Source organism: Ochotona princeps, chromosome 3 (genome assembly GCF_030435755.1).
Source record: "Ochotona princeps isolate mOchPri1 chromosome 3, mOchPri1.hap1, whole genome shotgun sequence".
NCBI classification, from domain to species: Eukaryota; Metazoa; Chordata; class Mammalia; order Lagomorpha; family Ochotonidae; genus Ochotona; species Ochotona princeps.
In genome coordinates this window covers 48646060-49222775 of record NC_080834.1, presented here as the reverse complement: position 1 = coordinate 49222775, position 576716 = coordinate 48646060, and the positions used below count along the sequence as shown (strand labels likewise).

Here is a 576716-nt window from a genome sequence, read left to right as displayed (position 1 = left end):
ATCAAGCAAATGATATAGGTGAGATGGATATTTTCTTGCATCTATTTCTTACTCCATTGTTTTGATCAAGTCTCATGAGATGATTAAATCTGCTGAAATTCATCATGTTTATCATTCATACACAAGATGACCTTTTCTAAACGATGTAGTGCATTTAATCCATTATACAAATGTACACTGTTCCGGGAGGGGAGGATTTCCATTTTTCTAATATTATCCTTGCAATCAGTGTTATTCTCAAGAGGATTTTTGTTTCATGGACTAGATGTTCTTTTAAATTCTCAATGTGACATAATATAAAAATCAATGCATCGTTAGGTAAGTTCATTTCTATTATTAGATCTAGCTGTACCTTCATGCTAACGTGTTTTGAAATATAAGCAGTGCCCTACCACAGGGCATATCTTTTTCCTGGTAGTGCATTAAATATCATTATGGTAAAAACCATTACAATAGCAATAAAATCAACCACAGGTTTGAAGAAAGTCTCTTGGCTCCAGCCAATTGCCAACAATGCCTGTGCTTTAAAGTCCTCATTACAGCACTATCCTTGATTAAATTAAATGATTTTGTCCAGTTGAACTCTTTGTGATTTCTCCCCACCTCAACGGAAGCTTAGGCTTTTGGCTTAGAAAGGCCCAGAGGAGACACTTGGCCGTGATCCTTGTCTGAGGAGGGGTTTACAGGTCTGCTGCATCTCAGCGCAAAGGAGGAAGGCAAATAAGCGAGAGTTGAGCAGCAGCACTTTATTGCATAAAGAAACGATGATTAATCCTACATTTGGCATCTTCATGAAGGAACTTGCCCAAATTGAAGAGAGGAAGCCAAGACAAGTCCTAGGACATTTGAGGTTTCCTTTATTTCGTTCTCATTCTGAGCAAGAAGGTGATTAATGATCCTGCAACTTGGCTTTTCTTGCCATAATAATCAGAGCATTCCAGCACAAGTAAGAATGTAGATACTCTTTGAAGTGGTTGTAGAAGAACTTGCATTAAGCCATAATTTTCCACCAATGTCGAATACTGAGAACATTTCAACAATTATGTTTTCTTTTTAAGATTTTTTATTATTTATTTTTATTGGAAAGGCGGATATACACAGAGGAGGACAGACAGAGCAAGATCTTCCTTTCGATGGTTCACTCCCCAAGTGACCTCAACGGCTGGAGCTGAGCCAATCAGAATCCAGAGGCAGGAGCTCTTCCAGGTCTCCCACACGGTACAGAGTCCCCATGCTTTGGGCCATCCTCAACTGCTTTCCCAGGCCACAAGCAGGGATTTGGATGGGAAGCAGGGCCGCCGGGATTAGAACCGGCAACCATATGGGATCCTGGATGTGAAGGCAAGGACTTTAACCAGTTTGCTATCATACAGGGTCCAACAATTATGTTTTCTATGGTGCTTACTCATCCATCTAAACACTACTTTTCATAATTTTCACATGCATTTGGATGCGTGTGACTTTCTGCTGACCCTCCTACATTTTTATTCTCCATTTAATACATCTCACTTTCAAACTCTAGACTTTTTAATTATGCAACTATTGGAACATGATTTTCAAGGTGAGTCAATCTAGAGGAGGCAATTTGAAAACAAAACCATGGTTATTTGAAAACAAAACCACTCAAGGAAGATGTGAGGAGTTAAGAGTTGAGTCTTCGAGGCTTTTCGCAAAAGCAATTTGAGATGTGCTTCCAAGACAAGTTGCAAAGTGATAGAATGGCACTCATGCGACGTAATAGGGAAAACCAGTTTTCAGATTTAATATGAAGAAATTTCAGAGTAATCGAGTTGATGAAAAATCACTTTACAAAAGTACTTATTATTAAATACAGCTAAGTCCTGATTATATTTTCATGACACAGTTGAGTACAGATTATTTTTCTCATTATGAGTGCTTGTTCTAAAAATTGTGTATTGTCATCTTGCCTAAACACATGAACAGACAAAATGTAACTTAAAACACCATTATTTCTGCTATGAGAAGTTTTCTAACATTTTGTATTGTATATTGCATAAGGGAAAAAATCACAAAATTCAATATGTGACTGTTAACCATTTAGAAACATTGTATAATATTGTCCTTTTGTGTGGCTACTCAAATGTAATGGGGAACTCTACATTATTGTCAAAACAGGTTGATAACTTCCCTTGTGAAGTGGTGTGAACTGGAGGATGCCCTTTGCAATCTTCACCCATTACTTTCCCCATCTTAGCTCATAAGCACTTAAATTGAGCAGTAAATATCCAAGTTATGGTAACTTTAAGCAACATGTGCTTGAAACAGTCACAGGATTGACAAGTTGGGATTCAATGGGTTGAAGGGTTTTTGGTTATGAAATTTCTCTGAGTAATAGTGGAGGTTGTGGTGATCTTCCTTGTGTATCCTTTTCTGAGTTTGCATCATGGATGGGTAGCAAAATTTCCAACTTGGTCCAATGAATCTTTATCTTCATAGGCAAAGAACTGAGAAACAACGAATATTAAAATTTGTTACGAGTCTATAGAGTTAATCAAGGATGACAACCATAGCACATATAATGGGAACTCCAGATGCTGTTGACACTGATTATCTATGAAGAACATTCCAGCGGTTTGTGGAAAAAATGCAATTAGATATGTTTAATTTGGTACTCAGAAAATTTGAAATTCATGCACAGTTGTTTTTCATACTATACATTTGTAGAATCTTCAAATACACCTTATATCTGAGAGAACTTAATAGAAGGACTCTCCAAAGTGCAGTGTTTATAATCCTAATCGACCCATTGCTGGAGCTGTCAAGTTAGAAAGAACTCTTAATATTGTTGAATCTTTACTACATGAAGGACACCTTATACATTGTATTTTAATATTTTGTGACTGGCTTTTATTATTTTGTTGGATTTATTGGAAGATTTTTACACCCTAGTATGTAGAAAATATTGCATCTTTATGCAATTCATTTAAAGGAATTTATAAAGTGACAAAGGTGGTTTAAAACATTGCTACAGAAGTCATTATTTTCTGCCATTTTAAAAAAAATTTCTGACAGTTAAATAGAAGAGACTATAAAGAGAAGACCAAGAAGAAAAGTACTATTCAGGTGCCCATTTTCAGTGTCAAAGAATTACTGAACCTTTTGATGCTATTTTCTACCAGGATTCTTGACTAACAAGAGATGGTTATTAAATTCAATGTTTTCCAGAAAAATAATGATTTTAGGGTAATCACTGTTGTTTGTTGATTTCCTGGACGAACATTTTAGCTCTTCAATAACAGATTTTTCTATTTCTGTTTCGTAATTACAGTTATAGCTTCTCCAAGGATTTATCTCAAGTGGTGCTTGCCAGCAGTACATGGCCTTTTCTTGAACCCGTCAGAATAGTGACTTCTCTTTGAACTCTTGGCTGCTTGGCGCTACTGACCTTGTTGCTCGTTTATAACTCGGGTGCCATTTATCACTTGCAGACGTAGAGATATTGTTGTGGAAAGAGACTAAATGCAATCATTCATGCCATTGCCTCTCTCCAGTGGTGCCTTCCAGCTTCCTTCCTTGCAGGATAACTGATAGGGAGAGATTAGTGACAAAGCCGTAATTTTATTGAGGAATTGTGATGTAACTGTATCATAAACCATGAAGTGAGACTCGAGAGATTTGAGATCACCAGAACACTGAGATTAAGTTACAGGAGCCACATTCAGTCTCTGTGATAGTTTGTAGTTTGAGTGTGAATTGCTAGCTATGTGTAGAAAATGCCTCTTTTTATCCTAGTGACTTTAATACAGCATTAGCAATTTCCAGACTTAGAAGAAATGTTGGTGTGTATTTTAAAAAACCATGCATTGACATTTTAGAGACACTTAAAGACAACTTGCTCTTTGATTTGATAATACATGCTTTAATTCTAACAGAATTCCCATGCATGACATATATATTTGTTTCACTATTTTTAAACCTTTCATGCATGTGAAAAATTTGAAAAAATAATTTATTTACATAAAATCCACATGAAAATACACAATTTTAAAGAGTTTGTCTAATGGCACCTGGTAACCTCACAATGTTGTATGTAACCATCATCTCTGTCTTATTCCCAACACTCCCACTAATTACAGGTGAAACCCTACATCCAACTGGCGGGTTCTGCCTAGTTCCCATTTCTCCTCATTCCAGGTATGAAACTTTCAATGCTAAAATAAATTAATTAAACTATGATTTTATTTACATCACATTAGGAAGGAATAAAATAATTTTGGTTGAGTTATCCATATTATTTTAGTGAACTTATACCTTTATTAGTGATTTCTTCTTTTAAAACTATTTTTTAGTTTTTATGTTTCAGTTCCATGGCTCAGAGTTTTTTCCTTCCCAACTCCCTGTTTCTCCTCCCCCCACTGATTCTCCCTATATTATTACAACAGTACAGTTGTTCAAACACAGACGCAAGTCCATCATTCTGCTACTCAAGTACATCCTGACATTATTGCTACAGACAATAGTGGAAAGTCCAGCATCTTATTGTCAAAATATAAAAACATTTGCATAGTGGAATTCCTCTAGGCAACAAAATTCTTTGTAAAGATTAATGGATATTATAAAGTGAGTCCCATCAGCTAGTATAAACCAAGTTGCTTCGGCAGAATTTTTCAGAAAACTTCTCTGGGTTAACAAACTCTGCTTTTCTTAATTTTAGAATTCTAGAGCTACAGTATTTGACATTTCCTGAATCATTTGTTTTTATCAAGCAGAAGTGTAGGCCTAATTCAGCCTTTACCAAATGGATTTTTTAAAAAATTTATATAATTTTTGTTACAAGTGCAAAAAGCTGAAATGTAGCTTTTTTGAAGTTTTATCTGGCAAACTAAAATAGCATCTAATATTTTAAAAACATGCTTATAAGTTAGTTGTGTTTTGTATTTTATCAATAATTCTGAAAGCTAGATGTTATTGCCCCAGTACATGCGTAATCTATCAAAATTCAGATATGGCGACATATGTTCATTTGGGGTTAGACAATAAATCCAAAGACTCAAAAAATAATGCGTGGTGAAGTCATGATTTAAATGCTTGGGCCTAGGTTTCAAAATGCTTGAGTCTTCCTTTTCACTCTGCAGTATTTCTGTCTGCACTGAAACTCCTTTTCTGGGCCTTAGGGCTGATACTGACAGAAAATTAAGACATGGTATGCTCTGGAGGGTTGTTCCCAGGTTTGAAATTCTGTTCTATAATCTGTTCTACCTTCTACCTTGTCTTAAGGTTTTAATTAAGAAAAAAAAGCCACATTTCTCTATCATGAATCTCAACATTTTGATAAAAATGTTAAGAATAAAGTTTATTTATTCTTGAATAAATGAACAATTAAGACAGCTGGCCTTTATATCACCTTCTCAGAATCCAGAAGCAGTTGTACAATCAAAGGAGGAACTCTGCTGCACTCACGGTTAAGGCCAATGTCGATACATGGTTTGCCTTAAGCACAGTGGGGATTTTTTGGACATAGATGGAACATTCTGAGAGAGAGCGAGTATGGTTGCCTTTGCCTGGCTATCCTTGTTCATCAAATGAGTCAGTGCTGGAGGTTAGATCGGCATCCATGGAAGGTAGGAGAGAGAGATTCAAATAGAGCCATAGCCTTTAAAATAATTCAACTGTTAGACTATTAGACCGAAAGATTATGATTGATACATCTGGTCAAATGTCATATGACCAGTAGACTTTATAGTTTTTATGTTTTCCTTGCACATTTAAAGTCACTTTGCCTATTTATTCTAGCCATTATTTCCTTCTCCCTATTTAAGTGTTTACACCATCATTTCCAAAATGCTTCTGTTTCCTTTTCCTCTGATTAAGCTATCGTCTTTTTTAGTCACCACATTCAATCCATATTACCACCTACTGAAAACTTCAGTCTTATTTTTCAGAAATAATTTGTTATATGCCATTCAGATGCCACAAGACACTTTGATTGTTTCACAAAATCACAACTAAATATAATAAACTTGTTTTTCAAAATGTTCATTCTTGTTTCTCCTAGTTCTTTTGAAGCTACTAATTACATTTCTAATCTCACATCATTTTCACAAGAAAGATTGCTTTCCATTACTGGATAAGGAAACTGAACAGAGTACATAAGGGAGAGCTAGTTGGTAAGTAAAGATGCTCTATGTTAAATGGATCAGAACAGGTACAGAAATACTCTCAGCAGATTTCATTCTTTCAGCATTTAAAACAATCAAAAATAATAGGAGTAGGCATTTGGTATGGTGGTTAGATTGCTATCTGGGAATCTGTATGCCTTATAAGAAATGTCTGCTTTCAGTCCAGATTCTACTTCTGTGTCCAACTTCCTGCTGAAGTACACCCTGGGAGTCAGCGGGTGATGCCTCCCAGCCAGGATGTTATGTATTCCTGCCTCAAGCCTGTCCAGCCCTGGGTTTTGCAGACACTTAGGGAGTAAAGCAATAGGTGGAAGACCACTCACCATCTGTCTTTCTGTTACCTCTGCTATGCGTCACCCTCTGTGTCTCTCAGCCTTCCACAACACAAGAAGAAAAATAAAATCTGAAAATGATAGTAGGGAAATTATTTTAAAATTAAGACACCAGAAACTTTTCTCTCAGAAGATACTTGTGTGTTTTTAACTTCTTGTTCAACTTACATAATTACTAATAGCAGCATGTTTGAAAATGAAATGCAATCTTTGTAAACATTTCCCAAATCCTTTTTTGTCATTGGATATTTATCATTTGCTTTTGAGCTAATTATGTTTTCTTCAGTTGCTAACAAGAATAAAGCAGCTGAATTTATACTGTTATTTTCTATGCCTTTAAAATAAGCAGCCCTTCAAAATCACTTTCATTGGCTCCTTAAAAACCCACATCTTTCGCAAAATTTTATGAATTACACATTCTCATACTCTCAGGAAAAGGAAAGACTGGTACCATTAAATTGATATGATGGGCAGGAACACAAGTTGGCATCAGTTACAAAGGAAAGTTTGAATGGAGTCTGAATTCTTGAGTCACAATTTTGTGATGGATTTATTCATGTTAATCTGACTTTATGAGCTACAGGCCAGAAACTGGACATACAGGTGTCACAGACCCTTTTAAAACCACCCGTCTTTATGGGCAAAGAACATTTGTTTGGTCGAAATAGTTTGCTCTTCACATCGGATCTTTTAATCTTCATAAAGGTGAGTCTTGTGTATATTGCACATTTTGAATGTGTGATTATATTTGTAAGCCCACGCCCATTTATCTCTGAACCATCCCTAAAGAAAGAGAAATCAGAAGTGGGCGTACAGACAGGGTCACGAACAGGCAGTTTCCCTAATGTACCCTGGAGCTCACAGCTTATGTACCCTAAGGTTTGTCAAGGCTTTTGTTTAGGAAATCCTGGACAGTGACCCGTTTCTGGATATTCAGCACTGCTGCTCACCAGCACCTGGATGTTTATGACGACCCCTCAGAGAAACTAGTCAGACCCGGAGAAGGAATCTGTGAAAGGACTCACGACGTTCTACTGGTTTAGCCCATGCAAACACTGGGAAACTGCCTTTGCATTCAGCAGGTGAATCTTGCTTTTTATTGGAGCATATTTAAGGCAACTGTCATGGCTTACCTCATTGTCAGAAGATTGATTTTCTCTTTGGAACTATTGTAATACGTGTTAGATGCATTTCTATCCAAGGATAGAGTCAAACCTAGGACAACTATAAAAGTCTACAATAATTTAACCTAGCAAGCATTTTGCTTGATACCATAGAATAAATTTATACAAAATATTAGTTATATTAGTTATATAAATAAAAATATGGCTTGCATATTAAGACACTAACTACATGACCATAATATTTGCTTTCTATAAATTAAAATTAATTATTTTAAAGAATTTTTTGTTAAGGTATCTTTAAAAATTGTCCACAGAAAATCAAATTAGTGCTTTTTTACTTTTCACAATTTTTTTTCTGTAGCAAGCTGACATGTTTTGCAAAAATTATCTCTTCTTGTTAAAAAGCTAGCTAGTAATTCACTGCATATGGAGTAAGACTTGCACAGATGTTAAAATGAAAGATGTTTAGTGGTAAAATTAACCAAAAGCAGTTCTGAACTGCCTTATCCAGAACATTCAGGAAAAGCTCCCTGTGTCTCTTAGCATTGTCCGTGTTGTCTTTGAAAGTGGCATGTTTAAGTCTCCCGAGAACTTTCTGGAGATGGTGGTATTTGAGGGAGCTACCATGGTAGTGCCACTTTATAATCCATAACATTCTGTCCCCTACCATCCTTGCAATTGAATACCCTGGCACCAGCTCAATATTTACTCCTTTCTAATCTGCAGGGGATTGGGCCTTCAGGAGAGGAAAAGCTGTGAGATGGTTGTGCTATCATGTTAATATGGTTCATTTCTTCAGCGACTTGAGCGCTGTTGTGGCATGTTGGGAGAAAAGGCCTTGAAAACTTGCTGGTGTTGGTGAGAAAATTTGATGCCTTCCTTGCTAGCAGGTGAGCTCTTGTTTCTTCCAGAAAGCATCAGTGACTGTGAACACGGATCACTGCTTGTGTTTACTCTTTCCAACTGTCCTGCCCACCTGTCAAAGTGCTTGCATCCTGAACCTGTCACGAGGACCTACAGCCATGCCCTTGGACCTTCCATCCTTGAGAGTCAAGAACCAAACAAGCCTTTTTCTTTGGTGATTCACAGTCTTTAGTCTGTTGTTCCAACATCAGAAAATGAAGTAAGGCAGAGAGCAGTATTTGGGAAATATTGCTTGGAGTAGTATGACTAACGGTCATGCCAATGAAAGTGCAGCTTCATTTGCTTTAGAGTAAACATTTTACAGGTGTCTGGTTTCAGTTTTGATTAAGAACACAAAACAATTCTAGCTCAAAATAATGAAGACAGTTTGAAAGTAAAATTTTGATCACAAATAATCTTACAGCTAAACTCTTTTGGTTTGTGTGCAAATTACACACACAATAGGCTCCAATGTGAGCTCCCTTTAACGTGAGAATATGTTTAGATGTGGCTATTAGAACTGTAGTTGGTTTTTCTACTTTTAGAATTCGTCTGGAGAATATACTTAGAATGGATCAATACAGGCAGTTATGTGAAGTTAGAGAACAAAATATGAACTAAATGTAACTCTAAATCTCACTACATTGGAGGTGGCATATTTTCAAAGAGGAGAAAATTCACACGGTGAAGAACTTTAGTTCATTCTATATACAAAGTAAATTAATTTTAGGAAAGGAATAATGACAAACTCTAACTATGTTTGAACTTCATAAAATGGTAACATTTGTACTCCACTGAGAAGCTTGAATTTGTAATGTAAATCAATTATCTTGTTATTGCTATATGATTAGACATGTAAATAAAGATATTACTTAGAATGTTTTGTGTTATACAAAATGTCTTTTCCCTATTTTTTCCAAATACTGTGATTTATGCAACTAGGATGATATTGAGTGATATTTTCCATGTTTGTTTTTGCTTAAAGCAGAAAGTGCTGAATTAAAATGATGACATCATGCATTCCAGTAATATCCACCTCTGCATGTGTTTAAGGAAGATTCAGGTATCCTTCTATCCTATTTCAATAAGACTTGTAATTTCCTGCTAGTCCAATGGAGAACATGAAGACTTTTACATTATCCCAAAGAATAAATGAGAAAGAGAAAAAATAAAAATCTCAAATAACCCTTCAATAATTCACTCTAGAGATATTTTTCATATAGGTGTTTTAAAAGTTAACAAACATTGTTTCCTAACAGACTCAAAATTGTTACTTTACACGATTTTAGGGGATTTGGTCAGTAAGTATTAATTTGAAGACTAACACCAGAGCCAAACACTATGGTATTTTATGTTGATAATATAAAGAAACAGATAAAACATACTTTGTCTTTAATGAGTGCTTCGTGTAATTTGTAGAAAAATATTGTGGTGCAAGCTAACATTGCTAGCGCGATGGCACTAGGGAGTGGGGAGACAAGGGCCTAGCTGGCTTTGGCGAAATCAGGAGAGTAGCCATCAAGTGCACTGAGCTCACATATGAATATTCACATGACTGGAGTGGATAGGATTTATAGGACATTAATTCATGAAGCAGGCACAAATTTATCAGCAAAAGATTAAATGACTACAGTGAAAATATATTTTTCACGGATTTACTCATTATGTGGTCCCTGAACACGCACTTTGTGCCCCATACTGTTTGTTGTAGTAATTAGGATTGGGACTGTTAATAACATCAGCAAAGATGCCTGCTCTCACGGAATGTGGTAATGAAGGCCACACTGTGAAAACTAATCCAAACCTAGCATTGAGAGCTATGGAAACAGAAAATAATCGATAATGAATGATAGATTCTAGGAAGTAGGTATTTACACCAACTTTCAGTCAAATGGAAGACATCCTGAGAAATCTCCAAGAAAGTAAGGCCCAACTTATTTAATTTCATGAAGTAATCTAATCATAAATATTTGTGCTCCAATGGGAGATTTCAAAATGATATGTGCTGACTCTCTTGCAGCTTAAAGAGTATTTTTGAAGATGTACAGGCAAATAAAATGTTGCTTCTTCTGGAACGACTGTTTTTCATTATGGAAATCAAATGGGGGAACCTTCATTTAAAACGAGGAACAGATCTGTGTTATAAATAGATTCCCTTACAGAAAACTTGGTGTAACTCTAATGAATTCTAAAAATATAATGCTACTGTAATTGACTGAGGATTAGCTATAATACTTTTTGAGATTCTGATTTACAATGTGTCTTTATAATATTTTGTCATTTATTCTTTTGACAGAAGTGGTAAAACCCAGAATCAAACACATATACATGTTCCTAAGCTCTTTGTAGAGTTGCTGCTAATCTTTGGAATGAAATGCCAGTTAATTTATTCACATTTGTGATTGATAAACAATTTCTCCGCAATTATGCATAATTTAATAAATCATGTTTTTCAAAAAACTCTCAACCTCCCTTGACTTTCATTTGGCCTGGCACGGTTTATGCAGCTGACAAATGTAATGAGTGATCTTTGAAAGCATTAGTATTCACACATGAGGGAGAAAAAAAATATATAGTTGGCTGAATATTTGAAACGATTTTCTGAAGTTTTTCCTTTTATGCTTATTGCTCTTTTATTGCATTTGGTAATAACCATTTCAAATGTGCTGCAGCTGATTTTTTTTAATATTGTCCAGCCATTCTTTGCTTTCCCTATCCTGTTTGTCTCTTCCTTTATGTCCTGCTTTCTTTCCCAGTTTTCTTGGAGAGAATACCCATCTATCTTTTCTGAAGTGCTTGGCTGTTCATGGTATAGCAATGAGTTGCAAAACTAATTAATGCAATCACATATGTTCCAAAAAATAATTAGAATATAAAGTACAGGACTGTGAGAATTTAATAAGGATTGATGTTTTATAAAAACATGTATATGTGGAAAAAAGTTTTATAAATATTTGTAAAGAGAGAGAGAAAACTAGGATGTGAAATATGTTTGTTTTGTGAGACATCACAGTTCAATGTTAAAAGTCACTGGAGCAATGACTGTTAAAGACTTGATAAAATTAAACAAAATTAGTTTGCGCTAATATATTTTTAAAACTCAAGCAAGGATAGGTATGGTTCATAAGCCAGAATTTATGAGTGTTTTCCTTATGGTGAATATTTGCTTTAACATTTTTGTGGTGATAGAATTTGGGATCTTTTAACATTTACTGTAATAGTCATTCATAATAAGTATATTCAGGTTGGAATAAATTCTGTACACAGAACAATCAGGCCCTCAGTGAAGAGGTGAAGTGAGGGGAGATGTGTTTGACAGTCAGACATAAGAAATCAGACAGCTTTCCCCTCTGGAAGTTGTCTTCCCCATTCCTACCCATGTACTCTTACACACCGGATATGTTTCAAAGGACATTTTCCTCCTGAACAAGCTCCTTACCAATAACTCCTGTGCCAACTTACTACTAATAAAAGCTTAACATGAAAGTGATTTTGCATTACTAAATGAGGATAATGCTCATTCTTGATTTTTGGATTAAATATTTCATTCTTTTTATCCTCATTACTACAGGAGAAAAAGTAGAAAAATTTAAAAATTCTTATTTATAGTTAAGAAAACCAACTTATGATTTTTACTGAAGAGGGTAAAAAATGTATGCCATAGAACTACCCGGTTATTTTAAAGCCAGTTTAAAGATCACAAAGTTGCTGAGGATTTGCTATATGAATGGCAGATAATAAATATGATCTATTGCCACTATTTTGTGCAAAATCAACATTAAAGAACCAACTCATAGAGATAAAACTGTTTATAAAAATGGATATGTATATATCCTGGCCCACTGTTTCTATTTGCCAACGGTGTTTCAGATCCACTGAGATCCAAACAGTGAAATCATAGAATCTGTTATTATACTTGGAGGCACACAGACATTTTGTTAAGAATGCGATGAACTGTTTACTCTAGATTCAACCCATGTCAACACAAACTACACAACATTACAAACTGTTACAGTAAGTTGGGTATTGAGATCATGATTTAGGATTGGATCACTAACAGGACAAAAGCTCAGGCACCCAGAGGAAGAGTTGACCTCTAACCTAAGATTTCTGATAGGATTTCAGTGCGGGTTCTAGTGACAGCTGTTTCAAATCTCTCTTTCATGCATGTGGTCATACACCCTGTGAACTTGAATTCTACATGTTTATCTAGATGTTTCAACAAAACATGGTTATAGGGAGGTAAGTACTCCAAAATTGTGTTCTGTCTTTTTTCTAACTTGTTGAGCCCCTAGTTATATAAAAACTTGCTTGTAAAGTTAAGTGTGTACACCATTTATTGCTACTTTAAACAAAGGAGAAGAAAAAGGTCATCTCACTTCTGTGCAAGGTGATGTTTATTAGGTTATACTCAAAAGAGAACTGTTGTAATGGGTCTCTAACCATAATAACCACGTAACATGATGCTCTCTGTTTCTGGTGGGTCAGGCTCCACAAAGTTGAATTTTAGACTAGTAGAGCACGTGGGTGTTTCTGGATTGCACAGTTTGGGGCACCAGAATATAAATCTTTTGTTGAAATAGTATTTATTTATCCGTTTGAGAATCAGTGTTCCCATTTCTGGTTCATGTACAAATGCCCAATGTTAGTATCTAAGCTCTGCTGGGAGCCAGACGTGCAATCTGGGTGTGCTGTGTGAGTGACAGGAATCCAATTACTTGAGCCATCTCCTGCAACCTCCTGGATTTGCTTTTAGTGGGAAGCTGCCGTCAGCAGCTGGCAGTGAGAGCCAAATCCAGACATCGCAATCCGAGATACAGGGATCTGAACTGATGTTTCAACTACCACAAGTATTTAATTCTATTTTCTATGAATTATTCTGAAATCAGATCATAGTTGCTAATGTGTATTTTGTGCCCAATCTTACCTCCTACTTATCAGCATTTGGTCAGTTCTCACTCCCTCCTGATTTCGAGGTCAGTTCTCACTCCCTCCTGATATCTGTACGACTCACTGAATCTCCAATAATCTGTGGCTGGAGTGATCCATCCATCACAGGAGATGCCCTTTCAAGATTGTATTGACTTGCAAGCATCTTTACCAAGCTTGGTTTGTAAATCCTCGCTAACATCTGTAATAAGTTTTAATTTTTTATGAACTCTTTTTGGTGTTAATCTAGGATTTCAAATAATGCAAGGGGAGCAAATCAGTTATGATGTGATTCTCATGACTACAAAATAAAACAGCTGCTTCTAAAAGTTCTTAGACCCAATCTCCAGCCAAATCAGGACAGCCCAAGTCTTCTAAAAATGTTTGTGAAATTAAGTGCCCTCAGAGTGTGCCAAGCTTTTCCTGTCTTAGCACTCATCGTCATTTTCTGTATTGGTTTGACACGCTTTTGTTTCTCAGAAGAAACTTGACAGTCTGTGACCTTAGACCAAGACCATTGTGTGACCACTCTGTCATTTGAACCTAATATGGTGCCAACTATGTTTCAGATATGAAACAAATTTTGTTGAATTACCAGCAAGTGCTTTAACCAGTAGATTTCATGTGATACTGTGTTTATACATTGATTGAGACGTATATGTTCTTTGAACATCGCTATATTTGGTACTTGAGAACAATATATCTTAATTTTTTTGTATTTATTTCTTGGATTACCTGAAGGGCTGTGCCCTACATGGCCTGTAGAAAGTATGCCTTTACTGCAAGGTAGTTGCCCTGAGTTTTTAAGAGCTTCTGAGATTCTTTCTGATGCTGGTGGCACATGTACTTCAGAAAATATGCAAAATCCATTCCATTTATTCTTCTGCTATACATCTGTCCAAAAATAAGAAAATCATCATTATTCAATGTTATAGTTAATGGTAGAACATGCATGTAATTTAAATATAAACAATGCATTCAGGAGCACTCTTGTTTTGGACAAACGTAAGTGCATGATTTAAAAAGTTGTGAACTGTACAAAGCAACTCTTGATGCATATCCAGAAGACAAAGATGATGTGAAACATTGCATGCTATGTGAGTCATTGACATAAGTGCAGACGGTGTGAACCATACATTATACATCTGCATGTACTTTAAATCTTCCTTTGGTGATCACTTGGTAAAAACTTCTGGAGTCTATAAGCCAATGACAGATACCAAGAAATGCAGTATAACTGAAGAACTTACAATAAAAATGAAGTAGAAAGTCAATGAAAAATTGATTTTTCCCAGCAAACCTTGGCAAATTCCCCAAGTTGGAATTAACAAGAGTTTGGCCAGAGTAGACTGTAGGATTGTCAGTGGGATACTTTATTGAAAACTCTAAGCCAGGCCAGTCAGAAAGGCCATTTGAGCTGTGAATGGGGGGTGGTGTCAACAGCAATATGGAAATACATGTCAGGACAATATGATCTCCAAGTAGTGAAAGAAAACAGTTGGTAATCTACAATTTTGTGTCAGTAAGCCTTTAGGGAAAACGAAAAGAGAATTTTGCAGACACATACAATGGATAGCAGTTTTCATAAACAGAGCTTTGTTAAAAGTGAATTGTTGCCAAACTAAATCCAACATAGAAGAAACGGTGAACAAATACACTGAAAATTAACTATGGAACTTTGAGTTAGCTAAAAAAAGAATGCTATCATTTTCTCATTCATGGGATAAAATCTAGAGAAACAAGTATAAAACTACAAGAGAATTGCGTTTATTCAGGAACAATATAAAGGGATTGATTGGATTCGGCTTTAGAATTTAAGTAAAATATTATTTTGAGAGACATTGTGTTGAGAAAATGGCTAATGGGATAGAAACAGAATGTTTAAGCACAAACATGTAGAAAGGAAAAACTTGTAATTCAGTGATTTAATTATTTAGTTAAACATGCAAAATTATAGTATGGACGCTAGAGGGCAGAGTGTTCCTGAGACTGTTGGCAATTTCTTGAAATCCCAGTGCTTCATGTTAATGCTGAAAACATACATTTCAAGTGTTGAGATGGATCTACAGAAAATTTTATGTTTAAAATATGCTGACAAGACAATTTGCTTTTTATTAAAATCAGAAAGCTTGTTAGCACCTAGAATCTATCAGATTCTAGACCAGGAAATGTTGCATTTGTTGTTACTTATTAAGTTTCAGATTAGGGGAAATAAATTGAGTTTTCCTAACACACTTTTAAAAGCTCATTCGCTTTCATTGGAAATAATATTTTGGAGGCTCTTGGGTAAAAAAGGGAAATGGGAAAAGTGACTAAAGACTGGTAGTCAAATCCTCATTTTCTAAGTCAGTAGATAGTCTTTACTTCCCACATATAAATGTGTCTGGCTACATGCTTCATTAGTCTAAAAATTACTGTAATAATTCTATATGGATTCTGATTCCCAAACATCTTGTGCTTAATGTAGACAAAACTGCTGTTACATCCTCTAGACAAACACTTGCACTAACACAGGAAACACTGGAATGCTTTTCTCTTTTTGAGTAAATGAGATCTTTTACGTGGTTGCACTTTAATGTTTCATTCTCCTGAATGTATCAAAGTGCAAGGTGGACTTTTTAAATTCTTTATTCAGTTTAGATAGCCTGGACTATCTTGTGATAACAATTTACTTAATGTGTCAGTGACTAATAGTGACAGGATTTCATATCTCACTCATGCTACATAGTCCCAGCTGCTGATACCAGCACTGTGCCATGGAATTTTCACTCTGGGAACAGGTTGAGAAAGCAACCCTTATCTAGAATGCCATGATCTTACTGTGCAGCAGACAAAGAGCCTGGCAAACGGCACAGTGGCTCTTAAAGTCTCTGCTTGCACATGAGCTGTGTTGTGTGTCCATTCTCACAAGTCACCTGACCCAGATTGACATCAGTGAGTGGGACAGTGCAATCCCCCCCCCCCCCGAGATGCAAGTGAGCAACACTTGTGAACAATACTATTAAACACTGTGGTGCCCTTATTATTTTCCATAAACATCTAGAAGCAATTGTAACTAGTGAAATTGCATAAGCTACTTATTGCCAGAAACTTGTGTTCTATCGCGTCCTTGGGTTTTAGCATCTGAAAGTTCTGCTGAAAATGTGAGCATCTGTCACACTGAGAAGGAATGCCTTTTGGATTGATTACTAATGTAATGACAAATATAAATGGTCACAAGAAAGGGTAATGGGATTATGGGTTTCCCTTGCTTTATCAGGAGAACAGGATGATGGATTCCAAGCTTCAAGTGCCTTCATTTCTGTATTTCTGATGAGAAAAATTACAGATCTATCAAGGAGAGAGAGAGAGAAAAGAAGGAAGGGATGCTTTCTTTCTAAATACTTGTAAATCTTTGGAGACTCCCTTTATGAACATAGCATTTTAAAGTTTAAGAGTTCATTTTTTTTTAGATTGATTTAGCATTTAAATTTTTCTTCTAAAGAGTTGTTTCTATTGGAAAGGCAGAGTCATAGAGAGAAGCAGAGATAGAATGAGAAGCTCCCATCCTCTGGTTCAATTCCCAAATGGCCCGAATGCCTGGAGCTGAGGTTATCCGAAGCTAGGAGCCAGGAGCTTCTTCCAGGTATCCTACAAAGGGGCAGGGGCCCAAGGACTTGAACCATTCTTTTCTGCTTTCACGGGCCATAAGCATGGAACTGGATCAGGAGTGGAACAGCTGGGATTAGAGCTAGTGCTCATATAGGTGCTGGTGTTGTAAGCAGAGGCTTAACGTGCTAGGCTGTGGCGCTATTTTGTATTGATTTATTTCAAAGGCAGAGAGATGGAGATTTTTCCATTTGGAGGTTCACTCCCCAAATGGCTGTAACAACCAGAGTTGGTACAGATTGAAGTCAAGAACTCAGAACTGCATCCAGGTATTTCATGTGGATGGATGGGACACAAGCATTTGGACCATCTTCTGCTGCCTTCCCATGCACATTATCAGGAGTGAGATTGGAAGCAGAGCATCAGGACTTCAATCATTGTTCACAAATATCCCCTGTTGCAGGCAGAAGCTTAATCTTGCTGCTTCACAAAAACTGCTCTAAATATTTTTTTAGATGACTTTCACAGTAACCCTTCCAAATTGGTAGGTGACAATATAGCTATTCTCCTTTGAAGGATTCAAACCTAAAAACAACAGGGTCGTGGAACCTATTAAGGTTAAAATGATAAATTCAAATTGCAAATAAAACATGCAATTTCTCAATTATCTTGAGAGTCTGATGTTAATTTGACTCACTTTATTTATATATTTAACTTTCCAATAAGTTCTAGTGAAGAGTGCCTTTAAAAAGATACCTGGTGGGACTTACTGATTATTTTTCAACTTCATAAGGATAAAAAAAGCTAAATGTGACTGTTAATGATTTTCTTTACTAGGTTGAATTTTAAACACAAGCTATAGTGTCCAATATTGTTAAACTTATAAAACAGTTTTATTAAGTGACAGCAACATTGAAATAAAACAAGCTATAAATTAAAATCATGAGCTTGATTTAATTGACTATTTCTATGGTAAGTGAGAGCCCGAATTAAAGTTTCTCCTTCCTACTTCAGTTTTAGAAGGCCTAAGTCTTAGGATGCATATTTATCCTAAAGTAATAGTATCAAACCCACATCTTGTTTGGGAAGTTAACTACATTGGTTATACTCTGTGAGCAGGCAAACCTTTTTGTTTAGCCAGTTATGATAAGTGAAAAATTACATGAAGTAGTCAGTTTCTTTAGAACAGAACTGTATAGACAATGAATAAGCCCACACTGGTAAAAGTGAAGCACACTTGTTTTCTTTCCTTCTCTTGTATAGACATTTAGTTATTAAAGGACGAAGCTTGAGTTTGTATCTTCCTTTACTACTTTCTAAACTATGTTCTGTGGACTCACAACATGCTAATTTGTTCATTAGCTTAAACATTGGTCATAGATGCAGCAATGGAGTTGAGCAGTTGAGACACAGTTCCTAGGTCCAGTATGAACAAAATATTTCTATAATCCTAGAAAAAGTTTTATTACCTTTGTGTAGATGGATAATCTTGGCCAATCTACTTAAAATTATTTACATCACTTTTCTGCCCATTTTGGTTTTCAGGAGGGATTTCAGTGAGTTAGCCTGTATAAAAAATAAGTACCTCATAAACTTGATAAATACATAATCATATTCAGAAAATATAAAATGGTATGCATTTCCTCTTCACTGAAGAAGTTGTAAGAACTTTTGTGTATGAACAACTCTTTGGTTACGTTGGTAAATGATACAGATTCCTTATGAGTTATTTCATTTCTGCTCTTTTCTCTGCTGCATGTAATTCTAACTTCCTGCAAGCCTGTTTTGTACTGTCACTTCTTATAGAAGCCCTTTACCTATTATTTATGGGAAAAAAAGACCATGTCTACATCTGGAATTGTTCAAAGGTCACTGTAGGTATTGAGTCTTTATTAACGATCTGTTCCCTGCCAGAGTACTTTCCAAAGTGCCGACAGCCAGAGATTTCTAGCTAGGGAACAATTTTCCAAACTGTGTGCAGATACCTCACAGATTTGTTCTTTATGTCCTTGCAGTGAGGAAGAGAGGTTTCATTCTTCTTGCTGTTAGGAGTGAAGTTTTCATAAGTTGCAGCAAGTTCATGGTTGGACAGTCAAGCAAGTTTAAGCATTCCATAATGGAATGAGTTTAAGGATACAATGGTCTATCTAACACCATGTGAAATATGCAGTTTTCAAATTTATAATTCACTTTATTTCTTAAATGATGTTTTTTTAAGTGATAGTAGATTATGTGCAAATTTTAGGAATTCAAACAAATATCAGAGAAGAGAATTTTAAGTCAACAGTGACGCTTATGTTATGTGTCTGCCATATGCTACACACATATAAAACATACATAAATAGCTGTAGTATTACAGTGTAACATTGATACGTGTGAATGTTTCCTTCATCTTTTTAACTTGATATGGTCCTTTGCATAATTTCCCATATCATTAATTTCTGAGATACAGTATCTTAGTCTGTGAAACTGCCACAGTTTATTTAAACACAGTCACACTTGAGGCTTAGGAAAAGTAAATTCTTACACTATTCCCAAAGGGTAATTATTATGATATAAAATATTAAATTTAAAAATGATTCAACATAGAAAATTACATTTCTAGGTATTTATCCTAAGGGAAATAATAAAGCAAACTCACCTAAATACGTGTATTAATGTTCCTGCATTAGTTTGTTTAATGGTGAGAATAATTTTGCAAACCACATGTCCATCAGAAGATTGTATAAATAATTCATGGTGCATGCTACCTGTGTAATAGAGTATTGTTAACAATGAAGGAACCAATTTTTATTTTAATACATTAGAATTGGTTGTGATTTTAAGGATGGTTTAATATAACCTATATTAGTAAACACACGTACACACACACACAGATAAACCTGAAAGAATATTCTTGTTATCAAATAGTTATCTAAGTCATGGCACCATGAATGGTAGTTTCTGTTTAAGCTTTGATGCATTAACACTGGCAGTAAGCCATGTCATCAGGGAGAAAATAACCTCAAAAAGATAGTACAGGATGTATTATGAATGAGATTTCATAAATCTTTGTTCTTTTTTATTTATAGTACTGAAGAGACACTGGAAATGATTCCTCCTTGCCGCAAGAATCATCTGGCTTTCTTTCAAACACCTACAAAAGTTTGCAATGACTCTACTTCCAGTTCTAAGATACACTGAAAGGATTTTTAGGCAAGGATCACTGTACTCAGACAAAGGAGCCTTCAGAGAGGGTGGGAAGTCCACTGACCAGAAGTGCAAGCTTCTATCTATTGCGTGATTGTTTCAGGAAGCTGCTCAGTCTCCGGGATGAAGGAAGTCGATAAAAAAAGCAGTGGAATGTGAGACTTTGTGCTCTTCCCATGAATATATCCTACAAGCAGTGGAGACAGAGCATTTTTCCCACTTTATACTTTCACTAATTTCCAGGTAAATATGGAGTTTAGAAAGCAAATATATTTTATTAGTTAAACCATTATATTCTCTAACCAGAATTATTGCCTGTTTCTGTCTGTTTCACCTGTCAATATAATTTTGAGCATTTAAAGCTTCCAAATTCAAACAAAATAAACATTCTAGGTAAAGAACTTCTAATTAGTAAGGTTGACAAGCTAGCACAGTATGCAAAGCTGCAATAATAAATCTATAACATTTTGGATCTTTCCTGAACATTTCAACCACAGTTTTATGCTTTTCTATTCTCTTGCATCTCACCACTTGCGCCTTTACGTTTTTCCTGCCCTACTAATTACTATTTCTATAAATTGCTTTGCTTAGTTCTGTTGATGCCATCTGGCATCATTATTCTGATATTTTTTTCCTCAACTTCTTCTATAGTTTTTGAAAAATCTGTTACTAGTCAACAGGCATGTTCATGATTAGGAAATGATAGTATAATGGCTAAAATCTTGCCTTACATGTACTGGGATCCTATTTAGGCACTGGTTCGTATCCCGGTTGCTCCGTTTCCAATCCAGCGCTCTGCTTGTGGCCTGGGAGGACAATAGAGGATGAATTAAAGTCTTGTGATCTTGCACCTGTGTGGGAGATCTGGAAGAAATCTCCTGGCTTCTGGCTTCAGATTGGCTCAGCCGCGGGTGTTGTGGCCACTTGAGGAGTGAACTGATAGATCTTTCTCTTTGTCTCTCTTCTCTGTAAACCTGCCTTTGCAATCAAAAGAATTCTTTAAAAAAAATAAGAAATGGTTGTAATCTCTTTGCATCCATGCTTCTAATATGATCGGATTCATTGTGGGAAAGTGTCTCCACTGTAGTATTACTGTGATTTACCTGTTTTCGTGGCCATCTGAATGTTATAAATATAGATAGAAATCATTAATGCACACAATTTTCTTCTCTTTTCTTGGGATATACAAAGACTTGTAACCTCCTTTTCCTAGGAGCGGTGCTATCCATGTAGAAGGGACTAAGATGGTGAAATGGAGTGTCACTTTAATTCTAAGGCCTTCAAGTTTGATTGGACATATCTTTTGATTTAGCCATCTGAGGAGCCACAGGTTAAAACGGGAAGGTTGGCAACAAAACAATGACCAATAGTTTGGTTTTTTGAGTGACTATATTGAGAGATGTTCTGTTAGAACATGTGTATATTATATGATCAAGATTAACATGTTGTTATAAGCCACTGAGGTTCTCTGATAATTTTTTTGCCATGATGTAATCTTACCTTTTCTCATTACCATAGAAATTAACTTTAGAAATAGATTCACAATAATAAAATTTGGGAGACAGTGCAGAGCAGTGAGAACATTGATCCTGAAGTAGACAAAAAACTAGGAGTGGACTAGCAGTGAAAATTATATGAACCAGCAGTGAAAATTATATGAACTAGCAGTGAAAATTTTGGTGACATTGTCACAGTCAGTATTTGGCACACCACAGTCCTAGGAAATTCCTGGATATGAAGGAAAAGAATAGAACCACACTTACGTTAATCAACATTGGCTATATATAGTTATATATTAAAAAAGATGAAATCAAGAAAGAATTGGCTGGTTATAACTGAATTTTCAAGAAATAAGGATAATCTAGAAGTGTGGGGTTCCTATGATACTATAAAAAACAACTGCTTATAGTCCTCAAATTGTAAGCAAAAGAATAATACCAAGACTTTAAGTAACAAACATTTGAGCAAATCTTCTGGCTGACTAAAGTTGACGAAAGGGGCCCGACGTGATAGCGTAGTGGTTAAAGTCCTCGCCTTACACGCGCCTGGATCCCATATGGTTGCCAGTTCTAGTCCCAGTGGCCCTGCTTCCCATCCAGCTCTCTGCATGTGGCCTGGGAAAACAATCAAGGACTTGGGACCTAGGGAAGCAGTCCAGGCCTTGGGACACTGCACCCGCATGGGGACCCTGAGGAGCTCTAGGCTCCTGGCTTTGGATTGGATCAGCTGCAGCCGTTGCGATCACTTGGGGAGTGAAACATCGGACGAAAGATCTTGCTCTCTGTCTCTCCTCCTCTCTGTATATCCACCTTTCCAGTAAATAAATAAATAAATAAATAAACAAACAAACAAATAAATAAAGTCGAGCAAAGGTCATAAGTTGATTAAAGTCAGTACCAAAGAGGAAGCCATAGAATGAGCCCTACGCATGTGTTCCTACAGACTGAATTAGGGTAACCACTACCAAATTGAGAGCAAACAACATGGGGTTGGCAAACAAAAAGCTCTGGCCGATTGAAGAAGTAGGTGCCTGAAAGTGTGGGTGTGATTGCTGGCACATGGAGCCAAATGGAAACTAACAGAGAAGAAGCCAAGAGGCTTCTTCTACATAAGAATGTATCTGAGAGAAATACACTGCCAAAGAAACCGCAAGCCTGGTCTGACGAAGCCTTGCACTGCTGGGAGCTGCAAATGGCTTCTGTGCACACCAGCTTCTGCGCACAAGGAGGCGGCTGAGGACGTCTTGCAGTGTCAAGCAGCCTTAGCGTCAAATACAAAGAGAACGGGAAAGATCTGGTCTAGGGCGGATACATATAGGCAGGGAGCCTTCACTGGACACTCGGGGTACCTGGTTCTTTGAATGGGCTGAGAGGTATGTCCCATTATTCTTTGCAAATGTGTGCTCCTCTATCCTGGCCCGGTCACATCTTTGTTTATTGAGTACCTATACATCTGTTACTGTGTATGTGTTAGAACAGGTAGCTAGGCGTTTACATTTTCCGGTATCCAGATCAAAAGGAGCCACTCTAGACTTGTTAGGGATAGTGACATCTCACATAGGTAGATGGGCTTTGAGGCTAAGGTACTGACTGTGTGGGCTTCGGGCTGTCTGTTCTGACAGAGGTGCTGGAATGGGAGTGAACTGAATGTTTATTGAATAGCAGGTGGGAGAGAATACTAGCTGTTAACCCTTATTGAATCTTCTCCCTTTGCTTCAATGTTTCTCAGTAATCCTTGATCGGTCAATGAAGTACTTTTCTTAAGAACATCCCTGAACTTCCCCAGCATTCTCATTCCTCCCTGTGACCCGCGCTGAAGCTGCTTGTGGCGTCCATCATCAGACAGCGAGGTTTCCCTCAGCCCACATCCCAAAGGCCCCCTAAAGAGGAGAAAACCGTGTTCATCCTAGCCATAATAGCATGTTTCGTAGATTTTCTTATATATTCTTGAGTATGTGAGTATATATATATATATATACATGTACAAGAATACACACTTACACTATATGTATGTGTGTGTGCACTATAAACACACACATACGCACACACACAGTCAAGAAGAGGCCTTTGGGTCTCTGGTCATTTGAGTTTTTGAGTTAGCAATTTTTAAAGTCAATTTCCCTTTTGTCAAGCTCACTAAGGATTAGCTCCAAGCAGACACTGGTGTAGACCACTTCAGGAAGACAGTCAAAGCTGCTCACAGTGCAGACTGTAACACAGTCCTAAGCTGGATGAAGGCTGAAAGCTCCTGCTCAGCACGCCTCATGCCCTCATCAATTGTTCCTAAATCATAAGAGGTCAATTATTTGAGTTTAAATATATCCTATTTTTAACATTAACTGCCCCCCAAAGATGAATTATCTCTGTGTGTCTTCTTTTTAATACAGATGCTTTTTTTTCCCCATCAATAATTACGAACAGGTAGAAAGCTGCATAGAACTTGATTTAATGAGACTGGTCTCATTCTCTGTATTAATTTATTTTTGCCCAAGGACATCAGAGAGGCTTGTTAAATATTTTATAAGAATCAGAACAAACAACAGTGTTGACTTCAGGGAAATAAAGCATTCACTTACGAAAAAGGATTTTAAGGGTTTGATTCAACTGCTAACAATTTATGCACATGTTTAATGTGGGTAATAAATCAAGAACCTCTAGCCAAAATGTGAGTATACTAGAATTTGTATGTATGTGTGTGTCAGTATAAACTTTGATGAGCAGAGTTATATAGGAAGAGTAAAAGAATATACTAAAAAGTGTAAGTTTGGGAAACAAGCTTAGTTTTTACAGATGCAAAGTAAACCAAATTATATTTGTAGAAGTAAACCTCCATTTATTTCTTAGGCTATATATACATGTCTATCAGTTTTGTTTTTGTAAACCATTATTTCTGGGTATACTTTTATAACGGTATGGAGATAGGCAACCTTTCATTTTTGGAAATTAGTTTGCCCTGAAATTAAGAGGCAGAGACACATCCCGAGCTTATCAGTGTAATTTGCTGCTGTGTTGTCTTAAATCCTCATTTATACTAACTCTTTTCATTGGAGTGCAGCTATTTTTGATCTTCCTCATAAGCAGACTCAGATCTGCACTCGACCTGCCCATAAATACAATACAGATGGAAATGAATAACTCACTCGAAAATCCACTTGATGTGAGTACTGCGATTTACATTTGCAGCACTGCAAATGGGTCTGACTTTGAAGTCATTGAAGCACTAGGTGACACTTAGAGAAAATAAATCTTTTTTCCCGCCAATAAACTGGAGCTCTCTGGCCTTTGAACTCCATGCAATACTGAGCACACTTACATTGCATTTGCCAGGTTGCTGTCTTAGCGCTAGGACAGGTATGTTTATTATAATTGGATAATATGTTTTTCTGCTGGTCAAAGAGGTTTTCTGAAGTGTACTTCACACGGCAGAGAGAAAAATGAGTATCATTCATTTTTAGCAGTGGATTAGTACTACTTTTATAATCTGTATTTTAAAAGACTTAAAAGCACAATATTCATTCTAATAATAATTATAGCAATACATGAAAGTCTATAACTTTTATTTCTTAAGTTATATTAATTCCAAGTCAATCTTATATGTTTCATGGGAGGCTATTTCCATGGCATTATGCAAATTATCAAAGCAATATCACTGCATTTTGCATTACTCTTGGTTTAGAGGACTTGCGTGGATTTTTTTGATATAGCAATAATCAAACATTAGTGACCTTCAACCACCAAAGTCTTTAAACTACTGCAAAAAAAGCAAACTTATATTAGAATATGTTAAAATATGAGACTGATATTCCACCTTTTTTTACCCTAAAAGTTGAAATTAAAATATCTCATAAAAGACAATTGTTCTACTCCATAATTATCTCAAGTGCTAACTTTAGGTAAGTGAATGCAATGGGAAGGAAGACAGTCAGAGGCAGAGGGGTGACCCTGGGAGAAATTGGTGTCCCACATTCATAGATCCATCACTGCTATTTACTTGAGCACTTTGCACAATGTTTTAACATCTTCATGTGTTTAATGAGAAAAATATTTTTAATTTTTAAAATGATCCAACTATTTTCCCCTTGAGCGCTACAGAAGCCAACCTAAAGATTTTAGCTGATTAATCTGAGCATTGAAATTACAAAGACCAATCAAAACTTCTTGTCTGCTGATTAAATTAATCTATTTAACAAAAACAGCAAGTTAGCAGTGCCATGGTTAGAAACAGTATCAAAATTTTAAGAAGGGTACTAAATGCCAATCATGCCTTGAATTATAAGCAATTTCTGGAATAATTAATTGTAAAAAATCATTTGGTTTGGGCCTGGCGGCGTGGCCTAGCGGCTAAAGTCCTCGCCTTGAAAGCCCCGGGATCCCATATGGGCGCCGGTTCTAATCCCGGCAGCTCCACTTCTCATCCAGCTCCCTGCTTGTGGCCTGGGAAAGCAGTCGAGGACGGCCCAATGCATTGGGACACTGCACCCGTGTGGGAGACCCGGAAGAGGTTCCAGGTTCCCGGCTTCGGATCAGCGCGGATCGGCGCGCATCGGCCCGTTGCGGCTCACTTGGGGAGTGAATCATCGGACGGAAGATCTTCCTCTCTGTCTCTCCTCCTCTCTGTATATCTGGCTGTAATAAAATGAATAAATCTTTTAAAAAAAAATCATTTGGTTTAATGTTAATCGAGAAGCTCAGGAGATACTACTTCAGACTTTTAACATGTTCACCTGAAACAGGAGTGTTGAAATTGAAGTACTTCCCAGCTGTTTACTCTCTCAACTGCTACCCACCTCTTACTTGATGAAGAATGTATCTTAGATTATTTCAGGGACCCAGTGGATAATGACATCAGATACTCAAAATCAAGTGCAGAACAGTGGTGCATCTAGAAAGAGTGGCGTTTTCATAAAAACTTTAGAAACATCAACACTAAACATGAAATGCACAGACATTTTAGTTATTTAAAGAAGAAATAGCTATACTGCTAGATGTCTTTGAGATTTAAGGATGAAACTTAAGAATGTAATTTTTTTTCATGACATAGATTATGAAAATAGGTCTTTCCTTTTTAAAAAATCAAATTATTTCAAATTTTATGGTGTAATTCCATAGTTTCTGGGATCCCCCCACCTTCAATTCCCACCCTTGACTGATTTTCCCCTATTTTATTACAATAGTATAGTCCTTCATAAGGAGTCCTAATTCCATCGATCTGTTATTTAAGTGTGTCCTGACATTGCTGGTACAAACATAGCAGGACGATTAATAGAAGTCATAGTGATATTGGTTATAAAAATGTCTGTTGATCACTTTGTGGGCACCAAGCACAGCTCTAAATGCTTTACAAAAATTCTCATTAGTTCACTGTTGCTGTGGTCCTGGAGTTTGTTTATTTATTTTTTTAAATTCTCCTCATTATAAACATGATGAAGCTGAATCTTTGAGAAATCCAGTTTTCTCATGTCTTAAAACCATTGTAATATTGAGATTACACTGGAGAGCCATACCTATAACTTGTACATAAATGCTGACCTTTACCTTTCAATTCCTATGTAGAATAAACCTACATGATTCATTTTAGAAAATGAGCTAAATTATGCAGAAACATGTAATACATATGGGTAAATTTTATTTATCCTCTGAATTCAAGTATGCACATCACTAACGAGTGAGAGTTGACCAAAGTGATTTGGATTCTAAAGTACAAGTACTTGCTTATTCATCAATTTCATTTCTAAAAATGTAGCCCAGGCAAGTTATGAGGTTTGCATACAGATACAGATTTCTAAGAAATGTGAGTTCTATGAGGGAAAAATGGAAACATCTTACACACCACAAGGACTAATATGTCAGCCAATGGAGGAGAGAAGGGATCCTAGAAACAAATCTACGTATTAATTACTAACTGTTATTTACCAAGTGAGCTAACATATCTTCTTAGAGAAAGAATAGATTCTTCAACAAATGGTGCAGAGAAAGTTCAGTCTGTTCACAAAAGAACAAACTTGCATTCTATAAAAAAGATCAACTCAACATAGACCAGGAATCTATATCCTGGACCCAAAGTCACCAAATTCCATAACAAAACAGAGGAAACACTGCATGGAGATCAGCACATATATAACATTCCTGGGCATCGCCCCAGAAACATAGGCAATAAGAAAAAGCAAATAGGCCAAAGGAATTTCATCAAGCGAAGAAGCTTATTCACGGCGAAGAAAGCTCACTGAAGTAAAGAGGCAATAGAACGAATGAGAGAAAATATTTTCTTTTTTTTTTTAAGAGTTATTTTACCTTATTTTGTTGAAATAGAAGGAGAAGCAGAGGGAAAAAGCTTGCATCTTCTGGTTCACTGCCCAAGTAACCGCAATAGCAGGAGCTTAGTTGATCCGAAGTTGGGAGCCAGGCCAGGAGCTTCTTCTGGGTGACCCACACAGGTACGAGGTCCCACGTCCTTGGGCCATCCCCAGGCCACAAGCATGGAGCTGGATGGGAAGTAGAGCAGCCAGAACACAAACTAGCACACACATGAGATACTGGCATGTGTGAAATGAGGATTTAGCCACTAGGCTATCATGTGCAGCCAAAAAATATTTTCAAATTACATATCTGATAAAGGATTAATATTCAGTGTCTATCAAGAGCTCAAGAAACTCAACAAGAAAATTAGCAATTTATTTAAGTAACAGACAATGGCTATAAAAAAGTATTTTCAAAAGGAGGAAATACAGATGGTCAACAGACACACGAAAAACTCAAGATCACTGTTTAACAGGGAAATGCAGTTAAAAACCAAAATGATGTCTTATCTCACTCTGGTTGGATGGCTACCATGCAAAAATTGAAAAGAAAAAGCAAATACCCTAATACCCAGGTGTTATGAATATAAATTTATATGTATATTATAGAGGGCAGTATGAAAATTCCTCAGAAAGCTGAACATACATTCAACATAGGAGCCATTCATTATAGAAATTTACCCAAAAGAAACAGAATATATACATGGAAGAATTACTTAATCGTCATGCTCATTACAGCTTGACTTATAATAGCTAAGATTTCGGGGCCTGGCACGGTGGCCTAGCGGCTAAAGTCCTCACCTTGAACGCGCAGGGAACCCATATGGGCGCCGGTTCTAATCCCGGCTGCTCCACTTCCCATCCAGCTCCCTGCTTGTGGCCTGGGAAAGCAGTCGAGGATGATCCAAAGCCTTGGGCCACTGCACATGCACGGGAGACCTGGAAGAGCCTCTGGGCTACTGGCTTCGGATCGGCTCAGCTCCAACCATTGTGGCCACTTGGGGAGTGAATCAATGAATAGAACATTTTCTTCTCTCTTTCTCCTCCTCTCTGTATATCTGACTTTGCAATAAAAAGAATATAAATTTAAACAATATTTTTTAAACGTCCTTTTTATATTTGAAGCAGTTTTGAAGGATCACAAATGCATCCTCAGTAGCAAAAGTTCCTGGAAAATTCTTTCTGTGTCCTTTTTTCTCAAAGGGTATTTGTTGACTTTTTGCCTGTCAGGATTTTGCAGTTTCCCGTTCTGGGAAGCACTACAACAATCACTGGTAATCATAGTTGGCATAATCCATCACAGTGGTGGCTACCTTCTACATCATTCCAGCTTTCCTGTCAAAGACGGTTGTAGATTTAGAAATATTACATGGCTAGTAGGAAAACTTTCTGTGTAAAGAAAACAAAATTTGTTCCTGTGAATTAAACCAGTGTGATTTAATACTCAAAACTGGTAGGTACCTTTCAATACGTGAACATGGCAAGATTTAGCTTTCAGAATAGTCTGTAATCATACAGCTCCACTAAAGGCAGTTCCCAGATTTGATTATGCTAAACACATTAATATTCATTTTGTAACCTTCACATAACAGAATCCACATGCTTGGTTGAGGCCTACATATGCTATCTATTATTCAGTTTTATCTGTTCCCGATGGTACAGTACACAAATCAAATAAGGGTCAAGCCAATCTACCTCTCCCCTCTGCCAGGATATTTGTGGACAGTGTTGTGGGCTAAGGAATCGTGAGAAAGATGAAAATACTTTTTCTTTTGAATGTGACGTAACATGGAGTCATTTGTGAGACACTCGCATTTTCCTCCAAATTCACAATCTTACTGGATAGGACTGTTAATAATTTGTGCTACGTATCCTCCTGTTTTGGAAATTGTTCTGCTCAGTTATTTAAATCTTCTTAGTAATAACATATGGTCTCACAAGCCACATGACTTTAGCAACACATATGTTAGAAAGGTTTAGTGAGGCCTGGCACGGTGGCCTAGCGGCTAAAATCCTCTGCTTGAATGTGCCTGCTTCCTACATAGGCACCAGTTCTAATCCCGACAGTCCTGTTTCACATCCAGTTCCCTGCTTGTGGCCTGGGAAAGCAGTCAAGGATGGTCCAAAGCTTTGGGACCCTGCACCACGTGGGAGACCTGGATAGAGCTTCTAGCTCCTGGCTTCAGATCAGCACAGCAACGGCCATTGCAGTCACTTAGGGAGTGAATCATCGGATGGAAGATATTTCTATCTGTCTCTCCTCCTCTCTCTCTCTCTATATATACGACTTTCCAATAAAAATAAATAAATCTTTAAAAAATAAAAAGGTTTAGTGTTCTTTCTCTCTTTTTGGGGGGGTCTTGAGTAGAATAAAATATTAGTTATAATATCATTCAGAGAGTGGTGAGTTATATTAAAACATTTTTGTTTCTTAAATATTAAAAAATTGGTATTACTATTAATAAAATAGATTTCTGAGATTTCAGAGAAAAAATCCCAAGAGGTGATTATAACTCCTTCTCTTCCTCCCCCAGTCCCTATCCATTCCTTTTTTTTAACCTCTAATTTTTGCAGCCACATAATTTTAACAATTGTCATGTACCTTTCATTCACCATTCGCACTCTGTTAATATCTTGTGTTAGAGAGACAAGTCCATAATGAGTATTTGGATGTTCTGTGAATCCCTACAAGCAGAAAATTAATTCTTACATACCCTAAAGATGCAGTGTTTATGATCTATGATACTAATAAAGATTGTCAGAAAAGCTAGAGACAAGAGCATAAGGATGAGTGAAATGGTCTTAGTTTGGAGTAAACATGTTGTCTACTGCTCTTTGAAACAGAAAATGAAAGTATTTCTGTCTGAATCCTTCTGAATCAGAAGACTTGATGTTATGAAGCCACAGAATACTGATCCAAGAAAGTTTATTTAATCTCGCACCATCTGGCTCCTCTATTTTATAATGTTAGTAATTTTTCTCTTGACCCATCCTTATTCCTTAACTTCTAGAACATTACTGAGCTCACTGTAACCTATATGTCATCTTAGCTCTTTGCTTCTTATTAGACTTCTGTTTTCATTGTTTTCTACCTTTCCCTGGCTCTGCCATTGGCTCTCCTCCTGTCACTCTCCTACTCTTCTCCTGTTAATTTTCCAAGTTTTTGTATCATTCAGGCTTTGGCTCTTAGACACATTCTCAACAATGTAGCTGTTCTTATCAACCTCATTTTCTCGTATGAGATTAACTGTAATCATGAAATCTATGTTTCCATCCTCAACTTCTTTACCAACTTCCAAGTTACAAAACACTTCCAGTTAACTACTGATGGACATTTCCAATCGCTTCTTGCTGAGTTGTTCTCCCTGTCTTTACTCCCCATAGATTTCCTTGCCTTTTTTTATGTTTTACGTCATTGAGAATTTCCAACTTGCCATCTAAGCCAGAAAGAGTGGGTAGTTTTCTACTTCTTTCATTCTTTCACAGTCAGTTAGCACTCATCTTACCAAGTCTAGTAGTTTTATTCATCCATTGTTCTGCTACCAGTTTAGAATTTCTCCTGTCTCATAACTCTAGCCCCTATTTGAGGATACTTTTTCTGCTATATTGCAATCATTGTTTATAGAGCTAGTTTATTAAAATGTGAAAGTAATATTTGGGCCTTGGGGTTGGGGGCAACTGCAGCTCCCTGCAGTGTGGCAGTTGTGGGGTGTGCCCATGCCGGGTTGGACCCAATGCAGGGGGCTCAAGCCAAAGACACTGCTGGAAGGCAGTGAACAAGTCCCTAGGCCTTGGTGCCAGCCAGCAGTGAACTCTGGGGTTTTTAAGCTATGTAGTTGCTGCCTGGGGACACCCATAAATAAGGCCAGTTTTAGTGTAGGTGAGAGGCAAATTTTGGTTGATTCGCAGTGACAGGGTCATGAAAGTTTCAGGCATGTGTGGGGACTGAGACCTGGTGGTTTGGAGGGAAGTATCCAGAAGATAATTTGGGTTAGACTGATTCACCAGCCCAATTAGGAATCCAGATATGGGCTGGTAGCATGGAACATCACTGATGGCCACACACCAGTCCGCACCAAAGCTATGGATGGTTGCCTGTTTGGCAGTGTTAGGTACCATTGCCCAACTGGGTGGTGGAAAGGTCACATTTGGCAGGATCCAGACACTATCCAGCACGGGAGAGAACTTGGTCTGGGGGTAGACTCTGTGGGGTTGTGTGGGCCCAAACCTGTGGTAATACAAGTCCCCCTGGTTAGCTTGTAAGCTGGGGTTGTGATGAACTAAGCCAGGTGTGACCATGATACCTGCCATCACTCACAGGTAAAGGAACCCACAACAGTCTGGGCAGGTCAAGGCAGCAGCACCCTAATGTGCATCCTAGAACAGGGTGTGGGGTGGGCCGGGCTGCAACTGGAAGGGGGCAGAATGGGCAGGGCCAAACAAACCTTAACTCATAAGAAACAACAGAAATCAGGTTGGAGCACAGGTCATGCCAAATATGCCTTTGCACCTACTGATCTGCGTGAGACAGGGACGCTAAGCCACAGCACCTAAGGCTGGGGCCGGGACAGGTGAAGGGCTCTGGCAAGCTGAGTCAGAGCAACCATTGGCTTGCGCATGATCTAAGGCTGGGAATAGGCCTGGTTGGGGAGCTAAGTGGACACCCTAGCTGGGTGAGTTTCCCATCAGGGAGTGCATGGGCTGGAATGGGGGCTGCGTTCAAATCAGCATATGGATGTAGTCTCCCCTGGCACAAGTGTGTGTGATGGGACTGGAAGCACCAAACTGGCCTAGAATCCAGCACCATCTTGTGCTCTGCAGGACCAGGGTAGATGTATGACAGACTAGGCTAGGTCTCAGCCCTTACTGAACCATGTGTGAGCTGTATAGGGGTATGGAAGAGCCATGGCTGGGTTGAAACATCCAACAGTAAGAATCAGATTGGGTTGAAGGCCAGTCAGGAAAAGCCACTGTTCCTAAGGCAGGAGGTGAACTGAGTAGGGTTGGCACATGGACCCCCTGGTATGCGTGAAATCTGGCTTTGAGAGAGGTTCTAATGGAAGAGCCTGGACAACTCCTCTGGCAGGACACAGTCCCTGCAGGTAAGCACAAGAAGCATGATAGGAAACAGCCCAGAATAGGCCATGGAAAATTTCCCACTGGCACACATTTGGCATGGGTCAGGGGCAGACCAGGCTGAACCCGTTCACATCACCTGCTGACGAATCCGAGCACCAAAACAGAGTTTGGGTCGAGCTGGGTTTGGTTGTGACACATACCAATACACAAATTAAGGAATACCAAGGTGAGATGAGCCGTATCAGATGTGGTTGCAGCACATGTGAAAACCATGGGGTGGAGGGAGAGGCAAAGCCGACAGGGAATTGTGGGCTCCCCTGCTGGACAACTACTTCCATTGGAGAGTGTCAGTCGGGATGGGGACAGATCAGACTAAGCAGGGCTACAACACCTGTAGGTCTCATGTGAGCTAGATAAAGGAAGGGCCACGAGGGGCTGACTGTCCCGACTGGTGCAAGCAAAAATTGGAGTGAGTGAGGGTTGGTTGGGCTTAGCCGCAGCATTAGCCTGCAGAGGCTGGCACTGGGAGCTAATTCTGTCAAGTCAAATACTAGAACCACCTGGGAGTACATAATCTGGGAGTGGGAGTGGCCTAGTAGGGAGATAGTGGGCACCTCCCTCGGGGTTACCACTCTCACTGGACAGCACAAAAACCAGGACAGGGGCAGGGGTGGCTAGACAGAAAGGCACCTGCCAATAAGTGTGTGGGCTGAATAGTAGGTTGGTTGCATTGAATTAGGCTTCAAGACCCATTGACATGCATGAGAGCTAAATGGGATGTGGGACAGACTGGACAAGCCTACAGTACATACTGGCAAGCATGGGAACCAGGGTAGGGGGCATGCTTGGTGGGGATTATGGGGAGTCGCCCCAACTAGGCTGCAGCTCCAACTGGTTTGCGTGAGAACCGAGTATGAAGTGGGCAGGATCGAGCTGGGCTACAACACCCGTTGGTTCACAAGGAAGACAGGGCTGGAAACAGAACTGACCCAGCAGTGGCAATGACCAGCATGTGCATAAGCTGATTGGTGCAACGGACGGTGTTGGACTCTGTACTAGCAAACTCACACAAGAATCAGGTCTGGGATCACCTCAGACGAAATTTCTTTGGAGATCCCTTCAATTGAACTGCTGATCGCAGAACCCCAACCATGAAGAGACTATGTCAGCCAGTGGACTCTGAATGGGTTTCATTGCGATTGGAACGGCGAGATTGGCAGCAATCCATCACTGTTGAACTATCAAAACTGCTTGAGCAGGAACCTCGGAGCGCGCCTCACATTGGGGATCTGGGATGGGTGGGAGGTTGGGTGGGGCTTTCCCTTTGTTTCTCCCCTGATCCCAGATACAGGGAAAAATGATAATATTAGTGTGGAAACAATGGTATTACCCACTTTCACCCTGTAGCACTTGACCTTCTGTACCCTAATCAACTAAGTAAGATTATTAAAAAATAATTTTAAAAAAAGACCTAAAAAATGTGAAAGTGATGCAACCCAAGTATTTCAAATTGTTTTTCAGAATAGAATCACATTTCTGTCCTCTTCATGTGGCATCAAAGATTTTAGATCAGAGTTCTCTTCTGTTTGTTCATTTCCTTCTCTTTCAAATGTTCCTTCCTGTGTCTTTTCCTGACATTAGTAAGAAAGTAAGAAAATATGACTGCTTTCTGCAGCAACATACACACTTAGAAAATCTGAAATGTACAAGAAATTATGTGAAAAAGAATCTTTCAGCTGTTTGATTAAGGTTGCAAGCTAAAATTTCTTCTTTAAAATTTTATACCTACAAATTATTATGTATCATTTTAGTAGAGATTTTAATAATAACTGGTCTACCAGGAGAAAGAGTAACATATTTTTGATGCTGAATCAACTACATGGAAAAATATATATTTGTGGTATGATCTATGACACAGGAAAAAGGTGAAATTGTGTAACTTGAATTATGTAAGATCTTAAAAAAAATTACTGTCATTATATTAACTGAGAGTTGACAAAATTTAGCTTGCTTAGGAGCAACCTAATCAAGCAGGTGCTATCACGTGGTGTTGACTCAACTAAATGACTGTGTGGGAGACTGGTATTCTGATTTATAATATGACCTTTAAGAAGAATGCATAGAAAATGAAACTGAAAGAGAAAAATAGTTATGTTCTTCAGGGTGTAGTTGTTAATGAAATAATGTCCAAGAATGCTCACAGATTCAATGTAGGCTACGTTAAAATACCTGTTTCCTCTTAAAATTATATATTATAACATAATTTTCATTTCCCTTTATATATGTGCTATTTCAATAGCTGGGTAAAATGTTTGTTAAAATTCACCAAAATAATTTTGCAGTTTTTTTGCTTTTTAACATATTATTCCATGTTTAACTGACAATCTTTAGATGATTGATGTTCTTGAAAAACCAACATCCCAAATGAAACAAAAAATTCTTTCTATAAAGAGTATGTAAAACATCCGCTACAGTTGTTATAATTTCAGTCTTGCTTACTTTTAGAATCATAAAGATGAATCATCAGTTGATTTGTTTTGAAATAGTACAATTTGTCAAGGCAACCTTGTAAAGCCTTTATAAAGTTGAACAACGAAAGATGTTCTGATTTTTGGATAGAGCTTGTCTGTAATTGTAAATCTATTAAAAAGATACATTCTGTTTAGCCTAGAAGAGGTTAAAACATTAGAAAATGGAAATAATGCTTGTCTTTCTTTTTCTTTATTTTTTTTTTGTTCGGTTTCATTTGATACATCTCCTTTGTTCATTGATAGTCTAAGGTTATTTGCTCTCTGCTATTCAGTTTTCAGAAATATTTTAACCATTTGTGTACCCCTGAATCCTGAAGTGTATTGTTATTTTTTTTTCTGTCACTCTTCCTTTTAAGTGTTTTTCCCCATAAATAAAATTTCAATCAAGGAAATATAATGGGAACAATTCCTGCTGATGCTTTGCCTCAGGAAGGAATTCCAGAATTTAACTATTATGTTATAAAAATCCAAACAGAAAATGCAGGCAGATGTGTAGAGCACACAAATACACCAGTAAAACTCCCACCAGAAAAAGTAGATTTGATCTGAGTGTTGCCATAGCAAATAATCAGAAATCAGTGTGATTCTAATGTTAATACCTATGACACACTGTTGGAAAGACCTTTCATTAGCCTGAATTAGTTTTCCATAACAACTGTAGCTATTTTGAATTGTAAAATATCAAGATCAGTGCCACACGAAGAAAATTATTTGGACATTTGAGAAGTTAGGATCTTAGTCTGAGCGATAATGGAAAAACAATGAGAATTGACTATGAAAGTTTCATAATGTGAAGATTGATATTACCCATGCTTAGAGTCGACTGTTTGAGATGAACTCTTTATAGTATAGTACAAAACAGGTGAAAACATTTCTCAATATAAGACAAAAGTTCCTGAGGGAAGGGTTCTTGCCTCTTCATACCCTAGATATTAATTTAAAGCAAACAAAAGGACAAATGAACTGTCTCCACAGGACCCAATGTTTAGGAAGTCTACCATCTACACCAAATCACCAAATGGTTGTCCTTGAGAGTATAATAGTTTTGAAAGCCTTTTATTCTATCATTTTGAATATAAAAAGCAAGACCGTGGAAGCAGAAGAGGGGTTGCTGCAAGTCTATGAAATATTCTAATAGGTTCACAATGGCAAAGCTGCAGTTTTCCCATTCTTCATCCTCCATGACGTCACAAGTCTAACTTAACTGTGACATCAATTGCAAGCAAAAAAAAAAAAAAGGAAAAAGAAAGCTATGTCTACTATTTATAAATAGCTGTATTGAATATGACATTATTCAATATAGAAAAGAACTGTTTTCACTATATGGCCTTATGATTCTAAACTGTGGTGGCTAAAAGGCTTATTTTTCTGCCCCACTAGTTTTTTTTCTTCATTGCTAATGCCTGGAATCAGTGAGTGCTTTTAATCAAAGAAACTTCTAGTCTTTCCACACATTGTTTCAAAGCAAACATTTTGACTCAAAGTCTTTATGAGCTAACATTAAGTTTTATTTATGTGCTCAATAAATATATGGCTCTTCTCCACTGGAATTTTCTCCTCCTGCCCATAGAGTATAATATCTGTGCCTATGTTCTCTCAGAAGCTTCAGGCTCATGATGGGTTTGGTGTTGTAAGTGGTAAACCACTTTATGCTTGGAAAAGAACCTGAGAATAGTCCTCTCACACGCTGAGGTGTGGTGTCATTTTTGAATTACTATCTCAAAATTTCCTTTCCAATATTGTGGAGGCTGTACTGTACAATATGGAGAGACATGAAATTCAGAAAAAACAACTGGATTATAATTTTGTAACCAAAACACATTTTGATATTTCTATTTCAAAATAGTCATTATTCCTGTCTAAATGGCTAGATTCAGCCATACTTTACTATTATGTCTGTCTTTTAGTTTTACACTATTATATAAGTACTTGTTCATCATATTTTCATATTGCTTACATTTAATTCCACAATGTAAACTTTTCAGAGCACACATAATAATTTCCATGTAATTCTGAAAAGCTAATTCCCCTAATTTTAATGGTAGAGACTCCTTTGCATTGATTGTCCCTGTTTCTAAATTTAAGAAAATGTATAGAAGGCATTGTTAGCATCTATGTGGGAGCTTATGAAGTTCTCTATACTTTTTCATTGCACTTACAACCATGTCCTCTATCAACATCATTTTGCAACTTCTCCCATCAAGAAATATTCTCTATTATTTGCATCAGCACTTGTGACTTGTTTTGGCCAATAAAATGCAACAGAAATGACAATGGGACCAGTACAAAGCCTACATCTTAAGAAGCCATGTAACTTTTGCTGATTCTTGAAAACATTTCAGCTGCCATTAAACCAGTTGCTGATTGATATGAGTCAAATAATACATTTCCTGCTGTTGCTCCACCCACTTGTAGCCAGAACTGCCTTCCTAAATGACAGTTGGTGCAGATACATAAGTGAGCCTGGCATGAACAGAAATACCCAATTAAAACAATATTAATAAGTGATTGTATTAACTTAATGAATCTGGGGATGGTATTTCACAGTGAAAGCAACTGATATTGTATAATGGGCCAAGAATCAACATTTTAAGCCTTCTAATTCACATTAATATGTTGTTTTCTTCAAAACCAATGGAAAAACCTGTGTGGCAAATGATTTTGCTAATGTTACCAGTGTTATTATATATGTAAAGCTCTGCTTGCTTATGAAAAGATGGTTGTTGCTTTACTTTTAAATACAGTGTATCAAGAAGTCCTGTTACTCCCATTTCATAGAAATGTCCAACTGATGCCATTACATTGAAATAACTCACGTATCTGTGAGTTTTTTCCCAATTCCTTTCCTGAAGTGAACATAGTGTTTTTCAGGTTTATTTTGTTTTTTGAAGGCATAGAACTGCAGCATATATTAGGCTTTCAATTTTCTAGGTAATTCTTTTAAATGCTTGTTAATTTATAGCTCTCATTTAAGTAATTTTAGTTCCATGACTAGCTAATTATTAAAATTTATTTTAGTTTGGTGTGCACGTTTCTGGTGACCTCAAGTGACTGCAATGGATGTTGATTGGAGTGATAGTGACTAATTTTGGTTGTTCGATGTCATGTGATCATTTTTGGTTCAGAATAGAAAACAAGAAGATGAGATAATTAAATTCAAATTGGAAAATTTGCTTCTGCTTCAAGCAGATGTGCAGAACTATAGACAGAACATTGGCTATTATACGTGTGAGACTTTGTAGTGCTGCCATCAGTAATCCTTTCTCATTGCACATAATGAAATCACACATTGCATCATATGTCGTCTTTACATATAGGTCACGCAAAACTCACTCATACTACACCAAATTATTAGATTTGTTGGTCTTTCAGGATAGTGAAATTAGTTTTCAACTTGAAATGTTTTTCTCTGTTAAAAATTGTAACTGCAATAAGAATTAAAATTAAATAAAATAATTACTGAAAATAACCTAGCATATATAACTGATACTCTTTATGTCTATGAAATCCCAGGAGACTGCAAAGAAACCTACAATTAACTATGGTACTGTGGGAATGATTTCGCCTGAGCTTGACTGATCCATGATGGACTTGTGCATGTAGCTCCTGTTAGCTACGTACTAGCTAGGTATCCTTATTGATCTTGGCTGGGCTTGTACACATCTATTGGGCTTGAAAATGGCTTACATGATCATAGAAGCTCTGCTATGCATCACGAGTCTCATGTTGTAGAAAATGAGCTGACTATATCGACACGGAGAAGGCTGAGAAGCAAGCACATGCCCAGTCACACACATTTTTGTAAACTTCCATTGGCATTGTAAAATCAAGTTGCTTGATGGGTCCCAGAGATGTGATGGTATGTAATGCTACGTGGACTCCTACATGGTCATTCTATTGTCTGTTCGCATGAAGGGACAGAGAATTTAAGGAAAAGACTGTACCCATTCTTGGAACCAATCTTGAGAGATTCCGGAATCTGCTTATAAGAATAGTTCAGTCTATGCTATTATCTGGTACCAAGATCATTTGCAATGCATTTCTACATTAGTACCTGATCAAGTAGTGTATATTAATGTTTATCCTCTTTCTATGTATATAAAGTTTCTAATTATGGTGTCTTTCTTCCCCCTTATCTTTTCCTACATAATTGGATGAAATCATGTCATTTCTCAATGATACTTAAAATTCAAGCTGTTAACTCAAGCCCATAGTTGAAAGGATTTAGACAGGAGTCAAGCTTCCAGGGACTAAGTGTGAGCCTGGCCAATCATAGATCTCTCTATTCACCAACTTCTCTGTTATCCAGTTCTGCAGAGCATCCCTGATCAGCTAGCTGAGAGGTAAATCGATAGACTGCCTCTGAAGATAGAACAATGAGAATCTGGAGTTCTAAGATTTCTGTTCATATTGATCTAAGAACTTCTTTGTTTCATTGTCTTAATTATTACATAATCCAACAGTATAAGCAGCTCCAGAACATTTGGCTCACGAGAATCTATGCTTTTGGCAAGTAAAAGATGTTGAATAAAGAAAAAAAAATCTTGAATTCCAGCACATGCGTCTTTACTAATTTATTTGCTTCTAATTTTTTTTCAAATGCATACTTCTAAAACATGCTTCTCAGAATACTAAAAGTATGTATCTCAAATTATCTCTACATCTGCCTTAAAATTATACACTTTGTTTCTATGATCTTCACAACTGTCAAGAATGTAGCCAATGTAATCTATTTTCTAAGCAACACTCTCTAGCATCTTATCTATTATAAGCTTGCATTAAATAAATTATTTTATTATGCTTTTTTTTTTTTACCTTTTTGATTGGCTGACCCACTAGCTAAATTTCTAGAATCAAAAAGTTACTTAGTAAAGATTTCTGAAAAATATTTAGTTCATTATATGAAACTCACTTAAAGAATTAAAACTGCATCCCATATGCTAAGCGTGTATATGTGTGTGTGTTTTGTTATTCAGCAGTATTATGTATTTCATTTAAATGCTTTTTAATTTTTTTACTATTCTGCTTTAAGACTCTTAGCAGATAAAAATACTCTGAAAAATAGAAGAGCATGTCTATTTAATTTAGTATAAAAATAGAAGTACGTCTAATATGCTAATAGCAAGTGCTTCTTGTATTGATTCCATTCTCAATTACAGTACTGACAGATTACACTGATTTGTAAAACTAACTGTAACTTCAGCATTTTAAAAAAAATTAACAGGCCCGGGCATGATAGCCTAGCGGCTGAAATTCTTGCCTCAAATGTTCCAGGATCCCATATGGGTGCAGGTTCTAATCCTGCCAGCCCCACTTCCCATCGCGCTCCCTGCTTGTGGGAAGGCAGTCGAAAATAGCCCAAAGCCTTGGAAACTTGCATCCACTTGGGAGACCCGGAAGAGGTTACCGGCTCCTGGTTTTGAATTGGTTCAACTCCAGCCATTGCAGTCACTTGAGGAATGAATTAACAGATGGAAGATCTTCCTCTCTGTCTCTTCTCCTCTCTGTATAACTGCCTTTCCAATCAAAACTAAATAAAACTTTTTAAAAAATTAACAGAAATCTCCTTTTCTTAGTTAGTTGTCTAATACAAAATAATTTCTTGGTTTCCATTATCTGGTATCAGTTATATATGCTAGTTTATTTTCATTTTTAAAAAATCATTTTTACTTCTTATAGTTTTGAATCATTTTACTTCTTTTTTTTTAAAAAAAGATTTTATTGTTATTAGAAAGCCGGATATACAGAGAGGAGAGACAGAGAGGAAGATCTTCCATCCGATGTTTCACTCCCCAAGTGAGCCGCAACGGGCCGGTGCTGCGCCGATCCGAAGCCGGGAACCAGGAACCTCTTCCAGGTCTCCCACGCGGGTGCAGGGTCCCAAAGCATTGGGCCGTCCTCGGCTGCTTTCCCAGGCCACAAGCAGGGAGCTGGATGGGAAGTGGAGCTGCCGGGATTAGAACCGGCGCCCATATGGGATCCCGGGGCTTTCAAGGCGAGGACTTTAGCTGCTAGGCCACGCCACCGGGCCCTCATTTTACTTCTTATAGTTTAATCTGTCTTTCCAAGACTCCCCCGGTTGAGGTAGTTGTGACGGTATTGACGACTTCGGAGGCATGTACTCGTGCTCCTGCATGCACACTGTTCCCTGTCTCTTCATTTAGATTCCTGCCTCTGATCTTTGCCTCAGTAGCTTTTGTGCCTTACGGCATAACTTCTCCAGATATCACTTAACTGAACACTAGCTTCACGAAGGGGTTGTACAGTTCTAACACTTTGGTTCCAGGCCTTCTACTAATCTTATTTTACACTTTACTCTTAAATTCTTCCTCACTGATCTTGGCACAAATGTTAGGTACCTTGAAGTTCTCTTTCTAAAGTTTTATAGCATGAATTGACCTACTTGTTACTTATCTTGAATCTTTGCCAGGAAATCACTTAAGTTTCTGTTATTGTTATTTTATCCATATGGTAGCCTACAAGATTTTATTACCCCTCATTAGAGGGCTTTTAGTTCTTTATCATTTATTTTGTCCTTGTGGCTTAATGCTTTTGTAAACTGTGTGAGTGCTATTTTAGTCAGCTGTGGGATGGAGCACGGAGAGAAGCATGCATCTGCCATGTTTTTCAGGAAGTCCTCCTCATCATATATTCTCTCATATGTCTGGAGGGGGTGGCAAGTCACTCCTCTCCCTAGGCACAGTTAGATCAGTTATGTAGTTTCTGAGAAGTAGGTCCTTGTTGATTTAAAACCACTCATCAGCATTCGTGTGGAGCAAACTGGAGAGTCTTGGGGCTTTATTGGAGGAATATCAGGCGAAAAAACACTTCCTGTGTCACTGTTTCCTGAATGAAAAGGAAAGGCAACTGATTTTGAGTTGGAAAGGAGGTTTTGTCAATTCCATCCTTTTCTTCTTAGACGTTTCCCCTTCAACAGGGTATTACAGGATAAGTTATTTGGCTCAGGCTTTACCTGAATGAAGGCCTCCACAGATCTGTGGCTGAAATGTTAATGTATACATCAGACCACAACTTAAGCTATGTTCCCAATTTACTCAATCAATTAAAATAATGAAATTTAATCTCCTTTATGCCCATTCCCTGTGTTTTTGTTATCTATTTTTGTTTTTGAACTTAAGAATGGAAGAATTATATATCTATAATTATATATGGATATAATTTGTACACACACATATTATCTACTATCCTTTTCCCACTGAAACAAACACCCAAATCAATAAATTTAATCTTATTGCAAATACAATAATATTTGATTTAACGATGGATACAGAGGCTAACATCTTTTTGACTATGCCAGTTAGTACAGACTTGAGCAGATCTGAAACAATTGTACTGAGTAAAGACCATGACTTCCCACTGCTTTTCTTTATTATTTTATTTTTGATGATGTTTATATAGTTGATTAGGTTGGGAAGAGTTGAAGGTTAGGGGAATCTGGGTAAAACCATTATTTCTACATTTTCTTTTTTTCCAGCTTCCTGTATCTGGGGGAAGAGGGGAGATAAGGTTAAAAAAAAAAAAAAAAAACACATCCAGTCTCTCAACTGCCTCAGTACCCAGGGATGGGGAATAAGTACCCAGCACCATCCCAGGGTCCCTAGTGGGGAGCATGCTCCAAGGGATCTGCTTAAGTGGTTCAATAGTTCAATACTTCTGAAATGCTGTCAATCTAGACAATCTAAGGATGAGGAAATCTTTCTAAGGTCCACTGGCTGACATCATCTACCTTAGAGTCTCTGTTAGCACAGATATTTGCTGCCAAAGCTTAACTGGGGTAGTTGGTCAACTTGTTCTTCTCTCCTTCCTCTGTTATGGTACCAGATGTTCATAGCAGGCGCCAGTGGACTGTCAGATTCTCCATGAGCATCTGGGTATGCCATTCACTGATTCATCCAAGCCACTGAGTAAGCCCAGTTCTGACACATGCACTCCACATTGAGACCAATGAACCTGTATTTCTCCCCATGTGTGAGGTTCAGAGTCCAGTGGTTCAGTGGGGGGGAGGGGGCAGATTCCCAAAGAAACCTTGTCTGATGTGATCCCAGGCCTGACTCTTGTTTGTGCTTACCAGTACAGGATCTGGCTCTGTCGGTTTCCCACATCAGCCTAAACACATCCTGGGAGGTGAAACTGCTGGGTCAGTTCTGCCTCCAACCTCATCTCTTACATAAACCAATAGATAACTGCAGCCCAGAACAAATCTGACTACCACACACTAGGCCCTCATATTCACCAGTGGGAGGTACAGTCTAGGCAGAACGACTCACAATAACCCCCTCTAGACCTATCCTCAACCCTGGTTCCTGCGCTTGAGATTTGTATAGCAGACAGGCATGATCTCTGTTCCACAGCCCATTCAGTTCTTGCACACTCCAGTGGGCACTGAAGCCTAGTTCAACCCAATCAGAACAACTATGCAGTCCAAACTCATGCAAAGCCTGCTTCCCAGCTCTGGTTCTCATGTTCACCAGTGGGAGTTGCAACCCATAAGAGAGATGATCAGTTTCCCTACTGGGCCCACTCCCAATACCGAATCTTGCACTGTCCAGGTTATTCTCAAATCTAGTTTGACAGGATTTGCCCCTGGTTCCACTACTTGCCAGTTGATACTGCAGCAAAGTCCAGCAAACTTGCATTTACTCTGGCTTATGCAAGCACCTGTGGGCTAATGCAAGCCCAACCTGGATCTCCCCGACTGAGCTTACATACAAGCCAATAGGTATAGTAGCCCTGCCTGATCTGCTTTGCCCCTACTCAGTTCTCACATTCACCAGTGGGAGCAGTGGCCCAGCAGGGAAGCCACCCCCAGGTCTCACATGTGTAATGGGTACTATGGTCCAGTGTGGCATGGCCTGGCTCACAGTAGCATCTGCCAGCAGGTGCTGTAACCTGGCCTGGCACAATCTACCCTCAGTTCCAGCTCATGCTGGTGGATGTTGAAGCCTTGCCCTGCCCAGCCAGCCCCCAGTCCCAGCCCTAATGTGAACTGGCTGGTATTGTGGCCAGACCTGGCCTGTTTTGCACCCCATCCTGGTTCTCAGATTGTCAGTGGTTATTATGAACTGGCTCAGTCTCGCCCACCCCCAGACCTGTTCCCAATGCATGCCAATGGACACCACAACCTGGCCTGTCCTGGGCTGCTCCTACCACTGGTTGTTATGCTCACCCGCAGAGACTGCATCCTGACAGAGGGTTGCCCAAGTTCTTCTATCAGGTCTCTTCCCACTGGCAGATTTGATGCACACCAGTGCTTGCTTAGCCCAGGCTGAATTAGTTCACCTCCTGTCCTGGAATGAACAATGGCCTTGTCCAACCAGTCCACACCCATTCTAGTTCTTACTGTTGATTACAACAGCCCAGCCACACCTGATCCAAACCCAGACATAGCTCTTGTGTGGTTCAGCAGGGCCAGAGACCTAGCTCAGCCCATTCTACAACTTCCCTGACTCTCATGAGCACCAGTGGGTGCAGGAATCTAGCCCAGTCTGTCACACCCCAGATCCAGTCCACACCCATTCCAAGGGACATGTCCAGCCCAGTTCACAGCCCCCATTCTGGCCCTCATGGTCCCTAGTGGGAACCACAACCCAGCCAGGGCATCCCTTTAGTTCCCCAACCAGGCCTGTTCCCAGTTCATATCTTGCTTATGCCTGTGGTTGCTCTGACCCGGCTTGGCATATAGCCTATCCTTCTGCGTTGGTGTTTGCTATTGGATGCTGCAGCCCGGCCTGGCCTGGCCCAGCCCCAGTCCCAATTCTTGCTTGTGGGTGCTGCAGCCTAGCCCTGCCCATTCTGCTCCAATCCATGGCTCATGCAAACAGGTAGGTGTAATAGCCAAGCTTGACATAACCTGCATTCCAGCCCGGCTCCTGCACATGCCAGTGGGTTAAGGTTGGCCTGGCCCTGCCTGGTCTGCCTCCCTCCAGAAGCACTCCAGTGTGTGGAGCTACCTTGCCTGGCCTGACCAAAAACCGGGCCTGAACCACATACTCACCAGCAGGAGCTACGGCCTTCCAGGGCAGTTTACTAAGTTCCTTCACCAGGCCCACTCCCAGACACATGTTGTACATGTACTTGTGGGTGCTAAGTCCTTTCCCAGCATAATCTGCTCCTCTGTCACAGTCTTTGTATGAACTGATAGATGTTGTGATGTGGCCCTCCCCATACCCTATATTTGTGGTACACCTGCAGATGCTTTAGCCTGAACCTACCCAGCTTGTTCCCAATTTCAGCACCCATGATTGTTGGAGGGTTCCAAGGTCATGTCTAACTCAGTCCATCACTTCCCAGCTCTTAAGCTAACCAGCAGAAATATCAGTTGTACAGCAGTGAGCTCACATGTCCCTCACAGAATCTGCCCAGGACCTGGTTTTCTTGCATGCTGGCTAGTGTCATGGCCCAGCCTAAAGTTACTGCCCCCTATTCTAATACTCACTGGCAGATACTGTGAACTAACCGTGCCAGGCAGGCCCCCACCCCTAGCTTTAGTGTGCACTGGTGAGTGGTAGTCAGCTGTGGTCCATGATAATTAGCCCAGCTCAGGTCTTCCACGTCAGCTGGTGCCTCAAACTGATCCATAAAGGTCCCTGGCCTCTCACTTGCAAACCACTTGGTCTAGTTCCCCTTGCTTACCTGCAAGTAAGGTGGCCTTGTTGTTGAGAGTCCCTCAGAATTCATTCCTCACATGCAACTCACTCCCTCATGGTCCTTCATCCCCTTATCACCCTACCCTTTCCCAAATTATCCCATTGTCACTGTGCCCAGGAACACATGAGTTCCCTAGCCAGCCTTCCAGCTCCTGGCATGAGTACTATCCTGTGACTGAATTCCTCCACACAACCAAAACACAGGCCCATTCAAAGTCACCCAATCCTTTTCCAACAGCTGCCAGGCCAGCATGCTAACCTGGAACTCTCCCTTCCCCGCCCAAACCCCCTATTGCACAAGGGACCTAGCACCTGGGAAATTTGCTAAGACTTTCTCCATTTGTCTGGGTGTGAGCCTCCAGGTCCCCTTATGCCCCTGCGGGTGCTATCCCTTTGTCCGTCTGTGAATCTGCACCCCAGGCCTTCATAAGCAAGTTGCAGCTGACATGGGAATAGTGGCCACAGGAGCTGTCCATGGCTGCCTCCAGAGTGGGAATAACCCACCTCTTATTTTTAGTCAAGATACTGATTCTTCCGCAGAGTGATTTGATGAAAATCATTGGGAATGATTGCAATGATTTCTCATTTGTGACAAAGTCAGCTGGCACGTGAAGGATGAACTCTGAGCAGAGAACTGAGACCGAGTCCACATGCGATTCCACCTGATGCCCACATTACCACAGAATTTCTATTTATCCAGGTTAATAAATGTATGTTTCTGTTTGTATCTGCTTGAAATGGGTTGCTAAGCATTACTGCACTGTTGAATTTACGTTTTCAGGATACTGTCACAATTTTTTCATCTTTCCAAAGCGCTTCTGCCAACAGGAGCATTATGCACCGTGCGCTCAGGCATCTTTGCTTCCAGATTGTTTCTCAAATTCATGGGTGGAAATGTTTCCTCTTCTGCTAAGCATACTCAGTGTGCCAGGCCTCACTTGATGAATACCGACAACGAAGCAGAGGTCTTAGGATTCCAGGAGGTATGCTTAACATTTTTATTCATTACTGAGATAAATGTAGGGAGAAGCAAGATAAGGCAAGTGTGAGTCACTGCAAATTGTAAACTTAGAGGTCTAGGGAACCTTTTAGTTCTTACGCATTGTGAAATGTGCATGGTATCCTGCTCGTAGTCACAGGGCTACTGACCTACCTCCAGAGGGGCGGGAGCTCATCAATACTGTTATTGTTATTTTTATGATTACATAATAAGCAACCCAAACAACAAGTCACATTCTTCACAGAACGTGTAACTATTTATTTGTTAGCTGCACTTGCTACAGAGGCAAAGCACATAACTATAGGAGGTGATGTTAAATTGCTTATTTAATAACCTCTTTATCTTTATTCCAGGACTTTATGTTGTATATTTTAAAAGTACTCAATGACTTTTTTCAGAACCCTAATGACTGTGTCAAGCCAAATTGCAGTTTTCAGCTTCTCTGTATCTGAAAGAAGAGATAATTAAACACATACTAAAATAATGCAAAAGGGAAGTATGGGATACCTGTGCAATAAACCTCAGTAGATATTAGGTTCATATACCCATTGTGACCAAGTAAAGTTAGGGAAAGCATAAGGAATGTTTGTATTTTTATCAGTATAATCATTTTAGAGATGGTAAAATTAAAGAAAGAACTTAATTTTTGTTTATTGTCAGCCAATTCTGGATAAGAGCTTTCGTAAATAGTAAGGATTTTTTTGTTGTTGTTTTTAAGCGAACGAGGCTTACTTCCCAAAGCTGTGAGAAACATGCTTTGGTGGCATAGATTCATGGATTCATAGATCTGCAGTTACAGGAACTGTAACTGACCAAGGGCTCTACCACCTGTAATGCTCCTTGGCGAGGTGTGCCACTTGCTCTTGTAACCCCCATGACTGACTCTGAGAGGGAACCTAAGCCAGTATCCTGGGGCCAAGAGGATTCCCTTGGAGGCTGTTTGGCAGGGGAGCCACACTCTGACTCTGCTGCTGCTTTTCCGGTGACTAGAAGCTGAAAACAACTGCATCCTTGAAAGCTTATATGGTTATAGTTACCAAGAGTTTGAGGAAAGCTCTTTGAAATTCTTTGAAGTGAATCATATTGAAATTCAGAGTTCTGTTTTTGTTGGTTAGCTGTGTACGTTTTGGTGTGGTGTAGTGGTAACAAGGAAACAGAAAACAGTTCCTTTAATTCCCTGCCTGGGTTACTGCTCCGGGCAAGTATTTCACATACCATCCTTTACCCACAGGCATATTAATTGGGAAATATCAGTTCTCATTATGGGAAGGTGGGGTGGAGGTGGAAAGGAAGGAGAGGAAAAGAAAAAGCAGAAGGATAAAAAGAAATTTGCCCATCTGCCAGTTGACTCCCCAAATGTCCTCTTACCACTTCCCCCCAGTAATTGGGGCTGGGTCAAACTAAAACTAGAAGCCAGGAACTCAATCTAGGATGTTCACATGAGTAGCAAGGACCCAAACACTTGAGATATCACTAGCTTACACACAGTGTGTACAAACAGGTAGCTGGAATTGAGTGCCGCAACAAAGCTGAACTGTGGGCAACACGAATAGCATCGTAATTGCCCATCTTGGGTCAGTTTCAGAACTAAAATTATAATATTCACATTTACTTGTAAATACATAATTTAATTATTTAAATTTTTACATTGAATATTATATATATTTTTTCTTTTGTATTATGAATTAAATACCTGGTTTCTATTGTGAGTTCTGACCTATTCCATTAGGAGGCAGACATAAGACATAGGCAAAATAAATAAATGCTGTATGTTCAGCAGCATTGTGATTAAACAGCTGATAAAGCTAGTGAAAATCATACGATTGGCTGTGTGCAAAGCGTAGAACTGGGAATTCAGTTTGAATCCAAAAGCCAGTGGATCAGGGAGGATGGTGATATAAACCTAGTTCCAGTTTAGAGACCTGAGAGCTGATTAGGGGTAAGACTGTTTAAACCTTAAAAAGTTGAGCTTTGTGGGAAATGATGATGTCTTAGCTTAACGAAAAGATTCCACTTTTCCTTTGCGTTGTTTTCTATTTAGTCCTTCAATAGATTGGGAGCTGTTCCCTTGCATTGATGAAGGTGAGTTTTTTCCTTATTTAGTTTCCTGAGTAATGTATATCTTTTTTTTTTCTGCTCCACTTCCACTCCAATGTATATCTTTTATAGAAATCATAATAGCACACTCTGGAATAATGATTAAAGCTCTCTGTTCATCCCTTAACCCAGCTAAGCTGACACATAGAATTCATCAACACAGTGTAGGAGAGAAAACTTGTCATTCTACTTTTCTACAAATCACAGACTTTTCTGATCAAGCCATTTCAGAGGTCCTTGACTTACATAATCTTTTCATTAAACAAAGATGACATTCAATTCATGAAACCTGTAGACATCCCTGGAAGTTACTGCCTGCTGCACAGACAACTATCACCACCTTGAGGCTTTGAAGATGCAATTACCTGGAAGTAAGCTGGAGCGGCACTCTCCAGGCACAGTTGTGCACAGCATACTCATTTCATTTGCATTCCTTTCCACTTCCCCTGCTTTCACTCAATATGATTGAAATAAATGTTTCTTGAGTTTGTATAATCAACATTATTTAAAGATCTAATTTAATTTAAACCCTTGCCATCACAATAAATAATCCCAAATCCTAAATTATTATAGGCAATTTTCATGTCAACTTTAAAGTCATTAGTTTTATATTTAGATTCATTTTAAAAAATTCTTCTGATAATTCTCACCCTATACCTGGATGGAAATGGAAAATTGTAGGTGTATAATTTCTAATTTTCCTGTATGTTTAAATTGTTCTCTTTCTTTACTGAGCAAATGTCAACTGGGATGAGAATAGAAATTTGAGATCAAACTTGCTCTGTCAGTCATCCTAGTACAATTCCATGTCCTTCTGGTGTTTAATATTGCACATGGGAAAGTCTGGTGCCTGCTTCATTTTTGTCCTTTGAGTAGTTTTCTTATGTATTCCTAAGCAATATGGTTGACTGAAGGCTTTGGTGAGTCATGCATATATTCAAAATATCTTGTGCATTTCTAGAGAAGACATTATCAGATCATAGGTTATATGGCTCCAGAGCCTGGATAATGCCAAACAGCTTTCCAGTATGGTTGGGCCAAGTTGTTTTCCCACCAGCAATGTATGCAAACTCAATTTGTCTTCAACCATAGCTGTGATTTCAAATATATAGCTCTTTAGTCTTTGCAGTTAATTTTGGACATACGATCTTTCAAAAAAAAGTCAAATTCTTAAGCTAATACTGTTCTTAGCATTCTCTTTCACAAGTTGCTGAGCCCATTTTCTCAAATGTCTACCACTGGATATGTGTAGATGGTGGCTAATCACAAGCATTTATTTATTTATTTATTTATTATAGTTTTTTTTTTTAATTACAAAGTCAGATGTATAGAGAGGAGGAGAGACAGAGAGGAAGATCTTCTGTCCGATGATTCACTCCCCAAGTGAGCGCAACGGCCGGTGCTGCTTTCCCAGGCCACAAACAGGGAGCTGGATAGGAAGTGGAGCTGCCGGGATTAGAACCGGTGTCCATATGGGATCCCAGGGCGTTCAAGGCAAGGACTTTAACCGCTAGGCCACACCGCCGGGCCCTAATCGCAGAAATCTATTAGTGTTCAGATTTATTGGTGCCTGTTTTATATCCATTTTTCCCTTAATAGCTTATAAACCATACCAAATTATAAAAATGAATAAAAAATGATACATAGATTAGAAAATATTACACATGGAATTATTTTATTCCCATGTTATTGTCAACAAGATGATGTTTCAGAGTTCCTCTTCCTAACAGGAAACTCTTGCTAAAGCTCTCTGCCAGTCCATGTTTATTTCCAGGACACAGAATCACTATTTTTGTGTACACTGTTGCTATGCTTTTAGGGGCTATGTTTCAGAGTCTGAATTGTCAGAGATGTATTGAAAACACATCTCGTAGGAAATAAAATGAAATACATCCATTACACAGTCACCATGCATTTCTGTGTAATATAAACTATCATGTCCAGATGTGAGAATGCAGTGCAGTGTGCATCTCTACTTCCAGATCAAAGATGGACTACTAATGAAACTGTTTACTGTATCTTGACAATAGGATGCTGAACTCTCTGCCATTGTCCACGCCCACAATGATGAACATGTGACTGTTTATGAAGAGCTATGCTGTAATAATAATATAGGGGAATTTTATGGGGGTGGGGAAGGAGGCAGGGGAATCCCAGGGCCTATGGAACTGTATCATAGCATGATGGTAATAATTTTAAAAGAAGTAAGAAATAAAATAATCCAATCCTGGCTTTATTTATTTGTTTATTTGAAAGCTGAATGATACAGAGAGATCTTCCATTCTCTGATTCAGTCTTAAAATGGGGTCAATACCTTGTCTGGGGCCAAGCTAAAGCCAGGAGCATGTACTTCAGCAGGGTCTCCAACATGATTGACAAAGACCCAAGTATTCAGGCTGTCTTCTATGCCATCTCAGGCATGCTAGCACAGAGCCACAGCAGAACAGAACAACTGGGATTTAGAATGGCACTAGATACGGGTTACTAGTGTCCCAAGTAGAGGCTCAAACCTCTGCCACAATGTTGACCACTAGTATATTTGATATTTACACAATCTCTTTCTCTCTGCTGAAATGAGATTATTGTCTGATCAAGGCTAGTGATATTTTTCTGTTTTAAAAACTAATGTTTATGAGGGCTGGTATGGTGGGTTAGCAAGTTAAGTCTTCACCTACAGTGCTGATATGTCCTGTGGGCGCTGGTTTGATACTTGGCTGCTGCCCTTCCAATTCAGCTCCCTCATAATGACTAGGGAAAGCATCTGAGGCTGGCTCAAGTCTGTGAGTCCCAGCATTCACTCAGGAGACCCAAAAGAAGTTCCTGGCTCCTGGCTTCTGATTTGAGGGTGACCCAGCTCTGGAAAATGCAGCCACTCTGGTATTGAACCAGCAGATAGAAAATCTCTCTTTTCCTTTCTTCCTCTGTAACTCTGCCGTTTCAATAAAAATAAAAACTAAAACTTAATATATGTTGCTTAAAAATTAATATGGAACTAACTTCTAATCCTTTGTAGACACTAAAAAATAAGGATTAAAAAATGCCATTAAAATAAGTCAGCCCTGCTAACATTGCATGGTTGCTATTGCCTTTGTTTCTGTCTTAGACAATTTTTATGAAAGTTTTCACTAGTCATTTTCTACATTAAAAATGAAATATATTTTTTAAAAATTATAGTACTTGGTAATGTGATTTTTTTATCAAATGAGAACCCAACTTAACCTATTTGAACCTGATGAAACTTAATATGACCAGAGTGTTTCTGTGTCCCAGAGAGCATTAAGTAAGGGCTTTGTTAACCTCCATGACACATTTATCAAGGAAGTCGTGGAAACAATGCTTTGGCAAAAACAGCTCATCATCACAAAATTCAGTTTGGAGAGACTACATCTTCCCAATGCCTAAACCCTAATAGCCTCTCTTTCCAAGCAGTACAACAAACAGTAGAGGGTGAGTACATGCTGTCAACATTACTCAAGCAGTAGGTACAGTCGCCACAGCTTAGATTATCCCTGATCCAGCTCACAGGTAGGCTTCAGATGTTGACATATGACTGTTTATATAGGGGAATTAATAATATAGTAATATAGGGGAATAATAATAACATAGGGGAATAATAATAATATAGGGGAGTTCAGTGTGTTGGGGGGAAAGGATTTGGGGTAGAGGTAGGGGAAATCCCAAGGCCTATGGAACTGTATCATAAAATGATAATAAGGATAAAAAAAAAAAACTTCTTGGTGACCCATAAACTCATTTCTGATCATGTAAGAAAAAAATCTCTCTAAAATTCTTGGATGCAATTTGATTGGAAGGAAGAGAAAATCCCTAAAATTCCTTGTAAAAACTTCAACACTGATTTCCAGGTTCTTTGTGCTGATGTGGGTAATTGTTTAGTTTTCTTTTATTGTCCTTGGTATTGCTTTGTTGGACAATTGTTTTCTTGTCATCTGACAAAAATGTACATATCACATATATGTACTGTTTCACAGACACATCTATGCAAAAGCTCATAGAAAAAGAGCTCTCAGGGCCTCTAAGAGCATTCATTGCATTCATGGGGACTCCAACATTATGACCTCATCACTCTTCGAAGGCCCTGGGCTCAAACCCTTGGCACTGGGGATTGCCTCACATGTGAATTTGAGCAGAGAGGCACAAGGTTTAAGTAATTCTATACAGGTATTTAAGCAGAAGGATTTTTTTTTTTTTTTTTGGTTATCACTGCATGAAAGAAAGAATATAAAGGCCATACGTAGTCACTCCCAGCTTCCACAGTTCATAATACATGACTAACTTGACCTCATCTTCCCTGTTCTCAATCTACTCCCATACTTTTCCGTATTATTTAAAATAAATCTTAGAAATTGTGTCAGTTGTTCTGTTAATATTGGTATGATTCTGTAAGATTTACAGCTTCAATGCTTTTTTTTTTTTTGTTAAAGCCATAACAAGTTCTACTACTTTAAACATTAGGTGGTTATGTCAATTCCATAATATTGCAAATTGCTGTTGATGTTATATTGGGACTCTTAATTGACTGTGATGATATTATACCAGCCCTAACTTCGGACCAGAAACGGTCTCCCCAAGAAACTGTTCAACCCATCTGGACAATAAGTAGCTGGACTCCATGCTTAGTATATGTTTGCAAGGAAAGAATCTTGATTGAATTTGAACTGTAATGCTGCATCAAGGTGGAGGAATCCACCAGGGGGGAGGGGAGGGGGAGGGGTGGGAGGATTCCCAGAGCCTATGAAACTGTCACATAATGCTAAATATTAATAAAAATATTAAAAAAAACATTAGGTGGTAAATCCCTTGCATTTGTTCTCAGCTAGGATGCTTAGATACTTACAAATATGTACTTTTAAAAACCTTCAGATTTGTTTGGTTTTAGCAAGATGGCAATGTCTTCTAGCAAAAGGCAATTAAAATGAAAAGATAACAAATCTTTTTAAAATGTATTTTAGTTACTTCTCCAAGTTCCCAGTCTCTATGTCAATGTTTGGCCAAGGTCAGAAGAGAATAACTCCTCTGCATGGCTGTGCATTCTATTCCATTGATATGTGATAAATTTCTAAAAGTTATATCGAACTTTAAACTGTGGCACAACCCTGATACCAATATCATAATATGGGCTCATGTTTTATTGTACATAGTTACTCAAATGTTACCTTGGTAAGCCTTGCTCCAGCTGTTTCAAATTAGGTTGATTTCATATGTTACATTAATAGCAGGGAGGAGTCCAATGATGGCAGAGAGTCCAGCATCCTATTGTCAAGATACAGTAAACAGTTTCATTGTAAGTCGATCTTTGTCTGGAAGTAGAGATGCATACTACATTGTATCCTCACATCATGATATGTTAGTCTCCATTTCACAGTTGCTATACATGCCCTTAAATGAAAAGTCACAGTACAAAATCAACAATAGGAAGAAACATAGAAATTTATAGTGCCATGAGGTTAAATAACATGTTACTAGATATGACAGTCTCCATTACACAGCTACTATACATCCCCTTAAATGAGAAGACACAAAACAAAATCAAGGAAGAAAAAAGAAATTAACAACATCATGAAGTTAAATAACATGCTACTGAATGACTAATGTCCCTGAAGAAATGAAAAAGAAAATCAAGAAACTCCTTGAAGAAAATGATGCTACCGTATGATCTATGAGTCATTGAAGAATTTAATCAGAAGAAACTGCTTTGAAGAGATGAAGGTAGCAAAACCAAAAAAAAAATCAAAATCCATGAGATATAGTTTCCACTTATTTTTGTTGGTGAAATGTGTCTCTTGTAGGCAACAAATGGATGGGTTTTGTTTTTTAATCCAGTCTACTAATCTATGATGTTTGATTGAGCTTAAGCCATTTACATCCAGAGTTTAATATGTATGGGTGGTACTTTGGTCCTGTCATTTTAGGAATAGGTTGTTCGTTGATTTAGTCTTCTGTTGTCATTTTGCTGGGATGTTCTTCACATTTGCCTTTGGTTTAGTCAGATGCTATTTCTCTGCTCTGTCAAGAGACCATCTTGAAATATCCTTTGTAGGGCAGGTTTGGTAGAGGCATATTCTTTCAAATTTTTTTACTTTTAAAGAATTTTATTTCTTTTTCAAAGACAAAAGAAAGCTTTGCTGGATATGTTATCCTGGGTCTACAATTTTTTGCTTTTAGAATCTGGACTATGTCACCCCATTCTCTTCTTTCCTGTAGAGTTTCCTGTGAGAGGTCTCTTGTGAGTGTGATTGGCATTCCTTTATATGTCAGTTGATTTTTTTTTTCATGTGCACATTTAAGGATCTGTTCCTTATGTTCAATTGAAGAGAGCTTGATGATCATGTGTTGTGGTAAAGATTGGTTTTGATCAAGGATGTTGGGATTTCTGTGTCCCTCCCAATTCTTTCTCTAGATTATGGAAATTTTCCCTCATTATTTCATTAAATATATCTGTAAAACTAGTTTCTCTTTCTGCACCTTCTGGGACTCCCATAACTCTTATATTAGGCCTCTTAATAGTGTCTTTCAATTCTTGAATCGGGAAAACAGTGGTTTAACTCACTGTGGCATAACACTAGCCCCACCTTTCAACTTCCGAGTTCCTTAAGTTTATGTTAAGCTACCACATTAGTGTTTAGATTTGTATTGTAAGAAAGGAAAGTAGTATTAAAGAGAAGGAAGTCAGTATTGGGCTCAATAGTGGTCTGCCATGCATTTTCTTTTTTTTAAAATTTATTTATTATTTTTAATTCATTAATTACATTGTATTATGTGACACAGTTTTATAGGTACTTGGATTCTCCCCACCCCTCCTCAAACCCTCCCACCATGGTGGATTCCTCCACCTTATTGCATAACCACAGTTCAAGTTCAGTTGAGATTCCCCCATTGCAAGTATATACCAAACATAGAGTCCAGCATCTTATTGTCCAGTCAAGTTCAACGTGCCATGCATTTTCAAGGGTATGTTCATGCTTTTGCTTCCTGACTCTAGCTGTAATGGCTTTTGCTTTCTAAAATTTGGATTCAGCAGTCCTGCATAATTACTAAGGGAGCAAATATTCTAAATTGGTTATGTGAGTAACAGGGGCTCAGCCTAAGCACATGGTCATTAATTAAGTACAACTGTTATATAGCTGTGAGTACCATGGATGAACACCACTGTCTAAGGCTTTGTTCAGTATTCATAATCACATTTGTCATACCTGGTTCACAGGTCTGGAATTCAGGGAAGTGAGAGAAGACAAAAAAGAGAATGAAACTTTTGAGTCTGTTGAGGAGGAAGACAGGGAGGAGCTGGAACTAGAGAAGAATGATCACAGACATGCAACACTGCAGGGTTTCAGGAATGAGGAAGAGGCCACCAACCAGAGGGTGCAAGTCCTCTAAGAGCAAAGAAATACCTTTTTTTGTAAAAGCTGCTGGAGCACTGTGCCTTGCCACCATCTGAGTTTGAACTCACAAAGGCTGTCCACTATCATTAGCTCTAAGATGATATTTACTTAGGTATAAACCATCTAAGCTGTGTTAATTTGTTGCAGCTGTGTGAAAACGAACACATCTCCTTTGTGTTTAAAATGAGATTTAACAGGTTAAAGCCCTAAAGAAGAAAAGGTATTTCTGTTGATGAGAACAGAGTGAATACAGACCACCATGTTTGCACAGCAATTTTTGCCTCACATTTGTTGGCATTAAAGCAGAAATAGAAATATGTTGATTGCACACTTTTCATTTTCTCATGAGTGCATGTAAATAGATCTGAGCATGTGGCATTTTTTTTTTCTGGCCTTACATTCTAGAGCTGGGATTTATTGAGCTGGCCTGACTTTAGAGACACTGAAAAACACAAGGACATTCTTTGAATCATGTTTTAGCAAAAGACACAAAGGATCTTGCTATGGGCTCTTCAGGGAGCAGAGTCTGTTGTGATTCATGAATCTCAGCGAGGCTCCATGATTACATTCTCAGGGATTTTGCTTTTTCAAAGTCTTGCTCCCTGTAGAGGCACCTCCTGAAGAGAGTAGCTCAAAGAAAAGTTAACTCAGATGATGAAAAAAATCCACTTTTTCCCCCCTGGCTGCAGGGAGAGTAAAATAGTGTTTTCTCTCTCAGAGAAGAGGTTTTTGGAGTAAACAAAATTTGGCATCTACTGGTGGAGCCCAGTGAATACAAAAGGTAAGAACTCTCCTCCCCTTCAAAGGAGGAGCATTCAGGGGAACCCCCTGCTTTCACTCCAGGCCCAGACAGCTGTGCTTGGAAGAGGGCTTCTGCCCACCACCACTGTTTCTTTCCTGTCTGCCAAAGTCAGAACCTCCGACCAAGTGGGTGAAACAGTCTGCGATTTGTGTAAGTTTCATATGGTACAAATGTAACACTGCAGCTTTATCAACATTATGCACTGATCTGATGGTATGAAAAAGCAAAGTTTAATTACAGAGTGTTGGTTTTTCATTCAACTACTTGAATGGATATTGATCAGCAAAATCTTAGCTAACGAAACATTTAAGTGAGTCCTTGAGATGTTAACACTATTTTCCAAATTTAGAGAATTCCAGCCAAATTATAGCTTGTTGATTCAGCTGAGAATCCTGTTGCTTTAACATTGGAACCAGGTGCCCCATGCAAGGCACAGTCGTGATCTTTCATCTGACCTACACCTGCCTTGTAGGGACTCGTGGCAGGAACCAATTTATTTTCTTTTGAAATCCAAAAATCATTTTTCAATTTCATCAGCATTTCCCCCATGCCTTTCCATCACCTGTGTATAGTCACTGAAAAGATTTTGAGTCATATTAACATGTAGAAATGACTTGATTCTAAATACTGTTTAAATTAGCAAAGTAACTTCAGACACAATGAGACAAGACACACACCAATCATGCATTTGGGGCAGAACTAGATGAGCAAGTTACTTCATTTCAGCATCCCAACAGTGTTCCGAAATAAGGTTATCTGTGTTGTACACATACATATACTTGCTTACTTTTAGGCAAAAAGTCAATAGGAGACGCCACACTCCTGCCACAGGCCTCTGCTTTTCTGTCTTGATCACTCTGCTATTTATTTTCTTGAAAGTCAGCCTCAAGATTACTCAGCTAACTTTTTTTAGGGAGAAATGAATTGTGCAAAAGTACTTCAGACTCTAGAATTCCATACTGAGGGCAATGCTACAAATGTTAACCTTAAATACTAACAGAAGTATGTATGTGGTCTTTACCATCTGAATAACTGGCAAAAGCATATGCTTGTTTTCACCTATTTTTTTAAAGATTTATTTATTTTTATTGCTAAGTCAGATATACAGAGAGGAGGACAGAGAGGAAGATCTTCCATCTATTGATTCACTCACCAAGTGACTGCAAAGACCGGTGCTGTGCTGATCTGAAGCCAGGAGCCAGGAGCTCTTCCAGGTCTCTTGCATGGGTGCAGGGTTCTGAGCATTTGGGCAGCCCTTGACTGCTTTCCCAAGCCACAAGCAGGGAGCTGGATGGGAAACAGCGCTGCTGGGATTAGAACCTGTGCCCATGTGGGATCCCAGCGCAAGAAAGGCTAGGACTTTAATCACTAGGCTACGGTGCCTGGCCCTGTCACTTATTTTTAAATATTTTACTTTAGTTGCAATTAACAAAAGATAATGCCCATTTTCTCCCGACTCACTTCATAAGGAGTAACCACCTCTGGCTCATTGTGGGCAGTCTCATAAAAACTTTTAAACTATCAATGTAATGTATAGGCATTTGCACAGACATACATACATACATATCCATACACATTAATTATTGTTTTGTAGTCTTCTTTTATTTCACTTCTTTCGGGGTACAAGTGAGATCACTCCAGATAAGTCTAGAGTGATTAAGGAGTCTTTATTAACTAAACTTGGTGATAACAGGGGCCACTAGAAATTAGCAAATGACAAGACCATATGACAATCCAGTCTGAACTGAATGTTTGAATGGACTTGCTATTATATATTATTTAGGGAAAGACCAAGTAGATTTATCTTGTAAGTATTCTGAAGAAGTTATCAATGTACTCAAAATTTTGTTGTTTTACAGAAAACATTAGGAATCACTAAAAAAAAAAAAGGGATTTTTATTCCTCGTTAGTGTAGGTTTCTTGGATATGCTCATTATGATTGGTGGTGTCCTTAAATGTGGTGCTTCACTTCATGTTTATTTTGCTGTGCTTTATTGAGTGATGTTAAGATTGCATAAGTAAAAATCATTTTTTATTACTTGTAATAAACTGTGAGCTTAGAATGTGAAAGATATTTTTTTCCTCATTTTAGAAGCAGCTACTCACAGTCCAGCTATGGAACACCTGTCAGAAATATGCATTGGTGGGTGCCATGAATCAACTTCCTCTAAACACTCCAAGGGCTACTACAGTTATCAAGAAAAGTTCAGAACAGGACAGTGTTGTTGGATGGAATGATTAGGAAAGAGCGCGTCAAAGAGCAGACTCCTCATGTTACATCATCTGTAGACAAGGCTCAAGCCAACATAGTTTCGTAAGTGAACAATGTGATAACAGAATTGTCTCATCTGACCTTGTTGCTTTTCCGTGTCTGGAGTATAGCTGTTATTCTGGACTACCCCTTCTAAGTGATTTCCTTCATGGGTGTCTGTGTTGGGTTCCTCCCATGACATGCTTATCTGTTTACCCTTTTGCATTTTCTATTTTACTTCGATGATCCTATTTTTCAATAGGTTCAAAACCTTTTTAAATTGGATTGTAGCAATGAAAAGGAGCATATAGTGAGCCAACTAAATATCTTGTGTACATCTTGATAAATATGCATATTGGGCACACCTAAGCAACTACACAGATTCAAATATACATGATTTCTGAGCCCCAAAGTTTCTCTCATATACCCTTTTAGTCAATATCATTCCCCCCAAAGATAAACAATGTTCTGCTCTGTTAATAAATGAGTGAGCATAGTAGGAAAACTATGTGCTGCTGGATTACAGCTCCTGTTAGTGTGCATGAGAGCCAGGGCTGGGAGTAGGTCAGGCTGGACAAGGCAGCAGCACCCTTCAACATGTGTATGGATAGGATCATGACATAGGGTGGGCTGAGTTAAGAAGCAGCACCCATAGGTGTATATGAGTACCAGACGGGATAAAGACACTTACAGAAACTGAGGCTAGAGTCAGGCCTGCTGAGGTTATAGGAGGGGTTACCCTAACTAGACTGCAGTTTCTGCTGATGTGCATAAAGGTAAGGTCTGTGGCATGATGTTTTTGGCTAGGCCACAACACCGCTGGTTAGCACAGGATGTGGGGCTAGGGACTGAATAGATCAGGCAACTACAATCACCATTATAAGTATAGACTGACACAGGTGACTAACTGAACTGGATCCTTTACTTGCTGGCACATGGAGGAGTCAGGTCTTGGACCACCCCAAGTAAGATTTGTTGGGACACTCCCCAACTGGACCACTGGACTCAAAACTCAAACCACAGGGAGCATCTTAGAATGTGTGGTCTAATCTTGGAATGCATGGATTGGGATTAGGCCTCCTCAATTGCTGATTGCCAATGCAGTGGCTGGCATGCCCAGATGCATAGAGGGGACGTGAAAACCAGCTCATTTGGACCTGCAGAAGACATCAAGTCCCATGTAAGAAGATGGAGAGCAGGATAGGTTGGACAGTTCTCCTGGTTTAGGCTTGGCAGCAAGTATCTGGGTGAGTGGATACAGTAGGGTGCACTCTGTCAGCCAGTGGAACTTGGGAGGATTTTCTCAACCTTGGAACAACAAAACCAACAGCATCTTGGAACTATCAAAACCACTCAAACAATACCCCCAGAACATTCTTCTTCACATTGGGCTTTCTAAGATGACATCAAGTGGACATCCCCCATATTTCCCTCACTTCCTGTACCCCAGGTACAGGAGGAAAAGGAAGAAAAGGAAAAATGCAAGAATTTTTCCACCTGCCTTCCCCCACACCTCAACCCTCCTGACTTAATCAGTGGTCCTCATGGGCATGCATCCTTGTCAACTCACAGAATGATTTTTGCCAGACTCATAGAATGATTTTTGCCTTGTTTCTGAAGGATTTGGTGTAAGATTGGAATTGTTCTTGTCTTGAATTTTAGGAAAAAAATTTTCTGGTGAAATAATTTTATTTTGGAGTTTTGTTTCTAGATAACTATTTAGTTCAACTTCATTTGTATTCAATAGATTCATAATGTTTATGTATGAATTTTGCTGTTATTTTTTCTAGAGAATTATTCCATTTAAATATAAGCTTTCCAGTTTCTGAAACAGCAAATGTTTTAGTCTTTTCTGATTAGATTTTAATTCCTTTAATGCCAGTAGCTATGTTGCATTTTTCATTGCTGATATTAGGACTATCCTTTTCTTCCTTGTTAATGGTAAATATTTCCAGGGTTTTATTTTATTTGGCTGCAAAGAAGTCAATATTTTCCTTATTGAATTTATCCATGTCATGACTTCTTTTTGTTTTGTTGATTTCTGCATGTTGGGAGCAACAGACTTACGGGCCTTACACTTGTTGGCCTGCCTGACAGCCTGCTGCATTGCACAGCCTGCCTTGGGCAAGCCGGGCCACAGCAAGCAGGATATTGGGGCTGGAACATCCCGTGCAAAGCAAGCCGAATAGAACTTACTGAGCGGGCTGTAACCTCCGCTCTCATTCCTGTTCAGATGTTTTACCCAAGATTGCTTCCCTGTTTTCAATGTAGATCATTAGTTCCTTCCCTGTTTTCAATGTAGATAATTAGTTCCCTCCCTGTTTTTAATTTAGATAGGTAGTTTCAGGAAACCTCTCCCCTTCTCCTCCTTCCCTAGAGAAGAAGGTATATATAGGAGGAGTAAAATTTAGAGCATTGGCTTTTTCCCTTTCACCAAGCACGTGTGTCCCTGTGTTTCTTGGGCTAGCGGCCCCGCATTCCCAGTCCACTCTCAGGGTTTGAGTGTCGTGTCCTGCATGTCGGGACAATTGGTGGCCCGTATGGGGAACCTGATATGGTGGAGCTGCTGAGGAACCTCACGGTGAAGATTCCGGCTGAAGTGTTTGGAGTGCCAGGCAAATAAGGTAAGTCGATAATGGGCTCAGAAGTTTCTAAGCATCAGGCTACTACAGTGCTGATAAAATTATTAAGACATAATGAATGGTACCGGTGTACAACAAGTAATTATGTGTCTTTTATGCAACAAGTTAGTCCTTGGTTTTTAGAGGAGGGAAAGATAGATATCCCACGATGGCACCATCATAAAGAAGACCTTTGCAGATGGCAATGGGAAAACGGTCCCATCCTGAGTGGAGTTGGACTCCTGCGGCAGTTAATACAAGAGTGCCTGCTATCCTCTTGGAGTTCTCTTCAGAAATTGTGAGCTGAATGCCAGATTTTAGACTAGGTGAAGGAAAGGGCATCCGAGCGAGGTAGTGTTATTGATTCTGACTCCTCTAAAACATTGTCCTCTTCTAGTGAGAATTCTGACCCAGAAGTGAAAACACCCCCTGGAAAGGGCAGGTGTGTAGGTGCTCGACCAAAAAGACGTTTTTATCCCAGCCTCTCCACTGAGAGCGGGGGACACTAAACCTGACCCGCGCCCACTTGACAGTCCCCCGAGAGTGGTATCATCTTAAAGCGTTTCTCAAAGCATCTTGGAACAGAAAATTGCTGATTTAGAAAAGCAATTACAAAAAGTCTTATTAGCACAACAGTCATCAGAGAAAGGAGCGGCACAAGCCCCACCACACCCCGCTCGGTATCGATCCGCTCATGCCTTCCCAGTCTATGAGCGAGAGCCCGCAGAAAAAGGGCGGCAAGGAGAGCCTTATCGTTGCCTTACGTTTTTCCTTTACATTTCTCTACTATCTTTCTACTTGGATTAATGAAACTCTCTCGGGTCACTAGTTTTAGCACGTTATTTAGATGTAGGCACCATGATACCAGACATCAAGATATACTACAGGGCAGTTATAATCAAAACAACCTGGGTTTATCACACCAGAAAGGACCTGAATATCAGTGGAACAGAAAAGAAATCACAAAGGTGAACTTATCCTTCTTCAGCCAACTAATTTTGACAAGCAAAGCAGAATTAATCTCAGGAGAAAGAAAAATCTCTTCAAGTGGTACTGAAAAAAATTAAATCTACATTTGCTGAAGTATTAAACAGGACCATTTATGCCTTCTAACCCAGAGATTACATGTGCGGAAGTATAAAACATGACCCCTTATCTCTTCTAACTCAGTGATTCTTCTGGTAGAACAATCTGTTGTTCAGGATTTCCAGTTTTTTTTTTTTAAGATTTATTTATTTTTTATTGGAAATTCAGATATACAGAGAGGAGAAGAGACAGAAGGGAAGATCTTCCACCCATTTATTTACTCCCCCAGTGGCTGCAACTGCCAGAGATGTGCTGATCGAAAGCCAGGAGCCAGGAGCTTCTTCCAGGTCTCCCACATGGGTGCAGGGTCCCAAGTCTTTGGGTCATACTCGACTGCTTTCCCAAGCCACAGCAGGGAGCTTGATCGGAAGTAGGGATGCTGGAACACTAACTGGTGCCCATGTGGGATCCTGGCATGTGAAAGGTGAGGACTTCAGCCACTAGGCTTTAGCTTTCGGCTCCTGCACCAAAATTTTTTTTTTTTAATTAGGCACATTGAATTCTTTATTTCTAATATTTCCTTTTGGTTCATCTTCAAAGTCAAAATTTCAATGGAAAGTTTGTCATGTGTTATATTTGCTTCTCATTTTTAAGTAATCATTTTTTAAAATTCATCATGTTCCTTAAGGAAATCATATTGTCTCTTCTTCATATTATTCATGCTTCTCCATTTCTTTTTAGGAATTTTTGGAGGCTTTTTTTTTTCTGTTGATTGTTTTTATCTTTAAAGTATACAACTGTGACTTGGTATAATGGCTTCCGTCGATACCCATAGGTGTGTACTATGTGTAAACAGAATATTCTAGTCTGTGTTCAAGCGTGTGGTGAGAGTCGTGGGAGGTACCAAAGTTGGATGGGTGAATCTCATCTTTGTTTTCAATCTGAGAAAGGCAATGATCATGATTACCATTGGAATCACTGTTTCCTCTCCTCTCTTTCAAAATGTTCAATGCCCCCAGTTTGCATAAAGTGGCTATAACATCCACTGAGGCCAGCACATGAACCACACAAATGTTCTCTGTAGTTAGTTTCCTGTGTGCCCAGAATCCCAGTTACTTACGGGACACTGTTATGCAGCCACTGAATTCCTGCTCACCAGCGCTCCTAGTTACAGGGTGATAAACACTTGTCAAGCCATGCCAGGCTTCCCTGATTGCAGACAGCTGTGGCATTCCCAGCACCAGCAACATCTTAAAGGTCAACCTTAGTGGAATAGTTTGTGGTGCCATACTTTCCCTGAGAACTCATGGAATGGTGAGGGTGTATGTGTGTTTCTCAGTCGCAGATGTGCGTGCCAACTCCTGCCAGGTCCTACTCAATGTTAGTGAAGAACATGGGTTTACTCTTTTGACAGAACCATCTAATTATGTGAACACACACAGGGCTAGATGTGGACCATGGCTGTTGCAGCCACATGACCTTTGCTAATTCCAATCCAGTGGGCATGAAATGCCTGGGCCCCCTTCACAATGGCGGCTTTTTTTGCTGCTCCAGGTGCTCTGTGACTCTTCGCCCACTGTCATCTGCCAGAAACCTTCCCTTACTCTGACTCCTGTGTAGGCCCAAAGTCAATGTGGTCTATGAGATTCTATGCCAGACAATTCTGACAGAGGCTCTGGCAGTATAGCTTTCTGCTACTTGTTTCTCTGGAACTACTGTATTCCCTATAATTTTTGGCACATTATCCCTAGGGGTTACTTTAGTGACTATTTTCCTTCAGTTTTAAAAGCTTCTCTTTGCTATTTCTATATAGTATACATGTGATGATATTTAAATCATTTGTGTTATTGAAAGATTATTTTATTTCTTGTTTGAAGGGTATTCATAACAATTAGACTGAGTTTTCACTCATTATTTTTCCCTCTTTCTTTTTAAAGCTTTAAATGTGCGTTCCACCATCCTCTGCTTTTCATGATCCCAATTGAAATATCAGCTGTGTTGCCTACCAGTGTTTTATTGAATATTGTCTTCCCACCTTCCTTTTGAAAATTCTCTTTTATTTTTGGTTTACATAGTTAGACTGTAATGTAACCATGTATGTTTTCTTGCTTAGTTTTGGTCCCATTTCTTGAATTTATGAGTTAAATTCTTTCATCAGTTTGGAAAATATTTGGCCACAACACTGTATAATAATGCTTCTGTTGTATTTCTATTATTTCTGAAACCAAAATATGTAAAATGCATATTGTAGATGTTTATGTAAAATTTGCATGCTTCTTATTGTCTCTGCTTTTTTTCTTCTTTTCTGTGACCTGCTTTCCAGTTAACAAACTCTTCGATCCACTGTTTCAAACACTTTATTACACAGCAAAAATATATTCTGCATTTCATTTTGTATTTTTTTAGTTTTGGAGTTTCCATTTGGATCTCTTTATACTAGATGTTTTTTTCTCTAGTGAAAAGTCTCGGGCCTGGTGGCATGGCCTAGCGGCTAAAGTCCTCTCCTTGAACGCCCCAGGATCCCATATGGGCACCAGTTCTAATCCCAGCAGCTCCACTTCGCATTCAGCTCCCTGCCTGTGGCCTGGGAAAGCAATCGACGACAGCCCAATGCTTTGGAACCCTGCACCCACGTGGGAGACCCGGCAGAGGTTCCTGGTTCCCAGCTTCGAATCGGCACAGCACTGGCCGTTGCGGCTCACTTGGGGAGTGAATCATCGGATGGAAGATCTTCCTCTCTGTCTCTCCTCTCTGTGTATCTGACTTTGTAATAAAAGTAAACAAATCTTAAAAAAAAAGAAAAGTCTCATGCTTAACTTAAAATTTGTGTTATATTAATTATATCTATTCCAGAAGAACTCTTACCTGTACATGTGAGTCACGTATGGTCCAGTTATAGTCATCTCATTGTTTCTCAGATAATTTGTACTAAATGTTTAAGAACATGCTTTGTAAAATATATGCACACACAGATATGTGATTTACACACACACAGACACATATAAGTTATTAGAAATTTTGGGTGAGAAATTGAAAGTATACCATTAGCTTCTCTTCCACAATTAACTTTGGAGAGTATTATGTTTAATTTATTTTTAGCCCTAATCCTAAAGTAATCTAGGTCATAGTCTATCCACATTGGGGGAGGTCCTTACTTCCACGGAGTGAATCTTTACAGGCCTGAATAAAATCTCAGAGTATTCTATAGTTTAGTTTTCAACTTCCATCTCTGCTTATATGAATATCACATTTCAGTTGAAATCTCTATTTAGAATTTAGGTGTTTTGTACTATATGCCTTGGAACCTCCCCTTGCACATGCATACTCAGTACTCAGAAATTCATAATGTCTTGTGGAAAATTACACGTGGAATATGAAGCTTGTTATCTGTTTCCTCTACCCTGTGAATTATGTCCCTAAGTTTGAGCCAGGCTTTGAAATTTAACCTTTAATTCTACCTCTGTAACTAATTAAACAATGAGGTTTTTTTGTGCTTTAAACTTAGTTTTCTTTGACAAATTTTGTTGAATTCATTCAGAAGAAACCTTATGTGATTATATAACCCCACAAATACATGCCTCCCTGTGCTCAAGGATCATAGCCTTTTAATTCCTGGTTATGCTGATTAAAGTGAAAACCTTTCAAACAGTACACTTTTATGTTTTGATGAACTTTGTAGCTGTTTTAATTAGGAACATTTGTCAATGCCAGGTGATGTATACATAATCAAAATTGGAAGTTCATATCAACTGTTTAGAAATTCTGAACTAATGTACTATTCTGTGAGTCTACATTCATTTACTGTACAGTTAACTCAAATAACTCTTTCTAGAAACACAGCTACCCCTGTTTAAAATACTTCTTTGTGCTGGTATTGTGTCACAGTGAATTAAACCTCTGCCTAAAATACAGAATCTTATTTGAATGTTGCTTCAAGTCCCAATCCAGCTCCCTATCAATATACCTGAAAAGGCACTAGAAGATGGTCTATTCTGGGGGGCACTGTTACCTATGAGGGAGACCCAGATGGAATCCTGAACTTCTGGCTTCAGTTTGGCCCAATATTGTCTATTATGAATCTTTTGGGAGTGAAGCATTGCATGGAAGATATTTGCGCTCACTTTTGCTCTTGTTTTGCTCCCTTCTCTCTTTCTGCATGTCTACATCCTCCCTTTATGACTCTGCCTTTAAAATAAATCTTTAAGAGAATATGACTTTGTTATTTCAATTGTAACATTTTCCTTTTAATTTTTTCTCTTTACTTTTCCAAGGCCTCTTACTGTTTAAAGATTAGAATGCTACACAGTCTACATAGTCTTACAGCTATTTCACTCCTGTTGTATACTTATTTGCCTCTTTCATACATAGTGGAGGAATTTTTCTCTATTGCTATATTAAGTTCCTGTTTAGTTTTGCTTGTATTATTACAAACTTAATTTTCAAATACCCTTTTTTTAAACTAAATATTCTCTTAGTGGCATCTATTATTTCATGAATATGATAACTTTTATATGTCTTGATGATGTAAGTGAGAATTTTTAAAGTTTTTAATTTTTTAGGTATGGTCTTTTTCCCATTTTTAAATCATTTTGTTTTATTTTCATGTTTTATTGTCATTATAGCATATGTTTTACTTCCCAATTAAGCTGTGTTTTCTACAAAGATATCAGAGCTCTGAGAGCATGACAGTTCTTATCAGCTGTGAGCATCCCCAAATGAAATACAGCTTCCAAAATTGTTTCTAGTTCTGGCTGGTGCAGTTGTTATACTTTTGCTTAGGTTATACTTTCTGTTGTAGCAAAGAGATCCAACATAGGCTATGTCTCAGATACACATAAAATAATTTCTTGCTTATATAATAGAAATAATATTAATAATTAATAATAATAACAATTAATAATAATCAATAATAATTAATAATAATAATATTTTGAGAGCATCCCTCATAAAAATAGCCATTTAATGAATGGAATAAACCAACAGAAATTTTACCATTTTTAATTTATGATGTTCAAGATCATACTAGATATCATTTGCATTTCAGGCAGTTCAGAAAGGAATAGGTTATAGTGGAAAGTGATTTGGAAAGGTGTTGTGAATCAATATGTCAGGCCTAAATAGATGCTCAGAGATTCTACTTATAATCCATCACCATTATTTACATGTACATGTATATGCCTATCGGAAAAACTGCAATCTCTTCCTGTGTTGCTATGTACTAGGAATACAATATGCTGTAGTAGTAGATTATATATGCGTATATATACACATATATAATCTTATGTTATATATAATATGATTTTACATATACATACACGTATACACATATATATGACAACTAGCCTTTATCTTTCTTTCTCTCTCTCTTTCCCTCTCTTTCTTTGTTGCTCTCTTTCTTTCCTTATGGCCACTTGAAAAGTGAACCTGTGGATGGAATACCTTTTTCTCTGTCTCTCCCTGTTTCTGTAAATCTGCCTTTTCCATAAAAATAAAATAAATCTTTAAAAAAATCATGCGAAATGTATGCCTCCAGTTCCAAAACTTTAATTCTCAAATAATATTTATACACTTTTATAAACTAGCATACCATATTTATGACCATATAATAATTACATCTGGAAATTGACATTTTTGTTTCTATATATTTTCTGTACACAATTTTTGAGACTTTGCTTGGAAAGAAGAGGGAAAGGGGGAAAACGAGATTTAGAGAGCTCCCGTCTGCTGGTTCAGTCACCATGCTTACAATGAACATGGCTGCGTCTGAAGCCAGAAATTGGAAACAAAAAGCAGGCATCCTGTATGAGTTGTAAGAACACAGTTACTTGAGTTATCAATCTTGGCCTTCCAAGGACCGCATTAGTTGGAAGTTCTAGTCAGGCCAGGGACAATATATAGAATTCAGGCATCAAAGCATGTGTCAATACTGACATGTAACACAGGAACCCTAGCTAACATCTAACTTCAAACCAAAATGCCCATGCCTCATGTTTTTTTTTCTGTGTATATTTGGAGTCTCCTAGATTCCCTCTGCCAGTTATTATATAATATACAATGTGTTATGAACTATAATCACTTCACAGTGATGTGGATAGTTAGAACCTATTATATCTATCTAGTTATTCATTGATACATTTTATCTAAGTGCCTACAATTTTTTTTCTTCCCACACTTCCCACCATCTAGAAATCAATGTGTTAAGTTCAGAATAACTTGATGAAGCTTCCACATATGAAACAGATCATGCAGTGTGAGACTCTTTTTCTGGCTTATTTCACATAACCTAATGACCTACAATTCCAGCCACATTGGTATAAATGACAGGTTATTCTTTATTTGAAGAATATTGTTATAATGCTATTCTTTGATCATTCTTACAATGTTCTATTCCATATCACATTTTATTTTCACATTCTTTCATCAATTGATAGCTTATGTTGATTGCATATTTTGATTATTTGGAAAACCAAGATGGCTGAATAGGGGATAGATTTTAGAATTTTGACCAGGATAAGGTGGCAGAGGAGAGGCTGAGGTTAGTTGAAGAGAAATCTGATAGTGGGTAGTGGAGAGAAACAATGTAGACGCATGAACATAATAATTACACAGTGACCAACAGAAACACCATCAGAGACTCCCAAGGTCCAGGGCTGGAGGAGACTGTGGCTTGTTGTAGTTGGTCTCTGCCACTGGCAACATTTTATAATGTAGAATCTTGCAGGCAACACTAACTATGGACTTAGACTGTGCTAAGACTGGTACTGCCAGATCATTATTGGAGAGAATTGCATCTCTTTCTCCAATGCCCCACTTTGCGTTCTTGAACTAGGGAGGAATCAGTGCCATTTTATTTCATTGTATTTAATTAAGCCTTATTTATTTTTAAATGGAAAGATGGGTCAGATTTCTGGAGAGAAGCAGAGACAGAAAAAAAAGATCGTCCATCAATTGGTTCACTCCTCAAGTGGCTGCATTACATGGAATTGAGCCAATTCAAAGCCAGGAGCAGAATGTCTTCCAGGTCTCCCACAAGGATCCAAGGATTTTACAATCCTCCACATGCAGACTTCTGTGAATTTGAGCCAAAATTGAAGCTTAAGTGCTAGAAATAGAGAAGGGTTGTCATCAGATTGAAAGATTGCAAAGGTCGAATCTCTCTAACTAAAAGTACAAAGCAAATACAAAGCAACAATGGGAATAAGTATGTAAAAGCAGCAGGACCAAGTCACTATGTTCCATGACCAAGTCATTACCAGAATGCAAATAGCCTAAATTATCCCATAAAGATACTGACTGCCTTAATGACTAAAAAGCAAGACCCACCATTTCCTGCTTATAAGAAACACGCCTCACCAATAAAAATGAAACACAGACTGAAAGTGGAAGGATGGAACAAGATATTTCATATCAATGGAAAGGAAAAAATGAACTTTTGTAGCCATTGTAATACCAGATAAATAGACTGCAACACCTTAACTAAAGTAGCAAATATCTAAGTTCCAATTTTGGCTCAAAAAGTTATGAAGGAGTGCGTTACACAATGACTAATGGATTAAATTATCACTAAGAGGTGAATATAGTAAATATATATGCACCCAATTCCAGGAAACTTAATTCCAAGAATCGCTTAAAACAATTGTTAATGGATTTAAAGGGATGCATAGATTCTAGTATAATCATACTGCGTTATTTCAACACTCCCCTTTCATCAGTAGATCTTAAAGAAATAGCAGAGCTAATCTATACTACAGATCAAATGGACCTAACAGACACTTCTGGAATGTATCTTAGTTGCTGTGAATGGTGCTGCAAGGTAGTGCAGATATCTCACTGATAGGCCAATTGCTTCTCCTTGGAATATTTGTCTGGCAATAGAATACATGGGTGATATGATAGATCTGTTTTTTTTTTTTTTTTTGTGACCCTCCATACTGTTGTCCATCAGGTCTGTTTTAATTTGTCCTGCTTTCCACAGTTTGCAAGAGCTCACCAGCATTTGTTGTATTTTGTGTTTTTGATAAGTTATTTTTTTTCTTTTGAGTATCTTTTTTTTTAAATTTTATTTTGTTGTATTGTTGTTGACAATCTTTAGTTAATTGCGGTTAAAAAAAAGGTTCAGCGAGTATAGGGAAGTGGGTAATACTATTATGTCCATATTGTTTCCATCATGTATCTGAGGTAAAGTTATTGAGGGAGAAGCCCCACCCGGCTTCCCGCCCACCACAAGTCCCGGATGCGGGGCATGCTGTGAGATATTTGCTCAAGTGGTTTTAATGATTCTCCAGTTATGAATTGCTGCCAGTTTCGCTCGATGAGGACGTCCACTGATTGATATGGTCCATCATAAAGTCACCGTTTACCCCATATTTCACTGCCAACATATAGCTGAGATGAATGATTGACCCGTTCTGTCTTCTGTCTTTTCTTGGTTAGAGTTCTGAGTCCAGCAGTTCGATTGGGGAGATCTCCAAAGAAACCTTGAGGTATTCCCAGACCAGATTCTTGTATGTTCTAGCAAGCACAGGGCCCAGCACAGTCCATCACCACAATCAGCTGGTGGTTGCAATTGCTGGGTTGGTTCTGTTTTCAGTCCTGAGTTGCACTGGAACCAATGGGTGTTGCAGTCCAGTCTGGTTCTGCCCAGCACATACTTGGCCCTTACATCAACCAGTGGGAGCTGCAGCCTAGTCGGGGCGACCCACAATAACCCCCATCAGGCCCATCCCCTACCCTGGTTTGCCAGTATGTGTAGCAGTAGACCAGTCTGTCCCCCATCCCATTTGGCTCTTGTACTTGTCAATGGGTATTAAAGCTTAGTTCTATCTAACCAACTCAACCATCCAGCCCTCACGGATGTTGTTGAGTGCCTCTCTGTCTAGCCACCTCAGCCCCTGTCCTAGTTTTCATGCCCTCCCGTGGGAGTAGTGACCCAGGAAGGGGGAACCCACTATTTCCCTCCCAGGTCTCTCTCAGTCCCAGTTTATACACTCTTTAGGTGGTTCTGTGATTTGACTTGACAGAATTAGTCCCCAGTGCCAGCTTCTGCCAGCTGATGCTGTGGCTAAGCCCAAACATCCCTCACCCACTCTAATTTATGCTTGCACCCACAGGAATAATCAGACCAGCCTGGCTTTTCTTGATCTAGTCCACATGCAGCGCAAAGGTGTTGCAGCCTTGCTTAGTCTGGTCTGTCCCCATCCCAGCCCACGCTCTCCAATGGGAGTAGCTGTCCAGAGAGGGAACCAGCCCCTTAATCCCCCCCGCCAGCTCTGTCCCCCTCCCTTCCTGGATCTCACGTGTGCTGGTTGGATGCTGCAGTCACATCCAGTACAGGCAACCTCACCCTGGCATTCCATAATGTGTACTGGTTTTGTCGCAACCAACCCGGCTCAACCCACACTCTGTTCTGGTGTTCGGATTTGCCAGTGGATGACATGAACTGATTCAGCCTGGTCTGCCCCTGACCCATGCCGAATGTGTGCCAGTGGGAAACTTTCCATGGCCTATTCTGGGCTGTTTCCTATCATGCTTCTTGCGCTTACCTGCAGGGACTGTGTCCTGCCAGAGGAGTTGCCCAGGCTCCTCCATCAGAACCCCTCCCAATGCCAGATTTTGCGCATACCAGGGTGTCCATGAGCCAACCCTACCCAGTTCACCTCCTGTCCTAGCAGGAACAGTGGCTTTTCCTGGCTGGCTTTCACTCCATTCTGGTTCTTGTTGTTGGATGTTTCAGCCCAGCCATGGCTTGTCCATACCCACATACAGCTCACACATGGCTCAGTAGGGGATTGGGACCTAGCCTAGTCAGTCCCACATCTATCCTGGTTCTCCATGACACCAGATGGTGTTGGGGTCTGAACTGGCCTGGTGCATCCAATCCCAGTCCACACTAGTGCCTCGGGTGACTGCAACTGTTTCCTAGATAGAATGCAGCCCCCATTCCAGCACACGCGCCCCTTGGTGGGAACCTCAACCCTGTTAGGGTGTCCAACTAGGGGAACTTGTATTTCCACAGGGTTGGGCCCACACAACCCCATAGAGTCTACCCCCAGACCAAGTTCTCTCGCATGCTGGATACAGTCTTGACCCTGCCAAATGTGACCACTCCACCACTCCACCAAACAGTTGGTAATGGTACCCATCACTGCCAAAGAGGCCCCCATCCATAGTATTGGTGTGGGCTGGAGTGTGACGATCAGTGATGTTCTAGGCAAACAGGCCATTTCTGTATTTCGAATTGGGTTGGTGTATCTGACTAACCGTAATTGTCTCCTGGGTACTTCCCTCCAAACCACCAGGTCTCAGTCCCCATGCATGCCTAAACCTTCCATGACCCTATCACTGGGAATCACCCAAGATTCACTACTCACCTACACTAAAATTGGACTTAGTCATGGGTGTCCCCAGGCAGCAAACATATCTTAAAAAACCCCAGAGCAGGCCGCTGGGTGGCCAGCAGGCAAAGCCTGGCACCACATGGTGCACTGGCCTCCCTGGGTGAGGCCGAGGACTCGTTCACTGCCTTGTGGCAGTGTCTTTGGCATGAGCCCCCAGCATTGCGTCCGACCCGGCAGGGGCACCCCCTACAGCCACCACTCTGTGAGGAGCGGCACTTGCCCCCAAACCCAAGGCCCGAACCGATAATAGTTATTGTAAGTGGAGTGAGAGGATATGTCATTGTAGTTTTGATTTGTATTTCCCTGTGGAATAGTGATACTGAAAATTTTTCCATACTAAGGATAGCCACTTTTGTTTCTTCTTAGATGAAATGACTGGAATCTCTGCCCATTTTATTACTGTCTCTGTTTTGTTTTTATGGTTGTTGCATTTTCTAATATTTCTTCTGTAGATAAAAATGGAGAAGCCAGCATTATGAACCTCTGCCTACTTAGGAAATGAAGTTTAATAAAAAAAATCTAAGTAGCTAGACTCTATACCATTGACTTAAAGTCGCTCATTATACTGTGTTTTTCCTGTCGAGCCTTCTTTTGTAATACACCGTTATACCGTAGGTAGTGAGGAAGCCGAATCTTTTCTAGAATATTAAATAGAAGAGAAGCAGTGCAAAAGTTGTAATCGTTTTCTTGGTCCTTGCTTCCTTTTCCCCATTTCTCAACTATCTTGCTTCCAGTTCTTGAATCCTTTTGGGGATGGTTTCTGTACTACCTCTGGCTTAGGGTCTAGTATTCTTAGTTCTTCTAGGTCAGTCATTCACCTCCAAAATTTTTTATTATTGCTCCTTCATTATCTGTGCTGATTCTCTTTTAAAAAGGGAAAAGAATATCTTTACTATTAGTGTAAAATTTTTCAGATTCAATATTCCATATTGTCAGAAAGTTCACTGGTAGAATATTTTCAAGACAGTAAATAATACGTTTTTATTCTTTCTAATTGCATTATCATGTTTCTCTCATAGCCATTCAGTCAGAGCAAAAGATACATTTCTGGATTTCTTGTTACAATAAAAATATGATGTAAAAAAGGGAAATCTCTGCTACATGGGGACAAAAAATACAAACTCCTCTGATATACATGAGCATGGAAAGTAGGAAAAGCAAGTGACAGTATAAGTGCATGCTTTTGCAACTTCTGGGGTGAAATCTAGGGGACATTATTATCAAATGTATAGTTGTTAGTTTTAGTGGTACCACATTCAGAAAGAGGGAAGGAGAAACATTACAGAGTCACAGAAATTGACTGAAGATGGAATGAGAATGTCCCTTTGAAAATCCCTTGCTGCAATTCATGCCTGAACAAGACAGAAGGGGTTGGCAATCTTCTGAGATTCAAAATGATTGAAAGGTCAAAGATAATAATATCAACTAATTTTGACATACAGTTTATAGGGGATCATGAGATCCCAAAATGCACTAGTGGGAAATTCAATGAGAGTGTTGATTTTTTTCCAATAGAAGGTTGGAGCTAGGATTAAAGAGCAACATGACACCAGACAATTGTGACTTATGAAAACTGGTCAGGATCATGGATGGCATTTTTTGGGGAAAGTAGCACAATGCTCCATTGGGGATAGTAGAGTCAGCTGTACTACCACAGTCAACTCACCTGGGGGTTGAGAGACCAATCAGGCACACTGTCAAAGAAGAGACCAGGCCTCAATCCTGCAAGATACAGTACTTCTAGGTCTCAATTTTCCACATCATGTAGGAGAGAAGGATTAAACCCAAAACCTTCATTAGTGTTCATTCTTTCTTATAATCAAAATCATCACACACTTAATGATTAAAAATGACTCAAATTTATTATATATAGTGCTTAACATCAGAAGTCCAAAACAGGTGTCTCTGGCTGAAATCATAGTGCTCATGAAGCTCTGTTCTGGAAATGCTTGGGGGGTAAGATACTTCTTTCCCTGCTCATGAATCCTTTCCTCGACTTCAAATGCCAACAGCTTTGCCTCCTTCTAATCACTCATTCTTCTGAGGTCATAGTTCTTTATAAGTTTTGCTTTCTTCTCCTGCTTTCAATTACCCAAGTGATTATTTGAGTCCTATTCAGATCATTGAGGGCAATCTCATTACTTTAACATCAGCTGATTAGAAACCTTGATCAGCATTCCTAGTCCAACTTTGCTCAACAAGGTGACAACATTAACAGTTTCTGGGACTTGAAACGTAGATAACTTGGGCTGGATGAGTGGAGTTCATGTATTCTAAAATAATATGTAAAATAATTGTCTGACTTTTTTCTCCCTACCCCTAACCACCCAATATGATGGGGCATGAGAAACCAAATAGATCAATGTTAGTGAAAAAAGATGTCGAATTTTCTGTGTCATATCTATGTTGTAATTTTTTTCCACTTCACTCTATGTAGTTTGTGAAATGAACTCTGACTACTTTCTTACCAATCCTTGAGTTAGCATTGCTTTTAAGTTCATCTAGCTGCTAAACAGTTTTTACTTAAATGAGAACTATTACTCTAAAATAATGAGATAATTCTAGATTTCTGGTGACAGCTTCTTAAATGAAAGATTTTCAGGGGTGAGCATTTGGCACAGTGGTAAGACACTGAAAGAGATGCCAGCGTTCCGTATTGAAATATCCAGGTTGCAGTCCCAGTAAGGCTTCTGATTTTAATTTCCTGGTAATCTGCACCCTGGGAGGTGACGTTTTTCAACTTGTGTAGCTGGGTACCTACTACTCCTTTGAGAGACCTAGACTGAGTTTCTGTTTCTGGCTTAGCACTGGCTCAGTTTTGGCTGTTCCATTATTTGGGGAGTGAACCATAAGTGCAAGATATCTCTTTCCAAATAAACTGGAAATGAATAAATAAATGCTTAAAGGGTTGTCCTTTTCTCTAAGGTTTGCACTTTTTCTTGTACACAGGAGAGTAAGTCACTAATTACAGAGCATCCTGTTAACAGCGACTGATACTCATAGAATACTTATGATTGCGTGGCTAATCTTTTTGAAAATGTACCTTTGTCTTGCATGCATAGATGTCATGATTTATTATGCTACTTTCAAAAACAAGCAACTGTAATACAATCCTAATTAAAACAGTTGGAGGCATTATAAGAGAAACAAGGTTTAAAAACGGAGCTATAACATGTTTTCCCCATAAGAAAAGCACTAAGCACTTTAATGAGGCCAATATTAACAAGGTCAATAATAACTGTGCTAAAATATGTTCCTTGAAAGCAGAATCAGGACCACAGAACCAACAGTGTCACCTTAAAAAAATCTTTGGATTATCCTATGCCAAAAAAGATTATCATTATGATAGAGTTTGGGGCTTACATATTTGGAATCCAAGACACAGAGAAAGTTAAAGCTGTGGATTTGTTTCATTCTGATGATGAACTGTTTTGTTTTGTTGTCTGAATGCTTGTCATTGTATAGATAGAAACATCAGCAGTGGTTTCTTGATGTTGATTACCCTGTGAATGTTTTCCATACTTACTAAAACTGTTTTTATTTTAAAATGATAAATCACATTAGAAGACTGGCAGGTTGCTTTTAAATGTATTATTTTTACATATCTTTCCAAGTTGGCTTTCCTTATACAATGCGTGCGTGGTATTATTTATATAAAGTTCAGATGACAGGCTGCTATTTCATGTTCCTACAGCCAATTTGTGATGACTTGACTGTTTCGGTGAGATCATTGTGATTATATTTCTAAGGTTATACTTTTGACCTTTGCAAAAAAGTTTGTTTTCCTCTATTCTGGGAAGACAGATGGCACGCATATTCTCCATACAGCTATCTTATAAACTGTGTGGCTTTGATCTTATGGGAGGAGACCATAATTCCCTAACTATAGCAAAAATTCAACAAATTAAGACTATTCTGACAGCATCAGATCAGAACTGTATTGTTTTAAAAGATTGGCACATTGAGGAGTCCACTAACTAGTCACCAATTTTCTCAGACTAGCATAAAAAAAACTTATGATTCCAATTTCTAAGATATATCAAAGGTAAAAATTATCTAGTAAAAAGAATCTTACAACAGCTGATATTGCAAATTCATTTTGAATTTGAATATTATTAAATATCACAATTACAATTTGTATTTGGATTAAGTGAGAAATAGTAAAACTTTATGCTAGGCTTTTTTTTTAAAGATTTTTTTAAAGATTTATTTATTTTATTACAAAGTCAGATATATATATATAGAAGAGGAGAGACAGAGAGGAAGATCTTTTATTTTTTTTAAGGATTCTTATTATTTATTGATCCTTTCCTCTAAGTCTCAGCAATACATTTGGCACTCTGTAAACTATATTATTTATTGACACAAATGGATGTGCCACCTACATTTTACAGGAAATCATATAAATTGATAATATGAAAATAGGCCAAGGTGACAATCACCCCACTTTTTATTTTACTATGAGGAAGCCCAAAAGTCTTAGTTGGTGAAGGAATTACAGACATCGCCTAATCATTTATTCTAAAAGACAGCAGGACTCCAGGTTCCAGGTTTTGTGTTAAAATATCCCACTCCCTCTGTTAAGACAGTATTTTCAGTCATGTGTGAGTGGAAAATAGAGATCTCTATTTATAACTGTAGCCATGACAATCTTCTAGTTTTTTCTGTCAAAGTAAATGTGACCTAATGCTGGATCAGGTCAAATTTTACTGCTAATTTCTCAAAGGTCACGGAGAAATTTCCATTGGAAGAACAACAGCTGATTTTCAGATAAATGACAAGAATCCAAAAGCATACATAATCCAGAATTGTATAATTAGAAATATATGTTACTAACAAATGCTATAAAAAGGAATAACTCCTCATGCCATGAGACCCATCTTCTTGCATCATCCAATTCTGGCAAGCCATGAGAAAAACAGGACACAGTGATTATATTCACTTCTTTTCTGGAACATTTTCTTCAGTGTGCACTTCTTACACTTACGCAAAGATTTCCAGACAGATGCTGGGTGCAGAATAAGATATTATTTATGGTAGGAATGCCAACCTTTGGAGTTTGGGTGGGGCACATTTGTTTTTTAATCAACTCTTATTTTATTATTCCATGACATAGTTCTATAGGCTCCAAGTTTTCCTTTCCCCATGGACCCATGTCCCTCTTCCACTGATTTCCCCCATGTCATTACAACAGTATAATCCTTCACAATCAGTCATGACTTTATCATTCTGCTAGTTAAGTGTATCCTGACATTGTAAGCATCAACAATGGCAGGCAGTTCAGCATCTTGTTGTCAGGATTATAGTCAACAGTTTCATTGGGAGTCCATCTTTGATTTGGGAGTAGAGAAGCACACTGTGCTGTATCTTCACATCTGTATGTGACAGTCTCTACCTCAGTTACATATACTCTACTACAGTTATATATCCCCTTCAATAAAAAGCGATAAAAAACCAACAACAGATAAAAATGGGAACTTTTCAATGATATGAAGTCAAATAACATGCTACTGAATGATCAGTGTGTTGCAGAAGAAATGAAAAAGAAAATCAAAGGACTTTCCAGAAGCAAACAATGTTACTGTGTGACCTATGAGTCAGTGAGGGAATAACAAAAACAAAACACATATATATTTTTTGAATAAATGAAAATAAAACACCCTGAAATGTAGCACAAATAGGCTATTAATCTTGTATTGTGCAGGAAGGTTGCTTAATATCAGGTAGAATATATGATATTTGTCCTTTTGGAATTCACTTGTTTCACTGAGCATGATGTTCTCTAGTGGCAGGATCTCTTTTTAACAACTGAGTAGTAGTCCATGGTTTATATGTATCACAGCTTTTTATCCACTCCTCTGACACGCATCTGGGTTGTTTCCATGTCATCATCATTATAGATTGTGCTGTTGTAAATATATGATTACAGATCCCTTTCTCATATGCAAATTTCATTCCTTTTGCATATATTCCCAGAAATGGTATAGCTGGGTCATATGGCATGTCAATTTTCAGTTCTCTTAGCACCATCCATAATGACTTCCATAGTGGCTGTGCTAGCCTACTCTCCTACCAACAATGAATAAGGATACCTTCCATCGCACATCCAGGCCAGCAGGTGTTGTTAATAGAGTTCTGAATATAAATCAGTCTAACTGGAATTATGTGGGACCTCTGTGGATTTCATTTGTATTTTCTGACAGCTACAAAGCCTAAGCATTTTTTCATATGTCATTTAGCCAGCCATTTGATTTGTTCTTTTGAAAAAAAAAAGTCTGTTCGTGTCCTTTGCCCATTTCTTCACAGGATTTTTTGTTTTGCTGTCGTTGAGTTTCTGAAGTTCTTTGTAACTCCCAGATATTAATTCCCTATCAGATGTGTAGTGTGCAAAATCTTCCCCCATTCTGTTGGTTGCTTCTTCACTTTATTGCTTGTCTCCTCTGCAGTACAGAAGCTTTTTAGTTTGATATAGTCTCATTAATTTATTTTGTCTTTGATTGCCTGTGTTTTTGATGACTTTTCTAAGGAGTCTTTACCAATGCCTATATCTTGAAGAGTACTTCTTATGTTTTCCTCTAATTGTTTGATGGTTTCTGCAGGCAAATTTAGGTCCTTGACTCATTTAGAGCTGGTTTTTGCATAAGGTGACAGGTGTGGGTCTTGCTTCTTACTTCTGTGTGCTGCTATCCAATTGTCCTAACAGCATTAATTGAGGAGACCAGATATCTCTTCTGTATTATTTTCAATTCTCTTGTTGAAGATTAATTGGCTGTGCAAGTGTGGCCTCCTTTCTGGTGTTTCTATTCTGTTCCATTCATCTTTTTCTCTGTTTCTATAACAGTACCAGACTGTTTTGATAACTGCTGCTCTGTGGAAAGTTTTGCGATCTGGAATTGTGATGCTTCCAGCTTGATTTTTATTCTTCAGGATAGCTTTGGCTATTCATGGTCTCTTGTGTTTCTAGATGAGCTTTTGCTTCATCACTTCTATTTCTAAAAAGAATGTTGCTGGGATTTCGATTGGGAGAGCGTTGAATCCATTTATTACTTTTGGTAACATGGACATTTTGATAATGTTGATCCTGCCTATTCAGTAACATGGTAGGTTTCTTCATCTTTTAATGTCTTCTTCTATATCTTAATTTCATTTTTGTAATTTTCATTATAGATGCAAGGTTAGGTTAATTCTCATTACAGAGGCTAGGTTAGGTTAATTCTAAGGTATTTGAGATTCCTCTCTGCTATTGTAAAAGGGGGTATACTTACAATTTCATTCTCAGAATTGGCAGTTTTGTGTATACCAGTGCCATAGATTTATGTTCACTAATTTTGATTCCTACCACCTTGCCAAGTTCTCTTATAAGTTCCGATAGTCTCTTGATTGAGAGGAAGATCTTCCGCCCAATGATTCACTCCCCAAGTGAGCCGCAACGGGCCGGTGCGCACCGATCCAATGTCGGGAACCAGGAACCTCTTCCGGGTCTCCCACGCGGGTGCAGTGTCTCAATGCATTGGGCCGTCCTCGACTGCTCTCCCAGGCCACAAGCAGGGAGCTGGATGGGAAGTGGAGCTGCCGGGATTAGAACCGGTGCCCATATGCGATCCCGGGGTGTTCAAGGCAAGGACCTTAATCACTTGGCCACACCACCGGGCCCGATGCTAGGCTATTTTGAAAGAATCAGTGTTATTTTCAAATATATCTAAACACAAACTTACAGAATATTTCCATGGAGGAAGTCTAACTTCATTGTAAATAATAGCACTTAAGAAAGAAGTTTTTATCTATAGCTGTTCATTTACTTAATTACCTGTAAGCAAGTTAGATATGAACTAATATATTCAATAAAATCCTTTTTGTAAGTTAAGATTACCAAAAACATTAGGTCTGTCAGTCAAATCTAAATCTTCTAGCATTGTGAAAATGTGAATTCTCCTTTGGCTTACACTTTGCAAAATTAATGACAATAAAATATGAAGTTTTTAATTTTCTTAAATGGATATGCAATATCAGATGAAGGAATTTGGATGACTGGGTAGAAGAATTACACATTGATACAGAAAATTATTGCCTCTATTGTAAGCATGTCTGTGGGTGTGTGTATTTGTGTGTGTGATAGGCTAGAAGAAAGATGGAGTGACAAAGTCTGCAAATTTATCACGATTACATTTTCAAGATTTGTGAAACTTTAAAAAAAGTAGACTTTGATAGAAAATCGTCAAAAAAGGCAAAGGAAGTTGTTTCTTTAGTTGTGCTTTCTTTAGTCATTTTCTGCATCTGCAGAAGAGGCACCTCATGTAATGTATTAGTAAACAATCTATGCCTTTGATTTCAGATATTTTATGTTAATATGTGTAACAGTTCTGGAAAAAATGTATTTTTCTTTTTTTTTTGATCCTTTTAGAATAGCATTATGGCCTATTGGTCTAGTTAGTAAGTTTTGTCTTCTGTCCTTCCTATTGGAAATGGATATTTTGGAAACTATAGATAGAAGAGCTATGTTTTCCCTTTAAAGTGATTGTAGGATTAAAAATCATCATAAGTCATTTTATGATAAAGGTTTTCAAATACTAAATATGACTATAAAACACACATGAAAAATTGGAACTTTTCCCTCTTGCATATCATGTTATTTATATGAATCTATATGCATAAATTAGTTACTTTTTTCTCCTCATTTGCCTACTGTAATGATTAATTTTATGTCTCACTGGAAAAGCACAAGCTAATAAGAAAATGCACCAATTAAAAGGCAAATATTGGTGAGTTTACTCACAGTCAGCAAGAAGCATGTATTGTGAAGTAGTGAGACAATGCAGGGTTTCTGAACACATTTAATTTTATGAACTTTCACTTTAAAATACTATTGTTAGTCTGAGTACTATGAACAATGCAAAATTGCTTTACTGTTCAAGTTTATCATACTTATCCATTTTGATTAGTATTCTGCCCACATCCTTTACTAAACAAAGAAGTAACTCCCAACGGAAACTCCCAGACACCTTCTCTTCCTGGTCATCATATGCTACCATGCTTCCTGAGAAATTAATACATCTATGAGCTGATCACGCTTTTTTATCTCCAGCTGCAGATGCAGTGGTTAGCTCAGCATTTTTATCCATGAGTTACGTAAATGCAACTTGCATGAAATTAAAAAAAAAAAAAAAAGCAGGCAGTTTTCAGCAGAGACTGTGTCCAAATCTTAACTAATGCACAAAAAAGGGAAGATTTCTTTTTTTCCAGCACTTTGAGTCAGTAATGCAAGGCATAGTAAGTAGTATGAAAACATAGAACAAGACATATACAGATTCCCATAGCGGTTAGGGTCTGAATAAAATAGTGGCACCTAAGCATTTCCATGGTGTGGTGCACACTCACCATTTCATTCTGACGCCTAGTGGCATGAGAAAAAATGCCTTGGATCCTTAATAACCTTTTATTTGCTGACTTGGTTCCACTCCCATAGCTCACCTCAATAAATGACTAGAACGATGTTTAAATCATACACACATACATACAAACAAACATTCTAACCAGCTATATAAACACATATTTTCTTTTGAAGGTCTACAATGATGGCAATATCCACCGAAGTATTCTGGAGAAAGCATAAAGTCGTAGGAAGGAAATAGTTGGTGGATTTTATTATTGAAATAAGCAAGCGTGTTCATGCATATTTTTACGGCGTGCATGCCTATGCGCCACCCTGTGCAAGCAGTGCCATTGCAGCCGGTGCGCAGTAATTAGGTTGATGCAATTACGGTGAAATAAAGGCAGCCACACTGATAATTTCACAGTGAATATTAAAGACATGTGCCTTCCAGTGTACAATAAATGAACCTGAACTGCTGTCAGGGTCTAGGAGGACTGTGTGGCCAATGCACCTATTGTGTCCCTGCTGCAAAAAGAAGCCTGCCGATTGGCCACTGTCTGCAGCACATAGTCCTGGCTGGTTATAAAGGACTTGTCTAGGGGAGAGCCTGTAGGTACTCCATTGTCTGGTAAAGTTCATATGACTGCATTCTTTTTTGCAAGGGGGGTGGAGGGAGTGTGGGGAAAGAGAGGGGGGTGTCAGCTCAACTGTAAAACCTGCACCGATTTTTTTTTCCTTTCTCTGTCTCTGCCTCTCCATAGATTGTTTCTGTTTCATGACCTGTCTCATTTTTGCATAGCTAAAAAAGAATGCTAATTAAGATCCCTTGTCTTAACGTGAAAATAATGACTCGGGTGTAATTAGAAATCTGGTGAGAGTTTAAAATTCTAAAGGGACCAAAAACATCGATTATGGTGCTTAGCAAGAAAAGGAAGAATTATTTTTTCTGTAATCAAGGTAAACATGGGGGGTGGTCTCCCATTTTTAACCAATTTAACCAGTCATATTCTACTGCAGATAAGAAGTAACTGTATTTCAAAACCTATTTTAGCCATCAAACTGAAAGGACACAAATCAGTAGCAATAGAAATCTTCTTAATCCTCCTTAGGATGCAATTCAGATGAAAGAACTGCATTTTTATTTTTCGTTTTTGTATGTGTGTGTTATAGATGCATCTGAGAATGCTGTCTGGGCTTGGTGCCAGAGGCTGGTATTTCACAGCAGCGACCGCCTCACAAATGAGCTGTGGGAAGCAGGAGGGAGACTCTCTCTTAGGGTGCCACTACTATGGAGACACAGCTGGGCTGAACAAGATTTGCTTCAAACAACAACAAGAGAGACAGAAAGTATCTGGTTCAACCGCTGCCCAAGCAGGCAGGCACCAGAAGAGCTAGCAGCCAATCCGGCCATGCTTGAAGCCAGCTCTGCAGCCCAGCCAATCAGTGACATCACTGGTGAGAAACTCATTTACATCATGCAGTAATGAACTTTGCTTAACATAGCTACCCTCCTCCCCTGCACCCCCCCTCTTCATTTTAGATCCTTCCATTAATTATTCTGCTGGCATAATTTAAACTGCTTATGCAAAAACGTGGCTACATTCTCTCTGATAGCTTTTAGCTTTCTCCCCCCATTGGTGTGTGCTGTCACTGAAAGTGATTCTGAGTACAATTCTGTTTTGTTTCAACCTTGCAAAATTATGTTCTAGTTTTCATTAAAAAATAGGAAGAAATTAAGCACTTATCGCTGTTACCTGATCTCCCTTCTTGTGAATGCATCTTTTTCCAAGTGGGGAGGCAGAACTGCAGGAGGTAATAAAGGACTAGGGGTGCATTGCCATGGAAGTTGTGATTTTTCCAAGTGATCTGCATTTTGGAGCTTCCTTTGATGCTTTCAGATTTCATGCTGCAGTGGCCATTTTACATATAATGCTGTATCCAAAACGCACTTATGTGCATCTGTCACATGAAGGAAAGTTCACTCTTGTTATAGTTCATTCTTCACTGCTCTCAGCCAACCTGTCATTTTATTAATGAATAGAGCTGAGGTCATTTCTGGATAAATCTCCCCCTTCCCATCTCAGTACAATGCACCTGATTTGCATCCATTTACTAGAAAAACTGAATGCAACAACCAGCTGAAATGAAAAGATGTTTTATGGGAAAAGCTTACGTATTATTCCAGAATTTATCACAGTAAAGCTTGCTTTTCTGAATGTGCAATATTTAACATCCCCCTCCATACTTCTATAAAAATGCCTGAGCTCTGTTTGTAATATCATTAGCAAATGCATAGCATTGTCATATAACCAAAGTAGACCGAGTGAAATTCTGTATGTGAATGGGTTCATTTTTACAAGAAAATCATTGGAAACATGATTTTGCTTTGTACATTTGTATTTTGCTTGAAAAGGCTAAATTTACTTGTGCTACAGATAACTAAAAAGAGGTTGAAATATGTGGCATGGGGAGAGTTCAGGTTGCTTTATGAGATCCCAAAGGGCAAAACTGGGTCACACTTCAGTGCGGTTTCTATTAAGTCATATCTTTCTCACAAACTGGCGCTAAACGGATACCATTTTCTAGCAGTGCAGGTAAAGTTTCATTGTCCTTTATGAAAGAATGGTTTGAATGTAACTATTCAAAGACCTGGAATTTTTAAAACATCAACAGGGGTTTCATAACAGTGTGGGATTGGTTTAAGAAGTTTAAAGGGCATGATGATAGGCACAGTCACTTTTTAAAGCATATTAAGGACTCAGATGAGAAACCACAGCCCCTTTAATTCGTGAGGCATTCCATCATCCCATCATCAGTATTCAGGGGGCGACTGTCCTGAATCAGTCACAAGCCCCCCTGCTGCACATCCTGTTATTTGAATCATGTGTAATAATATATTATCCTACTGGGGGCCTTCTTTCAGTAGGGGAATGGTTTATACGTTTCTGCTATAAGAGGACTTTTGGCTTCTGGCCGACTCGCAGCCATTATTCACAGAGGCAATCATGATCATCTTTCTTAAGGAATAACATCTGCACCACCTCCTCAGCCAAAAATCTGCAACTTCCCACACATATAATGAATTACAATTTCTTGGAATTGGGAACACTTGGCAAACTGAAGTTTAAAAATGAAAAGTTTAAAGGAATGAATCAAAATTTTATTGAATATGCCATGTGGTGACAGCACAAACTCCCATTCCTCTGAAACGAGGGAACATGGGGAGCAAAACATGTCCCCAACACACCTAGATGTGTTCGTTTGATTTGCAGACATGGCTGTAATGTGAAGTGATTACTGAAGACATGGTAGCCTCTGTTTTTTTTTTTTTTTTTTTTGCAGATGTTCTAGCGAATTCCTGTAAAGGGTGTGGCAACAATGAAGAATAAATGGAAAGATGGTTTGTGAGAGTGTAGAAATTATGTCTGCTCAGGAAGGAACTGATTTGCTATCACAAGAACTATCCAGACTTAGGAGTCAAAAATTCTCATAATGGGTTTGATTTTTTTTCTCTGGTTCTGATCTTGATTGAATAATATATAGAATTTCATTTTTAAGCAAAGAGATATTTTCTCTCCATACAGTGATTCCCATCTTTCCTCTAATAATTGAAATCCTCTTTTTACTTCATGGATCAGTCTAAATTTGCTCTTTCTACCAAAGCCTTTCAAATCACATAGCTGGGATCTCTTTCTCCCTGTCTTTGGCTACACTGTCATGTATGACAGCCAACACTTCTCTAAGGGCCACATGGATGTGCATTTTTGCTGCTAAACTGAATGCCCTTTGGGGAAAGGGATCACATGGAATTCATTGTCCATTCCAGTGCTACGAATAATCAGGCAGTACATCCATGTTTTCAATCATGGTTTACTTGGTGAAACTAGTACATTGTAAATTGCACAAGAAGGTTATGAGATTCCGGGATTTATTGTTATTATTGTCAGTGGTTACTGTCACGTATTGGTTGATGTCAGCTTTACATCATCAAAGTAACACCTTCATAGAACTGGCCTCTCATTATATATCTTAGCATAAAAGATTACTGAAGAGTTTTTATTTTTGAACGACTAGTTGTAAGGAGATGTATATCGTATTTTATGTACTTAGCTTGATGTTTAAAACTAGAAAATAGATTAGTAGTGAAATGGTTATGGTAAACACATCACAGTATCTAGTTCTATCACTAATAATGTGGAAAAATTAATTACCTGGAACAGGTAAAGCATTAACATTAGATATTGAAATCTTCAAATATGGAATCATGAGTCTTAACTTCAGTATTACAATTAAGGTTTATTTTATTTAACATTTTAATTTTATTATTATTTTATGATACAGTTCCATAGGCCCTGGGATTTCCCTTATCCCCTTCCCAAAACCCTACCCCATTACTGAGTTTCCTTGTATTATTACTATAGTGCAGTACTTCATAAACAGTCATATGTCCATAATTGCAAGCATGGAAACTGGCAGAGTCCAGCATCCTATTGTCAAGATATAGTAAACAATTACCCTAGGTGTCCATCTTTAGTGTAGAATAGAGACACATACTGCATTGTATCCTCACATCTGGATATGATAGTCTCCATCACATAGTTACTATACATCCTCTTAAATGTAAAGCCATAATACAAAATGAGCAACAGGAAGAAAAATAGAAATTTACAATGCCATGAAGTTAAATAACATGCTAGTAGATATGATAGTCTTCATTACATAGTTATACATTTCTTCAGCAACACATCAGTCATTCAGTAGCATGTTATTTAACTCCATGGTGTTGTTAATTTCTTGTTTTCTTCCTGTTGATTTTGTTTTGTATCTTTTCATTGAAGATGTACAGTAACTGTGTAATTAAGTATGTCTTAAAGTCTGTCCTAAAACAATAACGTTTGAAGATTTTCTTTTATATTTGATCTTAGCCAAAAGGCTGAGAAGTCATGAAGAGTTTCTTTTAGGTAGTTTTGACATAATTTTATATCATCTTGCTAAAATAGTGATGATTTCATGTTAACTTTTTATGTAAGTTTAGGTAAATCTGCATTTCTAAGTTGAGATTAATTTCATCGTAAGCAACCCTATTGCTGTTAATATAAGTTATTTACATTCAAACATTCTATGCCAGACTATTATATTTTAGAAGGAAATAAAATAATTTAGATATTCATTTTTACTTTTATATCTGAAAAGTAGAATTTTTCTAGTTGGAAATGAGCTGTCTTTTGTAGAAGTCTTGGAAAAGAATCTTACCCCAAAATGTGAATACTTTCAAGGACCTAGGGATACTGAGACTGGTGTTTTAAATTCAGAAAGAATAATTCAGTTTTGTTTCATGCTACCAAATAGCCTATTCTTACAACACAAGCCAAATAGCGTTAGAAAATTGTGTTATTTTAATGCTAAAATGTGTAGTAGGTTACATTCCTATATGTATTTAATACTGTAAGTAGAATTCCGATATATAGTTCAAAATGGGAAGTCAAAACTTATTAAGGTGTATTTCATCACCACATTGGTTGGCAATTATAGAATCTCACTTCTTCCTGTTAGTCGTTTAGGTGGTTCATTTTGTTAAGTTTTGTTACATGTATTATGTCCTGTCACATGCTGGTTTCATCTGAAAAGTCTTTTGAAGACTTTTGATGTCAACTTTACATCTTTGACTTAACTTTGTATAATAGGCAACTAACACTTAACTCGTTGGTTCCATGTTTTCTTCCCTTGCTAATTGTGTATCAGCATGATCGAATCCCTTCAGTCGTATGTATTATGTATGAAATTACTACTCTGATTTTTTCAGGACTTCTTAGTAGAGTTAATGTTTTCGACCATACCACTCTAGAGTACATGGAGGCTAAATCCCAAACCAGTAGATCTTTTTCACTCTTCATTATGCTGAGGATGTAAACAATGTCAAATGAAAGATCTGGCTGGGGTTGGTGTAATGACTCAACTGGCTAAACCTCTACCTCCAAAGGCTGGCATACAAAAAAGGTGATAGCTTGTATCCTGGCTGCTCCACTTCCCATCTGGCTCCCTGCTTGTGGCTTGGGAAAGTAGTAGAGGATGGCCAAGTCCTTCGGACCCTGCACCTGTGTGGCAGACCTGCAAGAGCATCCTTACATTTGGCTTTGGATTGGCTCAGCTCTGGCCGTTGCAGTCATTTGAGGAGTGGATCAGCAAGTGAAAGGTCTTTGTCTATCCTTCTCTCTGTAAATCTGCCTTTCCAGCGAAAATAAATGGGAATTTTAAAAAAGAGAGTGTGTTCTGCTTTAGTACCCTGTGTTACTGTGCTAAGATGTACTTTATTGCTCTTTTGCAAAACAGTGAGTGTAATATGATGACCAAGATGAGATATGTTATATAAAGAAAACCTGTGGACTTTGCTTAGGTTGGTTCTTCTGTGAAGCCTTTCTTCTGTGAGAAAATAACAATAGGTCTGTAATCAAAATTGTGAAATCTGATATTGTGATGCATACAACTTTGATTTTTTTAAAAGATGCTTTGTCTTTTGGTTTTTCTCTATAAAATTTAGGGCTGCTATTTCTTGGTTCTGTGCCAAATGTTATTTTTCTTAAAAATGGAATCATATTAAATCTATAATTTGCTTTTGGAAATATGTGTATTTTAATAATATAGCTTTTGTTATCAAAGATCATGGAAGGTATTTCCATTTTCTTTCTCTTCAATTTCTTTAATCTGTGTTTTTTAATCTTCCTTGTGCACACTTTTTTATATCCTTTGATACATTTCTCCTATAATTTAATATTGTATTTTGAAGCTATTTTAAATTGGATTCCTGTTAAAACTTATATGTTTGCAGCTTATTATTGGTGCATAAAAATGTTCTCATTTTTGTGAGTTGACTTTTTATCCTGACAATTTACTGAATTTGTTTATTGGTTTAATACTCTCTAATAGGCTTTCCTATACATTTATAATGTCACCTGCAAATAAGGGTTATTTGATTTTCTCCCTTCCTATTTATAACCCTTTTATTTCTTTCTCTTTAGTAATTACTCTGGCTGAAATTTCTAACACTATATAAAGTAAGAATTCTAACAGTGGCCATTGTTTTGTGGTTCCAAGTCTCAGAATAAAGGTTTCCAACCATTTCCATTCAATATGATGTTGAGTATGGATTTGGTATACTTGGATTCTATAATCTTGAGGAATGTTCCTTCTACATCTCAATTATTTAATATTTTCATATGAATGAGTGTTGACTTTATTGAATGTTTCTGTGTTAATTTATATGGTCATCCAGTTTCTAATCTTTGTTCTGATTACAGTACAATTGTTGATTTGCATATATTGAACTGTCCCTATATCTATGTAATAAATTCTGCTTGTACAGGATGAGTGGTCATTTGAAGTATGGTTAGATAGTATTTACTAATATTTGGTTGAGAATTAACATCTGTGTTCATCAGGGACATTATTTTATGATTTTTTATTTCTGTTTTTGTCCTTGTGTGTTTCTCTAATCAAAATTTTGCTGGTTTGGTAGAGTTTGTAAGATTCCTTCATTTTAAATTCTTGTATTTTGTGATTCAATCTATTCTTCCTTAAAAGTTTGTTAGAATTAAGCACTGAAACTATGTGTTCTTGACATTTTCTTTGTTGTAGACATTTTAATTACTCTTTCAGTATCATCACAAACATCTTTTGGTGTGTCTTCACAGTTCAAATTATGGATGGCATTGAGACATTTATCCGTTTAGTGAGTCTTAGCACATATTTGTAATATCCTAATAATTATTTGTGCTTCTGTGATATCAGTTATAATATCTTCTTCTTCATCTTTGACATTATTTGACTATTTTTCTTCTATTTAAGTAATATCACATTTTTTAAAGATCTCTTCATTTCATTATTTGCTATGCTTTCCCAGTTTTTATTTTATTAAATTCAAAAATAGTCTTAAAGGTCTTAATAATAGTCTTAACTAAATTCAAAAGTAGTCTTAAATTGAAAAAGAATGAATTTTTGTTTCTGCTATTTGTTTTTTTCAGGTTTTTGAGATGCATTGTTATATATTATTATAATACAAGCTTATTTTGTTATGTAGGCTATAAACTCCCCTCTCAGTATTTATCTTTTATGTATACTAATAATTCTGCCTTTTTACAGCTCCTTTTCTACTAGTTTTAAGGAATTCTTGAGTTTTCCTTTTTATTTCTTCAGCTACTCATCATTCACTCAGAAGTAGTTTGTTTAGGTTGCACACACATGCTTTGTTTCAAAAGTTTCTTTTGCTGCTGATTCATATTTTGACACCATCCTAATCAGAAAAACATGTAATGTGATATGATGTCATTTTTTTAATATGTTGAGACTTTTGTGGCCTAATATGTGTGTGGTCAGTCATAGAGAATGTTCCATGTATTTATGAAACAGAGGTATATTTTACCACAATTGAATGAATTGTAAATATTTGTTGTGTCCGTGTGTTCTATAGTATAGTTTTACTCTGACGTTTCATTGTAATTTCGGGTTTCTGTCTAGATGATCTGTCTGATTGTAAATGTGGGATGATGAAAACCCCACTAGTATTATATTGGAGATTCCCTCTCCCATGAAATCTATCAATATTTTTTTATGACATTGGGTGCTCCTATGTCAGATTTCTGTCGTTTATAAAAAGGCTTGCAAAACCGTTTGATTTCCTGAACATGTGTCTTCAGGTCTAGTTTATGTCTTTGTTTGCTTTAGTTTCAGTTGGGCATGTATGTTGTCAGTCAGTGACAGAGGTGGTGGGGGTCACGTTTCCTCCCATGTCTAGCATATTTGCCAGAAAACCTAAGAAACACAATTCCTCACCTGTCACCTGAAAGGGACCAAAATTGCTGAATGATACTGAGAGTATCCCATATGTAGTCCCTTAGTGAGTTCCGGTATTCTTTGCTGGGCTCTCACTTCAGAATGTAGATATTTCTTTCTTTCTTTTTTTAAAAATTTTTATTGGAAGGTCAGATATACACAGAGGAGGAGAGACAAAGAGGAAGATTTTCCATCCGATGATTACTCTCCAAGTGACCACAATGGCTGGTGCTACGCCAGTCTGAAACCAGGAGCCTGGAACCTCCTCCAGGTCTCCCAAGTGAGTGCAGGGTCCCAAGGCTTTGGGCCATCCTCAACTGCTTTTCCAGGTCACAACCAGGGAGCTGGATGGGAAGTGTAGCTGCTGGGACTAGAACCGGCACCCATATGGGATCCTGGCATATGCAAAGCGAGGAGTTTAACCACTACGTTATCACGCCGAGCCCCTGACATTTATTTCTTGCTTTGCATTTCCATGTGGAGGAGGAGACTAACACTGGTTGTTTCTATTTGGCCATCTTGGAAAATTCTTTAACTTGTTTTCAAGATAGTTACATTTAAAGAGGTTCTCTAAATCTATTATATCCTTTTGTATGCCTATGCTGTCATTATCTCTCCATAACTATCTTTCCCTCTCAATATTACATAATATTTGATTTCTAATGTCTAAGGCAGAATGATATTCAGATGCATACAAATTCTTATATGAATAGTAATAATGCAACTAGTTGTCAAGAATGGCATTGCAGTGAAGAAATACATGTTAAAAATAGCACTGTACTTAAACATGTGCATGTCAATTTTATAATGTTTTCCTAAGTGCATGTCATGTAGTCATGTGTTTTATTACTTAACTCACATATTATCTGTTGGGAAACAGGCTCAAAAACAAAACACCAAATGTTGAGGACGGGGTGTGTCACAGAAAAACTTAGGGAGGGGCAAATTTACAGCCAGATGAATTGATTAAAGATTAATAAATTCACAGAGGAGGCCATCTACTGACTTCCAAACAGAAGAAACACATAACAGAGGCCCCGTCTTTCAGTAGGCCTGACTTTTAACATTTTAAATGGTTTTAGAATATTCTGGAATAGGTAGAGGAATTTCAAAAAGTGGAGGATACATAGACCTGGGATACCTCTCGCCTTTCAACCTTGCTAGACATTGTTCCCCTGGGACCAAAGTAGTTTGGAAGAAATGCTGGGGCTAGATAAAGGGGCACAGGTCATACTTCTCTTTCAGAATACAGGAGCAATCCTAGGTGGAGGATCAAATGTCATGAAACTGGCATTTGTGTCCTTGCCCCGACTTAGCCATACTTTTTTTCATTGGGTCAATGATAAAGTAAATGAATTTTATCATGGTATTCTGCAGGCATATTTAGTGACTGAACCATGTATAACAGAACAACAAAGAAATGTACCTTGTAATTTTCATGTAAATAATTCTTCCTCCTCCATTTTATTTATTAGCAAATAGCTAACATCCTAACATATCACAACAGATAGACTTGGAAGTAGCTGTTCTGCATTGGATCTATTTATTTTTCCATGCTTGAAAACTACTCTCATTTCTTTTTAATTGAGTTTTTCTATTATCTTCTAACTCTGATGGCCTCTGATTCTTTAAATATTCCACTACATTTGCTTTAGTCATTTTAAAACTACGCTAATTACTCCAGGATTTTGCAATTGACTAACCAGGTTTATCACAGTAGAAATTTCTCTTTTATTTTGCACATTATATGAACTTTGTTTTCATTTTGAAAATATGGATTTTATCAGTGTAGTTAATTTTGTTGATATGTTAGGTATGCACTATTTAATTTTAGTTAAACACATGTATCAAAGCATTGTATTTTATTAATTCTCTGTTCTTGATAGATAGCAGGAAGGAGTACAGGTTGTTAATCCATTCAACAAGTAATCATTGAGAACATTGTGACAACCAATATATTAAGCATTAATTGATACTGCAGTAAAGCAACTTAGACAAAATTCCAAGCTCTTGTCAAGTTCCTGTGCTTGAAATCCTTTACAGAGTAACAATGTATAATTATTACTGTCCCCTTTATTCTTACAAGATACATTGTATGATATTCATGAATGCCTGAAACCATAGAAATTTTGAATCCTCTATCTACTACATATATAGTACATGTACATATAATAGATAATTATAGCCATAATTATATAGTATTATATAGTACATTGTATAATAAATGATTATATTATATTTATAACAATGATGAAGTCTAACTTATGAGTTAGGCATAATAAGTGATAAGCAGAATTACATCATAAGATGAACAATACCTCAAAAAATTGCCTGCAGTATTATTCTTATGTCTTGTTTAGTGCAATGTTATTCTCACGTGTGTTTTGCAATACTGTGACAGTGAGTTTGATAACCAAGCTTGCTGCTAATGACTGGTGGGCATGCGCTATGCACAGCGTGAATGCAGTGCACTGGAAAAAGGGTTGATGCAAGCACTGAGCAGGCTCATTTGAGAAAGCCTGCATGTCCGCTATGCTGCCCAGAATAGCACAAAACTTAAACTTAGGAAGGGTCTATTTCTGAAATTTTCTGTTTCAAATTTTTCTGCTTGTGATTGACCAGTCAATAAAAAATAGAAAGTGAAAGCTTGGATAAACGGAAACTTTTCTATTAGGTTATTCTGAAGAATTTTGTAATTTTATACAAATCAACAAAAGGAGGAATTTATTAAAACACACATTGCTTAATGAGATTTCTAGCTGTTTATCCTAATTCTGTTTCATCAATTTTCTTCCTCTTAATCACTTACATTCAGGCCCTGCTGGAGCTGATGGTACTAGTTGGCCATAGTTTTTCTATTTTAATTTTATACAAAAGAATCATCAAGCCAAATTTCTGATACCTGGATATCCCCCTGTACTCTGTAATTGTATGTGAAAAAAGTTTTCTTTCTTAGAAGAACAGGTTATTGTCGTTTTCTGTCAATATATATATACAATTCATCTTTTAAAATGTAACCTGGAGCTTTTCAAGTGGTTTCTCTTCTGTGAAAGAACCTTCTCTTATTGTATTATTGACATGAGCACAACAAATAATCAGTAACTTATGTACAAAGTTATACTTATTCAAAAATGGAGCAATTGTATCACAATCAGAATCATTTAGAATTTGAAATAAAGGTAAGATGAACATTTAGTTCCCTTGTTTTACAAATGTGCATGGGAATTAGTGAAAATAAATTCTATTTGACCCACCCAAGTTCACAGAGATGTTTGCATCGGCCTCAGAAAAAAAATCAAGACTAGGTTTTAAATTATGAATTTTTAAAAATGAATTCTGAATTGGGCCCAGCACGATAGCCTAGTGGTTGAATTCTTATCTTGCATAAGCCAGGATCTCATGTTAATGCCAGCTCGTATTCTGATTGTTCCATTTCCCATCCAGATCCTTGCTTGTTTTCTGGGAGAGTAGCAAAGGATGACCCAGGGCCTTGGGACCCTTCACTCAAGAGGGAGACCTGGAGGAGGCTGCTGGCTCCTGCCTTATGATTGGCTTGGTTCTGGCCATAGTGGCCATTTGGGGAGTGAACCAAAGTATGGAAGCTCTTTTTCTCCATGTCTCCTTCTATCTGTGTATCTGTCTTTCCAATGAAAATAATTACATCTTTAAAAAAGGATTATGATTTTGAAAGTAATGTTTTCTGTCAATATTGACGGTTCAAGAGTTTTATGGAAAAAAAATTAGATTTCTAATTACTTTACTCCATTAAAATGTTTTAGTCCATAAACTCTAAAAACAAATACACCTCTTGACTAATGATTAATTTTTAATCCATAAGCAGTTTTGTAAATTGTATTTCAGCAGTAAGTGTGGCAACTTTTTTCTGTCATTTGGCCTTTTTTCTGTCATTTTATTAAAATAATGGAAAATAATTTAGTAGATAAATATAAGAACCTTTTTTTAAATTTCAAATTTGCAAACGGCATAAAATGCTATAGGAGAATGTGAAAACAAGTATTTCAACATCATTTTGGTTTCTACTAACAAACCCAAATTCTTTAGACCCAGGTTTTTTTTCCCCCATTTGAACATAAAGAGTGCTTTTCAAATACACGTTTCTTTATTAGTAGCAATTTATTTGATTTTTATTGTGAATAATTTTAAGTGTATAAAAATAGGTCATAGTATATGAAATCATCATGCAACTTTCGACACAATCCAAACAAATATAAAATGACCCATGCTTCCATGTAATGTCTCTCCCCTATTTTATCCTCTTCTAATTAAGAAGTAAACCCAGATATGTTATAATCTTATTCTCACATGCCTCATCACTTATCTTTAAAAAGAAAAGCACTTATTGATAACTGTAGCTGCATGTGATTTCCATATACAATATGTATCCAGAAAATATTTGTCAAAACAGGTTTGGATTGTTGTTGAACATGTCAGTATTGAGCAACATCGAACTGAAATTATCTCTTGGAGTAATAGTTTCCCATTTCACCTTTATCAGAACAAATTACCTTGAACTATTCTCAAAGTAAACTCTGAATTTCCCTTTGGACATTGAGAAATGTGTGTGCACAGTCCAAACGAGAGATCAAGGAGCTGTGAAGGTGCGTTCTGCAGCTGCCTCCCTTTGAAGTCTGTGGCTCTGACACTTCAGATAACAACAGCCTAACTCAGGTTTCTTGGGAACATACAGCCTACTCTTTAAAGAAATGGTGAATACTTCACTTGACAGGTTAACTTCAAGAAAGGTAATCCTAATAAATGTAACTTATTGGCAATTATTACATTAAAAATGCCTTATATTGTCCTGTTTGTTTATTCAAAATAAAAAGGAGCAGCATGTAATAAAAATTATCATTCCTCTCTACTAAAAATATTTCTGCATAAAAGGAAAAGTATTTATTCCCTTCTAGTTTAATAATAGATAATATGATTGAATCACAATGCTATTTTTGTGAAATAGAAAGCCATAATGTTTTATTTATTCAATGTGGAATACAAGCAAAAATAAGCATCTTAGCATAGATTACTGCAAAATTAAAAGCATATGGAAGATTGAAGCAAAATTGTGTAACATATCCATTTTCTTGAACTTATTATCTGTGTGCATACATGCTTTTGTTTATATTTAAATGATATACATAAGCAGATAAAAATAGTAAGAGTTATGTGGAAGACATGCATTGGAGATAGGTCTGATCAGTGGTATTTTGGAGCATGCGTAGTTCTTTATATCAATGCATTTATGTAAAATTAGTTTAGCAGTTACCTTTATTTATAATGCAAAGGTAAGCATCAGCAGAATTGATTCATCTATACTACAAGTACCTATACAGTCATGATCAAATTTTGGTTCCCTAATTATAAATAATAATAGTTTAATATATAAACACACTATAAGAATCTATATTATCACTCATATAAATATTTTTAAACATAATCTTGAAAACATTGGTACAAGTTTTTTTTTTACATAAACATCTGTTAGAGTGCCATTGGATGAGATTACAACCTTCCCCTGTTGAATAACTACATAGCTTTATAAAAATCGACTGATCATACTTGTGATCAATTGCTTAATCCCCATTTTATTGCATTAACTTGTGTGCCAATTATTAGATGAATACTACAGTGTTTTTTATTAATTATTTTGCATTATGTGACAGTTTCATGGGCTCTGGGAATCCCCCCACCCCTCCCCACTATACTGCAGTGTTTTGATAATTCTAGTTTTATTCTGTCTTAGTATCAAGCCGTATCAATTTTAAAATGTAGTCTGTTAAAAAAAAATAGGGTAAATGTTGGTTCTTCATAATGCCATTAAATTAAAAAATCAAATATTTAGTTTCTGCACAAAATCTTGCTGAATTGTTCATTAAGTTTTCATAAATGGGGCCCGGCAGCATGGCCTAGCGGCTAAAGTCCTCGCCTTAAATGCCCCGGGATCCCATATGGGCACCGGTTCTGGTCCCAGCACCTCCGCTTCCCATCCACCTCCCTGCTTGTGGCTGCTGGCTCCTGGCTTTGGAACAGCTCAGCTCTGGCCATTGTGGCTACTTGGGGAGTAAACCAGCAGAAGGAAGATGGTTTTCTCTGTTTCTCCTCTCTGTAGATCTAACTTTACAATAAAAATAAATAATCTTAAAAAAAAAGTGGAGTGATAATCTTCCACTCTCTGATCTTAGAAGAATGTGTTCAGACTTTCACAGAATGTCATCCATAATGTTTTGAAGGATATTGAGAAAATGTTTTTTTTTCTATTTGTACTTTGCTGATAATTCTTATCAGGCTTAATTTTTTAAAATTTATCAAATGCTTTTTTTCTGCACCTACTGAGATAGCTAAGCATGAGTTATCTTCTGCAATAGTATGGTGATTATTTTGATTACTTAATATAAAAATTGAATAAACAGAACTGGATTAATGTGCTTTTTTGTTTATAAGTACTATTGGATATTTCTTGATGATAGTTACACAGAAATATTACCTCTTTTCAGTGGTTTCATTAGTCTGTTCCATTTTAGATGTATATATGCGTCCATTTGTTTCAATATTTTCTTCAGTTTTCATTTCTATCACATAAAGTAAGTTTGGAAGTCTTTCCCATTTTTCAGGCATTTTTGTAAAATTTGTATTAGCTCTTCCTTAAATATTTGGTAGCATATATCAATGTCATCTATCCATGGATTTCTCCTTATGAAAAAGATTTTACAGGTTTTTTTTAGATTTTTTTTTTCTTGGATAACAAGATTTATAGAGAAGAGATACAGAAAGATCTGTCTGTTGCTTCAATCCCCAGGGGCTGTAGTGGCCGGAGGTGAGCTATTCTGAAGCCAGGAGCCAGGAGGTTCTGGGTCTGCCACAGGAATGCAGTGTCCCAAGGCTTTGGGCTGTCCTCCCACTGCTTTCCATGGTCACTAGCAGGGAGCAGCCAGGACATGAGCCGGCATCCATTTGGGACCCCAGCACAGGCAAGGCAAGGGTTAGCCACTGAGCCATCATGACAGGTCCAGGATTTTAATGTGGATTTAAATTAGGGCATTCAACTTACTCCTTTTAAGGAATTTTCAGAAATTCATTTCTCTGAAATAACCCAATTATTTTAAAGTGTCAATAACCATAATTTAAGGACTATGGAACCTGAATTTATGCTTGTTCTTTCATAATCAGTATTGATTTTTTAAAAGGTATTTTCTCTTGTTTCCTGCTGAGTCTGTTTATGTTCTTCTCAAAGAACCCAATTCTTGTTTCATCTTTTTCAAATTTTTCATCTTATTTTTGTCCTCAATTCTATCTTTTTTCTTTTATCACTTTGCATCTGATTTGATTTGATATACTGGGAGCCTAGATTATCATTTTTAATCTTAATCCTTCTATATGTAATATTTTAAGCACTGCTTTAGCTGCGACACCTAAATTTTTGATGGTCTCACTTAAATGCCATCTAACTTCTTTTTTTACTCCTTTTACTGTAACTTATTTATGGATATTTGCTTAATTTCCACATTTGAGGATTTTCTAAGTGCTAATGTTTTCTAAAGCAATTCTATTTTGGTTGGAGCTTGTCATAGAATTTCAATGTTCTAACATTACTTAGATTGGTCAACTTGTCATGTAGATCATACATTCTTGTGCCTTTTGGCTACATTTTCTGTCACTGAAGGAAATTTGTTCAATTCTCCAATGATAATTATGTACCTTTTCATTTCTCCTTTTCCACTTATTTGTCCTCACATATTTAAAGTCTATAACATGAATATAGTTACATTTTGATATTTGTAATACATATTTTGATGTGTTGATTGATTTATTTTTATGAAGATCATTCTTTTTTCAAAAATTTAAATTATGAAATCTTCAAAGGATCTGTACAGCATAGTTGATTTTCTGCTTTTTCCCATACCTATCACAACATGATACATTGAAATGGCAAAAAGTTAATCTTGTCACTGTTACTAAGTGACTATACTACTGGGACAATGTGGGGGGTAATAGCAGGTGAGGAAAAGGAAGGAAGGGAAGGGGGAGTGAAGAACCCCTATATCTATAACGCTGTATCATGTTAAATAATACATGTATTTTAAAAATACATTAGAATAATGTATGAATGAAATTTATGAATCTAATCTATACTCACACTATGATGCTTGACTGACCCATCTGTTATGTGATGACTACTAAACTTAAATCGGTTAAAAGTCTAACAGATCCATGAACTACTCTGAATTTGTTCATCTTATGGCTTGAGGTTTTTATTCTTTGTTTTTATTGGTTGTAAAAACTTTGTATTTTTTTTTCTTCCTTTAAAAAAGTGTCATCTTGATATATTTGTTTTAATTGCTTTGATTTTGGTCTACTTTTCTTGAAGTTTCACGTAGATGTCTTCCTGAAAATGTCACAGCTTGCCATTTCAGTCAGCCTTACAATCTCTGATTTTCTATTAACCAGCAAATTATTCAGACACTATACATTTAGTTTAATTTTCAGTATACTGAGTTTATATCTCTATGACATATTTTTTCTATTTGTTCCCTCTATTTTTGTTCTTTTTTGATCCTTCTTTTGAATTAGGACATTCTTGAGAATTCATTTTGCTTCCATTAGTGATTTTGTCTCTGTTTTTATTGGTTGTTACAGGATTTTATAACACATATTGTGACAGTTCACTTTCAGCTATATCATGTCATGTGCCTAGGAAGAACCTTTTAACAGTGCAAATCCATTTACAGACTCCATATCATTTGTACAGTTTGGGCTGAAAATTTTATTTCTGCATGTATAAAAATATGCACTATGCTTTAGAGCATTTTCTTCCTTTTATAGAGAAAAATGTTTACATTTGCTTACCATATTCCCATTTTCTGTGTTTTTCTCCCTTGTGCAGATATATTTATCTGGTATTTTCTTTATACCTAAATAGTTTTTCAAATTACTGTTTCCTATAATATGGTTTTATAGGCATAGATATTTCCCCTCCACTTCCCCTTCCTTCCTACCATTTCTTATTGTGCAGTTTTCCTGCTAATTCCCTTGGTGAATATTTATCTAAGTTTGGCAACTCCAAAAGCCTTTAAATTGTTTTAGAATAAGGTAGCCTATTATGTTGGTGACATTGACAGAGACATCAGCAGAGAATTTTATAGAGAACTGGCTAATAAATAAATTCTGTTTTGGTGCTCAAAACTGATATCTTTGTAGACGGGGAAAAATAGTATTTCTCCTCTCCTCTTCCTCAATTCATTTTAGGTCATTGTCAGATGTGTTTGTCATTTGAGGGAAAAGTTAGCATCATTTTCATGTTCCAGCACAGAGGATTACAAAAGGAATGGTTAGACAGAATGGGTCACAAATATGTCTGTATGCCAGAGACAGACTGCTTTGTAATGAAAACAGGAGCATTTTGGTGCGGTGCTCTGAAAGTATTAGGGGTAGGGGCCTCATGGAGTGATAGCTTCCTTGCCAAGAGTGAAAACAAAGAACATAAATGTCTGACTACTGGGGAAAGTTTTGGTCTTTGGAAACAATGTATATCCACTTGAATAGGGTGTCACAGGAATGGTAGAACCAGTATGGGGTTAACAACATGCAGACATGATCTGAGCAACTTTCAAGGTTGAACTTGGAAAAATGCTAGTACATGACAACTTTTCTGCTCCAATAGGATCTAGCTCAGGAGTTCCTGGAGCAGTGCATGCTATCCTCTGAGGATCGTGTGCCTGTCTATCTTCTTGAGCATCTTAGGTGACCTGAGATATTTTCATTATTTTGTATCATCTTATGGTGTTGCATGCTGACTAATGCTATCCCCCAAATGAGTCAGATGTAAAATCTAGAAGTTTGGGAGTGTTTATTCACTGGTCGCCCTGTCCCATACCACAGCAAGTGTAAAACAATATCAGCTCCCAATGGCTGATCTCAGGGGTTTTTTAAACTCACATTGAAATGAAAAATTATCAAATCAACTCAGCTGACACTTCCATGGGAAAAAAAAAAAGGTTACCCAATTTAGTAAGTAACTTTGGTACCATGTGATGGAGAAGGAACTGTCAGAAACTCTTCTTATCTTCTCAAAGTTGGGCACCTTTTTCTACCAGAGTCATTCTTGGAGTCCTACAGGATGCATGGGAACCTGCAAGCTCTGAACCGGACAACTGGCTGTCAAAGGTGACAATAAATGCACAAAAGAGCTATCTTTTGGCTTGGACTATCAGGGGAAACTTATCTGAGTGCTGATCTGAGGATAAGGGAAAGATAGATTAACCACCTGCAACCCAGCTGCCAGGCATCACTAAGTGACACATTAACATAATTAAGTCGAATGGTCTCCCAGATGGGTGCGAGGTCCCAAGGCTTTACGCCATCCTTTACTGCTTCCCCAGACCACAAGCAGGGAACTGTGGGAAATGAAGCAGCTGGGACATGAACCAGTTTCCATATGGAATCCCAGTGCATGCAAAGCAAAGATTTAGCCTCTGAGACACAGTGCCATGCCCAATGATAAACGTCTTTCTAGTATTTTGGTTGCACATATGTGTCCCTTCCTGAACAATTGTTTTTCTACTCTCCCTGATGTAGACTTAGAAGGCCTGACAAACGTGTCTCCATTTTGAATTTCTGGCTGCCCCAATGGATTTTGGGGAAACACCCAGGTATAGTCAGTTTCAACTTTTGTGCATTTGACTTGAAGTAAATTTCATTTAAAAAATTCTTCCGACAAATGCCATTATTTATTCCTTTTTCATAACAGCTTTAGAATAATTTAAATGTAAAAATAAATACACAGATATATAGCTTATTATGGAGACTTGCAAAACCATATTTGCTAAAAAAAAAAAGTCCTAGCTATTGTCTTCAAGTTGGAGAACCTTACAGATAAATCTTCCTAGTGGATGTGATTGCTTTGACTCCTGAAAACAGCTAGCCTGCTTGCCTTTGTTTTTTTCTACCTGGTGCTTAAAATATTGAATGATTTCAACCCACATTGTTGAGGGTGAACCTTCTTTGTTCAGTCCACTGGTTGAAATGCATATCTATTAATGAAATCTCCTTCTAGGCATAATTAGGAATGACATTCTGGAAATTCTTTAACCTGGTTTAACTGACACAGAAAGCTAATCATTGAATTTGCTCTCTCTTTAATAGAAGGTTTTTTTCTTTTTTAATACATATTTCTTGAGTGGGCAAATGTCACATTGTAATTGAAATAATTTTAATACTACATTCAGTAAATGTATCGAGTGTTTACCCTGTTCCTAACTCTTATATGTACAGAAGAATTAAGAAAAAATGATTTCAATCTCCATTTTAAAAGGGGGGGCATTTGAGTATATAATGTGATATTCCCAAGGTCACAGAGCTAAATCTGAGTGTTTGTATGAAGAACATATGCTCTGAGTCAATAATATAGAGTGTCCTTGTTTTAGTCAGTCATGAATAAATAGAGTAACCTTTTGGCCAAAATATCTGACACATGCTACTTGCTCTGTGATATGATTGAAATATTTTTACAAACAGATATTTCTTTCAATGGAACTATTAGAATGCTCAGCACATTCATTTTGTCGTCAGACAGGTACAATTCTTATAGCTGATCATCTCAGACAGAAAGAATCTATTTGTAATACTCATTTCTCGGAAACATGAAACCTAATGCTTCACTTCTCATTGGTTAGTAAGGTCTGCAGGACAAAAGAAAGACATTTCAGGCTATATCCAATATTTTCATGAGTCACGAGTCATTGTCTATGCTGAAGATACTAATAACTGTGAAATTAGTAGTCATGTTGTTAGTGTTTCCCTTTAGCCTTATTGGAGGGATATTTTCCAATAAAGATAATGCCTGTGATGGGAAAAAGTATGCGTAGATAGATAGAGATATAGATAGGGTTGTTACTATTTTTAGAAAGAACAACTAATTAGTACCTACAGCTAATTCCCAACTTCATAAATTTCCTCTGAAATCAACAATATTAGCTATTTAAGTGACAAGCTTTAATATTTTACATATTTTTTTAAGGGAGCTGGATAGAAAGCGGGGCTGCTGGGATTAGAACTGGCACCCATTGATCCTGGCAGGTGCAAGGGAAAGACTTTCGCCACTAGACTACTGCGCTTGGCCCCAAAACCCTGTGTTTTAAAGCATGAATGTTTTACTTAAAGCGCAGATTACATTCTTTTGTTCTGACCTGTTTTAGTAGAAATGTGTTCTTCTTTCTTAGACATGACTCATCATTTTAGGATCCGTTGAGTTGTGAGTGCCTGAAAACTTCACACGTTAATCAGGGATGTTTGGAAAACACATGAAAAAGAACTCTGAGCTGTACAGGTAGAAGTCATTAAACTGATGACATTCAGGCATCAATATTAAGATAGATTCGTCATGTGGGTTAGAAAAAAATCCCACATGGTTTATGGAATTCGTGTGCAATTGCTTTTATAAATCCTTTTTTAGACTATTTGTGCTGGCTAGTGAGACTTTTAACTTTCAATGTTACATATACTTTATTGTAGCCTCAAATACTAAAACCAAATGATTTCTCACATTAGTATTTGCTGCTTCTCATATGGACCAACTTTAGATCAGAATTTGAATGGAAACAGAAATGCATTATTTCTAATCCTCAGAGATAAAAACAAACACCAGGAATGGAGGTAGCTCTCCTGAAGGCATCTTTACTGTGCTTTCCATACTAACCACAGCTATTATTCTGTTCTTAAAAATCTTTTACAAGAAGGATAGTGAGATTTTTCAGCGCTTTTCTTTGCCCGCTTCTTATTAGTAACAGTGTATCATTTGTACTGTTTTCTTATAATAATTGGGGAAAACATTTAAAAATCAATAATGTCTGAGGTGTGCCCTTTGCATTTGCTTATTAAACTTTTTAACATGTATTTAGAATTTGTGTCCTAAAAATGATTTATTAAGCACTGTGTGTCAATTGTAAATTAGATACTTTAAAATTTTAAGGAATATTTTTAAAATTTATTTTTCGAATTTTGACATGTACATTGAAATAATTCATTGAATAGTTTTATTTATTTCATACATATCTTATTTATGTATTTCATATATGCAGTGTTATTCACATAATTGTACTTCCCAGAGTCCATCCCCACCTCCTTCTTTCTTTTCTAATTTCCTTTTTCTTAAAAAAAGATTTATTACTTATTTGTTTGTTTATCATTATATTGCTCCATAGGTTTAGGGATTTCCCTTCTATTCTCTTAATTCCTTCCCCTGCCATTGATTCCCCCTACATATTGTGATCTATAGGCCTTCCATAACAGTCATAAGTCCATTATCCAGCTATTTAAGTACATCCTGGTATTCTAAGTGTAGACAATGGTAGAAGTTCCAGCATCCTATCGTCAAGATATATGTAACAGTTTCATTAGTTCATTTTTCTTTTTGGGAGCACAGATGCATGCTGCAATGCATTTTCACATTTTTATGATAGCATACTTTCAAATTATTTTGAATTTACAGGCTTAATCCTTCACTCAATACAGAACTTAAGAAAAAAGAAAATAGAAAGATAATTTGGCAGGATTATAGAGAATGGCTATTAATACTAATAACAAAGATTCCAGTTTTTATTATGTATATTACGTTTTTACTACCCTGTATACTAGTTACTACATATCAGAGAGAATATGATATTTGTGTGTGGGGTCTGGCTTATTTCATTAGGCCTAATGATTTACAATCATTTTGTTGAAAGGACAGGAATGCATTTCCTTTGTGGCTGAGAAATGTTCCATAATGTTAATACACCATATTTTCTTTATCTAGTAATCAGATGATAGATATATGGGTAGATTTCTTATCTAAGCTATTTTGAATTAACATGCAGTAAATACAAGTGTAAAAGTAACTCTTTCGTATGCTGTCTTCATTTTCTTTGGATAAATTCCAAATGAGTAAAATGGCTGGGTAATATGCTAGATCTGACTTGAGATTTCCAAGGAATCTCCATACTAATGTTCATGATTATCCATTAGGGTACATTTTCCTCCACATCCTTGTCAACATTTGTTATTTTTAATTTTGGGGAGCAGTTATTCTAATTGGGTTGAAGTGACATTGCATTGTGTTTTTGTTGCATTTCTTTGATGGCTAGTGATTCTGAGCATTCTTTTCCTTTTAAATGATGTATTTATTTTTATTGGGAAGTCAGATATACAGAGAGGAAGATCTTCCTCTCTGATTCACTCCCCAAGTGCCTTGTTGGAGCTGAGCACATCTGAAACCAGAAGCTTCTTCTGACTCTCCTATTTTGGTGCAGGGTTTCAAGGCTTCAGGCTGTCCTCCACTGCTTTCAGGCCACAAGTAGGGATCTGGAAGGAAAGCAGGGCTGCTGGGATTAGAATTGGCACCCATATGGGATTTTGGCACGTGTAAGACAAGAACTTTTAGCCATCAGGCTCCCACTCTGTGCCCAGTCCTGAGCGTTCTTTCATTTGTTGGTTGGTCCTTTGTATTTCATTCTTAGAAAAATACATGCTCATGTCTTTTGCCCATTTCATAACTAGATCACTCATCTCATGTGGAGTTCAAGGAACTCATCTATTTTAGATATTTATCTTTTATTCAGTGTATATTTTGCAAATATTTTGTCCAATTCTGTTCATTTCCTCTTTATTGTTTTATTTACAGAAACTTCTTAGCTTGGTATAATTCCATTTATGTAGTTTTTATTTTGTTGCCCATACTTTTGGACTCTTATATCTACCTAGGTCATTTTCCTTGCATGTTCCACAGTGTGTCTCCAGCCATTTAATAGTTTCAGGTCTTAGATCTGGGCCTTTGGTTTATTGTGAGTTGATTCTTGTATATGGTGTAAACACATTCACATATGGAGATGCAATTTTCCCAACACAATTTACCAAAGACATTGTCCTTTTTCCAGAAATTTTTTTGTAAGGATTATATAGTTGTAGATGAATGAATCAATTTCTAGGGTTTCCATCTGTTCCATTGGCCTCTATGTCCACTATTGTTCCAGGACAAGGTTGTTTTGAATATTAACTGCCCGTGATATGCCTTCAGATTTGGTATTGTGATGTCTCCTGCCTTATTTAATATTGTTTAAGAGTGCTGTAGCTATTTGGATTCTTTTGTGTTTCTGTATGAATTTCATGGTCATTTTCTTCTACATTCAAGAAGACCATCATTGATATTTTCTTTGAACTCGCATTGAATCTGCAAGTAACTTTGGGCATTATGCATATTTTGGTACTATTAATTTTATAATCCATAAAATATGGGTTTTTTTCATCTTTTTAATGTCATCTTTATGTTAATATTTTGCAATTTTAATTGTAAAGATCATTCATGTCCTTTGTTAAGTTTATTCCAGGATATTTAAAATTTTTGCAGTTATTGTCAATGTCACTTATCTTACAAGTTCTAACTCCTTCATGGCTTTTTAAAGATTTATTTATTTTTACTTGTAATGCAGATTTACACAGAGAAGGAGAGACAGAGAAAGATACTCTATGTGCCAGTTCATTTCCCAAGTGGCTGCAATGTCCAGTTCAAATCAAGGAGCCTAGAGCTTCTTCCAGGTCTTTCATGTGGGTGTAAAGTCTCAAGGTTTTGGAGCATCTTCTGCTTTCCCAGGATATAAGCAAGAAGCTGGATAGGAAATGGAGCAGCCAGGAGAATAATGGGCACCCATATGTGATCCCACTACTTGACGGGGGGAAAGGGAAATTGACAAGTTGAGCCATTGTGCTGGGCCCCAATGGCTTGTTTTTATTCAGAAATATTATTTACTTTTGTGCCTTGACTTTATGGTATGAAAATTTTCCAAACATACTTATAAATATTTTTGGTCTCTATGTGAAGCCTGTGGTTCCCATTACATACAATCATGTCATCTTCAAACAGGGGTAATTGGATTTCCTTTTTTCCCATTTGTGTCCCTTTGATTTGTTTTTCTTGCCGAGTGCCTTCTAAAATGCCCAGGGTTATTTTGAATAATAATTATGGGACTAGGAAATCATGTCTGTTTCTGGATTTTAATGGAAACGTTACAACTTTTCCTCATTCAATGTGATGTTGACTTCGGGTTTATGATACAGTGTTTTAATTGTGTTGAGATGTGTTCCTTCTGTACCCCAACTGCTTAAGATTTTTATTTTTATCACTGAACGATGTTGTATTTTATCAGATGCTTTCCTCTGCACCTATTAGGATTATTTTACAATCTGTATTTTGTCAACTGATATGTCCACTTATTTGTATATATTGATTATTGCTACGTCCCTGGGATGAATGCCTCATGGTCGCGATGAATGATCTTACATGCTGTTGCATTTGATTAGCTAGCATTTTGTTGAGGAATTTTAGTTTTTTGTTCATCATATTTTTATAGTTATCTTTATTTGATGCATCATTTTCTGATTTTGAAATTATATGACAGTGAACTCATATTAGTTTGGGAAGATTCCCTTGCTCACCGTTATTTTGAATTATTGAAGAAGAATTAGGATTAGTTCTTTAAAAATTTGGTAGAATTCAGATGTGAAGTCATTGAGTCCTGGGTTTTCTCTGTTGGTAAGGTCTTTAGCACTGATTGAAGCTCTATATTTTGTATTGGTCTATTAAGTATGTGAATGTCTTTATGCCTCAGTTTTCATATTGCATGTATACAATAATCCATCCTAGTATTCTTGATTTTCCAATTTGTTCATGTATAGTTGCTTGTAGTAATTCATATTGTTAAAAGTTTCTGCAGTATCTATTATAAGATCTCCTTTTCTCTGATTCGATTAACTTAGATACTTTTCTGTTTCTTACTCAGCGTTTACAGGTCTGTTTCACAATGATGACTTTAATTTTGTTTCTGGTGAAAGTATGGGGATATAATTTTTTTCAGCCACATTTCTTATATTTTTTATAATATGACTTCCCCAGGCCTCATTAGATTATATCGTTAGTGCTATGCTTGAAACCATGAAAAGGACACTTAGTGCCAGTAGGTAATCTAAGGCAGATTTATAGAGAAATGACAAAGTAACTCCTTTTCAAAAAAATAGGACAGGATCTACAAACTCAATTACTGCTATATAAAGACATATTGTACTTGATCTATTTCAATAATTAGTGTTGGGCAGTGTTTGTTGAATTTAATTTGATTTTATTATGCCAACCATGGTGCCTTTTAATCTTGAATGTTTCATATTCTACTCTTCTCCCTTCACGACCTAAGTGGTAAGCACCTCATCCAATTAACAGTCTTTTTTCTGGGGACTTGAATGTAAAACATTCAGAAGTGGTCAAAAGTTACAATCTGCTAGAGGTGGACTATGAACAGAATGCCCATCTGTGTCAAAGAGAAACATCAAGAAAATGAGTAGATAAGAGAAATTAGCTATCTTTATAATCCAATAGGAGATTGCATTCCAAGCTGCAATGTTACCTAGAAACAAAGTCATGCCTGTTGAGAGACATATATGTGCTCCAGGAATTGAGATACATTCCCAAATCCAGAAGTAGCTGAAATAGCTTCTTGTTGGCAATGGCTCCTTACTCTTTTCAGTTTGCTACCCTCAGTGACTAACAAATTGTGTCAGTATTGTTATGATTCTGGAGCTAGTTAATGCTTCCCAGTTATTCCCAGCAATTGCATCTTGTAGAAGAGGTAGTGGTTTCTCCCATCTGATTTTCAGTTGTGCTTTTAAGAGCTTTTTCTAAAGATTCAGCCTAGAATGTTTTGGTTGAATTCCCCCAGTGATTCTATTAGCCATTGAACACTTCACAAAATCAGCTGGAACTCAAAATAGTAATTGGATTCTGTTCCCTGAAACAGAATCTTAACAGGGATAATAATGAAATCACATAGGTGATTATATATAACATATATATAATATATATATATAAAACATATGAGAATTATATATTTTCAAATATGCTTGAAAGTATTTGCCCAATAAAAGCTATTTCCTTGTGTAACTTATTCACTAGTGAATTGACAGAGAGTAATTAACATATAGAAGAGACTGTATTATATACTATGTTCAAGGGTGAGAGGAGCTAAGAAAGAAGGTTTACAGAGGGTCGTGCAGTCTTAAATAAGTTGATCAGGGTAAGACATTGATCAAAGAGCCAATTAAAGTTCTTTTTTAAAATGTTTTAATATTTCATCATATAAAGATGAAATTTAATTTCTCCTTTGTATGTTACTTATAATGAGCCTACACAACAAATGTTCATGATTCATCTTCAGATAACCAATAAACAATTTCGTTTTCAAGTCTTTTCCCTGAATACTCTTCCGCAGACTGTCAGACTGTAGGGTTTTCCTGTTTCATATCTTATGTAATCCAGAATGATTTGAGAGTGGGTTGAAAAGGACAAGAAATACTTTATAGGTCAGAGTTGGAGAAGTTAGTCTGTAAATCTTGGTCAGCTTAACAAATACTAAAATTTTCCATAGGGTTAGAATTTCACATGATTAACAAGTTAAAGGGTAGAAGTCATAAATTTCAACAGTTGTCAGATTTCACACGACTTATCTGTAGCAACAAAGATCGTTTCAGCTAGCCAGAATGTTCCCAAACAGAAGAAAGTCAAAAACCTAGAAAATGGTAATTTTTAGTTTTGGGTATCTTGGCTGCTCTGTTTATTCAGCTTAGGTTTCCACTGGATATTATTGCCCATTTATTGTGCATCACATTACTGAGCAATCCTGGGCTTGAAATCCATGAAAAGCACAAATGCAATCCATTCTCTGTGCTGTGGCTTTCAATATGCTTGTAATTTTGCTTTCTCATTCTACAAGCTAAATTTCACATTTGTCCAATTAAGCTTCATTTTGTTGTGTTTAAGTCATTTTTCTGACTGTGCTATATAAATAGGCCCTGACTTTTCTATCAAATATATACTCTTTCTCTTTCCCATGTGACCCTTTCTTCAGTTATCCCCTTTCCTAATTTAGGGCACCAGTGATCTTTCAAAGCATCAAAATTTTCTCCCTTCCTGTGTACTGGCCCTGCACTCATAGCAATGATCATCATCCTGAAATTTCTACATTGGCCAGTGATTTATACACATGGTGATCAGTGATTTACCCATTTTCTTGTGCAATGTAGTGTTCAGAAAATGAACAGCTGTGGGCTGTGCCGTTATGAATGAGAAGGTTTTTAAAATCTATGTGGGAAAAAGTATGTAAACGTATGTATGGATTTCAAAATTATTTTCTCTAAAGTAAACTTATCCTTAAACGCCATTTCTCCACAAGTTTGGAAGCATATTTGTATTAACCATAGCTCCCTTAAAAAAAAACAAAAACGAATCATATTATTAACTAAAAATGCTACTCTTAGGAAGAAATTAGTAAATTAATACTGGACAAATGTTAAGTGTTCTTTAATTTTTCATTGCTCAGTGCATTGTCTGGTTCATTATAGTTTAAGTTGAATAAAAAGATATTCTGATATGTACACATAATGAAGGGATTATTGTATTTAAGCAAATTGACAGTTGTTGCATCACACATACCTATCTTTCCTTTGTGTGTATGTGGGTGGGAGAGAACAGCACCTAAAAGTCTTCTGTTTTACAAATTTTAGAATACTATCCCATTAAATAGTGTCTAAATTATATTGTATCTCTAAAAGTATTCATTATGCATAATTGTACCTTTTTATACTTTGACATATATCTCTGCAATCTACCTTCCCTCTTCCCCCTAAACTTCTGTTCTTAGTAACCACACTGTATTCTCTGTTTCTCTTGACTTTTTAAAAATTTAACATGTAAATGTGATTGTGTAGTAGTTTTCTTTCTGTGTCTGATTTATTTCACAATACCCTTTTGATTCATTCATGTTATTGCTAGTGATGGGAAATTTCATGTTTCTCTAGATAGATGATAGGTAAATAGACAGCTAAAGACAGTAATATGGACTTGGATTAGGTATTTAACAATCTATTCATTCTCTGTTGATAGACAATGAGGGTTTTTTTGGTATCTTCGCTAGTATGCATTATGATAAAATCAACATGGAAGTAAAGACATCATTTGGAAGTGTTGATTTCATTTCTTCTGAACATGTACTTGGTCAGGTGTACTGGAACATACGATAATTTCATTTTTCATATGTTTAGGAAAACCTCATTCTGTTTTCTCAATGGGCTACACTAACAGACAGAGAGAGACTAGAAGAGACTGGATGAAATGAGGTCAATAGATCTTCCATCTGCTGTTTCTCTCCGTAAATGTTATTAACAGCAAGGGTTATGTGAGGTGGAAATGAGAAGTCCAGATTCCTATCACACAGCCTGGAGGACTCAAGTCCTTGAATCAGCAGTTACTGCAGGTCCTTGGCAGCAGCAAGCTTGTCAGAAGCAGAGTAGCCTGGACTTGATCAACTCTGACATAGAATGAAGGCATAACAAAGAGTGATTTTTACTACTGAGCCAAACATCTACCCTTTCTTGTTTTTCAGAGATAGGCACTCATAGAGATGTGACATTATAACTCATTTTCCCTGATTATGAGCATTGTTGAGCCTTTTCTTTCTGTACTTCATGTATGTTATTCACATGCTTTGGAAGTTAACTCCCAAAAAGATATATGACTCACATCCTCCTCTTATGCACTGCTTTTTCATTTGGGTGATTATTTGCTTTACAGATTTTTATATTTTAGTTTGATATACTCCTACTTAATTACCTTTAACTTTATTTTATGAGATTTTAATATGATGGCATTGTGATAAACTGAGAGAAATTTAGTTTTAGATCTCACTTTTATGTCACCAGTTCCATCTATTTGATTTAGATTTATTATTTACATAAATTATAATGTCATATGATACCCCATAAATGTGTGTAATTATGGTTAGCCCACACATTTACTGACTTTTTTAAAGTGTGGCAGTAAAATTAGCAAGCAAATAGCATTTTTAAAAATATGTATTTTTACTTGAAAGGCACATTTACAGAAAAAGGAGAGACAGAGAAAGAGGGCAGGAGCGAGATAGAGAGATCTTCCTTCTGCTGGTTCACTCCCCAAATGGTAATTAAGGTCTGATTTGGACCGGTCTGTATACAGGACCCAGGAGTTTCTTCTGGGTCATATGGTTGCAGGGGCCCAAGGACTTAAGACATTCCGTACTGCTTTCCCAGGCACATTAGCTGGGAAACTCTTTGGAAGTGGAACAGCCAGGACTTGAACCACTGCCTATATGGGAATTCAGCATCACAGGCATAAGGTTTACCTGCTTTGCCACAATGCTGACAAAGGAAATATTAATTGATAAAACCTGTGATAAACAATTTATTTTCTATAACATCAAAGCTAATAGCTTGTTTGGTATAAATATGGTTAAAGCTAGATTGAACATCTGTGCCATAAGATTAAGATAATAACTTGGAAGACACAAAAAAAATAAAAGATATCTTTGGCTTCATAACTGTTTCCTATATCAACTGTCACTTTTGGATCTTTTCCTCAATAGTTTTAATCAAATATATTCCTAAAGTGTACATCACAATTGCTCCACTATTTTGCAACAAGCTGTGAAATGATGTTAGGGTTTTAATTTGTCTGCCCTCTGTTTGTGACATTGCATCTAGTGCAGGTGCTCAGAGGTACTGGATGAAGGATGCTGTAGTGGGTGACTTTGCTCTCCGAAGGCAGACAGAACTAAGTTCAACTTCTGTCTTTATATTTCTGCACTGAACTTCTATCAGTTTGAATTTTCACAGTAAAAAATGGGGTTAATAATAACTTTCTACTCAGATCTTTTAGCACATTTTTGGATGCATAGTCTGATTGAAAGTTGCCTTCTATATTTTTGTCCTATTTTATCACATATTAGTGAATCCAGTTAGTCATAACTTAAGTGGAAAGCAATCTGATCTAAACAAGTCTTCAAACATGAGTTTAGGGATGAATTATGGATCTGTATATTTGTATAAGTGTATATTCCTTCTTTCATTTATACTTTAAGTGTCTTATGTTATCTCAGTTTTTCTAATCATTTACTGAACAAGTATTTATTGAGGGCCAACAATATGGCTGTCCTTGGGACCACAACCAAAGAAAACTTGCTTTTATTGGAACAGAGGGGAGGATGAACAATCATCTCCTCCTAGACAAATGAACATGTACTGTGACTGACAGTTCAATGGAGAAAAGTAAGGCAAGGAAGAGAGGAAGCAGTGAGGGTTCAAGGGCCATCTCCAGAAGGATGAAGTGAAAAGTCCTGGGTAGATGTGGAGTAGTATTTATGCAGCCTTCTGGAAAAGGGTTTTCAGAAACAGAAAATTGTAAGGGCAGGCCCTGTGGTAAAACAGGGCTTGGCAAGTTAACATCAAGGAACACAACGTGCCCACAGGAGAGTGCTGATGGGATGGACTTAGAGAAGCAACCAGGGCCCAATTGGAGTCCTATCAGCCTTTTTTAGCTCATTGATTTAGTCTGAGGGTTGTGACAAGTGCATGAGCTGATATTTGTCTCATTTCTCTCTCTCTCTCTCTCTCTCTCTCTCTCTCTCTCTCTCTCTCTCTGCCTACTCACCTACCTACCTTCGTACCTATTTATTTTAGAAGCAGTCTTCATCCACTGCTTTCCTCCCCAAATGTGTGTAATCGCCTGAGCTGGGTTAGAATGCAGCCTGAAGGTGGCAGTTGGAAATTTCAATTCAGGTCTCCCATGTTGGTGGTAGGGACAAAAAGTTCTTAGTCATTTCCTGCTGCCTCCACATGTGCATTTAAGCAGGAAACTGGGATTGGAATAATAGTGGGGACACATACCCATGCACTACAATGTGTGATTACAAGCCCCAACCAGTACACGTGCTGTTAAGCAATGCCTGCCCTGAAATATATCTTAGAAGAAACATACTTGCTATTGTCTTGAGGATAAATACAGCAGCGTGGGTAAAATTGGAACACATAAAAACATAAAAACTCAGTTCATTCTCATTATTTCAAAATTTCATATTTGCATATTTGCCCACTTTGTGAAGTTTATTGTATCCACAAAAATCTATACTCAAAACCCTTTGTGGTAATTACCAAATTTGTGCTCATACAGAATAGTTAAAAATTGAGATGCATGACACATGTTTTAAGCTGAGATAAAATAGTTATTCTTTGCTTTCTTGTCTAGGCTCTCATATACTTATATAGCAGTCTATTGGTGATTAGCTTCTGAATTTTTCTGAATTTCACTGGTACTTTGTTGCTGTCTTGTTGGCCATTCTATGTAGTAGTGAAGTGTCTCATGCTCCACTTTGTAAGAAGGCTGTAGTGGACCTTAGGGAGAAAACATGTGCCACTTTAGGTTCATGCAGAGATGGATGATGATTCACTGATGCATTTGTGTGTGTGTATATATATATATATATATATACACACACACACACACATATATATATATCAAACTTATGACATATATTTGATACAAATATATACATATGTATATAAAATGCCATTCTAGAGGGTGCTTAGCTGACATATACAGTGCATATTAAATATATTAAAGCATTGGAAAATAAAGGGAAGATGTGAATTAGGACATGGTATCAATATAACAGCGCATGTTAAAGAACTTTGTGTGGGGCCGAGGAAGTGCAGTCCAGTAACCCAGGGTCAGGCAAGAGTAAACTCTTCCTGGCTTGTAGGGGCAAAGGGTAATGGCAGGAAACAAACTTAAACTGGCAGGTAAGACCAATGTTGCAGATTAGTGTTCTTAGAATTGTTAAAGAACATGTCTACTCAAAGCTATACATGGAAAGCTTCATGGGACAGTGTTTTCTCAGTGCTTAACCTGCCTTCTTTAACAGCATTGGCGATATGCTGATATCATATGAATTTACTCCTTAGCCTTTGCTTTATATAATTCTAATGCTGCATAACTATTTATGAGAATTAAAATGTTTTCAAACAGAAAGCACATAAAGCAAGAATATGTCTGGATATGTTGACAAAAACACGGCAGAGTCTGACAGGAACCTAACCTTACACTTCCCTTAGGAGCACTAGTTCCTTATCCACTAACTCAGTCTTTGTGGTATTTTTATAAATATAAATGTAACGGTGAAATAGTTATATAATCATTTCGTGGTAACCACAGAAATTGGTTATGTGACCCCAAAGACTATCCAAACTCAAAGACTTTCAAGTCTTTTACATAAAACGGCATAGTGTTTACATGTACCCATGGTATAAAATTCTATATACTTTACATCATCTATATTATTTATAAAAGCTAGTACAATCAAAAAGCTCAGTAAATGTACGTAGTTTTAAAATTGTGTGATTTAGGAAACAATGAATAGTAAGGAAAAATGTGTAAGTGTTCGATACCAGTACAATTTGTTTTTCAAGTATTTCAATTCTCATTTGATTGATCTCTGAATATAGAGGTTCTACTCTGTGAGCAACTGTGTGCATGAGTTTTCCACAAAGTTTGTAAAAAAACTTTCCTTGGGGTATGAAGGGGTGGGTATAAAGGGAAATCTCTGTGCCTATGGAACCTTATCATGGACAAAAAGAAGTAAAAAATAACAACAAAAAACCTGCAAAAGCAATCCTTCCACAGTACTCTCATATGTTTTTCCCACATTTTGAAGACCCTCTTGTGTATGTGTGTATGAAACTTTGTTTTGTATTTAATTGTGTTCCTCACAATTCAAAGCAGTAGTGATGGTAAAATGTGGACACAATCTTGTTTGTGTTTTTATGTGAAGAATTTTGAACACACAAGGAGAACATCAGAGAGACACGTGCATACAAGAATGACTATGGGAGAGGCAGCAAAAGGTCGACCAGCTGCAAGGGACAGAGGGACTTAAAAGAACTCAACCCTCTCATGACCTTGGTCTTGAGCTCTAGCTTCCAGATTTATGAGAAGAAAAAAAAAAAAGATTACATAATCCACACAGTCTGTGGTATTTTATTATGTAAACCCTAACAAGCTAAGACAACCTAGATCAGGCAAGTTACATTGGTGGCTTAAAACAGCCCAGTGTTCCAAGCCTGGAGCTTGTGAGACATGAATAAATCGGGGCCTGTTTTGAAGGAAGAGAACTGAATATTACCCAACGGAGCAAGCTAGATTTTTAAGTTCATGTATAAATATCCCTCTATTTTGTTCCCTTACTTGTCACATGTAGCCCTGTTTTGTAGAAAAAGGAAGGAAGGGGTGGGAAAATGTGAAAGACAGGGAAGGTCTTCTGTGATGTGAGGAGGAGAAAAGGACCATTCTGAATTATTTCTGAAACTTCCTGGTGGGAGCAGTAAAGATGTAACAAAATTAACTGAACAAAAATCGGTCATTGGATAGCAAGTCTATTTTAGGGCACAGACACAGACACACACATACACACAAAGTAAGAAATTTTCTTTGCATTTTGATTAAAACTGTTTTTGATGCCTAGTACAGATCAATGACAGCATGTAACTTCAAAAATATAGTTCAAAATTAATTTCTTCCCATTTTAGTATTGCCATTAAAGCATTCAGTTTAGTAATTTGAATTTATACTTTAAGGTAATCCAGATATATTTTTGTGAAATAGTATCTGAAGATGACTTTTAGGAAAACGACATTTTGATCTAGTTTACTAATATTTTTTTATTTCTAATGAAATCTGTGTTTCACCTTCATAAAGAATTATATAGTATAAATTTTGCTTTTGTTTTTGAATCTTCAATTCCAATTGTGTCTCTTATTTATATTACAAGGGATATGTAGCTATAACTAAATATGTTTTTATAATAATTGCCAGTATTCTAATGCTATAGTCTTCTAAGTTTATGTGATTTTTATTTGTTTCATAACATCTTATTGATTTAATGGTGAAAAAACATTCTTTTCAAGATATCCATTTATATAGTCCCATTGTTCCATATAGCTTATGTTAAATGGAACAACAAGTCTTAGCTATGTGATAATCGTGTTCTTTCTCAGACATTCTTTTTTGATACTTTTCATGTAATTTTTCAAATCCTTATTAGAGTTCTCAAGTGCCTTAAATCCTAGAATGTTACATTGATACCATGAGCTCTATAACAATTGTTGATATATTTTTGTTGCAAGACAAGAACTACTACTTTTTTTTTTAAGATTTATTTTTGTTACAAAGTCAGATGTACAGAGAAGAGGAGAGAGAGAGAGAGGAAGATCTTCCATCCGATGATTCACTCCCCAAGTGAGCCACAACGGGCCGGTGCGCACCAATCCAATGTCGGGAACCAGGAACCTTCTTCCGGGTCTCCCACGCAGGTGCAGGGTCCCAATGCATTGGGCCGTCCTCGACTGCTTTCCCAGGCCACAAGCAGGGAGCTGGATGGGAAGTGGAGCTGCCGGGATTAGAACCGGCGCCCATATGGGATCCTGGGACGTTCAAGGCAAGGACTTTAGCTGCTAGGCCATGCTGCTGGCCCAAGAACTACTACTTTTATATAGCTAAATGTTACTTTCAGAATATTTAACTTTTAAAATTTTTGTTGTAGACATCCATGACGTTAGCCTTTGAGCTATTTTTATTTACTGGTTATTCTCAGTGTGTCACAGATTGTTCTAGAAACACTCCATGAAAGGCAGAGGTTTGGCCTAATATTTACCAAGTTGCTACTTATTTAAGACTTACGTGTTTGACTAACAACACTTTATATTATTTAATTTTCATGTATAATTTCATTTGAACTTGACTAACTTGACTCTGGGGGAAATTAAAGTTCATTATCTTCAATACAGAGGTAAGCAGTTTGAGGTTCAGCAAAAATCTGTGACTTGAACTTGGACAGTCAGATGCAAGGGGTGGGAAGGGTGATGGTTGGACCCTCCGACTACTTTTGATTTCCACCTCTTGTGCTTTTTTTGTGAATATCATATTACTTTTGTTAGCAATTGAAGAGTAGGTATTCTACAACGAGAAATTCTTGCAAGACTATTAATTTTGAGAGTCTCCATGAATATCATAATTGTTAATACATGATTCTACAAAAATTCAAATAGGCATGTATGAATGTGCTTTGCAAATTTTGCCCCAACAAGCACAACATGGCATCATTTAACAAAGTTTTAGCAAAGTCATTAGATCTAATTTAGATGTGCTTACATTTATTTCAAGGCAACACTGTATTTTATTTACATATTTTTTTCCACATAAATTATACACACTTAAAAATATAATTCTGCTAGACTTTGGATGTTGTTGCTTGGAAAGACTAAATAATTGATTAATCAGATAAAAGTTTAATGAATGTCTTTTGCATAAAAATGCCAAGATGAGAATCACACTTCATGATAGCAGAGGTAGAAGGGATGGAGAGACTGCCTCCTGCACTTGTCCACAGGCCCAGGTGTCTTGTGTTTTGACACTTTCCCAGTCCCTTTTGTGTTTCCCTTCTTAGAATACTCAAACTCACCACTGCATCCTTTCTGTAGCACAGAGGAAGTTGTCAGTCTTCCCATAGGGACATACCTAACTTCTACTCATGTACAGAGACTGTTTCTTATTTACATGGCTGTGAGTTCAACTAAGTGTTTGCGGATTCAGTTATTAAAATAGTAGAATGGAAGCCTGCATTGCATTATAGTGGGTTGAGATGCCACCTGTTTCATCTGCAGGCCTAATGGGCACTGGTTCAAATCCAACTTCCAGCTAATGTATGTGAGAAAGCAGATAAGATGGCCAATAAGCTTAGACCCCGACACCCAGCTGGCAGACCTACAAGATTTAGACATTTGAGTTTGTCCTGACCTAGCTCCTGCTATTGAGGCTATTTGGGAAGAGAGGCAGCAGGCCAACGACCTTTTCCTCCCTCTATAACTATGATTTTCATATAGATAAATAAGAAAAAATGGTAAAATAATAAAATGGATATCCATTGATAGAAGTAATTCTCTTCTAACCTGATTATCCATATGTCCATGAATCGGTTTGTTTTATAATACACATTCTGAACACTTTTGAGCATAAGATAATCAAAAATAATTTTGAGTTACTTCATCCAGCTCAAAGTACACATAATTCTCTCCATTGGCTCAGCTAAATCTAATTTTTATCTGGAAATTTGTGTATTAATTCTAATCACCTCTTTCTCAACCCCACACACAAAAAATTATGTATTGGAAAACATCCCACAGTCCAATTTTTTTTTTTTTTTGCCAAAAAGCCAAGAATATTGTAGGATGCAAAGTTATTTGTGTTTTAGTGTTACCAAATTCTGATTACTAGGTATTCAGAGATCACACCACTCCTCCAGGGGTAGTTTTCTTTCTGCTTTTCTCCAGAGCTCCTGATTTCCCATTTTGGAAGTTTCGCTGGCAAAGCTTTGTGGGTTCTATCCTCAGCTCAGTATAGAAATAAAAAGTTGGGGATAAATTGCAAACAGAGAAGTCTTATTTGCAAAGGGAACAGGTGAATAGGAAAAGAAGGAAGGGGAAAGCACTATATCAATAGAGCTCTGGGAGATGGGGTGCCTCTTCTGGTTTTTTAAAGATTTCTTTCTCTCTCTCTCTCTCTTTCTCTCTCTCTCAGAAAAGCAGAGAGGAGGAGAGACAGAGAGGAAGATTTTCCATCCATTGGTTCACTCCCCAAGTGGCTGCAATGGCTGGAACTGAGCCAATCCAAACCCATCAGTCAGGAGCTTCTTCCGGGTCTCCCACCTGGGTGCAGGGTTCCAAGGCTTTGGGCCATCCTTGAAGTGGAGCAGCTGGGATTAGAACCGGTGCCCATACGGGATCCCCGGGGCGGGTTCAAGGCGAGGACTTTAGCAGCTACACTATTGTGCCTTGCCTTGGGGTGCCTCTTCTGACAGGGGGAAAGACCCCAGCAATTCAGAAAGTGTCCTGGCGTGGTTAATTGTTATTTTTAATTGAAAGGCAGATCAGATTTATGGAGAGGAGAGACAACAGAAATATCTTCACTCTTCTGGTTCACTCCCCTGAGGGCCACAAAGGCTGGAGCTGAGCTGATCCAAAGCCAGGGGCCAGGAGCTTCATCCAGGCCTCCGATTTGGATACAGGATCCCAAGGGTTTGGGCTGTCCTCTGCTGGTTTCCCAGGCCAGAAGCAGGGAGCTGGATGGGAAGAGGAGTAGCTAGGACACAAACTGGTGCCAATATGGGCTCCTGGCTTTTGCAAGGTGACGCTGTATCCACTGAGCCATTGCACCAAGCCCTTGGTTTCATTTTGTCCTATACTATGCCTTAACCACTTGTTCATCTTCATTCTAGCTTCTTCATTGTAATGAAATATTCTGTTTTCTAGAATTTTGGAGCTCTTTGGTTTTCCTCTCTTTCGTATGCATTTTAATGGAATGTTTAAACAGAAATGAGAATTCCAGATTTAAAAATATTTGTAACAGGGCAGAGTGGTATACACTGTGTGTTCAGTATATTCAATATTCCTTTAAACAAATTCATATTCATATTTATACTAAGAAAAATTTTATTGTGTAGTTGGCATTTTAAACATAAAAAAAAAAACTGAGCTTACAATAGATTAAGTTGCATCCCTAGGTACCAGAGCTGAGAAAGTGTCCATCCACTTATGATATCTAAAGTCTATACTTAGGCTATTTATATTTAATTTTTCATTATTTTTGATATTTTGCAATGCAGTGGTTAAAGGTACCATTTATCAAGGCATGTCTGGATTTGGATTCTAAATGTATAATTCGTGATGTATAATATACTATTCAAATTCTGCTTAATTTTTCTTTCACTTGCTGCATGAGTGAAATATTAGTGATAGTAGCATCTAGATCACATGGTTTTAGAATGCTTAAATGCATCTATTTATGTGAAAAGTTTTGAATGATGCGTGCCAATTTTTATTATTTTACTCTTGTCTGTTTCAAGAAAGAAGACTCAAATTTCTCTTAGGGATTTTTTTTTTCAATGTAACAAATGAGACATTAAAACTGTGATGTCCACTTGATTTTTCATCTTGTGTTTTCAGAACTTTCTATCATGAACAATGAATATGGAAGGACAGTTACTGAATAAGCATGCTGATCTTGTTTATGTATGAGGGAAATGGGCTATGTAACTTCCAAATATGATTTTCAAGTTATGACTATTTCTTTCATATCTTCTAGATTAAATTTAGGATTTTGCTGCTCATCCCAATTTTAGAAACACTTCTATTTAAAAAAAATTGCTAAATTTAATGCTTCTTAAAAATTTTTCCTGTAACAAATTTGCTTTACAACCATATATTTTAAAATGTTATTGCTCAGGACATGAGAAGCAATTATGAGAACTTTAAAATTCCCATAAAGCAACCTTCTTCCTTTCTTGACTTTTACGTTTCAAACTGAATCCAAACCAGTCTTATTCCCGGTGCCATCAGCTGGTGGCAAAACTCAGCTCCTTGGTTCTACACAAAAGTGAATCGTTTTTTTTGAACTATCTGACACCAGAATATAAATCTTGTAGTTTACACAGGTGACCTCATGAATATTATTTTTCATCTTTTGTATGCATCAGAGAAATAAGATTGAAAGCCAAACCTTTTTCTAATCATTTGAACAATAGATCCATGCCCTGTGTATATGCTTAAGAAGGAAGGATATGAGTAAAAATACTATATAAACTTTGCTGAATGAAAGCATTTGGAAGCTAATTTAATACTTGTGCCAAATCCTAAATACATCTGGGTTCTCCCACAGTTTCTTTAATTGCAAGCAGGTTTCTGTACTAATTCTGCAATATGAAGCGAGTTGTAAATGTGAGACATTCTAGTTTCAGTGACCACTGCTAAGATCATCAACTCCTTAGCAGAGTTTTGGATATAGTTAAAATAACCTCTGACGCAAGAGTCTCTAACATTTTAACAGAACCTTGACATCATTGCATGTTTTATTAACTTAATTTACTAATATAATTATGAAATCTATAAATGTAACTAAAATTAATTTATAACTTATAACTAAACATACTGAATGTTTGGGTTGGAAAGTATACACATAGAGCAGAGTCAAAGAGTTAAAAGTCTAGCAATGCGCATGTTATTTAGTAAAGACTTTATTATGTTTCAGTGCAGGAGAGATAAGTTTACCTCTGATTAAATTTACCAATTTTTAAAAACATTTTGGTATGATAAAAATTTAGAGAAAAAATAAATTGAATTCAAACCAAAATTAATTTATATTATAGCTATTATGATGACATTGAAATCTAATATTTTTCTGTTTTCCATCTTCAAATGTAAGATATAATGTTAATATAATGAAAACACTATGATTCAAAATTTGTCGCTTTTCCATACTGACATTTCTGAGTCAAAGTCTCAGATAGTATGCCCACAATAAGCTCTAATTATATAAATGATACTTTAATTAATGTACTACTAAAATCTGTAACTGAAGAATGAGTTTGAAGACTAGCCTTGAGGCATTACAATTGTGCATTGTAAAGACAGATAAAACATTGTATTTTAATGTAGCTCTTCCTTTGATAATAACGTAAGTTACAAATAAAAATTGTCAACTGCCCCTAAAAATTATTTTTGTATCGTAATTACATATTTGATCATTATAGATTGCTGATTTTGTTTTGTAGACTCTTTTAAAAAAATTTTTGCACATATTATAATGAATAAGAGCTTTCTTCACATTTCCTTTTTATCCATATCTTAAGTTAATATTGGGCTGAAAAAAATGATTGGAAAAATAATCTGAAATAAATATTCCCTAGGTGCTGGTTAGAACACATTGCAGAATAGAAAAAAAAGTTTAGGCTGTGCTTTGAGTTATTGATGACACACATTATTAAAATTTTATTTTTAATTTTTAAATAGAATTTAACAGATTCAATCTGGTTATTAGGTAAATTCTAAGAACATGATGATATTCCCTTCCTCCCTCCCAGCTTCCTTCTTTTATAAAATTTTGAGAAAACATGTTTTAGATTAGCATAATAAAAGTCTGAATACTTCACTGAATAAGAATTTTAAGAAGTAAAAAGGAGAAAGCTCTTAGTTTGGTGAGACTATAAACATCAGGTAAATAATACCTGAAAAGTGAAGGACCATTTCTAGTAAATTATAAAGTAATCTGAGATTGTTAAAATTATGGTAGTAAAACATTTCTAACCATTGTTTGATAATAGGATAAAATAAAATTTTACAAAACCATGCTTTCTGTAATACTGATATACACAAAAACATTTCTTTTTTCCTTTTTTTTTTTTTTTTGAAATTTTAGCTTCCACATTTAAAGGAGAACATATGGCATTTGTCTGTCCAGATCTCACTGTTGCACTAGACATCATGTCCTCCAGTTGAGCCTGTTTTGCTGAAAATGGTAGACTTTTGTTGTTTTTTAAATAGCTGAATAATATCCTACTGTGGATACATACCACATTTTCTTTATGTATTCATTCGGTTGTGAATACTTTGATTCACAATTTTGGCTATTGTTTACAAGGCTGCTATAAACATGATAGTGCCAGTATCTCTTTGATTCTTTGTGTTCAAGTGTTTTGGCTATATAACCTGTGGTGGGATTGATGGAGCAGAGAGCAAATGCTTTTTTCAAGCTCTGTAAGAAATCTCCACACAGGTTTTCATAGCGGCTGGACTAAATGATATTCCCGCTTACAGTGCAGAAATGACGCCCCTGTTCCTGCGTTCTCATCGGGATTTGTTACTTCCTGTGTCTTGGATGTTAGCAATGCTGACAATAATGGGTGATGTCTCATTGAGCGTGATCTGCATTTCCCTGATGGCTAGTGACTTGGAGGAGTTTCTTGTAGATTTGTTGGTGATTTGTATTTCTTTTGGGAACTGTCTATTAAAATCTCTTGCCAATTTTGCAACTAGATTTGTTGTTTTGTTGTTGAATTTTTTGAGTTGTTCATATAGTCAGAATACTAATACTTTGTCAGATGGTTTATACATATTTCTTTCCAATCTGTTCAGAGGGACATAAAAAACATTAAGTGCTTATATTTAAAGAACAGAAAAAAATGACTCAAAGATTTAATGATGCATCTAGAAGACTCAAAAAAAAAAAAACAAGCTAAACCTCAAGACTGCAGGAAATAGTATTGCTAAGAGCAGAAATAAGTAAAATTGTAACAGAAAGAAAATACAAAAGATCTAGAGAACAAAAAGTTGGTTTTTGAGAAGCCAAGCAAAATAGAAAAGGCTGTAGCCAGACTAATAGAGAAAAAGAGAAAAAAAATAGAAACAAAAAAGGAAGCATTATAATTTGTTCGATTGGGAAACAAAAGATTATAAGTAATCACTATGAAGAATTATGTGCCGATAAACTGGAAACTTTAAGGAAATAAGAAAATCCTGGATTCATAAAAACTACCAAGATTTAATCAATAAAATAAAGACAACCTAAACAGACCAAAACAAACAACAAGATTGCAGTGTTGATAAGAAGCGTTTCATCAAGGAAAATGCTGGGACCTGATGTCTTTACTACTGAATTCTGCAAAGCATTCAAAGAAGAAGTAACTCAGTACTCTTCATAATGTTCCAGATTTCGAGCAGGATGGCAGTCCACCAAACTCTCTTGAGGCCAGCATTACTCTGATACAAAACCAGAAGTGTGGGCCCGGCAGCATGGCCTAGTGGCTAAAGTCCTCACCTTGAACACCCCGGAATCCCATATGGGTGCCAGTTCTAATCCCGGCAGCTCCACTTCCCATCCAGCTCCCTGCTTGTGGCCTGGGAAAGCAGTCGAGGACGGCCCAAAGCTTTGGGACCCTGCACCTGTGTGGGAGACCTGGAAGAAGTTCCTGGTTCCCGGCTTTGGATTGGCGTGCATCGCCCCTTTGTGGCTCACTAGGGGAGTGAATCATCGGATGGAAGATCTTCCTCTCTGTCTCTCCTACTCTGTCTGTATATCTGACTTTGTAATAAAAATAAATCTTTAAAAAAAAAATGGAAGTGTCTCTCAAAAAGAAAGCTATAGGCCTATATGACTAACAAACAGACACAAAGATTTTTCAATAAAATCCTAGCACATCAAAGCCAAAACCACATCAAAAAGATCATACATCATGCTCAAGTAGAATTTATCTCTTTATGTTTATAAATGTTTAGGCATATATATTTTATTTGTAATTGTTGGCTGCTAATGATACATGCATACAGAAAAGCACATACATCAAAAATGTACAGGCTGAATTGTCACAAAATGGTAAAGATCACGAATGTGAAGTAGCAAGACGCAGATGCAGACATACAAGACAATTCCTCCTCGCACTCCTTAGGTGGAACCATTCTCCGCCAGGCCCACATCCCCCAAAGAAAGCAAGCTTCTCTTATCTATCACCAAATGTCAATCTTGCCTATTTTTTAAGTTGCTTCATGCCTGGATTATTTCATTTAACACCATATTTATTCATTTTGCTTTGAGTAACATTAGTTCTTATTCATGGATGTGAGGCTGTGCATCTTGTGTTTCTCTGAAGTTCCCATTTGGAATTTGGGAAAATTTTCCTTATTCTTGAATGATATTACTCATTATTTCCTTTACCATAGGTCTGTTGTCTATAAGCTTTCTTAGTTTTTACTTATTTGAAAACTTTTGTTGAGCCTGGCATTATGGCCTAGTGGCTGAAGTCTTCGCCTTGAACTCGCTGGGATACCATATGGGCGCCGGTTCTAATCCCGGTAGCTCCACTTCCCATCCAGCTCCCTGCTTGTGGCCTGGGAAGGCAGTCAAGCATGGCCCAAAGCCTTGGGACCCTGCACCCACATGGGAGACCCAGAAGAGCTCCTGGCTCCTGGCTTCGGATGGGCTCAGTTGCAGCCATTGCATTCACTTGGGGAGTGAACCATTGGAGGAAGATCTTCCTCTCTGTCTCTCCTCCTCTGTATATTTGACTTTGCAATAAAAATAAATAAATCTTTTAAAAAACTTTTTTCACCTTCATTTAAAAAGTTAAGAGAAAGAGATATTAAGAGAGAGATTTCTTATCCACTGGTTCACACCCCAAATTTTCCTAAAAGCCTGGGTAATGCTGGAATCTAAATAACCAATCCAGCTCTCCCATGGGAGTGACAGATAGTAATTGAATTAATCAGTGCTACCATCCAGAGACTGCACTGACAGGATGTTGGAATCATAGGTTACAGGCAGAAAGAAAACCCATGAATTACATTGCCAGAAGTGGTGTTTTAAGTGCTAGGCAACATGCCTGATATTTCTTCTAATAGTTCTTCACTATGCATTAAATCTTAGTGAAATCTTTTTGTTGTTGTTGTTTGTTTGTCTTAGAACATTGAGATAAACATCGTATTGTCTTCTGATTTCCACTTAACAGCAATTTATCTTCTCTCTTCATATTTCTCTCTATATATGCATATGTTACTATATCTATGTCTATGCATTTAGATGTGTATTTAAAATCTCTTGTTTGAAACTTTAAAGTTAGCTGCAATGTCTTCCAGTTTCACTAGGCTTTTGAATTTGTACATTGATGTCTTTTCCAATTTTGGAAAATTAAAATACTCCTCATGGCCTATCCTTTTTTTTAATCAGTGAAATGCATGGCCGATTTTCTGTCTGTATGGTTTTTTTTGCTATTCTTTCCTCAGTAGTTTCCTTTTCATCTTTCTGTTCTTCATTCTTGTTTCCTCTTTTTTTCACTTCATAGATATTTTCTTCAATTTGGTCTAATTTGTTCTTAAGTAAATAAAATTTCTCCCTTTTTAAAAACTGTAATATCCAGTTGCTTATATTCTATTTGGTTGTTTTGCAAAGATGTCATTTCACTTAAAATGCTTCATTAGATTTTTTTTCCAGTGTGACTTTCATCTTTTCATACTTTCTATGCATCATCATTTCACAATTATTGCCTAACAATTTCAAATGTGATGTCTCTATAGATACATTTCCAAAGGGCTTGGTAAGTGGTGTCTTTTGTTTAGGTACCTAGCTTTCTTTATGAGCTAGATATAATATTAGAGAAAAGGTTTCAGGAAAATTTGGGGCCAAATTTAATGCTGTCTTCTATAGAGAGACTATTGGCTTATTTTATGCTTCATGTAAAAAGTTGCTAAAAATTTTAGGTGCCTTTCATACAATTTCAAAGTTTAGAGTTTTGTTGGAACCTTGTAATGCAAACTTGAGCTGTGTAGGTATGTGTGTGGTTGGTTTATTTCTGGTTTATTTTTACCCTTAATGAACGTCCTTTTAGGTTACAATCGTCTAGTCAATCAGTTAGTGCCCTGGACACTAAATTTTTATTTTGATCCTGACTGTCTCCTGAGATGGGTCTTAGTTTCTTAATTGTTTTGGATTTAGCGCCAGGAAAAAAGTAGTATTCAGTACTTGGTGTAGTTTTATGAGTATGTATAATCTGCATTTCATACAAGACATTTTATATGGGTTTACATGTTATTTTGATAGAATGAACAAGGTTTATTTTTTTTTTATTTTATTAAAATGTTTCCAGTTGATCTCAGTGAGAGGATAGGTCTTAAAAAAATTAGTCGGTGATCAACCAAAGCAGAGGTTACTGATATTCTTTGCTTTTATTGTAATTTCACATAGAAGAGGATGTAGAATAAAGAAGATGGAAAAATTACTGTCTTTAGTTGCCATAAATGTAGAGGCAGAGCTATTCATTCTGATGATTATGAGTTCATAAAAATATATTACCTTATGAAATATATCCATTTTACATCAAATGAATCTGTAAAGAAAGTTATGGCATTCTTTTTTTAGATTTTCTGCAGTTTAAAATTGCAAACATAAGTAGAAATATCTACTGAGTTAACCAGAAAGTTTGATAAGGCATATCAAATTACTATGAACAAACTTTACTATCAGCCTCAGTCACATTTCTTTGCTACTTTTTTGTCTAAAATATAGATTATCTTACTGTCTGAAACAAATTTTCCTTTTCATTTTCCCTTAGGACAGTGCTGTTTTATTTTACGTGTATTTGTTTTTTTAACACTCCATAATTTTGAAAGTGGCCTGACAGGAGCCAAAGTACATGGGATGAAAAATGATCCTTGGACCTACTTAGTATTGCAGCACCAAATCTTTTAAATCACTTTTATATGTGACATTTGTGTTCTATTCAGCAAATAGTCATACCCCTGCTATTCTGCCTATTGAAACATTGGCTAGGTATTCTAGTAAGATATGCATTCTTCAGAAGGATAATAAAGGTCCCAATATTTGGATAAAGCTTGACGTATACAAATACTTGAAATCTGATGTGTCAAAGCTGAAGTTACTTTTTCTCTATCATATTTTTATAGACCTTCAATGCAAAGAGGAATTTCTATTTAGTGAGCCAGTGCTTTGGAAGTGATTCTTTTCTGTTCTTTATCTTTTGGGTATTTGCTGACAACTGCTTTTTGCATTCACGGTGACTTCCATTTGCGTCATTCTTTATATGACAACATTTGAGAAATGTGTTTGTTTAGAGAAACGTTGCTGTCATTTTGTGGTAAGATAAATGAAGGAATTTAGGAGTTACATGACTGAATTCAGCTTCAGCTCTGTTATTTTCACCAGTACCCCAAGGTTGGTGTGTTCTCCTAATTTTCACTTATTGCTATCCCTTCTATGAATTATTTCTGAAATTCCAGCTATAGCAGGACATTTTAAAAAATAATTGTGCATTGACATTTTTGAGAGCTATCCTGAAATTTTTGCTTAATGAGTACTTTTTATGAGCTCATAAGTTGTAATGAATGAAAAGATTAATTCTGTACCATCAATTGCGTAATTCCTATGAATTAATTCAAAGCTATTTGCCATTATTTATTATCAGAGTATAATTCTGTAGGCACTAAGGTTGCATTTGTAATTTAACCATTCATGGAACTCTTGGGAGAATATTTTATGTCTAGTTCAAAAAGCTTGGCAACATTTTAAATTTGATTTTAGAGCTCTCTAATGGAATCTTCAAGAACTGTAACTCGAGGTGAAATCTGCTAGCTGTAAGTCCTTCACATAGCCCAAGGGCTTCTTTGGTTTTCATTAGTTTTACTAGACTTCATTTGGTTTCAATTAAACCTTGAGACAGGCCAGTGATTTTCATGAAAAATGGGAGTTTCTCTCGTTAGAAAATAATGTTTTTACATGTGAGCGATTGTAATGTTTTCTTCACTGGGACAAATATTTAGTCAAGGCCAACTACAGCAGATTTTACAATCAAAAATATAATAGTGAGATTTTATATATTGATCTGTCTCATCTTATGTTTTTGAATATTTATTCTCACATATCATTCAATGACAAAATGAAACTTATTCCATAGGCTTCCAGAGAAAGAGCAAAAATATTTAGTTTTATAAATGTAGGAACCTTTTATATTTAACTGAATAGTGTGAAAAGCAATGTTGTTTAAACATCAGCTATTGTTCTTATGATTGCAGGAGATACTTGAATTCATTTGCTTTTATAAATGACATTGGATCAATATTAAACTGTCACATATGTTATCCAAATGAGGCCATTTACTTAAATTCTCATTTTTTCTTATCAAAAATCATACTCTTCCAGTGTAATGTCTGTGCTTATTGGCTTAAAATACTATATTGTTAATTTGCAAAGATCAAAGAACAGTGTGAGGTTGTAACTCTATTATTTACCCTAAAAAAGAAGAATGTGGTTTGGAACAATTAGAAAACCTCTGTTGTGAATCTTTTCATTTTCTAATGTCTGTTATATCCTCAACAAAATGGACTACTCCTCTAAATTTTCATTTTTAAAAGCTTCTGAATTGGGTTATAACTACAAAGCAGTATCCAAATTAGCACTCTTGCTGATTAAAAATGTAAATTTCTGTTTCTTAAATTTGCAAAACTCAGTCTTATGGTACTATCATTTTTTAAATAGAGGAATTAGTGCAGTTCTTACCAATAAATATTAAGAACAGCTCACCACTTGAATAAGTGTTTTTCAATTTTTATTCTTCCACAGCAAATATTTCATACTCGTAATTTAAGAAAGAGATTCAAAGTATTATCTTCCAACATTTAAATCAATAGTTTCCTCAAGTACTTTGGTTGCAAGCAGTTTATTAATTCTTTGTATGGTAAAGTTAAAATTAATGATCTCTGGTACATATATACATAAAATTCTCCCATGATTTATTACACAAAAATATTGCAAATAGTGCATGAAAAATGGGATTAAAGACAGTTTTGTTTTGATGCACGCAAATTTGAAGAGGTTGCATTGCTTTTTCATAGTATCCATTTTTGTATGAAGTTTTTTTTTTCATAACTTCACAGTTAAAATAAATAGAATGAAAAACAAAAGCACTGTTTGGGCTCAGACTGCCCAGACATGAGTTAAAATTCTATCTTTATTTGTCAGAGCAATGGTATGAGTTAAAGACAGAAGCGGAAAGGAGAAGCGAGGACAGAGTGGGAAAGAAAGGCAGTGGAAATAGGAATAGAAGAGAGAGGAAGAGTGAAAGGAAGAGGAAGCGAGTGGGAGAAAGATCTTTATCTATTGGATGACTCTTACATAGCCTGGTGGGGCCAAGCTGAATTCAGGAGCCAGGAAATGCATCCATATCTTTCACATGTGTTGCAGATACCCAATTATGTGGGCCATCTTCCACTCTTTCTCAGGGGTATTAGCAAAGAGCTGGAACAGGAGGATAGCAAAGAAGCGAGGACCTGAACCTGGTATATGATGTTACTGATGGCAATTCACTTCATTGCAAAATATGAAAATTTGGGGATTTGGTTATTGTTCAGAGTTCTTCTCTATATTCTTGAAGAACAGTGTTATTGTTTTTTTTATTGCTGCCTGATGAATCTTTATCAGTTGGTTGAACTTGTAATTATAAAGTAAATTGAACATATAAAATTATAGAAAATATTTTGATCACTATAATAATATGAGATTCAAAGGTTTATGAAGCAGTGAGGGGAGTATATGGGAATTTTTTATTTCTGCAAATCTAACTTTTGTAATTTTTTTAAATTTAAAATTATGCTGAAGTAAAATGTTAAATAAGAGAAATAGGAAAAATTTTTGACATTTTAAAGGTTAAAGATATATGACTAAATTAGACCAAGTTATGTTGGTAAATGTATTTAGTCAATATTTTGTTGCTATAATTGACTGAGTACATATTCTTTCTCTGTAGACCAAGAACTGCTTATTAATCCATTAAATTATACTTGTTGTTCATTTTATTTTTTCCAAGTTTATCAAAATCCTATAATCCTAGGAATAAGATTCAAAGATAAATTAGAGAAATTTTGACCTTATATACAGTCTTATAAATGCAACCAAGGGCAAAAACATTTATTAGTTTATTTTTATTACCAACAAATCCTAATTCTGTTGATGAGAAATCATCTCAGATTCGAAAAAGTGGTGTCTACTTCTCTCCATTCTCTGAAACTCAAAAAGAATTTATATATAAAATGTTTAATGTATTATATACTTCAACATGTCTAAATGCCACACGCTTCAGCATGTCTATATGGATATAAGTTGACAGTGTCACTTCTGTTTACAAAAGCAAGCTCATTGTATTTGCATTGTTTCCTTGTGTTGAAAAAAAAAATAAGATATCACCAACATTTGTGCTACAGTTGCATAGAAATATCTCATTAATGGCTGGCATGCTGTAATCAAGAATTGAAATGATCATCCATATGTAGAAAATGCTCTTTGAATCATAATGGCAAGTGAAACATGGTGCTGAGGCCATGACTACAGGTATGTACTTGGCTTTCTGGTTGGGTTAATAATATGTTAAAAGACCTGGATTTCTGATGGAAGAAAAATTCTAGCAACCTGGTGAATTAAAAAGTAACTTTGTATATTACTTTCTTGTCCTTTTGTTATTGTTCATCATTATTTAAAAACTTTTACTCTCTAAACAAAACAAAGCAAAGAAGTGGAGGCTTGGCTAAGTAATGGGATCAATTCAGAGTCTCCTTGCAACCCAGGTCTTGGATAACCACATTTTCTTAAAATGTCCAGTAGACCAAATGGCTTCTCTGGCTTCTGATGTGAACCACTGTAGCCAAGAATGTTTGAATGGAAGCAACCAGCCAGCAAAACACAATCTGGTTTATTCCTTTTTCCTGGGTTTGAAGGCAGGATCATAAAATTGAAGTATCACAGCTTTAAAAGCTTCAGAAAAATTTTTCAAGTATCTCTGAGGAACCTCCATGCTTTCTAAATCAGCTTCTTAGTCCAGCCCAATCACATGAGGAGAGTCTTAGCTGTAAAGAACTTTACTTAGAGAATGTGCAATATCAGATGGGTATAATCTGGATTTTCTGTTTGGTAAAATACTTTCTAATAAGAACAACAGCTGTTGGAAAACAGCTTCTGGAATTATGTGTGAAACAATAAAATGTAGGCTGACATGTGTAATCCCATTAGACAGTTAATTAAGGGTAAATGCCTCTGTATTGGTTAGAGATTTTTTTTTTGTTTGTTTAAGAATTCACAGTAAAGTCAAGCTATTAAACTAAGAAAGAGTTGTCCTTCTGCCAATTGCAAGGGCTTGGGGACACTGGCATGCTAACCACACATATTAACTGAAGGGAACACTGGACAGGGAGACAGAATTTGGCATGCTGTGTTTCTATTTCCTTGTGTATAATAACACATTTCTTCTGGAAGGGATCACTGGTGCTACCATTTGTTCACTAACACTTTCCTAGTATCCCTTGTGGTCATGTTGGGTCATGTGATAAAAGCAAGATAGTCATGAAGGGTATGTTGGTCTCACAAGTCTGAGGCATTAACTGGGCAAGGATGAAGTTTCACTGATCTGTGTCATCTGCAAAGCACTAAACAAAGGATTTTAAGTGGCAAAATTTCAAGGTGTAAGCAAAGAGATCTTGAAGCTGTAAAATGACAGGAAAGCCATTTGTTTATTGTGTTAAGGCTTGTGCTACTCAAATTTAAGTATTGTGTTGGCATGATCTAGTCTAGTCATGCTAATTAAAATTGCTTTGGCAACTGCTAGAGTCATGGTAAACTGAGGAATTAGAAGAGCAATTCTTAACTCTGTCCCAGGTTTGTATTCCTGAGGTCCTCTCTGAGTGTGTGGCCTGCCTTTCACAAGAGAAGGTGCAGGGAACTTTGGAGACAATTGACTCATCTCATGAAAGGAGTGTGGAGCCATTGTGAGGAAAACATTATCCAAGACCCCGAAAATTCATATTGCTTGGCTGTATTGCCCTATAACTCATAAGATTAAGTATGTGGTCATCAGATTTGGCGTCAATAAAATTCTAAATTGCTTTTGAACTTTTCTTGTAGGTTTAATGTTATTAGACACTTTGTGGTGCAATAAGCAATACAATATTTAGGTTCCTGACATTTTGCCTGGAGATTTAACTGTCAGATTATAGTGTCTGGCATCTATGTTCCATTAATGAAAGCTAGAAAACTGTCTAGAACTAATATAGTTATTGAACAAACATCAAAGGAAGATTTCAAGTATGTATTCACAGAAGCCAAATTTAGAGGCAACACACAGGTTTAACTAGTTGGTCATTTCTATCTAGAGTAGACATGATTGTATTAGTAGAGTTAAGCATCAGAAAGTTAAATGTGTATAGATAAATAAACATTGATAGGATCAAATGAACTACTATCTGTGAAGTTGTTGAGATAGAGCTTGACAGAGAATTAAGAAGTATGGGTATTAAGTAAAAAAATAAAGACTGTGTTGGAGGATTATGGACGCTGAGAGATTTATCAAGAGTTTCATATTACTTCCTTCCTTTAAGGGCCCAGATATGTGTTCTTCAAGTCCTACCTAATCATTTTTGGTGCTAAGGAGTAGATCATGTGTTACATTGTAATGTTTAATAAAGATTCACCAATGCCCCAGATAAAGATAAGAAAATGAATTCAGAAGGGTTATGCAATTTTGCCCAAGGTAATACAACAATTAATATCTTCCTCTGCCTGCCTAGAAAGTTCATATTTTCCCAACATGCTGTCTCTATTTTTAAGAGGAGTAGTGTCAGGTGGTTTGAATGAAGTTTAAAAGTTCCACTGTTGATTTTCTGCTGAATTAGATAACAATTTTAGCCAAGGATATAAGCTGAGACAATTCATTTGCAATTAAAATAAATTATTCAATAAATTTATTCAAGTGTTAACATTTTGGCTACTTAATAATATCTGCTGTTATTTTATCATGGGGTCATAGATTGTTCTGTTTTTGAAGATGAAGTGTGTGCTTCACTACTACCTGAGGACAAGGCCTCGTAGATAGTGAAGGCTTTTTGACCTTACAAATGCTGAAAGAAAATGTGTTAATCAGCCCTTGTTTTTCCACTGGAATACCTGAAACAGGCACTTTTAAACAAGAAAAGGCTTACATGGCTTACAATTTTGAACCTTCAAGTCCAATATCTGGTAGCCCCATTAGCTTGGCATCTGTGATGGTGGCAAGTGGCAAAGGCAGAGCACCCGCAGGAAAGAACCACGTGGTCACCTGGGAAGCAGAAACAGCAGATGAGCCCAAGGTCAACTTGTAACGATCAGCCACTGAGCCATGCCTCCTGATGATCTCAATTCTCCCAGTAGTACCAACATAGAGACCAAACTCTTCACATGATCTTTTAAGAGACATTTATCATGTGAAGTAATACACAAACCTTAAGATAAGACAACTATAATAATTAGCATATTTGTATTTCCATGGATTGTGAAAGACTTGAAATTTGCAATTACAGCTTGTCGTTGAGACAGTTTTGTTTACCACATTTTAGGAAAACATGGAAATGTTGTGTTTATCATGGTGTAGCCTTCAGTTTATTTACATGATTATACTTATTTTTACCATTAAAAGAAATCCTGTTATTCTGCCTTTCTCTGTTTTATAGATTACACTTAACTGTAGTCTCATCTTCTTCATTATTATTTGAAATATTTTGTTTACGTTATATCTTATCTTAGACATAATCTTACTTTTAGTAACAGAAATAGTCACCATATTACACATTTGCTCTATTTGAAAGTTAAAGGCTGTATTTTAAATATCACCATATTCTATGCATTGTTACGATTAAAAATGAAGGAAGTTTGTTTCTTGCCTGTTACTTTAAAGTAAGACAGATCATTTATTCTGATATGGCATGATCTCTTTGCATAACGGAGTGCTTCTAGTCCTTACTTGTGTATAAAGTTCCTTGACAATCTTTAGAGTTCTATATTTCCTAAAGGGTAATATAATGCTACAATTATTTGATGAGATAGGGATTGTGATGAGTTTTCACTTGAGACATAGCGTTACAACCTGGTCCCCATGTGCTGCTGAGTGACTTATTCAATCACCCTGAATTTTATTCCTTTTGTCTAAGAGGAAAACACAATGCACAATAAATAGGGATCAAGAAGACGGATTTTGAAGCTACGAATGTGACTGGGTTGAAGCTTGACATGTAATGATTATGTTATATTAGGAAAATACTGAATGTCTATGGTCAGTGGAGAATGAGGAGACTATTTTATTTTTCTTATTATGTTGGTAAATACATGTGCATGCATACAAATTTATACACACACTATTTATACACATATATTCATACACAATACTGTGTATTGAAATATAGACTCAAAATAAAATTAAATGCCATAATTGATGGTGATTTTTTTTTTTTAATTTTGGTGTTGACTCTTTCTGATGCATAGTTGTGGCACTTTGATTGTAGTTCATTTGTAAACTTGTTCAGATGGCGAATGTGTACTTTAAGCTTTGTAGGAAACCTCCTCACCACTGCCATTATGTAGTAAAATCAACTGTAAATGACCTGCAGATAGATGGGCATAACTTTATTCCAATAAAGCTTTATTTACAAAAACAAACGTAAGTTGGCTTTGGTCCTCAGTTTTATTTTGGTGACCCTTGATTCACTGGAGGCTAATATGTAAATTTGATGCCATTTGGCAAATTATGTCTTTTCTTTTTCAAATTATACATATTCAGTCTAAATTACTCTGTAGTTGTGCTTTGTTTTTCTTTAATGGTTTGTAATGATTCAATTTTTAATTGCTTGTCTTATGAGCTGTATGCCAGAGCAGAATTCACTTGTATATTATTAATTTGAACTCATTAAATAAAATTATAAATATTTTTGAATAAATCTTATAATGCATGTATTTCTCTGCCTCTTTCTGTCTCCCTCTGTCTCTCTCTCTCACTTTCTGTAAATATCTTGTTATCATATAGCACTGCTTTTCCCAGTAAGTTTTGTGAGTTCTTTTTTTGTGTGTGGAATCTTTTTTTTTTTAAAGATTTTATTTTATTTTTATTACAAAGTCAGATATACAGAGAGGAGAGACAGAGAGGAAGATCTTCCATTCGATGATTCACTCCCCAAGTGAGCCACAAAGGGGCGATGCACGCCGATCCAATGCCGGGAACCAGGAACCTCTTCCAGGTCTCCCACACAGGTGCAGGGTCCCAAAGCTTTGGGCCGTCCTGGACTGCTTTCCCAGGCCACAAGCAGGGAGCTGGATGGGAAGTGGAGCTGCCGGGGTTAGAACCAGTGCCCATATGGGATCCCGGGGCTTTCAAGGCAAGGACTTTAGCCACTAGGCCATGCTGCCGGGCCCAGTGTGTGGAATCTTGAACTGCTTTGCCATGATCTACTACATGTGTAGTGCACTGAACTGTGAAGAGAAGCCAGTATGCTGAGCTGATGCCTTTCTTTCATTGGAATCATCATGTTGACATCAACTGATTGTTACCAAAATGTTGGCTTTAATATAGATCTAGATAATATTTGCTTAAGGCTTCTATAAACCTCTATACCTTCTAAAATATTTAGTGTGTACGATTTGGATAAATGAAAGCAGGAAAAATAAAGGCTTATTTAGCTGGCAACTTAGGTTTAATGACTTCTCAACAAACTTCAGTTAGAGATTTTGCACCAAGATGCTGCAAAGCAAAGTAACATCACCCCTTTGTTTGGTCCCGGGTCAGTTCTACAACATGTCTGATAGCCCTGTAAGCTTCTCCTGACTTCCTAACCATTTTCCACACACAGTTCATGTTCCCAACAAAGTACTTTAATAGCTCTTCTTGATTTGATATGTCCTTCTAGGTCACCTATCAAATATTTCTAAATTAGAAACACTGTTTTGCTATCACACTTTTGTAATCTGCAAATATGTTTCAAGGAGGTGAGAGAATCTGTTTAAGGACCCAGAAATTACATTGGCCTGGCATAATTATCCTTTGCCTTTGGAAAAGCAAAGTAGAGTAAACAAAATGTGGTTTTGAGAAGAATTATCCAAGACACATCCGGACTAAGTCCTTTGTGAATAATTGTAAAAGTCCAAACTTCTTCATGGGAATTAAAAGAGAATACATTTGGGCCTGGCATGTTAACGTAGTTGCTGGCGTCCTCACTTTGTACATACTGGGTTCCCATACGGGCACTAGTTGTGGTCCTGGCAGCCCTGATTCCCATCCAGCTACCTGCTTGTGGCCCGGGAAAGCAGTCGAGGATGACCTGGGGCATTGGGAACCTGCAGCCTCAAGGGAGGTCCGGAGGAGGTTTCTGGCTCCTGGCTTTGGATCAGCACAGCTCCTGCCATTGCGGCCACTTGGGGAGTGGATCAGTGAATGGAAGATCTTCCTCTCTGTCTCTCCTTCTCTCTGTAGCTCTGAATTTCTAATGAAAAATAAAATCTTAAAAAGAGAGAGATGTAATTACTTTAAAAAGCATTAAATTAATAGTTGTTAAAATTCATTTCTCAAGGCATTGTGAGCCCTATGGAATTTAATAGAAATAGGGAAACAGTTTCAGGAAATTGTATTATCATGTCATTGCTTTTCAGTATGCGGTCTTGTCTGCTTGGAGTGAGGGACGGCAGTCTTGTGTTATATTTTGCAAATTATTTGTCATTTTGTCTTTGGGAAACTTATTTACTTCACAGCTTTTCTGCATATGAAGATGCTTTCTAGGTGTCACTCACCATGATGTCCTGTAGTTTAGTCTTTTGGCACAAATGTAGAAATCCATTCATGTTCATAGCTGAGTAATATTCCAAAGGGTGTTTACTCCGCATTTCCCTGATCCAGTTATCAAATGATGGACTCCATGGTTGATTCTAACTTTTGGCTTTGGAGAATAGCACTGATATAAACATGATATTGAAGGAATGGGTTATTGAAGTTTTACTTTGCATGATGGCTTCCTTATATTAAAACATATGTTATTTATTCTATTGGGATTGACTTATTTCACTGAGCATAGTGGTCTCAGCTGGGACCATTTAGCTGAAAATGGTATCATTTTATCCAGGAGACTTTTGTGTTTTCTTTTTGTCAACAAAGTGTTGGTTACTCAATGGAGCGATTTTTCATGGTGCTGAAATTTTTTTGTTGTTGTTGTTACTATTGCTCTAATTCATTCTGGCTGTTGACCTTATTTCATGGCTTCTCATTTATGGGAATGTATAGTGATGAAGTAATAGAGACTACCATATCCAGATGTGGGGATACAATGTGATGTGCAACACTGCTTTCAAATCAAAGATGGACTCCCAATGAAACTGTTGGAAGTGTGACAATGTAGACAAGGGATGCTGTCTGACATTGTGCCAGCAATGTCGGGGCACACTGAAATAACAGACTAATGGAATTATGACTCCTTATGAAGTACTATACTCTTGTAGCAACGTGGGGGAAAATCTGTTGGAGGGTAGACATTTGGGGAGAAATCCCAGTCTATATGAAATTGTACCATAAAATTCAAAAATTCAAAATAAAAATGTAACAAAAATAGTATAGACATAGCATGTAATCAGTGAATATCGCAAATCAAACATTATGAGAGGTTGAGATTAAAGTCTCTGAACATAAAAGCTTTCAAAAACATAATCATATATTGCCTCATTCCTTTTATACGGAATAAAATCCAACAGATAGATAGTTAAAGCATGCTGTTGAGAATGTGAAAAAAGGGGAGCTCTTTTACACTGTCGATTGCGATGTAAGTCACTGCAGCTACTGTAGAAAATAGTCCAGATATTTCCCAAAGGTTTTCAATTATCTTGCCATATGATTGAGCTATACCACTGATCATACTGTGTATTTCTCTATAAGACAAACCAGAAAACAGAATTTTGAATGGTTTACTAAAACTAGAATGAAATAATTGTAGAAGTACATATATTTCCCTGACTAAAAATTACATATGAACCAGATACATGTAGTACTGCATATGTTCAATTTTTATGGTGTTACTACCTTTTAAAATAAAGAATTTCAAGATTGTATGATCTCTTAAAGCATTTTTTGAGTTTTAACTGCTTGAAAAAGGAAATCTTTTGATGAGAGTGTAAGTTTTGTGACTCGATAAGGTAATTGCATTTTGCTACTCATCCACACTTGGTAAACCAGACGATCTTTTAGAGATATATTTATTTTTGTTGGAAAGGCAGATATACTGAGAGAAGGATAGACAGAAAGATCTTCCAGCTGGAGTGACCCACACAGGTACAGAATCCCAAATCTTTGGGCCATTCTTCACTTCTTTCCCAGGCCACAAGCAGGGACCTGGATTGGAAGTGTAGCAGGTAGGATACAATTTGGCAGCCATGCGGTATCCAAGTGCAGACAAGGTGAGGATTTAGCCACTAGGCTATCACACCAAGTATGTTCTTTGATCTTTGTTCACCTTACTACTTCTGTGTGCTAGAGTTATCTACCTCATTCATGAAAGAATGGCTGCACTTTGGCCATGTCTTTCTGTGATATCACAGATTTCCTCCTCCATGCTGGATCATTTCTCATAGAAATATTCTGTACCTATTCAAATTTGCAAAAAATAGGTGATACACTTGATCTCACATAGCCACCTAGCGTATACACATGTCTCTAGTATTTTTTAGGTAATACTGCTCAAGTGGTTTTCCAACACCATTTCCCCAGTTCATTTTCCTTGCAAGCAAGATTGTGTTATCAGTCGCTCTGTTGAAATAATTCTTGTTGGAGTCATCAAAGATCTTTGCATTGCTCAACACAATAGTCAATTCTCAATTATTTTAAGCAACATTTTTTAGTCAAAAATCATTCCTTCATTCTGAAGTTCTTACTTCATGTGGCTTCTAGAATCTATTTCTTAATTTTCGTTTGTCTTACGTTTTTCTTTTGTTTTGTTTTCACTAATCTTTTCTTATTCCTGCTAAGGCATTACTTAGAAACTTAACTATCCTGATTTTGTTTTTAAGCTGGGCTTTGAGCAGAACTTTGCTAAGGGAATTCTTGTATGTGAAATGATTTGAGGTTGCTTGAGGACACAACACGTACAGCCAGTGTCTGCTGTAACTGGAGATTTTTCAAGAAAAAATCACTCATGTGCTGGATGCTTTGCTAAGATTATCTGCACTGCTGGATTTAACAGGTTTCATTTCTCACTCTCTGGCATATGGTGTACAGTTTTCTTTGGTGATTTTTTATTAGCATAACTGCAATGTGCTTATTGAAGTTTGGGACTCAAAAGCAGCTAAACCAATGCAGAAGCGCTAGAACTTGCATAACGCATGCATTATACTCTCCTGGACACAGCAAGTACATGAACAAAAAGGAAAGACGCCTCTTGAATTCTGCATTCCATATTTCTTGGGGGTAATCTCTGACAGTGCTTTGCTCACCTTTTACATTAAATTTGACATAAATTTTTCTTTAAGTTCAAAATCTATCCTCCTTCTGGCCAGTTAGGAAAAACTTCATACCACTATTTAGTAGAGGGGGGAAAAACAGAATGTTCCATTTAGTCATTTTGTGCAGCAGCTAAGATTTTCTCAATTCCAGAGAGTATAAGACTAAAATTTATTACATGAAAGTAATTTAATAGTATCAGATTATCCTGAAAAGCCTAACATTACTGTCTGATTGAATAAAATTTAAATTTTTACTGCCATCAAATTTTCTAATTGGCTCCTGTTGTCTTATAGAGGGAATATTTTGGTACATCACATATTTAGATACCCCAATCAAAATTTAAAATAACAACCTATCTTTGGGCTTTTGGAAGATACCGCTGTCTCTGATACCATAAAAATTTCTTTCCTCTCAATATTTTTCTTTTCCAGTCAAGTTCAACGGCTTCTTAGGTATACCCTCTCTGGTCTGAAGACAGAGCCAGCAGAGTATCATCCCAGTCAGTTGAAAGCTCCAACATACCATCAGCAAAAATTTACATCATTATGGAATTAATTGACATAGTAATGAGTAACCAATATGGTAAAAGTAAATGCGAGTTCCTAGCCACCTTCTGTGACCACCTCACTTACATTTCAATTTTAGTTTATACACAACATATAACATTCATAACATAGCATGTTATACATAACATCATATCATCTTAAGGCAAACATGTGGTATTTAACCTTTTGGGATTGGCTCATTTCCCTTAGCATTATGGTTTCCAGTTTGGCCCAACAATATTTATATTAGAATAATCTATACAGTTGATCAAAGTGAATGATTTGTGTTGAAGTATACCTTATTAGGTTATTTCTTATTTTGAAGAATATTTGGAAATATTAATGCAAAAATTGTTTAATTATTTACCTTTGGTGCATCATGCCGAAATTAAATCCATTCTTTCATTTATGAATACATTTGTAATATTGTAATTTGTAACTATTTTAGTAATATTAGGTCTTAGGATATCCTGGGTAGTTAGCATTACATAATTTTGCTAAGTCATTATGTACTACTTGTATCATTTGAAAGCTTACTTTTGCTTTTCAAATTATTTCATTTTTCTTTTTTTTAAATAATCGTACTTAGTTGATTAGGGTACAAAGGCTCAAGGGCTACAGAAAAGTGGGTAATAACATTGTTTCCACATTAATATCATCACTTTTTTCCCATGTATCTGGGGTCAGGGGAACAAAAATGGGAGAAGCCCACCCAGCCTCCACCCAGCCTCCCACCCATCCCAGGTCCCCGATGTGAGGCAAGTTCCGAGGGTCCCGCTCAAGTAGTTTTGATTGTTCAACAGTTCTTTTCAATTTATTTTAAATGGAAAAATGTCATTCATAAATGGAAGAGAAAATCATTTTCCCATTTTAGAGTCCATTATAAATTGTGCTACAATGAATAATAAGGCAACATTATAAACATTATGCATGAAATTTCATGAGAAATATGATATACATAACAGCTTTTATGAGACAAATCACATGTTGGCTAGAACAGCAATAGCAGTATTCCTATCTTAAAACATTTTAGAAAAACATTATAAAGTTGTTATAACAACAGCTTTAGATTTCCTCAAATATTGGTTTATGTTTAAATGCTCTGATATTTCCCATTCACATATATTATTTGGGAATGGACAAAGTGAAAAATAAGATACCCTGTTCACAGCAAAACTGCCTGTCATCCAAAGTTTTTTCAGGTCACCTTCTTGCTAGAAAAGCTGCATATTTATTTGCCTGTCAGTAACAAAATAGCATTCCCAGTCATGATAGTGAACCACTGTTCTCAAGCACTTGGCTCTGATTTATTTGAGTTCTGAGTGACATAGTGATATCTGACAATATGAATTTTGCTTTCATTTCTCACTAAATAATTAGCACATAATATTGCCTAGCTGAGTACCTAGCCTTTAGTTGGTGAATCGTGTAACTTGGTTTAAAATATAACTTTGCTGTTGCCAGCTCCATGACCCAGAAGACCATATTATGCCCTCAGTTTTCTTGTGCACTAAGGGAAATTATACCTTCTTCTTGAAATAGCAGCATGGAAGACTGGAGACCAGAGTTCTGAAGCACTGACCAAAGGATGAAAGCCCAATGAGTATTCTGCTCATTGGACTATTCATCATTGTTCTCCTTTTTCTTCTTTTCTCCTTCATTATTGTCTTTTTATTTTGTTTTCCACATTCCTTTTTAATGACATTGACTGAGGAAAAGAAGCTAAAGAATTCTACTGATAAAATTGAATAAATGGTCCATTTAAAATTGTCCTATGTTAATCCAATGGTATCTGGCTAGTGCTTCAAATACAGTTGTTCTATGAATGATTTATTGTTGGAATTATGATAGAGGTTTAAATGTCTTAGTGTTAATAACATTGAGAATCTTTTATTTGAAAATAAACTTTCAGAAAAATATGTTGTTATGTTTTTAAGAAATATTCATGCACAATATAGATATGACTGATTTTTTATGGTAGTAAAAATTTGATGTTTTTCAGGAACCAAACTAAGAATAGAAAAAATCTTAGCACAGTGAATATATCCCAAATTCATTAATTGAGCATCAAAAGGGAAATTAGGGCATCTATAATAAAATATCTGAATATGAAAGGTACTTAGATTTTATACTTATTTATTTTCCATTTCAGAGATAATAAATTCATTAGAATTTGGAGATTTGATAATACACTCCAAATATTTTACCTGATCATGCTACCATAAGGAATCCATAAGTGAGTTTTCTTCTAGTTCTTTAACATAGTATTTTGGAAGTTTTATTTTTACCAGCTCTTCCCTCTTAGGAAGCAAAGAGATTAAACCAAGGATCACTTTGAATACATCAAAACAATTTATTTCCGCAATTATCCAATATGCCACTGTTAATTTCACCCACCACAAACTTGTCTGCTTTGGTATTTTGTTTAGTTTTTTCTTGGCTTTTTAACTTTCCTTTCATTTTGTATATTCTGGAATCATCTTTCTTAAGAAAAAAATTCATTCCATTTTCTTCTGAGGACATCTTTAATATGTGTTTGCCAGCGAGATATGTTTTAAGATGTGAAACCTGACAGAAATTACTTTATTGGCCCTTGGAAGAGCAAGGAAAACAATGTACACGTGAAAAATCAAGACTTTAAAAGTTGGTTACGCTTACTGCTATTCTGTACTCACAGGAAAGAGTAGCAACCACACAGCAGTGGGTATCAAGGCATAAACAGAATTATGAATTCCTCAGACTGACTCATTTTAAGGCAGACATAAATCTCTGCATACACCCCTCTGAAGTTAGTGTGGACCTTTGATTGGCTCCCCCAAAGTTTGTATTACATATCAGCACCTGGGACTTCCTTAGCTTAAAACAGAAAATGTTGAAATAATATCCAAAGGAGCCATGTGCTTTGAAAGCATTTGTTCTTTGAAAATATTTTATTCCTCATGTCAAAATGTAAATCACATATAGAATTTATTTTTGAGGTAAAAACACATGTATTTAGTAGACAAGTATACTTGATAAAGAGTCCTTCAGTTTCAAAAGCTGCTTTACAGAAGTGCTAGATGTCGCCTCAAATACGTGGTTCTGAGGAGCAGATAGTCACGTTGAAATTTCATGCTGGGGCCTAACATGAGGAACACATACTTAGGAGATGTGAGGCAGAAATGTTGTAGAGTACACAGTCTATTTTCTTTTTTTTTTTTTTTCTTTTGTGGAAAAAAAAAACAACGCCTTTAAACAACTTGGCTCAAATAGGAAAGAAGGCCTAAATTTGAATTCATGGCATATTACTATAATGCACTATTAGCCTAATCCTTCATTTTCTTGTCAATTAAAGACTTATCTTTATTCACTGATTCACTTATCAGTAATTCGCTGGGTATTTTAAAGCTGGTTGTTAAAAAATCCCTTTGTTTATGGCAATAAGGCACCATTCATTTTGTGAACTTTATAAAACCAACCTCTGCCAATTTTGCTCTTTGAGAATAGCTCTAAAGATGTGTTCCCACAGTAATTACTAATTCCAGAGATGTTCATTAAAGAATGAAGTCCAAGGCAAGTGTTAGAAACTGTTGTATCCCACCAAAGCCAGTTTCACTCTGTACCTTCCCAGCACCTCCTTAAAACGTCATCGAACACAGTACACAAAATTGGTACTTGGAGTGCTATTGCCTATAGTGGTATTAAAGATATATAGTGTGCTACTTTTATATATTTATATTTAAATCACAAGTTCAGCAAAAGCTTGGAGGAGAGCTGGGTTGCTTTTGAGTGTGAGCCCAGCTGTCCATCAGGCTCTTCCTATGAATAGTGTGAGTCAATGCAGTGCTTCTGCACTCTGCTGCCCACTTCACTCCCAGGGACCAGGACGAGACAAGAAAAGAAGGAAAGGAACCTCAACCGGGGCCAGTCAACACATTAAAAAAAAATAATCAAAAATGAATGGCTTTAAAGTTGTATATTTCTTTTAGAATAGATTTGTTTTTGTAAGGGAGTAAGACTAAGAGGTTAAAGTTTCTAGCAGCTTGTTATCTGACTCTGAGGTGCTGGAATGTGTTTGGGTATTGCAGTTACCCTGCAATCACAGTACAGCCTCCCACTGAGCCTTCATGGGCAGAGGAAGAGAGAAAACTCCAGCATACAGTAATGAAAGAGTTTGTGGATCAGACTCTTAGTGAGAAATCTTCATGAAAAACTCCAAAGAAATGGAGGTTTACTGATTTATGTTGTGAGAGAAAATACAAAGAAAATCAAAGAACATGGGATTGGCTGTGTTTTCGAAATTTCAAGGTGCTGAGCAAACGAGGTGGTTCATTCATTTGTTCTAAACACATTTCTTGTTAGGATGTGAGTTACATGTGAGCTACATGGCTGAAATAATTTCCTAAGCTGTAGAAAATAGTTCTTTATTTTTGCCTTGCACACTTGAGTTCTTTTATCCACATTATTTTTCTTCATTTAACCTTTACTAATTACCAAGACTTAAATGTAGCCTATTTTCATAAGAATGTGTTTGTTTGATGACTTTTGTCTGAATAAGTAACTTCACTTCAAACTATCAAGGTACTGCTTAATAGCTAGAGCATAATTCTTGATGGTCCCAGGAGAAATGCAGCCAGGAGTATCGGAGCTTTTGTGCTTGACATCCCAGGAAAAATGGAGAGCCTTGGGTTGTGAAATCTGGGAGAATTTACTTGAATCTCAGACTGCTAGAATTTAAATTTCATAAAGAGTATGGAGTTGTTCCTGGCCTCAGTTTCTTCATCTGTAAAATGGTATGGCTAGCAACATTTACCTCAATCTATTTTAACTTTCTTAAACATGGATGAAGTAAAATTTCTTAGGAATAATTCTGAGTTCATTGCCTATCCCGTAAGTAAGTGTTCAGTAATGTTATTTAACTCTAAGTATCATTTGATAGGACTAGAGAGCCTTTTCTTTTAAGAATGTACTTTCATCCTAACTGAAAATAATTCATATGTGTATTACCAAAAAAATCAGGAAAATGGACTAGAAAATGTGAATTTAGGGTCAAATTGCTTTTCTGGTACCTCTAGTATAAATATAGTTACATATGGTTTCATTCAAACTGGTCCAAATAGTGCTTCAGAACCTGTTTTGCTTTATTGATATTGCCAGTTCACGGACATTGTCTCATCAATAATCCAGACTCTGCTAACGTTAGCTCCTGTGTCATGTTCCACCATAGGCAGTGACTTAACAAACAGTTCCTAGAGTCATGTGTTCTTATTGGTCATAGATGCTAGGAATTGTTTTTATCCAACACATTCCTGTTCTAAAGCCTTGTGATTTTAGTTGGCCATCTAAATTATTTGGAGCCTTATTCGATGCTTTTTTCTGGAACTCCATTTAGTTCTCTCCACTAGCTGTGTGAGACTTTACTTTATTGACGGTATGCTTTTTTTAGTAGTGAAATTGTGATACCACAAATATCCACCTCACATTATTGTTTATCAGAATAGATTAAGTCATACAAAGCTTTGGGTATCTGGTAACCAGTTTGTACTCAAGTATTAGCTCGCAGCTCATGCGTAAAATGCTGCCATCAGTAGGCATATCATCAGACAAAACTTTTCTCATGCCTTTAAATTATGTCAGTTGTGTTTCTGTAAAAGAAAAGACATGTCCATGCTTAATGTTTCCCTGCAATGTGCATTTGTTTTTTGGGATCCTAATATTGTGAATATGTATTAGTACCCGCTCAGATTTTCATAATGATTAGAAGAGAGTTTAATAATGCCATTTCTGCACATTTTACATGTTGAACAATTGAGAGATTGTCACCACTGGACATTTTCTTTCTTTAAAATATTTTCTTTTTTTAACTGAAACAATGAACCTCCTCTCTATATGATCCAGGCTCACTACACAGGGTTGATGTGTGCAGGACGGACTCAGGATGACAATAGGATCTTCTTCAAGGACAAAGTTTGGTGGTTTATGGAAAAAAAGGTCTGTCCTTAAGCTTTAAGATATGTTACTTCTGCAAAGAGCATCCTCTCTTAAGTGGCAACTGTGGATATATGTCACCTGTATTTGGTAATTCTGAAACACATGCCGTTTGCCTCAATAAGAACATCAAAGCAGCTAATGCCTAAAGAAAGGTTACAGTCTAAGACAAGGACAAACTTCCTCTGCTCCTCGGTACCCCAGCAGACCGGGACAGTGAGAACCTTTGCATGAGCTCCTCTGAATAGCAGCAGCTATTCATTTCTCTTTGTGCCTTAGCATGAAGTAGTGGGAAACCACATTTTGAGTACCACTTCATTGTCTCTACTAAATAACGCAGTTAGTTCAGACATATAAAGGAGGATATTTACGTGAAAGGTTTGGTTTTTATTTTTAGCTTTTTGTTTTTTGTAAAACATTAATTTGCAACCTTACCCTACCATGGTAGAAGATTCCAGCATGTCCAATGTTTCTTCCTCCTATATTTTAAGGATTTATCTTTTATTCACTTGAAAGGTATCATTGGAAAGAGCAGGAAATTTTCAAATGCCAGTTCATTCTCCAAATGTCTGTAAAAGCCAGGAATACGACTGGGCCAGGCTGAAGGGAGGAGCCTGGAAATCCATTCACTTCTTCAATATGGATGTTGAGGGTTACATACTTGGGCCGTCCTCTGCTGCTTTTGTATATGCATCATCATGGAGCCAGGACAGAAGTACGACAGTCAGCATTTGAACTAACACCGATGTAGAAATTCTGAAAATACAGGCAGAAGCTTAACCAACTGTAACACAACACTGGTCCCTTATGCCAATGCCCCTAAATATTAGAGACTCCTAGACCCCTAGAATATATCTAATGACCAATCTAAAAACACTTTTCCAGAAATTTATACTAAACAGTTAATCTTTAGTTGGTTATAAACACAACTGCAAAATCTAGCAACTGAAACTCTACAGAAAAAATTTGGTTTGTAGCCTGGCCATTAGGATTATGAAAATTAAAGCAAAAGAGTTAAAGAAGTCTTTTTACATTTGAAGCCTTGGCATCAGCATCGTGGCGTAACTAGTAAAGCTGCTGCCTGCAGCACCAGCATCCTTTATGGGCGCTGATCCAAATCCTGGCTGCTTCATTGTCTATTCTAGCTTCCTGCTAATATGCCTGGAAATGCATTGGAGGATGGCTCAGGTACTCAGGCCTCTGGCCATTCGTCAGTGGCTGCGGTCCTTTGTGGAATGAACCAGTGAATGAAAGAAATCTCAGTCTCTCTCCCCCTTCTCTGTTTGTTAACTCTATTTTTCAAATAAGCAAAATTAAGTCACTCTAAAAAATGTGTACTCTTTAAGAGATATATCTGTACCGGCCACAGTGTCCTGGCATTCTCAAAACAATGATTCGCAAAATGTAGCCCCCAGTGAGGAAGTCTGTCATCATTTGAAAATGATCATTAAGCATATTCTTAGGGTTTACTCTGGATTCTTTACCACAACAGCCCTGCAGGAGGTAGTCCAGTCTTACCTATTTTTGCAGGCTCTGTGTGTGTTTCTGATGTGCTCACTTTGAGAGTCATGATTAATTAAGCCCACTGCTCATCAGTCCTACACACCAAAACGAGGGGTGCTGGCCCATATTACTGCAGGAAACCCCTCTTCATGTGTATCAGCCTACTGTTACTGCAACTCCCATTCAAGAACTTGTCTCAGAACCATTTATAACCAGGGAGAAATTCACTTTCAGTATCTTTAGAGAACTTGCATGAAGTAATTGTTATGAGTTTTTGTATGATACTCAGAATCGACTTTGCCCTGCTCTGTGAACAGAGAATATGCAACTTGTTCACATTCTGAATAATTCATCTTCTGGAGATGGAATTACCAAACTTCACTGAAAGGCTGATGTTCATAAAGTCGCCCTTGAGAAATTACATTTGGAACTTATGTAACATTTTCAAACCTAATGTTGTTTAGCCTCAAACTCTCCCTAATTGGCCTTTGGTGAGAAAAGTTAGCATGATGACTGCTTCGTTTATTTGACTTTCCTACGTTCTGACTCACAGAGTTAGCCTTGGAAGAAGACGACGGGTCAAGTGCTTGCCTGGAAAAGCCCTTTTTTGGCCAGCAGAAATCAAATCCAAAGCTGTATTACAACCCCACTTAAACATCTGACTTGGCTGCTAATTTCTTTGCTGCTTTGAAACCATCTTCCAAGCTCCTACTTCAGATACTTTTTAAGTCTCATCTTGCACCAGAGCAGTTACGGTGACAGCTGCCCCAGACAAGAGGAGCAGCATTGAAACCAGGGGACTGAAAGTCTCCTAGGAGGCTGCTCACTCCTGCTGAAACATGCAGCTCAGGGGTGGAGCCTTGTGCTTCACTGTCAAGGCACTGCAAATCTCATCCCAAAGGAGTTCTTGTAACAAAATGTCCTGGAGTCCCCTATTTTGGCAATAAGAAGATACAAGAAAAATGATCTAGCTTTTCTTTTGATCCTCAAATGGATCTCACATTGTGATTCCTAAAGTTCTCTGTCTAGTGCTGTTGTGTGAGCTTTCTCTAATGTCCAACTGAGGAGCCTGCAGAGTTGTGCAGAAGTCCGTGTTGGTGAAGGAAAGTTCTGGCTCTTGGCTGCTCAGTGTTCAAGTTCAGCAGGTGGAGGAGCAGCTGGGATCCTGGCGGGCAGAAGCAGAGGCTTTAAACAAAAGAGTATGAGATGATGTCAAACCCCTGCTATGTCCTGGGGAAAGCTACTGTGAAGATTTTCATGAACAAATCTGCAACAATTTCTCATTTTGTACCTTTGTATTTTATTAAAAAAGAGATATCATATCTCTTTTTAATCTGCTTTGATTAACTGTAAAGTTTAAGACATAGGTTTTCCTGCAATAACTTTTTTCTAAGTTTCATAGTGGTTTCTTAAAAAAGATACTTTATTAAAACCATAATATATTTTTGAAATAATGACTACCTTTTTAGGAAGAGTGGAGTTTTTTATGTTTTAAGTATTTAGAATAATACCCACACTATAATGGTAAGTCTTATTTCTATTTTTGGTGATTTTGGCTTAGCTTTACAATTAAAATACACTTAAATTTTTGAAAGTCAAAATTGTGAAAACATGTGTACTTAGATTCCCACCCCACCACTTTGTAGGTTTCTTTCCTATAGTTTCAAAGTTTTACCATAGAAGCAAGAATGTATCCATATATGCATAATATATAAATAGATGTATAGATCTATCTCACATTTTTTTTTTGAAAGAAAATACACAGGTAAACATTTTTCCTTACTTTTATGGGATATGAGGTGTCCTGGGACGCCTTCCAAGTTAACTTTATATATTGTATCTTGGTGTGTATGCATATAGTTTCCTGGCACAACTCATTCATTGTGTGGAAGGAACTTGTCTTCCATATAATTATAATAATTTTTACTCAGATTAATTTGGATAAGTTACTAATGATTTTATTTTTTCCACAAAATTAATACCACTATAATTCCTCATTCTGACTGGACTGCTCTCAAAATCAGGCATACTCATTTTTGTTATGTGTGATGTGTAGTAACGTGGACATTAGTTTAAGGAAGAAATGTGACAGACTGAGCATCTCCAATGTCATTTGTCATTCTATACTTCTGAAAAATATTTTCCTTGACTATAGGGAATTCCACTTTGCTTATTGGAAAGGTAATATAAGTGCAGGTTTAAATTTTAGGAAGAAATTTAAAATTTTCCTCCATGTTCTTATATATGTAGCAAGTAAGAATTGGTGTAGTTCAAGCCTAGACATGCTTCTGAAATATAGGCTTGTTCATTTATGTGGCTTACATGTTCTTACTAAATATCTTATACCAGATTATATCCTCCAAAGGATTTATAAAGTTCGAATAATTTGGTCTGAGTTATGCCAATATCTAATGCATCATTTTCCTCTTATTTCTATTATGAGCATATCTTTGTAATTATAGCAAATAACTTCAAGTCATGTTTATTTTAATACTTTTTTAAATTAAAAATTAAGATGCACTAGCATGAATCTGTATCTGTGGAGGTAGTTTAACCTTGCTTCTGCTTTAGAGTCACCTGGGGAGATTGTAGAACCCCCTAAAGCCAAGGGCACCACAGGCCAATTAAATATAAATATTGGATGGCAAGACTTGGGCCACAGAATTTTTTAAGCTCCCCAGGTAATTCCATCATGTAGTTAAGATTTAGAAGTACTGCTACTGGGCAAGAAATAATTACCAGTTTTTGTTCATTTCTTTCCATACTAGTGTTTATTTCAATATGCTTTTCATAAAATAGTCATAGTGTGACAGTGTTCACTGAAATACAGTAAAACTAAAATGCTATTCTTTGTTTAGATAATTGATATGATAGAAATGAATTCTAAATAAATTTACATTCAGTGCTGTTTGGTTTGAATCTCCACTTGTGGGATAACACTAATTTTAAAACTTTGTTATGTTAAAGCAAGCTGCAGTTTTCTTGGAGTTCTAAAGATGGTCCTTCAGTGGTAGCCAGGGAGATGCAGGAAGAAGTATGTCTTGTTCTTGACTTGGACCTATTTGTTTATGTCAAAGTGCTTCTCTCTGAATCACAGAGTATAAAGTGAAGTAGGAATTGATTATTCTGATTGGTGCTTCTCTACTCTCACCATGCCAGACCACAACATATTCTGGTCCCATTTCTATGAAGCAAACTGATTACATGCACAAGTTGGCATGTGAACTATGGTTCAGACACAAACTGAAAACATAGGTAAAGAGGGCAGGATGTGGGTTTTATTTGTTTTTCATTTCTTACTGAGTATCTTAAGCCTGAAGTGAAAAAAAAAAAGTGATTTGGAAAGGTCTTTATCTATCTGTCAAATGTAATTCAAAGGGTCTAAATTCTCCTTGGTTTGTTAGGAAAACAAGTGAGCATGTGCTAAAGCAGAAACATGATTGTTCCAAGAATCTGGAAGTCAATACGTCCCTAAATCATTTTTTCTTATGTAAACTGCTGGGACATTATGTACTAGAAAATTTATACTATTTTTATTTGAAAAAAATCAAAATGGAGGAATCAGAACATTAACCAAGAAAAGATGGAAGATGGAGTAGATCAATCAACCACCTCAGCTATATGTTGGCAGTGAAATACTGGAGAGGGGAGACTATATGATGGACTATGTCAATCAGTGGGCTCTGCACCAGCCTCATCGTACCTGCATTGTTGCTGATGGTATGTTGGAGCTTTTAATGGTTTGGGATGATACTCTGCTGGCTCTGCCTTCAGACCAGAGAGGGCCTCCCTAAAAAGCTGTTGAACTTGACTGGACAATAGGATGCTGGACTCTATGTATGGTATATGCTTGCAATGAGGGAATCCCAACTGAACTTGAGCTGTGGTTATGCAACAAGGTGGAGGAATTCACCATGGGGGGAGGGTTTGGGGAGGGGTGGGGAGAATCCCAGTACCTATGAAACTGTGTCACGTAATACAATGTAATTAATGAATAAATTAAAAAAAAAATGACCCAATGATCAGTGGGAAGGATCAGATAAAATAAGAATTTTAGGGTACAAGCAAGGGCTAATTTTTTTATTCTAAACTTTGTTTTCCTCACTACATTTTAAACATCTCTGATCTAAAGACCATGTGTCCTAAAGACTCCAATGTTAGGAATAAATATTTTGAGCAACGACATGGTTTCACAAAGTGAAATGTTTCACAACTGACCTTACATGGCTAGAAATAGTCAAAACCTCAGTAGACTACATATAAAATTTACCTTGTTCTAGACGTATAAGATGCAAGTGAAACGAAAGTAATTTTTGTGTTTAGAGTCAGGTCCAAACCCCAGGATGTAAACAATGAAAAACGACCAAAAAAAAAAAAAAAGTCCCAGGATATGCCATATTTAGGAACATATTCCAAATCAGATAAAATCCTAAATACCAAACATCTTTGTTTCCAAGCATTTCACATAAGGGATATTCGTTCTCTTTTGGAAAAAAAGTTGATAAAAAATATTGCCTTTAGAATGCATTGTGTTTTATTATAGAATAAAGTAGTTTTTATTAAGCTCTTCACATGAATCTTACAGGCTGTTAATTTTTTAAATCTTTTTGAGTTGGATATTTAACTAGAAGTGATTATTAAAGTCCACAAAGTTCTAAGCTCTATTCTTTCTTAAGCTATTGCTTCCTGATACACTTTTCCAGGTTCCATTTATATTTTGTTATAAAACAAGGTAATGTCTTGCCTGTTATTGCAGTTATTCTTTCATTTAAAGGATATAATGTTACTAGTTTTAGGTTAATGCCTCAGACTGATGCAGCATTGCTTATAATGAACAGAATTTGGTAACTAGATTTACTTCTTGCAGACTTGTTGAAGCATGGTCTCACCTTTCAAATATTTTGGCCTGCCATTAGTCAATGATTTCATCCTTTTTTGTAATTTCATCAAAGCTTTCCCACATGGCCAAAATCTGTATTAGCTATTTGGTGTGCTGTAAATTTAAAAGGCAGTAGTATTCTTCCCATATACACACAAAAAACAGATGTTGTGTTTATGCTATAATGTTCCTGGCTCCAGTAAATTTAGATGTAAGAAGATTGACTTTATATCTATTGAAGCAAAGTATCTCATTCTTTCTCAATTTTGGTTAAATGAATGTTTAATAAAATTGTTGCTTATCAAAGGAGAAACTCCAAAGACTGACTAAATAAATGAGGCGATATTTCCAAATTAATGGATGAGGTGCTTTGATCTATGGCTCTATTATGTTCTTTTCATTGCTTCGCAGAATTCTTAATAAACAAGATGCCATGTAAAGGGTAAGTAAGTTGATTTAAACACTGCCTTAAAAAGCCAACAGCAAAATGTTCTTTTTATGTTTACCAAAAGGCTGAATAGAAAGTCCTTAACTCCAGTAGATATCATAAAGAAAAATCTAATATTCAAATTCTCTTTATAATATGACAAGCATTATAACCAATCTGTGTTCAATGTATATAAAACTATGAAATTGTCTGATGAAGCAAGATGCAATAAATTGTTTGACGTGTTTAAGCATTAATCAAATAATTTACTGATGCTTTTGTCTTATACACATTAATTTGCATGGTATCTTATGACAATAACATTTTGTAATCAGATTAGATCATGTTTTTTTACTAACTTACTTTAAATTGCTTGTTCTGAGTATTCTTTCTTTGGGATGTCTATTTCATTTCCAATAAAGTACTGAAAATGTTATATTCATTGAGAGACATTTTTTCCCAAGAAACAAAAGCCTATTTGAACTAGCTTAAACAAAAATGTTTATTCAGTGATTGCTGCATTACTCATGATGCATAGTAGCCAAAATGGCCCAATTTTTTTGGAAAATATTTTTAATTGTGTGTAATTATGTTATGATTTTTGACATATATGCAATGTGTAATAATTAAATCAAATTCCTTAACATTTCCATTTCCTTAAATATTTTTCATTTTTTTGTATTGGAAAATTTGAACCCTTTCTAATTCATTTTTTTTAAATATCTACCAGATTATGGTGAACTATAGTTACCCCACTATGCTGCAGAACAGTAACACTTACGCCTCTTATTTAACTGCATCTTAGTACCCATTATCTGACTTCTGTCTTCTCTCATTCTTTTACTCTTTCTAGCCTGTAGTGAACTCCATTCTACTCTCTACTTCTGTAAATTGAACAGGGTTTCTAAATGAGTCACTCATAGTGTTTGTCATCTGTGTCTGACTCTATTCCTGTGACATGACCATATCCTTCTTTTTTTTTTTTTTATGATCCTGGGACAGAACCTCATTCTTCTTTATAGCTGGATGATGTTCCATTGTGCATTTGTAATACTTCTTACTCATCCATCAACATTCACTGGCATTGATTCCATACCTTGGTCCTTACTTCAAAAAGCATAATAGTACAGGTATTTTATTTTTACACTCTTGCTTGATATTTAGGAAAGACTAAATGTAGAAACTTAATACCTCCTGACTGGTGGGGCTGCAGGCTGGTACAGCCTCTATGGAAATCAGTATGGAGAACATTCAAACAACTCAAATACAACATACCGTATGACCCGGCAATAGCACTCCTAGGAATATATCCAGAACACTTGTTTTATGAGAAACCAACATGCACTCCTATGCTCATAGCAGCACAATCAGTAATTGCAAAGACATGGAAGCAACCAAAATGCCCATCAACAGAGGATTGGATAAGAAAGCTATGGTTCATCTACTCCATGGAATACTACTCAGCTATTAAACAAAACAAAATGCAGTTCTTTGTGGCCAAATGGGCCAAACTGGAAACCATAATGCTAAGGGAAATGAGCCAATCCCAAAAGGTTAAATACCACATGTTTGCCTTAATTTAAGATGACACGATGTTATGTATAACAAGTTATGTTATGAATGTTATATGTTGTGTATAAACCTAAATTGAAATGTCAATGAGGTGGTCACAGAAGGTGGATAAGAAATCGCATTTACTTTTACCATATTGGTTACTCGTTACTATGTCAATTAATTCCATGGTGATGTAAATTTTTGCTGATGGTATGTTGGAGCTTTTAATTGATTGGGATGATAGTCTGCTGGCTCTGTCTTCAGACCAGAGAGTGTATACCTAAGAAGCCGTTGAACTTATCTGGACAATAAGATGCTGGACTCTATGTTTGGTATATGCTTGCAATGGGGGAATCTCAACTGAACTTGAACTGTGGTTATGCAACAAGGTGGAGGAATCCACCATGGTGGGAGGGTTTGGGGAGGGGTGGGGAGAATCCCAGTACCTATGAAACTGTGTCACATAATACAATGTAATTAATGAATTTAAAATAAAATTAAAAAAAAAAAATACCTCCTGAGATATCTTCTCTGTCTTCCATTTCTTCTCTTCTCTGCACTCATGCCTCTTTGTTCCTATGCTATAAGGCCAATTCTAGCCCTGATTTCATTGGGAGCTACTCTACAGTCTTGAGATTACACCTACATCCAAAGACTTGAACTAAGTTAAAAAGATATTTTTCAACCTCACTTTCTAAATTCATGGAGGAATGATTAATCAAACATGCCCAGCCTTGTCATCAAGTGTTATTAAGGAAGCTATTATCACTTGATTTCCAGAAAACAACCTCTGTGGACATGGAAGGCAGTTCCCAATTAATAGGATCTCACTAACATGATATCCCAAAAATCCTTAGTGAAGCACTATTATAATATCAGTAAGCTTAAATTCAATTTTCACCCATGTATAGTGGATTGATCAATAGACAAGCCCTAGATTTTGAGGCATAAGAGAGTAGGTTTTCATTAAAAATAACATTTTGTATAGCTTCAACTAGTTCATTGTATCATAAATCCTTAATTTGTTTGTGTTGTTGTTTTATAACGTAGGCAATTGATTTTGATTTGTTGATTTTGTTGTGTGTGCATGGAACACTAGAACAGTGGGCAGTGATATTTCGCATTTGGATTACCAGGTGAAACTCATGCTATTCAAATGAAGTATTTATAAAGTGGCAATAATAAATCTTAGGAAGTATAGAGTATCAAAGCCATTTAAAAAGTAAATATTCTTCAAAATATTCTGTAAAATGGTAGAGATCCTCAATTCTCAACTATTTAATATAGATTAACAAATAAAACTTATTATCTGAAGGTAAAACATGTAATGTGTTTTGTTTACTTATTTGTTTTCAACATTTATTGATGTAATCTTTAAAATTTTTTTGGTTTCCTTTCATTTATAAGGCAGATAGAGAAACTGAGGATAAGAACCATCTTCACTTCATTTATAAGGCAGATAGAGAAGAAGAATGAGAGCCAGCAAGCTTCCATTCCTTGATTTACATTTCATGATTCACTCCCCAAGTTCCTGCAACAGTCACGGCTGGAACAGACCAAAGCTGGGAGTCTGACCATCCATCATAATCTCCAGTGTAGTTGGCAGGGACCCAAACATTTGATCCTTAACATACTGCCGCACAAAACCTAATGGGAGGTGAATGGAACTGATCCTCAAAGAGGCCTTAGGATGTGGGCCGTTGGTATTTTAAAAACATAATTGTTTGCTTACTTTTTTTTCCATTTTTTTACTATAGTTTTGATGATCGTTACGTAGTTAAAACACTTCAAGGGCTGCAGGAAAGTGGGTAAGACTATTATTTCTACCTTGTTTCCTTCATGTATCTGGGGTAAAGGGGGATATTAAGGGAGAAGCCCCACCCAGTCTCCCACCCACCCCAGGTCCCCAAGGTGGGGCATGCTCCGAGGGTCCCGCTCAAGCATGATAAGGTCGTTGAAGAATCCACTGATTGACATAGTCCATCTAGAGTCTCCTTTTGCCCAGTTGTTCACTACCAATATATGGCTGAGGTGGTTGATTGACTTGTTCTGTCCTCTGACTTTTCATGGTTAGGATTCTGAGTCCTGCAGTTCGACTGGGGAGATCCAAAAAAAAAAAAAACTTTGTCTGAGGTGTTCCCAGTCCAGATTCTTGTATGTGCTAGCAAGTACAGGGCCTGGCACAGTCCATCGCCCCAATCAGCTGGTGGTTGCAATTGCTGGGTCAGTTCTGTTTCCAGCCCTGACTTATTTTAAAGTCAGAGATAGAAAGAGAGAGAGAGACAGACATCTTCCATTCAATTGTTCACTCTCCAAATGGCTGCAACAGGAATAAGCAGCCTCATGTAGATGTGGATGGCAAAGGCCTAAACAATTGGACCATCTTCTAAAGCTTTTTCCAGGGCTTTTGTAGGAAGCTAGATAAAAAGTGGAGCAGCTGGGGCATGAGCCAGGGTCTATATGGGATGTTAACATTATGGGTGGCAACTTCACCTGCTATATAATAATGCTGACCGTGAGGATGCTAGCACATTGAGATATATTAGCTACTTCACCAAATGTCCACCTCTAAAATGTCTCATTTAAAGTTACAAAAACTGTTTTGTGGAAGCTTAAAATAAAAAAGCTTATACCTTCAGAATGTTAAAATATGTTTGCTGCATAGTATAAATATTAGGAACAAATTAACAAGACTGAAATGCTGCTGCCACTGAAATGCTCCCTACATGAAAAAACAACTTTTGGACCTACCACATAATCAGGGCAATGTTCATCCTGTAATCAACTGAAACTGAGAAAGAAAATGAGATACCTGAAATCACATCCATCAGAATTTTGGGTAAATTTTCCCATAGTTCACATTTTCAGGTCATTCACAATTCTGTTATTGCTGAAAATTATGGCACACAAAAAAAAGATCATCAGATGTCCCATAAGACTTTGTAAGTCATATTCAACAAGATGGTGAGTGCTGTTTTATGGAAAAACATGGGTATAGTAAAGGAATGTATATGTTGAGTTAAACTATTAGAAAATGATTTTTAAAATTGTATTTGTAGTTTGCTTTCCTTTTTTTGTAATTACTTTAAATTTGGATTTTAAAGTCTTTCACTATAATGAGTTTACAGGAAATTAAAAACTGCAGTATATTTGCTCAAGTTAGTAAATAAAGTCTTCCCACTCTTTATTTTAAGCCTACAGGATTTGTAATAGTGGCAATTGTTCAGTAACAGCACATAGGAGACATTGTTAATAGGCTAGAGTGATCAAAAAGTAATGTCAGTGTTGCAGAGGAAAATACCCTGTTCATGAAGTTTATTTGTATACTTACCTTTATACTTGAAATTGTATATATGGAAAAATATAAGCTGATGTAATGGTTCAATGTCGAAACCCACATTTAGGCAAGTGTTTGTGTCCCAGTTGTTCCACTTCCCATTCAGCTCCATGCTTACAGTCTGGGAAAGCAGTAGAGGATGGCCCAAAGCCAAAGACCTTGCACCCACATGGAAGACTTGAAAGAAGCTTCTGGATCCTGGCTTCAGATAGGCTCAGCTCTGACTGTTGGAGCCATTTGGCGAGTGAACTAGAGGATGAAAGATCTTTCGTTATGTCTCTCCTTCTCCTTGTAAATCTCACTTGCCTTTCAAACAAAAGTAAATTCTTAAAAGTAATATTTTGTGGTCGTCAGAAACTGGTAGAAGGCTGCATATCAGGCAGTACCCATGAGATCGGGAATGAAGGTATGTAAGTCATTCTCCCCTACAGCATTGCTGAGAACCATTAAAATAACAAATTTTCTAGCAATTGCCTATAAAATATAAAAATTAAAGCTAAATAATATCTGAGACTGCAGGTGTTTTTTAGCTGTAACCCTTTGTGATTCTATGATAAATGTTAATTTTATGAGAAGTATTAAGAGTGTATGGAAGGATGTATATTATGAAAACAGCAATACGTTTTTTAAAAAAAATCATTTTTATGAAGATAACTTCGTTTTTAATTTCTTTTTTTGCTCTTTAACTCTTTTTTATGATATAGTTCCATGGGCTTAGAAATTTCCCCTTGCACTCTCCCAATTTTCCTTGATTACACTGATTTCACCAATATTACTACAGCATAATAATCCCCCTAAACATCATAACCCCAATATACTGCTATTTAAGTGTATCCTGATATCGTAGGTATGGAAATTGTAGAAACTCTAGCATTCTGTTGTCAAGATATGTTTAATAACTTTGTTGGGATTCCAGAAGTAGAGATGAATCTTGCATTGTATCTTCACTTCTAGGTATGTTAGTCTCTATTACATAGTTCCTCTAGATGAATAAATGTATATGCACGTTTACATGTATATCAATCTTTAATTTTTCATGAAAGTTACCTTTTATCAGAGAGAGCATATGGTATTTGTCATTTTTGATTGGCTTATTTCACTGAGCATAATAGTCTCTAGTTGGGACTATTTTGTTATAAATGGTAGAATTTTATTCTTTTTAATGGCTGAGTAGTATTTCATAGAGGAGTTGTTCTTCTTTTGATGAGCATCTGAGTTGTTCCATATCTTTGCTATTATATATGTGCTTCTATAAATATAGTATTGTTGGTCACATTCTTATTTGCAGATTTTGTTTCCTTTGGATACATTCCCAGCAGTGGGATAGGTGGATCATATGTCAGGTCTATTTTCAGTGGTCTGAGCAGTCTTCATACTGACTTCCACAATTGCACTGGCCTACATACCCACCAACAGTGAAGTACAGTAGTTTTGTCCCCACATCTATGCCATCAGATATTGTTAGACTTCTAAATGCAGACCAATAAGACTGGAGTTAGGTGGAATCACAATATGGTTTTTATTTGCATTTCCCTTATAGCTAGGAATCCTGTGTATTTTTTTGTGTATCTGTTAGGCATTTGAATTGTTCTTTTGAAAATTTGTGTTAATTTAATTCATAGGGTTTGTTGTTTTGCTCTCATTGAATTTCTGACAGCAAACACTCAGTTTATTCAATAAAATCAGTTTCTGAGTAAATTCTGAATATTAGTCCCCTGTTGGATGTGTAATGTGCTAATTTTCTCCCAGTCTGTTGATTGTTGATCATTTTCTTTGCTGTAAAGGAGCTTCTTAGTTTGATGTACTCCCATTAGTTCATTTTGGCTCTGACTGTGCTTTTGCAGACATAAATTATATAAGAAGTTTTTATCAATGCTTATGTTTTGCAGAGTGCTTTCCATGTTTTCCTCTAGTTGATAAATGGTTGCTGGGTGCAGACTTAGTTCTTTGATCCATTTAGATCTGATTTTTGTATAAATTCATACATGGTAGATTGCTTCTTACTTCTGCAGACTGCTATTCAAATGTTCTGACAGCATTTGTTGAGGAGTCCAAACTTTTATCTGGATTTTCAGTTATCTTGTTGAAAATTACTTTGCTGTGCATGTGTCGGCTCACTTCTGGGGTTTCTATTTCTGTTTTGTTGATCTCTGTTTCTGTCCAAAACAAGACTGCTTTGATGATTACTGCTCTGTAGTATATCTTGAGTTCTGCAATTGTAAAGACTCCAGCTTTATTTTTATTCTTCAGGTTAACTTTGGCTATTCATGGTCTCTAGTGTTCCCAGAAGAACTTCTGTATAATCTTTCCTCTAAGAAGAATGTTGTTGGTATTTTGAATGTGATTGCCTTGAATCTGTGTATTACTTTTGTGGTAACAATATTTGATAACATTGATCCTGCCAATCCAGGCATATGTTAAGTTTCTCCATCTTTTAATGTCTTCTTCTAATTCATTTTAAAATTAATAACAATTTTATCATAAGGGTCCTCCACATCTTTGGTTAGGTTAATTCTAACGTATTTAAGATAATTCTTCACTATTTTAAAGGGGGCTGGAGTTATTTTTATATATTGGTGCTATCACTTTATATTAATTAAATTTTTATCCTATTACTCTGCAAAATTCTCTTCTGCATTCCAATAGTCTCTTGATTGATGTTTTTGGTTCCTCTATGTAGAGAGGTTGTCTGTAAACAAATAATTTTAATTGCTCATTTCTGATTTGAATTCTTTTGCTTTCTTTTTCTTGCCAAATAGCTCTAGCAAGGAGTTCTAATAAAATATTGAGTAACAGTGGTAAAAATGGACATCTTTGTCTAGTTCTAGATCTTAGTGAAAAAGCTTCCTTTCTTACCCCAATTAATATGATGCTGGCATTTGGTTTTATATAGGTTTCTTTGATTGTATTGATGAGTATTTCATCTCTGCCTACCTTGTTTGGGATTTTTAGCATGAAATGGTGCATCAGTTGAAATGATCATATGGTTTTTGCTTTTCAATTTATTGATGTGGTGTATGCTACTTGCTGATTTTTGTATGTTAAAGTACCTCTGCATGTCAGGGATAAATTGCACCTATTCTAGGTGAATGATCTACCTGATGTACTTTGGATTGTTTTGGCTAGTATTTTGTTGAGGATTTTTGCATCTGTGTTCATCAGGGATATCGATCTTTCATTCTCTTTTTCTGTTGTGTTTGTATCTGGCTTTAGTTTTAAGGTAATATTGGCTTCATTGAAAGAGGTTGGAGGGGTTGTTTCCATTTCTGTTTTTTCGAATGGCTTGTGAAGGATTGGAGTAAGTTCTTAAAACATTTGTTAGAGCTCAGAATTAAAGCATCTAGTCCAGGGCTTTACTTGTTCCTTGGTCTACTATTTGGTTTATTTCCTCCCTTATTTTGCTTATTTCTTTTTTATCCTGCTTGGGATTGATTTGCTCTTGTTTTTCTAGTTCCTTCCAACACATGGTTAGCTCATTTACTTAGTGCTTTCCTAATTTCATGACATGAGCATTGATTGAAGTTAACTTCCCTCTTGATGTTGCCTTGATCACATCTCATAAGTTTTGATATGTTGTGTTGATGCCTTCTTTTTTTAATTTCCTCTTTAATTTCTTTTATAACCCATTATTCATTACCAGCAATTTTTAAGTCTCCAAGCATTTGCTTATCTTCTGGGGTATTTTAACTTGTTGCTTGAGTATCTGGGTGAGCTCTCTTGTTTTCTTCCTGAGTTTCTGTCTCATTAATTTGTACATGGAGGTTAATGGTGTGATAAGGTTCCTGACAATTAACGTATTGGAGTCTATTTATCCTTTTAAATCCATTAATATTTGTTTCTCATAGCTAGGTGCCCTGACATTGGTGCATATACATTTATATTGGTTGTTTCTTCTTATTCAGTGAATCCATTAATCATGATGTAATGTCTTTTTCCTGTCTTTCATTGTTTTTCATGTCACAGTCCAGGTTATCTGACATAAACATGAACACACCAGCTCACTTGTTTCTTTCCATTAGCCTTGAATATTTTCTCCACCTTTTTCATTTTCTCATTTTCATTTTCTATATCTTTGTTGGTGAGATTTATCTCATGCAGGTAATAGATGTTTTTTTCATCCAGTCTGCAAATCTATGAAAATTGATTCATGAGTTTAAGCCATTTACATTCAGGGTTAATATGAGTAGGTATTGATTTAGTCCTGTCATTTTAGTGATGAGTTATTCATTGTTTAATTTAATCTTTTGTTACTGTATTGGGACACTCTCCACATTTGCCTTTGGTTTGGGTAGATACTATTCTTTTTCTCTGTCAGTAAGGATGTCTTTAAGTAACACTTGTAGGGCAGGTCTGGATGAAGCAAATTCTTTCAGATCTTCTTTGCTGTGGAAGAATTTTATTTCACTTTCTTTTTTTAATTTTGCTTCTTTTTATTATTATCATGTTATGATATAGTTCATAGGCCCCACGATTTCCTTTATTCCCTCCCCAATTTCCTTCCCCCTCCACTGAGTTCCCATATATCATTACTATAGTATAGCTCTTCATACAGTCATATGTCTATCATTGATGGCATGAACAATGGCAGAGGGTCCAGCATCCTATTGTCAAGATATAGGAAACAGATTCATTGATAGTCCATCTTTGATCTAGAAGTAGAAATGCATACTGCAAAATATCATCACATCTGCATATGATTGTCTCCATTACACAGTTACTATACATCCCCTTAAATGAAAAGGCACAATACAAAATCAACAACAGGAAAAAAAAAAGTTAATACCACCATGAAGTTAAATAACATGCTACTCAATGACTAATGTTTTGCTGAAGAAATGAAAAAGAAAATCAAGAACCTTCTTGAAGAAAATGATGCTACTGTATGAATTATGAATCGTTGATGAGAAGAAAGTGTTTTGAAGAGATGAAATTAACAATAAAAATAAAAATCCATGGGATATATTTTCCGCTGATGTTTGTTGGTGAGATGTGTCTTCTGTAGGCAACAAACAGATGAATTTTTTTTTAAATCTGGTCTACTAATCTATGATGTTTGAGGAGTTTAAGCCATTTACAGGTTAATATGAGTGGGTGGTACTTTGGTCTTGTCAATTTAGCAATGGGTTGTTCATTGATTTAGTCTTCTGTTGTTATGTTACTGGGGTGTTCTTCACATTTACCTTTGGTATTGTTGGTTGCCATTCCTTTTCTCTGTCAAGAGAACATCTGTAAGTATCATTTATAGGGCAGGTTTGGAAGAGACACGTTCTTTTAACTTTTCTTTACTGTGGAAGATTTTTATTTCATTTTCAAAAAGAAAGGAAAGTTTTGTAGGGTATGTTATCCTGGGTCAACAGTTTTTTTTGCTTTCAGAATCTGGAATATATCACTCCATTCTCTTCTTGACTGTAGAGTTTCCTGTGAGTTTGATTGGCGTTCCTTTATATATCAGTTGATTTTATTTTTCACGTGCACATTTTAGGATCTTTTCCTTATGTTTGATTGAAGAGAGCTTGAGGATCATGTGTCGTGGTGAAGATCGCTTTTGGTCAAGCCTGTTGGGTGTTCTGTGCCCCTCCTGGATGTTGTTTCCTAATTCTTTCTCTAAATTAGGAAAAATTTTCCTTATTATTTCATTAAATACATTTTAAACCCAGCTTCTCTTTCTGCACCTTCCCATAACTTTTATGTTTAGCCTTTTAATAGTGTCTTTCTTTTTTTTTTTTTTTTTTTTGCCAGATCCAGCTCTGCTTCCAGCTTTTTGTTTGCTTCATCATGGTGACAGGAAGTATCTTATAATTTTGAGATTCTTTCTTCTGCCTCCTTCATTCTATTTTGAAGACTATCCATTGTATTTTTCATTTGCTCCACTGTATGCTTCATTTCTGATGTATCAGCTTTAATTTGATTCACTTCCACTGTGACATATTCCTTGAATTCCTTGAATGTCTGCTTTATGTGCTTCTCATTGTTTATAAGAAGTTTTATAACAGGTGGTTTGAATTGTGTATCCCCCATTTTCTCTATGTTGTCCTCAGTTAATTCTGAGGTTGGCAAAGGGTTTTCCTCCTTTGCAGGGAAGTCTTCAGTAATATTCATCTTGCCTCTGTCTCTTCTTTTGCTCTTGGTCATTGTACTTCTAGTTAGCAGAATCTTGTCACCCACATGTCTACAGTTTGATTTTACTTGCAGTTGGTACACGGCTCTTTGTTTGCAGTCACTTGTGCCACTCCCTCGAGCAATTTCCAGATCTGGGTTCTTATGTTAGATTTCCATCGTGGTCTCGTAGCCCCAGCTCTTGGCTCACCAGTCTCCACCTCATGTGCTACCATGCTGAGGCTGCACTGTTGTGTGTACAATCTTTCTCCTGCTTCCAGTTGGAGCAGGTTCCAGGCTTAGGGAGACACCAGGTATCCTATATAGCTAGGTTGTCGGTGATGCCTATCTTTCTGGAATATATTGGCTGTTAGATCTGAGGGCCACTAGGACCTATTTTGACCCGTATGATGCCGTAGTTGGTATTATTTTGCTGTGGGACCAGTGCAATGCACTGAGCTCAGTGAGTTCTCACCGAGCTCAGCACATTCATATCTCACTGTTGTCCCCTGCAATCTTAAATTCTTTGCCACACTGTAAGAAATGGCCTCTGGTGAGCCACTGCTAGAATTCTTGTGATAGGTCTGAGAGCTACCCAGATTTGTCTTGGGTGGAACCTGTAGGATGGCACGTTTTTGCAGTTCACTGAGTGTGAAATGAGTTCACTCCCAGCTCAGTGCATGCACAGTACTGTCCATAGCCCTTGCCTTCTTAAGCAAAATGGCACCCAATATGACTCTAGGGAGTGTACTGAGTTGTGAAATCCATCCTGTTCCCACACAGCCTGTCTAGGATCTGCTGCTCTGTCTCTGCTGCTGGTCAAATCAAACAGACCAGCAGTGTGAGCAGTTCTTTGGGTTCCCCTCCTGATCTCCCAGTGAACATCCCTTCCCACCTTGATGCTGGTGGAGTTCCAGCTGCCAGTGCAGTTCAGATCACCACTCACTGAATGCTGCTGTGGTTTCAGTTACTGCAATACCACACCATTGTCTCTGTTGCTTTCCTATGTCTGTTAGTATCAGGTACCCCTCTGCTGTTGTTCTGTCCTCTCCTGTTTCCTGGAATGTGCACTCTCTGCTTCACACTGCTAATATTTCTGTGTCTATTTATAGGTGTCCTTACCCTAGTCTGCCATCTTGATTCTGACTATTTCTCTTTCAAAGAAAAAGGAAAGCTATGCTGAATAAGTTATTCTGGAATGACAATGTTTTTCTTCTAAAACCTGGAATATGTCAATTCATTTTCTCCTGGCTTGTAGAGTTTCCTATGAGAGGTCAGCTAAAGGTCGGATTCGGATTTCTTTACAGGTCAATTAATTTTTACATGCATATTTTAGGCTATTTTCCTTATGTTCAACTGAACAGAGCTTGATTATGCTGTGTTGTGGCAAAAATTGTTTTTTGATCAACCATATTAGGAATTCTATGACCCTCCTATATTTGTTTTCCAATGCTTTTTCCATAATATGAAAGTTCTCAGTTATTATTTCATTGACTGCATCTTTCAATCCAGCTTATCTTTTTTGCAGTTTCTGAAACTCCCATAAGTCTTATGTTTGACCTTTCAGTAGTGTCACTTAGTTCTTGAATGCTTTTCAAAGGTCGGCTGAGTTAGTTTTCCAGAGTTTGGATTGTTACTCATTATTTCAGAGATGTTTTCCAAATTAAAATCCTTTCTTCTGCCTCGATCATTCTATTATTGAGGCTTTGCATTTAATGTTTAATTAGCTGCATTGTGTTCTTCCTTTCTTATAATTTATTTGATTTTGTTTCAATGCTGCTAATTAATGTGTAACATAGTTCTTAAATTCCTTGAACTCCTGTGGATGCTTCAAGTTGTTTTTAATTAGCTTTATAATATTTTTTTTAAAGTTCTTTATCTCCCAGTTGAAGTTGACAAAGGTTTTTGCCCCTTTGTGTGGGAGGCATCAGTAATATACATTGTGCCTCTGCGTCTTCTTTTGCTCTTGGCCATTGCAACTCTGATGAGTAGATTTTTCTCATTAGGACTGGTTTTTAAGCTGTGTTGCCCATAGGTTTAAGCGTCAATTTACTAATCCCATTCGGTACCCAGTTCTTGATTTGCAGTTGCTTGTGCCACTCCTTTCAGCAAGTTTAAGTCTCATATTCTCATGCTAGACTTCCATTATGATCTCTGTAGTGCCAGCACCTTCTACGTCCTGTGCTCCTATGTCGTGGCCACAGTGTTGCCTGCTCAATCTCTCTCTTATTCCCAGTTAGAGCAGTGCCTGTGATTAAGGAGACACCAAAGATCTTATATCGCAGGGTTGATCATGGTGTCTGTGGCACCAAGTTTTTCTTTCTTTCATCTTCTTGCTGAAACCTGCTGGCTGTTAGGCCAGGGGACCACCTGGACCTATTTTGGAAGTAACTTATAAGGTTCTAAGTCAGTACTGTTTTCCCTGTGGAACAAGTGCAATGCGTTGAGCTGAAAGTTCCCCCTTGATTTGCATAAGCGCAACTTGCTGTTGTCCTTCCAGCCTCACAGATTTTGCCTCAATGATCATAGTAGTGCCTGATGTGGCACTGGTGGGGTTTGGGCCATGAAACACACCCTGTTTATGCACCTGACTTCTTGTGCTCTGCCACTCTACGTGTTTGTGGTCTGATTTAAAAATCAGCAGGACAGGATGGGCAGTTCTATGGCTGGGTTCACTTCCTGAGTTCCCTGTGAACTCTGCTTCCGACCTGGCTGCAGGTGGAACTCCTATCACCAGTGGGGTGTCTGGTCACTACAACACTGCTCTGCTGTCTTCACTGTTTCCCCACAACCACTGGTTTCTAGGTGTCCCTCTGATGTCAGCCTGTCCTCTCCTATTTCCCTGGTTCAAACCCTCTCTGCTTCACCCTGGCTAATGATTATCTATGTGTTTAAATGTCCCCATCCTATTCTACCATCTTTGCTCTTCTTAATTTTTTTGTGGAAACTTGTTTGAAGTACCTTCATACATAAACATATATGGCAGCTTAACAAATTAAAGTGAAATTTAAAAATTAGGAAATATACAACTAGGTATTCTATAACCTCCTTAACTAGCTCTGTTTCCTGTCTGATACAATTGCCTTTTTGTGGGGGAGGGAATCCTAACAATTCAGAAAAAAAAAAAAAGATTTCACAAACTAGGAATTTGTGCTGATTTCAAGTGTCTTTGAAACAATAAAGTTAATAGCTCTTAAGTGTAATTTTTGTTTCCTCCTTGTATTCACATTCCGGTTAATAGTTTGAGCTTCACGTAAGCAGTTTGGTGGCTTACTGAAAAGAAGAGAAAGGCGAAAACATGAGAGAAAAAGAGAAAAGCAGAACATGAAATATTATTTTTAGCTATGGGGAAGAGGACTCAAACAAAAGTAAAGAGCTGACTGATAACTGTGCAGAGCTTAGATAACCGGCTTCCCAAGATCTACTTTTCATGAATGAATGCATGAAAAAGAAACTAACACTGAGTGACATTTTCAGGTTCATCAAAAAACGTAATAAGGTAAGAAAGTAGTACTGGAGGCAACACCTCGAGCTTAGGATTTGGGAATTCCAGGTGGGGTGTCGTGTACCAACACTCCAGTAAAGCTCGTTAATCACATGATTTCCTGAACTTTATGTCCATGTCCGCAAACTGAGGAGTTAAATTTACTTTAAGCTCACTGTACATGCCTTCGGGATGTGTGCTCACTATGGTATTTAAGCAACTTCTTTTTCTATATGTAGTTATTAACTTTCTAATCCTCCAAGTAGCTTTCTATACTTGGAACAACATGATTTTGAATACTACATTGAGGGCATGCAAACAATCCAAACATTCTTAAGGCAAATATTTGAAATGAAAATAACTCAAATATTTGTTTAAACAAACTGTAGAGAGAGAAATGTAAACTTTCAGTGGCATTTCTCTTTCCTGTGTTATTTTCTATCTTATATAACACACAGTCACCAAGGCTTGCTATTTGGATTACTTCTCAAAAAGCCATTTTCTCACTCTAGATAATGGTTAGCAGAGAAATTTGGACTATAACACATAATACATATAAACTGTGAAGCCAATGAAAGCAGAAACCTTCTCAGAAAACATTATTTGGAGTAATAAACCATAACAAATAAAGCGGCAAATATGGAAGTTATATTCTTTATGATGATAAAAAAGTCATGATTTAGCTTTTTTTTACAATCTCAATTAATCTGTAACATATACTCTTGCAAAAAGACGGTCCTGAATGTCTAACCATATAAAAGAAAGTGAACCTACCAAGTTAATTTAAAATAGTCAGCTCTTTTTTTTCCCATTATTTTAGTAAAATAAGCTATTATGCTGAATAACAAGGTTAAGAAAAGGTCTGAATGAATCACTCCAATTTGTTTCCACATTCTGAACAGTCAATCAAGGGATTTATTGCCTCATTAGGTGTTTTGAGTAGATTTCTGGAAACCTGGGTGACGTAAGACAGAAAATTAATCCACTGAAATGCTTTTAAAAAAGCAGTTGCAGCTCAATTTGTTTTTGAAATTGCAAGTTGCCCATTAGAGACTGGAAAGACATTCTGATGTATCCTAAAGCTGTGTCAGGCAGTGGGTTGCTTTCAGAGGTGGGTGGGGAGGGGGACGTGTAGGGGAGTGGAAGAACGTTATCTACTTTAAGTGACTTATAGAAAAATATAATAAATACTGTTTTTCTCAAACATGCTGTCAGATGACAGAAGTAAGGTAACTCAAGGAGGACAAGATACCTGATGGCAGAACAAATATAAGGTTCTTACAAATGAAACTCATGAAAGTTGGATCAATCAGGCACCTGGGATAATGTATTTTGCTGTCCTCCCTTCTAAGTTTCCACTTTGCTTAGGTGATAGCTAGCTATACCATCCAATGTAGAAACTGAAAATGGGATCTTCCTCACACCTCACCATCTATAACCATTCTGATTCTAATGTGGTTGAGAGGTTCGAGAGTGTTCAGATGAAAGTAGATTCCCCAACCCCCTCAAAGTACAGACTGTTTGCAATAATCTTCCCAAACTGAACTTTTTAAAAAATAAATAAAAGGTAAAAGGGCACTTAGTATTATATATGTGTGTGTATTTGTTGTGGTGGTGGTTTGTTGGTGATTTGTTTTCAATCACACCATTGATTTTGCTTCAAAATGTAAACAACCCAGGAGGCAAAAGTTCATGGAACAAATGATTATTACGCAGATCACAATGACTTGCCTGCCTAAAATTAACTGTTTTTAATCTTGCAGCAGATAAATACATTCATCATAACCGATTTGCATTGAATTCAAATAAATTCAAAGTAAAACAATAAATTAATTGCAAAAAGACACAAAATAAGGAAATTTCATGGATTTTTTCCCACATAGAAGTAGTGTATGAATATGGACTCCCCCAAAATGAAATATGCACACATGCACACACATATACACACGCTAACATTTATATTGTGTACATACATATACGTGACTTTTTAACAGTTCAATTTTGGTAAATTTGGGGAAAATCAGTATCAGGGGACATAAACTTTATGATCTTCCTTGTTAGTCAAAGATAGATTTCTCAACACTTTTAATGATGATGAAGTCCAACTTTAGGCTAGATGATGGGATGTCAAGGAAGGTAATCCACTCTGTACCAGCAATGCTTTCAGTTCTCCCATTGACACTTCACTACCATTACGCAGAGGGATATCTGAAGGACAAAAATTGAAAGAAAAAATCTGCGCTGACTGGATATTAAGAAAGTAACAATAATAGAGTCCTGAATTCACAACCCAGCTTTGGACACAGTTTCCTCATCTGTAGCGCAATCAAGGAGTCTGTCTTGGTGGTCTGGAAGAGATTAAAATCCACTTGATACCTGAATGAAGGCATTAAAAAGCAGCAAAGTGGTGCTCGCTCTCATTACTTCCTTTCTAATTAACATCTTAAAAGTTCCAGATCTGAGATTCTGCCAACTTTAAATGTCCACCATTTTACATGTACAGTAGTCATCCCTCCCCACCTCCAACGTGTCTGCATGGCTGTTTCAACACCCCACGACATGCCTGAAAACGTGGATAGTACTGAATCTTGTATTTCCTATACATACATATCTATGATGAAGTTTAACTCATGAATGCAACACTGTAAGATATTATCACTACAACTAACAATAAAAAAGAAAATATGCAATTGTAACAATATACTCTAAAATGTATCAATGTAGTGTCTCAAAATAAAATATTGTACTGTGGATTGCAGCAAGCTGATTGTTTTATTATTTTTCCTTTTTTATTAAGTTGAGAACTTTCAACTTTTTACTTAAAGTACTATATGATTATTGCTCTTGTGCTTTTGAGCTATTCTAAACAAGCCAAAAAAAGGGGTTGCTTGAATGCAAACACTAGAATATTATGATAGTGGATCTGACAGCTGAGAAGAAGACTCTGCAGTAATGAGCAGGTGGTGTATAAAGGGTAGATAGGTTAAACAAAAGAATGGGAAGACAATGTGAGACTGCAACAAGTTACTCAGAATGACATACAATTTAAATTTAGGGGCTAAAGGGATAAGATGTTCACACCCCACACTGTAGTGTCTAGATTCAATGCTCAGCTTCACTCCCCACTGTGGCTTTCTAGTGATGTGTAGCCTGTGAGGCAAGCAGAGATGACTCAGGTACTTGGGTCTCTGCGGCTCATGTGGGATATGCAGACTGAGTTTCACAAATGGAGCTTCAACTTGGTCCAACCCTGGCGGCTGTGGATGTCCGGGGAGTAAATGAGCAAGTGAACAGGATTTGTCTTTGTTTCTCTCTCTCTCTCTCTCTCTCTCTCTCTCTCTCTGCTTCTCGAATAAATATATTGAAAAATTCAAAGACAATAAAATCCATGTATCATTTCTGTTTAGAATTTCCCATTTAACATTCTTAAACCATAGTTTATCACACCTAACAGGAACAATGGACAATGAAAATGTAGATAAATCATTATCCATTCTTCTACACGTAAATGTTATTTCTCTAAAAGACAGGAGGAGATATTTTCTAGTGATTATTGACAATGATGTCTATTGTGGGTGGTTCAGTTTGAGATTATTGAAACAATGGCTACTGAGTTTATTGAAACAATGGCTAAACCATGAGCAAAACCATACAAAAATAACCTTTCTGCTTTCCAAACAATGGCAACATGACAGTAATCTTTGGTTCAGTGAATTTAGAGTAGATTTAGTACATAATAGGTATTCCCCAAATGTTTTTTCAAAGACTCAATGAAAGTACTAAGGAGACATTTAGAGGATAATAATAGGCATACGGATAAATAAGTATTTACATATATGAAATACATAGTTGTGAAAAGAAAGTAGGAAAGGCATGGCTTGTAGAAGCCCATGGAATACTTCGGAAGTCATTGATACTGAATTGAGTTAGCTTGCCAGCAGAGGTATAATTTTAAAGCACATTGTAAACAGATGAGGCATACTGATTTGTGGCAAGGAATGTATGCTATGCAGGACGCACTCATAAATCTTAGCAAGTGAAGCTGAAGATGTAGGTTGGTCACAGATACTCACATACTGTCTAATTCCAGGCTAAGTAGGTTAAGGTCCACCCAATGAGGAATTAACACTTCATAGGATAAATAGCTTTTTTTTTTTTTGTAAGGAACAGGGTGAAATGACCCAGATTCAGTTTTGTAACCCACTGATCCTTTCAGTATGCTGAGCATGTCTGGATTTAGCCTTTGAAGAACTTCTCCAATGTTTTCATTTTTGCTCCAGCAATGAAATACAGTTAAGCTTCGATCTCTGAAGTAATCTATTATCCATAAGTAATTTATATTTTTGTTTATTATTATGATGATGATACAGTTTTATAGAGATAAGGATTTCCCCTGTCAACTTCTCCTTCCTTTCTTTCCATTCTTTTTAAGTGTATCAGAACAGTGTAGGTTTAGGCATTTCTAGAGATTGTAATCTGTAAGCAATAACATTTTTACAAAGGACAAATCCTCCTTGAATATTCTGGGGAATTTATATATCCCCTCTTCCTTGTATGCCTGTTTCTCTTTTCCCTCTTTTTTCTTTTTCTTTTGTTTTGTTTTACAAATATATGGTATGGACCCAAGTCCTTTCATACACTCTGAAAAATCAGTCACACACACACACAAAATTCACTTTATGAACATAAAGAAAAACACCACTGGGAGCCAGGAATTGGTAACATTGGCCATTTATTTCTCTTTGAGAAGCAGAGAGATTTCATATGAGAAAAATAGAAGAGAGAAAGTTCTTGTCTACTGCTTCATTCACTAAATGGCCGAAGTGTCTGGCGAATGGGAGTTGAATTCACACCCTGGGGTTTCTGCAGTTCTCATGTATGTGTACCAGGAACCCCATTTCTTGAGCCAACACTCCTGGCTCCCAGGGAATGCATTAGTGGGAAAGTTAGTCAGGAGTCAGAACTGTGAACTGATCCTACATAGTCTAGTAAGGGACGCATGTACCTTAACTGCTTGACTAAGTATTTTCCCCTGATTGGGCATTTCTCAATATAACTTTCAGAGTAAAGTATAATAATGTTCTTTAGGAGAAAATCTCTGAAAAATTCACATTTAAATTTGAAGAAAAAGGACAGCTTTTTATCCATAAAAGTGAGAAAGAAGTTTGCATTTCCAGTAGAAAAGGTTTCATATGTGCAGTATTTTCTTAAGAAAGTTGAGTTTTATAAAATCACCACCACTTACATCTGGAAAAGTTGATTCCCTTTGCTATGCCGAGGTTTGTATTGGCTTCCCAAGGTGCCCTTGTTCTTCCTCCTGGAGTTCACAGTCCAGGCTCCAAGTTGTAATTTTGCTTCCTTTACATAAATAACCATTTGCGTAAGCCCTTCCTCCCATCCTGATTCATCTCTCACTGCTATGAGCTTTGTACCGTGTAATTGGAATTATGCTTTTGTATCTAGCTACTTCTTCTATTGCTGAAATGTTTAACTGACTTTCAAGTTCAGGAAAATCTCCCCTTCTCTGTAAATATTTTCTGGATGTGTGGCTTTCTCTTTCAAATGATATTATTTCTCTACTATGTTGAATTTGTCTAACTACAGAGCAGAGAGTTATTGTTGAATTTGTCTAACTACAGACCAATGAGTTTTTCTGAGTGGTCTACCTTACATATCTGATTTAATTCATAAAACAATAAAAAAATAAGCACTGCATTTGTTATACAAATAAAAAGGGGAGTCAATAATGAATTTTAACAGCTTGTCTCAAATTTTTCAATTCCTTTTGTTTTGTTTTGTTTTGCACCTAAATTTGTGTTTGAGGGAAGTAAGCTTCCTTTCTCCTTTATGCTCATCTATTCCATTTTTCCACCTTCATTGGACTTTTTCTATTTTAGATATCTGTAACATATGTCAGCTCATAAGTTACTCAACTATAACATTATCCTAAAAATGCCTTTCCTTTTTTTTGCTCATTTACAATGATAGGTACAATCATGATGTTGCAATTTTTAGTTACATATAAAAAATACAGCAAATATCCGGAAGAGCACTAGGGGATTTTTTTTTTTTTGAGAAATTCCCTGCAAATTTTAAATGGTTAAAATGAGTTTCTTACATTTTTCATGTTCATAGTTGATTGAGTAAAATTGTGATTCATTGATTTTGTTTATCAGTTTGTAAAGCCAAAGAAAATGTCCATTTGAGGAGTATTTAAACCTTTATATGTGAAAAGAAGAATCCTCAAATATGTACATGAATTTGAACTAAATTTAGACATGCTGAAGAATGCTGATATCTAATATGTGTCTTTGAATTTAGAAGTTACAAAAGAAGTTTTCACTGAAACCATTAACTTGAGGCAATTTGTGAAATTACACAAAAGCAAGTTAAACGTTGTCCATTTATTGTTTGCTGTTTTATTCCAAGTTAGAGTCCTAAACAACAAGAAAAAAGTGATCTTATGATTGGTTATCCTTCTCCACAATGATGGATTAGATCTGTGTAAAATATGCTCCGAGACAAAAGGAATATTTTATTGTTAGTTATGTCAACTGAATAAAGTTACCACTGTATTAATTAATTATTTGTATCGATTGTTTGACTAAGCTGAGAACTACAGGAAATTACAAGAGAAAATAGGAGAGCATGATCTGGATGTTAGGCACATACAAGGTCGATGAACAGGCACAAGGATGGCCGAGAAAGTGCTACAAAGGATGCACAGTTTGAAATAGCTCTCAGAACACACAGGACTTTGTTAGGCACCAAGTAAGTGAGAAAATAATTTGGTTGAGAAGGAAATTGAAAATCGGTTTACAGATGTGGCATCGAGAAGATATGTTTGAAGGACATATGATAAAAGCAAAAATGAACAACAAAATTTTATTTAATTTTTTTCTGCCTTATGTTTAATATATCGGTTTACTTTTGACTAGCATAGACAATCAAATCTTTGTATCTCTGTTTTAACACAGGCGAGGAAAATCTGAATTTGCAGAGACTAGGCTCCCTATGTACTTTGAGACTCTGACCAGGTGATTCACAGATGTCAGCTGCCAGAGAACTGTTCACCTTACTCATGAGGAAGACATATTCTATCATGCTATCTTCTAATAGGATCAAAAACTTGAAAGAAAACTAAGCCAGAATTATGTGGTTCCTTTCCATATAATCAGCAGGGTTTTTTTTAACAGCTTTATTTTTCTTAAATTTTGGTAGAACAGATACAATTATAAAGTTTTTTTTTAATGTTTTGAGCTACTATGATTTGGAGTTTTATTTACTTTTGAGACAAATTGAAAAATAGGATTTATTGAAGGGCAGAGGGACAGTACACATGCTGGTTTGAGTACAAGCAACCACAGGAGAATTCGTACTCTCTCAGGCTAGATCGTACATTTGAGGGGAGTTCCTACAAAGATCAGGACCTAACTGAAAAGTCAAATAGGAGCAAATATGGCTCATCATTCATGGGTGATCCCTAAGAAGACTGATATAGAAGGAGACTAAGCAACATGATGAACAGTGGTAGTGCCAAGCCTTCAGGAATGCTGAGTGGCCATGAGCTTGCCTTTTGCATCCATCATGACCTAGGAGGAGGGATAGATTATTTGACCTTAACCTAATTAAGTTTAAATTTCTTTTTTTTCTTTTTTTTTTTAGTTTTATCTTCTTCTATCCCATCTTGAGAATGACCTGAACCTGTCCTTGGACTATCAGTAAGAATCATCTTTAAATCTGTTGATGAAGAGAAACAGGTATTGGTCAGTCTCTCTATTGCATGTTTTTAGTTCACAAACCCACATGGCTACATCCAACAGAGGAGTCCTAAATTTATGCTTTTGATGTTGCATACCATGAATTCCCATAGCAGGTTTGCAACAAAGGGGGCATTTTAAAGCTTTTTACTAAGACTGTCTTGGTAGAAACTGACTGATCCTGTCCCAGGAACAGAGATGGTCCCACCCACGCTCCTGATTTTAGAGTCATAAACATCATTTGGACCAAAATGCTCTAGAGGGATGCGGTGGCTGATTTCTCTTGGGTGGTCAAAACACAGCATGTGTGATATTTTGCAGATGATGATTCAGAAAGCACATAATTTCAGAGCATTTGTTCTCATTATGCTGGTGTGCTTCCTGATGTCTTACTGAGATGACCTTTTTGGTCATTTGGGGCCACTTTCCCAAGGATCCTGCAGGCTGCCTGACCCTTATGCCTGAGGAAGTATGTGGGACTTAGATTGACCTGCTGTGGGAAGCATACTTTCTCTAAGAATGGCAGAAGGAAAAACATCAGACTAGGATGCTCTCCAGAAATAATAGTGGAGACTCTCATCCTGTTGTGTAAACTCCCCCTTGCACTTTGTACTGTGTGTTTTCTGGAAATATTATTCTTGAAAGTTGATTATCATCAGAAGATGTTTTTCATTAGATATGCTACAGAGTTAGAGACATATTAGATCTCATTATTAACAAGATTTTAAAAAATCAGCATAGGTAACTCATATAGGAAATAAAGTAACTGAATGCCAAATTTGAATTTTTGAAAGTACAAATCAACATATATTTATTTACAATAATATATATTTATTAACAAATTTAGTGATAACTTATGAATAAGCATTACAACAATTTCAATTTTTCTAAAAACCAGAATGCTTTGTTAATGTATACATTCATTACTTAAATAAAGTTACATTAGTACACCAACTTTTGTGAGCATATTTTGAAGAGGACATGATTATTTGATTTGATAGGCCTTTTACATTTCTTGGACATACTGATTTTTATTTTAACAAACATATGCATATCTATTTAAAATTTAGGGAAGTTTAGTGGCTAAGCCATCTCTTAGCTTTTTATCGTGTTAATTACCAGACACAGACTACTTTTGAAGAAAGAAGGCTAATTTTGACTCAGGGTTTCCAAGATTCATAATCCCAAATCAAGAGACCCCATTGACCTGAAATATGTCTATGAGGGCAGATGACAGAACGTGTGGAGAGGAAGGATTCGTATGCTGGAAGCAGAGAAACCACCTAGGTCCAAGCACTCGTCCCTTAAAGGAAACAACAGGATTCAATCATGGTATCACATCCTTCAAGCCTAACCCAATCTAATCTCTTCCTGAAGGCCTCACCTTCAAACATCACAACTGGACTATGTTTCTGCCTTTAATCTAGTGATCATCAGCATTGTTAAATAAATAGCGGAAGATGTAAACACAAGGCCCTTAGCGAATCAGTCTTTCAAATTATAGCCACTTATAATACAGAATTTGTAATTCTTTGGCACAACAGCAAGGCTGGAGTCATTGTAATTTTTATGTTTTTGTTTTTTAAGTTTTGCTTTTACTATCACTTTAAAATCCATATACATAGCCCATAAATCCTTTGTTTAGAGCTTATCAGTTAACTTCTTGATGCTATATAGATTTAAAATCCACTCAAACTTTTATTTCTTCACCTTTTTCTTGCAATATGACTACATCACTGTTACAACTTAAATCTATTTCTAAGGATTTTATTTTTTATTTGCGATAAAATAGTATTTACCCAGGATCTGATAATGTGATGTGATTATTTTTGAGTATTGCAGAATTTTTATTTCCTTTGAATTAATGTAATTGAATATTACATGCAAACACATATATTTTTTTCCTTCTATTTTCTGCTTGTTTATCTTTTTTATGACTTTCTTTCTTTTTTCCTGAGACTACATTTTTCAAGATTTGCACTTTTGTCAGATTTGCTTATTTATTTGAAAGTCAGAGAGAAGGAGAAAGAGAGAAAGGAGAGAAATCTTCCATTGACTGCACCACTTCTCACAGAGCCACAGGGACCAAAGGTAGGCCAGGCTAAAGCCAGGAGTCAGGACCAGGAGCTTCTTCTGGTCTTCCACATGGTACCAGGGTGCAAGCATTTGGGCTTTCCCAGGTTCATGAACAGGGGAGTGGCTCGGAAATGGGTCAGCTGGAACTTGTAAATGCAATGGATATGAGATGCTGGCAGTCATGCTATGTTACAGAGCCAGCCCCATAACATTCCTTTTGAGTCACCAAAGTGGTACCTCTTTTCTCATTTGAGGACATTATTATTTCTTTATAGTCTTCTTTACATTGCATATTTATTTCCTTAAATTCCTTCACAGCCTTCACTTGCTTTGCTTTCCTTTCTCTCTTGAATGTCCAATCGTGTTTAAAAGAGGCACTAAAACCTAGTAAGAATCTTTGAACAATATTGACATTGACTTTAATTTTGATCCATTTGGTATCTACTGAGGTTTTGGGTGTTTTTTTTTAATGAGCAATACATACAAATGTCTGCATCAAACGTGTTTTATCTTTGGCTCTTATTTATACTAAAGAAATATTAATCTAATGTTTGTGGCATATAAACACCATTAGATTGACACAAGTTCTGGGTGTCAGTTACTGAGTCTGCCTCCTTGCAGTCATGTTGGTTCAATTTCTCCAGAGGTGATACCTCTTCTTTCCTTCAAAGATAGTACTACTCCTTTATAGAGGGAGTGATGATACATAGACGTCTACACTCTTGTTGTAAGACTTCAATCAATGCCACTAGATTCAATTCCTGGATCTCAAATCTCATTTGGACAATATCTGAATGCTGCAGTATTTGGATAACACTGCATGATTACTCTTGCTTATTTGTAATCTGTTTTCTATTTACATGTTGCTTGCTTTTCTTCTGTTTTAAATCAAATGCTACAACCTGTCCTTTTTCTATCTTTTCATATTGTAATTCAGAGTTACAAAACACTTCTAGTCCTAGCAAATATTGTAGTTTGTATTACAGATTAAAAATCACTCCCAAATATATGTTCATGCCATTCCTAGAGCATGAAAACACCACTTTATTGGAAAGAAGGTTCTTTGTAGATGTATATTAGTTGAGATTCTAAAAGAAAAATGAAGCAATTATTTATTTTTATTGGAAAGGCAGATTTTATAGAGAACAGAGCAGCGAAAAAGATGTTCTGTCTACTGGTTTACTCCCCAAATGGCTGCAACAGTTGGAGCTGAACCCAATCCAAAGTTAGGAGCCAAGAGCCTCCTCCAGGACTCCACAGACAACAGGTTCCAAGGCTTTGGGCTGTTTTCTACTGCTTTCCCACTCTATAAGCTGGGAGCTGGATGGGACATGTAATAGCCGAGACATGAACTACTGCCCATACACGATCCTGGCAAATGGAAGGCAAGGATTTAGCCACTGAGCCATTGTGTTGGGCCTGAGATTTGGGGGGAAAAGCAATTATTTATTTTACTTGAAAGTCGTTATTAGAGACAGAGAAGAGAGAGGGAATGAGAGAGACAGAGGCAGAGGTCTTACACATATTGGTACACTCTACAAACGAACTTTCACTGATGCTAGAGAAACATCCTGGTGGGTGAACTGCAGCCTTCAGAATGGAGGAAAGGCATTCTATGGAAAGGAACTGACTGAAGAAAGCTCGCACATGTTTCTGAGCAGAGATTGTTTGAGCATGGACAAGTATTTAATGTGCTTGCAATATAGCTTTTAAATGTGGGAGAAATACGGGCCCATGAGATTATGAACATTAGATTATGATGAACTTTTTTTTTTACTGTGTTAATAATTTTTAATATTTTGGAAGTAGAAGAAAATGAAGACTATAAGTAACTAGAAAATCATCCTGCTTATCTTTTAGGTAGAAAACTCTCAGTGTGGGCCCGGCGGCTAAAGTCCTCACCTTGAATGCCCCGGGATCCCATATGGGCGCCGGTTCTAATCCCGGCAGCTCCACTTCCCATCCAGCTCCCTGCTTGTGGCCTGGGAAAGCAGTCGAGGACGGCCCAAGGCTTTGGGACCCTGCACCCGCGTGGGAGACCTGGAAGAGGTTCCTGGTTCCCGGCATTGGATCGGTGCGCACCGGCCCATTGTGGCTCACTTGGGGAGTGAAACATCAGATGGAGGATCTTCCTCTCTGTCTCTCCTCCTCTCTGTATATCCGGCTTTCCAATAATAATAAAATCTTTAAAAAAAAAAAAAAGAAGAAAACTCTCAGTGTTTTGACAATTGCACTCATGAAGAGAAGCTAGGAATTCAGTGAGGGAGTGGAGGAAGGCAGGTAAAGGGCAGATAGCAATGACCTGAGTTGAAGCAGAGACACTGGGCAGAGCTCTGAGAATATAATCAGAAGATCATCATGAATTCAGAATGACAGAGTGCAGGAATTTACTCAAAGCAGTTGGAGACTAGAAAGGTCCCAGAGGCAGAAGGGATGACAATTCAGCTGAGTCGTAAATGAGAAAGGGAACAAATGCTTTGAAAAGAAAATGATTAAAGTACCAGTTTATGGTGCAAGGCTTGGTCAACTTCCCTGTAAACAGCCTAGAGAGAAAGAAGGAGCAGAATGACCATTGGATGCGCTCCAGAAGTGGGTAGCTGCTAATGCAGAAAATGCATTGTGACATGAGATATGAGAAAAAACAGTCATGGGAAACTTTTGGTTAGTTTATCTATCCTTTGTTTTCTCAATATGGTCATTCTTCCCTTTATATCAACTTTATTCCTAGTAAAAAAGTCTATCGATTTCTAACTTTCTGTTAACATACAGTCATTGTGTCTATCTTTCCAATTATCCTTGCGTCATGATTTGGGGAGAGATTTATAGACTCACATTCACTAAAAATGGTATATTCATTTGTTATGAATTTGTCTTTGCTTCAGTCAATGCTTATACAGCAAGTAAAAAGGTAAATCCACAATTAATCCATTCATGTCTTTCATTGTTGGAATTGAAGTTCACTAATAATGTGCTTCCTTATACGAAAAGTGTGAAAACAAAAACACCCTTTTAAGAGCTCTTTAAAGTTCTATTAGTACTCTGTCATGTGTAATTATTTCTTCTTGAGCATTATTTCCTGAAAGGAGCAAGAAAGGCAAATATTTTGTAATGTGAAATCTTTGCAATATACTCTGAAGTGCTTTAGCTTGGCTATTTATATACAGTTCTGATCACATATCATGGTTAGAATCAATTTCCTTTCCTTAAAATCTTAAATGTTAATTGCTTTAGCTGCGAATTGTGAACAGAATGACAAATATAACAATTCTGTAATCTACTTAAATAACAGCTAGGATGAAATTTTACAGGTGGAGATACAAGGGATACAGGATGATATTTTCCTTTATTTTCAATATCCTATCATATCTTCTTTGGATATAGGTTCAAAGGACACAGCAAACATGTTGGCCATGCTTCACCTGAGGATTCTCTAAATCTGAAGCGAAATTACAGTGAAAACAAAGTCACCTGCAGCTGCAGGCACAGTATACCAAACACTTTAGAGCAATGTTTCAAGAATGAGAATTCTAACCTCATAGCCCGGATTCTTGGTGATATGCTCTGATCCAGAATTTGCCCTGAAGGAGTCCTGAATATCCTCATTTTAAGTTTGATAGTAGTTGTAAGGAGATAAATGCAATCTTCATATGTTCTATATTTTATCTTTATAGAAATTTTCAGTCAGTATTTCATCCTTAAAATTTTAATACATTGAGGCTATAAGGCTTTTGGCACCAAATCTTGAGAATATTGGAACCAATAAAGGATAAAGGGAAAGATAACTTTGTCAAGTGTTTTGTATGTCTCAAGCTGTGCAATTACCATGTTTTTCACTATCCGTTCATGGAAGCCCTAGCCTATCTCAGTGACATTTCTCTACAAGTAACAAATAGTGTCTTGGCTCTTATTCATAAACAGATTCTGCCACTTTGTGTTACCTAAACATGTCTTAGCACATCTGCCTAATGCCTTCAACTTCTTTCTCTTAGTTGAGCTTGTTACCACCCACCTTCCTAGGTATGCCTCTGGGACCCAGGCAGATTTAGCCACCCAACAACTGAGCAATAATTTGGCACAATGGGGTCCATTGACAGTCATGTGAGGATCACTTAGTGCCCTAAGATGTGTAGAGACAATCTGCGTATCACTACTCCAGTTGTGCCATAGCCTCGTCAGAGCCCCTCATCTAGCAGTGTGACACTCACCCCTTAAACAGCTCTAAATAGATTCATCACTATACAGCACTATAGCTAGTGTACGCAACCCTGTCTTTCATGGCCTCCAGTCTGGTTAGATCACTTTTTATATCATCCTCTAAACTCATTCAGCAATACACAGCTAAATATTTACAAGCACACATTTTGTATCACTTCTTCACAGCCAGGCTTTTTCCCCTTGAAACTTTATTTTACTCATTTAGCTTTCAAATTATTCAAGTTCGTCAGTTTCCCTCCCCTTCTTTGCTCCCTTACCTCGTCTTTTAATCTTCGCATTTATTTCCTGTACGTATTGATTTTTGTTTTCACAAGATTTTGAAATGCAGCACCCAGACACCAGAACACAGGTTGTTGAACTGTGGAGCTTTGACCAGTCTGTTTCTGCCTCAGCCTGAGATTTCTGCCTTTGCTTCGTATTCAGCTTTCACTTTTTGTTAATGACCTAATTAGGTAGTTTTTTTGTGTTTGCTTTCTTTTTTCTCTCTCTTTTTTTTTTTTTTTTTGCATTTTCTTATATGTCTACTCAATTTCCAGCCTGCTCACTTTTTTATTTCACTTCCAAAATGCAGTAAGACTTTCTTGCGTTCCTCCTGTTCCTTAATCCACTGGGACCGTTACATATATGGAAGGTCTCAGACTTGAGTTATTTTAGATTGTCTGGGAAAATCAAATTAAGGCTCAAAGCCAAATATTCTGTGGGAGGGCATTTGTCACTAATAGAGATGACTCTTGTCATATGTTCCCAAAGGGTAGACAAAGGCTAGAAGAGTACATTATATGATGTTTCATATGTATTTCAAAATTCCCCCTGCGGGTCTAAACAACACAGTAGAAGCAGTAAAATTGAATAGGGGAAAGCTTGATTTGGTGACAGTATCCCAAAATAAGTTGAAAGCTTCAATATTTGTGAGGGAAAGACTGATTGAATTAATAATATACCTAGGATGGTAACTTCTACTTTTCTTTCAGTTTCATATTTTTTTCTTTTAGCAAAAGAATAATTTTTCCCCTACATTTAGAAACTCAGAAAAAAAATTCACAATTTTGCCATATATACAGATAACAATGACTGACAATATTTTGGTTTTAGAGATTAAGTATATTCTGATGTACCATTCCACAAATTATAAATAAGCATTAGTTCTAATTCTACATTTTGTGCTGTGTATAAAGACAACCATGTCACAAATTAGGTTCACACAGTATCTGGAGCTTTTTATCCTTACTTTTGTTTGCCTAAAATTCTTGTCTTACAACTCTGTAAAATAGCAAGTGACTTGGTGATAATACAGTGAAAGCATCAGCACAGTCTCTTTTCAGTTTGCTAAACAAGTATTCATGGACTTTGGACAATACTCATTGATGAGTTTCTTGTGAAACAATCCATGACATACAAATCATGGAACATGATGCCTCCAAATCAGGATTTTCTCTATCTGTGTTGGACCCACCTAGCACACTCAGACTAAAGCTAAAGTGGTACTGCAGCACCAGAGAGACATGCGCTGGAGTTTATGTACCCGGTGATGGCTACCACCTCCCAGTTCATTCCTTAAGCCCTCTTTCTGAATTGTTTTCCATCTTAATATTTGTGGAGTACCTTATATAAGTTATGCTTATTTTCTTTATCCATCTCTTAGGATCTAATATGAATAATGGAAAGTTTTGTCTGCTTTTTAAATTCTTTATTCCTGGCATATAATAAGTGCTCAATAAATATCTGTTCAAGAAAAACATAAAAATAAAAACATATATAGATTTTGATGTATAAATATTTATAATTAGGGTATCTTACAAAAAGTTTGTTCCAACTTATATAATCACAAAGAAAGTGTGGGGATATTTGTCTTACTATACAATAATCTACTTGGAATGTTATTTTTAATTTAAATTAAGAAAATTGATAGTGTAGATTAATTTGGTAATAATTTATTTTAATTCATCTTTCAATCGTATTTGTCTTCTTAGCTATTATGTGCTTAAATAATGGGTAAGAGTCTATATCCATTAAGTGTATTAAAATTATCACATTTTGTAGTCATTTCCACTGTTTTACAATATGCTTCAAGTTTTCCTTGGCTTATCATACCTTAGATTAAAAATGTGTGAAGTCAAGAATTTTAAAATTTTTTCTAGAGAGCCCATCTACATTTCTGCTGCTATTTAAAATATTTCTTAAATGTTAAACATATTAATATTCACTATTGTAGTTTGAAGGGTCATTTCTCATCCTTGCTTTGTTTCCTTAGCCACTATGCTCTCTTTTTAAAATCATGCATGTAACTTTTTCTTGTTTTTGTTTTAATTAATTTCTCCATTCTCATGTATTACATGGGCAATGATCACATGAATTTCATTAAAAATTTCTTCTTCTATCTATTGGATATGTATTACATTGACTCTTTGCTCTCCTATTGTTAAAGTTATTATTTTATTTTCTCTGTGATATTTCACATAGACCTATCTTTTATATTTTCTTCTGTTGGTTCAATATTCTGGATTAGCTAGATGTGTTTAATAGCATGTTAAAAACCAATAACACCTGATGTTTTCTTACTATGTCCTTCTTGATGTTTAAATTTTGTTCACATTGAAGCTGACACTGGCGTGCAGTGGCTTAAGTCACTACCTCCAATGAACTCAAGACCCGGGTACTGCAATTCCAATCCATCTCTCTTAATGTGCCTAGAAAATCAGCAGATGGTAGAGCAAGTGCTCAAGTCCCTGCCACCCACATGGGAGAGCCATGGCTCATTCTTGGCTCATGGTTTTGGCATGGACTAATCCTGGCCAGTGCAGCCATTTGGGGAGTGAGCCAGCAGATTAGATGGAAGACCTCTCTCACTCCCTCCCCTCTCTCTCTCAATCTCTCTCTAAAGTAGTCTCCTTCGTGTTGGTTAAATCCCATTTACACTGCTTCTCTGGGTGACAGCTTGGTACCCAGCCCTCTCACCACCTTTGCAATGTAACATTTCTCTCTAAAATAAGATGGTCTCCTGTGCCCCCAAATTTTATCTCAAAGCCTGAAAAACTACAATTAAATATGCACTTCCCACTTCCAACCATCATGTTATCTCTACTAACATACTCCTTGCTTTAACTAATTTTGGACTAGATGTAATATCTCACATGCCACTCTTCCTTTCCCTTCCTGTTTTCGGGTACCAATACAAAAGTAGGAAGAGATGGTAAGAGGGACACATTATTCTCTGTATCCCAAGAACCGGCACAGTCAACTGGGGCTTAGGAAAAATATGGAAGTCCAGGTTTGAGGTAGAAACGATGCATGAATCTGAATGCAGTTAAGAAATGTTCAAATACTTTTCTAGTTTCAAACAGCTGGAACTGGTCTGTCTGCAATACAGACTCTCAGTTTCCTTATTCCAATATTATTAGATTTAGAAGAATGCTAAAATGATTGCTTCCACTAGCCTTAGTTTTTAAGATTGTTGGCATACTTTTCTGATACTAATTTACAATGGCAGTCTGCTAATCAAACACTACTAGGAAAAACATTTTTATAATCATATTTTTTGTTTTCATTTTGGTTCACCTTTTTCTCCATTCAAAGGTGGTTATCAGTCAAGCATTGCAGATAATAATGGATAGCTAAATAGATGTATCATATAATTAGTATAGCATTGTCAATACTTTATTGTTGTTCCACAATGCTTGGGAAATATGCTTTATAGCTTCATATATCATATTCCTTTAATTGCCTTCAATGAATTAAAATCATAGTTTTTAATTACTTCCCTTTTTATTCTAACATCAAAATAGAAATTGTAGTGTTTACATGGTAAAAGTATCTGAGTTATTAAGGTCCTTTGCAAATGATATGAATTTAGCAGTCAGTGATCAACAATGTTTGAGTAAGTCATAAAAATAGCATGTCTGCATAAACAGGAGTGGGAAACTGAAGGAGCAAAATTGAAGAACTATTTACCGAGGCATTCTGCTTGTGAGCGTTCCAACATCAGATGACACACTTTTGCAAAAGGGATTATTTTCATAATCCGTGTGTAACTCAGAAATGCCTGTGGTTGCTTTAGTCATCTGGTGATTAAAAAAAGAAAGAAAAACACTCTGAATAGTCACCTTTCAAGTGCAGGTGTACATGTTATGATTTTTTTTTTCCTTTTTGGTAGGTGATTAGTGACTTTCTGCACTTATCCTTTGTTTTGTGACTGCCAGAGCTCCGTTACAATAGAGGCCGGATTCTGGAGCTGTATGCTCGTAAATTCACGTGGTTGGCTGGCTCTTGGAAGTCAGTAGTTAGTCTTAAGTGGACAGAACAAGAAAACTAAGCTTCTTCTTCGTAACAAATGACAATGGAAGATGGAATTACAGGGTGGCATTGGATTTCAGAGATTTCTAAAGACTAGATCTCTCTAAAGTCAGTAACTAAAGTTATGCCTTTTCGATAGAGCCCAAAATATGTTTCAATGATTTATGCTTTCAATATCTGAAGCAATTGTTAATGAATCACTAGAAGATGTTGTCATTACTACTTAAAACTTAAGAGGTATTGTTAATATTTCCAAACTTAACAATGACTTTATTTTGTATATTGCAAAAGGTAGGAATGCCAATATACCCAAGGTTTCAAAATTAATTCTATCTCTGACAATATTATTTGATCCCTGTTTTCTCCCATATTTATATTCATTTGTGACGTTCTAAAGGTAATACCCAATTTAAAGACACCTCAATTGGTTAAGTCAAGACTAATGAGATGTAAATGCTAAGTTCATTTTTCATGTAAAATATTGCTATTCATATTGGGATGAGTTAGATAATGCCTGTGGCCTCAGCAAATAATCAGAGTGAAAAAAAATGTGGGTGTAGCAACTCTGTGCCTGAATAATGGGCAGTGTGTTTGTGTGTGTGTGTGTGTGTGTGTGTGTGTGTGAAACAGGTGTAGTTAATCACCAGAAAAATATGTAATATCAAAAGCAAAGTTCAGTTTGAAATAAAATCAGTTGGTATCTCTATATCATTGTACAGCAGCTGATGGTATTGGTTATAATTTATTAAAATGCTGTCAAGAAATATGCAAACAAGAAATTAAAACAAATTTGTGTTTCTAAAAGAATTCCATTTTATGCAGTATTTTGATTATTTTCTGTTATTTTGAGTACTTACTACTTTAAATATAGTGAACAGGAAAAAGTTTCACTGAGGAGGAGTACAGCAAAACTTCCAATTGAAACAACTAGAATAAGATAAATCATATTAGGGATACATATAATCATGAAAGAGTTTAAAAGCGAGGTGCTCAGCTTCCAAAATGATATCACTTTTACTTCCTTGAGCATACAGAACTTTGTAATATTTCAACTCTTCACTTAAGTAGAACAAATCATTATTTTCTTAAAATTAAAAAAAAAGCAGAAAACAGAGAAACTACTTTAGAACTTAAGTGGTACTGTAGAGAAAAGTAGATATAGCTATGAAAATGTGATATGTATTTGTTATTGTCATTTCTGTATTTCCAACTTGAAATTTAATATAAAAGCAATACTGTTCCGACTTGTTCTAAATCCTGTCTCATCCAACATGAAAAATACTGTCATGATTTCTTGATGGAAACAAAAGACTTTGAATTAAATAGCAGCTTCTGCAAAGATATTTGGGAGTTTACCTTTGGTCTATTCATATCTTTACCACAGTTTCTATTAAAAATATTTCTGGAGTTCAGTGTCTGCTTGGCTTTGGTTATCTAAGCTGTAATGAGTAGCCTTGGGACCCCCTGAAGGCACACCCCACACACTTATGCTGTGTGACCTAAGGTCACAAGTAATGGCTGCAAGCTAATTGATTGAGAAAGGCTTGTCTGGCGGGGCCTCTCTGTGTCCTCCTTGTACATTCCTAAGTTCTGTGAAAGAGGCTGTAGCAGCTCAGCCCAGCAAGCAAGGAAAAAAAGAGAGGAAGTTTCCCGGCGTTCTGATTACACTTTGAATTCCCTTGTAGTGAGCTTACTTCTCTCCACCCACTTTTTGCCAAAAACTCCTTGAGGGTGAACAACTTAAAGCTTGATCCTACAGAGTTACCTGAAAAGTGATTTGAGTATTCAGTCAACTGAAGGAACAAATCACCTACTTCAGGCAGTCCAAGCGTATGGAAATTACATTAGAACTTCAGCAAAGTGCCCAGCTGCATAACACAGAAGCCGGCACTCAGATTGATAGGCAAATAAGCCAGCTTGTGCAGGGGCCTCTGGGTGGCAGCTCTGGGCTCCTGGGTGTTGGACAACTATAGGCAACACTGACATGGAGCATGGGCAGAAAATAGCACACTTTTCTTCTGCGCAACTGTTGCTTTCTCATGGTGAGTGCAGACTTCACATCTTCTTTAAAAAAATACTTTTTTTTTTTTCTGTTGTGACACGAATTAAGGAATCTGTTGTGCCTGGAGGGAAATTATAGGAAGATCATTTCTGGGAAGTTCTGAGGTGATCTGGCTTTGTTTCTGCTTGATTTCACATGAAACGTGGCGATGTGAACAGAGAAATACAGTATTCGTATTGTCTTGTGTGTCGTTTTCCTTACAACTGTCCTTTTGTTTAACTTGTGCTTCTCTTCAACCTGAATCAATATTGTTATTTGCAAAGCATGTGTGGAGTAGACGATGCATGGACAGTAGTGTGACGGCTATATGTAAACATTTTATCTCGTAGGACTTTGTGTCGCTTCTCGGCTTCATGTTTTACTGCCTTATCACTGGACTGTGTAGCTCCATGTCCATGAAAAGAGCTTTGTGTGACCATTGCTGGGCAGGGAAGGGTCAGGGCCCCTGCGTTATCAGACCGCCGACAAGACTCAATGCTGTGCCTTCTCATTTTTAATCTAAAATAGGAAGAAAATCGTGCATCCACATATTTAAAAAGTGTGTTTTGATTTCAGCAGTTCCCTCTTACAGTTCTCCCCGTAGTTCCTGGAAAGGATTGTTTAAACTTCTCTTGAAAAGCAGCGTGCAAACTTCTTTTGTTTCTTTTTTGCCTGGTTTGCTCACATTTCCTTCTGAAAAATTTGCATGCTTTTTACTTTAAAAACCATCCTGTAAGAATACTGAATTGTTTTCATTTAAAGCAAACATTTTGGAATTTTATATGCTTATATTTGCTGGGAAAACATACCCCGGAGTGTAAATTTTGCTTAGTTCCTGGTGTAGTCAAACTTACAATCCTACTCTAAGTGTTTTACATTAAAAAAAAAAAATAAAAAGAATCAGAGCCCATTGATCTTATTCCTAGAGATGCTAATAGGATGTAGAACTAAATGTCATTCTTATACAAAATTGTAAATGCAGTATTACAATTGTGAGGAATGTATAAATCTTAGTCCGAGTCACTGATATGAGAGAAATCTGTTTTGTTACTGTTTGCTGCACATTCTTGTGAAGTTTCTTAGGGACAGCTGTGTAATACAGATTTTAAAAAATAAAATTTACAGGAGTAAACTCTTTATACTTTGAGATTTATGCCTTCTGTTTGCTTAAGTAAATGAACAAGCTGAAAGAATATGTTGTAGTAATTGGGAAGCTATAAAACTTTACAATAAAAGAAGAAAAGCTTTTAAGGAGTAATAAATATGTTTTTATTTATAAGGCAATTTTGAAGCATTACTTAGTAAATGAAAGATTTATGGAAGCTTATCAACTGCTGTAGAACGAAGTAACATCCTTGAGGTTTGTAGAACTATTTAGAAGAATGCTTATTTTAGAACTATTTCTAAGACTTATACAAAGATTCCCTCCACACTGGCAAAGCAGGACTGACAAATCCTTTCTAGCAGAACAAGTTCATTATGTGCTCGTCACCTGTTAGCATTCATTCTTTCTTGTTCGCATGCACCGTTCCTGACTGCTTATTAATGCTTTAGGAATGTGATATCCTTATTTATTTTCTTTTTAGGAGAAAATGTTGACGTTCTCACTTGAATGAAACTTTCAAATGTAATGTTCTTTTAAAAAGAAAACACTTGCAGAGTTTTAAGGTCTTTGGTATAGTGTTGTGGATCATAAGGAAAGAATATTGGCATTGTTTTGGTTTGCCTTTTAATATGTCCTAGTAAATAAAGTTGAAGGTATAGCTGAGAATTTACCAAAGGCTTGGAAAAGAAAATAAGGAAAATTTCTCCCTACCCTTACTTACATTCACTCCAACTGAATTTGGAGAGAGAAATTAAAGGAGACAACATTATTATTCCTTGGTTATACAATCTAACCACAATTCAGGAAGTTACTTGGCTACTGTGAGGGGCTACAGAAGAATGGGGTCCCCTCTAATGGAAACTCCTAAGTTATAACAAACAAAAGATTGGAAGGTCAACTGCTTAGTTTTCCCACTGTAGAATCTCTAATACTAATTTTGTGTTCTCATATCTGCTGGGATAGAGGCATCTTATAAAAACTGAAATCAAATGCAGCATTATGTTTCTAATATGGTTTTCAGAAGATACACTTTTTCTTATATTAGATGGTTTTTCAACAGTGCTATGTTCACAATAAATGGTGAACTAATTTGTATAGAATATAAATTAAATATGTATAAGTTAAAAATATGCATGCATATGTGTATTTAAATATAGACATAGGCATTTATCTTGTGCTTATGCCTCTGACATGAAAAGTCATCACCTTTCTCTTTCAGAGCTATAATTACTCTAAAAGAAATGCATAGTTTAAACACAGGGAAAAGGATCCAATAAGTTCTACATAACACAAGATAAAAGGCCTTACCAAACATAAGAAGCGTAATATTAAATACTTGTTACATAATAGATTATAAGTGGAAGTTCATTACTTTTCATATGTACTTTCCAAAATTGATAATAATTTTGTGTTCTCTGGGTGTGTGTGTGAGAGAGAGAGAGAGAGAGAGAGAGAGAAACAGAGAGAGAGAATTTCTACTTATGAGCTCATATATTGGTGACAGAACAGCATGGACATATACTAGGGTTATGGCACTCTGTAATTTACTTTGAATTTCATGGTCACCAAATTTTAGGTTCCATTTCTACCCTTGTGGCTGTAGATAGCTGTTGCAGTGACTTTGTGCCCTGTCAATGATGGATATCTGTGTTCTTGTTTCAAATAGATTGATCAATATATTTTAAACATGATTTATTCTCTCAAAATATAGAGCAGGACATATCAAGATAAGATTCTATCTTTCCGTATGAGTTGTGGATACTCAGAAGACATTCCTCACAATTGGGAGTTTAGTCTTATTATAGTCCTTATTGCAGATATAGAAGTTATTCATCTTTTTGACATGTGCACTTTGGAATGTGTATTTTGTTTGAATTATGAAAATTTAGGGATTTTCATATAATATTTTTGTTAAGATAACCCCAATCACGACTTTGAAACTCCCCAATGGATATTATACTTAAAGTTTTATAATATCTTACATAAATTTAAAATAGCTTTTTATGTCATTTCATGGTTGTGCCTGTTGCACATTTTATGAATTGTGCAGAATTATTCAAACTTTATTATCAGAATTTACTTTTGGACTAAATTTTAAAGATTTATTCTATATAACTTTTTCTGTCTGAATTATTTTATTTTATTTTATGTTTTTGAAAGGTGGAGTTACAGAAGGACAAAGGGAGATATAGAAAGAGAGATCTTCCAACCCTTGGTTCACTCCCCAAATGGGCACATTGCCTAAGGCAAGACAAGCCAAAGACAGGACCCAGGAGGTTTATCCAAGTCCTCTACACTTGTTTGAGTCCCAGGACTTTGGCCATCTTCATCTGCATTGCTAGGCACATTAGCAGGAGCCAGAATGGAAACAGAAAAATCAGAGACTTGAACCAGCATCCATATAGGATGCTAGATTTGATGTGGGGATTTAATCATTATGTAATGACACTGGCCCCATTATGTGTATCTAATTTTATGGAAAAATCTACTGTTCTTATTGCCACATTTCTTGTTTTGTTCCTAATGAAGTTTTTGCATATTGTAGAGTTTTCTGTAAGAATTACATATTTATTTGAAAGGCAGAGTTACAAGACAGAAAATGAGAAAGACTACTGGTTTGCTCCCCAAAAGACTTCAATGACTGGTACTGGGTCAACTTGAAGCCAGGAGTCAGGAATTTCCTACAGGTCTTCCATGTGGTTGCAGGGGTTTACATACGTGTGCCATCCTCCAGCACATTCCAAGTGCGTTATCAGGGTACTGGATCAGAAGTAGAGCAGCCAGGATTGCAAATTATGCTGATATGCAATGTGCCACAATGTCAGCAATCCTAGGTTGTTTATTATTATTATTATTATTGTTATTATTATTATTATTTTATCTCTTTGAAGATCCTAACATGTTTAATTTGAACTCATTTGGAAATTGTTCCATTATCTTTTTGCCATCTGAAATGACTTAATTTGCTGTTTGTTTGGAATTTTATTATTTTATTGGTGACAATATATAACATAAAAAGATTTGTATATGTTATTTTTGTCATGTCTGGAACTATTGATCTTCAGGCTCAGTTTGAGAAGAAAGTTTTGAGTTCTCTGGCTCATCAGTATCCTTTCCATCTCCACGCTGCCTGTCATCCTCCATAGTCCCCATCCAGAATCTTTTGAAATGGGATCATTGTTGCTCAAAGATCAGTTAGACCCAATTTGTGACTGCAAGTAATGGTGGCTTACTCTGCCCTTCATTTCTTTCCATGATAATAATGGAAAGTCCTGTCTCATGGGGATACGCTAAGAATTGAATAGGATTATGTTGGAAAATAGTTGGCCTTGTGCTTAAACATAACAAGTGTTCACAGTCAGGATTTGGACAACCAAAACCAAAAGCAAACTGGGTACTAAATACCACCAGTTACAAAATAGATACTTGGTAATTTTTGTATCAAATTGCTCTATGGCTTATGCTCCATCTGAACACATCTTAAAAAATTTCCAATAGCTAAAGTAAACTAATTTGAAGTGTGAAAGTTTCCATGTTTAATAAATAGGTTTGTGGTTTGTTCTGTGTACTATACTAAATGTAAATGAATAGAATTCAGAGGATCTTAGCAAAACAGGAAGTCTTTTAAGCATAGTTATTCTAATGCATATTTCTTGAGTGGAAGAGATAAGGATCATAAAAACATCACTGTGGCCTGATTAGCAATAAGACCTAAGACCCAGAGATGGGTTTCTGTAACAGTTAAGAAAAAGGAGAAGACAAATCTGTTAAAAGAAGCTTTAGATGGCCATATTTCCTAGCTTTGTAGCAAATTTACAGTATTGATATCTTTTGAAATTCTCTGCTTCAGCGATTCAAGACTCAAGTTTATTGTAACAGCAGAGTATATTTGGCTGGGTAAGAAATGAGATTCTGAAAATAAAGTAATAAAAAGGAAGATGAGAAAAAAGATGAGGAAATGGGAGTAGCAAGTTAGAATCAATTTTAAGATTTGAAATTAGACTTTTTTTTGAAGCTGTTTTCAGTAGATCCTTGAGTAAAACTTCATGAAATAAGCTTTTCATTTTCCTTTCTTGCTAGCAGGTATCTGCTTACTAGACCAACATCTTTCAGTTCCATGTATACAAGTAGGCGCATTTTCAGCTCATTTGTAGATATCCAAGCTCTTCAGTGCTCCTGGCTGGACTGCTCCTTTGGCTCACTATCCCCTCTTTGTTAATCACACTTAAATATCACCAAACCTCGCATATCTTTTTATAAACCCAAGTTTAGCTCACTTCTGATTCTCCAGGTTCAAACTAGGGTACCCCATTAGCCACAGGCGCTTCATACTTAGCATATGCAAAATAAAGTTCATGCTTCGTGCTTAAATTGTAGAGCCAATAGCCCATTGCCCTGCCAGACAGCTTTTCCATTTCAATGTTATCCATTTTGGTGCTCACGTTCAAAACAGAACTTGAAATTTCCCTTCTGTCTCTGTCCTTACATATTTAAGCATTATGACATATCAATTTTATTTCTAGCCATTTCTGTTTCTGATCACCGCTCTGGTCACACCTACACATTTCTCACCATCTGATTAAAATTGCAGTGAGTCACTTCAGAGTTAAACTGATTGAGGGCAATAAAGCTGGAGTATGGGGAGAGTGTTTGGCCTAGTAATTGAGGTACCAGTTCTTAACAACCATGTCCTATATTGGGTGGCTGGCTTGATACCTGATTCGGCTTCTGCTACTGGATTTCTGCCAATGTGGTCCCCAAGAAACAGTGATTGTGGCTCAGGTGATTGGATCCATGTTACCCAAGTGGGAGAACTAGAGTGAATGCATGGCTCCTGCCTCAAATCCAGGTCAGTACAACTCGGGTCATAACAGGCATTGTATGAGTAACCAGAGAATGTGAGCTCTGTTGCTCTGTCTGCCTCTCAGATAAATAAATTGTTGAAATATTTTTTACTCCAACCACATTTTAGAAAAGAGATATAGATATATAGATTTAGATAGAGAGATGCATAGATACAAAGAGTTCACAGAGTACTGCATAGATAATAGATTACTCTATGGACAGTACTCTATTAATTTTCAGGTGAATACAATGCCATTAACCATTCACGTATTCCTTCAGCTAATTGTTTGCTTATCTGCTTGCCACTTTTAATTATATTCTTTGTTTCTTATTGACATTTTGGTGTTTTATATATTCTGTTTATACTTTGATTATTGTATTTCTTTCAAATAGAATCTACAATAAAACATTTTGTTTTTCCAAATTTATGCTTTTCTTATAAGGAATATTTTTAGAAGGTTAATTAGCTTTGAATACATAACATATTCATAATGTTGCAACCACACAGCTATGGTAATTTGTGAAGTCTGTCTCCTACTTTTCTTTTGTATTTCCTCCAGTTCTCCTAATATACATGATTCCAATAGTTCCTTTTCTATTATAAAGCAAAGCAAACGAGCTGCTACCTCTTCCATTGTATACAAGCTTGTGACTATTCCTTTTTAAATTATTGTTTTTCTGTAAAAGATCTTCCATGCATTGTTGATTCCCCAATTGCCCCTTCCCCTACCTACCACCAAGAACAAGGATTGCTGAAGCCAGGAACATAGAACTCACTTTAGGTCTACTACATGAGTAGTAGTAACCCATGTAGTTGAACCATCATTTTCTGCTTCCCAAGGCATGTATTAGTAGGAAGCTAGAATTGGGAACAGAGTCAAAAGTTGAATCCAGGCTTGTGAATATGGAATGTGGGTGTTTAAACTGTTTTTTACCTGCTGGGCCAAATGCTTGCCCATATTTAGTATTTTAACCTTTTTTTTAAATAAATGAAATATGCTGTGGGGTATTTTGGGATGCGCAAGGAATTGTGGTAGATATGGTAAAGGCTAAAAACTTCAGAGGGTTATAGAATCCTATAGGAGTTCCTTTCAATTTGCAACTTTAAATATTGAGTTTTATTTAACAAGTATATAATTGAAGGTTACAGTGATATGGTACAACAGGTTAACCTACCATCTGCAATGCCAGCATCCCATCAATAGCAGTAGTCACTGGCTTCTGGGATTGGCTAGAGCCAAGCCTCAGTCATCGCAGCCATTGGGAGTGAACCAGCAGTTGGAAGATGGAGTCCTATTTCTTTTTCTGTCTAGCTCTTGCTGGTTTTTGTGTGTCTCCCTCTATCATTGGCTCTGCCTTTTAAACAAACAAATCAATCTTTAAGAATCTCCTATGTATCACACATTGTAAGAGGTATTTGGGAGATAAAAGTCAACAGAGTACGGAATATCAGATTTTATGGAAGGTAAAACAATGTCTGACTTCAAGGAAGGTAGAGACTAAGCATGAGAAATCAATAAAGATAAAGTCAATATAGTGTAACAACAGATAAGGAAGGTTTACATGTTGATTTGTATTCCCCAGAGAAATTTTCAAAGTCGAAGATGATGGTTGGATGTTTTCCAGGCAGAAGAACGTTGCAAGTTTGAGGAACTAAAGCCAGTTCAAGTAAGGAAAGATATGGTTAAGAAAAGGAAAAATGAGTTTCAGGCAAATAAGCCAACAGTTAACTACATCAGTTTTTTAAAAACATTGAACCATGAGATAAGTTAAATAATCTGTTTAACAAATACAAGGTGATTGCCATGTGACAGGCATATACACCATGAAAATTAGTAGCTCATGTGCTAGAAGAGAGAGGCAGCTGCTAAACATATTTTCTTAAAAAAAAAAAAAAAGATTTATTCTTATTGGAAAGTCGGATATACAGAGAGGAGGAGAGACAGAGAGGAAGATTTTCCATCCATTGGTTCACTCTCCAAGTGGCCGCCACAGCTGGAGCTGAGCCAATCTGAAGCCAGGAGGCAGGAGTTTCTTCCGGGTCTCCCACATGGATGCAGGGTCGCAAGGCTTTGGGCCATCCTCGACTGCTTTCCCAGGCCACAAGCAGGGAGATGGATGCGAAGCAGGACCACCTGGATTAGAGCTGGCAGCCATATGGGATCCTGGTGCATGCAAGGCGAGGACTTTACCCACTAAGCCATCACTCCAGGCCCAACAAATTTTCAAGTAGGCATGATATACTCACCGTAGGGAGTAATAAGCAATGAAAACATAATAAAGTGTAGAGGTGTTATTTTCCAATAGAATGCTTAGAAAGGGTCCATGAGACTAAAAGTTGAAGGCAGTCCCCTCAAAGACTAAGTATTGAGACCTCCCTTTTTAGAGGCGAATTTACAGTTGAGCTGTAAGTCTGGATTGTTAGTTGAAGCAGACAAGGAAAGTTCCGGACTGGAAAGAAGATCAGAGGCAAAGACAAAAGAGACTTGTGATTTTGATATGAGGGCCATGAATATCACATGAAGAAGCAAATGTGTGCAGAGGAGTTTGTTGAGGTTAGTGCTGGAAGGAAGGAGGAATCCTGAACACAATTGTTGGTGCTTCAAATAAAAATAAAATAAAATAATAAAAAGTAATGACTTCACCTTTCTCCAAGTTAAGAAGTCACAAAGCTTCTTAGTAAAACGACTGTGTGGATTGTGTCACAATTCTTTATGAGAATTATAAAAGGATTCACTTGTTGCAGTAGACTTTCAGTAGCTAGAAGAAACCCTTCTCTGGGCTCTGGATAGGATGGGAAAGGAAGAACCACATCACGGAATGGAACCTGAATAGTCATGGTACATAAAAGAAAGTGGTAATGAGCGTGATTTAACTGATGAAATATAATGTGTGTTCTACATAATAAAAGATCTAGTCCTACAAAAGTCAATCAATTTAGGGAACTACATTCTCCAATATCAATTAAGCCTGAGTTTGTAAGACAGCTGTGAAATGTGGTTCAGATTGTATTTTTCAGTACTGGACTTTTAAAAAATAAACTGTGGAAATTTGAACATTTTTTGGTCACTTGATGTGTTTTTATGTGGGGAATTACTGGTTGAATTATACATCTATTGTCATAATTGTAAAGGATGAAGATAAGTCATATAAATGTTGAGTCCTCTTTGTATTCTGTCATTTTCCCCCACAGTTATCATTCCCCGGTAATTTGCTGATTGAAATTCATGTAATGGCTAGGCTGATGGATATTCCTAAGAATATAACTATGCAGAGTATAAATAACAGATCTAATTCATTTGACATAACATTCATCATGATACATGTTTACATTATAGAGCAGCCAGTACTTTTTGGTAATTAATTATTTTTATTTTAATCTCTTATGTTTGGATCTTTGCACATTTCCTCTTACACTAAATGGAATTAAGTATAAAGAAACCATGGAAAGAACTGAGATGTCTTTTGCTTTTGACTTCATCACATTTTCTATTCTTTCAATACATTTATGATTATCTTTCATATAAAATATTCATGGCTTGTGATAACGTATTAGCTCTGAGGTTATTCTAAGGCATACCTAATTGAAATTGTTGGGGCTGTTGCTATTCATTTGTTTTCTAGCAGATACAGTTTATCTAGTATTTATTTTTCTAAGAAACATCACTATTTATTATTTACTAGTTTGACTTTTATCCAAGGACATAAATGGATTTTTGTAGTTTTCTTTTTTAAAGGATTTATTTATTTTTATTGGAAAGGCAGATTTATGGAGAGAAGGCGAGAGAAAGATCTTCCATCTGATTGTTAACTCCCCAAATGGCCACAATGGCCAAAACTGAATCAATCTGAAGCCAGGAGTTATTTCTAGGTCTCCTACATGGGATCCAGTTACCAAGGCTTTGGGCCATCCTGTACTGCCTTCCCAAACCACAGCAAGGAGCTGGATGGGAAGTGGATCTTGCAGGACACGAACCAGTACACATATGAGACCCTGGCAATTGCAAGGTAGAGAATTAGCCAATAGAGCCATTATGTGGGATAAATTATTTTAATTTTCTTCTGCCCTTGCAGATGCATTAACTTGTTTTGTTTGAAATCTCATACCTTTTTTCTAGAAAAGAAGTAGTTGATTTCCTCATTTGCATCTCATAATTTACAACTTGAAGAGAAAGTTGTGTTTGTGTTTTACTTTATCTCTTTCCATAATATTGCTTTTGGGACTTGTTTGTTGTTTCTTAGTTTTTTAAGTTTCACTAAAACTCTTTTCCATTGTTGATGCAATTCACTATTATTTTTTAAATATTTATTTATTTTCATTGAGAAGTAGGAATTACTGTGGAAAACAGAGACAGAGATAAAGATCTTCTGTCCATTGGTTCACTCCCCAAGTAGTCGCAATGGCCAGAGTTAAGCTGATCCAAAGCCAGGAGTCTATTCTCGGTCTCCCCTGCAGGTGCAGGGTCCCAAGGCTTTGGGCCGCCCCCCGCTCCACCACCGCTTTTCCAGGCCACAAGCAGGGAACTAGAGGGAAGTGAGGCAGCTGGGATATGAACTGGTGCCAATATGGGATCCGGGCACATGCAAGGTGAGGGTTTTAAATGCTAGGCTACCATGCAGGACCTTGATATAATCCACTTCTTAGTTGAAATTTCACTCAGGTTTCTGTGAAATATGTCTTTCTAGGAAAAAGTAAAAACGCTTAAAATCTTGACATTGGATGTTACGTTCTTTCCCAGTCTGGTTTTCTATGTTAAATTTTGTATCTTTTTACCAGTAATAATTGTCTCCCTTATTATTCTCATCTTTTCAATCATATATTCTTGTCTGCCAGATGCAAATTAGTAGGATTAAGATTCATATTTTCTCAAAGAAAAGATATCAAAACACAATTTGGGGATTAAAATCCTAGCTCAGCCCAGCCACTAAGATCTTGCAGCTGGACGAGTTTGGGAGGGGTTTGGGCCTTGTGTTTGGGGGCAACTGCTGCTCTCTGCAGTGTGGTGGTTGTGGGGGGGGTGCCCCTGCTGGGTGGGACCCAATGCTGGGGACTCAAGCCAAAGACACTGCCAGAAGGCAGTGAACGAGTCCTCGGCTTCCCCCAGGACGCAAGAGACCTCTTCCCTCAGTGGTTTTTAAGATATGTAGTTGCTGCCTGGGGATACCTATAAATAAGGCAAGTTTTAGTGTAGGTGAGAAGTGAAGTTTGGGTGATTCGCAGTGAAAGGGTCATGAAAGTTTCAGGCATGCGTGGGGACTGAGACCTGGTGGTTTGGAGGGAAGTATCCAGAAGATAATTTGGGTTAGACTGATTCACCAGACCAATCAGGAATCCAGATATGGGCTGGTAGCATAGAACATCACTGATGGCCACATACCAGCCTACAACAAAGCTTTGAATGGGGGCCTCTTTGGCAGTGTTAGGTACCATTACCCGAGTGGGTGGTGGAGTGGTGGAGTGGTCACATTTGGCAGAGTCAAGACACTATCCAGCACGGGAGAGAACTTTGTCTGGGGGTAGACTCTGTGGGGTTGTGTGGGCCCAACCCTGTGGAAATATAAGTCCCCTTGGTTAGCTTGCAAGCTGGGGTTGTGATAGACTAAGCTAGGTGTGACCATGCCTCCTGCCATCACTCACAGGTAAAGGAACCCACAACAATCAGGGCAGGTCAAGGCAGCAGCCCTTACTGAACCGTGTGTGAGCTGTATAGGGGTATGAAGAGCCATGCCTGGGTTGAAACATCCAACAGTAAGAACCAGATTGGGTTGAAGGCCTGTCAGGAAAAGCCACTGTTCCTGCTAGGACAGGAGGTGAACTGAATAGGGCTGGCTCATGGACCCACTGGTATGCGCGAAATCTGGCACTGGGAGAGGTTCTGATGGAGGAACCTGGACAACTCCTCTGGCAGGACACAGTCCCTGCAGGTAAGCACAAGAAGCACAATGGGAAACAGCCCAGAACAGGCAATGGAAATTATCCCACTGGCATACACTTGGCATGGGTCGGGGCAGACCAGGCTGAACCTGTTCACATCACCCGCTGGCGAATCCGAGCACCAAAACAGAGTTTGGGTCAAGCTGGGTTCAGTTGTGACACATACCACTATACAAATTAAGGAATACCAAGGTGAGATGAGCCATACAAACAGCACATGTGATAATCAGGGCAAGGAGGCAAAGCAGACAGGGGAATGTGGGTTCCCCTGCTGGACAACTACTTCCATTGGAAAACGTGAGTCAGCATGGGGGCAGATCAGACTAGGCAGGGCTATAACACCAGTGAGCCTCATGTGAACTAGATAAGGGAAGGGCCACTGTGGACTGACTGTTCCGACTGGTGCAAGCAAAAATTAGAGTGGGTGAGGGTTGGTTGGGTTTAGCCGCAGCATTAGCCTGCAGAGGCTGGCACTGGGAGCTAATTCTGTCAAGTCAAATACTAGAACCACCTGGAGAGTGCATAATCTGGGAGTGGGTGTGGGCTAGAAGGGAAATAGTGGGCACCTCCCTCGGGGTTACCACTCTCACTGGACAGCACAAAAACCAGGACAGGGTCAGGGGTGGCTAGACAGAAAGGCACCTGCCAGTAGGTGTATGAGCTGGATAGTAGGTTGGTTGGGTTGAACTAGGCTTCAATGCCCATTGACATGTGCGAGAGCTAAATGGGATGTGGGATGGCCTGGACAAGCCTGTGATACATACTGGCAAACATGGGAACCAGGATAGGGGGCATGCCTGGTGGGGGTTATGGGGAGTCGCCCCAACTAGGCTGCAACTCCCACTGGTTTACATGAGGACCGAGTATGAAGTGGGTAGGATTGAGCTGGGCTACAACACCTGTTGGTTCACAAGGAAGACAGGGCTGGAAACAGAACTGACCCAGCAGTGGGAATAACCAGCATGTGCATAAGCTAATTGGTGTGATGGACGGTGTTGGACTCTGTAATAGCAAACTCACACAATAACCAGGTCTGGGATCATATCAGATGAAGTTTCTTTGGAGATCCCTTCAACTGAACTGCTGATCTCAGAACCCCAACCATGAAGAGACTATGTCAGCCAGTGGACTCTGAATAGGGTTCATTGCAATTGGAACTACAAGATTGGCAGCAATCCAGAAATGATGAACTATCAAAACTGTTTGAGCAGGCCCCTCAGAGCGTGCCTCCCGTTGGGGATCTGGGATGGGTGGGAGGTTGGGTGGGGCTTTCCCTTTGTTTCTCCCCTGACCCCAGATACTGGGAAAAATTATATCAGTGTGGAAACAATGGTATTACCCACTTTCACCCTGTAGCCCTTGACCCTTTGTACCCTAATCAACTAAGTAAGATTATTAAGAAACAATTAAAAAAAACACAATTTGGCAAGATTTTTGTAATCAATATTCATCTGTACTGTTTACACAGTAGAAAATAAAAAGGGAAAAATGTTGAAGAATATTGGTCCAATTCATTTGGCTTAGAACACTTATCACTATTTGAAACTGTTCTGCACCTCAATTGTTGTCATATGTCCTGTTAGATTAATAAGCCAGTCTAGACTACCTGAAAAAAAAAAGCCAAGTTCAGCAAAATTTTGCTTTAATGCTATATAATGCTAAATACTATAATGTAAATAGACACAAGACAGCTGAATAGTAATCTATAGCCATTTTAAGGTGCATAGAACCCGGTCATGTATAAACTAAAATTGAAGTGTCAACGAAGGAGTCACAGCATGTGGTAAAGAACTTGCATTTTTTTTTAACATGTTGGTTACTCAATACTATGTCAATTAATTCCATAATGTTATAAATTGTTGCTGATGTTATGTCGGGGCTTTTAATTGATAGGGATGATATTCTGCCAGCTCTACCTTCAAACCAGAGATGGTCTCCCCAACAAGCCGTAGAATTTGTCTGGACAATAAGATGCTGGACTCTATCCTTGGTATATGCTCTCAATGAAAGACTCTCAACTGATCTTGAACTGTGGTAATGCAACACGATGGAGGATTCCACCATGGGGGAGGATTTGGGGAGGGGTGTAGGGAATCCCAGTACCTATAAAATGTGTCACATAATGCAATGTAATTAATTAAATAAAAAAAAGAAATTTGTTTCTTCTGTAAATAGAGAAAATGTTCATTGCTAACTGTTAACTTTCTAGTCACTGTTTTATATTTAGTAAATATAATTAATCCCTTATTGGTTTATTAGAAATGACCAGCCCTAAGCAGAGAATTCAGGCAACATTGCTACTTTATATATGTAGTTATAATACACAAAGTGACACATATGAGATATGAACTATTATATGGAAAAATGTGTAACATGAAAAAATTATGCATAGATTTAAAAATGGTTTGTTTTAAAATAATCTTTTCTATGATTCTGTTTCCATGAAATTTAAAGTTCCTTCATGCAAACTTATGTGTGTGGGCTTGTATGTGTAGGTAATTTTGCTATTTCATTTAGATAAATCACTGAAATATTTTAGGTTAGAGAAAGGTCAAATAAATTCTGCAATTTAAAAAACTAAAATTCCATGGAAAAGAAGGAAGCAGACTATGTGCTCCTTTTAATGAATCATAGAATCTCAAAATAATGCTAATCTTTGCAGAAAAGGATGTTAGTTTGTTGCTTTTCTTTGTTGCTTTTGAAGCCATTGGACTCACATGTCAAAACTGGCAGATTTCACATGCATAATAAATTTTATAGCTTCTTGTCTTTTCCTGACATTTGTTATACACAGGGATGCACAGATAGCTAAGACAAGGTTGCCTCTGACAATATTCATTATCATTTTAGCCTACTTCATTGTGTGGAAATGTGACTACTGTTTTTAAGGATACTCTCTCCCATTTCTATTTAATTTTATTAAGCAATGTATCTCAGTCTATATTAATTTCTTTGGCATAACCTAAAGTTTAAGATAGGTTTATTACACATTGTGTATCATCACGCCAGGACTTATTACATCCTTAATTGTTTTGCAAGGATTCTGGCTGGTACTTTACGATCTAGAACAAAATATCTGGCTGAACTCATGTTCAACAGTAGCCTAGGAGCATGAAAAGGATTAACTAACAAAACTTTGTTAGTCTTCTGTAGATACTCAGAATATAAATGTAAAGTTATTCAGAGCACAACATGTTACCAAATGGAAGTCTTTAGTTGTAGTATAAATGAAGAAATGAATATTGTGAAAGGAATTATATAAAAATAATATAATACCAATGTATACAGTAAGAAAACACCTGGCTGGTCTCCAGTCATGAGTAGGATTAGGAAAAATGGCTAGAAGTTTGAAACTATAGTCATAGCTACCAGCATATGTAAGCCCCTGGGGGAGTGAGCTACTTGGCCACAGCTCCTGCTGGTAAGCATGAGAATTGGGGCTTCAGGCAGAACAGGCTGGGTAGAGCTACAAAGTCCATTGGCCTGTAAGTGACCTGGGTAACTGGGAGAGCTAAATGACTATCATGCATGATTCAGAGTAAATGTAGGCTGATCAAGTTTTACCGCAGCATCAACTGGCAAATGCTGGGAATGGATGCAAGTCTTGTTGGGCTAGACTCCAGAACCACTTGGAGAGTACAAGATCCAGGGCTGGTGAGGTTTATTTTGGGAGCAACTCCCTCCCCCCCACCCCCACTACCCACTGCTGGACCACTAGATTCAAAACTCCAGTCACAGGGAAAACCACAGGATCTGTGGTCTGACTGTGGAGTGCATGTATGAGAAATGGACCTCCTGAGTTGCTGAAGCCAGTGCAATGGATAACATGCCCAGAAGCACATGGGGGACATGACAACCAGTTCATTGAGGCCTGCAAAGGATATCTAGTACCATGGCAGAGGAAGGAGAGCAAAACAAATTGGACTGCTCTCTTGCCCAAACTTTGACAGCAAGTGTTTTGGCAAACATGGACTCTAAGGTGGACTATGTCAGCCAATGTATCTTAGAAAGTTTTCCTCATCCTTGGAACAATGAATCAACAGCATTTTAGAATTATCAACACCAGTTAAGCAGACACTCAGAACATGCTCCACATTGGGGGCACTGGGATGATATAGAGTGGCTGTCCTAAATGCCTGGGTACTGATGTGATTAGGATGCTGGGTGTGGCCCTCTCCCCTTCTCATCCCTTCTTCCAGATGCAGAATGATGAAAAAGAAAATTAGAAACAATTGTTTCATATACTTTCCCCTATTCCTACTCTAATCAGTGTCTTACATGAGCATGCATTGCTGTCAATTATGTAAACATCAGAGAAAGTTGAAAAATTACAAATACTGTTTTGCACAATACATTTTTGTAGGTATAAGGATTCATTGCTTCCCCTCCTGTACTTCACTCCCTTCTTCCCCCTCCGTATTTTCCTGTAATGTCACAGTAGTATACTCCCTTAATACAGGTTGTATGTTAACTTTTTGATATTTAAATGCATCATGACAAGATGCATGCAGGCAAAGGCAGAAATCTGTTTTTGTATTTAAGAGTCATATTCAAAGTTTCATTGGATTAACCAGTTGAACCATTGTACCATCCCCATTAGGAATTCTACTTTTGTTTGGAAGTAAAGATACTTACTGCATAAGATCTTTACTTCCTAGTATATAAATTTTTGAGCAATCTTCAATTTAAATTCATTGTTGGAAATGTATAGAAGTGGAAAGAGTAATAAATTATGTTTTATGGGTATGCATATATCGATAACTTAATTGATATATACGTACATATGTGTATATAAATAAACTGTGTGTCTAGCTAGCAGACACTTCTCAGAGTGTCACCAAATAATCAGCCTTAAGTGGAAGCTTCTGAAGGGAAGCTTTTCGCTAACTGTGCATGTGTGTGTTGCTAGCAGACACTAGAGCTCTTTACCTAGGTGTCACCAGACAATCAGCCTGAGGTTGAAATTACTGAAAGGAAACTTCTGTTTACTTGTGACAAGGAAATGAGGTGGGAAGGAAGAGTGTCTAAAAGTATCTGGTTCTGAAAAAGCATGTTATCAGGGCTTTTGCAGGAAACTTTAGGGGAGTGTGTTGAGAATGTAAAAAAAGTGGGTGTGTCCTTTCCAAAGCAGCATCTACCCTTATATAATTTATGTTAAAGAAGTATGACTCACTGCTAGTCTCTTGCAGCTTTCCTTGCTTGTGATACTCCAGTTCCCTCATAATATGTTGCTTCAAGATATGCTTTTCTAGAACATCTTCTGATACACAAGTTAAAGATACTAAATTGTTTAAAATTCTCTGTAATTTTAAACCTGTGCCTACCTCGTGCTAGTCCTACACTCTTAGTTATGACATTCTCTCCCTCTCTCTCCCTCTTTTACACACACAGACACACACACACACACACACACACACACACACATCTACCTACATACCTACAATAATGCCAGTACCCATTATCCATAATTAAAATAAAGTCCTAATTAGTCAGCAGATTTCCTAGGTTACCAGAATGAATAGTCTGACAAAATAGGTAAAATTTAGGTGTAGAGCTTGTTGATACTAGAGTGCAAGTCTCCAGTCCATGATACAGGGATCCGAGTTCTTTTCATCCTACAATTCCACCAATACCAGATCTCACAGCCTCCCAGGGCAAATTCACAGATGGGACAATTTTGTGATCAAACACATGATTGTACGTTGCTCAGGTCATTCTGGAGAACATCATCCATCTTTGTCCCAAGGAATAGCTGCAACCATCAAGATAACTAACTGCTGTTGTATTTACCAATTTCTGAGTCAGGCACTGTGAAAGGTACAACTATATCCCACACAAAATCTCTGTTCTCCAAATTCATAGTTACAGGTGCGGAACAGAACATTCAAATGAAGCTGTTAATTACAAGATCAGTTTTATTAGGTTATATAACAGGATTCAGTCCCAAAAGGACTGCCAGGAAGGGGTGCCATTTGATTAGAGCTTTGAGTACAGGATGCATGATGGGGCAGAGATGGAGGGCACAGCATGAGAAGTGATGTGACAATCGCAAGCTACAAAATGTCTTTAAGGAGAGACCATGGTGGATGCAGAGATAAAGATGTCTGAAAAAAAGTTGGGACTCCAACATAACAGACTTTAAGCACTGTATTTTTTATTTCATGAGCTGTTTCACAACTTGAAACATGTGTTTGATGGAAACAACGAGGTTGAAAATGTTACTGTTAAGAAATTAGGACTAGGAGAGTCCCTGTGTTATGGTTCAATGGTTAAATCCTCATTTTACATCTTCCCATATAGCTGCAAGTTCATATCCTGGCTGCTGTACTTTACCTCTAGCTTCCTGCTTGTGGCCTGGGAAATCTATATAGGATGAGCCAAAGCCTTGGGACCCTGTACCTGCATGGGAGACTCAGAAGAAACTCCTGGTTCCTGGATTTGGATCAGCTCTGGCCACTGCAGGCACTTGGGGAGTTAAGCAGTGGATGGAAGATCTTTCTGTCTCTCTTCTCTCCTCTCTGTAAATCTGTCTTTCCAATATTTTTTTTTTTCTTTTTTAATTAGAGTGAGAGTAGTTGGGAGGCTGCCTGAAGGAATGCTTCAGGTTTGGAAATGAAGGAAACTTTAGACAAAATTTTTGAAAAACTAGGTTTGAAAGACTTTGAGATTGTTTGTGTTGGTGAGGAATCTAGTGACTGGCAGGATGTTCCCAACTGTTAATCCTTGTGAATTATTCCAAGAGTTTCAAAGGGCACTTCTACGTGATCTCATTAACTAAAGGACTGTTATACTCTACCAAAGCAAGACTGTTTTTCTGATTTTCACAACAACTCTGTAAGCTGTGAATTGAGAAGCAGTGCAGAGGAAATATCTCCTGTAAAAATAATAATGTAGACCACTTTCTCTTTTTTTTAAAAAATCTACTTTTCTTGAATGATGAATGAATTTTTATTTTTTGTAGAATTAAATACACAGAGAGAGAGAGAAAAAAATAAAATGAGAGTTATCTCCTGTTTCACTTCCACAATGCCCGTACAATGGGCTCTTAGGTGAGTGACAGCGACCATCATCACTGGCTCCCGATGTGTGTGTGTGTTAGCAGAAATTGGAAGAGGGATCTGAACGGAGCCTCCCATACTCACTGTGATGCAGAATGCAGCAACACCAAATTGCATCTAAACTGCTAGATCAAAGGCTTGCCTTGTACAATATTTTTTAAGATAAAGTAGACATGTCCTTTTTAAAATTAAATTCTTAAAAAAATTTATGGGATTTTTTTTGTATTCCATAGCCTCAGGGATTTCTCTTTCCTAACTTCACTGATTCCCCTTTTATTATTACTAGTATAGTTCTTCAAAAACAGTCATGAGTCCATAATTCTGCTATTCTAGTGTATCCTTAGAAAGTCCAACATGTTATTGCCTCGCAATGACCATCGGGATTGCTTCGAAAACCCCTCACAGCAAACAAACAATCATACAAACTAAAAAAAACCTAAAATAAATAGACAAACAACAGAAAGTAGAGCTTGAAATCTGACAGGAAAGAGCTGGCGTGGATTGGCTCATGCCTCGCTGGGTGGGACACAAAGATTAGTTACTCCTCACCATGGTGTTGAGGATTTTCCTGCACACCTCCCCACCCCCCCAAAAAAAATGTGTTCTGCACCTTAAATGTCGACAAATATCTTGTTAGAGTTACAAGCCAGTCTAGATTATCCTAAAATCTGCCAAGATCAGCAAAATTATACTTCAACACAACAAATGGCTAAATACTAAAATGAAATAGACAGGAGACAGCTGAATGGTACCTTATAGCCATTTTAAGGTATATAGCAGCCGGTCCTGAATATAAACTAAAATTGAAATGTCAATGAACTAATCATAGGTTGTGGTTAAGAACTTGCTTTTTTTTTTTTAACATACTGGTTACTCAAAACCATGTCAATTCCATAATATTGCAAATTGCTGTTGATGTTATATTGGGACTCTTAATTGACTGGGATGATATTCTACCAGCTCTAACTTCAGACCAGAAATGGTCTCCCCAAGAAACTGTTCAACCCATCTGGACAATAAGTAGCTGGACTCTATGTTTGGTATATGTTTGCAAGGAAAGAATCTTGATTGAATTTGAACTGTAATACTGCATCAAGGTGGAGGAATCCACCAGGGAGGAGGGGAGGGGTGGGGGGATTTCCAGAGCCTATGAAACTGTCACATAATGCAAAATAATTAATAAAAAAAAGACATACTTAACAGTTTCATTAACGGTTCATCTTTTATTAAGGTGCAGGGATGCGTACTGTAACATATCTTCTTTTGTCAGTATCCCAGGCTCCACTAAGCAGTATCTCCAGATGAATATCTACATATATATGTTTGCCTACATTTAGATGGATAGATACTCATATAGATATTTATTTTGCATGGAAATTGCCTCATATCAGAGAGAACATATGAGATCTGTTCATTTGGGTGTGGCTTAGTTTACTGAGTAAAATGGTCTCTGGTTGTGACTATTGTTGCAAATTGCATTCTTTTTTAATGCCTGAGTAGTGTTCCCTAAGGAAGATGTACCAGGGTTTCTTTATGCATTTCTTTTTCAGTGGGCTTCTGGGTTGTCTGCATGTCTTCACTATTGTAGATTGTGCTGCTGTAATGCAGGGTTGTAGTCCACTCTCTCATATGCAGTTTTTATTTCCTTTGGATATATTTCCAGAACTGGGATTGCTGGGTCAAATGGTACATCAATGTTCAGTTATCTGAGCAGTTTCCATGCTGACTTCCAAAGTGGTTGTGCTAGCTTACATTCCCACCAAAAGTGTACCTTTCTCCCCACTTACATGCCGGCATGTGTTGTTAGTAGAGTTCTGAATGTAGGCCAATCTCCTTTGAGTTAAAAGGAGCTTCAGTGTGGTTTTATTTATGTTTCTCTGATAGCTAGGAAGCTTGAGCATTTTTCAAATATGTCCTTTAGTCAACTGAATGTGTTCTTTTGCAAATTGTTTGTTCACATCCTTCACTCATTTCTGCACAGGCTGGTTTGGTTTGCTCTAGTTAAGTTTTAAAGTTCTTTGTAAATCTTGGATATCAGTTATGTAGTGTGCAAAGATTTTCTCCCATTGCATTGTTTTTGTACCTTGTTAATCATTTTATTTGATGTAAAGGTGCTTCTTAGTTTGATGTAGTCCCATTTGTTTATTTTGGCTCTGAGTGTGCTTTTGATGAGTTTTCTAAGAAGTCTTTCTCAATTCCTGTATCTTGGAAAGTGCTTCCTATGCTTTTTCTCTGATAGTTAGTGGTTTCTGGGTAGACATTTAGGTCCCCGATCAATTTAAATCTCATTTTTTGTAAAAGGTGACAGGTGGTAGTCTTGCTTCTTTCTTCTGCAGGCTGCTATCTAATTGCCCCATAGCATTTGTTGAAAAGATCAAGCTATTTCCCTGGGTTTTCAGTTATCTTGTTGATGATTACTTTGCTGTACACTTGTGAGTTCTCTTCTAGTGTTTTTATTTTGTTCCGTTGATCTTCTCTGTTTCTGTACCAGACTGTTTTGATGACTACTGTTCCATAGAATGTCTTGTGGTCTGGAATTGTGATTCCTCCAGCTTTACTTTTGTTCTTCAGGATTGCTTTGGCTATACATGGCCTCTTGTATTTCCAGATGAACTTCTGCATCTTCTTTCCAACTGCAAGACAAATGGTATAGGGATTTAGATTAGGATTGCATTTAATTTGTATGTTACTTTTGATAATAGGGACATTTTTATGATTTTGATTCTGCCAATCAAGGAACATGGTAATTTTCTCCATCTTTTAATGTCTTCTATTTCATTTTAAAATGTCTTTTTAATATTTCTTATAGAGATTTTCCACATCTTTGATTAGGCTAATTCCTTGGTATTTTGGATTCTCCTCCACTGTTTTAAAGGGGGCTGTATTTACAAGTCCTTTCTCAGCAATGGTGTTACTTGTATAATCTAGAACCATCAATTTATGTTTAATAATTTTGTACCCAGCTACCCTGCAAAATTCTCTTATGAGTTCCAGTAGTCTTTTGATTGATTTCTTTTGGTTTTCCTATGTAGAGAATCATGTTATCTGCAAGCAGAGGTAATTTTAGTTACTCATTTATACTTAGAATTATTTAAATTTCTTTTTATTGCCTAATAGCTCTAGCATAGACTTCCAAAACTGTATTGAATAGAATCAGCAAAAATGGACATCATTTCTAGTTCCAGGTCTTAGTGGAAAAGTTTCTCATCTTTCCCTATTTAGTACGATATCGGTATTGGGTTTTTCATAAATTGCCTTTATTGTGTTATAGAATGTTCCTTCAAAGCGTATCTTGTCTAGTGTTTTTAACATGAAGTGAGGTTGGATTATATCAAGTGTTTTCTCTGCATCTATTTAGATGATGGCATGGTTTTTATTTTTTGAATTGTTAATGTAGTGTATGCTGCTTATTGATTTACATATGTTAAACCATTCCTCTATGCCAGGGATAAATCCTGCCTTGTCTGTGAATGACCTGTTTCATGTATTGTTGGTTTGCATTGGCTAGTATTTTGTTGAGGATTTTTATATCTATGTTCATCAGGGATATTAGTCTAATGTGTTTCTGACTTTAGCACTAAGGTGATATTGGCTTCATGGCAGCAGTTTGGAAAGATTCTTCCTTCTCTATTTTTTTGAATAGCTTGTAGAATATTGGAGTGAGTTCTTGAAACATTTGGTAGAACTCAGTATTGAAGCCATCTGTTCCAGGGCTTTAGTTGGTTGGGAGGGATTTAATTACTAATTCAATCTCCATCCTTGTTATAGGTCTATTTTCATGATTCAAATTTGGTAGATTCATTTCTTCTCTATCTTCTTATGTGTTGGTGTATACTTGCTTGCAATAGTTCCTAATTATTCTTTGTATGTCCAATTTATCCAGTTTTATTTTGTTTTTCATCTCTAATTCTATTGATCTGTATCTTCTCTCCCTTTTTTTTGTGTGATTAGTTGGACAATTGAGGAATCTATTTTGGTGATTTCTTCAAAAAACCAGCACTTTGATTTGCTGATCTTTATGTTGTTCTTTTGGTTTATTTCTTGCCTTATTTTGATTATTTCTTTGTTTTCTGCTAATTGTAGGATTACCTTCTTCTTTGTTTTTCTAGTTCCTTCTCATTAATGGTGGTCCCAATTACATGGTGCATTTCTAATTTCTCCACATAAGTGCTGATTGAAATGAACTTTCCTTTTAATGCTGCCTTCATCATGTCCCATTAGATTTTTTCGAACCTATTGGAATTCTGTGCCCTCCAATATTTTGTTTTCCAATGCTTTCTCAATATTATGGTAATTCTAGCTTATTATTTGATTGAATACACTGTTGAACCCAGGTTCTCTTCCTGTGCCTCCTGGCGTCTCATAGCTCCTATATTCTATCCTTTACTGGTGTTCCTTAATTCCAGAATGCTTTTCTTAGCTTGACACAATTTGCATTCCAGTTTTTCAACTGCTTCATTTTTAATTTTGAAAGTGGTTCCAGTTTGGAGATTCTTTCATCTGCCTCACTCATTCTATTATTGAAGCTTTCCACTGAATTTTTAATTAGCAGTGTTATGATTTTTATTCCTTATAATTCGACTTGATTTTGTTTCAGTGTTGTTATTTCTTGTCTAACATAATTCTTAAATTCCTTGAACTTCTGTAGATGCTTCTTGTTCTTTTTTTCAGGAACTTTGTAACACTGAAAAAAAATTCCTTATGGCCCCCAGTTCTTGATAACTCCCTCAGTCAGCTCTGAGGTTGACAAAGGCTTTTGCTGCTTTGTGCGGGAGGCATCAGTAATACACTATGTGCCTCTGTCTCTTCCTTTACTCTTGATTATTGCAACTGCAATTAGCAGATTCTTCTCCTTAGGCCCATTTGTAAGTCTATGTTGCCCTCAGTCTGGGTACTGATCCTATTCAGTACCCAGTTCTTGGTTTGCAGTTGCTTGTGCCACTCCAGCAAATTTCAGTCCCAGGCTCTCATGCAAGGCTTCCACCATGCCCTCTGTAGTGCCAGCCCCTGGCTCAACACTCTGTACCCCTGTGGTCCTGTGCAGTGGCCACAGTGGGCACCTGGATGTATTTTGTGTGGAACTTGTAGGAAGCCAAATCGGTACTTTTTTTTTGGTTCAGGCCAATGTGCTGAGCCAGAAATGAATTCTTTCCTTAGCACATGTGCAACATTTTTGTTTCTCCATCCCTGCTACCTTTTTCACAGTACACAATACGGTACTGAATATTGGACTGGTTGGGGTCTGAGGTGTGAAATTCATCCTGTTCCTGCACCTGATTGTTTGGGATTTGCCACTGTGCTTCTCCTTGTGGTTGGATCACATATTTCAGCAGGAATGTTAGTTCTGTCATTGTTTAGCTGCTGAGTTCCAGCTGCATTCCCCTTCCCATCTGACCACTTACCCATGGAATGCTGATCACTGATTGTTGCCAAAGTACCTGTTTACTGTAACACTGCTCTGCTGGCTCTGCCTCTTTCCAGGTTGCCCTGGTCTCCAGGTGTCCCTCTGCTTTCAGACTTGGTCTGTGCTTTACCCTGGCTAATGCTGCTCTGTCTGTTCAAACCTATGCTTACCCTTTTGCGCCATCTTTACTCCCCGACAAATCCTTTATATCTCTATATGCTTTCCATTGGCCAGAATTTTTTATTAGTTGTAGTCTTCATTTCACATTGTCTTCTAAAGTAACTGTCAGGGAATAGATATTCTTGAAACTATGCTGGATTTGATGCCTACGTGAATCTTCAATTCTGCTAGACTGGAGTGAAGGAAAGGTTAATATTGGGGTACATCAAACAGCCTAAGAAGGTTTTGTGGGTGACTTTCCCCATTTTTGCAATGTAGAGAAAGTGTTTAAGGAATAATAAAGCTCTGGTACTCCCATTAGATCTTTTAACAACTACCGACGTTGAACCTCAAGTAGTGTTCAGGTAGAATATTTGAAACAGTGTTTCCCGGTATTCTGTCCAAAGATTATTTTGTATGAGCTTTCAATATTGCTAGTCTCTGAGAAGATTGCCTACCCCTGGCTAAGGTCATAATGAGAAGTGTTCAAATCCAACCAAGAGCAGGTAACAAAGTTTAGTTTAAAAGCATGGTGCTGTAGTTAACATGTAATTTTTAGATCAGTAATTTTAATCATTTCAGCTTTCAGAGGAATTATCTTTAATATGGCAGATTACATACAACATATAATTGAAATGTAGACTTAAAATTGGTGATGAATTAGCAAGGCTTAATAAAAAGTGCCAAAATTATAACAAAAATTTCACCTCAGGATGTAGTTTCACGTAGATTTCTTGTTATGGGTATATTTGTGTGCTTTTGAAAAGGTTTGGCCTAAGATGGAGCTGTTACATTTCTCTTAATGCCAGTGAAACTTGTCCATGTTTTAAGAGTTTTTTTTTTTTTTCTTTTTTTTGGAAATAGAGTCACCACTCTGTACCTTACAGAAATATTGTAATGAATCATTTACTCTCTCTCTATATATGTGTGTGTGTGTAAATATATATACACATATACATAAAATCATTTTATATCGTGTGTGTGTGTGTGTGTGTGTGTGTACAATCATCCAGAAAGAATATGTGAAACCACTTCCCTTCGGAGCTCATTCCAGTAATGTCGGATCATCACATCCTGACTCTGTCTTCGTTTTCATGGCCTGTTTTGTCTTGGTAATCACTCAGCTCTGGGTGAGTCTGTGCTTAGCCTACTTTATTCTGTTTTCATTTCAGTTAAGTACAATATTAGGGCACTAACATGGACAAAAAAGAAAGACCATATTTAAATTTCTATCAAAGAATGCTTTTTACACACTTCTCTTTGCATTAGGTCACAGTGCTCAACTTCAAATTATTTAGGCTTTTCAAATCTCTTAAAACATGATTTTAATTTTTAAAACTTTACATGTAATCTGTAATGTGAGGATCTGTCTAAAATATGTAAAAGTTTAACTTGTTGAAGTTTATTTACTAAGTACATAGAACTGTAGCAGAATTTGTATTTTGTAAAGATTTATTTATTTGAAAGACAGCTTTTACACATAAAGATGAAGAGATAGAGAGGGGGAGGGTCTTCCGTCCACATATGGGTCGCAGTTGTCCAAAGACCTGTGCTGTCCTTTGCTGTTTTCTTATGTAGTAACCAGGGAGCTAGAATGAAAGTGGAACAGCCTAGACATGGACCTGCACCCATTAGGGATGCTGCTACTGCAGGGTGGAAGATTAGCCTGATTAGCCACAGCACTGGCCTCTATAACACATTTTTTAAAAAATACAATAAATAGAAATTTATCTTGAGTTTTAAATGAGATGCAACTGGTCAGAAACTGTTATCATTTGCTTGGCTTGGTGTGCCTCATTACCATTGTCCCTACTCTGCAGAACACGATTTATTACAGAAAGACTAATGTGTACGATACATGTGCAGCACTAAAAAATTTAAAAGAGAAAGCATGTAAAAACAACTTCAGAAGCTGACTTTGTAAACAGCAACTTCATTAAATCTTTTTTAAAGATGTATTTATTTTTATTGAAAGTCAGATATACAAAGAGGAGGAGAGAAAGAGAGGAAGATCTTCTGTCCAATGATTCACTCACAAGTGAGTGAACAGCCGGTGCTGTGCCGATCCCAAACCAGGATCCCAAGCCAGGATCCCAGAGCTCTTCCAGGTCTCCCACTTGGGTACAGGATCCCAAGGCTTTGGACAGTTCTCGACTACTTTCCCAGGCCACAAGCAGGGAACTGGATGAGAAGTGGAGCTGCCAGGACTAGAACCGGTGCCCATATGGGATCCTGGCGCATTCAGGGCAAGGACTTTAGCTGCTAGGCCACGCCGCCAGGCCCTGACTTCATTAAATCTTATATTGAGGTATTTTGGGTAGTTACAGTGATTTGATATGTAAAATCAAATGAGTTCATATAGTCATGATTTGGGCAAGCTAAAATATTTTTGGTTTATACAATTTTGCCTGTTAAGACACATCATAAGAGGAATTGAACTTTTTCAGATATCTTGAGAATCATGCAGGAATTGATTAATCATCAAGAAAACTAATAATTGGAAGATTGGATGAGTATCTGTTCGGATTTAGTTTGTTTGCTATACTTTAGATATCTCTATCTGACATTCCTTCGCTTCCTGGGCAATAATCTAAAATTGACAAGAAACCAACATAGAACCCATTCAACGTTAACTGGGGACTTGATGCTGAGCACCAAAATGACAGCATGTTGACAAGATGTTCCCCTGTTGTCTGTGGGGAGCTGCATGGGATTCATCCGTCTGCCCTGGATCACCCATGTCTTGGTCTTTCATGTGTGGCAGCTGTATCTTTTGCATGCTTCAGATCACATTGGTCTACTCTGGGCATGTGTGAAGATTGTGGAAGTCCTCTGGTCTTTTGCAGTTCGGTTCTGGATGATTTTGTTTGGTTTAGAGCTGCAGATGGTTAAGAAAATCATAGCACAAGTCAGATCACCAGGGGTTTGCGTTTTAGAGCCCTCTTTAAGTATAAGGTGTATTTTCTGTTTTTTCTTCTTCAATAGGATTCCATTCACTAACAATACCCTTCCTTGCCCACCCTGCAGAAAAAAATATAATAATAAAACAAACAGAGAAATAACAGCAATGAAACACTTTAGCTTCTGTTTCATGACTTTTCTGGTTTTTTTGTGAAAAGTTACATTCATGTAATTTAGAATAATGATGGTACCTCACAGAGAAGAACAAGCTTATTACTCATGGGAAATTTACAAATGGCTGTTGACTTTCTCAGGTTGCTAAAAACAAAGCAAATAAAGTTTTTGTACTGCAGATTTAACGTGACTCTCTTGAGGTTGACACACATCAGGGAAAGGATGAAGGTGATGGCAGGAAATACCATCTGGTAAGAGAAATCTGTTCAGTAATGGAGGAAAGCTTCAAAAGAAACGGTGGAAATTCTCATGTTGGTAGTGAAACTCATGGGGACAAAGTGCTAAACTACACTCAGGAAGAGATTAATAATACTCTAAAATGGAATGCTTCCCATGTTGCTGAGAAATGCTTAACAAATAGGTTATTGAACTGAAATTTTGAGATTTCATTTGCTAAGTTCATGTGTGGGGCAAGTCAACGGGTGTGAGATATTGGATACTTCAAAAAGTTGGGAGAGGGCCCAGTGCTGTGGCCTAGCAGCTAAAAGTCCTCGCCTTGAACGCCCTGGGATCCCATATGGGCTCCGGTTATAATCCCGGCAGCTCCACTTCCTACCCAGCTCCCTGCTTGTGGCCTGGGAAAGCAGGAGAGGACGGCCCAGTGCTTTGGGTTCCTGCACCCGTGTGGGACACCTGGAAGAGGTTCCTGGTTCCCGGCATCGGATCGGCGCACACCGGCCATTGCGGCTCACTTGGGGAGTGAATCATCAGACGGAAGATCTTCCTTTCTGTCTCTACTCCTCTCTGTATATCTGACTTTGTAATGAAATAAATAAATCTTTAAAAAAAAAAGTTGGGAGAAATGTAATTAAAATGTCTACTTTCATGAAAAAATGAAATTCATTCATAGCTTTTTCACAATAATCTTGGTATTTGAAAGAAGAATCCCCCATATAAGAAGATTCTTCATATTTTATAATGCATAACTATCTTCATCTTAGCAAGATTTGGTAGCCTGTGGGTATGTAGCCAATTCCATAAAAAGCCACGATGAGCCCTAAGTTACTGAACACAGAGAAAGTAGTAGATGTTCAGCAAAGATACGTAACTACAATTGAGTTCTAAATATGTAAGCACAATAGGCTTAAATTCTGTTAGAAGAGGAGCATATCTGGCTATGTGAAACACTTTAATCATACTGCAAAGCCTGAAATAGATTTGATGACACACAAAGATGGATTTTAAATGAGCAAAAATGTAGAGGAACATGGCAGGTTAGAAATGATGAGATGATAAGTTAGATTTGATTATGGCAAGATTGACTAAGCAGCTGTTGAGATTGGATAATGATATGTGAGTTCCTCATCATCCTGTAATATGTTTCCACTAATACAGATTAAGAATGTCTGAATGAGCTATAATTATCTCAGTGGCTTGTGCATAAAATGATTTGCTTTTGTCAATGCACAAAAATTATTAAGTAGAAAATTATTTTTGAAAAGTTGTATAAGAAGCTCAAGAATAAAGACAGACACGTTGGCACTCATAATATTTATGTGAAAAAATACTTAAACTCTGTTTTGTTTTGAAGATTTCAAAATCCAAATTGCTGTTTACAGGGCAGACAAGGGAAATGTGGTGTCAATTATTCTGACCCTCTTGCAGAGTTTGTGCTCCAGGTGTCCAGACCACAAAATGGAAAATGCAATCTCTGCCTGCCTCACATAAATACACTACTAAGATCAGCCTGTCTTTTAAGTGCCTGATTACTATTTAATTACAAAGAATTTCCTTTTAAACAGAGAAACCCAACAATACCACCACCAACGACACAACAGAGCATTTCAGGGGTTGGTTACCCATCATATCCATGGAAAGAATTTGCTCTATCTGATAATTTTGTATGAGATGTTTATGAATTGATAGTCTCATTTCATTACAAATACTCCTTTTAGCTGTCTTATGAGAATGATTTTGTGAAACACTCAGGCATACTTACGACTATAAATGAAAAATACTTCTATCTATGAGGTATTATTATATAAGCCTTTTAGAGTATTTTCAGATAGGGTGTAGTGTTAAAGCTGGAGCAAACAAGTATGTATTTAAATCCCAAGTCTGTGATATTAGACTATCTCTAGGCATGCCTATCACTTTATCTGAACCTCTGTGTATCCATCAGTAAGATGAAGTTTATGATTTCTACCTGAGCAGACTGCTGAGAGAATTAAATGAGATAACATGTGAATTGCCTTCTTAGAATATGTTAATGAAATATGATTTTCAAAAAAAAATCACAAATAAAGTCAGGATAAATTATGTCTCTTTCATTTGAGAATATGGAGTAAGTTTCACTCTTCAGGAAAATACCACATTTGAAAGTCTTTTTCGGGCCCAGCGCTGTGGCTTAGCGGCTAAAGTCCTCACCTTGAATGCACCGGGATCCCATATGGGTAATGGTTCTAATCCCAGCAGCTGTACTTCCCATCCAGCTCCCTGCTTGTGGCCTGGGAAAGCAGTTGAGGATGGCCCAAAGCCTTGCGACCTTGCACCCATGTGGGAGACCTGGAAGAGGTTCCTGTCTCCTGGCTTTGGATCGGCACAGCACCAGCAGTTGTGCTCACTTGGGGAGTGAACCATTGGGTGGATGATACTTCTGTCTCTCCTCCTCTCTGTATATCTGATTTTGTAATGAAAATAAAATAAGTATAAAAAAATTAGGAAATATTATAAAAAAGAAAGTCTTTTTCATTTCAAAATATTTTTTTCTGTTTATCTATTTTAAAGTTTATTCTCTTACTCTGAGGGCAGTACAATGGTTTTAATACTCATGTTATACTTCTAAAATAATTTTTAAAGACTGGCTTAATTATGTTATATTAACAGGGATTAAATAAGTCACTGGTTCTCTCTGTAGCATTGAATATAAGGGAAAATATAACCTGCGTTTTAGCAAAAATTCAGAACTCTCATTTTGCTGTATTCACAATCTAATTCCCTGCTACATTTCTAGTTAGGAGAACACATCTTTGCAATTGTGGCTGACATGGCCAGCAGTGTAGTATAGTAGGCTAAGCTCCTGCCTGTGGCTCTGGCCTTCCCTATGGCATCAATCTGAGTCTCAGCTGCTCCACATAAGATCCACTTTCCTCCTTAGTGTCTGAAAAACAGCAGAAGATGGCTCAAGTGCTTGGGACCCTGCACTCATGTGGGAGACCTGGAAGAAGCTCCTGGCTTTGGACAAGCTCAGCTCCATGTGTTGTGGCAATCTGGGGAGTGAACCAGTGGTTAGAATATATTTCTCTGCTACTCTGACATTCAAATTATAATTTGAAAGTAAAATATTAAAAACAATGGTGACTGAATAACCATGAGGAACAATTCAGCTTAAAATTTGCCATTGAAATACCGTTACAACTTCTTTTACCTTGTAATTTCCTGTTAGAAGTTAGAATAATACAGGCATGATATTGTTAGTTTTTCATCATTCCTTGCTTGCCACATGCTATGACAAGAAAAAGTTAGGTGAGGTTATCAAAATGAAAAGAAGATCCCTACTCTATAGGGAGTGTTTCATTTTATAGTCTGCTAACAAATGTAAAATATAGAAAGCTAGATATGAGTGAATGACAAGCATATCACAAACTTTACAAAATCAAATAACAATTAGAATTTTTAATGAGGCTCTATTTGTTCTTCCTCTACTAAGGTAAAATTTATTTTGAATTCCTTTTGCCTTTTAAAATGTAATATCCTGACTATTAAGTTAGCATGAACATCAAAGAAGTTTATTTTTCTTACTGATACATACATGTATTTTAAATGCAGTCTTATTTAATTAAGTATTATTCCTATAGAAATAACTGTTATTCTGTTCTCCATTTTCCTTACTTTTTATGTAAGTTAAGTGGAAAAGTAGTGACTAAGATGATGGAGATTTTATTGAGGTCATAAAAGCATTGATAAAGGAGGAATTTCCCTTATGGCTTCAAAGCACATTTATTAAGCACTTATTTGTGTCTGGTGCTTTCATACCTATTCACCATCATTTTTATTTCAACTTAGAGTTTGGGAGACGAAGCTGAGAACTATTATTTACATATCTCAAAGTCAGTTCTCCAACTCCACATCTCCTTGGATCTACACTCTTAGAGGGATGAGATTTTTTCAGCAGAAACTTCTGATACTTTTCATATTTGAGAATTAGCAGAAATTACTATTCTCTCAAGAATTTTTCACCAGCAATGTGATGTTTATAATTACTGTTGAAGTTTCACTGAATTTATTCTTAAGCAACATTGCTTAGAAACGAAGCTGAATTAATATCCCAAAGAATCAATGTAGAATAACTTATAGGTATAGAAACTCCCTGCACTTAAAATCCATTTCATTGTTTGAAACAAAATGAAAATGAACAGATATTCATGAGACTGCTTTGAAACATCTTGAAGAATGGAATTTAAAAATAAGATCATTTTGATGAAAGAAATGGAAATCCATATAAATATGTATAAAAAGGAACCTCAAAATAGTCATGAAAAAGTCATAGGCAAACAGTGCATGAATTTCAGAAATTCTCCTTAGCTCACAATTTTAATTTTCACTACTTTGTTACTTAGAAGACTTCTGTAACAAACACAGCTGTGTATGCTTTCATTTTCCACAGTGGTAGTATTGCTAGTTAAAAGTTGAACACTAACCTTTAAGAATTTTCTTGCATGTACTTCCATAAACAATGTCTATATTTCAGCTAGTAAGACAAAATGAAAGAATTAGGACGTTACATACATGTTAAAAAAAAACACATGCTTGGAGTCAGAACAGTGGCATGTATGTTAATCCTCTAATTGCAGCACTGGTTCTGGCATTCCTGTTCAAGTCCCAGCTGCTCCTTTTCTGATCAACTTCCCTGATAATGACCTAGGAAATTAGTCCCTTGCAATGACATTATATATATTTTAAAAATTGAAATTTAATAGATAATTGTCATAAGAGTATTAAAATAACTAATATGAGCATATTTAATCTCAATTTCCTAACTGGACTGTGATGTATTCTGATTTGGACATGTCTGAGCATACATTATGAAATGAACCTCCTCATATATTCTAACATATGCATCTACTTTGGTTGGTAAAAGCAATAAAATAATCTCAATTTTGAGAACAAATAATTTTCACCAATACTGCTGTATAATTCAGACTTCACCAAAATGATAGCACTGTATATATATATATATATATATATATATATATATATATATATTTTTTTTTTTTTTTTTTTTTTTTTTTTTAAATCACGACACAATGGGCCTGGCACGATAGTGTAGTGGTTAAAGTCCTTGCCTTGAACACGCCAGGATCCCATATGGGCGCCAGTACTAATCCCAGCAGCCCCACTTCCCATCCAGCTCCCTGCTTGTGACCTGGGAAAGCAGTTAAGGATGGTGCAAAGCTTTGGGACTCTGCACCTGCGTGGAAGACCAGGAGGATGTTCCTGGTTCCTTGCTTTGGATTGGCGCAGCACCGGCCGTTGTGGTCACTTGGGGAGTGAAACATCGGGTGGATGATATTCCTCTCTTTCTTTCCTCCTTCTCTCTGTATATCTGCCTTTCCAAAAACAATAAGTAAAATCTTAAAAAAAGATCACCACACATCAGCTTTCTTTTTTTTTAATTAAATTTATTCATTGATTACATTGTGTTGTAATTACATATAATCTGGGATTCTCCCCCCCCCCCACCATGGTGGTTTCCTCCACCCCGCTGCATAACCATAGTTCAAGTTTAGTTGAAATTCCCTCTCTGCGAGTATTTGCCAAGCATAGAGTCCAACATCCCATAGTCCAGACAAGTCCAACTACTTATTGGGAAGACCCTTTCTGGTCTGAGGGCAGAGTCAGCAGAGTATCTTCCCAGTCAAATAAAAGCACTAATATACCATCTGCAACAATTAACATCATTATGGAATTAATTGACATGGTATTGAGCAGTCAACATGTTAAAAATAAATGCGATTTCTTAACCACTTTCTGTGACCCCCCATTCACAGTTCAATTTTAGTTAATATACTACAAATGACATAATATCCATAACATAACATGATATGCTTAACATCATATCATCTTAAATTAAGGCAAACATGTGGTATCTAACCTTTTGGGATTGGTTCATTTCCCTTAGCATTATGGTTTCCAGTTTGGCCCATTTGGCCACAAAGAACTGCATTTTGTTTTTTTTAATAGCTGAGTAGTATTCCATGGAGTAGATGAACCATAGCTTTCTTATCCAATCCTCTGTTGATGGGCATTTTGGCTGTTTCCATGTTTTTGCAATTACTGATTGTGCTGCTATGAGCATAGGAATGCATGTTGGTTTCTCATAAAACAAGTGTTCTGGATATATTCCTAGGAGTGCTACAGCTGGGTCATACGGTACGTCGATTTTGAGTTGTTTGAATATTCTCCATACTGATTGCCATAGAGGCTGTACCAATCTGCAGCCCCACCAGCAGTGGAGTAGGGTTCCTTCCCCGCCCCCCCCCCCGCAACCTCACCAGCAAGTGTTGTTGGTGTTTTTCATGTGGGCCACCCTTACTGGCGTTAGGTGGTATCTCACTGATGTTTTAATTTGGATTTCCCTTATTTCCAGGGAGCTTGAGCATTTTTTCATATGTTTATTTGCCAATTGGGATTGTTCCTTTGTGAAATGTCTGCCCATTTCTCATGCCCATTTCTTGAGTGGCTTGTTTATTTTGGTGTTTTGGCTGTTTTGTAATTCTTTGTATACTCTGGAGATTAGTCCTCTATCACCTATGTAGTGCGCGAAGATCTTCTCCCATACCATGGGCTGCTTTTTTATTTTGTTGATTGTTTCCTTTGCTGTGCAGAAGCTTCTTAGTTTGATGAGGTCCCATTTGTTTATTTTGGTCTCGATTTCTACTGCTTTTGGTGTCCTTCTTAGGAAGTAGGGACCTACCCCTAGATCTTGCAGAGTATTTCCAACATTTTCTTCCAAAAGTTTGAAGGTTTCTGGATGTAAGTTTAGATCTGTTATCCATTTAGATTTGATCTTAGTATATGGTGAGAGATATGGGTCTATCTTTTTGTTTCTGCAGGCTATCAACCAGTTGTCCCAACAGCATTTATTGAACAGACCTTCCCATTTGCCTGGATTATTGTTTGTCCTTTTATCAAAGATTATTTGACTGTATCTGTGTGGGTTCCCTTCTGGTGTTTCTATTCTGCTCCATTGATCTTCCTCTCTATCTTTGTGCCAGTACCAGGCTGTTTTGATAACCACTGCCCTGTAGTATGTCCAGAGGTCTGGGACTGTGATTCCCCCTGCTAACTTCCTGTTCTTCAGGATGGTTCTAGCTATTCGTGGTTTTTTGTATTTCCAGATGAACCTTTGGATCATTGTTTCCAGTTCCATGAAGAATGTTTTTGGCAATTTGATTGGAATTGCGTTGAATGTATATATTGCTTTTTGCAATATAGACATTTTAATGATATTGATTTTACCTATCCAGGAGCATGGGATGTTACTCCATCTTTCTAGATCTTGTTCAATTTTTTTTTTCAGTAGTTTGAGTTTTCCTCAAATAGGTCTTCTACATCAGCTTTCTTAATACACTTACGTGTTTGTATATGGTTACTTTTTGTTAATAGGAAGCAAGATAGATAACAGATCTTTAACCTGTATTTAGAAATAGTGCCAAATGAAATGAACTGAATACACAGAGTATTTCAGTTGCTGTCCTAAATAAATTCTGAAGTTCAAAGTTTAACCTGAAATTGCTTTCTCAAGTTTAGCTGTAGCCAAAGTCCATGAAATGACTTATGTCTGTCAATTGTTGACCTAATAGGTTTGTCCTTGTTAACGCTTTTTCTTTTCATAGTACATTGTGTGTATAATATAGGTGTTATTTTCAGTGGGCTCTGACCTGTGATTAGGCAATCACAGGAAAAACTGATGTTTATATATATGTATGTGTGTGTGTGTGTATATATATATATATATAATATTAGTATGCCATCAGTAATCTATTGAATTCAGCATTGGTAGGGTTATAGAGACAGTATACTGAGGTTAAAGGCAGGAAATCAATGAGTTCTATAAATGTTACAGTTACTATGTAAGTAGTATACAAACAGGAGTAAAGAAACTTAAAAAGAACTTCTGTAATTGATACAGGATATGAAGAAAGTAGTATGGACAGATCTGGAATAGTAATGGAATTTGGATGATGTAGAAAATGAAGCAGTGTGAAATTTTAGAAACTGTATAAATTTTTTTTTTTATGATTTTTGCATATTTGATCAGGATAAGAAGGGCCAAGGGCTAGAGGAAAGTGAGTGAGGCCACAAATCTGACCTTCTCTTTTTACCTTCCGGTATCTGGTGGTAGGGGGGAGGAGAGAGATAAAGGGAGAGATACAGGGAGAAGCCACACCCAGCCTCCCAATCATCCCAACCATCCCAGGGTCCCTGATATGGGGAATGATCTGAGATTCCTGCTCAAGTGGTTTTGATAGTTCAACAGTTTTGTATTGCTGCTGATCTTGCCACTCCAATCACGATGAAATCTCTCCAGACTCCACTGGCTGACATAGTTCACTTTAGAGTCTCTGTTTGCCCAGGTATTCACTGTCAACTCTTTGCTGGAATAGTTGATTGATTTATTCTGTCCTCTTGTCCTCTGTTATGGTATCAGTTGTCCTCTGCAGACTCCAGTGTACTGCCATATCCTCCATGTGCATCTGGATATGCTGTCCACTGCTCTGTTGAAGCCACTGAGGAGGCCCAGCTCTGACATATGCATTCTTTTTTGGGGGGTGGGGGGTTGAGGATTTTCTTTATTTCTTTTGTTTTTTTCACATTTTACATTATTATTATTATCATTTTCATTTTGTGATACAGTTTCATAGGCTCCTGGTATTTCCCTTACCTCAGCCCCAATCCCCCCACCTAGTTCCCCTATATCATTACTAAAGTATAGTTCTTCATACACAGTCATACATCCGTCATTGCGGGCATGGACAATGGCAGAGAGTCCAGCATCCTATTGTCAAGATATAGTAAACAGTTTCATTGTAAGTCCATCTTTGTCTGGAAGTAGAAATGCATACTACATTGTATTCTCACATCTGGATATGTTAGTCTCCATTTCACAGCTACTGTACATCCCCTCAAATGATAAGTTATAGTACAAAATCAACAATAGAGAGAAAAATAGAAATTTATAATGCCATGAAGTCAAATAACATGTTACTAGATAAGACAGTCTCCATTACACAGCTACTATACATCTCCTTAAATGAAAAGCCACAGAACAAAATCAACATCAGTAAGAGAAAAGAAATTAACAACAGCATGAAGTTAAATAACATGCTACTAAATGACTAATGTGTAGCTGAAGAAATGAAAATGAAGTTTTGAAGACACATGCAATCCATGGTCAGACCATGGAACCTGCAATTTCCTCCATGGTTGGAGTTCTGGGTCCGGTGGTTCAGTTGGAGGGTGTCCCAAAGAAATTTCATCTGAGGTGATCCCAGACCTGATTCTTCTGTCTGTCTGTCAATATAGAATCCAGCAACGTCCGTCGCCCAAATCGGCCTAAGTGCAATTGCACTGTTAGTTGCAACTGCTGAGTCAGCTGGCTCCAGCCCTGTCTTCTACACACAGTAGTGGGTGTTAGAGTTCAGCCTAATCCTGCCCACCACACTCAGCAAACCAGTGGGAGCTGTCGCCTAGTCAGAGTGACCTGCAATAACCCCCATCAGGTGAAGCAGTGTGAATTATTAAACATCTGAGTTAGTGGATTGACTGGGATACTGCTAACCAAAAGGAATAGAAGGGAATGTTGAGAAATGTTTCATGCTGTCATTAGCTACAGTTTGTATGAAGTGTATACATGAGGCATGAGAGTGATGTTAAATAGGTAATTACATAAGTGGGCTTACAGCTCAGAAGATGGAACAGGATCATAAGTAGGTATTTGTTGGTTATTGGCATTCAATTAATGCAATGTTAATTGAGGCAATATATTGAGAGAAAGAATAACATTAGGAACATTAACCTTTAGAAATGGGTAATTAGGATGAAGAAAAGAACAAGGAAAGAGCTCACTGAAATAATGTGGTGTTGCCACTGGATATTCTTGGGGTAATTTACATATTAGCTTCCATTAAACAGTGGAAGTGGAAGTGGAGCAGTAACATAAATAATAATAATACTAACAATCATAATATATTGAAGTGTTAAAACAATGAAGTCCATGCTCTGGTTTGAAGAATTTCACTATATGGAAGAGGGGAGCACATTGACTAGAGATAGTCACATGGTAGAGGAGTGTATTGATTCTGAAGAGACACACAAATCTGTTTTTGAATTATGAGAAAGTAGCTGTTAGAATGAGAGGCTGAAAATGTGGAAGGGTTGGGATTTACTCATGAGGCTCATACAGGGGGAGCCGTCATCATGATGTGGCACCAACGAGAGGACCTCAGTATTTCAAAGAACATCCTGTTCACTGTAGCTTACATAAAATCTATGTTAAAACAAATGGCCAAATATATAGGTTACTCTCCTAGTCTCTGAATACAACCTTATTATCCCCTTGGCCCACTGCTTTAACAAATGGTATCATAGTCTACTTTGTTACTCCCACAAAAATCCTGAGATGGCCTTTCTTCTGCCATAGAACCTTCTCTAGGCATCTGAACTGCTGTGCTTTTTGTCACTTTCTTCTGCTTTCTTGCTGGAAGCATGAGCAAGATTGGACCCCAGCATTAACCTTCTTCATTAGAGCCAAACAGCCGTCACTCTTCAGTGTGATTCACATAGCTGACAGAATGTTATTATTAGAAGGTGAATTAAGTCAAGTCCATAGGTGGTTGGAACTCTTTAATAACTCAGAGTGAGCAGGTGGTAAACTACAACTAATAACATCATTATGAGAATTTTCCATTGTCTATATTAGTTTTGTCATTTCCTTCCTTTATCCCTAAAATAGCAAAGACATTATTAAAATTTGAACAGACTATTTCAAATGTGATAACTGATAGACTTTTGAAAAGTACATTTGATATCAATGTGGGAGTGTTTCCATGATAAACACTTGATTTCTTACTAATGTCTTCTCTGGAATTAATAATGAAAAATAATTTTTTCATCACTTGTGAATTATTTGACCACGGAAATCCTAAAATAAGGGAGACAATCTTTCCTAAGATCATGTCTGACATTATTAACCAAATCAAATGACAGGTATTATTAATGTTTGTACGATATTTTTTAAGGATTAAATCAGAGTGAAACTTTTAGGAGAAAGTAGAATACCATAGAGACACTTCAATATTTGCTATTTTTTGCCAGACTCTAATGCCACAACTGAGATTTTTATTGTGGAAGCGAACAGGGTAAGATCATAATGCAAGACAATGAATTATAAAGTTTTTCTAAGGGATACATTATTGATTTCTGAAGAGGGAGACTTTTGAGAAAAACCGGTAGATATTGTATCTACTGGACAATATTTCCTTCAAGAAAATTGTATGAAAGAAACCAAAGAGCCTGGCTACAAAACTTGGTGATAAAACTGATTATGGTTTTTTAGTTGTAATTTTGAAAAGATGACACGAGCACTGTATGTAATGTGGCTCTTTACTAGAAGCAGAAACACGAATTTTAGGTTGACACATTTCCAAATAATGTGTGTGCATGTGTGTGTGTATATATATATTTTGTAACTCCTGTAAAAATCCTGAGATTGTCTTTATATATAAAAAGCATGTATATATATACACACACACTATATATACATATATGTATATATGTTATGTAATACATAAATTACTATATTCAAGTATATATTTATTTTATGATACCCACCATAAAGTTCTCCTTATAGATAAAGTATATGAGATGGAAAGAATGATGCACTTCAGTCATAGAACATAAAAAACATTAAAAAGCATTAATAAAATTCAGTTTTATTGATCACCAACTAGACAACCTCAGGCTCAAAGCTTAGCTGAATTGATCTCCCCTTTAAGCTGGATAGGGCCTGGTGCAGTAGCCTAGTGACCAAAGTCCTCCCCTTGAATGCACCGGAATCCCTTATGGGCGCCGGTACTAATCCTGGTAGCCCTGCTTCCCATCCAGCTCCCTGCTTGTGGCCTGGGAGAGCAGTCGAGGATGGCCCAAAGCCTTGGGACCCTGCGCTTGCGTGGGAGACCTAGAAGAAGCTCCTGGCTCCTGGTTTTGGATTTGTGCAGCTCTGGCCATTACAGCCTTCTAGGGTGTGAATCAACAGACTGAACATCTTCCTCTCTGTCTCCTCTCTGTATATCTGACTTTCCAATAAAAAGAGAATAAATCTTCTGAAAAAAGATTAAATAAAGAAAAGATGAATGGGATAATTCTCTTATGTTCTCTGATGGGCACATTGTTAGTTATTTTAAAAAGTTTTAAGTTCTAGTTATTATGATATTATTACGATATGCGCAGCTAATTTCCACAATCTGGTTCTTTTTATTATTATTATTAATTACGTTGCATTATGTGACACAGTTTCATAGGCTCTGGGATTCCCCCATCCCCTCCCTGTACCCTCCCCCCCAACCTGGTTCTTTACCGTGAGCCTAAAACACCAAACACAAGGAGGTATCTTAGGTTTATTCCAGTGGGGCAGAAACACGCCAGGGTCGTGGGGAGGTGAGGAGGAAGGGGAAGGAGAAGAGGGAGATAAAGCCGCACCTGGGGTCACCTGCAGGTGAGCCTGCAAGGTGTGGGGGCGGGGCTTGGGAGGGATTGAGGGTTGGCCCCAGGGGATTGGTGCCTGAGGCTGTCACAGGTGATTGCCTAAGAATGATTGGTAAGTGGGCGGAGCTGGGGAAGGGGCTGGGAAATTGGCGGCGGGATTCTCAGGTGAAATGCCAGATTGGCGGGTGGCTGGACTGGCGGGAATTTCGTGAGCTGTGAGGAAGAGGAAATGGCGCGGGATCCAGGGTGGGATATTCGAATAACTCCTTACACACATTATATGATTTGTATTCTTGTTTAAGTTAAATTCATCTCTAACTCAGCATCCTGAATATCAACTGAGGTAACTTAGAGAGAATTGTTACTTAACTGTAGAAGCAGAGGTTTTTACTAAGTGAGCGGAGGCCATGAGCTGTGTGGGCAGATTCCTGAATATCTCAGAAAGAAAAAATCATTTGGTATATGGTAAACGTATACATATCTTTTATCTTAATTATTATAATGTTGGCAGAACTTTGATTTTGAGTGAAACTTGGCAACTTGGTTGTATGTTCACTGCCTTTTTTGATATCTTTTTTTTCCAGATTTCAATCGATGATTTTACAATGCAGGAAACTGTACCAGCTGTAGCAAGTGAAAGTCACTCGAAAAATATTAATAGTTCTTAAGATTAATGAACCTAAGCAGAAATGTGATTACATCTTTTTAAGGAGACATGAAAATGAGGGAGAACGAAGGGTGTTATAACACTTTTGAAATTCAGTCTTGCCCTTTTATACTTTTTTTAAACATTCTCACTTTAAGCAAAACATTAAACTCAGCGCCAAATATGAAACAGTAGTTAAGAAATGATTTGCGGGATGGATCTTAAGGTCTTTATTCTGTTCTTCCATGTGGAATCTATTTAGTGATTTGCACATGTGGAACTTTTAATCTCTGCAACATGTTTTTAAGCTTCACGCTGAGCCTGGAAATTGACACAGATTCAGATCAGTAAGTAAATAGAAGATTCCTTTTAAAATATTCAATGGAAAAAAACTATTTCAGATTTTCAAAGCTTTTTCTTTGCACAATAGGTTTATTTACATGTGAAAGCTGTTCAGATAGTTAGCTAAAACTTTGGAGGCCAAATATGCTGCAAAGGTTAAAGAAAGCACATTGGTAAACAGCCTTAGCTCTTGGTAAAACTGCTTTTGGAATTCTTGATAAATTTCCTTCTGTGTTAATTATGAGTGGAAAAGTATATTCATATAATGCTTTGAAGAAATAAGATCGTTAGAACTAAGCATTCTAACTAAGGATTCTTCTAGTATGTTTTTACTGTCCCAAATACTCAACTCAATACCTGGCATGTTCCAGAGACCTTGGTAATTTAGCATAATACCCTGGGAAGATGATGAGGCCTTGAAGCTTAGCATCTTGTCACAGTGCAGGCTCTAGCTAAGGTCTTAGCTCAACTATAACTTCTTTCTGGAGCCTACTATGTTTTCATCTTTTAAAACTACTGATTTTTTTTTTTTTTAGCAAGAACATGTACTTCTGATTTTATAAAAGTATTTGACGCTGCTAGTGTTATATCTTGCAATCATGGCCTTAAATACATCTGCACAGGTGTTACAATTGCTAAACTTATAAAGGAGCTCACCTCATGCATTTCAAAACAAAGATTTACCCTGAAACATAGTGTAATTTTCCCTCAACAGTTCGTCAAATGACATTGAAAGTAAGAATGTGCTGGTGTCCTGCCTTGGTTCTGCTTGAGGGAAGTGGGGATTCACTGCGAATGAAGTGCTGCTTTTACCTGCAGAGCCTGCCTCCTGTAGATCAGGGCTGAGGGTCAGGACGGGCAGGCTCCAGGGTGCCTCCTAGAGCTTCAAGTGATGTGTGAACAAGGAAAAAATGTGCTACTTTCTAAACAATCTTCATATTAAATGAAAAGTATGAATCTGAATGGATTCATGCAGGAGTCAAGCATGAGTCTAATTCCAACGGAAATCAATTTTTTAAATGATAGATAAATTACATTTTATTTATTCTTGTAAATCAATTTTTTTTTCAGATCTTCAGGAATTTTACCTGGATAAATCCCCAAATGACATTCTAAGCATCTGTCCAAATGGTGAGTGAAATGGATTGTTCCTGGTAAATAGTTAATACAAATTAGAATTACTGAAGTCAGAAACTTGAATTACTAATCTTATGCTTTAGTTTTTTAGTTGACTAATAGTAACTTATTTTTATGTATGATTTGTTTTTATATTTATTGTATAATTTATTTTATAATAATAATTTATTTTATTTATAACGAAGTATTTTTATTTCACTTAAAATTATCGAAAATGTAGTCCTGGAGTTTTTGAAGCTCTTTGAAATTTTCCAATTCTGAGATTCCTTCTTCTCACTCATTGCATTATTAAGGCTTTCCACTAAATTTTTGATTAGCTGCATTGTGTTCTTCATTTCTTATGATTTGTATTGATTCGGTTTCAACGCTGCTATTTCTTGTGTAACATAGTCCTGAGATGCTTCTTGTTCTTTCTCAGAAACTTTGTAACACTTTACAAAAATTCTTTATGCCCCCAGTTCTTGATAACTCCCTCAGTTAACTCTGAGGTTGACAAAGGCTTTTGCTGCTTTGTGCGGGAGGCATCAGTAATACACTATGTGCCTCTGTCTCTTCCTTTACTCTTGATTATTGCAACTGCAATTAGCAGATTCTTCTCCTTAGGCCCATTTGTAAGTCTATGTTGCCATCAGTCTGGGTACTGATCCTATTCAGTACCCAGTTCTTGGTTTACAGTTGCTTGTGCCACTCCAGCAAGATTCAGTCCCAGGCTTTCATGCAAAGCTTCCACCATGCCCTCTGTAGTGCCAGCTCCTGGCTTAGCACTCTGTACCCCTGTGGTCCTGTGCAGTGGCCACAGTGTTGCCTGCTCAGCCTTTCTCCTGCTGCCTCTTCAGCAGTAACTGTGCTTAGGGAGACATTTGCTGTCCTAGATCAAAGGGTTGTTAGTGGCACAGATTTTTTTTTTCTTTTAAGATTTATATATGTTGGGCCCAGCGCCGTGGCCTAGCAGTGCTGGAATCCCATAGGGGCGCCAGTTTTAATCCCAGCAGTTCCACTTCCCATCCAGCTCCCTGCTTGTGGCCTGCGAAGGCAGTCAAGGATGACCCAAAGCCTTGGGACCCTGCACCTGTTTGGGAGACCAAGAGGAGGTTCCTGGCTCCTGGCTTTGGATCAGTGCAGCCACTGGCCGTTGTGCTCACTTGGGGAGTGAATCATCAGACAGAAGACCTTCCTCTCTGTCTCTCCTCCTTCTCTCTGTATATCTGACTTTCCAAGAAAAAAAATCTTTAAAATATTTATATATATATTTTTTTTATTGGAAAGTCAGATTTACAGAATTAGGAGACAGAGAGAAAGATATAGCAGCCTCTACTTCCCTCCCTCAAGTGTCGCAGTGGCTGAGCCAAACCAAACCAGGAACCAGGAGCTTCTTCCATGTATCCCACACAGGTTCATGGTCCGAACGCTTTGGTACATCCTCTACTGCTTGCCCAGGCCATAAGCAGGGAGCTGGATGTAAAGTGGGGCAGCTGGGTAATGACCTGGTGCCTTTTTCACAGTACACAAAATGATATGGGATGTGGTACTATTGTAGGTCTGAGCCGTGAAGTCCACCCTAACTGCTTGGGCTCTGCTACTCTGTTTCTGCTTATGGTCAGGTTAAGCACATCAGCCGGACAGGATGGGCAGTTCTATGGCTGGGTTTAACTCTTGAGTTCCTGGTTGAACTCCTTTTCCCAGCTGGTCAGCCACCCGTGAAGCTCTGACTGCCGGTTTCGGCTAAAGTCCTGCTCTCTGCAGTACCGCTCTTCTCTCTCTGCAACTTTGCAGTATCCATGGGTCTCCAGGTGCCCCTCAGCTTCAGCCCATTATACAGTATTGCACCCTTCTTCACCTTGTCCAATGCTTCTTTGTCTGTTTTTACCTGTTCTCAATATGCCATCTTTGCTTGGGATACATCTTCAATAGAATTTTTCAAGTTTTTCAGGTAAGTAAAATGAAATTGTTCTTCTGATTTATAAATACTTGGATGGAACTGAGAAGTAATTGCCTTGGAACTTGCTGCCTAGTTTTTTGATAACCATTGATGGGAAGTCCTTTCATTCTGTTGAATATGACATATCTGTAAGGGAGGTCATTGCACGTCTAAGCTCATGATCTAAAAAAGTTCTTAAAAATTACATTGACTGTTTTTCTTAGTCGGTTTATTATTTTACCAAGAATTGATATATTAAGTGCGTGCAGAAACTATATAGGGTGTAACAGAGATCATGCCAAACAGGTCTACAATGTAGTAAGGAGTCTTCATTAACTAAGTTTGGTGATGACAGTGCCCACTGGAAATTAGCAAATTAAAAGTCTGAATTGAAATCAAGAGGAACAAATGGTTATTTCCATGAAATCCATTTGTCAAACTTAAGACCTATGTTGAAGCTTCCCCAGCAATATAAATTACCTTAAGAGATAATGCAACAAACAACCTAGACACATGTACAATGCTGCAAACATTCACCTTTCTGGCTTCTCTGTCCACATTCATTTAATGCTAGGCCTTACCTCTCCTGGAATTCTTGAAAATACACAAATTAGAATCGCAACACATCTTAGCATTTGCATCTTCACTGACTTGCCCAAGCAGTGAAGAGAGGGTAAGGGGTACAGACTTTCGGGGGCTACCTGTCCTCAGAGTCTGTGGGAAGCCAGAGAGCAAGCAGGTACTGGGGAGGGCAAGAGTTTTAGTGCAGGAGTAATGAAAGCCAGGGACCAAGAGAGAGAGAGACCATGTTTATGGGGCTTGAGAAAGGAGTGGCTTTGCAACAACGCAATACTGGCCCCTCTCAGCTTCCAGGTGATGATAGGTGAGCATCATTTGACTAACTGGTGGGCAGAAAGGACCCCATTGGTGGGGGAGGCATGGCTTTCAAGCTTCTGAACTAGCTGTCTAAGACCAAGGCAATACAAGAAAAGTAAACAGTTGGCACCAGTTAACCCTTTGTGTAACCTGGTAAGTGTTTCAATACATGGATATGTATGTGGCTCTGCAAAGGTTTCACGAGGGAAGGTGGTGATACAGTACTTAGCTTCAGCCCCCCTGCTCCTCACCAGCTCCAGAACTTGCTCTATGGGTGACTCTGCGAAAATCCTTTACTTTCTCAAGGCTCTCTTGTCTGCAGAATAAAATTATAATGCACATCTAGTTCATGGGAATGACTTAAGATAAAGAAAATTGTTGTAGGTGAAGTGCATCAAATGGTGTGTGTCCCTTAAGTATTGATGATACCAGCTATCTAATACGTTTGAATTGGTTTCATTTGCAAAGCAGAAAATAATTTTGTGGCTTTATCTTGAAACTTCACCTTATTAGTTATATTCTTTCATCAATTATTTTGGCCGTCTAGGCAGATAACCATGTTACCTGCAAGAGATAAAAGTATTTTAGATACTTTGGATTTTTCTTTTTGAAGATCACTTAATTTTAAATTTTGAGTGCAGCTGATTGTTTTGGCTAGAGTTTTCAGTTTAGTGTTAAGTAATTGTGTAATTGCTCTTGCTTTTATTGAGAATGAATCTAATGGTTGTTATTGAAGCAGTGTGTTGACTGTTTGTGTAAGTTCTATGTTTTTCCCATTCATAGGATGTTATCCTGCTGTTAACGAAATGTGTTGGCTTATGGCAGTTTTCTGTTAATGTTGTATAAATTTTAAATATATGAATTTGTTTTTAAACTGCTTGAGGGAATGATTTTGATGCAATCTTTGGTTAGCTGATATGCTAGTATCATGTTATCTTCGTAGGGGAAAGATAACCTTATTATGTACTTTACAGTATTCTTTTTTTATTATTATTTTTAATTCATTAATTACATTGTATTATGTGACACAGTTTCATAGGTACTTGGGTTCTCCCCACCCCTCCCCAAACCCTCCCACCATGGTGGATTCCTCCACCTTGTTGCATAACCACAGCTCAAGTTCAGTTGAGATTCCCCCATTGCAAGCATATACCAAACATAGAGTCCAGCATCTTATTGTCCAGTCAAGTTCAACGGCTTCTTAGGTATACCCTCTCTGGTCTGAAGACAGAGCCAGCAGAGTATCATCCCAGTCAATTGAAAGCTCCAACATACCATCAGCAAAAATTTACATCATTATGGAATTAATTGACATAGTAATGAGTAACCAATATGGTAAAAGTAAATGTGAGTTCCTAGCCACCTTCTGTGACCACCTCACTTACATTTCAATTTTAGTTTATACACAACATATAACATTCATAACATAACATGTTTTTTTTTTGTTTGATTTTTTTTTAAGATTTATTATTTTTTTTATCCATTTTATTGTATTGTTGTTGACAATCTTTACATAGTTAACTATAGTTGAAGGAAAAACAAGAAAAAGAAAAAAAAAAGGTTCAGGGGGATAGGGAGGTGGGCAATGCTATTATGTCCATATTGTTTCCATCATGTATCTGAGGTAAAGGGGGATATTGACGGAGAAGCCCCACCTGGTTTCCCGCCCACCCCAAGTCCCGGATTTGGGGCATGCTCTGAGATATGTGCTCAAGTGGAGTTAATAGTTCTCCAGTTATGAGTCACTGCCAGTTCCGCTCGATGAGGTGGTACACTGATTGATATGGTCCATCATGAAGTCTCCATTTGTCCCATATTTCGCTGCCAACATGTAGCTGAGATGAATGATTGTCCTATTCTGTCTTCTGTCTTTTCTTGGTTAGAATTCTGAGTCCAGCAGTTCAAGTGGGGAGATCTCCAAAGATACTTTGAGGTATTCCCAGATTAGTTTCTTGTATGTTCTAGCAAGCACAGGGCCCGGCACAGTCCATCACCCTGATCAGCTGGTGGTTGCAATTGCTGTGTTGGTTCTGTTTTCAGTCCCGAGTTGCACTGGAACCAATGGGTGTTGCAGTCCAGTCTGGTTCGGCCCTTACATCAACCAGTGGGAGCTGCAGCCTAGTTGGGGCGACCCACAATAACCCCCATAACATCATATCTTTACAGTATTCTTATGATATAAATGTGTATGTCAACCTATATATTATTGCTTTTGTTCAAAATTATGCATATATATTCATATATATTCATTGAGAATTTTGAGAAAACCCTACTAGTAAGCAAGCCATAGTATACATTTTGTAAGTGATATCTGAAAATTTCTATAAAAAGCTTTCTTGAGTCTTTCATTGGAATTTTAGGAATATTATTTATTATTGAGCTATTTTACAAGCTGATGTTTTCTGTAGTTCTATATTATATACTTAATTGCATTTGCATTATGTTATATATTTATGAATTATAGTCATGTATTTGTAAAAATATAATAACTTGGTAAAAACTCCACCTTTTCTCATTTCTATATTTTTCTGCAATTATCAATTGTTAGAAATGCCAAAAGTCAGTAATTACATTGATTCCCTCAAAAAGTGGAAAGCAAATTTGTTTTTACTTTCAAATCTGTTATTTATTTACTATATATTGTAATATATTCATATTAAGGTTATTTCCTGATTCATAGTGAGTATTTCATCTTGTTTCTCATTGAACAGGAGTTATGATCTGCTGGGTGTGCCAGACTTAAATAGATACTGTTGAGTTTGTTAATTTATGGAAGTCTTTGAAGGTTAATTTTAGGAAATCCCCCAAAAGTGAAAGTGAAATTTATGGACACAATTTGCAGCATTCTATAATATATTTTCTGGATGTTAACTTTGATCTAATATTCCAAGTGTATATTCAGAATCATATTTAGACCTGTTTAATGCTGTGAGATTAATGTTGTCAATTCCATGGAAGCCAAAATGAAAAGTGGGTGAGGTCTTATTAGATGTCTGGGATTCATGATTCAGTGTAACCGTTCTATCTGCACAGGTATATCATTCTGATTTGCATGATTTGTATACATATATTATCAAGCAATGCACTGTAAAGGGTATTTTACTAGGACTTTTACCAAGATATGCATATGAAAGTATGTATATTTGAGCATTTGAATTTTAGTGTTATTTAGTGAATAATTGGTTATTTGATAATTGACCAGCAAATTTAGCAACTATTGGTAAATTTATTCTGAAGTAAGAAATATAAGTCACAATTTTCATCTTATTTATACATAACAAGCATAGTTTTTTTCAGATATTTTAATTTTATGTTAAATATCAGTTTCTCAAACACACAGCACAAGGTCATTTGCCTCATGTCTCTTTGTCTATTGAAGTTATATGGTAATGCCAACAACTCTAGGTTTTGTTTTCCTTTTTTTAAGATCAAATGGACTTATTTAAACATTAGTGTATGAATGAAACATTCATAAAATTTTATCCAAGTTTTGCTTCCAAACAATGGTTAAGTCTTGGCAGGGCCACCTTTTTCGGGGGAGGGGCAAGGGGAATAATAATGGAATTACCTTATAACTAATTTATTTTTCTTTTCAAAATGGAGTACCAGAAAAAAATTCAAGTTTTAACATTGATAACCATAAGTGTAGATCCTCAAAATGGGTTATAATTGACATAAAGGGGTCATACCACTCTGTAGCTGAAATACATGATATAGTAAAGGTTTATGTTTAGTTTTGTTGCTTTGGGCATAGCCTGTATAATTCTGGCCTTTTGAAATTTATAGATTTTCCTGAGTCTGAATGTTAGATGGTAGGAAAACACCCCCGTTCATCACAGCAAGGGCTCATGTGGGGAACGAGGAGTGCTGTGCATACTGCTTATGCAGAGCTCTGGTCATAGGGCTCCTTGCTGACCCGTGTGGCAGCGGAGATCAGATTCATGAACTCACAAGTGACCTTGGTACATGTAATTCAGGGGAGTGGCAGGAGAGGAGAATTGGGGTCATCACAAACAGGATCTAGAGAGATCCACAGGTATCTTCTGCTGAATGAGATAATTTTAGCAGTGATTTAGTTATTATCTTGGTTGACAATGTATGTTTTCCCACTCAATATTAACCTGTGCTGTAAGGAAGGTAGATTGTTACTATGGTTCCTTAGAAAACTTGAGTAGCAGTGTCTGTGAAATATCACTATACAACCATAGCTAGAGGAAAGGGAAATGCATTACATTTTATCTATTTTTAAAAATGTTTGCTTGTTTGAGAAGGCAGGGAAAAAGAGAGGCCACGGTAGGAGTCATGTCTGCCCCATCTTGCTGATCCACTCCTCACATCCCTACAATAACCAAGCCACTTTGAAGCCAAGAACTCAATTCCAGTGTTTCAAAAGCATGATAGGAACCTGACTGCCTAAATCATCACTGATTTCTTCCAGGGTTCTGCATTAGCACAAAGATGAAATTAGAAGAACTGGGACTGGAGCCCAAGGACTCTTATAAGGGATGAAGTTGTCCTGACCAGTGTATGAAGGATTATACCAAATGCATGTCTCAAGTTATTGTTATTTTATAGAAAATTATATCATGCCTTTTATTAGGATGAAATATGTATTATGTACTTCCATTTTGTCCTAATCATTGTTTTCCAGAGTTACGACCTTGGTTTGTAGTCAGATAAAGAGCCTATTTTTGGAACACATGCGTTCTTATATTTAAAAGTAGACATTTATAGCTATTCTTAATGTCTCTTGATTTTTCTTCAGACATTTTTGGTGTTAAGAATTATTTTTACATTCAGTCCATCTTTACATCTACCCTGGAAAATAATGTTGTAATATATACGAAGGCAAAGCAAGCCATTACTACCTGAGTGTAACATCACTGAAGTAATGTTGTTATTTACTAGAAACATGATAAAGAAGCAAATACGACCCATCAACAAAGAGTTTCTAAAATGATATGAGGTTTTCAAGATGCAAGTCCAGCAATAGCAGAACAATGTAATTATAGTACATTTAATTTTTAAAATAGGGATGTACAAAGTCCTAATGTGTCAAATATGATTTATACATATGATTTAAGCATATAATTATGTGCATAAACTTTAAGAAGTTGGAAATTATGTAGCAAAGTCTCATAAGGGCACGTATTGTTGGACAGGCATAATGCGTTGCGTTTTCAAAGTTCTTTTTCTCTATTAAAAAGCTCATAAAATTGGAAATTTTTGATAAATCTACTTCAGAAGTGGACATTGGGGTGCCAAACTTTTTGTTCGACAAATGTTTTGATGTGTTTGGAGCATGTGGAACATTAATTTTTTTTTCATTAAGTACTTCATTAATAAAGAGCTTTATTATGATCATTTTTAAATATTTGGTATTGTATGAAAAATGTTTTCCATAAATCTAGGTAATAATGTTCTTCAGTGGCTGCACAGAAACATGCTGCTGATGTATAATTTCATTGCCAACATTAAACAGGTGGTAACCATGATTTTTGACATGTAAAGTACCAGCTATGTTGTGGTCACCAACCTAATTGCAGACTGATACCATCATGGAACTAGGCCGCAGAGCATGGCTTAGACTCTGAGTCCTTGTTTTGTTTTGTTTTCTTCTGTTTTGTTTCATGATGCTTGAAATTGTTGTACCCATAAGCCTTTCTTGGACTGTTGCTATCTCTGGCCTGTGGGTGATAATTTTCTCTCCTTTAGTGATTGCTAGGGAGGCAGGCATTTCCTGGCTTTTGACCTACAGAATATTCAACTTCCCTTGTTTATAGGCAGTGGGAGATGGGTGAATAGGTGAGGCGCCCTTTTCTTCTGTAAGCTAGGAGATACAGATCAGAAATGATATGTGTAAAAGTTTTCCCACAAAAACACCTAATACATAACCTTGCTCAATAGAATTTTTTGGAGATTACCTTCACTCCTTCCTTCTTAGTTTAATTGCAGGCAATAGACATTACTAAAAAGACAAGGATAAATATTTGTGAGAGCACAAAAGATGTTTGAAGACATATTGCTTATGTTTATTCTTGAAAACACGTTTAACTTGCTGAAGTTTCCTTAGGGCTTCTGACTGAAATATTTTCCTCTATAATATTTTCATATAAAAAAATGCAGGCTCTAAATAAATAATAAATGTGTTTTTAAAATGTGAATAGTAAATATTTTAAACCAATCTCAGAATTTAGGTTTGTAAAAATATCTTATGCTCTATCAAATTATTGCAATATCTATTTTGCAATTTTGTTGTTAATTAATAATGCATTTCTCAAGACTAACAGAAGAATTCTGAATCTCTGTTGCTCTGTTTTCAACATATTATGATGAAAGTATGCAATTCAGGTGTAAAATCTACAAGGTTAGGTTGATGGAATACAAACATTGAAAGCTTATATTTTATTATGAAAAATTTATTTTTCTTTTACAATAAAAACCTAAAAATAATCAATAATATATCCAGTTAATAAATTATTGACAATTTTAACTTTTTTTTAAAAAGAATTTTGTGAAGCAGTTGAAATACTTGCTGTGGTAAATTAAAAGATTAAAAACCTATGATAATTTCTTCTTTAAAATCAAGTGTCTTGAATGTTAAGACAAATTAACTTTTGTGATATATTGCTTATGAATAATTTTATTATTATGAAAATACAAACATAAGAAATTTTATATGTAGATGAAATATAAAGTATAGTTTATAACTATAAGTGCACTTTATGGTGTGTTACTCAGTTTCCTTATGGTTATGTATTGAATTAAATAAATTATAATTAAAAATAAAAAAAATATATTAAAGTATAACAGAAAATATAAGGGTAATTGAAAAAGATTGCAGAAAATGTAATGATAAATAAATTCACTTTGGTGCAAAACATTTTGAAATTCATAAAAGCTTCCTCCATGGTATGCATTTTAATAAACTTTTTAAAGCCATTGGTATAACTGGGTTTCAGTCATTTAAAAAATGTTTTTCTATTTTATTGTTAATTTCATGATACAATTCTGTAGCCTCTGGAATTTCCCTTATCTTGCCCTCCCCATATTCCCACCCCCAACTGATTTCCCCTGTATTATTACAATAGTATAGTTCTTCATAAGCAGCCATAAGTCCATCGTTCCGTTATTGAAGTATGTCCTGACATTGCCTGTACAGATAATAGCAGACAGTCCCACATGCTATTATCAAGATATATTCAACAGTATCATTGGGAGTCCATCTTTGATTTGTAAGTAGAGATACATACTTCATTGTATCTTCACAACTGAATATGATAGTCTGTATCACACAGTTAATATTCATTCCTTTAAATGAGAAGCCCTAAAACAAAATTAACAACAGGAATAAAGTTAAAAAAATTTATAGCACCACGGAATTAAGTAACATGCTACTGAATAGCCAATGTGTCAATCAGGAAATGAAAGAGAAACACAAAAGCTTCTTGGGTAAAATGATGCTATTTTGTGATCCATGAGACAGTGAAGAATTTAATAAGAGAAAAGAAGAAACTATTTTGACAAAATGAAAATAAAAACTAAAATATCAAACACCATGGGTTGTTGCAGCAAAAACGCTAATGAAAGGGTTATTGATCTTAAAATTTGCATGAAGTTTGCTTTGTATCAGAGCAAACATATTGTGTTTGTCCTTTTGGGGTTGATTTATTTCAGTCACTTTTAAAAAAGATTTATTTATTTTAATTGGAAAGACATATACAGAGAGGAGGAGAGACAGAGAGGAAGATCTTCCATCCATTGGTTCCCTTCCCAAGTGAGCACAACAGCTGGAGCTGTGCTAATCTGAAGCCAGGAGTTAGAGCAGTTCCGGGTCTCCCACGCGGGTGCAGGGTGCCAAACCTTTGGGCCGTCCTCAACTGCTTTCCCAGACACAAGCAGGGAGCTGGATGGGAAGCAGGGCCACTGGAATTAGAATTGGCAACTATATGGGATCCCAGGCGTGCAAGGCAAGGACTTTAATCACTACGCTATTGTGCCGGGCCCTATTTCAGTCATTTTTTTTTTTAAAGAATTTCAAATATACTTGAAAGATTTTTCTTCTATAAATTTTCAGTTATTTGAATGCTTAGTACTAGTTTCCATATTTAAGAAAAATTTGAACATCATGTTTGATTAAAACTATTTACAAGATTCATACATTTTAGTGATGATCTACTTTTTAAAAGATTTATTTTTGGGTGCAGCACAATGGCTAATTCTACTCTTGCAAGCACCAGGCTCCCTTCTAAGTGCTTGTTTGTGTCCCAACTACTACACTTAATTTTATTTTTATTGGAAAGGCAGATTCACAAAGAGGAGAGACTCAGAGAAAGATCTTCCATTCGCTGGTTCACTCCCCAAATGATGAACTGAGCCAGTCTGAATCCAGGAGCCAGGAGCCTCCTCCAACTATCTGACATGAGTGCAGGGTCCCAATGACTTGGGCTGCCCTTAACTCTTCTCCCAGGCCGTAAGAAGAGGACTGGATAGGATGTGGAGCAGCTGGGATAAAAACTGGTGTTTATAATAGATTGAAAGCTTGGAGATGGGGGAATCATGCAGTTGAGCCATCATTCTGGTCCTGACTTGCCACTTTTAAATTGTATACCAATCTTTACCAATCTTTATTTTGTGTACTTTACACATAACTGTCACAGTTTGTTTCCATGTTTGCTTTGGTTCTCTGGGAGGATATTTCTAGATTGTCTTGCAAAGCAAAATCCTGTGAATGGCATGACATGCAGATATGACATTTATTTCTCACATTTCTGGCATCTTTAAAGTTCAAGATCAGGATGCTTAATCTGCACTTATAATTAACTTCTGAGAAACCACTTCCATATGGTACACTACTGTCATGAAACACTGGAGTTTACTCTTGGATCTGCATTAACAGCAGTAATGTCATTTCTGAAAGCTCTACCTTCACAGTTGGATTTCCTTCCAAAGGCTACACCTGCTGATATCAGTATAATAGACATTAGAATTTTTTAAAGAAAACTATATTAATAGTAACATGAAACTTCCATAAGTGGCACAGCTCTGTGGAGCTACTATATTCTCAGTTTTGTCAAGAACCACTAATTTTACAATTTTACTGGTGTTATGGGATTTAGACAACTTAACTGATCTAGAGGATATCTAATCTAGGTTTAAAAATGTACATTTGCCTGTTTCAAAAAAAGCATATCTGTGGGTTAAAAAATGAATCCACAATGCCACTAGTATATCATAACTGAAAATATAATGCATTGAGCCCCTGTTTGCCATTAAATATGGAATAAATTGATGTTAAATATGGAATAAATTCCTTCAACATGTGTAAGATATGTGTCACAAAGTTTATGTTAAACATTCTAAGGTATTGCTAGAAGTTAATTCTAAACTATAAATCAAGAGACTAGGACATCAACACTGTCTGTCATAATAGAACTTCCAAAACCTGGGTAAAAGCAAGATTAACCAATTTTTTTTTGAACAAAACAAAGTCATGAGTATCATCCACAAAAATTTATTTTTCTACAGAAGTCTTGAATATGTCATTTAATTTGCATTTGTCAGTAGCAGTCCCAAGGAAATTTAGGTAATTTATAATTTTTTTAACCATTAGAAAGTAATTTTTAGGCATGCTTTTCTTTTCAAAATATTGTAAGTATACATCTTAAGTTAACAGCAAATTATTTAAAGTAAATAAAAATACTTTCAAAGACATAACTTAACACTTAAAGACTGGAATCTTCAGAATCAGATGTGATGACTATTATTGTTTGTAACTCGAAATATGACTTTTTCAGCTCTTCTGGTCATTGTTTATTTCTGTTTTATTTTATTTTTTAGATTTATTTGTGTACATAAATGTCAGAGATTTAGAGAGAGAGAGAAAGAATCTTCCATTTGCTGGTTGATTCTCCAAATGGTCATAACAATTGGGTCCCCGCCAGACCAAAGCCAGGAGCCTGTAGTTTCTGATCTCCCACGTTGGTGGAGGGGTCCAAGAACTTAAGCCATCTTCCACTGCTTTCCTAGGTGCATTAGCAGGGAGTTGGATTGGAATTGGAGAAGCCAGATTTGAACTGGAACTCATAGGGAATGCTGGTTCCGCAGGTGGCAACTTTACACACAATGCTACAATGCCAACCCCTGATTTATTTTAATCTGCTATTGTAGAATTGTTGAGGTGATCCAGATTTTGATCAGTTTTTTTTCTAGTGCTATAAGCTTTAGAAGTGTCCCAGAAATTTTACATTTCTGCTACGATCACATTAAAAATAAAACGTTGAATTAGTTTTCTTATAGCTTGATAAGTTATGATTGCAATGGGATTGGGTCTCAGAGCTAGCATAGAGGTTCGAACCAGTCTCCTGTATATCAGGCTTTTCCATTCTGCTCCTTGATCCTTGCTAGAGACTTTCACCCTTATAGTCACTCTTCCATGTGGTCAAGGATTAATATTGTTGTAGGTACTGTTCCTTTAGATTGACTCTCTAGGAAGGAAGGAAAGAAAATATGGGTAGAATGTAAGACCCTGTTGTTAATTTGGGAATGAATGCCCTGCTCTGCCTATACCATATACTCAGAATATTGTTACTGACTGCTATGCCTTTAAAAGATATCAACAGTTGAGCAGTTCCACCCGAGTACTGCAGAGACAGGGATGAAAACTTTCTGGTGGCATCATATTCATTCAGAATTATATAATTAGAATTATTATTAATTTACTGCCTAATGGGATTTTTTGCATTGAAATATGCTTAAAAGATGTTTGTAACCTTGTGTTATGTCAAGAGGCAGCATTTTTTGAGAGTAACAGACAAACCTTTTGAGAGATTTTTTCAATGTAAGATGTGAAAGTAGATTTGTGCTATCACATAGGTCAAGATTATTTAATGAACACGTCAAAAATAATCTTGCTATTTGAATAAATGTTGCAATGCTTTGATACATGTGTAATGTCAATATTTCCTATGGATCCTGCCCTTATTTTATGATAAAGATAACAATTTTTAGAATGAGTTAATAAGAAGACAAAATTTGCACGATTACATAGAACACAGTAACTGGAATTACAGCAGATTATTAAGAACATTTAAAGGCCTTCCTCTGTATTAGATGAGCATCCATATCCTGGATACATATTTTGATTAGCAAATGGCACAGATTATTACTAGTTTTCCATTGTTTCAATATATTTCTATTTATTTGATGTCTATTTTATCTTTGCTATCATTTTGTTAGATAACATGTTTTATTTTGTATGGAAATCAAATTTTACAATGTAAGAGTTAAATTTTGACATAGTTTTATATTATTTTTCAGACACATATACCTACATCATTACATACACCTACATATCCTAACTGCAGGGTTTAGCAGCAGGTCAAGGTTGAAGCACCCACAAGAGTGCTGCTGCCCAGGCACGGGGTAGTGGTTTTTTCAAATACTGCTTAACCACACATGCTCCTGAGAGTGGTAAAACCCTCACTCTGTCATGGTGTGTATTCTAGAAACGTATTATTGTCTTAATTCTTACAAGCCTTTACAATGTTCTGATTCCTGAGGGAGTGTGCGGTGGAGATGGGATGTTGACGCTCTGGCACGTACACAGTAGCAAATCTAACACGAGGGCCATCAAGCTGGGCAGGCTATTCCCATTCCACCCTCATGGAAATCTGTCAAAGCACAATGTTATCTTCAGGAGCAATAAAATAGGCTTCAGGCAAATTTGACTTCTTCATATAATTCCTTTTGCAGTATAATAAGAAAAATAAGCCAAGTCTTTCCCCTGAAAAGCTTGCCATCCTAAAGTACAAAACATTAGTACATATGAAATTGTACAGTATTGCCTTCTTTACTTTGATGTTTCTTACTGTTTCTTATGTACTAGTTGTACATAGTTGTGATCTTAGCATGCAAATAATTTTGTCCATTTTATATTATTAATGTTTAGGAATATTGCTTCTATATGGTCATTACTTTTCTCTCATTAGGTAGTGTCTGCGTGTATTTATAATAATAATAATAACTAGAATGTAAGAAAAATGAAGTTGTTTGACTGTATTGCCATGTTCTTATGTTTGTGGAAAATAAATATTGACTCTTAGGGGGGTCATGGGTAAGTACTCCTGTATGTTAAAAAATGGGTTCTTGCATATCATAAAGAAATCTGTTGAGTAAAAGGAAATCCTGGTGTGAAAATACAAAAACTGAGGTAAGCGTTAAAGTACAATGAGTTAAGACATGGCTTAGGGTACCCCTTTCTTGGTTGGAGTACCAGGTCCAGCTTGCTAATTGTGTGTTTTGGAAGGCAATAGAAGAGTCTTCAAGTATTTGGGTTTCTGCCACATATATGAGAGTTGGGTGGAGTCTATGGCTCCTGACTTTGATTTGACCCCACCTATGCTGTTAAAGAACCAGCAGATAGAACATCTTTTTGGAACTACATGTATTTTATGCAGATTTAGTTATTAATAATTATTTGAGAAAATCATCTGGAGGGATTCAACATTTTGCTGATGCAAATTATGATGAAAACTACAAAATATTATTGTTGATAAATTTGAAAGCCTTGTATATAATAGTTATGCATTAGAAACTTTGGTATAGTTTTTGGTTGAATTGAATTGACATACACACAAATTCATTTTTTGAAAGATCTAATATTTATATTTTTATTTGAAGGCAGTTTTACAGAAGGAAGGAGAGATATGATTAGTTTACTGGTTCACTCCCTAAATGGCTGCATTGGCTGGAGCTGAACCTACCTGAAGCCAGGAGCCATGAGATTCTTCTAGGTCTACCATATGGGTGCAGGGTCCCAAGGTTTTGTTGCTTGCCTCTATTGCTTTCCAGGTCGCAGGCAGCCAGTTGGGTAGGAAATGGGGTAGCCAGGGCATAAACTGGCATCCATATGGGATCCTGGCACACGCAAGGTGAGGATTTAGCCATTGAGCCATCACACTGGGCCCACAAGTTCAATTTTAAAACATTTGGATCTAGTCTCCCAGTGTGTACCACTGGTATTCATTATTATAAAATGTTATAATCTTCAAAATTCTTTTTAATGGCCTAGTAACATTCCATGGAATATATTACCACAGCTTCTTTAACCACTCCTCTTTGGATGGGCATCTGGATTATGTCTTTGCTATTGTAAATTGTGCTGCTGTAAATACAGAATTACGGATCCCCTTCTCACATGTAGCTTTCATTTCCTTTGACTATATTTCTAGGAGTGGGAAAGCTGCATCATGGCAGGTTTATTTGCAATTCTATAAGCACTCTCCATACTGATTTCCAGAGTGGTTGTATTAGCCTACACTCTCGCCAGTAGTGAAGGAGGGTAGGTTTTTCCCCACATCCATGCCAACAGGTGTTGTTAGTATAGTTCTGAATGTATACCAACCTTACTGGAGTAAGTTGGAACCTTGATGTGATTTTCATTTGTATCTCCCTGATGACTAGGGAGACTGAACATCTTTTCATATGTCTATTAGCCATTTGACTCTTTTCCTTTAAAAAATGTATGTTCACTTCTTTCATCTATTTTTCGCAGTTCTTTTTGTTTGTTTGTTTGTTTTTACTCTCCATGGGTTTCTGAAGCTCTTTGTAAATCCTGAGTATTAGTACCCTATCAGTAGTGTAGTGTGTGAAGATTTTCTCCCACTCTCTTGTTGCTTTATTGTTTTCTTTGCTGTACAAAAGATTTTTAGTTTGATGTAGTCTCATTTCTTTATTTTGTCTTTGACTACCTGTACTTTTGGTGTTTTTTTAAGAAGTGTTTCTCCATTCCTATATCTTGGACAGTACTTCCTATGATTTCCTTTAATAATTTGATGGTTTCTGAGTGTGGATTCAGATCCTTGATCCATTTAGAGCTGATTTTTGAATAATGTGACAGGTGCATGTCTTGTTTCTTAATTCTGCAAGCTGCTATCCATTTGTCCCAACATCGTTTGTTGAAGAGACCAGACTTTTACCCTGGATTGTTTCTAGTTTTCTTGTCAAAGATTAGTTGGCTGGACATGTGTAGTTTCTTTCTGGTGTCTCTATTCTGTTTCATTGATCTTCTCTTTTTCTGTACCAGTACCAGACTGTTTTGATGACCACTGCTCTGTAGTATGTCTTGAGGTTTGGAATTTTGATTCCTCCAGCTTGACTTTTACTCTTCAGGATAGCTTTGGCTATTTGCAGTCTCCTGTATTTCTAGATGAGCTTTTGTATCTTCTTTACTCTCTCTGAGAAGAATGTCATTAAAAAGAATGAAATCATACCATTTGCAACTAGATTGTCCCAACTAGAGACCATTATGCTCTGTAAGTAGGCCAATCCCCAAAAGGCAAATACCATATGTTCTGTTTGATATAAGGCAGCCTCCATGCAAATTGTAAAACCAGTAACTCTCCATACATTTTTTTGCTGCATCCCATGTGTTTTGATATTTTTGTTTTCATTTTCATTTCTTCAAAATAGTTTATTTTCTCTTGTTGAATTCATCGCTGGTCATGGATTGCATGGTGGCATCATTTCATCCAAGAAGCTTTTGTGTTTTCTTCACCCATGTGTTGATCATTCAGTGGTGTGTTTTTTGGCTTCATGGTGCTATAGTTTTGCTTGTTTGTTTTAACTTTATACCTGTTGTTGACTTTAATTTGTGGCTTCTCATTTCAGGGAATATATAGTGATGGCATAATAGAGACTGTCATATTCAGATGTGAATATACAATGGAGTATGAAACCCTACTTCCAAATTAAAGATGGACTCCCAATGAAAGTGTTGATCATATCTAGAAATTGGGATGTTGGACTGTCTGACATTGCCTGTACCAGCAATGTCAGGGTACACTTAAATAACAGACTGATGGACTTATGACTGCTTATCAAGAACTGTAATAATATGGGGAAAACCATTTGGGGGATGGGAGTTGAAGCATAAGAGAAATCCCAGAACCAATGGAATTTTGCCATAAAATTCAAAATAAAAACAACAAAGACAAACAAATAAATAAAATAAAATTTAGTTATAAAATGTTATAATCTTTAAAATCAATTAAGGTTTACACATAGACTGAAGTACATGAAATTGAATCAACAATGAATTACATGTTGTCATTACACATAACTTAAAATAATATTGTGTATGTCAATATTGGCAGCTAAATTCAAATAATCCAAACTACATCTATGATAATTATTACGTTGTTTCTTAGTTTCTATATACTTTGCGACATTACTATTATAATGTTACTGTAGACATGCTTTGGGAATCTGTTGGTTTCTTACTTTTACTTCTATTGTAATAGTTTATTTGAAATGAGTAATACCTTTAGTACCACAGGAGATACATTCATAAACTTCTGAGATGTGTAGTGTTTTTCCAAGGATGAAATTAGGGAACTGTTAAAGGTTCTGTCGTATCTATCATAAGAAGACTCAATTTATTACATAAACTTCAAGCAAAATGTTGCATGAATATGTGATTTTATCATTGTGTTTGTAAAGAGTTTTAATTGCTCTGGCTAAAAATCAGTTGTTTGGTACTTATGGGCTGCTTCATATTGGAGAGTATGTATTCAAGGACAAATAAAAGAACAACATTTTCCCACATATATGATCTTATTTTCTAATTATAAAGTGATACACTTCTTAACAATCACACTTTATTCAAATCTGTTTATAATGGAAGCACACAACTTTATGGAGTTGACTAAATGTACTATTGTCCTTGTAAGACAGCTATGCTTAAGTATTCCAGGGATTTCCCAATTAATTTCAAAATGGTTCCTGCCATCAGTGTGGGAGACATACAACACGTTTCCATTCCCTGGATTTAGTCCCCAGCCTCAACTATTTGTGGATATGTGGGGATTGAGCCAGCTTAGAGGATCTCTTGATATCTCTCTGCAACTCAAAGAACTAATTGTAACAAGGAAAATTCTATGGTTTTTAAACCTGAATCAGCCAAGTACCAAGAAAGATGTGTAAACATTTTTCTGCATCAGTTTTGTTGCTGCGTGTGGAGAGACAGCTTCTCAATTTTGCTTTTATTTCTACAATTGTGGGATGATTTCTTATTTTAAAAATGTCCTGGGCCTGATGCAGTAGCCTAGCAGTTGAAATCCTTGCCTTGCACATGCTGCAATCCCAGTTGGGTGTCGGGTCTAATCCTGGCAGCCCCACGTGCCATCCAGCTCCCTGCTTGTGGTCTGGGAAAGCAGTAGAGGATGGTCCAAAGCCTTGGGATGCTGTGCCTGGGTGGGTGACCCAGAAGAAGCTCCTGGTTCCTGGCTTCTTTGGATTAGTTCAGTTTCAGACATTGCAGCCACTTGTGGAGTGAACCAGTGGATTAAGATTTTTCTCTCTGTCTCTCCTTCTCTCTGTAAATCCGACTTTCCAAGAAAAAGAAATAAATCTTTAAAATGTTTCCTACATTTCTATTTCTATTTTTATTGCTAGTGTATAACATATTTAGTGCAAGATAGTTACTAATACAGATAGCTCTCATAAATATATTTTTTAATGTGACTACAGTATTGTGATATAGCAATTTCTTTTATAACCATATTAGTTGATACATAAAATTATTTATATATACCACGTATTTTTGAAACATAGTTACATTGTATAATGTTGAAATCAGTTCCTCATTTATCTTTACGGGTAAATGCATAGAAAATGTTTTTTTCCTATCTTTTTTATTGTTGTAGTTAAATGTATATGTGATATATTATGTTTATGCATCGTGATTCTACCACGCCAAAGAATGTAAAAACTTCTGATCCTTTCTAAGTATAACTTGATGCCCATTAATTAACCGTAGTCAACTTTTCTCAAACTGCTACTATAATTACCTCCATGCTTTACTGTCTCTGGAACAATTAAGTAATGTGTGCTTCATTTCATAATTATCTAGGGTGATCTGTATAGAATTTGATGACTTGAAAAATGGAAGTTTAGTGGACAACTGGTACCATCAATGCTGGTATTCCATTTGGGCATTCGGTGGAGCTCCCTGCTAATGCACCTGGCATGGGATTCTAGAGTAGCAAATGATATTTTTTTCAAATGGTTATTTATTATTTTATGATGCAGTTCCATAGGCTTTGAGATTTCCAGTGCACCTCCCCAAGTCATCTCCCTTTCCTGTTGATTTCCCCTCTACTATTACAATGGGTGGTCCTTCATGAAAAGTCTTAAGTCTATCATTCCACCATCGCAGTGTTTTCCAACATTGTAGGCACGGACAATGTCAGAGAGTCCAGCATCCGACTGTCAGGATATATTCAACAGTTTTACTGGGAGTCCATCTTTGATCTGTATGCAGAGATTCATACTGAGTATATCTCCATGTCTGGACATGTCAGTCTTTGCTATACTTCTATCAGGCATCCCCTTAAATGCCACATTTTCTGTTCCTAAAAATCGAAGTGTACCTTAGATATGTTTATATAGGAGAAAATAGGATATATAGAGAATATAGTACTATCATGATTTCAAGCATTTGCTAGGTATCTGGAAGTATATGTTCTATGGATAAGTAGGCATTGCAGCAATATTTTTGTAATGAATAATGGAATATAATTGTATGTAGAAATATAATCCAGAACTAATGGCAGAATCTCTCCTTCAATCACCTGTACTGTTCTTTGATAATACCCATGCTTCAGGTAGCTTTTGTACAACACTTTCCTGATACTGCATAGAGACCTATTCCAATCAATTTCTCCATAGAAATGAAATCCCATATATTCTTATAGTAAGACAGTGTGTCTTATCCAAATGACAGGTTATTAGTGATACTAGCAACAACATAGAGAATTTACTCTAAATTACAGATACTGCGAACACTGTTAATTTGTTCATGGTAAACTGTATCTATCTAATCTGTGAGCTGCAGAGAGAATAGGAGCCATTGTACCTTGGCATAAGTTAATGGTAGTAGGCTCAAACGTCATCCCCTAGGGGTTTTATATTCATTGTTTAAGCATTTATTTATTTGAAAGTTATTCTTGCACAGAAAATGAAGAGAAAGAAAGAAAATCTTGCACCTTGCATCTGCTGGTTTACTTTCCAAATGGCCACAATGGACAAGATGCAGACATGTCAATGACATGAATTTTATCTGCACATCTCCCATTGGAAGGCAGGGTCGACAGACACTTATACCATTTTCATAGGTTTTCTCAGGCCATTAGTAAGGAGCTAAATGAGAAGCGGAGCAGATGATACCCAAATCAGTGCCCATATGAGATGCAGGTGTCGCAGGTGGCAGTTTCACCTGCTAGGCCATAACACCAGCCCAGGAGTTTTATAGAAAATAATGGAATGTCAAATTTTTTTTTTTTAAAGATTTATTTATTTCATTACAAAGTCAGATATACAGAGAGGAGGAGAGACAGAGAGAAAGATCTTCTGTCCGATGATTCACTCCCCAAGTGAGCCACAATGGCCGGTGCTCACCGATCTGAAGCCGGGAACCAGGAACCTCTTCCAGGTCTCCCACGAGGGTGCAGTATCCCAATGCATTGGGCAGTCCTCAACGGCTTTCCCAGGCCACAAGCAGGGAGCTGGATGAGAAGTGGAGCTGCCGGGGTTAGAACCGGCGCCCATATGGGATCCTGGGGCTTTCAAGGCGAGGACTTTAGCCGCTAGGCCATGGCGCCGGGCCCTGGAATGTCAAATTCTTAACTGTAGACTAATGAAATAAGCTAATAAAGGCATTCCAGTCTCCATGGCTGCTTCAATAGGGAAAACATTTTAATATTAAGTTTGTGTTTTATTTCTTTCCATTGTTGAGTTCCTATAGTAGGGGCATGCTTTATTCATAGTAATTAGACTCATTTGGCCAGCTTACCCTGTAACATCCAAAATACAGTATATTTGTGAAACAAACTTAGAATAAGCTTAATAGCAGCTCTCCATCTGTTCCTTTTTATATGTTCCATTGAAAATCGTGGTCCTGTGTAATCAAGTTATTCTTTCCTTTGTTTTATGATTAAATACAAAAAGTCTCTCCATCTGATCTTAGATATTGCATTACTTACTAATAAATACAGAAAATCCAAGAGAGCAATTTTAGATTTTAGCAGGTCTCAAATATTCAACAGTATGTGACCATTCTATAGTACAGCTTACTGTTCTATTCCTTTCTCTAACATAACTTTATGTTCCTCTCTAGTTTAGATAGTCAAGCCTCCTAAACCTCCGTGATAATATGTTTAACAAAAATAGAGATTAAATACATCAATTCCAAGAGCATAAATTATAGTAGCATTTATAACAGCATTTTACATCTCGGTTGATATTGATTTTTTTAAAAAACACATTAGCCTGAAGACATTCTTTTTAGATCATTTGGCATTATCTTAACATTGAAAATTGAAGAAGTACCAAGTTGTCAGAAAATCATTTCCATTTAACCGTGTCTTCTTTAAAATACATTCACATTGCCAAATAAGTTAATAGCTTACTAGATATATTCTGATTTTTAGTTTATGCAGTGGTCTAATTTTATAAAAATAGAAAGCTTAAATTTCATCTCTCCATGATTCAGCATCATTCATTACAAAAGATTGTAAAGTAATTGAAGGAAAATGAAAACTAAATGAAATAATTAAATAAGCAATCTAATTTCTAGGTGTTAATTCAATCCTGTTTCTAATCAATTTTCTGTATCTTAAACTTCATTTGCTTTCTACTTTTTGCCTGCAGGCTTAGATTTGTCATATTATGGGATGGATACATCCCTGAGTGCTTAGTGTGGTGACACAAGGGAAAATACCACTCAGAGGCTGGACTAATACATTTAACAGTTATTCTGTTATTTGATGATTTCAAACACCAGATGGTCTTGTCTGATTGATTTGATTGTTCTTTGTCTATTATGAATTTTTACCTTAAAACCATGTAAGATAAATCTTAATTTACTAAAAGTGGTTATATTGCAAATAAAGAAAGAGTGTACCAAAATGGCGACATTAAACAAGGTAAGTGACAGCCTTTTTTTTTTTTTTATTGTGTTGTGGTCAGTAATTTAAATCAAACTAACAAATGTGAAACATGTTGACATTTATAATAATATAATTGCCAAATTTCCTTGTTTTCTACAAACATTTACAAATCTAAAAAAAGAATCCAAGATTTCACTGAATTGGTAAATACAAACCTTGGTTGTTAATCAAGAGGTCACTTGTCAGTCCCTTTTTGAATGATTACTTCCCTCTAAAGATAACAGAGCCGCAATCGAAACTGTTTTTCAGAAGCAAGAAAGTAAAAGTACATTGAGGCTGATGACGTAATCATAAACACCTCTTGCTCAAATGATCAGGGTAATATATGTGTGGTAATTGAATTAATAGTTTTTATTGGTTGATCTTTTTAAATACAGTTAAGTAACTTTTTAACTCAACTTGTTTCATCCTTGAGAAGCACTAACAGTGCAATAAAAAAAGTAGAAGATTTTTTTGGTTTTTATATATTTCCTTTCAATAATGCCATTTAAAAGAAATAGCGAAATTTCACAGGGCTTAATGGATTTCTTACCAAGAAATGTGTGTTTCGTAAAAATATCATTGCCGTTTTCTTCAGTCTTGAATTCACATGAAATTAATAGTTGTAGCAATTGCAATCTTTATTGGTGCTATTTGAAAAACTAGATATATAGAATGATAATTTAGAATTTCAGTTGCTCATTTCTTAATGTTTTGACGGGGCAAATCTATGTGGACAAAGAGATTGTGTTAGATAATCACTAACAGATTTCTAAGATTCCTTCTTGCTGCAGATTGCTCTATAAAGAACCCAAAACCATAGCCTTGTACTATTGATATGCTGTCTAACTGCATTAGACACATATAGACTGGCATTTCTGCTTGTCATTTACTGCGTACATAAGGTTGACCATTTTGTAAACCGTGGCCTAAGTGCTAAGTATTGGTGTGTTTGTAGGTTTGTGTGAATTGTCACTGAACAAAGTTTCTTACAGCATCATCGAGAGGCCAGGTTCTTTAAACCTCCTCTATCCTTGCAGTTTCTGTGAGTTCCTTTGCTTGCCTGTGGATAAACACACACCCCTCAATTCTATAATTGCATGAGGAGCAATCTCCCTTATTGACATCTTGAAGACAGATTAACTGAGGCTGGATTTGTGGGTTTTGCCTTCAATCCTGTCAGAAACCAATGCCCGCTTTCCTCTGGGAACAGACTCCACTTGCTAACGGGAAGCTGTAAACAATTGTGCTTTTCCATTTCAATATCTTTCAGGATCAGAGTGTGGAACTACACTGATGAATTATTTTAATCATTCCAAGTGCAGGTACATTCCATGTTTCCTAATTGCCTTGCAAAGTACCAACGTCCCTTATTTTTATGCGGTTGAATAATTCTCTGAGAAGGACTATCTCCTAATGCTGTTGCACCTGATAGTAAGCTTTTGCTGTTAATTGTGACAGTCTGAAAGCTGCTCCACAGTCTAATTATTCTTAGTTGAGGATGTACTTCTGGTGATGCCACCAGCCTCCTGGGTACCAAGCATGTCTGATGATAGGTGATTTATAAGTGCAATGTGACATTTCCCAGTGAGTTATTTTGTCATAAGCTATCCATTTTGTTAGACATGTTATTTCATACTCTGTTTGAATGTGACTATCATGTTGCTGGCCAAGTCAGTGAGAGTGCTGAACAGTGTGTCAAAACCATAGCACCATTTGAACCTCAATGCAGAATTCTGAAGTCAGAGCTCTGAAATTTAAATAGAGATCCTGCTAAGTCACAGCTAATTTGTTCCTAACTTAGTAACCTGGGGTCCAATGTTTGAATTTAGGGTGTCACAACTGGCATTTGTCGGTAAGTCAATCAGTGGGAGGATATCACTATTTGCTGGGACAGGCTCTGTCACCTGTTTCTATGTGAAGGTTATTTGGAGTGGCATGAAAGCAGTCTGTGCAAATGACAAACATGTTGAATCAGTTGTGACAAACACAGGTTCCACATGTTCATTATGTGACTGTTATTCAGGCCTTCAGCCTTACGCTTGCATTTTGCAAGTTAATACACATATTAAAAGCATATAGATAACTTGAGGATTCATTTTGTCATAGAGATTCAGTGACATATGTTTTAGAAACTCATAGTTTACAATTAGAATTAAAATTCCAGCATTAAGTACCTTATAGTTATTAAAGGTACTCAGCATAAAGGATATTATTGCAACAGACATAAGAAAATGTTTAAAATGAGAAAAGTAAGTACTAGAATATCCACATTTAAAAATTTGGAAGTAGGAAGAGGTGGGATGAGGCATGGGATTGCTAGTGCTTACATAGTTTAAAAATCCTATCTATAAAGTCACACCCATTACTGTGTGGCTTCAAAAGTTAATAATCATGCCTCAATATTTTGAATGATTTTCTTTGTTAAATTTAAAAGGAAACTTAAAAAAAGTCATGCCTTTGTTGATAAACATCTGAAATTCAACACTGTTTTTATTTTGATTATATTTTATTCTTTTGCTATACTCCATTGAATTTAAATTTAATATATAAATGCAGTATTTATAGTGAGTCTATATTTATATTTACTTTTCACCAGTCCATCCATGTGAATGCAGATGTCAGAAATGAACTTATAATATTGGTTTGATTTATTTATCCCTGGGAAATTTGAATATTCAAAATATTATAACTTACTTTTTATTTTGTGGCACATTTATGAGTTCTTAGTAGTGACATGACTCCTAGTTTTAAAAAACAGGCAAAAATGATAGTACTTAGTAGAACTCTAGTGACAGAAATGCAAAAATTATTTTTGGTGCTTCATTTTGCATATTAAGAGTATACATAAAGTGGATGAGTTTATTACTTTTTTGTGCACTTCAGTGAGTTTCTTTTTGTTTGTAACTGCAAATAGTTTAAGAAAAACAAATCATAGTAAAATCAAGAGTTGGTAAGAATTGCGTTTTTCTGTGTGTGAAAGAAAAATCTGAACATGTTTTTTCTCTTTAGGTGGAACCTCATTATTTCTGTTTAGCAGTCAGTAGCATCAATAATATTTTTATATATTTAGGAAACAGATTTTAAACCATTTAATATGGGTAGACTTTTCCAGCAGGGATGAATTTAACAGAGCAATGTCTGTATTCTGTGTTAACCTGTGGTGGTTTTGGCCATACTGTCTTGTGTTCTGACTTAATTTTCTATCAAATAGTGAGGCTAATTTCTTCCTGTCTGTAGGATTGATTCACGCCCTAGAAGCATAGTGGGTTCAACCTGGAGCTACCTAAGCAGCGCTTCAGACAACCAAAACCACAGAGGTCCAGGCTGGGTGGCCAGCAGGCAGAGCCTGGTGCCAAATGGTGCACTGGCCGCCCAGGGACAGCTCACCACATGCACATGGTGGCTGTCGTGTGGGATCCAGGCATGAGTCACCCCGTCCTGAGACCTACCAGCAGCCTCCTGGCTGCTGGAAGTTTAAACCCCCAGGCCCAAGGTCGCACCCCTCCCCAGTCCCTTCCATCGCCCAATGAGGGTGGCGGGTGGGCCCTGGACCTGCCCAGTCATGGAGAACTCCCTCCTCAGTGTATTCACCCTGAAGAGAGCAGCCCCCTGAACCCAGGCAGGCCCAGGGACAGCTCACCATGTGCACATGGTGGCTGTTGTCTGGGATCCAGGCATGAGATGCCCCGTCCTGAGATCCAGGATGAAAAGTTGCATTATAATTCTGACAGTTCTTTTTTAACTGTTTAAAAAGCACAGGTGTGCATTCTGAAATACACAGACACATCTGTGTTGAACAGGTGCTATTGTACAGTGATTTGGGCTGCCCCCGGGATGCTTACATCTCAAAACATAGGGCTGTTCCCAGTCCTGCTTACTCTGTTACTTGTCCAGCTTTCTGATATTTTTCCTGGCACAGAAGATGATGGCTAGGTGCTTCGACCCTTGCTACTCACATGTGAAACCAGGATGACATTTCTGATTCCTAGGATCAATTTAGTCCAGCCTTGGAAGCTGTGATTTTTTGCAAAATGATCCAGCAGGCAGATCTTCTCTCTACCTCTCTACTTCTCCCTCTTTCTCCCTGCTTTTTTTCTCTCTCCCTCTCTCTCCTTCTCTTTCTGTAACTTTGCCTTTCATTTAAGTAAAATAAATATGCTTTTAAAAAAAAAGTTTATACATCAGACATGGTAAGATTATAAAAAAATCACATATTAATTTAAAAGCCCAAACATAATTGCTGAAATAAAGTTTTGTAATGATATCTTATGTATATGAAACAATATTTTATCAGGATACTCCATTTGATTTCAAAAGCAAAGACCCCAGAAGTTTTTGTGTTTATATTGCTAATAGATAACAAATGGAAATGTGGGTATCGTGTCCATCTCTTTGTACACGATACATTACCACATAGTTTAATGCCAAAGAGTATCAATGGTAGATTTAGTGAAGTTAGTTAGTAGTCACGGTAGGATGAGTACTCACAAGTGAAAAATTATCCAGTTGTTCACGTTGAGGTGAATCCTGGAAGGTAAAGCAATAGAATGAGATACACTTTTAAAGATAGAAATGTTGCAGCATATGAAAATTGTTATTGGAAGTGACTATCTTTGATATTAGCATGGCAGCCTCACTATTGTGCTAATGTGGCAGCAGATAATGGCTCAGTGCTGGCGGCCCTGCATTCCATGCGAGCTGGGGTGCTAGTTCTCATCTGATTCAGGTCCAGCTTGTGTGTGCATTTTGGGGGAGAGAACCATCAATGGCAGATTTCTTCATGCGTCTCTGCCTTTCAGGTACATAATTAAATATAATTTAAAAGGTATTGATTGGGGAGTGTTGTGACACAGCTAGTGAGGCCAGCACTTGGGAAGTCTGCATGCCATATTAGAGTACTAACGCCCATCCAGGCACTTCTTCAGATCTAGCTCACAGATGATGTGCCTGGGACGGCCACAGGTAACTACTAAGGGACCGAATTCCTTGCCAGGCCCCTGGGAAACCTGAAGAGAGTTCCTGTCTCTGCACTCCACAGTCCTGGCTCTTAAAAGCATTTGGAGAATCAACCAATGACTCAAAGATCTCTGTCTCTCCGACCCCTTCTCTCTTTCCATGTTTCAAATACATAAATGTTTAAAACATAATGCAACATCATGATCAATAGTAGCTAGACACATGTGTTTGTTGTTAGATATGTTGGCTATTTCTTTACAATCCCTTCAAACCTTCACACATATATAATAAAACCTTGATATTAATTTCATGAAAATCTTTTTTAAAAGATTTGTTTGTTTTTATTAAAAAGTTAGATATAGAGAAGGGAGGAGAGACAGAGAGGAAGATCCTCCGACAGATGATTCACTCCCCAGGTGGCCTCAAAAAAAGCCAATCTGAAGCCAGGAGCCAGAAGTTTCTTCTGGGTCTCCCACACGGGTGCAGGATCCCAAGGCTTTGGGCAATGCTCGACTGCTCTCATGGGCCACAAGCAGGGAGCTGGATGGGAAGTGGGGCCTCTGGATTTAGAACTGACACCCATATGGGATCCCAGGATGTGCAAAGTGATAACTTTAACCAGTAGGCTACCGCACTGGACCCCTATTGGATTTTTTTTTTTTAAGATTTATTTATTGAAAGGCAGAGAAGCAAGGACAGAGAGAAACATCTTCCATCTGCTGGTTCCTTCCCCAAATGTCCATAAGGGCTAGAGCTGAGCTGATCTAAAGCTAGGAGCCAACAACTTCTTTTGGATCTTCCACATGGGGTCAGGGTCCCACTGCTTCCAAGGCCACATGCAGGGAGCTGATTGGAGACATGAAGCTCTGCCCAAATGGATCCTGGTGCTTGGAGTTGGAGGGTTAGGCAGTTGAGCCATTGTGCCAGGTACTTTTGGATGTTGTTGTTGTTGTTAGAAACAAACAAACAGAGAAAGATCTGACATACAGTGGGTTGTTTCCTAAATATTTCAAACAACCAGAGCCTGGTCCAGAACAAACCAGGAGCAGGGAACTCAGTCAAGGTGTCACACACAGGTGGCAGGAACTCAAGCACTTGATATATTACCCGCTGCCTCCAAAGTGCGCATTAACAGGGAGTGGGAATTAAAATCATCTATGCTGAATCTGAGGCACCGACCCATGGGTTGATTGTGCCCTAAGCAGTGCCTTAACTGTTGCAGTAAATTCCTATCCTTCTTCATTTCTGACCTTGGGTCATATTATTAGATTTATTTTTAAACAGTTCTCTGTTTAAAATAGCATTTACATGGGTGTTTTGTGTTTTCAAATTATTTCTTCATTTATTTGAAAGAGAGAGACACGTGGTGAGAAAGAGATCTTCATATGCTGGTTCACAGCTCAAATATGCACATCAGCAGGGCGGGGTCAGGCTTTAGCCAGGATCCAGGAGATTCTTCCCACATGGCAGCAGAGGCATGAGCACCTGTGGAATCTTCGTGGCATTCTTCAAGACATTAGGTGGAAGCTGGATTGGACTTCAGAGTAGCCAGAACTTAGAGTGATGCCCATAAGGGATGCAGGGAACATAGGCAGCCGCTTTCCCTGCTAGGGCGCCTGGCCTGCCTGCACTAGTTGTGATTTTGAGCTCTCCTCTGCTCACTTCAAGCTCCATCTCTAAGATGAAAGGGTGCGTTAAGTAAGAAGGAAAATCTCTATCCATCACAGTGGAAGATGTCCAACTGCCCGTGGGTTTGGATAAATACTCATGTTTCTCATTGTTGTGATTCTGTTTCCCTGAGAAAATCTCTATTTTTCCTTCCCTCCTCTGTTCTGATTCTCAAGTTAGAGTAATTCCCTGTTCATGGACAACATTGAAAACCATTTGTAGGCATTGTTGTAGAGTCCTCCCTGCCCCATACTGAGTGTGCCCCCCCGACATGCAGGTTGTCCATCACTGTCATCAGAGTGGTGGAAGAAAGTAGGTATTTAGTGCAAAGCACAGTTCAAAGAGTCAGACAACTATTGCTTGAATCTAGGGCTCCTTGGGGAGTTAGGGGTAGAAAGTCCTTAGAAATTGAAATTGGGCCTAAAAGGTGCATGGTCAGCTTGTGCCAAGTTCCTTGATGGTCAGTGGATCCTGCGATTGGGTGGTGATGCAGTGCCCTTTCAGGAAATTTTCAAGGCCCGGAGGTCTCCATTTGCTTGGACATGAATGTGAAGTCAATTATTCCTAGAGCTGGAATTCCACTGCACAAAATACCCCAGGACAATCCTGGTCATTAAGCTTCTTACGCATCAGAGAAACAAAAGATTCCTTGAGTCTGATGATAAGAATCTTGTAAGATCAACTTGATCACTCCCTGAAGGCAGCAAAGTGTTTTTGATAAGGGACAGGAGAGGACAGCTTGTGCTAAGAGAGATAGATCAGCAGCTGGGGCCTGCTTCAATATTAGGGGAGTTCAGTTTCACTCCAGTCAAATTTTCTTAATCAACAGTGCTTTCCCTATGTCTCTGTCTATGGTAATTTCTCACTAACATTTTGTAATATGTTGTTCTGACTCCATTGGAATTTTTAAATAAAGTAAATGTTATTATTCTTAAATTGATTCATTTGAGATAAAGCTTCCTATGTTTTGGGGGGATTTATTGAATGGAAGCTACTGAGTCAGCCCTGAAGGAAATTTTACGAATGAATAATGTAGTTCCTTCCCTCTAATAAAAGCATTGTGTGTCTCACGTTTAGTTTATATTGATTGCTTTCTGACATGGAGGTAAACCAATCTTTATATTATGCAGGATCTAGGTTCCTGGCAATATCAAGCATATAAATCTTCCCTCATGACTTTGACTACTGTGCTTTTTTTTTTTTCCAACCTGAAGTGACCCCAAGTAGGTTTTTAATTAAAGTAATGTGAGTCACTGAATGTTCACCCCTTTTGCACAGGATCAAGTTACCTTAGCAGAAATGTATTCTGGCTCTCTTGTAAACTTGAATTTTATGGATGGGTAATAAAATCCTTATTTGCAATTTTATTTCCACCTTTAGAAAGAGTTGTAGGTTCTTAGAAGGACTTCTATAAAAATGTGTAAATTGCAAATAATGCCGGGTATAATATTACTAAACATAATGGATTTCATTTGCAAAAGGGAAGTGAATTCTTTGGCTTGTTTAAAAATGAGGTGGTATTAGTTTTTTCTATGAGTTATTTGATAGCATCTTTATTTACCTAATTTGAAACTTAAGACTGCATTATGTGCACCAGCAGAAATAGTTTAGATTTGACTCGATGTTTCATTGCTTGTAACATTATAACTTAGTCTTTAGAAGGTTTTACAAATATTGTGAATATTCATGTCACATGTTAGCTCCATATTACAAATGTTACTATATGTAAACACAGATGGTAAATGGGATGGGGTTTAAGAAGTGGTGGCATTTGGAGGTAAACTAACCTCCAACACTTACTGCCTTTATGACCCTAATCTATTTTAAGTCAGCTTGTTTATTGTGAAAGTGAGCATAATTGTATTACAGACTCTTAATTTTCAGATGAGAGATAATGCGGTGGATGCACTAACATAAAGAAACACTCTAAAATGTTAACAAGCCTTATAAAATATTCATTCATCAAATTACTAAAAATAACCCCTATGGTTTAGTCCTAAAAAGGAGGTCTTCAGTGTCTTAGAGGATCATCTGCAAAGGCCATTAGTAAACCTGAACCATTCTGTTAATTCTGGGCTTGCACTTCACAAGGGCTGCTCTATGAGCATTTCAAAACTAGTTAAGTTTCCATGTGAAGGCTGCCCATTTTCTACATCAGTTCAACAGATTCCTTGTGTGTGTATTATTAATACATATTTTTAAAAAGTTATCTAAGGGTATGGTGACACAGAAAGAAGTAGAGGATGGGATCTTTCATATGATGGCTCATTGACCCATTGGCTGGGGCCCAGAATAGCCAGGGCACTAGAACTAAATCTGAGACCCTCAAGCATTTAGAAGCAGCCCAATGAACTGGACCATCTCTGCTGCTTTCCCATGAACATCACAGGGAGCTGAGAGCATGTGGGACTTGGATTGGCATTCTGATAACCGAATACTACGGTTGCAGTCAACAGCTTAGTCCCTTGTGCTATAATGTGGCCCCAAGTATTTTCTATGTCTCTTCCTTTTTTAGGTGTATATGGTTAGTGCTTTTCTTGGTAATATCATCTTGCATTTCTGGCTAAGGGCTGTTTAACTGTGAGTTAGACTTCTGGATAGCCAGAGATCCATCTTCGTTCAAAATTTTCTGGAATACTGGCGCTGTAGCCAAGTGGCTAAAGTCCTTGCCTTGGATATGCCAGGATTCCATATGGGAACCAGTTCTAATCCCAGCAGCACTGCTTCCCATCTAGCTCCCTGCTTGTAGGCTGAGAGAGCAGTTGAGGAGGGCCCAAAGACTTGGGACCCTGCACCAATGTGGGAGACCTGGAAGAAGTTCCAGCCTCCTGGCTTCGGATTGGTGCATCACTGGCCATTGCGGTCACTTGGGGAGTGAATTATCGGACAGTCTTCCTATCTGTCTCTCCTCCTCTCTGTATGTCTGCCTTTCCAATAAGGGTGGGGAGAACCCAAGTATCTATGTAATTGTGTCACATAATACCATGTAATTACTGAAGTTAAATAATAAATAATTAAAATAAATAAATAAATAAAATCTTTAAAAAAACTTTTTCTGGAATACTTACTACTCTTTCTTTATTCTTCTTGTTATTATATGTCTTTGGAGAGTTTTCTAAAGAGACGATTACCAAATAAAGTTTAAGATAGTATTAACACCTACAAATATTTGCTCAAACTGGTTTTAAAGCAGTGCTAGATAGATATGAGGGTACTTCTAAAAGCGCATGCCGAAACAGAATTATTAACCCTTAAGTTTATTTTGGTGTAAAAATGTTTTAACATCCATGTTTAGCTTCTTCACACTTGATCTTAGCCTAAAGGCCTGGAAGTGATAGCAACATTTTCATGAACTCTTTGAAGATTTCTTAAAGGTATCGGTATATGGATAAAGAAATAAACAGCATGCTAGATTATTAGTAATAGACATCTTGTGGATTTAAAATGAAAATGAATTTTTTAAATCTATTCTCCTCAAAATTAATTTTTGTTTTTGATATAGGATAAGTCATTCAACCAGTTCTCAAAAATATAGGGCAAAATTTATCCTCTTTTAGTTAGGAAATTTGAATAACATAAGTAAGTTACAAAACAGTGACTGGGAAAGAGGTTCATGTACTTTGGCACTGATTTATCATTTAAAACCAAATGAATTTGTTCTTCTATTAATTTTCAATTCTATAGCTTTTCAGTTAAAGGAAGAGAAAAACAGACAAACACAAAGAATAAAATGAAAGCAAACAGCTTAGACAACAAAAGGATGCATGATAGGTGTCAGGAATACAGTTAAAACATAATATGATGGTAAATGTATTTGTAAAAAATTATGTCACAGTTTTTGTTTCAAGATTTCTAGCAACCAAAACAATAAGGGAAATCTGCTGAGATTACAGAGTTGAGTATAAGGGAGATGAAGAATCAACAAGTCACACAAAGGATGAATGTCTTTTCTTGACGTAAGGATCAGGAATCTCAACAGATAACAAGGAACACTTGCAAGGTGAATGACAGAATTGATTTCAGCATCTTAAAAAGCAAAAATGAATTTCAAGAGAAAGCACATATTCTTTGGCCTACACTTCTATACTTGGGAGCTGTTTAGGCTTCAAGTAAGAACACTCCCAGTTTCCATTAGGCTTGAGTCTATATTTAATGCTTGATGAGTTCAAGCTGTGTAATGTTAGCATGTTACTGGACCAGCATGCTGCTAAGACACAGATATTTCATCCCTGACTTTGTCACTTTCTCATCTTTGCACTGCTGATATTTCCACTGATGTACCCACATTTTGAAAAGTCACATGATACGTGCTTTTAATCTTTGCACATTTTCTATTCTTTCAAACCTCGCATTAATTTTAAAAGCATAACTTCTCTTTTATGGATACAGTCCCACTGATGTAAATAAATAAAAGATTAAGATTTTCATATGGAGAGGTCTCAGGAGTCAAAGAACTGAATAAAATGCTTCTCAAAGACAAATATATGTGTTTATGCTCTTAAATTAATTATAATTTTGTTAATTGCTTTCTGCTTTATGAAAACCAAATGTTGTTTTGCCTGTTGTTGCTTGATTTTTTTGTCTTTTAGTTTTGCCTTACTATAATAGAAAACTGATTGGTTTATATTTCATTTTTGTTGTTTTGGGGAACAACATTTAATTAGTATTAAATTAATTTCAGACACTTCAAAGATAGCATTCCTTCTTCACTTATAACATTTAATAATTTATCATTCCTATTCTGTATAGTATAGACTAAAAAGACTAAACAAGCCAACACTGACAGATTAGATGGAAAAAATGTAGATTTTTTTATGTGGCCTCATTTGCTTTCAGGTAAATAATTGAGTTGTACTTAATTTATGTGGGATATTTCAGTTTATATTATGTTAAGTGTCATAATAACAAATTGCAGAACAAGGGAGACAGTTTTGCTTTTATTCAGACCAGTGCAAATAGTAATATTAACCTGGCAATGTGATTGCTAAGATGGCCTTTTCTCCCCCAATAGGACAAGGTCTTTCTTAATTATGTGATTAAACAAAATTCCATCTTCTCATTCTTGCTGAAATATTGTATCTCCTAAAATTGCATTGTGTTGTAGGAGTATTGTTGAATAACTGGTCCTCAAGGAATTCTGAGAATTGAGTGACAGATTGCCTGAATGAGTTGGGAAAAGTATCTCACAGGACGTAATATTTAAACCTGAAGCAGAAATTTCCCAAACAAAAATGCTGTCCAAGCTACAATGAATATAATACTGTATTTTTTGGCTAGAACGGATATGGTAATTCCTTGAACTGGAAAGTTTTCAGCTTTGAGTATATGAGAAATCATATTCTATATTGTCTTTTTTTTAATATAATCTTCACATAGTTGATTAGGGCACAAAGGGCCAAGGGCTAAGGGAAATTGGGTAAGACCATTGTTTCCCCATTTTTTTTCCTTTATCTGGGGTAAGGAGGGAAATAAAGGGAGAAGCCCACATTCAGCCTCCCACCCTATCCCAGGGTTCCTGACGTGGGGCATACTCCAAGGGCACTGCTCAAGTGGTTTTGATAGTTCAGCAGTTTTGAATTGCTGCAAATCTCGCCATTCCAAGCACAATGAAATCTCTTCAGACTCCATTGGCTAACATAATCCACCTTAGAGTTTCAGTTTGCCCAGATTTTTACTGCCAGCACATGGCTGGGATAGTTGATTGATTTGTTCTGTTCTCTGCCCTCTGTTGTGGTACCAGGTGTCCTCTGCAGGTTTCGATGGACCGCCATATCTGTTTGCGCCTGGATGTGCTGTCCACTGCTCCATTTGAACCTCTGACGAGGCTCAGCTTCGATTCATGCACTCCATGGTCAGACCATGGAACGTGCACTTCTCTTCATGGTTGGGGTTCTGCGATCAGCAGTTCAGTTGGAGGGATCCCCTAAAAAACTTTGAGGTGATCCCAGACTTGATTCTTGTATGTGCATACCGGTACAGGGTCTGGCATAGTCTGTTGCCCCAATCAACTTTTGCATATGCTGATGGTTGCAGTTGGTGGGTCAGTTCTGTTTCTAGCCCCGTCTTCCACACAAACCAATAGATGTTGCAGTCCAGCCTGATTCTGCGCACAATACACTTGGCCCTCACACAAACCAGTGGGAGCTGCAGCCTAGTCTGGGCGACTCGCTATAACCCCCACTAGGCATGCCCCCTGCCCTGATATCCATATTTGCCAGTATCTACAGCAGACTTCTCCAGTCTGTCCCACATCCCATTGAGCTCTCATACATGTCAATGAGCATTGAAGCCTACTTTAACCCAACCAACCTAACTATCCAACCCACTCACGTGCTGGTAGGTGCCGTTCTGTCTCGCCACTGCTGCCCCAGTCCTGGTTTTCATGCTCTCCAGTGGAAGTGGTAACCCAAGAAGGAGGTGCCCACTGTTTCCCTCCTGGGACACTCCAACTCCTGAATCATGCACTTTTGTATTGTCTTAACCAACAGCAACAAAGGCATCAACATACAGTTGATAAACACTTTAGAAATTTACTTCCATTTTCATCAATGTTTAAGGTAGCTAGGTCATCCAGAGTTGATATGTAGCTTAACTTCTTAAGGGCATCCAAAGCCCCAGATTCTTTTTCTTTTATTATCATTTTTTTTAGAATGCAGACAGCTGCCTGCACTATGTGAATGTAATTGAGATTCTAAGCTATGAGCAGGAAATAATGGTCAGCTCTTTAGGAGAGTAAAAATACAATTTCAAAGATACATTTAATGTTAGGGAATTAATGGTTCTGCAAAGTACTGAGAAATACTGATTTGGTTTATAGAACATATGTAAATTTTCAACGCTTTGGTGTTAGGAAAACATTATTTTAGAGTTCTTTACAATAGATTTTCAAAAACTATAAATTAAGGGGAAAAATAAACAGTTATTGAATGCCTTTTGTTGAAGATTTGGAATTGTAATTTTTAAATAAAGATTTGTGTATTTCTATTGAAAAGTCAGATTTTCATGGGGCAACGGGGGGGGGGACTGATAAATTGAATTTAATTTCCAAATGGTTACTGTGTTGTTGCTTCATATATAATTATAGATTACATCAGTATGGAGTCAGTAAGGAGATTTCAAATACAGAACATTGCTTATGAAGAAGGAAAAGACACATATATAGGTGCATATTTTTAAATTATTTAAGACCTTTATTAAAGGTGCTTGCAGTTTGTTGACTTTTCTGAAAAAAAAAAACATCAAGTTGTGAAATTTAATTATAAATTAAAACCAAAGTTTGTAAAATTCTCAACTTGACCAGATTTGAAACAATTTAAAAAACTTTAAAAGTGTATTGAGAAAAAGCATGCTTTACAAAAAAAACAAAAAACAAAAAACAAACCCTCCCCCCCCCACACACAAACCCAAAACCTTGTTTGTCATTATCCAAAAGAGACATCTTTAGGTAAAAATAATTTTAAAAATCCCATGCTACATAGATAATGCAGACAGTTGTAGCTATCTGGTCAATGGGTAAAAAGCACTTAAGGTCTTCAGCTCTAATCTTTTGTTCATTTCTCATTGCTGGAATTTCATATGCGTTTCTTCTTGTTGGATGACTAAACCGGATGATGGAAGAGATGTTAAGTGAGCATTTTTTACTCAGCCTCGGGAGTGGATGAATTCTCAGCTGGTAGATCGGCTGCTTTTGTCTCTTTGTCATCTTGTGCTTTAAGCGTTATCTGGGCGTCTGCGTTGGTAATTGAAGTTACAGTAGTACCGCCGTTGACGTGGCTGCTGACCCTGGGCCTCATCTCTTGATTTTCCTTATCCTCTTCAATTCAGTCCCCTCTAGGCTGTCTTTGGTGAAAGGATTCTCTGAAGCATTGTGGTCTATAAGCTCGATACATGTTCTGTCTCACAGGTCTACCTTGCTCTCCCGAACCCTGGTTTTCAGCACCTTCCATCACTTCTCGCTGCACTGGAGGGTTGGAATACTGTGGTTAACACCCATAGAGCCTCCACGTGTAGTGAGGTAGGAACCTTCCCCTACGGTAGGGCCGGTGTTGTTGGGCCTTCGGGAGCACTCTCAGATCCCTCATTATTTCGCTCAGTTTCACTGTTCTAGCAATTCTGCTGATAATTGCGTGGATAATTGCTTACAACATGTATAGCCTCCTTTTTTTTCTGTCTTTTTGGAAGATTTATTTCTGCTTCAGTGACAGAAAGAAGAGATAAGATCGAGAAACAGAAGAAGACAAAGATACATAGTTTCCTTTTGCTAATTCACTTCCCAAATGACGTCAATGACTGGAATGATCCCGGCTAAGCCCTGGTTGGAGCCTGGAACTCTATCCAGATCCCCAGCTGGTTGGGAGGGACCCACGTTTCTGAGGCTCTTCTACTGTTCTCTCATGCATATTACAAGGGAACTGTATTGAACATAGAGCAACTGAGTCCAAACTGGCACTCATAGGAGATGTCACTATTGTGGGCAGTGATTTAACCAACGGTGCTACAACATCAACTCCTATTTATATTTTTGAGAATAATTATTCTAACTAGAATGAGATGATCTTCTTGCAGCTTTGATTTGCATGTCCCTGAAGGATAATGCTGTTGAACATTTTGTCATCTGCTTTTTTTTTAAAGATTTATTTATTTTTATTACAAAGTCAGATATACAGAGAGGAGGAGAGACAGAGAGGAAGATACTCCATCCAGTGATTCACTCCCCAAGTGAGCCGCAACGGCTGGTGCTGTGCCAATCCAGAGCCAGGACCCAGGAACCTCCTCCAGGTCTTCCACATGGGTGCAGGATCCCAAACAACTGGGCCTCCTTGACTGCTTTGCCAGGCCACAAGCAGGGAGCTGGGTGGGAAGTGGAGCTGCCGGGATTAGAACTGGTGCCCATTTGGGATCCTGGCGCATTCAAGGCAAGGACTTTAGCGGCTAGGCCATGGCACTGGTCCCCTTGTCATCTGCTTTTTGCCATGTGTATGAATATTTTGTGGGGTTTTTTTTTTGTGTGTGTGTTTTGAGTTCTTTAAGCTTTTGGATGTGATTTTGTGTGTGTGTGTGTGTGTGTGTAGAATAGTTTTCAGATTTGTTCTCCTGTTCTTTCAGTTGTCTGTTGTAAATGGTTTCCTTTGCTGTGTAGTTTTTGTATCTCATTTGACTATTTTTGCTTTTGTTGCTTGTGCTTTTGAAATATTTTTTCTAATTTTTATTTATTTATTTTTTAATGTGAAAGGTAGATTTTACAGAAAGCAAGAGATATAGAGAGAAAGATCTTGTGTCCACTGGTTAACTCCCCAAGTGACAGCAGTGGCCGAAGCCGAGCTGATCAAACACCAGGAGCCTGTGGCTGTACCAGAGTCTCAAGGCTTTGGCCTGTCCTCTACTGGTTTTCCATGCCACAGACAGGCAGCTGGAATGGGAAGTGGAGCAGCCAGGAAATGAACCTATGCCCCTATGGGGTCCCAACACTTGGGGACTTAACCACTAGGCCATGATGTCAGGCCCATGTCTTTAGAAGTCGAATCCAAATCATCATTTCTTAGAATGCCTTGAAATGTTTCCTCTAAACTTTTCCCCAGCAGTTTTCATTTGTTAACTCCAAGTCGTTGATCTAATGGGTTGACTCGTATATGGGAAGAGAAGTAGGGACCAGCGGCAATCTTCGGCAGATGATTATCCAGTTCTCCCAAAACTATTGTTTGAAATTGCTGTGCTTTTGCTAGAGTATGATTTACTGTGTTGTAGTGTTCAGTTCTTCATACATGCTTGGATTTATTTTTGAGGTCTCCATTTTTTTCCATCAGCCGATATAGTTAAACCATATGTGATTCTTGCCTTTGATGAAGGACTGGATCTGTGGGGATCTTTTGAGTTATATACAATGGAAAAGTAGAACACGTAAAATAATAAGTCAAAATAGAGGATCTATTTTTTGCATCATTTTCCAGATGTAAATCATGTGTATTTTCAAAAAAGTAGACTTTTAATGGTTCCATAGAAAGTGTACATTCAAAGAGAACAAAATAACATGTCTACTTTAGATTCCTGAAATCCATGTTCAAATAGTAATGAGGTTTTACTTGCACACCTACTGCCCTGCTCAATCAGCATAATGTAAATTTAAATCTCAATGGACAAATAATGCTCATGGAGCATACATTTTGAAAGGTCTGTGCTATTATTTAATGTGATCAAAGTATGTTTTATTTTTATTTACTTATGAATTTTTAAATTGTAATAACCTTTTTGAGTATAGAATTATGCTATTACTAATCACATAACTTCTCCCAGTTACTGCTGGCCTTTTGCAAATTTCTAAGTACCATAGTACTTTTCACATTTCTTAAAAAGAACAACAATAGTTGTTTCTTTGTATAGAAAATTATCTTATTTTTTATTTATCTTTTCCTGAAGGTAAGTAATGTACCAGACACACAATATGTGTGTTATAAGCAATGGTTAAGTAGAGGAATTAATAGGATTTATCATATAACCTGAATACTATCGATGTTCAGTACTTGTTAATCATGACTATTTGGTATTAATAATGGCTAATTGTGTTTCCATAAGCTATGTTATGCTGGTTAAATTAAGCATCCTTTAAAATATACATCGTATATTTTCCTTTTTTTCTCAAATGTTGTTGTAGTTAGTTGTCTTGTGTGGTTCAACTTCATAAGGCTCCTAAAATAAGCTCCTAGAATTGCATTTGAAAAAGAACTCTCTTCAATGCTAAAACTTCAAAAGTGTGAATATAAAGATAGAATAAGATTTTATGTTTTGTTTAACATGATACTTTTTTCACATCGAGCATATTTACTTACTGAAGAAAGAATGGATGACTGTGTTTAATTTAATAACAAGGCTGAACCACATATACAGAGTCTTCACTAAGCTCTTTAAACCAGTGTATAAGAATTAGAATGACAGAAATAGGAGCATGAGCTCTTCACTTGTCTCCATGGAGTGTTTAAATGGCTTTAAAGCCTTACATAGAACATCTCAATGTAGTATAGCTTGATAACAATTCCAAGTGTTTAAATGACTAATCTTTATAACTCAAATAACCTTTCAGATGCTACTTAAAATACTCGTATGAAAACAACATAATTATTTGAAGGTGAAAGGGAGAGAGAGAGATGTTTTCCATCTGAAGGTTTGCTCTCCAGAAGACTCGAAGGCCGGGCTAGGTGGAATCCAAAGCTGGAGGCAGACAAACACTTACGTCTCCCATTTTTTTGAAGATTTATTTATTTTTATTACAAAGGCAGATATACAGAGAGGAGGAGAGACAGAGAGGAAGATCTTCCCTCTGCTGATTCACTCCCCAAGTGAGCTCAACAGCTGGTGCTGTGCACGATCTGAAGCCGGACACCAGGAACCTCTCCCGGGTCTCCCACACCGGTGCAGGGTCCCAAGGCTTTGTGCCGTCCTGGACTGCTTTCCCAGGCCACAAGCAGGGAGCTGGATGGGAAGTGGAGCTGCCGGGATTAGAACCGGTGCCCATATGGGATCCTGGGACGTTCAAGGGAGGACTTTAGCCGCTAGGCCACGCCGCCGGGCCCAGGTCTCCCATGTTGATAGTAAAGACAGTTCTTGGACCGTTATCCGCTGTTTTCTCAGAATCCTTATCTTCCTTTTGGTTGACAGTGGAGCAGCCAGCACAATGATCAGGAAGACCAGGATCTCAGGAGGCAGTTTAATCCACTGTACCGCAATGCCAGCTGCCTTTTGTCTTTTTTTAAAAAATTAAGATTTATTTATTATTTTTATTGCAAAGGCAGATATATATAGAGGAGGAGGGACAGAGAGGAAGATCCTTCCATCTAAAGGTTTACTTCCCAAGCAGCCACAATGGCTGGAGCTGAGCCAAAGTGAAGCCAGGAGCCAGGAGCTTGTTCCAGATCTCCCACACTGGTGCAGGGTCCCCAGGCTTTGGGACGTCCTCCACTGCTTTCACAGGCCACAAGCAGGAAGCTGGATGGGAAGAGGGGCTGCTGGGATTAGAAACAGTTCCCATATGGGATCCCAGAGAGTTCAAGGTGAGGACTTAAACCACTAGGCTATCTTGCTGGGCTCCTAATTACCTTTAAAAAATCCTTTAATAAGTTATATTATTCCACCAACTAAGTTTTAATTTCTTTACAGATACACACCATATTCCTATATTTTTTTCTTAAAAGATTTATTTTAGTATTTTATTGGAAAGTTAGGTATACAGAGAGGAGGAGAGACAGAAATATCTTCTATCCATTGATTCACTCCCCAAGTGGCCACAATGGTCAGAGCAGAGCCAATCCAAAGTCAAGAGCCAGGAAGTTCTTCTGAGTCTCCCAAGTGGGTACAGGGTCCTAAACTTTGGATCACTCTCCACTGCTTTCTCAGGCCACAAGCAGGGAGCTGGATGGAAAGTGGGGCCACCAGGATTTAAACCAGCATCCATATGGGATCCCAGTGGGTGCAAGGCAGGGACATTAGCCACTAGGCTACTGGTCCAGGCCCCTATATTTCTTTAGATTTGTTATGATTCATTAATCATAAAGGTTAGACTTTTGATTTCAATTAACCTATTACACTTTAATCTCTCAGGAAACTGAGATTTAGGCCAAGTAAAGATGCCTTCAAAATGAAAATAGATTACTGTAATTCAAGCTTGACCAGATATTTACTTTAAAATCAAAGCTGTTTGCATTTTATATTCTTTTTCTCAATTAAATGCTTTGAAGGGAAATGACTAAGTGGCATACTAATGATTTACTCTGTTGATTAAATATATAATCCACAGTTTTTGCTAAAGACAGTTCTACATGCTGTGCAGCAGGTTGATGATAGGGTTAATGTTTTTGACAGAATTGGTGGTACAGATTGAGAGCTGTCAACTTAACCTAACCCAAGGAAGGCAAGGGCTAAAATGAAAATACAGATATCCTTAGAATAACCTCTGGATTTCTTACAATTTGCTGTGTATATTGCTGGTTTAGTTTGTTCACTTTAATAAGATCTCATGGAATGGGTAGTTTAAATAGTTTTCTCATTGGTTCTGGAGCCTAAATATCTGTGATCAAGGACTCTTGAGTTTTGTTGAATGCTCTCTTCCTGACTTCCACAGATGGCCACTTTTCCTATCCTAGCATGACCTTTCCTCAGTCTGGGTATGTAAATAAAAAAAGAATAAGCTCTGTCTTGTCTTATAAAGACACTGATCATATTGGATCAGAATCCCTTCTTTATAACTCTATTTAGCATCAATTACTTAGATTCTCTTTCTCCAGCCACATAAGGGGTCAAGGCTTCAGCATACAGTTTTTAGGGGACAGAACCATTTAGTCCATAATAACAGAAATATGTCAGCTTATCTGTAGATGTTATAGACTGCCTGGAAGGTTTATTAAACCTCACATCGTGGAATTCATATAGCTTCCAGCTTGGAATTCTTGTTTGCCTCATCTTTGTGCCACTTTCAAGATAATTTCTTGAGCATAGGTGACATCTATGGTTCCTAGAGTTTCTCGCTAAGAAAGTGCTAGTTGTTGGAGCTCCTTTAGCCTGTCTATAACATGAACTTTCAACTTTGCCTTCTTTTCACTCTGGTATGAATTTGAGGACAGAGTAGAGATCAATGAATTGCATATTTTAGAAAAAAAGGAAGAACCACTCTTTAGAACTCTCTCAGATCTGTGAAAACTAAACTTTTCAATGGGATTGTCCAAGCTATTAATTACAGCTTCTTAGAAAACACTCCAACACAATGGAAACCTACCATAGGTAAAATAGATTCCATTGGCAATTAGTGAAAGGAAACCATAAAATCATTGTCTTGAGTTGACAGAATTCAGCAACATGTAGTCTCATGCATTTCACTGAGTTTCACATAGCCCTGCTTAAATCTCTCATTAATCTTTCTGATCATTTGATATTGATTATTGAAATATATTATTCTACAAGAGCAATGTATCTCAGATCATTTTCCATTTCATAACAACTTCTTTCACATGCTTGTAAAATTTTTGTAGTACGTCTTCAACATTGGTTCTTTCATTTTTATATAAAGATTAATTTAGTTTAAGTAAATTTGAAGAATCATTCAAATATCTATACTTCCTGAAATAGTATCAATACTAAAGAAGAGAGAATGCTAAAACATACGTAACAATTTTAGTTCAAATGTACACATAATGAATTTTAAAATCTTGATATCTACATGAATTTCATGAGCTCTGAATTTTTTTTAAGATTTATTTATTTTTATTGGAAAGGCAGATTTACAGAGATGAGAGACAGAAAGATATTCCATCCTCTAGTTCACTCCCCAGGTGGCCACAAGGGCTGAAACTGAGCTTAAGCCAGGAGCCTGTTTTGGGTCGTCCACACACATGCTAGGTCCCAAGGGTTTGTGCCATCCTCTTCTGATTTCACAGAACACAGGCAGGGAACTGGAAGGGAAGTGGAGCACTTGGGACAGGATTGAGTTCACATATTGGATCCTGGCAAGGATTTACCACTAGGCTAAGGTGCAGTTAATTTCCTTTGTTTTGGTATGTGTCACACTTCTGTATAAGAGAATTATTAAACCACTGATTTCAACAATTCACTGATAGCCTGAGATATAGAACAAGTACAATTTACTTTATACTCGTTTACCTTTTCTTTTTAATAAAATTCTGTATGTGTTGGGATTCTGTGTGTATGTTTGTATACTTCTATCTTTTCAAATATTTCTGTTATCCTAAAAGGGTATTTAGTAATAGAAATTTGCATTGTATTTTAGTTGAATTAAAATATATAGATGTGTACTTTAAAAATACTATTTTTAAGTCAAATTCAACTTTGGGTTATACCCTTGTAGGAAAGGAAAGTTTAATGAAAGATAACTTTCACTATTTACATGGAAAGTTTTGAAGTTAAAGTTTTATTTACCAAAATAAAGTTGAGAAAGAATTACTGAAATGGGCTATGTAACTGACTCTAGCGGAAACCGCATTTTTTAAAAATTCAAAACTGGCTAGATTATGCTAAGGCAATATGAAATCTTAAATATAAGTGTAGAGGAAAATTTGAAACATTTTGCTCCTTATTAAATCATTAACTTGAAATGAAAAATAACTGCCTGTAAAGATTTTTTTCAGTTGAATTATAGTTTTCTTTAGGACCTACTATGCAAACTTTTTTTAACAAATGAAATAGGTATTGCTTACTATTCATAAACATGAATGCAAGCAAAGCACTTATTTGGAAAAAAAAACTGCAAAGAATGGAATACATTCCTCCCAAGGTTCCTAAGTCATTTTGTTGTTGTTCTTTTGTTCTGTAATTGATTGCTAACACCCCCTTTAACCCGCCTTAAAAGGCAAGCAGGAAATTCATGTTTTTGTTCATCAGCCCATCCTTCTGAAAACCGTTCGATATTAAAACAGTTTGCAAGGGGCAAAACCAGAGGAAATTAGAGTCCAGTTAGACCGTAGCGAGGTTAGAAGATGCACACAAGATCGCCTGCAATACACATCGAGTCTTGTTCCTGTCCATTATTTGCATGAAGATTTCAAGTTAATTAGGGTAGGACTCTGTTCTTCCCTCTCTGTGACCTTTTATTCTAGCTGTACCTCTGTAGCTCACGGGTGTGGTAAAGCAATGGGAATTTCTTTCTAGAGGTTGAACACAAACTGGAAAAAAATTATCATTGATATTTCCTTTTGCTGGAAGGTGTTTTTCAGTGGCAAATTCCTGCTGAGACCAAGTTGAGGTGGTAGTGGAAGGGCTGCCATGGTCAGAATGTTGCCGTTGTGTTTGGGATCCTCCTTTTGCTGGTGATCAGCTGGGACACATACGGTTGTAGAGATGAGTGGGCTGTTGTGGGAGGGGTGGTGTAGGTCTGTCCAGAAGATTACGTGGCAGAATTCCCACGAATGCTAGAGAAGGATAAAAAAAAAAAAAGATAAAGAAATCTTGTTTTTTTTCTGTACAAGAGGATTCTCTGCATGACTTCCCCTCTGTTGGTGTGATGAGCTTTCAGGCTGAGATTTTATTAACAATTCATATGGAGATTGAGGGCAGTGGAGGAGCAGATTCTCACATAAACTTGATCTATCATGAATGCAGTTCTCTGTTTGCCGTGACCCTGAATGGCTTAAGACACTGCCTGTGAGGCCAGTTTGCCAGACACAAAGAAAGAAATGAAAAGCAAGCACATTCCAGGAGTCTGTACAAAGGAGCCCAGCAATTTCTAGTGGTTTCCCCAGAGAGGATCTTATCTCTGCTTGGCCAAAATCCTCAACAATGTTTATTTGTATACCTTAAATTTTACAATCCATGTGGCTGGTCATTAAGCAACCCTCTATGGATGGAGGTGTTGTGTTCAGTTTTTAATTGTTCATTAACCTTTCTTTTTCTTTCTCTCTCTTTCTCTCTCTCTCTCTCTCTCTCTCTCTCTCTCTCCCCCTCACTCTCTCTCCTTCCTTCCTTCCTTCTTTCCTTCCTTCCTTTCTTCCTTCTTTCCTTCTTTCCTTCCTCCTTTCCTTCCCTCCTTCCTTTTCTTTAAACTTATTGGGAAAGCAAAAATATATGCAAGGATCCATTTTCTGAAGTGTAACTTAGAAGTCACTGTCTTCAGTTTCTTTCACTTTGTAGACTAAAAGTCACATTCTTACATTAGGAGAAAGCAGGAACACTGTTGTCAAGCTTAATTTGACTTGGTGATACTTCATGGCATTAGCAGCTCTGTGAGGCAGAGTTAATGCATGCTGTGAAATGAAATGGGGTTACAAGATGGACTTCATCTGACTTGTGGAAGGAGTGCTAGGTTACAAACATTGTGGAACAAGCAAGTGGATAGAAAACAAGTGAGATTTCAGCAGCAAAACAAGCTAGGAGCCTCACTATTCTAACATTTCTGTGCCGTATCTAGAACCTTACAATAGGATAAGGAATGGCTCTTACGTCCATGTTTATGTAATTTGATACACTGGATATTATTTTTAACAAATGGATAGTCTGGAAGCATGACATGTTTAAATTTAGGAGACAAAAATTAAATAGACATAATTCTGTTGCTAAATCACACGTTTCTACAGAAGCTTCAAAATCAGGAAATGCAGGTATTCAAAGCTGCATGTATGTTTAACTATTCAAGTTGCTTTAAGCTTTTATGGTTCATTAATTACATAACTGGTGGAGGAATGCAGGCAAATGGCATTAATTATGATAGGTTTTGTTCCTTTCATTTTATAGTGGTTTTATTTCCGTGAAATTAACTGTTGTACTTAGGCTAATTATCAGTAATTGGTGACAAAATCACTTCATTGTTTTTCTATAACATGATACTAATTAACATGTTTGTAGTATTGCCTTAGCCAAGTTCTGGATTTTACCTTCTGTGTCAGTGGTATAATATCAAATGCTACTTTTAAAGAAGTTTATGAAATCAAATGTTTCTATGAAAAATTAAGCAAGTCTTTTAAACACCTTGTCATAAATTAATTTTAAAACATTGAAATTGAAGCAAGCTTTTATTATAGGGTTAACTGAATCGTTGTTTCTTTTTTTTCTGATTTGAATTGCATTCTGTTGGAATTATCTTTAAAATATCACTGGCAAAAATTCTAATTGCAAACCACATGCATTTTCATTATTCAATTTGCATAGGCAACCCTGAAATTGTCATTAGTAAAAGTGCTTTGCTGACATATCACAGAGCTGAATAGAATTATCCCCTTCTTATTCCTGAAGCTTACATTGATTTTCATGATTTTCATAATCTGTTCCTTTTTTATTTGCTGTTGTTTTGTTCCACCGCCTGACTGTATGTTTTGAAGCACTGTATTTCCAATGAAAATACATATGATCAGTTATAATAATAAAGGCTTAGTTTTCTGTATTTTTAAATGCACAAAATGTATTGCATGCAGGTACTAAGTTGCAAAGAGAGTAAATCAAAGAGTTCTTTATTTTTCAGTGAGGTTTAATGCTAGTTGGAGAAAATATTTACCACCTTATTCAAATAATCACTGCCTAGAATGTTTTGTGTTTTGTTTCAACAAAGGATTTTTAACAGTTTTCATGATTTTTTATGAACTTTTAGCCTTGCAAAAGTTTTCTGATACCTGAACATAGTATCTTCTTGTTTCTGTCCCTTATTCTGAGGCTTTTACCAATCAAGTGTTAATTTGCCGTTTATGACCAACTCGGTTTGTTTGAAATACATCCATAATGCATAACTTGAAACTGAATGTCTTACATTGATTCTGAAAAAGTTTTTCGAAGCCATTAGAAAAATAATTGGCTATTAAAACGGGAAGATCAGTTTGAACAGAGAGGGAAGAAATAAACTTTCAAATTGAAAGCACTCATTGTTACCATGAAACAAGCTCACCAAATCTGAAATTAGAGAAAACTCATGAAATAGTATCTTGGCAAGGGGAATTGTTTAAATTTTCTAAAGCTGTCAGCCCATTTTCTCTACTTTTTTTTCCAGTTAAAGGAAAACTTCAAATGGAAAGCCTCACCTTTTGTACAGAGTTGAAATGTTTTATTATTGCTGGATTGTTCTACACTGTACAAAATGAGAACAATTCAATAGCTCTGGGGAAATGGGGGCGTGGACACAAACGAGAATCTTTCTGTCATTTTATAGGGCCCCATAGCAAGGCAAAAATAAGTATAAAAAATCTATGGTTGTTTCTCCTGAAAAGGGGATCTATTGATTGTAAAAGTGATTTGAATACCCATTTAGACTCTTTTGTAACATCATATTAAGTGCACATCTCCTAAATGAAAACTGTTGGGGGAGTGAACTCACACGTTAACTATGTTTAGGTGCTGCATTTAAATAGGTTTCCTGTAAAATTATACAAGGGTTATTTTATCTTTTATCGTTGTTCTGTATAATAAATTCCCGCACAAAATTCAGTTTTCTGTTTTTTCACTTTGGTACATTTTAAATATTGTTACCTTATCGGTTTCAGATATATGGAATAGGAAGAATAAGTATTAGTGAGGCTGAGTTCAAGTTTAAAGTAACGCAACAGTTATATGAAAAGGGTAATTCCATCGTATAACCTCTGGACAATAACAAAGGATAAAAAGTTTGTTTCTTGTGCATATTTATTGTTCAAGGAAAGAAGAAAATAAGTAAGATTGGTAATATTTTGAGCCACATACCTGGACAAATGAATCACGCTGGGGAAATATATAAGAAATACAGTTTCTTTCTCACACAATCATGTTTAACAGCCATGTACATACCACTATGGCTATCACTAGTAGCAATCAACGTCTTTGCCTGGCTTGGCTTCAGAAGTCTGTTACCACTGTGGTCAGTTTCTTCATGAGTCCATTCTGGGCCCCCACCCCTCATCAGCAGTAGTTTCATTTAGAAACTCAAGCACGGGACCTGGCACTGTAGCCTAGCAGCTAAAGTCCTAACCTTGAAAGCCGGGAACCCAAATGGGTCCTGATTCTAATCCCGACAGATTCAATTCCCGTCCAGCTCTCTGCTTGTGGTCTTGAGAAAGCAGTCGAGGATGGTCCAAAGCCTTGGGACCCTGCACTGGCTTGGGAGACCCAGAAGAGGCTCCTGGCTCCTGGCTTCAGATTAGCTCAGCTCCAGCTGTTTGCAGCCACTTGGGGGGTGAATCAGCGGAGGGAAGATCTTCCTCTCTGTCTTTCCTCCTCTCTGTACATCTGCCTTTCCAATAAAAATAAAATAAATCTTAAAAAAAAACCCTTCAAGTACAATCCAGGTTTACTAATACCAACAGGACCAACACCACAGAGCATTAACTATGTTGTCTGTGTTCACTTACACTCGGCAGTGCTTACTTCAGCCCTTGAGCTCTGTTCTAGGTGGCATACTTAGGGTTCATCAGTTTGTTCAGCATGAGATACAGTGCTTCCGGAGGACCTGAGTACACCCTAGTGTTGCCAAACTCTCATGTCCTATTTTGCTCCATGACCTCATCCCACTTGCTATGTGCATTGCCCATGAAATAAAGTGAACAGCAAAAATGGGCTCTAAAAAATGAGGAAATGCAGAACAAATTTATTCCAAGCCAGCTATAGTTTCTTTTGTGCAAATAAATTTTATCTTTTATCAAAGACAAGCTTCTATAGCACATGATAAAATAAGCAATGACTACGTTGAAAAGCATAAACCATGATCAAAAGTGGTGACAGATGAGGTCATGCTTTAGTTTGCAGGTTTTCTTTTTGGAATTACTAGCAACATTCTATGTCTCCTAAAATAGGTGGGAATATGCAGACTTGTACTGTTCTTTTTATTTACTCATAAAATATTTAATTAGGCACAAATCAGTGTTTTATGTAGTCTTTATATATATATATTTACTTTTTGTGATACGATTCTGTATGCATAAATATTCCTCCATCTACTCCCTCCATTCCATACCCCCACACTGTTTTATCCCATATTATTACAATACTATAGTCCTTCAGCAACAGTCACAAATTCATCATTTTGCTGTTTAAGTGTATTGTGGCATTGTAGGTATACAGTATGGGAGAAAGACTGCCATCCTACTATTAAGATATATTTACCAGTTTCATTGGAAGTCCTCCTTCTGTTCGGGAGTAGAGACAATACTCTAATATATTTTTACTTCCCGGTATGCCAGTCTCCATTATACAACTCATCTATGAGAATATATGTATAAACATGTTTACCTCTGTTCTTATTAGGTTACGTTTTCTGAGGTTTCAATTTTGTGTTGTAAACAGTTGCAGTCTGTATTTTGATATCACAAACTTATGTGATATCAAATCCAGACTTCAGCAAGTAAAATGTGGGTGAAACATGTTCATTGGTGATGTAATGTGACATGCCTGGGTGTTTATTCTAGAATCCAGGAATAAACTTTGGTTTATGATTATATGGCAGATCACCTAGCCATCACCTGATTAAGGAAATAAGTTTCTGTTACTTTTAATAGCAATGTAAATGTGGAGTATGGAGAATATTCAAGCTCTATGTCATGCTTTGGGTATGCCATCTATTTATTTCTCTAAATTATTTGTGATTAGCTATGATATTTTTATTTTGTTATTTTATTCAGTGTGTCATTTTTGAAAATAAGATAATATGTATAGGTGCATAAGAACATGAACCCTACATCCGATGTAGATTTATATAATTATTCAGAATAATAAGAGATTAAAATTGTATAGCATACATATTCTTCCACAGGCAAAATTATATATATGCCATGTAAATGAGCAACATGAACCATGAATGGCTACCTACATCTAACTAAATTCTAAAATGACACAGCAAACACAGCATAAAGAAAAAAGATCTGTTTAAAAATGACATTAAGGGCTCATTTTTATTTTATACTACAGATTTGTTTCCAGGGATAACTTTTATCAGACTATAGATGTGGCAAGTTAAATGAACTATTACAACATATGAATGATAATATGAACACATTGTAAACTTTCAGAGGTGTAAAAATGGCAGTGCAGGCCAGAGGATTTTGGTTAAAACACTAGCAGCGAGTGTAGGCAATTCTTATCCTTCCTGACTGTTACATGTGCAGTGTTGCTCTTTGCTTTACTTCTTGTGATCGATTCCTAGGCGGTCAGCGCTCTTCAGGAGAAGGTTGAGATTAAGACAGTGTCAGCCTTTGCTTTTAGCAGAGTGATGAGGTTATCAATAATGCATCGGAGATCTCGGGAAACTTGGGCTCACACATATCACAGCTGCCCTGCCTTTATTGTAGAACTTGCATATTGGAGCTGAGATGTCACCACATCTGTGTTTGAGTCAGCCTTCATGCATTGAATGAAAATTTGGGGGTGGAGTGGTGGAGGTGTGGGGAAAGCAGTTAATATTCATTTCACTGAAACCTTGTATTTTAGCTAATTATTTAGAATACATCTGTGAAATGACATTTCTTTAAAAAGCCTATGCAATAGTCCTTTAATGGTCTCTTGTCTCCCCAGCTCCCCTGTAACTCCTGTAAGTTTTGTTGCTTCTCTGACAAGTTTATTCATATCCAAACAGCTTGTCTGGCAGCAGGGTTTATGTTCTGTACTTGGGTATTCTGGTCACTGTGGTGGCCGAGAGTAATGGAGGGGGTAATAAGCGAGTGTGGAAATGCAAAGCTGTCTCTTGTTACATTTTATCGATCTCATTCTGGTGTCATTCAATTAAGACAGAAATGTGATGGATACTCTCTACGCAGATTCCTGGTTGCTCTCCGTCTATTTCACATAAAGCATTTGTGTTTTATTTTTGGGGGGAAGGGATGGAAAAGGGCATGGCCAAGTGGGAGAAATGAAAGGTGCTATGTGATCTGAATTACAAATCAATGCCTCTCTAAGGATGCTCCAAAATGTCAAAACTGCCCTGTTTATATTTTCACATGCGCAGAGTATTACTACTGATGTATGACAATAGTCTGCTAGGATTTAAGGTAATGTTAATGCTTGCTTGTTTATATTCAATAATCTGTGCATTTCAGTTATACTTCTGCTAGCCGGGGATCATTAAAAGTAAGCCACATAAAAAAGTATATTCAAATTCATGACATTTTTGGAGTTTGTAAACTGGAAAATTCTTTCCTCATGGAGTTGTGATTCTAGGTAGATACTATCTGTATGACAACATTAAATAAAATTTTACTTTTCAGGGTTTAAAACTATGACACATGTTTCCTTAACTCTATTACTGCTTTTACTTGCTGCCAGTGTTGTGCAAGTGTGAGGGTGATTCATGGTTGTGAGGTGCTGTAAGATAAGTAACTCACATAAATAATATTACTTCTTAACATACTGAAATAATTGCTGCAAGTAACACAAAAACAGGTTGTGCTAAGCAAACACCTTTGGTTTCTGCAAAATCATGCCAAATTCAAATTGAACTTTCATAATTTTATAAACCAGGTATGGCTTCTGAGAAAACTACAGGCTAAAAGTTGACGTGGCATTAAAAATAAATGCAGGGATTTTATTATGAGGTTATTAGGTTAATGCCTAGCCTCCCCTATGTTCATAGAATGTGACCTCAGATGAGTCACACATATGTAGTAGTTTAAGCCTAAATTTCATTATCTGAAGAATAACAATAGCATTACAATGATGATTATGAGATTAAGAATACAAAAATGTCCATTGTGTTCTTGTCCTGTGTAGCAGGTTCACAGAAGGTATCAAACACATTCAGTTTTTTTTCCCTGAATCCCCCTTTATGATTTTGACACTGAGTAATTTGATCCAATAATAAGCATGTGCAGTCATCTGGGGAAGGAATGTAAGCAAAGAAAAATAATACACTTGGGCCCTGTCATTCTGAGTCAAAGATTTTCCAGGTCCTGAGTCACAGAGGCTAATTTACCAGTCTGTGTGGTATTTTACTGAAGAAATAACCAATCATTCACTCAAAGTTTGTACTAAAATTTTGTTTGGGAAGAAACCCTGTGTTTTAAGTCTTAATCCAATTTTTTTCAAAAATGTTTTAATGATCACACTTTAATCTTTAAGCTTAAGAGCAGCCATTGGCTAAAGCAGTTGTTTACAAATTTTATAGAGGTGATTCAGGTGGAAATTTCTCTGAGTTCTATTTCAGTCCATTAATTTTTTTTTTAAATCACATAATCTCTTATTGGGACAGGTACAGATTTGTAGATATTGCTGATAAACATACATATCTGAGCTGGAACTTAAGTTTGTGCCTTTTTTTTCTTTTTGAGCTCATGAATTGGTTGTGTTGAAAGCAAACCGTCTTCCTGACTCAAGGCTTACCTCGCATGCATATCAAAGTATAATTGACATATTTTTAAGGAAAATACATCTATAACATGTAGGTAGTAAACAGAGGAGTTTTCTCAATTACAAAAAAACATACAGCATTGAATATTTTTAGCCAAAGGGAGATTTCTTCTCTTACTGTTAGGAGTTAGCCATTTTTTTTAGTTGTCTTCTTTGTATTTCTGGAAACCATGAACATTTTAGTTGAAGGCATTATGGGTTCACAGATTTAATGATGCACATCTAATTTCTTACTACATGTGAGTTGTGCTCTGTGATATCCTAAGACAAGATTTACCTTCTGCTCTTAAGTGTGGCCCGTGATACATACTTGGTGATTCTTCAGCTTTGATGTTCACACATAATTGGGAGGCAGGGCTGCTTCTTCAATCTCCCCATCAGAGTAGGTGCTGATGGAAAATAGCTCTCTGAAGTACACACATTCAGCAATTGTCAAAACCAATGTAAAGTATTCCAGAATTTTCCTTTCATTTTTGCTTTGTCACAAGTAATTACAGTGCTTAGAGTTTACCAAAACAAAGATTATAATTTTACACTTAGATGGAATGGTATAACTTTTAATGTCCAATTCTGTTAAAGCAGAAAAGCTAATATTTGTGAAAGTCTTACCTAAACATACATGGATAAAGAACATTTTTCATGATGACAGCTTACAAAATAATTAATCACAAGTGGTCAGTGATATTTTTTTCATAAAGTCTGCTGCTTTGGTTAATACTGGAAACCTTGTTGTCCTTTACTTTCATTCCTTTAATAGATTATTTTTAAAATTAGAATGTGTGTGTAAGAGAGAGAGAGAAAAAAAAGTTTTCTGCTGATTCACTCTGCAATTGACCATTATGGCCACAATTGGGCTAGAGCCAAGCCAAAAGCCAAAAATGCTATTCAGGTCTTTCAAGTGCGTGGTAAGAACCCTAGAACATAAACAAGGTGCTATCTAAGAAGTAGAACAGTCATCCATGATTTGGCCACCCATAGGGGAACCTGGTGTTAAAGGCAATAAGCAAACCCTCTGAGCCACATGGTAAACACTGTGAGTCTTAATTTTTACATCTACTTTGTGTTAATCTTTATGTTTACAAAGTTCTGATCAATATCTGTCTTTGGTTCCTCAGTCTCTGCTGTACCTTTCTGCATGGTTTTAGGCTACAGCAGTATGACTTGAAATTCTTCAGTAGTTCATTATTACATATCACAAAAGATTATTTTTTGGCAACTTAAGCAACTTTTTAAATACTATTTGTATTCTGGATTCAAGTTAAGACAATGTTGGCTTGACATTCTCCAGCTAATCCTGGGACTCTAGCACATCCATTTTCTATGTTGGCTCTATGTCTTTTATCTCTATATTGTCCTCCCTTCCTCTCATATTTCCTGTTCACACATCTCTTCTATAAATATGTTGGAATTCTTCAATATCACAACTTAAGACGTTTGACTTGGAATAAGCATTAGTGACCACATATTTCATTTCTGGTTCATTTAAAAGCACAGAAATTGCAGAGAAAGTCCAGGTAATGCTCCTAACTATGTGAAAATTTAAATGCCTTCTTGAGGGTTAATCCGTCATCTTATCTTGATGTTGACAGGATAAGTTCTTTGCCTTATTCACCTTTGTATCCACAGGTCCCAACACCCAAAGGAGATTGATGTGTACTTTTGAAGTAGTCAGCAGCCCTCATGTCATATTTTAACATGTTTTTAGTAGGAAACAAGTTAAACTTTATGTCCCCCAAAGAAAATGTGGTTATTAGGCATGCTTGTGATTATGAAGAGGAGTTTCATTTTTGTTTGCTTGTTTTTTTTTCAACTATTTGTTGATAAAATTCTTCTCATAGAGATTCTGTTGCTCCATAAGAAAAAAATAGAGACCGGATTTTCTGTTTCCCCTCAAATTTTTTCCAGGAAATTAGTGTAAGTGTCAATAGTCTCATGAATTTTGTTTTGGAAAAAGGTACATCCAAACTCATTGGTTGAGCAAGATTATTTTTGACAATTTGTGGGAGTCCTCCACACATTCAATCTGAACAAGTATTTTAGTAATGGAATTTAGAACAATACTCTGTGCAGAATGTGAGATACATCCTTAAAGCATGCATATTAAATAATATGAAAGATATATAATATGAAAAAATAGAAATCCTGAAGCTTGACAGGCCTTACTTTATTATGACCAGAGTTTTTACTTTCCTTCCCACCAAATTCTAATCTTCCTTTATGTGGTTTTCTGTTTTGCTTTGTTCTATTTTGTTTTCAGCTATAAATCAATAAAATATCAGATATTTGGCTAGTCACATGGATTTCTTGGTTGAATATTGCACTAGATTTTACTGTGACTGCTAGACATCAATAATCAGAGAAAAGAAAGTAGAAGTATCTGAACAAGTTGGTCAGCGAGAATAGCTCTTATGTAGAAGCAAGGCTATTTCTTCTTTAATATATGACTTGGGAAAAATAATTATGGTGTATATTTATTTCCATGGCCATGGATATCTTAAAATTTAAGCATGTCATGTTAAATTATTCCCTTTTCATTTTCTCCCTCAAGCTTAGTCATAAGGAAAAATCTTTACAGTATTTGTTTGAGTAACAAATAGATCTGTTCTTCAATAGGGTCAGTGTGTTCTAGGACCCTGTCGTGTTTGATAAGAAATCATATTTGTTCGTGGTGTCAGGAAGTATTAAAGTCCTGGAGGATTAGATCTCACAAATTCTAGTTTATCAAAAATATATTTTCAGGAAAAAATGAAAAGTATGAGTGGGTAGCAGATACATCTTGGTTAGCTGGCCAATTTTCTCCTGAGGCAAGTGGACATTTAGGAAAACATGCATAAATCAGTTTTTATATGATTCTTAAAGATTATTAAATCAAAATAAGTAGCAATGGATATCATCAGAATTTCCAGTGAAGAGGGAGGAGTCCTCCAGCGGAGTATTGAAAAATTTCCTTCAAGTGGACTCTTATTTCATCATCTTCGTTTTTATAAGTCTACATTTACAAGAAATCAAATGAAAGGAAAGCTTGCTGTAGATAAAGATAAGATGAAAAATTAAGAGAACAAAATAAAATTTTGAAAGAATAAACCAGTTAAAAACTAGAGCATAGCATTGGCAGTCACATGAACATGTTTTCTGTGTGTTTTTCTCTTTGTCTTGATTTTAACAAGTAGAAATTCACCAGCTGAGTTCCAAATGCAAAATAAAATTCAATTAGATTACCTGCAATATTGTTTCCTATGTTACCAGTTTTTGATTTCACAAATATTTGACAAAGTCAGCAAACAATTAACTATTTTGTGGCCTTTCTGAATTTTGGAAAGGAGGGTTTCTTATTTGTTTTTTAATGATCAAAAATGAATCTATGTTCAACATGTAGGCATATGCGCAATGTAGAATGATATCCATGTACAAAAGACACTACTTAATTTAAGTGATTTGCAATCTTTACAGTTGGGAAGGATCTAGAAAGAAAAGAATTGTAAGATGAGGAACTGACAAAATTATACCCTTTTTAGAACTTCAGAGGGATTTTATTTTTACTAGGCAGCCTATTGTAATCAGAGAATATCTTGGAGGAATAGGGTTTTGGAAATAATTCTGAAAGGAAGTTGGAGGCAGACAAGCTAAATAGGAATATATATATATATATCTCATATATACATATATATACACACATATATATGTACACATACACATACATTCCTGCAAACTCTTTATCTCTGTTGTTAACCTGTTAACCTCAGAACCAAGGCAAGAGAGCAGATGAAATGTTTGCCATTATCCCTGGTTATCATGTAATACAAAAGATGATTAATGCTCATTACAAGTTAGCTTTCTGGTTGACCTTCATTGGTAGATTGGCCATCAGAATCAATGAATGTGAAGTTATAATGCAAAGCATTCTGAGTGCTTTTGTATTTATGTATTGCTAAGGAGACTTTGCACATCTTACACAACAAACCCAGAGGAGGATCTATCTGCCAACAACTTTTCCACCTTTTCAGATGTAGACCAAAATGTTGTGTGCTCAGAATAAGAGATGTATGTCACAAGAGCAGTAACATGGTAAAATAAATCCCATAATTGTCTCCTCATTCACACCAAAATCCTGGTTGATTTCACTTTTCCTGTCTGAGTAACTTCAGACACACTCCGCTTCTAAGGTATAATACTTGCATTTTTGTATTCCTTTGTTTTTGTGTGGGACACCCGCAGCCTTTTTGTACGCATATCCTGCCAACTCAGATTTCCACTCTGCTCTGTATAATGATGTCTCCTTTTCTCCAGCATTGTTACTTTTTCTGGAGTTACCATCTACTGCACTGGTCCTGTAATGACACTTCTGCTTACGTCTTTCACTCTGGAGTAAACTTTCCATTTTCCTGATAGCAGTCAAGGTGTCTCTCTTTCATATATATATATATATATATATATATATATATATATATGACTATATATATAGTCATACACACATATATGGTCATTTTGTTTGCCTTTTGTTTCGCAAGATATCATCCATCTAGAACAGTATCAATAAATTAGGAAAAGCTTTCCTCTGATTTATTCTTGTAAAAATTCCAACTACTTACCCTTGCCTTCTTGACCTGAAAGTGTAAGACTTATGCCTACGTAGGCATTTCTGACATCATCTCCCACCATTGCCCCACTTCGGTATATGGTGCTAGTAACACCGGCTGACAAGAAATCTCTCTGATATTCCATAATCCTTAGAGCCTCAAGTATTTTATACATTTTTTCAGTTCATGAAATGCTTAGACTTCATAGAACTTTCTCATTACTACATTTGGTCCACTATTAGAACATCTTTCCCTCAGAAAGGCCTCCTTTGACTTTGCATCCGTTTTTTCCAGCTCATTTTCTCTCTCCTTGATTTACTTTTCATTATTTCACTATGTTCGCTTATATATTTATGCTTCTGTAAATAGTCTCTTACTCAATATAAATTATTTCTAAGGTTCAATATTATTTATTTATCAGCCCTAGATTCTAGAAGACCTGGATTATAGTCTCTATTTGCATACATTATTACCTTCTAAGCTTGGATATGTTTCTAAATATTTAAGCTTTCCCATAGAATAATTATGACTAACACCAACTCAGGTTGGTTTGTAGAGAGAATTAGAGATAATGAACATAATGAACTAAATAGTTGAACAATAGAAGAGGTTTACTGATGACAAAAATAATGGTGAATGTAAGAGTACCTCAATGCTTCGCATTCAAGCCATTCTACTTCACCAAAGAAGCATAAAATGAGAGCATCCATCCTTCAACTCATTATCAGGGACATGATCTTGAATATGCACCCTTGGGAAATTGAATCAGAACCATAGCTTAAATAGTTTAAAATCCCATAGGACAGAACAATGAAAAATACACAAGAGGGAACAATCTTAACACTGGAAAAGAAATCGATCCACTGATCTAATGTACCTTTTTATTATTTCAGAGGAGAGTGGGTATGTTTAATTCATAGACTTACTCACTGTTTCTATGTTAGAATACACTTAGATAAAAACAGCACTCCTGTCAACAAAATTGGATTAAGAAATACACCAAGGATTTCATACTGATTTTTCTTTTCCATCCAATGTATTAAAGTTTATTGACCAGATAAAATTCTGTGTGCACTTTAGATGATTATATATGTAAAAAAAGGTGTCCTTTACTTTATTTCAGATATTAGGTTTCAAAAGTAGGAATACTCAACCTTTGCCCATATCTTACAGAATACTGAGATTTCAATTTAATTCTACTCATCTTTTAGGGGATCCACTATGCAGTTGCACATTACAAGACATAATAAAAGTGTGAAAACAGTGTCAGATTTTCTTATGGTAGCAACACTCAGAAGAACAGGATCAACATATATGTCACTGTAATGTTGAGAAAAGTATTATAGATGCTGTTACAACAAAGCAAACTCAGCGGCAGGCACATTTAGATGTTGACAGGCCTATCAGGAAATGTTCCTGATAAAGAAGCTGTTTCATTGGAAATTATGTAAGGTTAACAGTACTGTGTCATCTTCTTGTATCGTGGGTTTCTGCATTAGAACAGGACCTTTGAATGAATGAAAAAATTGTGACTTTTAGTTGGTGGTAAAATTTGTGGATGAAAGAATGATAAACAACTGTGGAATTCTTTTAGAGAACAGTAGAAAATCCACTCCTACAGGAGTGTAAATGGACATACATCAAAAGCAATAGTGTGAGTTAATGTTGACAAAATAGAAAAAAGCCAAGCTGTAAACTGTCTTCTAAAGACGTGTTCATTTTTTTTTTTTTTTGCGGGGCCATTGGGGTTCCTATTTGTTTATAAGATAACATAAATCATTTGAAGACTTGATTACAGTTGAATATATAATTTGTAAGAATAATTTACTTTGGATATGTAGAAAGGATCATTTCTATGTATGAATCATTTCTATGGATCATACATATCACATATATGGATCTATATATATTCATATGGATCATTTATATGAACATATAGAAAGGATAATTTGTACATCATTTCTATATGTGGTTTGAAGAGTATATTCTTATATATGACCTCAGAGAAGCACTGTAGAGTGGACATATGAATGAACGCTCATAAACATAGAGACTGGTATAATACAGAAACTGAAGCAAGACACACAGAGAGATGTGTTTAGAAGGCTTTGCTGTTTCCAGTCTGAGTGAATGGAAAAATCATGTTGCAAGCAACAGATCCACTAAAACTAAAATACCTGCTTATAATTCCTGGAATATGTAAAATTTCTAAAAAGAAAATTAAAATTGGTCAGAGATTTAAGCAAAGCTTTCATATTTATGGGGAATACATTATAAACCTTTATGATCATATTGATTCTTGTTCATTCATTAAGTCCTAAAATACTTTATGTATTTATGCACACATTCCTAGCTAATATTATTTTATGCAATGTAATCAGATTTCATTTGCAAGTGTAAATGAACTTATGCATTTAATCAGAAATAAAGACAACACTGAATAGCATCTTTTCAACATTTTGTATACATGTGCCCCTTTAAACTTTGTGTGCTTTAGCAGTATTAGATAATTTTAAAGCTATACAAAAATTGCGCAGCCATACGTGAAGTTTCTACATCCTTTCACTCTTCATCTGTGATGTTAATGTGTTAGGGGACCACAGTCCATCTAATAAGAAAAAAAGGTTGACAATGATGGTTAGTCTCTCATTTATTACTAAAAAATAAAATATATAGAGAGAACGAAAAATATTACAGTGGCTCTGACTGCTGTTTTAGCCATTAGACTAAGAGGTATCATGATGAATTGTACTCTGCACTGTTAGTAACTCCTAATGAGAACTTGTGTAAAGAATATTAGCATCTTATGATGGTTCCTTTTTATCCTTTTACATGCTGCTTCACAACAAAGAATTTTGACCAATTTGAAATGATATAAATGCTTGTAGGTAAAAGCCATTTTAGTTCTAACATATACAAACAATTTTAAATAATCACAAATCATTAAAACATCATTTAGCAAAGATGTAAAACAAAAGTTGACAAAGTTATGTTTTAGCAATGTTGATATGTACACATCTTACTTTCTTTGTGTTCATTTTTTCTTCACTTTTGCACACCTACATACCGATGTCCTCCATTAACATCAATTTCAATGCAAATGGTAGAATTTCATGAATATATATAGTTAAATAATATTCTGTTGTGTGTGTTGTATATGCCTACCTACATATGAGTATATATGAATGTATATATACTTTATAAATATAATATATTTTCATTCACATTATTTGGATATATATTCAGTAATAGGATTGCTGAATCTTACAGAAAATACACTTCTAGCTGTTAAAAAAATTCCATGGTGGTTGCATTAATTTAGTTTTCTACCAACAGTGTGTAAGTATTCCTATTTCTCTATATTCTTGCCGTGTTACTTTCTACCTTTTGATTAATAGCCTCTTTTACAGGGGTGAGATGGTATTTTATTGTGGATTTTATTTACATTATTGCAATATAGTTTACCTAATAATCAGTGCTCATACATGTGCAGATAAATGAACTTTTGATCCTCAGAAGACTTTATTATTTCCTCCTTCTGCATTTCTTATTTTTTAATGAGAAGGAAGATCATATTTCTATTTAAATGTTAGGAATTATAGAAGCAGCACTTATGACTATAAACTGAATAATAGGACATCCCTGGAATCTTATACTTTCTTCATATATTAATTGCCACAAATAAGAGATGGTATATGACATTTACTTTTTATTGCGTGACTCATTGTACTTAGTTTAATGATCTCTACTTGCATCCATTTTCCCCCCAAATGTTACAATTTCATTTTGTGTTATGGCTAAGTAATATTCCTGTGTGTGTCTGTGTGTGTGTGTGTTTGTTGATTCCATATCTTGGCTGTTACGAATTAAGCTGTTATAAACATGTCATTGAAGGTAACTCATATGCTGATTTCATTTCCTTTGGATTTATTCCCAGAAGTGAGATAGCTAGGTCATATGGTAGATCAGTTTTTAGTTTCTTGAACCATCCATCTCCATTAACTTTCCATAATGGTTGTGCCAATTTTCATTCAGTGTATTAAGGTTCTCTTTTCTCCATGGCCTCTCCACATTTGTTATTTTTTTGCTTTTGGATAATGGCCATTATATCTGTGGGAGGTGATATCTCATTGTGGTTTATATTTCCATTTCCCTAATGGCTAGTGATCTTCATAATGTTTTTTTCATTTCCTGTAGGCCATTTGTATTTCATTCTTTGAAATCTCCCTGTTTATGTGTTTTGCTCCCTTTTCTTAACTGCATGGCTAATATTGTTGCTTTTGAGTTTCTTGAGCTCTTTTATATTCTACTCATCTTTTATCAAATGCACGCTTTGAAGGCATTGTCTCACATAGTGTTAGTTACTCCTTGACTTTGCTAATTGTTTTCTTTTCAGTGAAGAATCTTCTTATCTTGATGTAATCCTGCGTTTCTATTTCTGATTTTGCAACCTGTTGCTTCTTGGGCCTTATCCAAGTCTTTGGCTATGCTAAAATATTACAGCATTTCTCCTATGTTTTCCTTTAGTGAATTGACTGTTTCAGGGCTTAAATTTAGATTCTTTATCCGCTGTACGTTGATTTTTGTACAAAGTATAACATAGGAGTCTTGTTTCAACTTTATTTTTAAAATTATTTTTATTATTTTCCATGATGCAATTTTGTAGAATTATGTTTCTCCCCCTGTCCCTGTTCTTTTTTCTCTTTACTTTCCCCTTCCATTATTTTCAAATTTCTGAATATGGAAATTTAATTTTCCCATTAGCATTTATTAAAGAGACTTTTTTCTCAAAGGAATTATGTTCTTTGGTTACAGATGCGTGGATTAATTTCTAGAACTTCTGTTTTGTTCCACTTGGCCCACATGTCTATTTTTTGTGCTGGTAGTAGGCAATTGATTTTTGATGAATGTATCATCCTTTATTGTGTCTTAAAATCTGATACAAGAATAAGAACGGAATTTAAAAACATGGTCTGAGTGTGAGTTATTGGAGGCTGTAAAATGCCAGCTATGTGCTTGAAACTCCATCAGGAAAGTGGGTAACATGTTAGGGATAGATTGGATAGGCAATTAAGAATTGGGGAAATTCATTGACAATGTTGAAGACCATATTCCTTTCCGTGGTACCTGTATGGAGAGTGAAGCTTAGGTGAGTAACATTAAAGGAGATGTTTTAGAGAACTTCAAAAAATTCTTGGAAAAGGGAATTAAAAGGTAAATTTGGTTTGGTGCAAATTTGAAATTTATGCATTTTTTTATGTTTTAAAGACTTCTGATATGTTTCGTGAGGATTTTTATATTCCCTCTTATGGGAAATCTCTGAAGTTCTAATTTTTTTGCCTGGTTTGAACTCTCTCCATTTGCTCAGCGTTCACACAAATTAAATGCCACCATCTAGCCAAACCCTCAAGCCCAAACACCAGAAGTCATCCGTAACCTCATTGATACTTCAAAATTTAGTTAATTAAATGTTCATTGTTACTTTTACTTTACAAATATGTTTTCAAAACAATCATTCTGTTCATTTCAATTGTATCACTTGAGATTGTGATTCTCACACGAGGGCTTTTTCATTATTGACCAAGTATTCTATTTGGATTTTTTTCTTCTCTTTTTTTTTTTTATCTTTCTTGCAGAGAGATCAGATTATATTTTTAGGCTATATATCTGAGAGATCACTCCCCTCTTCAAACCTACCAAAATTTAGTTGATGCACACATTCAAAACTTTCCTTTAGAAAAAGCATGCGTGCCTTATCTTTATCTTTTTAAGTGTATTGCTTCTTTTATTGATATGGGGTCCACTGTAGGCAGATCTTCTTGTTCTGAAAAGCAGGAATAAGAACCTTCTCTTGTTCCCCATCTTGGATTTGCTTTCCTCTTCCAGCTGCTCCTTATTGACACCTTTGCAAAGTTAAGGGTGCCTAAGGAGAAATAAGGCTGTTGGGGGTCCTTATTGAACATGCCCTGTTCTCATGGGCTTCTGTCTGAGAGTTATCTCAAGCTCTTTGAGTACTTACAAATGTACATTAGATATTTCTACTCAGAAATGACAGCATTTCCTATGTATTGGCCAATAGAATTTCCTCTCATTGCTGTACCATACATTGGCCTATGGGTCTTAAGCATGTCTTGTTTACGCCAACAATTCAGGAAATTCAGGCAATGTAAGTTGCTCTCTTTGACCTGAAGCTAAAACAGCTAGTATCTCCATGTATCATTTACATTATGCAAGCCTGGTTGAAAATCAGTTCCACTCTTATCTCCCAAGATAATCTGTGCAAGAGGTTTTGTGGAAACCACTCTCCCTAAAACTGAATGAAGAAGCAGGTACCTTGTTGCCCAAGATTTCCCGATTTCCCAGAAAATCCTCACATTTCCTCCTTCTAAGTTTTATATAATTTCAGTGTGTCAGTCAGTCACTGATTTGAATTTCTGCAAGATCAGTCTCAAAATTCACTATACAATCTCATTTCTCTTATAGTCTTACTCCACTGAGAAAACTATTTAATGTAAGGAACAAATATGTACAAAAAGTCACAAGTAAAATGATGACTTTAATTCTCTAATTTTAATGTCACTTTAGCAGACAGAACATTGAGATCATTTTTAGTATGTGAAGACTAGTGCAGATGATCCATATAAAAAGCTTTTAAATAAGAATAAAAATGTTCGTTAAATTTGCAAACCAGCGTTCAATATTAAGTGAAAATTTGTACATCTATCTATATTATGCATTCCTTGCAGGTTCATTTCTTGTTCTTATGTGTGATAAAATATAGATCTCCATGAGAGAGTTAATATGTGCATTATTCTTTTAAGAAGCCATATTTATTTGGGAAGAAGTTAACTAAAGGAAAACCTCAATTAAAGATATCAACTACCAGTTTTCAACAGTAAGTTTAAAGTATGATGTTGTTAATCATGCTTTCCATATTTAGAATGTGTACTGCTGTAAGCTAGTGAAAAGACTGTCGGTAATATTCCTCCAGCAAGCAATCGCATCCCATATGGGCACCAGTTTGATTCCTGGCTGCTCCACTTCCCATTCGCTTCCCTTCTTGTGGTCTGGAAAAGCAGCAGAGGATGTCCCAAAGCCTTGGGACCCTCACTTGTAGGAGGCTTTTAGGTAAGTTCAGTCCCAGTTGTCATTGCCATTTGAGAAGTGAACCAGCACATGGACTATCTTTCCCTCTGTCTTTCCCTCTCTGTAAACTGCCTCTCCAGTAAAAATAAACAAATATATATTTTTTAAAAACGTAGTGCTGAAAGAACTTGTTGTAAAGGGACTGGAATAGTAAAATGAAAATATGATTTAACGGGCCTGGCAGCGTGGCATAGCCGATAAAGTCCTCGCCTTGAACGCCCCGGGATACCATATGGACGCCAATTCTAATCCCGGCAGCTCCACTTCCCATCCAGCTCCCTGCTTGTGACCTGGGAAAGCAGTCGAGGATGGCACAAAGCTTTGGGACCCTGCACCCTCATGGGAGACCTGGAGGAAGTTCCTGGTTCCCAGCTTCTGATCGGCGCAGCGCCAGCCTTTGCGGCCGGTTGGGGAGTGAATTACTGGACGGAAGATCTTCCTTTCTGTCTCTCCTCCTCTCTGTATATCTGACTTTGTAATAAAATAAATAAATCTTTAAAAAAAGAGAAAATATGATTGAACATCTCAGTTGGCAGAAGCATCTTATAATTTAGCTTAATGGATTGTTTCCAGAATCTTTATCCAGCTTTGGTCCCAGCTTATTAATGATGGCAACATCTGCTTAGCCAAATTTGAAAGTTTCTTAATGGTTTCTAGTGTAGAAACAACAGAAAGTCATGCTGTTTCAGTTCTGGAGGCAGAAGTCCAACTGCAAAATGTTGCCATAGCCATGGTAACTCTGGAGAGGATCTTTACTTCTTGCCCATAGCTTCTGGTAGTGCGTGATATGTGCGACACAAGATCCCTGCACTTCTTCATCCCATGATAATTCTTCCTCTATCACTTCTTTTGGATCTTCATTTTTTAAAGTTTTATTTACTTACCTGAAGGTCAGAATAAACAGTGATATCTTCTGTATCCCTTTGTATAGTCATGAATATCCATAGAGCCTGGGCAAAGCCACACGGAGGCCAGTGACAGGAACTCCATCTGAGTTTCTTGAAGTGTTTGGACCATTACACACAAGCTCCTGTGACACAGCATGTAGGTGTTTTCACCAGCAGCTTAACTCCTGTGTCACAATTCCTTACCTCTGACTTTTATTTCACTGTTTTAGTCTCTAATTTGAAAGTAAAAGAGAAAAGCAGGTAGGAAGAAACTGAGAAAAGGGAATGATAGAGACCAACAGAGTCACTCCTTAAATGGCTGCACAAGTTTGTGCAACATTTGTGCTCAGGGCTCAGTCCTGCTCTCTCATGCGAGTGGTAGGAGAACAATTAATTAAACCATCGCTGTAGCTTTCAGGGTCTGTATATTCAGGAAAACTGGATATAAGTTTTGAAGCCACTTATGCCAATGTAGCCTGTGGGCTTCTTTACTGATTTCTTCTAAACCAAATTTCAGTCCTTCATTTTAATAATCATACTTGATCATTTACAAATCGAGGTAATTTACTTTAAAAAGTCTTAAACTGCACGTTAATAATTTATTGTTTCTGGTTATGTGAAAATAATGTCATGTAAATGTAACATAAAATGACAGCCTATTTATGTATACAATTATACAATTCATTCAAGTATTAATAAACTGATGGTATTTGAATCAGTCATTTTAATGTATATTATATTATCATGCTCTAAAATATGTCACTTGAATATTTCAATAAAATATATAACTAAAGCATCTCACATAATTATTTGCCCTATTATTAGTTAGCCTTGCGAATGGTCCTATTCTTGATTGACAATATTATATATTGGAGTTCATGGAAAAGTATATTATGAAAAAGCCACATGGATTTAAATTATTTTTGCAACTTGATAAAATTATCTCTGACATACATTTTACCCAGATGCTTTGGTCCTAACTTCTGTGAGTGACCCGTAACTCTTTGTGTCATGAGTGGGCCATCCACGCCAACCTTCCTCGATCTCTGCTCATCTTCCAGTACTGTTGGTCTTAGTGATTCAAACATGATGAATGTCTTTTTGTCTTGTGTCCGTCATGCAAGCTAGTCCATCTGCTTTGGAAACTTTGTTTTCTTCCTCCTACAGCCGAGCTATGTCAGGTTCTTTGCTGCTGTCTGGAAGCCTTTTCTTATGTCCTTCCCTGCTTCCCTCTTTCTTCTTTGTCAATTCTTCTAGTCTCTTAGCACACAATGCTCTAATCATGTGCTATAGTTTGTAGTTAACGCCTGAATCATTGCTAGATAGGCAAAAAATACTTGTGGAGTGGATGCAGTTCCTTCAAACATCAGGTAAAGCACAGAAGGCGGTAAAATTGAGAGTTGGGTGAATGAATGAGTTTTAGACAAAAGAGCTATTTTATATAAAACGTTGTCAACATCTGTTACACATTATGATTTATTTCAGAGATGCCCTTTTGAGAGCAAGTCTCTATTAAATCACTCGAATCTTTAAAGAATTCCCAACTTATTGTGAATTTCTCTGGCTTATCATGTTATTCTTCTAGCATGTATATGCCTGCATCTCTGTAAGAAGTAATGCTCTCTAAAAATAGTATTATGTTCTAACTTCTGTTCAAATATTGTAAAGGAAGCATTACGCTTAGTTTTTTTTCTATTTTGTTTCTTAATCTTCAAAGCAACACTTGAAAATCACATACTGAGTATAAGAAGATTATAATTGAAAATGTTGTAAGTTAAAAATGCATTTAATATATGCAATCTACCAAATATCACAGCTTAGCATCAGAGCACTCTGTAGAGTATCTGTTATTGACTCTGTGGTCTCATGGCTGCCAGCACATGTGTCTCAGTGCCATGGAGCAGTACTGTGACAGAGTACTGTAACATGTATCACTGACATTGGAAAAGAGTAAAAGATCAAAAGTCAAAATTCAGTGTTCAAAAGATGATACTTAAGACACATATCAGTTTCATATCACTATAAAGCCAACAAATTGAAGTCAAATTGCTGGAATGTAGTGATGTGTGCTGGCTTTTTGGACACTGCAAGTGTCCAAATTGTAAAGTTTCATTCAACCTGCTTTGGGACATGTGAGCAGTACACTAGGCTTCTAGCAATAGATTAGAATTGGAGCCTTCGTTTTCGTAAATGAAAATTAACTTAAAGTTTTGGTCTCGAACCACAGTGCCATGTATTTTCATTGATTAACAGTGTATCTTAGTTTTTGCTTATAATGCAAGGCAAATGTGGGAGCGTATAAATTTTCTATGATTTAAAATAAATTATAAGTACACTAAGTCTATGATTTTGTGATACAAATCTATTATTCATAAGATGTTTACCCTTAAAATTTATGTTTTCAAATGATTATTTTTTAAGGTTTATTTATTTTTATTGGAACGTCAGATATACAGAGAGGAGGAGAGACAGAGAGGAAGATCTTCCATCCGATGATTCACTCCCCAGGCGGCGGCAATGGCTGGAGCTGAGCCAATCCGAAGCCAGGAGCCAGGAGTTCTTCTGAGTCTCCCATGTGGGTGTAGGGTCCCAAAGCTTTGTGCCATCCTCGACTGCTTTCCCAGGTCACAAGCAGGGAGCTGGATGGGAAGCAGGGCGGCCAGGATTAGAACCGGTGCCCATATGGTATTCCGGACATGCTAGGCGAGTACTTTAACCACTATGCCATTGCGTCGGGCCCCAAATGATTATTTATTGGAAGGTCATTAGTACAAGCTCACTAATTTAGTTAAAAAATGTCATACATTGCATTAAAACATAATAACAAATTATGTTAGGATTCTTTAAGAATCCCCTCAGTATAGAAAATTGTTCTTTTATATGATTAGATACATAAAAGCTTAGTATAGTATCCACAAAGAAGTTTCATTCTAAAAAGCAAATTACAGGGGCCCAGCGGCGTGGCCTAGCAGCTAAAGTCCTCGCCTTGAATGCCCCGGGATCCCATATGGGCGCTGGTTCTAATCTCCGCAGCTCCACTTCCCATCCAGTTCCCTGCTTGTGGCCTGGGAAGGCAGTCGAGGACAGCCTAAAGCTTTGGGACCCTGCACCCGCATGGGAGACCCGGAAGAGGTTCCTGGTTCCCGGCTTCGGATCGGCACAGCACCGGCCTTTGCGGCTCACTTGGGGAATGAATCATCAGACAGAAGATCTTCCTCTCTGTCTCTCTTCCTCTCTGTATATCTGACTTTGTAATAAAATAAATAAATCTTTAAAATAAGTAAATAAAAAGTAAATTACAAGTTAGCCTAGTCTCTAGGTCAGTGGGAAACGAGAACAGGGTTAGATGTTGGTGATGGAGATTATTGAGAAGAAAGTAGCACAACTCAACAGCAAGTGCCAGGCAAGGACATCAGACCATGCAAGGAAAGGGATTCAAACTATGCAAAGGTATCAGACATTTTTGAAGTGACTGAAAGAAAATATCTTCTGTGTGGCATGTAAGCTGTGGCGGTCTGTCGGAAGGCTTTGGCATAAGGGCCATCAGCTTGTGTTTTAGGACACCCTAGAACATGCAGGAGTACATTAATATCTTCCACCTGTTTTATAAGCTCTGTCTGAAAAAAGCCTAGTCTTCCTGACAGTACAAAATTAATTCTTTGAACAATTGCCGCTCCAAAAGATCAGCAAAGCACAAAAAAACATTTTGTAAAAAGATTCAATTGTTGACGTGAGATTTTTAATTGTACTTTTCCAATTGAAGCAAACTTTTCCAAACTCTCAAATTTCAGGGCATGTACTTTGTATTAAATAAAATAGATAATGGCTTCTATGAAGTAATCAAATAGTTTAACTTAACTTGAATCATTCCTCTCAAGTGGCACGGCCAGATTGCGTTCTTAGTAACGTGAGAGAATTGTAACTTGTGACCTCTTAAAAATATGCACTTACTACATGTTTATAAAAATCAGGAGGCTATGAAATTAGAAACGGTTAAATAGGTGAAAAAGGAAAATATCCTCACTTACAAAATGGGAAGAATGGGCAGATATTGGTCAAGGAAACAGTGTTGGACTTCTGAAGACCTGTGTTGGAGCCTGATGGCTATTGTTAATACTAATAATAGTAATAGTAATAATATTTATTTCAAAAAACTATAGTTGATCTTAAAGGTTCTCACAAAGAAACAAAGAATAGGTGTGTCTGTGGTCCACATTAATGAGCTTCATATAATCATTCCAGTATATATGTGTGTGTTTATACACACATATATGTGTTATATAGCCACATTTAATGCAATAAAGACGTTTTTGTATGTCAATTATACTTTAATAAGTCCATGGAAATAAAGGGAAAAGGAGTTATTCAGTTTCAATTAATGTTGGTCTACAGTGATTTATGCTTTCAGATAATTTGTGAATATATAGGAGGTCCTCATGTTTGATATTTAGTAGTAATTTAGAATGATAGTTTTATTATGTATGAAATAGGTCCACATGGGAATATTGCTTTTGTTCACTGAAGTGTGCTTTGTGCAAGGAAACACATAGAAGTAAAAGTTCTGGATTGTGAGACAATAAGATTAATTATAATAAAGTCATTTATTGAGATGGCAGGAAGGTGGAATTTTAAATAAAGGACTCCATATGCTAATTAAAATTAGAATTTTGAATGTGTGAATGCTGCTTGAATTATCATGACAGCTATATGATGTCCTGGTAGTCTTAGATTCAATGTATAGATAATCTTTCTAAGGTTGCTACTGTTTGGAAAGGGTAATCTTTTAAACTGCAACTTTAATAAAGATTATACTATAAATATTGGATTGAATCCCACACTGAAATACCAGTTTAGGCATGTTTACTTTAAATGACCATGTACATTAATTAGAAAGAGTCCAATTTACTGGGAGCTGTATCAAACATAGCCCTTCAAATGGTATGAGCTTTTTCCAAGGATCCATATTGCCCTTGGACTTGGCTGTTGTATTATACTTTAAGTGGAATTGATTGTGTGGTTGTAATGAAAGTAACAGATTGATTTCTATCCAGCGTTACAAAGAGTAAATAGAAAAATGTTCCTGTCTTGACCTGCATTCATAACTGATGGGATTTGCTGGCTTTAGACCCAGTCCTTAATAAGAGAGAAGATGCAAATGTAATAAAACTGGCTTCAAGGTTTAAGCATCTTTTCAGCACCCCTCAAAGATGTTTCTTGCTGCATTTAGATGTGCTGTATTGATTAGATCACAATCACCTAGGAAATGTTACTTTCTTTAAATGCTATTCATAATTTATCATGTAATTTGCATTCATGGAGTTGTTCTTTTTAAAAACTTATTAAGATTATTGAAATGGAGGTCATCATACAATGCTATATGTTTTTAAATGCTCTCAAAATGGAATTGTCTTTTAAAATCAATAATAATATTTTTGTTTTGCATTTATAGGCTATTCATATCTAACAAGCATTTTTTTGTGTGTAGTAAATTTTTACACTGAAAAAAAATCAGGAAAGCTATAATAAGAATATATTAGTATCATAGTATTTTATCTAAAGGACTGTTCTTATTTATTCAGAATCATTATCACTTATTTATTTAAAAATGAAGTAGTGGCATCCTGCAGCGAACTCTAAATCATTTTCTGCATCTCTTCTTGATAATTTAGAAAATAATCGAACATGAATGTTCTAATTACATTTTTGATTCAAATAAGTCTACTGGATCCCACTTTTCATTCTTTTGTAAGTAAAACTCAGGCCTGTGGAAAAAGAAATTTTTACATTTAAAGTGTGGTTCATAATTTCACATAGCCATAAATGAAGGAATGTAAAAAAAGTTGCAAATTCAAACAATTCATTTGTCAACAGCAGTTTGTTCACACATTATGTGGCTTTTTTTGAGATTTGTTTTATGTTTGGGGTATAACAGTTTAGTATAACGATGCATAAACGAGAAGAAATAAAACAAAAACAAAACAAACAAACAAAAAACTAAAAAAAAAATGCTAACACATTTGACTCGCGATGTCTTTCAGTTGTGGTTTCCAAGAGCTCTCTGTTCTTCGCCGCCCCACTTGATACCCCGCAGGTTGTGGCAGACAATTCACAGGAAAAGCTTAGACATCTAGCTTGCACGCTTCTTGACTCCATTTTAAACCTTTTGTTCACACCAGGGTGGCATTTTTTCACACTGCATGTGGCAATTTTGACTCCTATCCAACTTGTCTTATAAAATCAAAGTCTGTGATTTTTTCTTTTTTACATTCACAAGGCTGCTTCCTGAACTGCTACTGCGATTTGAGTCTCTGTGATTGGTGTAGAAGTTTATAAAAATGTGATTTGAGGAGGGGAAGGAAGAAGACAGTATTATTAAAAATGCACCTGCCTGAAACCCAGGCAATGAATTTGGTATAAGACAAAGATCGACTACAAGAATCATATATGAAATAAATTATTCTGAGTCTTCCTCCATCATCTTTTTGTTTGCAACACTGTATGGAATAATAAATTCACTTAAAAATATAACTCTGTTTTCATTATGTAATATTTTAAAAATACTATCATAGAATTACAAAGTAAATCCTATGTTCAAATAAAAAACAATTTCCCATATTTTGTAATATTCTGTGAATGTACACAAAATTTGATTTTAAACATGATCAATTTAACTTGCCTCCATTTGATTTTAAATAATAAATACAAGCAAATCAACTTAAAAAAATTAGTGCTCTGAACCACAACTTGAAACTAATTTCTGCTACAACTGCATTGTTCTTAACGTTTTTCCTACTGTGTAGTTCAAAGAATCATATCAGCCATCATATTTTAAAATAATGAATTATACAGCTATTTCATTGAAATTACATAAAGTGACAATTATAAAATAACAGAGGTGGAAATCTTCCCAATTGCAAAAGTATGCATTGATTTGTTTCTTTAGAATTATTATTAGTAAGAATTTGAAAGCTGTGAATATATCTTCAGATGACCTGGCAATAATTACTATTAGCACACATTTATATGTAAGTATAACATACATACATACCTGTGCTATGAAATTTATTCCACTTAATAAAAAGGTAAAATCATATTTTAAGCTAGTCCCCTGGCATGTTATACCCCACAAATGTTTTTTTGTGTGTGTGTGTGGGAAAGAAAGAGAAATAGTTCTGTTTTACTCAACAAATTGATAATTAATATATGATCTCTTATATTTTCTGCAGCCAAACAGCCATCATATTTTTCCATAAATTAGTGCATTTTGTATGGAAGCATTCAATCACAACATGAAGTGAAATGACAGCAGAGTGAAGCAAGCCTTTAATGCAGTGTTTGCAATCAGTTTTAAATTGTCATATAAAACATGCTTATTGCTTATTGTATGGCATTTTTAGCTAGCAATATTGCAAACTTGTGTGGTAATATTCCTGTTACAATGAATTGTATAATTTATTGATCAAAAGAACCATATTGTGCTTAGGAAAAAAAACATTAAAAGAGGTTGTTGTAGATTATTGTTTCCATGCATTCTTACAAGAAATATCTGAATAAGTTCAGTGCATTTGAACTAATTATTCATTATAACCTTAAAAATATTAATTTGATAGGGTGAGAGAGACATCCATGTAGAATTTAGGTTTTGTCTTTTCATCTAGTGGAATGACAATCCCAGATTGACCAGTATGTGGTAGGAAAGCAGTACTCTGTACTAAGTTCGGCAGAAGTAGGTGTGCCAGCATACAGAACTGCCCACATCTTTCTATCACAGAAAAACTAGTGAATGCTATAACTGCAACTCCCAGGAAATATTTCATGTCAAAAGGTAAACTGTTTTAAGAATAAGTCATCTAAATGATTGAAACACATAAGGATCTTTGTGAAGCAAATGAGCTGTAATGGATTCTTCTAGTATGAAGTGTTCTTGTGCTGTGGTTATTTATCAAGTATGATTTTTGCCTCCATTTTAGTTACTTTGAAATCTGTTTTCTTTAGTAATAGAAAGGAAATATATATATATATTAAACTATTTAAAGTGTTTTGAAATCAACCAGAATTCTTGTCCTAAAAAGCAAAATCAGCAATTACAAGCCAAAATAGCCATATATCTATTTAACCAAAGTTTAATATTAAACTTTCTTTGAAATTAATTGACATCTGGAAATCTAACAACTATTTAAAACTAAACATATGTAGAAAACAAAATCATTAGACAAAAGTAAATTAATTTTATAAAATAAATTTTACCTACTTTGGCAGCTCAAATTTGTTAGAAAAAGTGTGAGTTTATTTTCATGTGTATGCCAAAAATGTAGAAATGTGTTGAACTCACCGTTGACCATTATCCAGTTTTAAAAAAAGAAACGCAGAAACAAAACGAAAACCCCACATTGCTTTAAGTTACTTATTTCCTGTTCTGCCTGCCTGCTTCCTTGATTTCTTCGGACTTTCTTCTTGCCAGCATAGCTGCTATTTGAGAAAAAGCAAAATAGAATTCTAAGCAGACACATTCAAAATACCCACTACCCAGCTGAAAAGAAATCAGTTTTCTGCGTTTACCCTTTCCATGTATGCTAATCAAATCAGCTCGTACATTTGGCCACAAAAATTCAGCTTGGAAGTAATCCGCTGCTACTCAGGGCTGCTTGAAGGGAGCACTCATTGTAAATTATGTTTCATCTGTCAGCATAACCTTCTTTATTCTGTCACGGACCTCCCCTTTGCCGGTGGCAATTTAAGAAAAAAGGTATGCCTTGAAGTAGGAAATAAGAGCTTCTTAAAATTAAACATAACAAAAACTGATGACATGTACAGATCCTTGCTTCACAATGTACTGAAGATAGCATAGGTGGCATTTGGAAGTCATTCTGGTTGTCAAAGGACACAGTAGAAAACAACGTTTTAGAATGAGCAGATGGTATAGTTACCACTGGTTATTGTTTCCATAAGTTATGTATGCAAGTAGTAAACTGTAATTGTATCTAAGATGAAATATAAACAATGCATTTCTAATTACACCATGCTTTCTAATTAAATCATGCCACTCTCTCTCTCTATATATATGTATTTGTGTATATATGGGAAATATGAACTATTTAGCTAACACAGCATATCTCAGTTATTTTACATGCCTTTTAGAAATCATATTGAATTGTTTGCTTTTAAGTTTGTATCCAGCTTCCAGAATAACATTATCACAAATTTTTACAGTGGGGATAAAAGCAAAGAAAAATTTCCCTTAAAATAGAACTCAGAAAATGATTTTTTAAAGTTAAAATCAATGTGATTATTTGATTTACTTACTCTTACAAGTCCCTGAAATTACCTGGAGGCAGTTCAAGTTCACCTTTCTGGAATTAAAATCTGTTATATGATAGGCATCATCTCATCGTCTCCTTGAAAGGACATTTCCACTTTTTGACTTACTAGGGTACAGTAAAAGTTACTCCATTCATAGTTACAAATGGGTTAAACTGAAAAATCTTAAAGGCTACAAAAGAAAAAATAATAGTTCATGGTGAAAACAAAACAAAACGAAACATACCATCGTATTAGAAGAAAGGCACTGTTGAAAAATTAAAAAAAAAAATCCTAACAGATAAAAGCATATAAATCATTTAAGCTAGCACCAAATTCACAAAGTCTGAAGAAAAATTTCTTGAGACTAAAAGGAAAACCTTTTGGCCCACATCACAGGTTGAGCACGAAAGTGCTTGCTAAGCTATCTATTTCACACACGCAACGACAGAAGGTTCGATATTCATTCGATCGATGAGTGAAAAGGCACAATGGCAAACTCAGACAGACTTCTTTTCAAATACAGATCTCCAATGTCCCCTACGGTCTGCAGATGCACGGCTGGTGGTGTGACTCAGACGGAGCAAGGGTTACATCAAGGCTGTTCTGTGGACCGTGCAAACAGTCTAGACCAATGACCTGCAGCACCATGCCCTTTGAAGAAGAGGCAAGTTCGGTCATGATGAAGAAAAATCAAGGCGTACCCCTTTTAACAATAGGGAGCAGCTCGAGGCTGCAAAGAGGTAAGCAGGGTAAGAAGAACACGGCATCTGCTTCCATGGTTACAGGCCAACTATGAGAACCGTGCTTTTCAAGGGAGTCTGTTCTCAGGCCCCCTCACGGGCTATGCCATGCATTATAAGCAAAGACAGGTTGAGCAGAAATGAGCATAGTTATTTCAGAGTAAAATGATACACGGAGCACATGGCTGGCAGAAAAAAAAGTCACATGACTATTAAGAATCAGACTTCTAGAATAACATTTTTTCTTACACCTGTTTAGATAAAGACAATAAAATGGTATTAAACATGATAATCATGATTTCCATTTTTTTCTGCCCTTTATGTGAGCAGAAGTCAAGGGTTAAGACATCTTCTGATGGGAGAACCATATATAGTCTATTGTTATCATAGCTTTGCTAAGGGTATCAGTTGAGAATGTTTCCTTTATTTCAGGACTTTAACATAGAATCATGTTTCCATGCAGCTTTCTTTCTCTGTATCTCCTCCTCTCTTTCTCTGGTTGAATTCTTCTTTATACTGTGCTCCAGAATCTTCCCATTTTGATGTTATTTCTGTGGACAGAACTTATAATGAGTGGGAGGAGGCTGGTAGAAACTTCCTAGCTGTGATGTTGCTTTTTGATTGTCAGGGTTTGTTTTGCTTTCTATAATTTGTTCACAGTGAATGCAAATGTGTAGCAAAATCATTAACTTTTGACCTGAGGTCTGTAGCTAACTCGTGCATTTTGTTTTATTCAGTACATGGATGAGTACATAAATTGAAATATGAAAGTTTTCCTATGTAAAATATTTAGTTATGAAAGTTGAATCTTGTTATAGAATACAATACTAGCAAATGATATTTGAATGAAAATTTGGAAAACATGAAAATAGTGTATTCTATATTATAGAAGAAAGCTCTACTACAACAACCATGAGAAATTCAAACGCGCACACACACACACACACACACACACACTCACACACACACGGATGTATGTGAAAGGAAGAATATTCCTCTGACAATATACCAGAATGCAATTCTGGAAGAACTCAGACATGGTATCTTCTAACTATTACAATTAATGATACACACATTACACAGTTTGTCATTAAAACAACTTTGTAAATATGTCGCAAAAAAGAAAACAAAGAATGAATAATTCATAATATAAGGATAAAATAATTATTAATTTATTTTCAGCAGCCATGTATTTTACTGTCAGTGAGAACTATATATGCATATATGTAGGTATCATTTACAATACTTATCTCAAAGGAAAATTTTCATTATTGCTTTGTAAAAAAAAGTTAAGTGTTCATTCTGGGAATACTTCTAGGCTTTCAATCAAGAAATCTGGAAACTATTTTCTAATGCATACTTATATATTGAGCTGAGAGAGTAAACATAAACATGTTTTATTTCTTTGACCCTGTATAGATACAATAATTTCTAACCTTGCCTGATAAGAATATGAGCAGTACATAAACTATTGAGAACTGCTATTTTTGCATAACAACTCATACACTAGATTAAACAGTGTGCATGATGTCTCAAATAGTTCTGGTCTACTTTCTCTAAATACTGTTCCTTTCAATAGTTTACTGTGGTAATTTACTGTCAAGAGTTTCTTTTATATAATAACAGAGCATACTCGGGGCAAAAGGTCAAGTGCCAATCTACCTGTCAGTTCTCCAAAGGAATGCAAAACAAAACAAATCAAAACAAAACAACAACAACCACAAAAGGGTTAGACAGTGCCTGATAATCTGTGAGCTGTGGTTAGAGGAAACTGAAGTTTATTGAAAGATACATAATTAGATTTTGTGATTTATGCCCGTTAATACTTTGTCCATTACTGCCTTTTTGTCTTTCAAAACATATTCAGTTTTATGATTTTGAATTCTCAGTGATTGAGAATTAATACAATATTATGATATGTGTAATACAAGAACATATATTATTGACTATTAGGGGAAATGACCACTTGTGTCTTTAATAAAGATTATATCTGAGGTAATATATAATTAAATGATATGTTTGTATTCCGTGTAGTTTGCAACAAAATTTTATTTGTGCAGTAAATGTGTTAGATTTACCTAGTCCTGTGAATTAATTTTTAAAATAATGACTGTATTTTCCCTATCATTTGAAATTTTTAAAAGCAAAACTTAAAGCGGCCTTGCTTAATAGAGTATTTATTCATATAAGTAAAAAGACTGAAATTGCGTACAAGTCCTTGTATTCACTAATCTGTGATTACTCAATATTTGGCAAGTGTCTAATGGAGTAATAATATGGGCTAGAGCCATATCTTTATTTATTTGTATTTAAGTTTTTCAAGATTTATTTATTTTTATTGGAAATTTAGATTTACAGAGAGAAGGAGATACAGAAAGAAAGATCTTTCACCTGCTGGTTCACTCCCCAAGTGGCTGCAGCAGCCAGAACTGAGCTGATCCAAAGTCAGGAGCCAGGAGCTTCTTCTGGGTCTCCCATGTTGTTCCAGGGTCCTAAGGTTTTGGTCTGTCCTCTACTGCTTTCCCAGGCCATAAGCAGGGAACTGGATGGGAAGTGTAGCCCCTGGGATATGAACCAGTGCCCATATGGGATCTTGGTGCATGTAATGCAAGGACTTTAGCCACTAGTCTACCACTCTGGGCCCAGAGCCTTCTTTTGAAAAGTACTACTCTGAAATGTTATTCTGATAGATGTTAGGTGGTCAAGGGAAAAATCCAAACTCAAATAAATATGAGAAGGATGCAACATTAAGTAATGCAAAAAGGACTTATCAAAGTTTTAAAACAGACTAATATATAGAGTCAATTTCCTAGAATGGCCTATAGCTAACACTGATTTACAAAATTATTTACTTCAATATTTTACAGAATATATGTTAATTACATATGACCTGATTTTTTCTGATTTCCTAACCACATTGAACAAGTGGGTTTTAACAGTCTTCTTAAAACTGAAGTGCTATGACATTATATCTTATCAGGAAATCAGCTATGGGCACAAATATTTACAGTGTACTGTTGTGTTACTTACCATAGCATTTACTTGTTGATATTTAAAAACTGTTGAAAATTGAACACCACAGCATGTCCTAATTTCTTCTCTAAATACTTCTTTACTGGTAAATTATGACTAGTAAGAGGTGAACAAGTGCTGAAGTTTTCCATTTCTGAAGCTGTATAAACTACAAATTACCCAAACCAATTAGGAAGATTAAACATAAAAAGAAAGGGATTACCAAGGAAAAGATCACTCTATTTTTAAAAGACTTAGCTATTATATTATAGACTTGAATAGTTTATCCTTCTGAGTTCTCTAATTTGAGTAAAGATCTGTATTTATCACATATCCATTTTCTATCAAAATATTGATATACTCTGACACACACTTGTCTCATCATTTCTGTGTGAGTTCCTTACACAACAGTTCTGAAAATCACCTGACATCCTTAAATGTATGTTAACTTGGCTTACTGAGATGAAGAATCTTCAAGCAGGATACAGTTCTGTCATTCAAATAATTTACCCTTAGACATTTTATCAGATGTATTAGCCTAGACATATTTGATGAGAATGCCAGGATGAAAATAAAATGCAAAACATATGAATCAAAAAACTGAAAAACATTACATATTTTGGAAAGAGAATGAAAGTGAGAGAGAGAATATCCCAAATGTTGTAATATCTAGAGCTGGACCAAGCTGAAGTCAGAAGCCAGTAACACATTCCATATCTCTGATGAGGGTGGTAGTGACCATATACTGTGTCATCATTTTCCGGTCTCCCGTATTGTACAACAGCAGGCAGCTGGATTGGAAGTGGAGCTGGGCATGCACTGTAGGAACTACAATATGGGATTTGATACTTCAAGGAATGTCTTGTATGTGCTGTACCGAATGCTTGGCCTAAAATACACTATCTTGACAAATCAGCAACTGAATTCCCATCTGATTATTGTTTTACTAAAACACTGTAGACAGGTTTTAGGTAAAATTTATGATTACAGTTGGATTATAATGACCTATGCAGCTAAATAAAAATGGTTCTGTCTTGGTACCACTTCTAAAGGAGTGGGTTCCATTGTGACATATTTTGAATGGTCTGTGAGGTTCACTTTGTGATAATACATAAGATGATTTATAATGTGGGGATTTTTTTTAGATTTATTTATTTTTATTGCAAAGTCAGATATATATATATATATATATAGAGAGAGAGAGAGAGAGAGAGAGAGAACAGAAGAGGAGAGGAGAGGAGAGGAGAGGAGAGGAGAGGAGAGAAGAGAAGAGAAGAGGAGAGAAAAGGCAGGGAGGAAGATATTCCATCTGTTGATTCTCTCCCCAAGTGGCATCTATGGCTGGAGCTGAGTCAGTCTAAAGTCAGAAGCCCAGAGCCTCTTCCGAGCCTCCCAAACGGGTGCAAGGTCCCAAGGCTTTGGGCCATCCTCGACTGCTTTCCCAGGCTTACAGCAGGGTGCTGGATGGGAAGCGGGGCTGATAGGATTAGAACTCACTCCCATATGGCATCCCGGCACATGCAAGGTGAGGACTTCAGCTGCTAGGCTAGTGCACGAGGCCCCTATGATGTGATTTTATCATGTACCCCCAGACTTCTGCATCCCGAGCACTGTGTATTTCAGTTTATATGGCCCTCTAGTTATTTAATTGTACAAGTGTCAATTAATAAGATTATTAAAATATGGCCAATACATGACCTTATTTTTCTTGAACCCCAGTTAAATTTGAGAGGAATGAACTTAAATCTGCTGCTATCATGAGAGAAAACATTTGGATATAGCTATGTCCATTTAAAATCCAATGATCTATAAAATGATGTCCAAAGATATGCCACACTGAATCCCAGAATCTTATGTACTTACTGGATTCTGTTATCAGAAACAAGGGTTGTGATAACACAGAAAACTCCATATTTAGAAATGCAATTATGAATGTTACACCTGGTGTAGCAAGGATATAATCCTTAATATACTATATGAGAGTGGAGTGGGGCCGATGTTTGGCACAGCTGCTCAGATGTTATGTGGAATGCCCTCATTGCTTATAAAATTGCCTGGTGTTTCTCCGCTTCAGAGCCATCCTTATGCTAATGCAAACCATGATGGGTAGCAGTAATGGGTCAGATATTTGGGTTTCTGCCAATGCTGTGGGACAACTTAATTGGGTCTGGGCTCTTGGCTTTGGACTGGTCTCAGACCTCATTGGCTATGTTGGCATGTGAAGAATGAATGAAAGATCTTTCTTAGTCTCTCCATCTGTGAAATGCAGGAAACCAAATGAATAAAATTTTGTGAGAAGAGTAAAGTGGATATATGCTACTGTAAAGTGATATATGCTGCTGTACCTTTTATGTGTACACAAAAGAAGTGTTATCCATGAAACCAATTCTTCAAATAGACTACATTTGTCATAGGAGAAATATATTATGCAATTCTTTTTCTAAAAGATTCATTTATTTTTAAAGGAAACTCAGATCAGATTTATGGAGATTAGGAGATACACATAATAAGGTCTTCCATTCACTGGTTCACTCCCCAAGTAGCCACAACTGCAGGAGCTGATCTGATCCAAAGCCAGGAGCCAGGAGTTTCTTCCAGGTCTCCCACAGGATTGCAGGGCCCAAGGCCTTGCATCATTCTCTACTACTTTCCCAGGCCACAGCAGAGAGTTGGAGGGAAGTGGAGCAGCCACATGAACAGGTGCTCATATGGTATCCTGGCAGATGTACAGTGAGGATTTGACTAGTTGAGCCATTGCACGGGCCTGCTAGAAATCTGTACAGGCATTCAGCTTTGATGACAATGTATGTGTGGAAATATGTGTTTGAATTCAGGTTGGAGTAGTCTTGTTGTTGAAAACAGCAGCATTTGAATACAGTGATGTGAGGGTGCTTCCAAAAGTTGCTGAGGTAGCAGCATGTGGTTAGTTTACACCTTAAATTGCCTTCATCCCAATTAGGAATACCTGGGTTTAACTCCAGCTACCTAATGCAGACCCTAGAATGCAAATGTAATGTCTCAAATGAATGAATTCCTGCTACTCAGTGGGGAGGTTTGAATAGCATTCACAGCATCTGGCTCTTCCTCAACTGAGCTGTGGCCATTGCAGACATGTGTGATGAGGCGTAGTGCGTGAATACTGCATGGCAGTTTCTCTCTCTCTCTCTCTCTGTCCCTCTCTCCTCTCTTACAGAACAAACAATAAAACAGAAAAATCAAAATGTTTATGTGTTTATGGAAAAGTAAAATTAAAACTAATATTTATTACATATATAAATACATCAATATATGGTGAAATTCATGCTTAGTCCTTCTATAGCATGCATTGTTAATGGATATTTTGCTGACCCCATTTTATGCATGTATTGAAAATTTCTTAGCAATGAAATTAATTTTATGATCCATAATACTTCCAGAAATTCTAAACACAATACAAAATTGTAAAATAATTTATGTTTTATTATGTCAGCTATAATGGGAATATATACAGAATTACACACTGAAAAATTGACTGTCATATGCCAGGGGCCCTGGGAATTTTCTTTCAAATAATGCTTCAAAAATTTGAAAATACTGTATTGTGAATACAAAATACTTAACCATAAAGGTTTTAGAATGATCTACTTAATGAAAATATCTTTTGTTGCTGATGGAAAGTCTGGATTTATAAGTCAATTTTAAATAAAAATACCCCTTTTAGTATTTTTAAAGAAATCTTTTGATTTCAAAATATTTGTAAAAAAATTTTATCTACAACTTTCAGTTTGTGTTCCAGATGTAAGATACTTTCCCTTTTTGAAGTCTGCCCTGCTCTTTGGATTATCTTTCCTGTCTGCCTTACCTCCTTAATATTCTCACACACACCTTCCTTTTCCTTTTATTGCCTTTATTTTTTTTAACTAAGAGTGGAAAAAAAATACAGGAAAGGGAAAAATTTCTTACACATGGGCCTAAATTCTCACAGTGGAAAGTTGTGATAACTGAGTATCAAACACTGTTTTGGATTGTTTAATGCCTTTTTTTCCCTGAATGCTTCTAAATATATGAAACACAATTATGGCATCATAATGCAAAGAGTTCTCACATGCACTTCATACCATTTCCCAAGTTTGAATTTTTAATTATAAATTTTAAAAATGCGTTCTCTGGACCTTAGAAAATACAAACTAAAAAATGTCTCTGCCTTCTTTTAGGAAGAATGATCTTTCAAATTCTTTAATCTGAGGAAGTTCCATCTCGCTGTTTTCAAAGAAAAATAATTCTCATTACATACTTAATATTACCTAAAGCAATTCTCCTTCGTTAATGTATACAGGCTTACATATTTTTTGTTGGATGTCAAATCCATTCTTTTTAGTCGTTAGATGTCTGTGTGTATGCAGACCCCCTAATGTTAACATGTGTTAAAGTAACTATCTCTCAATACTTTATTTTTACAGATGGATGCCAACTATTGTGCCTGTTATATTAGTTTGTATTCCCTCTGGTACTCTTTTTCCCAGAGGAATGATTGAAACCAACTGCACATACTCCCAACAGATTGTTCCATATTGCTTTAATTCAAAAGAGCTTCATGACACTACTATTTTTAAAGGGCTATAACTATGAACTGAAAGTGTCCATGTCCAATTTATGTTTCCTATATAATTATTCCCAAGTAGTTTAGGTATTATTCCCAAGTAGTTTAGGTATTATTCTTAATGTTGATGCTATATAGAAATGTTATTTATAGAAATCCTCAATTAAAATTAAGATAGCATTTCGCTGTGGAGCTTTTCCCACTGTCACATGAGGAGGTGAAGGGTTCTTCAAAACGCGCATGTAGAATAGAATGAAATTATAAATGTATTCTGGCTTGGAGGATTTTGAAACCCATGCATAGTCCTGTTTTTTATTTTTATTAACTTTTAACCGATTCGATGTGGTTTGCAGATTCAATTCTAAGAACATAATAATGATCCATTTATCATTTCCTCTCATTCTCCTTTCTTCTCTTTTCTTGGAGCCTTTTTTTTTCTTTTTTAGTTTTTTGAATAATATATTTTAAATATGCATCACAGTAAAAGGCTTAATTCTTTACCTAATAAGTTTGACAATTCAGAAGTAAAAAGACCTTAGTTTATCGGCAGATCAAAGAAGGGCTATAAATGATCACATGCTTTCTCCATGAACTTTTAAAAAAAATACTCAGGGTACATACACATGCATATTTATGCACACAGATTTGAGGGCACGCAGATTGGTTTCCAGTTTTGTAATAGTTAAGCAGTAAAGTACACATGGAGGAACATGGAGATGTTGATGTTCAGGCATTTGGGGCTGATGGTCTGCGTTTCTGAACCTTTCCAAAGAGCAATAATAAAACTGATCTGTTATTACTGAATGTCAGTTTGGAGGCTTGGCTTCACATTTTTATTGTCCTGGATTCTGTTTTTAACCTGGAGACCCAAACTTCCTGATCCCTCTAACAATCTGGACTGAATCTTATTTCTGTTGCCTGCTCATTGATCACTTCTGTTCTTCAAGCGGAAGTAATTAGCTAAATTGTTTCACACAAAAGAATGAGAAGGCAGTACATGTGGACATTTCCTCTCATTCTTGTGTAGTATTTTTCATGTCAATGACTTTATTTCTGTTGAACTCTGTATTTAGCTCGAAATGATTGACCAACCCAGTTTTAAGATTTCTTTTCTAACAGTTTTTTTAATTTCTTTTATCATCTTCTTGTTGCTCTTTAATTCATTTATTAATTCAACGGACATTATTTTTATCGCCTGTGCCCAAGCCATTGCACCAGATGTTGCTGATACAGCTGAGTCCTTCCTTTTGCTTTCACTTTTTTCATTACCTCAAATCATTAAATTAATTGGTTTTAGTGACTGTTCTGTAGCTGCCAGATCCTTTCCTTCATCCTACAATAGAGTCTTGGAAGCACTGAGTTTCAAACCAGGCTGTATTTGTTTTCTTTGACTCAATTGGATTTAATTCTATAGATAACTGCAACTTCCTAATAATGGCGAATTATCTGCAAAAAAAAAATACAAATTTAAAGATGGTACAAAGGGCACTGCTGTATTTTTCTAGTCACTTATATTTTACATGGGGAGTGGGTATTTAATAGTTCTCAAATATCTACAACACTTGCCAGAATATGAATATTTTTGTTACAAAGGATTGAAAGAAGGAAATCACAACAGAGGTGAGGGTATGGAGGATACATGATTGAAAAATGCAAGATGGTTAAGGGACCAAATGTGGAGATTATGGTGGAACAAATTGCTGTCTTCTTTTGTTTGGTTTTTCTGGAGTGACTAGAGCATACTGTTAGGTGTGGATGAAAAGATCTCACAACTGTATGAAGTAAACCTGGAAACTGCCAGTTATACTTTGATGGCTCTGGATGTCAGCAGGGAGACATTAATGAACCTTTGAAAGTTAGTATTGCTGTTAGCCTTCCTGCCATACAGTTAAAGCTAACCTTTAGTATAAGTCTATGGAATTTAAATATAAAGCAACTGTCAGAGTTGCCATTCAGACAGGGATGATTGAAACCTCCAGGTAAAAGAATGACAGTTTTCTTCCAGGCTACCGATCTTTATGACCAAGAGGTAATGGGCTATGAGGATAACTGCCTGCCAGCATTGTTCCTTAATTTTCTAACCTTTGACATAAAAAAAAAAATCCTTCTCCAGGTCTTGTTCTAATAGGAATGATGAAATCTACCAAATATAGTAAAAGACATTATGGAAATGAATTTAACTTTTGAAAGGGTTAAGGCCCATATGAATGTGTTTCTTCTTGGAATTTCCTGACCTTTTATTTCCTCTGAAATGGAAAATTGGAGGAGAAATGCTTTCTCTCTTTTCCAACTACTTGAAATGAAATATCATTTTGCCGGCATCATTTTAGGACTCAGTAGCTGCTTCAAGAAGATATCTATGCAGCAATTTATTTGATGCTTTCTTTTTAAAACCTCAAAGTCATCTTCCAGGCATGCTATTCTTTCACCCAGTAATGTTTTTATTTCATGTGCAGACTGTGCGAATTGCATCATTCTTCTGACCTTAAACATCATCTCCTGAATCGCTCACTCCCACCACTGTGTCTTGCCCCTCATGACTCATGCCCTATTCTCTTTTATTTCCTTTATATCACTTTTCGTTATCTAGAATTGCCTTCGTAGTTTGTTTGTTCATATATTGTATGTCTCTTTAGTCAATATAACTTTATTAGTTCATTGTCTGACAGACACTGTCACAGGAACTGAGAATATAGCTGTGATCCAATGAGTGTACCCCTAAGGAGCTATACATGAATAGATACTTATCTGTCTATGACTATAAATATCAGATGATTAAGGGTGTGATAAGGAAACACAAGCAATGGAATGCATTAGAGTGAATGCCATGTTATTATTTCATCTCTGAGGTTCAGTGTAGAGTTTACTGATTACGTGTTATTTATTCAAGTGCCATGCATAGTTGAGCATACTTCAAAAAGTTGGTGCAAAAATAGACTTCATCCCCAGATGATTTGATTTAAAAAATAAAAACAGAAACAGGATTTTGCATAGAGGTTGAGACTCACATCCCACATGAAAGTGCCTGGGTTTGGCTGGTAGCCACCTTATAGCTTTTGACTCCAGATTTTGGGCAATGCAGACCCTGGAAATTAATATTGATAATTCAACAAACTGGGTTCCTGCTACTCACTTGGGAGACCCACCTTATGTTCCCAGATCTAGATTTTGGCCATGACCCACTTTCAGCTGTTATAGGCAGTTAAGAAGTGAACCACAGGGGGAGTTTTCTCTCTCTGTGTCTCTCTCTCTCTCTCTCTCTCTCTCTCTCTCTGTCTCTGTCTCTCTCTCTCTCACTCTCACTCACTCTCGCTCATGTTCCCTGTTAATCTCTTTCTTTTCATGAAGAAGGTGAATATACACAAACTTAAAAAATTAAAGCACTAGGTCTGTGTATTCCCTTTCCTCTATAGTTGCCAGCATAAATAAACTGTATCTTCCCACTGGTAGACAATAGTAGCACACAATTATTTTTAAATAAAAGAAAATAAATAATGAAACAAGACAAATTAAAAGGTTACAGACCCATCTCTGTGAGGATAGGTATTTTTATGAGCAGTCAAGTACAAATCAAATGGGCGAAATCAGTAATCCAGTAAATCTCAATCCTTTTAGGCAGGTCGTTCTGCACTCTGTATTGGAGAGTCAGGGCAGAGAGGTGGAGGTGTGTTCTGGGGCAGTGAGCCTTCCTGTGGGTAAATGAGTAATTACAGTCTCTCTGTAGTGGGGATTAGGCCGCAAGTCTAGGGTGTAGGATACCACTTTAATTATGCCAGAATGTTACCCTGGGATCCTAACACATTGTTCACACAAAGAGGAGATTCTTGCCAAGATTTTCCATACAGGCACAATCTCAATCACCATTTGTTTCATGAATAAAAATTCGGAAAAAAATATTTTGTAAATTACCATGTGTCTCAAAGAATGATGTTTGAAAAATTGATGCATTTGTCATTTTTGTGCTTGGAGTATAAGTGTGATTGGGAAGTTCAGTTTTTTAGCCAATGCAGGAAATGGATCCCTTAATAGATTTTTTCAAACTATAACCAATTTGTTCTACTGCAAATTAAAGGCAAATTACATACTTCAGATCCTACCTACTTGAGAGTCTTAAAGTATGTCATAGATGCAAACAAGTCCAAACTGGATTTTCATTCTCTAGTATTTGCTGTCTTTTTGTGCTGGAGGGACAAAAACAATAAAATTGAGCAGAAACTTACATTATTAAATTTAATAAGTCTGATGTATTGGTACACGATTTTTTAAAAAAAATCATTACAAGAAAAACAGATTCCATGAATCTCACAGATACAATTCTAAGAAGGTGATTATAATTCTTCCCTCTTTTCTTCCCTCAGATTTCCTCCCTTCCTTTTTTTCTATTTAATTTTCCCAAGAATATAATTTCAGTCCATTCTGTAATCGCAGGCTTAACAATATACCACTAATGTTAGTATTCAACAAGTGCAAAAAAAAAAATAGAAAGACCACAGTTCCACAAAAGTATAAATATCTTGGGGCCCCGGCGTTGTGGCCTACTGGCTAAAGTCCTCGCCTTGAACGCGCCCGGGAGCCCATATGGGCGCCGGTTCTAATCCCAGCAGCTCCACTTGCCATCCAGCTCCCTGTTTGTGGCCTGGGAGAGCAGTCGAGGATGGCCCAAAGATTTGGGACCCTGCTCCTGCGTGGGAGACCTGGAAGAGGTTCCTGGTTCCTGGCTTCAGATCAGCGCAGCACCGGCCGTTGTGCTTACTTGGGGAGTGAATCAGCAGACGGAAGATCTTCCTCTCTGTCTCTCCTCCTCTCTGTATATCCGGCTTTCCAATAAAAATAAAAAAATCTTTTTTTAAAAAAGTATAAATATCTCAAGATGTTTGTTTAGTTCATCTATATTTTTGTATAAGATTAAATGCTGCACATTAGAGAGAACATATCATATTTATCTTTGGGGGAGAAGATTGCTCCACTAAGCTTAGTGGTTCTAGATGTGTTCATTTATTGCAGAGTACGAGGTTTCATTCACTTTTATCAGTGAATAGTGTTCTATAATGTATACAAACCATTTTCTTTATCCAATCATAACTTGATGGATATCTGGATAGAGTCCATATCTAAGTCATTGTGAATTAAGGTGTAATAAAATATAACAACGTTGGGTTACAAATATCTCTTTCATGTGCTGATTTCACTTTCTTTGGGTAAACTTGTAGGAGTGGGATGGCTGGATCATAGTCGATGTATTTTTAGATATCTGAGGAATTTCCATACTGTCTTCCATAGTGGATAGGGCCATTTACATTACCACCAAAAGTATTTGTGTACCTTTTCACCACATCCTCACAGTTTCTCATTTTTGGATTGTTGGAGAAGCATTCGTATCAATTAGTGTCCATATCAAGAAGTTAAAAATGCATCAAATAAATAACATCTCAAGGACCCACAAAAACAAGAAAAAGTGAAACTCAAAATTCATTGGAGGAAAGAAATAACTAAAATTAGAGAATGAATAAACAAAATGGAAATCAAACATCAGTGAAATTCAAATCTGAGAAAAGGAACAAAAATTGATAAACCACTGACCTAACTAAAAATAAATTTATGAGGTGTATTGGTTGACATTGTTTTTTATATCTGCATAACTTACTTCACTACTGAATGAAGAGATAACTAAACATTTTTGAAACAAATATGTAAATACGTGTGTCATAGCAATTGTAACTGGTTGTTGTATATTAAAAAATAGGTTATACCAATTTGACACAAAAACCTGGAAACATTGCTTAATAATTTTCAATTCTGCTTTCCTCTTTCTGCGTATTCTTGGCCTGAAGAGGAGAATATCAATAGCCTTCCAGAATGTTTTAGTTTCCAAAAGTTTTGCCAACTCTGAGGTAACTAGGTCAACAGAGGAAAATATTCCTTCTACTGCCTACATGAATATTCTGCTGTTTGAAAAACTGTAGTAGCTCATCAATCATTTTTGTTAATATTTGTAGCTTTACACAAAGTGAAATATGATTTGTTAAACTCCATCAAGAAACATATGTTTTCCAAAATCCTCATCTCATTTCAGATTCTTTTGCTTACAGTTATGGGTAAATAATGTCTGTATGATTATGACACCCAGTTGGAAACAAACTGTAAACAGAGCATGTAAAGTATGATTTATTGTAAACACTTTTAAAACACTTGGAATAGGTGCTCAATTATTATAATGTTAGAAGCTAGACTTCCTTTGATGATACATTTGCCGTTTTAATCCAAAATAAACCTTTTAAAAGCATTTCACTAATAATATTTTGATTTTAAATGTTTATAAATTTATGAATTTTATACAAACTGATAGATGATTTTTATGTGTGTTTGCTCTTTGACAATCTACTGCAAAATATTTTTGGTAATTTGTAAATTAGAACAGTTGTGACTGTGAATTCGGTATCCACAGGACCTTTGCTGTGGGTGAGGTATTTTGATTTTCTTAATTCCACTGTGGATTGTGACGCTCAAGAGTGATATATTCAGACTTAGAAAACAGAAACACAGTAAAATGGTTCAATCTTTTCTAGTAAGGCACTTCACTGGTGTTTGTGATATTCTACAGTATTTTTTGGTAATCCAAGAGGATTATTATTTTAATTACAAGGTAGTTGATTTCATCTGTTAAGTCTTGAAGGTGAAACTTGTTATCCTGATTTAATACAGATATATAAGTTTTAAGAATTTTGAGGAAAATAAATGCGAAACAGACAATTTGGATATTTTTACCACATACAATATGCAATTATTTTAATTTTAATTTCTTCATTTAATTTTGTTGATTTTCCTTTCAGGTTGTTGATCATTAAAATTGCACTGCAAGGAGACAGACCTAAATGAACAGTAAGTTTTAAAATCATTTAATTTTAGTATTACACTGTTACACATCGTACTGATTTGATGATAGTTTAACCTTCTATGTTTTTATGGCAGTGTAGGGCCTCGAATACGAGTGGAGCCCTAGAACTTAAACTATTTACAAAGGATAGCAAAATATGTTTTACTGAACTCTGCTATTAAGTAGTTTGTTCATTTGACAGATTTAAGTCAGATTTGTTAGAAAAGTCAACTAAAGAAGATTCCTTCTAATTTAATGTTCCCTTTTTCTGTTAGTTTTCATTTTTAAATGTATATCATGAAAAAAATGAGAAATGTATTAATTCCATATAAAGTAAAAATAATTTTTGTAATAAAGTATCTTTCCTTTGCAAATATTTTTATGAATTAAATGTTAATATAGTCACATGAATAAGTTCTATTTCTACTATGCTAATATAGTAATATTTATGCTGAATTTAAAGCTAGTCAGTTAGGAAATCTATTAAACCAAATAAGATAAGTATGAAAGCTACTTTTTTGATGTAATACACTTGTGTCTTGTATTTCAATATCATAGTCATTTCAAAACCATGATTATTAACATGAATGTTAGTTATAATTAGTTTAATTAGTTATAATTAAAGGTTTTAATCTGCTGGACATTTTCTATGCATTATAGCTAATATAGTGATAGGAAATGCTATACTTTTTCCATTATTCATTAGAATGATTTTATACATTAATTTAGTCAATTTATTAACTAGTACTTTAATGTAATAATTTAAACAGAGCATCCTTTCTGGAAATTAATATATAAAGTTGTAGTTTTTACATATTACAATTAGTCCCCAAACGTTGCTCAGAGAAGGGTACACATAATGACAACCCCCGATCTGGAGAGTGATTAGTGTAAGGGTTGAGATGCACTTGGGACACCTATGTCCCATATCCAAGTGTCTACTTCAAGTCCCAGCCCTGCTGCTGTTTCCAGTCTCCTGCTAATATCCCCTCTGGGAGGCAGCAGGCAATGGCTCCAATAGTTGGGAGATGTGGGTTTAAGCTCTTGGTTTCTTGCTTCAGCCTGGACTAACCCAAGCTGTTTGGGCGTTTGGGCAGTGAATCTGTGAATGGGAGATGTCTAACTACCACTCTCTCTATGTTTTCCCTTCCATTCAAAATGGAATCTGGACAAAAAATGTTTTTCTAAAATGATAGCTTTTGAAGTAAAGCAGAAAAGCAATTTTAAATTGAAAAAAAAAATGGCAATTTTAGGCACAAATTAAATAGGCATATAATAATATGTCATTGTACATTTTATTGCTATGTAATTGCATGTTATATAGCAACATTTAAATAAATCATGTAAGTATATATAAGTAAATTATATAAGTATATATCAATGTTTAAACACATATAATTACATGGATACATAATTGTTAATGGAATACAGTGTAAAACTGAAAACAGACACTTATGCAAGGAGAAAGATCCTAATTATTTCCTGCATCCCTCATCAACCTCCTGTAGGTCGCCAATGTTAGAGTGTGGTCTGTGCTAACCACCTCATCATTAGAACTTCTCCATGCTTTCAAAGTGTCTGTCTGCCTTTGTGTGTCTTATTTATTGGGAAGGAAGTTTGCTTTTGGTCATGCAATTAGTTTTTAAACATTAACTGTCAAACATATGGTTCTTCAGCTTGTTTTCATGGGTATCCGGTTAGGGCAATAGTATTTCTTAATATGGCTTAATACATTTCAATAAAGAAAATAATAATGAAAAAATATTTAGTTTTTTTAGTATTTTTGATCAAATGAATTATCATATAAGGTTATAATCTCAATGATGTTTTATCTCCAGATCTGATAATCCTGTGAAAATTATTCTTACGTTTCTCCTAAAGAGAGGCATCAAGCTATGTCGAGTGATTTTAATTTAGTAGGGAATATTCTTTCATGGTTCTAGTAGAACTCAGCCCGGAGATATCCAGTGGCCATTGCAAAATATAGGATTCTCTATTTTAAAGTGGGGTCCATATTGCATTCTTCAGACATCACACTCAGTGTTAAAAAGTGCATTATATAATCAGGTGTTTGAGAAGGAATTCCGGAATAAATTTGCTTATCTTCTACCAATGACTTAAAGTATTTAGGTTTCTCTTTATATTAATATTATGTACAGTGAAGAGAGCAGAAATAAAGTAAACTATAAATTTACTGCAATAAACATAATTTATGGGAAATAAATGTGCAAAATAATATTTAAGAACAAGTAATATCAATAACAAATTACAGCACCATGGAAAAATGTGCCACTGAGTAACCAACACATGAGTGACAAAAAGGAAACGCAAAAATATCTTGGAAAAAATTATGCCACTGTACTATCTATGAGCCAGTGATGAATTCAACAAGAGAAAAGGAATTATTTGGTATAAACAAAACTCAAATAAAAACCATCAAAACACATGGGATACAGTCAAACAAGCTAACAAACAACCAAAAAACAGTATCGATTGGATTATTGAAGTTACACGTTCCATGTTGGTCTCCTTATATAAGAGAGAACATATGGTATTTATTCTTTTGTGATTGACTTATTTCACTGAGCATAATGATGTCTAGTTTGGACCACCTAGTTGTAAGTGGTATAATTTCATTCTTCTTAATAGCTGAATAATATTCCATGGATTAGATGTACCAGTTTCTTTAACCACTCTTCTTTGGACGTACATCTGGATTGTTTCCATGTTTTTGCTATTGTAAATTGTGCTGCTGGACATATAGGATTGCAGATCCCCTTCTCATATGCAGATTTCACTTCTATTGGGTATATTCCTAGGAGCAGGATAGCTGGGTCATATGGAAGGCTTATTTGCAATTTTCCAAGCACTCTCTATACTGATTTCCATGGTATTTGTACTAGCCTATACTCCCACCAGCAGTGAAGGAGGGTGCCTTTCTCCCCACATCCACGACAACAGGTATTATTAGTTTAGTTCTGAATGTAGGCCAGTCTCACTGGAGTTAGGTGGTACCTCAACGTGGTTTTCATTTGTATCTCTCTGATGGATAGGGAGCCTGAGCATCTTTTCATATGTCTGCTAGTCATTTAAATCTGTTCTTTTGAAAAATGTCTGTTCATTTCCTTCACCCATTTTGTTACAAGGTTTTTTGTTTTGTTTTGTTTTGTTTTTGTTTTTTCTGTCCCTGGGTTTCTGAAGCTCTTTGTAAATCCTGGATATTAGTCCCCTATCATTTGTGTCGTGTGCAAAAATTTTCTCCCATTCTGTTGGTTGCTTTACTTTGTTAATTGTTTCCTTTGCTGTACAGAAGCTTTTTAGTTTGATGTAGTCCCATTTGCTCATTTTGGCTTTGGTTGCCTTTGCTTTTGGCATCTTTTCTAAGAAGTCTTTCCCTGTTTTTATATCTTGGAGAGTGCTTCCGATGGTTTTCTATAGTTGTTTGATGGTTTCTGGGTATGGATTTAGGTGCCGTAATTTGTTGTTGTTGTTGTTGTTGTTGTGGCTGTTCTAACTCATATCAGTTGTTGTCCTGGTTTCATGGCTTCTCAATTATGGAAATATATAGTGACGGATTACTGGGGTCTATCATAGACAGATGTGGGGGAATAATGGGACATGCATCCTTGCTTTCAGTATGAAAGATGTATTCCTAATGACTGTTGGACATGTACAGACAACGGGATGCTGGATTGCCTAGCATTGTCTATACCAACAATGTCAGGGTACACTTAAATAAGGGACTAATAGAATTATGATTACTTCTGAAGGACTACACTATTGTAGTAAAGTGGGGAAAATCTGTCGGAGGTGGGAGTTTGGGGAGAATCCCAGCCTATACGATATTGTACCAAATAATTCAGAATTCAAAATAATATATCTATATAAATATATAAAGAAAAATAATAGTATCTAATAAAATTATGATTAGCAATTTTCTTTACAATGACATGGAACAACAAATATATGTATATATATAAGATATATGTAATATGAAACTAAATTATAGAGAGGCATGGAAAGATACAGACAGGAGAGACATGGAGAGACATCTTCCATACTCTGGTTCATTCCTCAAATGGCATCAACAGCTATGACTAGGCCAACTCAAAACCAGGAACCTGAAACTCCATCCTGTTTCCCAAATGGGTGACAAGGTTCCATCTTCCACTGCCTTCCCAGGCACTTCAGAAGGAATCTGGATACGAGGCAGAATAGCCAAGATTTGACTAAAACTTAACTTACCGCATCACAGTACTGACAGCTTATTTAATAACTTAAACTATTTTTATGATTTATTTATTCCATAGAGCTTTATTTATTTTTATTGTAAAGTCAGATATACAAAGAGGAAAATAGAGAGGAAGATCTTCCGCCCCCAAGCGGCCACAATGACTGGTGCTGCACCGATCTGAAGCCAGAAACCCAGAACTTCTTCCGGGTCTCTCATATAGCTGCAGGGTCCAAAAGCCTTGGGTTGTCCTCTACTGCCTTCCCAGGCTACATGCAGGGAGCTGAATGGAAGATGGGGCCACCAGGATTAGACTGGGACCCGTATGGAATCCCGGTGCGTTCTAAGTGAGGACTTTGGCTGCTACGCTGCTGCACTGGACCTGATTGATTTATTTTGATATGAAAGTTAGCGTTATACAGAGAAGGAAAAAAAAAAAAAAGACAGAGAGAGAGAGAGACAGACAGACAGAATCTTTTATTCAGTGGTTCACATCCCAGATGGCCCAGTAGCCAGAGCTGAGCTGATCTGTAGCCATGAGCTTCTTCCAGGTCTCCTCTGCGCTAAGGTGCCCATGGACTTGAACCATTTTCCATGGCTTTCCAAAGTCATAATCAGGGAGCTTGATCAAAAGTGGATCACCGCCTGGAAGGATGGCTAAATCCTCATCTTGCAAGTGTCAGAATCCAATTTGGGTGCTGTTATTTGTCCTAACTGCTCGGTTTCCCATCCAGCTTCCATCTTGTTGCCTAGGAAAGCAGTAGAGGATGGCCCAAAGCCTTGGAACCCTGCATTGAAGTGGGAGACACAGAGGAAGCTCTTGGCTTCAGTTTGGTTCCACTCTGGCCATTGTGGCCATTTGGGGAATGAACCAACAGATGGAAGATCTAATTATCTGTGTCTCCTTTCTGTAAATCTGTCTTTTCAATTGAAAAAAAAAGTGGAATAGCCAGAACTAGAGTATGTGCTCATATGGGATGCTGGTGCTTCAGTTAGCAAATTAGCATGCTATACCATGGCCCCAGCCCCTATTTAAAATTATTGTCAAAAATGTGTTTATTTATTTGAAAGGCAAAATGTCAGTGTGTGTGTGTGCGTGTGTGTGTGTGTGTGTGTGTAAGAGAGAGAAGGAGAGAGGCAGGGACCTGATTCTTGAGTCATCACCTTTGCCTGCTGGATTGGCTTTGATAGGAAGTAGAATCAGAAGGTGGACCTCCATTGTGAGATATAATGTCTATATCTGTGATCTTAACTTATAAAATAGGCAATCACTTTAGCCTTTACAAGTGTTTAAAAGTCTGTGGGTAGATGTGTGTTGGCTGCATGTTGTGACTCTTGATTTGGACTTACCAGTGTGGACAGGCAGATTAGCCTTGGACATATATGAAATTTAGAAAAGTCAACACTGATGATTCAGTTTGGTTTGCTATTTCTTATCCATTGTATATACTCTGGCACTCCTCCAAGGGTTAGAGTAACCTCTGCTCAACATGTCTATTTCATTTTAGTGAGGGTAGGTGGGAGATAGAGGGAAGACATTAAAAGTACACAAACAAACAAACAAAATCATGGGTGAGCATCTAATTGTGCTATTTTCAAAAGGGAACATTTCAGAAAAATAAGAAAATAGTTTTTAAGTTGTTTGAATGATTGTTAGCCCATTTACTTTCTAAAGGACTGCATTCTTTGGAAAAGGTTTATGCGATTTATAAAATGGTTTTATGTTGTGTTTTCATGGTTATCATATGGTTTTATTCTGAGCAGGTTTTATGAACTTTTGCCTTTTAGTCTGACAGTGTAATGAATAGCGCAAATTATAACTTGAGTTCAAATGCAAGTTGATACTTCAAAATACATTATTTTGAGATGGAAACAAAGAAAACAGAACATTAAGGTAATGGAAAAATAATAGGAAAATATTGGTACAGATAAAGTAGCCCGTTCACCCATTCCCTATAGACACTGGATAATTTCAGCATAAACCTCATTATATTTGAAGAATCAGGTAAGCTACCTTTACAATCACAAAAGATATTAGTAATAGTCTGAAATATAAAGAAATACCATGTATTTTTACATTTTAGCTATGATAAATTGATTTGTATAGCTAAGGACAAATCTTAAATAATCTTAATGACAAAATTCAGGTTGATATCATTTAATTCTTATACAATATTCTAGTAAATATTATGTGCTAAGCTTACTATTGTAATTTTCATTTTAGATAAAAATCATATTTTAAAATTGGTTTGACATTTGTCAAACACCTTCAAAATATATGTCACTAATAATAGAATATACTTGTACAGTCAAACACATCTTTCTGGAGTGGCCTTAGGATCAAAGAATTATTTTTTTATAAAATCAATGTGATAATATCTGAACAGAGTCGAGATCCCAGAGACAAATTGTAGATTCAAGCTTGCTTTTCATTGGCCTAGCACAGAATTGCTTCTGAAAATTTTCACTGTAGAGGTCAATTGGCTTGGCTTTTTCTGTTTTGTTTCACTGTAGAAGTCTATTTGCATGTCTTTCTATCCTGTGACAAAGTGGGTAAATGTAGCCTATCCAATATCTAGAAGCTGTGAGATTGTGTGAGCAGAAATTGTAAGTTTGTTTCTAATAATATAAGTTGACATTGTTTGGTTGCTAGATTTGGCCCCGGCAGGCATATAGACATTGGTGCCCAATAGGGAAAAAGAGGTTGAAGAATTAGCTGATACATAGAGCCAATGGGACAGTGCAAAAGAGTGTTTGAAGACTTGAGGGAGTCTCCTCTAGGAGATGTAAGGCAACCTTTGGATTCGGAGCAACAGAAGTTGGGAAGCCACTGTTAGCTTTGTGTCAATCAAGTGCTAAAGTGTAAGTATTTTTCATTCTAAGCTACTAGCCAAATGCAAATCAACTACTTTATTAAGGATGATAATCGGAGATTAAATTCATCGATAAAACTTAAAAATCCTACTTTTGCTCCATTAGTCAAGAAAATAAAGTTTGCATTTTTAAAAAAATATTTATTTTATTGGAAAAGCAGATCAGATTTACAAAGAGGAGAGACAGATCTTCCATCCACTGTTTCACTCTCCAAATAGTTGCAACAGCAAGAGCTGAGCTGATCTGAAGAAAAGAGCCAGGAGCTTCTTCTGGGTGTCCCATGTGGATTCAGGATCCCAAGGCTTTGGGCCATTTTATACTACTTTCACATGCCATAAGCAGGGAGTTGGATAGGAAGTAGGTTAGGTGGCAAATGAACCAGTACACCCTATGGGATCCTGGCGATTGCTAAGTGAGGGTCTAGCCATTAAGCCATTGAGCCATAATGCCAGTCTGGCACAGGTTGTTGTAAGCTCATTCTTCACTGTATTTTCGGTACTGTTAAAATAGTTATTAGGAAGAAACTAACAATATACTATTTTGCCAACCCAAGTTATGATTTTCCATGACTATCTTGTATATGTGCACTTAGAAAAATTTTCGTTGTCTTTTATAGAGAACCCATCTGAAAGATAAACTCTTACATGTAGGAAGAATGGCATGATGAAGTAACAATAATGGCATTAGCAACAATAATTACATGATTTAGACATTAATGGTAACACCCACTTTTCTATTTCCAATCTTTTATTATTGAGCATTATTTGTAATTATGGTCATGAGGGTAAAGGATATTGAGCATTATTTGTGATTATGTTTATAGGGGTGAGGGATATGCAGACAGGACTATTTCTAATCTTAAAAAGCATGCCAAAAGAAATTAATAGCTATCAATGCCAAAATCTTCCCTAATTTTTACAAGTCATTTCTCGTATATCAGAACTGACGATTCAAACCTTAACCCACGAAGAGTCATTGTTTGCTCCAGTTTTGGAAAGCTGGCATTGTCTTTGCATGCATTATTGAGTTGCCATTACTGACATCTAGTGGTGAGAAATAATCCATGTCACTTTATATAGCATTGAATCCTACTCCCTAACGTTTGGGGAGCAAAAGGAAAGCCAGACTTTGTATCACAAAATAAAAGCAATCTGTTTGAAATTGCAGCATGATATTCATATATTAACTGGAAATTTAGAGACATGTGGATAGAATAAAAGGAGAGTAGAAGAGGCATGTGTTTGTAAGATTTATTTTGTGCAGAACCAATGTTAAACAAAAACAACAAAAAAATTATGACTTCTCCTGGAACACAGTATGTTACTGAAACCAAAACATTTTTATTACACGTACACTTAATTTCTTTTTGCTTCTTGATTCAACATATTTGGATGTAAATTAATGGTCTGCATATGCTCATTGAGTTTCAAAATTGTTTTTACTTTTACATTTTAAAGATTTATCTATTTGCAAGGCAGAGTTATATAGAGTGAGAGACCTCCCATCCAATGGTTCACTCCAAAAGTGGTTGCAATCGCCATGGTTGGACCAGGATGAAGGCAGGAACTTCTTCCAGGGCACCCACATGGGTAGCAGTGGCCAGAGCTGAGCTGATCCAAAGCCAGGAGCCAGAACTTCTTCCAGGTCTCCTATGTGAACGCAGAGTCTCAAGGCTTTAAACGATCCTTATTGCTTTCCCAGGCCACGCACAGGGAACTGGATGGGAAATGTAGCGGCCAGGACATGAATCAGCTGCTACATGGGATCCTGGTACAAGCTAGGTGAGGATTTAGCTACTGAGCCGTCATGCCGAGCTCAGATTCTGACATGTCTATAAAAAAAAAAAAAAGGTAGGTGAGTCTATGAATGATCCAAAGTTGAGGTTTCATTGAATGATAAAATAAATGAGAAAACTGAATTATTCTGGAAATAATTTCAGTTCAGTGGGGGAAAACCAATTAGTATTAAAAAAGTTAATATTATTTACTTTTTTAATTATGTGGAATCGATCCTATAATTGAAAGGAAATATGTTTTTGTTCAGCATTGAAGTGATATCATTAAGTAGCACATACATCTGTGAGGACGTAAAACAGCAAAAATTCTGGAAAATTTCCATGATATGTTAAGTCTGTTTTGGAAAAAAACAGTCAAAAAATATATTGTTTCCTAAATTATTAGAGCAAATATATGCATTTTACAGATCTGTAAGTTATATTCCATGGTAATGCATAATTATAAAACTAATGAGTATAAAAATAAGCTGTTTATACTTTTAAGTTTACCTTAAAATAAAGAATATATTAGCTCTGTAATCAGATAAAAGTTCATTCACTTACATGAAAAACATATATGGTTTTTTTGAATACAGTCAGACTCTTGGCTTATGTAATTGGATATTTTGGAGTTTTGACCCTCAGGTTTTAAGTTTTGCCTGTGGTGCATTACATTTTACTTTTAAAAAGTATTGCTACTTACCTGCAGAAAAATGTGCAAAATACTGCAAGCATTTAGGTGTATATGAATATGTCAGAAAAATTCAGATTCTTTCAGGAAATTTCTCCTTTTCCTAAATGTGTAATATTTTAAATATCTTACTTTACATAAAATTGAAGCAGTACAGTTATTTTATTATGAATATGATTTTTATGATCATGTGGAAAACTAAGTTGCCAGGGTGGTATCTAGAAGGACTGGGAGGCAATGTAATCTATTCAGTGTGAACAGCTTAATATAGTCAAGAACAAAAATGAATAGACTATCTTGATTGTATGATAAAAATCAAGCTGATGTTACAAAAAAAAGGGAGCAAGGAATGAGTGAATTCTATCCCCTAAAGATACAGTACTGTTAGTCTGTTGTTGGAAAAAAAAAGACTAACATTACGAGTATATACAGAGAAGAAATGAAAACAAGATATTTACACACCTATGTTAATAGCGTTATTGACAAAACCTACAAAATGAAAATAAACCCAATAATCATGAGAAAATCAAAATGTGGCATATAAATGCTCTGGAATATTATTCCTCTCTTTTGTCTTGTTAAAAATGGGAGAGAAAGGCTGTGGGAGATAAATATCTCTCTTCTGCTGGTTCTCTCCCCAAATGCCTGCCAAAGAAGAGCCTAACTTAGAAAACCAAACAGATCTCTCTTGCAGGGTGTAGAGACCCAAACGTTGAGCCGTCATCTACTACCTCCCAGGATTCTAAAAGATGGAGGTAGAAGAGCAAGGACTTCAGTCAACTGCCCTAAGTATGGAATGCAGGTGTCCCAATGGCATCTCAGAGGCAGCATCGGATGCGTACATTTCTCTGCAGAGGAACCATATTCTGATACATGCTACAGTACAGTTGATCTCTGAGGAAGTATTACAAACCATGCATAGGTTGACTGACCATATTTTTTTTAATTCTACATGTACAAACTACCAAATATGCAAGCTATAACAATGGTTATCAGTGGTTGATGGAGAGGAAAATGGGTGTTACTGTTTAAGAGGTGCAAAGTTTTAATGTTGCATGATGCATAATTGTAGAGATAATAATGGTGATGATGTCTCAACAGTATGTTATGCTTAATGCCACTTGATTGTACACTTGAAACACCAAATTCTGTTATGGCTTCATGCAACAGAAAGACAGTTCTTAAGAATGATTGAATCAGCGACACAAAAATAGCTTACTCTTGTACCTGTACACTTAACCTGTAAGTGGAAATTATTATTTGCCACAACACAATTAAAGTGATGAAGATGCTATTAGCTATGAATATAAAGCTCAAGATTTGTCATTCAGATGTGATAAAGCATAAATTTGATTCACAAATTCACAACTTGGAAAGTGAAATTGGAGATCCAAAGCCACTGTATGCTTTACCAAAGCATTCAGAACCTCTGTTAGGTGCTGCAGCAACATGGACATGGCGGCTTCTAAGTGAACATTCTAACAGCTCTGGAGCCTGGTAGTTGAGAGCAGAGATGCTGACAGCCTCATGGTTTCACAAGGATCAGCGACTGCTCAATGTTGGGAGTACAAACTCTGGCAAAGCTGTCAAACCTGGCAGCATACATTGTGAGAATGGGTACACATTCATAAACTGTGGAGTGTCAAAAGACAAGATTATACAGAGACTGTGATGTAGAAATGGATTACAACAATAGCTGTAAACATTCTTGACATATAATAATTATCCTAACACTTATAGGCTGTTATTAATTTTATGCAATGTTCCTAACTTCAGACAGCCTCAATAAAATAAGATATGGCTTGTGAAGCCCTGTAGGAAAGAATAGTGTTTAATTCATATAGCCCAATAATACATTCTGTAAAAGTTTCATATACTGGAGTGATTACTTCTGCTGATAATAGCAGATAAAATAACAAGCATATTTTAGATTTATTTTTTATTTTCAGAATTTAAGTCTTGTATTATTATCATCAAGAAGACAGTATATCTGGTGAATGCAACGTTATAAGAGCCGAACTAGCTGAGTTTGCATCCCTCCTGTATGCTGTTGTGGCTTTTGTCAACGTGTGGAATTCTGGTTTAGAAGGTTCTCTTTTATAAGCAAAAAGCAATAATGGCATCGTTTCATACAGTATCTGTAAAGACTATGTGTTTATGTATAATTGTCTTTAACAAACTTCTGCAAATGTTGTTGTATATTCAATTATTTGTTGCTGTGAGTTAATTAAGATTTGGACAGTTCAGGTAATGTATCTCAGTTGCACAAGCAGTTGGTGGAACAATGGGATGACGTACAGCTCTGCTGTATTCTGAATTCTCAATTTCACCACTTGATGCCACCAGCTTTAAGCAAGAAACAAGCAAAATTAAATATTCAATTTGATGATGGATAACTAGGATTATTAGTGAAATACGGAAGTAAGAAAGAACATTTTGTTTTTGTGCTATTAGAAGAGAGACTAAAATTTCTTGTGTTGAAACTGGTAAGAAGGCATTCAAGGTCCACGAGATCTCTGAGACATCCTGGAGCAGGGCTCTGCAGAAGATTGGCATCAAAATGGAGATCTGCATTGACAGATAGTGACCAGTAGATAATAATGCAATGCAGTGCAATGATAATTACAGAAGATTGGTTGGGGATGATATATTTGAAAGGTTTTTTTTTTTTTTTTTTTTAAGGAAACAAGACTAGCAGTCATTGCCTTTAACTGTGAAGAGAAAATGGTAGCGTTATAGGCTTATAGCTAGGGAGTTGGAGCCTCATCGTTTCGTTACGGATAGTGTCAAGTCTCAACTACACAGGTGAGGATAAAGGAACTTTCATCTTGCTGAATATGAAGTTCTCCTGAGGTACAGGCCTCAGCATTGTGAAGTCTTCATTCTTCAAGCATTAAGGCACATGTGTCATTTTCAGAGCACTGAAGTATGCTGAACTTTAACTACATTTTAGGTCATCAGAGGCCTTGAGAGCATTTATCTTTGAGTATCTTGAGTCACTTTCAGCTTATCTGGAATTATGATGTGAAGGTTGGTTTTACTTGGTTTTTAGGTTAGGAAAGTGCTATCCTGGGAATACTTAGAGTCCCTGCTCTCTAATTGCACTTTCCTGGAAATATCCAAAATCTGGAACTGCAGGAACAAGAAAGGAGCTTTATAACTCAAACTTATACAATATTAGCCTCATGTGACTCTCAAATTAAATTTATTAAAGTGTAAAATTCAGCTTCTCACTTGTACTCTCCATATTTCACAAATTTAATAGCCACATGGGGCTTCTGATTTCCATATTGAGTGGTGAAGAATCTCTGAATATTTCTCTTGCTGCAGACAGTTCTATTGGATAGTATTGCTCTACATAACATATGGTTTAAGATTCTGTGATTTTAAAGCAATCTGGCACTTACAAATTAATTTTTGCATTTTTGAGGATTTCAATCCAAATAAATAGCAATACATTACTTTCTACTTCAATAATGGCTCTTATCATGTATGATCAAAATTATATTTGGCTCACTCACTCAATGGACCATTGTAACGCTCAAAAAATTAATTCCTTTTATATCATAAAGATGATCACATATCAATTAATGTTCAAGCTATTAGTGTGCTTGTAGAACACAAAATCATGTCTCTAAAGTAATGGCTAACAGAATATAAAACATATTTCTTTATGAGTGATTAACCAAATAATTGTAAATTTGAATTATATATTTGCTGTTTTGATTCTCTTGAAAGTGAAGAAAATTATTTCACATAAATGCTAGCTTTTGTAGGACAAATATGCTTTATCCCTATTTCCTATATGTTGATGTGCATTAAGAAGGAATAAATTAAGCCTATCAAATGAGTTTTTAGAAATGATTGAGACAAATCCTGTGAAGGGAGAATCTCCTTGTGACTGCTAGGATGCTTGTGGTTGTATTACACTGAAGGCAGGCCATCTTCAGTTAATTGCGACTTAGTTTTGTAACTACACAAAAATATCTTCATTTTATAAAAATGCAAAATATTGGGCCCGTGGCATGGCCTAGCGGCTAAAGTCCTCGCCTTGAAAGCCCCCGGATCCCATATGGGCGCCGGTTCTAATCCCGGCAGCTCCACTTCCCATCCAGCTCCCTGCTTGTGGCCTGGGAAAGCAGTTGAGGACGGCCCAATGCTTTGGGACACTGCTCCCGCGTGGGAGACCCAGAAGAGGTTCCTGGTTCCTGGCTTCGGATTGGCGCGCACCGGCCCGTTGCGGCTCACTTGGGGAGTGAATCATCGGACGGAAGATCTTCCTCTCTGTCTCTCCTCCTCTGTGTATATCTGGCTGTAATAAAATGAATAAAATCTTTAAAAAAAAAATGCAAAATATTTTCTCTTGAGATGTTGCTTGATGGATCCCATGATTTTATGAAGACCAAACAATGTTTTGGCATGCATTGTTCGGAGTCTGAAAATTATGGAGTATTAAAGCAATTATTGCTTAGACATGGATATTATTGTTAATTTGCTTCATTTCAAAGGAAAGAAAAGTTCTTCTGTGTATATGCTAGTTTTTGACTTTTTCTCAGTTGTGTATTTCTAAAGATGCTCCATCATTAAATCCTGCTAATTTGATTGTTGGTTACATGCAGAAAGAACTGGAGGAGAGATTTTCTTTAACATTTACATTGTATCAAATATGTGGCACATCCTGATTGGAGAACAACTTATAATGAATGGAACTAAATTTTTCTTTGAGAAGCTAATAGTGAAAGTAGCATGACAGCGGACATGTTGATCTTTAAAGAGGCTGTTTTATCAGATTATAAAGAACATCTTTTTAAATCTTTCAGCTCCACTCAAAAACAAATTCATTTCCATGATCTTGTAGGCCTTAGCTTGGGAAGAGCCAGATCGAACTAGGATATTTAACACGTGAAAGTATGTTTTTCTGTAATAGAAAGAGAAACCTACTGTTAGTGGATGGAGAAGGGGCAACAAAATCTAAGGTATGAAAAAAAGGTAGAGAGTTTTTGGAATTTCATTTCTAAGAAATTATTAACTCATTCATCCAGTAGGTCGTGTGATAAGCTTTCAGGTTTTTCTTTATAGCTAATGCTTGGAATAATGTCTTATTACCAACACACACTTCCTGTGCCCATTACTTGGTTTTCATCCAATAGATTCAAGTCTTTAATAATTTGTTTTGGCATTTATATTATAGCTAGAAACATAAGTAAATATTGGACAAGTCTGATAATATTGTTGTCATGCCTTCACTTTTTTAAAAAGATTTATTATTCCTTTTATTGGAACGTCAGATATACAGAGAGGAGGAGAAACAGAGAGGAAGATCTTCCATCCATTGATTCACTCCCCAAGCAGCCCCAACAGCTGGAGTTGAGCCAATCTGCTGCAAGGAACCCAGAGCCTCTTTCTGGTCTCCCACTGTGCACGGTCCCAAGGGGGCCATTCTTGACTGCTTTCCCAGACCACAGGCAGGGAGCTGGATGGAAAGCAGGGCCACAGGGATTAGAACTGGTGCCTATATGGGATCCAGGTGTGTGCACAGAGAGGAATTTAGCCACTAGACTACTGTGCTTGGCTCATGCCTTCACTTTTAATTACTTTTTGTAGGAGGAAGATAGAATCCCATGGAACTGGGGGAATGTTGAGTTTCTGGACAACTTGGTTTGATGAAAGCAATACCAATACTTGGTTTCAGAGTGGTTCTAGGCATCTTCAATTCTAGTGCTATCACTTTCTAGCTATCAACATTTGCCTATAAGAATCTTCTGTTACCCAGTTTTGTTTCATGCTTTTACCCATTTTATTTCATGCTTTTACCCCTTGATCAACTGTTGTCCAAAAATAGTAAGTATGAAATTCCGGAAAAAGACCCATTAGATGTTTTAAGTTATTCACATTCTGAGAAGTGTGATGTAATTTTATGCCATCTGGGACATCAGTCATTCCTCTGATCACTGCTGGATACCACCCACCCTTTGGTCACTCTGTAGGTATCGCATTTTTTTACATGTCACTCTTATTTTACTTAATAATGGCCCAAAGCACAAGTATAGTGATGCTGGCAGTTGGATATGCCAAAGATTGTAATGTGTTTTCATTAGGACGTCAGAAGGCGAAAGTTCTCAATTAAAAAAAAAAAGAAAAGAAAAGAAAAAGCAAAATGAAGAGGTATTGATATCTCTAGTCAGATTGGGGAACAAAACATGGTCTGCATAGTACTCTCCAATATAAGCCCAATATAAGCCATTATGTTGGGCATTTTAAAACAAGCTTAACATGTAAAACAACAACCCAACGGTGTCCCAAGCCCTGGCTTCAAGAAGAGAACACTATTGTGCCTTGTCCTCCAACTCAAATGGAAGATGTGGTTCGATCCCTCTTTACTCACAAGGAACTGAAGTACTGCCCCCTTCACCCTTTCCTACCCTAGGCTTGGATCTTTTTTTTTTTTTTAATCTATTTTATTGTATTGTTGTTGACAATCTTTACATAGTTAATTACAGTTAACGGAAAAAGAAGAAAAAAAGAAAAAAAAAAGGTTCAAGGGGATAGGGAAGTGGGTAATGCTATTATGTCCATATTGTTTCCATCATGTATCTGAGGTAAAGGGGGATATTGAGGGAGAAGCCCCACCCGGTTTCCCGCCCACCACAAGTCCCGGATATGGGGCATGCTCTGAGATTTGTGCTCAAGTGGTGTTAATAGTTCACCAGTTATGAATCACTGCCAGTTTCGCTCGATGAGGTCGTCCACTGATTGATATGGTCCATCATAAAGTCTCCGTTTGCCCCATATTTCACTGCCAACATATAGCTGAGATGAATGATTGTCCTGTTCTGTCTTCTGTCTTTTCTTGATTAGAGTTCTGAGTCCAGCAGTTCTATTGGGGAGGTTTCCAAAGATACTTTGAGGTATTCCCAGATTAGTTTCTTGTATGTTCTAGCAAGCACAGGGCCCAGCACAGTCCGTCACCCCGATCAGCTGGTGGTTGCAGTTGCTGTGTTGGTTCTGTTTTCAGTCCCGAGTTGCACTGGAACCAATGGGTGTTGCAGTCCAGAACCAGACTGGACTGCAACATAGGCTTGGATCTTAACACTGCTTGTTAATTTGCATTTCTCCACTGCTTCTCATTCACTGATATTTCATCTTGGTTTTTAGCCTAGAGTTGTCTTTTGTAGCCTTATTTTTTTAATGCTTATTCTTTATTTTGTCTCTATAGTTTAAGTGGTAGAAGCATATCAAATAATGTATCATACGCCATCTTGACTCAAATCCTCCTTTTACAAGAAGGATTTTATTTTAAATATTTTCTTTTCTTTTTTTTTAAGTTTTATTTATCTTTTATTTCAAAGTCAGATATACAGAGAGGAGGAGAGACAGAGGGGAAGATCTTCCGTCCGATGATTCACTCCCCAAGTGAGCGCAACGGCCGGTGCTGTGCCGATCCAAAGCCAGGAACCAGGAACCTCTTCTGGGTCTCCCACGCAGGTGCAGGGTCCCAAATCTTTGGGCCATCCTCGACTGCTTTCCCAGGCCACAAGCAGGGAGCTGGATGGGAAGTGGAGCTGCCGGGATTAGAACCGGTGCCCATATGGGATCCCGGGGCGTTCAAGGTGAGGACTTTAGCTGCTAGGCCATGCTGCCGGGCCCGATTTTAAATATTTTCTTGCAAAGTACTATTTTATTGGACTTCCTCACAGGTAGTTTTTTTCCAATAAATAATAATACAAATGAGTGATCTTCAAAAAGTTCCTGGATAATTTCTAATATGAAGAAAAAAATACACGGGTGTAAAAATCATTGGCACCAAGTTCAACTTGCATTTTAATTCATTTTCCGTGAGCTTTGTAAGTGGGGCTTTTCCTGATGAATTATGACTTTGAAGGAGGCCTCAAATCAGAATACTATAGAATGATCATGAAGAACAGACATCAGAGAAAGGAACCAGTCTGTACTGTCTGGGAGGGGCTAGCCATGGCCTGCAAAAACTCACAGAGGCAGACTTAAGAAATGGCGCCAATGTAAGTTATATTGACACTAAGGAGCTAAAAGCCTTTCTTAATCTCTCCATTTCTCTTCTCTTACCACACACAGCATAGTGAGAAAGGAAAATAAGCATGACACATGGAAAGAAATGTCTCCCCTCCTTCACCATAGCTTTCCCTTCAAGCCCTGCTGGAACAGATGAAAGCATTGGACTGGACTATAAATTTCAGTGAGTAAAACTTCTACCAATCTATGGATTCTCCTAACTTTTTTTTTCTAGGAAAGAGTGCAACTTCTCAGAAGCATAAGTGAAATATAGTGTTAAAAAATATTTTATTTGCACTTTGGTTTCTAGCTAGACCTAATTTATTAAAAAATGTCTTCACTGAGTTTAATGTTATATTCTATTTGTATATTCATATTTTTATGGTAATAATGTAATGTTTGAATGCTTAAAATAAGTAGATACTAACTTTGAAATGCTCGTGTGTGTGTGTGGAGACTTAATGACTGAAGCAAAAATATGTTTTGTGAAATCAAACCATCCAGACCTTAAGTGGCAATCCAATTCATATGAATATAAATGAGCTTAAAATATCATATTTGTGTAAAAATCAAGGAAATATAAATCACTAGTTATGTTTGTATCTGTTTAGCTTTAAATAATGATAAAAGAACTACCCTGCTGTGGCTCATTAACACACTACTAAAACAAATCATAATTTTTTCCCATTTTATGTTACCTTTTATTTTGCTGATTATGTGTTCTCGTAAAATAGGCCTCTGTGAAGTATATAAATGTGGAAGGGGTTATATCTGAGAAATGTTATTGGAAATAAGAAATTGGCTTAGGTAAACTCTTTTAAAACTGCTTTAGACTTTTATGGAAATCAAATTTATCACCATGTGAATTCATATAACCTACATTTAATCACGTAGTTGGATGTTATCATTCTGCTTGTCGACATGTATCCTAATATGTTATTTTCCTAATATGGTATTTTCCAGTTGTCTCATTTATTTGGACTGTCTTCCTTGGACTGTTTGTAATATTTAGATAAATTTAATATTATTAGTGATGTTGGTCTAATTCTAACATTTTTACGACCCACATAAAACATTACATTGCTAGAGTAACTGATTCAGTATATGATTCACACAAAAAGAAAATTTCCATAAATTCAAGTCATCTCTAAATCATAGTAGTATTTTAAGTATTAATTATAAATATAATTTTTAGAGGAGTGACTAATTCATAATATTTATTAACAGTGGGGATTTGCTTGCTCACTGTACCATCAGTTGCTATACTCTGTTGCCAAGAATCTGCCGACATAAATAACAATAAACATGAATCTGAAATATAAATGCATGAAGAACATGTCTTAGTGCCAGACTTGCTAAGAACTATTAAACACATGAATACACATTTATATAGTACTAGTGAAAGAAAAAAGGTTTAGATGTGTAATGTGGCCTGTGTAGTGACTACTTCATTTAATTTCATTGAAATGTAATGCTTGCTCATTCTGAGACATTAATCATTCTTCAAAGGTAGGCAAAGGGATGGGGTGCAAATTAAAATTTGTATAACTATTCCCTGTTCATGATATTGATCTTCACATTAAATTGCATAAAAGTTTACCATCTTGAGTCAGTATTAATAAAACTTTCATAATAGTGGTAGATTGCCATTAACAGTGGAAAATAAATATCTTTCATTTTCCAAGACACTGAAATGTGCTAAACAAGGTAAGAATGAAAAATACTTTTGAAAATTTACACTAATACTGAGATGTACATGAATCTTATTAATCAGTATCAGTAATGTTATTAAAGAAAAGCAGATTTTATTCACTAGGGTTAATTATTTATCCTGGATTAAATGATGCTTCCTGACATGAATTGACTCTTGTATCTACTTCTCTGGGATATTATTGACTGAATTATGTTGATTAAATTATGTGCTGATTTAATAATATTTAAAGTTATCAAAGTCTTAATGTAGTTCATAATTTTATAATATAAAGTGACTTTTCTTTAATGCTGTGCAGTTTTAAAAATCCTTGCATAAGCATTAGCTCTTTCTTCCACTGTGCTGATGTTCACAGTAGGAAATTATATCTCTCTATTAAAAATGAACAATAACACAAGTTTCAGGAGTCACATCACTTAGCTATTAAATGGCTGAATCAGAATTCAGTTCATATCAGGAGAGAGGAGAGGTGTATAATCACAAATAGCCATCTTGATTTTGGAACTAAAAGGTATAAACCCCCAAACTTCATCCTTCATTGTTGTTCCCTTGGAGCAATTATATACTATGAGTCACAGTCTCTTTATTAAATAGTGTGACAAGATTCCTTATAGGGAATTATAATAATTAAATGAGTTATATTTTAAAATGGATAAAAACTTTACCTGGACTATTTTACTGAATACCCAATGCATATTTTACCAATTACTATTAATACTAATCCAACTTTGGAATTCCAAATTACACTCACTTGGTGTTCTGATTAGAAATCTTAGATTTAGCAGAAGAGGTTTAACTTAAAGTAGTTTAAACACAAAAGTACTAATAATTGGCCCACTAGGCTGGGAAAGTTGCTGTCATAGTTGAAATATTCAAAGACAGTCTTTTTTTTTTTTAAGATTTATTTACTTTTATTACAAAGTCAGATATACAGAGAGGAGAGACAGAGAGGAAGATCTTCCATCCGATGATTCACTCCCCAAGTGAGCACAATGGCCGGTGCTGCGCCAATCCGAAGCCAGGAACCAGGAACCTCTTCTGGGTCTCCCACGCGGGAGCAGGGTCCCAAATCTTTGGGCCGTCCTCAACTGCTTTCCCAGGCCACAAGCAGGGATGGGAAGTGGAGCTGCTGGGATTAGAACCGGTGCCCATATGGGATCCTGGGGCGTTCAAGGCGAGGACTTTAGCTGCTAGGCCATGCTGCCAGACCCCAAAGACAGTCTTGAATCTCATTTTAGATGAAAGTGAAGACACAGCTCTTCCCAAGTAGCAATCTCTGAGCCTTTGTCCTTTCTACTGTTTCTGATTCAACACTGTGGGTTAGCTTCTTTCTCTTGTACCATAGAAAGGCTTTGTTCAGGGTGTGTATTTGTGACATTTAGTTTAAAATGTCTGCTGGATCTTTTTCATTCCATCAGTATTCACTGAGGAAAATGAGGATATGGGATAACATATTATTTCCACTGTGACAAAACTATTGATTTAACACAAGAAGCAATGAAATGCAAGCAGATACCTGTTAGGAAAATTAAATCGGAGAATAAGTTATTAAAAAGACAAAAAGCATTGCACTTGGATTATTTTTTTACAAATATAGAAAAAAATGATCTCCTATAATTTACAGTGAACAAAAACTTATGCACCATGAAATTTCAGAAAATTATTGTATCACAAGGCTGGCTAGTTGTAGGTAAAAAGTGCCAAAGACCTGCTGTGGCTGACTGAGAGCTTGCAAAGGATGCGTGGATCGGCGAGATGATAAGAAGAAGAGATAAGACACGGACCACTATGGCTTGATGCTCATAATGGACAACTCAGAAAAGTTGTCTTCTTTATTTATATACAAATCATCACAAACTTTTGCACAATATCCAATTGTTTCATTTTTACATCATGGTTAAGAAAATGCAAAAAACAATCCTAAAATATTATTTACTTTAAAGAAAACATTTTTGGCAAACCATTACTCATTGAAACCTGCAGTCACCTGGCTGAAGCCAGGAATTCCACGGTTGGCAGCACATGCAGTTACATAGTGAGAAGTAGTTTACTTATACTCAAAATTAATCTTATACTCAAAATCAATTTCTACTAAACACAAACTAAGATTGATTAAAATATTAAGAGTACAGAATTAAAAGATTATAAATGAAAGGATCTTATAAAAGCATATAACATAGGTTCTTTGCTAAATCTTATAATCAAGTCATGCATTAATTACTGTCACCTTCACCTAGTGCTGATTCAATTGTTTTTTGTTCTTTTGTTAAAGGGAAGTGAAAGGGATCAAGGCAGCACAGCCAATCTGCAGAGGGCCTTTACAAGAAACTTCCTTTTATCTATATAACCTGTTTTCTTTCCCTAAATATAAGTGCCAATATAAGACAAAAGTTTTTATAAACTGTTTTCTTTCCCTAAACATAAGTGCCAATATAAGATAGAGATTTTAAGCCATTTTGAGGGGGGGTTCACATTTGTTTCCCTTCAGAAGATGCCACATATACTTTTGCTTCCTGTGGTGAGAAACTAGAATACATCATATCATGTGTTGTAACAGTTTGAGGCGCATGGTAAACAAACTCTTTGTACCTCCATGATTGTCATCAATTGCAAGATATTATCAAGCCATTTCTTAAGGAAAACATTACTTATACTAAGGCAAATTCCAGGACAAAAGTGGGCACATAACAAGAGGTTTGGAGATATTGTGGGCTCAATTGTACTATTGTATACTTTTAGCTGTGTGTCATAGCCTTACGTCGCTAAAGATGTTTTTATCATAACATGATTGGTCAATTTGAGGTGTCATACTAGTTACAGGAATCACTTCCCATTAGCAGAAAAACAACAACAACACCCTCAGGAGAATTCTATGAAACATCAAAGAGGTAATTGAGTGTCCATACAATGGGGTGAGGCAGCAATGAGGTGACCAGAGACATTCCGCCGGGCCTTGCCTTGCTGCTAGAAACTCCTCGTAGCCTTGCTAACCAAGGAGCAGTGCTCATCACACACCCATGCCATCCGACCCAACTGCATGGCTCCCCACAAAAAAGCTCTGGGATTTCTCTGAACTTGGAGTGCAAGGAAGAGTTTCTACTTGATAAACAGACTGGTTGGTGGTAGTCTAATTTCAAAACTACCCAATGAAAGAAACAGTTGGCAGGTAGTCATATGTCATACCAAGATGGTGACAGAAGTTGACTCTTGGCAGGTGGGCAAAATGAAGTTACAAGCCTAACTGCACTATTTAGCTTACTAACCGTTTCAGGATAGTAGTAATATATTACGTTTAAGTGAGTATTCATGCTGCTAAAGCAATCAAGTCATTCAAAGTTATTATTTCCAAAGTGTGATATTTAAATAATTGTTTATCCAGCCCTCCAGCAATCTCTCTGGTCCTTGGATGACATTTAAAAACCCCTAGTCCATATAAATTTCAGGTGAGACTGAATTAAGGCACAGCTGACTTAAAAAGTTGATTGGAAGTAATTGAAACTTTACTTAAATTATGTATTTAATGACATAACCTTCATTATACAAGCTGTAGGTTTTTCTCGCTATGCAGCTAACTTGGTGATTAACCATTATTTTTCTTCTCTGCTTGGCATGAATTCCCCTGTCTCTTTTATTATGCCTGCTCTGAAGTTATCTTCTATAACCAAATTTGAACTCATCACCTGTTCCCAAAACCTTCTCTCCTTTGACTATTTCTAATTCAGTATTTATTCAAGTACAAAGCCTAGATGATACTCTTGAATTCTTTCTCCACAGCCTATTTTAAAATCTGCCAGCTGAATCTAAGTAGCTCTTATTTATATGGTCTTATATCTGCATTATTGGTTCCACTGCACTTAGACTGAAGCATTCAATTTCAGCTCCTAAATTCTTTCAGGTTGGTTCTCATTTGGGATTTGAATTCCCTTGGTACACAATTGAAAGCATGTTAAAATATTGGTTGGGTTCATCTCATTCTGTAGGAATTGAAGAATATAAGTACATGCAAATGGTAGCCTTACAGTATACCAATATGTAGTGAATGTAAATGGGTTAAGAAAATGTGCCTATTTTTAAATATTTAGATAAACTGATTGATTACCTTCCAAGTCATTATTCCTTTGGTTTAATAGAGGAAAATAATACCACCCTGAAGTGAAGACTGATGAATAAAATATGGGAGCATTGCTATGAAATGAATATACATTTGGGGTTTGGTTAATGTTACTTCTTTTATGGTCATCCTTATTTGTTGTAGCTGGTGGGTGCTGAAAAGGTATGAAAAGATATGAAAGCATATCTTTTCATAGTTAATATTCTTAACATATTCATCATATAGACCTCTGTCGTTAAAATGATTCTGAATAGGAACTATCCTGTAATCTTCATTTTAGTTTTATTCTCATAAATCAAGTGCAGTCATTATAAACACATATTCATACAGATGTTTAAATTATCTCAGATTGCATATTCATTTTTCTAAAATAGGAAAATTAGTTGTTTTTATTTGTTTATATGCTTTCATTGTAACAGTCATTAGTAATAACCCATATGCAAGAATCACTCCTACTGCTTATATAGTTCAACAACATTTTAGTGTAAATTTTGAAAAGATGTGTCTTCTCTGAACCTTGTAAAGTCTGTCCGAATGCAGCCGCAGGATATGTGTGCATGCATCAACACATCAAGACACAGAAATGTCACAGCTTACCACCCTCATAGTTCAGAGAACTAATCATTCCTTACTTTTTTCTGCATTATAAATTATTTCTAATGACATTTGTTTTGTATGTTACATCTCAGCAGTGCTTACAAATGAACTGTAAAAATAGCTCAAGTTGAATGTAATGAAGGGGATTATATTGTTTTGATCAAAAGCAACAGATTTCATGTGACATAGAGTGAAGTCTCTTTAACTGTCAAGTGTATTCCAAAATTTATGTTACCAAAGGTTTTCAAGGACAAGAAAGAAAAACAAGGGAAAAGCATTGATAATATTTTCACAACCATTATTAGTAGAATGTTCCATAATTTTTTCTCTATGTATCTGGCAGGGCTTTCCCATAAGTAGGGAGATGAATGGGAAGTGAAGCATTTGGGTCACAGATCTGTGCCCATGTGGGATCCTGGCACTTACCAAAGGAGGATTAGCCAGTTGATTCATTACACCAGAACCAGAATGGGAAGGGTGGAAGGTGAAATCCCTGAAACTATGAAACTGTATCATGAAAAATAAGGAAGGAAGGAAAGAGAGAAAGAAAGAGAAACAGAAAGAGAGAGAGTGAAAACAAAAGGAAGGAAGGAAGAAATAAAAACAGAGAGAAAGAAAGAGAAAGGAAGGAAGGAAGAAAGAAAGATAGATAGATTAGAAAGAAAGCTTAGAAAGAAAGAGATTAGATTTGATTAGAAGCGTGATCTTGCTATACTGGGGAAAACTCAAAGGGGAGGGATTGGTGTAATCAAAGAAGCAAAAGGAAGAATAATAGGTAAAAGATGTAATGCAGTGATGTCTTAGGTTTATCAGCTACACGAAGGACTTGGTTTTTATTGTGAGTCAGTTGATACATCACAACACGTTTTTGTAAGAAAGTGATATGATATGATTTCCTTTATAATAATATGTGTTAGATGTTTAGTCAAGAATAAGCAGTAGAAAAATAAAGATCAAATTAGGAGGAATTGCTAGAAATCCTTGTCAATACATGTAAGGGATACAACGGTTCTGCACTGGTTGAGGTTAATAACAGAGAAGGTAATGGCATGTGATGAAAGCATAGCTTACTAAACTATTTTTATGCATGTAAAAGAAGTGAGACTACAACTTTTTTGCTCCCTTTTTAGATAGAGAACAACTCAGTTAAATGAACAATAAGTGCTCCTCTGTGTGTCATTTGAGTATGTGTATGGAAGTATGTGTATATGGTATGCATACATGTAGGTATACATGTGTTTATATTTCGATGTACAGTTATCGCCTGTATCTCATTGTGATAAGTCAAATGATAGCAATATATATAGTGCAAGATGTTAAACATTTTATCTACCATCCATTCATATAAAGACAATCATACAGTTATCTACATAACCAGAAAACAGAAATTTATTTTAAAACATGCCATTAAAACAACTTGTATATTCATTAGATGATATAAACTGTGATAGTTGGGAGTTTGTATTAGTTTATATTATTCTGGAATCCCATACTATAGACACATCTGTTAAGTAGGAAGTAAAAATAACTATGAAAAGACAGAATTAAGAACTAAAATAAGCAAATATTGTAGGAATATTAAGATATTTATAGATTAAAATATACACATATGTATTCAAAAAGTCATAGGTAGGGGCAGGCCTTTGGTGTTATAGACTTCAATTGGCATTGTGGAATCCTATTTGGAATGTCAGGGTTCAAGCTCCGACCAGACTTTGTTCCCAGCTCTTGTTAATGTGTACCCTAACAGAGAACACATGATAGCTGATGTTCTTAGATCCCTCTGACCATTTAAGGAATATCGACTGATTCATGAGCTCTTGGCTTCAGTTTTTTCAGTCCTAACCTTGTGGAAATTTGGAGAGTTAATCAATGAATGGAAGATCTCTGCCTTTGTCTAGCTGTCTCTAAAATACATAAAATTAAAGTAAGATAATATTTTAAATACTAGCACCAACTGTAATTGAAGCGTCAGTTCTTTTGGAGTCAACAGTAAAATGTGACCATCACTTGAAAGTCCTGTTTGAAAGCTACAGAACAGTACCAAACAAAATTTAAATTTTATTTGTTGATGATAAAACTACAAATCTGATTTCTTCCAAATTACCACTGTCACTCTCTCTTCTTTAAAAAGTATTTCATACGTTGTTCTTGTGTGTGTTTCACAATTGACAGACTTTTGAGAGCACTTTTAGTTTTCAGAGGGAAACAATAGCACATGTTCTTAAGCAAAACTTTAATTACGAACAAATTAATGTCTCTCCAGACTTGCACTGTTTTATATCACTGAAAAAAATGATGCAAGATTAATATGGAATCCACTAATTTAATCTAATGCTAATGACTTCTTACTTGGTAAATACAAGTATGTTTGTAATTAGTATGGAGCAGTATATGGAGTCCATTGAGAGTGTGTGTTTATATGTGTGTCTCGAGGACATCAGAGTGATGTTGTTTGCAAATACATAAATTTTAATATAGCTTTCCGCTACAGAATTCAATGAATCAAAATATTTCACATGTCTATATTATTTTCCCTACTGTTGCACCTGGTGGGTGATTTGTGCAGTGCTTAATTGTCGGTCAGTATGTATCTCTAGAAAATTTAATATGTTTAGTACTATTCTATTAAATATATTCATAAATGTACTTATGTTATTTTCATGCTTGACTTTCTAAATATATCTAATAGAAATTTGTATCCATCAGGAATAAATAGATTTTTAGAAATCTGGAGAATTTTCCCCTGAAAGACATTTTAAAAATTGTGGATTCTAATAATTCAGGTGTTTTTAAAAAACACTGCCTCAATTTTTAGACATTATGTTTGCAGTTATCATGTGCTTAGTTATTTAAAGCACCAGTTGCGGATGAGGTTAACAGCCTTTTGATTGTGGAGAAATCTGAAGGCATTGATTGGTTGGGTGGAAGATTTGAGGAATAATAGATAGTTCGAAAAGAAGAAATATATTGATAGAGTCCCATGTTTTATCTTGAAGATAGACTCCAGATAACTGTATATAGAACATACTATGATAATTTTGCAAAACGATTGTTGTTTCAAAAGAATCAATGCTTTGTTTCTTCACCCAGGTAGTCATGGCCCACAGATGTGAATATCTAACTCTGTAGGGTACATACAATTCTCTGCAGAATCTTGGAGGCCAAAGGTTGCCTGCTGAGTCCCGAGTATTGATCTTCACATATAGGAAGGAAAAAAGGTTTGTGAAACATGTCAGAAAAGTGTCATTTTTCACTACTGTAAGGCAGTACTAGTGGATGTGCATTCTAGGGAGATGAGCAACTATATCTTGGCCACTTCAGATGTCAGTGGTTTCCTTAAGTAAAAGACAATGAAAGTCATCACCCTACAGTCCCTGTATTTATCGAGTTGGTTGAGGGAATGGTGCCTCGTCTTTCTGTCACTCCAACTACTGTAAATATACTCGAGTTTCCACAAGGAGATGAGAATTTATGATTTCTTTATTTGTTAAAGTGATTTTCATAATGTGTTTGTGAATGACCAGCCTGGAGGAAAATAGTGTTGCTATTTCCATGCTCTTTCTCTTGTTTGGAAGTCACACATAAGCATGAGGATTCCAAAAATTACATTTTCATGTAAAAAAAGTGGATTTGGAAAGTTAATAGCCCAATTATCAACATAAACAAGAGATAGTAAAACAGACTTTCAAATCTAGATTGATTTAGTCTCAACATTTAAACTTAAAGGTTTTGGCAGGAACTGCCAGGTAGCTGAAATAAACAAAAATAGGAACAGTGTTAACTAGTCCGTTGGAAGGAACCGAAGATTCAATCATTTAATGAAATGTTTAATATTTCAGAAAGTGTTATTATAATCTCTTTTTCATCAGAGTACTAAATATATGTGATCATTTCAAATGATCTCTGCCGCCACTTTATGAACTGTTTGAAAAGTCCATGCATAAATATTGTAAGTGCTATAATATTTGAATATATCAATTTAGTTTTGAATGATTTCTCTAGGTTTAATTTTCAATAAAAGCTTCATCTACTCTAAAATATTGATTCAAATTTCAAAATCATACACATATTTAGAAAGATAATATCAAAATACATGGTTTTTAATCTAATTTTGTATTAATTTGAAAATGAAATCCTGAATACATGATTAAGTACAAAGAAGACTAAATAAGATAAATAATGTGAAATGAGTAATCCAAATGAAACATATTTGGTACATAATTAATGAGAGTAACATTCTGAAATTGTTTTTGTGTTTTCTTTTGAGTTCTTAATTCGGTAACAGTTGTGACGTTTTATGATATATTTTTCATGGTGAAGTTTGCCCTTATTCTATGACATATTTTTAACCCAAGAACTAAAATACATTTAGCTGTCACTTTAATGGAAGTTCAAAATGGAAAGTTTAGATACTCAAGAATGTTTTCATACTGAAAAGTTTGAAATTAGATTTATATACAGTTTATAAAATTGAATATCACACTTTCAAAAAAAATTGAATGTTGTAGTAGTGTTCCACTTTTTTAACTAAAGATGGAAGAATATCATGTTGAAAAAATTCAACTATGAAACAGAATATCAGAAAATACAATATCAGAAAATACAATATCAGAAAAATGAAAAACCAATTTTATTCTATAAGAGAACTGAAATACAAGAATACATTACGATAGTAACATGCTTTTGTGGTGGCTGATTATTTTCTTAATTCTGGTATCTAGAGGAAAATGGGGAACCGCTAAGCACGTCTCAGTGATTGGGATGAGTGAGAGAAATCTGTTTACTGATATGTTCTTTAAATATTAAAGGAAGATTTTGTCACTAATAGTTAATATTAGTAATGCTTGAAGTAAATATAAATCATGCATATTTTACAAACTGCTTCCTAATTCAATTAGTATAATTAGACATCATTACACCTTCAACCAAGGAAGTATAAATTTTTTTGTTTTCTTTCATTTGAAAAAGATTTATTTAAAAAATAAAGTGACAGTGACATAGAAGAATAGGCAGAGGGATAGTTGAGATCTGAGTCATGATAATTTATGTCTGCTCCTTCTGATGAACAATTTCATTAAATTATTCCTGCTTTGCACACAGGAATACTTAAATAGCACTCCAGTAAAACCAAAGATGTCATGAGTGGTAACATTCTTGAGGTGTTTGTGACTCTCCTGAGATGAAGGAAAGTTTAAATTCATGGATAGGAAACTGGGATTTTAATTTACTGCTTAATCAGAATTAATCTGATGCTGAACCATAGCACAATGTAATAAATCTGTGAACAAATCCATCCAAGGCTTTGAAAGTCCTCAAATATGAGAGTTTCAAGTGTTTTGGCTCCATTTTGGCATTTCATCATCAGTTATGGAAGTAACGAATTTTATGTAAAACAAAGACTAAAATGTCTCTCAGAAAGACTCAATTTAACACAAGGCAATTTTTGAACATATATGTAAAATATAATTTAATGTCTGTGTTAAATGTTTCAACCCAAAGCTTGTATGTCCTAGAAGTGTTAGATTTGTGACTCATGGGTTGTCAAATTAGGACCAAAGTAATGTTTTACACCAAATGGTAGCTGCAGAAGTGTTCCCTGTGGTCTTGGGATGGAAGAGGCAATCAAACAGCTGGGTCCTAATAGCGTTCTTAGAGACAAATCAAGAAATCTCATCAGCGAAGCTGACGGCTGCCTTTACATTACCCTTGGTCCTGATGACAGCATCTTCTTTAACTCCCTTCTCTCCAAGATTTTGCAAGCTATAATTCCCCAAAGCCCAAAATGTACTCCCCAAGCGGAGACAAGGCTGCAGAATCCTTAGCAAGAGTTACCTAGAAAAACAGGAAGATTGTAATAATGTTAACTGGTGATAATTAATGCAGTGGCCATATAGTGAACCTTACACACTAAACTGAAAAACTGTATGAAAGCATACCATATACTTACAGATAATCTTTATTCAAATCTTTCAAGAGCAAAATCCAATCAAATGAGATCCGTTGATAGTTGGAGTTGGTAGTTGGAGTCGGTGAGCAAATGGAAATCATTGCAGCATCTCTTTCATTTCCCCCGTGGACTTCAGAACACTCAGAATGTGTCACGTAATTTACAATCCCATGATAGTAATTGAATATACACACTGAGAGTGCCCTGGCAGAACACTTAAGGAACACAGAGTGCAGGAGGACCTGCTTACGTTATTTTTGGCTCTGCTCTTGTTTTTGCTTTTAACTTTTTTTTCTTGAGATTAATTTTAAATGGGTTGTCCCATCCTCTCTAAAGAAAAGCTTTAGGAAAAGAGATTAACAGCAGCATCAAAGAAATCATGATATGTTATTTCGGAGGCATAAGGTATTATAACAAAACAGAAAAAATACAATAAAATCTGCAATGTATCAGTCATTTCAAACTGCAAGAAAGTTGAAACTAATAGGCAATAAATAAGCAAAATAATTTTTGAATTGTCCTCTTGCTAGTGTATGGAATTTTCTGTGGTCTAGTTCAATATGTCTAACATTTAATACTTACACTAATACATAGGGAAGTGAGAAAATAAATTTAAGTATAACATTTTAAAGTATTGTTTTACTACTGCTAATCCTAAACATGCATTTCATGTATTTTGCAGGAAAATTAAATCTCAGACACATATTTTATTTAATTAAACTTAGGCTTTAAATATTTTGCTTATCTTGAGAATACAGTTAAAAATATTTAGAATTGTAATTGATGTTATAGAGATGTCCCAGTATTCCACACAAGTATTAAAATAGTAAGATCTGTCAGAAACTGCTGTTTGAAAAACACTGCTGGTTTCCGTACTTTTTTGTCTCTTCTGTTCCCATGCTTTCACACCATTTCCCTGGCTTCCTGTATACACACACACACACAACAAATATAAACATATATGTATGTGTTTCTTCATCACCTTCCTCTTCACTTGATCCTTGTCTTCCTCTGGTCTTTGGAAGTTACAGGTTCTACCAAACACATCTAAGGGATCTTGATTTATATCAAAATTTCTCATTTACCTTAGCTATCAATGGAAAAATGGAAATGACTAGCTAGGAAATAAATGTCTTCCCACACTAATGACAATTTAGAAATATGGGAGTGGATTAGTAACAAGACACATTTATTTTAATATTTACTGATAAAAATTCCTTCCTCTCAAAAATATTTAAAAAAAAAAACTTTAAAAAATTCTTTGGAGGGCCCGGCGGCGTGGCCTAGTGGCTAAAGTCCTCGCCTTGAACGCCCCGGGATCCCATATGGGCGCCGCTTCTAATCCCGGCAGCTCCACTTCCCATCCAGCTCCCTGCTTGTGGCCTGGGAAAGCAGTTGAGGATGGCCCAATGCATTGGGACCCTGTGCCCGTGTGGGAGACCTGGAAGAGGTTCCTGGTTCCCGGCATCGGATCGGCATAGCACCGACAGTTGCGGCTCACTTGGGGAGTGAATCATCGGACGGAGGATCTTCCTCTCTGTCTCTCCTCCTCTCTGTATATCTGACTTTGTAATAAAATGAAGAAATCTTTTAAAAAAAACAAACAAAAAAATTCTTTGGAGAGTTTAATTATTTTTTTCATGTATGAGAGAGATTGTCTGCTGGTTCAACTCTTCAAATGGCTGTACCAGCCAAGGCTGGGCCAGACCAAATCCAGGAGCCAAGAGTTTGAGTCAGTCTCCCACCTGGGTGCAGAGACAGAAGGATTTGTCCATCTTTTACTGCTTTCCCAGTTGCATTAGCAAGGAGCTGTTTCAGAAGTTGTGCAGCTGAATGCAAACCTGCACCCATTTGGGATGCCAGATATTACAAATGATGACTTAACACATTTACAATAACACTGGGTTCTAGAAAAACACTTTTTGAAAACACAATATTCCTTTTCAGTTATTTACTAGGCACTTGCTAACTCATGTTTTTTATCTTTGAAAATAAAATAACAGTATAGATTATTAACTGATATTCAAAGCAATCATGTTACATTTATCTGTTAGCATTTCCTGTATTCTGGATTCCTGCTCAGTTTTTCTTGTTTTCTGAAGTTCCTTAGCTCCATTATCTTGAATAATGATGATTTTCCTTCTGAATTAGTCTGTTTCATTTCTTCAAGTCTTCTGTGATACTGTTAATGTGTTTGCAACCCTAAAACTTTGTTTGATTTAATATGTGATATGCTACTGCATCAAGTATTTCTAAGTGTATTAATTTGCCTTCTATAGCAAATCAGTATTATGTGCTAGTTTGAGGTCATTGGATGTGTTGCTTGTCGGTAGAGGTTTGTACATAGTTTTTGTGCATTCTAATAATTTACAGTTCATAATTGGTAGAAAAATTATCAGAAGATAAAATCTGAATTTTTCTCCCATTTCCATTTTTTTATGGAAAATAAATGTTTTCTCCATTTTAATCTAATTCATTTTTCCTTGAGGAGCAATGCCATCACGTACTACCATCTGATTGCTAAAAGATACGTTTGTAATGTGTAGCACATGTGGCAGAAGAAGTCAAAAATTCCTCCTTTCCTCTATTGTGGGAAAATCTGCACTACCTCACTGGCAGATATTGGCAGTAGAAACAGAGATAGCATAGGTGAACTTACCTCAATACTGCCACCTTTGTTTTCTATGACATTTGTTGGAAGGTTTGGTGCTTTCCCTAAAAGAGTGACTGTACACTATGAAGGGGATCATGCAGCAGGGTGTTATATAGATTCTAAGTATAAAATATACTAGAGAAGATAAAGGGATTTTCAGATAAGATGAATAACAATCATGCAATATAAATGAGAAAAAAGTTACAATCTGTTTTAAGACAATGATACTGTAGGCTCAAACTGCCACGCCATGGTGCTAGCCCAACTATGTTTGTTTTAATAGGCCCATACCTTATAGGAAAGTCCGTGCTTTTTGAATACCAGCCTAATACTAAAGTGTGGAATATGGTCATGGAAGTGAGTCTGAATGTAACTGCAGAAGCAAACAGAAAAATAAAACCTGGAACATTATAGTCTCATGGTCAGCATCTGGTCCATATAAAGATCTTGGTAATCAAAGAGAAACTACATGTAATTTTCCTCCCACTCACTAGAGAATAAACTACTCAGTAAGGGTCAACTATAGATTATTGAGCACTAACAACTCAGGGTTTTGTGCTTGCCAAGGGATTACAGATTTATGATGGTAAATGCATTTTCAAAATAACAGGAAAAGTACCCAGGGACTAAAATTACTGTAGTTATTAATTATTGTTTTTGTAGTGCATGATAATTGAAGGAGTCAAGGTTATTATGCCAAGATTTAGTCTATGCTAAGATTGCAAAGGCAGGGAATTTTGATACAATTTAAGAACCATGGGAGAGAATGGTTCATTCTTAACCTAGTGACACAACTCATTTTTTCATTGAATTTCAGTAGAGCTCTTTCTCCTGAGGTGTTAATCAGAAATGGTATGAAGCACAAATAGTGCATTATTCAGTTTAATTTGGGAATGGTTGTCCTGCAGGGAGTAACTGACTATCAATTATACTGGGTTTTTTTAAAAGATTTATTTGTTTTTATTGGAAAGGCAGATGTACAGAGAGGAGAGACAGAGAGGAAGATCTTCCATCCGATGATTCACTCTCCAAGCATCCGCAGCAGCTGGAGCTGAGCCAATTTGAAGCCAGGAGCCTCTTCCGGGTTTCCCACTTGCGTGCAAGGTCCAAAGGCTTTGTGCCATCCTCCACTGCTTTCCCAGGCCACAAGCAGGGAGCTGGATGGAAAGTGGAGCGTCGGGATTCGAACCGTCACCAATATGGGATCCTGGCGTGTTCAGGGCAAGGACTTGAGCCACTACGCTCTCATGCAGGGGCCCTATACTGGTATTTTAACTTATCTAAAGATTATGATAGGTGTCACTATGTTACCAAATTTAAGCTTCTCTGGACAAACTCATTATATAAGAATTACATAAACCCAATTAGCTTAGGTTTTGTTTTTTGTTTATTTTTTAATATCTCATTGTGTTGGGAGAGAGTGCTTACCAATTCATCACCACTGAACTCATCCTGTCCTTGTGGCTTTTGATGGACACTCTTCTGTATGCTTGAAATCTCCTACTGGATCCTCTGTAGGACAATAGGGACTCAGAAACACGATATGTTAAGTTTCTTAATCACTGCCCTTTTCATTCCCAAAGGCAGAAGTGATCCTTTTTTGAGAGCACCGAGAGTATTTAAGTCCAACTCACGTCTCTAAGAGGGCAGAGACATGAGAGCCAGGCTCAAGTGTGCAAAGCGTTGACCAAGACACCATAGGAAACCATGTGCATATTTTAAAAACTAAATGGGTATTGCAATTAAAGATAAGTTTATTTGTTGAAAACATTTTTAAATTGTATGCATAGTTTTTTTGAAAGTTTAAAACAAATTCTTGAAGACTCCTTCTATTTTGGAGTCCTAAATGGTTATGTTTCAAGACACTGTAACATCTGAGTATACACGTATCGTTTTGTAAGTATTCACATTCACATACAATGGTAAAATCTTAGGAAAATGGACTATAATAATGAACCAGAAAATTCAAAGTTTAGACTTTTATTAGCAAACTTATAAAGTTTCAAGTGCAATTTATTTATTAACTAAATGTTTAAAACATCTTTGAATAAGTTATAATATCATTATTTAAATAATGAGAGGCACAGGAAATTTAAATAATACACAGATATATAAAGAGTTAGTAAGGGAGGAACTAGAATTTCAATCCAAATAATTAATTCCAAGTTTTCTGTCTGACAAATCAGTCATATAGCAGAATTCCAATCATGAATGTGAATGTGCATCTAGAATAAAATTTTGCTAAGTGATTTATTTCACATTTGAATAATAATGAACAGAAGTTACTTTTTAAAATTCCAGTCATATTTAAGAGTAGGAAATTAAAATAAACATACATTTTTTTAAGAATGAGCTTTCTAGTGTATGTATGTTATAAAAGAAAGAGCAAGCTGGGAAGAAGTTACCAGCAAAACAAAAGTTCCGTATAGTAAGCATTTATCAAAGAAACGGTTCTCCAACTCAAAAATAAGTTACACCAGTACACCGGAAGAGCAGAAAGAGTAAATAGATACTAAATTGGCCACAGTGAGAGGCTGAAAGTTCAATGCCAAAACCACAAAGAATGGAATAAGAGCCAAAACCAAAGGGGAAAATAGCACAATGAATAAGTCCCCAAAATAGTAAATGAGACAGAAGATTCCATCCGTCTCTCAGTGTGGATCCACGCACTCACACAATAAACCAAAGTTCAAAACGAATAGTAAGAGATTCTTGTTGCCGAATGAGTTGGCTGTACACCTTCAAAGGTTTATGCTTATATTTAAAAATGCTCATATTTATGTTAATATTTATCTTTTATATTTTTAAAATGTGTATCTAAAAGGTGCAAGTTTAATATTTATTAAACATATACTTTCAGAGCATAATGGTATTTCCCATTCTATACTTTCCCATTCTTCTCACACTCATGTTCCTCATTCCTTTCTTATTTTTCTGTTAGCTTTTATAATGACGTCCAAATTACTTTACAATCACAACCTTAACCCTCTAAGAAATAAAGAACTAAACAAATAGTAAGTAAAAAACACTCTTCCCCAGGAGGATTGACTAAGGGTATAAATAATAATCACATTTACACAAATGCAATGTATGTGAGTGAAATTAATATTTTGATCAATGTAAATTTACTTTATAAAAATCTTCTCAATAGTTATTTTTAAAGCTCATAGAAAAACTGAAAATGGTTTAGCGGAAACTGTCTTTAACTATATTAGAAAACCTATTTCAGAAATAATAGTTGAACCCCAAATTGCAAATTAAGACCCTGAAGTGAAGTGACATATTTATGGAAAATCTCAGCTATTCTGGAGAAGGGAAGTTCTATACTTAAGTCTTTTCATTCATCAGAATATTTTCAATCATCAAACATTAGAAGTTTGATTATATGCTCCTTGGTTTTCCTAAAACACTAACCATTCTGTCCTAATCTTATATTTTACCAATAGAACAGCAGGTTGGCTGTCTATGATTCAAATTTAATTGTCTTGAAATCCTGATCCCCAAATAGTCTGTTAGGCTGAATGCCACTGATGAACTGATCAACAATTAAATCAATTGCATAAAACCAATATCAGAGTTTAAGGTTGTAACCACGAGTTGTTTAATAAATTAATGCCAAGTATAATTCTTGTAAAAATAATCTCTCTACACATTTAAATGTTTCAATCTTGCATTTGGAACCTTTGGGGCCGTATAAGTCTCAAGTATGGGGATTTAACTAGGGGATGAGAAAGGCAGCAGAGAAGCCTGAGTGATTAAATAATGATATGCTGCTCCAGTTTGTTTCCTTCATCTAACATTTATCTCTCTGGCATGAAGAAGAACAGATCAATGTTGACTGGAAAACAAACACGATTAGCACTATCACAGCATATGTTAACACTGCAGCAGCCTCTTGATGAATGAGGTATAAGTGATTCCAACACCTGTTCTTGATGATGATACGTGACACCAAATCCAGCAGTGTGATGAGTGCTCGGACAACAGTGTACATCTTACCGTTACAATGTGTATGAATTCTAGTAGCATCCTTCTCCCTATACCTCTTGCAAATTCTTCTCACACTGCTTGTATATGTATGCATTTCTTCATCCATAAATTCACACTGATTTGAGCTGTGAATATCCAGATATAGGGCTGTATGTTTTAGCAAGTGAAACACATTAGGTTACCCAAAGTCAGAGGAAACTGACAAGTGTGTTTCCAAACAGAATAATGCATTCTGAACCCAGCATTGATGTTGACTGAAATTATTAAGCATTTCAATTAGAGTGACCAGTTACTTGGTAGCACCTGAAATATTTTTGGTATTCTCAAACAATGTGAGAATGCCTGAATGTGTGATGGCGTATTCTGTGTTTGATTTATAAAACATTTAACATAAATATGAATATTACATAATAGAGCTTTTAAGTAAGGAATTCTGGCGTTATTTAACAGCATTGTTTCAGCAAAGTAAATGAACTACCCATCAAGGGCTTCAATAATATTTCACTTGCTTTATTAGTAACAGAGTACTTTAAAAATAATGGAAATTGGAATTTAAGAATAAGCTTAGTGGGCTCCAGGATGGGGCGTCCTGCTCAGATCCCAACTCCAGCCACCGTGTGCATGTGGTGAGCTGTCCCCGGGCCTGCCTGGGTTCAGGGGCTGCTTCCTTCGGGGTGAGTACACCGAGGGGCGAAGTCTCCGTGACTGGGTAGGTCTGGGGCCCACTCATCGCCCTCATTGGGCGGTGAATGGGATTGGGGAGGGGTGCGACCTTGGGCCTGGGGATTTAAATTTCCAGCAGCCGGGAGGCTGTTGGTGGGCTCCAAGATGGGGCGTCTTGCTCGGATCCCGACTCCAGCCACCATGTGCAGGTGGTGAGCTGTCCCCGGGCAACCAGTGTGCCATTTGGCGCCAGGCTCTGCCTGCTGGTCGCCCGGCCGGGGAGCTGTGGAGTATTGGTTGTCTGAATCACTGCTTAGGTAGCTCCGGGTTGAACCCACTGTGTTTGTGGGATCTGAGTCAATCCTAAAGATTCCCAAAGGCAGTAACTCTTCCTTTAAAGAACTTGCAATCACTTAACAATGCTGATCAGTGAACACCAGTTCATGCAAAAGCTAAGGCTCAGGACTTGTCCAGCAGGATATTCTTTTACCTGACATGATGATGGATCAGGAGACTGGTCACATTAGGCAGGGCCATAACATTAACTAGCACTCGAGAGCCATATCCGGGGGTGGATTCTGTGGGGGATGTGTGGGCCACACCCTGTGGAAAGTCTAGCCCCACTGGTAAGCCCAAGAGTTTGGGTGGTTTTGGATTAAGCTAGGTGTGACTAAGGAGCCTGCCATCAATCACAGGTAAAGGAACCCGCAACAGTCTGGACTTGTCAAGGCAGCAGCACCCAAATGTGCATCCTGAATAGGGTGTGGGGTGGGCCAGGCTGCAACATTTACCAGCTCATATAAGGCCAAATGGAAGGCCAGAGTACGCCGGGCACTGGCCTAAAACCCATTGGCATGTATGAGAACTGGGTCTGGGAGTGGGTCAGGTGGAGGAACTTGGGAAACTCTCCTGGGGAGTCATAGCTCCCACTGGTGAACATGTGGTCCAGACCTGGGGGTCGGACAAGCTGGGCAAAGTAGCTCCAACAGTTGGCTAATGTGTAAATAGGTAATGGAACGGGATGTACTGGGCAAGACTGAGCAAACCTTAGCCTACAAGCAAAACTAGAAGCCAGCATAGAGCACAGATCATGCCGAGCTAGGCTCTTGCACCTACTGGTCTGCGTGAGTTGGGGACGCTAAGCCACAGTGTCTGGGGCAGAGGCCGGGACAAGTGAGGGACTGGGCCTAGCTGAGTCAGAGCAGCCACTGGCATGCACGTGATCTGTGGCTGGGAGCGGGCCTGGTTGGGGAGCTAAGGGGACACCCTAACTGGGTTGAGGTTCCCACCAATGGGCGCTTGTGCTGGAATGGGGGCTACGTTCTAACTAGGAAACAGTTGTAGTCTCCCGTGGCACTAATGTGGAATGGGATTGGATGCACCAGGCCAGACCAGACCCCAACACTGTCTGGTTTCCTGGAGAACCAGGATAGATGTGGGACTGACTAGGCTAGGTCCCAATCCCCTACTGAGCCATGTGTGTGCTGTATGTGGGTATGGACGAGCCATGGCTGGGCTGAAACATCCAACAACAAGAACCAGAATGGGGTGAAAGCCAGCCAAGAAAAGCCACTGTTCCTGCTAGGACAGGAGGTGAACTGAGTAGGGCTGGCTCAAGGACACCCTGGCATGCGCAAAATCTGGCATTGGGAGAGGTTCTGATGGAGATGCCTGGGCAACTCCTCTGGCAGGACACAGTCTCTGCAGGTAAGCGCAAGAAACACAATAGGAAATGGACCAGAACAGGCCATGGAAATTTTCCCACTGGCATACATTTGGCATGGGTCGGGGGCAGAGCAGGCTGTCATCCACTGGCAAATCCGAACACCAGAACAGAGTGTGGGATGAGCCGGGTTTGGTCGTGACAAAAAACAGTGCACAATATGGAATGTCAGGGTAAGGTTGCCTGTACTGGATGTGACTGCAGCACCCAACCAGCACATGTGAGAACCAGGAAGGAAGGGAGGGGGCAGAGCCGACATGAGGATTAAGGGCTGGTCCCCTTGCCAGACAGCTACTCCCACTGGAGAGCATGGGCTGGGATGGGGACAGGCCAGACTAAGCAGGGCTACAACACCTTGTGTCACATGTGGACTAGATCAGGGAAAAGCCAGCTGGGCTGATTATTCCTACTGGTGCAAGCATAAATTAGAGTGGGTGAGGGTTGTTAGGGCTTAGCCACAGCATCAGCTGGCCGAAGCTGGCACTGGGGGCTAATTCTGTCAAGTCAAATCACAGAACCACCCAAAGAGTGCATAAACTGGGACTGAGAGAGACCTGGGAGGGAAATAGTGGGTTCCCCCCTCTTGGGTTACTACTCCCACGGGAGGGCATGAAAACTAGGATGGGGGCTGGGGTGGCTAGACAGAGAGGCACTCAACAGCATCAGTGAGGGCTGGATAGCTGAGCTGGTTAAATGGAACTAAACTTTAATACCCATTGACAAGTATGAGAGTCAAATGGGATGTGGGACAGACTGGACTAGTCTGCTATACATACTGGCAGGCCAGGGTAGGGGGCGGACCTGGTGGGGGTTATTGTGGGTCTCTCCGACTAGGCTGCAGCTGCCACTGGTTGATGTGAGGGCCGACTATGTGCTGGGCAGAGCCAGGCTGGACTGCAACACCCATTGGTTCCAGTGGAAGTCGGGACTGAACACAGAACCAACCCAGCAATTGCAACCACCAGCTGATCGGGGTGATGGACTGTACCAGGCCCTGTGCTTGCTAGAACATGCAGGAATCTGGTGTGGGAATACCTCAAAGTTTCTTTAGGGATCTCCCCAATTGAAATGTTGGACTCAGAACCCTAACCAAGAAAAGACAGAAGACAGAACAAGTCAATCAACCACCTCAGCTATATGTTGGCAGCAAAATACTGGGCAAATGAAGACTCTATGATGGACTATGTCAATCAGTGGATTCTTCAACGAACTGACCGAGCTGGGAGTGGTGAAACTGGCAGTGATTCATAACTGGTGAACTATTAAAACCACTTGAGCAAGAACCTTGGAGCATGCCCTACATCTGGGACCTGGGGTGGGTGGGAAACTGGGTGGGGTTTCTCCCTGAATATCCACCTTTACCTCAGATACATGAAGGAAACACTATGGACATAATAGTCTTACCCACTTCCCTATCCCCCTGAACCTTTTTACCATAATTAACTATGTAAAGATTGTCAACAATATAATTTAAAAAATGGTGTAAAAAAAAAAAGAATAAGCTTAGTTTAGACCAAAACGATTTTAAAATTCAGGCATTTGATGATTCTTCCAAATTTCATTGAAAATTAGTTTTTAAAACTGCATTGACTGAAAAAATTTGCACTGAAATAGCTTCTCATCTTAATCCCTCATTCTGCAAACTTTATAAAGTACCTTTGTATATGGTTTCATGTTTATGCATTGGCTATGTGAATGGTTTTTGCTAACCTTAACTTTTATCTCATTTTATCTCATTTGTTTCTTCCTCTTAGGTTGAAAATCTGTTTGAAAACCAAAAATGGTTTGTTCTTTTTGGATGTCTCATTTATTTGATGTCATTTTTCATTTTATGATGGTGTTTACATAGTTGACTAGGATGAGACCATTTTTTTTCAAATCTTCACCCCTCTCCCTCTTGTATCTGGGAGAAGGGAGGAAATTAGTGTAGAAGCCACAGACACACTCCCTGTTGACTTAGTACCTGGCGATGGGAAATGGCCACCCAATGCCATTCCAGGGTCTCTGATGTGGGGCCTGCTCCAAGGGTCCTGTTAAAGTGGTTTTGATAGTTCTGAAATGCTGTCAATCTCACCAAACCAAGAATGAGGAAATTCTTTCAAGGTCTATCTGCTGACACAGTTCATCCCAGAATCTCCATTTGCCCTGATAGTGGCTGTCAACTCTTGGCTGGGGTAGCTGAGCAAATTGTTCTAGTCTCCTTCCTCTGTTATTGTACCGGACACCCTCTTCAAGCTCAAAAGAACTGTCATATCCAACATGTCCTTCTCGGCATGCCATCCACTGCTTTCATCAAAGCCACTTAGGAGGTTCAAGTCTGACACATGCACTCCATGTTCAGACCACAGGTCCTGTGAAGCTGCTCGTGGTTAGAGTTCTGAGTCCAACAGTTCTACTGAGAGGATTCCCACAGACACCTCCTCAGAAATGATCCCAGATCTGACTCTTACGTGTGATTGCCAGCATGGGATCTGACTCAGTCTCTGACCTATGGCAACATACACACATTCTGGTAGTTGTAATTGTTGGGTTGCTTCTACCTCAAATTCCGTCTCTTGTGTAAACCAGTGGATATTGTGGCCCAGCCCAACCCTGACCACCACATACTTTGGCCATCAAATACATCAGCAGGAACTGTAGCCTAGTTGGGGTGGCCCTCAATAGCCCCTGCCTTGCCAAGTCCCATTACTGGTTTTTATCCTTGACAATACATGAAGCAGGCTGGCCCAGTCTGTCCCACATCCCATTCAGCTTTTGTTCACATCAATGAGTGCTTCAGGCTAGCTCAGCCCAACTGACTCCAGTATCCAGCCCATCCTCATCCTGGATGGCGCTACCACCTGTCTAGCCAGGTCTGCCCGCAGCCCTGATTCTCATGCTCACCAGTGGTAGTTGTAGCCCATCAGAGAGGTGTTCCCAGATCTTGCAGTCATCGGGTGGTTCTGAAGACAAGTCTGACAGAACCTGCTCCCATCCCAGAATTTGCCTGCTGAAGTTGCGGCAAAGCCCAACAAGCCTGAACCTACTCTGGCTTACACATGTACCACTGGATGCAGTTGGTGAGCCCAGCCTGGGTATCTATCCAACCCAGCTCACATGCAGGCCAACAGGTATTTGTTGCAGTGCTACCTGGCCTGGTCTGCCCCTGGTTCCAGTACTCAGGCTTACATGTAGAAGCAGTGGCCAAGCATGAGAGGTCCCTGCCATCTCCCTGCTGGGCTCACATCCTTCCCCAGTCCCCTCTTGGTCTCATGTGTGCTGGTGGGTGCTGTGACCCAGTCTAGCATGGTCTGCCTCACCTCGGCATTTGATGGCAGGTGTTGTAACCTGGCCTGACATGACCTGTCCCCAGTTCTAGCTCATGCTGGTGGGTACCAACAACAGCCCAACCCATCCGAGAAACCCAACAGTCCTGTCCCTAATGTGGGCTAGCTGATGTTCTAGTTTGACTCGGCCTATTCTCTATTCCACTTTGATTCTCAGATCTGCCAGTGGGGTTATGAACTGGCCCAGTCTGGCCTATTCCTAGTCCTGAAGCAAACATATGCTGGCAGGTACTGTAATCTGGCCTGGTCTGGGCTGCTCCCAGCCATGGTTCTTGTGTTCACCTGCATGGATTACATCTTGACAAAGGAGTTCCCCATCTTCCTCTATCAGACCTCCTCCCAATGGTAGAACTCACACATACCAGTGGGCCCTTGGCCCAGACTGTCGTAGTCTACCTCCTGTCCTGGCAGAAACCTAGGCCTTGCCAAACCAGCATGCACCTGTTGCAATTCCTACTGTTGAGTGTTACAACCTAGCCACACCTGGTCAACACTCAGATATAACTCTGTTGTGATTCAGCAGGTGCCAAAACCTAGCCCAGCCCATCCCATACCCACCCTGGCTCTCACAAGCACCAATGGGTGATGGAGTCTTGCCCATTCTGGCATAACCCAACCTAGTACACTCCCATGCCAAAGGATACTGCAGTCATGTTCAGCCTAGAACGCTGTCCCAATCTGGCTCCTGTGCTCACAGATGAAAATCGCAACCCAACCAGGGGTTCCCTTTAGCTCTTCAACCAGGCGTGTTCCCAGCCACACATTCTATGTATGCCAGTGGTTACTCTGACCCAGCTCAATGTAGCCCATCCCCTATCTTGGCCTTTGCCATCTGAAGCCTAATCTGTCCAGTCCTCCCCCCAGTCCCAACTATCGCTGGTGGGTTCTGCAGCCTAGCCCCGTCCAGTCTGCTCCAATTCCTGGCTCATGCAAACCAGTAGATGTAATAGCCTAGTTCAGCATGACCTGCTCTCCAGCCTGGCTCTTGCACATGCCGGAGAGCTAAGGTGGTTTTAGCCCTGTCCAATGTGCCCCCTTCCAGAACTGACCCACAGACTTGCCAATGGGTGGAGCTACCTTCTCATCCTGATCAATACCCTGGCCTGAATCACAGGTTCACCAGTGGGAGCTATGGCCGACCAGGGGAGTTTCCCAAGTTTCCCCACAAGGCCCACTCCCAGACCCAGATTTCACATGTGTTTAAGCTCTCAAACATACACTCGTGCAAAATTGATAATTGACTTTTACTATGTTTCTTTATAGTTTTACCTAATACACAATATGTTTTTTTAAAGATTTATTTATTTTTATTGCAAAGTCAGATATACAGAGAGGGGGAGAGACAGAGAGAAAGATCTTCCGTCTGATGATTTACTCCCCAAGTGACCACAATGCTGGTACTGCACCGATCCGAAGCCAGGAGCCAGGGGCTCCTCCAGGTCACACATGCGAGTGCAGGGTCCCAAATTTTTGGGCTCTCCTTGACTGCCTTTCCAGGCCACAAACAAGGAGCTGGATGGGGAGTGGGGCCGCCAGGATTAGAACCGGTGCCCATGGGATCCCAGCACGTTCAAGGCAAGGAATTTAGCCTCTAGGCCATTGTGCCGGGCCCTAACATTCAACACATTTCAAAAATAAGGAAAACGTTTCTTTTATTTTTTCAAAAAGTCACTAGAACTGCATGATTAACATTTATGTTTTGGCGTTAGACTCTTTAAGCTTGAAACCCTGTTTTGCCATGTAATACCTGTGTTAACATGAAGAAGTTACTTTCCTGTTGTTATGTTTTATATATACATATATATATGCCTAAATGCATGTGTACTTTAAATATATATATATATATATATATATATATATATATATATATATATATATATATTTGAAGAACAAATGTTAATAAGATTGCTGGAAACAATATGAAAAGATCAAGTTAACCAGTACATCTGTAACTTCATGTATTAACATTATGTGTTATGAGAACTTAAAATTACTCCCAGAGATATTGAAATGTGTGAATCTCATTATTAGCTGTATGCACTATGCTGTGTAATGGTTCCCAAAATGTCGTGTCTATTCCTACTGCCTAAATGACCTTATGAAAAATAATTTTAACTTCTTCTCTGGTTTTATCATATGTGAAATGGCAAATAATATGGTGTATTTTATACTGTTTGAGGAAAACTCTGTTAATATATTAAAGAATGTTGTGAAGTATTTATTGCAAGGCAAATGTTGTATGTATGATGTACCTCTGCAATCCTGGCAGCTAGTTCTGTGTCTGGTCCATATTAACTTTCTGCTAATATTTTTCAGATGAGGGAACTGAATGAATCAGTGATTGCTGCTTTGACAACTAATGCTTGCCTGTTTCTTACAACATTTATTTCCTTTAGCTTCTATATTACTAGTATGTCCTTGCTCTGAATACCATATCTACCCTTGAACACAATAGAACTCTGTTTCTGATCTTTTGTGCTCAGTGAGAAAAGCGACATCCATGGAAACTGGAAGCTCTCAGGAGGGTCTGGAAATGAGGTTACCGATGCAATGACCTACTGTTGCAGCTTCTATCTTTGTAACATTATGATGGATCCTTCACATAACAGCCAAAATAATCATTTTAAAATATAAGTCATCACCCTCTGCTAAAGCCACATCACAGCTTCTATTATACTAAGAAGGAAATTCTGATTTCAGACAGCCTAGCCATTAAGATCTTGTTTGCCCTGATACACCCATATTCCTGGAAGCAGAATGGTTCAATCCATTCATTTTACTTAAATTTGGTCCCAAAGATGCAATGACATTCCACACATTAGAGTCTATTCAAACTCACTGTGCACCTAAATTATATCAATATTCAGATGTTTTATAACATATTTATATTTATATTATAACATATTACTCATATGTTTTATAACATATTACTCTTTGATTTCTTTCTTAAACAAAATATTTTTGTATTTGAATGGCAGAATTATAAGAGAGGTATGAGCAACAGGGAAAACCAGAAAAAGACAGAGAAATTTCCACCTGATGATTTATTTACTTAATTGCCACAACAACCAGATCTGGGTCAAGGAAGTCAGAACCTTCTGGGTCCCTCATGTGTGTAACAGGGGCCATTTTTTTTAGACTTAGGCCATCTTTCATTGCTTCATAGGCACATTAGCAGGAAGATGATTTGGAAACCAAGTGAACAGCACTTAAACTCACACCCTGAAATGGATTGCCCTTATCAAAAGCAACAGCTTAGACAACTGTGCTGCAAATTGAAAAAATTTTTGTACAAAGTATACAACCTACTTCTCAGGATCACTTTGAATTTTTCAAATAAAACGTGTCTGCTTGGTGATAAATGCAATGATTATCTTATTCAGAATAGAGATAAAAGCATATTAATGTTTATCCAAGCGTATCTGATTAACTGTTTCTTTACCCTGTTAAAATATTTGTGGCAGGACTGCAAATAGTTCTCCAATAACAAATAGTGGACACAGCATGGAAATATGTTAGGGACCACCCTTGCTATGTAAATAAATATTGTAACATCAGAATCAGTGTTTATTTTTATAATTTAAAAATTTTATTGCAACATCTGTGAAATATAAAGTAACAAAAGACTCAGAACATTTTCCATTTCATGTAATGGAGGAAAACATAACATGTAAAAATGTATTTAAGAGCAAATGAATGTTGGATACATTTATTATGTGTGAAAGAACTTTTAATAGCCTATGGAATTGTATCATAAAATTAAAAATAGAAGGGAAAAAAGTTCATGAAAAACAAAACTTCTGATAATGCATGCTTACTTATGCTCTAACAGTGTCCAGTACAGTTTTATACTTTCTACAGTATTTGTACTATTGCTCACTTTAAAGATGTATATTTTTATTACAAAGTCAGATATACAGAGAGGAGAGACAGAGATGAAGATCTTCCGTCCGATGATTCAGTCACCAAGTGATCACAACGGCCGTTGCTGCACCTATCTGAAGCTGGGAACCTGGGACCTCTTCCGGGTCTCCCACGCGGGTGCAGAGTCCCAAATCTTTGGGCCGTCCTCGACTGCTTTCCCAGGCCACAAGCAGGGAGCTGGATGGGAAGTGGAGCTGCTGGGATTAGAACTGGTGCCCATTCGGGATCCCAGTGTGTTCAAGGCGAGGACTTTAGCCGCTAGGCCATGCTGCCAGGCCCTATTGCTCAGTTTAAATCCTCACAAAAAAAATGACTGAATATACAAATGACCCCTATTTCTACCTCACTGCATGCTTTAATAAGCAAAAGAAAATGTTTCTTATTCCTTCAGTTTATTAATGTCTTTTCTTCAATTTTCTTATGTAGCAAGTACAAAACAGAGAATTGGAGCAAACACACATTTTATGTTTTCTGAGTACCTTGTATTATGCAGCTTCTTTGGTATTTCCATGAGGAATGCAGCAAAACCTGTCTCCAACAGCAATACAACTCCTCTACTGAGTGATATCCTGGACTAGAAAAGGCACTCCTATCTGATACTGAGCCTGATCTCATTTGATTGAAGAACTCCTTCATTTTTTTAATATAAGCGTGACTAGTAATATGCATTTATTGTACAATTTGAAATATAAAAATGTTAAAATACAATAGTGTACAAGAAAAAACTAGAGCAATATATCATCTCATTAGAAATGGCTTGCTTGATTGTTTTGTCCAAGTGCATGTGATATCTGGAACCTCAAGATGCCTGTGTCTTTCGTTCTGGCCAAGGTCTCTCCTGGAAAACGCAGAACTCGTCAATGGCTACGCAATTCAAATTGAGCTTAAGGAGGCAGCCAGATGAATGTTTGTAAATAGTGCATTTGTATCCATATTGCAGTCTCACTTTTGTAAGATAGAAGACTGGAAAGAAAACGATAAGGATTGTGTCAGTCATGGTATAGCATGTGTCTGACACAGGAAGTACTTCATCAAGGCAATAGTAAAAACAGAAACTTGGGAATGGCTGTAGAATCCTAGGCTTGCGATACTACTGAGGTTGGATAATCTGGAGCATCTTAGGACACTTTGTTGGTCTTTTACAGATTCATATTCCAATTCCACAATGACTACCAACAGACAGGCAGGTCTACACCATTGTGAGTTTTGCAACAGTAATGGGGATTCACTAGGGAAAATGGCACTTAGGCAGTGTCCCTTATGTAACTGCTATGGAAACACTATCCTTTGTTGATTACCATTGGAGAAAGAATATTTATTTCAGACCAGAGAGGGTATACCTAAGAAGCCGTTGAACTTGACTGGACAATAAGATGCTGGACTCTATGTTTGGTATATGCTTGCAGTGGGGGAATCTCAACTGAACTTGAGCTGTGGTTATGCAACAAGGTGGAGGAATCCACCATGGTGGGAGGGTTTGGGGAGGAGTGGGGAGAACCAAAGTACCTATGAAACTGTGTCACATAATACAATGTAATTAATGAATTAAAAATAAAAATAAAAAAGAACTATAACAATAAAAAAAAAACAAATCACCAAAATCGTACCAAGTTAGCCAATGTTCAAAAGATACATGAAACATTTCAGTGTTCATTGGAGTAGCCATGTTTTAAAAATCTAGATGTTAAATTTCACTATGGAATATAGTTTGCGGCATACTAATTCACAAAAGGGCCAGATCATTCTCTTTTGACTTGATGAATGTATCATAACCCAAAGAGCATGAAACAAGAAAAGTACAATGCCTCTTGCATGATGGTAGTTTGCTCCCTCATTCTTTCATGGAAAATGAATTTCATCTGAGCTGTATCCTTTATTCCTTTGTCCTACATCTGGTTCTGCCTTACTTGTCACAGGGAGAGTGTTGAGTGGGGAACACTTCCTGTTAACCCTAGCATTTGTAACTGGCTAGTCCTCTCACCTCTCTTCTATTGTTTTGATTTTATTCCTCAAATTAGCCACCTCCTATGAAAATTTTCTGTGATAGCATATTTCCATCGCAACAACATCAGAGAACATTAATTTTTAAATCTCAAGTGCAGGTACACAGTTAAACTATGGAATATGCTATATTCAGTTTCTGGTAAGTTTTATCAGCAACAGTACCCACAACATTGGATATTATGAAATTGTACTTATGTTGGATTGCATGCTGGCTACTCAAGACTTTCACCTAATTTATTGGGCAGAGTTTTCCCTTTTCCAAATATGTTCAACTGTTTTAGAACAGGCATTCCATATGCTTTTGTCAAAATAAGATTGTCTCTCAAAATAACAGCATGTGTCCATTGTATCGTATTTTCATTTACTTTAGAATGGTCTCATCAATCAAAGTCTTCTAACAGCTGTTTGTGCCTGATGTCATCATCAGCCACATTAGATGCACAAAGCAAGGGGGAGTCAAGGAGATTAGGAGTTTGTTTTACATTGTTTCAATTATGAATGCTGACTATGATAAATTATTAAGGACAACGCATACTAAGTATCTAAATAATAAAAAAGCACCAGTGTTTATATACATATATATATATATATGTAATTTTAATTTGTTTCTTGGATACCTGTGGAATGCAAAGTAATTAGAGATTCCTAACAGCACAAAAGGAAGTCTGTGACATTTTTCTTGTTTCCAAAGAGCACTCCACTGTCCTTGTGTTCTCACTACTGTTGAACTAACCCTAATCCTGATACCCTATTAGAGCATTCTTACTTTCAAAGAGCTAGCTCCATTTATGAAAGGAAAAAGATCTTTCGGTGTAACTTTCTACAGTGACCACCTGTGTTTTCCCATATTTAGAAATAATTTGTACTGCTAAGTAAAGTTGCCCTCTAGCCACAGAGTCTAAACTCTGAAGCAAACAGGTTTTCTGTAACTGCCTAAAGTCATTAGTTCTCAGCATGAAACAATTATTTATTGAAAGCACAAGAATATGACAGACAAATTCAGGAACACTCTTTGCTTAATCATGTGGGTACTGCTTCAGGATGCTGCTGTTTGAATGGCACTTTCATTCCATCCTGTTCTTTTCCACGTGAGCTTTTGGCATTGGCTAACAGAGTCATGTGGGACACTTGAGCACTACTCCTGGGACCCATAACTGGTCCTGGAGGCATTGTTGCTGCAACTCCCAGTGGTTTCAGAACGTGGATGTTTCCAAATCTTGCTTCTTAGTGGATTTTCCTGCTTTGCTACCTCTGAGGAAACAGAGTCCAAAAGGACACCACCTAGCATCAACAGAAAACACCTTTGTTTCCGCTAATCCCTCCTATCAACAGGGTAAGAACACAAGCTAAAAGGAAATCCAACTCTGATTACACTCTTGGCTTTCTATGTGCTCTCAGATTTTTGGAGACAAGATTTCTTTGTCTACTCCATCTCTATTTTTCTCACTGTGAATTAAGTGTTCTTTCAAGCAGTGAGTCAGCATGTAGCTGTGTATTTGAGTATGTATTGTATGTGTATTTACATATACAAATATGTGAGTACATGGGTGTAATACATGCAAACTGAGCAACATTAATCTGGAAATGCATTAGCCAAAGTCTTACAAAATCTAAACTTTTTGAATGTTGACATGGCATCTCATAGAGCCAACATCATACATCTCATTTGATGGGTCATAGTCAAAAAACATTTTGATGAAAAATATTTTGCAGAATTTCCTCCAATCTATGTATATAAAGTGTATATGAGTTTCAATTTGAGTCTCTTCCCCAAACTAGATTATTATTAATATTGCAACATTCTAAAATTGAAAAAGTTAGAAATGGAAATAGTCATGATCCCAAAAGTTTTGGATAAGATTTGGATACTTAGCCTATATATGTAAATACCTCTAGTCACATATGTACTCACAAAGATGTATATAAATACATGTGTGCTTATGATACTGAAATGTGTATTTTCATCATATGAACTATACACCTAAATATGCAAATACAAGCATATATGTTTTTGGTTAACAGCTATGTTAGATTTCATTCTAAGTTCAACAGCTTTCTCACTTAGATCAATGCCATTCTAGTTTTTGGAGAATAACTATTCTGACTTCATTCTGATGACTTCAACTTAAAGCAACAGTGCTGCTACACTGCTTCATCTTGTTAATGTGATTTCACCTCTGAATGACAATTTGAAGTTCTAAATGGCTAGGAAACAATAGAGAATGCAGTAATTTTTGAATGCAGGAATATGGTAAATCCAAGTGTGGGGAGACTATGTAAAGTGGGACAGAAATTGTGCCTTGCATGTAGAGGTAACATGTGGATTCTTCAATGTGTTAGGGCCAGGCAATAGTTGACACTTGAATCAACGTATTCTACAAAATTCAGATGTCATCAGAAGTAGTTTCAATATGTATGTGAGAAAGAATGTAATAAAAAATGTTGGAAGGGAACACTGAATTGATACACAAGTTGTCTTAAACAAATGATAGAAAAAAACAGTGAATATTGTATTTTATAATTACTATAATGAGACTTAAGAATGGCAATATGGTTGAATGTTGCACAAATCCCAAGAGAACTCTCATTTTGAAAGAAAGAGTATTAAGTAATTTATTTCTAACAAAATGTATCAAGGTTTGAGGAGGCAGGGTAGCCCTGGGCTAAATATCTTCCTTTCTTCCTTTCTTGTGTATTGCCATGTGTCTTCAGTAAGTTCTCTCCTTATGTATTAGACTCTAAATAGCTGTTTCTTCTCTTGCCTCCAATGCTTGACTATTACCGATTCCAAATACTATTTCTGGAAATTTTCTCCCAATGATTTCTTACCTACTGTCTTCTCTGGCCTTCTGTCTCATTCCTGTTTTGTCTCTTCTTAGAAGAACAACTACAAATAGATTATCTAACTATTTATTTCACAAAGCACTTGTCAGAAAGTTTCATAAGCATCCATACCCTCTACTTTCTTTTCATTTGCAAGGTACTTACAGATATCAAGTTACTGTGGTATGTTTTCTGTGCTTTAATTGCTGAATCCCATCAGGTGATACAGTTTGATAAGTTCATAAAAACATGTTTTTGTTGATGCTCTACTAAATTGGATGGTCTGGGAACATGCACAGCACTTTGCCAGAAACAACAAGAGTTCCGTAAACATCTACTAGAGGATTTTTGTTGTTTAATTAGTTTCTGTGAACATTCTGTGCCCTAGTAGAATATGTCATTAATGTGGGATTTTGTGCAAACAATGAAAAAAATAGCTGAGAAAAAAAACACATTAAATTTAGTGACTGATGCTTTTTAAAATAGGTGATTTAAGTATCTGTTCTACTTTTTAGCTGAGATTTTTAAATTGCAAGGCCACTGGGTGGGTCTGATTGTTGTCACCAGGTTCTCCCTAGGGTATGTGTATAAAATACTCAGGCAGGAGCTACTAAGAAAGCAAGAGAGCATCGTTTCTTGTTTCTACATGAAGCCTGTTCCCTTGGCTTCTTTCTGTGTCCCCAACTTGTTCTATTGCATATGCCCAATGGGAGTCTTTTCTTCAAATGATTTTTATGGAACTGTTTGCATACAGTTTATGTACATCATATATTAATTGAAGAGAATCCTTTTTGTGTTCAGTTGCTTTAAGCAAATGCATTTTATTTGTCTGATATCTTTTCTTCTTTTAGCTATTGGAGAAAAAAACCTATTCATTTACAATCTAAAGGAAACCAGCATCTCTTTTTTAAGCACTATCTCACTCATTGCCTGTGCTAGCTGTTAGTCATGCAGCAGTGGTGGGGATGGAAATGTGAGTGCATATTTCATCGATTCCCTTGTCACTGGCTGAAAGAAAAGCCTCCGTATTCCAATTGACAAATCTTCCTACATTACTTAGAAAATTACCTGAGAGTAAGTGCCTTTTGTCTGATGTTTCATGTCCATGTAAATGTGTTTTCAGCCAGTTTGATTTATTGAAAATCTAACATGATTAAGATTTTTACCTCTTAAGGTTTATTGGAATGCCCCTAATTCAATATTGCTTGTCATAAAATAATAATAAAAAATAATAATTTAGTAGCAAATATTTTACATGTTAGACTATAAAACCAAGATAGTATTTTTTAAATTTATGCTAATAAGCACATTGATTTGTTAAAATATAATTTTAGACAGGTTTTTCAACCCAAAAGTGTTATTTTTGCATAAATGTTAAGTGATTTTCTTTAGCGATGGGGGCTATTGATTGGTAAATAATTATTTCATTTAGCGTTCATTTTCCAAGCTAAAATCTTTTGTCATTTAGAGAATGTGGCCAACCCTTTGTGGTGGGATTCTTCTGCTGCACAATAAGGGTTCATTTCTTGAGGATAGTACTCTTAAATACAGAAAAATGGGTATTTCATGTGACATGTGCTGTGAGTGCTGTGCCTTAGGCTGCCATGGCTTCAACAGGAGATATGAAAAGAAATAAATACCAGGTGGTCTCATGAGGATATGCTGGCTTGGGTCTTTGAAGCTTGGGTGTCCAGAATAACAAAAAGACCACTTGCTTTGAAGTTGTTTCCACATGAGAGAATCTGCAATTTAAAAGTCTCCTAGCCAAATATCCATTTCCCTTAATTAGAAAAAAATTCTTACATATTGAAGTGATCATCTTTATATGCAATGTAATTATAATTCAATATGTTTTGTGGATGATATTTTTGAACTATATTACATTGAATAAAATTTGAAAGGTGCTTCTAATTTTTCAAGCCTAAATTAAGCCCTTGGCTAGATTGTGTTTAAAGCAGTTGGTTGCGAGAAAGTTATTAAGAGTAATGCGTCCTCATACCTTGCTAGTAAACTGCCTTTAAAGATAAATTTATAAGGACCCGGCATGGTAGCCTAGCAGCTTAAGTCCTTGCCTATCACACGCCAGGATCCCGTATGGGTGCCAGTTCTAATCCCGGCAATCCTACTTCCCATCCAGCAACCCACTTGTGGTCTGGGAAAGCAGTTGAAGACAGCCCAAAGCCTTGGGACCCTGCACCCGTGTTGGAGACCCTGAAAAGGCTCCAGAATCCTGGCTTCAGATTGGATCAGCTTTGGCTGTTGCGGTCACTTGGGAAGTGAATCACTGGACAGATCTTCTCTGTCTCTCTATTTCTCTCTATATCTGACTTCTCAATAAAAATAAAATAAATCTTTAAAAAAACATAAATTAATGATCTATCTAATAAATATCTTTGGCTTAAGGAATAGTATTTCACCAAATGTTTTAGTTGGAGTTATTGAAAATATTTTTATGCAGAGCATAAATATTATATTGATATATATTAAAATTACCTTTGTAATAATAATTCTTAGATGATTCAGAGAACTTATATACTGTATAATTTGATAATCCGAAGTAAAAAATTATGCATGAGTTTTGAAGGTTAACTCATTATATAGTTTCTATCTTTAATAAAACAAATACAGATTTAAATTTTCATGTAAAAGACTCCTTTTAACTCGGAGGAAGAACTATAAAGGGGGTTGAAATTGCCTCTTAGTGAAATGCTCTCCTGTTTCTGAAAGTTGGATCAAGCATCCACCTGGTGATATTATTTGTGATCCAATCAGTGTTTGCTGAATAGGTAAAAGTTTTGTTTCTGAGTTTTAGGATGTGAAATCACTTGCTGATGATATGCAGCAGCAAGTTAAACTACAGTCTGTGATGCTGGCTTCTCATTTTTGAGCAATATTTCCAGTTGCCCTGCTGTGCAGTGGACCAGCTCAGTAGCAGTAGATGGCCCAGGATGGAGTTCCTGGCTGTATCTTGGTACCCATTATTTTTCTTCTGCCACAGTTCTCAGTCTCTGTGGTGGAATTCCAAACAAAAGTACATGAAATATCATTATTTCAAAGTGTATGTTCTTGCTACAAAAGAATTTAATCTTATGAGTGCACTTGTAAAAAGTGATATGCTTCTGAAAATGGTTTCCTATGATTTGTTGAAAATTCACATCATATTTCATATGTGTGTTTTAATCACTGCAGGGATTTTATTCCATTAACATTCCAGTAAAACACAAAATGAGCTTTTTTTTAGAGTATATTCTTATCTGCTGCATGATTGGCAATTAAGCCATCCACTTGAGAAAGGATTATATTAGTATTTATTTGAGATGGCTCTAGAGCAAAAATAATTATGATATACAGAGACAAGGAGAGAGAGAGGAAAATCTTCTGTCCAATAATTCACTCTCCAAGTGGTTGCTATGGCAGGAGCGGAGCCAATCTGCAGCCAGGAGCCAGGAGTCTCTTCAGGGTCTCCCACGTAGATACAGGGTCCCAAGGCTTTGGGCCATCTTCGACGGCTTTCCCAGGTTACAAGCAGGGAGCTCAATGAGAAAGGGCTGCTGGGACTAGAATTGGAACCCATATGGAATCTCGACATGTGCACATCGAGGACTTTAGCCGCTGCATGGCCACATGGTTGCCACTCAGATCTTTAGTAAACATATATATGATAAAGAAATATGATGTTGTAAATCAGAAATAGTTTTAATTTCAGTCCTTTTGCCATCAAAGACTATATATGAATTTCTCAATAAAACAGTCATATAAATGCATACTGGCAGTTTCAAAAGAATTTTTAATGTACTGATGTTTTTCATTTATTATCATTCTTCCTGCTCACTCAGACATTACTGCTGGCCCTAAAGATATAAAGGCATCTCAGAGTTTGCAGAAAACAGGGCCTGGCACGATAGCGTAGTGGTTAAGGTCCTCGCCTTGCACACACTGGGATCCCATGTGGTCACCAGTTCTAATCCTGGTGGCCCTGCTCCACTTCCCATCCAGCTCCCTGCTTGTGACCTGGGATAAGCAGTCCAGGATGGCCCAAAGCCTTGGGACCCTGCACCCACATGGGAGCCCCGGAAGAGGATCTGGGCTCCTGGCTTCGGATTGGCTCAGCTCCAGCCGTTGCCGTCACTTGGGGAGTGAACCATCAGACTGAAGATTTTCTCTGACTCTCCTACTCTCTGTATATCCGCCTTTCCAATAAAAATAAGTAAATCTTTAAAAAAAAAGAGTTTGCAGAAAACAGTAGTATTACAAAACACTTATTTGGGTCAATAATTTTGAAAATATGTGTTTTTCATAATAACTCCATACACTTTAAAATAGTCCTTGTGTTTTTTATTTCTCAATCTACAGATCCATAATGTAATTGATATAGAAATCTCTGTTATTTTTAAGATCCCACTAACTAAAATTATTAACTACCTACTATCTTTCTATTTCATGAATGTACGTAGTAGGTCGGATTTCAGCATGAATTAAGAAACTGTGAAATAGACAAACCATTCCAAATTATTGCTTTGTTTTGATTTCTTTGTATTCCTTTTAATTTAATCTAGTGGCATGCTTTCCCAATTTCCTATTGCTCTTTCTTTTTGTTTCAAAATCCTCTATGAAATAATCATTTAAAATGATTTACAGACTGATGTTGTGGCATAGCTGGGTAAGCCACTACCTGGGATGCTAGCATTGCATGTTAGAGTGCCAGTTTCGGTCCCTGCTAAAACCTTTTCAATTCATCTACTTATTCACATGACTGGGAATGCAGTGGAAGATGGTCCATGTTCTTGGATCTCAGTCACACATAACGGGAACTAACTGGGATTCTGAGCTCCTTGCTTCAGTTTGACACAGTGTCTGTTCATTTGAAGATCTTTCTCTTATTATGCCTCAAACCCAAGCTTTCTGTAAATGGTTTAATCATGCTGTAAGGAAAGAAAATTCCGGTTTCTACTTACCAAAATAGATTTCACCCCAGCAAAATTGACAGAAAAAGATATATCTGTTTATTAACTCTTATCTTCTCCCACACACATAAATGTCCATGTTAGAAAACATTTTAACAAATAGGAAAAATTTTCCAATAGATTGCATTCATTGAAAAACATTAAAGGAAATTTAAAATTAAATTTAAACATTACGTGCATAGAAATAGAATTGCTTGAACAAAAGTTTACTCTTAAGCCAAGTTCAGTTTCGTTTTGTTGACCTTTTTTTTACATTTGTATGTATGGGCGTATGTTTTAAAAGATTTATTTATTTAAAAGTTACAGAGAGAGGGGAAGAGATGGATCTTTCGTCTGCTTATTCATTCCCCGATGGCAGCCACAGCTGAGCCAGGCTGAGTCCGGGAACCAGGAGCTCGCTTTGGATCTTCCTCATGGGTGGCAGGGACCAAAACACATGGGCCACATCCACTGCTTTCTCTGCCCATTAACATGGAGCTGGATCAAAAATAGAGCAGCCAGCTCAAATACTGGGTGCCAGCATCACAGGCAGCCTACCCGCAAGTGTACGTCACCAGTACCATGATTCACAGCTTTGTTATCAGCATTATTAGGAATACTGCATTTTTGTTTGATTTACACGACAATGCCCTTTTGTCTCATTTCTCATTAAATAACATAATTTCCAACAATATATTCTAGTTTCTTATATCCTGCTATGTGAAAGAAAAGTATTTATGCTTAAGTTAAAATGTATCAAATTCATGTACTTTTAAAGATCTATTCATATTTCTTGAAAAGACAAATTTATAGGACGAAAAGCAAAAGATCTTCCATCTATTGCTTCACTTCCCAGTGGCTGCAATGGCTGGAGTTGAGCTGATTCAAAGCTAGGAGTCTGGAGCTTCTTCTGGTTTCCCATGTAGTTGCAGGATCCCAAGGCTTTGGGTCATCTTTACTGCTTTCCCAAGTCGCAAGGAAAGAGGTGTATTAGAAGTAGAGCGATTTGACACAAACCAACTCCCTTATGGGTTCCTGGCACTGGAAGTCAAAGGATTACTCAATTGAGCCATCATGCTGTTCTGGAAATATATGTACTTCCCAAATAAAAGCATTGATGAACTGGCACTCCAGAACCAGATCATTGTGGAATAAATACTGTGTAATACCTATGTATTCACTACTAGAATGAGATCCAAATGCAGTCAACAAAATTTTAACATCAGTAAAATTTTGGCAGATATTGATGATGGTCTACAATCCTGATATATGGATCTTTCAGAAATTAGAGAGTGAATATTACTTGAGAATATACTAAGCAATGAACTTAGAGAGTTTTGCAAATATCACACCTTACAAATTTGCTGGAATTGATTTGGAGAAGGCAACTCAAACATCTTTCTTACCTTGAGTTCTAAGAAAGTTCAGTGAACTGGGAAAATTATATTTATCCATATTCCAAAGAAATGGCCTTCAATGTGAGAGGAGCTGGTACTTACTTACAGTGGAAAAATTGCTCGGAGTTGCAACACTCTTTACTTCCCGAACTGTTGTCCTCCTATCCTGTCACGCTATGAAATTCCATTCCTGGAGCTTTGTTACCTTCAGTTTGAAGTAATCAGAACAATGCTGTCATTTTCTGTATCATTCCTTTGCTTTTGTTTTTCTCTTTCTAAAACACTGTACTTCAAGCTTCGATCACTACCCACCAGGATGCTGTACTATCTCTCCTAATTCTTTCCATGGTGACAGTTGCTTGTCCTGGTTTCTGTGAGGTAATCCAGATGTTTCCACTTTGTTCTGGCTCCACAGGAATGTGCTAGTGTTTGCCCTTTTAACACTTCATATGAAAATCTGGTCCTGGAAGATATTGTATGATACTCCACAAACATTTTCATAATCAGAGACTGCTTTGTTCTTGAAAAATAGTGTATTGCACAGAGCTAATACTCGAAAATGAAAAATGGCATGAAACCTAATAATGGCTTTTGGAATCCCTTATAGGTGATGACAGATTGAAATGAAAATGTGGATTGAATAATAATAATCTGTGTTTCAAGTTATTTATATTTTGAAATACACATAGCTTACTTCAGAATTAAATATCTGCTTTTTTTTCTTTATGAAATTGGAGATTTTGGATATGCTTCCTTATCATCAATGTGCTTTGCTTATTTTTCAGTTGCCTGAAATTAAAAAAATAAAAAATAAACTTCGATAATATAGACAAATTTTGCTTTTTCTCCATATATTATTCTTCAGAAATTTTGTTCTTGTAATTAGAATTTTAAAGTCTTTTTACCTTAAAATGATTTTAGAGTTAAAAAAAAACATTTTAAAGATTCTGTGGAAACTATTTCATAGTTTACAGTCCCACTCCACAGATGTTACTACCTTACATAACTGTGAGAAAGCAATTGAAACCAGGGTGTTAGCGCTGAAACAATCCTGTTAACAAATCTGTCCAGTTATTCAAGTGCTCATAGTTGTCTCACACAGACCCTGTCTCTGAATCTGGGATTCTATGATTGCAGACATTCAACTCACTTAGTCTTCTCCCATTGAGCGTTCCATCTCTATCCCCTAATTGTTAATGACATAGATATTTGAAAAGAGAGCTAGCTAACTATATTTTGCAGAACTTCAATGTAAGTAATAGTTATATCCTTTAGGAAGTATATTTAGTTTTAACAATATTTATGAGTAATGTTTGGGTGGAAGATATTTTTTCTAAATGCTTTGCTAAATTAAAGCATTGCTTTCAATGTGATAAGAAAGCAAATTTAGGATTTCATTAAAAAGGAAGAAATTTATGTTGTTTTTCTTCTTTGCAGGTGTTTTTCCCTGTATTCTTTTAGGGAGATTTATAATGAGATTGTATTTCAGAGTTCTATAAGCCTCCGTTGACATGAGGGGACCACTCTAATCAAAAAATACATATATATTTTTAGAATATGAAGGTGTTTTTTTCTGAAACCACATACGTATTTTCTTCCTCAGTAACTGGTAGATAGGTTGTTTGAGACAAGTGGAAATGCTGACATTTAGTTGCTCAAAGTTGTTAATCATTTAATCTAGATGAAAGAGCCAAACCTTGCTTGCAGCACTCCTTCAGTAATATCAGAGAAACCACATTAAAAATAATAAAACTGAATGTTAAACAAGTATAATGTATTTATCTTCCTCCTCTACTTTCTGCGTAGAAAAATTAATGAGCCTGGCTTTTCACTAGTTATTTCACTTATTTTGGCCCTTTCCTGTAGTGACCAATTTTCCTTAACTTTGCATAGTCTAATTTCTTTCCTCATTATCTCAGTGGCATTGCTTCCCTAAAGATACGTACCTGGATTTCTGTGAGCCAATTCTGCTACCTCTGTGCATAATTCACAATCGTGGTCATTCTCGTTCCCTTGAAACTGCAATCTTCCTGTGCTTTCTGAAACACATTCGTGATTCCGCTGTTGGTTCCTTGAGTGCCTCTCATCATTTTCAGCATTCCGTGCACACGATCCTAAAACTTCTGTTGCCTCTTTTATCAGGTCAGATTTGGATTTCCATTGTCAACATTTGTTCTGGATTTCTCATGAGAATTTCCAAATTAGTTGTCAATGATTCCTTATAATACAATTGCTTTATTTATATAAAGATAAAAAAATTCATGTATTGTATAGGTACAGTTTAAAAAAAGCTGTATTTGTCTTCCACTCTTTCTTTGTCCCTCAATGCCCTACCTTCTTTCCCTATTTCCTTCCTTCCTTTTTTTTAAAATTTTGCAAAGATATAATATGATCTACAATTGCAGGGTTCATTCTCTTACTGAATTATTATATTTGGCAAGTAAAACTGTAGAAAGTCCACAGTTAAATATAAACTTCTTATTTCTCCTCCTTGCACTGCCTGAGTAGGGATAAGGTGAGATGTTATCATAAGCCTCTCCCCTGTACGTTGTTACTCCAAGTCCAATCATGGTGACTTTACGTTAGGATGGAGCACAATTTCCAATTCAGGTAAACCCTCCTACTAAGAAAGCATGAAAAGATGGTCATCTTTGCAATGAATATCATTGTGTCATGTTGTGTATCATATGCTGCAGACATGTTTACATTTTTTTCTCTGTTGGGTGTAAATCCTTCAAGTGCTGTTTGTGTTCATTATAAGCTCCGTATTACCTCATTTTTGTCCTGAGCTGTGAATCAACTTGAAACAAAACACACTTGGTTTGTTATTATCATGTTCTGTTTATTTGATAAACCTAGAAAAGTGCGTGCTCATTGAAGTGATGATGTTATGATACTCCATGATATGGAAATAATTAGCATATTTTCCATGAATTCACAGATCAACCTGTTTATTCTTCATTCTGTGATAAAATATGAGCAATAAACCTAGAGTAAAATAATGCGCTCCTGAATTAAATAGATCAATAAATTGGATGGTTAATTACATTGTCATCTCAAACAATATGTGTGAATGCAGAAAATAAAAGCATGTGCAAGAAGGTACTTTTAAAAGTTCACTGAGGCCCTGGTACAGTAGCTTAGTGGCTGAAGTCCTTGCCTTGCATATGCCAGGATCCCATATGGATGTTGGTTCATATCCCGGCTGCTCCATTTCACTTTCAGTTTCTTGCTGGTGGCCTGGGAAAGCAATAAAGGATGACCCAAAGCCTGAGGAACCTATACCCATGTGGGAACCACAGAAGAAGCTCCTGGCTCCATGGAAGAAGCTAGCAACGGATTGTGGCCACTTGGAGTGTGAGCCAATGAGGAAAGATCTTTCTCTCCATACGTCCTTCTCTATGTAAATCTTTCCAATAATAATAATAAACTTAAATAAATTCATTGAATATAGAATTAAGTTTGTGTATATGCAAAAATTGAAATCCATACTTCTTTTAAAAAAAGATTTATTTTGATTTTTTTATTAGAAAGATTTACACAGAGAAGGAGTGACATAAAAAAAATCTTCCGGGCCCAGCGGCGTGGCCTAGCGGCTAAAGTCCTCGCCTTGAAAGCCCCGGGATCCCATATGGGCACCAGTTCTAATCCCAGCAGCTCCACTTCTCATCCAGCTCCCTGCTTGTGGCCTGGGAAAGCAGTCGAGGACGGCCCAATGCATTGGGACTCTGCACCCATGTGGGAGACCTGGAAGAGGTTCCAGGTTCCCAGCATCGGATCGGCGCACATCAGCCCGTTGCGGCTCACTTGGGGAGTGAAACATCGGATGGAAGATCTTACTCTCTGTCTCTCCTCCTCTGTGTATATCTGACTTTGTAATAAAAAATGAATAAATCTTTAAAAAAAAATCTTCCATCTGTTGGTTCACACCCCAAGTAGCTACACTGGGCTGAGCCGAACCATTCCGAAGCCAGGAGACTCTTTCAGGTCTCCCATGCAGGTGCAGGGTCCCAAGGCTTTGGGCCATCCTCTACTGCTTTCTCTGGGCGCAAGCAAGGAGCTGAATGTGAAGTGCAATAGTCAGACATGAACCAGCACCAATATGGGATCCATCAGTTTATAAGGTGAGGATTTAGCCACTAGACTACTGTGTCAAGCACTAAACTTACTTTTCATGGTACATTTTTTTTTTTTTTGGCAAATAAGCTTTTTAAAATTACACTTAGCAGGCTCACAGTGACCCAATTGCATTTTCTTCTCCTTTCAAGTTCAGGGATCTCATATAAACACTGGTCATGGCCCAGCTACCCCACTTTCCTTGTAGCCTACTATTTGTGGCCTGGGAAAGCAGTAGAGAATGGCCCAAAGCTTTGGGACTCTGCATCCACATGAGAGATCTGCAAAAAGCTACTGAATTTTGAGATTGAATTGGCTCAGCTCAGGCTGTTGTGGGCAATGGGGAGAGAAACAATGGATGGAAGAGCTTTCTCTCTCTCTCTTTCTTTCCAATAACCATTGGAAAGAAATAAAATCCAATAAAAATGAATAAATCTAAAAATACTGCATTTATCAAGTTTTTGAAATACACTGCTGTTTGAAATTTACTGCTGTATTCATTATTGATTTGCTATTGAAAAATGTTGTGACATTTTAATTCTGTAATTTAATGCTCTATTTTTTTATTTGATCTAATTAGGAACTGTTTTGCATTTTGAATAAGTGCTTAAAACAAAAAGAAAATCAGAAATAATAATCCACAGATGTTAGTTGTATGGACAGAAGAATAAAGAAAATTTAACACTTTTCAAAGGTGAATACACAGATTTTGATGATTTCAAAGCACTCATCAAATATCAAACACTTAGATACGATTTACTATGTTTAAATAACTAGATGGCAGATTGAAAAATGTATGTGTATGAGCAAGTTCAACAATTTGTAATCTATAACTACTTTTTTAGGAGCTGTCTCTGAGATGAAGAAATGTCTGAAGATCAAGATCCGAGCAAGGAAAACGAAAGACGCACTATGGTAAGTGACTTATGAACAGACCCATGTGAACCTAGTGATTATTCACAAGCTGCTTCTGCGTGAAGTGCATCCACAGCAGTAACTGTCGTGCAGACTGCATCGTTGCTTTATCATGGGGGCATAACATCCATTTTTTTCTTGACTGGTGAAATGTCAAATAGTGTTAATAGGTCCCACTTAGGACCATTCTTCTAGACTAGAAGTCTTTGGTTTGGAACCAAAAGGTAAGTTTTCTATAAAATAATTGGCAATTTATATGAGAACATACACAGTATGTATGGTATGTATATTGATTTTTTTTTCTGGAGATCATGAAAATTTTTTTCAAAAAATTTGTTACACTTGATTTAGATAACAGTTTAACAATTTTTGGACAAATGTGGTTAAAACAAATATTTGTCTAATTTTAATATATTAATTTTCATCATTATCTCAGGTACTTCTCTGTAAAATTGTGCTTTGTGGTTCTTTTTAAAGTGTTAATCTCCCTCAGAGGAATAAAAATGCATGAAAGAAACTTGTCCACACTTTACCTTTGTCCTTCTCTACAAGGTCAAATGAATTTTGTCAATAATTCTTGCAAATAAAGAATATTAAAACTCAATTAATCTTGGTTCATAAACATTTTGAAAACTCTTAGAGTTCTAGTTATTGCATGACTAAACTTCTATTTTGAAAAGGCATCTATAAAAGTATTATGTAAAAGTTCATAGCAAATGAAGTTAAAAGATAAGAAAAATTTGTGAATTTTTTTCAAAATTATTTGTGTCATTAATAAACTCATCTTCCACTTTCATTTTTCCATAGAAATAGCCGCTCATTTTTTAAAGTTTTCTGTTATGTCGTCTCCCCCGCATGAATAGTTCTCTCTTATCCACAGGCTTTCTTATTTGGGTTACTGTTGTTTGTTTACTTTGGCTCACAGTTATAAGCAGAAAAAACAAAACAAAACAAAACAAAAACAATGGTGACCCAGTTTTTTTTCTTTACTTTGCTGGTCAGTCTGGAAATTATTTGTTCTTCTTTGTGCATAATATCTGTGTCCCCACCATTAAGCCATAGCTTGTGCCCTGCTCTCTCCATGTGTATATTTGTTTTTTGGTATTTCAGAAACATATCTTAATTTGCTGAACTCTATTAACAAGATGTTCTCTGTAAGCCCATATCTGTATGAACAGATATTTAATTTTATCTTTTCCATTAAGTAGGACTGTTATGAAGCTACAGTTCAGGTATGTGCTAATTCTTTGGTAAAGAGAGAGTGAACATTATTCTGGTTTCTAAGATTTAGGGACAGTTATTATGCGGGGGGCAGAACAAATAATTTCCAGACTTTCCAAGGAAGCTTCCAATACCACACGATGTGACCAAATGTTCAGGTGACAGTCTCTTCCCTAAAAGATAGCTGAAGCTGCTTAGTTTTACTATAGTACTGGAGGTATTTTGTGGTAAGTTTTCTTCTCTGAGGGAATCTCTTTTCCAGAGGTAAAAGGGGAAACATACTAAGTTCAAGGTAGAAGGCCAAAAGTTGTTTTAAGACATTATCCCTCAGCCAGATGCTTTTCTGTTCTCCCTCTGCAAAATATCTCTTATACAGGGGCCTATTTAGTGCCAAGGGGTGAACTGCTCATGATTCATTTTTCCTTTAAACCTCAAAGGAATCCTTTGCCTAACTATCCATCCCAATATCTAAGACTTGCTTCTGAAATGGCCAGTTAATAATTTATTGCACATAAATGTTTGGCTAGACTAACTAAAATTTAAGTTTGTTAAACTTTTATATACTTAACTGTGGTCCAGAGGGTATTTGAAACTCAGCCATTTTGGCTAGAGATATATGTTCATACCTAACTTCTACCTGCCATACATCGTGCAAAATGTAAAATTAGTAACTGGATACAGTACCATTTCTAACCCATGGTATCTTGTGTCTGTTAGAAAACAGAAAGCAAATATATAATATTGCCTTATTTAACAGTGTAGATGAAACTTGAGTTTATCACAAAATTAAACAGCATTGGTAAACAAGTAAAGACTTAAATCCCTAGTTACATTAAAAATATACATAAATTGTGAAACTCTGATTGAAAAAAGACAAGGTATTGTAGAATAGTTACCTGACTTATAGGTCATGATTTATGGCATAGTAGACATTTTTAAAGACTTGAAAGAGCTATAGGGTTTTATTTTCTAATTTATGTATTTATTTGAAAAGCACCCACATAGAGGATGAGATCTCCCTAGAAGCTTACAAGAGTTGAGACTGGGCTAGCAGAAGCCAGGAGCCAAGAACTCAATCTAAATCTCCCATGAGCATGACATGGACTAAATTATTTCAGCCATTACCTGTTGTTTCCAAAAGTGCACATTAACAGAAAGTAACAAGAAGCTGGAATGAAAAGCAGAGCTGAGATTCAAACTGCAGCTTTGTTATAGTCTGAGTATCCCAAATAACCATCTTATAGCTGTAATTCCTTTCCTAGGGTAGTAAATTCTGAAGTAAGAAGTATTCTGTAATGTATTTTTGGAAAAAAAATCAAGCATTTAAGTTGTAGAATAATGTGTGTGTGTATACAAACAACCCATCATATATGCATAAATTTTGTGTACATACCATGGAAGAACAATATAGTGAGTACACATTTGTTCATGCACTGAAAACTTCTTAAAGATTTATCCAGATGTTCAAGAAAGGAAAGGAATAGTTTTTATTTTATGTTTTTAATGTTTCTGTACTACTTGCACAGCATACAGTAACTTCAAGACTGCATTACTTTTAAAAATAATCCACTGTATTCATTGAACAAATATTTAAGTATTTCCCTTGTGTGGGCTGCTACATGGTGACATCTTTCTAGGTGCTATTTCTGGGAAGTCTTAAACATCTTAATTGAAAGAAATAATGACCTAATATTATATTAGATTATGTTCTTACATAGAACTTTATTCTGATGTAGATCTATGTTATATTTTTCTCTGCCTAATTCATAATGATTTTTTTAAATCTATTTTATTGTATTGTTGTTGACAATCTTTACATAGTTAATTACGGTTAAAGGAAAAAAAAAGGTTTAGGAGGTATAGGGAAGTGGGTAATACTATTATGTCCATATTGTTTCCATCATGTATCTGAGGTAAAGGGGGATATTGAGGGAGAAGCCCCACCCGTTTTCCCGCCCACCCCAAGTCCCGGATGTGGGGCATGCTCTGAGATATTTGCTCAAGTGGTTTTAATAGTTCACCAGTTATGAATCGCTGCCAGTTTCGCTCGATGAGGTCGTCCACTGATTGATATGGTCCATCATAAGGTCTCCGTTTGCCCCATATTTTGCTGCCAACATATAGCTGAGATGAATGATTGACCTGTTCTGTCTTCTGTCTTTTCCTGGTTAGAGTTCTGAGTCCAGCAGTTCTATTGGGGAGATCTCCAAAGAAACTTTGAGATAATCCCAGACTAGTTGCTTGTATGTTCTAGCAAGCAGAGGGCCCAGCACAGTCCATCACCACGATCAGCTGGTAGTTTCAATTGCTGGGTTGGTTCTGTTTTCAGTCCCGAGTTGCACTGGAACCAAAGGGTGTTGCAGTCCAGACTAGTTTGGCCCTTACATCAACCAGTGGGAGCTGCAGCCTAGTCGGGCGGCCCACAATAACCCCCACCAGGCCCGCCCCCTACCCTGGTTTGCCAATATGTGCAGACTAGTCCAGTGTGTCCCCCATCCCATTTGGCTCTTGTACTTGTCAATGGCTATTAAAGCTTAGTTCCATCTAACCAACTCAACTATCCAGCCCTCACGGATGTTATTGAGTGCCTCTCTGTATAGCCACCCCAGCCCCCGTCCTAGTTTTCATGCCCTCCTGCAGGAATAGTGACCCAAGAAGGGGGAACCCACTTTTCCCTCCCAGGTCTCTCTGTTCCAGTTTATGCACTCTTTGGGTGGTTCTGTGATTTGACTTGACAGAATTAGTCCCCAGTGCCAGCTTCGGCCAGCTGATGCTGCGGCTATGCCCAAACATCCCTCACCCACTCTAATTTATGCTTGCACCAGTAGCAATTATCAGCCCAGCCTGGCTTTTCCCTGATCTACTCCACATGCAGCACACAGGTGTTGTAGCCTTGCTTAGTCTGGTCTGTCTCTATCCCAGCCCACGCTCTCCAGTGCGAGTAGCTGTCCGGCGAGGGGACCAGCCCCTTAATCCCCCTGCCAGTTCTGCCCCTCCCTTCCTGGATCTCACATGTGCTGGTTGGGTGCTGCATTCATATCCAGTACAGGCAACCTTACCCTGGCATTCCATAATGTGTACTTGTTTTGTCGCAACCAAACCCGGCTCATCCCACACTCTGTTCTGGTGATCGGATTTGCCAGTGGATGACATGAACTGATTCAGCCTGGTCTGTTCCTGACCCATGCTGAATGCATGCCAGTGGGAAACTTTCCATGGCCTGTTCTGGTCCATTTCCTATCGTGTTTCTTGTGCTTACCTGCAGGGATTGTGTCCTGCCAGAGGAGTTGCCCAGGCATCTCCATCAGAACCTCTCCCAATGCCAGATTTTGCGCATGCCAGGGGGGTCCTTTAGCCAACCCTACTCAGTTCACCTCCTGTCCTAGCAGGAACAGTGGCTTTTCTTGGCTGGCTTTCACCCCATTCTGGTTCTTGTTGTTGGATGTTTCAGCCCAGCCATGGCTTGTCCATACCCACATACAGCACACACATGGCTCAGTAGGGGATTGAGACCCATCCTAGTCAGTCCCACATCTACCCTGGTTCTCCATGACACCAGATGGTGTTGGGGTCTGAACTGGCCTGGTGCATCCAATCCCAGCCCACACTAGTGCCTCGGGTGACTACAACTGTTTCCTAGATAGAACGTAGCCCCCATTCCAGCACAAGCGCCCTTTAGTGGGAAGCTCAACCCAGTTAGGGTGTCCCCTTACCTCCCCGATTGGGCTTGTTCCTAGCCGTAAATCATGCACCTGCCCGTGGTTGCTCTGAGGACCAGTAGGTGCAAGAGCCTAGCTTGGTATGACCTGTGCTGCATGCTGGTTTCTAGTTTTGCTTGTAGGCAAAGGTTTGCTCAGTCCTGCCCAGTACATTCCATTCCATTACCAATTTACACATTTTGGAGCTACTATGCCCTGCTTGTCCGACCCCCAGATCATAATGGTTAAGTTACATCATTTTCCCTTCCACCATTTGTTCACATTCTGAAAGACAGTATTTCCCAATTTTATCTTGTCAGTTCACCATTATTTTATCTTAGAAGCTTCATTTATAAATTCATAAACCTGGAAAAGTCTGATTTGTTAAGGAAAAAAAATAGACTTTGGAGAAAATCTTTGCACACTTCACAACCAATAGGGGACTAAAATCAAGGATTTCCATAGAGCTTCAGAAACTCAATAACAGCAAAACAAACAACCCTGTCAAGAAATGGGTGAAATGAACACTTTTCAAAAGAAAAATTCAAATGAGTAATAGACATATGAAAAAAATGTTCAGCCTCCCTAACTGTCAGGGAAAATAAAAATAAAAACCACATTGACATTCCCCCTAACTCCAGTGAGACTGGCTTAAATTCAGAACTCTACTCTACTCTGACAACACCTGCTAACATGGATGTGGGGAGAAAAGTACCCTCCTTTACTATTGGTGGGAATATAGGCTAGTACAACCACTATGGAAATCAGTACAAAGAGTGCTAAGAGAACTGAAAATTGACCTGTTGTATGACCCTGCTATTCCACTCTCTGGAATATATCCAAAGAAAATGAAATCTGTATATGAGAAAGGGATTTCTATTCCTATAATCACAACAGCACAATCTACAATAACAAAGACATGGAAAGAATCCAGATGCCTGTCAAAAGAGGAGTGGATAAAGAATTTGTGCTACTTCTACTCCACGGGATACTATTCAGCCACTAAAATAAATACAGTTTTATCATTTTCAACCAAATGACCCCAACTAGAGATCATTATGCTCACCAAAACAAGTCAATCCCTAGATGGCAAATATAGGTTCTTTCTGATATAAAACAACTATCATGCAAAATATGAGATTTACAACTCTTTCAATGCTGTTTTTCTACATCTCAGGGTGTTTGATATTTTTATTTTATTTTCATTCACTCAGAAGGATATTTTAATCAATACATCTCCTTGTAGCAAGTTAAGTGTTCAAATAGTAATGAGAATGATGATGATGACAGTGAAATAGTGGCTTGTTGTGATGCTTTCAGATGTACTCTTTGCTTTTTAAAATAGTAACAGAGCATTAACAAAAGTGGAAAATCATAATCTTGAATCTTGGTTTATTTTTTTTTATGTAGGTTTTAAGCAGTCACCACCAACAGAATATAAATAACATTAACACTGATATATGATAAATTTGCCTTTGCTTAGACAAGAATAGTGATTGCTTTAGTTTGATTCCTGTCATCAAATCAGTTTAGAGAGAAAAGAGAAAGGGATGAACAAAGAAGGATGAATGAGAGAAAATGACAAGAAGAAAGAAAGGAGAGGCAAAAAAAGGAAGGGGATATTATTAAATTGTTGATACTGCTTCTATGAGCTATCTAATTTTATTGAAAACCAATGGTAAATTTAAGAAGGTATATGTGATTTAAAAAGAACAAGGAGAAGATATAAATCGATTTAGAAATAAGTGATCCTGGATGGCTACAGACATACTAAAATGGTAATGGGGTTGAAGGAGATGGAGAGAGGGAAAAAGAAACAGAGAGGGAAATAAGAATAAAAGGAAAGGATGGAAAAGAAGAGGTAAGAAAGAAAGGCTGAGAGGAAGAAAGGGATGAGATGAAAGAAAGGAGGCAAAGGAGGGTGGGAACTGGAAGAACGAGGGGTAGAAGCATGGGGAATGAAAGTGGCAATGGAAAAAAAGGTAAATGGAAAAAATTAAGTAAAATCAGAGATCATTTACATTTCCAGTTCAATGCCTCTCTGCATATTCCACAAATTAGACACTGAGTACCAAGTTTGAGAAACCTAGTCAATTATCCATGTACAATTCACCCTAAATTATTATAATTGGGCTTTCAGACTAGTGTTTTATGTAGGACCTTTCTGAATCAACCACCCTGATGAAATAGCAGTTTTGATGGAAAACTGGAACTGACAAAGAAGCTTGCTTCAGAAAACGCACAGAGGACTGTGCAGCCATTGATACTCAGTGTGCTCAGAGAGTGACAAGTATTGGGCAACTAAGGTCCATGTGAGGGTACTGAATGCTTGAAGATGTGGAATATTTCTCAAGATATTCAGCATGCTTTGCATTTTTTTAAAGTCCTGGGAGGCTGTGCACAGCTTTCTTTAAGCGCTTTGATATTTGTGAGATTAGAGGTATACATTTCCTAAGAGTATAGGTGAAGGCTATGCAATTGTTCCTGAATTTCTGTTGAGTTTTATATTGCACTCATTTTCATCATTAACCAGATTTTGTTATATTTTGGAACATGGCTGTAAAAAGCTAATGTAATCATGCTTTCACCTTATATTATATTATAATCTTATATTAGCAGCTTATATTAACCTCAAAATGTCATTAGCAGTCCATACCTCCCGTTCACCTGGTGGTTGTGAATCTACTGGACTTGTAATGGGTACTTTGTACCTATTGATGTGAATGTCAGGCTTCAGAAGTTGATAAATCAACAGGCAATGTTTCATGGTTTGGGGATGTTGTAGTGAATTTTCTAGGCAGATGACAATGGGTGTAGCTTTGCCATCTGTATCTTCTGTCTGAGAGAACCTACTTTGTAAATAACTTTGACCAGAATTTTCAGTTTTTAGCCAAAAGTTATTTTAGTTTATTTTGTTTATAGTTTCAAATATTTATTTATTTATTTATTTATGTGTTCATTCATTCATTCATTCATTTATTGAAAGAGTTACACAGAGAGACTGGGACACACACACACACACACACAGAGAGTCATCCATGTGCTGGTTTATTCTCCAAACAGCCACAATGGCTAGGACTTTAAAACCAGAAGTCAGGGGCTTCTTCCAGGTCTCCTTCATGAGCTTCTTCCCTCATCGGTAGCAGGGATGTAGACTGTGAGGTCATCTTCTGATACTTTTCCAGCTTTTAGCACTGATGTGGGTCAGAAATAAGCATCCTACACTAGAATCCACACCATATACGATGCTACCATTAAAAATAGTGTTTATTTGCTACAGTCCCACATGAATCCTTATTATCAATTATTTTTTATAGTTGAAATCTATTTTCTTTAATACATAGTTGTATCCATATATCCACCCCCCTCTTCTCCCAGTATTTCTCTGGAAACTATTGAAGTACCTTGATTTCTTGTCTGATTCTAGTTATGTATGAGAAAATAGTTGCCTATAGGTGAGATTAGAGAGAAAAGATCACTTTGCATTTCATTAATGGAAATAAACCTTTAGAATATTGTGCCAGGGGTACCCTGGGGGAGGTTGTACTGAATGAAGATTTGGAGTTCTTTAACCCATATTTAAGAGTAAAATGAGATTTTCTGGCACAGTGAGTATAGTGAGAAAAGTTTAAAAAAAATAAGCTAATGGAAGAATTTTGAGTTAAATTTATCAATTAAAATAATTTGTAAAGGACATCAGATCTATGAGGAGAAACACAAAAATTGCCCAAGACCATTTCATAGAGAATATATTAGAAAAAGCAAATAAAGTTTATTACTCTAATACATATTCTCAGGCATCCTTTCCATTCCACTTCTCTGCTAATGTGTACCCTGGGAGGTGCACATGACGCTCAAGTGCTTGGCTACCTGCTTCCTGTGTGAGATTGCTGAGCTGAGTGCCAGACTGCTAGATTTGGCCGGGCCCAGATCTGTCTGCAATGGGTGGTTGGTGCAATATTCAAACTAGAGAGGATGTGTCTGTCTGTCTGTCTGTCTCTCTCTCCTTTCCCATTTCCCTCTCCCTTTCTCTACCCCTCTGCCTTTCAAGTAAACAAAATAAATTTTGAAATTTAAGAATAAAGAAAATATTTGGATAATATAACTTTGAAGTGTTTAGATCAATTTAAGAAGTTTATTAAAACTTCTTGTCATGCCTATTTAATCACTTGAGTATAATGTTATATTTACATAATTATTGCATAGTCTGATTTCTTATATAACTCACACTGAATTTCCCATTACATACTTATAATTTGTTAGCTATTGACAGAATTTATCTATTGTCACAAGCTAAAATTCAAGCAATACTTAGATTTTTCTTTAATGTACTCCCCGTTTTGACTCCCAAACTCATACAAGTTACCATATTCTGCTTAAGCTTTGTATCTCTTTAAACCAACTGCAGTTATGAACAGTGTGTACTGATCTCAGCAATTCTGAGGTCTGGTGAACAATTATTGTAATATTATCCCTCAACTGAATTTTCGTTCATCCTTCATTTGGAGTAATATGTTTTTCTGAAGAAGACCACAATTCTCAATGAAATTTTATGTATGTTACATAGGTATCAAAGATGAATTCTGTCAGAATAAGATAATTGATGACGGTTACATTGATCCAATTTCTTATGGAAGTATGTTATGCTTATTCTGTTATATTTACACCCGCTTTGTTTTTTTGATATTTTAAATAATATTTTTAAAATCTCAAATTTTGGTTACTGCTTTTTAAGAGGAAAACAATTAACTGTTGCATATTAGCTTTTTATATCTTTTGTCTGTTTTCTGTATAGAGAGTCATAGATTGTGAAGAGGGCACATATTGCAGATTTATTCTCAACGCTTATGTTATGGTTACTTTCTCTTGTCTTATTGCACTTGGACAGGGATATCCTTGCTGGTTCTCAGCCTTCCGGGCAGTGCACCCAGTTTCTCACCATTAGGCTACTGTAGACTTTTTGTACTCTTAACCAATTTGATGGAGTTCACCTGCAAACATAGCTGCTGAGCACAGTTGTCATATTGGTTCCTGGAATTTATCAGTCTTTTTGTATTCATTGTGAACTAATGTAATCATATGATTTTTCCTCTTTGGTGTGTGGTTATGCTCAGTTGCACTGAATGATTTTCAGGAGCTGGGTGGGCCTTGGACACATGGAATCACGTGGTATATATTCATCCTTGTGCACTGTGAATTTGCTAGTGTTTCATTAAGAACATTTGTATCTTTATGAGAGATATTCAGTTAATCTGTACTTTCTCTTTGCTGTTATATCTTTGTGGTATTCACATGCAAGCCATTCTGGCCTTATTAAATGAGTAAGGAAAGTGTTGAGGTACTCAGTTTCTCTGCTTCTACAATTTGGAAAGTGTATTAGCTGTTTCTCACAATGGCTTCACATTGTTTGAGTTCCAAAGGAGAATAATTTTGGCTCAGAATTCTAGAGAAACAAGTTCAAGGGCCCACATGCACTGCTGTTTTGCTCTCAGAGTCCAAAGTTAACAAAGAGTTATCACAAAGCAAAAGTTTGGGACTTTTTCTTCTCAAGAGAGTCTCTACATTTCAATATTGAGGACTCTATTCTCATGACCTTATTTAATCCCAATCATAATCCAAAAGCCCCACCTCTGGACATCACAAGCATATTAAGTTTTTGTATTCTTTATTAATACCTTACAGTGATGATTAAATGTGAACACATGAAAGCTTAAGGAATGCTATCAAGAAGTATACAAACGAAGGCAGCTGCATCAGCAGAGAACAAGTGACATGACTTCTGTGCTTTCAGTTATGCATTTGAAGGTGTTACAAAGAGAAAGGGAGAGCAAGGGCAAGAGAGAGGGAGAAAGAGAGAGGTTTTCATCCGTAGGTTCACTCCCCAAATAGTACAGTGACAAGCTAGGAACCCTCTGGACCTTTCACAAGGGTGGAAGGGGCTTAAGCACTTGGGCCATCTTTCACAGCTTTTCCCAGCCATGTAAGTTGGGAAGTGGAACAGACAGGAGTAAAACTGGAACCTATGTGGGATGCCTATGTCACAGGCAGCAGTTTTACTAGCAATGCCACAATGTCAACTCCATTTAATCCTTATATATTTGGCAGAATAATCAGTGAAACTCTCATTGTTGATGATTTCTTTGGGGTGACTATTAGTTAAATGTGTCTATGGCTATGTTATGACTATTTATGCTGTTTCATGATGTGTTTGTAAGTCCTACAACAGTTGTAAAAAATACTTCTATGCTGGCGGTTACATAGTGTATTGTCTTTTATTTTATTCTTTTGCATGTGGCCTTTGCAAAAATATGTTGTCACTTAATTTATTTTCTTTATAGTAGTTTGAGTTGTTTTGTGATTGCATTCACCTTACATTTCATGTTTCTTCAAAATTGTTTCTCAATGTTCTAATTTTCTCATAAAGAAGCAGTAGTTCAAACTACTGTGCTATTTGTAAGTCTTTCTTAAAGTGGAAGCCAGGGGAAGCAGTTTTTAGAGGAAGAATAGGTATTGTGCAAGAGATTCTGTCATGGATTTTATTTAAAATGTTAGGATTTCAACAGATAATGGAAAATTATGTGAGGTAATGTTTACAAAAAATGCAAGAAGCTAATAAGCACAATTTTACATAAACAATGACATATTTAGGCATTAAAAAAGGAACTATTTGTATTTCAAAGTCAGATTTACAAAGAGAAAAAAAATAGGGAGAGGAATCATCCATCCACTGGTTCAATCCCTAAATGACCACAACAGCTGAAGCTGAGCCAATCTGAAGCCAGGTTCCAGGAGTTCCTTGCTGCCTCCCACATGGGACTTGAACCTGCCTCTGCTTTGCTTCCTAGGCCATGAATAGGGAGGTAGATGAAAAGCAGAGTAGCCAGGACCCAGGTCATGAATCAACATCCACATGGGTTCCTAGCCCTTGCGGGTGGAGGATTAGTCTATTGAGCCAACATACTGGGCCCGTATTTAGGCATTTTAAGACAGTAACACATTGATGTACAATGGAAAACAAAATGAAATTTGCGAGGATAATGCTTCTGTTCTTATTTGCTTATTATAGAAATATTTTGAGTATGTGACTAATATAAATGTGATCATTATATTTTACAACAAAACCACAGACCATTTTCACCTTGGCATTCTACAGTACTCACAAACAGTTCCCAGAGTCATTTTCTGAAGAGCTGGTTGCTTTGCTCTGCACATTCTTTCTATTCTCTCAACACTAGGAGACCAGGGGCTGTAGGGGTTTGTTGTTGTTCTGTTTTAATTGTTTTGTTTTTTATTCTACACATACAGTTTTGCCTAACTCAGATTTGGGTAGCATTTTTTGGAAAATGGGTGAAACAAGGAATAGTTATATATACTTGTTAGCTGGTGGGAATTGTTGTAACTAGGTAATGTAATTCATTATTGCAGTGATAATTTTAATCTCTTTTATCGTTGTGTCTTTTGAATAGCTATATTGATATATTGGGTAGTGGAAATCTTGGAGGATATCTTAGAATTCAGCTTCCCACAGTTCATGAATTATCCCTACTTCACTGTATTTCCCATCCCTTTCTTGCTGCTTTCAGCTCCTGCAAGTGTTATGCCATTCCTTCACTCTGTGGGTTAATACACATTTCATTTAGAGGAGCATTCTTGTTATCCCTGGGACTTGATTGATTTCTTATTGCACTGAATTTTACCCATTTCTCTTTATTCAGATTGTCTTCTTAGATGCCCATATTTTTTTTTCGTTTGTTAGAATAATCCTTTTGTGTAGTCTCTGCTTATAGAGACTAATCATTTTGTTCCCAAGTCTGATATTAAGTTTTTATCTATCATGAAACTTTAATTGTTAAATGCCCATGAGACAGAAATGTTTTGTAAAATCATCAACATCACAGTCGCTTTTGATTGCCTAGAAAAATATTAGGCATCTGGCATGACACAACGGCAAAATTGGCTAACCCTCCCTCTTCAAGCACCAGGATCCTATATGGTCACTGGTTTTTCTCCCCGCTACTCCATTTCCCATGGAATTCCCTGCTAGAGGCCTGGAAAGCAGTAGACAATGGCCCAAACCTTTGGGATTCTGAATCTTCATGGGAAACCTTAAAGAGACTCTTGGATCCTGGCTTTGGATCAGCTCAGCTCTGGTTGTTGCAGCCACATGGAGAGTGAAAAACAGCAAATGTAAGATCTTTCTCTCTTTGTAAATCTGCTTTTCCAATAAAAATAAATAAATCTCTCTTTTTCAAGAAGAAAATGTTAGGCATGAAATTGCCCCAAAATTGTTTTCAACGGCTGTGTATATAAACCACATAATAATATTTTTGCAGGAAAATTCAGTATATTAATGTTTAAATTATGAAAATAAAAAAAATTTCATAGGAGAGTGGTAACTGTTATATCTTACTTCATCTAAAAAAAATATTTATTTATTTTTATTGGAAAGTCAGATTTACGGAGAAAAGTAGAGACGGACAGGAAGATCTTCCAACTCCTGCTTCACTTCCCAAGTGGCCGAAATGGCCAAAGAGCCAGAACCTCTTCCGGGTCTTCCGCATGGGTGCAAGTTCCCAAGACTTTGGACAATCCTTGACTGCGTTCCCAGACCACAAGTAGGTTGCTGGATGGGAAGTAGAGCAGTGAGGCTAAGAATCATCTCCCATATGGGATCCTAGTACATGCAAGGCTCCAGGACCTTCATTCTTAATCAAGTCACATCTCTAACATAAAGCAATGAAATGATTTTTTTCCTGGAAAAATCTGAAAAAAGTACATTGACTCCATAAATTAAATACTGTTTTGGACAAGTCAAATGTTTGAGTGTAGAAGTAATTGGGTTATGAAAGTAAATCGTGTTCTTAAATCATTTGCAACTCCCCACACTGAGATATGGTATTAATTAGCTACAATTAACAACACTGCAGACTGAGTGTCTTAGACAAGAGAAATTTATTTTCTCCTGATTCTGGAGGCTTAGAGTCTAAAATCCGCAGACTTAGATTTGCGCATGTCTTCTGCTTGCTGTGTCTTTACTTGGCCTGTGTTTAAGTTTTCTAACCTCCTTGTCTTATTAGGACTCTTGGGATAGTGGAAGAGAGTCCACTGTGATGACCTCACCCTCTTAATTTCCCTTCTAAGTATTTTATTTTCACATACCATGCCATTCTGAGGTGTTGGGATTGGAACTTGCACATCTGAATTGTGAAAGGATACAAATTCAGCCCTTGGTATTGACTAACTGCTAGACTGTGTGAGAGATCCAGGAGCAAGACAGGAAATAATTTGAGTCAGGTAGCTACCGAGATGAACACAAGTTACCATAGGACCATGGTTTGTTGCAGTTGTAGGCATGCATGAAGAAATGGGATAGTGGGTGAATATTTGGTGTAGACAATGTGGAGTAGGTTCGATAGTTTCTTTGATTTAAAAAAAAAAAAAAGGTACCATTTCCAAGCACTTTAATAGTTGATAAGAACTCTGCACCCTGAATCACATCCTGATACATAATAAAACAGATCCAATGGGGATTTGGGGAAGTAAGAATAATTGCTCCTGTTTTCTGCAATATTGTCATAGTACACATTCTGAATGCATTAGGCCTTTAAACGCACTCATGAAACCTGTTGAGCAGCCCTCTCTATTACCATCTTTACCCATTTCTTTATAAAGAAATATTTCATGGTAAAATTGTAGATTTTATTATTTGCATTTCTAATGTCTTTTTTCAAGGTTAAAATGATATAAGACATTTATTATAGCTTGTCTTGATTTTCTTTCCCTTAAGCAGTAAACCGTATGAATTTATAATAAATTCAGAATTTGTTCTCTATATTTAACCCATTCTATTTTAGAATTTTGAAGTCAGGCACAAAAAAATCAAAGAGAAATTTACACAATTTCTTTCAAAATCATTTATTAGTTTATATTTTCTCAAGAACTGCAAATCACTACCAAATCCATAAAAGTTTATGGACACAAGAAATAATTGGGAAGTAGGAGGTTCTGAAATTTGTCTGTGCATACACACTCACATATCATAGCCATTATTAGACTATATTGTATTAATAAACAAAGATTGTTATGATGGAAATGAGGCCTGGCCTCACTTACATTTCCAGTTTCTAAGAGAACAGACATATCATTTAGGGCAAGAACAGAAACAAAGTGATCTCTCTGATTCAAACTGGAGAAACGGCTTTCTCAAAAGCTTTTTGTCCAGGCCTATGATGTCAGAGTGGGGTACATGGTTCACTGGGATGATAGTAGACTTTCTGGGCACCTGTTTGGATTTTGGTTGCACTGGGTTTGATACAACTTGTTACTGCATCTGAGAAAGCATCAGATGATAACTGTAATGTGTGAGGCCTTACAGCCCACGTGGCATACTGAAAAGGAGTTCCAAAGTCATGGCTTTGGATTGGCACAACCCTGGGACATAGTGGCTATTTGACCAGTGAACCAACAGATAGAAGATTCTCTCTCTCTCTCTCTCTCTCCTGTCTGTCTCCTCTCTCTCTCAAACTCTGATTTCAAATAAATAAATAAATAAATTCTTGCAAAATAGTTGAAGAAGGCCTTTGCTAAATTTTGCTCATCACAGGAAGATCAAAATATTTTAGGAAAAAGTATAGTCTTAACACTCATTTGCCCCAAATGAAAATATATCTCTCTTCCCCATAAAATCAGAAATGAAGATGTCAATGTAAAAACTTGCTGGCTTATTTCATCATCATCCAAAACGTCAAAATTTGATCAGCAATAAAACTAACTTGGTAGAGTCCATGTTGTCACACTCCACCCATCCTCTCTTAATTTTTGACATGTTGAATGACTTATTGATTTATTTTCTCCACAAATACAATGTTTGGCTCCTCTGTGGTTTGCTATAGATACACATTGTCAGATCTTTCCCCTCAATGATAAGAAGACAATTTTCGTGATTACCTAAATCATGCCTGCTCAAACTATATTTCCCCATAGTTTATTTTTTAAATTTAGAATGTGAATTTTTTCTCTTTTTTAACATCCAATTTAATAGCTAATAAGGTCAGACATTTAGGAAAAATAAATTGGGTCACATTGGTACATTTTCCCATAAGGAAAACAATGTTCTTGTGTGCCTTGGTATTGCCACTGGAAGAACTTTCCAGAACATTGGAGGACTCCTAATGTTAACTCCTAGCATGATGTGAGACTTGTTCTTGATGCCCACGCTCCATCTTGCTATGCCACAAGAGGATTGGGCAGGAGTGAATGGGTACCATGTTTGCTCTCAGAAGTGCATTAGAGAGGTCTTGCGTTTGCTCTGCCCTAGGGGGTGTTAACGTGAATGTATTGGAGAAGTTCTCATTCAAATTTTAAAGAAATACTGGAATCCTTGTTACCTTGAAAAATCCCCAGAGTACTCCATGTTAAGAAATATCACTCTTTATATATACATATAGGGCTATTAAAATGATCCCTACATTTCAGATCCATAGGCAGAACAACAAAGCATCCCTCTTTACCACGAGAAATAGGGTTAAAATGTGCTCTCCACTAACAAATCCCACCCCGGAACAGATTTCAGCCAGGCAGCTAGCAAAGCATGCTGGTGAACTGCACAGGCCACAGTGGGTGCAGAGCTCAGAGCCGGAAAGCAAACAGCTGCTGTAGCCTGATTTGAGTTAAAATAGTGTGAGTGTTTAGTCTGGCGCACGGCTTCAGGAGAGAGATTGGCAGCTGGGTCAAACAAAGTCCTTCCATTGGCTCCCTTCCCAGGCAGCTTCTGCTAGTATTTAGGTACTGGTGCAGTGTAGGGCCCTTTTCTCAGGCAAAATCCAACATCTGACCGCACCCTCTTTGCTATTTTGAAAAAAAAATCCTCTTTTCCTTCTTTCGTTAAGATAAATTCTCCAGTAGACAACCTCTGTCACTAATGGTGTATCAGTAATGTAGTTTATCTTGAGAGCTGACGCACTGGGCTCTCAATGTGGTGTGGAAAGCAGCCTGTGACAGTGCAGGATTCATAAAAGAGCCTTTATGGTTTGTGAAAGAATATCTGTGTGCTTAGGCAGGAAACTTTTTGATCTGCAGAAAAGCCAGAAGACATCTAGGTAAGGCTGTGTATCGATTATACTTTTGGGGTGGGGGTGGGGGAAGTTAGGCAATGAGACTGGTAAATCTCTATCAATGTGAGTTTAGAGGGTAAGTGTTCACCTCTATCGAAGTTTAGAATGTGCAGACCATTGTTTGCTTAATTTTTTTGTTTGTTTGCGTAAATCTTCAAGGAATACTGTGACTGCGCTTGCACGAGTTTGCTTTCTGTCTTTGAACCTATTATAGTAGAGATGGAGTTTTATTACCTAGTGAAATCTTTGTAATTTGCCACAGAAAGAAAGTGTTATGTAGAAGGGGAATTGACAAGTTTTAAAGAGTAATTGTACAATCATTTGAGGACAGAGGAACACTGCATTTGATTAACAAGGGTTTAATTACCAAAAAAAAAAAAGTTTAATGTTGCTTTGGAAGGAATATTAAGTAAGTTGGCTTTGTCTCTTACTTTTTAATTTTAGTCGCTGATTTAGCCTGTTGGGTCACATTTTTTCTCAGTGCTGAGGCTGCCATGAATCCGTAATGAGGCCCCTTTGCACATGATTTTGGCACTTGGCCAAGATCAACTTCCCAGCGGCAAGCTTTCTCCAAAGAACCTGGAGCGATTTTTTTTTTTTTTTTTTTTTTTTATGATTAGGAATCATGTCCGAATGCTGCCACAACGAATTGTGTAGGCATGCCAAAATGACTTTATAAAGTACATATGAAACAAGCATCAATTTTTTTTCATAGTGTTAACTTTAGCGTTATGAGTTATTTGCTTATGGCCACCTAAAATGCAAGAACAATCTCAACGAAGAAGGTTTACTGGATTTTTGTTTTTCTCAGCAGACCAGAATAGAACTGGACATCTAATTGAAAAGTACACAGTGCGGAAAGGTTTTTCAAAAACACTTCAGAACAAACAGCAGATGAATTCTTAACTCTGTTAATCACTGTAAGTAACACTCTGAACAGTAAGTAATGAAGTTTGCTGAAAGTTTCATTGTGAGAGCAATTAAGCTCAATATATTTTAAATGGAGGTTTCCTGTCTACTAAGATGTCGTGGCATGTGCTATTTAAAAAAAGAAGAAAAGTTAACCCTTATTACATATTTTAAAAACATGTTAATATTATTTTTAACGAAAGTGTGAGACAAATCATTGGTAGGTAAGCATGGCTTGGTAACTTTAACTGCTGCCTTGAAGTTAAAAGATATTTTTTTAAGGAAAAAATCTAAAAGCCAAATAGATTAAAACTCAATTTTTAGAACTGTTATTAATGCTTGTATTAGTAAAAGCTGGTTTTTGTCTTGTAGGCCATTATGCTAATCTATACTGCAGCATTTTATGAGTTAAATACTTAACTTTGAATGAAATACCCTTGTGGTAAGCTATGAGTAATCTCAGATTTTATGTTGCATTTTGAACATCTGTAGATATTAAACACAGACACAGAGATTTTAAAAGCAGAAAACTGAATTGCAACTGATCTTTCATGAAATACTATTCTTGCATATTTGCAGAAATCTAGAGTACTATTGTTCTTTAACTTAAATATAATCACAATTCTCTTTAAAATATTTATGATGACTGAATGCATGATTCTTTAAGAGAACCTGGACTTGGATTTGTTTTCATTGCTGTATTTGTTATGTATTTATCGCCGATGTTTATCTTTTCTTTACACAGTGTAGAACGTTACCAATTAGAGTCATACAGAAAGTGAAAATTAACTTTAAGTGAATTGTAGGGTGAGAAAAGGAGCCCTATTCTGTTCAGATCAGGTCGTGTGTGTGTGTGTATGTGCAGGGAAATAACTTTTGGTAAATCCTGGAATCAAAAATTTACCTTAATTCTTTTCAGATTAATTCACGTGTGCATGAGTGTGTATGTGTTTACATTGCTGTGGGCTGGTCTCTGATACTAAGTGTGTGTGTGTATTTGTATATCTTGTTATTAGTTGAAATTAGTTGAAATAGTGTTTCAAATTTTCATATCAGTACACATTAAAAAGTATTTGTATTACCGGTTGCTATTGATAGAAATTTACCTGGTTAAGCTTACTCTGCGCATGGCTCCACGATTGAGTTCACGTTTTTATTTTAAGCATTATATATTTGCTGTAACATTGAGTGCCTATTGTATTAATAAATTGCATTAATAAAAAGGAAATTAATATAGAGAATTCAAAATTTAGAAAAAATGGAATAATTTGTAATTTATGATCAATAGAAAGTGTAGGGAAAATAAAATACTTTGTCTTGTTTTACAAGTTTATTGTTTAAAAATTTGTGTTTGTGTTCCATTAGTGTTTTAATTTTGGCTGTTAGGTATATACACCTACTTTTAGTTTTTATTACTTCAGTAAATTGTTTTACTCTACATTTGACATTGGCAGGATATTTCTCTAAAATTTATTGAGTAATATTGTTGCTTTTCTTTTCTTTTCTTTTCTTTTTGTTTAGTTAGTGGCCACAGCACACTCAGTGTCATCAAACAGAAAACTTAGATTGTACAGAAATGTTATTTGTGAGTCCAGGAGAAATTTCATTGTGCACATGATTATATAGAAATAGTTTGGAGTTGAAATACACAGAAATAAATATTAAGAACAATTTAAATCATGTTTTTACGGGCATAGCTATGAAGTTTACTTTGTCTTGCTATGGCAATAAATATAATTGCATTTTCCACAGTACTATAATAAAGAAAGTTACTTAATATTTTGTTGAATTTATTCTCCTTATGAAAAGCAGGCTGAGTAATGTTTCTGTCATCATTTTCTTCTCTACTTTTCCAACATATTAGAACCTAGTCCACTTCAGAATGCAAAAACTTCTTAACTTTTCAGGAAAAGGGAGATTCATTTGTAATTGTCAGTTTAAATCATGGGCATTCTGCATCTTAAGTGTGATGGGTTTGTATTTTTTTCAATGATGCAACAGGCACAGAAAATTATTTCTTTCCCCCAAATGAAATACATATTAAATAATTACATATCAGCTTTTACTTTGAACCTTAAATCTGGAAGAAAGTTTAAGGTACTGTTCTAAGCAATTTAACACAATTTTTAATGTATGTGACACATTTATCATAGGTCATTTGAGGAAAACCATCTCTTAATTTAAGTGAAACTATTTGTTTTGAGTGATCTAGATTATAGTGATAAGATAAACACAGTGCTAGCTACATTAGATTGAAAATTATTATTGAGTTTGGCATAACTTCAGTGACCTCAACCGTGGAAGATTAGGTTAGGCAAAGAATCTCAAGTTTGTAGTAACAAAAGTAGACGAGAAGCACATGAAGGCATTCGTGTTTGTTCCAGGGAAAATATGAGCTAAAGCGAAAAGTGATGCTTTTCATGTAAATTGTTGATAGTAATAGTTTGTTATTTAATGAATATCCTGAACCTTAAATGTTAAAAATTATCATGTGTAATGTATTCGTAAGATCCTTCCCATAAAATTACTTACATTGCATGTCGTTTCAAGCCTCCAACATAATGTAGATTAGATAAATAAGTTTTTAAGATATTGAGTTTTGATATAAACAAAATTAACACTGAGTGAAAAGAATGATGTTTCCTGTTCCTTTCTTTTTTTTATGTTCCCTGTTTCTAACTTGTTTTCAAATACCTGAGTAATTTACACTTGTTGCATCTTTATCTATACATGGTATTCATTTATTTTTAAATTATCATGAAGTAAATGCTGCTATTTGGTAGTGTTATTAAACATGGTAAGGTTCATGTTACAAGTAACCTGACCTATTATGTAGTTTAACAATAATGGTTTGTGTCCAATTTCATATTCTTCTATGTCAAGACGAATATATCAGCAAACACCCTCTTAGGCATCAATTTTTTTTCCCCTTAAACACTAAGAATGTTTCAGCCCTCTTTGTTTATTTTGTTTATGTTTTCAGGTGTGTTTGTCAACCTGGGTTTTTGTCTGCATTGTGCAGTGAGAGTTTCAGTAGGAAGGCTTTTTTCACTTTTTCCTGATACTGTGCAACTCTGAAAAATCAACATTTCTAGTGTGTGAGTCAATGTACAAATCAGTATAATAGGTCATACCAACACTGATGGTGTACATAATTTAAGCACTGAATATTTAACATAAATCATAACAATTTCCATATGTATAGGATAATTATAAATATTTGATTATTGATACTTTTTGAAATTTATTAAGTTACAGAAACTCTGCAGTACTATCATTTGCTTAAAGGAATTTCTTGAAAAGTTTGTGAATGTTTCTACTTTGCAATTACTGAAATGTAACTTAATATTTATGTTTAAATATACCATGAGACAAGTGGTCAGTGACTTACTTTCCATTTCTGGATGGTAAGGCATTAACATCTGCAGGGGAGAAGGCCTGAAAATATTTTTTTTTAATTCTTTGACTATCAGTTACTTAACTGTGAATTTGAAAGACTTGCTTGTCTTATTTGAATGTTTATATAGAACTGAGGGCTTTCTAAGGTCTTCAGTTTAAACACTAAAATAGAAAATAAGACTGAGATTAATGACATAGTATATAATATATATATGTATATATATATATATATATATATATATATATGTATTTGAAGTTAATTGCAACTTGCTATTCCTACATAAACAACAAATTGGAAAGGTAAGCAGTGGCCATGAGATAGGTCTACATTTCCTTTTCACTGAAGAGCAGTTGAGAATGTACTGGCAAAATGATGGTATTGGTCCAGTGTGCATGGTCTGTGGTGTTTAGTCCCACAACATTATTTCCCATATTGAAATTCCTAAGGCTTGCTTTAGGGCTCCTTATAATCCTAGGGTTGTTTGTTTGTTTGTTTGTTTGTTTTTGGAAACAGAGGGATTGTAGCAAAACATACTAACTATTTTTCATTAGAGGACCTGTGACAGAATTTCTAAGATAAAACTGGTATTTTCCTATGTATAAAAACGTTTTGGGATATCAGTTTGACCATTCAAAGTTGGCCAAATCAGTTTATTGACTAAGATTCTCAGTTTTTCCAAGAATTATTTATTTTACCCTAAAAGTTGTCAATTTCCTGAAAATGTCATAGCTGTATATTAGAGATCATATTGCTACAAATTATAAATCATGTATATCATATGTGTTAATAAAGTTTATTATGTGTTCAAAAGAATACGCGTCAGTATGCACAAATATTTCATGATATTTTAACTTGTAATAGCAATTTCAAGTTGTGCTTGAGACATCATTCATATATTACTTTCTTTTTTAATATTTCAGTTACATTCCTAATGAAGTATAGTAATGCCCATGTGAATTTTCTGTTAGCACATCAACATCTGAAAACTTACATATCTTACTGATTGTGTTATGTAGAATTCTAAATTGATCTTGTGTTATTTCTCCATTCACAGGGTTCATTCAAATTATTCTCTAGAGTTTTTTATATAATCATGCAATTTTAGATATGGTCAGGTGGCTTAAAATTTAAGCCAACTGGTACACATGAAATTCATACTAAAGTGTGATTTCTCTATTTTAAAATATTTGTGTTGGTACTAAACACATCAAACTTCCTATAGAAACTAAAAATGATTTGTAATTTTGGCGTTGAAACAGCAATAATTAGTTCAGAATATTTATAGAATAATCAATTTTTTACTAACACACTTTTGTGCCAACAAATTTGGAAACTGGTGTTTGTTATTAGAAAAAAATAACTGACTTTCATACTCAGAAGTTAAGTCTGCCTGATTAAAATGTAGTGATTTACTGAATGAACAGGTCTTTCATGAAATGCTAGATGTTGGATTACTTTATATTCAGCATTTTGTTTCGTTTTCAGTATCCAGATAGCTAAATACAAGTGCAATAGTGTTTGCTCATTATTTCCTTCCATAATTAAACATTTCTATCCATGAAATTTGCCCTGTCCTTTAGATACATAAATAATTTGAGTAACCAAATATCTTGTACACCAGATCAAAATTTTAGCAGCCAAATTACATGAAGTTTGAATTTAATAATGAGAATAGATTATGTATCCCCAAATGAAATTATATACAAAGCCCAGGTGTTAACTAATATTCATGTAGTTTAGATGCGCAAATAGGATTGTGAGTAGAGCTTCTCTTTTCTCACTCGAGAGAAGTGCAATTAAAAGTAATTTCCAGATGTTCAAATGCACAGCTGCTTTCTTCTAAACTAAATGTTACAGAAATGAGCTATATTATAATGGGTTTAAAAGTCAGTACATTTTAATGGTTTTTAAATTGGATTGGAAGCATCATTACTAGGCTTACCAGATGAAAGGAACTGAAGCTTCTGAGTACCTGGGACAATTTCCATTTGGGTGAAAGCACCACCATTAACATATTGAAAATTGAAACAAGTTTTCAACTTATATCAGGTTTTATTTAAAAGATTTTATGTATTTTTGTTGGAAAGGCAGATATACAGAGAGGAGGAGATACAGAAAGGTAGGTGTTGCATCCAACGATTCACTCCTCAACTAGCCGCAACTGCCAAAGCTGAGCTGGGTAGCAGGGCCATTGGGACACAGAACTAGCATGCAAGGCAAAGACTTTAGCTGCTAGACTATTGTGCTGGGCCTTCTATCAGGTTTTTTAAAGTTGATTATTATGTGTATTGAGCCACTCTATGCCTTATGGCAGCAGAAAATTATTCTGGTATAGCTGTGAAATTTTTATATGTATACGTATGTTTAAAAAGTGATCTGAGAATGGAGGGATATTTATATTTTGTTTGAGTTAAGACAGGAAAAATACCAAGAACAATATACATACGGTATTTATGCTTATTTTTAAGGATCTATTTATATATTTGAAAGAAACAGATAGGCAGAAAAACATCTGGAAAGATCTTGCATGTACTGGTTTACTTCCCTTTACTTGGGACTGAGGCAAGTCAAAACCAAGAATTTCCTTCTGGTCTCTCATGGGGGTGCATGGCCAAAGCTCTTGGATTCACTTCTGTTTCTTCACCAGGTCCATTAAAAGAGAGTTAGATAAGAACTGGAATGGTCAGAACTAAAATGGTTGCCCATATGCAATGCTCGCAATGCAAGCATAGGTTTAACCTGTGTGCAACAACACCAAATGCATAAATTCATTATTTAAAAATATGAAAGATTTGTGAATAGCTTTTGTATATCAGATTATGAATTTTGATAATGAAGTAACATTTCTGAAATAAAACTTTTAAATTATGAATTTTACTTGGAGTCACTTACATGGCCAATAAGTTCCTGTTACTAACATTGACTATAGGACTTTTTTTTTTAATTTTTATTGGAAAGGCAGATTTATAGAAAAGGAGAAACAGAGAGACAAAGATCTTTTGTCCACTGGTTCACTCCCTGAGCGGCCACAATGGTCAGAGCTGAATAGATCTGAAGCCAGGAGCCAGGAGCCAAGAGCCAAGAGCATATTCTCGGGTGCCCATGCTGGTGCAGCATCCCAAGACTTCACTCCATCTTCTGCAGATTTCCCAGATCACAAACAAGAAGTTGGATGGGAAGGAGCAGCCAGGACAAGAAAGAGGCAAGGTGAGCATTTAGCCAATGAGCCCATCAGTTGGTGTCCTAGGCCTGTTCTTTGCCAAGTTTCCTTGAGTTTCTAATAGATTTCCCTTTTCAAGATAGCCATAGACAAATTTTTTCTGAAACTCCTGGGAAGGCATCTTGTTGCTTAGTGCAAAAAGAGGATTGCATTGCACTAGGCATTGCACACTATGTAAGTACGAATATTTATTATAATCCATCTACTAATTTTGCTTTACTAAGAGTATTACTGAAAAATTTTCAAAGATTTGACCTTGGAAATGATTAGAAAACTGACTCATTAGTTTTGAGTATGATGATGGAACGCTTTATCTAGCCTGACTGCAACATTCTTTTAAGTGCCTGATCCCTGCCTTTGGATGTATTATTCAGATCCAGCCATTGATGCATTCATTCAAATCCTAGACAGTATGCTTCATAGATCTTATTTCATTTAATCCTCTGGCCCTGAAATGCAGGGATCTTAATTCCATTGTACAGGTGGGAGGATCAGAGTGTCTATAACTCCCCTAAATTCCTTTGCAGCTAGATGTTGATGCCAACATTTGAACTATATACATGGTTCTTCTAAAACATGATGATGCTCATTGTAATATATGTTTAATGATCTTTGACCTTAGAGTTTGAAAAAAACTTTCAGTTGAACCCGATAATATGTATACTTTCTGTCCCTTGCTCAAAAATTGAAGAATAGTTCTACCCATATTAAAATTAGCCACAAATAATGAGTAAAGACAGAGACAGTAGGTTTCCTAAAGTACCTGTTTTATCCTTCTAAGTTAAGCAATAGTCTTTGACCAACAAAACAATTTTGATCATAGGTAGTTTTTCCTCCAGGAAAAAAAAAACATAACATCTACAGGCAATGCATGCCCTTCTGATCTGAGGTTGCGTTGCGTATCAGTGGTTTAGAATAAAAACTGTGGAAAGTAGCATAATGGGAAACCATTTCTCAATAAGGAAACTGCATTAGCTTATTTTATGTGCATATATATTATTATATCAGAAGTAGTGCCACAGTGTAAAAGATACAATGAGTTTTCACTGTAGTCATCTGTAGCATTCAGTACACTTCCTTGTTACAGAATCCTACAGAAAGAAGTAAAATCTCAGAATCCTCTCCAAAATGCTTACCTGCTCTGAAACAGGTGTTTCCCATTAGACAGTTAATTATTGTCAACTTAAAGACTCAGAGATTTTCTATATGATGACCTTGTGTGAGAAGGAACTTGAACCTTAATTCAACTGATGGTCACAATTTTTAAAAATTGGATTTCTGGGATCAATGTACAGCTGCTGCAATGCTGACGCTGGATACTAGCATGGTAGTTCTACATCTGGCCTACACACTTGGCCATTGTGTATTCTTCTCAGTCTCTCTATTTCTTTCTTCTTTCTTTTCCCCTTAATCTTCTCCTCTCAATCTCAAGCAAAACAAACAAAACAAAACAAACAAAACAAAAACAACAAAAAAACTTTTAAAAATTAATTTTCTCACCTTTATGAGTTGCAGGAAACCTAAAAATAGATGAGGACATGAGCGTAACATAAATTTTATACAATTGTTTTTAAGCTTTTTATTTTATTTCTTTATTTTTTTGGTAATAACAGTATGACTCAAATAACCCAATGAACACTGAACATTTTGGTCCAAAATTTATTTTCCAAAATCTTTACACATTTAATGCATTGATTTGAGAACAGAGATCATCCAAAAGCTTCCTTACTCTCTATGGAAGAAAATGGAAACAGAGAGGGAAAATATTCTGCTCATGATAATAACCCTAGTGCTTGGAGAGTTGGCTTTGATCACATATGCTTCGTCCAACTGAAAATTCTTCCTTCAGAGGCCATTTACACTATAGCCATTCTGTGCAACAAGAAAGAATTCTCTTTTTTTCTTAGATTTAGGAGTATAGAAACAGAAGGAAATGAGATTTAGCATAATTGGTAAATACAGCAAGACTTTAAAAACTAGAATTCAGTATACAGTTTCTCATGAATTATTGTGTTTCTAGTTTTTAATTTCATTCTTGAGTTCTATTTTGAGCGTTCTGTTGGGTAATGTTGTGTTTTTTTTTTTTTTTTTTTTTACTGTTCCTTTAACATCCTTACTGAAAAGTTGAAGCTGATTTTTGAGATTTTTTTTCTGTTCTTATGAAGTTAAAAACAGGAAAAGCATTACATAAATGTTTACCATGCACGTTCTTATGCATATGTAGCTTTGTGCATATGCACATGTAACCCTTTTCGTGATCTGAAGAGAATATTTTCCAGCATCCCAGGGAACCCCATGCACATTTGATATCTAGCACCATATATGAGGCTTCTGTTTTCTTAAAAGAAGAACCAGATAATGTATTTGAATTATTAGCTTGTGTTAATATTTTGTTTAGATGATTTCCTGATGTTTCATACATTAGTTCCTTCTTATTGCCATGTAGTATTTCTTTTTGTGACTGTGGTACAGTTTATTTTTCCATTCTGTTGTGTTTGCACCCCCTTGATTGATTTCCTGTTAGTTTCATACATAGCATTGAACAGGTAGATACACTGTCAGTTGCCGCAGTGAGTATTTTCTGATATATAAATTATTAAGATATAATTGTTTTAATTAAGAAACTTCAGGTAATATTTGTTTACATAATCCAATACTAAGTGAAATTCATGCATATTTGATTCATGAAAAAGAGGAATTCACTCTGACACAATAAAGGAAATATGTTCTAGAAAAGAGGATTGGTATGTGTTTATCTGTTTACCTGTTTTAGGCAGGTAATTAATGAATATCCCTAAATGTACTTAAAGTTTTAAGTACTTCTCCTTTAATCGCTATTTAGTACACAAAAAAAAAAATGGGCAAAAGTCGGTGGAAAATTACATTAAAAGATAAATCTACCTATGAAAGAAGTTTGAAGCTCATGCGTTATTTTTTTTTATATTGCACATTTTCCATGACATTTTGAAGACTCCTCAAATGTAACTATAATTACAGTCTGGCCCCAATATCCATTTTGTAATGTTGTCAAATTTTATAAAGCTCTTCTGATTTATGATATTTTCTGATGTTAAGCTGTTGTTTTAGATATGTAATAATTTGGAATGATTATACACAGTTTATAATTTCATATGTGATAGAAGCAAAATAAATTCCATGTTTTGACAACAGGGTAAGGATTCATAAGAATTGTCTTGCAGAATTTTTAAACTTTTTTTATTATTTTTTTTTGTTATTTTTTACAAGTCAGTAGTTAATATGACATACTGAAATTTAAAATGATTTATTCCACTAGGGAAACACAAACAGTATCACACAAATTGTAAATATTCCAATTGTAGAAAAAGACTACATGATATTTGTTTACAATCCTCTAATGCATCTTCCAAGTGATAGTATACTTATTATTTGGACTGTACGGGTAAACAGTCTTCAGTTGTCATGTGAGCATCATTCCCACTTGCTAATAGGCAATATCTAATTGATTAATGAATACTACTGAGGTGCGAGATTAAAATGTATTTTGAAAAGCTATTTCAGATAATGTTCCAACTGATACTCAGAAGCAGATATTATCATGCTCTCTCACCTTGAACATTAAAATGATTTGTGTCCTTAGAAACAAAATGCCAGGCACAAGCTTTTGGTAAAGGTGTTAAGCATCAACTTGAGGGAGCCTCATCCCAAACGCGAGTGTCTGTATTAGCATCTTGGCTGTTCTGCTTCTGGTCCAGCTTCCTGCTAATGTGCATTCTGGGAGGCAGTAGATGATGGCTCCAATTGTGGGTTGTCTGCCATTCCCAGGGAAACACAGACTGATTTCTTACCTCCTGGCTCTATCCTTGGGGTTGGGTGTATTTGGGCGTTGAACCAGTAGATGCTATTTTTCTTCTTTCCTTCTTTCCTTCCAGTTTCTCTATCTTGTGTCCTCACACTCTTTTTTCGCCTCCTCTGTACATCTCTGTTTCTTCCTTTCTATCAAATAAAATGAGAGTGAAAAATTAAATTGAAAAAACATTTTGCTTGCTGATGCTTACACAGAAACATTTTCTATTCTAAATTTGCTTTCTTTCTTTTATTACAGAAAAAAAACATTTAAAAATAAGAAAATACCACATAAGAGTGAACTACTATTTTGAAAAAATTCGATAAATTTTTGTAAAGAAAAAATTAGCTTGTTTTGATGTATTGTGATATAAAATTCCAATACAATTTGGAAATTTACGACCAATAAAGTGTAAACATTTGCTTTTGCAGTTTTCTTGAGAGTTGTGCTTTAAAGAAATTGTAGCCCTTCAAAAACCATAACACCATTTTCTAATATTTTTGCTTTGAAACAACCAGTTTAAATTTGTCAAAAATAATTTCCAACAACTGTATAGCTACCTATAAGGATGTTTTTATTATCTTAATTCTTGGGAATTCTGTTTTACAGATATAATATCATTTTATATCATTCTCAATTTCTACTTTTCTTCGATATTTTCAGTTTTCTTTGTAAGTAATTCTGTCAAAAAGGTAATCATGGTCATGAAGAATTGTGTAAATAACAAAGCTAGAATGCATTGCAGAGATAGAAGCAAAATGTAAATATTTGTGTGTGTATTTACTAAGTGAATTCAATTCCAGGAATGTCTGTCATATTTTGGAATTTTAAATCTGTATTTGTCTATTTTTAATTCATATACAAAGACTTGGGGAAAAACAATAACATTATAATTTTATTAATAATAACATCTGAAAATATTAGCATTTATGTTCTGAAAATAATATTTTTGTATTCATTTGCTGTGTGCCAGAAGTAGTGTACTGGTGGAGATCGTTCTTTTCCTTTTCATTCAAGAAATTGAATTTGTACCAGTAAAGACAGCAGAAAAAAAGAATAAAACATATTTAGTTTTTTCTACACTAATTTGCAGTGATGTTACAAAATTTCAACCAAATTATAACCTTTGAAAGGCATGATGCTTACTGTCTATAATCATTATTTTGTGTAATAATTGTTGTAGGTGAAACTTACCAATGCATTTTCTTTTGAAGGGAAAAATATTTTTTAAATCTTTGTTTTTTAAATTTCCCTTGTGTTTTTGTAGGAGAGGGTAGCTTATAGATAACCAAGTGGTAATTCTGACCAATATGAATTATAATTCCCAAAGATCTGTTATGTAGAATATTATCTCCTACACAGGCAAAAAATAAATATTTATTGTTTGTAGTTCTCATCTCATAACTATAAATAGTTAACCAAAATTGCTTTAATTGTTAAAAATATACACTTGGGTATATGTTATTAACACAGCTATAACCATAACCTCTTTCCTTTCATCTCCTTCTCCCAAGATGAATGAATTGAAGATACTTGGTGGAAAATAATTTATTATCAAAATATAAAAAATGGTACCAGCAGCTCTGCCTCTTAGTTAATGAACTTGCTTCAGTAGAGCAGCACAACATTGTTAAAAAGAATGAACACTGGAACCAAATTACCTTACTTCAAATCCCCGCTCTATCAAATACTAGTTGTCAAGTCTAGAGTGGTTATTTTTCCTTAAACCCTATTTTTAAGAGTGATATATATATGTATATATATATATATATATATATATATATATATACACAAATATACACATATATATATATATATATATATGTTTGTGAGAGAAGACAAAAACCCTCCTACTCATTGGAGGTGTGTATACACACACACACACACACACACACACACACACACAGAGGGAAAGAAAGAGAAGACGAAAAACCCTCCTACTCATTGACTCACTCCCCAAGTGACCACATTGGCTTCAATGACTAGGGCTGGGCCAAACCAAAGTCAGGAACTAGAAACTTTCTTGGTCTAGCACACAGGTGCAGTGTCTGAATTATGTAAGTTACCTTCAACAGCTTTCCCAGGGTCATTAGGAGGGAGCTGGATTTGAACTGGAGTGGTTGTGACTCTAAATAATGACCACAATACTCAATACACATTTTTTTTTCTGTTAAGTGGTAATAACAAAATGATTTCAATAGAATTTGTCATAGAAATAAAAGTTAATATGATCTTTACCTAAGCAGGCATTTTAACCTTAATCCAGCTCTGGGAGTCAGTATGAATGAGAAAACAAGCATATTCTTTGGAGTTGGTACTCATTTTTTCAGTATAAATTCATAGAAGGAAGCATCAAATTATCTAATATTTTACCATCATGGAGGTAGGAACAGAAAACAGCTAGAGAAGGTTCTAATATTGACAATTTATTCGTCATATCTACTAGGCTTTTTTAAAAGCAGTCCTCCAAAGTAGATGAGGATTTGATCTATTATTTCTACAATGAGGAGGTCTACATATTGCGCTATGTTTTTATGTTAATCATTTGGGAGTGGTCAGAAATCATTTTAAAGGAAGATAAAGATTAATGAAAAGCAAAGAAAATTGATATAAAAGTCTATTCTGGTCACCCTGGCTAACTACTCAGCTGTTTGTCTTGGCTAACCTAATCCTGATGTTTCTGGGACTACTTGTAGGCCCGTGTGTTATAGCTAATTTTAAGTGACTGATTTTGGCCAGGCAGTAAAGCTCATGGTTCTCAGAAACCACTCTCTATTAATAATCAGGATGAGGAGTTCATGATTTGATCCCTGGAAAAAAGCAATGGGAATGTGACAAAGTGAAAAATTATAGAGTGAGTGTGTCTAACAAATGGTCACCAGGAGGTTAGACTGACACACTTTCCCTATAGAGGAACCAGGTCTAGGGACTGAACCCCATGAAAAGTAGAGCCAGTTTCCAACAAGCTAAACTGTAACTACGGCTATAGAATTGCTCATCTTGGCTCTAACCTGCTTATTGTATCTTCTGTACCCATGCTTGCTTGCCTGCCAGCTCAGGCCACTGGGATTTTTCTTTTTTCCTTTAAAATCTCACTGCAAAAACAGCTCTGGGGGCTGTCTCCATCAGTCCTGTTCTGAGTGGGGGCAATGGCCAGCTGGCTAATAAGGACTCACCAAATTCTAAATAGACAAAAACAAAAACAAAATAAAAACGACAACAGAAAGTCAGTATTAACTGGAGGGTATACCAGCCGAAACTTCCATTGATGCCTTTTTTGTTGTTGTTTTGAAAAAATTTTCAAGTAATCATAAGTCCATGAATTAATCTGGAACAAATCTTCAGAGAATCATCTTCTCACATGTAGTTCAGGATTACATTAAAAAAAAATCAAGTTAAGGCTCATTTCATTGATTCACAGCTTTGCAGTTAGAAGAAGATGAAACATAAATTTTCATATCTTCTGTTTCTATCTACAGCTAGTGATCTCATTCTCTTGGTTATCCTTCCTGCAATGACCACTTATATTGCTTATTATCAAATAGAATAGAGTTCATAATTATCTTATTTGTTTTTTAATGCTAAATATTTTGTTTAGCAAATTAAAGGGTCAATCAATGTATGAAATCTGCAAGATTTTAAATTAATTTTTAGAGGAAATCATTATTTAGCTCAATTATTAACTTTCTATACATATATAAATGGTTACATTTGGAATGGCATTGCAGGTCATTTCAGTGCTTGGAAATGACATAAAATTCCAAACCCAGTGTTATAATTCAATCTAAAATTTGAATAGGGGTTTTCCATGTGTAAAACTATACTATCTGTAATCTCCTTTTTTTCTTATAAGTCCAATAGATCCATTTTAAGAGCAAGACAGTTTCTCTAAAATGAATACTTGTGGGGAACACAGGATCTGAGTTCATAATTATTTTGGAAGTTTTTCCAATCTGGGATTTTCTGCCTTGCAAATGTTGTGAACATGAATATGTCTGTTCCTTCAGTTTTTCACAAGGGCATGAACTTTGGTGAATTTCATTCTTTTGCCTTCAAGATTTAGCCAAATTAATCCCAAATTTATCCCAAACAAATTAACTGAATGGAAAAGTTGAAATAAAAGCACAGAGTAAGAGTAAGGGAGACAAGAAAAAAAAAAAGAAAAAAGAGTGAGGAGGGGAGGGAAAGTAAAAGAGAAAAAAGAGGGAGGAAAAGAGGAAAGTTAGAAATGAAGGGAGGGAGGGGGGTAGAGGCAGGGATGCTGGGAAGGCGGGAGAGAACGCTTTGTGATAGGAAATCATTTTGGTTCAGGATTGGTAGGTTAGGTTTGTGCATCAGATTTCAGAAACTAGAAGGTTGAAATATAAGTAGAAATGCCCAGAATTCATGAGTGTTGGAAAAATAAACAACCTAACAGAGATTCTTATTTAAATTTTGCCTTTTTGTTTTGAGAGGAAATATCCTTCTCGATATCTAGCAATTCCTAAGAATATCTGTGCACCATTCATCCAATGTAACAACGGATCCAAATCATCTGTCACTACCAACTGCTACTCTATTATCTTAAAAACCCTTTAGCCATGTTTTTTAGGAAAATAGACTTTCTATTCTTACAGGTCTAAAATTATTTAAATACAACTTTCATTGTACTGGACCTCTTGCATGTTAGGAAAGGCCTAACAGATGGATTATTGTAGCACTTTCCTGATTTCAAGACTTTATATCTCTTCAGTTATATCTTGAACTCCTTCTCTTTCGCCCGAATTTCCTTTCAGAAATTAAAATCACATCCTTTTTTTTTCCTTTTCTGAGTCTTCTCTGAGGTCTTGCCCTGAATGACTCTGTTGCAGTTCCGTAGTTAAGGGTTACCTATTTCTTCACCTCAATCCTTATTTCTGACCTTGTCTTTCTCCATTGTTATTTTCACACCTAGAACTGGAAGAAGGTACTTTTGTTTTTAAAGCACACCATCTCCTATTTATTTATTTTGTGCTACTTCTACTGTAAAACTCTTACATATTCTTTTATGTTTTATGATTTGTATTAGTCTTGCCAGTTTTGGCAACTTACTAAATGTCAATTGTGTCTCAATATAAAAATTTGGTTGGGATCAAGATGTGTTTTGAAATTTAGAATAGTTTCACTTTTTAGAAGCAAAATAATCCTTATTCTTTTATAACAAAAGTTGAAAACTGGCATTTAGATAATTTGAAGCTAATGGCTGAAATCCTCATACACACCTAATTATGTATTCCTAAAAAACATTAGCCTTTTGTTTGAATTTTAGAAAATATTAGAGTGTCTACACAATTCATTGTGTACTATCCCTAGAAAGATCTAGATGACAACCTTGAACTAACGACATCTGCGTTTTTGCATTGATAAAAATGTTAATATCGGTGTTCAAGTGGGTTGATAGTTTAAGTAATTTGTGCTTTAAAAATATTCAGTGACAAACTTGGAAAACTTTTTTTTTCAAAGTTACTTGGAATTGCAATGAAAATTTCCGTAAGGAACTTTAGATTTCTAGTGCCCATCTCACAGATCTCAGAAAAATATTCAGTGATATACACTTTTTAAAAATTTGAAATACTGCCAAATTTGTGAAGTGGTGTGATTATCATTTCATAACCCTCACATTTTTAGTTAACTACCCTTTGCTTAACAGTTTCCCGACCCAATCACTTTTGTTCTGCAATTCCTCTCAGAACCTTGCCGATTGGTTCCATTTCCTTCTACGTTGAAAGTCTTTTTTTTTTACACATTTGCTTCTACTTGTCCCAGAGCTATAACGTGTTTCATTGCAAATATTCTAGAATAAATTTTCCAATTCCATGCCATGTCCCCAACTACGTTCTGTGGCATCTCTCTCCATGTTATAATTCTGAATCTTTCTCCCACTCCCTGTGGTGGAAAAGAACAGTAAGATTCTACCTTTATAGAAAAACGTCTTAATTCAGAGACATTGTGATTTTTTCACTTTGTCCTTTTATAGTCAGGAATGGGTCATTAGTGGACATTAGAGGCAAACAATTCGTTTTAGAACAAAATCTGATTTTGACTGATAAGGTCAGTGCCAGTAGAATGAAAATCCTGCTGAGCTTGGTTTGTGTAACAGAACTTTTAGTACTTTGATTCATCATAGTAATATCTTTCTTTTACAATAATTAAAAACAATTTGAAGAACCTTTCAAAGAAGTTTAAAAATCCCTTGAGATCAGTTTTGTTGCCTACCTTGTTATTAGTTTTTTGTAGCTAGAGTTTATAATATAACTTTTATTTCATAAGAAGCTTATGTGAACTTTAATAGAGATTGGTTGGGCTTTAAAAAAAATCGGGCATTTTAGCCAATTATCTGAAGATCATGATTTGAGAATGTGAAAAATACAGCATTCAAAAAATATACTCAATACATGATAAAATTAAGGGTGAACTTAGAATCTTTATGCATGTCATAATAAAATCCCTTTAGTTAGTTGAATTTATAATGAAGAAGAAAAAATTGAAAATCAGAATGCTTTGAGTAAGGAAGGAATATGGCATAAAGGGAGACGAAAGTGGAGTTAAACTGAAATTAGAAAATATTTGAATTTGATTTGCAAAAACAATTTTGTTGAGGGTCTATATTTTGTTGCATCAACTTTTGCTTCCTCCTGAACTCACATACTGACTATTGTTAACTGACAACGCTAAATTCATCTTGGAGGATGTTTATGTGAGGAAACATTGCTTGGTGTGTGTTTGTGTGTATCTGTGTTTTCTAAGTTAAAAATATATAGGCGGGCCTGGCAGTGTGTATGTGTGTGTGTGTGTGTGTGTGTGTGTGTGTGTGTGTGTTTGTTCTAAGTTGAAAATACATAGGCAGGCCCAGGACAGTACCTAGCAGCTAAGGTCCTCGCCTTGCACGCACCAGGATCCCATATGGGTGCTGGTTCTAATCCCGTTGGCCGTGCTTCCCACCCAGCTCCCTGCTTGTAGCTTGGGAAAGCAGTCAAGGATGGCCCAAAGTCTTGAGACCCTGCACCCACGTGGGAGACCAGAAGATGCTCCTGGCTCTGGATTGACTCGGCTCCTTCCATTGTGGACACTTGGGTGTAAAATCATCAGAAGCAGATCTTCCTCTCTGTCTCTCCTCCTCTCTGTATATCTGACTTTCTAACAAAAATACATAAATCTCTTTTTTTTTTAAACATACGTAGCAACTATGATGTTTAATTGTAAATTTGCAGAAAGTTTCTGTAAGATCTTCAGTAATGGGGCTGCAGCATCTAACACGGACATTCCATGGGGTGACAGCTTGTATCCCAGCAGCTCCATTTCCAACCCAACTCCTACTGTCCTAGGAAAAGCACAGAAAGGTGGCCCAAGTGCTTGGCTTAATACCATCAATGTGGAAGACCCAGAGGAAGCTTCATGCCCTTGGCTTCTCTGGCACAGCCTTGATCATTGTGGTTATCTGTGCATGGATGGTCACTCTCCTCTCTCCGTAACTGTGACTTTCATATAAAAATGAATAAATGATTAAGTAAACATGTCTTAGGGAGTGAATGGAAATGAGTAAAAGGGAGAACGGGTCAGCATGGTAGCAGCTGGGATATTGGCAGATATGTAGACTGTGGCTAAAATAATGCCATTGCTTTGTGCATAGCTATTGCATATTATTTTTGAAAAGTGTAAAATTGTTTTTATGATGTTTTTGTTTTCAGCAACTTCTCTTATTAGAATATAGTGTCATTAAACAACATTAAGACTCATTTTAGAGTTATACTTGAGACCTAAAATTCTTTGTATTTTGTAACAAACCAGTTTCATTTTTGGTAAAGTGTTAACATGACTCGAGTTGTGACATTTTTGTCTTTTCCCATTTATAAGCAGCTTTTTTAAAAAAATATTTTTATTTTAATTTTGAATAAGCTACTTTTAAATTCTATTTGGAACCATCAATTCCTCAGGATGCCCATTTTTAAATAGATCATCAGAGTATCATAAATTCAAGTAAATATTTTACTTAAATTTCAAATGTTGAGTAGAATTTAGTATAAAATAGTTTAGTGACCACAAACAATTCATTATTGAGAATCTTACATTACCTATGTGTAATTTCTATATTTAATTTTGCTGTAGTGTGAAATGTGGACAGTTGAGCAATCAAGTGATAAAAAGTTACTTAAAGGAATGGTGATAGACAAACACTGCTTAGCTCTTGCTGCAGAAGTAGTGATGAGGAAACTGCAAAATCCAAGCAGCTTCTTTCTACCCAATGAGCACTGACTTGACAGTATTTTACATTTTACATTCACTGGTGACTAATGGGAGCTTCCCCAAGATGTTCACTTGTCTTTCCAATATTTGACTTCAAACTATAAATTGTATTATATGTGTCCATTAGAGTGTGCTAATGAGGGTGCAGATTGATTGAGAATATATAATTATTTTGGAGAGATATTATTTCAGTAATTATTATGTCTCATAAAAATTCTTGACCACACTTTCTCCCTGTTTGCTATTTTAAATTTTTGAGAGGGAGTGTGCAACCAAGGTAAAATGGGAATTGGAGAGAGAGAACAAGAGCAACCAAGATAACTTTCACTTCCACTGGTGTTCAACATTATTGACCCAAACCTGAGAGCCAGGGATTCAAGCCATGTTTGCCATGGGGGAGACAGGAACTCAACTGTTTGAGCCATCAGGACCGCCTTTCAGTGTCTGGGCTGGCAGGACGCTTCAGTAACCGGATCGAACAGAGAATCAAACCCAAGCACTTCGATGTGGAACGCAGGCATTTGATCCCCAGGCCAACTGCCCAACCTACTTTTCTTCCTCTTAAAAATCTCCAGAGTAAAGACTTCTCCTTATGTTCAATCAGGTCTGTTCTTGAAAGTTTACAGAAGTAAACTAGACATTAACAGAAGAATGAGCCCCTGGTCTCTGAAAGACTGCAGGGTTAAGGCAGAGATCTTGGGATAAGTCTTAAGGTGTGTGAATGTGCATGTACGTGTTTCTGTGCATTTTTATTTCCAATGAATGGGGGTATAATGAGAGCAGTGGTAAAGAAGATAGGAATTGTAAGTTGCAAAATCAGTGTTTCCTTTCAGCTTTGCATTTAAGAATTTCTTGGTGTGTCAAACGTACCTGTCTTTCATAGTTTCCTATTGTGCCCTTCATACTTCGAAATTCTATCTCTTCCTTTTCCAGCAGAAAAATATGTACTGGTTCTGACATTCCAGTGGCTTTTTCTGACAGCTCTTTCCTTCCTCCTCCAGGCAAAATTGATTGTTCTTTTGGGGGATGTTGCATATATCTATCACCATGCATTTCAAACTGACTTACAAATATTCTTGCGACATACATATTAGAACTAATGCTGAATTGTTGGCTGCTTTCTGATTCACTTCTGTTTTCCTACCACTTTCTATTTGCCTTTCTTAGTTGGCAGTCAGTGAAAGTCTCATTGATTTTTCTAAGCCAGTTTTCTAGGACAATAATGTATTTAAAATGAAATGACAAATGGTCTCAAATAGTTTTCTATTGTCTTGTTTCTTCATTAAAGTAACTATCAAGGAGAAAAAATCAAGTGTATGAATGAAACAACATTTATTTGAAGATGTTAATTTTATAAGTAAAATATATCAGTAGTTAAGAGAAAATAGGTTCATAAAAATTATTGTGGTCTCTTCGTTTTTCCTAGCCAATTGAATATTAAAACAGAAAAAGATCATTGAGGACATCTTATTGTATTATAAATGTGCATTGTATGAATTAGTGATGACTGAAGCTCAGAATCCAGAACTGCCATACTCAAGTCATGTGTGTTTCAATGCTGAGAGCTAAAATCCAGGTCACAGTGTCAATTCAAAAGGAATATGGTTCAGGAAGGTGTTTAGTTTAGCAGTTCCGTTATTCATGTGGCAGGGCCTGGGTTGGATGTTCTGGTTGTTCTAACTTCCTGCTGAAGCAGACCCAGCATGGCACCTGTGATGTTCAGTATAACTTAGGGGTTTTTTCCTTGCTAATAGGATGCCCGTCTTGTGCTTTCCGCTCCTAAAATTGGTCCATTCAAGTCCTGGCTGAGGCAGGGATTTCAGGAGCAAATGAGCAGGTGGGAACTCTATCTTCATTTCTGAATCTTTCAAAGAGGTACGAAAATGTGTAAGTAAGCATGTGAACAAATACAATTTCAGAATTCTGTGATTAAAAGCTGCCTTCTTTATTTCCAAATACTTTGAGACCTATAGAAAATCATGCAAATATCAGAGTTCACATAAACTCTTCATTTAGTTTCCTATAAAGAAAGTAAGTTTTATAACTAGAGAACAATGATGAAAAGCAAGAAATAAATATCCAACTGAGCATCCATCTCAAAGTATGTTTTGTTTTTTGATCCCCATGAATCCGTGGTATTTTGTAGCTTCCCAGTCTTTTATTATTTTCACATGCTTAACGAGTACTGTGTCTACAAAGTGTCTAAAGTTATTCATTTGAGGCAAGAATAACAGATGTGCCTTATTCAGAGTATCAAATGTTAATCTGTCATTCAGTGCATCCTATTTCTTAATGTGTTTATACTAAACACTTGGATTATGTCATACCTGTCTTGTTTTTCCCTTGTAGGGTAATTTTGTTCCGTTAGTAATTAATGTATTTTTTGGAGGACATAGATTTAAAGTGTTGTATGTTTTATGGTTTTATTCCACACATTCATTCAGTGAGCTTAACATTCAGTGTTAGAAGTAGTTTGTAGTCATTTTTATTATTTGCTTGATATGATTTTAAAAATTTTATACTTTATTAACTTCCATGAACTATTTGGACAATCACCATAAAGTTACCACAAAAGCCTTACTTCTTTGGTTTTTTGCCAGCACCAAATGTGGCTTTGGCAGTTCCCTTGGCCTTCTGCATCCTGTTCTTAGGTTTCTTTTGCTGTTTTATTAAGCTGTTTTTCTTCTATCTAAGGTCAGGTCTTGGAAGCCTAAGTTTGGAGCCATTTACTTAGCATCATCTGAGGACTCACAAATCATACCAAATTCAATTATTTGTCTCTGCCAAAATGAATTCTGAATCCATGTACAAAGATGGCATTAAGAGAGATCTTGTACATGTGGACTATTTTTTCCCCAAATTTCTTTGACTTTAGCTTTGCTGAAGTGGAGAACATTGATGTTACTATGTCATGCATGAGGGCAATCAATCATTATGCAGTCAGGGAGGAAAAAGCTAATATGAATTTTATATGTTCCTCATTTTTTTCTTCATTAGCTAGTTAGAATTCCTTTTAACAAAGACATGTTTCTTCTCCCTATTTGGTTATTTAATTATATATTTATTCCAGGAGAAACATAGACATTGATTTAATAATCCAATACTACGTCATACTAGTATCATACTGCTCAAATTACTTCAATTTAAGCCATTGGGAATGTTTTTCAATCTGGCTTAAGTAGCTATTTGCCATACCTTTCATTCTTTTAAAAAATAACTTTATCATCACAAGGTATACCAGATTTGGTGGGTTTTATATTCACCTTGGAATTCACCTCTTGTTCAAGGAAATCTGGCTTCTTTACTAGAGAATGGCATTTAAAAAGCAAGATCTTGTCTTGGGTATAATTATTACTGCTTACCTGTCAATGCTTCTAGGCCCTCTTAATGGGTGGAGTGAGTGAATTTACCCTACATACATAGACAGTAATTCCTATTATTTCCTTATCTTTATACAAAAATAAACTTACAACTCTGAATTTAATTTAATCTAATAATGATGAATCTAATAATAAAAAGCCTAATTCCTTTCTTTTTAAATATCTGTTATTCCTGAAAAAAAATCTGGTTTCCAATGCCTACAAAATGTTTACTTATTTGTTCATTAGCAGCACACACATCTATTGGTTATAAAATTGCTAATCCTAACTCCTGTGGGAAGCAAATAGAACAATCAAATTGAAGTCATCCGGAGAGGTTTCCTTTATCTCATCTCAAAGTTGTTTTTTACTGAAATTACCTTTGTTGATTTGTTCTTCTCCATCCCATTCAAAATAGTTATATTTACCAATTTTAATATAAGCTGGCTCATTTTTTATTGTTTCTATTCCACTCAACAAACAGATTTATTTTTTTTTTTTTATCAATTGGTGTTTGCAGGGCAGGTTTGAGATGCGCAGATGGGATGGCAGGGATTGTATGGAAATATCTGCAATTCTGAAAGACAAAATAATAGCAGAAAAAGTCGCATTAAAAGTATTGCTGCCTTGACCTTCCAGCTTCCCATGTGTTCCTTTCCCTTGGAATTTCTTTCCCAATCACTTAGGTAACCACTTTATTGAAGCCCCCCCCTTTTTTTAGATTTATTTCTTCTTATTTGAAAAGCAGATTTTATAGAGAGGAGATACCTGGAGAGAGGTCTTCCATCCACTGACCCCCGCTAGTCACAATGGCCAAATCTGAGCTGTTCTGAAGCCGTGAACCAGGAGCCTTTCTGGATCTCCCATGAGGGTGCAGGTGTACAAGGATGTGGGCCATTCTCCACTGCTTTTCCAAGGTCATAAGCAGAGCTGGATTAGAAGTAAAGCATCCAGGGACATAAAGCAACCCTTCCATAGGATGTGGGCACTGCAGTATGGAAGATTAGCTTGCTACAACACCAAGCCGGTCCCTTTATTTAGATTTTGGTTTGTCCTTAGTGTATTTCTCTTTTATAAATGGGCAGATTTCTGTTTATTTTCTTTTGTTTCCTACAAAAAATAGTTATCAATGGTATTCATTTTCAGTTTATATTTCAATTTAATGTATTATTTTGGAACTCTCTCCAAACAGTTCATGTAGGTGTTTCAGATTCTTTGTCACAATCTTGTAACATTCTATTAAAACTATTTAGTATAATATCTACAAATAGTCTGTAACTTTCTATGCATGGAAATTAAAGTTAAACTTAATAACTTTATGCACATATATGATCTAAAACTTTGAAGTATTTTTAAGGGAAGAAGTCGAGTTTCATGTTAATTATATACATAGTTTTATTAGACATGGTTCAATTTCTCTCTAAAATTCTTACTTCCACCAGTAGCACATGGGAGTGTCCTTTTCCCTAACACCTTTGATAAACAAATATGATGCAATTAATTTTTGTCTGACCGAAAATTGATACTTGATGGAATTCAAATATTGTCATATATTTTGTCTATTTTGTGGATTTTGCTATTTCTTATATTTTATGTTATTCATGCTTTTGATTTTCATTTCTTATTTTTTCAGAGAGTTTGATGTACTCTGGATATTTAGACTGTGTGCATGTGTGTTGTTGCATGATATGTTGTGAATATTTATTCCCAAAATTTCAGTCAACTTTTGACCGCAAATAACACCCTGCAGATTTTACATTTATTAATGTAGTTAAATTTATCAATCTTTTATTACTTATCATTTCAATTCATCATTGGAAATTATTCTGTTAGTACATGTATGACACTCATTCATCATTTCTTATGGGCTTAGTATTTGTGTTTATATCCCTAGTGTTTTAGAAATCATTTTTGTATATTATGCGATACATGAACTCAGGTTTATGTTTTGCAAAATGCTTGTCTAGTTGTTTCAGCACCACTTATTAAACAACTTATATTTGACTCTACTAATTAAACAGCTAAATGTTTAAGATGCCAAATTCAACACGTCCCAAACTTGGTTTATATTAAGGACTGCTTATGAACTTTTTATTCTTTTTTTTTTCTGGACTGTTTATTTATATAATAGTTTCACATGTTTAAATTCTATACTTCATAATCTAGTTTAAGGTGCAATGGCACTTGCCACACTTATAGGATTCCTTTTTCAGTGATTCTTCAACTGTTTTCGCATGTCAGTTTTTATTCATTTATTTACATATTTTAATTAGATTTTAGGAGCTATTTTTTGTTTTTAGAGAGAATTTAAAAATTCTGTATATTATTTAACAGAATACTAAGTAACAATTCCATAATATTTAACCTTCTTCATTGCTATTATATTCTGCAAACATCATGTCATTTAATCTTCCACTGCTATATTAAAATTATTTATCTTTGTTTCTTAAAATACCATACTACCTACTGCATACTTGTTGGGATTTATTTGACTCTTAGTTCTTTACCATTTTTCTGACATGTAATAATAGGAATAATTGTGATTTTTGTTTAGCTTATTCTATGCCATGAATCAATTTTGGTTATCTCATTCATTCCCCTAATATTTCAAGTGCATTTTTGGAGTAGTTGGCAATAAAGTTGTTCTAAATTTTATTGAAAATGCAGATATTCTTTGTGTATTTTTTTAAAAGACACTGGGATTGGGCTTATACATTGCTTGTATAATACATATTTACATGTATACGGGGTATATGTGTATAAATTTACTTATTTTACAATTTCTCTCTTCCTATGATTTGTACATAACTTTTTTCATTCTCCACTCTTTTAAAAAGATCTATTATTATTATTATTATTATTATTATTATTATTATTATTATTTATTGGAAAGGCAAATATACAGAGAGAAAGAAAGATCTTTCATCCACTGGTTCACTCCCCAAGTGGCTGTAATGGCCAGAGCTAAGCCGATCTGAAGCTAGGGACTTTTTCAGGTCTCCCACACAAGTACAGGGTACCCAGATTTTGGGCCTACTTTCCCAGGTCACAAGCAGGGAGCATGATGGAAAGTGGAGCAGCTGGGATATGAACCATTGCCCATATGGGATCCAGGCAAATGCAATACTAGGATGTAGTCACTAGACTACTGTGCCAGGCCCTTGTCAATAACTTTTTCATTACAAGTGAATTTAATTTTCTTTAAGGACTTTCAATACTATAGAGAGCAGCTTTTTTCTTGATCTATAATATAACATGCAATACTGAAAGTTCTCCCAATATTGGATTATTATATATTCCATGGGCTACATCCCACTGGTCATAGTGTACTATTTTCCTTTGTTCATGTTTTAATATTCTTGAGTTAATGTTTGGAACTGATGTTGACCTTTGGATTTTTTGTTGTTGTAGTATCCTCCTTTTCTTAAGTATCATAATTGTACTTGTTTCATAAAAGCAAATAAAATATTTTATTTGATTTTGATACAAAGAAATAATTTCTAGTGTTTTTTTCTGAATATGAGGGTTTAAAAGTAGTTAAAGTCTCTTGTGAAGGCATTTGGGCCTGGTACTGTTTAGAGGTAACTCCTTTATAGTATAAAAAATGAGGGACTTCATCCAAATCTCCCACATGGGTAACAGGCCCAAGCACTTGGCCATCCTTTATTGCTTTCCCAGGCACAGTAACATGAAGCTGGATTGGAAGTGGAGCATATACTACTCAAACTGGGGTCCATATGAAATGCTGTAATGGCAGGTTGTACCTTCAAGCACCAGGCCACAGCATTAGACACTGAAGTACCCATTTAATTTCCCTGGGAAAAATAGCTTACCAAGTCTATTTCAATTTTGTCTAAAAAATGCCTCTGTGTGTGTGTGCTTTATTTCCAAAGTTTATTCATGTTAGGTAATAGTTTTTCTATAAGTCACTTTCTTTACAAAACAGGATTTGATGTAAGGTGTAAGGTGGGAGTCTTGTTTCAAACTTTTGCACATGTATATTCAATTCTCCCAGGATGATTTGTTGATGAGACTATCCTTTCTTCCTTGATTGCTTTCCATTTTGTTGCCAAAATTTAGTTGACTGTAGAAGTATGGGTTTATTTCTGGCACTTAATTTCTGTTACATAGGCCTCCAGTTCTGTTTTTGTGCCATTTTCAGGCTGTTTTGATTGCAATTGCCCACTAGTACATCCTGAAGTCTGATTCTATGGTGCCTCCAGCTTTGTTTTTATTGTAAACGTTTGTGACTCTTAGAGGATTAATACCCAGGGTCTATAAAGAGCTGCAGAACACACCAAAAACAAGGTACACAATTCAATAAAAATATGGACAAAGGGAAAATGTTCAGATTCACTGGGCATCAGAGAAAAGCAATTAAAAGTCATAATGATGTTTCACCTTAATCCCAGTTAAAATGACTATCATCTGAAAATCAGACAATAAATGTTGGCAGGTGTACTGAAGAAAATGTTCTTGTATCTACTGTTGTTGGAAATATAAATCAGCAACCGTAACAGAAGAAAATACAGAGATGTCTCATATATCTGAAAAACAGATATTCCATGTCACCCAGCCATTCCACTTTTGAAATTAAATCAGTGTACGAGTTACAATTACTCCCAGGCTTATATTAATGTGATTCACAATAGCTAAGATGACCATTAGCAGATTACTAGGTAAAGAAATTGTGATATTCAATAGGGAATTCTACTCAGTCATAAAAAATGAAATCCTGCCTCTTGCAACAAACTGAATGTAATCGATAACTATGATGCTTAGTGAAGTCAGTCAGTCCTAAAAAGACACCTTTTGTATATTTTCCCTAATATGATATAAGATGTAGAGTACAACATATAATCTATAGGTACAAGAGTGACATTCTGGGATTTGATAATTGTGTACAACCTTTGCTTATACTCCCAAGGATTATTAGGGAGTTTTCTGTTGTTGTTTTCTTCTTGTTTTTATTTCCTGTTTTTTTATTCTTCATTATTATTTTCTACTTGCCATGTGTTGATATCTGTACCTAATAGAGTATTAAATGCATGGTGGGAAATATAATTTTAATACGCGATATTCTAACATATTAGAAATGCTTATTCTAATCATTTCGTACAGCATCATGTTTTTTTCTTTCCTATTTTGTCTTTCTTTAACTTTTAAACAGAATTTATTTACTTTCTTTGTTTTAAAAATTTGTGTGCAATACTAACAACATGAATGAATATACTCCAGCACTGAAATTTTGAGTAGACCTTGATGAAGCATGAGACCTAGAGGCAGGAAATACAGAACTTCATGTTGGGATCACTAAGAGAGTGGTGCAAGTTTGCAATGATCTCTTTCTTGTCATTTTTTTTTTTGTATTATAAAAAGTTAACAGAATTGTTTAATAATTTATGACAATCTTATTTTCATATGTAAGTATTATATATACATATGTACATATACATACTAGTTTTTGAAAACAGACTAACTTACTGATATCACCCAATGTGGGATTGCTGGTCAATATCATAAAATAAGAAAAAAAGGTTATATTATTATGTAAAGTACCTTAACGTCTTTCCTAGAAGCTGTGATTCAGATGCATTTGAATCTCTTCTTGTGTTTTACTGACATGGTCCTCCACTGAACTTTTAGGGTTATGACCTGATACTCAGGAAACATAACTTTTTAAAAAAGATTTTTAAGTTTTTATAGCAAAGTCAGATATACGAAGAGAAGGAGGAGAAACAGGGAGGAAGATTGTCCATCCAATGATTCAGTCCCCAAGTGACCACAATGGCTGGAGCTTAGCCAAGCCAGGAGCCAGGAGCCAGGAGCTGCTTCTTGGTCTTCTGTATTGGGTGCAGTGTCCCAAAGTTTTGGACCGTCCTTGACTGCTTACCCAGGCCACAAGCAGGAAGCTATATGGGATGCAGGGCTGCTTAATTAGAACTACATGGGATCCTGATGTGTTCAAGGCAAGGAGTTTAGCGGCTAGGCCACTGTGCCAGAGCCAGGGAACAGGCTTAAAATCATAAACCTTTCTGGGATTGACAATAGACAATATCAAGACTCTTCTATATGAAATGAGATCATTTCTTTAAAACAATCTAATTTAAAACCCCAGACAAGAAAAATCATGGGATTTAGTAACTATCATAAAAATGCCTTTTGATAAAACTTTAAAATATGATGATTTAACAAATTTGTTTGAGATAATAATCAAAACCACCTTGTGCACTAATTGATCATTTAGTAACAACTGAGTAATAAACAAGTAGGAACTTGAAAAGAGCTTTTTTGTAATATTGTCCTACAAAAACTAACCATTGAGGTAATTCAAGCATCAAAATATTACTTAGAAGATAGGATTTAATAATTTGGAGTTTTTTCAAGATTTTTGAAACTATAATTAACCTTATTTAACCATATCAGGTGGGGCAATAATCTGAGAATCTTTGTTCAAAACTTTTAGTTGTTTTTCTAAAGCCTCAGACACATTTTCAACTGGGCCTATGTTAGAAGATTGTCAGATTAAAGCCTCTTCCATTAACTGAACAAACCGACAATGAAAAGCATCCATAGCTGTAGTATTTCACATAACACGAAAGAAAGAACAGGACATTTCCTAGTTCGTAATGCCTTGCTAGCAGTAGTGTATTTACACTGCATACTGGCATTCACTTTCATGAAATTTTTCTCATTTTGCTAGGGTGAAAGACTTAAACTGTTGGTCTTAACTATTGAAATAAAGACAGAATGTTAGAGAAAGAGTGATGCCTTAAGTCATTAGTGTGAATCTCGGAATTGACTAGAGGCTGGGAAGGAAGTTTACATTGGACTTTATTTGCCAGGTTAAAATTTCTCTTTCAAACTAGTTTTCTGCTTAAGCAAACATGTATCCCTTGGCTCCCCTTCATAATGTCTGTAACCATAAAAAAGTTTCCTTCTCTCTTACTTCAGAGTTCTTCATCTCATACTATTGGGGGCATAGTGAAATTCAGGAAAATTAGACTAATTTGGAAAATTATTGCCTAGGAGCTGGGCATACTTGGAGTTTATCTGTGAGTCATTTGACATTATCTGGTCACGCCTTTCTCTCCCAAATCTCTGCTAATATCCCTGTATCTTCTGATGCAGTACTGTGGAATAATTATCAGCAAAATGATTCTTAAATATAAAAATAACAATTAATTGACATTAAATCCTTTTTGTCTCCGCTCAGATTCACATTACAAAATCATCATGTATAGCAGATATTAATATTGAAATAGGAGAAACTAAAAACTCTTTCCGTAATTTTAAATATCAATCTATTTGTTAATAACCTTTACTAAATGTTAGACTAAAGGAGAGCCAAGAAAGTAATTTTGCTTGATAAGTAAAAATGTATATCTATAAATATGTAAATGCCAATTCAAGTGCAAATGTTTTACTATTCCAAATATGTCTTATAGTAATATAAGACAAATATATGTGTGTGTATAGATATATATAAAATCAACACATTGCAATCATTTTTAAAAATATTTTATTTTATGTTATTTTATTTGAAAAGTTACAGAGTGATAAAGAGAGAGAGAGAGAAAATTTTCCATCCACTGGAAATTCTAATGACCACTCGTGGAAAGCTGGCAACCAGCAGCAGCTTCTGGCTTTCATGTGTTTGTTGGGGCCCCAGACCTTGGGCCATCCTCACCTGTTTTCATAGTCCATAAAGCAATTTTTCAAAGTACAGTTGATTGTAGAGAATTATTTCTGAAGAACAATTTGGGGAGTGCCAGGCCTGGTAGCCTAGCGGCTAAAGTCCTTACCTTGAGTGCACCAGAATCCCATATGGGCACCAGCTCTAACCACGGTGGCTCCACTTCCCATCCAGCTCCCTGATTGTGGCCTGGGAAAGTAGTGAAGGAGGGCCCAAAGATTTAGGGCACGGCACCTGTGTGACAGACCCTAAAGAAGGTCCTGGCTCCTGGTTTCAGATCGGCACAGCTCCAGCCACTGTGGCCGCTTGGGGAGTGAATCAGTGGACCAAAGATCTTCTTCTCTGTCTCTTCTTCTCTCTGTATATCTGACTTTGCAATAAAAATAAATCTTTTTTAAAAAATTGGGGAATAATGTTCCAAATATTAAGTAGGTGCTTTAATTTTAAAGTAAAAGGAAAATTATGAAGAATCTAAATTTATATGTTGTCATACTGAATTAGCTCTGTGATGGTCAGAATTCTGATAGTAACATTGCAGTTACCAAAGGCACAGTGTATTTATTTTCCACTAGTCAGATTACTACATACTTTACACTGGGGTTGATGATGGCATTTAAGAGTCAGATACTATTATTTATTATTTAAGTCAAGTTATTAAGAATAAATTATGGGGCTCGGCAGCGTGGCCTAGTGGCTAAGGTCTTTGCCTTGATCCCATATGGCCGCTGGTTCTAATCCCGGCAGCTCCACTTCCTCTCTATCTCTCCTCCTCTCAGTATATCTGACTTTGTAATGAAAATAAAATAAATCTTTAAAAAAAAAAGAATAAATTATGATTTTAACATCCCTAGTTCAGAGATATGCTTTTAAACTAACTTTGAGAAACTGTGTTTAGGTCCCAAATAATTAGTGACTACTAGCTCTGTATGAGATAGCATCCTTGAGATTTAAGGACCAAAATAATTAGTTGGTCTTTGGGTTGAGATCCACAAGTAAAGTAGTAATAATTTGGGTTTCTGTACTTGAAGTTTGCACTCTCCTTTAAAGCTCGAGAAATTAATGATATCCTAGAATCATACAAAAATATTGTGGTTCTGTGGGGGTGTTCAAGAGGCTCATCCGATTCTGAAAAGCTTCACAAAATGTATGGATATGACGTAGGCACTCCTGTATTTTCTTTCATTGGCAGTCAACTCCTTTCGTGATATTTTCCTAAGTAAAGAAATTTTCGTTTTAGAAAATGTGACATGCCTAATGACAAGTAACTGTCTAGTGACAAATCTAGACTAAAAAGGAAAAAGTTTTTGGATGTTATTGCGGTAGTTTCTCATCATATAATTGTCTCATTGACATTATCTCCGTTGTTTTTCTTCAAACTCTCACCATTATCCTAAAGCACTTTCCCTCTATTTTCTCTGCCTAACAATGAAAACATTGGCTTTCGCGTACCTCCGAAGTACACAGAAAAAATTCCAACCTAATTTGGTATTAGACAACCTCTCCTAATTTCAGTTCAACTATGTAAGAAACAAATGATAATGGGAATTTCCACAATATGGTTTTCCAAAGGTAACCAGTAATCTATCTCAGATCACTGTTTCTCCAAATCATATCTTTGATGTCTAATCAGCATTGGTCATCCTAACAATAAATTACAAAGAACCATCCCATTGTTTTCCTTCTATTCTTTGCCACCTAAGGCAAGAGTATAAATGAGCAGAAATCCAGGTATTTTAAACAGAAATTGGACAAGGATGCTCTGGTGAGGACTATACAACCAATATTGCCATGAATTTAAGGAGCTTATTTTCAATGCTCTCTAATCATTGGTGATTTGGCTTGTCCTTTTACTTATTTAGCATTAAACTTTTGTATGGAAATAATTCAAAACTATCAAGATAAAGGAATTTATCAGTCATCAATTAAAATAATACACAAACATAAAATGTTTTTAAAAGCTTAAAACTTTTGTTATGTGACCACAAATTCACTTTTAGCAATGCATATATATTCGTATAGTTATAGATGCAAGTGGTTTTCAAAAAATTCATGAAAAATATATATTACATAAATACAGTAATCCTGGATTCGTAATTTTTGTATCAATATAAATTTACCTGTTAACTCAATTTCTTCCAAAAATATTTTGGAGGCCATCTTTAATTTGCTTACTCAGTAGCTTGTTTATAAGTTTTAGATGAGAGCTGCACTAAGGATTCACTTGCTTTTTTATAGAATTCGAAATCATGATCTTTTCAAAAGCAGGAATGAAATATTCCTGTTTGTTCATTATAAACAAGAAAGTTCATGTAGGTTTATGTGAGATTTTCAAGACTGGCCTAACAAAGTAAAGGCGATGTGGTGAGGTTTAGGTTTTATGAAAGACATTTTTACTCTAGCACACCACTGGGTGGAGTACATTGCTAGCCCAGAGTTCAGTATGATGTTATTGTAAGGGATGGGTTTCTGTGCCAGAAAACAGAAATTCTTAATCAATTTTATATTTCTGTGTATTGTTTGAAAACTCAGGACATATTTAATAAAAGCTAAGTGACTAGAATATAATACCTGCAATGAATATGCTCCAGCATGATAAGTTTCAAGACTCAATCTTTGGTAGACCCCTGGGAGATAAGATTTGACATCCTGCCCTAAAAATTCAGAATTATTTGGAAGAAAGCCATTTTCACTTGGTCAAAAGAGCAATTTGGTTTGAATTAGTGCTTTAATTCTATGTGGCAAAGCATAAAGCTTATTTTTGATAATGGAATCAAACTATACCTAGATATTAAATTTCCGTTTTCATTTTTTGCTCTCATACCGCTGATGTTGAAACTGAGCCCTCATCTTATAATGAAATTAACTTTTCTCAGATGTCCTATGGGACTATTGTTGTCAATTGCATTTACCCAAATTTGGTACTTCAGAACTTTTTGCATGAGAAGAATTATGTTGTAGGTGTCGATTGTATATTGTTGTCATGTTTCCTATACATTTACCTGACTTTTTATCCTTTTCTTAAGCTTTTTCTCTTTAAATGTGGAAAAGTAACTCCTCATGAATGTTGGAAATCTGCAGCCTTACAAATTTATTTTGCTTCAAAACCTGGCAACCCAATGATGCGGCATCATTTTTATGCAGTTATTGGAAATTAAGAATATAGATAGACACACACACATATATTTACAGATACATATATACATGCACACATATATATGTCACAATAGCAAATATTTCTTTGAATGGATTCTGGTGTTTAGAATTGTTTTTCTTCAATTATTTTATTAATTTCATTTTCCTATTCACAAATCCCCTTGTTTCTTCTAAGCTTTCAACTCAAGTATATTTAGCTTTTAAGCCTTCAAACTATTCGTCCTATTCCATTTTCATTCTAAAATAAAAGTTCTTTCATCTGTTTTTTTTTTAAACAAACTGATGTTCTACACTTCACTTAATTTTTCTTTCCAATGAATGCTGTTAAGGATTCTTTCTGCAACTCCACTGCTCTTCAGTATAGCATCTCATCTCTCTCCTTGTACTGAAGCTATGGTTTACCCATGGGAGGGATTTTCTCATATGCAGCTCAGTGCTGTGATGATTTCAGTGGTGCCAGCATATTTTAACCACATCATTATCATGTAGTCTCAGAACTTCGCTCGCTCACTGAAAATACCGTCTTAAAAGGATTTTGCTTCCATTAATCAATTTTGGAACTTGAGATTCAAACGCAGAAAGCATTTATTAGAATGTTCCCTACTTGTTCCCACATTCATTGTATTCTCCTGTCTACGAAAAAAAGGAATTGTGCAAGGATCTTTTCTTCCTGCGTGCTTACCTCTCCTTTGTATATCCCACCAAGCCCCCTTCATCCATGACTATTCTTCCATACAGTAGTTAAATCAGAGCATGCAGCAGGATGGCATTGTGTGAACTGGTGGCCATACAAGTACTTTGTATTCACTGGAGGTTTAGAAGTACAGCAGCTGCATATAAATATGCATAGTCGAGAGAGATTCATGATGGTGCCTCCTCATTCTAGGGCTTGTTGGCTGCAGTGCAGGCACTACAAATCAATGAACATTTTCCCCATCCATCAGCTGCTCGCTTGCAAGCAGACAAAACACTTACAATGCCAGAAACCCACAGAGAGCTCCTCAGTGAACGAAACCTCACTGTCACAAGATTCAAAATGGCCTTTTTCATCCCACCCTGCACCTCCACAGCTCTCAACCTCAAATGTCTTTTTTTTTTTTTAAATCCAATCTGGATTGCCAACACTTAAAAAAATAACATCACGAAAAAAAAAGGAGCAATGATGAATCAAGGTTTTGAGGGTGCTCACATTGCACTTGCCACAAAACAAAGGATTCTTTGAGCATTAACCATTTTAAAGAATAAAGCCCAAGAGAAAGATGAATCTTCTTATGTTGACTGTGCTGCATTACAGCTACAGGGTTTCGGTGTTGAAGCACTTAAGTATGCAAAGCATTATGTCATGTTGCTTCAGGCATTTGTAATCTATCCTTAGTTATTAGGTGGCTTTGAGTATGTAAGGAGTATGATTGCTAACATGAAAATAAGAAATCATAAATATATTCCATAGCAGAAAGCCAAACTTTCTTCCTCTGATCATTTTTTTATTCTGACCATTCAATTCATATATAAAATTTTAATAAAAACTCAAAATGTTTTATTTACTACATGTCTAATGGAATAAATGAGTTAAGTGTATATTTTAGGACAAAAAGTATGAATATGTTTAGAGAACAAATTTACGTTTTATTTTCAGATGGACTGACATTAAAAATAGTTTATTATTATGTGGAATGAGTAGTTATTAAACAGTTTATTGGACAACTTGTTGATCAGTACTGCTAAGAATTATATTCACTTCACTTTTTCATTCATTCATCCATTCAATTTTCAATTATTTGTTAAATACCTACAGTAGCACAATGGAACACAAAATAGTATATGATAATAAGAATATCCTTTGCTTTAAAGATATGAGTTTTATGATTGGAGAGATAGGAAATACAGTCCTATAAATTACCCTGTTAGTTTCAAATTTTAGAGAAATCTAATTCAGGGTCATATCAATTGAAGATGATTAGAAATATTTGATAAGTGACTGATACAAATATTTGAAACACATACTCAATTAATATGTTGGCCTACCCTATAACAGGAATACTAAAAACAGAAATGACTTAGATAATTACAATTATCTTTAATCACTGCTCAAGGGAGCTGCCTTTCCTGTGCCGGTTTAATCTGCTGTGATCAGCAAAACTCAAGTTTGCACCCCACTCTGCTCCACTCCAGGGTTGTGCTGAATTATAAGGCAGAATGTGATCATTGCTCGTGTGGATCAGAGGAGGTAAAGATCGCTTCCAGCTGGGATAACCAAAGAAGACATCATTAGGAAAGGCTTGTGTTTGAGCAAGCCTTTGACGAGTGGGCACTAGAACAAAGCAAAAAGCTGTAGACTGAGGTTTTGCACTGATGAAGTCTGAGGGCCCTGGAAAGTGAGCTGCTAGGCAGATGAAGGGCATATCGCTGTTAGTAAAGTGGAAGCTGTAAGTAAATAACACCACTATGTCAAGAATGGCCAACCAGACTCCTTAGTTATTAGGACTGGCACATACTTCAATTCATATTTATGTTTTCAAATGAAATTCCGTAAATTGAATCTCAGATTCTTCATTTCTAAAGAAAGGGCTTGAACTACATAATAAGTGAAGACACCTTGAGGGAGATCTGTTTTTGCAACATAGTAATTTTCATGTTTTTCAGAAAACAAAAAATATGGCAGCAGATGATTCATTGTATGGAAGCTATGTAAATTGTGCAATTTTCTTACAACACTTATCATATCTATGTATTTACATAGTCTTATCTATCGGTATTACTATATACACACCAGGTCTTTTCCTGTGACTTGTTAAGGTTAAGCTCTAAATATAGTTACAAGAGAGGTTTTTGTTGTTGTTTGTTTGTTTGTTTGTAATGGTTTTTGGTTTTTTTTGCAGAATGTATCCTCCGCTTTTCTTTTCATTAGTGTTTTAAGGCAAATTGATTCTTATAACAATTTAATTAACATATAATGAGAAAATAAAAATGTCAAGCATGTGATATTACATTATCTAGGGATTTTGTATTCATACTACACACTTCCATATTTCAGGCATTTGGAGAAGTTTTAGAATTATTTAGATGCTTGAGTAGATTCAGTTTTCATTTTTCTAGATTATACCTCAGCTAATAATCAATGCAAAATTTTAGTAATAACTTTTGATTATGTGACTAACTCAATGGAATATGTACATGCGATATATTATTCATATGAGTACAGTGTGTGCATCTTTGTGCAGGCATAGATACATGTAAACAATCAGGGAATATGAGAAACAGCTGAAAAGAGTAATACAATAATATTTCTTTTTTTTCTCACTTCGGAGTTTTTTTTTCCTGTCAACAATTTCTCATTGATTTTCCTTTCTAACCAAAAAAGAGGGACAAAACAGAAAAGTGCTTTGTTTGAATTTAGGATGAGAAGAAAATCAAACATCACTTTTTTTCATAATTTTGCAAAGACTACTAAAGGAATTTAGTGAGAAACTCTTGCTTGTATTGAATTAAGCAGTATGGAATTACATCCTGCCATTGTTACTGCCAAATCCATTCAAGGGAAACTAGGTGTGGTGGGAGTTCCAGACTTCCATTTTCCATCTTATACTTTCTCATGTCTAAAAATAGAATATTGTCTGAAAAACAACTGATTTATTTTCCAATTTGCTGAAGATTAGTTTTAAATTTGAATTCCAATTTCTTTACAATTAGACCATTTTATTTTCAATGCTTTGAATAACATTGAAATTGGATTTTACCAAACAATGCAATGTTTAGCTCTTTTATTCTTATTCTGATCTATACAATTAAGCTTCTGATAGTTAAATCAGCTCCTGGCAGGAATGTAAGTTCTTGAGACATCACCTGCTATCTCAGGGCACGCATCAGAAGGAAGCTGAAATGCATAGCCAAGGCTGGCCTTGAACTGAAGCCCTCATGTACGATCAGATCATCCCAAGCAGTTTCTTAATGGCTTTGGGTAATATTTACTTCCACCTGGAATTTTATACAGGTCCTTTTCATTGTATCATTATTGGAGAACACATTTACAAGCATGTTAAATACTCTTATGTGCTTCATCAAAGTCTAACATTTACTCTTTGTTGATTTCTGTTTTCCGAGTTCTATGCAGCAAGCTCAATAGCATGAAATCATTTAGTGGCTTAGATATATTTATATGTCAGCCAAATGACACAGGGAGGGTTGAAATCCTTCAAGCAGTTCTTGAGGGAGTATTTGTGGTGAGGTTGGCATGCTATAACAGAAATAGGATGACTATTTTGAAAGATCAACCGATATTTTTTGTAATTTTATTAATATAAAGAGAACAGATTTCATGCATTTCATACACATAGTTACTAAAATAGAACCAAAATTTCATCAATCCCACCCCCTTAAGATATCCTAGATGATTCCTTTACTTCTTTAATCTTAAATGCTATAATAACATAATTTCAATTCATTTTGCAATCAAAGACTTACTGGTTCACTAAACATAATGTTCAACTAATGTAAATTGGAAGGAGCACTACATTCAACCTGACCAGTGAAACATTATTTTCATAGGCTATGTGTTTAAACTCCATAGAATTGGTCATAGCTTCATATTATAAGCGCTTAAAACTCCCAATGATTTCTCAATCATGTCTGCTTTATAAATATATTTAATCTTCCGTCCATTGATTTCACTCCCCAAGCAGCCACAACTGCCGGAGCTGCACGTAAGCCAGGAGCCAGGAGCCAGCAGCCAGTTAGCCAGGAGCTCTGCTGGGTCTGAAAGCGGGTGCAGGGTCCCAAGGTTTTGGCCCGTCGATGACTGCTTTCCCAGGCCACAAACAGGGAGCTGGATGGGAAGCGGGGCTGCCAGGATTAGAACTGGCACCCATATGGGATCCTGGCACATGCAAGGCAAGGACTTTAGCTGCTAGGCTACCATGCCTAGCCCTATTTTCATCATGTTTAATTCATATATAATTAAATCATTGCTGCCTCCAGGGTGCACATTGCCAGGTAGCTGGAATTGGAAGCAGAGACAGGGCTTGAACCCATAACTCCAAAACAGGATGTTGGAGCTTCAAATAGTGTCATAAACACAGTGCCAAAATTTGTCCCTGAAAACTTTTTAATTAAAAACCTAGGTAGCATATTCAGTGTTTATTTTATTGGAAATATTTGATGCCCTTTTCTTGGATTATCTGTTGGAAATTTACTTGCCTTTTATCTTTTTCCTTTCTAATTTAATTACCCCCTCTCTTGTTAGGGCACTCTATCTTATGAACATTTCCATTATTTATCATTTTGGGGTTCCCTGTTCACTCAAGTTAACTGTTCTTTCTTGGTGAGCAAATGTTGTCCATTCCCAAAATTTCAATATTTACTGGAATGCTGATAGTACCCTCATTTTTTTTATTAATTCATTAATTACATTGCATTATGTGACACAGTTTCGTAGGTACTTGGATTCTCCACACCCCTCCCCAAACCTTCCCACCATAGTGGATTCCTCCACCTTGTTGCATAACCATAGTTCAAGTTCAGTTGAGAATCCCCCATTGCAACAGTTAACAGAGTGATTTCCTGAGTTCCTAGTCACTTTCATTTAGGACTGAAATCTTTAATCTGTTTATCTTCCTCAACTTTGTGATTACTCATTGTCTTAGGTGAAGGCATTAGAATGAACCACTTTGATACTTCCTTTTTAATTAAAATTAGTTTTTATAAAACTAAATATGAATGATTTTTTATTACTATACATATTTTTGGTTTTGCCAAATTTCAGATTTCAAACTGCAAATGCTCCATTTTGATTTAATCAGATGAACTTTGAGCAGAAAATTAGGTGAACATGCCTGTATTTTTCCAATATTTTTGAATCAGAAGAGAGTTGTTTGAACTACTCCTACTTGATTCTCAGCAATATCAGCATATTGTGCCGAAATATAATCTGGTAACTATTTGCTTTGGAACATATTGCAATAATTTTTTTAAAATATGAAACATTATATGTACTAAACAATTCATTGAGATCAATGAAAGTCTCTCCCAGAGGATAATAATAAAAAAATGTGGGGAAGAACTAACCACATGACAAGTAGAAATAGCGTCCTGTTATTCATGTGCTGTTAGCAAGGTGCAGTAGTTTCATTTGTAGGGAAATGGAGAAGGAAAATCTGACCAAAAATTGTGAGTAAATTTTGACTTTAGTAAGTGTGTGTGTTTAATGTAATGTGGATTGAGATCTATGCATCATCTTTGTTGTGGACATACACTTCCACAGTTGATAAAAAACTAAATGCAGAAATCTAATATATAACCTCCGTCTATTACTGATCCTTGGGATGAAATAAACAGTGAATGTGATGCCTCTGCTGGACCTTTGCTTTTAATTATATGTCCATCTGGAGACTGGAAAAGGTAGACATGTAATAAACATTGTAGCAAATAAAAATATGCTGATAATAATAAATACTGTGAAAATTCAGATGATGGGAAAATTAGGAAATGATTTCACGCCAAAAAATGTATCCAGGAGGATAACTAAAAGAAGTAAGATAGGAAGCCAGGTTCTATTTTTTTAAAAATTTTATTTGAAATATGTGGTGGTGGAAGATGAAGATGAAGATACATCTTCCTTCCACTGGGTCATTCCTGAAATGCCTATGATACCTGGGCTGACCCAAACCAAAAGTCAAGATCCTGGAACTCAATCCAGCTCTTTCACATGGGCAGCAAGAACCAAATAACTTGAGCCGACACCTACTGCTTTTCAGGGTGTATGTTAGGCAGAAACTAGATGGGAAGCAGAGTGGGAAACTGAATTTAGGAACTACATGATGAAATATGGGCACCCCAGTGGTCTCTATCCAATGAGCTAATTGCCTACTCTATTTTTCTTTAAAAGCATGGGCAGATTGAAAGACCTGGTGAATTCAATGGATATTTAGGATCTAATGTTGATTTTTTTTATACATTTAGATTTTCAAATATTTGAAAAATAATCTTACAGTACAAACATTTTCAATCAGCAGATATAGGACTGGTATCTACAAGATCCCCGAAAAATCAGGTTCAACATGGGAGGTAGGATTTGTTTCATATGAGGTGAACAAAGAGGAGAAAGGGGTGCTAAGGTCTCATTTCTTTGTAGATTCCCTTGAGTTAGGTCTTGGGGCCAGAGTGATAGCTCAGCAAATTAAGCCACTGCCTACAGTGCCAGCATCTCAAAGGGACACTGGTTCAAGTCCCAGATGCTCTGCTTCTGATCCAACTCCCTATTAATGCATCTGGGTAATTAGGGAAATCTGGTTGAAGTCCATGGGCCCCTACTACTCAAGTGAAAAGCTGAAGAAGCTCCTGGCTCCTGGTTTCAGCCTGGCCCAGGGCTGTCCATTGCATAGTTTAGGGGAATGAACCATGGATAGAGGATCATTCTCTGTCTCTTACGTTCTCTATCTCTTTGTTTTACTTTCTCTTTTGTCTTTTTCTTTCTCTCTTTATCCTCTGTCTCTGCCTCTCTCTCACACACATTTTTTGTAGCTTTGTTTTTCAATAAATAAATCTTTTGAGAAAAAGAAATGAAGTGTTTATTCTAAAAGCAATGAGGGGCCCGGCATGATAGCGTAATGGGATCCTTGGGATAGCGTAATGGGATGCCTTGAACGCCCCGGGATCCCATATGGGCGCTGGTTCTAATCCCGGCAGCTCCACTTCCCATCCAGCTCCCTGCTTGTGGCCTGGGAAACCAATCGAGGACAGCCCAAAGCCTTGGGACTCTGCACCCGCGTGGGAGACCTGGAAGAAGTTCCTGGATCCTGACTTTGGATCGGCATAGCATCAGCCCTTGCAAGTGAATCATCAGACGGAAGATCTTTCTCACTGTCTCACCTCCTCTCTGTATATCTGACTGTCCAACAAAAATAAAAATAAATCTTTTTTTAAAAAAAGAAAGTAGTTGGCCAAATCTGTAAGATAAATAAATAAATAAATAAATGCAATGAGATATGATTGAAGGGTTTTACACAGTAATTAGTTGAATTTGATTTTGAAAATTTTAATATTTACATCAATTCAATAACTGCTATGCAGACACCTACTGTTTTCCAGGTTCTTTGCTAAGAGATATGGTAGTCAAGAACCCAGGTCAGTTTTTGAACTCAGTAAACAGGAAATGCAATTGTGAATAAATTTTTTGCTACCATGTAGAGATGAACTTGACACCCAGATGATTCAGGTGTTATTGCACATTATCTTGTACTCTTATGGACAAACATTTTAATTTTGACAAATTTGGGGCAATTACTTTGATTCTCATCAATGTAAGAATGTTGATGGCTCACTAGATCATTTATTGGTAAGAAAAACTTGAGTTTTTGTATAGAGTAAGTTCCCATAGCCCATTTTATTGCTTTCAATTTTCTGTGTAATACTTATGAAAACTTTTTTTGTAATTTGAAGCTTCTAATATTTCATAGAAATTCTGGAATAAGGTCCCAATCTGGTGGTGATATATTCATCGCTAAAACAATGAAATTTTTAAAAATGAAATAAAAAAAAAATCTTGCTTGTGTTAGAACTTGACAGTTGAAAGTTGCATTTGCTAAGAAGAAGATTTAAGAATGAAATATCAGTGATAAGTTAGCTTGTATGTCTCAGAGGTAATATATGTCCTCTGCTTAAGAAAGGGCCTGGCAGAGAATATATGATCATACAGTGCATATTTCAAGTGAAAGTATGGATTTGGACTCTTTTCTTGAGAAATTTCGTATGGTATATGATATTTCCCAATGATTTGTTATCACTGTCTTCATATATTTTTTCACTTTTCATTAAAGTTAACTGATATAAATACAGAAAGAGATGTAGTCCACCCTCAGCCCCCCAACCCCAACAAAGAGATGTGGATCTTAGACTAACTGGTTATTGATCTATTTACTTTATCTGAGTGAAAAATGAGTCTATCAAGTTACTTGAGGTTTTCATGGGAGTTATACTGAGGCATAAATTTGGTGTCAATGTCAGTTTTATTTCAATAATTCAAATTGGCAATATACAGAATGTACTACCTCATAACCCTTATGAAACAAGAACCATTCTTTTACTGAAATTTATTTTATCATAGCACAAGAAAAGATATAATTATACTTAAACTGTATATAATGGGCAGATTCTGGAAAAAGATCAAAGGTGGGAAGTATTGTTATCCTTTCTTGATAACTACAGGCATATGATTTGTAAATTTTTTTACATCTTTATTTTCCTATTGAACATGTAATTGGTATTACAGTAAATCCAAAGTACTAATAACAATGAATTGTGTTTTAAAAACTAATTCAAAATCTAGCAATTAGTTTAAGATTTAATTTTTGAGTTTATTGATTTCACATGGCTAAATTTAATACATCTTAGCATTTATATTTTAAGCAATATACATATCAATTCATATTGCTATCTGCTTTTTAAAGAAAACTTGCTTATTTTAATTGAAAGGCCAGATTATAGAAATCAGCAAAGACAGAGAGAAAAGTCTTCCAACTTCTGGTTCATTCTGTATATGACTGCAATGACCAGAGTTCAGCTGACCTGTAACCAGAAGCCAGGAGCATCTACTCCCACATGAGTGCCCCAAATGGGTCTCCCACATGGGTGCAGAGGCCCAAGCACTTGGGCCAGCCTGTGCTGCCTTCCCAGGCCATAAGCAGCGAGCTCGATGGGGAGTGGAGTAACTGGAACACAAACCGGCACCCATATAGAATGCTTGTGCTTGCAGGCATATGATTTGCCAATTGAGCAATTTCACAGGCCCTTTGAAATCTGCTTTATAAAAGGTCATATATTATATAGAAAGATAACCAAATCATATATTTGTATAAAATATAGATTTGTATTAAGTTAGGTTGCATCATCTATTAATGGTATATTCCCATTGATTTTATATGTCTTCAAATTATAAGTGATTATATTGGTGTGGTAGACTGAGGCCATGGCACAAAATTAGGAATAAAAGAAGATTTTGAAAGCTAAAGAGAAATTACACTGTTAGAAAATGAGGAAAATATGGGGCAGTTGATTATATTATCGGTCCTATTGTTGGTTGAGACTGCTAGATTTTATTCTTCATTTTGGCTAGTGACTACAGCTTCTTACAGACTCAGATTCTAGAAAGCAATAGTGAGGCGTCCAGTAAATAGAATCCTGCCAGTCATGTGAGAATCTCGGGTTGAAACTTGACTGCTTCTCCAGTCCCGTGCCAGCCTTGGGCTTTGTGGAAACTTGGGGAGTAAAGTAGTAGCCGAGAGTTATTTCTTACTCTCTTTCTTCCTCTAAAAAATTAAAAATAAGGCCTGGCGCAGTGGCCTAGCGGCCAAAGTCCTTGAATTTGCCAGAATCCCATATGGGTGCTGGTTCTAATCCCAGCAGCTCCACTTCCCATCCAGCTCCCTGCTTGTGGTCTGGAAAGGCAGTAGGGGATGGCCCAAAGTCTTGGGACCCTGCACCCGCGTGGGAGACCTGGAAGAGGCTCCTGGTATCGGATCGGCTCAGCACCAGCCGCTGCAGTCACTTGGGGAGTGAATCATCAGACAGAAGATCTTCCCCTATGTCTCTCTTAAAAAAAAATTGAAAATAACAATAATGAAATGAGGAAAATCGGTTTTCAGTTCTTTTATTTGTCACCTCATAGATTTTATGTCAGAAACAAAAACTAACAAAACAGAACAATAAAGATTGAATTTCTGATTGGAAAAGTCTTTGCCTCATTTTTTAAAAATCAATTTTAAAGGCAGTGTGGTTCTATAGGGGGAAAATAGAATCAGAGTCTACAAAGTTAATCTTGGTGCAATTAAAAAAGTTATTCATTAATTTCAAATGCAGTTACAAAGAGGGAGATACAGAAAGAAATTGTCTTCCCAATGGCTCTCTGCAATGACTGTAATGGCCAGGGCTGTGCTAGGCCAGAACTAGATGCTTGGAACTTCATCTGGGCTTTCACAGGTACAGAGGATCAAATATCTCTACCATCTTCTGCCACTTTCCCAAGGTGCATCAGCAGGGAGCTGGATTATAAATGGAACAGTAGGAATTGGAATCGACACCCTCATGGGATGCTGGAGTGACAGTCATGACACAATATCAGTCCCTATCGATGGCATTTTTATTGTTAGAAGTTCTAGGAAGTTATATAAATAACCATGTAACTGTTGTGCCTTCACTTTTCTGAATAATACTACTTCTGATTTTTTGTTAATGAGGAATATGCCCTGAAATATTTTATGATGTGTCAACAGCAGAGCATTAAAATTATTATATTGGATATTAAGGATTGTGTGGATCAATGTTATTATGTAAGGTGTCTTCCATTTTATTCTTTTTTATTCTTCAAGGTGTAAGTAAGATATATTGGAAGAACTCGGTTTGCAGGTAACTGGGACTCATATCTAAATGCAGATTTATCCTTGAGATTTTTGTGAGGTTGAAGTTATATCTCTGTTTCCTTTCATTTAATAGAAATAGTATATATGAGTTTTAACTCTTACATATATGTGATTTAAGGTAGTATTCAAAAGTGAAAAAGTTTATAGAATTCATCCAGGTCCTCCTGTTTAATTACCAGGCTGTTTGTCTTCACTTGCTTTCCCTGTGAAATCTTCTAGATAGTTCACAATTCTATGTCTCACAAAAACTTGCAAAGAATATTTTTTAAGAAGTGACCTTTAATGACCCAACTGAGAACCCCCAACTCATCCAAAACGCCAGGTTCTCCTTGAGAACAGTCTCAACAGGAAGTGTGACGTCTGCACTTGTAACTACAAACACCTCAATCCTTACTTCAGCATTCTACCACATTATTTCTCATTATCAGTGCAATAGATTTATTTATAAATGTTTAGTTTTATTAGAATGTAAATTTCTTAAGAGCTAAAATCTGTAATTTTGACTTGTCTTTTTCAATGAAAATTATTGTTTTTTTATTTTCCTTGTACATTCTGTTTATTGCAGTACAAATATGCATTTCAGCAGTTATGTGTGTGCACATTTGGCAAATAACAGAAAACCTACTTTTTAATGCAATAAACATAATTAAAAATTACATTTCCCTGGGTTTTGGTGATTTTAAAATACAGCACATTTTACTACCATGGAGATTTTTATTCCAGAAAGGTATTGAACATGACAGTCTGACAATCCGTCCTTGGGTCGCTGTCAGTGCTGCTGTCATATCAGCTAACAAGACCTCTGCCGGGCCTCAACACGTTGTTAAAGAACACTTCTAGAACCATCCTAATGGCCATGTTCCAACTGTCACTTGGAAAAAATTTGATCACTGGAGGTCAATTTGTACAGCAGGACTTCTGGCAGAAAATCAGTCATTTCATTCGCTCCAGTAAAGCCTTTCTGAGTGAAAGGCCGTATCAAATTCCATGGCTATGAAGTTAGAGTTGGAACCATTCTATTCTCAAACCATGCAAGGAAACTACAGTGTTTGAAACAGCATTAGACATGGACTGATAATGACTTAGACCATCTTACACTTGTTAGGAAGTGAAGATGCTTGCAGTGCTCTAAAGACTGTAGTCTTTTGCACTTTTGTGAAAAGAATCTCTGTACCACTAACTAAATCAAATGCCTTAACAGAATTATTAAAAGAATCCAAAAGAAAAGGAATAATGATGACCTTATCCTACCCTAAAGTTCAAAGTGTACAATTAGTTAGAACAATTGAATGCTATAGAAGAAAAAAAATGTATAAAGATTAGAAGGAAAAAGTATACTTGTTTTAATATATATACAAACACACACACATGCATACACACACAATAACTTATAATTTATTGCTAAAACTACGCCAATTCTTATTTGGCAAAATACAATTTTAATTTTAATTGTAAGAGTCATTTTCAAAATAAGAAATCCTTTTATGGAGGTTACATGCTGTCAAAAGAATAAATAAATTTATAAATAAATATATAACAACGATGATATTATGAAGACAAAGGCTTTGTTAATACTTAATGCAAGCAACAATAGCATTTTTAAATTTATCTTTAATTTTGAACTCTTTATTTTTTGTGTTGATGTAATAGAGATATAATTTTGACTTGACGATGTTGCTATTAGATGTGACTCGATTTGAAGTTTGAAGAAGAGTGAAGATCAAGCTCACAACTAAAAAATGGAATGGTTTAATGCTTATTATTCCTAACATGAAAATATAAAGTGTTGTGGAAAAATAAAAAAAGTATGAGTGTTATGTTGCGAAAACAAAATTAGGATTATGCAACTGTAATAATACTAGTATGTTTGACAGGACATATGCTTACCTCAATGGCCTGCAGATAATACTATACTTTTGAATTGCAGCAGTTATATTAAGTGTAATTCTCTCTTTTTCATTGAAAAAAGCATGTTAATTTTGTAACAAAGGTATATAGTGGAGATATTTTTAAATGGTTGATTTGTATGTACTTTTGGTAGGATTGTTATGGTGTAATTCTACACCTATGTTTCAAAAGCTATGAGTATTTCTTTTGCTTCTAGGATATAAACATCTGACATCTTGCTCTGTTAAAGGCACCAAAGCCTTTAAAAATGAAATTTCGGGGGCCCGGCAGCATGGCCTAGTGGCTAAAGTCCTCACCTTGAACGTGCCCGGGATCCCATATGGGTGCCAGTTCTAATCCCGGCAGCTCCACTTCCCATCCAGCTCCCTGCTTGTGGCCTGGGAAAGCAGTTGAGGATGGCCCAATGCATTGGGACCCTGCACCCGTGTGGGAGACCTGGAGGAGGTTCCTGGATCCTGGCTTCGGATCGGCACAGCACTGCCGTTGCAGTCACTTGGGGAGTGAAACATCGGACGGAAGATCTTTCTCTCTCTCTCTCCTCCTCTCTATATATCTGCTTTCCAATAAAAATAAAATAAATCTTTTTTAAAAATGAAATTGTGGCTGCAAGAGGGCTTCAAAATATTCAAGGAAAACTTGAACTTAAAAATAAATATGTTTTGGTGTAAATATTTTTGAAATCCATACATCTTGGGCCAGGTGTAGTAGTCTAGCAGCTAAAGTCCTCGCCTTGAACATACTGGGATCCCAAATGGGCACTGGTTGTAATCCTGCCAGTCCCACTTCCTATCTAGCTCACTGCCTGTGGCCTGGAAAAGCAGTTGAGGATGGCCCAAAGCCTTGGAACCCTGCACCCATGTGGGAGACTTAGAGGAAGTTCCTGGCTCTCCTGGCTTTGCCTCAGCGCAGCACCGGCCGTTGCAATCACTTCGGGAGTGAATCATCGGACAGAAGATCTTCCTGTTTGTCTCTCCTCCTCTGTGTATATCTGATTTGGTAATAAGAATAAATAAATCTTTAAAAAAAGAAATCTATACATCTTTTCTTAGTGTGAGTTACCCATGATCTTGATGGAGATTAAATAGCATGAATTCCAAATTGCTTGCACCTTAATAAACTTTTTAATTCTGTTTATCATGAATTTTTGAAGTACTCTCATATTTACATATTATTTAAAATTCTTTTGATTCTTCAAATTCATTTTCCTTAGAGTAGGAATATTTTAAATATGTTTTGAAAGTATCTTATTAAATAAAAAATAAAAAAGAAAATAGAGGACAGGTAGAGACTTTCTAATTAGTTTATGTCAAATTGGATTTTTCTTTCTCCTCAAACACTTGTAAAATATTTTCGTGTATGTTGTGGCAATATGTCTTTAAAGAGGCAGGTATTAGTATCATGTACATACTGTGAAACATATGTTTATGTACCACATTGTTGATTTGGGGGATAATGAAAAGCTTCAACTCTTTCATTTAGTTTGAAAATATAAACTACGTGAGTTTTGTGTTTTGAATTGAATCCTTTCTGAAGATGGGATAATGAAATCTGAAAAATCTAACAGTCTTCAGTGCTTCCAGTAGCAAGAATTTCAGATAAAAGATCATCAACCTATGCATCTATAAAGAACAGTCTAAATTATGATCATATGCACTATAGAAAATAAAACATACTTTATACTTTATTAATTATTGGTGAAACACTGGAACATGTTTCTTTGTGATTTATTTAGTGGGTTTGTAGCTGCTGAAATGTTGGTCCAAAACTGTAATGTCAGCATTTTTGCTTAATGATACGAGCAGAGTTGACAAATTGGAATAATAAAATTCAGCAAGTAAATATTTTTAATAATTATTTTCCTTCTGCTAGATACCAGCTTTTCTAGCTGCATGTAACTCACAGCTAGTTTAAATCTCACAAGTTTAAAACAATTTTTAATCTCATGTGTTTTGAAATACCTGAAAAGGCTTGGAATCCTGCCACACTGAATCCTTTGACATTCTGCAAAGGAAGCACGAATTAATCATTGAGTTTATCCAGCAAGAGAAGATGCGTCTTACTGATTCCATGAGCTCCCAAACAGCGAGCATACACACACACACACACACACACACACACACACACGCTGTTTCTAAGGCTATAATTCGTGAAAACATTCCTACAACAGCATATTGCTGCTTGCTCTGTTCTTGGTCTCAGAATTCTAAGAGTTGATAGAACACGGTTGAAATCTACCCTTGTACGTTGTTGATTTCATGTTTACACTGTCAGAAAACATAATGATTTGTATTTGATAATAGCAAAAGCAAGTGTGCCAGGGATTACTGTGTACTTTTTGAAAGGGTGTTCAATAAATGTTTTGGTTGTTATAAATTAATATTTTATTAAAAATCCTAAATTATTTTTAAATATTTATTTTTATTGCAAAGTCAGATATACACAGAGAGGAGGAGAGACAGAGGAAAATATCTTCCATCCAATGATTCACTCCCCAGGTGATTGCAACAGCCAGTGCTGGGCGGAGCTGAAGCCAGGAGCCCAGATCCTCTTCCAGGTCTCCCACATGGGTGCAGGGTCCCAAAGCTCCAGGCCACAAACAGGGAGTTGGATGGGAAGCAGGGCTGCCAGGATTAGAACCGGCACTCATATGGAATCCTGGTGCATACAACGCAAGGACTTTAGCTGCTAGACCACAGCACTGGGCACCCTAAATCCTAAATTATTATATGCATTTGAAAACATGAAGTCTCACTGGGGAGTGAATTCCAGTGAGAGCTAATTCCAGTATTGCTCAGATCAATTTAAAATGGAGATACATCTGTTAAACAGCAAATGATGACTTTTCATTGTTTCCTGACTGCCCTGAATGAAAGGTTTTGTATGAACAGCTAATTATCCCATACAGCAGTGGGGTTGGGGATTGATTTTGGCAGCTTTTCTCTTTGTGTGTGTGTTTTTTTATTTGGTTCAATCTCTCCCACACCCTGCCCACTTTGCTTCACTGATTTGTAAGGAGCTTAAGACAATAGTCCTTGTCATTCAATATCTTGGTAGCACTCTCCATGCGGGAAGGGAATTTTGAGTGAAGTACATACAACATATGTTGATGATATAGATCATTTCTTCAGGCAGGGGTATGAAGTTTCATTGAAAAGATGGAATTTGCGAAGAGCAGAATATGTTCACCTACTCTTGCTAACTCTTTGGGAGGAGCAGTTAGCAGTGCTTTGGATGAGGTCAGGAGATGGACATTTCTTCTCAAATGAGCTAATTACTCAACTTTGCTTTGCTTGTCCATGAATTAGGACAGTTACACTAGTTGGCTGTTAAGTTACTTTCTGTCCTAAGACTTATTCTGTTTCAGTAAAGAGCAAAATGATTTTTTGTAGTAATTTTCTGTGCCAGTTGACATTTAATTTAAATCCCTAGAATGGGGTCTCTCCAAGATGAAATCATAAGATAGTATCCATAAAATGAACTTCAATCTATTATCTGTACTTCTAATGATTTAAAAATATTTTATTAGATCAGAAATTGGTTATTTTGTTATATTTATTTTTTTACCATTCATTTATTTGCAAAGCAGATTAACAAAGAGGAATATACAGTCATGGAGGGAGGGAGAGGAGGATAAGAGAGAGAGAGCGAGAAAGTGAGACAGCAATAGAGAGAGAGAGAATCTTTCATTTGCTCATTCATTTGTCAAATGGTTGCAGTGATCAGAGCTGAATTGATCCAATGCCAGGAACCAAGAGCTTCTCCCACGTGGGTGCTGGGGTGCATACCACTGGGCCGTCCTTCACTGCTTTGTCAGGTGCAGTAGCAGGGAACTGGATGAGAAGTGGAGCGGCCAGGTCTCAGAGCAGTACCCATGTGAAATGCCAGTGCCACAAGTTACCTACTGTTTCACAATGTTGGGCCCCAGAATTTGAAATTTAATTTGATTTACTTGTTGTTTACTTCATTTTGGCAAATTTACATTTTTCTTCTTTCCTTTGGATCTTTATTGTAGGTAGTAAATTATTCACTTGTGTAATTTTTATGAATAATGCCCAATCCATATAAAATTCTTTTGCCCTTTGTTTCTGATGTTCATTTGCCTTTTGTCCCTAGCGGTGTTCCCAGCCTCATGTATCTAGAAGGAAAGAGCAGATAATGCATTATTTCATTATAAGGTTATACCACAAAATCCACTAACAGTGTTGATAATGATGTGAAAGTACTGCTATTTTATTACCCTTCATGCCATATATTTTCTATTTATTTTGCAGGACATCCCTAGCGACTAATCAGAGAATTTTTTACTCAGCTAAACAGGTAGGAAAAATATTTTTGACAATTATGTTTATTATAGCTATGTTTCGAGAATTTGCCACTTGTCTTAGTGACTGTAGGTAGACTTGAAGGACGCTTTTTCTAAATAAGTGAAAACTATATATTTAACTGGTTCAACTGGTAATTATCCAAAACACAGTGTTTGTAAGTTTAAATTTTTCCTCTGTACTATTAGAGATTTTAATTTTGAATTTGCCGTTTGAACTTAAGGTGTACACAATTTATTGTAACTTAACTGTGCTATACACAGTTTCTATGTATTAGGAAAGTATTTTAAGGTATTGTATATAAACATCTAATATATAACTCCAATGTATTTTGCTAGAAACTGAGAGATATCATCTATCAAGTTCTAGTATTGTTGATACCCTAAACATATAATTTTAAAGAAAAATGAAAGTAACCATACATATAATTAGTTGTCAATTAATAATATACATGTTAATTTGGAGAAATTTACTTAAGCCTTCATTTAATGCAATGTAGAAAATGTGGCCCTGGTCTTGATTAGTGAGTATGTGAAGATAAATTTAGAATTTCTAGTATGTGCTTCTTTGATAATAACTTAATTATAGCTTTTACAAACCAAATTATTTAATTGTGGCAAATCATGAAAATATTTTTGGATGTAGGTCAATCCACACACCCACATCGTCTTTATTAGCTCAGGACAAATTCCTCAGTGTTTGAACAGAGCAGAACAGGATAGACTAGAGATAGAAGGCAAAACATCAAAGGCAGAAACACCACGAAAATCCAATTCTGGGATAGTTGTCAGAGAGCTGTGGTAGGCAAGGGCTGATGATCACATGGTCTTCTACCTCGGTTGAGGATCTCTTTGGCTTTCCTTATGTTGTAGAGAATAGTTCCTTCACTTTGTGGTTGATTTATCATGTGCCTCTGGGATGTTAAGTTTTCCAATTTATAAAGTGCTGTAGTAACATCATTCTTGTGAACTGAGTAAATGTGAGGCTGTGGAAAGGATAAATTATTTTTTTATAATCTAGTTGAATGATGAAACAGTAGGCCTTAGATCATGAATAGGCAATAATTCTTTCTGTAGCTCTTGGTCACGCCAAATAAAATATATTTCAGTTGTATGACCTACAGAAAAAAAAACATGCTTTATTTTTCTAGCTATTGAATCATAGGTTTAATCCTTATGCCTCTTTATTTTGAAACATTGGATGATTTACGGATCAGTGGCCAAGTTTTTATGATTCTGTTTATTCTTTTTGTATTACTTGCTGTACTTTCAGACAAGCCTTTATCTTCAGTGAAGAATGAGAAATCAGAGTCTGTGAATTTGTTGCAATTATCATTAAATTATAACAAATTTGCAAAAAGTTTGGAAAAATGCTTACTGTAAAAAAAATCTTTATGAATTTCAAAATTCTTTCAAAAATAAATATATTTAACTCCATTTTCCCATTAGAACATTTTAAATACCTTGGTACTATGCCAGTTGTTAAAAACCATTGTTTATTGGTTTAAATTTAATAAAATTAGAATTGCACCTAGTTAGAGAAAAATTGTTTTAGTCTGATTTCTACTAGAATTTTCTTTTTAAAAAACCTGATATATTTGCATTTATATTATGGTCTTTTTCATTTTCTAAAAATTAGTACTAAAATTGATAATTATTCACCTTATTAGAGTGGATATATTTTATTCTCTTAACATACATTTCTTTACTGTTTGGAGATTGGAATCTCAAAAATATAAAATAACAAATATAAGTACTATTTTCGTCAATGGTAACTACTCTGAAGTCTTAGTGTTCATTCTTCCAAATTTGTTATTAATATATGCAGGCATCACTATACTACCAATATATGTATGTAAATACAAACCTTTTATATTCTATGTAGAAGTCCATGTTTTTTTTCTTTTTCATTTTGCTCACAAAAATCCTAAGTCAATACATGTTGTCTATTTCATCCTTTTTAATAACAGTAAATTTGGCAGTATTTGTAAGTGTATCATTATTTATTTCATATGCCTACCAAAATATTTTTTAAACAAGAACTTAAAATAGAAGTAGCATTGCCTTAAATACATTTTTTTGGCAAACATACAAACCAAAAAAAAGTCACCATTTGCACAATGAATGAAGAAATTAATAGCGACAAAATGTGCTACACTGAGAAGTATAGGAAAAAAAGGGTTAGATGACTATTAACCAATGTTATATTAAAGAATATGTTAAAACATTTCAGTATCTGTGCTGTGGGTATAAAAAACTGAAAATCTAACAAGCTCTTCAACATTAACCCAAAGTGATAGTTCCTTCTATAAGTATACCTAGTCTCTGTCCTTCATTTTCTCCTGTCCCAGTTGTCTTAGATCTCCATGGCATTTCAAGGAAAAGTAGATCTTATCACATCATATCACATAGAAAAATTCTTTTGTTTTTGTGAATCTGTGTTTTCCTTGCTGGGCTGTTAACCTCTGGAGGATAATGACTGTATGTCATTCAGTTTTGCAACTCACAGATGCAGAATAACTATCCCTTTAATTAAATCAGAGTTAAGTATGAGAAAAAGGAGTAATCAAGTAGAACTGTTTAAATCATACAAAAATGTTTTAAGGTGACATTCTATGCCAATTATCCCTGAAATAAATCATAATCCGTTTTTAAGATGGCTGACGCAATCGAAGCACGTGATTTTTTTATATAAAGTAAAAATTGTTCTAAATTGAATCTTAATGACTGCTTGTGATATTCATGCTGAAAATTGCACCTAGAAAACAAATATTGCACAGAAAATGGTTGTAGGTTTTTTTTTTAATGTATGTATTTTGGTATTAAATTACGAGATACGTTACTTCGTATAAATCTAAAAACACACGATCAATTTCAAGCACATTATATTCATGCAAACAATTATTATTATTGTTAATACTGTAAAAAAAATTAGCTCCTCTAAAAATGTAGGTATTTAATTTAAAAAATAGCAGCAGCCTGTCAAGAAGCAATGTTCCATGTAAAATCTGCTAGAAGAGAGTATTGTCATAAGCACTTTTTTACATACATGAAGTAAATTGCCATTCATGTTATTTGAATCTCTTTTTCTCAAGTAACAAAAATAGTTGTTTCAAGTTAGCATCATTCTTGAAAAAATCGCTGTTTCTACCTTTGTGTGAATTCAATGGCACAGTACATTTAAAATAGGATAAATAGATGTACCAAGTCTACTTGTGTTATTGTATTAAGAATAATTAGATATAAAAAAATCTCTCAAAAATAAATGCCATGGTTGGTACACACATATCATGACTTTCCTAACTCATTAGTTTCCTACCTAATTGCTGTAGTTTTTATTGAGCAAGTCATGAAGTCTTAGGGAAGGATGCCGGATGTTGCTCAATCTTTTTTAAGATTCTGTCAATTTCTTACTACTTTTCTTGTAGCTTGGTGCAGATTTTTGTAACCCAGATTTGAAATTTTGTTTTAAATGTAAGCCTCGACAATGGCTGTTTTTAAAGTTCTGCTTCTCTCATTATCATTTATTTGACTAGGGTTAAAATGTAAGTGACACTAGTGCTCATGCATGTGACATGACGGAATGTAACATAACAAATTTTAAGTAATAGAAAATGGTATTGACAAGGGAACAATCTAAATCTGGTTTATGAGGCTACTTTAACTAATTGAGTTCAATTTTCTAACCAATGGGATAGCCCAGTTCCCAAAGCTCCCTAAAGGATTAGGGAATAGAATATCCACAATTTCATCGGTCAGCCAATGAATGAATCACGAACCTCTGGGATAAACAGGGACTTTCTGCTCCATATTACACTTTTTTTCATTAAAAAAATTGGGGAGAGCCATAATTATGACACATCAATCTGGAGATTTAACCAAATAATCCTGCCTCTGTGTTCCCAAAGACAAAAGAGTAGAAGGGAGAGACCAAGACTGAGCCAACTAAGCTGGCATTGCTGAAACGTTAGATAATGCAAAAGAATGTTTCGGAAAATTGTGCGTGTTTGATGCAGACACTTAAGACATCCCCTGGAGCACTTACATCCCTCTGTCCAACTCTATTCATGGTTTCCTGTCCCCTGTCCTGCTAGTGTGCACAGTGTTAAAGGAGTGATTACTCAAATGTTTGTGTTCCTGCCACCTCCAAAGAGATCCAGATAGTTTTGAGCCTCAGATTTCAGGCCAGAACAGCCTTGGTGGTAAAGGCAATTACACGTGAACAGTGGTTGGAAGGAAGATTTCTTTCTCTCAGCAGTTCAAACGGCAAAATGAAGAGAGATGTTTGACTCAGATCCACAAATAATCTAATGTTATAAATTTATAGTCTTCTTTGTACTGAAGCTATTTTAAAATGTTCTCATTAATCATAAATAGAATGGTGAGTAACTATAACTGATCAGGAGGAAGTCAGATCATCAGGCACATCATAATCATCCATGTACATCTTGCCCCAATGTCTTTGTTGATTAAGCAAAGACCTGTGCATCCCTGGAAGATCTGTTCTTGCTTTCATTCTGTTTAAAATCACGCTTCCCTTTTATAGCTATATCATTAGCTATAGTGACACATATTTCACAGCACTTAATAGTACTTATTTCCAGTTGTTCACACATCCCTCTGTCTTACTAGAACTGGGAAATCTAGAGGCCAGATGCAGTATCTTGGACACAATTTTTAAAAATAATCATCAAGGTTGAGGCACTTTTCACATATATCACAAAATTTTCTTCACAGAACCAGTTCAAAGTAAGTTTTCAATGTAATTCCCTGGAACCATCAGCTGTTTCAGAATATATTTCATATAAATAAGGACATTTTCTGCATCATAACAGTCAAATTGACAGTGTCAGGGTCTACAGAATGAATTCTGTTTCTTGGACTGATGTTATATTTCAAAATGCTAATCATAATGATGGTATCATGACCCTTCCAGAAGAGGCACCAGAAAGCTTAGTTCCTTTCTTCTTGAAATGTGAGGACACAGTCCAGAAGATCATTTTCCTCATATCAGAACAAGGGTTCTCTTTAGGGAATCTGATCTCCTGTTAAGTTGATCTTTGATTTTCCAACCTCTAAATTGTAAGAAATAAGCAACTCTTACTTAAGGCACCAAGCTTGTGATTCTGTATTATGACTATATTGACTTCATTGGGAACAACACTGGCGCATTACTACCATCTAATCTCAATCAATATTAATTGCTTGTTCAAGTATGTTCCACTCACTGTATCCTTTGAATTTAATTATTTCTTTATCAATGATATACTGTGTTCACAAGTTACATTTTGTTGGTCTTGGTGTAGAAAACTTCAGATTTTTCTTGAGTTTTGTGTTTCTAACATTTTCGAAAATGACACACTAGTTACTGTCTAGATGGATTTAAATTGGATTTGTCTGATGTAGGGACCATATTTCAGGCAAATTCAGATTGAGGAGCGAAAACAGTGTTGATCATAGAAGCGATGTTCAATAAATACAAATTGAGGAATGAATTACAGATTGATGTCACATACCATAATTCTGGTATTCCCAGTCACCTGGCTAAGGCTTTTGTCAACTATTTAAATCACGCCACACATATCTGAACTAATGGGAAACCCTTAAAAACCCAGACACTGGTGTTCCTGTGTAGGAGTATTGATGTCCATTCCTTAATCCATGTAGCAAGCATGAATGAGCCGACCAGTATATAAGTCACACTTAACTTTGTAGAGAAATGCTTCCTAAGGCAAGGTCTGTGGATTGCTCCTAGCTCACGTGTTATTTCTAGTTTTTGAAGATATAAAGAGAGAAAACTAATAGCAATGTAAAAACTTATGTTTCAGCAATTTGATAGAGTTCTATTTCTTCTGAATCTAATACATCTATAATAATCTTCTAATTAATCCATTTATTTTACTAATTGTCATTGCATTAATTTTAATAATTACTGCTCCATGTGAATTGTAAGTTAACAAATACTGCCATTTACAAGTGTATAATTATTTTCTATTTATTCATGGAAATCATTTAAAGTAGGATACATATGACAAATAATGTAATGGAAGTGAAGAATGGGTTAAGATATGCCCAGTTCATACAGTGGAGAAATGCAAAACTTAGGTAGAGTAAAATATAACAGTATATGTGTTTGTGTAAAATATATGCACTTGAAAGGATGCTCAAGATTATGCTTTTGTGTGTATACATATGCAAATAGATGCTAATGTAAGTGTGGAAATCTGTGGCCTTACATTTCTGTGTGTCTAAGAATCTATACAGTAAACCAGTAAAGCTGTGAGATATTAATTATAGCTCCAGTGTCCTTAACTTAGAAGAACTTAGATATGCTGCTTTAGTAATTATTTTCTTTTGTAACACAAATGTAATCCAGGCTTCCTCAAGTCTCAGCTAACAGTAAAGTCCATGCATTGAACACTAAGTGATCTTGACTGCTCCAACATCTGATTTCACTACAGAAGTAAACTTTGGTGCTAGTCTTGGGACGTATCAGAGTTATTATCCCTATTGCTAGAAGATCATCAAAAATCTCTTCTCACCCGGGTAGTAGCCAAAGTGGCTGTTCCCAGTTTTATATGATGGACTCAATGCATAGCTTCCCAGATGCTTACATCAAGATAAAAAGGTAAAAACTAAAGAGAGATTGGTGAAAGAATACAGTGAGCATAAGCAATGAAAGGGGAAACAAACTGAGAATGAGAAAAAATTAAGCCATTTCAAAAAGTTTGTGGAAAATGAATTTAAAGTATAAGTTTATTTGGTACAAAAAGTTTGAATTCATGCAATTTTGATATTGTGTGAGTTCTCTATGAAATTTCTGAGGAATTATATATATATATATTATTTTTTAAGTTTAATTATATAGGCAGTCTTCAATCTCAATAACAAAGCTCAGTTCAAGCCATATTTGTGAAACACCTGTCTTTGAATAGACAATGAATTTAGGGATTAAGCAATAAATCATAATGGCCTCCATATTTTGAATGTGATAAATAAGGAACATGAATTCAATGTAGCTGGTAGAGAGAATCACTAGGATATTTACAGGCAAAGAGGGAAGATGACAGATAAGCTTCCAAGATTTCTTTGAGGTAATGATTCTATCAAATGAATTGATGAATACTACACTAGATTTAAATGGATAGGGAAGACAACAGATTGAAAGTCACATTTCTGCAGGAGGTTCCTTGGCACAAAATATTAAGCTGAACCTTGAGACTTAATGCCAAATCAGAAGGCCTATGACTGAGTCTCAACTCTACTTCCAATCCAGTTTCCAGCTAAGACACTTGGGTCAAAATAGATGATGGCTCAATGAATTAGGACCTTGGCACCGTGTGAGTGTCAGGATGATGTACTTGGATTCTGGTTTCACCCTGGCACAAACCTAGCTAATGTAGGTGTATAGGGAAGTAGGAGGTGAACCAGTAGTTGAAAAAATACTTTACCTCCCCTTCTTTCCCTCCCCCCTCCCTTCGCTTTGCTTCTTTCCACTCTCCTCCCTTTCTTCTTCTCTTCTCTCCCACTTCTCTCCTCCCCAATCATACTGCATTTCAAATAAATGAATATAAAGAAAGCCAGAGTTCATTCCAGGGACTGTACATTATTGTTGACACTAAATATTAATTGTAGCTCCTAAAAGTAAATATTGTTCTAGAGGTAAATATTGTTCAAATCAAAGAATTAAAGGTAAGACCAATTATGACTTTAAGCAACTCTGAGAAGAGGGACCAAGCAGGACAGAAGCATAAAAGAGACTGGTGCTAATGGACAGTGGGAGTAATCACAATTTGAAGGGAAAGAAAACAATGAGCAATTATGTTCATGACTTCTGTTTTTACATGAAGAGAGAATTAGGTTAATATCTTTATAGGAATGCAACAAAGTGTAAAGTGGATAGAGCTAAAAGCATGTATAGCTTTATATAGTAAATTTAAGGTACTGAGGGGTAAGCATTGTGGCATGATGCAAGCAAAGCCAGCACCTGTGATGTCATCTGCCCATATGGTCATAGGTTTGTGTTCCAGATGCTACACTTCTGATCCAGCTACCTGTTAATGGTCTGGGACAAGCAGCAGAAGATGGCCCGCATGCTTGGGCCTTTTCTGGCTGTGTGGGAAACCCATATGAAGCTTCTAACTCCTGCCTTCAGTCTAGTCCACTGCCTGTTGATGCCACCATTTAGAGAGGGAAAAATCACTTAAAGATCTCTTTCATTCCCTAAGTCTATGGCACTTTCAAGTAAATAAATAAATCTTAAAAAAAAGATATTTAAAAGGAGTGCACATGAAAGCAAAAGAAATATAAGTATGTGTTTTGTTTGTAAGTATTTACAATACCATGTTTGGATACCTATCAAAAGTTCCATCTGCTGCACAGCATAGTGTAAAAGATTTCTTTATCATTAACTTAGTGCTGTCACATTAATGTGTTGCTTGAATAAATCATCTGAAACTCTTGTAATTCATTCCATATTTCAAAATTGATCATAGACAGTGAATGCTGTAGTTTGTAACTGGTTTCAGACATGTGAAAGCATAATGTATTTCTACTACCAAAGCAGAAAAAGAGAAAACGGTGCCAATGACATGCCTGAACTTGCTTTGGTTTCAATTACCTGGATTACTGTGCCTGTTTTACTTCATAATTGTCTTTTGTTACTCCCTGCCTTGGGCATGTTTCGATGTTATACTATTATTAGAAAGAAAAATTTACTTCCTTTTTTGGTGTCTCCATTAAAAAAAAACTTTAAAATACACTTTACCATTCAGAGCACTAACATTTTCTAAGCCTATATTTAGACTATATTTTCTAGACTACATTTTCTAAGACTATATTTAGACTGCAGTACATTGAGCACAGGAAAAATAACTAACTAGTATTCACTTGCTGTCATCAATTACCTCTCTCTCTGTTTTTACAATGAATATAAGTGACTCAGTTTTATCAACATGATCTTTGAGCATTTCTTTACTTAAGACATACAAAGAAACCAAAAGCATTCTGGGATTCTCTATATGTTTGCATTAGTGTTGTCAGTGTGAAGTTATGAGCCAATGGAAGTACCGGGAGTGACACTCAAAATAGATCAGAGTTAATTGAAAGAGAAGACTTATGCCTTGGTTCTGCAAACACAACTTAGCTTTTCTATACCCCTTAAAATCTAAATGTTTCAGCTAGATAAAGACCTAAGATGAAGACCTTTCAAATATTCTGCTTTCCAATAAAAAATTAAAATAATCACTTAAAAAGATACCTTTTATTGTGAAAGTCAAAGATACAAGGTTTAAGAAATAATTTTCTAAAACAAAATAAAGAATACCCAGATTTTGATATTTGTTGTATTTATGGCAATTTTGTTTTTGGAAAATCCAGTCTACATTTGGGCTGACAAATACTAAATCTAGTAGCATTCAAATATGAGCACAATAACATGATCAAAGGTGTTTCCATCATTTTTGCTTTTGACTGGAATTTTTGTTGCTGTTGTTTCAGTAACTTCCATACATTCATTTTGCTTAGAGTGAAGTTTTTCATTTTGCTCACAGTGTGAAGTTTTCAATGACCTGATTTGATCACAACATATTTTCCTACATTAGCTCATCAGAAAGAATGCCAGTGACAGAAATATAAATGGGGATAAATTAAATTAAATACCTCAGCTTAACAGCATATTGCTCAACTCCTGTTATATTTAGTGTTACCTCATATGATTTGGTATGATTGAGAAGAAAATTATTTCATTCTCCATGCTGTAAAACAAAGTAAAAAACAGCTTGGGGAAATGACCACACAAAGAAATTTAATCTAAGAAAATACTTTTTCCTTGAGAACTAAATAGGTTTAAGACAGTTACTAAAATCTTATAAAATATGCTACAGATCAAGATTCTAATTTGATGATTACTGCTTAATTATTAGTGTAGTCTCTGTGCAATCCATATCCATAAGGGAATATGAGGCTGAATATCATAAAGATGAATCAATTGTACAATGTTGAAATTTTCTAAGACTCATTATTTCCCACATTCTACAATATTTCGTTCTCATCATGAATATTATTTGAGTATATCAGCGAGCACAACTAGAAATAAAACCTAATGCACCCATTTGATAATAGCATTTACCTAATGCACAGTGTCAGAAAATTTTTCATTATAGTTGTCATTTAAAATTACATATATTGCCAAACATTCAATTCCTAAAAACACAAAGTATTTTATAAGTCATGTATATACTGATTAAAAAAACCAAAAATCTTTTTAATCACAATCAAAATTAGCTTCTTTCCATTTGAGAGAGTTTTAAGATCTATAATCATACATGAGCACATTTGAAGAGTTGGTCCTTTATTATGCCAAACCCTCACCTCTAAATTGTCCTTGCGCCCACCCCCCTTCACTCTTTCACAGGATATTTCTAATCCAGCGACCTCCTACAGTTTTGCATTTCATAGGGCCAATACACATAAGATTCTTTGGAAGTTTTTAAATTATTTAAGGAAGATATTTAATTTTTTTTTTAAAAAAAGCAAAGAAATCTCCCTCCTGGCTTCTAAACCATCAGATATAGTTCTCAACGGGACATGGGAACGGTACAGGGAAAAGGATCATGTAATTGTTCAAATTACTATTAAAGAATTATGAAGAATTCTCTTACCCAAGACTGATAGTTTCAGGTTTCTTATTAATTTTCTTGTTTGTTGACTGACTGATTCTATTTGAAAGGCAGAGGGGGGAAGAGAATGAGAAAGAGACAGAGACTGAGGCAGCAGGGTCCATCCACATACTGGCTCATTCCTCCAATTTCTTGCATTGGCTGGAATTGGGACTTTCTGAACAGCTGTGCAAATGTCCTCTGCTTTTGTGAGTTTTACATATAAAGAAAAGAAGGATTTGCTTCTGTTAAGAAAAATTCGGAAAATTTTTACAAGAGTCCTGAATCCAGTTTATGGAAACACATCTTTGAGTATTTAAAAATAAATTGCTCCTTAATTCAAATACTTGCATAGTATTCCTGCTTAAATTTTTTGAGGGGCAGCAAGTTGACGTAGTGTTTATGTCTCTATTTTGAATGCTGCATCTCACATCAGAGTGCCTAGTGATGAATTCTAGGTTCATTTCCAATTCCGACTCCTTGCTAAGTACTTCCTGGAAGTCGGCAGGTTGTGTCCTAACAAATTGGTCCCCTGCCAGCCATGTGGAAGATCTTAATTAATTCTGAATTGATTCTAGACTCTTGAACTCAACCCAACCAAGCTGCAACTGTTATGGAAATTCAGGGAGTGAAGCAGTGGATGGAAGATCTCGCTCTCTGTACCTGTCTCTTACTCGTATATCATTTTGCACGATAGATAGATAGATAGATAGATAGATAGATAGATAGATAGATAGATAGATAGATAGATAGGTAGATAGATAGATTGATAGATAGATAGATAGATAGGGATAGAGATACAGAAAGAAAACTTGCTCTTGTTGGTGTCAAAAGCATATCAGAGTATGAATGCTTTTGGCAACTTATGTTTATATAAGGAGAATTTATGCATTCATTGTGGAGATGACAAGTTTTAGGAATACCTGACAGCAAGTTGCATTAAGAAAAGTAAATATATCTTTTTAAAAATCCAACCTTTATTCTGTTTTCAATATTTCTCTATTTTTATTTGAAAGGTAGAGTTTAGAGAGAGAGAGGGAGATACACAGAGAGACGGATCTTCATCCACTGGTTCACTCTCCAATGGACTGCAATGGTTAGAGCTGTGCTGCTGTGAACCAGGATCCTGGGGCTGCTTCTTGGTCTCCCACTTGGGTGCAGGGGACCAAGTACTTGGACCAGCTTTCACTGTTTTCACAAATATATTAACAGGGAGCTGGTTCAGAACTGAGGCAGCCAGGATTCAAGCTGGCACCCCATGGGATGGTGGCATCAAAGGTGGAGGCCTAACTTGCTACACCATGGTGCCAGCCCCCAACCTTTCTTCTTATAGTTCATTTTATATTTTCATATTCTGGCTATATATTTTCATGATAAATTGTGAGGCTTCCAAGTTTAATTGTGTCTTGTCAATGTTGGAAATTCCAAAGATGCCTGATGTCTGTGTATTACATAAGCATAAAACATTCATAATGTCATTTGAAACTATGTTTTTTTTGCATTTATACCAGATAATGAACATTTAAAATATTTTATACTATTTTTATAATCTTATTCGCTTCTGGGTTTCTTTGATTTGCCTTGAGTCCACACTACCACAATGCCATACTTGTAGTACAGTTCTGACCATATTATGCACTAAATTTCAGTGATACCTGATATCCATGAAATGAATGTTATATTCATGTTCTGGGTTACTGTCCCTTTAATAGCCTTTTGCTAATGTTACTTCTCTCTGATAATATCTAAACTCTTCCACAGAACCCCATAATTTTGTCAAATTTCAATACTCTTCAAATCCATTCTAGCTATAACTTCTTTCTGTTCCATTTCAGGTATCTAAAAATCCAATCTATGATTTAATATATATGCCTTCCAATTCTGTGACATCATCACCTGATATTGCAGTTAGTTCTCTTAACTTGTACCTGAATAGTCACAAAAAATGACTTTAGAAAAGACCTTTCAAAGTGTCTTTCACTGTTGTAAGCAATGAAAGTCAGAAGGTTACATTCAAGTTTGATGTTTCAAAATAATATCAGAAATTTATACGGATGTTTGTAAGACTTGGCTTGGGAATAGCTAAATCATGTGCATTATAAATATTTTGATCAATTTAAGATTATTGAAAATAATTTATATATTCTTATATCCTGTTTAAGTGTGCATTTAAATTAATTCAAAATGTTACAATTTACTTGGCATAACTGTTCCTAAACAGCAAACAATAAACTCTGCTTAGCAGCAAGGATATGTGTGTTTCAGTTTTCATAATTTCTATCTGACAATTATATGTTCCTCCCCCAAAAAAATTGAGAATATAATAATCAAGATATGCACTCAAGTTACATGTAAATAATGTTGATATGTGATAGAGCAATTCGTTTGATAAACATATCTACTGGCTTTATTTATTCATATTTGGCTATAACTTTAAAAGTCAAATTAGGTTTTTTTTTCCTCTTTACATTTGCAAGTATCAATAGTCTTATTTGAATATCTGTTTATGCTTACATTTATATTTAATTTGTATGTATGTCTTAGCATAATACCTGTTTATCAGCAAATTACATTGTTCCTTCTTTTGATAATTAGTGTGCTTGTTGGAGGGCAAGGAGACATATATAAGTTATATATATAAAATCAACTAGAGTGTGTTAAGGATTTTTTTTGTATTTTTCTTTGAAGATACTCTGAATTAGACAAAATATTTCTCTAGTGTAGCTGTGGTAAGTTTTAAATGGTTTACAATTTATGATAGTAGACAAAGAAAATACTATTGATGATTTAGATGCATTTAGAATAAAAATTGAATTAGGTGAGATTCTCAGATTTTAAAATGAGTTACATTCCACATTTATAAATGACATTGATTTAAGAAACATAATTTTTTGTTAACTGTATGCTGAAGAGAAATTATTTTTTTATTATTCACTTTAATACATGTAAAATAAATGGCATAATCTTTCTGGAAGAAAATGATTTTGGTTTCCTGATTAGCCACTTTAGTTTTAGAATCTAAACTTTTTTTTTTTTTTGAAAAGTTTTAGGGTGAGCATTCTTTTTTTTTTTTTTAAAGATTTATTCATTTTATTACAAAGTCAGATATACAGAGAGGAGGAGAGACAGAGAGGAAGATCTTCTGTTCGATGATTCACTCTCCAAGTGAGCCGCAACGGGCCGATGCACGCCGATCCGAAACCGGGAACCTGGAACCTCTTCCAGGTCTCCCACGGGGGTACAGGGTCCCATTGCACTGGGCCGTCCTCGACTGCTTTCCCAGGCCCCAAGCAGGGAGCTGGATGGGAAGTGGAGCTGCCGGGATTAGAACCGGCGCCCATATGGGATCCCGGGGCGTTCAAGGCAAGGACTTTAGCAGCTAGGCCACGCTGCTAGGCCCTAGAGTCTAAACTCTTTATTTCACGCAGTTCAATTCCAATAGTCTTCACATAATACCAATAGTATAATATTTAACTTATCAAAGTAGAGACGTTAGCACCCATAATTTTAATTCTTTACTTTTTGACTGGATCCATTAAAGCTAAGGATCAAAGCTCCTTTTTTTTTTTTTTTTTTTTTAAGAAAAGGAAGAAAGAAAAACTATATTAGGAAACGGGAAAAAATGAGTCTGAATTTAAACACCAAACACTCTCACCCCAGGTTTTTGTTTTGTTTTGCTATGTTTTATTTTGTTTTCTGTGACTCAAATTTGAAGCAAAAAAGAATCTGGGCAAATCTAATTGCTGTGTGATGTGGTTTTTTTTTTTTTTTTTTGGTATTTTTTTACAAGTGTTCTTTTTTTATATACATATATATAAGTTTCTACCTTGTTTTGCTAGCTGTCTATGGTCTGTTTCGTTTAAATTTACACTATTCCTATATACTCTTTTTCCAACATCTTTTTCTTTCATCGTGTCATGCATGTCATAATTAAGTCTAATAATGAGGGCTCCTAGTAACCTAATAGTTTTTACTTCTTGGTATGAGGATACACGGGAAAAACTATTCTGCTTTCTTAGTACCATCATATAAGAAACTATGATAGGTGAGATCTGAGTAAATGTTCTTTACATACCAATTTTTCTCATGTAATCATCAGTACTCGTCTGGAGTGTGTTCAACTATTTACTTACCTTTCAAGATGTTGATTGTTAGAATCTTTCCCTGCTTTTTAGGGAAGTGAGTTTCATCTTTCAACTATGTTCTAATTTTTGCATTTCATACCACTGCAGATTATTTTTACTTCATCAAGAAAAATAATATTAGGTAGGAAATAAACCATAGTATCATGGGACATAGGAGATATAGATATAAAATCAAACAGAAATCATAAGGCTAAATGATGCCAAACCATAGTCCTTCGGATAATACAAGGGACTTCATCAACACTTTGTTCGTGGGCCTTTCTTCTTCACCTTATTGCCCAAAACCAAAATAAAGCAAAAATCACCAAAATATTTAAGACGTTCACTTTTTTTGTCAGTGCTATAGTTTTGGCATTAAGCTGTCTGCTTTAATCATTGAATGCATTTCTTATGGAAGGAAAGAGGATTCCAACTAACCAGAGCAAAGCAAATAAGAAGACTTTCAAAATGAATGGGACATTCATGTAGAATCTGTATGGAGTGACTCCATACTTACTCATCTCCAAAGTTGGTGTCTTTTGGCCAAGGCTGCTGTCCCCTGCCTGGAAATGGTAACTGAGATCATAAGACAAACTAAACATTGCCCTGTTCATACTGAGGAGAATATGAAATAGCCCTCATAAAATGGATTTCATGAATATAATTATGTGCAATTTTGCTGAGGGAAAAAACAAGATTCATTACTACACTAAGCAATTATTTGAGTTTCAGCACTGATATATTTAGAGTATTAAAGAGAGGATTTTGTAGAGTCAGTTCCAGGTAAATACATGCCCTTGCATTTCTGAATTTGGACTTTCATTAAAAGACTACTGAGATGAATATAGGTTAATGAAAGAGACATTACATTTTAACCATTTTAAATCATTTTAATAAATTAATACTTTATCAAGGTACATTCTACAGGAGTGCTCATGTCACATCTTCTCTTTCATGTTGGCATTAGTATGTTATTTTGAAAATTAAGAGCTGAAAAATAGAAATATAACTTCACAGGAATATAGGGTTGAAGTAGGGAGAAGACATGGTCAAGTTGGCTGGAATTCCCTTGATATACTGCTATGTTCTGAGTTTCTCCTATGCAAATTGTTTAAAAAGTAAATAGTAACTCTATGGCCTGTGTAGAAATAGATAATATTTCCATCTGAATTTTTAAAAATCACAATTCTAGAACTATTCCTACAATGCTAATGTGAAGACAAATCATGGAATAAACCCATTATTATAATGGTCCTCTTAGAAGATATACTAGAAAACAATGTTACAGCAGAAAACACATTCCATATGAGTTTCTGTTCTGGGGTGAGAATTGTCCAGTCCACAGGTCATATAAGCTGATGACATCATTTGGTCCATCCATGCCAAGTCATCCATAGATAGGACTCAAAATTCAGTAAATTTATAGCAGGCTAATTTTTAAGTTGATATTTATGTATGACCCCACAGATGATGGTACCAATATGCAAAAAGGTCTTGGCAGAAAAATTATTCCACATCTCCAGAGGATTTTAAACTTTTATCACATTTTTAGTGAATGATCATATTTCTCAATCCCCTACATGTACTCTGAACAAAGCTAAGACTATGCTTCCTTTTGAGTACTGGATATTCCACATTTTACTAATAATATTAGACAGCTATCTTCAGGGGTTAATCTCATGGAGTAGCAGATAACTACTGCATAGCATAACAGAGCACAGGTTCAAGTGCTGATTGTTCCATTTCTGATTCACTCCCCTGATACTGTGCCTATGAAAGCAGTTGAAGCTTCTTAGTGTCTTGTGACCCTGCTACTGTGGTGGAAAACCCGGTTGGCACTTTAGCCTGAATAAGATTGGCTGTTGTAAGCACTGAGTGAACCAATGGATGGAAGACCTCTCTGTACTTTTCAAAAAGAAATTTGAAATTTACTAATAATTAAAATGATCAATGTTGATATTAACCAAATAAACATCATATTAATTATGCCCGGTTCTTCAAAGATAGTACCTATGCAAAAGAGGTAGGATAAGCAGATTAGATCAACAATTAAGATGTGACCGGATAGAGTTCTACAAACACAAGACCACAATTGGTCCAGAAAAATTGAAAACGCATCCATAGAAGCATCTACTGAGTCTCTGAAATGTTAGTTACAATTAAAAAAAAAAAAGCAGAAGTATTGTGCTTTTGAGTTTAAAATGTCACTTTTCAAAAGACTGTCAAAATGGTTAATCTGGTGCATTCTCAGTGTGCAGTTACTAACTGATCACCCCTGAGGCAGGTGGCACTGATTGCAAACTTGATCAACCAATTTCAGCTTATTTGGTTTGAAAGAATGTGAAGAATTAGAATGAAAAACATTTCTTTGAGAAATGTAAAAACAATGTACTAAAGAAGTATTAAAGCTGTCTTTTTGCCAAAATTCTGTTTTTGAGGGAGTAGAGAGGTTTGAAGTGATGTGTAATAGTTCATGTTTAGTGTCTGCAATTTAAAGCAAGAGTTTGGTGCGTACTTTATATAATTTAAGCTGTTTACATCTCTCCTCATGGCTGTCAAAGAGATTTCTATACACAAGGATATGTTTGGAAATTCAAAATTTTTATATACAATAATTTTTCTTTTATAAATACCATGTAACCAATATTAAATTTCATTAAAAAATTTCAGTTTCTAACGCATTTTCATTGTTGGAAAAGTATGAAGAAAATGCTTTTTGAATTTAGAAATAGGTAAGAATATACAGCATTAATTTTTTGTGACTGTGAATTGCACTGCAATTGATGAAAAGTTTTGAGTGCTTGCTGTATTTTAGTACTGATTTTTGTCCTAGTAAAAGTTAGGGAAGTAATTAACATAGTAGGTCTCAGCTATGTTTTGATGTAATTATGCAAATGTCTTTAAAACACATGAAAGGATCTTGATAATAAAAAGCCATTATCCAGGAAATGCTCTTACTGATAAAGTAGCTGAGAGGAGATGGAGCCTAATGATGGTGGCAGGAATGAACTAATGTTTAATGGAAGCAGTGGAATTACAACACTGAGGATTATGTGGAATTCTGTTGGTGGAGTGAGGGTTAAAGTGGAGGTGACTCATGAATGAAAGAACACAGTTTCCAGTGGGTGTGACCTTGGATGAGACGGTAGGAAAGTGAGACGGAAGTATTACTTTGTAAGTCGCAGCAGAGAAGTTTGGGTGAGAAGTCATATTTCAATGTGTGACTTTCACTTCCAGAGAGAAAAGTTTATGTTTTGTGTGCTTTGAAGTTAAAACATGTCATTCATTTTTAGGGAAGTTGTACTGAACTAAAAACATATAAAGTGGATCAGTTCGAAAGTGACACTCAATGCTTGGGTGACAGTTGGAGGACAGAAAAAAGGAGCAGAGGAAACCTTCACCTGTCAATCCACAGGAAATGCTTCCAGGAATGCAGGTGTGAAGAGAGCTATATTTTAACTTCAGGTTAGTGATAATTAGAATGGTGTGAAGGTAGATGGTACCTGAACAATTTAATTTACATTAACATTGTATATCTTCATTATCATTTTATAGTCATCCCCCTTGTTTGTTATGGTTGTTGATGTAGTTCCATGAGCAAACTAGGTTACCAGTAATTTATCCTACCTCTCAGTTAAACGCATTATTGAAACTCTCCACTGCACCCCTGTATAAAGAAGACCACATATTGTTATAAATCTACTAAGAATGCACATTCTGGATTATTTTCCTGTAGCATCAGAACTTGATGAAACTGACTCATGCTGGCAGTTTTTTCCTGTTATGAAAGTGTTATTGACAAAGATCCATGATCTATCTGATGCTTGGAATGAAAACTTCTATCATGGACCTTTAATGGGTGCCATGATTCCAAGCATTGTTATGAATATGTCTATTAAGTAACTGAACCGATCTTCCATGAGTAATGCATCTTCCATGTGTAGTATAAAAGAAAAATCAGGAGACAGAAAAATGGTAAAATAGCAGAATTTACTTTTGAGTTCTTTATCAATTAATGATTTTAAGTTTTTCTTCTTTTTAAAGATTTATTTACTTTTATTGGAAAGGCAGATCAGATTTATAGCAAGAAGAGACAGAAGTATCTTCTATCAACAGGCTCCCTGCAAAAATGGCCACAACAGCTGAAGCTGAACTGATCCAAAGGCAGGAAGCAGGACCCTCCTTTGGGTCGCCCACACAGGTGCAGGATCCCAGGACTTGGACCATCCTTGCCCAGGCCATAAGGAATGAACTAGATGGAAAGTAGAGCAACCAGGACATGAACCAGTACCTATATGGGGTACTAGTGCTTGTAAGGTGAGGAGTTAGCCATTGGGCCGTTGCACTGGGACCCAGCTTAAATTTTTCACACATTCTGTAGATCTACAAAACATGGGCTCCAAATTAAAATGATAGAAAATTTCATGAGAACACAAAGTTATTTTTGAAATAACTGTTATGAATGACAAAAATATTTTTCTATTCTTAAAATATCAAATACATTATTATCAATGACAATGCCATGTGGAATCTGTGAAATGAAAACCAGTGGAAAAAAAATGGTAACACTATTAGTATATGGAGATACCTTTCTGGCTTTATGAACATGGTAACAGTCTTCTTATATTGTGTTACTGTTGGCCTGTTCATTTGCTGGGAATGGAATTGAGGGAAGGAGAAAGGTAGAGAAGGAAAATGGTTATCTACTTAGAATTGAATATATATGAAATATATCAAATCCATTCTGTTGATAGTAATACAATTTTTAAAAAGTAAAATAAAATTGGATGGAGGTGGCCTTTTTGAGCAGCATGAGGCTTAAGCTGCTGTTAGTTATGCTGGCATCCCATAGAGAATACTGAGAGTCGACACTTCCACTTCCCATCCAATTCCCTGAAATGGATCGGGGAAAGGAGTGAAAGATGGCTCAGATACTTGGGAGCTTGCCAAACAAACAGGGATCTCAGATGGGTCTCTCCCAGCAAATAGCCTTTTTGGCCATTTGGGGACTGAATCACTGAATGGAAGATTTTTTATCTCCCTGCCTCTCCCGTCACCACACCCACATTTCATGTAAAGCAAATAGATCTTCTAAGAAGGTAAAGCCAAATTAAGCAAAGAGCCTTATAAATCATGCACTATCTTTTGATATAGTCTACATTGATGAAGCAAGTCATCATAGGATGATTTTCTTTGGTGTCTATCAAATGAATTGCTTCAGCAGCATTCCTTCTTGATCAGTTACATGTTCCTGGTTGTCTAACAGATTTCTTCACATCAATAAAGCGATGATCTAAATCACCAAATCAAAGTGATTGCTTTTGATAGGCCTTTTTCTTTTGAACATTTAGACAATGTTACACCAACTCTCCAAATCATTAGCGTATTTTTGTCAGTTATATCTCTTGGGAAAGAATGTTCTGGACATAATAGATATTTACAGGTTATATTGCCGAACTAAAATTAACTTGACATTGTTAATCAAGGAGTTTAGAGATGTTAGTAAACTTTTGTGTTGGTTTTATTTATCATGAACCAAGTAGCAGTCTGAACCTTGTGTTTACAACTTCTATTTTTTGAAGATGCTGGAGTTACCTTTAAAAATCTCTAAGAATATGCCCAGAGAAAGCATAGTGTTTTCATTTTATAAAACTTTGGTTTTTGAGTTAGACTTACATAAAGAAAAACTGTATTAAAAATTTGTTATAATTACCATAGGTAGTCTAATCAGTCTTGGCTTTAAAAAATCTAATAAAACTTGAAGAAAATAGTAGACTGAAACCATAAACAGATAAACAGAATTTATTGTTTGAAATCATGTTATTTATTTTTTTCTGCAGATGCAATGATAAGTAAAGCATAATCACCAATAAGGGAATTGTTTACCTAAAAAAAGAACCAAATTTTAAAGTTTACTGGTGGAGAGAATATTGCAAAAAATTTATATAAGAAAATCAAAATCAAAGAAGTATAGATGTACCCAGATCCCAGGGGGAGGCACCACAGGCTTTCTTAACACTAAACATAGCTAATGATTTGTAAGACATACAGAAACATTCAGTAAGTTTTTTTTTTTCCTTGACTTTTGATGACAATCTCAGAAAACTAGCCCTGTCACACAGATAGATACAAGGGTACTCTGGGAATATTACTGAAATTAGAACAAAACATATTATCCATGAAGGGTTTAAAAAATATTGACTCAAAGTACAGAGACCAAGAAGTAACAACAGTAGATTCTATCGAAGAGGAAGTTGAAGCAGCTATTTCAGACAACTTTAAAATAGATCTGTTTATAGAAATTCTGTCTATGTATGGCATGTGTTTGGTGCAGCGATTAAGAGAAACCCTGGACTCCCCATATCCCACAGCAGAGAGGTTGGGGTTGAAGTCTGGCTCTACTCTGACCCTGTCTTCCTGCTGTTTCTGCTTCTACACATCCTGGGCAGCAGCAGCTCAGGGCTCATGTAGCTGAGGTCCTACGAACTGGAGAGCCAGGCTGAGTTTGCAGTCCCTGGCTTCCGAAAACACCCAGTCAGCTTGACCTGTGGGCATTTGTGAAGTGAAATCAGTGGATGGGTGTTTTCTCTCTCTCTCTCTCTCTCTCTCTCTCTCTCTCTCTCTCTGTCTATCCCTCTCTCTCTCATTTTAAAATAAATAAATAATTTAAAATTTTTAAAAATTTTGTGTTGAGTTAATGCAAGTCGGTATAGATTCAAATATTTGGCTTGAAATTTCTTCTCTAAATATTAGCATAAAATATATCTCATAATCATTCATGTAAATAATTTGCTTCAATTTGATAAGTTAAAATAAGTAAGTCAATATGAGAAATTCTAAAATTTTTCACTAGGTAGAACTTTCCATGTTACACCTCAAGTTTTATTGCATATCAGAAAATGAATCATAGTTTTTAAGCTTGAAAAAATACAGATCTCCATGATGTATGAGAAGAAAGCAAAATTGGAAAAGAATTTCCATGAATACAAGCAAATTTTTTTATATCTGGTCAGGCACTTATGATAAAGACCTTCCAAGTAGCCTGAGCATCACGAGGAATCTACTAATATTTGTTAATTGCCCATTTATTTCTACTAATCACAAGATGTGTACAGAAGTGTCTCTAAACACTAAATCATTGCAAATTTCTGGAATTGTTTACATATTTTTATTTTGGAAAGCATAAAGAGACAGAAAGATGACTGACCTTCAAGTTACAGAGAAATGGTTAATTTACTCTTTCACTAACCAGATTCCTACATCAGCCAATCCCAGGCCACATAGAAGTTAGGACCTGGGAGTTCCATCTGGGTCTCCAACACGGGGAGCTAGGCCTCAGGAATGTGTGCCATCAGTTGCTGTGTGCTAGGATGCACATTAGCAGGGAGCTTTATCGGAAGCAAAGGAGTGAAGCAAGTCACTCATGAGATGCTGACATCTTGAAGAGTGAGTTAAATGCCCTCCCCTAAGTCATTTTTTGTGGGCATTTTTTGTTCAATTTATTTAGGCTTATGACTGTTTTTGTCAATGATTAAGTGTATTTTTTGCTGTAAGCTCCCTTTTCCCATCAGCCTATGTATGGTAGGGAAAATGCCTTAAACAACAATTGGAGGAGTCAGCACCTTGGCTCAGTGGGCTCATCCTCTGCCTGCAAGTCCATTGTCTCATATGGCCACGAGTTAAAGGTAGTTGGTGCACGACTGAACTTCAGTATCTGAAGATCTTTGCCAACAGTTGAAGGGATTGCTTTACAAATCAGAGAAATTGGTAATGAAAAAGAAAGATTACAAAAAAATTTTAAGCCTTAGAATGTTAGATATACTTGTAGCACTAATAAATGCCATTGACCATTTATTCCCACAAATATGTATGTCATCGAAGGGAGGCTTCAGTATTTGTTTATATTCTGGGTCAATTTTTTATTCTCATTGCAGTTATACAATATTACTTAGGTTTATGGTAGAAATGGAAAATGCCCTTTCTTGCTTCTGCAAATATGCCTAATAAAATCTATCCAAATTTATTCTAGACAAATTTTGATACAATTTGTTAACCTATAATTCTTCAAGAAGTAGAATCGGCGGTTGTTAGTAACTATGCATCTGTGGTTAATTAGTTCTGCTGTTTGATTCCTAGAGCTAATGAAGTCAAATTTGTGTTTGAGCCCTGTGTGGGCTGGTTAAACTTTGCCTCCTTCCTGGCTGATGGACCACAGTTCAGTCTCAGGTCAAGGATCTCATAGCTGCATCCCACTGACCCTATGGGAAACTGGGCAAAGGAAATAAAATTCAAGAGAAAACCTGAAACAGATCTTCAACTCTATATTATCTCTGTTAAAGTGTTTTCAGTAATGTTCATGCATGAGAAGAATTTATTACAGATTGAGATGAGGCAAAAAAAAATCCTTCCCACATTTTGAGTTTTCTTCAGTTGATGATAAGTGTATCTGTAGGGGATGTCTAATGGAAAACACTCCACAAACTAGCACATGTTCCTAGTTCTGAACAACTGGGGAATAAGACAAAGGATGGAGGAGAAAAGGCAAATGTAAGATCCAAATGTGATATTCACTGTAAATCACAGGGGATGATGTAATTTAGATACATAGATAAATAGAGTTCCAAAAGCTAGCAATAGAATCAAGAGATGTACACAGAAATTCAGACAGGAAAACCTGAAGCTCCCTAGTAGGATCAACCTCATTTTGCTATCTGATAACTATTCTGTTGGAAGGTCATTATTCAGAAGGGAGGAAGATGAAAGATCCTGACATGAACCATTTTTTTAATTCTTACAAACATTAAGAATTATTTTTATTTAATTTTAAGGGCAGGTTTACAAAGAAAAAAAGAAGAGACTGAAAGAGAGAGACCACCCATCCCATAGTCCATGCCCTCAGACAATGGCCAGAACTCAGCTAGTTCAGAAGTAAGATCTTCTTCCAGGTTTTCTACATGGGTGGAAGGCGTAAGAATTTGAGCCATCCTTTTCTGCTTTCTCAGGCTATTGGCAGAGAGATGAATAGAAAGTGAATCAGCTAGGACTTGAACCAGTAGCCATATGGGATACTGACACGGCAGGCAAAGTCTTCACTTGCTACTAGTCCTACAAGCATTTAGATTACATTAGCCCACTGATAATGTAAGACTAAGTGGGAGAAGAGACAGGTCTACATTTTCACATAGGAAAAAGAACATCAGAAATAAAAATAAATCTGGTGATAAAATGATATGTGGGAATCATAAATGTTTTATAGACAATTCACATGATGTCATTGTATTATGATATAAACATGATGATCATAAATGTTTTCCTTGGAAATATCCACATGCCACTATGGAAAAGCCAAATTGAAAGTAAAAATTTTATCAAAGCAACTAAATTTTCTAGTTTATTGTCTTTAGTGATAATCTCAACCACATTAACACTAGTCTAATGAGATAATCCTTTTCTTTAAGAAAGACAGTTCTGTGATAATTTGTATCTTACAAATACTATGTCTGATATTCCCTTTGATGATTCACAATGCAGGCAGATCTAAGTGTTTTCCATTCATTGATAAGGGATTCTGAGTAATTAGTGTTGTAATTAGCATTTGGAAAATTTAGTTTTGGGGAACATGGTGTGACCAAACTGTTGGTAATAAAACTTCATGGTATCTAGAGAGAATTTAGATTCAAATTATGTTTGAAAAATAAAACGCAACTGTAATGACTTGGAGTATGAAATAACAATTTCATATTAGTTAAGAGTAATAGAAGCTGTGTTTTGTACTTTATAATCTCCTTCAATCTTCAGAGAAAGACCTTGTGATTATGTTTGCATTGCTGCAGTTGCTATTTGGAGCATGAATACTGGAAACAGATGAATAATTTTTCAGGGAAAACTCAACGTTTGTAAAAATTTTTTTCTAAATGTTGTTTCATATTAACTAAGATATTCAGCTTAAATTTTGGTGTACAATGGCACTTATTTCAAAAAAAACTTTAAAATTTAGCCTGGTTGTGGAAGTATGTACAATTCAACCTTCATTAATCCAACAAATATTTATAGAGTAACTTTTTGTGCCAAGTATGATTCAAAGTACTGAGAAATAACAACAAACAGTATAGGGAGATATTCCTGCCTTCACGAGGCATTCTTTTTGATGCAAGAAGCTGTCTCTCCGAGCTTCTCCAATATTATAAAAGCATCTTTCCAGTTTAAATAAACAATATTTATCACTATGGGAATACGTATCACCAACTGGATTTTCTGTAATAATAAAGTAGGAGGATTTGGTTTAGTAGAACACATTTTTGTACTTTTCAAGCAAAGCATCCTTGGGCATATTAATACAAAGCTGGCTCACGTTTTTGGAATGAACAGAAAGCTTTTCATATGAAAACAAATCATGTTATGTTTTTAATCTTCCCTATCATTAGAAATTTCCTAATTATTCATATTAGATACCTTTCTTATTTGATTTACCTGTACCATATAACAATATAATTATTTTCCATCTTTGAGATAACAGATAACATTAACTATGTTGGTGTTGTGATTCAAATTGTGGAATCCTATGGTTGTCTTTAAATGCATATCCTGGGTTTTTTCTAATTATGGATCTTCATAGTAACTGTCATGTGGACACCTACATTTTGTCTAAACACTAGCCTTTCAATCATCCTGAACTAGTGTAGGCTAGAACAACAGAGAGAATTCTTTTCCCCTTGAGGGAAAAAGAAGACTCATAAGTATCAAAGTACTAAGATACAATTACTCTCTAAATGAATGCAATGGAATGTTATTGGATAATTGCATATTTTCCTTTGGCTTTTCTGGATATCTAATTTTCCTAAATCACATTGCATTACAGACTAATTGAATTTTTTTAATGAATGTAAAAGTAATGTTGCTTGTTGATTAATGGGCAATAAGAAAGGAGTAAGAAATTTTGGTGTTCTGTTGCACACTAATGGTACTAGAGGCAATAATAGCATGATTTGTGTGTTTCTACACAAGAAAAGAAAAAAGGGAGTTTGTGTATTTTCATTATTAAGAAGTTATCCAATATTTCAATAATATGTAGTTTGATTATTTTATTCATTTCTTTATTTAAGATTTATTTATTTTATTATGCAGACTTTACAGAGAGAAAGAGACAGAGAAAGATCTTCCATTTACTAGTTCACTCCCTAGTTGCTGCAATGGCTGGAGCTGAACTGATCTGAAACTAGAAGCCAGGAGCTTCTTCCAGGGTTCCTATGGGGGTGCAGGGTCCCAATATTTTGGGCTGTCCTTGGCTGATTTCCTAGACCACAGGCAGGGAGCTGAGTCTGAAGTGAGGCAGCCAGGACACCATGCAGCACCCATATGGGATCCCAACACTTGCAAAACAAGGATTTAGGCACTGAGCCATTGTGTCTGCCGTGTAGCTCAATTAGGCATTACATACTGTATACATGTATCGAAAAATCACAGATATCGCATATGTATGAAAGTAAATTGTATGTCAGTAAAATTGGAGAAATTTATTTTAATTTTTTGATCTGTTTTAAAGATTAGTTTATTTGAAAGTCAGTTATAGTGAGAGAGGGAGAGATAGAGATGTCTTCCATCTCCTGGTTCACTGCATCTGGCCAGGGAAGGGGCATGCTGAAGCCAAGAGACAGCAGCTTCTTCCCGGTCTCCCATGTGGGTAGCACTTGAGCCATCTGCTATTGGTTTTCCCAGGCAATTGGAAGGAAGCTAGATTGAATGTGGAGCCACAAAGACGTAAGCCGGAATCCATATATAATGCAGGCATTGCTGGTCGAGGCTTTAGCTGCTATGCCATGGTGTCAGCCACCTAAAATTAATTGAAACATGCACACACACATACACATAAATACATACATATATCTAAAATACTTTTTTAAAAAATCCAAATATTTTCTAAAATTCTTTGTAGGTGCAGGCATTTAACCTAGTGATTATTGTCTGCATTCCACATCACATTGCTTGAGTTCAATTCCTGGCTCCAGTTCTTGATTGTAGATTTCTGCCAACAAGGACCAAGAAAGAACGCAGTTATAGCTCAAGTAATTGAATTTTTGCCACTAGTATGGCATACTGAATTGTGATCCTGGTACTTGGTCTTGAGCTTTTTTTTGGAATGAATTGGAAGATTTGGATGTTCTATCTGTCTTGGTATCTTTTTAAAAAGACATAAAAAAGAAATAATAGAAAAAAGTGGAAAATTTTTACACTTTTTACACTACAAATATTTATAGTTTAAAAGTAGTTAATCTGAGATTATGGGCATATATTAATAAAATTTAGAACTCAATCTTATTTTCATGTTTAGCCATAGATATATTTAGAGTGTAAGGAGATCTTGGATTTGCATACATCTATATTTGATGGTTGGAGACATTATCAATAGGCATACAGAGTCAAAACTTTCTGGGAAAAATTTGTGAATAAAGTGCTTTTTAAAGCGAATTTTTTGTTGAGGAAAATGATCACAGAAATAAATTTTGGTATGTTTATTATCTAATAGCATGGATAACTGTATAACTTAATTTGATTCCTTTTTTTAAAATTAATTTTAAATTTATTTAATTTTAATTGAAAAGCAAAGAGGGTCACTGTACATGCACACATGCACAAGTCAGAGAGAGAGAGAGAGAGAGAGAGAGAGAGAGAGAGAGAGAGAGAGAGAGAGAGTATGAATTTCCATCCTCTAGTTTATTACCCAAATACAAACCAGGATTGTGACAAGACAGGGTTATGAGCCAGGAACTTAATCCAGATTTCTCACAGGGGTGGCAGCTTTGAGTCACCCCCAATGCCTCCAGGATTTGCTTGAATGAGAAGCTGACCTGTAAATAGAACTGGGACTTGAACCAAGGTGCTGCAATATAGGATGCTGGTGTTCCAGGTGGCATCTGGGTTGTTGCACCACTTCACTTGGATTCTTATTGACTATTTTTTCCAAAAGTTATTAAATCCAGACTCTGAATGTCCTTTCTGCATTATTCTGTGTGAAAGGAAGTTTAGCTAATTCAGATTTCAGCAGTATTCAAAATTAGTTACCTTGATTTATTTTCAGTGAATTTTATCCTCCTCCCATAGCAGCTCTAGTAGTCTGAACTTCAATGCAATATAGAGAAAATGATTGTGTATTGTACATGTCCTAGCCCTACCATACTCTCATGGTACATGGCCTAGGAGAGACATGGCCACAGACAGAAACAGAGATAAACAGGCAGAGTAGGGAGGGAGGGAGAAAGAGAGAAATGGTTTGCTAAATAAACTAAAAGATTTAATTTAAAACACACATACACATGGCATGTCTTGTGAAAAAAAAATAGCCTACAAGAAGGAATCAAATTACTTTAGTTCCTGGGTTTTATATCATGGATATATTACCTTTAAGTAAGTGTTTTAGTCATTGCAACTTTTGCTTCATTGATTTATTATAGAGAGTAATACCACTATTATTTGCATTATTTTACATATTTAGATATCTGAGTATTTTAGATATTTTACATATATGACATATGTATGTGACATATGTATGTGATATATGGCATATATGTATGTATATATATATGGGGTGGAGAGAGGAAAATACAGAAAATCACTAAAGATAGATTGCTGTTTGTTAATATTTTTAAATGATCGTAAAGCTCTGAGACTTATATATTACTGTGTAAGATAATATTACCTAAAACTGTATATTAGATATATTCCAGAATCTTCAGGTGAATTTCTTTTATTCTTTAAAAACTTAACAAAGAAATTATTACCTAAATGCTTATTGCAAAGTAGAGAACAGTAAAGACAAATGGATTAAATGACATATTCAGGGCTACAATGGAAAAAAATGTCAGCAATGATCTGATTTACCTGCAGCTTCAACAAAGTAGTCTCTTCTATAGAGTCCTTTTTCACAGTTTCCCCACGTTGTGTTGATGTGTTTCCATTAATGATGCAGAGCATGCTGCTCTGTTCATTTCTGTTTTAAGATTTCCACTGTAACTCCACAGTTTTTTAAAAGGCATTTATTTGAATTAAATTAATGCTTTTCCCCATTATTACTAATATGTGCAAATATTGGAACAATTTTGAAAATATTGGAAAAAGACTTCTAAAATTAACTACTTTTATTAAAAGGAAGGGATATTTCAATAATAGTGAGCAAATGTCACGAAAGGGAATAGCAAAGGAAAGCTTGAAAATAAATTCTGAAATATCTTGATAACATCTCAGAAACATAAACATAGATGTTTATTATTGTGTATAAGCAGAAAAGAATTTTGTAGCAGAATGTAAGCAATAAGTCTTTTGAATTGAAACATATTGACCATGTTTCTCAATGTATGTAAGAAATTTTCCATATACATGCACATGTTAACCATTAAGAAGATCACATCAAATTGAATAAATATCCAATAATTATACCTCCTAGGAACCATCATCATTCAATATTTGCACATAAACGCAATGATTTTTAATGCATTATTTCTGAAATGAATGAGTAAATAAAATTAATTAACAATGATACTAACAACAACAAAAAAAGATTCATTTGTCTTCTTGAAAGGCAGGGGTTACAAAGACAGAGGGAATCAGAGAGACATCTTCCATTCTCTGCTTTACCCCCAATGGCACACAACAACTAGTAGTGGGCCAGACCAAAGCCATGAACCAGGAGCTTCTCCCAAGCCTCCAAGATTGGAGTCAGGGGCCCAAGTACTTGGGTCATCCTTTTGTTGCTTTCCCAGGCTCGTTAGCAGATAGCTGGATTGGAATCTCAGCAGCATGGACTTGAATCAGAGCCAAAATGCAATGCTGACTTCATTAATGATGGCTTGAATCAATAGTCCAATTTGTCTGTCTTGGTCTTAACTTAATATATAGTCAAAGTTATGCTTTCTGAAACAAGCTTGATTTCAGATTGACCGATGTTTTTAAACCAAAGTGCACACTTAGCATATCTGGATATTTCTTTTGATTTTGCTTACATATTATTCTCTTTGTTTTATTAAAGTAATAAATAGATTATTTAAATAAAAATATAAAAAATAGTTGGATTGTAACTGAATACAGATGCAGATATGCATTCTTTGTTTAAATCATTTTCTGTTTTCAAAAATTAAAGGACACTCATTGAACAAAGGCACATTTCATTTGTTCCTTTTAATCTTGAAAACGTGGTCATAGTTCTGAGCGTCATACCATTCCTGGCATTGCTCTCAATTATTTCCTAAAATGTGAGACTGGTTATTGAATGCTTGGTGTTGAACTTTATTGGTTTCCAAAGACTTTACCACTTATTTTATTTGATGAAATTAGCAAAGTCAGCCATCCATTTGACCTTAAGCCAAAAAAAAAAAAAAAAAAAAAGAGCTTGTGCTATCTTCTATTTAAGTGGAAAGGAATTTTGGATATTTATGACTTTGATACTTCATTTATAATAAAAAATTTTGATTCTGCAAAGTGAAAGTTTTTCTGAACTTGCATCCATTTGCAATGTGAACCAGTTAACATTTAAGGCCTAACTCCTATGTGATCAAGTATCTAATGCTGAAGACATGAGCTTCAGCTGTGATTGTGGCAGAAAATAAAGTAACAGTTGTGTCATTAACATAAGATCTTTTCTGATAGTCAAACTAAAATGACAACTAATACTTTTACTATTTTACAGCACATATCCTTGGGTATATTAACGTTAAACTTGGTGTGATTTATCTTTTCTAATTCTCTATAGAATACAAGAACTTGTTTGAGATGATGAAAAGACAGTTAACATTTTGAATTTGTTAGCATGATGGGTTTTTAAACCTAAAATTAAATGATTTCAGGTAATTGTAATCTAATGTGTGTGGTCTCAATGGGACACAAAACAAAATTCCAAATAAATCTGCCAGCCTCTGGAAGGTGAAACCTTTGGATCTGAGAAACTTGAAATATTTCAAAGTAACAAAGTCATATTTTTAAAGACTACATTAAAATATCCAATATATTGCAAATCATATAATATTTAGTTTCCATGTTTATAGAAAATAAAGTTGAAATTTATAATTTTTAAATACCATTCTAAGGGCTGAACTGTGGCAAACCTGGGTAAGCTTCTATTTGCGGTGCTGGCATACTGAATAGATGCTGGATTGAGTCCTGGCTGCTCTAGTTCTGATCCAGCTCTGTGCTAACACATCTCAGAAAGAAGCAGAGGGTGGCCCGAGTGCGTGGGCCGTTGCACGCACATGGAAGATCGGGAGTATATTAGCTTCTTGCCTCCACCCGGCCATTGCAGTGATTGGGGAGAATTTATCACATTTATACATATTTGTTTTTGCTGATTTTTTGCAGTAAATTTCCATAGTTCTTTGTTTGATCTTGTGTTAAAGATATATTTATGTATTTGAAAGGCAGAGTTTCATAGAAAAGGCTGTTTCACCAGATGATTATCTCCCCAAAGGACTATAGTGGCCAGGGCTGGATCAGACCAAGGCAGGATCCCGATACTACTTGCAAGTCTCCATTATCCATAGCAGGGGACCAAATAATTAGGCTATTTTCTGCTGTATTTTCTAGATACATTAGTAGGGAGCTAGATTGCAAGTGAAGCTCAAAGGAGTTGACCTGGCCTTTGCATAAGATATCGGTATCTCAGCACTTCCGCTCCTCTTGCCAAAGCCGAAGTTCCCATTCCCTATGTTTACACAGCCATATGATCTACTTCTTTTGGATATTCTGCTCGTAACAATTTCTCTTGGTTTTCATCAGAGGATAATATCTTATGTCTTGCTTTTACCTTCATTCCTGAAAGGTGTTCCTCATGGATATAGGATTGTGCTTTGGTAGTACTTTTGTTTCAACAATTTTTGTTTTGTTCTGGTTTTTTTTTTTTTTTTTCTGGTCTTTACTGAATTTCAGACCTTTCAAGCCATTGTTATCTTCAACATTTTTAACTCTTACCTTCTTTCTCCTGGAACTCTAATGTCACAAAAGTTTAATCTGTTGATTATGACCCTACAGTTGCTTGAAATCCCATTTCTTCTCCTTTGGCAGTACTCCTCTCACTGATGGGATGGAATAATTTCTAGTGTTCTTCCAGTTCGTTGCTTCTTCCTTCTACCCAGGCACTCTGCTCTTGAGTATGTCCATCGAGGTGTTTGATTATCAATTATTTTCAATGTTGCAACTTCCATGTGGTTATCATTTGTCCTTCATTTTTTATTGCTAATTCTATCTATAAATTTATTTCAACTGTAATTATACCATTTGTTGGAAGTGTTTTACCGATGGCTGCTTTACAGTTCAGTGAGAGCTTGCTAGTATCTCTGTGTCTTGTTGTTTGCATATTGCTTATTTCTTTTGCATATTCAGTTTAAGATCTTCTTGGATGTGGTGCTGGCATCTCATGTCAGACTGCCAGTTTGAGTCCCAACTTCTGTGCTGTGCTTATGATGCAGCTGCCTGTCAATACACTTGAGAAGGCAGTAAAAGAGGGCCTAAGTACTTGGGAAGCTGACTGAGATGAAGTTACAGGGCCCTGACAGTTGTTGGGGAGTGAATCAGTGGGTGAAAGATCACTCTCTTTCCATCTGTTGGTCTACCTATTAAATAAATGAATGAGTACATAAATACATCTTTAAAAAGAAAATCTGAACATTTTGCATGTCACGTGTCACAGTCTAGGTTCTATTTAAAGCCTTTCATTCGTTTGCTTCCACTTACACCATTTCATCAAAGGGAATGGGGAAGATGAGCTGCTGTACCACCACTGGATGTGGCTAGCAGTCCTGATATTGATGTCCCTGCCTGGCCACCATTGATACCTGAGGTGCGAGAGCTTCTGGTTACTGTTGAATGAGGGTGACATGTCCTCTTCCTGATTAATCTTCCACTGATGCCATCTGACTAGGAATGGTTCCTTACTTCCTGGATAAAAGTGGCTTATTATTTTTTTCCATTACAACCTTCACCACTCTTGATGTTAGAGGATATAATTTCTAATGTTCTACCTCTCCAACAGACCTCCTCTAAAACCATCTGAGTAGGGATGTGGGCAGTTTCTTCATTGTTGGTTTGCATGAAATGTCAAGGTTCCCCATGTAACTTCTACCCTGCATAGAAGGAAATAAGATTTGTTACCCACTCACCTCCCAACAAGGATGGAAGTCACAAGTCTCTACCTGAGCAGGCTTTATGCCACCCCTAGAGATGAAAGGACAAAGTTTGGGGATACTTTGTTCTGGCAAGTACTGGTACCTATGCTCCTCATTTGACCTTGCAGGAGTGACTTCTGATTGGACCCAAGAATTTTCTATGGTGTTTAAGTGGAGCAAATTTATACTATTCTAGGCATTATGGGCTCATTGTCTCTTGGCTGCCACCCACCCACCCACACACTTTTTTTTTTTTTGTCTTGACAAGGGAGAAGAGGACTTTTGTGCAGATGTTTCTCTTAAAACCAGTTGCCATTCCTGAGTTACAGTTTTATAGGGCAAAAGGAAAATCTAAGGAACTGATTCTCCTGGTGTATTCTGGATTCTGCAGCTCTTTGCTACTGTGCTATCTTCTTCTCATTGTCCCAGAATCTCCTTCCATTTATTTTCTGTATAATGTAGATGTGATTTAGTTGAACCTAACAGCCTCTCCTTGTAGAAGCCTGAGTCTTTTGTTTCTTTCTTTCCCATCTATTTATATTTTTAGTTAGGAGGGCAGCATGCAATTTTCACATTAGGTTCTCTAAGAAAGTAAAACAACAGAATCCTGAAAAACTAATTAATTAATTTTTAATTACAAAAGAGAAGTTTTAAGCAGACAGACCATCTCCATCTGTAATTTATTTTCAAATATTCACTTCATTTCCACTTTCCAATGTCTAGTAACTTTTTCTTAACAAATTGTTTCATTAGTACATGTTGTTTTGAGACTTGGAACCCTTTTGGGAGTCACGTTCATTTGGCTCATGTTTGTTCCCTTATGCCTATCACAAGACTCTCCATACACCATTTAATCGCTATTGAAAAAGTGAATGGGAACTTCAAGTTCAAATGTCCTTGTTTTTGAGTGTGTATATCCTTTGTTTAGTGCACAGGGCAGGTACATCTGCCCTGTCGATTCCCCACCAAACACCCTAAAGTGTATCACAAAACACTAACAAAATTTCCTCATAATTTTGAAGACAGAAATTTTAATTTCAGCACACATGTAAGCTTTTTCTTTATGGTTTAGAAATGTGTATATTTTAAATTACAAAGGAGAAGAACACTATAATGGATCCTATGCATGTTCGTGTGTGTGTGTGTGGGTGTGGGTGTAAACATTCTATCCAATAGCTTTTGAAAACAGTGACCAAAAAGTCATGTACAAAAAAAATAAGCTATTTTTAGAATGTATGTTTTAAATCTATGAATCTTTCTCGTTTTTGGAGATTTCCTTTTATTAGGAAAATCATACTTTATCATGTGGAATCTCTATTTAATATTATGCAGTGAACACATGTATGCCTTGGAGAAAGAGTAAAGTTAAATCATCATTTTGATAAGATAGTGAATATAATTTATTCATTTCTTACAAAGCAATTATACGTTAAATAGAAATTACCCAATCATTGCTGTGTTGTTCTGCTTACGTGCTTAGGGTAATATGTTTTTTGTTTTTTGTTTTTTACCAATACTGAATGTGTTTGGCTTAAATACTAACAGTGCTTACTTTCCTACTTGGCTTCAAATTCTGCTCAAGGAAATTGTGAAAGATTTAATTTGTTCCACTTTTGTTAGAAAGTATAGAAATGTTTGTACATGAAACTTTCATTGCATGCTGGAATGGAAATTCACTGGGGATGGGGGAGCTATTTCATTTTATTGCTTGAGAGCATTTAATATACTCTCTGCATCTTTCAAAGGTATCTTTCATGCCACACAGCAAACTGTGGCCCTTGAATGAACAGAAAGAGCGCATCTCACGTATGTCAGTTTCAGCAAACTTACACAGCAGCTGTGTTAGGTACTGGTGGAGATTACCCTAAGACCGAGTTTCAGCGTTTAGTGTAGTTGAAGAGACAACCGACTCTCTCAGGGGACCACTTTGTTGGAGATTACAGCAATAATGCATACCCACTGTGGTTAGAGGATATTGTGTAGTGCAAAATTGGTGCCAGATAAAATCAGAAAGTAATAAAAAGCAAGGATGAAACGTAAAGACTTTTAAATTTTGAAGTGAGAAACTAAAGCACATGTCCTGAGTTTATTGCATTCATTTGTGGAAAAGGAGAGAGAGGCAGGGAAGCCTTTAATGCAGAAAACTTGCAGTGCGTTCTGTCTCTTCATTTTAGAGCCATTTGGGTGTGCTGAAAAATAAAGTTGCAGTGTAGGCATGTTCAGACCTTTATTTGCCACATTTGGTAGCAAGATTTTTTTTTCCTCTTCTTAACTACAAGAAGCCAGAGTTTTCTGTGCGAACGAAACAGGCGTTGCAAGAATCAGATTCACTTTGGACGACTTTTCACATTCCAAGTCATCATTGCATTAGGCAGCACAATTCCATCTCTGGTTGATGGGCAGAAAAAGTGGGCAGCTTGCCAGGTAGACGTTTCCATGACTCCCAGCCCCCAAAGGTGATGCGATTTTCAGCTAATTCAATGAAGAGTGGGCTGAACTTTGGGACTAAACAAGACAATAGCTGCCTTCGCAGTATCAGCAGAGTGGTTGATGGGAATGCACTCTACGTTTGGCAGAGAATCATGTGACCTTACGACTGAGATTTGGGATGGTGCCAACGGAGACTTGGAAAGCAGCAACGCTCCTGACTTTTTTCTTCTTTTCTAGCATGGCTCAGAAAATGGTGGATCTTAATACTTGACTTTACCCAGACTCAGCAAGCAACTAAGCTTTGAAGCACAACTTCGCCTTTATTCCGGGTTTTTGGCAGGCCACCAGGAGGCTGTCCCTTTCACGCCTGATAAATTCTGCTGCTTATCTCTAAAGAGAGAGAGAGAGAGAAACAGAAAGGGAGTAAGGGAAAATAATAACAGAATATTGAGGCATAACAAGTAAATGCTAAAAGTGTCTGTGCTTTTGTTTTTGCCTCATTGGACTGCTGATTTTTTTTTTATGTTAATAGCCTGTCTGCTTGCTGAAGAATCCAAGTAGTTGGATTATTTATTTATTTATTTATTTGGTTTTGAATGAACAGGCATTTGAACTGGGCAAACAGGACGCCAGCAGCAGCAGTGAGCAGGAGATCATTGCAAGCATTGTAGCAAACTGGCACTTTGCCTTTTCACCCCTTTGGTTCAGGAGACCAACGTGTGCAATCCTCATTTCTAAAGTGAGCACAGCCTGGAAGGATTCCTGGTATCTCCCACCTTCTAGCCTTCTGCTGCCAGTGACGGCAAGGATTGGTGCAGCTTCTGCGCAGTGCTTTGTGCCTGGAATACCGAGACGGAAGAAAAAGAAGACAAGCACCCTGATACTTCTTTGCTAAGAAATAACAGGAGCCCTGAAGGAAAAAAAAAAAAAAGTCTGAGTTTGTCCTACTGCATCTAAGAGTGATGAAAAAACAAACAAAAAAAATGTGATGAGATGCTCCTGCTCAAAACCAAAACAAAACAAAAAAAGCAAAAATCCAAACCAAAGCAAACTTTAAAGAGGCAAACATTGGCTTGTGTAACTTCAGAGACATCGGGCTTTGTAAAGCAGCTTTTTAAGGCAACATAACCAAATGAACCTTCTTTACTTTTATTATTTCAAAACTATGGTTTAATTAGCAAGGTATTTTGCACTTGGTGAAATCGCACCTTCCATATCAGGTATAATTTTTTTTTGTTATTGTTTCTTTTTAAAGTCTTCTGTTATATAAAATGGGAACTTGGAACTTTCAATTTACTCTTACTAACTTAGCACCCACTTTACTTTTCTTAACTTTTTCCTTTTGCTCTCTGGCTCTAACCCTGATTGGAATAGAAATTGAAGTAAAATATATAAATCTATTAAGTAAAAAAGAAAGTATACATTTTTATTTTTGCTAAACCCAGAAGTTTTGGACAGAAATTGAAATGATATTTGTGCTCTCCGTACAGGTTTCATTTTTGCTTTTAAAAAAAAGTGAGTGTTTCAATCTAGTCGGTAAAGAAAGTAAATCATGTTATTCATAGTTTGAAATTTTAAAGAAAAAGCTTTGAACTTCTAAAAAGTGGTCATATTAAAATATGCATTAGAAGACTGAAAATAAAATTAGTTTGGGAAAGGTTCTTCCACAATAATAATCTCTTTCAAAAAACATTTGGAAAGAAATCTTTGTCCTAGAGCAGTCGTAAAAAGCATCGGAAATATCATCCAATCCGTATTTTACAGGGGAAAAGTATGTACAAACTTGTTTTAAGTTCAAAATAATGCAGAGACTCTGCAGTTAAGTACATCGCATTCTAATTATTTTGTCTTTTAGAGGTAAATTGCTAAGCAATTTAGACATTTTATAGCAAAACCCAGCTTTGCCTTGTTCAATTTGGAAGGAATAACAGATTCATTCCACCTATCTTAATTTGATAAAAAAATGTTTCTAAACATGTTAGATTTTAAAGAAGAGAAATTGCTTTTGAAGCAGACAACAAATAGCAATGAAGACTATATATATTGATTGGTGATATAATATATTCATTAGAAAACTTTCTCATAAAGAAAACTTTATTTGTTTTGAAAAACATTTTTTATTATGTTAAAAAGGTGGATGGTAACAAAGGATAATACCATAGGACTGATAAACTTTGCCTTCTACTTTGTTATTCTATCTTGAATTATGCGGAAATACAAAAATCAAAAATATAATATTAAATAAAATGGTTTACCAGTTGTGTTGGTTATTTTTTACCAATTATTTTCAGAATAGCTCTTGCTTCTCCATACTGCCCCAGTTAATGGAACTTCAACTTTGATGGGCTTAATTAATACTAATAAACCTGTTTTTATGTTTCAAGATCCTAGAGTTAAAAAACATTGTTTTAAATGTTATTTTTAGTAGCGAATAATCTCTACAGTCTTAATTATCTTATTAAGCTCCATGCCAAATCCAGATCTGTTTTCGGCTTTCACTGCTTCATTGTGCAAAACCCAGTCGCTCTTGTAACAGCCATCCTCCTTTCACTTTCAAAACTGTTACTGTGAAAACAACACCAACCAAAATGAAGGCATAAGTACAAACTCTGAAACCACATTATATGTCATATGAGTAGCCTTGGGTGGGGCACTATGAATCTTCCAAGACATTTTTTTCTGATACTTTAAAAGGTTTGCCCATTCTGATATTGTGTTTTCTTCTCGATCGACTACCTTCATTCCCACCACATATTCAGATGCTTCTTCTAGGCAGCACTTGTCTGATATTTCTCTTTTTGCGGTTGTTTTAGGCAGAAACTTAAAGTGAAGATGAGGCGTGAAGAAATTGATCATAGGAGAAAATCATCTCAGGTAAAGATATGAAAAAAAGAACAATTCAAATTTAATATTTTTAAGTAGAAAATTCTTTTGTGAGTGCTTGGTTAAAAGAATTCATTTTGTGTTCTTTATGCATCTAACTGTTGGAATTTTCATTGATGGTATTCATTTGAGAATTCACGTATGACCAAATTTCTGACCAATCTATAATTTATATCCCTTCAAATATAAATCTGCACATAGGTGCAGTACAGTTGAACAGAAACTTTCAAAGGTAAAGGAAGATACATATTTTTTTACTTGTCTCACTATATGGTCATATGAAGGAAGTGAATTCTGGGGGATGGGGAGAAAAGTCATGCTTTTTAAATCTTTCTTCGTGATCTATTAAAACAAGGAAATCACCGTTTACATTCTTTAGGTATTTAGGATAAAACTTCACCACCAATGTTGTTTTTATTTCACATCTCAAAAAATATAAATATATGTTGAAATATTTTTGCTATGATTGAATGCATGACTGTTGTTTATTTACTAGAATTTTATATTCATTTGGGAACAGTTGGAAAATAAATAATGGGGAGAATTTATGTGAACTAAATTGTGTATATAAAGCCTTTAACACATGTTTCATTTTATTTCAAAACCTGGCGTGTCACTGATTAGAATGTGTTAGTATTAATTTTCACAGCAAAAATATAATTGAGAGTTTCTGAATGGTTGTGGATATTAATGAAATGAACAATGACTATCCAACTTCCAATTTAATTGCAGTGGAGTGTGTGTGGCCGGCTTTATATTTACTCATTTGTGTGTTTGTCGTCTGATGTTTTAAAAATATTTTTGGTAATTTATTTTTGCACAACTTGTTGAAAAATATGAAATGTATATAGAGATATATTTTAAGTATTTTTGAAAAATACATTTAAGTTTGTAAAGACAAAATATTATTTTTATAAAATGCATCTGGACTGCAAATTTTAGGCGAAAAACAGTGATGTGCCAGTCACATGTTATTGATTTTAGCTTAATTTAATTCATCAGAATACTGTAAATTTTAGTATCATTCCAGCTATAGACACATATGTATATATACATGACACACACACATATGTATACATGAATTATAACTTCCTGTGTTTTCCACAAAATCAACATGATCCTTGTTTTATTAAAATGTTATGTTACCAGTTCCTTTGAACCATTAAGGAATTATAAGAACTAAACATGCACAGTCTAACTCACACATGAGTGACTTAATAATTAATTTGATTTTAATTATAGGTTCATATTATAACATCCACATCTCACAGTTACATAATTTATGTGTACATGTATGGATTCTTTTCCTTATTTAAGCTCATTAATTAGAATAGTTTAATCTAAAGTAACTGTTAGAATAAAAGTAATCTGTGAAAAAATATTTTTAAAGCTATACTTAGTTATTTCTAAAGGCCTTCAACTCTGCATATGTGTCCCTACATTTCAGCATTTAAATTATGAATACTAAAGGATCAGCGCTATTATTTTTATTTCTGGTTGCACTGGATATTTACAACAAATTTTACATGAATAGTGAGCCTATGCGAGATGTTGCCCATTGGCATAAACCCGTAGATCCGATCTTGTGGTGAAGTGGACCGCACAAGCTCGCTTCTATGGGTCTGTGTCAGTGTGGTAATCTGAGAAATGCAATACACAATGTTGTTCAATAAAATCCCAATAAATTTAATGTTGAACTCCAGTTGATTTAATCTCAAACTAATTCTATTTTCTTTTGTTTTTCAAGTGTATGCTAGTCCTCATCTGTCTTATAAGGCAGGAATTTCCAAGAACTTGGAAGCATTTATAGAGTAGACATTTGTTTGACTCCAAGTGCAAAAAATTGCTTCAAAAACTTAAATTTCTTTTTAGTAGTCATTGAACCAAGTTCTGAATAGAACTCATTCAGAAGCTCAGTGTATCACTGGAGTAGTATAACTGCTAAACTTCAATTATTAAAATTAAAAGCCATAACTAGATTTATATGTTACCACTGGGCCTATTTCTCCCAAAAGCTGAGGCCACAAGCTACTGGTTTTAATATTATTAATTTCCGGTAGAACAATGGCAGGAGAGTTAGAAGACATTCCACGTGACCTTGCCAGACATCCAAAGGGATAGAATTGGCATATGAGATGTATTTTAAGTTTATCTTTATAATGCTAGGTTATTATACCTACCTGGATAAGTCCCTAGGTACACGTATGGCTGCCATATTTGGAGGAGCCGACAGAAGATATGATAAGGAATTTGAAGCATCATTGGAAGCTGTGTGCATCCGGGTTGAGGTAGTAGGTTGTATGGTTTAGAGTTACACCCTGGGAGTTAACTGTACAACCTTCTAGCTTTCCTTGGAGCACACTTGAGCCATCGAGGAATTCTTCATCACTTTTATCTGATTGAGCCAATTTCTGTGTAGGAAAGTAATGTGTCATGAGTATTTTGGAGAATTGATTCAAGCCTCTTACAGGTAAATAATCTTTTCGGCATTAACTATTCAATTATTCAGTTTTGTATCTTTAAATGAATAATGGAAAAATTAGATTTCTAATGGATAGCAGCTACTTGATGTTCAAACATGTTTCAAGAATAATTGATAGTGATTTAAATAAAATGAATACAGGAACATTTGTAGATTCGTAAAACTGTTTTAATTTTCAAACTTGTACTTAGTCTGTTTTTCTAGCTACCTAGGTACTAAAGTAAGAAATAGCTGCTGCGGTTAATCACTCTCATTGAATACATTTTTGAGTTTCTCTTATGACACATCACTTTCTACTTTATGTTATTGTGACTGATATGTGTGGCCAATTATTCCATAGTAGACTGTAAGCCCCTTGAGGGCCAAGTCCATTCATCTTTATTTTTCTTTCATTGTATGCTTTCCAATGCCTCACTGATAATATGCAATAAATATTTATTAGAAGAATGAATGGAAATACATTCAATATTTGAAATAAACATAATGATGAAAATCAAACTTTAATGTATTTGTTCTAAACTACATACATTTCATTCTCTAAATACTAGATATTCTGCGCCAATTTTAAATCATTCATGAATTTTGACTGTATTGAGTGTGTTACTTAGCTTGACATACAATTTAAGATTGCTTTTTCAGTAGAGAATCGATTACAGATTTGCATTTACTAATTCATTAGAATTTGAAGTCATAAATTTAGATACTATATATTTCTGTTGATTTCTTAGATTTCTTTATTTCAAAGTGCATTATTCTTTTAGCAATAACTAAACAAAGTATTATTTATTTTAAATGTCATATATGATTTTTAAATCAGATCTTTGTATTTTGTGTTTCTCTTATCTTCTACACTTTATTTTTGTACTGCTGCTTCTTTTGAATATATCAGAAACACCTAATCTAGAAATGTGTTAAGAGGGCAATAATAAATAAGTCTATGGTGTGTGATTTGAGGCTTGGGACACAATTTTATTTAAAGAAATGCAACTCTATGATATTCTTTCTGATAAAGACGGAATGAGTGTCTTTGAATGTATTTCTTTTTTCAGTCAGTTAATTTGACATCAGTTAGCAGTGTTGTTTGTGTCATTCCATCTTGCAGAGTTCATCTTTCACTCACAGAATTAATTGGTAGTTGAAAATAGGATATTATTTTAAAACTCCATAAATGAAACACAAAAACCATAAGCAGAGTTTTTCTTAATGTACAAATATGTATCACAAACAATAAGGTTCTGGTTTTGTGGTAATCATCCTTCCAGAATACTCAGACATACAATATTCTTCATTGTTTTATCTGAAACTTGACAACAGCAGTGATTTTAAAAAATGACCTTCCAAACCCATTTGTGCCTTGTTAAGCTGAATATAAAATATTCCAAAAACATTTTTCAGGGACTAATCAAGAAACAGTGAATAAGAAAATGGAGTTGTAATGACCAACTCTCTCCCAAAAAAAAAAAGCTATGAAGAGAGAAAACAGAAGTGACTACCAAGAAACAAACAGTCCTATTGCTAACAATGGCAGTTTCAACCAAGGTGGAGGAAACAAAAGAGAACAAAACAATTAAGTAATTGTAAGCAGGTTGGCCCTTGAGGTTGGTCCCTTTTATGTATTTTTATATGAGTGCATTGAAATTCATTTATCCCAACACCCACCGTGAGGCCAAATCCTGAACACATGAATGGGCCAAATAGAATGATAATGCTGATAAACACTTATATCCCTGTAGTGGAGCTTAATTAAATGCTTAACAAAAGCCAAATATGGTGGGTGAAGTTTAAGGATCATCTTACAAAATTACTATAACAGACGAATAAGCTGTGATATCTCTTATATGTTATCTAAAGTAAACTTTATAGAAAAATAGAAGAAAATTGATGGGGATGTAGTTATGATTTATTATGTTAGTTATACAGAGGTCATCTGAAGAATTCTGGAAGATAAAAGATATAGTAAGAATTGTTGAAGAAAGAGATGCAAATTTCTTGTAAAACATAGGAAGAGAACATTATAGTAAAGAAATATGCCTTTGCTTGTTATTCATAAAAAAATTTACTAGTTTTGTAGGCTATTTAACTGATAGAGATTTTTAAGGAAATCAACCTCTAGAATTTTGGATAACATGAGAATCTAGAAGTAGTTCATTTTTAAGTAACCAAGAAGAGCATTAATTTTGGGAAATTGCATTTAGTTGTTGGGGACATGAATGTATAGGTTGCAGAATTTCCTTGGAGAGTTTTTCTTTTTGTAAGATTTATTTTTATTACAAAGATATACAGAGAGGAGGAGAAACAGAGAGGAAGATCTTCCGTCCAATGATTCACTCCTCAAGTGAGTGCAATGGCCAGTGCTAAGCCAATCCGAAGCCAGGATCCAGGATCTTTCTCCAGGTCTCCCACACAGGTGCAGGATCCCAAAGCTTTGGGCCGTCCTCTACTGCTTTCCCAGGCCCCAAGCAGGGAGCTGGATGGGAAGTGGAGCTGCTGGGATAAGAACCGGCGCCCATATGGGATCCCGGCTTGTTCAAGGTGAGGACTTTAGCAGCTAGGCCACTCCGCCGGGCCCATCTAATTTTTTATAGTTACTTTGGCCAATTTAGTTCAGAATATTATGAACTATTATTTTGAACTTAGTTTGATTTCCTGGGTAGACTCAATCTATTGTCACACACTTGGTTTTGCATCGTTTTGCTTCTTCCTTTCATCCCTTCCTGCCTTCTTTACTGCCTTATTCCACAAAGTATCAAAGATAAATCATCTACTAGGAGCATAGAATAAATCCAATTTATTGCCTAAAAACACATTAAGGAATGTTGGCTAAGTAAAGTATAATTTGTTAGTATTTACTAACTGAATTCTCACACTTCCTCTGTTGCTAAATGGAGAGACCCTAGTGAGCATTAAAACTTGACCACTTAAAACTATCCAAGGTGGGCCCAGTGCAGTGGCCTAGCTGCTAAAGTCCTCACCTTGAACAAGCCTGGATCCCATATGGGCGCCGGTTCTAATCCCAGCAGCTCCACTTCCCATCCAGCTCCCTGCTTGGGGCCTGGGAAAGCAGTAGAGGACGGCCCAAAGCTTTGGGACCCTGCACCCATGTGGGAGACCTGGAAGAGGTTCCTGGTTCCTGGCATCGGATCGGCGCGCACCGGCCATTGCACTCACTTGGGGAGTGAATCATTGGACGGAAGATCTTCCTCTCTGTCTCTCCTCCTCTCTGTATATCTGACTTTGTAATAAAAATAAATCTTTAAAAAAAAAATTAGATGGATTTCTTGGCTATTTGACTGTGTCTTCTTGAAAACAATCCAGCATAACAGGTTATTAGACTAAATGAGTCATTTGTGGCAAATACTCATTTAGTTCCCTTATTCTCTATTATCATCGCTGACTCAGAAGCATAGGTGCTTCCCCTAATCATGTGTTGCAGGATTCTGTCACTCAGCACATTTCACACCCTTGCCACAGTCTATGGAAAGAACTTGTGGGATGGCTGATCTCAATTTTAGATTAGACCCAAAAGAGACCTTTGGGAATACCTGTGAAACATCGTTAGGTTAAGAATCTGACAAACAAAAGCAACGTTTCTTTGTGGGGTGTGTGTGTGTGTGTGTGTGTTTGCTTTAAAGTTTTAGTTTTTCAATCTTGAAAAGACAGAGTTACAGAGAGAAAGAGAGGGGGTGGGTGAATGGGAGAGAGAGAATCTTTCATCTGCTCTCTCTCTCCCCAAATGGCCACTACACCCAGGGCTGGGCCAGGCTGAAGCCAAGAGCCAGGAGCTTCATCAGGATCTACCATGAGGGTGCAGGACACCAAGCACTTGAATCATCCTCCCGTTCTTTCCCAGTCACACCGGCAGGGAATTGCATTAGAATTGGAGCGGCCAGGATTTAAACTGACACCTGGATACTAATGGCACCCTTATACCTCAATGCTAGCCCCCAGGGAAGTTTTGCTCTTTCTTTAATTCTTACTGCTCAATCAAAGCAGTTAACATAATTATACTATTGTAGCACAAGTATTGCACATTTTAATATAGTTATATTCATTCATAAATCATTGCTGATTCCCAAATAGAGAATTTCTTAGTTTTGAATACTCAAGGATTTTTTAGTTTTAATTCCCGGTAAGGTTTTCTTTGATTTCCTTTAGTGGTGATTACAAGTATAGAAAAGGACCATGGTTTTCTTTTGTACTTTTTGTAACATACATGCTTTAAAAAAACAATTACAACAACAACAATTTAAAAAAAGTCACCTCTTTAGATATTGAATTGAAACCAGAAGAATGAATTCAACCTTAGTCACTTATGTATGATAGAGAACACTATACAACTCACCAAAAATTGCCTTAGCCATGATATTTCTAAACTCCAGATTATATTTCTGGATTATTAGGAGTTTTTTCTTTAGCAATGTATATAAAGTATACAGGCATGTATTAATAAAGCTTGTGTTAAAGCTATACTCCTTTTTAAAGTTCAAATTAGCTGAACATTATAATAATGAATATGATACACTTGCATCCAGATATGAATGTTGTTTTCAGTCTTGCATCTTCTACCATGATGCTCAGCATATGTACAGAGAGACAAAGAAACTCTTCTGTTAATTAGCAATATAATAAAGAATTGTGATGCAGTTCATTTAATATTTAAACAGACTATATTGAAGTCTTCTAGATTGAACTTTTGGGAATTCAATTTCATAGTTGTTCTTAATATTGTTCTTAATTTTTCATTTATTTTCATGTTGTACAAAAAGATATAAATGGGAGAGAGAAAGAGATTTTGAGGGAAAGATATTTCATTCATTGGTTCATCCCCTACATACCCACAGCAGCCAAGGCTGGCCTGGGCACTCACTCTTGGTCTCACACATGGGTGGCAGGTACTAAGCACCTGGACTGTGCCTGATCGTGTCTGTGGTGTGCATTAACAAAAAGCCATGCGAGGACTTCAATGTAAGGTCAGTGATACGGGATATGGGAATTCCAAGAAGCCTATTAACTGCTGAATCAAACACCCACCCTTTTTAATCTTTTTAATTGACACTGCCTTGTAAGCATTTACTCTGTACTTCACTTACTCGTTAAATTGTAAGTGTGAGTTAAAGTTTTCTCTTTAATGAAAGTGTGAGTTTACTTTTTATTGAAAGTATGAGTTAAAGCTACACTTTTTTTTAGTTGATAGCTCTTATAGTCCAATTCTATTTCTGTTCACTCTTAAATGAGAGCATTTATTTGACCCAATCATAATCACCCTGTGTTTCCAATTATGTTTTTCATTTATGTATACAGCAGTTTACATTTATATATAGCACATATAAAATATAAACAGTTAATGAAATATTTATGTGCCAATAGTTTTATATACAGTGAGAACTATTGTTATGTTCCTGTTGCTGAATAAAGATCTAATGATTTTTTCCTAAATCTCATAATGCGTCATTTATTGTTTTACTCTTACCTTGCTTCACCCAAAACTCCTTGTACAAAATTTTGTTTCTCTGACTTTTTCTATTCTTTTCGTCCTTGAACTCATTGTTTATTTTATTTCAAAGCCAAAGAGGAAAAGAAACTTAGAGAGAGAGATCTTTACCTCTTAAATTTCCAAATCCCTGAAAAAATAGGAGCCAGGAACCCCAGATAGGTAGCCCAAGGGTTGCCAGGGCAACACCTGAAGCATCCCAGAAGCATTGGCTGGAAGCTAGAATTAGGAGAGGAGTTTACAAAGCCAGCCTCTTTGGCCAAGGGAATCTGGTGTCCCCTGCATCACCTTAATTACCGTGCTAAATGTTTGCCACTTCTCATTCTCGACATTATTTTACCTACCTCCAACTTGCTATTTTTCATTAAATTTTATTAAGTCTTCCCAAATATTCATCTTGAGGACAGAGAAAACATCTCTGTACATTCATACACCAATAGATTTACCACTGGTAAAGTGATACCTTGTAAAGAGTACTTCCTCTGAAATAGATTTAAGATTTGTGGGAAGAGGGGCAGCATGTGGCACATCAACGTGTGTGGGAGAGCACCAGATTGAGTCCCAGCTGCTCTGCTTCTGATCTAGCTACTTGCTAACTCACCTGGGGAAATAGCAGAAGATAGATTTACTAGTTATGTGGTTATGAATAATTTATGTTAATCCTTTTTTGAAGTGAGAAAATCCTAATATTAAAATTAATTAATTAATTACTGTATAGCTCAATTCTCATCCATGTGGGAGATCTGGATTGGAATTCTTGGCTTCTGGCTTCAGCCATGCACAGCCCTGCAATGATTTGAGGGAGTTAACTAATTGATAAAAGATACGTCTATCTCTTTCCATCATTCTGCCTCTGAAATAATTTTTTAAACAATCTTTAAAAATGCAAGATGTATGGGGAAGATTGTCTTGGGAATGAAATTGATTTTGAATGAATGCCTTTATGCTTTGTTTTATTCATTTTTAAAATTGTTTGTTTTTATTCCATTTAAGTATGGATTGAATTGGATGGAAGGAAAAAAAACCCCTCAAATTTTAGGAAGTTCAGAGCATTTGTGTTACTCAATTCAATGCAAACTTAGTTAGAAAGTAATAACTTTGCTGCTTTCATTAGGAAAACAAAGTTGTTTTCATCCAAAGATTTATAGAAGCCATAGATATGTTGGGTTTCTGAAATACTTACATGACTCTAAGGGACACTGATATGTTTATTTTTCCATGAAAATATCCCAGCTCTTACTAGATTTTCCTAGAAACATTGACTTCCTGTAGAAGTTAATAATCGCATGAGATGATTGTTGAATTCTTTTTAAGATACTAGAAGTTTCTTCAGTGGTAAACTAACAGAAATAAAAGTTTTCTACCACTGTTGTTAAGTGTGTACCTCTCTCTCTCTCTCTCTATATATATATATATATATATATGTATATATATATATATATATATATATATATATACATATATACATATATATACACACATTTTTATGGAAAAACAAACACGGAGAAAAGGTCTCCAATCCACTGGTTCACACAGCAAATGGTTGCAGTGGGCAGAGCTGAGCTAAGAACTTCCTCTGGGTTTCCCATATGGGTATATAGTCCCAAAGACTTGAACCATATTCTTCTGTTTCCCAGGCCATAAGCAGAAAGCTGCATTGGAAGTGAAGTAGTGGGGAAAAAAGCAGCAGCTGTTCAGGATGCCAGTGCCACAGGGTAGAAGGTTAGCCTGATGTGCCAGCATGCCTGCATGCTGCATGTTATATATATAACACAACTTTTACATGTAAATTTTGAAAATTTGACACAACATAAAGTATATCAGCAATCTAATTATTAATGAATGTATAATTTTACTAGTTACCTAAGTCACTAGAACAATATTAAGAAAAGGAAGACAATAGCTGAATAGTAAGCATGGTGTCCTGTCCAATACTCAATAAGGGATATTTCTTACATAAAACTATTAGAAAAATTACAAATTATGTATTTGTGGTTTTCATTAAAAATCAAATATTTGTAGTTTTAAGTGATCTCTTCTAACAGATATTTTTATTCATTATTTATTAAGAGTCAGAAGACAGACAGAATTATCATCTATTAGTTCATGTCACAGTGCCTGCTAAAGTATGTAATGGGCCAGCCCAAAGGACAAGAACTGAGACTTCATCCAGAGTTCTCATGTACCTGCCTTATCTCCTGCCACATCCCAGAGAACATTAGCAAGCTGGAATAAGGCCCAGGCCTTCCAACATGTGATGCAGGTCTCTTCGAAGGCCTGTCCCGAGTGTTTTATTGACTCTATCAACTATGGATCCCAACCCATCAAGGAGATGGCTTCAACTGTAGTAATGTTAGTTCTCTTGCAAGTTGAGAAAAGTATAGTCAGAAATATATATTGTGCATCCTTATAGATAACAAATGCTAGTGCTAAAACAGATGTGTCTTGTACTAAAGAATTTGATTTCAGTTACTTCATTGTGATGCTTTTCATGACAGATGCTCTGGAACTTGAAAGCAATGGGCTGTTCACAACCAAAATTTGAATGATGGGTTGTCCTGCATCTAGAGAGAAAATGCAGCTTTGCTAATTTAGCCAGCTCATTTTTCCTGCACTATGATGTTTACCATTTCATTTTGGCAATGCACACAATAGAAGTTCAATGACATTTTATCTGTTTTTGAGCTTTTGAAGACAAAATAGTGTGGGGCTGCCAAACTTAGACAGAAAATATATTGGCTCTATCTGGAGATGACTCAGTTTAGCAAGGATCAAGAAAACCATTGAATGACACTCCTACTCTTTTATTATTATGATTTCTTCTGTATTTTTAAAAAATTATTCCTTATTATTTCCATGGTACAATTTCATAGATAAAAGGATTCTTCACTTACCTTCCCCTTTCGCCCTCTCTACCTTTCTCTCCCACTAATACCCCCAATGTTATTATATCAGTATAGTCCTCCAGCAAAAGTTACAGTTGTATTACTGAGGGATATTTAACTGATTCACTGGGAGTATATCATATGTTCTCTCTGATACAGGGTAGTATTCTGTTTTTAAATTCCTAAATATTTCAAAAGCTGGGAGGACAATAAACCTTACCTCAGGGACTACTTAAAACTTCCTGATATTTTGGAGGTATCTAACTTGGTTCTTTACTTTGTGTAAAGATTCAAAAACAAAAACAAAAAAACCTCCACTTTTTCTACTCTAATGCTATTCACTGGGTCCACTGTCAGACATGGGAAACCAAGATCTTCCCAATTTTGTCAAGATTTCAGTCTTGTTGGCTGGATTGGCTATTTTGAACAGCCCGTGTTTCAGATAATTTCACTGTCAGTTCATGGTAGAAAGTGGATGTCACCTTTTCCTTCTAACATTATAGTCCCCCTTTATATGTCTAAAGCTAAGCCTTTCCCTTTTGAATATATTTTATACGTTCAGATAAAGCAAAGTAGGAAATTGTTTAATGTCTCAATTTTCCTGTCTGTAGAAGGGAACTAGTCATCCATTCCTGTTGCATTTCTCTATACTGTTGAGAAAATAAAAATGTGTAATACAACATTAGCATTCTCATAAATGTAACAAAGTCTACAGGATGTTATGTAACCTGTAGAAAGCTTTAAAAGTAGACCGCCTAGGGCCCGGCACCGTGGCCTAGCGGCTAAAGTCCTCCCCTTGAACATGTCGGGATCCCATATGGGCGCTGGTTCTAATCCCGGCAGCTCCACTTTGAGGACAGCCCAAAGCCTTGGGACACTGCACCCATGTGGGAGACCTGGAGGAGGTTCCAGGTTCCCGGCTTCGGATCGGCACAGCACCAGCCATTGCGCTCACTTGGGGAGTGAAGCATCGGACGGAAGATCTTCCTCTCTGTCACTCCTCCTCTCTGTATATCTGGCTTTATAATAAAATAAATAAATCTTTAAAAAAAAAAAAAAGTAGACCGCCTAGAAAGAGGCATCCAAATTTTCTTTAACTGTTCACAGACCAGAAAGATCATGTCTCTCTCAGGTTCTCTCACATTTCTTTGTTCCATTGTCTTTCTTTTCTTCTGTTTCTTTCATATTTATTTATTTTCATTGGAAATGAAGATTTACAGAGAGACAGATAGATAGAAAGATCTTCCATCTGCAGATTCACTCCACAAATGGCCATAATGGCTGGAACTGAGCTGATCTGAAGCCAGGAGTGAATAGAATCTTTGGGGGCTCCACATGCGTACAGGGTACCAAGGTCTTGGGCCAGCCTCCACTGCTTTCCTAGGCTATAAACAGAGAACTGGACTGAAAGTGGAGCAGCCAGGCCATGAACTGGCACCCAAATGAGATTACTAGTGCTTGGAGGTGGAGGATTAATCAGTTGAGCCAAAGCACTGACTCCTTCCCCCTGTCTTTTTATCTTTCTGTTTCTCTTTCTCCTCTTGTCTCCAGATCCTGCTTTTATTAAACTTCAACTACAACCCTATTGGAATGGTGTTACAAGTCTCACTTACTCTACTTTCAGTCTGGCTCCTGCTAATGAGCCTGGAATACAACAGGTAATGATCCAAGCACTTGGAACCCTGTCACTCACTTGAGAGAGCCAGATGGTGCTCCTAGCTCCAAGCTTCAGCTGCACCTAACCCTGATAATTTAGAACATTTGGGAAATGAGTCAATAGATGGAAGATCATTATCTCTCATTGTCTTTCTTTTGATTTCTCCTTTTCCCTGGTACTCTAGCTCTCAAATAAATAAAATGCATCTTTAAAAAATGATTTTTCAGCTTGGACATCATCTTTGTCATGTAATACACACACACAAGCACACACACACATATATATATATGGTACACACATACACATACATGTATACATATGGGGCCAGTGATCTCCTTAGGTGAGAGTCATGCATCCCATGACTTTTTGAAGAGATTGGTTGTATCAAACATATATCAAGAAAAAAAATGACCAAAATTCTTTCGTTTAATCTATTCAAATTCAGTTTGGCATATTCTTCCATTTAGACATATATTCAGTAATGTTATTGTAATCAGTTTTCTTTTTATTAATTTGAGAGGCAGATAGGAAGAGATGGAGAAATAGAGATTGAGGTGAAGATGGATGTGAATAGATGTGGAGAGATGGCAGGTAGATAACAGAGAGAAATAGGCAGAACACTCTCTTGTTTGCTCTCTTGTTCCCTAAATGTCTTCTGGGCCAAGGCTGAAGTCAGGAGCCAGGAACCCAATCCAGATTTCTCATTTAGTTGTAAGGTATCCAATCACTTGAGCCATCACCTCAGACTCTGAAGGCCTACAGTTGCAGAAAGCAGAAGTCATGAAACAGAACCAGGTATGAATACCAGGCACTTGGATATGGAACACAGGCTTTATGGCTGCCATCCTAATTCCTAGTCCAGATCATGCCCCCTTTGTTTGTTTTAGATAGTGAACAAGAGCTTTTGGACCTGGGTTCAACAGTACATGAAACTTTAAATGTTGATCTCTCCCCTTAACCCCCATTTTTTGGGGCTGGACAGAATACTACTCAGGATTTTGGGTGGTTTCATAAAATAAAGTAACTCCTAGAAAGAGCAAACATATCTGGTGTTCAGTATTTTAATGCATTTTGTTATTATTCTAATGCGCAGTCTAACCCAGAATAAAAGACTTACTACCTCACTAAGTTGTGGATGACGGCCTAACTACTACCCATGAAAGAGCATTGTTACCCAAAAGGGGCTGTCTTGAGTACATATTCCCTGTACAGCAATGTCAGAGGATTTTGGAAGCTGCAAAGTTGACCTTGCTCATTTTCAAATGTTGAATATTGATTTTACTTAAAGATGTAGGAACTTCGCATGAAATATTTTATATTTGTTGATGTTTCTTGGGGGAGAGAATTTAGGTCTTTCTTTGCTTAATTTTATCACAAGACATGGACTTTAGATCTAAGGTGTCTAATTGATAAAACCCAGTTAAACTGGAATTTTAGAAGACAATAGTATTAATAATAATTATGGTCAATACGCCATACTTTTGACTGCTTATATGAAATTCAAATTTGACTCTGCATTATATGTTCTTGTTTGACAACTTTATTTAGAAAGTATTTTCCATAGAAAGTGTCTAATTTCCATTTCTCCTTTTTCTTTTAAATATTTGTTTATTAGAAAGGCAAATTTACAAAGAGAGCAAGAGACAGAGAGAAAGATCTGCTATCTGCTGGTTCACTCCCCAGGTGACTGCACCTGTCAGAACTGAGCCAATCTGACGCCAGGAGCCAGGGGCTTCCAGGTCTCCCATGCAGGTACTGGTTGCTAAGGCTTTTGGCCATTTGCTGCTGCTTTCCCAGGGAGCTAGAAGGGAAGTGGAACAGCTGGGACATGAACCTTTGCCCACATATGATGCCAGTAGCTGCAAGGCGAGGATTTAGCCAGTATACTATCACACTGGACCCTATTGCCCGCTCTTACTCCTGGAAAATAGAGTTAATAAAGAATCCATAGTAAGATTTTGGTAATGAAATACAATACCACTGTAAAGCATACAAAATTGGTATCATGATTTATATTAATATAAGATTGGGAAGGACCTTTTTTCCTAGATAATAAGATATCATAAAATTGACAGTAGGATATATTTCTTTGTATTATTAAACTACACAGTTGAGCATATAATGTTCAGTGAATGGACTGTAGTTTAAAGCATCAAAATAAACTTTAAGGGAGTTAAAACCTGTTCCATCTCACCGAGCTACTTGACCTGCTGGGTCACATGATGTTCTCAATTGTTGATGGATTGATTACTACACAAATTTTAATTATCATTTTGATTTTATTTAAGAAGCAAGGAGACACAAAGATACAGAGGAAAGCCTTGAATATTTTATTTCATTTCCCATATTTTCCATACTGGGCTAGAACAAAGATAGGAGATGAGAACTCAGTTTGGTTCTCCTAGAGGTAGCAAGAATCCAAGTACTTAGACCATCAGGGTGTTCATTGACAGAAAGTAGGATAGAAAGTAGAGGAATTGAATTAAACCGGGTACTCTGTTGTGGAATGCAGACAACTGAAGCGACTTCCTAATCCCTGCGCCAAATGCTGATTCCCAGATGTCTATTTGTTACTTTGTATAATAATATCTGGCTTGACACTTTTCCAGAAAATGAATATTCTAGTAAACCAATTTAACTTTCTCCTTAATGTATAGCTTCACTTGTTTTTCACATAATCTGTGGCTATCTATTATTTTAAGAATATTTGGCTGTTTAAACATTGGTTGCCACAAAAAATAAATCTCATACATGTATTCTAGGCTATGTGGGCTCCAAACTCAAGTGACTATTTTACATGGTGCCTAGAGCTCTGAGACACCCAGTCAGTCCCTGTCATGCTCACCCCTTCTCCCAGCTCCATCTCTCCTTCCTCATCATCTCAAGTGTCCCTGGCATGGTTCCTCTCACTGCTTGCCATTTTTCTCTGATTCCCGTGAGGGTTGAGTATCCCTGCTGGATTTTCTCTATATACATATCAACCTCCAGTTTCCTTTTCTCCCTGCTGCCTTGAGCAGATCCTCTTGGACCTGGAGATTTTCAAAGTGTCATCCATCAACTCACACCAGGCACACACATGCTTGTCCACATCTTCACACACCATGAATCTTTTTATTTAATGAGGGAATTCATTGTATAAACTTGACCTCATTTTCCTTATTTTATATGGAAGAACATAAGCACGTAAAGATTAAGAGATTGTTTTCAAAGTCACACAGTCACAAGTCGGGGCTGGAATACAGATCTCATCATTAAATCAATCTTTTCGGACTTAAGTTCTCCCTCTGCAACATGGAATCATTATGGTCTCAGAATGGTATTTTTGTGAGAATTAAATGAGAACTGAAAGTACTGAGCTGAACTGTTTATAGTGGGCTTTAAAAACATATGTCTCTTCCTTGCCATCCTCATGAAATTAAAAAGTGTGCATGAGAAACATTTGGTTAGCTCCATTTTTGGTTGAGACTAACACCTTCATTTGTTTCCTAGACGTGACAAATCTGTTTTAACCTATGTATTCGTGAACATAGTTCTTTATTACACAATCATGTTCTGTGAATCAAAATTGTCCACTCCTTCTATTCTCAGGTTTGATTCACCAGTCAGCATGTAGTTGTAATGCAATGGGTATTTTCAAATCCATACATGGCTAGGTAGATAGTGATGTCCTGTGTTGTTCTTCTCCACCTGTTTCATGATATGCCTGGAAGCACTGTAGATATTACATTCTTTCTGTGAATATTTTAAAGACAGTCATAGTATATTTTAAAGTAAAAAGATGTTTTTAATTGTCCCCCATAGCTAAGCTGGATTTGCACTTGTTGTGTTATACTTCGACCCTTACTTTAAGCTTCTCTTTCTTTATCCCTTTTAAGATCCTTACCCCCTCCATACTTTCCTTCTTACAAAATGGTATTCATTTAATAAACACTTTGTAATGTCATTATCAATACAGTTTACATTCCTTTTCAAGACATGAAGGACATTTCAATTTTAGTTCATCTTGGCAGATTTTAGGATAATCCAGACTGGCTTGTTACTCTAACAAGATATATGTCAACATTTTAGGTGCAGAACATTTTTTTTTTTAACATACTGGTTACTCAAAACCATGTCAATTCCATAACATTGCAAATTGCTGTTGATGTTATATTGGGACTCTTAATTGACTGGGATGATATTCTGCCAGCTCAAACTTCAGACCAGAAAAGGTCTCCCCAAGAAACTGTTCAACCCATCTGGACAATAAGTAGCTGGACTCTATGCTTGGTATATGTTTGCAATGAAAGAATCTTGATTGAATTTGAACTGTAATACTGCATCAAGGTGGAGGAATCCACCGGGGGGAGGGGAGGGGGAATGAGGGGGGAATTCCCAGAGCCTATGAAACTGTTACATAATGCAAAATAATTAACAATAAAAAAAAAAAGACATGAAGGAAATCTTATAGCAGGTTCCATTTCATGATCCCAACCCTTTCCATTCAGTGCTTGTGTTTTGTTACCTGTGTTGCACCCCACTGACAATGCAAGCCCAGAAGCCTCTCAAAACCATGTCATGTAATGGAAAGCACTAAGCAATAGAAGCACACACTATGTTATGAGCCAATCAGGACCCAGAGGTAAGTTGTACTTGTTTGCAGTTGTATGGACTTTTCTTTTTTCTCATTTAGTTTATGACTCAGGCAGTAATTGAGCATAAAGTGTCTGGACCATTAATGATATGGTATGATTATTTAAAATACAAGAAGAGCTTTTTTTAAATTAAAATTTATTTATTTGAAAGGCAAGGTTACAGAGGGAAAAAAAGAAAAAATTGAGGAAGGTCTTCCATCTGCTGGTTCAGTTCTCCTGAAGCAGATTTAAGTTATAGATATAGAACTATGCATCTTCTACCCATTACATATTATCTAGTGACATTTTCTTTAATGAAAGCAATTATCATTTCAACTTGCACTTCGTAGTAGTACCAACTTGGCGATGATCTTGGCTGTCAACAGCCCTTTTTCATGCTTGTAACCTTTACTCCATCCTAACCTAGACAGCTACAGGAGAATTATGATAAAATGTTTTATTGAGAAGGAAACTAAAGCTTGGTGTGCATACAGATGTCTTCTGAACTGAGCAATTTCACTTTCTATTTTCAGTTGGATATTTGTGTGGCTAATTCTGAACTACTCTACAGCAAAAAGAAGCACCTAGTATTTTTCCACATATTGTCTACACATGTTCCTCAACCATCTGTAAACTTTGCACCTTTAAGTCTCCATGCTATAGCTCAAGAATCCTTAAACTAAACAGCTAGCTGGCTCAAACCTGTACTGGGATGCAAAATCTGTGTTTAGCAATTAGTTCTTGAATTGAGCAGTAACCTTCATTGTATCTTCCATTTTCCTGCCCTGCATAAACAGGTTAACAAGCACACACTATGCTGAAGTGTCAGGTTCAACGAGTTTGAATCACTTGCTGGACTGACCTATGGCCTTAAAACAGTTCTTTAATTTCTCTGTACCTCATATGCTTCCTTTGTGAGCAGTAGCAACTTCAAACATCTCAAAGAGGGTGAAAAAATACAATAAATATAATAGGACTGTAACTGATTCATGACTACTTCATAATATTCTAACTATTCACTACTTTGTGTGAAAGTGACAGTTTCAGCCCTTCTGAAGTTTTTGATGCACATATTCTTTGTGTGCAAATAAAAACAGATTCATTTTAAATAAGAAATAAAAAGAATTGAGCCTTACTTTTTCATTTAAATTAGACCATTTCAAGAACAAAGTGTCATTGGCAGTTTGGTCATGTCATGAACTGACACATCTTTCCTGACATGAATGACACCTAGGAAGGAATGTGTGCAACTTCCGTGAAAGTACAATTGCAGTTCTGTCTTGACAGTTGCTGGAAATTCATTCCTTTAGATTTATGTGTTAATAATGAATGTGGAAAGTTGCTCTAAGCATTTTGCTTGATATAGGTGCTGGTTAACATTGTTTGCCTATAATATGTTTAACATCCCAAGGCTGCTTTCTGATTAACCTTATCATATCCTAAAATTGACAATTATTAACCTTTCCCATTTTTCTTGTTAAAGCTGCTAGGACAAAGCAGAAAATTATTATGGTTTTACAAGTGGTAAAATTTCTTGTTTCTCATGTGATGAAGTATCAAAGGTTCTTTGTCTTAACAAAGAAGTAAATATTCTGTGCTAGCAAATGTCTATAAAAGATTTGTTCCTATAGTTATTGTCTATGAGCATAAATAGTCCTTATATAACCACTATTTCCAGCATGCCATTTTCCAAATGCACTTTTCAAAACAACAACAACAACAAAAAAAAAAAAAAACAGTAATATCATGGTCTATTACCAACCACTAATGGAGAGCTTATGACTAACTTTTACACCAAAAGTGATGAGTGGCTGTGTGAAGATGGATTTGCAAAGCAAGACAGGGTGCTATTGAAATGTGCTGCCTATTTATAGAGTAAGACTGGCCTGATAATAACCTAAAATTTCTATTTCCTTTTCATAGCATCCTTATTTTCTTGCCAAGATGGGTCTTATTCGCAATTAAGGGGCATGAGGTAATAGTAGTTTCATGGAAAATTAGATAGTTGGAAGCCATATAAATAAATGGCAATTTTTAAAAAAATATATTTATTTTTATTGGTAAGTCAAATTTACAGAGAGAAAGAGATACAGAGAGAAAGGTCATCCATCCACCAATTCACTCCCCAAGTGGCCACAAGAACTGGAGCTGAACTGATTCAAAGCCAGTAACCTAGCGCCTCTTTCAGGTTTCCCATGTGGGTGAAGGGTCCTAAGGTTTTCTGCTGTTATTCAGTTGCTTTCAAAGGGCACAAGACGGGAGCTGGATGGAAAGTGGAACAGCTGGGACAGGAACCAGCACCCATATGGAATTCCAGGTATGCAAAGCAAGGGTTTAGTCACTGAGTCATCCTGCAGGGCCTGATAATACTTTTCTTTAAGGAAGTAGGAAGGCTGTACACTTTTCTAGTACATTCTGTTTTCTTAAGATAATAGTGGGTATAACCCTTGATGGGTCAAATTGATTAATGTGAACTGTTTGGTTTATGTGAATATCATAAGAATTATTCCATAGCTCCTTGCCTCCCTCAGAATAAAGTTATTCTTTCAGCATATTTTACAGTTCAAAGTTCTAGAAGAAATATCTAAAGATCTCACTGTATAATCATTTTATAAATCTCTTATTTTCAGCCAGGATGTTATGTTACATTTTACATCCATAAGTGCTATTTTTAAAACCTGTACTGTTGAAGTGGCTACAGTCTTTTCCAAACACTGATATCTAAGAATAATTATGAACAATTCAATTTTACGGTATTTATTGAGTAAATAGTACTCAAAGAGAGTCGGTTCTTAATCTAGAATTCATGCCTTGAAACAAAAAGGAGGTGATAATAACATTATGGAGATTATTGTTTTAGTTTTCACTGCTAGGATTCAGCCAATTGAATGAATTTCATTTTCCTTAAATTAATTCCTACAGAAAGCTCTTAAAACTCTGTTTTCAATTTTGTTCAAAGTTCTTATGATTAGAATAAAAATGATTATTAAGTAAAATAGAGGTTAAATGACTCCACTGAAGGAACTGAACCAATTCAAGGTTATGCCAGAAGTTAAACCTACATTTTCTAACTTGTCAACATTCTTTATACTCTCCTTTTAAAAAGTCAATATTTTAAGAATACCGACCTCAAAAAGTGTCTCTGTTTCATTACTTGTCAGCAAAATATACAGCTCACACTATTGTGGTATTAGAAAGCTGCAAAATATAATGTTAGTATGACACCCAATATGTAGTGAATCACCACAATTAGCAATATAATTTGTCAAATCAAAATTGAACAGTTAAGTGTCAATATCAATATTTCTAGGGAGATTATTCTTTTTTACCTTTGGAAATCCTTATAATGCTAATGAAAGGTGAAAATATCCAGTGGTAAATAACTTTTCAGATTTTTAAAACTAATTTACATATTCAACAGAATTAATGAGGGGTGTATGTGTGTGAGAGAGAGAATTAATTGGGATTCTGCCAAATCTGTTATCAGAATATATGCTAAAACATTAGCATGATAAAGATGCTTAGTGAAGTTAGGTGATATGGGGGAATGTAGTGTCAAATAGTAAACTTCCTGAATGAATGAGGAACAAAATTAGTTAACATAGACCTGTTTCTATCGATACAGATAGGATATTACCAGACTTGATGATTTTTTGAAAAAAAAGCTGAGAAATTTGAGAAGCTCATCTGGCACACATTACATCCTGTTTAGTTTTCCTTCCAATGCTTTGTGTGTTTCTTATTCTATTACCTGAAATATTTACCTAACACACTTCAGGTCTCAGGTGCCTCATTCCTTAACAGTTATCCCCAGAAACCTGAAGTCATCAGTTAAATTCTCTCCAGTGTGCTCCCTTAGTGTCTGTACCTAACCCAACTTCTGTCACAATACAATTAGCAGACTTGTTTATTTGGTGTCATTTTCCAATTCACTCTCAATTTCAAGAGGACAATATCTCATGGTCTAGCTCAGTGCTTCTGTCATAGAAGTAATCAACTCAACTAACCTAAGCCCTGTGTAATTCTTTTAACTCCTCAATGTAGTATTTGGGGATTCTTAACAATTGGCTGTTTCACTCCCATACTACGAATTAAGAGGCTGTGACTCCTGTAGGCTAAGAGGTCCCAAGATATGAACGGCAGCATCAGGAGACAAAGCCAAATTTTGTTCCACACTAAATTGATCTATGCTGAACATCCTCCATAAGTAAGATATAATGTCAGAAAAGAGAATTTGAAGATAAATATGTTAAGATATCCTGAATCTTCCTGCCTCATCTGAGATAGATTAAAATAGTTATAATACAATGTACTGAGGACCTTGACAAGACACTGCATTCTGTACTTTGGGATCTTTTTTAGCTTAACATTCTTTTCATGCCATTTTAGCTCTGGTTGTTTGGTATACAACCATCCTTGTTTATCAAACAGGCAGGAAGAGCCAATGAAAATCAATGAACCTTTAAATATCACAATACTGTTTCTAAACTAATTAGCTTTTGTTATTGTTCATAGTTTACATGAATTTGAATATCCAATTCAAGTCTAGGTAAAGCCTAATCCACCATAATTTGAAATGTCTTGCTTAGAAAAATTATTACTGTTTATATCATTTCAAAGCCTAGAGATAATTCTTAAAAATATTGTAGGCACATGACAAAAATAGATAAGTTGAAGAAATGGGTTAGGAGTACAAAATGGCTCGCAAGACTTCTAGAAGAGGCTGGTTGCCTGATTTTTGATCAAAAGTTTAGCTGCTATTTTTAAAACTCTTAAAAAGAAAATGATTGATGAGATGAAAAGAATCATTTTTTCTTTATCCTTTAGAGAAAACAAACTAGCCATGTAAAATTGTGATTTGTAATAATGACATAAACATTTCCTGAATGAATAAAACACACATAAATACCAATCCACCCTGAGAGTGATCAGCACTGGGGCACAGTGGATTTGATGACCGTGTGGATGATCCTGCCAGCATACTGGAGTTCTGTTCTGCATCTTGGCTTCCCTACTGCTGGCCCAGCTCCCAGCGAATGCAACCAGGTTAGTCTGCAGACAAAATTCCGTTGATACACACAAATCAAATATCAGGAAACCCATTGCACTCTGTCCAACCAGAACAGCAAGTCTGCAGGGTGGACTAATTGTACCACCTTACCAGTTTTTATTGCTATGTAAATATATAGGGATAACCTTCTAGGAGCCCTAGGGATTCCATATATATGCAAATGCCTTGTCCCAATTTTATTTTCTTTTAGTATCAACTATATTTTCTCATAAAATTCAAGCAAGATTGTAAAGTTTAGAAGTGAGTTCCAGCTAAATAAGATTTCTTCTGTAAAAAGGCAATATAAATGTAATGAAAATTTGATGATGAACATTTACTGAAATTTCAGCATATATTCCTTTTTTAAATATTAGCAACTGTGTAGAATGTACATTTTCCATCTTCATATTGAGGAGGAAACTAATATTTTCTTTATGATTACATATTAGCGTGAAATCATCATATTGCTTTCCATAACCCCCCCTCTTTTCAAAATCATAGATGTATGAGATGAGTACATGTTACTGCTGAGGAACAAAGCCCGAAATATCTTGGTCTTATTTTTAAAGCCGACCTTTATAAGAGTATCTAAATCAAACATTAAAATGAATGGCTTTTGTCACAGCCTGATTTTTCATTTTGCTATAGATAACCCCACAAACTGGTGGGAGGAATTGCTACAGAACATAAGCTCCCACCACCAAACTGGTTTAAAACTTACACAGAGAATGCCCATCCCTGACACTGGGTGGTGGAAGAAAGGAGGCATTTATTGTATTGCCTAGAGCAAGGAGCCTAGCAATAATTGCCTAGATGCTGGCACAAAAGGGTTAGAATTGAAAAGTTCGCATAGATGAAATTGGGATGAGAGGCGCATGTTCAGTGTGTCTCCAGCTTATTGGTTAGTTGGAGGTGTTTGTGGCTTTCCTTTGTCAGAGATACTGTGTTTGAGGAATTTTTATGATGGTCAAGTGGGAATCAGTCAATTTGGGGATTATTTACAGGTGGTGATTACTTTCCAACTTGAACCTGAAATTACTCCAAAGCAAATCCCTTAAGGGCCCAGCCCGATAGCCAAGTGGCTAAATCCTCGCTTTGCATGCCCAGGACCCCATATGGATACCAGTTCCTGTCCTAGCTACTCTACTTGGCATCCAGCTCCCTGTGACCTGGGAAAGCAGTAGAGAATGGCCCAAAGCCTCTGGGAATCTTGGGATACTGTGCCTACATGGGAGAATGGAAGAGGTTCCTGGCTGCTGGATTAAAATCAGCTCAGCTTTGGCCTTTGTGGCCTCATGGAGTGTGATCAGTGAATGGAAGAGCTTTCTGTCTCCCCTTTTCTTTGTAAAACTGCCTTTCCAATAAAAATAAATAAATCCCCCTTTTTAAAAAAGATTCATTTATTTTTATTACAAAGCCAGATGTATAGAGAGGAGGAGAGACAGAGAGGAAGATCTTCCGTCCGATGTTTCACTCCCCAAGTGAGCCGCAACGGCTGGTGCGAAGCCAGGCACCAGGAACCTCTTCCAGGTCTCCCAGGCGGGTGCAGGGTCCCAAGGCTTTGGGCCGTCCTCGACTGCTTTCCCAGGCCACAAGCAGGGAGCTGGATGTGAAGTGGAGCTGCTGGTATTAGAACCGGCGCCCATATGGGATCCCAGCGTGTTCAAGGCGAGGACTTTAGCCACTAGGCCACTGTGCCGGGCCCATATATCTCCTTTTTAAAAGATTCATTTGTTTTTATTGGAAAGCCAGCTATACAGAGAATGAAAACTTCCATCCACTGACTCACTCCCCAAGTGGCAGTAATGGTCAGAAAAGAATCAATCCAAAGCCAGGAGCTTCTTCCGGGCCTTCCACATGGGTGCAGGGTCCCAAGGCTTTGGGCCAACCTGGAGTGCTTTCCCAGGCCACAGACAGGGAGCTGGGTGGGAAACAGGGCCTCTGGGGTTAGAATCAGTGCCCATATGGTATCCTGGCACATGCAAACACTAATTTATCTTAAACAACAACAACAGCAACAACAAAAACCCTTAAGACAATAGGGACCATGAAGGTATTATCTGTTAAGAAAAGAAAAAACCTGGATCCAGTGATTAGAACTTTGCAGATCCTGTTGTATCACTCCATGAATTCACTTAGTTAATTGTGCTAAGCAGTTGATTTGCTATTATAAAGGAAAGGCAAAGAAACACTTTAAGGGGACAGGGAGGTCACTGGGAGATATGATGGTATTTAGCATCTATATTATATCTGCTTTATATGGGTTCTATTTAAAATTTCTAATGAAAGAAGATTTTGTACTAATTATAGCTGACTCATTTTTAATATCTTATTCTGGTTGATGCTTCATAGGAGAAATAGCTGATAAGACACCTTAGTTTTGGGGGGGACTAAAGCAAGAGACAGACATTTCCAAATACAACTGTTTATACCATTCTGCCAATAAGAAAAAACATCCAGCTGATGTTTTCCTGGAGATGATTTGCATGTCTGGAAATTTTGCTACTGCTGATTTTAATTTTTTTCAAGTAGAATAAACTAACTCACGTGTTTTACGTTTATCAATTATCTACACGATATAATACTTTAAAACAGAATTCCTCTTGTTAGTCTGTGGAAGTGCATCAAGACTTGGATGAGAATCTATATACAGAAATATAAATGAGATTTTGGTGTAGAAACCACTGTGACTAGTTATTATATATTTCTAAAAATGAATATGCTAATGAAAGTATGCTTTTGCTTATCTCTCATAGTCTTTGTTACCCAGTGTTACTTCATTGAGTATTAACAAATTATGCTAATATTTAGATACAATAGTATGTGTGACTTTTTGAAAAATCATGTATCTAGGCTAGATAAAATGAGAACCAGCTAAACTGGTTAATACATTTAAGTGTGCTAAATGCTATGCATTTTTAAAGAATATTATATGCATTCAGAATTGAAAATAAAATTTTCAATATTTGATAAGTATCCCAACCGAACCTTAAAACTACCTGTAAAAATGTGTAGTAAATAGAATTAGGGAAGAACTAATTGGTAGTGGAATGCAGCCTGCCCTGCCAGACTATGATTCCTTTAGCTTAACATTCTATAACTTAAATTCATGAATGTATATTTTAATAATCTAGTGTAATGCATTGAATGTAGTAATTTGTCATTAGCTTGATTTAGAAATTCTACTTAATCATTGATTTGAGTCTTGTAAATACAAAATTTTTTCAAAAGATGTTCTTACAGATAATGAGGTTGAACAGTTTTTTATTTTTTCCTTTGTTTTTAGATGACTCAGAGCTTTTAGATAACGTTAAATATTGAAAGTTTATAACTTTGCAGCAGTGGTTTGTCACTTATCACAAAGAAATTATATATATTTTTTTTCTTATTTCAGGAAAAACTTTAGAGAAAATCTAGACCTTTCAAATCTGAATCAAATCTGCCATGTCAGCTCTTTCCCTAACGACTTTCTTGGAACTTCTTCTTAACATTTGAAATAATGGACAATCGTGTTGTACAACAATCAATCAATATTATCTTTTCCTGTGGCCTGCGTTTTGCAATGGCAGGCTCAGCTTCTGTCCGTGATCCCTACAAGTGCTGTCCAATTTCCGTCCAGCTCTGTGCTAAAGTGCCTGGGAAAACAGAGGAGAATGGCCCCGGTGCTGGAACCCTGTGAAAATGTGGGAATCTCAAATGAAACGAAACTCCAGGGCCCAGTCTTAGCCCTGTGCCAGTCCTGGCTGTTCCAGCCATTTGGCGGAATTAACCAATGGATGGAAGTTCGTTCGTTCGTTCTTTCTTTCTCTCTCTCTCTCTCTCTCTCTCTCTCTCTCGGTTTCTCTCCCTTTCTCACATTTTCTATTTTACCTCCTTTCTCTGAACCTCCAATTTACAAATAAACACTAAAATGTTTTTAAAAAAAATTTTTTAACAATATCATACAAATTAATTGTATATGTCCTTAAAGTTAGATTAGTTTGAAAAGAACTTTAAATAGAAATTTTAAATAGATCTATGGTTATTGATCTAAGATCTCTACTTTTCAAACTTTTACAGTCTTCAGAGCTCTAAAGCATTTATTCTGTCACCACTTATATCAAATCTCAGTATTTTTGGCATTGTCATTTTTCTCACTGGTTGCTAATGTCATTGGCATGATGCATCCATACCAGAAACTCTCCTTTAAAATGACATATTCAAAGTTTTACAGCAATATTATTTTAACTTTTTCCTTGGGTAGGGTGAGTCATTCTTGTATGTTTATCAATCTGTGGCCTTCATATTTGACAACACTTTGGGTGATTGTCTGGTTTAGTTGGATAAAGGATAACAAGACAAACATAAATGTTACATAAAAAAATCAAATTTTGTCATCAGTTAATCTTTGGGCAGTTGACCCTCACATGTGGATGCAGGACAATTGTTGATAGTGAAACCCAGTTTCATATGTGAAGTCTATTTCTCAGTATTCTAAAAAAGCAGCCAGTCTGTCTGATAATGCATTGTTAATAAAAACGGATCCCAGACATAGATTCAAGTAAGTGTATAAATCTTATAGAATATTAGAAGAAAAGTGATTAAAGGCAGTTCGAAATTGATTTTGAAGAATACATTGCTACAGGGAGGCAGAGTCACATAAACATGACGCTGCTGTTTTATAGAATGGAAAAAACGGGTGCTTCTTGTGAAAAAGTGCATTGTGAACTTCCTTAGTCTGTTTATTCATCTTGAGGCTGTGACTTTTGATGCCTCAAAATACGTTGCTTGTGTATTTTCTCCTTCTGCTGGAAATTGGGGTGATATTCTGATTACAGGCACTTTTTCCTTCAGGGATCAATCTAAGAAGCTAAATTAAAATGATGTGCAACAAGTAATAAATAAGAAATAAATGATAAATGATTTATTAAGTTATAAACAGGCAATCTTGGGAGGTCTATACTAGCTCAATGAGGTTTTCCCTATCCAGGCTGTTTTGAGTCACCAATTTTAGACAAAGAGTCATTTTACTTTTAGTGTGAAATTTTGAATAGGCATTTTAACATTCACTATTTGTTTTTATTACCTATTTTCAAAATGAATTAGGCTATGCTATCTCTTCTACCCTTTCATAAGTGAAATATTTGCACTAATGTGGTTTATTTTGTCCACACAACTCAACTTTTTCTCAAAACAATACAAAATGTCTTTAATAAAGCTATTGCATTTAAGTGATACTTTAATTTTGCATATCCATGAATGTACATTCATGTATATATAATTCTTCAAAAAGTATCAGGGTCAAAATAAGTATAATTGTTCTTTTTTTTACATTTGTTAAACATTTACATATAGTCATAAGAAGGATGAAATACTTGTTCTGTGAGATGGTTGAAATTGCTTTTGTCCATTTTCTTTTTTGTGTGTGTGTGTTTTGTTTTTTTTTTTGTTTTTTTTTATTATTTATTATTTTTAATTCATTAATTACATTGTATTATGTGACACAGTTTCATAGGTACTTAGATTCTCCCCACCCCTCCCCAAACCCTCCCACCATGGTGGATTCCTCCACCTTGTTGCATAACCACAGCTCAAGTTCAGTTGAGATTTCCCCATTGCAAGCATATACCAAACATAGAGTCCAGCATCTTATTGTCCAGTCAAGTTCAACGGCTTCTTAGGTATACCCTTTCTGGTCTGAAGACAGAGCCAACAGAGTATCATCCCAGTCAGTTGAAAGCTCCAACATACCATCAGCAAAAATTTACATCATTATGGAATTAATTGACATAGTAATGAGTAGCCAATATGGTAAAAGTAAATGCGAGTTCCCAGCCACCTTCTGTGACCACCTCACTTACATTTCAATTTTAGTTTATACACAACATATAACATTCATAACATAACATGTTATACATAACATCATTTCATTTTAAATTAAGGCAAACATATGGTATTTAACCTTTTGGGATTGGCTCATTTCCCTTAGCATTATGGTTTCCAGTTTGGCCCATTTGGCCACAAAGAACTGCATTTTGTTTTTTTTAATAGCTGAGTAGTATTCCATCGAGTAGATGAACCATAGCTTTCTTATCCAATCCTCTGTTGATGGGCATTTTGGTTGCTTCCATGTTTTTGCAATTACTGATTGTGCTGTTATGAACATAGGAGTGCATGTTGGTTTCTCATAAAACAAGTGTTCTGGATATATTCCTAGGAGTGCTATTGCTGGATCATACGGTATGTTGATTTTGAGTTGTTCGAATATTCTCCATACTGATTTCCATAGAGGCTGTACCAGCCTGCAGCCCCACCAGCAGTGGAATAGGGTTCCCTTTTCCCCGCAACCTCGCCAACAAGTGTTGTTGGTGCTTTTATCATGTGGGCCAGTCTTACTGGCGTTAGGTGGTACCTCATTGATGTTTTAATTTGGATTTCCCTTATTGCCAGGGAACTTGAGCATTTTTTCATATGTTTATTTGCCATTTGGGTTTGTTCTTTTGTGAAGTGTTTGCCCATTTCCCGTGCCCATTTCTTGAGTGGCTTGTTTGTTTTGGCTTTTGTCCATTTTCTTAAGAATAGTCTTATTTCTGGAATAGCCAAAATTCATATAATATCACCAGGGTACAGACCCGGACAGCAGGTTATTACATTTCAAAGGTCCTATTTCCTTTACATTTTAATATTGGATCTGTTACATGTGATATTATTTTTGTTTTTTTCTGCACATTGCCTGTCATAGTATCTTTCCTTTACTTATGTTATATTCAGTGCTATGGGCCTATGTGGAATGCTGTCATTCAAACAGATTTTGGAGCCCAGATTTTAGGCAGTGTGCAGTGCTGCTTACACTCTTTGTTGTACTGAAACATCATTTCTCAACCTCTGAGGTGCTCTTCAGGTTGTTGTGGCAGAGATAAATCCAGCCTCCTGCAGGAAGAACAAGGTAGCTTTACTTGTCAGATAAACTGGTTGGTGAGTCTACATGAAGTGATGGAGCTCAGATCATTTCTGAATTCCTGGTGTATACCAGCTGAGCTAAAGTGATGTTTTCTGAGCAATGGACAGATGGCCCTCCCCTTGACGTACATAGTACTTACTTTCCATCAGTTCTAGCATTTTGTTTTCCATTTGTTATTTTCATGAGGGAGGGGAGTACCTCATTTATTTTCACTCTATATGAATGTAAGTATTACTTAAATAATAGACAAATTGTATCCTTTAATAACAGTTTTAAAATAAATATTTTTGTAATTTTTCTAAAAATAAAACATTAGTTACATATAAGGCTATTATTGTTCTATAGACCCCTCTTCCACACTGTTCATCTATAATTAAGCGATGTTTTCTGATAGCTGGATCTCAGACTAAAGGCCTTTTCTTTTCTAAATATAAACATGCATAATGTGACTGAAATTTTGCAACTTGTTTCTACATTCCTAAAACTCAGGTCTCTGAGCAGCTAGTTTTTATTCAACATCTTTTCTCAAAGTTCTCTTATTGCTCCTTTTGAGGAGCACTTAACACTTGCCTTTGCTGCAGTCACAAATAAACAATAAGCAATGAATTTTGCATGTGAAAAGAGAAAGAAATGGACATACATTAGTGTTTGAAAGCAAGGCCTGGCATATTTTTAAAATTAGCATCATCTATAGAATTAACGTACCTTACCAAATGCCAACTAAAGTAAACTTCAGATGAAGAAAATACACTGAAATCATTATGTCCTCTTTTTGTTTTCAAGATTGATTGATTGATTTGAAGATCAGAGTTACAGGAAGAGAGGGTTAGACAGTCTCTCGACTGGTTCACTCCTTGAATAGCCTGAATTGCCAAGGCAGGGCCAGGCTGAAGTCAAGAGCCAAGAGACTCTTCTGGGTCTTTCATGTCTTTGGCAATGGTCCGGACACACGGGCCATCTTCTGCTGCTGTTCCAGAACATTAGCAAGGATCTGGATCAGAGGTATAGCAGCCAGGACACAATTTAGAACCCATACGCAATGCTAGCTTCACAAATCATGGCGTCATCTACTATACACACCAGTAGCCTACCTTTGCATGCTCCCTTAAGCAACTACTGAAATCTCAGTGGAAAAAGCACAAGTTGCAGTGTTGTCACATCACGGCTTAATGTTGCTGCACAGCATATGAAGTTGTCGCACACTCTGCCAGCATCCTTAATGAACATCACTTCAAGTCTTGATTGCTCCCCTTTCCATCTGGATCCCTGCTAATGTACCTGGAAAACCATGGAAGTGATGAGTGATGGCCAAAGGACTGTGCTCCTGTCACCCATGGGAAAAACCTTAACGGAGTTTCAGGCTGTGGGCAGGTCTTGCCCCATCATGCTGGCCATTTGAGAAATCAGACAGTAGACTAATGCTTCTCTCCCTTTCTATCTCCTCCTTTTTCTCTTTCCTTCTTGGTTCCTAGTGCTGTGAATTTCAAATACTTTGAAAAAAGATCATCAGAACTGAAGACTGATCCACGTAAAACTGCATATAATCCAGTGGAAATCATAGTAGTTGTAGAAAAAAACATTCCAAAGAACATAGAAATACATATATATTCAACTGGTTAGGTGTAGTAGGATTTCTGAATGCAAAATTAAAGGCATAGCTTCCGCATTATCTCCACATGTCTGTTCTGGAAACACATATTTGGTGATACAAAGGTTTTCTGGTGAATTCCAATTGAAAGAAAATAAAGTCAGTGGAATAGGAATTAGTATAAATGGTTTTGAGCCTCCTATGTTGTTAAATTCTGAGGCACTTATTATTATTATATTTCATTGCTATTTCTGCTAGAAGACTGTTCAATGACTTTCTCCTCTGCGTATTTTGACAAATAGTATGTGACATATTTTGCATTGGATTTAAGACAATCTATACCTTTTGTTTGTTTCATTGCTTAACTCAGTGTTCTTCAAGAGAAATTATGTAGAGTGTAGAAATACACAGTACTGAGCATGTCTGAGGTATGTCACATTCTGATGTACCTGAATGCTAAAGTAAAACCATGATTTAGCTGTCTTGAAATTTAGGAAGGCCAAATACTGCTTTGTTCAGAAATTCCATCCAAATGATTTGTTCAAGATAGCCCTGTTTTTGTGCATGAAAAGGGTTTTCACTGTGAAGCATGGATTAATGAATCAGCATTTCTCATTCCACAAGTTAGACATTGTTCTATGGCTGCTGTTCTTTGTTGCTACAATGCAGGCTTTTAATTCACGCAGTCCCCAACATGGTTTCCTTTTGTTACCGAAAACATCCTTGATAAAACACTATCACTTCTTAAAATACTTGACATACATTTTTGAAATTTTCTTTTGAGAAAATTGTCTAAAATGTTTATTAAAATCCTTCTGACTACAATCGAGGCTGCATCTATAGGCCAGAAAGGATATTTGGAAGTAGAAACACGTTTTCTAATTCCTCATGAAATGTCCTGAATGTTTTATAAATCACAAAAAAAAAATAAAAGAAGATATATAAATTGTCCAGTATACATGGCCATGTATTCTCATAGTTGTAAGGGTTGGTTGCCTGAGGTTTTAGATATATCTATAGTGGCAGCTCCAGTTCCTGTAGAGCTAGTTGGGAATATGTGAGAAGCTGAACTATTAGGAAATTCCCACTGCTTAGAGTAGTGAAAGAGAGATCATGTCACATAGAAGCAGCCAGTAAAGACTAATAATACCTGTGTTTTCCTGACTTGCTCATGTTTATTTCTTCATCTTTCTTACATATTGATCTATTGTTCGCTCTTATTCACATGTGTGTAGGTAAGGTATTGTTTGTTTTGATCAGAAAGCAGGGAAGAGACAGCAAGAGGGAGAAGCAAGAGACAAAAACACAGGGAGAATTTCCATCCCCTGGTTTATTCCACTTCTAGTTGCAGCATCCAGAGCAGGGGGTTTCGGGTGGGGGGAGGAGGGGTGGCGATCATGCTGAAGTCACAAGCCTAGAATTCAGTCAGGGTTTACTGTGTGGGTGATATGATCCCAAATACTTACTCCATTTCTGTTGCCTCTCAGGCTGGTCGTTGTCAGGCAATCAGATTAGGAAGAGGGGCAGGAGGCAGGACTTCAAGTCATGCACTTATTTATAACAGGAGAGAATCATACCGGGGAGTTCAATGTCAAATGTCCTCCCCACCTACCACTTATTGTTATTATTTCAAGATTTACTTATTTTTATTGGAAGGATGGATTTACAGAGAGAAGTGGAGATAGGGAGAAAGATTTTCCATCTGTTGCTTAACTCCCCAGGTGGCTGCAACTGTCAGAGCTGAGACAATGCAAAGCTAGGAGCCAGGAGCTTCTTCTGGGTCTCCCATGTGGGTTCAGGTTCCCAAGGCTTTGGCCATCTTCTACTGCTTTTCCAGACCACAAGCAGGGAGCTGGATGGGAAATGGAACAGCAGGGATACAAACAAATGCCCATATAGGATCCTCTCGCCTCCTAGGCAAGACTTTAGCCACTAGATTACAGTGCTGAGCCCCAAGCACTTATTTTAAAATGATAATTAGGAGCTGGTTCCATGGCATAGTAAGTTAAATTTCAGCGTGCGGTTCTGGCATCAGTTCAAGTCCCAGGTACTCCACTTCTGACTCAGTTCCCTGCAGGTGTGCCTGGGAAACCAGTAGAAGATGACCCAAGTCCTGGGGTGCCTGCATCCGCAAGAGACTGCTGAAGTTCCTGGCTCCTGACCGTGGACAGGTCTATCCCTGATTATGGCAGTCATTTGGGGAGTAAATCAGAATATGAAAAATCTCTCCTCTTCTCTTTCTCTGCAGATGTGTCGTTAAAGTAAAAATAAGTCCTTACAATGACACTCAGGTCACCTTTTCAAGTATTTCATAGCTTTCATTGATTTTAAAATGTAAAATATTTTGGGAAAAGTTTGCATAATTTGAGTTGGTATTGTTGCAGTACAGCTGTTTTAGTTATTTTATTTTTCAGTCTATTTACGAGTGTTCGCAGACTCTGAGTTTGTTACTGCTTGTCTCTGTTTCTTTTAACTCCCCTTAATCTGATGTACATTAATCAATAAATATTCAGACTTTATCCTTTAATCTTTGCTCTGCTTCAGTTCTCCAGGAAACAGTCACCACATTCCTAATGCCTAAAATTAAAAACAAAATTAATAAGGAGAAGAGACAGCAAGGAGGAGAATTTGTGGAGGCAGAAAAATATTTTTATCTTCTTATCGCTATACTGATAAAATACATTAAGTCTATATTTCAGATAATAACAATAAAAAAAATCAAAAAGAAATAGGAGTAACTAAGGACATGTTTTCCATGCAACAATTTTTGCTATAAAAGTAGTAGATAACTCTACTCAATAAACACTAATTACATGAAAATCCTAATTTATGCTTTTTGCCACTCATTGTTTTTATTGGTTTTAAGATAACAAAATTTATAGTCCATTCCATTTCATAGTAGTAGCTTCATTCTTCATATCAGGAAACTGAAACCTTTTTATATTAAGTATTCTCTGTTGCTACTCTACAGTTGAACAGCAAATGTGGTAGGAACAATATTACTGTTCAGAGTTTCCAAGTTTAAATGTTTTGTTTCATCTGTTTTTTTTTAAGATTTATTTTATTTTTATTGGAAAGTCAGATATACAGAGAGGAGGAGAGACAGCGAGAAAGATCTTCCATCCAATGATTCGCTCCCCAAGTGACCACAATGGCCGGTGCTGTGCCAATCTGAAGCCAGGAGCCAGGAACTTCTTTCCAGGTCTCCCACTTTCCCAGGCCACAGGCAGGGAGCTGGATGAGAAGTGGAGCTGCCAGGATTAAAACCGGCGCCCATATGGGATCCCGGGGCATTCAAGGCAAGGACTTTAGCCGCTAGGCCACTGTACCAGGCCCTCATCTGATTTTTTAAAAATATATTAAATGCTCAAGTTACAAATTCTTTGTGCTTGAAGATTTAATTTAACTGTGTGAAAAACTCTTGTCCTGTGATAAATGTTTATTTACTTTTCTGGAATACATTTATTTTTCGTAAGAGTAAAAACAAGATAAAGATAAGAATAAAATAGAAAAGTCTATCGGAGACTCCAAGCTGAGAGAGCTTATTTTGATATGATAGCACATTTATGGGAAATGTAGTACACACTTAAATGTTTCACCAACTGAACTTGTTCTTCTGGAATTGACAGAATGGTGTGTTGCTAAACATTTATTTTACCTTGTAATTTGATATTACTATCTGGGGTATAATGTGATATTTTACTAACAAGTCCTTTGAGCCTTATTCAGTGACTATTCTCACAGGTGTACTTGAAACAGCAGAGTTTCAATACTTTGCTGGATACTTACACATATAGTGTTTAACCATAATAAAATGAGTACATAAGAGTTATTTCTATTCCCATATTATTGCAGTTCAATCCATGATAGTTAAGTTGTAAAATCAATCTTTATGATTTTGAATTTTATGGCTAGTGGTGTAGTAAGCCTGTGACTATAGATATATATTATGAACAATTTTTTTGCCAAAATTGAAGGATGAAAGAAAGGAAGGAAGGAGGGGAGAGGGGGTGCATAACACAATAATCAATAGAAGGAGTTTGGAAAGTGTGCATAGAAATATATTTTAGAATGTTATTTGTGGAATACATGGAATGTATTCCTTTTATATTAATTGAAACATAAGAAATAAGTAGATAAGATAGCTGAACAATGCAATGATGAGAAAATGAATAGTAAATGACACTTAACAATCAAATGCTTTGATAAAGCCACATTGGTGTGGTTCTACATTTGATATATTGTAAAAACAAAATAAAAATATCTCCATACCACTGATTATTAATGTACAACAAAGTTATTCAATTGTTTGCAATCACTACAGTATACTTTTTATGATGTGTACAAAGGAGGAAATTCAAATTGAGAAATAATACATCAAAATATTCTTTTAACATTGTACATATGAGATCAAATTGAAATACCTAGAGATTCTCAATATTTGGGAAACAGGTATTATACATTCCTGACATGAAATTTTATTCCTCTTCTTAAATAAATTTATGCAAATCTAGTATGCAGTGAAGAAAAGATCAGACACACCAATGGGTTACTTTCAAAATGTTCTGAATACAAAAGGACTGTTCCAACTTCGTGTCCTTTGGGTTCCCCGTGGGATCCTTTCTGACATGATACAGTCTGTGTATGCAGTTGTGTTGTGAAAATTACACTTAACAGTGTGCTCTCAGAGAAATCAATTTCATTTGTGAGGTACTCTGACAAAATATTTAAAATGGAATGACTTTGGACTCTGACCACATGCAAACGTGTAAAATTATGTACATTACTTAACTTTTTTTTAAAGCTCAGACCCCTTTTCTGCAATTTGCAAATTATAATACCATTTTCTTAATAGAATTATTTTGATGAGAAAATGGCATTAAATATTCCAGCACTCTACTAGATAGAAATTAGGTGTTAAACAAAGTTAATTGTTATCATTATTATTATGGGTCATTATACTAAGCTAAAACTACTACTCTAAAAAATTTTAGTCCATTTTGGCACAAATGACTAATATTTGGTACAACATTAAGCATGCTCTATAACTGAGTTCCAGCATTATTGCTTGATGCCCCTCCTCCCCCTGCCCCCACATCCCACCCAACCAATCCTTCCGTAAGACAGCTTTTTTTGTCAGGATCACCTTGTCATTTCTCCCAAATTACATGAATCCCTGACTTGGAGGCTTTCTTGTGCTCCGCCGACAGACCAGATCTCTTTTCTTCCTCCTCTGGATTTTCCTGCTCCACAGTTCTCCAACTTACAGGCTAATTTAGATGGAGCCTCCTGCATAGGCCTCCCACTAAGCTCTCAGTTATGATCTGTATTTCTGTTTCCTAGAATGTATCATCTTTGCCATGTTTGCATGTCTGAGTCTTCTAGCACATGTTAATATTTTGGAAGACAAAGGCCATTTCTCCTCTTGTTTAGTGATTCTTTTAACAACTTATTTTCACACAACAGTGAAGTCGTATAAAATATTTGTCAAATTAAATTCAGGAGTGAAATTCAGGGGTGAATAAATGCTGTAGAAATAACCTCACAAAACTCTTCTTAATGGGTATATGCCATTTGAGTTTTTCAGTTGAGTGTGATTTTTCTAATGTTCACAGGTTGAATTTTTCATTTTAAGAGATTAATTTGAAAAGAGAAATTATTAGGATATTTGACATTAAATCATGTTTTTCCTGCTTCATTATAATTAATCTCCAGATAGAAAACTTATTGTTACAATTATATGGGTGTATTTTTTTCTGTCTATGTTAATTCATGGACGGCTCACTATATAATTTACAACTTCTGTTTCTAAATTGATTATAACAATGCCTATTGGAATTTTTTACTATGTTGAGATAAGGAAATATAAATGCACTAGTAGACATGCTTTAGAAGCCTTGTGGATATTTTAGAAAACTAAATGTATTCAAGAAATTTCTAACATGATATTTAATAATTTTTTTGTTGGAGAGAAACAATTTTATTTTGTTTCAATCTTCTCGTTTATGTAAGTGATAAAATTAAAGAAAATGGTATTACCAGAAATAACATCTGGTCTTGAAAAAGTTCTTAATTTTTACCTAACAGAAATAAAAAATGAAATATAATTTCACCTATTGATAGGCAATAGTAATCATGTCTCAAAAACCAATTAAATCTGCCCTAATAGATTCCTTGTATTTTCATACCTTCACAAATCTGAACCATTTTTAAAAAAAATTCCTCTGGGAATAGCTAGAAACATAAGATGCAAATATATATATGTATATATATAATCTTATGAATGTATAAAAATTTGTGATATAAATAGGTGTATGACAATGCTACAAACATATATGTGTATACACATATGTGTATGTAATTTTCTTCCAAAGATTGTTTTCCAAAATCAATATCAACTTCCTTCCTGACATAGAGACTTAGGGTAAATAGTTGTATAAAACTTTCCAAACTGAGTATAATAAGCTGGAGCAAGTAAATATTCTTTTATTTTATATTCCGTATTAACTAGCATCTTTATGAAACACCCTAATGAAGACTATGCCAAACTTCCTGGAGTATGACAGAAGATCCACCAAATTTTAAAACAATGAAGGTGATAGTAGGTTGAAAATTACGTATCTAAAAAATTAAGCCATTTGCATTCACAGACATTTCTCTAATTTTTTTCAACATAAGAATATTAACTAGTACACACTGCTTATTTCTAGATTGCTATTACAAATCCTATTCTGAAAGTGATGAGATTTTTTTTAGAAAAGGATATGAGATTTTACATTTCAGCAGCAGCAGTGTAAGCAAATGTGTTTGGGGAAATTTGAAATTCATTTCAGAAACTCAGATAGTTGAGCAAGAATGAACCCTGGTGCCTTAGTCTGTGGGGGCTCACCATGCTCAACATCCCTCAGCCAGTGAATAGCCAGTGATGGACAGAATCCTGAACTCCTGTCTCTTGCTTACATGTAATTTCCCATCATCTTGGAATATTTTTAACAGTAATCCTCACTGTATTGAATACTTGATCATTTACAAAATAGCATTTCTGATGGTTCCAGACCATGTTTCTCTAGCCTGTGTAAACAGTCCTGACACATAAAAATCAGTCACATCTTTAGCAAGTGAATGAACTTCAACATCTGTAGGTGAACTTAAAATCAATCACCGTCTGTCATTCAATATAAACTGGAAAGTATCGTTTGTCACTATAATCTGCATTGGTTGTTTTAGTCAGAAATACGTGCATTTAGTTCCTAAGGAAGTTAATGGTTGTTGAGTTTGAAATTGTCATACATTTGAATAAGAAGTTTAAATAATCACGACAACTTTTTCCTTTGTATATTTTAGCTAAAGGAAAAAATATACTTCTGATTTGTTTGCATATTGTATTTTTAAAACAGTGGAAATTGGCTTGTGCTGGCTTGCCAAGCATATATATATATCTATATATATATATAGATATTCATTTTTGCTAGACAGGATATCATATAGATGGCTTTTGTTGGAAAGAAAAGATGTATTTAAGTTGATTTATGAGTGTTGTGTTTCATTTTAATGTGAAGAATGTATTTCCTCTTCTGGATTTTTATTTGCTTTCTGCTTATCCAGCTTTTACAGAAGGCTGTTCCCATCAAGGTTTGACTGTTTCAGTATCTATATTAAGGAGTCTTAGCTTTTGCCCTGTGCACAGTTACAGACTTCTAAGTTAGTGGAAAAAAATGGCTGCTACTTTTGGATTTCCCTTCTTCTTTTGCCAGACTCATTTCCCTGCAAAACTGCCTGTGGAGCATTTCTAATCTGCATTGCTGCTCCAAGGGCTCTGGCTCCTGGAGGGATTTGCCTGCCTGGATTGAGGGCGGCATCCAGTCGACTTTGGGCTGGATAGGATTTCCTTTCATTTCATCTCACAGAGGATCACATGAGCTGAACGTGACTAAATATGAGATATGAGTAGGAACAGTTTTGCTATCATCTCTGATTTTGTTACAGGTTCTTATGAATGAAGTTTCTATGCACAATGTGTTGTTTTAATACAACAGTCTAAGTAGTAAAATCTGCTAGGAAAGAAGTTTGAAAAAACTTAAGCAACTTGCTTGAAAGAAATAGCTATTGAAGTACTTAATTCAATTATCAACTCATAAAGTCTAAATTGACAAGGATTCAAATAGCAGTTATAAGCATTAGTTTCATGACATGGACATTTTTTGTGGAACAGAATACATATAGTTTGTAGAACCTTAGGCAAATCTTCACTGTGGGTTAAATTTATTTAAAGAGCTTTTCTGATGACCTTTGAACCTCAATGATTTCTCCAGATGTACAGAAGTGAACAATGTAAAAATCTCGCTGTTTCAGCAGAACTGATTCCAGCTGGCTGTGAGCTGGATGTGCAAGTCATTGGTTACAGCTGTGTTTCGATTTATGTGATGGTTGAAAAAATAAATTACCCGATTAGATGGCTAGAAAGAGGACTCTTTGTTTTGCCCTTGTGTGGGGACTGAAAGTGTTTATGATGCTGTTTTCTACGCAGTCTTTGCAAAGTACGCTGGACAAATAGACTTATTCAGTGCTCCTAAGAAATGTTGCATATTCAGCTTTAATTCTTTGTTTAAAAAAAAACTATTTTTTCGCAATGCTGTCATCCAGCAAACGTCTTGAAAATGTAGCATTTAAGAGAAGCAGTATGTGTTTTGTCCTGTGAGCAATGCATGTACTAATCGAAACAGTTTTGCTTTGTTTAATGTGTGCTTTAGTCCATATCTTTGTCAGAAATAGGAATGGGAATACATCTCTCCTAAATTCAATCCTTTGTGGTAGCAAAATACCTGAACAGAAATTTGAATGCAAATCTTTCCTTTAGTGACTGTGGCTCATGACACTTAAATGAAAATAAGTGGATTAAATTGCAAAATATGGAAATATATCAGTCATTACTGTGAAAATTTGACATATTTTTTCCATTGAGGAAAGGTTTGATTTTGTGAATATTGTCTTTTATTTAAGAAAAGCTACAAACACCATGCAAATGCATGCCAGCAAAAGTCAAAATGCTAAGAACTCTTTGAAGTTGAGCATATAGTATCTTCCCAAAGAAACCAACATGCTCATATAGTATTAATTAGGAATTTTTATTGTTGCTGTTGCTACTGTTGTCACATGATGGTTCAAAGGTCGCCAAGCTTGAGTCATTCAGTTTCTTTTATTTATAAAGGTATCAGAACCTTTGGTAGGCTGCAACTAAACCCATCATTAGAGACATCAGAAACTGATGAATGGTGGCTCTGAAAAGATGGCTATAAAAGATGCTTCAATGTTTTATTTCTTTAGACGCTGGTTTTTAAAATGAATTCACCAGCTTTTGAAAGTTATTTGGAACGATTTGTAAAATCCTGAGAAGAGATTGAATTCTTCAGTGAACTTGTAAATGAGGCCAAATGCTTAATCAGCACTTGTGAACATTGTGATCAGGTGTTAAAACGTTGTCCATGTTACATAGCTCAGTGTGGGAGATACCCAGGAATGCATCCGATTTTACATGAAAAGAAGTGACTGCTTCTTTAATTCCCTTTTTGCAAGAGAGGTATGATGAAATGTAGTGATTCAGAATAAATAACCATAATGTATCCAAAAAGAGATAAAAGTTAGATTCATCTGTCTTGAATTGGCAGACAGCTTTGCCATGTCAGGCAATTTCCTTGATCAATGAAAGCATGCCCCATAACCCTTTACAATATCAGTATCATTGATTGGAGAGGAGGGGAACAGAGCATGAGAACCAGGATGCACTTCAAACTTCACAGTTCAGAAATATTTGAATAGAGTTTATAATGCTCAGAGCCCCAGGGAAAGGAGAACTTGTGAACTGAGACTGCAAGTGTGAGTGTTACACGTGGAGAGGAAGCTTCAGTGGTACTCTGTTGAGGAATATGGTATTTTAAAGTTTCACTTGTCTCATAGGATTAAAGGTATGTTAATCAGGAAACAATGTCTATCAGTAAGCACACGAAGAGTCCAATTGAATTCAATCTTGAAACATCTGAGTGAATTATTTCAGCAGAAGACAAGCCAGACAGAAAATGAAATCATCTGTATGGAATCATTTTTAAATGTGACATAGTTTATCTGATGCTCTACTCCTATCCATGGTGATCCACAAGTAAAACCGTTTGGACTATTTTAGCAAATTCCCTACAAAATTAGCATAGTTTTTCATAGCAAAGGAAACTAAAATCTAGACTAAAAGTAATTCTGTGTCTCCAGAATAATAATCATTTAATAATAAATTTATTCCACTGAAATGAAGTAGCATTCCAAAATTAGTATTTTTTTTACTTTTATTATTATTATTTATGGAAAGTCAGAGACACAGAGAGGAGAAGAGACAGAGAGGAAGATCTTCCATCCGAGGGTTCACTTCCCACGTGGCTGTAAGGTGGGAGCTGAGCTGATCTGAGGCCAGGAGCCAGGAGCTTCGTCCAGGTCTCTGAAGCAGGTATGGGGTCCCAAGGCTTTATGCCATTCTTGCTTGCTTTCCAGGTTACAGGCAAGGAGCTGGGTGGGAAGCAGAGCGGCCAGGACATGAATTGGGACCCATATGGGATCGTGGCTCATGAAAGACGAGAACTTTACCCATTAGGCTACCACGCTGGGGCCTGAAGTTAGTATTTTAACAGCATAAAAATGGTGTCATAGTTTTCAAAAACTAGCACGAGATTTTAATGTATGCGTCTCCTGATTTTCTGATTTTTTAAAAAAGTTGCGTTTATTTTTATTGGAAAGGCAGATATACAGGAGAGACAGAGAGGAAGATCTTCGGTCCAATGGTTCACTCCCCAAGCAGCTGCAACGGCTGGAGCTGAGCCAGTCTGAAGCCAGGAGCCAGGAACTTCTCCCAGGTCTCAAATGTGGGTACAGAGTCCCAAGGCTTTGGGCCGTCCTCGACTGCTTTCCCAGGCCACGAGCAGGGAGCTGGATGGGAAGCTTGGCTTCCAGGATTAGATCCGGTGGCCATATGGGATGCTGGTGCTTTTGAGGCGAGGACTTTAGCCACTATGCTGTCGCGCTGGGCCCTCTGATTTTTTTTTTTAAGATATTCATTTTTTTTGAAAAGGCAGATATACAGAGAGAAGGAAAGACAGAGAAAAAGATCTTCCATCCATTGTTTCACTCTCCCAGTGACAGCAATGGCTGGTGCTGAGCCAATCTGAAAGCAGGAGCCAGGAGCTTCTTCTTGATCTCCCACCTAGGTGCAGTGTCCCACTGCTCTGGGCCATCCTTTACTACATTTCCAGGTCACAAGCAAGTTACTGGAAGTGCTAAAGCCAGGACACGAACTAGCACCCGTATTGGATTTTGGTATCTGCAAGGCAAGGACTTTAGCCACTAGGCTACTGTGCCTGACCCAATTTTCTGATTTTGCTTCCCCCAAATTACTCAAAGCCACTTATGAAGGTTTTATGAACTGAAATATTTAATCCTGATTTAATTTAGTTTCATTATTAAAGTTAAAACATGTCCATTAGTCTCCAAATGCTTTTATAATCCACACCAATTTTTTGCGATTATTTGAAGAAACTAGGAAAACTTCTTAGTGCATAAATATGTGTATTAAATCTTAGAAAATTAACTACCTTCTTAGTTCTAAAATGAAAATATTTTTTCACTGTTTCAAATAAAAATAAAGTGTAAATTTTGTAATCTATATAGCATATAAAATAAATGAACTAAAAAAGTTCATGGATTATTAAAGTAAAAGATAATTTCTTTTGTTGCAAAAACTATTGAAATCCATGCATCTGACTGATATGTGAGAAATTTCTGGAAAAAAATGTATGTCATGAAAGAAGTATGTGTGGATTTCAAACATTTTTTGCTTTAGCATAGACTTTTTTTAAAATTCCATTTTCCCACAAACTTTGTGAGATAATCTCATATAACATTGGGTTGTAGGTATATTCTGTAGCCAATATAAAATGTTAGTTTTTTTTAAAAGATTGTTTTATTTTTATTTGAAAGGCAGATTTACAGAGAGAAGAAGAGACGGAGAGTGCTCGTCCTTCTACCCACTGGTTTGCTCCACACATGGCTGCAATGGCCACAGCTGTGCCAACCTGAAGTCAGGTGCTTCTTCTGGGTCTTCCTTTTGGGTGCAGAGTAATAAGCACTTAAACCATCCTGTGCTTACACCATCCTGTGCTGCTTAACCAGGCCATAATTAGGGAGCTGAATTGGAAGTAGACACTAACTGGTTCCCACACTGAATGCCAGTGCAGGTGGAGGATTAGCCTGTTGAGTTGCCATGCTGGCCACATAGAGATTTTACATTTTTGAAAAAAATCTTAAAAGATCTGTTTATTTTTATTGGAAAGTCAGACATACAGAGAGGAGGAAAGGCAGAGAGGAAGATGTTCTGTCTGCTGGTTCACTCCCCGAGTGGCCATAATGGCCGGGTGCTGAGCTGATCTGACGTCAGGAGCCAGGAGCTTCTTCCCAGTCATCCATGCAGGTGCAGGGTCCCAGGGCTTTGTGCCATCCTTGACTGTTTTTCCAGGTCACAAACAGGGAACTTGGTGGGAAGTGGGGCCACCAGGATTAGAACCGGCGTCCATGTGGAATCCCAGCATGTGCAAGATGAAGACTCTAGCTGCTATGCTACTGCTCTGGACCCAGGTTTTATGTTTTTGAAATTCAGTTATCGTGAAAAATATCACAGCGACATAAGAAGAAGATAGCATCCACTTATTTGAGAAGAAATGCTACTGAGCAGTATTGTGAGCTTTAACTGCGATCATTATGACAATTACATAACAAATATCTAATTAGTAGACAGTAACAAGCACTGTGGGTTTCTAATTTTATTTCCCTTCTGTACATAGAATTTTAGGGCTGTCTTTGGCTTTTGTTTTAATAACCTAGGCCACTCCTGTGATTTAAAATTAAAGGAACAAGGTTTTGAGAGTTAAATGGTTTATCTGGGGACATAAAAATTATTAAATACAAAACTGGCACTCCAGCAGCTTTTCTTTCTCATTTCTCCACTTTCACCACGTTGTGTATAGTATCATGGGTAAAATCACATCTTTATATATTTTAGTGAAAACATAATTTTCACTGCTCTTGTGCCATAGCATATAAACAAAGGGATAATGTAAAGTCATTTGTTATCGTCCAAAGTCTGCAGTTGCCCATCGACAAACTCAGAATTCATTCATTTCTCTCTTACCTGTTATGAAGCATAGGTGTATGTGAGAAACATTCATTCAGCAGAAGTATGTATATTTCTGTACATTACTGAAAAGTACCTTCCTGCATTTGGATATAACTTATTACACTATAAATTTTTGTGTCTCCAGATTACGCATCATTTTCATACCCTGCCTTGCTCCTGAAGGAGTAGCACCTCACCCGTGTCCCTAACAGTTCTTTCTCCTGTGGATGGCTGTGTGGTTTTTCCTCAAGGTCCCATCTGCAGTATTGTTCCAACTGTGTTTCTCTCATCTGAGACCTGTTCTACTCAAGTGTCAGCTCTCGCATAGCCTTGTTGTGGTTTTCTTGTGGATACTGATGACATACTAGGCTGGAAAGTGGGTTGCATACTTCTGGGAGAGCAAGAATGGGGAGTCAACCTCAATAAGTGAAAAGGCAAGGGAGAGCAGGAGAAAAAGAGATTGCTACACTCACTGAGTTACACTCCGTTTTTCTTGTATTTCTAAATGTAGGAAAAATGTTGGATTTCATTGGCCGAGATCATTCTTAAAGAGAAGTCACTGAGACCATGACCACTTCTTTCCCCATGCTGCTTGTGATGCTTTTCAGTTGTACATGAGAAAAGAGTCATTTCAGGATGACATATGCAACTTTTGCATTCCAGTCATAAAATATCTGAGTTAAACATTGAATCATTTTCTAGTTCAAATAATAGCATTCTAAAATAAAATTTAGGGCAGGTGCTTGTTTTCTGGCTACAAATAAGTTGTCTATTTCATCATAAAATTGATCAGGTAATAAGACATAGGCATCCATGTTTTATTTTAATTTTGAGACTCTGATTTGTAACTCAAAATTATCTTACCAAACCACACACACACACACACACACACACGCATACATGTTTTTATGTCTTCTTTCTGTTCCTCTTCATTATTTGGTTTCATAGAAAACAAAAGGGAAGAGAAGGGAAGATGAGAAAAGGAAAAACAAAAACAAAACAAAACAACAAAACTTACCATGGTTATTTTGGCTCTTGACAGCTAACTGGTATTTGTTGCTTGTGCTACTATTGCATCCCTTCTTTATTAAAGACAGAAATCTGTAATATGTGTTGTTTGGCACTAAAAAGAGCATGGATCTCAACTCTGGAAAGGTTAGATAAATAAGCATCTTAAATTTATTCAGAGGCTTTAGCCTCAGTAGCTCTTTATAGACATCTTGTGATGGTTTGTTACCAGCTTCCTTAAGGTTAATTTCTGTGTAGTCCTAGCCCTTAAGTTTTCATGTGAATTTCAAAATTATTAACAAATGAAAGTGTTAGAGGCCCTTGAAAGTTTCTCTTTATTTCAGGTTTCCAAATACATGAAAACAGTTTTGCTCTTTTAAAAGATACTGGAAGGAAAATGTTTGAATATACTGAGCAGTTGAACTGTAAGATTTTTCATAAGGATCACTTCAGTCAGCACTGCCTTCTAAAACTTTCAGCAAAGCGTGAAATGCTTTATATCTGTATCATCCAAAATGGCAGCTGCTACCACATGTACTGCCACACATGTGATGTATGGGTGGGTGACAGAGGAAATGAATTTTCATTTTTTGTGGTTTGTCATTGAAAGAGTAGGTGTGGCTGGTTGTACCTTACCATAGAATGCAGAGGAAAAAAAGTGAATCTCAGAAATTATTACATAAGAAGTAAATATTGTATTTTGTACATCTGTTAGTTTTGGGTCGAAATCTTAACTGATGATAACTTTTTGTCCTTCATCCTTCTTATGCAAATGTCACCAGTGAATTTAAATATGATTCCCACAATAGCACTGATTTCAGATGGTATTTCTCAATAAAGGAAAGTTTCTTGCCTTAGCAGTGAGGTAAATCTTCAGTAAAGTATTTCACAGTCACTGTTGCTCCCTTTGCATTAATGTATCATTTGATAGTCATTCAGATGTATCTTCTCTAAGTGAGAACAATCAAGATGATTACTAATAATAATTGTTAAAAATAAACATTGCTTAATTTAAATGTAGGACAGGGTAAAAATGTACCTTTTAAGTACTTTAGTGTTAGTGAAAGTATGAACACTGACTTACAGATGCCTTAGTACGTTATCTATAACAGTAGTAATTACGCTGATTGATTACAACACCCTCTTTCAAATAAGTATTGATGTAATGAAGTTAGCATTCCTCTTGGCCCTGGCAAACGTCTAGATACTTGGAACTGACTAACTAATGTCTGCTTGTAAATATTTCAGTTGTGTGGCCACTCTGTTATAATTGCACTATTTATCTTCAAACCCCGATTCCTCTTGATTCTCTCACATCTTCATTTTATCTTTACTTTTTGCAGAGTTAGATTGTGTGTGGTTGTCCCTGTGTGGAATCAGATTCCACACAGGCATGGATTAAGAAAAAGAATAACCATCTTTGCTTCCATGGTTTCTGGTTTGCAGAGCCAGGAGTGAGCTGCTAATGCAGGCAGCTCACAGAGCTGGGATATCAGTAGGCAGTGGCTGTAAGCGCATGTTCAATTATTAAAATAGTCGACATTTTATGTCTGATACTCATAGCAAGGTCACAGCAATAATTCATCTGGAGTACAGTGGGCAAGTGTGTAGAAAAAAACAGCATAAAGCAAATGGATGCTGGTGAGCAAACACACACACACACACACGAATTAAAATAAAAAGATAGGTCTGAGCCAAGAAAGATTAAGAGATAATCAATTTAATACACATAGAAGAGGAACCAATGAGTAGCCCCCTCACTATTCCTGGGAATGATAATTTTAAGCCATGCTGGGCATGTGCAGATTTTTGTTTTATTCACTCATTCTGAGCTTGAACACTTTCTGAATCCTCAATTTCTGAAAGCTAACCCCATCTTTTTGCTTGAATCCTGCAAGTCTGCTCTCTCTCCTCATCTTTCATCTCCTGCAAATCCCTGTTTTCTCTCCCTTTTCCCTCCCTTCCATTCCTGATTCTCTCCCATAACAGTGTGCACTTAACTCCATGTTTCTGGTGCTCATTTTGTTTTTTCCATTTCCATTTGTATTTGAGGTTTTTTTTTCTTTTGCTCTTTTTGTTTCCTTTTCCTTTCAAATCAGAAACCTGTAAGAAGAGATTTTAACCATGCATCTCCTACTAGAGCTTGTCTCTCGCTCTGTGGGTTATGTGATGTTTTCCTTGGAACCTCTGTGAATGGTTGCCCTGCCGTATTGTTGTCCCAGATCCATTGCCAGACGGCTACCTTAGTTGGTCCTGCAGTGCCGCACTGCATGCTGGGATCTGTCTGTGTGAGTAAACTGAAATTTCTGCAGCACCAGACAGTTGTAGTGCTGGCTGGAGAATTGCTTTCCTGCCCTTCCCTTTGTATGCATATCTTGTATTCTGCAGAGTCACTGATGGTTAGCTCTGTCTGGCAAGTAATTCAGAAATGCTGTTCATGTAGAAAGGAAAGGTAGTCAGCTTACCATAGTCTGTCATTAGAAGAACAAAGAAACTGGGTAAATACCTACATATTACCTTTTATGTTGTGGAACACTGGAGCACAGTCACGCCTGTGTTCAGCCAAATATTTTAGTTCCTTTTGTAATAGTACATTTAATAGATTATTTCCACATATGTCTAGGAATCCATGTGTTATTTAAGTATATATATATATATTCATTCACTCTTTACAGCCTGCAAAGATGCCTCCATTTCAAGGCATCCACATATTCACCAACAAGAAGCCATTTGTTTCTATTTTTAAGAGCACTAAAATTTAATAAAAAGAAAATATATTCATATTCTCTGCGTTGATCTCAACTTAAGATTTCAACACTGTTCCGATCATATTTATGATTCAGATCCTGGCAGGTCTTGTAATTCCTGAGAAATGAGAGCACAGCTAATAAAAATATTAAGCAATTACTTTTATTAAAATCCCTTTTTTCATTATAACACAGAAACGACTGCTATAGACACATCAGTCATGCTCACGTCTCTAGGGTCGTCCGGGGGATTCATAAAGAAATGGCAAAAACTCTTTCACTATTTTTTTTTTTTTTTTTTTGCCAAGGGCAGGAGGGAAAGAAAGGCATAGAATAAAATCTGAGAGTGTTAAAAGATCGCTGGTGTTATTTCTCTGTCACGTGTGAGCCTGGCTGCCTGCTTCCTGAGGTAGGGGATCGAGGATGAGTCTGTGTGGGCGCCTGTATCCACAACTACGTTTGTTGATCCGTCTTATTGATTTGGGGTGGGGGGAGGGACTGGGAGGGAATCCGACTCTAAGGGGAGGGGGAGAACTAACTAATGCTTGGCTCATTGAAGCACGAGACATTTTCTTCCAGAAAGATGTCAAACAACTGAGCAACAGCCACAGAGGAAGTAGGAATGTGGAAAAATAAAGAGACCCTGGAAGAAATGAAGGCAGTTCTTAAAAGTGCCTAGGGTCTTTTTTCCTTTCTTTCTTCTTTCTTTTCCATCACCCGCAAGGGCTGGAGTGACAGCGTCATGCAAATGCTGCAGTCCAGCAGGTCTGGGAGAGGGTGGATGCTAGACTGTGAGTTAATGTTAATGATGAGCGCAGTGAAAATCCCAGCCGCAGCCACCCCCTGCACACACAAGCGCTCTGAGTCAGCATCAGATGCCTTGCCGCGCCTCTCGCCGTGTGTCTGTTGCCTGTGCGCGCGCGCGCTCGCCCGGGCATCCGTGTCTAGCCGAGGGGAGGGGGGTGGCGTGTGAGTGCGTGGAGGGTAAAAGCCAGTCAGTCAGTGAGAAGCAAAGGTACGTTGGAGAGCAACTAAAATCTGACTGATTTCCATCTTTGGAGCATCAGATGTATTCCCTAAGGAGGATGGGTCTCTGTGATGGGGGTGGTATAATTATGTTAATGTCATATTTATGGAGGGGTGAGATTTTTCATTCTAATAATTGGTTGAATGCTGTGGTCAAAAATGTAAAGCCATATTCAGGTTTAAGGAAAAGCATGGGCTTATGTCTGAGGATTGTTTTACTATTTTTAATATTATTTATTTATTTTTGCTTTTTGTAATTGCTTTTTTGTTTGTTTTCTTTAAAGCTATGTGTTTTAAGCCATAACTGATGCAGTATGGAAAATCAAATGATAAACAGAAAGAAATCTTATATAATAATGTGTTACATCATGGAACAGCATATTTTAAAGTCTTACAAGGCAAACTAAAGATCTGGACAAGGGGTGGGGGCTGGTGGTGGGAAAGGGGTGTGGTACTAGGGTGGAGGAAGGGGGGCAGTTAGCAAATATTTTGTTCAGCACAGCTTTCCTTGCAGCGTACTTGGAAATGGATGATTCACCTGTTCTACAGGAAGACGTTCTAATTTCTTTCCGTTTTTTCCCCCTCCTCTTTTTCCCCCCTTTTTTTAAGAGCAACCACTTCAGAAGAAACAGAGTCTACTTCTGTGGCCAGGACTTTTATGTTATGGCTGGTCCAATTCTTTTATCCTGCGTTCTATGCTATTAAACCTCGGATCATTCCTAAAGTACAAATTCTGTGCTCGAACCACAAACAAGGCTAAAAGATTGGAGGAAATTCAGTGAATATAAAGGGCTGGGATTGTGTATTTTTAAAAGTACTGGGATTTATCATGCAGCTATTCAAGAAATAGGATCATTTATGTTCTTACGATGTTGCCAGAATTTTAAGTTAAATGTTGATTAAGTGGCATTGGTCATATTACTACAGAGTGTGCATGGACATATTTGCTGTGTGAGTAGTTTGGAGATTCAAAGAGAAAAACCAAGCGCCAGAGGTATTAACTTTAACATGCAAAAAGTTTTTGTTTTATTCTTAACTGCACCGGCATTTATTTAAATCAGTTTTAAAGTGTTTTGTGTCCTGGGCCCACTTTAACAGTTGTGCTGTGTAGAAGTGTAATGAGAGGCTGGATTTCAGCAAGAGTCCCACTAACTGGCATACAAGCCTTCTGTAATGTAATAGAGGCTATACGGTTGCTGTATAAATCAGCTGGAAGCAGTTTTAACCCATTTTTGTTTAGTCTCTTCCTTTGGATCTCATGGAATGACTTTAACTGTTCATTGTCTGCATTGTTCTCATCATCTATATGATTTTAAGATCTGGATTATCTTATAAATGCTCATTATGATTATTTGGCTCATCCTTTTTATGTATCTTACGCATATATTTCTAATTATGTGTTTTAACCAGTAAGTGGAGGGGAGATTCTAATTGAACCTAACTGAAATTTCTAAGCCATCCTTATGACTGAAGAAGAATCCTACTGCATCAAACCAGACTTTTCCTAGTCCCTGAGACCCTAACTTGTGAGATATTTTAGTAACATCACAAGTCAGGCTCTTGGGACCTAGGCGGAGGGGAACCAGCAGCTTTGGACCTTATTGATTGCCTGCAGTTACCATGAGAACAAAAGAACATATATAGATCCTGCCTAGGAAAACAGAAGAGTGTTTTTCTTTATGTTCTGTAATGTTTTTACCATGACCTACCTCCCCCAAGATACAGTTGTTAGAAACTGCTCTACAGTGACTACATAGTTGCTGTGGAATAGCGTTTGTATTGCATTGCACTGATCACAGAATAGCATTATAAGGCAGCTATGTCAGAAGCAAAGTTAAAGTACAGGTGTTTTAAAATGTTACTTGTGGTATCCTTTAAGGTGGTCAGCATAAAATATCTCATTGGTTCATGAAGGGATTTTTAATATTTGTAACCATTTTAATATGCATAGATTATATATGTATATATACCAGCCATTTAAATAAATCCTTCATGTCTCCATGCAATTGTGACTCAGAATATATAAGAAGCAACTCTAATCATGCATGAGGCCCACAAATAAAATGAATGACAATCTTCTTTATTGAACCTACTAGATTTTAGTACCTGTTTAAGAAGAATGCTGTTTTATGGTTGGCATTTATTGCCAGAGTTTTCCTCAGTCTTTTATACAAACAAAATACTTTATATCTTAATATTTCCCTTGTTCTCCGAGTCCCACAGTGAGAATTTTCATGAATAATTTGGGAAAATACAATGCCTTTAGGTTTTTACATTTTATTTTGTAAGTGTCATGGATCCATTTGAATTTAAACAGTAAACGGCACCTATGAAGTCAAACTGCTCTGATTTTGTTTTCAGCTGAATCTGAGCTGCATAATTTTAGATTTATACAAATTTTACTTTTGACACTGGCAGCTTTTGCAATTACAGCTAGTCATATTTGAGCACTTACTAGCCATTGTCACATCAAATACTTATTTTTATAGATAGATTCATTATACTGAATCTCTTTGACATTTTTTAATAATGCTACAAAATGGAGATTGGAGACTTTCCATTATAACATCAACAATGTGACTTCGTTTTTTCAACTCTGTTGCTTTGCCTGGGAATGGTAAATGAAGTGTCTTCTGCATTGTGAAAATAAATTCATGAATGTACCTAGAATACTATATGGAGTCTTTGTTCATCCCACTTAAATTTGTTACAATTGTTTATGATCTGAAATATCACAGATTTAAAAATCACTTATGAATAATATTTTGTAAAGAAAAATAATGTTACTGTAGTGCTAGCTTATTATGTATTTCTGCTCTATACAAGACACTGCAGTCCAGGCTTCATCCTATTTCCACACTGTGTTAAGTCTGAAAATTTATATCCCTTACTTCATGTATCACGTATCTAGGATTTTGCAGTTGTGTATGTGTGGCCTTGTTTACATGTATGTAACTCTCCAAATGTAAGGAGATAATAACAAAGTGGAGAAATTCAATAATATTTATCTTTTAATTATAATTTCATTTCATTGCAATTGAACATTCTTAAAAGATTCTTATTACAAAAAATTCTATGCATGTGTAGCTATATAGAAGCAGAAACTTGGCCTTATTTAGTATCAATATCCACACAATGAATCAGAAATTACCTTAACTATACAGCATCATACACAGCTACACTAACACCTGTTTTTAACAAATCATAAATAATATGTATAAGGTGTTCCATAGAATTAGTTCCAAAATAATGGAAGGGATATATTTTTACTGGGCCCTAGTGATGTTTGGTTTTGGATATTTCTAACAACATTCTATTTTTATGTTTTATTTATAAATTGTAACAAACGTATATTCACTGTTTCATAAAAGAAATATACCAAAGCTGAATTTAGAATGCAGTGATGTTTATTTTTTTTCCATAACAAAGGTATCATATGCATTATTTTAATAAGAATCCAGCAATCCTGGAACTCTGTATAAGAACTGTCTTTTGTTATTACATTGATGAAACGGTTCTCTTCCTTGCCCCATAAAGGTGTGTGTAGAAATGTGGCTGACTGTGTTTATCTAAGCGACTTTGTGCAGCCTGTGCATTGGCAGATGATGGTTTTCTGCATTTCTGTCTCAGTTGTCACAGGATAATATTGTTTTGTGGCTTTATAATATGACTTGGAAAATCAGATGATACTACGCTTAAAATAAAAGGAGTGATCTACAACAAAGAGCATGAAAATGATATATGTTGCCTATGAAGAAAGCAGTGATATTAACAATCCGGTGACTTCCTGGTTGGGAGACCAGCTTGAGCCAGACGCATATATTAAGGGCTGTCTGCTGCCGCTGTGAGCTTGCTCAGTGCTGTGGAAATGAGGAATCACCTCCTCTCTGACACCAGCTTATTTGTACATTTTAATTTTGAAATAGCAAATCAGTGTTTTACATAAATATATTACCCGCCCCCCCCGATTCTTTTTTCACTCATGTTGTTTGCTGATCTAGTTGAAGTTTTAAGTTCCGTTTTTGCTTGTTAAGAAAGAAATCGTTAACACCTACCAAAGACCAAGAAATATGAGTTTTTCTTTTGTCTCCTTGTTACTCTGATAATATTGTGATATTCAGGTTTTTAACTTTTAGTCTTGACAAGAAAAACCTCAATTTTCCAAAATGGCATTCTTTAAGCCATTTTATGATCCGCCAAGGAAACGACTTTGGAATCTTGCCAAATCTCAGTATGATTATATTTCATGTTAGAGTTCAAGGGATTGGCGTCTTTCTCCGGAGAAAAGTCCCAAATGCTTCAATGCTCCAGTGGAGATGTGCAAGGGATGAGGAAGGAATAGAGAGAGATTCTTAAGTCATTTATGCATTTGGCCATGAGAGGAATAAGTACCTCAGGAGAATTACACACAAGTTAATTATTAATGAAATTATCAAAGGTATATTCCACCTTAAACTCCTCTTTAAATGGGTGTGCCAGGACACGTGCTGAGACTCGGTTTAATACACCTTAAATATGTAAATGATTTTACAAGCTGTCAAGGTTAGATGGCTTAGAGAAATGTTGCGCATAAAGGGTTAGCTAACACCCAAATTTTCCTGCCATTTACACATGCAATGCAGCCTACATTTCTGTAGGCAGCAAATGCAGTAATCATTTTGATTGCTTGGATTCTTTTATTTAATTTTTTCTAGCAGACATTTAACTTTAAGCACTCAAATCTCCCCTGGCTCTTTAGGGAGTGCTTTTGGAAAGGAAAAACAAAGTTCCAAATACAGAGAAGTTTTAAAAACAATCTAGCCATTTTTAAACATTTGAAAAATAGATTTTTGCATATAATTTTGCAACTATATATTTAATCCTTAGTGCTGGGAGCTAGCATTATATACATGTCACCTTTATGTTTACATTTCTTATTTGTCAATAACCAAATATGTAAATAATAAATGATATATAAATACATAGATGCTTACACACACTTGCATATATACATATATATAAATATGCAAATACATGCTTTTAATTTATATATCTTCATTTCTTCTATGAAGTTAGTGGAAATGGCATGAAAATGGAAATATGTTCATAAACTCAGCCATACCACTTCTTAAATGAATTATCTCCTATTTTCATTAAATGTTGCTTTCCTGCAGGCCTCTCCATGTAAAATTTAACTTTATCAGATGAAATGCATTGCCGGACAATGTTAATTTGTCCACAGTATTTTGCTTGGGGAAGTTTGAAAGCAGGTGGAAGGTGAAGGTAATTGAGATTAATGAATTTCAGATTTAACTGATTTATTTCACAAAATCAGTCAGCCAACTCCATACATATTTTATGTACAATTTAAAAGTGAATGTCTCCAACGAGTTAAGTATTTTTTGTTGCTAATGTAAGTAATGCAGTTTTAAACATGTTAGCCTTTACCATTAATTCCTAAAGAACAACAACAAAAAAGTGTAAAAACAATTGTAATCTCTGTTAGATATATGTGTAAGTAAAAATGATAACTCTAGGCTTTTCTTTTGATTAGCTAAGACTTTTGGATGTTTCAGGTTCTTTTATGTAGGCAAGTGTGACCAGCACCCTTTTCCAAGGACTTTCTCTCTCCTTGTCGGTAGGTGTCTAACGATCTGTGAACAGCAGTGACTGTACTCTGGAATCATCTTTGCTTGCTTTTGAATTAGCTTTCCTTTGCCCTGAGTCAACATCCATATTTATGCAACCAAAGTGGTAGATCTTTTTTTTTTAACAGAAAAGCCTATGTATGCATTTATGTAGACATATATGTCAGTGACAAGAAGTTGTAGATGTGTCTTGTGAATGTTCTTCTGGTTGCTAAACATAAGTAGTAAGAAATAGGGGTTGTGTTCAAACCTTGGCCAACTGTAGCATGTAGCTTTATGGAATTTTAAAATGCAAAGTCTTTCTCATGATAGATTTCTTAATCACAAGGGGTGGGAATGAGGGGGTCAGTCATGGTTAAGTTACTACAGTGTTACACATCACACTGGAAACCCAGCCTGGGCATTTGTAAAGCTCGGGGAGCTTTCTCCATTACATAACATTTTTCTTTCTTTCTTCCTTTTTTTTTTTGTCAGGAGATTAAACCATAGTAAGTTCCCTCCATTTCTCTCTCTCTTCCTGGCCCCCCTCCATACAACATGAGCCTTTTCAGCTTCTTCAAAGAAGGGCAAAAAAAAAAAAAAAGTAGGCTCTTTATTAATGGCAGAAAACAAACTGGCTGCTGCACTTCCGAGGCTGCACTCTGATAATCAGGCAGAGAAGGCACTGTGACAAAGAATTCTGGAATGTACTAAATATATAGGGAAGCCCATTTAGATTCACGGGAGAGGTTTACAGAAAAGATAGCAGAAAGTTTAGAATTCAATTCAAGCCATGCCAGAAAATGAAAATGTTCTTTAAAAAGAGATTCTGAAACAATTGTTCCAAGAAATGTCAGCTTTTAAGAGTCTTTCTACCAGAATGAAGTGTGCACTGTTAATTTTATTAGTGGGGTTTTTCAGTTTGGGAGGGAAGAATCATTAGTAGAGTCTTGAAGGAATTGTATCCATGGCTTTTTGAAGTGTGTTTACTTCCCATAGGATGTACCAGGGTGAGGCCATTTAGTGAATTGCCTGGAAACAAGAAAATATAAACATGGAAAAGAAGATATAACGTATAGTTTTAAGGAATTAGACCTGTCATAACTGAAGGGTGCATCCTACATTGCAGGCAGAAGTTTCACCTGAAGGATTACAGTTCACTTGCTTGCAGACAAATCTATGATTTAAAATGTTTTAAGTATATGTTCTGGAATATCTCTGAAAAAGCAAGTTGCTGATAAATAACAGGACTATGTGATTCTAAATTTGAAAAATTAAAAAAGTGATCCCTATCTTATCTTTATTATTTAAAATCATTCTCTTTACTCTTTATTTAACCACCCATGAGACATGTGAATCTGAAAGAAACCACCACATCTATAAGAATATTTATTTTATTACTTCCAATATTAATATAATGAAGATTTGTGAATTTTAATTGAAGGACAATATGGCCATGAGGCATGGATGAAATTTCTAGCCTGGAGCTTCTTCCAAGTCTCCCATAAGAGTTCAGGACTTGAACTCTCCTCAACTGCTTTTCCAGGACACTGGTAGGAATGTGAATTTGAAGTGGAGCAGACAGGGCTTGAACCAGTGCCAAAATGAGGTACTAAGGGCACAGATAGACATTAAGCTTGTTATGCCATACATCAGGTCCAAAGATCTCACTAGGGGATGAAAATCATTTGGAATTTACTAATATATAAATAACAGGGTTTTTTTTCCACTCAAACTGTTTATTCATTAATCCAACCTGCTTATGCTCATGTTCTCCAAACTTCTTGTCTCTGCTACTCGCTGTTTCTCTGTGTCCTGTTCACTACTGCCTTGTGCCTCTCACTGTGTTAACTTCCTTCTCAGAAGGCTCTCTCCATGTAAGACAAAGATGGCCACATTTTCAGGGTGTACCATTTATGAAACTTCTTTATCAATATCAATTTCAGTGACCAGAAAGCGTGAAACTGCTTCTACTTTGATCAGATGCACATATGTGCAAATCAGTTCTCCATCCAAACAAGAGTAACTCTGGATGGTCATGAAGGGAAGCAAGCAGCAAGAATAACCAAAAAGACTGTGAAGAATGATTGAAGCTCTGCCAATGGCAGGAAGTGATATTTACAGCAGGCAAAAGTTCATGCAGTTTACACCAACCACTCCAAAGTTCTGAGTTTCTCAGCATAATGATGTTTTATAGGTTTTTGTCAAATGATGTTCTTGATAACCTTAGAGCTGCCTTTCATTATATGGACAATATTAGGAAATTCTTTCAAATGCGCTCTATGTGACAAAAAACTATAAAACCTCTGTTGTAATGAAACTCAACCTTGAATATTGTAGAGATTAGTTACATCTTATTGATGCTTTTCATGATCCTTTAATATATGGCATTTATGAGGAAGCAGCATTTGTTGTAACTTAGAAACATGAAATTTTTAAATTATTTAAATTATTAAAATAGGAGTTCAGTAAAGAAAGAATAGTGATTTTATGCTGAAATCTAATATATCCATCCCTAACCATTATGTAAATTAGTTATTATGTTATATCCTTTCCAGTTTTACTTCCAAAGTTAGGGAGAATAGTGTCTTGGAAATATTTGCTTTTGCTAATGAATTCACTGCTTTCCCTATGACAATCGTGTGGTGTGTGTGTGTGTGTGTAGTATGACTAAAATTGCATAACCAGGATCTTATATTCTGATCATTGCTTTTTTTTAGCATTACATATCATGGTTTTACATTTTATAATCAAAAACTACAAGTTAAAAGTCTTTCTCTCAATGAGAAAAAATAAATTCCCTATATATAAACTGATTCTAATATAAAACATTTTACTTTTGAGATGCCAATGAGTAAAGCTATAAATATGCTATAGGTAGTTTGAAAGCTTAACACTCACAATTCTTACTAAATAATCCAGTCATAAAATTATTCTGTGATTTCCAGTACATTAAAACCAGTTATAAGAATTGGAACATCTGTTTATGATTCTATTACATATATGATTTTCTAAAGGACTGATCTGTAGAGTGACATAAATGATATGTGTTGTTTTTTCCTGTGGATATTATGCATTCTTACTTTCACGATGCTTGTGTATTTCCAGCAAAGTAAATATTCGAGGTTGTATCTTGTTCTTTTCTTATCAAGATGGAAGAAAAAAGATTCAAGTCTTAGTTAAGCTTTGCTGATTGGCTAAGGAGTGAGAAGGCTGCGATCAGAAACTTTTCCAGATGCTTTACCATGACTCAAGGCAGTCAGACTGTATTATCACTTTGTCTCAACTATAAATCACAGGAGTGTAATGGACACAGCTGATGCCTTGACATTTTTACGAAGAGTAAAAGACCTGATTTGAATGGAAATCAATTTCATTTCACAAGTCTTGAGTTACCACCCAAGACTTTTCTTGTATGTACCTGAAACTCACGTGGAATTTTTTTTTGCATGTTATATCATGATTTCTAGTTGTGAAAGCATATTCTTACTGACTTCATTTTCTTATAGAAAAGTTAAGATTCAGTAAGAAAAATTACTACAAAGCAAATTTTGTCATATGTTGATTTGTTTTTTGAGAAGCAAAGAGGCGTTGAGAAACCTCTGTTCTGCTGTCTAACTCCCCAAATGCCAGCAAAAATTGGGGTTGAGATAGTCTGAATTCAGGAGCCAGGAAATTAGTGTAGATCTTTCCTATTCACTGCAGGGAACCTACTTCCTGCACTATCACCTTCTGTCTCCTACAGAGCACATTAATAAGGAGCTAGAACTGGGTCCTGACTTAGGCACTCCAATGTTGCATGCAGACATCTTAATAAGTATGCCAAATACCCAACATATTGGTAGCTTTAGCAAAAAATAGCAAAATTTTTGAATGTTGTTCTTTTATATAAATTATATGAAGTATAAGCTCATATCCAAATTAACTGTTGATTACCTAATAATAGCATACTTTTTTGAACTTCAAACATGTCTGAAGCTTAAAACCCTCTAAGAAGAAGTTGTATTTTTATTTTCTTCTTTTTTTCCCCTTCACATATGGCAAATAGACATGTAATTGGGATTGGCATTGTGGTGTAGTGTGTAAAGTTGCCACCTGCGATGCCAGCATTCTCTATGGATACCATTTCATGTCTTGGCTGCTCTTTTGTGTGTGTGGGAGAGCATCATTTTAGCATGTTGGGTTAATGCACTCTTGTGAGGCTGGGATCAAGTTTTGACTGCTCCATTTCCAATCCAACTGCCTGCTTATTTGCTGGGGATGTAGCAGATAATGACCTGAGTGCTGAGGCTCCTACCACCCACGACTGAGAGACCAGAGTGCAGTTCCAGGATCCAATTTTGTTGTTGCTGTTTGGGAAGTGAACCAGAGGATGGAAAATTTCTCTCTCTTCTCTTTTTCTTTCCCCGTCTTACAAGTTTTCCCTTTCTTGATAACCCAGCCTTTCCAATAGTAAATATTTTTTATAAAAATGCATAGTAAATATTCTAGAGCCAATGATGAATTATGAGTATTTAATCAAGTGGGTCCACATATTCACTGCATTGACTTTCTTGACATTTCAACCTGTAAGATATGTATGTAACTATCAGGAGAATAACTAGTTTCTAGGGCCTTCTCATTGCTTATATTTTTATAAGACTAATTGCTTGGTTATTTTGACAAAGAGGGAAGAGAAGAAAGAGGCAGAGATGAAGAGATATCTCCCATCCCCTGAATCACTGCCCAAATGCCTACAACCATCAAGGTTGTCACAGTCCAAAGCCAGAGCCAGGAACTCCATATGGATCTTGCTTTTAGTGGCCAAAGACCCATGTGAATGGGCCATAATCTACTGCCTTCTGAGGTGCATATGCAGGAAACTGATTCAGAAATACAGTAGCTGTCACTCAAAGAGGCACTTATATGTGGAATGTGAGTAGTCAAAATGGCAATTTAATTCATATTATTTGTAATAGTGTGTCTTTTACCTTTAGAAGAACACTACTGTCTTAAAAAACTACAGAGGAAGAATCTTTTACTTTCTTAGCATTTTTTGCTTGGTCTTTAAGAGAATCCCAGACTCTACAGAATTGAACCATAAAATTCAAAGTTAAAATAAAAATTTAAAAAGTGACCTAAACAGAAAAGCTTTTGCTCTTCTAAACATTATAGTAATGAAGAAGTTGAGTAAATCCTCTCTGTGCTTTATTGAACATATATAGGCAATTACATACAACAGAATCTCAACCCTTATATTTTTTAGCCTTCTACCCATTCATTCATCCATCCATTCATTCACAATTTGCAGAAAACATGATCATATGCTAGGTAGATGAGGAATGCAAAATGAAGTTAGAGTGACTTTTTTCATGTGAGAAAATATCCAATTTGAATTCCATCTTTAAATAGGAAGACTTGAGGCCCATTGTTGAAAATCAAGGAAGAAAAATCCTTAGGGAATTTTGCATTTGATTTGGCCCTGAAATATACGAAGGGCTTATAGAGGAATTTATTAAAGAACAGAAAAACTAGACTTAATTTGGACTGAATTTTGTCACAAACTTGGGTACATTTGTTGAAAAAATTAAAAGTTTGGTTTCTGTTCATGGGAAATATGAATTCAGATGGTGAAGGGCCACCTGTACTCATGGACAGTTTCCTACCAAATGTCCAGTTTTACAAGGTGCTGGCCATTGGAATCATTTATTTTTGCATTGATGCCAGGCTAACTTATTGTCAGTCAATATGACATAGGACCCCAAGACATAGAACATAGGAAAACTACAAGTTTGTGTAAACTCACCATTCTTCTCATCATATGATGTTTGGGTACAGGACTCACGGTTGCATATACAATATGCATAAAGAATATTACAACTATACAGTAAAGAATATAAATAGTGATTATATTATAACCTTCTAGCCTAAATTCTTAACTTGTGCTGTGAGGTATCATGTAATAATTTTAATGACTATACCTATGTTTTAGGAAATTTATCCTATGACATTGATAAGTCTTTCAAAATAAATGTTTGAAATGATCTGCATTAGTTTGCATTTCATTATTATAGTTAGCTAAAAACCTGAGGTACATTAATTTTAAAAAAGAAAGTTTTATTTTGCTTCATAACCCTGGACATGTACAGTCTGGGGTCCTCATCTGAGGAAAGAATTGCTGTCACTGCAACCCTAAGGCAACACTCAGCATCATATGGCAGAACATAGTGAAAGCACATGTATATGTTTGTGTGTTCCCCTGTTATGAGGTGTCCACCCTAATGATGTTATCTAATCCTAATTACTTCCCAGAAGTCTCCCTCTAAACACCATGATTGGATGAAGTTTCCATGTACTTGATACCTCACAGTGGTGAGTAAAACTCAAAATATCACGCCCCCTAAGATACTCAAACTGTAAATAATAGTTCCTCCCCAAATTTAGAATTCTTAAAACCAGTTAATATCAGGAGGGAAAGAAAAATGAGAGACTGTTTGTGATTATACACTTGATACACTCGTTGACAAAGCAGATTGCATGAGGATTCCAATTGTGTCAAGGAGGATCACCTGAACGATTCCTATCTTGCTAACACCACAAGAGTGAACTACATTGTATTTCTTCTGTGAGCCAACATTAGCTCCCCATTGGTCTACTATTTAAATTAGTAGGACTTTGGAAAAGGCGAAAGGTTGACATCTGAAGAGAAACCAGAGTATAAATTAGTAGGACTTTGATATTAAACATGGCACAAAATGTAATACTATAGCAATATGACAGAGAGTCATGAGTGGAATGGCAGTAACAAAGTTTGAAAAATCGTTCTCAGGCCCGGCACCATAGCCTAGCAGCTCAAGTCTTCGCCTTGAATGCACCTGGATCCCACATGGGTACCGGTTTTAATCCTGGCAGCCCTGATTCCCATCCAGCTCCCTGCTTGTGGCCTGGAAAAGCAGTTGAGGACGGCCCAATCCTTGGGACCCTGCACTTGCGTGGGAGACCCAGAAGAGCTCCTGGCTCCTGGCTTCAGATTGGCACAGTACCGGCCATTGCAGTCACTTGGGGAGTGAATCATCAGATGGAAGATCTTTCTCTCTGTCTCTCTGCCTCTCTGTATATCTGACTTTGCAATAAAAATAAGTAAATCTTAAATATATATATATATATATATATGTATGTATAAAGAAAAATCATTCTCACAAAGTTAAACAATTTTGATGTCCAGGATCCAGGCTGTATCTATCCTATTGATGTCTTGAATGACTTCCACTTCCAAGACCATCTCAAGATCACTATTCCATCTCCAGTGATGGAGTGAAAATAGGTTGTTTACTTTCAGCTAGAGAGAATGATAGGAGAAACATAATAAAGGTGTTGCATTTTGGTTCAGTGAACGTTTCCGGCTTTTTAAAGATATGTGTTTATTTGAATGGCATAATAGCAGAGAAAGGAAGAAGGAGAGAGGAAATGTAGCACATACAGAGGAAAAACCAGGACAAATTTCCATATGCTGATTCATTCCTCTAATGCTCACCGCAGCCAGGATTGTGCCAGGCTAAAGTCAGGAGCCATGAAGTCTACCTCCTATGTGGGTGGCAATAACCCCAGGACTCAGGGTCTATCTTCTGTTGCCTCCCAGAATATTAGAAGGAAATCAGATCAGAGCGCAATAGCCAGGACTTAACCAGCCTTTTGATGTAAGATTTGATCATATGAAGTGGTGGCTTACAGTGCTAAAAATGCCTGCTCCTGCACTTTTTAGAGATAATATCCTGTATGCCCTAAGAACTTAATCACCAGATTCAAAAGCTTTGGAAGACAGGGTGCATGAAAATAAGATTTTATTCTGGGTCATCCTTTACTTAACTAAAAAACAAAGGAAAAAGAGAAAAGATGTTGGAAGAAAAGTAGCTGTTGTCATAATGAAATCAAAAACTTTGAAACATCTGATAATAAACTAAGGAAAGACATATGTAAAGGGATGTTTATCTCAACCGTCTGCTTAAATAACGTGTTTTGCTTGAGAAGATTGTAATTTTTTTCACATTTTATGAGGCTTATTTAATTTTTAAGGTTCTCTTCTCTTGTTCAATATCCTAAACATACTGTAATCCCTTCTTATGCAACTGAAAAGATAGAATTACTGCTTACAAATAGAGTTAAACCAACTGGTCCAACATTACTGAAACTACTAGTCTCAAATCGTCTCAAGAAAATTAAATATATTTTCACATTTCAATATTATCAGCATAAATATGTGTTAAATTTACTGCACAAGAACAACACATGTTCATTTTATAGAATTATACATTCTTGACTAATAGAAAGTGGAAAACAGTGATTAACGCCATAATCTAGACAGTTCATTATTATATAACATGGCTCACGTGTTCTTGCTCATTTTCATCATGCAGGTACACAAGATTTTTATTAATCCTTACAACTGATTTTATAGATGATTATCAATGAAATATTTTAATTATGTGCTCACTATATAATTATTTCACTATAATATTTTTATTTAACCACTTGACTCATAGGTATATATTGAGTTTATTTTTGTCTTTTTTGAAAATTAGCAAAATTTATATTCTGGCTATAAATGTGATTTTTTATTATTTATTTTTATTAGAAAGTCAGATATACAAAGAGGAGGAGAGGCAGAGACGAAGATCTTCCGTCAGATGATTCACTCCCCAAATGGCCTCAGTGGCTGGTCCTGCGCCGATCCAAAGCTTTGAACATGGAGCCTCTTCGGGGTCTCCCAGGCAGGTGCAGGGTCCCAAGGCTTTGGGCCATGCTCAACTACTTTCTCAGGCCATAAGCAGCAATCTGGATGGGAAATGGGACTCCAGGGATTAGAACTGTTACCCATATAGGATCCCAACACAAGCAAGGCAAGGACATTTAGCCACTAGGCTACTGTGCCGGGTCCCATCAATGTACCTTTATAGGCTTATTTACGATGATTATCTTGGTGTAATAGCTGGGACAGATGATAATGATCTGAACAAAGTAGTGATAGTGGGTATAGGGAGACAAAGAGAAATCAGGGAAGGAGTTTAAAAAGTTGAATTGGAAGGTCCAGATTTGTACCCTGTATGATGGACTAGTTCCTGAAATATTTAATAATATTGAATATTTATTTACCTCCTCAATTCATGCTTCATGCTTTATTTTTTTTCTCTACTCATATGATCAGTGACACTTTGCTTCCACATGAGAAGAGAACAATTAAGATCATAATCAGAAGATTCAGTGTCCCTGTTGGATTATTTTCGGAAGTATATAGTTAGTACATTATGCTTAAAACACACTGCTATGGCTTGGAAATATTGGGCTCTGCAAAAAACAGAAGTGTTATTATTACATTTTTCATTTCTGAAGTGCATGGTCAGAAATAATACCCTAATATTAAAAACCAGGATTTCAGAATTTATAAAAGTGAATCATGAAATAGAGAAGCATGCAATGTAAACGCAGTTACTTATCATACAGGATACTTTGGATATTTCTAAGCTGGGATAGCCAAGAGAGTATACAGTAGCAGAGGGAAAGACAGTGATTAGATGTAGGCATGTGACATTTTCCCAATTGACTTATATTTTCACAGTCTGTAAGGGGGGTGGGATTTGAATAATACATACTTCATAGACAAATATGAAGACGTAAGGGCCAGCCCCAGCACAGTAGCTTAGTGGCTGAAGTCCTCACCTTGCACACGCCAGGTTCCCACATAGGCGCTGCTTGGTCCTATATGATCTGAGCAGGCCCCACTTTCTATCTAGCTCCCTACTTGTGACCTGAGTACGCAGTTGAGGACGGCCCAAAGCCTTGGGACACTGCACCCGTGTGGGAGAACTGGAAGAAGATCCTGGGTTGGGATCAGCTTAGCTCCAGCCATTGCAGCCACCTGGGGAGTGAATCATCGGACCGAAGATCTTCCTCTGTCTCTTCTCCTCTCTGTAGATCGATCTGCCTTTCCAATAAAAATAATTAAATATTTAAAAAAAAAAAGACGTAAGGGCTAAAGGGGTTACAGTGTGTTCTTGCCCAGCAGCCTGGCAAGAGTCAGCTATAAAACTGCTTACAGGAGTGGCAGCAAAGAACTGAACAATGCCTAAATTATTACCTACCTCCTCAAGTCCCTAACCCGTCTTCTTATAAAACCGTCTTTTATCAGGATGTGCTAGAGATTCATATTTCTCAGGTCTGCAAGAGATCAAGGAGAGTGTTGGTGGAAGACTCTAGAATCTGAGAGGCTTGAAAATACCACCTAAATCCATGTATAGCTGTTTGATCTGTAAAGTGCATTGTGCAGTTTTACTGCTGAGGTGAGAGTTTCATGAATATTCCTAGTGTGAAAAACCATAACTCAGATACAACTTAATAGAAGTTGGTAGAAATCAGAAATCTGTGGCCAAACATAATAAATCAGATTTTTGTGATTCCATTTTCATTAAAGGCTAAATTCTCACATGTTCCAGAATATTCCAGTCCACTTAAAATGGCATATCTAATGATAATTATTATATTTTTGGATTTTATTTTCCATAACTTCCTAGGAATGGAAATGAAGCCAGCAAAGTGTAACATTTTCCATGTGGTTAAACCAAGGGTAGCATAGTGGTTAGTCTCTGCACTTCTTTTCTTGATTCTTTGTTTCTTTCAATTACTTTTTCTCCATTTTTTAAAATTTTGATAATCTAGTCATTGGTCTTTAACAGATAGGTCCATTGGTTTATTTTTTCAGTCAACAAACACATTAAATGGTTTCCGTATGGGAAGTAGGTTATTATGAGTTTCAAATTAGATTCAGCTACAATTTACTTTCTTGAATTTGTTTAATGTTAATCAAAAATAGCACAGTATTTACGCTGCATAGGTCGTATGTTTAACTCATTTCTCACTTCTAGATTTTGGGATTAACATAAGTAATAAAAAAAAGTACATGTCATATGCCGATGCATGCACACACAGGTCTAATGACACTTGCAAGAGATATTTATGATGCTCCTAAGAGAAATGTAATAAGAGTAATGTAAAGTCATTACAGAGCTTTGTACAATCATTAACTAAATAACTCGTGAGATAAACAGTATGATCTTTGGTAGTGTTTGCAATATCATGCCCGAGAATTCAAATGGAACAGAGAATCCACTGAAATTTAGTGCTTTGCACCATTCCGAACCTTATATCTGTAAGCTAATTACATGTGATAAGGCTAAACTGTAAAATACATTCGAATCAATAGCTCTTTCAGATGCTCTTCTAATAAAATTGCTTTATTTTCTTCCCTAATTAATCCATACATGTGGAATGATTAAAAGAAAAATTGATACTCAGAGTAACGAGATCCAAAGATTGCATTGGACTTCATTGCTTTAGTTGGCATCTTTGCAAGCCTTTTAATAATCAGAGCTCAGAAACATCTGTCTTATAAAAGGGCTTGCTTTCTGACTTCCATTTACTTGAAAAAAAATTAAGTTAGGGTCATTCATGGATGTTAGGTTATTTCTACCTAGAAATTAATCAGAAAATTCATTTTACCCTTTGGTCTTGCTTTTAGGCCAACTCTCTCCTGCTCCTTCCTACACACACATAAGCACTGTTTATTTTTATCTTTTTATAACCCTAAAGCTCCTTTAATTCATCATGATAATTTAAAGGAATTTTAATTTGTGAGTTTCCATTATTTTCTTAATTTGAATATATAATATAATACAGTAAAATGTTTTTAAATGTGACATCTAAAAGAAAATTCACAGATATCGCAGTGACTCTAATTTCTTGGCGAATTCCAAGCAATGTTCTGAATCATGTTTCTGCTAGAAGAAACCTAGTTTTCATTTCACGTTTTCTCATTTGCATTACTGCAGTTATTAATGCATTTGAAAAGGATATTATGCATCTGCTCATGCCTTCTTCTCCTCTTCCAACCCAAAGACTTTGAGGTGTGCATAAACACACTATTCTACCTGTATATTTCCTCCTATCCAGAATGTCTTTACAATTCAAGCTTGACCTTAATGGCCAAATCACAAATCCAAGTGGTAATATTGGACACTGTGCATATCTTCTTAAAACATTAATGACACTTCAAAACTGTCAGCTATTTTGAAACCCAATAATTATAACTGACAAGTGTTACCATGCTTTGTCTCCATCATAACTATAAACAAAACAATAACAAAAGTTTAAAAAATGTAATTCTGAATTATTTTTCTTAGTGCATCTGACATTATGTTAAACTCCTGTTTCTTCTGCTACTGATGTGTTTAGTGAGATGCTGCTTTCATAGTATTTATGTTAATTGGTTTTGTAAGTAATTAGGTGTGTACAGCCATAACAACTCTAAAATGGAGAAATCCACTGCTATTCCAGAAATAAATACAAAAATGAACTGGCAAATAGGAAATGACCAGTCTGACAGATCTTCTCTCCCCCGTGAAAGTTTGAAGCTCCTTAACTCAATATCCCTGGAGATTATTTCCCTTGAAAGTGTAGTGCTACTTCACAAACAGTCCTCAGCCCTCAAACCACTCACATTTGAGTTCTATTTCTATCTCTTAGTAAAGCAAATACTATTGCGTCTATTCTCTCATTTTTCACTTAAAAACATCTTGGCATCTGGGAATCAGAGGAAAGGAAATTATGGTGATTTTCTTGAACACAAACCTCAATCACTGCAATGATTAAATATTTGAAAACCCCCACTCTTTGTGTCCTGCTTTATCTGTATTTGGGAGTGGGTCGAGAATAAGAAAGAGGAAGCCATGTTTTTCTCTTTAAAATTAATTTCCATTTAACCATTAACTAGTGACTAATATTTAAACCCAGAAGACATTGTGATTGCATTTTTCTCAGTAATCATTGCAGATAATAAAGTGAATAGGCAATAATAAGCATGTGGTAGAACAACCTGGTTTGTAACCAGACCCACTTGTCCAAGATCAAACGCTTCAGCACAGTTAGGGTTACAGTCTCCTTCCCTTCCTCTTGATTCTCAACCGCAGTGGAGCTTTTTTCCAAAGTTGCCATGGTAACACTATATCTGGCTGCTAGCTCTGTCGTAAGTTATTGAACTGAGACTGGCTTTTGGTTTAGTAGATAATTAGGTTCTGTCTCACAGGTTCATTTTCCTGTGACTGGGACATGAATATGACCTACAGCTGGCCTCAATTTCAGTGTCACAGACAAAACTTTAACCCTTCCAAGGTCCCCAGGCATAGTGATAAGCCTTGCCTGGAAAGTAGAAGTCCAGCACAGCTCACCCACATTGAGAAGAGAAGGATTTCCAGGTCCTCATTTTACCTTTTTATCTTCATTACAATACTTAAGAAAATACGTTCAAGGTTATACACATAGTACTTTTAAAGTTATATGCACACACACACATATAGGCAATATTTACTATTTTATATATGGCAATAACCTTTCCATAGTTATTTTATTGCTTCCTTAAGTATTTTAAGTCACTATGAATCACCTTTTATTGCAATTAGGAACACATAATATTTATCTTTCCGAAACTCTAATTCTCAGTAATATTAGCATTGTACTTTTATTCTTTGCTTTGAAAATTGTCAACCAATTGATTCACATTTCTCTTTTTTTCAAGTATTCTGTATTTTAGTGACTTTAAAATGTTTCTTTGTAGTTATAGGCTGACACATGTGAGAGGGAGCAACACCGTGACTCTCCTAAAATGCCAAAATATTCATTGGAGATTTGAACTCTGGTTTAGAAAAACAGCTACTTTTTCAGGTTATTTTAGCAAATTTTCAGTTAGTTCAAAGATCTATCCTTTGTTTAGCACAAAGGAAGAAGCACAACTTTAGGAGCACATATTGAATTCTCAATATATATGGCAGTATAGAAAGCATTCAAATTAGTAAGAGAAGAATAGTGTTTTTGAATGGCAAACAATGGGAAATATTGAAATAAATTTGTTTGAAAACAATAGGGTATGTTTCCTAGTAACCTACCATGAAAGGCTAAGAAAAGAAAAAGAGTTAAATTAGTTCTCTGTAACCAAAACATGCATTTGAAAAATCCCATGGCTGTTTTTGCTGGGGAATCACCTAGCTACATTAATAGTGACCAATAAAATTTGTGAAAGGGCAGTTTTCAGCTTAAAGTGGACACTGTGACTTGGCAAGTTAAGTTACCACTTGATTGGAGTGCCTGATTCAAGTACTAGCTACTTCATCTGACTGTTCCAGTTCCCTGCTGGTGCAACTTGGAGGCAGTGGATGATGGCTTAAGTGGTGGTGTACTTTTCCATCCACGTGAGAGACTAACGGAATTCGGGCTCCTAGCTTTGGCCCAGCTCAGTCATGGATGCTGCAGGCATTAATAGAATGTACCAGAGGAATAAAGACACCTTTCTCACTCTTTATCACTCTGCCTTTCACATAAAATAGGTAAGTCTCAATTTTAATGGGTTGTGATTATTATTAAATTTATGAGTGAAGTTGAACACATTTTCATTTGATTATTATTTATAACCATTGCTTGTCTTCCTCTTCAACTACAGACTTTTTTATTTGGTTTTCTCGTAATTTAGAGGAATATTAAACCTTTGACCATGAATTAAAGCAAAAATGTATTATCTCAAAATATTTTAAAAGAAGCTTAATATGAATAAGAATATTTATCGTCATCTATCATACTAGAGGTGTCTGGAAGGATTTTTCCCCAAGTTATATTTGCAGGATCAGTTAGAGAGAGAGAAAGAGAGAGAGAGAAAGAGATTGAGACTGTGCAGCTGCTGGTTAATTCCCCAGATACCTGCAACATCCAGCCCTTGGTGACTCTGAATCCAGAAACCAGGAGCATTTTCCAGGTCTACTACATGAGTGTCAATGGCATACATGTTTGGATCATCTTCTGCTGGTTGTCTCTGGTGGATTGGGTAGTAAGGCAGCTGGGACTTTAATTTGTGCTCATATGAGATATTGGCATCACAGCAGTGGCTTTTTCTGATATGTCACAACTCCAGTCCCTCAGAATTTTCAATAACTATCTTCAACTGCTTCCCCTTTTCCTACTCATTCTTAAGCCCTATGTTTCAAAATGATCTCTATCCTCATTATTGAAACAACCTTATAAATACTCTTTTCCTTTTTGTTACCCATTATAGTCTTTACTACAGAGAAAAAATAGGCACTAATCTAAAGTGAGAATTATTTCAAGTCTGAATCCTCTTCACATCTTCCCAATGTTTTTCTGTAGTTTATGTCATTACCAATGCTTTATCCAAACACATCTCAAACGCACTCCATTTATTGCTCAACATCTCTCCATATATGCATTTTCCTCTTTAAAAAATCCATTCTTGAGGTTATATAAACAAGCATACTTATGTTTATAAGCCTTTCCATTGAAATATAAACTGCATCTGACCAAGGATCTTAGTGCCTAGATTCTAATAGGCTGAACAGCTTAGCCCTTTATTAAATAATTATTGAGTGAGTGATAAAAGAATGGATAAGCAGATTCTGATATCGTTTTGAGGTGATCCAACCTATTTGAAACTAATATATGATTTTTCTTACATAATGAATAATCCCCCCATATCATGGAACTGCAGGAATACAAAAAGAATATAGTTGAGAGATGCAGCTTAGTTCTTTGTAGTTCTGTTCACGTGATTGAGAAAAGATAGATTTGAAATTCATTTGTCTCACATTCTTTGATAAACTAAATCCACAGTGAAGTAGTACCAATATACCAACTGTATCACTACGCTGCCATTGGTGGAAGATTTCTTCTATGAATAGCCAGATAATGAACATTTTTTTTTTCTTGCAGGACATATACACTCTGTTGCAGCTACACAGCATTTCTGCTGAGATGTGAAAACAGACAAGGCAAAAGCACAAGGGGGTGTTCCAGCAAAACCTTACAGATGGGAAATGAAGTTATACAAGTTTGGCACACTCAGACTATACTTTATTGAACTTTAGTCCTCTTCCACTGATAATCAGAGCATACCCAAAGGGCCAGGGTCTCCTCACCTGGATCTTTGAAAAAGTGGAAGGACTTGGGCGTGGCTGAGGGTGGACTGCATGACAGCTTGTTGCTTAGGCTGAGCTCTTACTTTTTCCTTGTTTGCTTACAATTAACCAGTGCCTATCTTTATAATTCTCTGCAGATGAAAAACAAAACAAAACAAAACAAAACAGAAACAAGCAAACAAAAAAACTCTGACTAGAAGGATACTCCGATGACCAACATTTCTTCTCAGGGAGCAAATGAGACATACATACACTGTTGAAGGGGGAAAATAACCTTTACTGTTGTTTTGTTTTGTTTTGTTTTGTTTTGAGTATGAGGTTTTCCATCATAGGCATTTTGACCTATGATAGGATGTCACTTAAGGTGGAGTTTGAAAAAGATATTCCCTTAATTGAACAGGATTTGGATCCAGTTACCCCTGGGTAGATATTTGGAGGCTATAATAGCTCTGCTCATTTACAACTGAGAAGACTGGAGGAAAAAAGTAACAGGCTTGATGGAAGCAACTCACCGGATGCCCTTTTCTAATTTCAAAAGTGCCAAAATATAATGGAAATGTGACACTGTATAAAGTCCTGAGCAAAGTGACTAAGCTATGTATACAGTAAGTGGTAGTTACTATTTTGTGCTTTAATATAAGGAATAAAATGAAATGATTAGCAACTGACTCAATGCGATTTTAATGGCCTTGTGTTAACAAGCCTCTTAACACTGAAACGACAATGATGAAGGGATTTCATGTACTATTTACAATTCTGCTCACCTCAAGGCTGCAGTGGCACCTGATTACTCCAACCAGAACGAAGCAATGTCTGCACTTGACTGCAGCTCTTCATAACACTTCACAATGGTCTAGCTGTGTTATTTTCCCTAGGTGTTAAACAAAATGCATCTTAGGAGCATAATTCAATTATTGATTGAATAGTGTGTTCAAATCGAGTGTAATCCAAACAGATAGACATCAGTGAGTTCAACATCAGGGAAGGGCCACAGACAGATAATGATTTCACTGACGTCTTGGGATAGATCTCCATATGGGATTTGATTGACCACATACATCACAGTTCTGGGTAACTTGAGCAAAACTGTGAAACAGAATGAGAAATATTGACAATAGCTTAAGTAAGTAGATTCCAAACTTGATGTCAATCTGTAGGAAACAAGCAAACATATATATATATATATATATATATATATACACATACATATATACACACACACACACACATACACATGCATTTTTGGATATTGTAAGAGATTATTCCCTGTGATAACACTAAATATTCAGCCTTTGAAAATAATGACTTTCATTGGGGGTGGGGCTCAAAAATTCATAGAAAATTTGTATTATTAAAAATATAAGCCTGAATTTTAATATCTTAAACAAAATGAGTGTATTTTATCATTAACTTTATGCAAAACTCTTATAAGTGCTATTTTGAATGCTACAATAATGATTTTTGAAGACTACTCTCAACCTATTTCACACACCTGTTCTATTATATAAAGCTTTTTACACATCTATGAGAATTTAGCCTGTAAAAATAAAGTATGAAGGGGGGTATCTTTTTCTACCCTCTTTTCATACTTTTCTTGGCAAATAAGTCAAATATTTTCACTTTCTACTGGTTTATCCTGTTCTGCTTGAAGGCTGTCTGTGGTTCGCCCCAGCTACCAGATACCCCCATGCTCCTATGATTGTTAGATAAATACTCACTCTTTTAATGAGTTACTAGTTTATTTTTTGCCCATTTTCTTTGAGTGATCACTTGAATATTAACAAAATGTATTTAAGAACTCATATTATGGAAATTATAAATAGATAAAAATCTGAGTCTAGCATGATGAATCCCCTTGTGCTCATCAAACATATGGGTTCAACTACTTCACTCTTATGAAATGATGCCCAGCTTGGTCTGCTGAAACCCACTTATTCCTAACTTTCTGCTTTATTTTGAGACAAAGTCACATGTCATGTAGTAGACATTCACCTGTGAACATTTCAATATGTGTATTTAAATGATAAATACTGTGTTTAAACATTTTGCCCACAAATATAGTATATCTTTAAGATAATTAAATATCACCAAAATTTATAATTTTTTTCTGACTTGTCTGTTTTTTTCTTTTTCTTACTATTTCAAGGTGAATTCACATTTGCATCATATATGGCTGACATGTTTTGCGATTATAAAGATTTTCTTTCCTTTTATAATTTTAACATTCACAGGCAGGCTTGGACGCAGGTTTGCATTCCGACTGTTCCACTTAGCATCTAGCTCCCTGCCTAAGGCCTGGGAAAGCAGTGAAGGATGGTCCAAAGCTTTGGGAAACTGTGCTTGTAAGGGTGATCTGGAAGAATTTCCTGGCTTTGGACCAGCTCAGCTTTGGCAGTTGTGGTCTTTGAGAAGTGAACCAGCACGTGGAAGATCTTTCTTTGTCCTTGTTTCGGCAAAATCTGCCTTTCTATTAAAAATAAACAAATTCTGGAAAGATAACTTTTGAAAAATATTTTGCCACATTCCCTTCACATATTAGCATTATCCGTGTGCACATATATACTATTTTCTTCAATATGGACTACTAATATCACAAAATACACGATTGGGCCTGGCACCATGGTCTAGCCACTGAAGTCCTCACCTTGAAAGCGCCAGGATCCCATATGGGCACCGATTCTAATCCAGGCAGCCACGCTTCCCATCCAGCTCCCTGCTTGTGGCCTGTAGAGGATGGCCCAAAGCCTTGGGATCCTGCACCCACGGAGGAGACCTGGAGGAAGTTCATGGCTCTTAGCTTCAGATCAGCGCAGCTCTGGCCATTGTGTCCACTTAGGGAGTGAACCAGTGGACCAAAGATCTTGCTCTCTGTCTCTCCTCCTCTCTGTATGTCTGACTTCGTAATAAAAATAAATAAATCTTTCAAAAAACCCACAGTATTCAAGTAGATCAGTGAGCATAAGATTGGAAATAGTTGGTCTATTTTTAAAGTCTCCATCTGTAGGTTTCCTCTTTTTTAGCTCTGTAATTTATTTGCTAATGATAATGGCTGATTTGTCCTTTAATTTAAAAATTTTTTAATTATTTGTTATGATACAGTTCTGTAGGTATAGAGATTCCCTCTTGTTCTCTTTTCTGTCTTTCCATTTTCCTCTTCCACCCTCCTATATTATTAAAGTAATATAGTCCTTTAGTAATAGTTGTAAGTTTAGCATTCTGCTATTGAAGTGCATCATGGCCTTGTAGTTATAGACAAATGCAGAAGATCTAGTATCATATTGTGAAGGTGTATATATAACTGTTTCACTGAATGTGCTCATTTTATTCAGGGGTGGAAATACTGCAATGTATCTTCATTTCCTGGTATGCTAATTCCCATTATATAGTTCTTCTATGAGACAATATGTATACACTTGTGTACCTATATATCTATTTGTTTTATAATTTGTATTAACCTTGTCAGCTGGAGACCATTATGCTAAGTGAAATAAGCCAATCCTAAAGGTAGAAATATTGTGTATTCTCTCTGATATAAAGCAACCTTCATGCATATTTGTCCTTTTGAATTTCCCTCAATCTCCATTTCATCATTCCATTGATTGTTTTCCAAGAGTGTCAAAAGTCTTGCTTATTTTTCTTACTGTTCCCTGTAACCTGAGGGCTTGACAGTGTTTTTTCCAGGTTTCTTTCTTTTTCTATTATAACAAGGTTGATTTCTACCTTACATTTTGCACATCCCAGGAGGAAGCTTGACTTTATTAGCAAAGTGGAAGGATGCTTGCAGCTTCAGATTGAAGACACACATGGAAATGTGTCTTCAAAATATTCATGGAAAATAAGTATCATGAAAATATCACCGAGTTCAAAACATTTTTTACTGCAAGGTAAACTTATGTTTTAACTCCATTTTTTTCTGCAAATCTTTTGAAGCACCCTCATACAGAATATTGTAAATAACTCAACTAGAAACCAAGTGTTTAAGCAAATTTTAATATTTAACAATTCATTATTATAACATTATGTCATATTTTATAAGGAGCACTTTCACATTCTGTAGCTTCATCAGATGTTTAACAGTGGGGAATATTACTGTGTTGCATATCGGACTATGAATCATTCATTTATGTTTGATTTTGTATTAATTCTGGAGAAATTTCAGAGGAAGTGGAACTGAATAAACCAAAGATATATATTAAGATCTTCCAAAATATAGACCCAATCCTGTGTCATTCCCAGAATAATGGAAAATACATACTGCTGTGATGACCCTTAACTTTCTAAATAATACTCTTTTTACATTTTAATAATAAATTTATTTTATTTTTGAAGATGTTTACATAGTTGAGAAGGATACATACCCATGTTGACCACTGATAAGGGTGGGAAGGATTGAGGAATGGGGAAAGAGGATGACACAATTCTTTTTTGTATCTGAATTTGTAAGAAGGGGGACGAGAAGGAAAGAGGTCTGTTCACAGCAGCCTTACTGCATCATTAGCCAGGGGTTGGGGTTGGCCATTCCATGTCATTCTAGAACCCTGATGTGCAGCCTGTTCTGAGGGTACTGCTTAAGTGATTTCTATACTTCTGAGATGCTGAGTTTAGTTGCTCTAAGGTCGAGGAAATCCTTCCAAGGTCCATTGGCTGACATAGTGCATCTTAGAGTCTCCACTTGCACAGATACCTGCTGTCAAAGCTTGCCTGAGAGAGTTGTCCAATTTGTACTGACTTCCATCCTCTGCTGCAGTAATAGACATCCTCTGTAGGCCTCAATAATCTGTGATGACCCCCATGTGCATCTGGGCAACCGTCCAATGCACAGGTTTCAGTAATTGAGGAAGCCCAGTTCTGACACACACACTCCAAGATCAGACCACACAGATCCTGTGATTTTCCCTGTGGGTGGAGTTTAGAGTCCAGTGGTCCAGTTGGGGAATCTCCAAAGAAACCTTGCCTGAGGTGACCCTAGACCTGACTTCTGTGTGTGCAGCTGGTAAGCAGTCTGGTTTAGTCATCACCCACATCACACCCACATCACACCCAGTCATCACCCGGCCTGCACACACAGGTAGTTACAATTGCCTAGTCAGTTCTATCCCCAGCCTCATCTCATATGTAAAGAGGAATGCTGGGGCCTGGCCCAACCATACCCATCACATGCTCAGTCCTCCTGCACACGAATGGGATGTTCAGCCTAGTCGGAGCAACCTCCAATAATCCCCACCACGCCCACCTCCAGCCTCAGTTCCTGTGCATGCCATTATGTGCAACAGACTAGATCAGTTCATCCCACTTCCCATTTGGCTTTTGTACACATCAATGGCTGCTACAGTATAACTCAGCCCTGCCAACCCCACTATCCAGCCCACACTTAGGCTGTTGGGTGCTGCCAACTGTTCTGGCAAGCCCACCCCCATCCCTGGTTCTCATGCTCACTAGTGGAAGCTGCACCTCAGCAGAGGAGTGCCCTTTAGCGCATGTACCCACTTGGGAGATGTACAGTAAAATTCTGGCTTCCAGCTTCATTCTAGCCCAGCCCTGGTTAATGCAACTGTTGAAGGAGTAAACAAGCTGAAGGAAGATACCTTTCTTTTTCTCCAACTTTACAAGTAAAATATGTAACTCTTTATAAAGAACTGGAAGTTATTAGTTTTTATTTTATAGTGGATTAGCTCATTATGATGTAATGTGATCTCTTGCCATGGAATCCATCTGTCCACTGTGTATGTATTAGACATAATTACATCATAGCATATTTCCCAATTCTATGGAAATATTTTGTTCAATGTTATGATACCAGGTGTATGTAACCAACTGCTCAATGCATCTATAATATCAGATCAAATTTTGTTTTGAGTGCATTTTGGAATATTTTACTGTAACTTTGGAATGTACAATTATAATAGCTAATGAGTAAGTTCTGAGGTTTCATGCATCTATTTGAATTCTACATCCATAATTAGAGATATTTTTTCAAGATGTTATATAAATGCAAATACAAAATGTGAGAGCCTACCAAAAAAATCCACTTTTTGTATTATCTATATTACTTTTATTTTAATTGCATCTATTATAAAGTACAGTGTGAGAATTCAATACTGGTATTCAATGTGTGAAGAACACGTTAAGTTAGTTAGTTAGCATCTGTGTTTCCTTAAATTCACCATGTGGCACAGGATTATTTATATCACATAAGTGAAACTTTATGCTCATTGAATGCAAACTGCCCTTGTCTCCATCCCTTCAGCCTCTCGCAATAACATTCACTCCACTCAATGAATCTGATTTTGACTATTTTAGATAACCCAAACGTTTGGTATTTCACAGAATTTGTGAACTTTTGACTGCTTTATTTCACTTAGCGTAATGTCATAAAGGTGGTCAATGATGCAGAAAATCTTTTGAGAAGTGTAAGTAATGTCCCATCACATAACATAATTTTATCAGTTTATCTGTTGGCGGGCATGAAATTTCTTTCTTTCTTTTTTTTTTAAAGATTTATTTATTTTTATTACAAAGTGAGTTATACAGAGAGGAGAGACAGCGAGGAAGATCTTCCATCCGATGATTCACTCCCCACGTGAGCCGCAACGGCCGGTGCTGCGCTGATCTGAAGCCGGGAACCTGGAACCTCTTCTGGGTCATCCAAGCGGGTGCAGGGTCCCAAGGCTTTGGGCCGTCCTCAACTGCTTTCCCAGGCCACAAGCAGGGAGCTGGATGGGAAGTGGAGCTGCCGGGATTAGAACCGGCGCCCATATGGGATCCTGGCGCGTTCAAGGCGAGGACTCTAGCTGCTAGGTCACGCTGCCGGGCCCGAAATTTACTTCTTTTTGTGAATAGTGCTGCAGTATTCATGGCAATGTTGATCCTTAGATCCCTCTGTGATCCCATTTAAATTATTTTGGGGAAAATAATCAGAGTCTGATAGTAGATTTTTTGAAATTTTAAAAAAATTTTTTGAAGAACCATTTTTTTTTTCCCACAGCAGCTCCGTCTGACATTGGGTTTTCTATTGAAAATGTGCCAGGCTATGTATCACTACACATCCTCAACAAAACTTACTGCTACTTTTTTTTTAAACGGTTTTGGAGTTGTTGCTGTGGTGTAGCAAGTAAAGCCATTGCCTGCAGGGCTAGCATCAGCATGTGAGTGCTAAGTCTTGGCTGCTCTATTTCTGATCCAGGTTCCTGCTAAAGGCCCAGGAAAATGCTAGAAGATAACCCAAGTACTTGGACCCTGCCACTCAAGTGGGAGACATAATGAAGCCCTTTTCTTCTGGCCACCCCAGAAGTTAGCCACCAACTTAAAGATTCTCTCGCTCTCTCTCCATATATATGTGTGTGTGTGTGTATATATTTTTATATACACAGTACATATATATAATTTATATATAATTAAATATAATTTAAGTATATAAGTATATATATAATTATAATTATATAAGTATAATTTAAATATATACTGTGGCGCTGCATCCCATATAAGCACTGATTCACGTCTCAGCTGCTCCAGTTCTGATCCCGCTCTCTGCTTATGGCCTGGGAAAGCAGAGAAGAATGATTCAATTGCTTGGGCCCCTGTACCTTCGTGGCAGACATGGAAGAAGCTACTGGCCCCTGGATCCTGGTTTCATCAGCCAGCTATGGCTGCTGTGGCTATTTGGGAAGTGAACCGACAGAAGGAAGGATGTCTCTCTCTGTGTTTCTCCTTTTCTTGGTAACCCTGCCTTTCAAATAAAAATAAAATTAATCTAAAAATAAAGTAAGTTAAAGGAAAGGGCACATGGTACAGAGTCTGGAAATGTTCCAAAGAGGAAAGTTCTATTGTCTTTGGAATGAGTTTCTCTAGTATTGTTGATGTGCAATGACATACATAATAGTACACAACTAACAAGCTCACCTAGGCTTTAGTGTTCTGAGTTTTTATTGATATTCATTATGCATACAAGAAAGACTAACACATAAATGTCCAAGAGATCCATTAGGAATAATAGCATAATTATTACATAGGTAATTTTAAGACTTTACTTAGTTAATTTGATTTCTATATTTATTTGAAAGCCTGGCAACAGAGACATAGATAAACAGATCGTCGGAAAGCTAGAACAGTAAATGGAGCCAGAACTCAAAGTCAGACACTCCAATAGAAACTACTGGCATTCTCAGTCATGGCTTTAGCATTGTGCAAATTGCTCAGCCCTCAGCATTTAGGAGTTACCACCGATGAGGAAGGTACATAGGTGGGAATTTTTTTGGATGAGTCCAAATTCCTTTGTATGCACTGTCATTTTCTCTTTTTCCGGTTAGAAATAATAAAATTTCTTAATATGAGATATAATTGTAACTTGTACCTTGATTCATTTGGCTGTGTTTCTCCAGAACATTTTAAATTTTTACTTAAATTTATTTCTATGAATTACTTAATTTAAATATATAGCACCTATTGCTTGTCTTCAGGAGGTATGCTAATACTAATTCATTTCATATTTCATGAAGACTAAATGATATGTAACATCTTTAATTAATTTTAGTTCTTTTTCTGTGAAAAATACTGGAAATTCTAAATTTGTGTTTGAGACATATCCTAATAAGTGATTGCCTATAAAATATTCAAAATTACTTGAAGCACACAATATTTTTTTAATTCAGTTCAATTCATGTAGTATTTATCTGTGTCCAACTGGGAAGTGTGGCATTATGCTAGTGACTTAGAAGGAAGAAAAAGCAATTTACACTTTTCTATGAATGAAAATATTTACATTTTTCATGTGAAAAGTAGACTGGAATAGTGTTGAATCCAGTTGTATTACTGGAGCAGTAACAGAAGTTCAACTGTAAAAATTCTGATTGGTGGTTGGGTGAGTAATTCATTAGGAATGGAATGTGTCATAGGAGGCTCAGAGAACTAGAAGGACTCGGGATATTTTTGAAATACTGAGTGTAGTCTAATTTTCATTGCTATGGCACAATGTCAAATGCTAGATAACTTTAAAATGGAAAGATGCTTATCTCTCCATTCTGGATATTCTGAGGACTGCCTTGGGTGATATTTCTTGGTGACAGGGTTGGGAGGTGCACAGGGCACCACATGGAAGAGATAGCGTATGCTTGTGTGTGACCTCTCATCTTTTTCTCTTCTTAAAGCTGCATGCATTTAATCTTGTGAACTCCATCATGGTTTGTTTGTCTGATTCCACTCACTTCCCCCAAAGCCCTACTTCCACAGTAGGATCAAGCTTACACACTTTTCACACCTCAAAGTGGGAATTACATATCAACATATGAAGCCTTTGGGAACACACTATAATATTGTGTAAACCTTAAGCTGTCAGTACCTTTTTCAGAATTTCTGAATGAATTTACTTGTTGGGTAAGTGAATTTAGCAATCATTTATAAATTACCATGAATATGGGAACAATATGTGAGGGAAGTAATCTAATATCAAAAATAGCTCTTTACAGTAAGTGGCAATGTTTTAAAAAAAATACAAATCTTTAGTCAAAACTTTAATGCTTGAATAAAACATAATTCAGTGGTTACACTTAAATGCAGAGATTCCTTCTGTGCTTTATAATGTAAAAAACCCAGGAATCTTTATCCAGTTTCTGAAATTCATTACTATAGACTTTGAATTCATGGGAAATCCATGTAAGGAATCTATGTGGGGCAACTTGTTTGAGAATTGTGAAAGCATAAGTCATTTATTCATCAAACAGATCATTCTGCTTACAGCCATAGAATTTCATTTCTCAGACTTTAGAAAATACACCTTGAGTAAATCAGATGAAACTCTGCAAGTATAACACACCTGTGGAAATAAGCAGGTCAGATGGTGCAAGTACCACTGAGAAAGCAGAAACAGCATAATTGCTAATAGTGCTAGAGAAGGGTGATGTTTGCTACTGTGTGTAAGTCAGCCAGGAAAATGTGTTGCAGACATCTGAGCAAACCCTGCGTGAGGTCTTGTCAGGGAGACATCTGAGAGTCAGCAGACCAGGCAAAGGAAACATAGAAACAGGACTCCGAAAAGACTGCATGATTGATACTTTTCAGAAACAGCCAGGAACCCTTGTATAAAGGAGGCTGAACTTGGGAGAAAGCAGTGCAAACCCTTTAGTGTCACTGCACACTCTGGCTTTTCCTTCAAATGCTCGCTCTGTAACCTGGCTAAGCCCATCCTTAAAATTGTTCTCTTACTTCTTGTTCCTCCATACTTTGTGCTGTGCAACACAGAAGCCAACATACTCAAGGTGGCAAGTTCAAAGACATAGGATGAAAGAGATGCTAAATTGCTTAATATGTTGAAATGAATTTTAGAAAGCATTGAATTATTTCTATTATGTATACATATATAATGCGTATATAATGCACAAATATATACAATATATTTACATATACTATATAATTAATTATAATTATATAGTTTTATAATGCACATTCCACATCTATTTATATAAAAGATAAATATACTTTACATATTTATAATAAATATATTGTCATAAAATAATATGTAATATATTATATATGCTAAATATTACATATACTATGTAACAAACAATATAATATATGCCACATAATATAGTATATGATGTATGTGCTATATATATTTTACATACAATATGTATTCTTTTCTTTTAAATATTAGCTTCAGTTTGGGATAATTTTAAATCCTGTGTAATTTTTATCCAGTTTCTCCCAGTGGTGGTATCTTCAAAATCTATAGGCACAATATTGCTACTAGCTTGTTAACAGTCATATCATCTAACTCATGTTTTCGAGCCTTGATTTAAAGTCATTTGTAGGTTGGTCTCTTTGGGTTAATAAAGTTGAATGCACCACCTAAATGCATTGATATGCCCACCATAGCAACAAAATGCTGAGCACATTTCCTCCATCACAGAGATCCCTTCTATGACATTCATGTACTTCTGCCTTGGTCCTGCAACCACTCTCAATTCTGGCCATGCACCAATCTTTATTATATTTGTAGAAATTTGTCATTTCGGGAATATAACATAAATAAAACTTTCAGTCAGTCTATTGGGATTGAGGATTTATCCAAGCGCTGCATGTGTGTGTGTGTGTGTGTGTGTGTGTGTGTGTATACATACAGATATGCCAATGGTTTATTCTCTAGTTTGTTGCTGAGTACCCTGAGGTTAGATGTGTTTTTTTTATTTTTAACTTTTCACTCATTGACGGTCACCTGGGCCAGGTTTTCTCTTCTCTTTTTCTTTTCTTTTCTTTTCTTTTCTTTTCTTTTCTTTTCTTTTCTTTTCTTTTCTTTTCTTTTCTTTTCTTTTCTTTTCTTTCTTTCTTTCTTTCTTTCTTTCTTTCTTTCTTTCTTTCTTTCTTTCTTTCTTTCTCTCTCTACTTATAGTAGAGGCAGTGACACAGAGAGAGTGAGAGAGACAAGGAGAAAGAGAGGAGACAGGCCCAGAATGGTAGCCTAGCAGCATAAGTCCTCACCTTGCATGTACTGGGATACCATATGGCTGCCGGTTCTAATCCTAACAGCCCTACTTCCCATCCAACTCCCTACGTGTGGCCTGGGAAAGCAGTTGAGAACAGCACAAAACCATGGGAATATGCATCCGCATGGAAGACTCAGAAGAGTCTCCGGGCTCCTGGCTTCGGATTGGCACAGCTCTGGCCATTGTGGCCACTTGGGGAGTGAATCATCAGATTGAAGATCTTCCTCTCTGTCTTTCCTCCTCTCTGTATATCTGACTTTCTAATAAAAATAAAGTAAATCTTAAAAAGAGAGAGGAGGATGAAATAGAAACAGAGAGAGAAAGACACAGAGAGAGATCATTCATCCAGTGGTTCTTTCTGCTAATAGCCACAACAGGCAAGGTTGGGCCAGGCTAAAACTGGGAGCTTCATCCAGGACTCACACAAGGGCAATGGGTCCAACCACTGGCACCATTTTTTTTCTGCTTTCCCAGGTGCATGATTAGTAAGCTTGATAGGACATAGAGCAGGTAGGACTCAAATCAGTGTACAAACAGGATGCTGGTACTATTGCAGATGGTGGCTTAACTCACTGTACCACCTCATCCTCAAGGCCCCTTCACTCCTATAACATCTGCAATGTTGGGGCAGAGGCTAATTGCATATACAGATTGGGGGATAAATGTTGAGAAAGTTTTGAGGATGATGCTGGGGAGGTTTCCATCGACACCAGGTTTTTAGATTTTACCATTATGAGTTAAGCTGCCATAAACATTGCTGCATAGATTTTTCAGATGAACAAAATTTTATTTATCTGGGGTAAATGATTGAGTGTCCAACTTCTGTATAATATGATAACTGCCAAATCCCATGCCCTACATTCTATTCATTTCTTTCTACCTTTCCTTAAACATGGCTATTATAAAATTTTAAATGACCTCTATAGTTCCTCACTTTCTGGTTGGACAGTGCTGCTGTGCATCATAGCACTGAGCTGTCAGGTTCCTTCCTGCAATGATGCTTTTCCTTTGTCCTAGAGTTGTTCTGTAATCCCCCTCAAAATGAATAACTTGTGTAGCCCAGAAGTTAACAGATACATCTCAATGTAGACAGTCCATGTTTGGATCTTTTTAATAATTCTGATATGCTGTATGATTTATTCAGGTATTTATTGTCCTTTCTGTCCAGTTTTCTTATCTGTGAAAGGAATAATTGAGTTAGAATGAGGATTAAATGTTGACTCATACGACATTATTTCCTAGTAAGATATTACTGAACCTTTGACCAGTATCATTTTGAAATCTTTACACAGGTTTACCTTGCTGCCCAAACCCTCCTTGGAATAATAATCATGGTTATTTCACGTCTTTCTCCACTAGAAGAATGTAAGTGCTCACAAGGGCATTGATCTCCTTCTAGTCTATCTGACAGAGTACAGCATCATTATCAATAGCACAGAATAATTTTCATTACAAAATGAATGAACAAATTATTTTAATATAGGCATTTGCTTATGGTTTACTTTAAGGATTATATGATCTAATTTAGTCTTTCCAAATTTTAGAAATTCTGTATAGTATTCAGTTTTTAAAAATTTATTTATTTTTATTAGAAAGACAGATTTATAGAGAGGAGAGACAGAACAATCTTCTGCACACTGATTTACTCCTCAAGGGGCTGCAATACCCAGAGCTGAGCTGAGCTGAGCTGAAGCCAGGAACTTCATCTAAGTCTCCCACACAGGTGCAGGCCACCCTTGACTGCTTTCCCAGGTCACAAGCAGGATGCTGTATTGGAAGTGGGGCAGCTGGGTTACAAACCAACCCCCATATAAAATCCTAGTACTTGCAAGGTGAGGACGTTAGCCACTATGCTACTGTCCTGGGGTACTGTTGTCCATTTTCTATGATCCAGTGGATTAGGTTTCTGCAATATGAGAATAATTTTTACATGAGAGTCCTAATTATTGTGAATAGAGACTTTTCTGGAGTTAGTGCTCAGCCTGGCAGTTAATGGTCCTTGCCCACAATGAAGGAATCATGACTGGTTATGAACTGTAGTACTGTAACAATATGGAGGAATTAAATATGGGGAGAGGGTTTGTGGAGGGGCTGGAGGAATCCCAGAGTATATGAAACTGTGTCATAAAATATTATATAAAAAACTCAATGTTCCCACAATAGAACCTAAACTTGATAGGTGACTGTAACTCCAGGTTCCAACTACCTGCCAATGCAGACCTGTGGAGGCAACATGATGGCTCAGTAATTGGGTCCTGGCCACCCTGTGAAAGACATGGGTTGAGTTTGTGTTACTACCTCCTAAATCCTGCCTAGTATAGCCCAAACCATCTTGGGCATTTGGGCAATGAACCACAAGATGGTAGTTCTCACCTGCTCTCTCTTTTTCTCTATGGATGTGTTTCTGAGTCTGTTTCTCTGCCTTTCAAATAATAGCCATAAAAATAACAAACTAACCTAGTCTAAGGTAATGAAAATATTCAAAGGTAAAAACTGTAATTCATAGCTACAATAGGACACTACGTTGTTGACAGCATGACTGATTTGAAAAATATACTTGAAAGGAAGAGTAGCAGGAAGAAAGATAGTGAAAGGGGGATTTTACATTTGCTGGTTCACTCCCCAATGGCTGAAACAACAAGTTGCTGCACAGGGCTAAAGTGAGGAGTCAAGCATGTCATCTCAGTCTCCCAAATGGGTGGCAGGGGCCCAAGAACTTGAAACATCTTATGTTGCTTTCTTAGACTTATTAGGAGGAAGCTGGATCAGAAGTGTAGCAACTGGGACCGAACCTGGCCCTCACATAGAATGATGGCATAACTTGCAGCAGCTTAACCACTATGCCACAACACTGGCCCAGTTCTGGGATTCTTTCAGGTTGACAGAATTCATGTTATTAACAACTCCTTTTTGTTTTGTAGGCATTTGGAAGACTGACAGGTGCCATTGTCACAGAAGTACATCTTTATACCTCTGTGGTAATTTTTATCTCAGTTTTCCAATTACATAAGGCCTGAAATATGTAAGTTCCATGCCATTCTTAGGAAAGTCAGAAAATATCCATGACAGAACAAATGATTTTCATTTACCCACTCTGTTTAATTTCCAGTCTAGGTGCTAACAATCAGAATTAACACCACATGCCTTTTG

General features: G+C 36.3%; 3 long non-coding RNA genes across 4 annotated transcripts; all 3 read left to right on the top strand.

The window, feature by feature from the left end:
- Nucleotides 1-4078: 4078 nt before the first annotated feature.
- LOC131479812 (uncharacterized) lies at nt 4079-9612 on the top strand. Of its 2 annotated transcripts, XR_009245108.1 has the most exons (5): nt 4079-4155; nt 5374-5582; nt 6017-6128; nt 8323-8674; nt 9485-9612. It is a non-coding gene; the product is annotated as an uncharacterized LOC131479812 (long non-coding RNA). The 2 variants fall into 2 exon arrangements; XR_009245107.1 differs by lacking the exons at nt 8323-8674; nt 9485-9612 and adding an exon at nt 7388-7450.
- Nucleotides 9613-43495: 33883 nt separating this feature from the next.
- Nucleotides 43496-52817, top strand: LOC131479811 (uncharacterized). The gene is made up of 4 exons (XR_009245106.1): nt 43496-43535; nt 47146-47260; nt 49319-49359; nt 52647-52817. It is a non-coding gene; the product is annotated as an uncharacterized LOC131479811 (long non-coding RNA).
- Nucleotides 52818-189611: 136794 nt separating this feature from the next.
- Nucleotides 189612-531346, top strand: LOC131479909 (uncharacterized). The gene is made up of 9 exons (XR_009245161.1): nt 189612-189843; nt 232251-232310; nt 322575-322623; nt 340280-340400; nt 384993-385062; nt 402909-403014; nt 453507-453552; nt 491725-491785; nt 530255-531346. It is a non-coding gene; the product is annotated as an uncharacterized LOC131479909 (long non-coding RNA).
- Nucleotides 531347-576716: the final 45370 nt, after the last annotated feature.